The sequence below is a fragment of the Ambystoma mexicanum genome, chromosome 5q (genome assembly GCF_040938575.1).
Source record: "Ambystoma mexicanum isolate Mex_15411 chromosome 5q, UKY_AmexF1_1, whole genome shotgun sequence".
Taxonomy (NCBI): domain Eukaryota; kingdom Metazoa; phylum Chordata; class Amphibia; order Caudata; family Ambystomatidae; genus Ambystoma; species Ambystoma mexicanum.
Window position 1 is genome coordinate 95657742 of NC_090933.1, and position 569180 is coordinate 96226921.

The following is a 569180-nucleotide window of genomic DNA, read 5'->3' on the forward strand; positions in this document are numbered from 1 at the left end:
ACATTACATAAACACTGCACTGTGTGGCCACAGTACACAACTTCGCACTGCACCATCTCCTACCGTACATACACCCAATAGTCCAATCCTTCAACACGCCCAGTGCAAAGATAGCTACACACAGCACAGTAACCCAGCACATGTAAGCAGCACTTCAACCATACCCACATTACATACTCACATTACATAAACACTGCACCCTGTGGCGACACTACACAACTTCTCACTGCACCATCTCCTGCCGTACACCAAATACTGTACCATGTTGCTACTACCTTTGTCCATGCACACAACAGTGCAGCCCTTTCCACACCCACGACAACACTATGGATCCATACATACCGCCATTTCGCCACCTAACATAATGCACAAACTGAACATACGTAGCGCCACTTCTACCCAACTCCCCCACACCGAATAACACCCATTCACGGAAAAAGTATCCCAATTAGCATAATCCACAAACGTACCACAGCCCGCATCACCCCTACCCACTGCCATTCACAAAGTATTGTGTCACTGGCAACCTATTCACAACAGCTGCACAACACTGGGCCTACTTAATTAAATGTGCACACATCACAGTAACCAAGCACATGTAAGCTGCACTTCAACCATACACTCTTCTCAACTTACATTACATAAACACTGCACCCTGTGGCCACAGTACACAACTTCGCACTGCACCATCTCCTACCGTACATGCACCCAATAGTCCAATCCTTCAACACACCCACTGCAAAGAAATATACACACACCACAGTAACCAAGCACGTGTAAGCGGCACTTCAACCATACTCTCTTCCATACTCACTTTACATAAACACTGCACCCTGTGGCCACACTACACAACTTCTCACTGCACCATCTCCTGCCGTACACCAAATACTGTACAATGTTGCACCTTCCACCACAACCATGAAACGCACAATACACCCTTTGGAACTCAGTTGTGCTGATTTAGCACGTGTATAATGTGCTCCACACCCATTCTCCAAATATCACCACCCTGTGCCTAATGCACTGTGAAACCTGCAAGGCTGCAGTGGCTGTGCTCCTTGCACACATTCCCCACACCGTAACCACTATGCACATACGCGCCACTAGCACCAGCACTCCTACCCAACCTCCACACCGCAATGCATATGCACAGCGTTAAATGCAATAGTCACCATAATGTACTCACATTACACTGTCTCCGGCACCCCTACGCCCATTCATTCACATACTATTGTCTTACCCACTTCCACTCAAAGTATTGTGTCACTGCCAACCTAACCACAAACTACTCACAACAGTGCCCATGCTACAAGCAATCTGCACATAGCACACTAACCAACCACATATAAGCTGCCCTTCAACCATACCCTGTACCATACTGACAGGATGCAGAGTCAACAATACATTAGTACCATCGTTCTGCTCAAAGCCCAGGCTCTTAGGTGAAAGGCCTCCGGCCTTCGGCCATGCACCCAATAGTCTAGGCCTTGCACACACACACACCCCAACGTAATGCCACCATATATGTGACCATGTCACCGACTAACACAATCCACACACACAACACTCCCACCAGCACTCCTACCCAACCTCTCCAACGCCATTCAGTTATCTCGCTATACATTACAAACTTGCAACATTTACCATATTGTAAAAATATAACAATATCTCCTGCACCCCTGTGCACTGTCATTCACATACTACGGACGTACCGACTTCCATTCACTAAGTATTTTGTCACTTCCAACCTACCCACGTATTGTTCGCAACAGTAACCCTACTCCAAACAATCTGCACACACCACTCTATGCACACACACCCCCTCTACCGGATACAGAGTCTGATAAGCATTGCTATGGTAGGTGCACTCAAGCCCTTCGGGCCATGCACCCAATAGTCTAATCCTTCAACAGACCCACCAATAATCCAATAGTCCAATCCTTCAACACAACTACTGCAAAGAAATCTACACACAGCACAGTAACCATGCACATGTAAGTGGCACTTCAACCATACCCTCTTCCATACTCACATTACATATACACTGCACCCTGTGGCAACAATACACAACTTCTCACTGCACCATCTCCTGCCGTACATCAAATACTGTACCATGTTGCAACTATCACCACAGCCATGGAATGCACAGTACACCCTTTGGAACTCACTTGTGTTGCTGTAGCACGTGTACACTGTGCTCCACACCCATTCTCCAAACATCACCACTCTGCCTAATGCACTGTCAAACCTGCAAGGCTGCAGTGCAAGCAGTTTGCACATAGCACACTATCCAAGCACATATAAGCTTCCCTTCAACCATACTGACAGGATGCAGAGGCAACAATACATCAGTGCTGTCGTTCTGCTCAACGCATAGGCTTTTGAGTGCATGGCCTCCGGCCTACGGCCATGCACCGAATAGTCTAGGCCTTGCACACACCCACCCCAACGTAATGGCACCATACATGTCACCATCTCACCAACTGACACAATCCACATACACAACACTCCCACCAGCACTCCTACCCAAACGTTGCACCGCCATTGAGCTATCCAGTACTAAACTGCCACATTTACCATATTGTAAAAATAAAACGCTGTCTCCTGCACCCCTGCGCACTGTCATTCACACACTACGGACATACCGACTTCCATTCACTAAGTATTGTGTCACTGACAACCTACATACAGTTCGCAACAGTAAATCTACTCCAAACAATCTGCACACACCACACTGTGCTCGCACCCTCCTCTACTGGATAGAGTCGGACATGCATTGCTACGGTGGTGAGCACAAGCCCTAGGCTCTTCAGTGCATGGCCGCCAGCCTACGGCCTTCGGCCATTCACCCAATAGTCTAATCCTTAAACAGACCCACTGATACATCATGCACCCACGCTTGCCACCATGTGGCCAACTACCGCTCTCCATCCACATAGCACAGGCATCTGCGCTCCCACTAGCCTATGCCATGTGCAATTCACTCCCCTTCTAAAATTCACCTGCCACCCCTCACCACGGAAAGTGGTCGCCACAAACAGGTTGCGGCACAGTGAAATGGGTCCGCGGAGCGGACCCAGATATCACACATTTTTGGGGACATACATTTCAGTAATTTGCAACTAAAGTACTGTTCGGATTTCCACCAAACTATTTGGTGAAAATCCGTCCTGCCGTTCGGGCTGTAGCTGTGCACAAAGTTTTTCCACATTCAGTCTACTGGAAAGAAAAATGTTTGGGACCCCCCCTATAACTTTGCCCTCCCCACCCCCAACCTGTAAGAAACCTCACCCAACTTGGCAAAGAAATTATGATCCGGCCATATACATTTTTTGCAAAGTTTGGTCAGGATTTCTCCAAGGGGAGCGAAGTATAAGCTGCCGAAAAAGTGTTCTTCCTACGAGTTTAGCAACTTAACCATAACTACACGGCCGCTAACGCAGCCTTTGTAAAATATATATATGCATATATATATAAATATTACACGGCCTGCAGTAGCAGCCGTGTAGTGATGGTTAAGTAGCTCAACTCGTAAGAAGAGAATTTTTTGGGCGGCTTATAACTTCGCTCCCAGCGGACGAATCCTCACCAAACTTTGTTGAGGTTTCGTCAAGGGGGGGGGGGGTGGAGAGTTGTAGGGGGGTCCCAAAAGTGAGTTTTTTTCCATAGATATAATGGGAAAAAACTTTGCTCACGTCTGCAGCCCAAACCGCTGGACGGATTTTCACCAAATTTGAAGCAGGAGAGGCGGCTTGGTCCCGAAAGTGTGCTTTTGTTAATTTGGTGTAAATCCGTCCAGTGTTTTTTTTTTTAAAACGACCAAGACTTAAGGCAAAAAAATGTGTGATATCTGTGTCCGGTCCGCAGACCCATTTTCCTGTTCGGTCCGCGGACTGGCCTCTGATTGGGCCAGAAAAATTTGCAGACTTTTGCCTGGTCCGTGGACATTAGGACTCGGCCGCTGATTGGGTGGTGAGAAAACGTGAAATGCGTCGGTCTCTGCGAAACGCCCGCCATGTTGAATCCGCAGACTGTTTTGGGGTCCGCGGACAGTGCAGTGAAAAAAGAAAAAAAAAAGCAACATTGCACTTGTCACATTCAACAAACAATCTCTGGGGAGGTGGGGGGGTGAAGATGGGATGGGGATATGGCCATAAGAAGCCAACAAAAAAGGGTTGTTTCACCCCCGACAGCCCACAAACAATCCAAATGTCCTGGGGCAGTCCTGTGGCGCTTCAGATGTCCTAGGACATCTAACTATTTCTACATTACAGGGTTGGGGAAAAGTAGTTTTTGGATGGCTTATAACTTTAGCGCCACTCAATGAAACTACATGTAATTTTGCAATTTTATTCTACACCTAATCCTGAATGGTTTTGCAAAGTTTTGTGGGATTCTGTCAGGGGGCAAAATTAGGGGGGGTTCCAACATATTGTAAAGGCATATAAATGTGGTGTCATTTGACGAATCGGAACAACATTTGGCAAAACGATTTTGGATCTAGATATAAATGGTTTTCTAAAGTTTGGTAGGATTTTCTCAAGAGGGGGCGAAATTAGAGGGGGGGTCCAAACATTTTTAGATGGCTTATAACTTTGTTGCCATTTGACGAATGTGGACAAAAGTTTTGAGAAATATTATAGACCCAACCTTCAATGTTTCTGTAAAGACTGAATGGATTTTGTCAAGTGAGGGCTAAGTTATATGACTATTGTATGTACGTACATTTTGACACTTTTGAAAAAATCAAACATGGGCGGATTTCAAGCAAACTCGTGCAAGGAGCATTGGCAAGGACATTAAAGCATGGTTTTGCAAATGTGGCCGTGTTTTATTTTTTGACAAGTGTCATAATGTAGGTACAAAAAATAGTCATATTCCTTTGATGACTGAGGTATAGCCTGTGGCCGTGGGCAGCAGCCAGAATGTCTGGGTCATGGCATAAGGGCATGACGTGGACAATCTGGCTACTGGCCATGACCGCGAGGGATGAAAAATTGTGTTAAAGTGGCCATGTCCACTTGGGACCGGCTGTGTGGTAAAGTTATTTGAAAGTAGGATAGGTTTGAAATGGAAAAAAAATGTGCTTGTGGTTATACGGTCATAGGGTTCTGCAGGGTGCCATAGAAAGGGAAGAGGGGCTCTGTACGGAGCACTGCCTTCTCTTTCTATGGTGGCCATCTTGGAAAAGGATTGTCCTTCCTACAGCGGGACGCCTGCGTAGGAAAACTTTTTTTAGCACCCCGGGTTCCCGCTTTGTGCATTTCACTTTGGTATCTTAAGCCTTTGGTACACCCCCAACAATGGTAAAGAACTGCCACACCCATGATTCTCTATGGGTGATAGAGGTAGGCACGTCCTCTATCTCATCTTCTTGGTCCTCTTCATTGTCTTTGGAAGTACTGCACTTTTTCTGTTGTGTAGGTCCTCCAGCTGGTGGTGGTGGTTGTGGCTCTTGGGGAGGAAGGAGGGCAATAGCTGATGCCATTTTTAAGAGAAATAGCAGTTTTGCTAATATTCTTTCAAGTATGTGCTTTGCACTAGATTGTTAATGGATAATGAGTAAGTATAGGTGTAGGAGCTTTACAAGGGTACATTTTGAGCTTGAAAGTTTCTAGCTCAGTCGAAAAAAATACAGTTCCAAACAGTCTTCGACGAATGGACCCGATCGCGAAGTGCAGACGCCTTTGCAGACACGTCATCATGCTGCGTGCGAGCGGATGGTCACGTGGCACTGTCCAGAAGGTCTGTGATATCATCAGACGTTTGCGGACGTCGACAGATGCAAAAACAGTGGAGAAAGTTGCAAAAAGGGTATAGAAGAGTTCAAAGTTATGCTAGAAGGTGGGAAATGGCAGAGTTTTAAGGTGAAACATTGTAAATTGGACAGAAGTGTTGCTATATTGGAGTAAGTATGATATTAGTAAGTTGTAGGAAAATAGCATGCACTGGTAAAAACCCATAAAATTCAGTGAAAAAACTTTGTTAAAGGGACATCATGGTTACAAGTAAAACCGAAAACCTCAGAAATTCGCAAGCTATGGTTAGCTAAGCAACCATAACTCGCACCACCACCGTGCACTGCTAAGACTAACACTCAGGACATCAAAGATGACATCACAAATGTCATTGATGACCTCACTGATGACATCACATGTGAAATACATTTTTATGAAAAGTCCCTACAAGGGGTTGTGTTTATAATGTTGGTAGCAAGGGTTTATAGTGATATTTTCGAAACCCATATTTTGGAATGTCATTTTCTCGATACCAAATTTGCCGAAATATTTTTTTTTTAATGTTCTTTTTTTAATTTTATTTTTAAAATGGGCGAGTTCCGCCCCAAACCCCGTTTTTTTTTAATTTACACTTTGTTTTTACTAACGAAACCCAAAAAAAATGAAATTAAAAAAAAACATTAAAAAAAATGTTTGCCGGCAAAATGTTTTCGACATAATGGTCATTCGAAAATATTTTTCGAAAATATGACCGGATACCGGTATCAAGATGTCAGGGGTGATCGGGAGACCTATCGTGAACTACTTAATGTATTAAAGAATGTACTCATCTAAACAACATTGTATTTGAGTGTTTGTTAATACAGGAGCCTAATAATATATTAACATAGTCAATGGCTGCAGCATGCATCATAGAAGTACAATATTTATAATCTTGTAATTTTGGAACGTACAATAATGAATGCTACCTAATGCGAGTTTTGAGTAATGTTAAACATGTAATAACTAGCTAACAATTCAAGACTTAATACACTTTTGCTAGTACAAATAGTACATATAAAGAACCACAATGCATACCAATCAGAGGCACATACAGGGAAACTAAAGTAAGGAAGAAAGAAACAGCATCATCAGAAAATGTTAATAACATTAAAGTTGATCTTCATGTATACAAATGAAATGTGTGTTTGAGGCCTGCTTATTTCCCCATGTATGTGCACCATCAGCTGAAACTAAACCATATGGACCATACTTTAAGAACATATGACGAGATTAACGTCTAGATACAAAACCACCTGGCCTAGATATGTCAGTGAACAAAACAAGTGGCCCAGATATGTGATGTAATATTTGATGTCCTGGGTGTTGGGCTTAGCAGTGCATGGTGGCGGCGCGAGTTATGGTTGCTTAGCTTACCGTAACTCGTGAATTTCTGAGGTTTTTTTGGTTTTACTTGTAACCATAACGTCCCTTTAACAACGTTTTTTCATTGAATTTCATAGGTTTTTATTATTGCAACTTAACCATAACGTCCCTTTAACAATGTTTTTTATATATATATTTCTGAGGCTTGTGGAATCTGCTTAGATCACATGCTGTGCATAGGCTGACATCTAGTGGAAGCTGCGGAGTATTACAGTTTGTTTTTCGAAACTCGAAAAGGGACGTTGAACTAGGGCGTGCCAGTAATACTATCCCTAGTGTGACGTCCACTGTACCCATGATCCCTCACGCGTGTAGGACCCTCAGATTGTTTTTTTCCGCCATACTTGTCGGAAGCATAATCGCAGAGTTCCCTGGCTTTTAGCCATTTATCTTATAATTATCAAAAAATACCCGTTCTCCAACCCTAGAAGATCAACGTCGGTACTTGAGACCGAGGAAGAACAGCCGTCTGGACTACACGACAGACTTTGGGCCTTGGAAAGCCTCTGGCCTCGGCCCTGTGCAAGTAGGGAGAGTGGGGGGTGAACATACACACACACTCGTTTCCTACATATACCCCGTCCGCTGCCAGATATTGACATATGGAGAGTACTCCATTTAAATTCTGCCTGAAGTGCAACTGTAAGTTCCCCTGGGTAGACAAACAAAATACCCGTAACCTGTGTCTTCCAAGGGACCACCCCGAGGCAAATTGGAGAGCTTGTAAGCTCTTCAAAGCCAAGACACTTAAGGACCGCTCAACCAAGCGTTGGGCCCACTAAGCCAGACAACTCGAGGCCATGGACACAGTGGTTTCCTTCAGCGATGGCAGCAACGCCGCCGTATCGGACGGCGAGGGCACAGGGATGTTGTTAGGCGCGCAAGCCCCCGACCTTGGAGGACTGACCGGCGGGTCAGTTATGGGGACAACACCCGCCGGCAAGAGCGCCACCCACACCTATTCCACCAAACACACTAAGTCCACCCGAGATTCGACACGTGTGTCGAGTGATCGGCATAAGAAGGCACAGAGAGAGCGGTCCGCCGAGTGTCCTCTAGGCGTTCCAGGTCACGGTCGCCCCATGACACACAGCAACAGTCAACGATTGCTAAGAGTGCCACATTACCTAAAGTCACGGAGGTATGGTCGTCAGAAGACGAATCCGACCTCTACTCCCAGGCAGCACTTTCGACGGCTACTCCGGTAGTTCGTTCGACGTCTGCTCTGAGATTCAACGCCCCTCTTCCAAGACTCCCGAATCTCATGATCCTCCTCCAATTCTCGACGCCAAGAATCGAAAGATTCAGGAAAGTCCAAGGGGTCAGTAAAACATTCTTCTACACATGGGAAAGGGGAAAAACAACATAAGAAAGCCTCTGAACACCAGGTTCAGAAGGAGAAACAGAAATAGCCCAAATCTTTAGAAAAGTCCAAGGCCCCTGACCCTGTCACTAGGCCAAAAATTGTCTCTCCCACTCCTCAGGATATGGGCATGGATGAGGAACCACAGCAGGAAAGGGTTATTCCCAGTTCCAAGTACTCCTGCTATCTCTGCCCCTTCGGGATCTAAAGACCCTCAACCTCCTACTACGAGACTCCGTACTGAGACTCCAGTTCAGGGGCTGATTTCAGACCCTTTCAGTGTTGAACCTTACCAGCAGTATGGTGAGGATTCGGAAGTACAAATGCTAGACGACCAGACCAGGGTCGATTACTATGGAGATGATGAGGACCAGGAAGACGAAGCGGAGGCCTATAGTCTCGACTCCCCTATTCCCAAGTACCCCCCTGTGAATGACTCACCTGTTGACAGTCAGCCTTTGCTTAATGAAGTTTTAGCCAAGGTGGCAGCCCATTTCCAAATTGACACTCAGGGTGCCCAAGAAGAGAGATTTTGCAGAGCAAATTTTAGGGGATAAAAGATCCATTGCCCAGGCTATCCCCATTCTAAAATCTATTCAACGCAGAATCGATCCTTCTCTGGTGACCCCTAATCTTACTTGGGCAGTTAACACACGAATAGAAAAATTATTCAGGGCCGCTCCCTCCGACCCACTGTACATAAGGGGTCAGCTAAAAAACAGCTCTTCATCTTGTTTTCCTTTTACGCCCACTTAGGAATCAGCCTTAGACCTCCTATTCAGCCTTCCGTTCCTTCAAGTTCAAGCCCCTTATTCTGCTCGTTATTATTCCTCCCTGGGGCTAACTCCGTTGGGTAAGATCCCAATTCTTACAGCATTCTATTCACATTTGTGTCTTGAACTTTGGACATATTGTAATCTGTTATAATTTGCATTAGGCACCTTGTCTGCATTTCCCATCAGATTGAAGTACAGAAGCCTAGAAGAGAATAGGCCTGTCAGGGTAAGCTTCTTTTCTAATCCTCTACCATCCAACTGATTTGGGATTCCGTATCCTTACTTACCTGAACCTCTACTCTGTTTCACTCAGAATCCTTCCTGACAAGATTCCAGACCACATTCAAAATAGCGTGCTCCTCCACCAGCCGCCGCAGGAATCCACGCTCCCCAGTAGCACATCACAGGGTTTTTTCCCCTTCGGGGTTTCCCCTGGAGACTCCACTCCAACCTAGCCTTTTGGCTGGGGTTGAGAGGGGTTTTCAGGTAATTCCCTCCTGCTTCTATCCCGAGAGGGCTGACCATCACGAAGGTAGGTGTCATTTACAATAGCTGAGAGATAATTTGCTTTCAAGTGCTTATTATTATAAGGTTATTACGCAGACAGCATGACTGCAATGTTTTACATAAACAAACAGGGAGGACTCGTTCTCCAAATCTGTCCAGGCGTGCCCAGAAAATTTGGAAATGGGCACTCAGACGGAACATGTACCTGTCGTCTCAACATGTTCCAGGTGATCTCAATTCACTAGCGGACGCTTTGAGCACAGATCCCCTCCCAGAAGAACACGAATGGCGTCTACACGTAGAAGTCGTAGAAGAGCTCTTCTCTCAGTGGGGTTTCTCCACTGTAGACCTATTCGCCACAAGCGAAAACAGACAATGCCCAGAATTCACATCCAGGTTCCCCCAGCCAGGCACCAAGGGGAACGCTCTATGGATGAATTGGTCAGAGATGTTTGCCTATGCTTTTCCACCAACCCCTCTGATGAGGAAGGTGGTCAACAAGATACACAGGGAATCGATGACGCTGATCCTAGTTGCTCCTATGTGGGCGAGACAACCATGGTTCCCACACCTACGCAGACTGGCGGTGTGCGACCCCATCAGACTCCGGTGCTGGTACAACCTACTCTCCCAGCACGAAGAACAAACAGTGCATCCTCAACCGAATTCGTTGAACTTGGCAGCATGGCTCCTGAAGTCATAGAGTTCGGCCATCTCAATTTACCCCAGAGATTTATGGATATCTTAAAAGAATCAAGAAAACCTAACACAAGGCACTTTTATTTTGATAAATTGAGAAGATTCGTTATTTGGTGCCAGAATAAACAAATCAGCCCAATTGATTGCACTCCTTCCAATATTATCACCTACATGCTCCACCTTCTGTACGCAGGGTTGGTATTTAATTAACTCAAGGTACACCTGGCGGCGCTGTCAGCCTACACCACCTCCCATAACAAGGTGTCATTATTATTGTTATTCTGCATTTATATAGCGCCTTATATATCATTGGTATGGTCTGAAGGCGCTGGTAGGTTGAACGCCCTTGGGAACCGTAGTTCAGGTCAGTAGAGAGAGTAGAGAGATTCAAGGTGCGTGTGAGCACCGGGTATGTGTGCAGCTGGTGCGGTATTCGTGTAATAGCTGCTTCTTAGCGGTAGGTGTAGTGGTTGAGAGATCAGGAGTGTGTGTTCGGCCTGGCAGGATTTATCCAGACCGAGTTGTGGCTACGTTAGGCCTCAGGAGAACGCCTGGCTGGGGGTGTGTGTAACCAGCAGTGTTTTACTTGGAGTGATGTGTAGTATGCGGCAGATGTTGGTATGAGAACAGTTATACCGAATGGTGTCATAGTATCTCTGTGTTCTAGTTGAGTGGTGGTGTAGAGGGGAGAGTAAGCATGGTGGTGTGATATGATGGGTTGTATGCTCTTTGAAGGGGTTCTCTGCATTCTAAACCATACTATTTACTATATACGTCACGCAATTCAATATGCTCCAGTCCGTTCCATGCACTCCTGTCCACTCCATGCATCACAATCTGCTCCACACACTCCGGTTCACTCGACGCACTCAAGCGCTCCAGTCCGCCCCGCGCGCTCCAGTCTGCCCCATGCATGCATTATGCATTCATCTGTTTTGCGCACTCGCCCCCCCTTTACGCACTCACCCCCTTTAGGCACTCGCCCCCTTTACGCACTCAGCCCCTCTACGCACTCAGCTCCTTCTACGCACTCAGCCCCTTCTACGAACTCATCCCCTTCTACGCACTCATCCCCTTCTACGCACTCATCCCCTTCTACGCACTCATCCCTTTCTACGCACTCATCCCCTTCTATGCGTTCATCCCCTTCTACGCGTTCATCCCCTTTTAGGCGTTCATCCCCTTTTAGGCGTTCATCCCCTTTTAGGCGTTCATCCCCTTGTACGCGTTCATCCCCTTGTACGCGTTCATCCCCTTGTACGCGTTCATCCCCTTGTACGCGTTCATCCCCTTGTACGCGTTCATCCCCTTCTACGTGCTCATCCCCTACTACGCATCTCTTTTTTTTTTCATAAGCGCTCTTTCGCTCATATGTACTCGTCTGCTCTATGTACTTGTCAGCCCTACACACTAGTCTGTTCTATGCAGCCCTCCATTCTATGTGTTCTTCTGGTCAGCTCATCCATCCTGTTTCGTTCATCAATCAGTTCCCCGCACTCACCCGTTCTACGCACTCATAAGCTCTGCATGCATTCCGCACTCATCCGTTCTACATGATTATCCCTTCTGCGCACTCATCCGGTCTATGTAATTCCTCCACTCTAGGCATTTGTCCGCTTTATCCCCACGTATGCACCATACCTTCAACTGCTCTACGCATTCATCCACCCTACGCAGTCATATGCTCCCCGCATTCACCCGCTCCCCAAACTCACCAGCTCTCCATGCGCATCCGCCCTCCGCACTCATCCGCCCCCCGCACTCATCCGCTCCCTGCGCTCCTCTGCTCCCCACGCTCATCAGCTCCCCGCACACATCCGGTCCCCACGCATTCAACAGCAATATGCACCCATCGGCCTTATAAAGTCATTCGCTAATGCGCAGTAATCGTGTTCTACCTATTCGTCTGCTCTCTACACTCTTCAGCTCTGTACACCCATCCGCTCTGTGCACCCATCCGCTCTCTACACTCCTCCGCTCTCTACACTCCTCCGCTCTCTACACTCCTCCGCTCTCTACACTCCTCCGCTCTCTACACTCCTCCGCTCTCTACACTCCTCCGCTCTCTACACTCCTCCGCTCTCTACACTCCTCTGCTCCGTACACACCTCTGCTCCGTACACACCTCTGCTCCGTACACTCCTCCGCTCTGTACACTCCTCCGCTCTGTACACTCCTCCGCTCTGTACACTCCTCCGCTCTGTACACTCCTCCGCTCTGTACACTCCTCCGCTCTGTACACTCCTCCGCTCTTTACACTCCTCTGCTCTGTGCACTCGTCCGCTCTGTGCACTCGTCCGCTCTGTGCACTCGTCCGCTCTGTGCACTCGTCCGCTCTGTGCACTCGTCCGCTCTGTGCACTCGTCCGCTCTGTGCACTCGTCCGCTCTGTGCACTCGTCCGCTCTTTGCACTTGTCCGCTCTGTGCACTTGTCCGCTCTGTGCACTCGTCCGCTCTGTGCACTCGTCCGCTCTGTGCACTCGTCCGCTCTGTGCACTCAGGCGCTCCGTGCACTCAGGCGCTCTATGCACTCAGGCACTCTATGTACTCAGCCGCTCTATGCACTCATCTGCTCTACGCACCCAACCGCTCAACATAATCATCCATTCTATACACTCATCCAATTTTGATATTCATTCGATTTGTACACTCATTTAAATTATATAGTCTGGGTTTTGAAACTGTACATTTATAGTAAGCAAGTGCCCTTTATGATGACATGTGTTTCAACGGACTCAGCCGTCTTTTTCAAATCAGGGCTAATAGTGTTACTTTATAATTCGGAACGTAGCTTTTCAGCACGCGGACAGATCTGCACGGAGGTCAAGACTGAACGAAAGAGGCTGGGATTGAGCCCATGACTGTTTTTGACTTGCTGAAAAGCTACGTTCGAATTATAAAGTAACACTATTAGCCCTGATTTGAAAAAGACGGCTGAGTCCGTTGAAACACGTGTCATCATAAAGGGCACTTGCTTACTATAAATTTACAGTTTCAAAAACCAGACCTTGACTAAGTGTAGTCTTTATATTTCTTAACTGGCGCATGAGTGATATAAAGTAACCACCTTCTTACTAGCAGTTTACAAAACGGAGTGGAGGAACCACATTTCTCCGTTGTTACACAACTCATGCGACTAATATTGGGATTTCTCCAAAGGAAACGAAAGGGCGCTGAGGTCTATCCTAATAGGTGTCCTTTGTGAAAAGGTTCCTCAATTGAATTTGCTTTAAATTATATAGTCATCTGTTCTTCCACTCGTGCATTCTTTCACTCAGTGCATTCATCTGGTCCACATGCCTCATCTATTCAAACTATTTCACCCACGCCATTCATTTCGTTCACTCCTCATGCATTATGTCTATTTCAGGAGTGATAAGTCTCTTTACTGTTTCCGTACGATTTATTCTTTTAACCACTTCATTGTTTTGATCTATTTTATTCGGATACTTCTGATTGTCCTTTTAGTTTATGTTAGGGGTTTACTAGCTGTCAGTTTCTCGCATCAGGTAGTTTGTTGGGTTTGTGTCATTGAGATGCTGTTAGTCTGTTTGTTTGGGTTAGTCTGGTATGGGTTGGTTTTAGGGGAAGAGCCAGGTTTTCAGCAGTTTGCGGAAAGACATTAAATCCTCAGTTAGACGGTGTGGGGTGGGAGTGAGTTCCATAGGGTGGGGGCCAAGGCTGAGAATGATGATCCGCCTAATCTGACTGCGTTTGTCTTAGGTATGACTAGGAGGCCGGCTGAGCTTGATCTTAGGGTGCGTGGGGGGTGATAGGATTTTAGCTTGTCTTGAAGATATTGAGGTCTGGTTTTATGCAGTACTCGATGGGAGATGCATAAGGTTTTGAAAGTCACCCTTCGTGCTACAGGAAGCCAGTGCAGCGTCTTAAGGGCTGGGGAGCTGCGGTCTCTTGGGCCGAGCGCAAGTAGCATTTTGGCTGTCGCATTTTCTGCCCTTTGGAGTTTATTCAGTTGGTAGGCGTGGATTCCGAGGTATAGGGGGTTTGCGTAGTCCAGTCTTGATATAACGATTGCTTGGACCGCGGAGAGTCTGTTGGGAAAGGAGAGATATGGAAAGATGCGCCTAAGGGTTTTAAGGTGGTAGTGGCAGGACTTTGAAACGTTGTTGACTTGGCGCAAGAGAGTTAGGTCAGAGTCGAGGGTGCATCCAAGATTTTTCACTGAGTTGGAGGGGGTCGGTGAGTTGCCCATGGCGGGTGGCCAGGGTAGTGGGTGCGGAAGAAGATCAGAGTTGCCACAAACCATGATTTCCGTTTTGGAGGGGTTTAACAAGAGGTGGCTTTGGGTCATCCAGAGATCTATGTGAAGGAGGCAGGAGGCCAGGTCAGGTCGGGAGTTGGGTTTGGAGTTCAGGAGTTTTAGAATTAGAGTGTTGTCGGCGTAGTTGTAACACAGGATGTTGTGGGAACAGATTATTGGTGGGAGGGTGATCAAGTAGAGATTGAACAGGAGGGCGGATAGGCATGCTCCTTGTGGGACTCCCGTGTCGACCGGTCGGGCTTGGGAGGTATATGTGGAGAGTATCGTTATTTGGTACCGGTCTTTGAGGAATTAAGCTATCCATTTAAGAGCGGTTCGACAAATTCCTAGGGAGTGGAGGCGGTCTAGGAGGATTGAGTGATTGATTGTGTCAAAGGCGGCGGATAGGTCAAGAAGGATTAGTGCGGCGCATCGCGCAGAGTCTGCTGTCATTTTAAGGTCATCCCAGATAGAGGTTAGGGTGGTTTCAGTTCCGTGACGGGCTCTGAAACCGGATTGTGCGGGGTCTAGGAGATTGTTGGCTTCGACAAAGGCATTTAGTTGGGAGTAGGCGGTTCGGTCAATGAGTTTGGCAAGGAACCTGGTGTTTGATATGGGGCGGTAGTTTTTGGGCTCAAGAGGGTCGAGGGACGGTTTTTTAATCAGAGGTTTGACATGGACTGTTTTGAATGCGTCAGGCAAGATACCAGAGGAAAGGGAGGCATTTATGATGAATCTTGCGTGTTCTCCTGCGCAGGTGGAGGCGAACATTTCTTTGAGGGTTGTTGCTGGACAAGGGACTAGCGGAGAGCCAGATGGTTTGCGGGCAGAGAGAAATTGCTCTGGTGATATTGGACCAAAGGATTGGAGCGTTGGTTGCGTATTGGTTTGCTGCTGGTGGGCAGGTCAGGATGGGGGGAGTATTGCCTGGTGGATGTAAGAGCGCCAGTTTGGTGGTTCGAGTATTTGTTCTTTCGAGAGCTGTGGTGGGAGAGTGAGTCGCATAGTGATTGCAACGGGGTTGGGATGGTTGTGGTGCAAGCGGTTTGATGAATTCGGAGATGATTTTGTGGAGTTCTTTGCTCTGGTTTTTGCAGTTTAGGATTCGGGAGTTGTAGTGGGCTTTTTTTGCTTTCTGGATTTCGGCCTTGTACTGATAGAGGTGTCGGGCCAAGGTGGCCCTGCTCTCCTGGGTTTTGTCTTTCTGCCATTTGCGTTGTAGGTATTTATATAGTTGTTTAGTGGTCTTCAACTCTGGGGTGAACCATTTGGGGAAGAGGCCACGGCGGGTTGATGGTTTGCAGGGGGGTGTGAGCCGGGTGTGAGCCGCATCAGAGATGCGTTGAGCCATGAGTCAAAGGCATCAGGGGTTAGTTATTTATTGAGTTGGCAAGTAGGCGGTGGAGACTTGATGAGCGCGTCGGCTAGGTCAGGGACGATAATTAGTTTTTTCCAGCATTTGCGTAGACTAGAAAGTTCAGATTCGAGTACGGGGAGGGGGTCGGGTGAGCCAATGGTGAACGAGAGAATGAAGTGATCGGACCAGATGGTGGAAAGTGCCAGTTGTGAAAGCCTTTATTGAAGGGGTGAAGAGACTCCACCCTCCAATTTCTAACCCACCACCAGAGTGGGACCTTAATGTGGTGCTTGCTAAACTCATGGGCCCCCCCTTTGAACCCATGCATAAAGCTAGTCTCAAACACCTGACCTATAGTCTTAGTAGCCATTCCATTAATAAGAAGGGTCAGTGAAATTCAGGCTCCGTCAGTGCAGGATCCTTTCTTTACTGTTCATAAGGATAGACTGGTTCTACGAACACACCCTAGGTTCTCACCTAAGTTCATTTCAAAATTCCACGTTAACCAGTCCATTGATCTTCCGGCCTTCTTCCAAGAACCCAAAAGCTCTGCTGAGGTGAAACTACACACTCTAGATGTGCGAAGAGCGGTCCTCTACTATGTAGACAAGACCAGACCGCTAAGGAAAACAGACCAACTGTTTGTCTCTGTAGCTACAGGCAGAGAGGGAGATTGCGTCTCTAAAGTTGGCCATCTCTCAGCTTAACCTTCATTCCAGTTGTGTTGGCTGTCTCCATGACCACCAGTCTGGCTTCAGAGCTGCCAGAAGCACTTAAACTGCTCTCCTAAACATCCGTGAAGATCTGCTCACCAACCTTGACTCTAACATTCCCTCTGTCCTCATCCTCCTCGATCTCTCTTCTGCCTTCGACACGGTCAACCATACCATCCTGCTCAACCGTCTCTGTGAAAACCTGGGTATCACTGATCAGGCTCTGGCCTGGCTGACCTCTTTCCTTTCAGATCGACCCTCCCAGGTCCAACTTGGGTCCTTCCTTTCATCTATCTTCCTCTCTACCTGTGGTGTTCCCCAGGGGTCTAACCTCGCCCTGGCTTTTCAACCAATACCTGGCATCTCTCGCCCACTGCATTGCCATTTTCTGCTCAAAAGCTTTCAGGCTGCCCTCTGCCACCTCCTCTCCCTCTCTCATCTCTGATTGCCTAACTGCCATTCAAGATTGGTGTGCCGCCAATGATCTTTGTCTGAATGCCAGCAAGTCGGAGATCCTCCTCATCATCGGCACACCTTCACCATCCTTTCCCTTCACTCTCTGGCCGGCCTCCCTTGGCCCTCCTCCTACCCCCACCTGCGAGGCTAAGAACCTCGGGGTCATCTTTGACTCCACCTTTCCTTCTCCGCCCACATCTCTGAGGTCTCTAAAAAGTCAAATTTCCGACTGCACCTCCGCCTTTCCTCTCCTTCCCCCAGAAGCTCATGGTATCTCGAGCTCTGGTTCTCTCTAGCTTGGACTATTGTAACAGCTTCTTTCTAAATCTACCTGCCTCTACTCTCCGCCCTCTGCAACTAATCCAGAACAGGACTGCGAGACTTGTCCTTGGCCTCAAGCCCTGGGATCGTATCTCTCAAGCTCTGAAATCTCTCCACTGGCTCCCAGTGGATGCAAGGATTAAATTCAAAACCCTCTGCATTGTCCACAAGGCTTTCTGGGGCCTGGGTCCAAAATACCTTCAGCTATCCCTCTGCAAATACATCCCCTCTTGAGCTCTTCGCTCCTCTACCTCCAACTCACTCAGGGTCAGTCGTTTTTCTAAGAAACGAGCTGGGGGTAGATCTCTGTCTTCGGCTGGGGCCTCCCTCTGGAAGAGCCTCCCTGCCACTCTAAAACTTGAGGAGAACCATCTCCCGTTTCGGAAGCACCTCAAGACCTTACTCTTTTCTTCTGCCTTCGCTCCCCCTCTCCCCTGCTGATCTGTTCTCTCTTGGCACCGTGCACCTGGCCACCCTCTGTCTTTTGGGCCCAGGTACCTGCTCATCCTGCCACCCTCCCGCACTGCCTTCGGGCCACCCCTTGCACTCGGGTCTGTATCTGTACCCATACAGCCCCCCCTTTTTTCTTCCTGCACTTATCGGACCTACCCTGTCTGCTGCCTTAAACCTAGCACTTGCAAATTGCTGGCTGTATTACCATTGTTGGTTGCCTTTATTATTTATTTATTGTTATTTATCTGTTTCTCCTCTGCTTCGCACTTTCCACCTCTTTCCTCCTTCCATGCACTTTTCCCCTCCCCCTCTCCCATGCACTTGCGCGTTCTCAATGTCACTGTGCCTAGTAAGATTGCTGTTTTGTTCTCCCCTGTTCACCTCCCTTGCCTTGTCGCGCTCTGAAACACTTGTGTAGGAGCGCGATAGAAATAAATATCAATCAATAAAGGTGCCATCTCGAAGTGGATAGTCAATTGTATCCAGCTCACTTTCTGATAGAACTCTGCCTTTTACGCCAAGAGCCCACTCTACAAGAGGCACGGGGGCCACTCTGGATTTCATTGCAAATGTACCCCTTGACACCATTTGCAAAGCAGCTACTTGGAGCTCTGTTCACACTTTTACTCAGCACTACTGCATTGACACTCATACCAAGACAGATACTCAAGTGGGACAAGTTCTAAGACACCTGTTTGCTCATGACCCTTCTCACATCCCACCTCCTTCTTCTAACACTGTTCGCTAATCTATGCACAACATGTGATCTAAGCAGATTCCACAAACCTCAGTAGGGATACATTACTCACCGTAATCATATTTCTGATGCTTGTATGTGCTTAGATTCACATGCGCCCGCCCTTCCTCGCCTCTGAGAGAAGGCGCATGGATGCTTGTAGTCTTATCTATCTATCTATCTGCTTGGATAATCTGTACTCGCGCTACTCCTCATGCTACCTCATTCAGAAAAAATACAATCTGAGGGTCCTACACGCGTGAGGGATCATGGGTACAGTGGACGTCACACTAGGGATAGTATTACTGGCACACCCTGTGTTGACGCCCATTTTCGAGTTTTGAAAAACACCTAATACTCTGCAGCTTCCGCTAGATGTCGGCCTATGCACAGCATGTGAATCTAAGCAGATACAAGCATCAGAAATACGATTACGGTGAGTAATGTATTATATATATATACATTTATTTATTTTACTGGGCCAGCGGTAGCGGCCCAGTATTTATGGTTAAGTTGCTAAACCCATAGGAAGAGCCCTTTTTGGGCGGCTTATAACTTTGCTCCCCCTGGACGAATCCTCACCAAACTTTGCAAGGTTTGGTGAAGTTTCGTCAAGGGGGGGGGCAAGTTATAGGGGGGTCCCAAAATTTCTTTTTTTTTTCCATAGACTGAATGGAGAAAAACTTTGCTCACGCCTACAGCCCAAACCACTGGACAGACTTTCACCATATTTGCGGCAGGAGCGTCGGCTTGGTCCCGAAAGTGTGCTTTTGTTAATTTGGTGTAAATCCGTCCAGTAGTTTTTTTTTTAAACGATCACAATGTAAGTCAAAATAATTAGTGATATCTGTGTCCTGTCTGCGGACTCACTTCCCTGTTTGGTCCGCGGACAGGACTCTGTGCAGTAGGGACCCCAGCCGGCCCATAGTACTGGGGGTTTCCCAAACAGCACTTTAAGATGAGTAGCAGCACCCTCGAGATGGATGGGGATGCAGATCAATACTCTCGCATCAAATCAATCATGACAACTCGATAGTTTGGTAAAGGGATGACATTTAATGACAAGTACAAAAATCGGGGAGTTTATGAATATCAGCAATCGCTCGATCTTCCTTCTCGCTTCAACTCCAAATCATTTCAGAAAAAACACATAATTTATACCAAAAACATCACTGACGTGTAATATCTCAAAACTTAGCATGCAACTTGATTGGTTCTAGGAAGGTAACTTTAATATAAGTACTACATCTTTATATGATAACGAAGTGAGGGGATTGGATAAACAATGTCAGGTGGGGCATCTAAGCCCTTCCTTCAAAATGCCTACTGTAGACGGCACTAAAAGTACAACGTCCCATTGGTTCTACTAACTATAGGACCCTAGATTACACTGTCCACTATGATTGGGTTGGCATCAACCCTACTCATACTTTTCCACTTGCTTAGCAGCGTGCAGAATAGCCGGCCAGGTGCATGGAGTTCTTCTGCACCCCCAGCCTCCCTTCAATTATTGCAACAATCAATCATCACTTCAGTGGTCATGTGTCAATTATTTCTTTGTATTTTGGGCTCGAGTCTGCTTCTTGGTCTGGGAAAGTTAAGGCGCCTGGGCATGGCAAGAGTCCATGTGTAGGTGTGAAAGTTTCATCCCTTCTGCTTGCTCGGTCACGTGATTTCGACACCGTGAAATCGTCTTATTCTCCATACAATTTCATGTATTTGATTTAGTTCTGTCAGCCGTCTGTGGCTTATCTTGACCTTTCTGAACAGGATACTCTGTTCTTCTTTCTCTTAATTGTATTCACTGTGGGTCTGTTTCAGCTGATATGACCTTGGCTTCTTGGCATGGTTGTCTTCGTCTGGGTTTCTCTGTCTTTAATTCTCGATTTGCTTACTGCGAAGCTCTCCTTTTGAGACATTTAGTAACCTTTGGTCGATTCTGCTCTTGTGCATAGTGGAAGTATACTTGTATAAAGTGCTCCTTTGAGGTAGATATGTATAGGTGGTGCTTTCCACAATCTATCTTGCTAGTAAGCATAAGCAAGCTACACGTTTAAACCAACTGAATGTCTTCATCGCGCATGTGGCATACTTCCTGCCATCTTGACATTAATTATTTCACTTTAGGCTCAGGATGTCACTTATCCATGGTGTTTCGTCTCTTTTCATCATTCACAGGTCGTCATATCTTCTATATGTGAGTCAGTCCGGCTTCTTGTGATGTCACCATTCGTCTTCTTTTAGTATCCTCTTGGCTTCAAGTATTGCATTTTGACAATCGTTATTCTGTCTCATTTGTCGGTATGGTTTTCTCAATGGGTACCTTACTGTCCAGGTTTTCTTAGGTGTCGGTACTTCAATAGGTGCTGTCAATCTGATAGGTACTGGACAAAGCCCCACTGCGGCTCTCTGCTGGTTTATTTGCTCATCATATGTCACATATTTCAGCGTGAACGTTCCTGGTACTTCAAAATGGGCGGTTGGAGTGCTAATTGTGCTTGGTACCTACTCTACAACTCTGATTAACTTAGAGGGCAATGTGGTGTCCGCAGACATCAGACACGCCCACTGATTGGATGGTGAAAAGCGTGAAGTGCGTCAGATTTTTGGAAACGCCCGCCATCTTGGATTCGCGGCCGGTGTCCGCAGATATCGTGGTAAAAACATATTAAAAACACAACATTGCTCTTGTCAAACTTATCAAATAATCGCTGGGGAGCTGAGGGGTGATGCGGATGGGATATGACTGCAAGAAGCAAATAAATTGGTGTTTTTTTCCGCGAAAGTCCGTGAACAGTCTGGAATGTTCACGGACATCGCTACTGTAAAAATGTTAATCCCAACATTACTATTTTGCACAATAACTGCTACCAGGTACGCTGACCCTAGAAGTCAAGTATACGCTGCTCAGCTCCCGCTTGCACTGACCTTAGACCCTAGCATACCCACCTCAACCAACAAACTATTGAACACAGGCACCATGAGCCAACTTCCACATAACAGGGCCCCTGTGACAGCCACTTACGCTTCCCTACCCTGTGCCACGTCCAATAGAAATGCCAGACTTTGCGCAAGATTATCTGAACTACATGAACCTCTGAGAATAGCCCTCCTGGCTACTAACCCTAAAACTAACACTAAGGCTAATCTGACACCTTGTCTCTTAAATCTGTCTCCGCCACTGTCCACATCGAAGGCAAATGTCCTCCAGACTAATAATCACAAGCATAAATCATGTGATAAGAACTCTGACAAATCTACCCTAGTCATTATAGCAACTGTGCCCCCCCCTCCTCAAAGGAGCGCTTCTCAATGCAAGCTCGCTTGTCACCCACGCCACTGACATTGCCGACCTAATTACAGAAGGTAATTTAGATTTCCTTGCAATTACGGAAACTTGGCTCCATAATGCAGCAGGGCCTTCACTCATGCTAGCTATCCCTGACGGCTACACTATAGTGAGACAAGACCGTGACAGCGCCCGAGGAGGCGGTATTGCCATTGTCTCTAGAACATGTCTTTGCCTAGAACTAGCCCCTATCCATCTGTCACAATCATGTGAAGTTCTCTCGGACAAATTCCAGATAAACAACTCACAAACACTCACCATTCACCTAATATATAGACCGCCTGGTCCTATTGGCACCTTTGAGGAGAATTTGCATAATATTCTTACTAGTAACTTCAAACCCTCTTCGCAAATACTCTTATTAGGGGACTTCAACCTAGGCTTTAATGACCAAACTGACAAAAACACTACAGATATAGTCAATATATTAAACGCACTAGGTCTCTCCCAAAAAGTCAACAGACCTACCCACCAAAAAGGGAGAATACTGGATTGGATAGCGGATTACAACTGCACAGTTACCATCTATTCTATCCTGCCGCTCCCTTGGACAGACCACTCACTGGTGTCCTTCCACCTATCCACCACAAGACCCACACCATTGGCTCCTGCATCAGCGCCTCCATGCTTAACTAGAAATAAAAAAGTATTACAGTAGAGAAAATTATCCCTGCTATCCTTCCCACCCTTAATGCACTATCAGATAATCTTGATCCCAGCAGACTAGTTCACGAATTCAACAATATCCTGCTCACCACCCTGGACAGAATTGTCCCTCTCAAACTCAGACCTAGTAAACCTATCTCCCACTTAAACAAATGGTTTACACCACAACTTAAAGACCTGCGCATCCTAAAAAGAAAAAGTGAAACTAATTGGAGACTCTGCCCTTCCAGCGAGAACAAAGCCACAGTAACCTCACTCTCTTCACACTACAAGAAGGAAATATGCCGGGCAAAACGTAATTCCTATGATGAGCACATTGCCAAATACAATTCTTGTATCAAAGAACTCTTCCCTATTCTTAAAGAATTAGAGTCCCCAATAGCTACTCCCGACTTCTGTACCAAAGATAAATCTTGGTGTACAGACATCCAACATGCTCTAGCTAATAAAATTGACACGCTCCAAAATAAAATTCAGCAAAAAAAAAAACACTGAACCTTCAGCACTCAACTTATATCCCCATGCCTAGTGTCTCACTACCGGCACACAATAATACTTTCAATTTCTCCAATTTGTCTACCCTGGAGGTAGAAAAAATCATCCTGTCACTGAAGCCCTCCAACTGCAAAGGTGATATCTGCCCAGCACAACTAATAAAAGATGCTGCCAGAGATTTATCCCCATTCATCACCAAATTGATTAATGCTTCCTTTGCCACAGGCACTATCCCTGCCAACCTTAAACAGTCCTGCGTGCTCCCCCTCCTCAAGAAACAGACCTTAGACCCTCTCATCCCTACCAATTACCGGCCTATTACTACGGTCCCATTCTTATTCAAAATACTGGATAAAGCCGCTTACAACCAAATTCAAAAACACCTTGAACTGCTTAAACTCCTAGGTAACAGACAATCTGGTTTCCGCCCTTTACATGGTACGGAAACAGCCTTAATCGAATTAAAGTCCCAAATAGATGAGCTGAGAGACAAAGGGAAGTCAGTACTTCTGCTCCTACTAGATCTCTCAGCTGCATTTGATCTGGTCAATCACATGGTCCTCTGCCGACACCTCGACTCTGCTGCCCACTTTCCCCACAAGCCATAAAATGGATTGAATCCTTCCTGAGCGAGAGAACTATGAGAGTCTTCTCCCCCTCGGCAGCTGCAGACCCAACACCTATCTTGTGCAGTGTTCCTCAAGGCTCCTGTGTTTCACCAACTCTATACAATTTCTTCACCAAACCCTTGTTCGACGATCTTGACCATCTGAGTATTACCTACACTAATTACGCATATGATACCCAGATTCTCTTCCCGCTTTCTGGGGATCATAGCAAGGACTCGGGGTTGGTGAACAAAGTCTATCTTATCATCCAAGCATGGATGGCCACTCATGGTCTGTGTTTGAATGATGATAAGACCGAGTTGATAATTCTGGGCTCTCAGGCCAACATCAAAAAATTAGGCCTCATTCAATATTGACGGAAATTCCAACAAAGTCTCCAAGGAGGTAAAAACCCTTGGCTTCCATTTGGACTCTACACTGTCTTTTGATAAACAGATCAAATCTCTGACTTCCTCCGCAGCCTACACATGTAAGCTAATCAGAGCCGGCAAGCCATTCCTTTCCGTCAACAGTTGCCTGATCTTGGCTACAGCCTTAATACGCTCTAGAATTGATTATTGCAACGCCTTATACAGTGGTGCTAATAAATCGACTATCCTAAAGCTCCAAACATTACAAAATAATGCTTTAAGAGCAGCCTTAGGTATAAACATAAGAACACACATCTCCCCCCTCAGACGCCAACATAAATGGTTATCCACGGCCAATAAAATACAGCTAAAGACATTATCATTGACCCATAAAGCTCTTAATAACGCCGCTCCTAGCTACCTTACAGACAAACTTCCGAGAAGAATCTCTCATAGACCTACTAGAGCTGGTAATACCAACTGCCTGATCATACCCAAATACAAGCTTACTACTCTCGGTGGTAATAGTTTCCCTGTAAAGGCTGCTAAATGTTGGAACTCTCTGCCACAAGATCTGAGAGTTATAAAACACATCATCACTACAGACCCCTAGCCTCCTACCCGCTAGGATATGCCTACTATCTATAACACTTGTGAGCCCTAGTGATATATGTAGAGTACTACTCTGTAATTTGTATTTCTGCACACTTTTCATGGCCTATTATTGATCCTATATAGGCCACCGTATTTCTGTATATATTTTCACATTCTGTATATTCTTTATTTTTGTAAGTTCTGTACTTGTTGTATATTCTGTATATTTGTTGTAACTATGTAAGCTTTGCATCTTCATATTGCTGTGCCCTCTTACCTAGGGGTCTGGTGCGCATAATAAATAAACAAACAAACGGACAGTCCTGTGAAGTTTGCGGACACCTCTGCATTGCAGGGTTGGTGAAAAGAAGTTCTTAGATGGCTTATAACTTTGGCACCACTTAATTTAACTGCATGAAATTTTATACTTATATTCTTGACCTGATTCCGAATGAGTTTGCAAAGTTTGGTGGGATTCTGTCAAGAAGGGGGTCCCAAAATAAAATAAAGGCTTATAAATGCAGTGGCATTTGACAAATCTACTCTTAAGTTGGGGAACTGATAATGGATCTAGGTATAAATGTTTTTGCGAAGTTTGGTGGGATTCTGTCAAGATGGGGCAAAATTAGAGGGGGGGGTACCAAATTATTTTAAAGGCTTATAAATGTGGTGCCATTTGACAAATCTACACAAAGGTGTGCAAAAACATTATAGATCTAGATATACATGTTTTTGCAATGTTTGGTGGGATTTTGTCAAGAGGGGGCAAAATTAGAGGGGGGTCCCACATTATTTTAAAGGATTCTAAATGGAGTGCCATTTGACGAATCTACACAAAGGTGTGCAAAAACATTATAGACCTAGATATACATGTTTTTGCAATGTTTGGTGGGATTTTGTCAAGAGGGGGCGAAATTAGAGCGGGGTCCCAAAAAATTGTAAAGCTTATAAATGTGGTGCAATTTGACGAATCTACACAAAAGTTTGCAAAAAGATTTTAGATCTAGATATAAATGTTTTGATAAAGTCTGAATGGATTTTGTCAAGTGGGGGCTAGGTTATATGACTATTGTATGTGTATACATTTGACATTTTTGAAAAAATAAAACATTGGTGGATTTCCAGCAAACTTGTGCAAGGAGCATTGGCAAGGATCTGAAAGCATGTTTTTGCAAATGTGCCAGTGTTTTATTTTTGAACAAGTGTCATAATGTAGGTACAAAAAGTAGTGATATACCTTTTTGGTGACTTAGGTATAGCCGGTAGCCATGGGCAGTAGCCAGATTGTCTGGGTTATGGAATAAGGTCATGATCCGGACAATCTGGCCATGACCACGAGGGGCAACACATGGGGTTAAAGTGGCCATGTCCACCTGGGACCGGCTTTGTGGTGAAGTTGTTCGAAATTGGGATAGGTTTGAAAGGGAAGAAAAATGTGCTCGTAGTAATATGGTCATAGGGTTCTCTGCGCTTTCTGCAGGCTGCCATGGAAAGCGAAGAGGGGCCCTGTATGGAACCCCACCTTCCCTTTCCATGGTGGCCATCTTGGAAAAGGATTTTCCTGTACGAAGAAAATTCCTTTTTTTAGCACCCCAGGTACCCGCTTTGAGAACCTAGGGTTCTAATGGCCTCCATCCCTCGTTACAGGGGCTAGAATGGGGGAATGATGGTCCGGAGACCTCGTTATCCACCATCGCTTCGCTTGGGCTGATAACTTAGGCTGCTGGGCCGGTATCCACTGTTCCAGTCCCTGAAACGGGAGATGAATGCCACAATATTCCTATTAGTATAACACAAAATGCCAATGGAAATGTTTGAAAATCTTATTGAGTCTATGTACTTTACTGATAAATGTAAAGTAGATAGAGTCTACGTTTTTTTTAGTTCTATTTTTTAACTGTAAATGGTGGTTCCTAAAGGAACATTTATTTTGTTGTTTTCGGATGTATTTTTTTTTTTGGCAGGAGAGCTTAGAATGAAAGGTGGGGAGGGAAATGAGGGAAGAGGCACCAAACACTAATATGGGTGGACAGGTGGACAGAGGAAAATGTTACGCGTGTGTTATTTCTAAGGTAGGGGGCAGTGTTTCTCATGCTCCTTGATTACAGCTTTAAAAGCACTTCGCAAGTGCTTCCCTCTGCCGAATGTTTTGTTGTAGTATGTACAGAGGAATGGTGTCTTCGAAAAAATGGATTAAGAGCCTCTTTTGTTGCTTGCAAGGTAGCTGGTGGGATTTTGTGTCCCACAGAAGCAGGCTGTGTGGTTACAGTATTGGTTGAGGAAGATGAGGTGGAGGAAGACAGCCTCCTACTTGCTAAGAAAGGAACAACCTGTCTGAGAGCATTGCAGTCATTGGATTTGGTGTGGCAGCACATGGGGGTGGTCTGTGACTGAATACAAAGTTGCACTCAGTGCATTTTACTTTGGTAGCTTTAGCCTTTGGTACATTCCCAACAGTGGTAAAGAACTGCTACAACCATGATTCTCTCTGGGTGCTAGAGGTAGGCACTTCCTCTACCGCATCTTCTTGGTCCTCTTCGTTGTCTAGGAAGTACTGTGATTTTTTTGTTTTGAAGGTCCTCCATCTGGTGGTGGTGGCGGCGGCTGCTCTTGGGGAGGAGGAATGGCATCAGCTGATGCCATTTTTAAGATAAATAGCAGTTTTGCAAAATAAATTCAAAGTATGTACTGTGTACTAGATTGTTAATGGATAATGAGTAGGAATAGGTGTAGAAGCTATGCAAGGGAAATTTTGAAGTTCAATGTTCCTAGAACAGTAGAAAATGCAGTTCCGAACTGTCCGTGAAGCTCAGATCTTATCGCAAAGTGCAGGCGGGTTCTTGGACATGTCATCATGCTGCGCTCCAGCGTATGGTCATGTGGCACTGTCCGGAAGGTCCGCAATGAAGTCAGATATTCGTAGACGTGTACGGATGCAAAATCAGTTGAAATAGTTGCAAAAAGTGTATAGAAGAGTTAAAAATGATGCTAGAAGGTGCAAAATGGCTGAGTTTTAAGGTGACACTTACGTTATGGTTAAGTTGCACTAATAAAAACCTATGAAATTCAATGAAAAAACTTTGTTAAAGGAACATTATGGTTAAGTTGCACTAATAAAAACCTATGAAATTCAATGAAAAAACTTTGTTAAAGGGACGTTATGGTTACAAGTAAAACCGAAAAACCCCCCTTAAAAATGAAGCAACCATAACTCGCGACACCACCGTGCACTGCTAAGACTAACACCCAGGACATCAAAGATGACATCACAAATGTCATTGATGACATCACTGATAGTAGCAAAGTAGCAGCTGAAGGCAAAGCTACTTCCAGCTGCATTCTCAAGAAGAATCTCGACGCTTCAGATAATGCAGGCTGAATAATCGCTGAAGGAACCAAAATCAAGCGCCATGCGACAGTCCGGCTTTAAGCTTGAGACCCAGGCGACGTTGCTTAACATGCCAGTGGAACCAACAGTCTTATTCGGCAAAGCGGTAGAAGAAGCCCTTAAGTCTGTCAAGGAGGAATACGACACTCTCAAATCCCTCAGCCAAATAACTAATAAACCATCTGGCCAAAGAGGTGGGAACAATTTTTGCCACTTTTGTGGCCAAAATCCCTAAAGAGGCTCCAGTTACGGACAAGGTAATGTGCCATCACGAGACACTGCTCCAGGCACCGGCAGCTCACAACAGGTTTGCAGAGCGTCTCTCCACTCCGGTTCCTTTTTGAACCCGATGCCAACTACTGTCCCCTTCAACAGGCCGGACATTATACCGTAGCCACACTGTCCTGCGGATAACCCTGAGTTTTTCCATTTTCTCCCGAAAACCAGGTTTTTGATGTATCACTCTTGACCATCAAACGCTTGCCATAACGGCCCTCGCCCGCAGCCTGACAGCGCCTAAAATACTAATCGGCGATGATGTTCTGAACAGCACTTCACTGATCATTATTACTTATCTTCGTGTCTCCAAGAACACGACCAGTCCTGATGATAGTTCGGATTTTTCATGAATCATGTTATTGAACAACTGTCTTAGAGCACCATAAACTGTTCCGAACTTGAAACACCTAATACAGTGTTGACAAGTCTAGCTACGAGTCATGCATTTAGTCTTGACCCATGTAATATCCTAAATTCATTCTGCACTGTGAAACATCCTGAAATTGGTCTTCATGTTCACATAAAAATGTCATTTATTTTTTTCATGTCATGCCTCCATGTACAACCCTTTGTACACCAGACTGTGTCGTTTTTCATGTGTCTGTTCTGTTTTTAAGTCAGTATTTCTTTATCACAATACATTTGTTATGTTTTTTAACCCAATGTGTCTTCCTAGTGTGATCTAATGTTCTCGCACTAGACTCTAGATAGATGCTAACCTCTGCTTACCGCTCGAAAGGAGAGGTAGCTCTGGCCTATTTCTTCTTTTCTATTGTTACACCATCAAGAGTCAGGCCCCCCCCGTTATCAAAAAAGAGGGCACTATAGCCTTATTCTTTTTGACAAGGTAAAAATTCTTCCTGGAATAACAACCAAGGTCAGGCATCACAGAGAGGCCAGCGCAGATCCTGAGGCCGGGGAAGGTCCTCCACTTCTGAAGTTGGAGGAACACCTCCCAAGCAATGACAGCCTGCTACAGGTCCCCTCCCATGCTTCCTCAGTAGGGGGACAGATTTCACACTTCACCCACGCCTGGGAGGGAATAACCACAGACAAGTGGAAGCTATCGACAGTCGCGGGAGGTTATTGTGTGGAGCTCCTCCAAAAACCATCGAACCACCCCCCGCGCCAAAGGAAGACAACAAAGGAAGAACAGCTCATCCTTCTCGAAGAAGTCAACGCGTTGCTTCTCAAGGACGCCATAGAGATTGTGCCGTCCACCGAGGTAAACAAGGGTATTTATTCAACCTACTTCCTTGTGCCAAAAAAGATCTAACTATGCGCCCAGTGTTAGACTTACGCTCTGCAAACACTTATGTAAAGCCACAAAAATTCTGCATGACAACGCTACAAGAGGTAATCCCCCTGCTAAAACGGGGAGTTTACATGGCAACACTGGATATGAAAGATGCCTATTTTCATATTGTAATGTTCCCAGCGCACAGAAAACTCTTGTGTTTCAAAATAGCAAACCAACACTACCAATTGAAGGTGCTACCCTTCGGTATAGCTTCGGCTCCAAGGGTATTCACCAAGGTACTGGAGGTCGTAGAAGCGCACCTGCACAGGGAGGCAATCCCAGTGAACCCCTACCTGGACGACTGGCTGATCACAGGGGAATCACCCCATCTTTGCAAACTAAACACGCAAAGAACCATAGACCTTCTCTTCCAATTGGGTTTCTCAATAAACAAGAAGATTTCAAGTCTTGTACCAAATACAACAAAACAGTCCCTGGGAGCGGTCTTAGACACAAAAACAGGCTTGGCCTTAAAGTCCATGCAAAGAGTGCAAAACATGCTTCGGCAAATACCTCAGTATCAAGCCGGTCTCCAGATCAGCGTACGCAAAGTAATGCGTTTACTTGGCATGATGGTATTGTGCATATACCTGGTCCCACAAGTACGTCTGCGCATGCACCCAATGCAGGAGTGGTTGGCGAACAGTGGTCTCAGGCAAGTGGTCAGTGGGACAATCTAGTGGTCGTTTCGCCAACACTAGTTCAAAACCTATGCTGGTGGACAAAGGAAAATCTGTTAAAGGGAAAACCCTTCCACGATCCGGAGGTGCAAGCGATCGTTAAAACAGATGCATCACTCTCCGGGTGCGGGGCTCATTACCTTCACCACACAGCACATGGTCTGTGGCCTCACATCACAGCACAGAACCACATCAACCTGTTGGAACTACTAGCAGTATTCAAAGCTCTTCAAGCATTTGAAGTGCAGCTGACGAACCAGAATGTTCAGATCTTAACAGACCGCAAATGGGGGATGTTCCTATCATCCCAACACATTGCAGGGGTACTCAACACCCTAGCAGACTCTCTGTGCAGAGATCCCCTACCAGAGGAACACGAGTGGCAACTAGACCCATGTGTAGTAGACCACATCTTCTCCCAGTGGGGTTACGCCCATGCTGGACTTGTTCGCTACAGGAGAAAAGAAGCAATGCCCAGACTTCGCATCCAAGTTCCCCCAACCAGTCTCCAAGGGGAATGCCCTATGGATGAACTGGTCAGGGAAATTTGCTTGTGTTTTCCCCCCTTAATGAGCAAGGTAATGAACAAAATTCACAGGGAACAAATGACGCTCATCCTAGTTGCTCCCATGTGGGCAAAACAGCCATGGTATCCACATCTGCGCAAACTGGCGATGTGCGATCCCATCAAACTCCCGTGTCAGACGAGCCTATTGACCTAACACGGGGGAATGACCGTACACCGCAACCACACTCAATGAACCTGGTAGCTTGGCGCCTGAGGTCATAGAGTTCGGAAACCCTTAATCTGCCACAACGGTGTATGGATGTCCTCAAGGAGGCTCGTAAATCAAACACTAGGCACTGTTATTTCGACAAGTGGAAAAGATTTGTAATCTGGTGCCAGTCTAAACAAATAAACCCTGTAGAATGTACTCCATCGCACATTCTAACTATATGTCCACTTTTTAGACTCAAGATTAGTATTCAACTCTATAAAGGTCCAGCTGGTGGCTTTATCAGCATACATCACCTCTCATAGTAAGGTATCATGGTGTAAAATTCCAGTCATTAAGGCTTTCATGGAAGGGGTAAAAAGACTCCACCCTCCAATTTCTAACCCACCGCCAGGCTGGGATCTCAATTTTGTACTCGATAAGCTCATGGGGCCCCAATTCGAGCCTATGCACAAGTCAAGTCTTAAACACCTGACTTACAAGACTGCCTTCTTAGTGGATATTACTTCCATTAGAAGAGTTAGTGAATTGCAAGCATTGTCCGTGCAGGATCCGTTCTTTATCATTCATAAGGACAAATTGGTTTTACGTACTCATTGGAGGTTCTCTCCTAAATTAATTTGCAAATTCCACGTAAACCAATCCATTGAGCTACCAGCCTCCTTTCAGAATCCAACTAGCTCAGCTGAGGTAAAACTGCACACACTAGATGTAAGGAGGGCAGTCCTGTACTACGTAAACAAGACCAGACCGCTAAAGAAAACAGACCAGCTGTTTGTCTCCATAGCAGCAGGCAGAGAAGGAGATCGCATTTTCAAGAATGCCATCTCCAGATGGTTAGTCAGATGTATACAACTGTGCTATTCATTATCAAACAAAACACTGCCTTTCACACCAAGAGCTCACGCCACTAGAAGCACCGGAGCTACCTTGGCATTAATCGCAAATGTCCCCTTAGACAGCATTTGCAAAGCAGCTACATGGAGCTCAGTACATACCTTCACTCAGCACTACTGCATTGACACCAATTCCAAAGCAGATACACAGGTGGGACAAGCGGTTCTAAAACATCTGTTTGCTCCCGCTCCTTCTCACAACCCACCACCCTCTCCTAACACTGCTCTCTAATCTATGCATAACATGTGATCTAAGCAGATTCCACAAGCCTCAGAAGGGATACATTACTCACCGTAATTGTATTTCTGATGCTTGTATCTGCTTAGATTCACTTGTGCCCGCCCTTCCTCCCCTGAGAGAAGGTGCATAGATGTTTTATGAGCTTTTCTGATATTTATCTCCTTTGATAAACCTGTACTTGCGATACACTTCATGCTACCTCATGTCAAAAACAAAACAATCTGAGGGATCTCAACGCGTGAAGGACAATGTGTACAGTGGACGTCACAGTAGGGATAGTATTACTGGCACGCCCTGTCGACGTCTCTTTTTGAGTTTCGAAAACAACTGCAATACTCTGCAGCTTCCACTAGTTGTCGGCCTATGCATAGCATGTGAATCTAAGCAGATACAAGCATCAGAATTACGATTACTGTAAGTAATGTATCTCATATATAATATGCCTCCAAACAAAAAAAAAGACCCACCAACAGGCAGGCGAACCGCACTCCGGGTCGGGGAATGCCACAAATATCAAAAAAATGACCAAGAAAAAATTACTTGGAACATATTTATTTGCACAACACAGCATGAAGTGGGCACACAGGACAAAGTTATGCGATTCGCGCTCGCAGAGTGCTTGATCACACAAAGGCAGCAGCAGTACAATCACAGTTAAAAAGCAAGCTCAGTTCCTCTACCATTTTGACGTTGCCGTGTAATGGTCAGTTCAGTCAATGCATCAACACAGCAGACATGTTGTAGTACACACAACCCAAACGTGGGGAAAGTCAGTAATCAAATGTTACCTCAACAGTACACTCTGGTTAGACATAGACTACGGTGTAAAATCACAATTGAAGCACATAGTGAGGACACATCAATTAATAACAGAGCATATTAATAAAAGACACAAACAAATGGTAAATGCAATATAAAAGTATTCCTGTCAACATGGGAATGAATCAATAGATATAAACATGAGAAAGCTGATAAAGTGCAAGTGCATATACATTCAATATTTCGGAACAAAATTACAATGCGACGCGCATGCGTGCAGCCAATTGTGCCCTGAAATACATTGAGCAGGATATCGAATTGGCACCAACTTATTGAAGTGCTACATACCTGGTGGTGCAAAATATGCTAAATAGAAAGCCATCCTTTAAAGTGTTGGTGCAAAATATAAACTGCATATAAAGCACAGAATGCAATGGCAAACCAACCAATTCTTAGCAATGGTGCACGTAAGGCTGATACAAAAAAGTGCACTTCAAAAAATGTTCTTATTCACATCCAAAGAAGCAGATGATATGGAATGCTAATAAGCCCAGCAACGACCGCTTCCAACGGATAAAGCTAATAAAGTGCAAGTGCATGAGTATACAACTAGCCAGGCCAACATAAGCCTGTGTGGTGCGTACATACACATTTAACCCTGAGGAGATCCCACAGGACACCAAGTTAGCACCAACTAATTAGCCTACCCAGTAATGACTAAAGTGCTACGTGACTGCAAAAGTGCAAATTATTCTGATGGAAAAACATCCATTGGAATGCTGGAGCATGATGTGGGCTGCATTGCAAGCAAAAGGGGCAATGAAAAACCAACCAAATCCGGCCAATTGTGCAAATTATATTTCTGAGGATTTGGGATCTGCTTAGAATCACATGCTTTACATAGGCTGGAATCTACGGGTTGGTGCAGAGTATTGAATGACTTGTTCTCAAATGGGGAAAGAAGCACATTTGTGATTGGAGGTTGAAAGTTGTGTTGGTGTGTCCAGTCATTCATTCTTTCAGTGACCCTCTTGCTTACAGTAGTCTCAGGCTATGGGGCTCACAAAACCTGTTACCTGGAAGCTCAAAACTGCTCAAATCCTGCCTCCCTGCTGAATACATCCTCCTCTCCTGGGACATTTGCCCTTAGAAGTTCTCAGCTGCAAGGCCATAAGCCTGTCCTGGCATTTTCTTTCTTTTGTGCTTAGCCCATGAAGTTGTATCCCATTGCCATAACTAATTCTGACAAGTGCTTTGTCTGCAACTCAACGCACATCATTTTCAGCTGATTTTGCAATTTTGGTGATAGTCACTGAACAAAAGTGTTGACCATGGCTTCTTTTGCAGGATCTGTGGTTAAATGGATTTCATTCTCCCACAGATTCCTCATCTTGAAATATAGCTATCCAGCATCAGCTGCTCAGTAACCTTTTCAACAGGGGGCATAGTGCCACTCGATTTCGACAACTACTTCTATATAGCTGGGCCCTTCCTCGTTCGGATGCACTAGGCCGACATAGCTCAGTTCCTTTTTTGGCATGCTCAGCATGCTATTCGGAGCACGCTAGTTTTTGATTCTTTTACCCTTCTGGGTTTTAACGCTGTTAGGACTGCATCTCCAAAATGTCCCTCACTGACCCACACACTATCCGAGTATGGTATCTTGGTGCAGGTCATGCCCCAGAGTAATGTAGTTCTTTTCTGGCGAACCTGAAGGTAGGGAAGGAAAGCTGCAAAACTGGCACTCGGCAGACTCCCGGCAAAATCATTTCCAAGGTCATCGGAGCACGATACTGAGGGTCCGACTCCCAAGAAACATCGAGAGAGACGTTGCTATAAGAAATAAAAAAAAACTTTGCACACCCGTAGCGAATTGCACCACTCACCGTCATAGCACAAGAAAAAACGCAGACGCGATTCCGATGCATCGGACGAAAAGGGTAAGTCATTTGCTGTGAAAATTGCATCTTGGGAGGAGTGACAGGATTTTAAGACTCGGATGCTCAAGGTTTTTGAGAAGACCTCAGCTGGTATAGCTTCTGCCTTGATGCCGCTGGTTGATACGGCTCCGACCGCGCCCAGTCTGTCCAGCACAAAGGAAGTCAAGGTGGGTCGAATGCCCTCGAGCAAGGCCCCTAAGGAGAAACCTCCTCCTGCTCTGAGACGGTCGGCTTCCCCCTTGGGACAAGAAGCCCCATGATCGGTCACGCAAGATCAAAGTTTTGTATTGAACACTCGATCCATGTTCTTCGGCTCAATGCGGTCGATTTTTGATAAGGAGAGTGACCCGATTCAGTTTGGGGTCCAGCTGATGGCTGTTACGGCCTTGGATCCATTGTCTGATTTTATGGCAGACTAGGCTGGGTTGCTTCAAATTGCGGAGGGCCTCCACGATACCAGTGGTCTGGTCACATCCATAAATGTGGAATTCCAGCAGGTCAACCCATACGCACCTGAACACTCAATAACGCATGGCCTTGGGGCTGGGCGGTCTGTTGAAGCGGGTGTCACAGTATGTTATTACCGACATCCTCAACCGTGGCCCGCAAACAGAAACGTGCATTACTGTTCAACGCAGCTATAGCAGACCCAGTCAACACCATGTGGCAGCGTCTGTGCTCGACACCAGCAGTTGACACAGAGCTTGTAAGCAGAGCAGAAATGTAAGCCAGCAAGAGGCGATCTTCTGTTTTTAACGTCTCACCCGAACGCAGAGAAGTTAGTGGTTCAGGCCGCGATGGTTATGTCCAGACCCTCGTTGTCGAACCTTCCCATTAACAGAGTTGAAAAAGTTTTGATGCTTTAGCAAGAAAGGTCTTTGCCTCGGTGGGATGCCCCTTAAGGCTGCAAATGCCTCTTGGGCTTTCTCCAAATGTTCCAATATACTTTGGAGTACAAATTCAGAGGCAGCTAATCCCTCCCAGAGGGGGAAGTTAAAGCTGGCTTCCTGGACATAGTGGCTAATGTTAACAAAATGGCCTGAGCAAAAAGCGCTGTAGGCAGGGTTGAACGCGACTGACTGCATGGGTCATGCTACTGGCACCCCCCACAGCCGGTAAGGGAGCAACATGAAGAGGCAATTACAGCCGAGGAAGTAGGCTTGGGTTGGTATTTCAATACTTTCTTGTTCCCAAGAAAGCGGGAGGCCGGTGTCCCATCCTGGACCTCAGGGATTTGAACAAATTCCTGAGGAAGGACAAATTCTGCAGTTCCGAGACTGGCTGTTGTCACTAGACATTCAGGATGCCTGGTGTCACTGACATTCAGGGTGTCTATTTTCACGTGCCCGTCCACAGGAAGCACAGGCGTTTCCTAAGGTTTGTCATCAGGGACTAGCATTACCAATTCAAAGTGCTCCCCTTTGGCTTGACCCCTGCCCCAAGGGTCTTTACCAAGCTGTTGGCAGTAGTGGCGGTTCACTTCAGGAGAGCCGGCATGTTTGTGTTTCCATACTTGGGCGACTGGCTCATCCAGGTATGGTCGCCGGAGCAGGTTTTCAAGTCCTCTCAACGACACCTGTTCACTACTGCATGACTTGGGTTTCCCGAACGTAAAGAAATCCCAGACCTCACCTGCACAAAAGCGCCTGTTCATCTTGGCAATCTTGAACACCTGCTAAGGGAAGGCTTTTCCTCCCGGGGCGAGAGTCAGCAATATGGCACACATGATCAGCCTTTTCCAGAGCTCCACCAGTCTCCTGGCATTGGCTTTCCTGCGCTTGCTGGGTCTCATAGCATCCTGTATTTTCCTGGTGCCGCAGGCGAGACTCTGAATGAGGTCCTTCCAGTGGCTTCTTAGGAGCCAGTGGTCACAGTAGTTTGGTGAGATGTCGGATGTGCTCCAGGTGTCAAGGTCTGTGGCAAGCAACCAGAACTGGTGGAGCGACAGCAGGAGGAACAGGTAGTCACAGACTCCTCGCTGAAGGGATGTGGAGCTTATTACGGCTCTCTCCAGATCAGCGGTCATTGGTCTCAGAAGGACAAAAGTTACCAGCTCAACCTGCTAGAGATGCGAGCAGTCAGATTGATGCTGACTGCCTTTGCACCCACCATGCAGGGGGAAACATGCCCTGTTAATGGATAACACAGTGACCATGCACTACCTCAACAAGCAGGGAGGTGTGAGATCACTGCCCCGTGCAGGGAGGCCATGCAGCTATGGTTCTGGATGCTAGAGAACAGCATCTGAGCCTCTGCAGTTCATCTGGAAGGGGTGGATAATGGGTTGGCAGATGCTTTGAGCAGGCAGTGCTTGGTCTCCCATGAGTGGGAGCTATTCTCAGAGGTCACTTCCATGATCTTTGCCTGGTGGGGCACACCCACGGTGGATCTGTTTGCGACGGTGGACAACACAAAATGCAAGCAGTTCTGTCGAGGGAATTTTCCCCTAGGAGGGGGAGGAATCAGAGGGACGAATCTTTAGTGGAGTAGGTCTTCGGCCTCCATTATGTGTTCGCACTGATAACAGTCATTCCTTGGGTTCTCAGGAGGTTGCAGAGATTCAGGGCCCACACTATCTTCAATGCTCTCTTCCCACTTACTCTCCTTCTAGTGACCTTTGATTGGCCTCTTCCAACTTTCTGCGGGTGAGCTGTTTTTCCAAACAGAGATTTGGGGGAAGATCCCTATCCTCTGCAGTTGCCTCCCTCTGGAACAGCCTCCCTGCCTCTCTGTCTTGAACCGGACCTCCTTAAGTTCTGGAAACTCCTCAAGACCTTCTTTTTCTCTTCTTCGTTCTCTCTCCCCTGCTAACCTCATCTCTCCTTCCTTCTTCTCTCATTCTTTCTCTTCCCCACCCTACTCAGCTCGCTGACTGGTCCCCTGGTGCACCTCCAGAGCCATACAGGTCCCAAGCACCCCTGCCAGGCCTGCACTTGCCTCCGGGCCTCTGCACTTTTGCTGGCATTACTGCATTTGCTCCATGAGAGGGGCGACCACTTCTGCAATTAACCCTGGCCCCTGCGGGACTGGGTGCACTTTTCCCCTCCCTTGCACTTCCTGTCCCTGCGCACTTCACGACCCTGAATGTACTACACCTAGCAAATCTGTTGGTCCGCTCTTCCCTCTGTGTCTCCTCCCTAGCCAGGCCTAGTACTGTAGCTTATTGTACTGTACGTTCATGTCCATCTCCCCCCCCCCATTCTCCCCTTCGCTCCTCACTCTTTGTCCCGCACTTACACTAGTAGATATGCCTCTGGCCTAGTATGCTAGTTATTGTTGTTTGATCAAATCGGAATCTTTAAGGTCTGAATGACGACTGTAATCCCTTGTTTCCTTTCCTGCCTTGAAGCGCTTTGAAGCACTTCACCTGTGTATAAACGCTTTACAAATTAACAATTACAATTACAGACCCTGATTACCGCAGACTGGGCGAGGAGAGCGCAGAGCTGGCCATATGCCCACCTCTCTGGCTTTCTCTTGTCACAGTCTGGAGGCAAGGTGCTACACCCAAACCAAGACCCTCTCAATCTGCATGCTTGGCTCTTGAGAGGTTGAGGTATGGGGACTAGGTCTTCGCTAAAGAGGTGCTAGAGGTGCTGTTGGCTGCACTTAGACCGTCCACTAGGTCTCTTTATGTTTGCAGATGGAGAATGTTTGTGTTCTGGTGCATGGTGCAAGGGGTAGACCCTATCATCTCCCACCTCCTCGGTGAAGGAATTTTTTGTTGGGCTTGGTGAATGGGTATCTGGCGGCTCTTTCTTTGTTTAAATGGATGCCAGAGCAGGGTTCCTTCTTTACCATTCCAGTGGTGGCACAGTTTTTGAAGGGTCTAGTTAATTCTTTCCCTCTTTGTCCTTCTTGGTTCCTGATTGGCATCTGGACCTAGTTCTCACCTTCCCTTGGGCTGCTCCATTTGAACCTTTGCATTCAGCTCCCATCAGACTTCTCACTTTGAAGACTGCTTTTATTTTTGGTGGCAATCACATCCACTAGAAGGAGCAGCGTATTACAAGTACTCTAGTAAAACCCCTTTCCTAAAGATTTTTAAAGTAAAGGCTTTTCTGAGAGTGTGTCCAAACTTTTTTTTCCATAAGCAGTGTCAAAATTTCATCTGGACCACAGCATCGACCTTCCAGCGGTTTATCCTCCTCCCCATGCTTCCGAAGTTGAGGAGAGGGTCCACAGATTGGACCCCAAGAGCGTGCTGAGTTTTTACCTAGCCAGAACAGGCCCTATGACAAGTTGTCTGTTGCTCCTTTGCAATCTAGGTTGGGGCGAGCAGTTACCAAACAAACTATCTCGAGATGGATAGTACTATGCTTCTCTGAGTGCTACCAAATTGTGAGTAAGGAGGTATCAACAGGGCTTTGGGCTCATTCTACCAGAGGGGTTGCGGCCTCCTCTGCTCTCCAGAAGGGAGTGCCGTTAGAGACATTTGTCGTGCAGCAACATGGTCTTCTCTACACACGTTTGCCAAGCATTACAGATTGGACTTGCCTTGTGGGCTAAGTCCTTTTCTCCCTCTCAACCTACCCCAGGGTTGAGATATTGAAGAATAAGTTAAGCAAACAATTATGGTTTGCTATTGTTGTTTGTTTCAATGCCTTTTACTCTTACTGGATGTTTCCTCTCGCAGGCTGAACCTGGGTGGGAGGGAGTGAGGAACGGATGTATGGGGGCACCAAAGATCACGTTTGATCGAGGAATGGCGCGGCCGTATACGAGGGGAGAGTCGACTCTTAATAAGCAGCATTACGCACCCCTGTCGAAAACATGTTAGAGCAGCTGACGCTGGATAGCTATCAGATAAGGAATCTGTGGCAGAGGAGAAGAATCCATAGAAAGAACATTACTGGTAAGCAATGTCTCTGTTTCAATGTCTGAATGTTATCTTAAAACTACTTTAAGCCAATCCAGATAGACTGCGGACGCCACCCCTTTGTTCTGTTTACAATTTTTAATTATTCCGCAGTTTTTCTTTTTAGGGCAAACATCAGGGTTTGCTTTAGTAAACCTTGGGCTCCTACCAATTTTTCCTCCTATCCGGGCTCAGCCACTGGCTGTCCGCCTTGTAAAGCAAGTCATTGTCTCTGGCACACATGGCAAGGATAGGTTTGTTCATAACAGCCCATGAGGGGTCGTAACACTGGAACACCATTTAAAGTTCTTTGGCAAATCTTTGTTGTTCTTCCCTAATATTTGTAGTCTTTCACTATGTTTCTAAGGTTTCTCGGTGACCATGAGGCATGTACAGTAACTAGACTACCTCCTTCATCTTTGGTCCCCAGTAACTGACTCGAAGGAGCTCGAATTATAGGTCCCTCCTTCTTGTAGTTGGGTCCCCCTTGGTTGACAGACAATTGAAAGGTAGATTAGCAGGGGTCTGGGTGAAACTGGGGATGGCCAACTCCTCAAGTATCTCATTTGGTGGATAGGCTTTAGGCACTGTCATATGTAGTGAGTGGGCAACAGTCTGATGGGTTATGGCTACTGCTGAGCCGTCTGGGCTGGGGTCTGGACAGTTTGGACCACTTGCTGGGACGCAGTGGGCTATGGTGTAGATTAGGTGCTACACAGAGGAGTTTGTTGCAGATTAGATAAAACATTACTAAATAAATTATGCTTATGCGCTGATGTCACATCCTGCATCTCATTTTCCAATTGAGGATAAAGCAGAATTAGTGCAGACCCAGAGTATATTTCTTCAAATTATTTATCCTCAACTTCTGAATTTGTCTTTTCAGTTTTTGTTTGTGTCATGTAATCTCCTTAATTTGGAGACAGTATGTGGACTTGATGCTTCATTAAACCAATGAGAATATATACCCCATTGTTTCAGACAAATGTTACCCTTATTTGATTTGAGTGCTCTCTTCGAATCTAATATTTTATCGATGTTGAATTTACCCTATAATGGGAGGTGCTAGTGTGCTACCTCTGATTAAGGCCCCCTCCTTGGACTGAAATAATATCCTTAAACTCCATCCTAAACCCAGTAAAACGTTACATCTTCGCTCTGGTACAGATGACTGATCACAGTGAGGTGCCTGGATCGTCTTGCGGAATCCATCAACTTGCCAGACGGGCAAAGAGAGGTGCATGGGGGGGGGGCGGCTGCAGCGACGAGACAATGTTGACTGACAGCGGCCCCCTCTGCCCTCTGAAGGACTGTGAGGAGCTACAGGAGTTCCAGTGATCTGACGTTGGAGAAACCATTGCAGCACCTGATAAATTATGCAAGGATATCGTGAAGTAAGTCCACCAACCCTCCCGGGAAACTGTCTGGGGCTATGAAATGGAACCAGAGCAGACACAGAACTAGAACAGACTCAGTGACAGCAGTACCCAGCGTCAGTGGAGTGCAGCAGTCACACAGTGGAGATCCCTAAAGGCAGCATCTCCCGGTAAAACATCAATTAAACAATACCGCTGCTAACCTAGATGCTGCAAGGCCTGGAGAATGGGTTCATCCAGCGTGGCTTTAGATTGAATGCCCTGTGGGGAGCCAGGGGGGCTTGACAAACTGTGGGTCTGGTGCCAATGCACCTCCCCCCACAACGCTGCCTTCTTTGAACTCCCCCCTTCCTCACTGAGGCCCGGGGGCACAATAGTTAACAGGCAGTGTGATACAAACATGAGGATGCATCAACAGCAAGATCACCCACCTCATGGCCGTGATCTCGGTGAGAATCTTGAGTATCAAGTTGCCAGTGAAAGAAGAGGGCTGTAAAGCAGAAGAGGGATTGACTCCCACCAGAGAGAAAACAGGCATGATCATAGAGAACCAATGAGATCTCCAGCTTTGGGATAAAACAAGCACCACCCTGATATAGGGTGCTGAAGTGTGAAAGACGTACAAACCTTCCAGGATAAATCGCCAATGAAAACATGACAGAAGTGGTAAATTCTAATCCAAACTAGAAGGTTTCACAAAAAAGGACACCAATATGGTGTCTGCCCCACCAAGCATCCAGCTGATGCATCGGAACCAGCAGGGGATCCTGCCACGTCCGCTACAGCTGATACACAAATTACGGTGATCTTCCAATATGGGCAGGCCTCATAAATCACAATGGATCAGAAATTAGATCTGTTGAATACCAAGGTCGAAGCCTCCCATCATAAATTACACCAATTATGTGGCCGCATGGAAGAGGCAGAGTAACGCCTTAAGCACTGTGAAAGATGACATACACTCAATAAAACAGACCATCCCTTCACTACAACATGAACTTAAGCATATTAAATTAAAGCTGGAAGATCTTGACAGCCGATCATGTTGCAATAATATAAAGACCATATGGATTCTGGAATTTACCCAGAATGGTCAAAAGGAGACCTTTCTAAAATACTGCCAGATCTTGTGGGTGGTCTGGACCTATCGCAACACTTCTGTCATACAGCCTGCCAATATCATGAGTCCCAGCACCCCTGCCCCCTTAAATGCTCGTCCCTCCAATCCCCCTGCTGCTCACTCACCATCACACACTGAGACAGGGCGGCAGCAGCAATATGGCAGTCATGGGTATCGCAGGCGGAGGAAAACGGGCACGAATGGTCACCCGCGGTCTTTGTGATAGCTGTTTCATTGGCAACTACCATGGCGCCTTGCGACGGTTCGCCGTGGCCCCTGGTACAAGGTTGTTCCGCTTCATGTGACTAGAAACTGCCCATCTACTATTAACAAAACGGAACATGTGACACGGAAGCACTCGGAGGGACGCCCCGTCCTGTGACACCGTGGCATGTATCACCTGACGGCCTGGCGCTGTTATAAACAGCGAGTACACGTTTACACAGTGCTTCACAGCTGTTTTCATCAAGCACTGTTTGGCGTTTTCTGGTTGTCTCGATTCTTGGTAACAAACTACGGACTGATTAACGGATTCCTTCACCTTGCCCTTGGATTACGTTCGCTTTTGGTACCTTGGTCCTTTGACTCTTGGCTTTGTGCATCGGTTCTTCTCTGGATTTTCCCTTGGACTGTGTTGATGCTTTTTGACTACTGACCCCGGAACGTTCTTGGATTCCTTACGGATTTTCCTCTCCAGTTTTTGAACTTAGCATCACTACACGCACAGGTGTTTATCGTGAACCTCCATCCAACGTGCCGTCCTTGTACTCCATCACTTGCTGCTGCCTGTCACTCACCGCAAGTGTATGAACCCTTCCTACCTTGAACACAGGGTATGGTTTGACACCCCACCCCTCAACCTCTTAGGTAAGCCTTGCAGTGATTCTCTCTACACATATATTCTACCTATCTTAAACCTGTTGTGCTTAACCCTTGCTTGCTTTACAGCGGTCGGGGGGTTTCCGGCGCTCCTGGTTCCTGCACCTTCGGCACTCAACACCTGTGGCTTCAAGGGTCGCATAGGGAGTCATTTCCTGTCCTTTCTGTGCGTCACTTGGGGACGGAGGTTCCATAATCTACACGACCATCAAGATATAACAACTTCCAAATAGGGCAAACACACAGGTATCTAGCCCTAGACTTGCGCCGGGCCTGCAGCTGCGACTGATCATCACCAGAATGTACAACTTTTGTGACAGTGACCACATCATGAAGGTGGCACAGGAAAAGGGAGATCTTCAATACCAATCATCCAAGGTTATGATTTTTCCCACCTACAGCTCACAAGTGCAAGCCACCAGACGAACATTTGATCAAATACGCTGAGGGCTCAGAGATTGTGGGATACAATACTCCATGTTGTTTCTAGCTAAATCAAAAATCATCTACAGCACAAAGTCACATTTCCTCCCCGACTGAGGCTAAAAGCTTCATACAAACAACTATCCCAACGTGATCCCACAGTAAACCTGCGGGTTTGGGGGTAACATGATCCACATAAGGACTTTCTTCAGCATTGGATCTTTCATGGATTTACGTGCTCTTGAATATTCCCCGTCGTCTGGCTGTGAATCCTCTGTAACATTAAAAAAACATTTACCTTTAAACTTTTTAAACTGCTTGTCACTTTGGTGCTCTATTAGTCATTTTGGGTCATACTGCCCACCGCCAATTAGACTGGTCTCATTAGCTTCTCCCCTGGCGGGTAGCTTCAGATTTTTTTTACTGCACGTTAAGTGTTGGGAGTCCTTCAGTTTACTCTGCTAGAAATACGTGTTTTGTCGTTTTTTGCAATTTTTTTCCATCTATCTTAAGGTTTGGTTACGCTTCAATCCTCGTCTACGACAGTGAGTTTTCGGGCCATCCCATTGCGTCCAGAGTTCCAATCTTAAATCTAAGGCCTTCAGGAGTCCATAGACCTAAGACACGAGGAGGAAAAGCCTTACTAAGGCCTGCTCCATATGTAACCTGAAGAACGTTTACATTGAGGATCTTCATGAAATGTGTCTTCTTTACTGTCTGTATCTGGACCAAGACTTGACCAGCTGTACCATCTGCCAGTCGTTCTCATCTAAGAGACACAAGGACCGCCACCACAGCTTAGTCATCTGGATGAGGGTACTGGGGCCTCTGACTCAGCCTCTGTCTGTAGTACTGTGCCTCTCCAGGCACAGCAGAGCCCTAGAGCGCAAACACACTCTTCATGAAGTCGAAGTTGCACAGGAATCTTCCCAGGGGAAGAAGGCTAAAAAGGGACATGGATCCCACGCTTGGGCTCCTCCCTCATCGATGTCTCTGTCTACGCCTATGGTCACCTTGTTGACCACTTCAGTGCAGAGAACACCTTCATCCACAGCTCAGTCGTCCAAGTACTCTTCGGAAAAGCGACACTCATCCACGACTACAGCTCATTTGTCTACACCATCATCGTCGACGAACCACAGTCAGTCTAAATCCTCCTCAACGGCAAAGTCCCCTTCAGCGATGAACAACATCCCGTCAACGACCAAATCTTCGACAGTGATGACTTCATTACCACCTAGACCTACGCCGTTGCCAAGCATTTCTGCTTTGTCGATGATGCCTGATCAAAGGCCATTGGTCTCCATGTTCCCAAAGGGAGTTGCTGTGAACAGGAATGTTCCATCTGCATTGACCTACCTTCCCAGGCCGACTAGGGCTCAGCCACTATTTTCACTGGCCCCTTATGCACCACCTGCAGTCTCCTGTCAGTCCATGACCCCTCCAGAGCAACTACTACAGTCCCAGGATGCTGATTTGGACATGGGCATTGCATTTGTCCTCCAAAGGTCAGGAAGAGAAAGCTACGCCTCCTGTGGCAGACATGCCCCCTCCAGCCCCACCAAAGCTTCCAGTACATCAAGGCCCCATTCAGCCTCCTCCAGTGCCACCTCAAGCTCCAGTGGCGCCGGCCCCGATGGACATACCATCCTAGATCAAAGGATGTGTCAATGGATATACTATCCACACTCCACACACTGGTTTTGGAGCTCCAGCTATGGCTTCTTCATAGTTGCCTTCTCCAGTGCAACCCCGTGGCTTCCCTGCAAGGGAAGGCCTAGCTCCTCTGCCACCCTCCGGAACTCCTCCAAGGGCTCCTCTCCTGCCACCAGTCACTCTAACAGATACAGACGCTGATTATCCAATGAATGGTTCCCAGGCACGCACTCTACAGACAAGTTTGAAGAGTTGGTGCCAGGTAATGGTCAGCCAGCAGAACTACCACCAAGAGATTCGCCCCTAGATGAGATTGTCTCCTTTCATGCCCTCATGGCACGAGCTGCAAAGCTTTTTGATCTTCTATTGAAGAGCAGAAGAAGGAGGGTTTTGTTTACCAATGGCAGGAATCTTCCAGGAAATCAATGGCAGCCATTCCAATACTGGAGTATATTTGGGAAGACGGCCTCTTAGTGATGCAAAACCCATTCTTGGCACCCACCAAGAAGGATCGCTTTGAGAAAAAAGATGGTATCAGGTAATAATATCCCTATATGGTATCCAGTTAATATGTCGAAAAAATAATTTCGAATGACAAAAATGTCGAAAACATTTTACCTAAAAAAAAAATTCGAATGTATTTTTTAATTTACATGTTTTTTGTTTGTTTTGCGAGTAGAAAAAAAGGGGGAACCCCCCCATTTCAAACAAAAAAAAGACATTACAATTTTTTTTTTTTAGGTAAAATGTTTTCTACATTTTGGCGTTCAAAATTATGTAATTCGAAATAGTCACTATAAACCTCCCTATATATATGGTTGTTGTATGAAATGTCATCAGGAAAAGGTTGTGGTGACATTATATAGGTGACCATTTATGTAGGGACAGGGGGAGCCGGGGTTGCAGGGGTGTCCCCTGCATGTTCCATGTAATAACGTTCCCTCCAAAAACAGCTATTTTTCTGCGATTCTTTTGCATGGGGATACTTTTGAGGGGACATTATTACATGGAACCAAAAAGATAAGGTCCCGGATTCCATGCCCAAATGCTTGCGCACACAACCATGTCCAGACTCAGTTGTCTCTGCAGCAGCCTTCAAGCATTCTGCCAATCCTTCCTCTCTCTGTATGGTGCCTCCAGCCAAAGAGGGCTACCATCTGGATGCTTTTGGCACCGAGGTCATCTCGACAGCCGCAATTACAATCAAGGTGGCTATTTCCCTTGCAATTCTCTCCCACTACGACCGTGAACTATGGTTCAAACTGGGACCAATACTTGATTTTCTCCCGGAAGACAAGCGGGACGAGGCACTGGCGCTGCAATATGAAGGGGAAGTGGCATTGGATCATGCCATCTCCATCGCCGGTGGCATAGCAGATACGGGATTCCGCCAGATGGGTATTGGGGCAGTCTTATGCCGCCAAGGCTGGTTGAAGTCCACAAACATCCGGCCGGAGGTCCAGTCAAAAGTAGTTCATATGCCTTTTGACTACATTGACCACCTTGGAAAGAAGGTAGATGAAACCCTGCAGGCCATCAAGGCTGACACAGAAATGCCTGTTCACTAGGCACGCTACAACAACGCTGTCAGTCCTTTCTCTCCGGTAAAGGGAGGTTTTCAAAGACTTTGAGAGATTACAAGTCCTCATACTGTCCACAAAATTTCCACACAGGCACTGCCCAAGAAGGTTATAAAGGAAGGTCCCAATCATATAGAGGAAACCAACGACAACGCAGAGATTTCTCCAGAAGTCAATCCCGAAACAGAGCTGACCATGCCCCGGAGCAGACCCCCTCAGCCCCACTTCAACACCCCAGCAGGAGGGCCGCTGACCAACTTTGTTGCACGGTGGAAAAACATCACCACCGACCAATGGGTGTTATCCATCATTCAGCAGGGCCATACCATAGAGTTCATGGGAAAATGTCCACCCATTCCTCCCATCCTCTTTACCAATAGCGACGCAAAACACACCAAGAATAGTATCCAGTATCTAATATCTCTGGGGTTCTCTATGAACTTTGCAACGTCATGCTTGTATCCTGCTCAAAACCCGCTATTCTTGGGCTCACATCTCAACACTCCCACATGTGTCGCCATGCCTTCAGAGGAGAGGGTCAAGACAATAATGCACAAGGTCCAGCAGCTGTCTGGTTTACCAATCACACCAGTTCACTCCCTTAAATCCCTCCTGGGGACAATGTCCTCATGCACCCCATTGATCCCTCACTGCAGGCTCCAGATCAGATCACTTCAATAGTGCCTGGACGCCTGTTGGCAGCAAGTATCAAGGTCATGGGAGGACAAGCTCTGCCTCGCAATATCCTTCCTCCAAGCTCTGCAAGGAGTTGTCGTTTCAACCTCACTTGGCGAGCCCCGTTTAGTCTTCTGTTGCATCGTCACTGACCACGGATGCCTCCCTGAATGGGTGGGGAGCCCACACAGAACAATTCCATGCCAGAGGTCTGTGGTTACCTGAGGATAAAAGGCCTTCACATCAGTGTTCTGTGGTTGAGGGCTATGTTCTGGGCCCTAAAGTCTTTCAAACTGCAGCTGCAGAACAAGGTGGTTCGCATCTTCACAGACAACACCACTACTGTGTTCTATAACCTCAAGCAGGGTGGGACCCGCTCTCTGGTTGCAACGGCAATGGAGGTGCAGACACAGTGGAAATGGGCACAGGCGCAAGACATGTTTCTGATTCCCTGCTAGCTGCCAGGGATCCACAATACAATAGCGGATTCTCTCAGCATGGAGCTCAGATCTTGCCACGATGGGGAACTTCAACAAAGCCATGTTCTCTGCCTCTTCTCCATGTGGGTTCATCCAGAGAGCGATCTGTTCACTATGACTTCCAACAGGAAATGCACCAAGTTTGCGAGCCAGTTTCACCAAGAGGGGAGCCTAGGGGGCATGTTCTCATTCCAATGGGAAGGACTGTTTCTGTCCACCTCTCCCACAATCCCTCTGCTACCTCCAATTGTCAGTACACTCACCTACTCAGACCTGCTTCACCTGTCAGTGCCCTGCTCTTGAGAAATGGCAGGTTAGTGTTTAAGTTTCAGCTTTATTTCGACAAGTCAAGTCCTAAAATGCGCACATTCCACATGAAACATCTTACAATACGCTTGTATAGCCTCGCATAACATTAAAATTACAAGTTAATATATCAAAAATAGTTATTAAGCATTCCCAGTCTGTTTCTTCGATCAAACTCTCCATGCCTACTTGAGTTATCTACTGGTGGAGTACATTATAGGCATGTCGGCGGTATTTAAGCAAACAGCCATAGCCTCCCTGGTCATCCTGCAGCCACGAACCAAGAACAGTGGCTTTAAAAAATGCCTTCTCAATGGCAATGTAGCAGGACACAGCATAAGACAATGATTCAAGTCCTCATCCACGTTGTTACACAATAGGCCTGCTAGTGAAACCTCATGGTGCCATTTATGTTTCAAGGGTGCTTTGGGCAGAATCCCAAAGTGGAACTTTATATAGTGTGAATTGGGACTAATATAATCAAGGTTATCCTCATACCCTTCCTGCACTTTAATAGTAGGCTAGAGTTCTAGTGGCAGAGAACCAGCAATTCTTAAAGAGATTTCACGCTGTGCCTTAGCAAGAGCTGCAGTCTTAATTACAGCTTTAAAATGAGTTAAGATTATACACTGATTACACCAATAATCACCAAGATCCATATCCCCTAAACATCTCTTGATGTGGGCAACCCACTTCAAAGAGATGCCCCCTGACTGTTATAACACATCCATCAGTGCTTCTCTATATTTGGCAAGGTTCTCGTTAGCCCACAGCCAAACCCAGAAAAACACTGCTCAGAGCTGGCAGATGGAATCAATCCCTTGCATACCTGTTTCTAATAGTACTGACAGGTTTGGCGTGCAGGAAGGTAGGCCCAGTCTTTTCTTTAATTACTTATTTTCAACCATCGCCAATGGAGAAACATTCATCTGCCCCCACAGCTCCGCCCCATAAATAGCAGCCTTTCTATCCTGGGTCTTGTATGCTTTGAATGAGAAATGCAGTGCCCCATTGCCATGCTCTGCAGTGTACCGAGCGAGGGCACCACCGCACCTGGCCAAAGTGGTCCTCGCTTTCTCCAACTGCATGGACCAGCCACAAGATGCCAAGACTCTAACCCCCAAATAATTGTAAACAGTTACTTGTTCGATTGCCCCTTGTTCCAGGGCCAACTTAAAGCCTTTGCATTTCTTCCTAGCATTAGTATATAAAAGTCATAGACTGTCTTGCTTATATGGAGTGCCAGGCCATTTTGCTTGCAAAAGTTAACAAATATGTCCAACTGCTTGTGTGCGCCAGTAGTTGTTAATGATGGTAAGACTCCCTCATCCACAAACAGTAGGACCGGTATCCTATCACCAGCTAACATTGGTGCGTCAGTCTAGGAGGCCAACAGCTCCTCGATAACACCATTAATGAAAATGCAGAATTACCTGGGGCACAGCACACACCCCTGGCTAACGCCCTTATCAATTTTAATACGACTGGAAGTCCTGCCATCAATTACCCACTGACCCACTAGCAGTCAAGAGGGCAGCCAGAATATCATGCCCCCTGAGGACCTCCCAAAGGCGGTGTGTAGGTACAGTGTTGAATGCAGTACGCAGATCTACATAGGGTTACTACTACATCACAACTCAGCATCTCAACTTGACATCCTGGCTCCTGAAGCCCTATAGTTCAGAAACATTGCGTTGTCTACAGAATGCAAAAGGATTCTAGCTGAGGCGAGAGCATCATCTACACTATCCTGCTACAGAAGCAAGTGGAAACTCTTTACCGTTTGATGGGCAAATCAGCACCTAGATCCGTTGCACGTTCAAGCTGCGCAGGTCTTGCCGTACCTTCTGTCTTTGGCAGATTCCGGTCTCTCGCCGTCTTCCATCAAACTGCATTTAGCAGCCATTTTCCATTACACGTTTACCTGAAGCCAGCCTTCCCTATGGTCTCAGAGATTAGTGAAGGAGTTCCTTGAAGTACTGTTCAATGGATTGCCTTTCTCCCAGAGATTCCTCATCAGATAGATATCCATTCCAGCATCAGCTGCTCGCAAAACATTTTGACGGTGGGCGGTAGTGCAGCTCATCTTTGCCGTTGATCCGTCTTGTGTCAGTCATCGGCTTCGGACGTGACGTCCGTCATCGTACATATACTGTGTCACTACACCCCTGTACCTCAGTTCCTGCTCGAGGAACACTGCTAATCCATAGCATTTACATTCAACAAATTGGTCACTTTTTTCTGACAGGTTCGATCCATGTCCTCTCCCAAGGCATCCGGGTTCAAATGCTGCAGGGACTGCAGCTCCAAAATGTCCATTACGGGCTTGCACGGCATCTGCGTGTGGTGCCTTGGTGCTGGTCACGACACCAAGGGCTGTGGTTTGTGCTGAAAAATGAACTACAAGTCCCTCAGGGAACAGGCATCGGTGGGCCGACCTTCAAATTTTCCGGTGCGGTCAGCCGATCGTCAGAAGCCGAGGCGCAGGGGCCGACTCCAGGGAAGGAAGAGAAAAAAGACCAAGAAGAGGTCACATTCCTGCAGTCACTTCCCTTCCTTCCACAAGAAAAAATGACAACATAGGCACCGGCATGGGCCCGATACTTCAGACGACCCTGCTAAGTCGTCGACAGGGCCGACATCCAGGGCCAAGTGGGAGGCTTTCAAGAAACAGATGTTCAATGTGTTCCGTAAGGTCAAAACAGAAGGGGTTTGGTTGCCCTAGTGGACAGGCAGCTGGGTAGGGCAATTGCAAATACTCAAACAAATGCTACTGCCTGGGGTTGATGCCAAAACGGTTAACTTATTCAGAACCTTATTGGATCAACCTATAATTTAAGGTTCCGTGACTCGGATTCAAACCTTGGTTGCTGCGGATGTGTTCCGTAAGGCAGCTACGGGCACGGGTGAGCCCTCGGTGCAGCAGGCCCCAGTGGCTCCAGGGATGCCCGGTAACCGTGGCCCAAAAGGTACCACCATATCGACGCCATTGTCATCTGCTGAGCCGTCAGGTTCGGCGCCGATCAATATCAGGCCGCCTTCGGAACCGACACTTTCCAATGCACCACCTGTGCCGATATCTTCCATTGCGCCCTGTAAGGGGTCAGTAATGCGAGGCGGACAACTGTTTGTATGATCAAAGTTAAACATTTTATAAACAGAAAATAATGTAAATCCTTGCTTAACCTACTATATAAGGGAGTTCCCTACCTAGTCTAAGAACTAAGGGAATCACTCCTAATAGAAACAAACTGGCCCTCACACTAAACAATACAACATATAAAGCAAATGACCAACAACATAAATGAGCAAATAATTGTCAACCAGTAATTTGGATGACCTTCACCTGTCCTGGAGTGTTCAAAGTCAATTTCCCCAAATGTTCAAACTATAGAATAAAGTCATGAACCAGTTCTTGTAAGTTCCAAACAAAATAAGTTCTCCAAACCAAATAAATCCACTGGTACAGTTCTTCAACTTCCAGTTGAAAAGATCCCTTTCCACTTGTAGCCAAGAAAATAGCACCAATGGTAATCCTAGATATGTTCCTTCCAGGATTGCTTGCCACAGTTCAGAAAACAGATTAGTCAATTCTCCTTCTACAAGTGTTTGTAACCTCTGTAGTATCTCTGGTATAGTTTTCAGGATGCTTCTTATTGAGTTGTTGTTTAGCACTCCACAACCACCCTTCTACCACTGTCACTGTAGAAACCGACTCCTTGGTTCCACATTGTGCTACTACTCTAAGCCCTTTTAATGTGTCATTGACTGGCCGTCTTATACAAAACCACAGTTCTGGTTATTTCTACTTCAACTTCAAATGTGAGAAACGTTAGGCAAGAGACAAGACACTTCGACCTCTACAGATAGTCAAGGCACTCTTCTTTTCCCTGCTTCAAGAAAAGGGCAGCCTCTTTGCTTCTACAGTCTGCCTTTCTGCTGCAAGGATAACCTGCCTCTGCTTCCAGGCTGAATTCCTCCCCTATTCAACTGTCTGGCATTACAGGGTACTGGTTTTAGTCTTCTTACAAGCACCCAGCTCCCTTCCCCAGCTTTGTACACACCTTCTTGCTTCCAGTAGTTACCTTGAAACTGAATGGTGGCCACACTTACAACTCTAGATACTAATGTCTCACTTGTCTCAGAGGCCATTGGACCTTTAACAACTTCGCCCGTTAGATGGTTTGCTTTAAAAACGCTTTTCTGTACCATGGAACGGGTTCACCTATTATTTGTATTTGTATTTATTGTGTTTATATAGCACTTTACTCAAAAACGCTTTACATTTTAACAACTGGATACATATAACCTATTACAGTAGAAGCAATTTACAATTGCGAATCAAACCAACAAATCAGTAAGTAGAGCAATTAAACTGTGAGGGAAGGGTGAGGAGGGGACGGAGGAGGGAAACAGAAGGGGTATAAGGGCGAGATTGGGGGAGGGTGGAGGGAAGGGGTGGTACAGGATCATAGGGAAGAGACCGGTGAAGGAGAGGGAGCGAGAGGCGGGGAGGGTTTCATGGCAGGGGATGGAGAAGGAGAGATTTTAGGGAAGTGCGGAAGGAGGAGAAGGTAGGTATAGAGCGGATTGAGAGAGGTAAGGAGTTCCAGTGCAGGGGGGCTAGGAGCTGGAAGGAGCGGAAACGGGAGGAGGCACACAGGGAAGTAGGAACAGTGAGAAGGAAGTGGTCAGCTGAACAAAGGGAGCGGGATGGAGTGTAGAAAGAGAGGAGAGAGAAGAGATAAGGGGGAGCAAGGTCATATAGAGATTTAAAGACTAAACAGAGGAAATTAAATTTAAGTTGGGAGGGAAAGGGAATCCACCCAAGGGAAGAAAGGGAAGTAGAAATGGAGTCTCGGGAGGTAAGGAGACAGAGGGTACGGACGGCAGAATGGTAGTTAGATTTGAGGGGGGCGAGGTGAGAAGTAGGTAGTCCAAAGAGTAAGGAGGAGCAGTAGAAGAGGCGAGAGAAGATAAGGGAGGAGATTAAAAGTTTAGTAGGATGGAAAGTGAGAGAGGAGCAGACTTTGCAAATATTAAAGAGGTGGTAGCGACAGGTGCAAGATGTAAGAGAAATATGATGGGCGAAGGAGAGGGAGGAGTCAAAGTGAATGCCTAGGTTGCGAGCGTGGACAGAGATATGAAGATTAGAGGGAGGAAAGTGAATGAAAGGTGGAGGAGAGGGAGGGGGAAGAGAATTGGAAGGGAAGAATAAGACTTCAGTCTTATCAGTATTGAGGGAAAGAAAGCGGGATGACATCCAGTTTTTAATGGCAGTAAGGCAGGAAGAGAGTTTAAGGTGGAGATCGGTAGAGAAGGAAGAGAAGGAAAGGAAGAGCTGGGTGTCAGCATAGAAATGGTGAGAAATACTGAATGAAGAGAGAATAGGGGCAAGGAGAGAGGTGTAGAGTGAGAATAGGAAAGGACCAAGAACCGAACCTTGGGGTACGCCGTATTCCAAAGGCAGGTTTGGCGAGGAACGGCCGCCCCAGGAGACAGTGAATGAGCGGGAAGAGAGGTAAGAGGAGAGCCAGATAAGAACAGAGCCTTTGAAACCAAAGGAAGAAAGAGTGTTGAGAAGAAGGGGGTGATCCACAGTGTCGAAAGCAGCAGAGAGGTCAAGAAGAATAAGGACAGAGGATTTCTCAGAGTGTCGAGTGGAGAGGAGGGAGTTAAGGATGTAGGTGAGGGCCGTTTCAGGAGAGTGTTTAGGTTGGAAGCCAGATTGAGAGGGGGGTAGGAGAGAAAGATTGGTGACAAAGGTTGAGAGCTGGGAATAGGCAAGGCGTTCAAGTAATTTAGAGAGGAATGGGAGAAGAGAGATTGGACGGAAGTTAGAGGTAAGAAGGGGATCTTGCAGAAGGTTTCTTCAGAATCGGTATGAATGTGGCATGCTTGAATGTGGAGGGGAAGGTAGCTGAGGAAAGGCAGGTGTTGAAGAAGGAAGTTAAGTAGGGAATGAGAAGAGGGTAGATCTTAGGGATAAGAAGGGAGGGGAGAGGGTCAGTTGGAGCAGACGTGGGGTGGGCTTTGGACAGGAGGATGGACACGTCAGAAGGGGAGACAGGCAAGAAGTCAGACATGCAGGTTGAGGGAATAGGGAGAGAGGGAAGGGGGGAGTAAGAAGAGCAATTGATTTTTTGACGAAGAGCAAGATTCTTGGAGGAGAAGAATTTTGCAAAGTCAGAGGGAGAAAGGGTGGAAGAGGCTGAAGGGTCGGGGGTAGGTGGGGAGAGAAGACGAGAGAGAGTTTGGAAGATACGGCGAGGGTGAGAGGCTTGGGAGTGGAGAAGGTTAGAGTAGTAGGAACGTTTAGCCGAGGTGAGGCATGAGTCATAAAGAGAATGGTAAGAGAAATATGAGGTTTGGTTGGATAGCGAAGGAGATTTGAACCAGAGTCTCTCGAGACATCGGAGGAGACGACGCATGGAGAGAAGTTGAGGAGAGAGCCATGATTGAGAGGGTTTACGAGTGGGACGGAAGAAGGAGAGGGGGTAAAGTAGATCAAGAGTGGAGGAGATAGAAGAAGAAAGAGTGGATAGTGCTTCACTGGGCGAAAGGGAAGAGAAATCATGGAGAGAGGGTAGAGAAGAAGAGCAAGTGTCGAGAAAGAGGGACGGATCGAAGTTGCAAAGGTCACGTTGAGAAAAGATGATAGGGGAGGGTATAGGAGAAGAAGGATGGAGAAGGGGAGTAAGGGAGAAGGAGAGTAAAGCATGGTCGGAGAGATAGATAGGTAGTGTAGAGACAGTAGAAGAGGGGTAGGTTGAGTTGAAGATAAGGTCAAGAGTGGAGCCAGAAGAGTGAGTAGGAGAGGATGGAAGAGGGGAAAGGAGGTAGGAGTCAAGGATGGAGAAAAGGGGGGACGGTTGAGGGAGTAGGGAGGTAAAGATTAAAGTCACTGAGTACAGTTAGAGGACAGGGGGAGGGAGAGATAGGTGAAAGGAGGTGATCAAGGTCATCGTAGAAAGAGGAAAGGGGGCCGGGAGGCCGATAGATGATTAGAAAGGAGATTGGGAGAGGAGAGGAAAATGATTTGTAAAGATATATTCGAAGGAAGTGAAAGAAGGGAGAGATGGTGAGGAAGTAGAGGAAAGGTATTTAGGATGGAAGAGGAGGCCAATACCACCACCACGATCAGTAGAGCGAGAGATATGAAAGAAGGATGAAGAGGAGGTGGTGAGGGAAGCAGGGACAGTGGAGTTGTGTAGGGGGATCCAGGTTTCGGTTAGACATAGGAAATGAAGGTTGAGACGAAAGAACATGTCCAAAATAGCAGCGGTCTTATTGCAGAGGGATCTGGCGTTCCAGAGAGCAATGTTCATGAGGCTGGAGGGATGAGCAGTGGGGGGGTAAATAAGATTAGGACGGCGAGGGAGGGTAGATGTGGAATTGGAAGAGTGCTGAAGGGGATTGAAGAGGGGAATGGACATGAGGAGGAGGGAGAAGGAGAGTAGGAGAGAAAGGGAATAGGGGAGAGGGGGATTGAAGAGGGGAAGAGTGATGAGGACGGGGAGAAAGAGTTTTGGCAGTACGCATAACAGAGGGGAGGAGAGTGGTATGATGAAGGAATAAACGGGAAAAGAAGAGGAAGTGCGTATAGAGGAAGAAGGAGGGAGGAGAGAGGGAAGGTGTAATGGGGAGATAAGTCAATCAGGACCAGGGCGAATGAAACTAGGAACAGCGCAGCAGGACGTAGCTGAGCAGGAGGAGACGTTAGAGGTAGTTGATCCTTTAGGATGGTAAGATCGAGGATCAAAGTAGGCAGCAGGAGGCCACAGAGCGGAATGGGTGAGTGACCACAGCAGGCAGGTCAGGGACTGATACTGGGAGAGGAGGGCCTAGGGGAGGGGGCAGGCGGCCAGGGTCCGGGTGGGCTCAGCTGGTCCGTGGAACTGAGATGGTGGGTGGTTCACCATCGGAGTGGAGCGGGCGACGCCGCAGTTGATCCTTTAGGATGGTGAGTATAAGGACCAAAGTAGGCAGCAAAGGCTAGGAGATGGTAGGCGGTATGTGGGCTGGATTAGCTTGGGTAATGCTTGTTCCTATTCTTCTTAATATTAGCTTGGGTAATGCTTGTTCTTCTTAATATAACAGCTTCTCCTTTTAAAGAATGTTCATTCTTATAGTTACAAGGTTCAGGCTTCAAAGGAAAACCACTTTTAGGAATACATGACCACTCTTTACAGTATATTTTTTACTTGAAGTGTCTTGTGAGAAACCAGAGGGTATCCTCACTCCTACTCCCCCTGGACCCTCTTCTCAGGTGGCCATGGAAAGGCCATCACTTTTGGATCCTGATCCTGTGGGTGGAGAATTGAGAGAGGATCACCTGGGTGGAGTGTCCTTGGGGATTGGGAGTGGGGTACCCACAGGTGAGAAATGGTATCCCCTTTTCCCTATTGAAAACCAACCTAACCGTTCCCTGGCCTTTATGGGCTATTGTCAAACATCTACCCTCATTTTCCCACATATTTCTTATGACAGTACTAGGACGAGGAAGGGGCGACTAGGAGTAGTGAACACCTGTAACTCCTTTCATCACTCTAGTACTGGAATGAGGAAGATACCTGCAGAGTACTGTGAAGGTCAGGCATGCCCCTCTAACTATAGACAGGCAAGTCCAATTAAGATCTCGTACCTGAAACCTGTCAAGGGGTTGCAGGTGTATAAGAGGAGACCAAGAGAGCAGCAAGAAGATCAACAGGGAGACCTGTGTGGGAGAGACCAGCAGGGGTATCTGCTTGTGAGCAGGCAGCCATGGTGGGTCCTGAAGAGATGCCAGGACACTGACCGATGCACCTGTCCAACCTAGGAGAAGTTGGACCGTTGGAATTCCTCAGATGTGGGAGCCTCCGTGCAAGGAAGAAGAAAGCAAACTGCTGACAGCATCTTGGAAACAGAGCAGTTCTGCTGGCAATGCCAGAGAGGCATCAAAGTTGTGAGCAGGGCTCACAATCAAAGGCAATCCAGCAGGCGGAACAGAAGGAGTCCAGCACAGCTACCCAACAGGACCGCCGCAGACCGGTGAGTGAAAGGGAGTATCACTCGAGACGGGGGCGCTCAGAGGGGTCTGTATGTAAGCAAAATCACGCAGAATGAGGCAAAAAGCATGCACAGAGTGGGAAAGAAACCAAAGTCAAGGGTGGCATGGAAATTAAGCAGCAAAGTTAATAATGATGGAAAAAGCATGAATATTAAATACCGAACTGAATGAAAACTTTGAGAGCAAAGCTACGAGCTAATGAAAGTTAAATGGGAAAGCGCCCATTTGAAAGCAACATATGAAATAAGAACACAAGTGTGAAAGAGCATGACAGACAGGTGGGGAATAAAAAAGGCCACCGCAAAATGAACTTTGTGAACAAATACAGTGCGACAAGACCCAAGTTTATCTGCACATAAGACAAGAGGCTGATAAGTAGCTAAGTGAATGTGAATCTGTATACAGGGCAGATACCAAAGAATCTGTATGAGCTGAAGAACCTAAGGTTCCTGGTTGTGCGATCTGTGATGGGTGGACCATGTGGTCTGACAACTGCGCCTAGATCAGGGAACCCTCCATTGCGAGAGCCAAAGACATTATAAAACAAACCAAGAAGGACCACTGTGAATGAACTGTTAATGCAATCCAGAAGGAGTGTCAAGTTGACCTTGAGTTGTGTTGAACATTGAAAGAGTGAGACAAGTATAAGTTGCCATGTTGAAATCTTGGGGAAGGGAACCCTGAGACTTAATGAATTGCAGTGCTGTCTTGAGGACAAAAATTCAAGACCCTTTTATTTTGAACTTTGTGGCCTTAAACCTGGGGAAGGGAACTTCAAGGATTTGTGGAATTTTCTTGAATTTGGGGAAGGGGAGCTGAAGAGGAAGCTAGGAAGGAACTGGAAAAAAGCTCAGAACGTTGTGTTGATCACCATTTCTTTTATTATTGACAACCCTACACATTGTTCAGCTGGTTCTACGTTATTTCGCCGACCTATTTTTCAATGTGGGACTTTTCATCATCAGAATTTTCATCGCCAAAAACCATGTTTTTGTTTTTTTTTTATTCTGGGGGGTTCACCCCCTCAGAACACCCCCTTACTATTATAATCATACCCCTACAAAACACCCCCCAAAATAAAAAATTGAAAAAAATGGGTTTTTGGCGATGAAAGTTCTGACGATGAAAAGTCCCACGTTGAAAATAGGTCGGCGAAATGCGTGTATACAGTTCAGCTTTAGTTGTGAGACCAAGGATAGGTTTTGGACACAGAGTTTTAAGTTGAACTTTATGACTCAGACTTTCCTTAGTTTCATTCAGGTAGGGAAACCCCACCTGAGCATAGGGCAAGTTAGGCCTTCAACCATCCTGACATTTGATTTAATAAACCATCTTATTTTGAACTTGTCTGTTGTCTGTGTCTTGCTTCATGATGCCTTCACAGTCTGTAAAAGTCTGTATTACAACGTCTTAACATGGAGACAGTTCCTTCTCCGGTTGGGAATCTAAATTGGTCACATGCGACCTTCCTTTGATGTTATACGCACTTGCAAAAATTCTCTTTCTGAAATGTTCCCCTTCTTAATTCGAGATCTGTCCACTCTGGTATTAGATAATCATGTACCAATGGGAAATTAAAGGCTTTTTCCATACGCAAGCACTGTAGCTTTTATCACAAGTGTGCTAGATATATTTCCTTTGTCAAACATCAGCTTCCACAACACTGAACAAGTTTGGTTTGCTTCTTCTCTTACGTAGGCCACTTTAGAGCTGGTTACAGTTACTGGCAATAGTTTAAAAGTGAACCTGAACGCCAAGCCTCACTCACCGGCTCCAGGAACACTGCGGCTATGGGCTGCTTCCACTTCCTGACTTCCATTTCTTCTTCTATGGCTCTGGGCACACTTGGGAACCACTCCCCTTCACAGCACAGGTGTCTCCTGTCCGGCCATGCCAACTGGGAGTCTCCTGCACTCCTCTGTCCCTCGGCTTGCTTTGTGCTACGAGCCTCAGGCTTCCTCACAGCTCTGCAGTTACAGCCACTAGGCGCACCGGGAATACTCTCACTTTCAGCTCATCTGCAGCCACAGCAAGGCAGGGTTTGTGAACACAGGACCCTCTCAGAACTTTCAGGTGAAATCTGCTCTCACCATGTCCCGGTGTCCTTCCAGTGAACACACTTCCTCAATAACTGCCAGCCTTGTGCTCTTCTCCTCTTACTACTACTGCCACCCTTCCAGCTCCTGCTCCTTCTGTCTGCTCCTTCTTGCTGCAGCCTTTTATGCCTCTTACTTGGGGCAATTGATCTCAGGTGCAGGATGTTCTTGTTAATTGCCTGAACCTGGCAAAGGCTGTTAGGCCTGGTTGCCTTGCCTCTACTTCTACATGCCTCTTCAGTCCTCTTCTTCATCTCAGTCCATATGGGACCCTGGGACAGGTAGCTCACTTTATCAAAGTTAGATTCTTTTACTTCTAGTAACTTCTTATGGGTAGATTTAATTTCCTTATTATTTTTGTAGATGTTTCAAACATTATTGTCTGAAAGAATGAATTGTGAACATGTTGTTGCTTTTTAAGCAAATGTACCGTATTTTTAAATGTCTTTTATAAATATTAAAATATGTATATTTTCTGAGAACCCATGGTGCTCTGCCTAAAGTTATGTTAAAGTGGTACAGATAAGTATGTCAGGGGGTACTCCAGTACTAACAAAGGATGGAAAGGAAGGAAGCTGTTTTGTGGGAATATGCACACATCGCCAAAGCTATCCACATGTGGTCCGAAGGGGGCTTGAAGCGACTATGCCCCCCCCGTCCTCCGACCCCCTGTGTTTTCACACATTTATTCCTCCTTCTGGTTTTTCTTCCTAAGCGTCTAGGGTTTTCTCATCCTGTTTACTTTGGTGCTTGCTCAACCATTACACAATTGATCTAGCTGGTGGGATTATTTTCTTGTGTAACCAACGTGGCAGTTCTGTGTTTGTTGCATACATGGGGATAATAGTTCATAAGGGGGAACACTTACTGGTAGTTGGGAATGAACCACTCTGAGAGGTAGATATGGGATGTTTACACTGCCAATGCCATGTAAAATCAGGCATGATTCCCCGGATCTTACTTTTTGCATAGCATGTCAAAAGGACGAATTGAAGAACGTTAATGATCCCTTGCTAAATTCATAGATGACTTACATAGATCATTCTCCATCCCCTGTACTATGTATCATTGGTAGCTTAAGATAAGTTGAAAATAGTTACCTGGCATCAAAGCCAGGAAAGTCGTGGCGTACCTTCAACGACACCAAATTAAGATTGTGCTGCTGCAGGAAACCCACATGTCAGATATGGGCAATGTGAAAATGCCAAATGGCACTCTAGTTTTATATCTCGTTCTAGAAGTGTTATGACAATGATACACGGGGACATAGAATTTCATCACCATAGTGCAATATCAGACTTTTAGGGTTGGTGGGTAATTGTAAACAGGGTTCTGATGGCACAGTTTACCACAATTGTCAATATATATGCCCCGGATTATGACAAGCCTGATTTAATTCCATCAGGTGTTCTCCAGGTGTCTAGAATTTGTGGGCCCAGAGTTTTTCATTGGGGGAGATAATTCCTTAGACCAATCATCCACAGCCGCGGCTACACAATCATGGTTAACTAAGGCACTGATTGAGGCCCTTGTCTCTGACTGACGTCTGGCACACTTTACATCCACAGGGAATGCAGTGGACATTTTACTCGTCCGTCCGTAACTCGTATGCCTGTACCGACATATTCTACACACAGGACGCATTATGAGGGCAGCCAAGGGGTGTGGGATTTTATAACAGTTGCAATCTGTCCACTCCCCAATTCAACTAACCCTATTGCAAGTCTTAGACACACAACCATAGGAATTGAAATCTGATGCATTGACAGACTCTGCGTTTAGGGGCCTACTGGGCGATGAGGGACAATTCTTCTTCGCCATCAACATAGGGTCAGTAGAGCATTTCCTAGTGGTGTGGGAAGACTTCAAGGTCTATATATCCAGAGTATGTATAGCTAAGAAGGTGGGGTGCTGTGTTACATCTGCACCACCTTAGAGTGCCTAAAAAAAGAACTCTGTGATCGTAAACATATGAATGATTTTGATACCCTATCGTTGATGAATCAAACAGAGGTAATTTCATGAAGAAGCTGAGCATGAGGTAAAACATTTATTGTGCCAGGCGATGGCTAGGTGATAAGAAGAGCGCCACAGACCCGGTGGAATGCTTTCTTGGGCACTGCACCCAGAATCAGACAGCCAAACTATCTGGGAGGTTGAAAATGACACGGGTTTGATGGCCGTGAGGTAAATATGATGATAGTGAGGTAAACTAAGCATTTCTACAGTACTATTCAGTCCTTCATAGTTTGCAATGCACTGCCACTGTCAAAGATATATCCAGATACCTAGACCGACTGAGTTGATCTGGCTAGACACAGCACACCATGAAGCACTGTGCTCCCCCCCTGGAGCTTCCAGTGATCAAACTGGTGATTAAAGAATTTCCCTCTAGCAAGGCCCATGGCTCTGATGGGCTCAAAATGTAATTGTATAAGGAATTCATGAACCACTTTGCCCCAACCTACACAGTCTATTCCACGCCTCCATCCAACAAAGGATGGTGCTGCAATCAACCAGGGAAGCACACAGTAATTGCCAATTCTATCATCTCATTAGTTAACCTAGATAACAAAATCTTCGCCATAGTTTTGCCCATTCGCCCTCTTCCACTAATACCACTGATAGTGCCACCCAATCAATCTGGAATAATCCTGGGCTGATCAACACAATTAAACATACGTCGTCTTTTTGGCGTAATAGTACATTTTGACTCTTCTGGTCTTGCTCTGGTGACTCAATCGGATGCAGAAAAAGCATCCGATTCAATCGAATGGCCCTATCTGCATTACATCTTTAACCTCATGGTAGCAAGGACTTGTACATCTTGTGGGTATTGTTATTATACCAAACACCTATGGTGAGGGTCCTTACAAATGGCATATTGTCCTCCCAGTTTTTTTCTCTTCCAGGGCATGAGACATGTCCATTATTGCCCCTCATGTTTGCATTGCTGATAGAACCCATGGCTTTTGCCCTCCGCCAAAACCACTTGGACATGGGGTTAACTTTATATTCTCAGAAAGTCTGAACCTTGTTATACATGGACAATCTCCTACTGTATGTGCGAGATCCCAAAGCTAGTCTGTGCCCCATCATTGAGGAGATAAATAACTTTGGTAGAATATCAGGATTAAAGATCAATTGTTCCAAATCGGTGATATTTCCCATAGCAGAATCTCTGTGGGAAGTGGGTCAAATCTGGGAATCCGATGGTACAGTGTCCGTAAGATCACTAGGTATAAGCACAGCATGCATCCCCAATTTTCTACCGTAATTATGCCCCTCTTTTGCAGTCGACCCACAAGAGTGTTGACTGATGGATCCATTTCCCAATCTCGCTTATGGGAAGGATTGGATTTATTAAAATGGTCCAGCTGCCTTCATTTCTATGCCTCTTCAACAATATCCCCATGTGCCTTCGCATGGCCTTTTTCAATAAGATTCGATCATTGATGCACAACCTAATTTGGGCTGGGAAGGAGTGCAACTACACCAAGTATCTGCGTTGATTTAGCTGGTCGTCCCGGCGTCCCAGGCAATAGCATTCACCAATTCCAACCCACAATAGCATTATCTTCTGCGAAGACCTGCTTGCTGAATTTGATGTCCCCAGGCACAAATATCAGGAATTGGGGTAGGGATTAAAAAATGCATGTAGCCGTGTATTACAAACACATGAACTCGGAGAAAGTAACAAATGAGGGTTCGACATTAGAAGGCCATGAAGTGAAGGGTAGAATAAGAGGGGAAGTAGGTGAGCCTAACACATCAGTTGAGTGTGATCTGCCCACAAGCAATAGATTTGCCACTTTGGGGCAAATATATACCTCAGAGCCTTGAAGTTGAAACTCTAGCAATTATCCCTGCCTGCCAAAGTTTGCCTCACCCAAGACTGAACTGAGAAATGATGCAGTGACTACTAATTAACCTGGACAAAAAGCCAGAAGCACTACCTCAAATAACACGGTATGCAGGGAAATGCTCAATCCTCTGTGTAAGAGAAATGATGATGAATGTAAATGTGTAGAGCTAAATCACCAGATAGATGCATTAAAAGAACAGGTGGATTTATAGTCAATGAGCTAAGTAATCTAAAAACAACTAGGACAAGCATATTATCCTGCAAATCAAACCTGTCTGCTCCAGTTAATGAACCTTCTACCTAGCCCAGTACTGTATAGCCCGTTTGCACCATTTATTGCAAACCATGGCATCTAACTGGGATGCTATACCTGACCAAGCTAACTCGCATCTCCAGGAAAACCAATGCAATAAGAAAACATTAAAACAGCTAGAACATCAAAATCTCCCAAGATAAATGTCACTAAATTTGCCAAACATGCCCAATCCTCCTAATGATCAACCAATGGCCAGAAATGTGCTCCACCCCATTGCCCTATATCTAAGGTCAGGGAATGAACTAGTTTGGAATCATCTGCAGCTTGATTTTCGCCCACAAGTAGTAAGACCCAGGACTCCAAACAGAATTCCCCATTGCAACGAAACAGGCTGGGGCAGTATACATGCACATGGTACCTGAATCACAGACTGGGCAATTTCAAACCCCTGGGACGCTTATTAATACATGTATCCACTGTATACGTCATGAGATGGAATGTGTCTCTGTGATCAGGGATGATTTATTACTATGTGCTAGAATCCCAGATAATGCGCCTTGCCACAGATTGTATTTTGATTGAATTGACAGATCCTCAACTAGCCCAAGGATTATTGTTCTCGGAGTTTAGAACTCTTCCCACATACAATTGTAACATTGAGCTCAGAGCGCAACCTCCCAGGAATCGTACTCTAATTAGCAAACTCTTTGGTATTGAGCATGATATACAGGTGAGGTTAACCCGCATTTCCCAACAGGATGGAGAGCAACTGGTTGAACAGGGTGTTAGAAAACTGGCACACATCCCCCTCACAAATCCACATCGATCCTTATACCAGCTTCCGTTCCTGATCCTAGCCTTGATGCAAACGATTGACTTGAAATAGATGCCCCAAATTTCTCCTGTAATAAGGAACACACATGGACCCTCAATCTAGTCTCCTGGAACATCATGGGAATCAAGAAAAATCGGATAAATGCGGATTGGAGCGACTATATCAGATACCATTAGACCATATGTCTTCAAGAAACTTGGGCTTGCACCGATAGGCACCTGCAAGGGTACACTACATATAACAAGCAGGCACAAAAGGGCCCCAAGGGACGACCATCAGTAGCCTGGTGACTTGGGTCGATTCATGGCTCAATAGTCAGGTGAGACCATCCTTTGTGAAAACCAACGATTTCCAAGAAATACATATTGGGAAAGGGACAATCTACCGTATCATACTATTCTACATCTACAATAGACCTAATATCACTAGAGAGGACAATGTATTAAGACTAGTTCAAGATAGAATGAAGTCGCTCCCAGAGAAAATGGGCCTCATTACGAGGTTGAGGAAGCCATGGAGCTATTAGCTCCATGGCTGCCTCCAAAACCCTACCGACTCCGCCCTGGTGAATGGAGCAATTACCGGTCCATTCCAAGGTTGGCTGGACCGGTAATTCCCCATTCACCAGGGCCATTCCTCATTCCCATTTGAGCCCCCATAGGGCTCAATGGGAATGGGGAAGGCGCTAATAACGGTACCGCAAATTGCGGTACCGTTATTAGCTCTAGAGCCCCTTTGCGGGTCCCATCCTTAACGCCTGAAAAAACCAGGCGTTAAGGAAGGACCCGCAAAGGGAACTCGTAGTAGGGCGGTAAGGGATTACCGGCACCGGTGCCCTTACCGGTGCCGGTAATCCCTTACTGCCCACCTCGTAATGAGGCCCAATGCGTTGGAAATTGGTTATTATGTTGGTTGGTGATGTCAATGCACAGTTTGAGTCACAGAAAGACCTAAATGGTGTTTTTGAGGTGGAGGACCTAGCCCGGGACGGATCAGATTTAAAAGCAAAATATCCAGCAAATGCCCATAAATTGGCTTTGGAGATAACACCTATTCTAGCTAATCTTGAGCATGTAACAGCAGGTTTACTGGAGACCAACCATCTAGACCGACATACACATATGGTGAGAAAAACTCCTTTATTGATTATATCCTCAGTGCAAAAGGCTGACCTTTTAGTAAAGGAGATGCATATGGAGGAACGAGAAGATAGTGATCATCGGCCACTGTGCGCAAAAATAGGAGTAGGTGTAACGAATTCCTACACGGTACTAAGTGTTAACATTGCAATACAAGTTAATGCAACTATAAGAATAAAATGGGACGATATTTTAGCCAGCAACATCGAACCTCTGATCCATCACTTTATATTACCATTGCTTGAATTACTACTGTCAAACAGCTTCGGCAACAGTGAGATCGTCAAGACATATGACACTGTGATTTCCTATATAGCGCCTTTTGTCACAAAACTGAAAAAAGTCTCTGGGCTTCATTCCGAGGTCGGCAGTAACCCGCCAGTGGCACCGTTGGGTTGCCGTTGACCCGGAAGTACTGAATCTGCCTTCTGACTTCCCGGTGCCGCCGGGACATTACAAGTCCTGGCAGCACAGGAAGTCAGATGGTCGGTTTGGTAACTCCCCATTCCCGTGGAGTCCCATATGACTCCATGGGATTGAGGAGACGAAGCACCAGCTCTGTTGCTTACGTTGCTGGTGCTTCCGTGATGACTCTGCCTACCGTGCCGAAGCGCCAGGCAGGGTCAGACCTGCCGGGCGATTTGACCCCAGCAAACAGACTCGTAGAATGGCGGTCCGGAAACCAGGGTGCTGGTAAAACTACCAGCACCCTTGTTTCCGGACCACCACACTTGGAATGAGGCCCTATATATACTAAAGCCATACAGCACAATAAGAGTTTCGATAAAGAACCGTGACAGGCCAAAACTGCAATTATCATGGTGACAAAGAATCTATGGGCTCTGACAATTTGAATCTGAGCATTCTGAGAGCATCCTAAAAAACGCAGTTAAAACCAAAAGAAATGCTTTTGTGTAAAAGGAATGGCAGGAACTCTTAATATCAATTGGTAACAAAGATAGTTCTGCTTTCAGGAGCATCTGCCAGGGAGAGGAACACAATTCACTGGAACATCCCAGAGAAGGCCTGGAGGCTGAGGTATTCTGAACTCTTTGCCTCCACTGGGTATGAATCTTCATTAGATGTAACTGCGCCTGCAGGGGACCACATAGTGAGGGAGAGTCAAGAGATAAAATTCAACCTGAAGAAGGTCAAGGATGCTAAAGAGCTCCCTTTTGGGACTCTATGGGAATGGGGACTTATATTTTACCAGCGCCTGACTTTCCGGGCCGCCAGGGTTGTAATCTCCTGGTGGAACCGGGAAGTCAGGCGCTGGTAAATATTTACGGGTCCGGCGGCAACACACCAATAGCACCGGCAGCGTTACTGCAGGACCCCTAATGAGGCCCATTGTCCCTCTTTATAAGAAAGGGGGAAGAGATAACCCGGCCAATTATATACCCCCATATCCTTGCTGGACAGGGTTGGAAAAACATCTGCGTGCGTCTTCCTGTCACATCTTGCAGGCTGGGCTAAGGAGATGGCAGTGGTGAGCCACTTGCAGGCCGGCTTTAAGACCGGTCTAACAACAATAGGCCAGTCTTTTAGGCCGTTTTTGTTACAACAAAAATATGTTGCTTTAAGAAAGATGAATGGTTACACTGCCTTCATTGACCTCAAGGCAGCGTTTGATGAGGTCCAAAGAAACAAACTATGGAATGGACATTTTGCGTAGAGTTAACTATTCCTAATTGGTTATTGCGAGCTATCATTAGTCTGTAGTCGAGCAATACAGGTAGAGTTTGTTGGAACTTTGCTGGTGATACTACCGCACCAATCAGCATCAATCTTGGTGTAAGACCAGGTTGTGTACTGGCCCCTGCTTTGTTCTCGATTTATATTAACAAGCTAATAACTAGACTTGAGCAATTGGAGACAGATGCCCCTAGAATGGGACTTTTTCATCCCTAAAACACCTGTGGGTTTAATTAAACGTGTAACTGCATTTCATGAGCAGGGTAAAAAAAGTGGTCTCATGATTAATATTAATAAAACCAAAGGGATGGTATTACATCCGATTCACAAGAAACATCCGAAATTACACCTCCCAATCGAAGCCCAATTAATTGAGCAAGTTTATAGGTTCGATTACCTAGGAACGGAATTTTCAAGTAATGGTACCTGGAGTGCTCAAGTAGAAAAAGAAATACTGAGCCTAGCTAGAACAAGTAAGGTCACACTAAAACTGGCCCATATGCATGGAAATGGTGCTTTATCCCCATTACTCCAGACCTATGATAGGCAGGCAAGGGCTACATCAGTCTACAGGGCTGAAATCTGGGGATACACCAAACCTGCCAGACGTCAGTTAGTGGAGAAACAATTCTTTAAAAAGGTTACGCCTTTACCTAGTAGTATCTTCAATATGGCCTTACATATAGAGTTGGCTCAATCGAATATTGTGGATGTGATAGCTAGCCGGCCAACCACATCTATGGGAAAAAAAACCTCCTACGACACTATTTGGCCCCTACTCTCACTTGTTGAGGATTGTTTTATGAGATCATGGTATTTATCATTATTTTTGTATCTTCTCTCTTTTCCCTCATTATTTTATAACAAATGCCATCAAACCAACCCCTGAATCATGGTATGGCATTTATTTTATTTCTTTTGTTATTTTATCTCTAATCTTGTTTTGTACTACCTTCATGTTATGACTCATCTCTTAATGTTTCTTGCAAATATTCTCTACCAATTTTTTGCTGATATTTCGTGATCGATGTTGTTGCAATGGATATGTATAATTTGTTTATATGGTTTTGATTATTGTACAGTCTTGATAACAACCCGGAGGGTCGAAACACGTGTCGGCTGTTCCTGTTCCATTACACTTTGGACTGATAGAATTAAAAGATTATACTTGTTATACTTTATCACTTGATGTGGGATTCTTCCAACGCAATACTGACCGACTACAACAATAATTCTCAGGATCTGTGCGTTGGACTTACCTCCCATTTTCACTATTTAGTTCAACCACATCTATGGGCCTCGATATATAGAGAAGCTCTAACAGATCTTTTATCTCAGAATGGAGGAATGGATGCTCCTTGGTGTAGGCACCTCAAGGCAGAATTAATCTCCATGGAATTAAGAATTCCATGGAACAACACTGCATTGATTAATGACCGCCCTAAGAAACTAGTTCAGGATACGATTGCAATAAAGATGAAAACCAAACTAGAACGCTACTTTAGTTGTTGAGCCCAAGCACGGGAATGCACATGTTGCAAAATGGCTCTTGGGCCAAAAAGATCTTTGGATATCAATAATCTATTATTTGCAGGCTCTCTTTATACAAGACACAGACTCGGCGCGTTACCTTTGAATACACAATTATACAACTGGCGCGTGTCAGAATCTGAGCATTTCTGTGCCCAGCCTGTTCTGCAGAGAAAGAAATGTTCAACACTTTCTCTTCCTGCGGCCTTCTATGATTACTATAGGAGATGGTATTTAAACCCCATCTTGTTAAAACATAATATTAGACATCTATATGATGCATTAATTTTGTCTGAATCAACCTCAGATGAATTGATTGTGTTTGCTTTCTCTAAATATGCCTGGCTCCATAGAAGGAGCCAATTGCCAATCTGCACATCATAACATATGAAGAATATGAAGTCTGCACATTCCTGTGATTGACTATGCAATGGAAATAAAGTTTTATGAAGATGGGTCTAATTTAAATGATATGCACATGTGTACTTTATATCAGAATTATGCATTGTATTGTATGATTTGTATGTAATGAAAATAATGAATCGTGAACAGTGGACTGGCTCCTCTCCTGGGCTGGTCCTCAAGGCAACAGGCTGCATGAATGTAGGGAAGGGCTTCTCATTGATTGGCTGCAGCAGTTTACTTCCTGTAAGTCCCCTGCGGGTGGGTTCAATGAGAAGGAGGCTATAAGAGGTGAGGTGGTCATCTTGTGTTTCATTAGACTGCTCTGCCTCTTCCGTTCTGGCTGCAGCTCTCACCCACTGTCTGCTTCTGAAAGGTTCTCTCCCCTGGATCTGCTTTTTGCCGCCTTCTGTTTTCCTCTGGTTAGTTTGTATATAATTTATTTCGGAGAGTGAGGCAAGCTGTTATTTTGTTTTCCACTTTTCTAATAATAAGGGTATGTATACCCCTCTCCAAATCTGTCAAATCCCTAGATTTCACCATTGACCTCACCCCCCCACCTTTCCTTCACATATCGCATAGCTGCAGTCACCAAAACATGCAACCTACAACTCCTTCGCCAGATAAGACACACCGCTCCCCCTAACGACTTCCGCGCTACAGTCCAAGCACTGGGTCTGTCCAAGCTGGACTATGCTAATGCTCTCCTCGCTGGTCTTCCCATCAGCACCTTTGCCTCCATGCAAGCCTTTCAAAACGCAGCAGCGAGACTCACCTTCCACCTACCCAAACTCTCACACATCACCCCAGCTCTTGCCTAGCTCCACTGGCTCCCTGTATCCCAGACAATTGTCTTCAAAGGACTCTGCACCCCCTTTTACCTTCACAACAAGCTAAAACCCATGACCCACACAAACATCAGGCTAGCTTCCCAGTATCTTCTTCACATTCCACTCTGCAAGCTAACATGCACGCAAAAATAAGCATCTACTCAGTCGGCACTCAGACCATGGCGCGCCCCTGCCTCTTCACATCCACACGGCACCCTCCATCACCACTTTACGAAAAAGCATCAAAACATAGCTGTTTCCCCACACTTAATCCAGCCTGTCCACCTCCAGTACTATCTCATGTCTATCTTAATTTTAATAGAAACATTTAGCAACTTAATTTTTGCCTCCTACCTTTTGCACTTTTGATCCAAATCTAAGTTTCCAGACTTTACTCTTGAAGGTTCAGTCTGCCCTCACAGAGCTCCTGCATTCCTCCATATGATTCAGCTGAGAGAACCACGTGGTTTGTGCTAATAACAAGACCCAGGGGCAGATCCTTAGTTCAAGCCCAGTCCCCACTGTAGAGGAAAGACTCTATATAAACAGTTTATAGAGAGGAAAAACTGGACTTGCTAGAGAGGTTGGAGTTGTGCAGGATGTGGAAAGAGCAGGAGATGCTAAAGATACAGGAGCAGATGGTGAAGCAGAGGGTTGGATTTGGTGGAGCAGGAGAGACGGAAGACACAGAAGAGCCAGGGTAAGTTTTGGGAGATTCTGAAGGAGGAGGTTGGAGGGAGAAACAAATCACACGTCAGAAAGGACATGACACAACTTACACTCACAAGTTGTGTAGGGCAGGTGGGAGGAGGCATAAGTGCGAGTGTCTTGGAGGCATTTTGCAGGTGGAGTCAGAGAGGGGAGGGGAAATAAGGCGCTTCCTCCTCCTTCCCACTCCGTCTGCAAAACCACCTAGCTTTATGCCTGCATGAGATTTTTATTCAGGTGTAGAACGAAAGTGATTCCTGGAACTCGACCTGCATTTAGCACCTACTAACAGCAAGATTCCATAGGAATCCATTGTAAATACCATCTTCAAAGCTTAACTTGCAGGGGGCGTTTGCACTTTTCACAAAACCGAGAGTCAGTGGAAAGAGTGAAGGTGATTCCGTCTGTATTGTTGTTTTCTTTAAGAACTACATTTTGTAAAAATAATCCCCAATGTGTTACTGTCGTCAGTGCTTAAGATACACGCAGGATCAGAAGACAAAGGCCCATGTGTGTTTTTGGCTTGGAGTTTATGAAAGAGTTATTTGATTATCAAATCGCCCTTTCTGAGAATTACTTACCTGCATCATTTTATTAATTAATTTGTTTTGAAACCTGGGGTCACATCGATCACTGTGCCCGCTTCCCTCGGCCTGCATTATCCCTCCCAACCTCCCCACCCCACTTACAGGTGATCCTTGCGGCATCAGCCCCTCCCACTGGTGTGGGATGGAAATGATGCCGCCGCCTCCGCCGCCACCGCCACAGGGTGCTTCTCTTTTTTTTTCTTTTAATTTTTTTACGTGACCCCCGCTTTCAGAAATGGTGAGCGGGGGACACACCCGCAACCCCTGCTCTGCTAGGGGACAGTAAATGTCGCCCTCATTTTGTGCGCCTCCAAAGTCGCAGTGACTGCGGGGCCACCAAATGAGGGTGACATTTTGGTACAATACCGGGGTAAGCTGCCTCACTGACTGTGTTTCCCTACTCTTTGCTTCTCTCCTCTTTCACCTTCTTCACTCTTTCGGTATCCTCTTGCGCGTCACCTTCCTGCACTTGAAGAGGTTTTGCTCTCACTCTACCCTCCTTTAGTTTTCATGGTTTTTCTCTTTTATTTCACAATCCTCCACTTTCTGAGTTTTCACTTTTGTTCCTTACTTCGTCCACTTGATTTACTTTTTTCTTGGCCCCATAATGCCTGTGCTGCTCTTTCAGGCTTCTTCATTTGCCCCTCTTCCCGCACATTCTTTTCTCCCGACCTTTACTCTCACTTTTCCTTACCTTCTCCACCAGCCCACCTTTTTCTGGCAGTGTCTCACCTTTCTCATTTCTTATTTTCCCCGCTTGTTTCATCCCTTTATTCCTTTCATGGTTTGTGTCTTTTTGTAATCATTCTTGCAGTCTCACTGCCACCTTTTGCGGCAGCACCTGTCCATCATAAATCCTGTATCCTTTTTGCTGGGAATGTCTCCTTGGATATTTTGTCACCCACCTTCTCTTTCCTTTCTGGCCCTATCTAGATACTCCTTTTGGATTCCAGTCGGGTTTCCTGCTCTTTCTCTCCCTTTACTCCTTTCTCAGCCCAGGTTCATGTTCTTGCTGGGGCACCCACTTCCTTCAGCTGCTCACGCTCCTCTAATTTTTTCTCCTGCTGCAAGGTGGCTTTGGAAGACCTACAACTCTTTTCTTCCTCCTTGTTCCCTCCTGGGACCTTCCACACACTCAATCTCTTCTGGTCGCTCCAAGAGCTAGGACACTATGTTCCTCTGCCCTGTTGGTTTTGAGGCCCGGCTTCCTCCCTGAGTTCCTGAGTTGCGACATTGTTACAGGCTGATAGATTCCTGAAAACAGCACAGAAGCTAAGAAAAATCTTAAGATAGGGATTCATGCCTCTATAGTCCTATTGATTCACTTGTTACTATATATGATTGGTGGGATCCACCCGTGTGTCCTGCAAGGAACAACATGGAGAAATGTACAAATTACTATTTGCTAGTACCAAAAAGATCAGCATTATCTGTTCCAAAACTCGACTCCACAGTCTTCCTATTAAATACATAGCCTTACACCAGGATTTCATTCCTCAATGGATTGTTTCTGATTTTATGGCTTTCGCAAGTATGTTCTTGTTTTTTTGATTTTCGGTAATATTAAATGTTATCCTAGCACGAAGGTCCTGGGTGGGCGAAAGTGTTTGACAATAAACCTAACAAAAGTCTGTCAGTCGTCGTTTATATGCATCCAACTTTACGTCAGTCTGTCTCTGTGTCTGCCTGTCCCTTTCTCTGCCTGCTACTGCATATCTATGTCTTGGAACGTCTGTTTTTGTCTGTCTCTATCTTTTCATTCCTGCTCCTTTGCATGTCTGATTCTCTGATAGACTATTTCTGGTTGTCCCTGCCTGTTTGTGTTCGGTTTTCTCATCCATTCTCTTTCACTGATTCCCTCTATCTGATTTTTTCTGTCTTTTGCTGTTTGCCTTTCTGTTTTACTTTGATGGCTACTTCTGTGGGTTTCTCTTTTGACAGTGCCAAGCAGAGAGGATACTTTTTCTCTTGAAGTTGTGTGCACTCTCATATGAATGACCAAGCACTACAAGTCAGCTGCCAATTAAATCAAATCAACAATATTTGCTATTAGCGATCACGGAAAAGGTAGCCACGCCCACCAGTAACCAACTCCGTTCCAATCCTGTCCTCAGGAGCTGCTCCCATAGGTTCGCTATTTTGATTACACAGCCAGTGCCAGAGCCCTGTATTTCCCCCTTTCCCTAGCACTGATGCTGAAGGACACCTGCAACACCACAGCCGGGCCCATAATAGCCCCCGCACTCCGCGTACCTATCTGATATCGTTCTCTGGTCCCTTCCTCGTGCCCACTCTCAGCACATCCAATGGAAATATTAAAGTTACTCACTCCAGTTACTATATCCTGAGCCATTGCTCTTATTTATTTATTTTTGGGGAGGGTAAGGAGGGAGAATCTTCACCAAAACCAATTTCCCATTTAAGAAGTATTACCACCCCAGACAAATGCTTGAGGTGCTAACAGCATTAAGCCCAGCTTTTGGGGCATTAATTGCTTGTAACAACCCCGAGCCCTTGCAAAGCCCTCACTTTGCTCGGTTTCTGCCCTAGGCAGGATATCAAATCTGGTTTGGAAAAGTAGGAGCTGGTAAAAACTGAAGATGAGCCGATGGTGGAGGTAAACTCAGGAGTGGATTGGAAGGAAGGGGAAGTGAAAGGAAGGATGATGTAATATCTGGAAAGGAGTGGAGGAGGTGGTAACAGAAGAGGAAAGGTAGAAGGAGGCAAAACCTGGAGTGGACGTGAAGGTGTTAGTATTCTGCCAAAAACACAAGGCACACTGGCAGCAAGTCCATATCTGTGGGCGTTACGGACGCCCTGGAAAGTAGGAGCTTCCAGGATGCATCGCATAGTGGCGCATTGGTGCAGCTGTTGCATGGTGCATGACCACGCGGTTAGGTGCTTTCCTCTAACTGTGTGGTTGCATCCTGCATTGCCAGTAATGTTCTTACAAAGATCTTGGTTGCTGACAGTCTGGACTTCAGGTTAGTGCTAGTTTCAGGTAATTAGATATTAGAGTCAGGTTTTTTAAAAAGCCTACAGGCAATGTATCCAGTTCTTGTTTAGGTTCTTCAGGTTCAACAGTGGCAGTGACTAGCTCACAGGTATTACTTCCTTTTACCTTCTTATGACTCTATCCCTCTACCTTATATTTTGTGTTGTCCCTTCTTCAGTTCCTGTCCAACTAGTTCAAGCTACCAGGGTGTGTGTCCTGTAGCACTTCCACCTTAGGGGAACTTCCCTGCAGTATTGTTCCTATCAGTCTGTGGGTTGTTCATTTGCAGTAGGAGGGTATTGTCTTCTTGATTTCCAAGGGGTCCAACCGTCGCTCTGCAGTCCAGGTGCTGACAGATTGCAAGAACCCTGTGTCGCTCCCGGGTCATGGAGGCACTACCAATTGCAGGTACAGGTAGCTATGTCACACCAGGAAAATGTAGTACTGTTTCAGTCAAAGTCTGCCGTACAAGGAACCATAGAACAGATACCCAAAAATCCTTTCCCGCTAGTAAGCCCCAGGGAACTGCGCAGGGTCATACATCCTCCTCTGGTATTGTTGGCACTTTTTTCATGTGATTTGGCACTAGAAGTGCTCTAAGATTTTGACAACTTGATGCCAATAAAGTAACACTTCATTCAAACTAAAGTAGCAAGACTCATCATTTATTCGTGCCTGACGTACTACCTTAACTTGTGACAATAATCAAGTTCGGAGCCACAAAAAACAAGATTCTTCCTATCCTCTTTTACTTCACAATACGGGACACCCTGAGCATTGTCCCACAGGAACACAGTTAAAGGCAGCAGCACAAAAACAGCTCCTATGAGCAAGATCAGAGCAGGGATAAATGTTTCCTTAATGCTCTCACCGTTACCTCCATTACATATTCTTACTCCAGCTACGCTACCCAGTCCAGGGAGTTCTTCCAGTATCCCGACCCCACCCATGCCCAAGTATGGTGGAATCCCTAAAGACTTAAAATCTTTTAAAACACAATTTAAATAAACTTAAATAAACCTCAACAATATGCTTCCAAAAAGGCCAAGGTATCTTTTATCCTATTTGATTTAGAAAAAACTGCCCTCGTTTGAGCCACCCTTTACATTACAGCAATGGTCCACTACTGACCGATTATGACGGATTCCTGGAATCTCTTCAGGCCATGTTTCACAGACAATATGCTGCTCAATCAATAATGAATGAATTGTTGCAAATTCGACAAGTGAATCGGGATCTCCTTACTTATATCACCCATTTCTGTGGATTGCATTCCCAAACTGATTGTCCTGAAGATGCTCAACTCACTATCTTCCATAAAGGGCTAAAAGAAGACAGCAAGGAAGCCTCATGCCAAGTCATAGCACCACCAGATACTCTTACAGAGTATATCCTCCTTGTAATAAGGCATGATTAATGGTCTAATGATAGGAAGGGAGAAATAAAAAGATTGGATTTTTGTAGATCTTCTATGGAATGGGAAAAGGAACCCCTACTTACCAACGATTCAGAACCCATGAAGTTTGGAAGTACCTGAGGTCCGGTATCTCTATAAACTGAATGTCAATTTCTATTATGGTGAAACTGGAAATTTTGACCGTACTTGCCAAAGAAGACCGTCCCTGAATATGGGAAACAAGGTGACTCGTCCTCAATAGGCAACCTCAGGATGGGTGTGAATACAGGGTATTCCCAAAACAGAGTAAGTCAGATTATACCCAGTTCTTTGTCTCATTTATTCATCTCTGTTGATTTGCACTGGGGACATCAGAAATAGAATGGAGATATCGCTCTGATAGACGGTAGAGCCACTGAACATTTTATAGACATATGTTTTTCACATCAACAAGTACCTCTCAAGCCTAAGGGTAAACCGAGAGTGAACCTATCATGTCAGTAGATTGGTCCCCACTTAGCTCTGGTCCACTCTCGTTACATATCTTGATTTATTAATGATATGTGCTACATACCATCAGAAAGACTTGACTTTTGACACCACTGCAGCACCCCGTTTTCAGGTAATACTAGGTATCCCTTGGTTGAAATACCATAACCCTTTCATAGACTGGATGAATAAAAAACGTACCTTCCAAGGGGTTGAAGGCCCTTCTCCAGGTTCCCAGGTTTTGAGCCCTTTCAGACTGCAGTTTCGGAGTCTGCTAGACATCAAAGACCAGGAAAGACCACCTCAACAAGCTTTACTCACCTAAGGACAACTCCCTCAAGAATATCAAGAACATGACCACCTCGCAGAGATTACGACTGCTGTATTGAACTGTATCCTGACTCAAAGACACTCTACGGTAGGACTTATGCTCTTTCTGAAAAAGAGAATGTAATACTAAAACAGCATCTGGATGATAACATCGACAAGGTTTTTATAAGACATTCAATTTAGCCTGCTAGAGCTGCAATATTTGTATACACAAGAAGGATGAAACAGAACTCAGGCCTTGTGTGGATATACAAAAGGGTCTGAGAGTCCCTCTACCAAAAAAAACAAACACGGCCAAATAGCCTGTTCTATGGGAAGGTGTCCACTCGGGAGGGTCTACAACCACGTTTTAGCTCACTGTACCTTATCCATTTGCATTTGAAATTAATACTAAAATAGCAATAGCCATATCACAAGTTCGCATTCTAAATGCCAAATATGGCAAGTTCTCGACCACACCAGTTCTCACATTTTATAGACAAAAAGTTGTTCCTATAATATTATACAGAGCAGAGACAAAACTTTGAACATCAGAGGCCTTTTGGCTCAAGATAGAGGGTCAATTTTAGAAGCGTTCCTATCTTTACCAGCTGGTCGACCTATGTGGCCATTATTAGGCATTAACTAGGGTTAGTATCACTCTATGGAGCCTATGTCTGGAAGCTTTAATCCTTATGCAGGGAATGTCTTTTGCCTAATCAAAAAGGTTCGGTGCTATACATCCTATCCCAGTACGTGCAGTCAGCAAGTCACAAATTCCTTATTACCTGGAAAACTGAAATCACAAATAGGCTAGAGACTGCAGGTATCTCTATAAAGCTTTTATTGACCAACCCTGTGCGAGCCAAACAAAAGATCTGGCAGCAGGACTAGATTAATACCCGGCTGGTTTGCCTTAAATACATAGATTTCAAAAATAATCTGTTTCTGCACAAAAGAATTCAGACCTCAGAGTCTTATCTTATTAAATATCCAGCTCCTTTTTACAGACATACCTTTCTGCTGTTCAGACTAAATCTATGGCTGATCAATGAGGTGTTAGCCAGACGAAACATAATTGATGAAGCGGCCAATATATGTCGTTTTTGTCATGAGAATGGCCAATCTGAAACTCCAAGGCATTTGCTAGTCGATTATCCCAGTCTAGTTATCGCACGTAATATGTATTTGAAAAATTGTTTAAAACATTTTGGAGTTACTGATCTAGATGCATTATGGCAGCGCAGGTTCTGTGCAACAAAAACCTCAACTTGAATTGCAATTGTTCAATTTTTATTTTCATTGAATATCAATCAGCATGTTTGAATTGACTTTTTAAATTGTTTCCTTTTCTATTTCCCATTTATTAAATGAGCTGTTTCAATTGCTTTGTGAGATAGAATGATTTTATGTGCTCTGCTTTTTTGCTCTTTTTCTATTTGGAAATGTTTGTATTTGGAAATGTTCTTATTATGTATGTTTTCTTAATATAATTAATTGGCTTATTTCATGTTACTGTATAAATAATAAAACAAAAATAAAAGTTGATATTTAACTCAACTTTATCAATACATTTAAAAAAAAAATCCATATGCATATTGGTCTTTGTCTCACCTACAAGGGCAGTCCAGCACCGAAATGCTAGGCAATTCTTCTCTGAGCAAGAGTACCAACAGCAACTCTAGACACGTGTTTTGGCTTAGTCGGGCCTCATCACTGAGGTGAAGCTGTGCCTCTCTAAGTACAGTGAGCAAGGAGTCCACGTCTGGATTACCCTAGGTAACTTAGGGTGAAACCCAAAGTTCCTAAACATGCACAAAAAGGTCTGGGAGCCCCTCTACCGAGAGAAAACACGGACAAATAACCTGTTCTGTGGGAAGGTATCCACTCGGGAGGGTCTACAACCGCGTTTTAGCTCATGGTACCTTTCACAAAGGAGGAATGTCCATTTATATATCAGTCATTCTCGCACCCATAAGGGCAGTCCAGCACCAAATTCACCTCTGAACAAGAGTACCAACAGCATCCCCACGTATTTCGGCCTAGTCAAGCCTCATCAGTGAGGTGTAGCTGTGCCTCTCTAAGCACAGTGAGCAAGGGGTCCATGTCTGTATTACCTGGTTAATTTAGGATGAAACCCAAAGTTCCTAAAAATGCATAAAAAGGTCTGGGAGCCCCTCAAACAAGAACAAACATGGCCAGATAACCTGTTCTTTGGGAAGGTACCCACTCGGGAGGGGTATGGATATAGACCACTGAACACTGTTACCATCAAGAACTTTTACCCTTTGCCGATGATTCAAGTTTGACTGGATGAAGCTATCGGAAGCAAAATCTGTACCAAGCTTGATTTAAAAGGTGCTTACAACCTTGTCAGAATGACAGAAGGCGGAGAATGGAAGACAGCATTCCGAACTCATTTTGAATATTTCGTATTTCTGTTTGGACAGTGTAATGCCCCTGCAGTCTTCTAACATTTATTTAATGTCATATTCCATGATCTACTGGATATCTCTGTAGTTATATATTTGGAGGGAATACTGATTTTCTTATCCTGTTATGAAATTCATGTTCAAGAGTTCCTTAATAGACTTTGTACCCATCAACTCCATGCCAAATGATCTGTATACAAGAAAGGGATTACTTATCGAGGATGCATAGAGGTGGGCCCCAGGAGCATCTCTGTGATATTGGAGTGACCTTTCCCTTCATTCATCAAGGATCCACAAAGATTCTTGGGTTTCTCCAACTTCTATCACAGGTTTATCTCAGAATACTATGAAATCCTGGTTCCCTTGACAAAGATGTTGAAGAAAGGGATACCTTTTGTATGGAACTCAGTCACTGATAAAGCATTTAAGTCCTTGTTCCCTTTGGTGCCTGTCTTACGCTTGTCTGATTCAGAATTGCCATATCTAGCGCAAACGGATGCTTCCAACCATCTCTCGGGGCTCTTCTGCTGCAGAAAAACAACAAAACCAAATGCTCTCATCCCATTGCGTATTATTTCACACATTGATGCCTGCGAAGAAAAACTACTTCATTTTTTAGAAGGAATTGCTTTCCATAAACAAAGTCTTTTTAAACTGGCGACATCTGATGGAAGGAGCCAGACAAACCATAGCGCTCTATACAGATCATCGTAATCTCGGCTTCCTGAAGACAGCACAAGTGATTAATCCGCGCCAGAACAGGTGGATTCTCTTTTTTCCTTGCTTCAATTTTATCATCACCCCTTTAAACATGGTAATCAAAACACCAAGGCAGATGCTCTATCTTGTGTGTACAAAGGGCCAAAGGACGAAATACAAGGATTTCTATTCATCATTCTGGAAACGATTATCTCCGCAGTAGTTCCTTCCCTGTTGTCCTAAGAAGAGGTCTTGATGAAAACCACAGATGAAGTAGACATTTCTCCAAGATGTTCCCATCCATACACATAACCAGAAGATCTTGCTACCCTCCAGAGAAAGCCAACATACCAAGTTGCATTGGTGTCATGACATTTGAGGCACAGGTCATTTCGGACCTAGAAAAACCCTAGAGAAAATACAAAGATATGTATGGTGGAAATCCATGAAAAGACACCGCAGATTACATACAGGGATGCAGAGTCTGCTCACAAGCCAAAACTCCTGTGCATGGGAATGGAGCTACCTGACCAACCCTGGCAAATACATTCCATAGACTTTATTACAGATCTACCCAATGAAGGAGGATACGCGATTATCTTGACGACAAATGACTCCTACACCAAAATGGCTAATTCTATTCCATTAAAGAAGATTATGTCAGTCTCCAAGTTGGCTCAATGCTTCCTTCAACATATAGTATTTATCCATGGTGTTCCTAAAACCATCATCACAGGTAGAGGGATACCATTTGTTTATGGGGAGAAGTCAGCAAAGAAGTGGGAGTGAAATAAAATTTCTCTTCGGCATACCAGATGCAAAGTGATGGCCATAGCAAAAGAGTGAATCTAACAATTGGACAGTACCTTAGAGGTGTTATCTCAGCGAATATGAAAAAGGTTTGACGCAATTTCTACCGCTAGCGGAGTTCGCATATACTGATTCATATTCATCCTTCAAAGACACACTGTTTAATCTCTCCAGTGGGGTACATCCATGCTCTATTCCTTTTACTAAACCCACGCAACCAATGGTCCCAGTGCAAATAAATTCATGTCCACTCTCAAGGAAGGACACTTGATGGCAAAAAGCATCTCCAAAAGGACCAAGATCAAGCCTGCCATTTTGCAAACAGGAAAAGAAAACCACCACCACCCAACAAGGTCACTGACTCGGAATTGTATCAACTCAATGCATCAAGCTTCCACCATTTAGGAAAAAATGTAAACCATGATTCATAGGTTCATTTCAAGTAACCCGAGTCATCAATCGAGTGGCAGTGGAAGAGTAGCTCCCAAACCAATACTGGATTCACCCTGTGTTCCATGTTTCTCTTTTGAAGCCAGTACAGGAATTCTTGCTATAACCACACCCTGTAGTACTGAAACTTTCGGATGTAGGGCCCCAAGAGAAATATGAGGTTCCATATATTTTTGATTACTGATATCACAGATGCAGGTTGCAAACACATTGGAAATGGCATGGGGTAGATGAGAGATCATGGATACCTGTCTATGATGTCCTAGCATCTAGGCTCATAAATAAATACCATGCATTGCATCCAGCAAAATCTGGTCCCTGAACTCCGGGCATCTCTTCCCCTGAGGTGAGTGGTACTGGAGGGGGGCTTGCTGTTAGGATTCAGGTGCGTGCACACAAGGCAGCGCGTCTATATCTATGGGAGTATGTTGGTCACTATGAGCTTGTCACCAGCCAGTAAGGTTCTTTCCTCTAACATCATGGTATCATCCTGCGTTGCTGGCAAGGCCAGGGAATAATATTTATAAGGAAGCCATGAACAGAGGAGCAACTTTCTTGCAAAGGTCTTGGTTGCTGACAGCCTTGACTTTAGGTTAGTGCGAGTTTCAGGTAATTAGGTATTAGAGTTAGGTTTCTAAGAAAGCCTGCAGCCAATGTATCCAGTTCTGGTTTAGGATTTTCCACTTCAAGTAGGCAGCTGCTAGCTCACAGGCATTACTTCCTTAAAATGTGCCTTTAAGTTCTTATGACTCTGTCCTGCTACTTAATATTATTTAATGTTGTCATTCTACAGATCCTGTCCATACAGTTCAAGTTGACAGGTGGTGTGTCCAGTAGCACTCCCACCTTAGGGGAACTCCAATGCAGCATTATTCCTATCAGCCTGTGGGTTATTTCCTCTGGGGTAAGAGAAGTATTGTCTTCTTGACTTCCGAGAGGTCCAACCTTTGCTCTGAAGTCCAGGGGCTGACAGAAGGCAGTAATAATGACAGAAGAGAAAAGGAGGCAAAAGGTACAATCTTGAGAGGATTAGAAGGAGGTAATAACAGAAGCATACAGAAGCATCAGAGGAAAGGGAGCATAAGGGAGTTGTGGTAGTTTAGGAGGTAGTAGGGCCAGTCTTGGAAAGGAGAGGGGCAAGTGTGGGTGGTAGGATTGCCAATTAATAGAATAAGGGAAAACACCTGAGCCCAGGAGTGAGACAGAACCAGTAGTAACATTAGGGGAGAATGGTTCAGAGAAGGTGTGGGGAGGTGAAGGAACTGAGAGCAAGAAAGCCCAGGATGAATAGCAAGGCTGAGCCAGCTAGAATAGGTAGGTTCGGGTGGGCCAGGTCGCCTTAAGGCAGGCCCAGATGGTGGAAAGGGGAACACGACAGGTTCAAGGACAGTAATGTCATGACAAAAAGGGGAACTGCAAGGTCTCTGAGGTATGGCCACCCTACGCAAGTAACCCCTCTCTACCAGCTGCAACCAAAAACCAGTCTGCGTCAGAACTTTCAGAACTGTAGTTGGCTAGGGACACAGACCTCTGAAAAGTCTGCTCTTGGAGACAAACAAAGAAGAACATTCTGGAACTCTGTGAGCATGCAATGCCTGGGAAGGAGGAGGTGGTGCAATCTCTTTGCATAGGAAGGTTCCAGTTACCTTCTAGTTAGCCCAATGTACATAACACCTAATAAACCATTGAACGACCTTCAAGGTCTTGGCGGCCTAACAAACTACATGGTTTTAGCATTCTTCTTGGCCCCCACTGTGCCCTATGTGACATTGCTTATTCTTGACCTGTGTTTCTATCCTTCTAAACCAAAAGAGTAAAAGTGATTTCTAGTGAAAACATTTGTATTCCAACCACATTCTGAAATATTTAAAAAAAGACATCAGATTACTTTATTAGCATTGTTGCACTCAATGAACCTAGTGCGGGAGTACCTAAAGTTATGGTAATTCTAATATCTCTGGAATTAATATACCCCTGAAACAGAACCAAAGGTTAGTGACTCCCTCACAATAATGTGAAAACAGCATCTGGAAAGTGGTAACAACCAGTCAGGTGAAGTGCCCTGAATGCCCTATGTTGGTTTATACCACGCAGCGCTATCACCCAGGCACAGTCTCCAGGCGCTCACCTAGCACTGCAAGAAAAGAGTGTGGAGTGTGTTAGTGAGGATAGGATGAATGATAGGATAGGTTCAGAACCAGGAGAAACTGGTGTCTGTGTGTGTTGTCTTGTGTGCGTTGTCTTGTGTGTGGGTTAGTTGTGCGGCCCGGATTGTTGTAACTGTAAGGTTAAGACTCAGTGCTTTGAATGTGTACTAGTGTTTATGTTGGGTGTGTGAGTCGCATGCTGTTAGGGTGGAAGTACAATCGTACGCACTGGTTTGTTGTAACCGCAAGAGGGGGTTCCGGTGTATGTGTTTACTCCTTATCATCCTTGAAGTTATGAGCATCATTAGGAACAACATATGAGCCCATCTCGGCTTTCTGAATTGTAGGATAATGGCACCTCTAAATGTGAAATAAATGTATTGAGCATGAAGCCTAGTAGCCTAACCAAACATGGTTTGTGTGCTACCTCCATTTGGATTTCTTCTGCAGGTATGCTTGCAATATTGATACCTTCTGTGTGGGGTATATTTGTTTAGAATGACGTCACATGATCTATGACCAGTCTCTACTTGAGGCATCAATGCTTAAATTATGTTCCTTAATGATAAAGTGTACTTAAGGTAAGTTGAATAATTCCTTATCCAACATTTGTTAGATATTGTGTATAAGACAGCTATTATAACATACTTCTCAACCCACATGCTTTAGGTGGTTGTTGCATGTCACCCCTCATGGGAGCATGGTATCTCCCAGGACTTGTGCCTTGGTCACATGGTGGTAACTATGTGACCCACCTAATCAAAGGGACGCAGCATGCTGAGGGCCTACCCACGTGGCCCAGCATATGGACGGTGCCCCTGCTGGGCAACACCATCCCACAGGAATTGTCTTGCCATGTGGCCACTGCCTCAGCCTCGGCGTGGGTGCCCCCATAGTTGAGGCTGCTGTTCGCTGGGTGCCCCCAGCCAAGGTGTAAGTCTCTGGTCATCCGGAGTTCGCAGAGTGCCCCCTGCGGTCCACCATCTACGTGTCTGCAGATTCATTGTTTGCCGGGTGATCCCCGCCCTCGGTGCAGCCTGCCCAGAAGACAAGGCGCAGGCCGCCACATTGGCAATGACATAGCTCTCAACCAGTTGAGTCGCAAAAGCGGGTGAAAACACCCGATTTTGTTTTTGGCGGGTGAGAGGCCCATTGAAATGAATGGGCCTGCAGGAGGCTTGGCGGGTGAGTCCACTCTTTACAAGGCGGGTGACACCCGCCAAAAGCGTGTGAGTTGAGAGCTATGGGCAATGAAGGTGGTATGGTGGTCCGGGCCTTGCACAGTAACGGTGCAGGCTGCGGGAAGCCAGTGATTTTTTTCATCAGCCGCATGGAGGCGAGAAGCGAGGAGAAAGGGGTGTTGGCTGCATGCACCCGTGCTGGGGGCGGTTAATTAAAAAAAAATAAAAAGGAAAAAAATAAATGGCGTTTCGGGGCCTGCGCTGCCCTGGAAGGTGGGGGCGTGGCCTGACAATACCTAGGCCGGCCGCGGTGAAGGTAACAAAGGGCATTGAAGCCGGCGGCAGCCTCGAAAAGAAGGGGTGTGGCCCATTAAGACCTTCACCTGCCGCGGTGAAAGCAACATAGGGATATTAAGGCCCGCGGTGGCCTCATTAAGCAGGGGCGTGGCCCATCATGACCCGGGCCTGCCGGTGAAAAGAACAAAGGGACTTTGAGGCCTGTGGCAGCCTCGAGGAGAGGGAGCAGGGCCTATTATCACTCGGGCCTGCGGCAGTGAAAGAAAGGAGCACTGTTGAGAGCGACTCCAGGGGTTGAGGAAAAGAAAAATGCAATGCAAGTCGCTCTCCTAACATCCCGGGCCGCTGGTGGTGAAATAGGCATGCTCTCGGTCCGAGGCTTGCAAAGTAGGGGCCCTGGTGTGATCCCGGGCCCAGTAGCGGTGATGTCCAGCTTGAAAATAAAAGATGTTGGAGAAGGAAAAGGACATGGCTGTGTCTGCAGTGCCGGCACAATGGAAGGGTGTGTTGGTTGCAGGCTCAAGGTAGGAGCAACATCATTCACATGCACAGTGAAGAAAGTGCGGCGCTGCCCATGCTCACTATACAGGGGCAGGCCCATGCCAGCGTGCCAAACGTGCAGTCGCCACCCCAGAGCCAGGTGGCAGTGACTCCCAAGAGGAAAGAGGAAGGAGTGGAGGAAGGTTGCAACTCTCGCGAGTGCGTGTGCGCCTGATGTCATTAGCGGTGACCTGCATCAGCCCCTGTGTGGGGGGGGAAGTGACGTGTGTCGGGATGATAGCCCGGGGGTCGGCAGGGCTGTCCGCGGACCTCCGGGGGTTGGGAGACCCCAACTCCTCCCGCAGTCCTCAATGAGTATGAGACACACACAAGAGCAAGGCGTCACTGCTATTTATTAGGTAAAACAGCAGGGATAGGTTCTGGGATCACAGGTCATCCAGGAACACTTCTCAGCAAGAGTGGGCTCGCAGGCCCTTTTTCTGCATGCGTGACGCCTCATCGTGCGACACCCGAGAAAACTTCCCCCAAAAACCTAACGCCACCTCGGGTTGGCTCCACGAGTAATAGGGTTAGTACAGACACATATAGATGAGTTAGTGGTTGGTAGAGAAGAGGTCACATGGTACGCTTGGGTCGTCCCTAGAAATTGTTACACTAAAACGGCTACATGGAGAAGGTTGGTGATTGGTTAGGTTGTGGTGCCGTCAGTGGTTAGCCCTCCGTGCCCTGATTGGTTCATCTGCAAGCCCCCAAGCCTGGTACCATCGTCGTTCCGAGCTCGCAGTGTACCTGATGTTAGAAACAATGTGTGACTAAGTGTCAGCGGTGGACAATGGACAGGTCTGCCATTTGCTGCAGGAGCGCTTCTTTCTCACCGCCGTCAGTTTCCAATTTGTCACTTCATTGTTGCAGTTTGTGTCCCAAACGTGAGACCCCAGAGTTTCCCTGGTCCTTGGTACTTGGCACTGCATCAGGTCGGCCTGGTCAGGTGTGGTGAGACCGTAGCTGGAGCAGAATTATGAGCCTTTGATTTGTATTTCAGCTCTGAGGGGCAGTTAGCTGCGGCAGTTGTAACCTTGGCTCGGGGTGCGCGGCGTGTAAATTGCAACTTTGTGGCCTTGGCTGTGAGGCCCTCGTCGGGGTTTGTCTGCATGATCAGCACCTTGCAGCTCCGTCCGAGCTGCTCTGGGCTTTTGGCTTCTGAGTTTGCGGCCTACTCTGATGCTAAGGCCTACTCTGGACTGGTCCATTAGTGGCGGCATATGGTTCACAACACAGGGGTCCTTATACATAAGTGCCTCATGTTGCCGTGTTTTAGTAGCGATAAAGCATTTTCAAGCATGTACACAAGCTCTTCTTGCGTCTTGCGTTTCTGTGGTGCTGTAGCTTAGCCTATGTGAAAAATAACAACGATGCATCAGTGTGTGTAAACCATCCGTTACGTCATGGTATTGAGTCTGTTCTTCGTGTGAAATGGGTGTGGGTATGACCAATGTGCATGTTGGCACATGTGTTACCATCTGTTGGCTATGTCGTCATGGCATCTCTAAGGATGGTGGCATTCATTGTTGTTGTGTCAGTCAAGTTGATCTATATGGTCTATGTCAGCTTCGCCAGAGGTTCCAGCATGTGGCTTGATTGACGGGCAGTTTCCCTGTCCGTGTGGGGCGTGGCCATGGTAGATGTTGACGTCTGGGACATCTGTGAGTGGGTCGAATTCCTCTTGTGGTGGGTGCTGAGGCCGTGACGATCTAGGCCATGGTCTGGCTGAGAACCGGGGGAAGGGAACGTCCCATTTTCCCTCTTCAGTCCCCCCTCTGGTCGACTTGTCGACCACAAAATTATCCACTCTCTTGTCTCCTCTTACTCGCCATACCTTCGTTATTCCTGCCAAGTGTTCGTATCTGTCCACATGATCTTCAAACGACCAATACATATAAACGCGCCCACCTCTGGGTTTGCAATAAACCCAATTCCCAACGTAGCTCTTCGAGTTTCTTGGATTTTCAACTTTAATTGATGTGGGGTACAAGTCTGCTTTCACTATTTGTTGGTGCAGTCATTCTCGTTCCTTGATGATAATGTCTGCGTTCTTGTCGTCTTCAGCTGGCATTTCTTCAGCAGTGCGCTTAGATCTTGTCTTCCATACCTTCATCCCCATCATAGGAGCCATTCCTAAGATCACACAACCTTCTATTACTTTGAAGCCGTCTGATAGGCAGGATGGCATCCAAGACCAGATGTAGGAGAACCAGCTGCCGTCCTTCGTCACTCCCTTTGCTTCATCTTCCATCTTGGCATGCATCTGGGCAAGCTGCGATACTGCTTCCGATAGTGTACCATTATCTTCATCGTTGGCAGGGCTAAATGTACAACACGAACTTCCAATTTTTGCGCAAACACCTCCTCCCGTTGCTGTTAGTAGGTCCAGTACATTCCTATTTTGTAGTGCTACCATCCTGATTGCTCTTAATTTTTCTTTTATTGCATTAAATCCATTCACAGTGGAGTTGATAGTCAGCATGAGCTCCCACCTGGTGATCTGCAACCATTTTGCATTTGCGTAAGTTTGCACTCCTGGATGTATGATGGAGGAGAAGAACATTGCTGGTCTGCTGAATAATCTGTGCGCTGGTGGGATGTCACTCAGGATTGTCTCTGATTTCCCCCACAGGTTTCCCTGTGATTTCCCTGTCAATGGTTCTCCTTGTCTCTTCATTCTTGACAGATGTACTGTGTTGTTCCCTTGTTTCCTTTCTACCATCCTCAGTGATCTTTTCCTTCGTCCATTTTCAGGAAATTTTCCAAGTTAACATGCTTCTGTGGTACCACTTGTGATGGTACATTGATGTGTACCAGAGTACATACTCCATCCCACATTGGTGGCAGGCTGTTATATGCCCTTGCTCCACAGGCCCAGTAGCGGTCCATTAGTACAGCTGTTCCTGCACCCCCCTCAGGAAGCTTCACTAGTTCCAACGTCTATTTCTCTGTCATGCTGGTAACACAGTGTTGGTGCTGTCAGTGGGAGTATTGTTATTGGTTCCTCTTCTGCCCTATCTCCTCCTCTCCCATTAATGGTGGCACTCGCTGGGAAGTTCTCATGGCTTCCTTCGACTCCTCTAAAGTCATCATTAATGTCTACCTAAATGGCACTGTCATGGTCCAAGGCCCTCAGGCCAATCTCCTCCTCTTTGATAGGCGCTTCCCTCGCCTCATCAATTTCCTCTCATCTCCTGCTGTCCCCTCCTCTCCCCCCTTGGCTACCTTGCCCTCTCTCTCCTCCTCCTCCTCCTCCTCTGCCCCTCCTAGGGCTCTTTCTCCTCTGCAGGGCGTACCTCTGATCTGTACCCCTCCCCGGAAGGTCTTTAAGGCTGGCAGCCTTCTTCATATTGCCATTCTCAACTCTCGCTCTGTCGTCAAACACTCCTCTGACATCTGCCACCTCCTTGAAGAACTAGACCTTGATGTCCTTGGTCTTACTGAGACATGATTCACGGCCAGCTCTGTCACAAGCTTTGACACTCTCCTCCCTGATGGCTACAAGATCCTCTCAGCACCCAGATCCTCCCTGCCCTGATCTTTCCTGAGTGGATTCCTGCCTCTATCATTCCCACTCAGACCTACTCCTCTTTTAAATGCCTTGTCTGTAGGCTTTCTCTCTCGCCTACCCATTCTCTTACTGTGGTTACCATCTACCGGCCTCCTGGTTAAATCACCTCATTTCTCGCTGAGTGGGTAGACCTCTCCTCCTCCCTCCTGGCCTCTACCACTCAACTTCTCCTCCTCGATAACCTAAATATACATTTAGACTCTCCTTGCTCCTCCTTTGTACTCTTCCGTGACCTCTGTGACTTCCTCTCCTTGTCCATCCTCCCCTCTGGCCCGACTCACTCTGCAGGGTACACACTGGATGTCTTGATCACCTCTGACCTCCCCCTCTCCATCCCTCTGACCTCTCCTCTCTCCTGGAGCGATCACTCCCTCCTCTCATCTCATCTCTCCCTCTCTTCCCCCCAAGCCAAGCCTACCCCAACACTGCGACCTACCTTCTCGGACATCCGGCCCATGAAGCGTGTGTCAGTTGAGGCTTTTGCTGCCACTTTCTCTCCTCCCTCCACCTTTGGCTGTCTCACATCCTGACACAGCCCTTTCTCTGCTCTACTGTTCAATTTCTGATACGCTTGATGCTCTTGCCCCTGTCATGAGGATCCGTTTGAAGTCCAAAGCCAAGTGCAATTCCTGGTATGACTCTGACCTAGCTACACTTAAACGTAAGTGTAGGGCAGCTGAGAGGAAATGGAGGACTTCTTGTTCATCCTCTGACAAACTGGCCTGTCGCCTGCTACAAAGGCAATAACGACTCTCTGTCCTCACCAAGAAGAGAGTCCACATTCAAGCTCGTGTCTCTGCGGCATCTAACAACTCGGCTGTACCCTTTAAAATCTGCAAGGAGCTGGCCAGCCCTGCTGCAGTCTCTACCCCTCCTGTTGCCTCTCAGGCTCTTTGCAATGCCTTTGCCTCCCACTTCATTTAAAAAACCCAGGACATCCTGTCCGCCCTCTCCACCCACACCCCTCCTCATCCCTCTCCATCTGTGCTTGCTGACCCTCCTTTAGCCACCCTCCCACCATCCTTCTCGTCCTTTCCTCTTTTCACCCCTGACGAGGTTGCTAGACAAGTCCGATCTATGAAAGCCTCTTCAAAACAGGTTCATCCCTGTTCCTCTAAAACCATCAAGGACCACATTGACACCCTCGCTCCGGCCCTTACTGATTTTTGCAACCACTCATTTGCCTCTGGATCCTTCCCCTCTGAAGCACTCTTTTGTGCATCCTCTTCTCAAGAAACCCACAGCTGATCCTTCTTGTCCAGCTCTCACCCAATTTCCATTACTTCCTTTCTTGGCCAACTCCTGGAAAAGTTGGCCATCTCTCAGTTTAACCTTCATTCCAATTCTGTTGGCTGTCTCCATGACCACCAGTCTGGCTTCAGAGCTGCCAGAAGCACGGAAACTGCTCTCCTGAACATCCGTGAAGATCTGCTCTCCAACCTTGACTCTAACATTCCCTCTGTCCTCATCCTCCTCGATCTCTCTTCTGCCTTCGACACGGTCAACCATACCATCCTGCTCAACCGTCTCCGTGAAAACCTGGGTATCACTGATCAGGCTCTGGCCTGGCTGACCTCTTTCCTCTCATATCGACCCTCCCAGGTCCAACTTGGGTCCTTCCTTTCATCTATCTTCCTCTGTACCTGTGGTGTTCCCCAGGGGTCTAACCTCTCGCCCTGGCTTTTCAACCAATACCTGGCAACTCTCGCCCACTGCATTGCCATTTTCTGCTCAAATTTCCAGTGCTACGCTGACGACACTCAACTCATTTTCAGGCTCCCCTCTGCCACCTCCTCTCCCTCTCTCATCTCTGATTGCCTAACTGCCATTCAAGATTGGTGTGCCGCTAATGATCTTTGTCTGAATACCAGCAAGACGGAGATCCTCCTCATCGGCACACCTTCACTATCCTTTCCCCCCACTCTCTGGCCGGCCTCCCTTGGCCCTCCTCCTATCCCCACCTGTGAGGCTAAGAACCTCATGGTCATCTTTGACTCCTCCCTTTCCTTCTCCGCCCACATCTCTGAGGTCTCTAAAAAGTCAAATTTCTGACTGCACCTCTTCAGAGGTACTCTGCCTTTCCTCTCCTTCCCCCAGAAGCTCATGGTATCCCAAGCTCTGGTTCTCTCTAGCTTGGACTATTGTAACAGCCTCTTTCTAAATCTACCTGCCTCTACTCTCCGCCCTCTGCAACTAATCCAGAACAGGACTGCGAGACTTGTTCTTGGCCTCAAGCCCTGGGATTGTATCTCTCCAGCTCTGAAATCTCTCCACTGGCTCCCAGTGGATGCAAGGATTACATTCAAAACCCTCTGCATTGTCCACAAGGCTTTCTGGGGCCTGTGTCCAAAATACCTTCAGCTATCCCTCCGCAAATACCTCCCCTCTCGAGCTCTTCGCTCCCTCAGGGTCAGTAGTTGTTCTAAGAAATGAGCTGGGGGTAGATCTCTGTCTTCGGCTGGGGCCTCCCTCTGGAACAGCCTCCCTGCCACTCTAAAACTTGAGAACCATCTCCGGTTCCGGAAGCACCTCAAGACCTTCCTCTTTTCTTCTGCCGTTCGCTCCCCCTCCCCTGCTGATCTGTTCTCTCTTGGCACCATGCACCTGGCCACCCTCTGTCCTTTGGGCCCAGGTACCTGCTCATCCTGCCACCCTCCCGCACTGCCTCCAGGCTACCTCTTGCACTGGGGTCTGTATCTGTACCCATACAGCCCCCCCTTTTTCTTCCTGCACTTATCAGACCCACCCTGTCTGCTGCCTTAAACCTAGCACTTGCAAATTGCTGGCTACATTACCACTGTTTGTTGCCTTTATTATTTATTTATTGTTATTTATCTGTTTCTCCTCTGCTTCACACTTTCCACCTCTCCCCCTTCCATGCACTTTTCCCCTCCCCATGAACGTGCGCGTTCTCAATGTCACTGGGCCTAGTAAGATCGCTGTTCCCCTCCCTTGCCTTGTCGCGCTCTGAAACACTTGTGTACGATCGCGATATAAATAAAATATCAATCAATCAATCTAACCACGTCACCAGTGCGGCACTCTTCGTCCATTCTTGATAGCACTTGACATTTTCTTCTTGCACTCTCATCACAGGTGACTTTGCCAATGTCTGCATCGTGCGTCCCACAACTCTGTCCACCCATCCATCCTTTGTGAACACCTTTCCATATATCAGTATCAGTGGTCTTTCCCAGCATCCTGGTTCACCGGCAACCTCTTTCACATACCACTCTCATGGTAGATAATCCAGTGTGACCTCTTGTGTTTCTCCTTTTTCTGGTCCTTCTACTATGTACTTAAGTCCTTTCATCTGCTGCCATGAATCATCATACATGGGGAGTGTTTTGATGAAGTTATTCTCATATGGGTACATCGATCTTGATTTCCACCAGAGTGTCGCCCTTTTTCCTTGGAATCTTCCTCTCGTTTGGAATAATGCTAGGTATAACAAGCATTCAGCAGTTGTTGCAGGCACCTCTGTGGCAACAAAAGTTCTGGAAGCGCTCATGGTATAGGGAATCAGTGAGCACACATAGCAGTTGTCCTTTGTCATATCCTTACCAATTTTCGACATGTGTTTATACCACATGTTGTTAGAGACGTGTGCAGATTCTGTGAGATATGTGTCCACCCCATTTACATCACTAGACATGCTACGCTTGTTCCTCTTAATGTTTTGCCCCGTACTAGTACCACCTGACACAGTGCTCTTTGCGGGCATTTGGGGTGAAAAATTAATAGTGGGAACTGCAGCCACATAGAAACCGTAATATGCCTGCCAGACAGCGGCAGTAATCAGGGCAGTGGTGAAAAATATAGTGAGCATTTTAATTACAGTTGCTAGTACCATTGGCATTCCCACTCTTACCTTTGCTGCTGTCCTGCAGCTGCGTTACTTTAGATGATATAGGTGCCCGGCTGAAAATTTCTGAAAATATGCGTTATTATTGTTAGTATTTTTAGTTAAGCCCTGCGTATTAGGTAGTCGTTCAATGCCCAGGCAAAAAGCTCTTCCCATGCTTTCTTTACCGCCCTATCTCATAGGGCTGGTACTGCTTTGTGGAGGTGTGGAAATAATTGAGTAATTATCATAAGAAATGTATTATAATATACACTAACCCTTCTTCGTTTTAAATGTTTTGGCCTTTTTATAACATATACAAACTGGTGTGACAGTGCTTCTGGGGTGTTATCGTCTACGGGCAGCATTTACCCCTGGGCAGTGACTCTGTTTCTCTTTTATATGTACTTTCGCTTTTTTTTCTTTATATTGCAATCACAATAACAATACACAATTCCTGCATGTGCGAGACAAAAAAGAAGAGAGCATGCACGTGTGTACACAGTGTGGTGTATATTACATACACTCTTGTCAATGTCCTTTAATGGCTGGTGGCTGGGGAGTGTTTATTTAATGCTAAGCCGATTTGCTTTGTTGGGACCTTGTAATCATGGGGTGGCCTATGGGGCGCTGGTTGTTTGTGTCTTTTGGGGCATTTTTGTCATGCCGCCAAGTTCCTGGCGTCTATGGAGCCGCTGGCGACGTGGAACTTAGTCCCGTCCGCCAGCAGCTTTCTGTCATGCCCCCTATTTCCTGGTTTCACTTTCCTTCTGTTCTCATTGGTTGAGCGCTCCGTGGCCCGGTGTTTTAACCAGCCACTTCCGGGAAACGGATGCGTCACAACGCTTCCAGTTTCGTCCCGTTAGCTCTGAGTTGCTTGCTCTCTGTTGCTCTCTTCTGGGTTACTCATTTTTTCTGCCGGTTGGGTCCTCGCACCCAGTCCGGCTCCCTCTTTGTTCATCTTTCGTGCCTCTGCTGTTTCTGCCTGCCCTTCTCTCTCTCCCTTGGCTTTGCTTCACTCGCCCGCCTCCTCTGCCCTCCTTCCAACTTGCTTACCCTCCCTCCTAATCCTGGGTATCTGTTGGCTATGCAGACACAACCCCAGTATTGACTGGTCTAGAAACTTACTTAGTTTTCAGTCCTCGCTATGCAAATCGGAATGCTTGCCAGAACCAAGATTCGAGACCGTCAAGACCACAAATAACTGTGAGGTCAGAACAGTACACTGTCTCCCACACTACCTGAAGGAGTTCAACGAGGTAGCAACTGAAAAGATACCCGTCGAGCTCCCTCCGCACCGGCCTGAAGACTGTTGCATAGATCTTACCCCAGGAGCACTGGTACCCTTCGGTAGGATGTTTTCACTGTCTTTGGAAGAGAAACAATACCTCCGAAAGTATTTGGACAGCAACATGGAAAATGGGCTCATAAGGCCTTCAAAGTCTCCCGCCGGGGCATCCTTTTCTTCATCTCTAAAAAAGATTCAAAGGAGTTGAGGCCGTGTATAGATTATCGCGGTCTAAACAAGGTCCCCATAAAAGACCGGTATCCTATACCATTGATCACCGATATCCTACAAGCTGTACAGGGTGCCACAATCTTCACCAAACTCGACCTGAGGAATGCTTATCACCTACTCCGGGTGCTGAAAGGAGATGAATAGAAGACAGCATTCTGGGCTCCTTTAGGACTTTTCGAGTACCAGGTAATGCCGTTCAGGTTGGTAAACGCCCCGTCGGTATTCCAACGGTTTATGGACAGACTATTGTCCGATTTCCTGTGCCAAACCACATTGGTATACTTAGATGACATTCTGATCTACTCCTGCACTCCTGAAGACCACGTGGAACACGTCAGGGAAATATTCCGAAGGCTCCAGAGAAATCATTTGTCTGTTAAACTCGCCAAATGTGTATTTTCAGCCTCCTCCATTCCTTATCTAGGATACATACTGTCCGACCACGGTATCTCCATGGATCCACACAAAGTGTCTTCCATCATTGAATAGCCTTCACTTACCTCAGTCAAAGAGATACAGAAATTCCTGGGGCAAACTTCTACCAGAGATTTATCCCTATTTCCTCTCAAAAGATACTACCCATCACCTCTCTTTTAAAGAAGTCTGCAACTCCATTCAAATGGTCAGCAGAGGCGGAAGACAGTTTTGGGAATCTTCAGGAAGCCTTCTGTTCTGCACCCATCCTACAACAACCAAACCAACATATACCCTTCATTCTAGAGACGGACGCTTCATCAGCCGCAATAGGGGCTGTGCTTCTTCAAGAAATCCAGGGTACAGAACATCCGGTGGCTTATTTCTCAAAGACCCTAAACACCAGTCAAAGGAACTACTCGGTCATAGAGCGAGAGCTGTTAGCCATGAAGGCGGCCTGTGTAGAATGGCGCCATTTGCTTCAAGGAGGAAGGTTCCCATTCACCATTCGGACCGATCACAAGAACTTGCAGGTTCTCAAACAGTTTGAGTGCTACAACACTCGACAGGCCCGATGGGCTCACTTCTTCGCTCAATTCGAATTCCACATAACCTACATCCCCGGCAAGATGAATGTTGTAGCCGATTTTCTCTCCCGCCGGTGTGATTACATGCCAGACACAGATACGCCTCTTGAACTGATGTTTCCTCAGTCCAGGACTATCGGAGTTGTTTCTAAGTTCTTTAAGCAGGTACAGGAGGACTCTGGAGGTCGCTTTGAAGTGGAAAGACAGTCTAAGGATCTGGCCTATAAAATCAGGAACGGCCTTTACCTTGTCAGAGGAAAACTCTATCTACCCACACGGGCTTTCCGCAAAACGGCACTTACCTGGTGTCATGACTCCAAACTTGCAGGACACAGGGGTGTGGCTGGCACTCTCGAATACCTTCAAAGACATTTCTACTGGCCTACGATGAGAAGGGATGTAGATCAGTATGTTCAGTCATGTATCACCAGTCTGCGGAGTAAGTCATCCCGTCAATGACCAATCGGTCTACTGGAACCAAGTGCTGTACCAAAGGGTCCTTGGAGCACGATTTCTACCGATTCTATAGTGGATTTGCCCCCGTCTCAAGGATGCACCTGTGTCATGGTGGTAGTGGATTTATTTACCAAATTGGCTCACTTCTCCCCATTGCCTGGTGTTCCCACTGCAGCCAAGACGGCGGAAGTGTTTCTCCAAGACATATTCCGGTTACACGGTATGCCTAACAAAATAATTTCAGACAGGGGTAGTAAGTACACCTCCCGGTTCTGGAAGGCACTGTGTGTCAGACTAGGTATCGAAAGAGCTCTCACCTCTGGATTCCATCCGCAATCCAATGGGCAAACCGAACGCCTGAACGGAACCCTGGAACAGTACTTAAGGTGCTTTGTCAACTCCCAACAGGACAACTGGTGCACGCTACTCCCTCTAGCAGAATTCTCCTACAATAACTCCACACATACCGCTCTGGGGTTTAGTCCTTTTTTCGGTACTTATGGTTTTCACCCTCGCTCCATTCTTCCTGTCTCGGGCCTCCCTACTAGCTTACCATCGGTAGATTCTTCCCTCTCCCTCCTTAGAGAGACACACAAGAAGGTAGAGGAAGGCCTTAAGTCATCCCAAGCTCAGAATTGCATTCAAGCCAACAAACACCGAAGACCTGTTCCAGGATGGGATGTGGGTACCAGGGTCATGCTCTCCATTAGGTATTTACCTCGTTGGGTCCATCCCTTCAAGCTATCTCCCAAGTACCTAGGGCCATACGAGATCATACAGAAGATCAACCCTGTGGCTTTTCGCTTGAAATTACCCAACAACCTCAAAAGGGTCCACCCTGTTTTCCATGCCTCTCAACTCCAGTCCTTTCATGCTGACACTTGGGCGCGTCAGGTTAGACAGGCCCTGATTCCTCAGGGTTCTAATCGGGCCGAATATGAGGTCGCCCAACTCTGTGACTTCAGGTATCATAGAGGCAGGCTGGAATATTTGGTTAAATGGAAGGGCTACCCTTCATCGGAAAACTCTTGGGAACCCATCACACACATAAATGCTCCTGTCTTACTTCGCAAGTACCACTTCTTTCATCCAGGGAAACCAGGGGGGGGATCTTATAGGAGGGGGCATACTGTCATGCCGCCGAGTTCCTGGCGTCTATGGAGCGGCTGGCGACGCGGAACTTATTCCCGTCCGCGAGCAGCTTCCTGTCACGCCCCCTATTTCCTGGTTTCACTTTCCTTCTGTTCTCATTGGTTGAGCGCTCCGCGGCCCGGTGTTTTAACCAGCCACTTCCGGGTCACGGACGCGTCGCAACGCTTCCGGTTTCGTCCCGTTAACTCTGAGTTAGCTCTGAGTTGCTTGCTCTCTGTTGCTCTCTTCTGGGTTACTTCCGCCGGTTGGGTCCTCGAGCCCAGTCTGGTTCCCTCTCCGTTCATCTTTCGTGCCTCTGCTGTTTCTGCCTGCCCTTCTCTCGCTCCCTTGGCTTTGCTTCACTCGCTCGCCTCCTCTGCCCTCCTTCCAACTTGCTTACCCTCCCTCCTTCCCATCTTCACTTACCGCCTTTCTTCCTCTTGACTGTTCCGCTTGCTCCGTCCTCCTGTATCCTTCTTCCTCTCGCTCTGCTCCGTCCCTTCCGTGTACCAGTTCCCTGCTTTGTCCATTGGATTTGCTCTTGCCTACCTCTCGGATAAGTTTGCTGTGACCTTCCGTGTACCAGTCACCTGCCTGTTCCCCTGAACTGCCTTTGCTTACCGTTTTGTTACTTCCACTTCTAGCCTCACGTGTACCAGTTCCTCGGACCGCTTACTGGACTGCCTGTGTCCCTGGGGGGTTCACTCCCTCTTGTTGCCTCCAGACACTTTCCACCAGCTCTCACCCTACAAGGATTCCGGGTTCCACTCCTCCAAAGCACCCGGCGATAGCACAGGGGTTTTTTGTGCCCAAGGGCTTTTTCCCCTCCTGGTCATTCCCGGGGGAGGGGCCCCTTGGTCTCCCTTTTTGGGGGGCACGGTGGCTTCCTCCTGGGGTCGTCCCTATCTACATAAAAAAGGTGTGATCACGAAGAAAGGAAAAGAAGGGTTCTTGGAAGGAAGAAGAAGGTGAGGAGTCGGGGGAGGGGGAGATCTCAGAATCTACACTGTCGGACGAAGATATCACCGACCCCGGTGACAATTTTGCTCTTGAGCTGCGGCTATTTCCGGTGTTGTTGCTGAAGCGTTGGCCCTTTCGCTGAGAAGAGGGGGGGTCAGTGCTTTGCAGGGCTTGATGTCATGCAAGTGTGTCCAAACGTCTTTGCCCCTGAGCTTCACCACCCTGGCGGGCTACCTTCTCAACCAGGTAGGGGCCGATAAAACCTGACCTGGGCTGCTCCACGTTCGCTGAAAGTTCCTTAACAACACTTCATCTCCTTCTTTCACTGTCCACTGTGTTGTCTGTTCTTGTTCCTCGTTGGTGTCTTCTCCTTGTTGATCGTTCTTCAACCCGCCCTGTTTCCGTTTAATCTGTTGAGAGATAAAAGCAGCACTAGTAACCAATGAAGAGACGTATTTGTACATTTCATTACCAAAAACAGTACTAGTTGATTGGCAATCAGTTGTGGCCCTTGATGGTGGTGTGAGTGGGAGGTGCATTTTACATCCAGTCACCACCTTGTGGGGTGTGAGGTGGTGGTCTGACCCTGGTCTGTTCTTCAATTCAAACAAAGCCAAAGGAAGGCAGTACAGCCAACTCATCTTGGTTGTTTGTTTAATTTTTGCCATTTCTTCTTTTAGGAGGCCGTTAAGACATTCACAGACGCTGTTTGCTTGAGGGTGGTACGCACCTGCAAACTTATGCTTGATCCCTAAGAGAGTGGTTACATGTTGGAACAGTTTGTTAGCGAAGTGGGGGCCATTGTCTGACCTTAATACTTCACATACCCCCCACCTCAGGAAGACCGCCCTCATCAGAAATTTTGCTGCTCTGAATGCATCAGCGTGAGAGCATGGACCAGCCTCGATCCATCGTGAAAATGGGCACACCACTACAATCATGTATCTGTAGCCTTGACATACATTGATCATATCAACGTAGTCAATGTGGAGGTGCAGGAAGGGTCCTTCAGGCTGGGGTATGGTACCTTTGATCACTTGCAGCGTGTGACCGGCCGTAAATTGCTGGCATGTAAGGCAGTTACTGATGAAATTGGTGACATGTGAGTTTAACTCATGGCAGAACCAGTTTTCTTTTATTCGTGCTGCAATTACCTCTTTCCCTGTATGTGTGGGATGGTGGAATTGGGTCAGGGCTATTTTTAGCAGTGCTAGTCCATCACTACTTTTCCTGTATTGTTCTGGCGCCATAGTGCATCTGTGGGAGACATGGTATACCCTCTTTCTACCCACAGCTCCTTTTCATCCATTGGTGCTGCTGCCTGCAGTTCCGTGACTTGTGTCTCCGGGATGTGTGTATACCCATCCTTCATCAGCATTTGTCTTACCCCCCACCCCCTTTTCTTTTTCTTTTTCTGGGAGGGTCCATATTTCACCAAAATATGCAGCATACTTAGCATGTGCATCAGCTGTTTTGTTACCTCTTGATATTGGGTTGCCACCATTGGAGTGTGCCTGACACTTCACAAGTGCTACCTCTTCTGGGTAATTAATTACTTCAATTAATCTGGCCAATAGGAGAGCATGCTGTACTGGAGTACCAGCAGCTCTCCGAAATCCTCTCCTTTCCCATTTTATTAATCCGGAGTGTGCTGTTGATGTTACATATGCACTATCTGAGTAGATTGTTATTCTTTTGTCATTTCCTTCTTCTAGGGCCAAGATCAGTGCTACCAGCTCTGCTACCTGTGCTGAGTAGTGTCGGGGTAGTTTTACACCTCTTACTGGAACGAAGGTCCAGTCTTCACTGAGCCGCACTACAGCTGTTCCTGTTCGTCTTATTCCATCACTTTGGACAATAGTTGATGACCGATCTATGTACATAACCTCACCCCCCTCTAGTACATTTTCCTCTACTTTCCTTGCTGCTGCGTAATTTTCAATGGCTTCCGGGCAGTCATGTGAGTATTCTCCGTTTACTGCTTCCTCTGCTATAAATTGTGCTGGGTTTACATTAGTGCATCTCACTACTGTCAATTCTGGCCTTGATAAAGTATCTTATACCCTGATGCTCTTTGTGTTGTTAGTGTTGATTTTGGTTTTGTCAATATTGCAAAGAGGGCATGTTCTACATACAAAATAGTTTGGCATCCCATGGTGATGGAAGATGATTTTTCCACTGCAAATGCTGCGGCTGCTAGGCTTTGTTCGCACGGGAAATGTCCCATCATCACAGGGTCTAAATGGCCACTGTAAAAGGCCACTGGCTTGTGTCCCATGCTAGTCTTTTGAGTAAGTACTGCTTTCATTACTGCCGAGTCACAATGTGAAAAGATGTAGAATTCCTTTTGATAATTGGTACTAGTGCAGTTGGAATAGCATTCTTCAATTCATTGAACGCATCTGCCATTTCTCGTGTCCATTCCAATTTCCTCTGCCTCCTCTGTGCCTCTCTGAGTGCTTCGAGCAGTGGTCCTATGTATGAGCTGTAATCAAAGACCCATACCCTGCAGTAGTTGCATAAGCCAAGGAACTGTTGCAGTTCCCTCACTGTTTGCGGCTGTGGTGTGTTTTGTATTGCTAGTGCTGTTTGTGGTGCAATGTTCCTTCCTTTTTGTGAAATGATCTGTCCTATGTAAAGTACTTGCTCTTGGCAGTACTGCAGTTTCTCCTTGTCCACCTTATATCCTTTCTCAGCTAGTACTGTGAGCATTTTAACTGAGTCTCTCCTACACTTTTCCTCAGTGGTGCTGCATATTATTATATCATCAACGTATTGCAGCACCGTGCTTTCCATCTCTATATTGCCCAAATCCATTTGTATTACTCTGTTAAAGATTGATGGTGACTCACAGAACCCCTGAGGTATCCTAGTGTGTTTCCACTTTGTGTTGCGGTATGTGAAACTTGTGAAGTCTTGTGAATCAGGGTGCAATGGGATGGGGAAGAAGGCGTTTTTGAGGTTTTCTCCAATCATTCTGTCTTTTCTTTTGCCTCTCTCACCCTGTCTGTTTCTATATCATTGCTGTTTTCGCACTTCCTCTCTTTAATTCTATCCGATTGGCTCATCTTTTCACCCTCTGTTTGTGTATCTCTGTGTGTCTATCAATCTCTCACAGTTTGGACCTGATGGTTATGCCCACAGTGTATGTCTCGGATCGACAATTTAGCTGCACAGTAGCCAGCTGTAGCCCTGGCAGGGCGTCTGGAGTGTCCTGGAGATGTCGGTAACGGCTTGCCACGCAGCTCTTGATAACGTGGCCCGGCGGGCCTGAAGCCAACATGGCCCTTGCGCCTCTGGTGGCTGCATAGTGGGGGTTGCAGCAGCAGCTGAGGTCCTGGTGTCGGACTTGGGGGGGAAGGGGAGGCCACCAAGAGCTGCACTGGGCTGCCGCTCCCTCGCCTGGATTCTCGCAACTGCAAAGCCTGCTGTGTCCTCGCTGGTGCAGTGGCGGAGAGACTCTGGGTTCAGCGAGCAGGCTGGCGTGCTAGCCGTGAATGAAGGAAGCTGACAGAATGTGCCTGGGGGGGGTGGATTCTGCAAGGCAGGCCCCCACCGGCCCCCAACTGTAGCAGGACCCGGTAAGAATGCCAGAACGAGGAGGGCGCCCCCACTGACTCATGAGGAGTGAATGAAGCGGAGCAGCCAGTTCATGGACTGATTCCCCAGCTCTCTACAGCAGCAGCCCTCTGGGCTGCACATGCCGGTTGAGTGCACATTGAGAACGGGGACTGGGAATCATGCCGGAATGTGAGTACAGCGGATTCATTATCTTCCTGCACCATCGGAACAGGGACCTATGCACACTGAGCTGAGCATAGTGCCTGGTAGCATTCTGAGGAGGCGGCACGACTGAAAGCATCTAATTGAGAGCGGAAGAGCTCATCAGCAGTGTGTAGGGGGTTCCCTGGAAGGTACTGGCCGGCAGGTAGTGCTTAGTGGTGTTTGACAATACCCAACGGCTGCTTGATCTCAGTACCTGGGATGCCTAGTCCCCGCCACCCCCCCACTCCTGCTCCCTTCACAGTGGGGTCCTGAGCAGGACTTCCATCTGTTGGCTCAGGGGGGAGGACCCTGGGGGAGGCTATATTGATGGGAGTAGGTGCTGAGGCCAGACAGCCCCCACACATATTGTGTTCAGCACACCCAAGGTACTAGGCAAGAGCGAGCGACCGCTGGTGGCAGGGAGAGAGAGCAGGGACGGCAGCTTGGACAAAAGAAGTCCCTGACCCTTGATAGGCGTGCGCAGTACTCAGGCAGAGAACTATGGCGAAACCCCCCAAGGCGAAAAAGCAACCGGACATTGCATCCATGCTATCAAGTGCGACAGAGAAGCCTAAGAAAGGTCACAGGATTGAAGCCATGATACACGCGGAGGATAGTGTGCCAGGGCATCTACCTTCATCCCAAGCAGCGGAAATACTAAAGGGAATACCATAAAGTCTCTGAGGAGCTCCTGAAAAAGATCACCACCTTGGATAAGCGCGTTGAGGAGGTGGAAAGCAGAATGGCTGAAGTGGAAGCCACTCTATGTGAGCAGAACTATGAGATAGGCGAAGGAGCCGATAGGATTACCGCGCTGAAGGCCAGGTGTGAGGCCCTTGAAGCCAAGCAGGAGGATGCAGAGAATCGCTCCCGCCACAATAATATTTGCCTGCAAGGCATCCCACTCACGGTTCACGATGCTGACCTAGAGGACTTTGTACGGGACCTCTTCTGCTTCGTCCTGGCCCTCCCTGATAGTGCTTCTCTGGAAATGGATCGAGTGCACCGTACCCAGCAGGGGCAGACGCAGTTCTTACCCCCGGATGTCCTATCAAGAGTCAATTTTTATAAGGTCAAGCAGGACCTTATTAGAGCGGCGAGGGAATCCCCTCTCCCCCCCCCCCCGAGTCCAGTTCAGGGATGCCTAGGGTGCACTGTTCCAAGACCTAATGGCCTCCACATTGGCGAAGGGGAAGGGCTTAAGGCCGCTCACAGAATGGCTATGAGAACGGAAAATCACCTATCACTGGGGGTTCCCCACCACAGCATTGCTTTTCTCCGCTGGGGGCAAACCATGGAAGGTATGCACAATGAAGGAGGCAGAAGGCCTGCTCAACCCGGATGCCCTGAGAGAAGAGGGGGATAACATTTTAGAGCCATGTGGAACCCCCCCCACGCGGGGTCCACTGAGTCTTGAGTGAGCAGACAAAGGCGACCCAGTGGCTCTGCCCGTAAAAGTAAGAAAAGTAAGAAGGGATCTGTGGGGTGAGGCTAGGAGGATTGTTGGTGAGACCTGAGGAAGGTGCCTGCTGAGGGTGCATGGGAGGCAGGAGTGCCGCGGCTCGACATCCGAGGGGCAGAAAGAGGACACTTGCTTGGATCTTGGTGAGCTCTTTGATAGTACCCGAGGGAAGCTGGGAGTGTGCTGGGGCGGGGGAACGCCGGCTATTGCAAGGTCAGCCCGGTACTGAGCTCCTCCATAAAACGCCGAGCGGCCTGTGAGTTGCTTGTGAAAGATGGGGCCTGGGAATGGCAATTGTGGGTTAATGTTATAGTTGTCTTGAAATGCTGTTTGGGGCTGTTTGTTTTGTTTAGGCTGGTTGCCCCAGGAAATGTGGGCGTTGCTCTTTGTTTTTCCCGAAATGGGAGGAGGTGGTATGGGATGGAAGTTTGGGGGGAAGGCAGTTAGGGTGGGCAGGGGGGAATGTTTGGGGGAATTCACTAACAGCACATTAACGCACCACTTTATCAGGGTGCAGGTCAGGGCATGCACAGGTGCGCTCTGATGCAGCATGGAGCATACATTAAGTACCAAATACAATTCAATTCCCAGAAGAATTCTTCAACAGGATGTGGCCTTTGTCAGCTTGGCTTCTGATCTCATAATTCCAGTGACTTTGACAGATGTGCAGGCTTCTGTTTCTGGTTTGCCACAGATCAGCAGGCCTTTCAAAGGACGATTACAAAGGCTGCTGAATGCCTTGGGATCACTGCACCCTGGTTCCCAAGGTGCAGCATGACTTGACAGTCATACAGGAGCAGGGCCCTGCCAGGGAGACCCACCTCCAATTTAACCTGGCTCTTTCAGATCCCACCCTATTGCTTTGGTTGAAGCCTGGCTCAGCTTCGGCTGTAGACAAATATGCGGCTTAAAACATCTTCCACAGACCTGGTATTTCTAACCTGTCATCCGACTCAAGGGAGCCTAGTGGTTCAGGCATCAACTGCTGGTACTAAGGATGAAACCTTTCCCTCCTGGCTACTGGACGGGGACATTAAGACGGTGGGCAACTGTGGGAAAAAGGTTTTTGTCTCAGACAGTGTAGTAGTGTGGACTGTTAGTGCCTCTTGAACACTGGCTAGATATTCCCACACTTTGTGGAATGTTGTGAAGGAGTCTGCTGATAACTTGTGCAGTCTGCAATGTGGGTGGGATTAACGGTTCCATGTCCCTTTGCCAACACCCTACGAACAAATTACTTAGAAAAAACTCTTTATAAAAAAATTATAATTGGGGGGTCTCTCCCAAGCTCCCCTTTCCCTATACTATTTCCCCTATCCCAAGCCCCCTTTTAACCCCTAATCCCCTATATATTTCAATGGGTTTTTCAAAGTAATATTTTTGTTGAAAATGACTTTGAAAAAACTGGCGTCGGTAAAACAGCGTGATACCGGGATTAACAGCACTGGATAATGATAACAAGAAGGCCACCAAGTACATTTTGCAGGTGTGACTGGATATGGCAGACTTTGTGGCTTCCTTGATGTTTACCTAGAGGTGTGTGTCTGGTGTTCGGCCAAAAGTCCAGAGATGACCTTCAATGAGGCCAAGCTTAGTAGCGCCATTGTTGATTAAACCCTTGACAAATGTAATGCATATGCAGGTACTATCAAATCCCTTTGTTTTTGGCAGTGAAACGGCTATCCACTCGATTTGCTAGGAGATGTTCTTTTTTGTATTTTTATCTCTTCTGTTCTCAAGGGCATGGGTCGGATGCACCAAGGCAAGCAGCAGTAGGGGGGTTTTATCCACCTCGGTAGAGAAATCGATGTGCTTAGTGGCAATGTTTCTACTTCCGCTGTCCCTTCCTCCAACCCTGTTCAAAATCCCTTTACTGTATATTTTACACACTATTCTGTGGTGGCGGGAGGGTTTCCTTGTTCATCACAGAGTGGATGAAAATCACATGCAAAGCCTCGCACAAGCCCCTCTCGCTATCATACCCTCCCATGTATTCCCTTTTGCTGAAAATGTACCCGCTCCTAATGAAGGCTGCTATACAACCTTTGCCCATTTAAGAGAGGGGGAAAGGATGGTCTACTTTTATTTTTAGGACGATGAAGAAGAATTGGGATGTTGAACTTGTACCTGCGCAAGGAGGAGTTTAAGAAGGCTACCATGGCCAGATCCTTCCCTAGACCTGCAGGACTGGATGGTGTCCTTAAACTTTTAGGATGCCCACTTCCATGTGCTGATCCATATACAGCACAGGAAGTACATAAGGTTTGTAGTTAGCAATACCAGCTACCTGCTTGTGGTCCTGCTCTTTGGCCTAACATCATCCCTTAAGGTTTTCACCAAGCTGTCGGCTATGGTGGCTGTTTGCCTCTCGGAGGAACAGATTCAAGTATCTTCCTACCTGGATGACTGCCTTATTCAAGCATGCTCTGCTGTGTTTGTCTCGGCTGTGAAAAGGTCTTCTGCCTGAATCTGGGCACTGTGAGAAATCTAACCTGGTCTCCCCAGCTAGTCCCCGGGGATTTGTCTTCCAGGTAGCCAGGACACGGCCATTGCTATTGGATCCAGTTCCTGGGGGTTCTTTCAACACCTTTTCCCCATTCTACAACGCAGGATATTCCAAAACACTGCCCCCCCTTTTTCCACAAGAACACTTGCGCACAACACGAAAGACAACGGACTAACACCAGAGCCGTTTACCTGACGTGTTCCAATACCAGGGCGAGGCAAAGTCATGCAATTGACCAGAATCACACACACCTGACGGCCCTTTCCCTTCCCTACTTCGATAAAAGGTGGAGCACAAGAGCATAGACAAGCAAGGCAGACCACACGACGTAAGAGCTAACTCAACACAGAAGTTCAAGAGGAGGAGAAAGACGGCGCAGACCGAGAGGGAGATAATGAGAGAGTCGACCTTGCCCTTTGATGATTCGAGGGGAGTGTCGATAAGAAACCGAACTGTGTTGAATGAAAAGTAGCTGATGGATACATTGAACTTTGAAAAGCAAAAGGATACTATTGCGAAAGAGGAGGAAAACCAGATACAGAGGAGTCCGGCACCAGGTGGCTGTTAACGCAGGAAACTCTGGGCGATTACTGAGCAGTAAAATGACTACCGTAACCAGAATCCCTTGGGAGGAGACGAAGAACAATCAAAGTTGTCATACAGGGGTCTCGTAAAATCCTCTGTACCTTCGAAAGTCTTTGACAGAGCTGTGAAAGTTAAGGGAAGTGAATCCTGCATGTTGAAAATGATTACATGAACAGTGTGTTACAAAAATCGACGAGAGCAAACCCGGCAAAAGGAAGCCGACAGCCAAAAGTTGGCGAGAGTGAACCCGGCAGAGGGAAGCCGACGATAACCAGGGGCAAAGGCCAAATACCTGTTTAAAAAGACATTGAGATTTGCGAAAGTGAGAAACATTGTAAAACAATGGCAAGGGAAGTGTCTCTCTTGTTTTCTTAGGTCCGAGCCTGGCCGAGGGAGATCCAGGGGTGGAAAGTTACCACCCAATGTTTGCTGAAAAAGGAACTGTCTTGTTAATTTGTTGAATACGTCTTCTGAGGGGTCAGCACCCAGAAGGGGGGGACCCAGGGGTGAAACCATTACCCATAGTGTTTGTAGAACAGAACTTTGTGTTTGTTTGTTGAGAGTAACAGGCCTCAAAGGCAAGAGACTTTTCATTTTAAAGAGACTTAGCCATCAAAGAACCTGATAGCTGATACAGAACTGTTAGCTTGTGCCGGGAAAGCTCGAGCGTGTGCTGTACTCCAAAGTCCCACCTTGTCCTGTGTTATAAACGTGGGGAAGGGAGACTTCGAGGCAATCACATCCTGACTTATTATTTGTGAACAGCTTCTTCTTTATTTTGATACCCTATCCCATACCCTTTATGTAATTAGTTGTAAGGAATTGGCAATAGATTTTTCTTAGTATAGGCCCTTTTAATTTGACGCAACATGACTAGGATTGCCTAATTTTTAATTTGATGTTCGATGCTTGTTCCTATCTTAGATTTAGGTTTAGTTTAGGCGTTTTTCCACCCTGCATTTATAGTTCAATAAACACCCTTGAACTGTGATCACTTGTGTCTGTCTTTATTGTTGTCACCATGAGTTCCTTACAGCACGGCTAGCAAGGGGACTCAGGAGGCCAGACACCACCTTGAGCCAGTGAATGTTGGGCCTTGGGGAGGACCCTCGGATCACTTTGCTTGGTTCCCCAGCACCTGAGAGAGGACAGCCATGTTGCCGCATCACAGGCCAGAGCCAGGGCCCCATCCTCTTCCCCACCCACTAGGCCAACAGGGCAGACCAACCCTAAGGTGTTAATTTATACCTAGAACTCACATGCACACCCTTTTAAAGCCAAGACTTCCTGTACATTGAAAGACTAACCAAAGAATACACTTATGTAGGCCGTATTCCCTGACAAGTAAGTTGCTCACCGGGGAAACACTGTCTGCTCTTAACGACTCCCTCAGTATTACAAAAGTGTCTGGGGAGTTGGCAAATTTACTTGGGGTGCTTCACAACTTGAGTGCCCAAACTGGAAACACCAATGCCCCATACTCAGTGGAGACACACTCTGGGAGGGCTAGAGAAGCGGTGTAAAATCCAAAATGGCTACCCCGTCAGAAATAGATTTGGGCCCCCACCCTGAGCCGGGATCAGCCACAGGTGTACCTAAAGAACCCAGCATATCTCAGCCTTCACTCAATTTCCCTCACATGTGCAGGCCCTCAGTGAACAGTCTAACAGGAGGGAATGGAGGGCATAGTATAAATACAGCCAACCCCACATGCTAAAGGTGGGTTACTGAAGCAGGAGGCTCACGCTTGGGGAAGGTTGGAAATTGGCGAAAGGCTTGGAGGTGACAGATGTAGAGGAGATCCAAGATGAGGCAGCAGAGGTTAGCAGAGAAGGTGATAACAGATGAAGACGAACAGGAAGATGTAACTTCAGGAGTGAAGAAGGAGGTGGTGACAACAGGTATGAAGAAGATGGTGCTGTCATCCGGAGTGTAGAGGAAGTAGGAGTTGACATCAGGAGTGACAAAGAAGGTTGTGGTAAATGCCTCAGAATAGAAGGAGGTTGGGGAATCTGGAGTGGCAAGGAAGAGCGTGATAACATCAGGAATAGGAAGTAGGTGGAACTGAATCAGATAACAAGATACAGGAAGAGCGAATGGAAGTATGCAGTGGCAGTAAAGGTGGTAATAGTACTGGGAGGTAAATGTTGGCATTAGGAAGGTCAGGAAGAGGAAACAGGACTCCCAAGGACATCTGTATACAGGAGTGAGACAAATGTTATGCTAACAGCTGAGAACAGTGATACAGAAAGTGGGTTTAGTAAACAAAGGAGATCTAAGAGTAGGGAGACCCATAAGAAAGTCCAGGACCCAGACCCCATAATAGGCAGGTTCCAGCGGGCTAGGTTGGCCCTAGGCAAGTCCAGGCAATGGGAAGAGGCACAAGGCAGGGATAATTCCATCAGGACAGAGTGGGATAGGGGCTGAAATCTAGGTAGAGAGCACCTTTCCTGAAATTCCCCTCTCTATCTATCTCTTCTTACTGCAACCAACTAAGCATTCACTCCCAAAACCTGATGACTCCTTTAGATCAGGGGAACAGCACCAGGAAAGCCCTTGCACATATTTGCATAATGAAGAGGGCTCAGGTCTTAGGGAGGTGGCCAGACCTCTCTGGTACTTGGAAGACTTGAAAAAGAAGAGGGTTCAAGAAGCCAATGAGCCTGCAACACCAGCAAAGAGGGATGTTCTACAACCTCCGAGCACTTTGAGGTCTGGGTCTTTGACACCCGAGTCAAAGGAGAGAGCCTGGTCCCCACATCCAATTGGAAGGACATATACCAGCAAAAGATCATCCTGAGTGTTTTGTTGTTCTTGTTACTTTCATATTCGTAGTGGAAGGCTCCCTTTATCTTTTAGTTTCACTTGTTGTATATATTCATGAAATAAACATAGTGAACAAAACCACCTGATCTTGGCATTCTTCTTGGTACACTATTGTTGCAACGTTTTACAGTCCATCTGTGCCACACATGCCATCTAGTGCACAGTTTGGGCTTTCCCATCAACTTCCAAGATGTCCGAGGTCTGCGGTGTGTCACAGCCACAGATTCAGTATTTAAGGTTCTTTTATTTTAAAACAGGAAACAAAGGGATTTCGGTTAACAGATATCATAAGAAGGGAGTTCCACACAACAGTACAAACCAGGTTCTCTAAAGGACTGTGGTTCTAAGTCCTCCCTTCTCTCTCATAGATCCTGGTGTGAAAACAATGAGTCATCCACACTCTTAGGAGTTTTAAGTTCCCACACTTCATTCCTGGCAGAAGCTGTAGAGGTCCTGGCTTTTTTAGATCTTAGCATATTGCATGTTGTCTTTGGAATAAACCAAAATCACCACTCATGGTGTCGTGCGTCATCTATATAGGAGCTAGGTGAAAGACTCTGTCAGATTCTTTGCAAGGTTGTGGTGAACCTGCAATTATTAGGCTTAACCCCAAGGCCCACAGGTGGCCAGAGACCACTTTAGGTCTCACTCCCTCACCAGGCCAGGTTTCCCTAGCTGTTTAGGTCCAAGTCGTTCTTCTTTAATATTATATTTCTCATTGGTCACCTACCCTTCTGGGATTCTGGCTTTCTGCTACTTGACAACCTGCACCCCCCATCCTCCTCTTTCATTTTCTTTCCTCCTTCCAATCTCAATGTTTTGCAGTGCTCCAATCTTTCCCTCTTGCCCTCCTCTCACATTTAATCTTGCCTTTTCCACTTCCCCTTTCTGCTTTGTTTCTCCTCTTTATAGTAGTGACTTTCTCCACCTCTTCGAACGGCTCCCATCTTCCTGTATCCTCCTTGCTTTGCCTCTCTTGTGTGCCATCATTTCTGAGCTCCCTAGGGTTGTCCAGCCAGGAGCGCCCCTAGGGGCGGAACAGTGAAGGGCAAAGACCATCAGTTGACAAGCCTCTTTGCCTCTTAGCCTATGAGCCTTTGCTTTGCAGTGTCCTGCTACTTGTCTCTAAGTACCCTTAATTGGTTCTTCTAAGCTGCACCCTAGCCATCCACCTCTCATGCTAGCTCTTCCTTTCCCTTCTACTTCTTTCTTCACTCTCCTCCGCAGATAACGATCGCACCGTGAAGTACTGCAAAGTACTGTTGACTGTGGTATAGCGCTTCGCGTGTGCTGTCTCTCCGGATTTTGTGCATTTGTTTTTTTTAACACTGGACATTGCTGAAACTGCGTCGAGCAGCGTTATCGGCTGCTTCTGTGGAGGAGTGTTTTCATTGCGACACCAACGTGTTCATATCCCTTTAAACAACAAAGGTTTACAACTGACTGGTGGTCCCGCCATCTGGATACTGCTCTCCCATTCACCTCCTACCAGGTCTACTAATACCCACAAGGCAGCGCACTCGCGCTCGCACGGTGAAGTACTGCAAAGTACTGTTGACTGTGGTGTAGCGCTTCGCGTGTGCTGTCTCTCCGGACTTAGTGCATATGTTTTTTTAACGCTGGACATTGCTGAAACTGCGTTGAGCAGCGTTATCGGCTGCATCTGACACCAAAGTGTTCATATCCCTTTAAACAACAAAGGTGAACTTTTCTCTTTGAACTGAACAGGACTTAATGTTTGAGACTCTCTCATTGTATCCGAAATTGAGTTCCTAAGCCCTTTCTTTATATTTATGTTTCCTAAGGTTTCCATCTGACTGGTGGTCCCGCCCTCTGGATACTGCCCTCCCATTCACCTCCCACCAGCTCTAATAATACCCACAAGGCAGCGCACTCACACGCGCACCGTGAAGTACTGCAAAGTACTGTTGACTGTGGTGTAGCGATTCGCGTGTGCTGTCTCTCCGGACTTTGTGCATTTGTTTTTTTTTAACATTTGACATTGCTGGAACTGCGTCGAGCAACGTTATCGGCTGCATCTGTGATGGAGTGTTTTCATATCAACACCAAAGTGTCTGTAGCCCTTTAAACAACAAAGGTGAACTTTTCTCTTTGAACTGAACAGAACTTAATGTTTGAGACTCTCTCATTGTATCCGAAATTGAGTTCCTAAGTCCTTTCTTTATATTTATGTTTCCTAAGGTTTCCATCTGACTGGTGGTCCCGCCCTGTGGATACTGCCCTCCCATTCACCTCCCACCAGCTCTACTAATACCCACAAGGCAGTGCAGTCACGCACAAACCGTGAAGTACTGCAAAGTACTGTTGACTGTTCACGGTGCACGGCGCGTGGCGCTCTGTGGCTTCTTGCTAGGTTTTTAATTTTATTTTTGCATGAGTGTGATTTCGATCATTTGGGTGTGGTAATAAGAGAGGGCTTAAGACCCTTGAAGTGATTTTATTTTTGGCATTTTGCTGGTAAGGGTTCACGTTTATTGTTAATCAGACAGTAGCTCCTTAAAAATGGTGCCCCTTACACTTAAGACTGGCATGCCTCCAAAACCTGCTCTGCTTTCATCAAGTTTGAGTCCTGCTCGATGCTCTCGGTCTTCAAATCATGAATATTCCACTCCTGTTGGGGGGAAAAATAATGGTCCTGGTCTTGTTAATGCTGACATTCGCCTATTTTGTAAAGGATCATTGTCAGCTCATAGAGCGAGGAACACCCTGGGTGTGAATACTGCACCTAGTGCTTCATTGAGTGGGAGCTGCAAACAAATGATCCCTTTTCCCGCTCTTGATCCTAGTAAATGTCTGTTGCTGGTGTCATCTAAGGCGGATTGTGTGGATCTGGTGCGGTCTAAACAATCACATTCAAATGATATGTCCCTAACAAAAACGGCCATTTTAGACTCCTTGGAATTGGCTACCAAAGCGTCAGTTATTGCTCCTAGGGTTGTTCATTCCGTCAGCGATCTTGCTGGTTTAGAAATAACACCTAAAGCTTTGGCCTCCATGTCTGGCGCTGCTCAACCTTCTGATGATGTTGCCATCATTGATCTTGACCCTGATGATTCTGTATTTTCTGACAAGTGTTTGTCAGACAATCTTTCACGTTCCCCGATGATGTTCTCTGAGGTCTCACGCATCTCTGTCAAGTCTGTTAGTATGTCACTGCATTCCCAGCCTAATATTGCTTGCACTCATTCACATAGCACTAATACATCTTTGCATTTACGTAATACTGATTCTCCGGCTGATGTTACATTATCGGCGATGAACTCTGCTCTTCATGAAATTCCGTCCTTTCAAATGGAAGGGGTTAATAGAAACAAGTCATCACCCCATACCATGTGTGCACCCGATCCCCCCCAAAATCTTTGTTTCCTCTATTGCTTGACAAACAATCGAGAAATGCACCACTGAGTTGCCCTCATGTTCCTCTCACGCAGGTTCTATCATCGCACCGGTGGGTGCCCTTCCTTGTTTCAAAGCGATCATTTATGAGAACTCGATTGATAATCCTCATTTGTGTGCACCTCTGCACCCTGCTCCCTCCTCCTAGGAGCACTTGTTGGACTTGTTGCCCAATTATTCCAAAGAGCCTTATCCAATATTTATCCAGTAAAAAGTTGCACCCAGGGATTTTGATAGATCACTGTCCTCTGGAAATCCTTGTGGCAGCTCGACTGATGGCTCTAATAATGCATATAAACTTCCTAAAAATCAATCTGCACCCAAGAGTGTAGGAAAGGCAGTGGCAAAGCAATTTTTTAATGCGATCTCCATGCCTGGTAAAAACAAAATCGCAGTTTCCAAAACCATTAAGAGGAAATATAGGTGATTTCAATCCAGCGCAAGCTTCATCATATCAACCTCTTGATGATCTAGTGAGAGATATCTCACTCGTGTCGTCTGCGGAACCCACTTCACTAATTGGTGTGCAGTCTAGTGATAAAAAGGAAAAAAAAGGATCTGGCATTTATAAGGACCCGAAAGGGATTTTGATGAGTGAAGTGCAGAGACACAGAGCGGAAATACGGAGGGCTGTTGATGTATATATGACTGGTCATATTCCGCCTCATTTAGACATTCTTACAAAACCTTCCCCTCTAATGTTGGATCTAATCCCAGCCAACAAGTATGTGAGTGGAAGTTTACCTGAACACAAGGGATCTGTTGTCTGCCCGATTTCTTCCTCTGGTTCTCTCTCGAATCCTTTGCTTTTTGCAGAGCCTCAATAAAGTTCGAGTGGTATTCCCGAGCCCCCCAATCCCCCATTGATTCCTACTCAGCTTTCTGATGCTAATCTAACTCTCATTGAAAATGCTTTGCCCAATTTAAAATCTGTGGAATCTTGTAAAGAAATGGTCTCTAAGGTGGGCAATTTAAAAATAAAAAACAATGAAGCAAAAGGGGAGAGCTCGTATGCAAGGAAGAGGCCTGCTCTATGCTCTTTAATTTTAAAGTGTAGACCCAGTCTGAGCACCCAATTTGATCTAAATCGCCGAGCTGTAATGGCAATCTTTTCTGACATCCAATCGTTAGAGGACATAGGGCCTCATTACGACCCTGGCCGTACGGAGTGAACGGCGCTGTAAAAGGTGCCTGCGTCGTTCACTCCGTACCGCCGCATTACGAGTTCCCCTCGCGGGACACGGTAAACACGCGTGGGAAAACCAGGCGTGCTTACCGGGCCCCGCGAGGGGAAGAGGGAGCAAACAACGGGCTATCTCGCAATGGCCCGTTGTTTACTCCCTCTCCCATTCCCATTTCAGCCCTATGGGGGCTGAAATGGGAATGGGCAAGGACCGTGTTCGGGTCCTTGGAGGGAGGAATTACAGGGCCTTCCGAACTCGGAATGGCCCGGTAAGTCCTCATTCCGAGGACCCGGACCCCGACGCGATTTCAGCGGCAGCCATGCCGCCAATAGCGGCATGGTTACCGCCGAACTCGTAATGAGGGCCATAGTGTCTTCTTACCTAACGTTAGTTGAGTTTATTGATAAAAGAAATCTCAATGCTGTAAGATTGTGGATGCAATCGAGGGTGATTCAAAATGTGATATGGCAATCAAAGGGATCTTTATACGATCTAGGCTTTATGCTATGTACTGAAGATAATGGAACTGGTAAACCATCTGGTGCGAAGGCTCAAGCTGACATCCCAAAAAATGGATCTCAGGAGTTCAGTGGTTCACAGGGGTCACGATCATCAGTCAAAACTTGTGTCTGTGAGTGCAGTACAAAGTCGAGTTAACTAGTCTCCTCTGCCTCGCAGTATACAATAGCCCTCTTGAGTTGGAACACAAGATGCTTTAAACATCTTTTGAATAATGACCAATACAACCTGAACCAATATGACATTGTCCTTTTACAGGAAACTTGGTTGACCCTCCCCCCTTTTTGGGATGGCCATGAGGTTCACTTAAATCCTGCATCAAAAGCCATCTTGGGAAGACCAACTTCTGGCATTTTGACAGCCGTTAAGATCAAGACTGGGTTGTCCTCTAGTTTTTGGGCAGCACCTAACACATTCATGTTGTTAATCAAAGGGATACATCTCAGGGCCATTTATGCAATCCTCAATGTGTATTGGAACAAGGTTGGTATCACTGATGAGTGTTTTTTTAGAGATTTGAACTGTTTATTAGACATGATATCACAAGATCAGAGCATCACACATGTAATCCTGGGTGGTGATTTGAATTTAAACTGCTTTATGAAAAAAGGGAAGTGCCACAGCGAGAGATTTATGCGCTGGAATTGTCTGATGATATATAGAAATCTCTTTATGTTGAATGGTGCCTTTTCATCTGACATTCCACCAGCTCCAACTTGGCACAAAGGCAAGGCCTCTTCGACAATTGATTATATTTATGTAAATGCGGCATTATGGGCAATAATGCAAACATTTCACGTTCATACTAATGAAGTGAGCGATCACAACATACTTTGTGCCGAATGGCTTGTCAATGGTGAGAATCAACCTGTCAAGCACTTGCACGTGCTGGGCTGTTTGGTAGTAAATTCGTGCGGAAATCGGTTCTGATGGACAGAGGATGCCTTGATTCATTTCAACCAGTTAATATCACAATCAAACACAAAAGATGGCAACAAAGATTTTGAAATGGGGCTGATTTACAGCGATACAATTCAATGCTTTAGCCGTCGGAATATGGCGGCGGGTAATCATGTGAATCATCTTCACACTTTTGACAAATCAGTTCATCTAAGAAAGAAGTAGTATCATGCTGAGTTAAGAAAACTCGCAAGGCTTCTTCCTCCACTCAGAGCGATTCTTTCTCAAAAGATTCGAACAGTACATTAGAATTGGATGCAGGCGTATAGGGCGATGCTTTATCAGCGTGATGGTGTCAACATGTTGCAGACTTTAGCTAGAAAAAATTTCACTAAAATGTGGAACGCATTAAACCAAGCTCTTTGTGCCCATCAATTAGATTCACAAATCACCCTAGTTGAAACCCATCAGTGGGTCTCTCATTTTGAATGTTTGTACTCTCTACCGTCTGTTCTAAGGTCTATGAACCATTAACATCTATAATCAAGTTTCATCTTGAGTTTCATCAAAGTGCAATTTTGGGATTAATTAAATCAGCGAGTAATTTGCGGGCTGTAGGCCCGGATGGCATTTCAAATCATGTCATGAAGTCTCATCTAGAGATTTGGGCGTCCATACTTGTCAACATATTCTCGGCGGTCAATCAGCAACAGACATTGCCGAAAACATGGACACAATCAATTACGGTCCTAATTTATAAAAAAGGTGACCGCAAGCTGCCTGGATGGCCCTGGAACATTTTTTGCAAGGTTAATTTTGAGAGAACTTAATATATGGGCGGATGCTAAACATCTGAAAGACCCCTTCCAAGCAGGCTTTGTAAAAGGATTGGGTACGATTCCAAAGATTCTTGCCCTTAATATGATGCAAGTGCATCAAGCAGGATCTGGACAATCGCTATACTTGGCCTTCATTGATTTCAAAGCCACTTTTAATTCGGTCAACAGGATGTTATTGTTTGCAAAATTGCACAAACATCACTGCCCTAATTCCTTACTAGCTTTAATAATATTGCTTCACTCTGACAAAACTATGCGGGTAAGAACGGATTTCAATGGAAAACTGTCCCCAACAATAGCAACCCAAAGAGGACTGAAGCAAGGCTGTGCCCTAGCCTCATTCTTGTTTAACTTCTTCATCGTAGATATTGGGAAGTCGATCAAGAACTGTGTGGGTGATCCCCCGCTATTGGGGGGGGCTAAGAATACCGTACTTACTCTATGTGGATGATTTAATTTTGTTGTCTAAAACTCCCAAGGGTCTTCAAAACATGCTGTCATATCCCACAGAAGGAGATGGTCATTGTAGCGCCGTTGGTCCCAATCACGGCTGGCGACCATTGTTTCTCCCAAGATGGCGGCGTCATCCGATTGCAGTGTTCCAGCCTTGCAAGGGATGCTTGCAACTATGGCTCCACCCCCTCAGCAAGGATCCGGTTATCTTGCGGCAGGCACAACGCTCGAGTGCGTTGCTACTCTCCCCAGTCAGCGCTTCGTAAGTTCGCCCCTAGGCTTATACTCTTACTAAATTTCTCATTGTACCTTGCTAATACCTTCCACTGTTTCTGTCTTCTAGAAGCTTTCTTGTCGTACTACAAGGGCAGAGATTCCGCCTCCTAACCTCTGTTTTCGAGTGCCAGACCGGCTCGAAACGGATCCTTTTCATTTCACCTGTAACCGCTTCCAATCGCACCGGTCTGAACACTTCGTATACATTGACTCGATTCAGCCTCTTCACTCATTTCCCGACAGTGTAATTCAGAAGGCTTTTTCTTTGCATCACAATCCGAATCTGCTGTCAGGTACCCTTCTCTCCTTCTCATTTGTTCCTATGGCATTTCAGAAAGGTCAGCCTGTTCTAAATTCAGGTCTTTCATGTTTCCCTTACATATCATATTAGATTCCCGAAGTTAAATCACGATATCCACGAGTTCTCACTCTATGTGTCTCACAGAAGGAATTCGTACACATGCAATCCTGAGACATTATAGGGCACAATCTCCTTTATAAAGGGTAACTATTTGGCAACTGATATTCTGCTTCCACTCTGTCCTTCAGTGCAAACTTACCATTCTCTAATCTTTACTTTCGTTATTTTCTTTGTGGTATTTGCATTCAGTCACCTGGAACTGAGACTCGACCCAACCTGCTTAACAGAGAAGACGTCCAACAGCTGAGGCGGTCAGGGTTTTCTTCCCCAGAGGGTTTCCCTGGGGAGTTCCTTCCTTCCTGGTGCAATTTATCACGGGATAGGAAGAGATTCCCCCGGGGTGGCTTCTCATATTCAACACATTCGAGCTACTGGATCAGGTCAGTGGGTGCATGTTTACAGGGAACCATTATTATTCCTGGAGATTTTAAATGCAAGAACAATAGATTACACATGCTCATACAGATAGGCTCCTATGCATTAGATAACAATTTAGTCATCAACACACGAAAGACGCAAATCATGGTTTGTAACAGTAATTGTATGAGGAAAAGCAGACACAAATGGCAATTACAGCAATGTGAACTCTTAAGTGTGGACCAATATAAGTACCTTGGTGTAACCATTCAGTGTAAGAAAACAGACACACAATTTACCAGTGAAATTAAAAATAAATTGCGATCTTTAATTTCATAATCCAAAATAATACAAGCATAGTTTGGAAAGTTTACACTAAGGCACACCTTAAGTTTTTACAAAATGAAAGTTACACCAATCATTTTGTATGGAGCAGAAGCCTCACTCCCGCAAAGTTGTTTGTTTTGGGATTGTATTGAGTCCAAATATTGGAAATCACTTTTACATCTGCCTTGTAGTACCTCAACAGCGATATTACGATATGAGTTGGGTGCATTATCGCTCTACTCACAGGTGACTTGGAAGCAATGTGCTCACCTTCGCAAAATGTTGGAGGGTCTAAGAAAAACAACTATTCTGGCAGCACTAGCTCAGGACGTAATGGGCCTCATTATAACCCAGGCGGGACGAGGTTAACAGCGCCGGTAAAGGTGCCGGCGCCGTCAACTCCGCCCCGCCTGATTACGAGGTCCCCTCGCGAGACCCGGTCTGCACATCTGGTTTCACCAGACGTGCAGAGTGGGTCTCGTGAGGGGAGGAGGGAGCAAACAATGGGCCGCTCGTAATCGGCCCGTTGTTTGCTCCCTTGCCCATTCCCATTCAGCCCTATGTGGGCTGAAATGGGAATGGGGAAGGTCCGGGTTCCTAGAAGGAGGAATTACCGGGCCCTCCGAACATGGAATGACCCAGTAATTCCTCATTCTGGGAACCCGGACGTGATTTCGGCAGCAGCCAGGCCGCCAATAGCAGCATGGCTACCGCCGAGGTCGTAATGAGGCCCAATGACTTCCCAGAAAACCTTTGCAATGAGGTGGCGGACTCATGTTCTGAATGCAGCAGCTGATGCTGCGCTATCAATAGACCTCCTAATTAATAATCCTGATAGGGCGAAGGTTAAAATCGTTCAGCATGATTGGTCTGAGACTCTAGTGAAATGTTCTAATCATAAAGACTTTAACATTCACTTATTTGGCATTAAAAAATATGGCACTTTGGCGACTTATCTTGCAAAATGCCCCTTTCAGCATTTTCAGAGTAAATTCTTAAGGTTTAGATTGAACCAGTGGAACACCAGGGATATACTATGCAGAAGGAAGCTAATTGCCCCTAACTTAAACTTTTGTCGTTACTGTTTAAACATCAATCAGAGGGAAACCTTGCTACACCTTATAATTGATTGTACTGCTTTGAATGATGCAAGAAATAGATGCTTTGAAAAAAAATTGATTGTACAACGGTATGTGGATAGAGAACAATTATGGCACCTTTTATTTTCAAATCCGCGAGTCACAATACAAATAGCAATAATTCAGTTCCTTGACATTGTGCTACAAGCAAATGCACTCCGGAATAATTAAGAAATGGCCATCTCATTCTGGGAATGCCTGATATTTTATCACTTTTATGCAAGGAGTATATTGTGTTGCATTGCTATCCTTAAGCTGGGCGTAATGAACTCATACTTTTAAGCCCTTTTATATATTTATTTTGTTGTATTTTGATGTTAATGTGTGGTTTCTGGTTTCTCTTCTTCTTTTTGATGTTGGTTTTTTTTTATGTTTTCCTTCTGTATTATGTATCTTATTATCTTTTTCCTTCTTTTTTGTATACAGAAAAAATAATTTGAAAAGTTGTATATTCAACTAAACAAATTGATTTAAAAAAAATAACAATCTCAACTCTCTCCGCATCCCTATCATCTCTTCTCCTCGAGGTCACCTCTTTCTCGCTACACCACTCTTTCTGTTCACAAAACCTACACCTACCCTAATTCTCTTCTAGCATCTATCCATAGCGCCTCTCTATTTCTCAGACTCGACTTCGCTATGCTTCTACATCTCACTCTTTCTATTGCTCTTTGAAATGCACTGTCTGCAATAAAACCTCCCTTACCTCTGACTTCTTCCTTTCTCATTCTCTTTCCCTCCTTACCCTTACTGAAACCTGGATCTCTCCCTCTGACTCTGCAACCCTTGCTGCCATTCATGACCCTGCCTACACCTTCACTCACTGTCCCCAACCCACTTGCAGGGGTGGTGGTGTAGGACTGTTTTCCTCAAAATGTCCTATCTCTCCTACTTCCCTATTTCTTGCTAATTCTCCCTCATTGGAATAAATCTCCACAACCACTGCCCCTATGGCATACATATTACCTCTCTCTACCGGTCGCCTGGTCCGATAGGTCAATTCTTTGACCACATCTCTCAACTAATTGTCTCACTCGCTCCGGATCACCACCTAATTGCCATTGGTTTCTTCAACCTCCCATCCCTCTCCGCTGCTCTATACACTAACTTTGACTCTCTTCTACTTAGCCACTCACTCTCTTCTGGCCACCAATTCAAATGGAAACACCCTTGACCTTATTATCATCTCCTGTCAACTCTCAGCCTCCATTATCTCCACTGTGCCTTCTCTCCGATCACTATATCGTCTTTGCTTCAATCGCCACTCATGCTTTTTCCTCCCTCTCTCCATCTACTATAACTATTACTAAGTTCAAATTTCTTTCCACCAAACTTCCTAACTACCTCTTTGACCTACTGCAGTCTCTCTCCTCCTATGCTGAACTCACCTTTACATCCACCGAAAAAGAATTGACTAACTTTAACACTGTTCTTTATGCTCCCTTTTCCTCTCACTACCCTGTTACTACACTCACTCCTAAACGCTCCCCCTCCACATCCCTGAATTACATCTCTCATCCACATCCTGTAAAAAACAATGTGGAAAAAACGCCACACTTGGCAAAGGTCAAGACTTTCTTCTCATTTCACTCCTCTGATTTCCAACTCTATCTCACTGCTGTTCAAAACTATTCCTCTACTCTTGACTCTGCCAAACGTCACTTCTATCTCTTTCTCATTGTGTCTGAATCATCCCAACCTAGGCACCTCCAAACATCTCGCACCTCCTAAACCCACCTACTTCTCCTCTACTCTTTCTGCAAATGATCTTGCTCTCTACTTTGCATCTAAAATGTGTACTATACCCTTGCTAATTACCTTCTATCTCCTCCTCCTGCTCACATTTCTCCACCACTCCTACCCTCCTCTCCCGCCCTACTCTTCAAGGCTAACCCTTCCTGTGCCCTCCAACTGACCCACTCTCCCTGCACATTGTGAAGCACATATATCCCAGTGTTGCTCCTACTTCCCTCTTCAGCTCCTCTCTTGACAATGCCACCTTTCCCTCATCCTGTAAAACAGCTAGTGTAATACATCTCCTCAAGAAACCTGCTCTAGATCCTAACTGTCCTGCCAACTTTTGCCCTGTCTCTCTTCTATCACACTATTCCAAAATCCTAGAGCGAGTCATATTCAATTGACTCACTAAGATCCTTGATACTCAAAACCTGCGGCACCCTCTTCAATCTGACTTCAATCTGGCTTCCGACCTCTGCATTCTACCGAGACAGCACTCCTCAATGTCAGCAACTCCATCTCTTCCTCTCTCCATGCACACCTTTGATCTATTCTTATTCTTCTTGATCTCTCTGCTGCCTTCGATACTGTCAACCATTCTGGCCTTCTCTCTACATTATCTTTCCTTGGCATCAGATACAAGGCCCTCGATTGGTTTGCTTCATACCTTCCCCCCAGGCACATTCAGGTGTCTGGAACAGCCTTACCTCCCCACTCACCCCTCCTTACTGTTGGAGCTCCCCAAGTGTCTGTCCTTGATCCACTTGTCTTCACTCTCTATACTTCAGCTCTTGGTGTCCTGATCTCCTCTTATGGCCTCTCTTATCAACTCTTTGCTGATGACACTCAGAGCTTCTCCTTTCACTCCTTATCCAAAGAGCTGGTGTCAAACATTTCAAACTGTCTCTATTCCATCAAATATTGGATGGCGTCCCACTCGCTCATGCTGAACTCCACGAAGACTCCAGTTCTCTACTTCCCAGTCAAACAGGCTATCTCTTCCTCTCCTTCTCTTGTTCTCTACTCTACTGACTACTTTCCTTACTTGGCTTCCGCTAGTAACCTTGGTGTCATCTTCGACCCATCACACAACTTCTTGCTCTTCATCTCGAAATCTGCCACTGCTACCGAGCTAAACTTCCTCAATAGCAGAAAAAATGATCTTCTTCCTTTCAATATTTCTAAACATCTAATCTCCTCCTTTAGTCCTTTCTAGATCTGACTTCTCTGTCGATCTCCTCAATTGCCTTCCCAACTATGCATTTCCCCTCTAGGCAAAGTCCTCAACTTCGCGATCCGCACCCTTTTTAACCTTTCTTGCTTTATATCTCTATCTCCTCTACCCATCTATGAAACACAGGACTAATAAACTTCTTCTCATCATCTTCAAAACTATCCATGGACTCGCCCAACCTACCTATCTGTTTATCTCACTCCCTACTCTCCTCTTCGCTTGCTAAGATCATGCTCAGCTCACCTCTTTACCACCACTCAAGCCCCATGTGCTCCATCTCGTTTCCGCTGTCTCTCCACGCTCCGCTACTCTGGAATGCTCTTCCTCTCCCTCTCTGTACCAACTCTACCACTATTTGAATCCAACCTCAAAGCTCTCCTTCCTGCTGAAGAACCTGTTTCCTAGCACTCTACGCTACCTCATCACCTTGTTTTCCTCTCGCCCTACCCTTCCTAGACAACCTTACAGCACTTTTCTGTCACCCTCCATCCTTAATTCAGCACTTTCTCCACCATGCCGTTCCTATGTCGTTCTGTCCTGTCCTCGTCCCTGGTTTATAGTTCCACCTTCCCCTGCAACAGCTGGTCTTCAAGTCACATTCTCTCACCCCATTGTAAAGGACGCATGCACTCCGCTCTAATATCAATAGTAAATTCTGTACATGTTTGTGTACCCAAAATGCATTGCTTTCCCTGTGATTTCTATTAATAAATAGGTAAATAAATAAATCTTTTACCGGCCTCCTTCTTCCCTTCATACTTTCCTCTATTCATCATATAGTGCCTTCTCTCAACCCTTCTCTCTCGATGGCCTGCTCCATTCGATTCCTTCTGCAGAGGTTTTGCAGGTTTGGGTCTGAAAGGACAAGGTTGCGTCTCTCCTTGTCAGCCTCTCGATATTTGCCGCCTTTCTCCTCCTCTTGAACTGCCATGACTGCATAGCTATCTCATTGTGCGGTCTGCTTTGCTCATAGTGTGCTCTCATGCTCCACATTTTATTCCTGTGGGGAAGAGAAAAGGGGCCTTCAGGTATGTGTGATTCTGGTCAGTTGCCTGACTATGCCTGACTCTTGTATTGGGACATGTTAGATAAACGGCTCAGGTGTTAGTCCATTGTCTGTGGTGTGTGAAAGTGTTTGTGTCGGAAAAGGGGGGGAGGGCAGTGTTTCTGAATATCTTACGTGGTAGATGGGGAAAAGGTGTTGAAAGAAGAGAGATACTGTGTCTCACCCGTCGGTGTCCCACCTCCACTCTCCGAGGACCCCACATCCAGGTGATCCTCCCTCACTGGTCCACCCCCCCAAACTGAATCCAATAGCGATGGACGTGTCCTGGCCACCTGGATGACAGATCCCCCGGGGACTAGCTAGGGAGAAACCTTGAGGTTTCTCACATACCCTCCTCCATGCGATGTAGCCACATTTGTTTCACAGGGGAACCGGGAAACAAAATCCATATTTCCCTGGTCTTTTCCTTTTCGGTGTTCCACCGTGAAACAATAGGGTTCTAGAAACAATCGCATGACCCGAGGGTTGGAGGCTTTACGTTGGCTAATCCAAACTAGGGGTGAGTGGCCGGTAACAAGTGTGAACTTTCATCCTAATAGGTAATACCTGAGATAGATAATGGCCTATTTGATAGATAGGGGCTCTAGTTCTACCACAGAGTCGTTTTTTTCATGTAGTAACAACTTGTGATTGGTGTATAGTATGGGAGTTTCTAGCCCGTCACAAATATGGCACAGGACGGCTCCAAACCCTGCAAGGGAGGTATCCATCTGTAACACAAACTCCTTTGAATCGACTACCTTCAGGATTGGGTTCTGGCACAGAGTCTGTTTCAGGATGTTATAGCACATCTCGTTTTCATCATTCCAATGAAGTTTCTGGGATTCAGCATTCTTAAGTTTATCTGTTAGCCGAGCTGTTTTGTTCGAAAAGTTGGGGATAAACCTATGGTAATATTCCATTAACCCAAGAAAAGCTCTAAGGTCTCTTTTGGTATTAGGGGTTGATTTATCTAAGCCGGCTTTTACCTTCTCGTGTTGGGGCTGTACATTCTCATTCCTTACGAAGAAGCCAAGATATTTTACGGCTTATTGGGCCAATCTGCACTTAGCTGGATTAGCAGTAAGGCCAACGTTTCTGAGGAATTTCATGAAAGTATAAAGATGGAAGAGATGGTCCTCCCAAGTTTTACCATAAATGACGATATCGTTAATATAAGCTTCACAGAAATCGGAATAGGGGTGTAGGATCCTATCCATGAGGTGTTGGACAGTGGCCGAAAGGGAGGACTTTAAACTGGAATTGGCCCAATTCCAGTTTAAAATGGCCCAATCAGCCATAAAGCACACAGGTTTCCAAAGCTCTTTCAACTCTCCAATGCAAAATACCACGTTTTACCCTAAAAATACGTCATGATTGACGTCACATCACAATTTTGGTTACAAAAACGTTAAGGGATTTGGGATTGGTTAGGGGTAGTGTCTACATATGGGATATATAGGTGTTAGTTTTTTTCATTGGTCATGATTATCTGATGGCCCCACCTCGGACCACCCCTAAAACAATAAAGATGGCCAACCGTTAGAGACATGGCTTTTATCTTAATGAGCAGTGCACAAACTTGCTCTCGACAAGCACTTTTAAACTAGTGCTGACTCTGCTGTGGTTTGAAACAAACGTGAACATAGAAGTACGACGTGAGCAAGATAGCGTTTGGAAACAGGTCGTAATACGTGTGCGGACACAAGTGGTACATTGAGTCAAGAGTACCAACAAATAGGGGATCCGTCAATAAACAGACCCATGCTGAATGAGAGTGAACTATATAGTAATCTTGATGGCTCACAGAACTGTACGAGAAAAAAGTATTTTGGCCTGCCCCTTGGCGTCAACTAATGGTGGTAGAAGCTATGAATCTTGAAATGAGTCAGGGAATAAGAGCAAAAAATGTCACAACAAAGAATGACAAAATAATATAAGGAAATATACAAGCAATGTTAAAAAGGAATAACACACGCCTACTTGAGGGTTTCCTTGTGTATCAAACTCTAGAAAACAGTCGAAAGATTCAAGCGCATTGAAACAACCAGCTAGATGAAATGGCCCGGATCAAAGAGTAGTGTTCTCTACTTTTAGGAAGGTTAGTAACACCTGGGGAAGAATTAGGTTTTGTAATTAATTGCAATTGCAGTAAATGAAATGTCATGAAAATGAAGTGGTGAATATTCTAGCAGAACGGGCCTCTTAACAAGGGGCTGTTGTTATTTGCAGTTAATCGGCACAAAGTCTGTAAATAGGATCTGAACAGATGATATTGATCCGAAGATTCGCCCAGTATCACAAACATAAAAAACAAGGTTTGTAGCGGTTACTATATGCAGAAAATTGAGTAAATGTTTGTCGAACAAGAAGAGTTGAGGAGTCATAAATGGTCTCTTTTGTTTTTGCCTTTTAAAGCGTCTATATTGCATAAGTGGGGGTACACTTGATTAATTTCATACACAAAATGAGAATTTCGTCCTGAAGAATGCCCGTCAAACCACTGACCAAGAATGTTCAGGAAAAACGTATCTTGGCATAGAGGCTGAAACACGTCTAGACAGCGACACGGCTGGAATTTCCAACTGTGCTTCCTCTTGATTTCCGCCGGTCTGTTATGAAAGCTATATGAACATCACTTGCTATTGTGACCATGATGAAATATGTCAAAACATTTTAGGTGGAATGAAGTGTTGGAAGTACTCAAGTCACATGTTACTAACCCCCAGGCACAATGCATATTTTTGAGATTATTGATGTCTGTTTAAACATAGTTGTAATACATGTTTTTGTTTTGTGGAGTGGTTATGAACCACACATGTTATTCAAAATAACATTTTTTTAAAAATATTAATAATGTTTAAATACATTTTTTGATATAAGAGAATCTCCTGTTTGATTAGATGATGGATAGGGAGGGGTAACCAGTTTCCATTTCTTAAAAAAAAAATCCCTTTATTATTTTTATGCAAAGAACCAACAACAATAACAAACAAACAAAACATAAAGTAACTGGCATTTTGGCACTTTTGCGTGGATTCTGCTGTGCATTTCCCGTCTTAGTCTGCTGTCGTCCATATGGGCAGTCCCAGAGTCTTACACTTATACACACGCCCATTTGGGGGCTCAGCGTACATCTGTCCATCCTCTATTTATTGTTCCTCTGCTCCCCACGGGATCATTGTTGTCACTCTCTGCTCTTTGTCCAAACAAGTCTTGCATCAGGGAGTTCCATGCCAGTATTTTTTTCTCGTTTTCCCCTTCCCCCCTCTGTGCCGCTCTTGCCCACACCATAGTTTCACCCAGTGCCCACTTCTATAGAACAGACCACCATGAGTCTATTTTTGGGCCGTCCCTGGAGTTCCACGCCATTGCTATCCGATGTTTGGCCAATATACATACTAAGTCCTTCATTTTGGCTAGGTGCGTCTTTTGTCTTCCTCCTCTTGGTAAGATGCCCAGTAAGTACAACTCAGGATCCCATGCCTGCATTTGGATTCCACCCCGCCACTTTTTCCTTAATTCCCTCCCAGAAGATCTGTATCACCAGAGAAGTCCAAAACATATGTAACATGTCTGCTTCATCATCGGAGCAGCGGGGACATTTACGAGGGTCTCCCAGTTTCATCATTTATTTTTAAATGTTTTTATTGGCATTTACGTTTAAACATAGAATCATTACAATCATGATGTGGGTCGAGACTTGTGTTGCAAGTCTGTTATGCCATAAAGGGCATGGATAACTTTAAACAGTAAACAGGTAAACAAATAACAATGGTAACTTTGACTGTCCTTCTATCCTCTGAGTTACTGTGCTCCTTGCTTCATTGTCGAACCCCAGCCTCTGGTCTATTTGGCTCTGTTCGCTCTTCGTGGAACGTGGTGGGGGAGTGCGTGTGGAGTTAATTCTACAGTTCATGGATTAGGCTGTCATGCAAAGTGCGAGGGGTAGGATTCGGGGGGTTTGTAGCTTGTTGAAAAAATCATGTCTCTCAGAAGGGTCTTCCAGGCCTCTAGGGTAGTGCTCGAGTCGTCCCCACCCCGGTTGTTCCACTCCTCCCAGGCTCTAGTTTCTGCCGCCGTCCATCTTTCCATCTCCTTGATCCAGGGTTCATACCTGGGGCCCCGTGGCGATTTCCAGGCCATGGCGATCGTTCTTTTTGTGAGGACACATGCTATGTCCATGAGCTTCACCAGGTGTTTGATTTTACTCAGTCTCGGGTGGGTGCCTAAGAGGCATTCTTTAGGTGTCCAATCATATGCCTCCAGGCCCGCTTTCCTACAGGTCTGTTCAACGGCAAACCAAAGTTTCTGCGACTTAGGGCAGGTCCACAACATGTGCATCATGTCGGCCTGGTCGGAGGGGTACCATGGGCTCCCAGTTTCATCATAGTCATCTTTTTGAGCGTGAAGTATGCCCTATGTGTGAGGTATAGCTGCGCTTGTCTAAACCTTGCGTTTCTGGATACTTTTTTGGGATATCTCTGCACTCTAGTCCATTCCTGGTCGCTAAATGGCCTCTGGAGCTCCCTTTCCCAACATTCTCTTATGCGTAGTACTTGCACATTGCTGGGTTCCAATAACTGTTCATACAGCCTGGTGGTCGTGTGTCCCCCTTCAGAAATATCGTACCATACGTCCAGCCCTCCTCTCATCTCCTCTTGCTCTGGCCATTCTGTTCATCTCCTCTTGATTGTCATGCTGGTATATAGAATGAATTGGCCTTTATGTATATCTTGATCCTCCACGATGTTCTGGAAATCTGCCCATTGTCCCTCCTTTCTCAGATCTCCTATCTGATCTACCCCTTATGGCTTCCCACCGGGAACATATGTTGCAAGAGTCCCTGTGTCTATGCCTGCGAATCCTGCTAAAGGGATCTGTGCTGAGCAAGGATTTTTCGTCTCCTGGATTTTCCACGCCCTGATCCACAAATTTATTGCAAGTTTGACCATGTTTGGTAAGTATTTATTGATCCATGGCAGTTCGCTCAAGTAGTATAGTTTCAGCGCTGGCTGGAAAAGAATTGTATCTATTGTTGTGTCTTCCCCGAGCCATTTGAACGCAAATTGCAATTTCCCCGCCAGATAATATTTTTCAAAGTCCGGCAATCGAACACCTCCCGCTTTGTCAACTCTTTGCAAAGTCGTCATAACAATTCTGCACCTCCCCCGTACCCATAGGAACTTACGTGCGATAGTGTTCAGTCTCGTGAAGAAGGCCCTGGGTATGGCATGCAGGATGTTCGTGAAATAGTACAGTATACGTGGCAGTACCACCATCTTCAAGAGGGCCACCCTCCCCATCATTCCCAATGGAAGCGTCTCCCAGAAGTCCGTAGCCTTCCGTGTTCTATCAAGGGCTGCCTGTGTGTTGGATTTGTGTGTACGGTGTCGTGGTGTATTTCTATCCCCAAATATCGGAAGGAGCATGGTGCCCATGTAAGGCCCAGATCAGGAAGTTGGGTCAAGGAGACCCGTTTTAGGTCTGCCAAGGGGAATAATAAGAATTTCTCCTTATTGATGGCTATCCCAGAGAGTCTAGTGTACGCATCAATTGCTTCTAGCAGGCTGGGTAGGTTAACTTGCGGGTTCTCCACAAAAAGGAGCATGTCGTCCGCGTTCAGCGAAATTTGATGCACCACTCCGTCTACACCTATCCCAGTGTCCCCATATTCCGCTCTAAGGAAAACCACCGGAGGCTCCAGAGCTGATATGTACAACATTGGTGACAGTGGGCAGCCCTGCTTGGTTCCTCTGTGTATCCTTCAGACCTCCGAGATATATCGTCCCATTTTAACTCTGGCTCTAGGGTCTTTATACAGCAACCTAATCCACCGGAGGACGCCTTCTTCTATTCCAAAGTGGGCGAGGACACTTAACAGCCACACCCAGTTCACGGAATCAAAGGCTTTAAAAGCATCTCGCAACGCTATTGCTTATTCGCCCTGTCTGAGATTTGTGTGGTCTACCACGTGGTGCAGCCTGCGGAGGTTCCACGACGTGCTTCGCCCCGGGACATAACCCGTCTGATCTGGGTGGATCGGCGTGGGTATAACCCGTTGTAGGCGGTTAGCAAGCACTACAATGAGTATTTTAGCATCTTGATTAATGAGGGAAATCGGCCTATAGGAGGCACACTCCCGTGGTGATTTCCCAAATTCAAGGATCAATATAATCACTGATTCTGACATGCTCCCTGACAATTGTTTTTTCTTATATATATATATCTTCTTGATACGTTTAGAGTAATTATGGGGCAATAGTGCCCTTACACGTCTTGTAGAACTCCCCCGGAAGCCCATCCGGTCCTGGGGGTTTGCCTGATGGAAGTTCAGTGATTACTGTCTCTATTTCTTCCACTGTGAGGGGAGCATCTAATAGTTGGGCCTGTTCTGCTGCCAGTGTCGGTAGTCTAATCTCTTCCAGGGCTTCCGTTATATCATCCGGGTCCACCTCTGGGTTAGGAGTGTACAAACACTCATAAAAGCGGGAAAATAGTGTATTTATACCTTCCTTACTTCGCTTCATCATTTAGTACATTAATGGGGTCTCTTTTACATTCCTGCTTGGGGAGCCAGGCCAGGAGCCTACCAAGTTTGTCCCCCTCCACATGCATCTGATGTATATATTTCCCATAATCCAGCCTTCCTAGTTTCTCCAGAGTTCTACGAATATCATTCTCAGCACCATCAATTCTCTGGGTTCCTTGCCCGCTGTCCCTGTCCGGCGTTCCCCCAGTTCTGTCTCCCTCTTGAGTTTGCCAAGCTCTGCGAGGGTTGCTCCTCTTAGTCCCCCAGTTTTCCTGATTGCTGCCCCCCTTATCACCACTTTGAACGCATCCTAGAGCGTACCAGTACTGTCCACGCTTCCTACGTTGTGCTCAAAATAATCTTCTATCACATCATGCAAGTATTCCTCAAACTCGCCCTCTTTCACTGCCTCCGCCAGCAGCCGCCATGTTTGTATCAGAGCCCTTCTATGTGTGTGTGTGCCCATGTTGCTAGTATTGGGGCGTGGTCGGAAAGTGTGCGTTCATTAATCTTAATCCCCATGAAATCTTTCAAGGATTCAATGCCCGTGAATAGATGATCTATTTGTGTGAATATTCCATGGGGTGCACTGTAGTGTGTGTATCCTCTCTGGTCTCCGTGTACCTGTCTCCAGATGTCCACCAACTGCAGTCGTGTGAGGGTCTTCTGTAATTCCTTAGCTAGGGGTGCTAGCTTCCTGTGTTTGTCATCCGATCTATCGAGCAGCGGGTCCAGGGTGCAATTAAAGGCTGCCCAGATGAACGTTGCTTCTCTGTACTGGGCCAGTTTGGCCACAAGTTTCTTAAAAAAGTCTGTTGCATCATGATTCGGAGCGTATGTATTTATCAAGCATATCTCCCTATTTTCCAACAATCCGTGCACCAGCACCAGTCTTCTCTCTGAGTCTCTTTCTTGTTTTATTAGCTGAAACGGTACCCCTGGAGCAATCCATATCAGTACTCCCCTCGCATAGTTCGAGTATGTGGCACTGTACACCTGCCCTCCCCATTTCTTGCTATCTCACTCTCCCTTCCTTCCCACTCTTTCTCCCACCCTTCCCCTCTTCCCCCCTTGAGCCTCTCCCTTCTTTTCCCCCACCCCATCCTCGCCCTCACCCCCTTCCTGCCTCCTCCCCCCCTCCCTCCTAGCTCTGCTCCACTTCTCTCCCCCTTCGCTCTGTCATATTGCTCTACTTGCTGTTTTGTTGACTGAATCAAAATGTAATGTGCTTCTTGTTACCGTTATTGTTATATTAATGTATCCAGTTGTTGTTAATGTGCAGTGCTTTGGTATAAAGCGCTATATAAGCCAAATAAATACAAATAAAAACAAATACAAATAACTTGACCTTCATCCTGTTCAGCCAGGCGTAAACTCTAAGCCTTTTAACATAGGTATTAAGTCCTCTAACATTCCAGGTTGCTATAATGAACTCATCTGGACTCATATTCGAAGTGTCTTTTCCGGCTCTGCTGTCCCACAGCCTTCTTTATGCTTACTGCCCCATATCCCCCTCTTTCGGCCCCTGCTTGAAAATAGACTTCTTCTGGGCTGACACTTACCTTTCTGTCTCCAGCGTGCCTGGGGTCGTTTCTCATAGTTCGGCTCCCCTGCTCTTCATCAATTCTGTCGCTTTTTGCTCTGCTTCTTCTGTTGCCGCTTATGTTGTTTCCTCCGCTATTAGTGCCATCTGCCAACCAGTCAAACGATTTACTAATTAAAACTACCAAACCAACGCCCAGCCACCTTCCCCCTGCTTGGGCTTCGCCACTTCTCTTGCCCGGCCCACCATAGTGGGACAGGCCCGCCGCAGCATGATGTCTTCAAACTGACATCTAAACTTGTAGTGCACTCTGGGGTTGTGTGACTTGTCGATCCCTGTGGCAGATCCGAGCCCGTCGCTCCGGCATAAATTCCTTCTGGCTTGCTTTATTACTTCCTGCTAAGTGTATCAAGTGAAGTTTGATCCTTGCTCCTTGTCACTGGTGTAGATTCTCCTCCTCAAAAGCATTTCTAGGTAATTTCTGGGGGATACCCTGTTGGTCTATCCATGTGTGGGCCTCCTCTGTAGTCTCGAAGAAGCTCGATTTGCCCTGATGTATCACCTTGAGTTTAGCTGATATAGTAGCATGTAGCGTACTCCTGCCGCCCTAAGGCGTTCTTTAGTCGGGCCAGAAACATGCTCTTTGCTTCTGGACCATGACAGTGTAGCCCGGGTAGATACTGATTCTGGAAGAGTTCCTGGTGATGACTCCCCCCTCCCTTGAAAATGTCAATATCTTTTTTCTATCGTTAAAGTTCATGATCTTAGGAATGATTGATCTCGGAGAGATACCTGGTTGGGGCCTCCTGGTCAGTGCTCTGTGTGCCCTCTCTACCATGAACCCCTGGGACAGTACCACCACCCCGATCTCCTGGAGCAGCAGGTTTTCAACATACCTCATGGGATCTCTGCCTTCTTCACCTTCCGGCAATCCAACTATGCAGATATTGTTTCTTCGTGCCCTTCCTATTGCTTCCTCCGCTTTGCGTTCCAGGATCTTTACTCGCTGTATCACTTCCGACATTTGCATCTGTGTGTTTGCGACACCATTGGTGTTTTGATGCACCTGTTGTTCTGCTGTCGTGACTCGGTCCGTCAGCTTTCATGCATCCTGTCGGAGGAGGCCCACATCGACCATGACTGTGTCCAGCTTGTTTTCTAAGGACACCTTCGGGGCTGCTATGGCTGTATCCATTTTATTCTCCATGGACGCCTTCAAGGTGGCAATTGCTTCCATTATAGGTCCTTTATTTTCAGTTTCTACTTGTTGCGCTGCACTTGTTGTGGCCATCATTTCATCTAACTGGGCGAGCTGTTTCTTTTCAGATTTGCTGGTGAAAGAGTCTATGCTGGCTTGTTTACCTTTTCCTCCCTTTGTCCTATTTGACATTATCCCCTTGCAGCGTCCCTTACCTACTTTGCATATGGAGGTGGGTGTGACTCTCTGTGGTAAGCACTTTCTTCTCGACTTCCACTTGTCTTTCGTGTGTCCACACCGGTGGGTATAGATCTATCTTGACAGCAGATGTTCTCTGATTGCTGTCTAATGAGCTGTGGTCTCCCACGTTTAGTTCAGTTTACATATTGTGAGCTGATTGCCCATGCCTATTTGCCAGTCCAGGATTATCATGCTGCATATTCCTTATTTCCCCTCCCCAGTTGTACTCTTGGTATGGTATTGTTTCTGTAATCCCTTAGAGAGGCATTCATCTCATCACCTGCACCTGCTCGCTAACGCCACACTCGAGTTTGCTTCAGCGTGGAATTCGCTATGCGACTTGTCGGACTGGCCTTATTACGCCCTTGGCGCTGCTCCTCACTCTTTCGGTCTTCCAGTGGGTTGTAGTCTCCCACGTTATGCCCTTGATGTTCCAGTCTAAAATCTCGTGTCCTTTAACAATCTTCTCCCATATATTTCATTGTACTCCGCATGGGGCTTTGTCCACAAACATTCTGGGCCTTTCCCTCTTCAGCGTCCCCTCCTTCAGGCCCACTGACCCATCCGGTGGGTCCCCTTTATTGGGGTGAGTTATTCTTACTGTTCTACTGGGCCAGCCCCTGCTCGCACGATGGGCCGTGAGAACCGTGGCTCTTTCAGTCGGGCGCCTGCAGGGGGTGGGGTGATCACAGGATTACGCCTCCTCCCTCCATATGAGGCTACAGCTCACTGTCCTTACCGTCACCTCCCGTGTTGGTCTTCCACCTTCCAGGGTTCGCCGGTGCACTGGTGTGAGTGGCCCTCTCCCGCAACTGCTGTGTCTTCGATTCCCTACAGCCTCCAATGCTTTTTGGCGCTCCAGGGGGGGGTCTCCACGTTGCTAGTAGGCCGCTCAGAGTCTTATGTTCCCTTGATTGATCCCCAAAGGGTCCGGCTGCTTCCCGCCAGTCCTGCTGCATGGACACAGGACCTGCCGTAGCCACCCCGCTAAGGATAGAATCTTCCTGTGGGCGGGCTGAGGGTTCTGTCCACCTCCCTGGTGTTTCGGTGGTGCGAGTCCAAGAGGCCGCCAACGCGCCCTCCGTACTCAGGTGCGAGGGCTCCCCAAGTTCCTTGCTGCACCACCGGCCTTCTTCTTCTTTTGTCCGGATTCAGTCAGCGCCAGACCATCAACCGGCATGCGACTATACTCTCTGCTGGTCTCCTGCAGTACCCACCGCGTTCTCGGGTGCCCTCGTGGATCCAGTGCTTCTCGGTGAACCTGAGTCCCGATATGCACACTGGTTTCTTTGCTCTGGACGAGGTCTGCTGTCAGGGTCCGCACTCGCAATCTCCTGTTCTCTTGTTGTGCAGGCACCAGCTCTTCACTTCCGTCAGGCTATGCCATCTTGTGCCATGGTGTGGGTCCGTGCTGCCTCCTTTCACTCTTGAGTATCTTCGCACTCCTGCTCTGGTTTTGAGTCAGAGTCTCCCCCGACGTGCTTGGGACCTTTACGCAGCTTTGTGTGCTCTTTCATGCGCGGGTCAAACGTGTTTCAGATTATTTGGTTTCAGGATCTCACAGAGCTCTCTGAGCTTGCAGCCTTTCACATGGCCGCCAAGCCATGCCCCCACCCGTTTCCATTTATATTTGAGTTCTGATTAAATAAGACACCATCTCTGATGTCCTAGGCCACAAGCCTGGGCCTTTAGCTTTGAACATGGCCTTGTTTGGCATCTCTGTTCCGAGAACATGAGGGGTGTAAAGGCATCGGCCACGGATGTCATTTCACGAAAATGCCAGGGTTAGCAGAGTTGACATCACATGGCCCTTGACATCACAGGAAGTGTTGTCATTTGACCCCCACCGCGACGTGACATCACAGGAAATTATGGCACACGACCTACAGATGTTTCAGATGCGTCTAGCAAATGTGTTTCTAGGCACTCTCATTTCAGCCAGATATAAGAACCGAGGCACAAACGGAAGCCTGATTTGTCCACGATCACACATTTGGGCAATGTCATTTTCCAGATTCGACGTGGGACCTATATACATAATGCAGTACTGGTCTACAAATATACCAGCCACCATTGGCAGTTGTGTTTTTTGGAGGGTGCAAATATTTGGCACAAGTATGCAATTGCAACTCAGCGTAGCGAAGTAGCCCGAACTAACGAAAACTGATTTAGGCGGATCAGGGGGATTATTTCCCCTGCTCTGAGAAAATATTTTGAAAAATGCGTTAAAATGGTGCATTACACAGCACACTTTTTGTGAAAATGTGGGTAAAAGGCCAGACAGTTTGCAATTGGTTTTGTAGGGTGTCGGGTAAATCATGAAAAAAAGTACAATAGATGCAAGTCACCAAAAGTGCATGGGCGCATTTGCCAATGCATTGCCATGTTGGTCCCCGCAATATATGCCAGTATAAAAAACATTTCCATGCTGGCTCCACCAACATATGCTAGTATTCCCACATAGGAACATATTGATGTTCGCTTAGAGATTATTTTATGGTATCATTACTAGCACTTGGCATAAAGCTGACTCTGCTAATATATGCAAGTACTCCTATACAAGAACATACGCCTGTTGGTTCGGATAAAAGAAGCATGAAGAACGCGTTGTTAAAGGACAGCCGGAAAGTTCAAAGTGATGAGAGAGCCCGGTTTGTAACAACGCAAATGATTACCAAGTTGCAAGCAAGGTTACGCCTAAGAAGCGCGAAGCGATGAAAGAAAGCTTTGATTGTTATGAACTGTGATGAAACAATATAATAGAGTGGTTCTGTGGAATACTGCATTTTCGAAAGGCTCTGTGAAATGTGAAAGTTAAACAAAGTACTTCTGAGATGAAAAGCGAGTTGAATAAAGGTAATGAAAGTGAAAGCTGACGGGAAAGGATACGGAAGAGAATATTGAGTGAAGCAAGATACCGATGGGGATCAGAAGAAACAGAACTGAGTGATTAAATGAATTGACAAGAAAGTGGAACTTGTTGGGGTGCTAAAGAGCACGTTTGGGATGGAGACAGGGAAGTAGAACTTGTCGTGGTGCTAGAAGGCACGTTTGAGGAAAGACTACCAGAGTATAAGAAATACAATAACCAGATTGCAACAGTGTTGGAGGGGTCAGGCATAAGAACAAGTAAAGCAGTGCCGTTTTGAAAGTCTTCGACATAAACCGCATGAGGAAAGCAGGAAGATTGGGGAAGGGAACCCTGTGTATCAAGATGATGAAATATTGTAATTTAAAATATTAAAGAGTTGAAAGTAACAAGTAAAGAGTGTCTAAGCTCTGGTGAGGAGAGCCGGAAAGATCCACCCAGGAACATTGTTAAAGTAGAACTGTTATGCTAGAGGGCATTGAATCAGGCAATGCATGCCTGCGAAAGAGCACATTGTTTAAACAGAACTGTGTTTTATCATTGAATCAGGTGAGGGAAGCCTGAGAGAAGTACACAAATTGTGCCGAATAAGAACACTGTTGAACTACCGTTTTGTGAATTGTTTGGAATGAACTGAACTTTTGGAGATCCTGAGTGACCTAAGCTTGGCGAAAGGAGTTTAGAAGAAACTTCATGGCCATCCTGATATTATTTTGAGACATATATCTTTTATCCAATATCCTACACATTATCATTATTAAATTAGAATGTGAGGGCAAGCATAGTTTTGACACAGACAGATTCTTTACTTTTGACAGACTGTTCTGACTTGATGGTCGTGTAGATAAATAATACCTCCGTCCCCAAGTACCGCACGAGTAAGAGCAAAAACACTACTCGAGCAATCTTTGAGGCCACAGGTGTAGAGTGTCATCAGCCTGGAACCGGGAACGCCGGAAGAACCCCCTGACCAATGTCAGACAATGAAGGGTTATGTTTAAGCAGTGATAATTGACAACAATGGTAAGGACAGTAGTGACAATGTAACAGCAGCTTACCTATAGTAGGCAGGTGGGAAGTTGTAGGCGTAGGCAGGTAGTATGCTGACAGCAGCGGCAGGCTGAGGTGTTCTGATGGCACTCTGGGAGACACCTGAGTTAGGTATGGAACAAGAAAGTAATCTGTGATCAATCCAAAACACAATCCGAGGTCAGGAGCCAAAAGACAGAACTGGAGACAGGGAAATCCAAGTACCAAGTCCAGTATCCAAGCCAGTGGTCAAAAGTCCAGGTGATCAGAGAGCATGCCAAAATCCAGGTAGGGGAAATCCAAAAGACAGTCCAAGCAAACGTTCCGTGATCAAGGTAGTATGTGAATAACAAGAGTAATCCAGACGCCAAGCAGTTCTCCGTGAAGAAGCTGTGAAACAATGATTCCGCGTTTGCTCACCCTTTTTCAGTACGAGCATGGTCATGTGATGCGGTCATGTGACCGCAGCTGCGTGTCACGTGGAACGCAACGCAGACAGGGATTGGTGTTGCGGGCGTCTTCCGGGTATGTGACGCGTGGGTTTCCCTACGCCCTTGATTCGCCGCGGAGCGTGAAGGAGTCGCCATGGCAACCGCCAGTGTGGAAAGGGGCGTATAGACACTGGTCCACCAGCCGGGAAACCTCTGCGGCTGTGAGGCTGCTGCTGTCGCTGCCGTTGGGAGTGCATGTGGGAACTGGGAACAGTAGCAGGTGAGCGATTGAACATAACAGAGGACATGACACAGACAGACTTTTGGACTATTCTTTCTTCTTTATTTTAATGGTTGAAACTACACCCATTTAGAAATAGGGCATTCTTCAAACCCCAATTTTTATAAATAAAGGTTTTCGAAACATGTTTCCATGTGTCTGTATCTACCTCTGAGCACCATGCCTTTTTCACAATATGCACACACCGACCCACCCATAACATTCAAAAACACACATCACATTTCTTCTCATTCACTCACCACTCACTGACCCATAGCACATACATACATCTGACACGTACTTCACACATGCAAAAGACACATCACGTTTTTTTAAAAAAAACCTTCTTACCTGTTTTCCAACTTTGGTCTTTCACTCCAGGCCACCCTTGGCTCCTGCGTGCTGCTCACAAACAGGAACCAGGAAGCTGTGAGAGCTTCTTGGTTCCTGTATATGAGCTGTAAAGGATGCAGTAGGTGACGGGGTTGGAGCTGAACGTGGCATGTGACACATGTCTTGGTCAGCTCCAAACCCTACTGCACGCCTCCTTCTCGCGCTGCAAGCCCTGGCCCAATCTTTACCCTCATGGTTGAGGGCTTCGCTGGGAGCACCCCCAGACCTAGTGTGGCAGGGAAACTCGCATTGCAGGGGCTGCGGGGGCCCCCAGTTACGTCGTTGTCCACAGCCCAGCAGCTTCCATTTTTTCTAATTTAAACAAATGATGATTATTTTTTTTATATTGGTGTCATAACGGACTGCAGGACTCACAGCTGCAACCCCTAGCAGCCCTCAAATGACGACCCTGCCATTGGCCTATCTGTATCTGCGGTTGGTGAATAGACACTGTTCTCCCACTATACGTGTGAGCAGACCACATTTTGAATTATTCTACTCAGATTTTATTAGGATTTTAGCCCATATTAATGCAGGTGTCTGTACCCTCTCTGGCCACTGGAGACTTGTTTGAGCTATTCTTCTCCATTGGTAAGCTCTAATTAATGGGCACCTGGCTTTCAAAGCCTGTTTGTTCCTTTACTTAAGATAAGAGAAATATGTCTAACGCTTGGGAATTATTATCTTCTGTTTTCCTCAGCTATCCAAGCCTCCCTTTTCCACTGTACCCTTGGCGGGGGTTGTGCAGCTACAGTCTTGCCTGCACGGATCGTATTTCAAGCTAATTCAGCAAGTCGAATCTCTATGCAGCTTCGAGGTTTCTTCGATGCTTCCCTCCACTCTAAGCTGGCTTTGCTGTCCATTTTATTCAAAATGGCTACTCATTACAGTTACATTTCTACTTTTAGCAAGCTTTATGTGTATATCGTTCATCTTGTGTTTCTGCAGATGCATTGATTTTGATATGTGTTTTATGGTGCAGGTAATATTCTTCATGTCTAAATACACTTTTAACCTAATGTTCGTGTACCTTCATGGTGAGTGCATATCTACTTCATGTCTAGTGCATCTATGTGTGTCGGTTTGGCAGTGATATCACTTGCTCCCGTCATTTTCGGTTACAGCATGTTCATTTCGTCTTGAGCTTGTAGATTCATCTATTTTTCGATTCCAGGATAAGGTTGGTAGGGTTGTCTTAGTGAGTAGTATCTCTCATACTCGGTATAGGGGTGAGGAAGGGGGAGATGCCATAAATGACGCACTCCTCTCGTTCTTACGATATAGAGGCAGGGAGGGGCCTATGCTATGAATGACGCATTCATCTGCCTCTTGACATTCCCCCTCTGGTCGAGCCCTCAACCACATCTCTTAGAGGGCCCTCTCCCCCTTGGAAGTCCATTTCTTAGTCATCTCCCTCAGTTCACCTGAATTCTTTATATGCTCATCCACACTCCAGGTCATATCGCAGCACTCCCCATCTGGTTTGCAGAGTACCCAACGTCCCACGTAATTATGAGTGTCTCTGGTATAACAAAACTTTGAGCCTGGAGGGACGAAAGGACTTTGTCTTATGTCCATATGAGGTAGATCATTGGCTTGTGTGCACTCATGCATCTTAGTGTCCAAGTTTTTCACTATTTACATCCCCATCGCCTTTTTAACTGTGTTCTTGCATTGGCTTATGGCTATTCTCAGGATGCAGAATCCTAACAGCATTAACACTAGTATGGCTATTAGTATTTAGAATGTGTTAGCCAGCCAGGAGGGGATCCAGGAGAATAGAAAAGAGAGCCAGTCATCATGCGCAACGTATTCCTCCTCCTCTACCATTTTAGTGTGAGGATCTGTTAGCAGTGATATGGCCTCTGAGTGTTCCATTTTCCTCATCATGGGGGTGTATGTTTGTGCAGCAAGAGGAGGCAATTTTTGCTTGTATGCCACCCTCTATGGCTGTTATTAGATTGATGACATACCTATTCTGAAGAGTCATGAGCCTTATTGCTCTCAGCCTTCTTTTATGGCATTAAAGACTTTCACTGTTGAGTTAGTTGTTTGGAACAGCTCCCAGCGGGTTCTTTGTAGCCTCTTAGCATTTACATTGGCTTGCAAACTGCCAGTAAGGAGAGAGGCAAAGAACATTTCTGTCCTATTGAACAATTTATGCTCATCTGGTATGTCCGCATAGGCCGTTTTCATTTTGTCTGAGCTAAAGTTACTACTCCTTTTGGTTCGTTCGACAGTGCAGGACCTTTTCTTTCTTATATGTGTATCCATTTTAAGAAACTCTGTGATGTGTACATTGCTTTAAAGTGGGTATGCTTATCAGCACGACTGAACATAGCCCTCACCAATTTGGCGGCACCTTCCTATATGCTCTGGATCCACAAGCCCAATAGTGGTCCATTAACAATGTGGTGCCTATTTTCATTCCAGGCACATAAATGTGTTTGCTCTCTTTGTTTTCCCCTACTTTCACTGAGCCAATATTCTTGAAGCATAATGTGGCATTTCTCATGGGCATTATGGTTAGGGGGCCTACTTCATCCTCTACCCATGTGAGCAGTTTGGAATATTTAGTCCATTCCTTGAGACATCTATCATTTGCATTTGTAGTCTGTGCTAATTCTACTGGTACTGACAGGAGTGCTTGTGCTTTACACCCCATCATTCCTTCGACCCACCATGCTGAGGTAAATACCTGTCAACTGGGGTCTCTCCCAGCACCCTGGCAACTCAGGTGTCTCCTTGCCTGCAACATTTGGGCATTGTAACAATTTGTGATCAATTGTTGTAGCATCTCCTTTATTTGGACTGTCTAATACATATTGGATCATCTTATTCCTCATGTTTGGGCCATCCATCGTAGTCGTCGTTTTTTATAGTTATCCTCATAGGGGAATGTGCTTTTTGAAATCCATCGTAAGGTGGACCATCTTCCTTCAAATTACCCCCTAGTGTTGCAGAGTGCTAAGTGGGTTAGGCAATGAGCATCATGTGTAGGTACTTCTGTAGCCACACATGTCCTGGAAGCGCTCATTGCACAGGGAATGAGAGAGCACACATAGCAACTCTCATCAGATGCCTCTCTTCCCACCTGGCTCATGTGCTGATACCAAATGTTATTAGTCACCTGGGCAGAATCAGCAATATATGCGTTTATGTGGTGGAAATCCTTTCTAACACTTCTTTTCAATCTTTTAATCTGCTTAGTGGCAGCAGAGAAGGGTTGGGTTATTGCTTCATCCAACATGGGAATGGGGGTCACATTGTTATATATTGGCTTGGTTACTTTATAGAGGACTAATTGTCGCAATGCCAAAAGGGTAAAGGAGAGACAAGAGAATGTGAAAAATGTAGCTACAAGCATTACATCTAATTTGTCCATGTGTTGCAAGGGGCCACATGCGTTGGGTGATACTCATGCCAAGAGCTTATATCTAACAACATTTAAAAGACATCTTTTTCTTTTCAATTTGTCTTTCACGTTGTTTGCAAAATGCAAGTACCTACAAGAAAAACTGCACACTTATAGCTTGAAGAACTTTTTCAAAGATACACCTTGTCTTAGGGTCTACCAAAAGGGTGGTAAGTGTTGCTTTGCTCATTCTCAGGGCATGATTGCTGCCCGCTTCATAAGAGAACATTCCAAATAGTATCGCTATTAATTATAATTAATAGTATGTCTACGTTTTACTTTTCTCGTGAAAAGGTCTATCTTTTCATCCATGGAGGTAAAATCCTTTGGGAAAAGGTTCACTCAAATCTGTTTATTCAGTGGGTTGGGACAGGACAGTTTACTGTCTGGTTTAGTCTGCTAATTGCTGTCTGCTCCTTGTGACCGATCGTGTATGCATTCGCGTCACCTCTTCTTCACCTTTGTAGGGGTTGATGTCACCAAAGTGGAGCCAGGCCCTCCTGCCCTGGACTCTTATAGCAGTGGGTGAGACCTCATCAACAAGAGTTGGTCCCTCAAAGCGAGGCTTGTGCCAGCGCCTGACATTCATTAATAAGGACTTTATCACCAGGGTATAGGGCGGGGGGCTTGCAGAGTTATGTGATTTTCTTCTTCGCTGTCTTCTTCATTCTTTTTTTACCCCATTGCCGATCTCAAAGCTGTTGAGACATAAAAGTGACACTCGCCATCATAGAAGTCAGTTATTCATGCATTTCAGAACCTAGCACATCAGCAGCATTGTGGGCATCAGTTCGCGTTCAAGTGGCAGGAGCAAAAGGTACATGCATACGGCATCCCATCACCAGCTCATGAAGAGTGTGCTGATGGTCTGACCCGGGCTGATTGTGTAATGCAAATAGGGCTAAGTGTGGGCAATTGAGTCATCCTTTTTTCAGGGTCATTTTTAGCTTAGCAATTCATTCTTTGAGAGGGCCATTGAGACATTCACAAATTCTGTTTGCCTGCGGGTGATAAGTGGAAGAAAATGTATGCTTAATACCCAGTAGGACTGTGATGTTCTAAAAAAACTTTGTTTACAAATTGTAGTCAATTGTCAGACCGAAGGACTTCGCACACTCCCAACCTTGGGAAGACCTCACATACAAGGAACTTTGCAACACATGTGGCATCAGGAAATGTGCATGGGCTGACTTCGATCTGGTGGGAAAAAGGACACACGACTACTAGCATACATCTGTAGCCGTTACAACTTTGGAGCATATCTACATAATCAATATGCAAATGTTGGAAGGTTCCACTAGGACGGGGTATTTCTCCTCTCACTGTTCGCAGCATGTGCCCTGCTATGAATTTTTGGCAAACTATACAATTTATAATAAAAGCAGCAACGTGTTCAGTGAGGTTGGGCCCAAACGATTCTTCCGATATCAGGGCTTTAAAACTCTTGTGTTGTGTGTGCTGGGTGCTGGGTAGTGAAGGTGTTGTAATGCTACTTAAAGTAATCCAAGGGGCATATCTAGTTTGCCTTTGCTGTCTTTCTGCCACATTGCATCTGTGGGGGACAATGAGCACCCCTTACTCTTCCTCAACTCTTGCTCTTCTGGTGGAGCACGACCCTGCAATTCAGTGATCTGTTCTATTAGCAAGGTAACGTTGCTGGGTTCACTACTCTGCATCTGCATCTGCCAATTTTGATTGCTAGGTTTGAGATGATCACCTGATGGCCAGATGCTCTCTGTGTGGTTAATGTGCTTTTGGGCTTCTCAAGAATTGCGAATAGGGCATGCTCCACATACAATCTTACTACACAACCCTTTGTGATACTGGCAGATTTCTCAACTTCAAAAGCAGCTGCGGCCAATGATTGTTCACAGGGGTAATGGCCTCTCATCACTAGATCTAGAATCCCACTGTAGTATGCTAATGGTTTCTGTCCTACGGTAGTCTCTGTGCGAGCACTGCTGTCATTACTACTCCATTTGAATGAAAGAATAGGAACAATTCTGCACTATAATCAGGAATCCCTAGACCAGGTGCTATGCATATTGCCTCTTTTAATTCATTGAATACTTCTGTCATTTCACCTATCCAGGCCTTGTCACTGTCATCTTTCTAAGCTTCTTTGAGTCCTTTTAAGAGGGGTCTGATGTATGGACTGTAATCAAAAACCCATGCTCTGCAATAATTGCATAGGCCCAGAAATTGTTGCATCTCCCTCACTCTCTTTGGTTGAGGTGTTTTCATAATTGTTTCTGCTCTTTTGTGGGTCTCTTTTCTGCCTTCTTGGGATATTAACTGCCCAATGTACAGGACTTCTTCCTGGCAATATTCTAATTTTTCCTTGTCTACCCTGTACTCCTTTTCTGCCAAGACTGTCTTCTTCTGTATTGATTCTTTTCTGCACTGCTCTTCTGTTTTGCTGAATATTAGAATGTCATCTGAATACTGGATCACTACACTGTCATGGTGTATATTCCTTAGGCCCACCTGGAGGACTTGATTGAATATCGATGGAGACTCACAGTACCCTTGGGGCAAACAGGTGTGTTTCCACTTTTGATTTCTATATAAGAACGAAGTGCGGTTTTGTGACTCCTGATGCAGGGGGGTTGAAAAGAAAGCATTCTTTAAATAGATCACTGTAAAGTATTTGGCTGTGGATGGAATATTACACAATATTGTGTCTGTGTTCAGGACCACTGGAAATTTAGTATCAACAATATTGTTTAGGGGTTGTAAATCCTGAATAAATCTCCAAAACCACCCTTTGATTTTTTCACTGCAGTACACCACTGTATTACATGGGGATTCTGATGGCACTAATATTCCCTGTTGCACTAAAGCAGAAATTGTCTCATAAATGCCCTCATCTGCTTCCTTCGACATGGAATTTTGTTTTACTTGTGACAACATTGCTCCTGTCTTCAGTTTGATTCTAACTGCCCCTACTCCCTTTAGTAGGCCAGTGTCATATGGACTGCTGGTCCACAGTATGTTTGGGACCGGTGCCAAATCTTCGCGAAAAAACGATGATGTCTTTTTTATCAATGCCATCTTCTGTGGCACTTCCCTGCTCTCAATGTTCACCCAATAGGTGAGGCTTATGAAGAACACTACCTTATCATCTGAGTCATCGTCTCTAAACAGTTCCTCATCTGTCAAATCAGTCAGTCTGTCCTTCGTTAAGAGCTATCACTGCTCGCCATGCTTTTCCCTCATCAGTCCTGTGAATAATCACTCTTTCTCCTCTTCCTATGACCGTTTCTAGTTCTAGTGGAAATGTGTGACCTTCCGCCTCATCCATAGGTACTTCTGGTCTGAATAAAACTTCTGCAGATAGTTGCAGTATTTTACCCCTTATCCCAGGAAGCCATGCTAGCAAAAGGTGTACCCTGTAATGAAATACTTTGGGGTCCATTGGCACACTCATTGTGCTTTCTGGCCAACGAATACTGATATTAATTATTTTGCATTTATATAGTAAATCCCTGGAGTGGAGCACAATATCCTCTGGTCAGTGAAGGATTTGGTCATGTTAAGCTTGCTCATCATATCCTTTCCCATTATATTAACTGGTGTCTTGTGGTAGTCTAATAGAGGCATGGAAAGGTCATGATCTCCTACAGTGATAGGTAAGTCATCAGTAAAAGATACCAAACCTTTGGCCACAGAAAAACCCTGTGCATTCATGACAATGCCTGACATTGGGTATTTCCTCTCCCTAACACAGGACCTGGTTGCACCCGTATCTACAAGGAAGGAAAATGTCTTGTCACCTATAGTCACGCCAACCCGTGGTTTCTCTTGTGGGTCTGGTGTAATGGATAGGATTTAACACATCAAGTTAGTCTATGGGCTGTCCAATTGTGAGGATAGGCTCATCCTGTACCAGTGAAAGGGTTCCCTCCCACTACTGCCATACTCCCTATTCTGGGTGTAGGCGTCTGCGCTCCTACAATTGCGTTCGATGTTGCCATGGTATTCTGTTGTATCAGTGTTTGTGGTGGCATCTGCACTTGCTGTGTCTGCATGGGGGCTTGCTTGTAATGGTGTCGGTTGTGCTTGCATGCTGTCTCTTGTGCTTGAATTGGTGCGTGTTGTGGAGGTTGTATTTGTGGCGCATATGCCTGATACTATGTGTGATTTTGGCCATAATATTCAGGTGGCTCTACACTGTATGGTGGGGGAAATGCCATCCCCCCTCTTGGATCCTGACAGTTCTGTTGCATCCCTCCCGTGCTTCTACATGCTCGAGAGATATGCCCCATGTTTCCACATGTCCAACACTGTTGAGACGGTCTTCCAAATCTAGGCTGTCCCCCAATACATCCTCCTTCTTGTGGAGCGTAAAATCATCCCTCCCCTCTTCCTCTGGGCGCACTGCCTATTTCTCGTGGTCCATAATTGTACGTTCCCCTTCCTGCTAAATTCCTTCCAGCCATAGGCTGTCCCTGCTGTATGACTGAAAACTTCAACAGTTTTTTCTGAACTAACTTCACTTCCTCCAACTTTCTTTTCCTCAAGTTTCTTTCTGGCTTTCTCCTGCAATAATCGACAACGGTGAACTATAGTCAGTTGTAACGCTCACCTGGTATCCACGGGGATGTCACCCAATCTGGCTGGACTGCTTCCGACCTAGACCCACTCCCTTGGACTCTTGTTCGGCTGAGGACCAGGTCTGAAAACACAGTAGTTTTGGGTTTAGCTTTATTGTCTCTTCTAGCCCGGAGCACACCTCCCTTATGGACCCAACGGCCCCTTGGTGTTCTCCTCACCTTGTTGTTTGGTATGATGCGCTCTCCATCCTGCATTTCTGTGCAGGGGTGCGTGTGGACGGGCGCGGCGCCACCGAGTTGCTTCACTGGTGCAAGCCCCCCAGAGTCCAGACCTGCTGCGACTCCTTTCGTCAGGTAAGGCTGCTGTTTTGGCAGTTTGTGCTTTAATTTTGCAATTGCCCCTATTAATGTCTTTCCTTCTTTCTTAGGTGCGGAAGGAGTATTGGTGATGCTGTGCTACTGGGGCTATGCACGAGATGGTAAGTGGAAGCGCGAAGCACGGCGCTATGTGCCTTTCTTATGCTAACCTGCTTTTTGTCCCTTTTCTTGCAGGCTGCCGTGATGTTCCGAGCTGTATGGTGCAGAGAAGATGGAGAACGGTAAGTAAGTGTTGCACAAACTCCCTTTCTAGCTCTCCTGAGTGTTAATCGGTCTGTTCTTTGTTCTTGCAGGTCGTAGAATGGGCGGGATGGACGTGGACCCAAAGCAAGTTAAATTCTGGTAAGCGTGCAGCTTTTTTTTTTTTTCAATATTGAAGAAGAAACGCTTACTAATGCTGCTTCTCTATTCTTCCAGGTTGCGGCTTCTGAGAGGGAGCGAGCGTTCGCCGAGATGCTGGATGTTCGGGATTCTGAGCGGAGGACAGAAGCAGGTAAGTGAATTCTAACGGTGTTCTTGTTCTTGCAGGTGTCGGGCCCGGAATGCCGAGGAAGATTCCAACAGACCATGGTGAGCGTCACGCTGCGACCAGCAGAGTAACGCAAAGCATGTTCTCTAGCTTGGGTGTGGCTTATATAGCCTGCAGCTATCCCAGGTTCCCCCGGGGCCGACCACACCCTAAATGCTAGACCGCATGGCTCAGTTCTGGAAATGAGCCCTGCGGGTGCATCCATGTTGTATAAATGCTATTGTGAGTTCCAGTTCCCTGCCTTTCCATATGAGCCTGGCACCAAAGGCACCAGGACTGACTCCAAGAGAGTCTTGTGGAACGTGGTGGGGCCCATGAGGCCATGATGGAGGACCGTGGTGCAGCCCTGATGGCCTGATTGCCAAGGCCAGGGGCAGGGGACATGACAGCACTCCCCCCCAGGGCCCCTCTCAGGGTGGTTCTCCTGTCTGGTCCTGGCTTGGTGGGATAATCACGATGGAAACGCTGTATCAAACGTGGTGCATGGATGTAGTTACAGGGTTCCCATGTTCTGTCCTGCGGGCCATACCCTTTCCAGTCCACTACATGGTATAATTCCGCTCTGACGTACTTCGAGTCCAGGATGTTCTTGACCTCAAACTCTGGTGTTCCATTGACCATTACTGGTTCGGGTGGTATGGTTACCCGTGTTCCAGGTTGAACTGGTTTTAAGAGAGACACATGGAACACAGGGTGAATATGCATGTTGGCTGGCAAGGCCAGTTTAACTGCAGCTGGGTTTATAATAGATTTGACGGTGAAAGGCCCTAAATATCGTTGGCGAAATGTCCGGGTTTCTTTTGTAGGCACATGTTTTGATGCTAGCCAAACTTTGAGCCCTTTCACAACGTTGGTCTGCGTATTCCTTTTGGTGGTCTTTGGCTTGACGTAAATGTTCGACGGCTCTTGTGAAGGCCTGAGAAACGATGGTGTGTAAGGTTTTAAGAGCTGGCATTTCTAGAGTCGTGGGGACGTCCAGTTCGGAGGTGCGTGGGTGTCTGGCGTATATTGTGTAAAATGGGGTCTATCCCATACTGCTGTGCAGGGAACTATTATAAGCATACTCGGCTATCCACAGCAAGTCTTTCCAATTCCCTTCCACTTGATGTAACATACAGTGCAGGTACTGTTCGAGTGTTTGGTTCTTTCTCTCTGTTTGGCCATCCGTTTGTGGGTGGTGGCTAGTGGATAGCCTGATGTCGATTTGAGCCACTGAACAGCATTTTCTCCAGAGGTTGGACACAAATTGGGTACCTCAATCAGAGATCAGCACTGTCGGGAACCCATGAAGCAGTACGATATGTTCAAGAAATACCTTCGCCAGGCTAGATGCATTAGGGAGTCCTTTGAACGGCAAGAAGTGGGCCATTTTAGAAAATAAGTCTACAACCACTAGAATGGAATTGTATCCTTGACTGGACGGTTCCGGTGAGAAAGTCAAGAGATAATGTATGCCAGGGTGCTGGCGGAATTTCCAGTGGTCTGAGGAGTCCGTCTGGTTTCTGCTTAGACGACTTATTTTGTGCACATACCCCACAAGAGATGATGAATTGAATGACGTCCTTACGCCACGTGGGCCACCAGTAACTTTGCTTTACCTTGGCTAGAGTCTTAGCGATTCTGGGGTGTCCCTCAATTAGGGAGTCATGATACCCTGAGATGACCTGTTCCTGAAGCTCCTTCTTGGGCAAGAATAGACGGTTCCTGAAATATGGCAGTTTGTCCTTGACTGCATAGTGTTCTCCCCACGAATCCCATTCTTGTAACAACTCAGGAGTCATCACTTGACGGATCCTTTGAAATAGTTTTTCCTGAGCCATCGTGGTTGTAATGCCCAGGAGCTTGTCCCTCGGGATGATGGCCACTGGATCAGGGTTTTTGTATACCTGTTCATCAGTACCCATCCGGGAAAGGGCATCGGATTTTCAATTTTTGACCCTGGCTCGAAACTTGATCACATAGTCATACTCTGCAAAGAAAAGAGCCTAGCGTAGCTGTCGTGAGGAATGAGCCTTTGCAGTTTTTAGATATTGTAGATTTTCGGTGGTCTGTGATCACGGTGATAGTGTGCCTGGCACCTAGAAGATAGTGTCGCCAGGCCTTGAAAGCTGAGTTGATGGCTAGGAGCTCCTTGTCCGTGATAGCGTAGTTGAGTTCAGGTGGTGAGAACTTACGCAACCAGAAGGCTACAGGGTGTAGTTGGCCGTTTTGTGGGTCCCTTTGCGAGAGAACAGCGCCCATTGCCATGCTGGAGGCATCTGTTTCCACCACATACGGAAGATCTGGGCGAGGGTGTCGTAAGATCGGGGCGGAAGTGAATCTCACCTTGAGTTCTTGGAAGGCTTTTTCTGCCTCTTCCGTCCACTGGAACTTCTTGTTGCACTTCCTCAATAAAGATGTGATTGGATGCACTATTTGAGAAAATCAACAGTAAAAGTTTGCAAAGCCCAACATGCTCTGGATCCCTTTGAATGAACTTGGGGCTGGCCAGTTTAAAATGGCATCAACCTTGTGCACATCCATTTGAATTCCCTTTGGAGTGAGGATGAAGCCGAGGAACTCTACCTCAGTAACGTGAAATGAACATTTTTCGCGTTTGGCATAGAAGTGATGTTGGCGGAGCTTTGTAAGGACGGAACGAACATGCTTGACGTGGTCCTGTTTTGAGGCCGAATATACTAGGATATACGCTATATAGACCAGGGCACAGATATCAATCAGCTCTCTCAAGACATCATTCATGATATACTGAAATGCGGCGGGGGTGTTGCAAAGGCCAAATGGCATTACCTGGTATTCATATAGACCATATTTGGTATGAAACGCGGTCTTCCATTCATCCCCTTTTTTTATTTGGACAAGATGGTATGCTCCTCTAAGGTCTAATTTCGTGTAGATTTAGGCATCCTTGACTTGGTCTAACAATCCCGGAATAAGCAGCAGGGGGTAACGATTTTTGACAGTGATTTGGTTCAATACGTGATAGTCAATGCAAGTCCTCAAATCTCCTTCCTTCTTCGGCACGAAGAATAGGGGAGATGCTGCTGGTGACTTCGAGGGGCGGATAAAACCATTAGCCAGGTATTGATCTAAGTAGGACTTCAAGGGCCTCATTACGACCCAGGCGGTAAGTTACCACCTGGGTCGTACCCTTACCACCATGGTGTAAACTACGTTTACCACCATGGTGGATGGCGGATTTACCGCCCCATTCCAAGGTGAGTGGGGCGGTAAATCCCCATTTCCCATTTTACCCTTCCCCATTCCCATTTTTGCCCCATAGGGCATAATGAGAGTGGGGAAGGCGCTAATTACGCCACCGTAAATTACGGTGGCGTAATTAGCACCATGGTCCCTTAGCGCCATGGATTTTAACGCCTGCAAAAAGCAGGCGTTAATATCACCATGGCACTAAGGGACCTTGTAATCAGGCGTTAAGGGTTGGCGCCGTTTACGGCGCCGTTAACCCCTTAACGCCTGATTCGTAATGAGGCCCCAAATGTTGATTCTCGGGCTCTGTAAGCGCATAGATTCGACCACAAGGGATTTGTGCACCAGGTACCAGATCGATCTGGCAATCACATTGTCTGTGTGGTGGCAAAGTGTTAACTTGTTCCTTTTGAAACACATCTTAAAAGTCCTGGTATTCACTTGGTAGGGTTCTGATCACACCCAGGGCTATGGCCACTGTTCCATGGACAGATGGACTTGTATTTGTTGTCTTTCTTCCTTTGTAGTAGCAAGTGCGACTACAGCCTTCGGAAAAGACCAATTCCCTAGCACGCCAATCGATATGCGGATTGTGTGCGACCAACCACGGCATCCCTAGAATCAGCCGGAACTGAGGCGCCTTGATGAGATCGAAAGCAATAGATTCCCGCTGGACATCCTGACACAGAAGGGTTAGAACTGTTGTGCATTTGGATACTGGACCGGAAATGATTTCTGTACCATCAAAGGTGGTCATATTCTCAGTGGTTGACTTAGGGCACAGGGAGAGCCCCAACTTTGCTGCAAGATCCTGGTCCATATAATTCCCAACTTCTCCGCTGTCAATGTATGCTTCCACAGTATGCATCCTAGATGGCTGGTGGTGGTTGATTAGGATCACAGGCAACGCAAAATGGAAGGTCTGTAGTTGACTTTCTTTGCTCGACAAATGGACCCCTACCTTTGCCGGGCTTGGTAGTTTTCTGACTCTTCATTTGTGTTTTTCTTATCCGTGGCTCCTACGGTTCTCCTTGGTGGCTTTACTGGACACTCCTTGAGGAAATGACCTGCTTTTCCGCAATATAGACATAGCTTCTGCTCTCTTCTCTTGTCTCTTTGAGCTTTGGTTAAAGGAGGTCTTACTCCTCCCAGTTGCATTGGTTCCACCGAATTGTCTGCCCCTCATGGAACGTGGTCTTTAGACCGCACAAACATAGGGCGAGTGTCTGGTCTGCTCCGATCTGCCCTTCGGTCTTGCAACCTGTGATCAAGTTGAACCACAAGGTTGATAAACTCTGCACAGTCTTTTGGTGGATCCACCACTTGGGCAAGAACATCTTTTAGCTCCCCCCATAGGTCCCGGTGGAATAGCGTGGTTCTCTTCTCCTCTGGCCCCCCTGCTTCGACCACGAGCCTATTGAAGGTCGCTAAATATGTTAATAAGTCTTCGTTCCCTTGACGGAGGAACAAGAGTTCGTTGTATAGTGCCTGTCCATGAGTACGACGGGTGAAGAGCTTTTCCATCTGGAAGCTCCGAAGCCATGTAGCAGTGGGTCATCCTGACTAACGAAAGGTACAGACCAGTCTGCGGCACTGCCACTCAAATAAGACAACACGAAGGCTACCCGCGACTGATCGTTAGGAAAGGCCCCAGGTCTGCAAAGAAAATGGAGGCAACACTGCTTCATGAAGGTTGCATATTTCCTAGGGTCCCCCGTGAAACGCTCCGGTGGGGCTAAAGGAACTGCTCCTGGGAGAGTGATCTGTACTGGATTGATCAGCGGTGTTGGCATCGCTGAAACGTTCCCAGGCAATGGGGCTTGTCCAGTCTGTGATTGGAGGAGTTGTCTACTTAAATCGTCAGTGCGTTGCTTAGCCACAATCAATTCCCTCCGCAAGGTGTTGGTCTCCTGCCTGGCTGAATGCACCTCAGTACGTAACTGTCCCAGCATCTGAGCTAACTGGTTGGTTTCCGAGGTTTCCATGACGCCCAGGTGGATTGTAGTTTGTGAGGCTTCGCGTTCTGTAACGCTCACCTGGTATCCATGGGGACGTCACCCAATCTGGCTGGACTGCTTCCGACCTTAGACCCACTCCCTTGGACTCTTGTTCGGCTGAGTACCAGGTCTGAAAACACAGTAGTTTTGGGTTTAGATTTATTGTCTCTTCTAGACCGGAGCCCACCTCCCTTGTAGACGCAACAACCCCTTGGTGTTTTCCTCACCTTGTTGTTTGGTATGATGCGCTCTCCGTCCTGCAGTTCTGTGCAGAGGTGCGTGTGGATGGGCGCGGCGCCACCGAGTTGCTTCACTGGTGCGGGCCCCTCAGAGTCCAGATCTGCTGCGACTCCTTTCGTTAGGTAAGTCTGCTGTTTTGGCAGTTTGTCCTTTAATTTTGCAATTGCCCCTATTAATGTCTTTCCTTCTTTCTTAGGTGCGGAAGGAGTATTGGGGATGCCGTGCTACTGGGGCTGTGCACGAGATGGTAAGTGGAAGCGCGGAGCGCGGCGATATGTGCCTTTCTTGTGCTAACCTGCTGGTTGTTCCCTTTCTTGCAGGCCGCCGTGATGTTCCGAGCTGTATGTTGCTGAGAAGATGGAGAACGGTAAGTAAGTGTTGCACAAACTCCCTTCTGTAGCTCTCCTGAGTGTTAATCAGTCTTTTCTTTGTTCTTGCAGGTCCTAGAATGGGCCGGGATGGACCTGGACCCAAAGCAAGTTAAATTCGGGAAAGCGTGCGGCTTTTGGTTGTTTTTTCAATATTGAAGAAGAAACGCTTACTAATGCTGCTTCTCTATTCTTCCAGGTTGCGGCTTCTGAGAGTGAGCGAGCGTTCGCCGAGATGCTGGATGTTCGGGATTCTGAGTGGAGGACAGAAGCAGGTAAGTGAATTCTAACAGTGTTCTTGTTCTTGCAGGTGTCGGGCCTGGAATGCAGAGGAAGATTCCAACAGACCGTGGTGAGCGTCACGCTGCGACCAGCAGAGTAACGCGAAGCATGTTCTCTAGCTTGGGCGTGGCTTATATAGCCTGCAGCTATCCCAGGTTCCCCCAGGGCCGACCACACCCTAAATGCTAGACCGCATGGCTCAGTTCTGGAAATGAGCCCTGCGGGGGCATCCATGTTGTATAAATGCTATTGTGAGTTCCAGTTCTCTGCCTTTCCATATGAGCCTGGCACCAAAGGCACCAGGACTGACTCCAAGAGAGTCTTGGGGGATGTGGTGGGGCCCCTGAGGCCATGATGGAGGACCGTGGTGCAGCCCAGATGGTCTGATTGCCAAGGCCAGGGGCAGGGGTTATTGCATCAGTTTGATCTCTGGCCATGGCTTTGCTTCCATTCCCACACATTTCTTACATTTTCTTTGCACAGGCTCAGTAATCCCTGACACAATATGTGGTAAAACATCACTATATATATTTTGTCCCACAGTTCCCTCGTCTCAAGATGCCATCTCTCTTGAATCTCTTGAATGTAAGTAACTGGGTCTTCGTTATCACGCATTTTGCACATCATGATCGCACTTATGTCTGAAGAATCAGGATATTGCACTCTAAGTTCTCTCCACACATTTCCCCTACTATTATGAAACGGTGCTCCGTCATGAGTCATGTTGTGAGCTGTCACCCCAGGATATTCTGCTCATTTTCAAATGTCGTAATCTCTCTCCCCATTAGTGGCAGCAAGCAAGCTTTTTATGTCACCCACTGCTAATGTCATCCCTGCCTTCATCCACTCTAACTCATAGATCCATTTGTCCGCTCCCAATGCCACCGTTGGTAACTTACACTCAAATTATCCTTATCCATTTGTGGCCATGGCATATATCGCGGCTGCCCTCCCCCTTTTTCTAACAATAGGAACTGTATGCACCCCATAGCTTGTTAAATCACAGTCGGTCCCTGTTGCTTAGGTAAGGCGCCTGTGGCGTCTGCTTTCTTCTGTCACTGTAATGTCCTCAACCTGCTTACAAATGGGGTTGTCTCTTCCAATCTACGTGATCGCCACTTTGAACTTTTGGGATACGGTACAGGTTCTGGCTTCCTCCCTTCTGGTTCTTCCAGGTCAGATCATGCTATCTCTTTCTCTGGACTTAAGCTCGCAGAAAGACTTTGTATGGTCTCTTCCCCTCCCTCATTTTCACTTTCCCATTTTCCCTCGTTTGAAAATCTTGTGTCCTTACTTCCATCACTTTCTTCGTCTTCTCTGTTTTCAAAATCTAGTTTCCCCAAGGGGAGCATCCTATCCAGTCCGCTCATTCCTTCCTCCTTTTGTGGAGACCCTGCCACACTCTTCTTCTCACCGCAAGTCCCCTTATCTCTCATGCTCTGGTACAAATTACCAACCCTCCTTCGCATAGCCTCTCCCTCCTCTTCATCTGGAAGGGTATAATTTTAATGATGTCCTCCATTTCCTTAGTTAAGTCTCTCTAAGCACCTCTCTCTCTTTTCCTTTGCTCTTGCCCGAGATCTCTCTTTTTCTCTTGGAGCATGCCCCCTTGAAGGATCTCATCAGTTCCTTTTTGCTGCTTTTCCCTGCACAATCTCAACTCTATTTCCTTTTCTCTTGCTTTCTCAATTTTCCTTTGTCTCTCTCTTCCTTCTCTTCATGCCTTCATTCTTTCAATTTCTTCCTTTTGCCTCTTCACTTTTTCCCTTTCTTCTCTCTCTCTTTTTCTCTTTCCTGCAGCTCCCTTTTCTTATCTTCCCTTCGCTTCCTTTCTTTCTCTCTATTGACTATACATTTCTTTTCCTGTTCTTCCTCAACTAATCAACATTATCTTTCTTTCTCCTCCTGCTTCCTTTTCTGTCGTGCCTTTTCTTCCTGTTTTATTTCCTCTGCCTCTTCTTTTTCCTGCCTTTCTCTAACTTTCCTTTCTCTGTCTTTAGCATCGTCCATATTTCTTCCATCCAATTTAAGCAATATTTGTCCTCTGACCCACTCGTTCAGGGTGATGGCTGTCTCTTCCTTATTGCTCTGCCTGCCTTTCTGTCTTTGGATCTCTTTCTCTGCCTCTGTAAGCTTCACCTGCAGCTCGCAGCACTCATTATACTCATTGCGCATGGACACTGACTTTTGGTTATTTACCTTGGGTCCATTTATTGCATCTTTGCTGCAGTAAACGGGCAACATATACAGGGTTAGTGTACCCTTCTGCTGCTTTTAATTCTTTCAATGGGTAGAATCCCTGCCCTTCATATGGCAGATCGATGCTGTGGGGATGAGGAGGAGCAGCCGAGGGCGCTGAGCCCTCCCCTTCATGCCGATTAAGCATCCACTCCCCTAGTTTTATCCTCTACCTCGTCCCCAAACATTTTCCATAATTCTGGAATGGCTAGTCTTTTCTGCCATTATTTCCATTTGTAAGCAGCATGTAAATATGTTGTCATGTGTTGCAGCACTGATTTTGAAAGGGTCCCCTTTTAGGGACAGGCCATAAACATGTTGCCTGTTGTGTCTCAAGCCCACTCAGAATTATATTTGCATATTTTAGTTGTGTACCTTGACAGCGACTTACATAAATGTATAAGGGGAGTGTCTCCCACGTTGGCACGTCACACCCTTGACTGCCAATACTTACCAGACCTTAATACACTGTGAGGAGTCAGTAATGCGAGGCAGACAACTACTTGAGTTTTTCTCAGAATAAAACTTTTTATTAAAGATAAAAAGTTCATATACATCGTTGCTAAACCTACTCTATCGCGGAACTCCCTACCTAGTCTAAGGGAATAACTCCTAACATAAACAAACTGTCCCTCAAACTAAACAACTAAACATTCAAAGTGAATTATAAATAACATATAAGAATAAATAATAAAAAACCAGTAATTTGGATGACCTTCACCTGTCCTTGGCAAATCCCTTCTCAAGGATTATTCAAAGTTAGTTTCCCCAAGTGTTCAAAAAGGCAAATTAAAGTCTTGAACCCGTTCTTGTAGCTTCCAAATTAAACCAAAAGTTCAAACAAATATCCACTGGTAACAGGTATTCAGCTTTCTGTTGAAAAGATCCCCTTGCAATTCCTGCCAAAAATATAGTACCCGTGGTAATCCTGCACGTCTTCCTTCCAAGATTGCTTTGCCACAGTTCAAAGAATAGATTAGCAACTTCTCCTTCTACAGCTCTACAAGTGTTTGTAACCTCTGCAGTACATTTGGTATAATTGTCAGGATGCTTCTTCTTGGGTTGTTGCTTTCCTCTTGACAACCACCCTTCTACTACTGTTACTGTGGAAACAGACTTCTTATGCCGCTACTTCAACCAACTTCAACGTGACATCTGCTGACTGTATTATATACACATCCACATTTCTGATATTTCTACTTCAACTTTATACTTCCGGATGGTTAGGCATTTTAAAGACAAGACACTTGGACCTCTACAGATAGGCAACACACACTTCTTTCCTGAGCTCCAAGAAAAGGGCAGCCTCTTTGCCTTTTCTGTCTGCCTTACTTCCACAAGGTTAATCTACCTCCGCTTCCAGACTGACTTTCTCTCCACTTCAACAGTCATTACAGATTGTTTGTTCAATCTTTTTACAAGCACCCAGCTCTCTTCCCCAGCTTTGTTCACACCTTCTTGGTTCCAGTAGCTACCTTGAAGCTAAATAGCCACACTTTCAACTTCATATAGCAATGTCAGACTTGTATCAGAGGACACTGGACCTTTAACAACTTCATCTGTTTTATTTTTTTAATTTATTGGATATTTGTAAGGCGCCTATACCACAACTGGTGTTTCAAGGTGAGGTGGATATGTTTAAACAGTGTTTTCTTCACTATAGAATGTGTTTGCCTCTTTGCTTGGGTAATGCGTATTCTTCGTGTTAATACAACAACTTCTACTTTCAAAGAATACTTGTTCTTAATATTCCAAATTTCAATCTTCAAAGTAGAAACAGATTTAGGCACACGCGACCACTGTTTAAGGTAGTTCTTTAACCTTAAGTATCTGTCAGTATTTATATTCCCACATATTAAAATGGAGACACTTTCACACTCAGATCAGGAATCACAATTGGTCACACGCGAACTTCCTTTGATGCCATAAGATCGTGTAACAATTGTGAAAGTCTGCGTCAGGGTTTTCGGAGTAATTTAGAAAGCGGTGTCCCTTTTATTAGAGACACACAACCACTCCGGCAACATTAAGACTTCAACAATGGAAATGAAATACTTTCCATTGTACGCAAGCACTATACCTTTAACTAGAAGTGCGCGTGATACATTTCCATCGAAAAAAATGGCTTCCAAAGCACAAACAGTCTATACTCGCGTCTATTCTTACGCAAGCCTCTTTAGAGCTGATAGAAGTTACCGGCAAGGGTTTTCAAGTGGACCAGAATGCCAAGCCTCACTTACCGGCTTCTGGAACACTGCGGTTGCGGGCTGCTTCCACTTCCTGCCTTCTGCTTCTTCTACTACAACTTTAGTCACACTTGGGACCCACAACCCTCTGCAGCATGGGTGTCTCCAGTCCAGCCTTATCAACTGAGAGTCTCCTTCAATCCTTATTCCCTCGGCTTGCTTCTTTACACGGGTGTCGGGTTTCAGCATGATCACTGCTCTGCAATTACAGCTACTAGGCGCACCCAGAAAGACCTTTACTCTCAGCACGTCTATCTCAGTGCAGCCACGGCAAGGCAGGGTTTGTGAACACATGACTCTCTCAGAACTTGCAGGTGAAATCTGCTTCCTTTGTGTTCTGGCGACCTTGAAGTGATCACAGCAGGTGTTCCTGCTTCTGGTATATTTTTAAGGATAGATTTAATTCCCTTAGTCATTTTAACAGAGGGGCTGTAGGTTTTAACTCTATTAGAGGAAGAAGGTGGAGAGAAGGCAACATTTCCGCCATTCCTTGTAGTGCACCTTTGGTATTGAAGAAGGCGTTTATTCTTTTGGTATAATATGTTGTGGGATTACAACTTTAGGATTTTCCATCTTAGTTTTACCAGGAGGTTGAGAGATATCAAAATGACAATAAGCCACAACCTCTTCTGGCACGTTGGTATGAGTATCCCTTTCAGTGGAAAAATACTGTGTCTCAACCCATGGAATCTCCTCACTACCCACGGCCTTGTCTCCATCCAGGGGATCCTCCTGTAGTACACCACCCCCAGGGTTGGGATCAGGAAATGTCTGCCCCCCCCCCCGAACCCCTGGGAGGAGACTTTAGGCAGGGTTATAGTGAGGGATCTGAAGGATTCTTCACAAAACCTTCAAATCTACTGTCTCTTCGCTCCTCCTTCACAATCTCCTGTCAACAATACTTTCCTCTATTTCCAACATTTCTGCACCTCTTCCCAAGCCTCTCGGCTACAACAATTCTTTGGGAAAGCACCAAAAAAGCTGCCTACACTCAGGACCATGCCCTTTGGGTCCATACCACAATTCCATGTGCTCTACGATTTTAACCAGTAACCATAAGCCTTGCTTTCCACAACTTAAACAATTTCTCACCCTTCCGCTGGCAAAACCCCAAACCTATGGCCGTCTTCCTGCCCTTACTGATAATATATCCTTTATCTCTTACTGTTTTACTCCCAGTAGGGGGCGTGACACACTCTTCCTTGACCTACTTGCAGAAAATATCTGTTTAACTTCAATATCATAATACCTCGCAATGAGGCTTAGTGCGCTGCCTTTCATTATCGTGTTACAAGTATCCTCTCATAAATAAATCCTTTATCACGTCACACTTTCCCGTGTATATACAGACAAATCCCTCCCTCTTTTGTTTGCCACTTCGATGTGCTATACATCCATCCGTGGATCAGCCGGGGCCTTCGGTATTGGTCCTCCCTCAATCGCCCACTCGCCCTTTCCCTGTGTAGCACCCTGCGGGGATCAGGGAAGGAATTTCCTCAGAGGATGTAAGGAAGGCATGGCATCGAAGTAAGACAGACACAAGTGACCATAGTTCAAGGATGTTTATTGAACTTTCACAAGGGGGTAAAAAAAAACACCTATCTAAACCTAAATCTACAGATGGAAGTAAGCTATGACCGTCAAATAATAATAATGTGGTCCTAGTGGAGTCTTGTCAAAATAAAATGGCCTATACTAAAAAACCTATTGCCAAACCTTACTGCTAATTTACAAATAGTGTGGGGGAATGGTCATGCAAAAGTAAGAAGTGTTCACAAAATGATAAATCAGGATGTTCGGACCGTTGGCCTCCCTTCCCCATGTTTTCAACATGGGGCAAGGCGGTTCACTCGAGCCAAGCACACACTCTGGCTTTCTCGACATATGGACACAGTTCCAATTCTACCATAAGGGCCTTCTGTGCCCAAGTCTCTTTCCTCATCAAAGTCTCTGGATTCAGAGGGCCTGATGTACAAAACAAAAACAGAAAGTTCTTTTCTTATAATTATGTGATTCAGGTGTCTCTCCCTGGATCCCCCTCAGCTGGGCTCAGATCCCTTTTCTATTACGGTGCATCCCACTCTTCTGGGCTCAGATCCCTTTATTACAAGGTTCCAAAAATATTCCTTCTCATATGACTCATGGTTCACTGCGGATCCCCCTCAGCCGGGCTCTGATCCCTTTTCCACTTTCAATTAGTCTCCCTCAGGCGGGCTCGGACCTATTGAAGTGAAGTTTATACTTATAGAAGACTTTCGAATGTGCACAGGATTTAGCTTGACTCGTCGCAGGACAACTTTGATACAAAGATCCTTTTTTACAATGCAGTCGCTATTCAGTTGGATGCCTAACAGAGACCTTCGAATGAGCAACCACGTGGAGCCGGACCACTCTATACACGGTATCTTATTTTGCTTTTTATAAGTACATTCACTCCTTTAGTTGCCACTTGTTTGCGCCTCTCATTACATGCGCTTCAAACACTGTCGTTTGTGGATTTCTTCATACAATGTTGCCGGTTGCAACCTTGGTTCAAACACAAGCTGATTTTGTATCAGTGTCTCCGACTCACGGGCTGTGCTTTTACTGGCGCTGCTTTCTTGCAGGAGCTAAGGAAAGTACCACAGCGGCAATCGCTACTCCCGGCCTGGGTTATCAACACAGGAGTGCCCTGGATACCTTTGATGCACAGTATAGGATTTGGGCGTCAAGAAACTTAAAAAGTAAAATCACAAGTTTGAAAATAGCAAAAACCACAAGAAGCAACCACAACGCTTTATTGCTGACTTGGCACGAGAGAGTGAAGCCGAGCCCCGATGTCAAATATACGGGAGCTATAACGACCAACTACTCTGGAACGAGGCTGAGAATTAATGCCAAGCAACTGAGTCACCTCACAGAAAAACACATGTCATCCTCTGCCTTAGAAGGAAACATAAATTATAACTCGTTGATGTTACAATTTAGGACAGGGAACACCAGCTATAAGAACCAACAAACATCTAACAGACATTCTTTCAGTGCAATCTAATGCCAAGAAAAGAAATTATTGCGTATGAATCTGACGAAATTAAAAAGATCCAAAAAGAAGAGCTGCACAACGCAAATGAAAAAACGGCGCCAACAATACCGAAACTGGCTTAAAGCCTTCAACATCATGCGAGACCAGGAACAAGCAGAAAGGATACTTCAGTTGATCATACGCAAAGACACCAGAGCGATATGGGAAATTATCAACACAGGCACAATAAAAGCTGCCTACGACATGGCAAATGGTGTCAATGATGCGACATTGGTCTCCTACTACACAGCTGTATTTGATATTCAGACTGACACATGTCCGACACCTGAATTCAAAGGGCCCAGTGAATGGCAGGTTATCGAAACCCATGAGGACATAGAAAGGGGGATTCAAAAATTAAACAACTCCAGAGCAGCTGGCCCAGATGGCATCTCCAACGCAATGCTAAAAACGAACAGCGCCCTATGGGCAAAGTTCATCACAACACTGTTTGAGAGGATCGCAGCGTCCAAGACCCTACCTGAGTCTTGGAGAATGGCAATAGTCGTCTCTATATTTAAGAGAGGTGACCGTAATAACCCGCTGAACTACCGCCCAAGAACGCTCCTCGACACCATAGGGAAAGTGTTTGCGCATTCCTCCAAAAGAAATTGGCGGAATGGGCCGAGCATGCAAAGGTGCTTGATAAGCGTCAAACTGGCTTCACTAAAGGAGTCGGCGTAGAGCTCAACTTGTTAATCCTAAACATCATCAAACTGGAATTAATGAAGAATAAGACAAATGTGTTCCTTGTCTTCATAGACCTGAAACAGGCTTTTGATAGCATCAATCGGCAGAAACTCTGGGGAAAACTACTCTCATGGGCGTGCCCTTTCGAATTAAAGCATCCCATAATGGCATTACATTCTAACACGTCCTTCCGGGTTAGATTGAACTCTAAAGGTGACCTTTCTGATATAATTCACACAAAGAAGGGCGTGAAACAAGGCTGCCCACTAGCTGCGATGCTATTCAAACTTTTTATATCAGATCTCCCGATTGCCCTGTCTCAACCGAGGACTTTTCCACCGAAGATAAACAACAACCATGTCTATAGGGTCACATATGCTGATGACATTGTCTTGTTAGACACAACACAAATTGGGCTGCAACGATCCTTGGACGCATTACAAAGGTATTGTGACAAAAATGACTTAATAATTAACATAAAGAAATCAAAGATCATGTCAATCGATAGTGGAGGAAAGCCACAGAAAAAAATCTTCAACTGGTATCTAAAGCAGGAAAAAAATTGTATTCGCTATCTAGGTATACAATTCAACGTCTCTATACGTGAATGGAATTGGACTCAAGACCTACATACCACAATGACTATGTTCGCCTTACAAGGACTGAAACTCCACGCGGCTTATGAGAAATTTACACTGAAACCACTACTTGTCTTCTACTTGCAAAAAGTAGTACCGGCCATAACTTTTGGCAGCGAAGCAGGATGGAACATATCAGCTGACATCTGGTGCAAACTGGAGGGAAGGTTCTGGCGTAAAGTCCTGCACCTGCCTCAAAATCTCTCCATATCAGTGATTCGGTATGAATTGGGTATAGATTCACTATATGGCACTGTCTTGTGGAAGTCAATTGCAGTTTGGGGTAAAATGAGAATGGCTCAACCAGCAAGACCATATGAAATTCTACAAAAAAGTACTAACGCTCACAGGTCTGACTGTATAAGTCAAAAATACAGACCTGACGGATGAGCTCGTATTATAAAATGCCACAAAGGGCCAAAATCAAACTGAGACGCTGGAATTGGATTCAGAACAACGAAAAACGAAGGAAGCTAAAATCTACACAGGACCTCGGAACCTTGGTGCATGGGCTCGACGAGACTCCCAAATACCTGTGTAAATTTCCATCACAATACCATTGAAACCAATTCATGAGACTGCGCTTCAATCTCTATAAGACCAAAGCGATATTGATGTTAAGGCATGACCCGGAAACATCTACCAATCGATGCAGATACTGGAAAAGCACGGTCGAATCAGTCAAACATCTGATAACCTCATCCAGGTGATCCTCCCACACGAGTGTACAGCTATTAGCACTCAAAGATCGCTGCACCTTGAGATTTTTGCGCCAAAAAATAACAACTTGGAAGACTGGTGGAGTTAACAGGAATAAACACGAGACTGATTTGTGCAGTAATCAATTTCATGGATTCGGTTCCACCAGAAAAGTGATAAAACGGACAGTGAAAACAGTAAAATTGACCAAAAAACAAAACTGTAACGTTTCTGGATACATGTAATGAAAAGTTTGTTCTTCTCTTTAAACTAAAAATTACAAAAAAAAAAAAAAAGTATAGGATTGTTCAGCTTCATTCCCCGATCTCAAGCATCTCACTTTCCAAGGTTCGTGAAAATAGCGGTTTCTAGAGGTCAAAGGTACTTCCCTCCTTGCAACCCTCTCTTGTCTCGCTGCCTTTCTTCTTGTGTTAAACTGCCATCTTGGAACTGCTGCTTCTTTGTGTGCTTTTCTTGCTCAGAGTGTGCTTTCGTGCTCTGCCTTTTATCCGTGTGGGGAAGTGGGATGGGAATCAGGTGTGTGTAATGATCAGTAATTGCCTGAACTGGGTGTTGGGACATGTCAGGTATACGGCTCTGGTGTTAGGCCGTTGTCGCTCACAATGAACTGTCATGAGAAAGTGTTTGTGTCGGGAAAGGGATGGAGTTTCTAGGTATCCTACCTGGTAGGATTGGGAAAAGGTGTTACAGGGAAGGTGATACCGCATTTCACCCTTCAGTGTCCTACTTCCACTCCCCGAAGATCCCTCATCCAGGTGATCCTCCCACACTGGTCCACCCCAGGAACTAATTCCGATAGCGATGGCTGTGTCTTAGCCACCTGAATGACAGATCCCAAGGACTTGCGGGTGAGACACCTTCAGGTTTCCCACTGGGGGCTCCTGTTGACCGTCTCAGTTCACGTGTAATTCTCTGGTCTCCACGGGTCACTCCACAGTCGTCAGGATAGCAGCTGGGGACATCGACAATCCGAGGGTTACCATATGTAACGGGTGACTGGAAAACCCCAGTGCTAGCGGAACAGCTGGGCCAGGAAATCCTGCACCCAATGACGTAAATAGTCAAGGTAAATGGCAAGCACAAGGGTCTCCAAAGCTCTTCCAACTCGCCAATGGAAAACACCAGGTTTTACCCTAAAAATGCATTGCGATTGATGTCACATAACAATCTTGGTTACAAAAACATATAGGGATTTGGGATTGATTTGGGGAAGTGTCTAAATATGGGATACATAGGTGTTAGTCTTTTTTATTGGTCATGAAAAGCATTCCTAGGGGCCTAGTTGATGCTCAGTGAGTAGTTTTACATTGATTTCAATCTGTTTCTGGTCTGTTTCAGGTGCTTTTGTGGAGGGATTTGTGTGCTTTTTGCAATTGTTTTCTGCCTAATTTGTGGTTTCCTGTGGGGTTTATCTTGTGTTTTCTGTTGACTCCCACTCCATTTTCTGAGCTGGTCTGCATCTAGGGTGTGCAGTCTCTGTGGTGTAGTGCAGTCTCTGTGGTGTAGTCCTTTGTTTCTTGCTTTCTTACTGTCCCCACCCTCCCCCTTACAATTGGCTGAAACTGTCAGAGGTCTCTCCGCCCGTTTGAATCTCATTGGTCTGTGCCACACCTGTGACTGGTAAAGCTGTATTTCAAAGGCCCTCCAGGGCAGCCTTTCCCAGGCAGCCCTTGGCGAAGGACCCCAAGTCAAAGGGCAGCTCCTACAGAAGCAGCTCCAGATTGTGTCAGCTGGTATCAGCAGGGGAAGCAGGAAGCCTGCAGCCGTCAACCTGCTTCAACTGACAAAGTAAGTGTGTTGTGGACAGGGGAGCAGCAATCACTGCATCCCACCAAACTGACCCACCTCTCTTAGTACTCTTACCTCACCACCCATAAGCCTACAATTGAATGCATGCACCCACAATCATATGACAGCCACACCTCTCATACAGACCATATGTGTTGGCTTCCCACACCTAGGAGATTTGTACTGTTTATTAATAATCTCTCACACTGTAGTTAAGTCTGTTGCTTAGTCCACTCTCGCATCTAGGCAGATCGTATTGCTTAGCCATTTCTCACATCTAGGTACTCTGTGCTGCTTCAACAGCCCCCACATCTAGGCAAATTGTATTGCTTAGCCTTCTATCACATCTAGGTGAATTGTATTGGTTAGCCATTTCTCACATCTAGGTGATCTGTATTGCTTAGCCCTTTCTCACATGTAGGTGAACAGTGTTGCTAAGTCCGCTCTCACATCTAGGCAAATTGTATTGGTTAGCCATTTCTCACATCTAGGTGATCTATGTCGCTCAGTTTATTCTTACATCTAGCTGAATTGTACTGCTTAGCCTTTTCTCACATCTAGGTGAATCGTATTGCTTAGCCATTTCTCAAATCTAGGTGAACTGTGGTGCTTAGCCTTTTCTCACATCTAGGCAAATTGTATTGGTTAGCTTTTTCTCACATCTAGGCAAATCGAATTGCTTAGCCATTTCTCAAATCTATGTGAACTGTGTTGCTTAGCCATTTCTCAAATTGAGGTGAACTGTGTTGCTTAGTCTGCTCTCACATCTAGGCGAAGCATATTGCTCAGCCATTTCTCAAATCTAGGTAAACTGTGTTGCTTAGCCATTTCTCACATCTAGGTGAACTGTGTTGCCCAGACTGCTCTTACATCCAGTGAACGTTGCTGCTTAGTCTACCCTCACATCTAGGTGAACTGTGTTGCTTAGACCACTCTCACATCTAGGTGCATTGCATTACTTATCCACTTCTGACATCTAGGTGCACTACCTTGCTTTGACTATTCTCACATCTAGGTAAACTGTGTTGCTTAGACTACCCTCACATCTAGGTGAACTGCCTTTCTTACACTATTCTCACATATAGGTGAACCATGTTGCTTGGACTGCTCTCACATCTAGTCAAATTGTTTGGTTAGCCATTTCTTAAATTATGGTGAACTGTGTTGCTTAAACCACTTTCACATCTGGGTGAACTGTGGTGCTTAGCCACTCCCCACACCTAGGCGCACTGTTCCGCTCAACCTACGCTCGCAGCTAGGCGTACTGTTTGCTCAGCCGTTTTTCACACCCCCTCTAAGCGCATTCCCGGGACTAGGTATCGAACCTGCGCTGCTCAGTGTAGTCTTATTTACACGTCAAGAGCATTTCCCCAGAGCTATCTATTCCACTACATCTTGAATCAAAACATGATCAATGTAATCAAGTTCATTGACATGTCATCCGATCAGGTCCTTGCATTGTTCATTCTGAAATGGGGGCGTAGCCATTTCTTCCTCGGGTTTAAATATTTCTTGCAAATCAATAAAACATGCTCTATGTCTTCATCATAGCCAGCCCCACGTGAACATTTTTTGGTGATGTCCAGCCAAGCCATGAGAACCTTCAGAGGCACCACATTTAACGTGGCCATCAGCATTATCCACCTTTGCTCATGGTTTTCAGAAATGCCCAATTGGAGGCTGCCTTGTGATATACCTTAAGCAGTTGTGTGGCTTCAACCTCTTTAAGGGCTTTATTGAACTCTTGCAAGAACATCAGTTCCTGGCATTTAACCCCCTCTTCTAACCTATACTGGCCACTGGAATCAAGAAATCGCTACATTTCTGTTTTATTTACATTGATGGTGGAAGTGTACAGTTTAGAATAGAATTCAACAAATAATTTAATAATATCCCTATTTGTATTGCAGATTATGCTGTTATCAATTTTACAATACAGGCACATTGCTTGTCCTGTCGGGTTAATCTTGCAAGGAATCTCCCAGGTTTATCGCCTTCGCATCCCGCCCGATGCTGCCCCAGGAATCTTACCTCTAGCTGCGGTCCCACAGAACTGCCGATTAACCAGTTGAATCTGAGCTAGGATAGCACAGCCTTCTTTTTCAGAATATTTAATTTCAAGCTCTCGAAGTTACCCTTAAGGCGATGCAAGCCTTTCCTAGAAACACAAAGTATTACTGATATCTTAGAAATACATACTCCTTGATACATATTCCCCGATTAAAACATTTAAATGTTTCACAGACTATTAATTGAGAAGTAACCGAATTTTCATCCAATTAAAAAAGAATGTACCTTTTTGTCATAAAGTTCTGTTTTAAGGACTGCAAAGCGCCAGGATACCTTTTGGTCGTAGTGCGCTCTAAACATTTCCTAACATAACTATCTGTCAGGGACTTAGTTTTGATTCGCCATTGTTTGCCTGGTGAACAATCAGTGGATAATATGATTTCAATCGTGACAGGAGTGTGGTTGGACAGGCTGCATGGAAGAATATTGCAGCTCTCAATCCGCCCCATTCTGTCTATTCGAGGGGAGGAGTTGTGCACGGGGGAGTAGAATGAAAAATCTTTATCTCGTGACTGTATAGTTCTCCACACATCTGATAATGTATTTATAGCTCACATGTTTGCAGTGCTACACTAGCTGACATAGAAAGATTATGAGGCACAGCTGATAGCTGTTCAAGTGTGGTGTCCAGCACTGTAATGAAATCAACCACCCCCCGCCACCCATGGAAAAAGTGTCAGCGAATTTGATGAGCCTGCTAGCAATCCATTCGTAAGCGAGTTTCAGTGTTAGGTGCATACATGTTTGCAAACCTAACATTGTGACCCTCAATACTCCCGGCCACTATGCGGGAACGATCTTTGAGCCTGCGCAGGTTTGCTGCTGGTTAAAATTGAGGGAGGAGTGTATTACGATAGCAACCCCTCTTGCATGGGTCGTGAAAAGGGAGTAATACCGGTGGTACCCCCATTGCTTAGCAAAACCAGAGTAGTTTGTGAGGCTTATGTGAGTTTCTTTTAAAAAGGATAACTTTATTGCATGGCTGATTAAGTAAAGAACAACCTTCTCAACTTGAAGCTAAAACCAATGTTCTGTCTGTTATGCACGGTTTATTCAATCTATGCACTGGTGTGGAGGTCCAGGGTGCAAAATAGTTGTTTCCAAACTAAGGTCTAGATTGACCAGGGTCATAATAACCAATTTCTTCAAAAAATTATTTTATATTTATATCAATGCTATATTTATATCATGCATGCATTCCTTAAAACAAACAAAAATGGTAACAACGCAAACAGAAACAGTTCCCCGTTTACCACTCTCACCCACACTGTGAATGGGTGACTTAAAACAGTCAATATAATACCCACCCACCATGTAAACTAATCCTTAAGAATGTGGCGTACACCCAAGAGGCACCTCACACCCAACCAAGACAGTAATAGACGGTAATATTGTCCTGACAGATAAGCTGTGAGAGTTTCCATTCCCTCCAACATAAGAATTGTTTAGGTGTTCGGTTCAGACCACACACAGGCCAGCCACAAGAGAGAAAAAACATTCATGGTGCCATTCTCAGTTGTGGCTTATATAAGTTGCGATTAGATCATTTTAAGTATTCCATTTGGGAGATGTACACAAAGTTGTGAGCACGTTCTAAAATGTATGTACTTTAGTGTGTAATAAACAATTCTTAATTTTGCAGGGAACAGCTTTGGGTATTTAATGTTATTGACTCTGAGAGCTTTCTTTACATTTGTGGAAGATTTCCTTGACACAGGCGTGCCGGCCGAAACTTCAGGGAATATATATATAGTGTCCCATTTGTATAGTAGATTGCCTTTCTCACTAGCCAAATGCAGAATTGTATCGCGGTCACAGAAGTTCAGGACCTTGGTAATGATAGGACTTGGTGGCTCTCCAATGATGGATTTAGTTGTATTAATTCTGAAAATAAACATACGTGAGAATGCGTCAGTCTCGAATATTTCTTCAGTATGGACTCAACAGACAGCTCCATAGGAGTTGCGCTAATTAATGTGCTCACCCGCAGAATGCAGATGTTGTTCCTTTGATTCCTACTTTCGAGGTCCTCATTCATGGCTGCTACAGCCTTCAGGAGAGCCTGTGCATTCGATAATTTGTAGGCCATTGCAGAAAGGTTGTCTTCTACTGCTGAGATCCTTTCCTCAGCTGTGTGCAGCCTGTTTGTTGAGTCAGGCCTTCAGGTGGTCTTCTTAGCATTTCACTGTGTCAATTTTTGCATCCAATGCGCCTAAGCCAGCTTTCAGTTGAAGGAACATGTCTTTCATTTCCAGGTTACTGTCAATGGTGTCTTCTTGTTCAAAGTGTACATGGGTGGACTACACACAGCATTCAACTCCGTTGGGTCTCTCTTTGGAGGGGTTCTTATCAATGGAGAGCTTGCCTTGTTGCTTCTTGGGTTTACCCATAGTGCTGTAGTTATGTCATGTGGCCGATGCGCGGTTGGCTCGTTTAGCCTGAGGTATCTAATATCGATCGGTCACAAGCGGGCCTATCGAGTGCAGTGGGTGGATCACCGGATGGCTGACCCCACAGTGTCCACCTTTATGCCTAGGATTTGAAAGTTTTTTTTCTCAGGTGTTGGCATAAAAGGCAGGCACGTGACAAAGCTCCTTAATTCAGGATCTAATAGAACCCCAGCCCGTTCAGCCCAATCTGCAGAGGTTGCGGCTACATCAGGCACAGTTAAATCAGGATATGTCTCTCGCCTCAATAAGACCTCAGTGTTAGATATGGGGGTACCTTGTTCACACGGGCACACCCAGTACACAAAAGATACTGACACAGTGGACTGCTTCTACTGGCATCCGCCGTTGCTCTGTTGCCACGTTCTGGTGTGGACCCCCTTTAATTCTGACCTCGTCATGATGCTTCCATGACGAGTGTTCTTAAAGTCACACTACCACACTCCTCCTTTTTCATAACAAAGACAGAAACAAGTCAAAACAGACAACAAACAGGTTGTAAGGACACTAGCGGTGGCATTCCAGTCCGTGACGACTTAACTAATTGTTCAGAACATAGTCTTGCTGGTACGCTACGCACCCTCGAGACTCGCAGAGAGGGTATATACGTGGGCTCTCTGCATTCCTCCCATCCTACTCTCCAGGATCGGGGAGCAATTCTTCCACCACCCCTGGGCCAGGGTCATTACCCAAATCTTCCTGTGTCTCCTCTCTCCATTTTCCAACAGGGAGACCCTCCAACGGTTCATCCATCTCACTTTCTTTAGATGTGGTGCATTTCTTAAAGAAACATGAATTTCTTGTCACAGCGTTTAGCTTGTCCGATGCCTTCACCATTGACCCTTTTATGTCCACCACCTGTAGCGGTTGAGGGTCATATGTCAGGGCTAGCTTGCTTACCAGGCTCTTGATTCTTACCAGCACTTCATCTCCAACCTCCAGTTGGTAATCTCTGAGCCTTCTCCTGGTATTCTCATACTCATTGATCCTTTTCCTCTCATGGCTTACTTGATCATGATCAATTACACCCGGATTACGATCACGCCCCTCAGGGATCAGTCCTCGGTGGCATCTCTGGAATAGCTCCTCACCTGCGGGCACTCCTATAGAGCGATGGGGTGTGGCCCGGTATACCATGAGGAACTGATACAGTGCCCTCCTAAGGCATGTGCCTTGGCCGTGTGCGATTCAGAAAACCTTATTTAATGTTTGTATGAGTTTTTCAGCATCACCGTTAGCCCTTGGTCACACGGGCATGATCTTTCTGTGCTGAATACCATACTCTTCCATGAGCTCTGCAAAGTTCTCGCTTTGAAAATGTGTTCCATTGTCAGAACAGATTACCTCAGGGATTCCATGGATTGCAAATATCTTCTCAACAGCCAGGACAATGTCTGAAAATTCAGTGGAGGGTACAAATCTCACCTCGGGGTATTGAGACCATTGGTCGACAATGACCAAGAAATGTTAATCTCGGAACATGGAGCCAGAGTCGATGTGCACAACTTGCCCCGGCCCAGTCCCTCAGCATGGATTTAATGCCTGGTTCCCTCTGTGCAGGGCTCGCTGTTTGGCACTACTTACATACCTTGTTTACCTTTTCTTCCAATCCCAGGAACAAACTTTCAACAGGAGCCGAGCCTTTATTTTCGCAGTACCTGCATGACTCTCGGGACCAGTTCTGAGCCAGTTGACTGTTCGGGACATTCTCAGTAGCAGCCCATCTTCAGTGAACGACAACTCGCTCCTCACCCGCCACAGCCGTTCTAGTGACTTCTTTGCAGAGTCGGTGCATCTGACCAGCTTTGTTAGCAACCCTTTCCATTAACCTTAGGTGATAGACTCTTGCATGATGCAGAAGTATTGGTCATCTGTTGAGGCTGTGGCGAACTTTTCTATGGACATTGAGTTGGGCACCTTCCATTCTAGAATTGTCCTGACATAGTCTTCTGTTAGAAGGTCTTCTGACGTACCCTGTTCCGTCCGCATGGCGGGATGTCGAGAGAGATAGTCTGCGGCATTGTCGCTGCCTGTCCTGTAAGTTAGTGTGACGTTGTATCCCTGTAATGCCAACATCCACCATTCGACGCGGGCTGGGGATTTGCATAAGATCCTGCTAGGATCAGGATTAATGGCTTGTAGTCAGTTACCAACATCACCTCCTTTCTGTAGATGTGTAAGTGTAAATGGCAGCCGTTCCACAACACGGCTAGCGCCTCACTTTCGATCTGTGAATATCTTTTTTCTGTGGCAGAAAGCGCCCGGCTAGCATAAGTAATAGGCCGAATTTCCCTTTGGTATTTGTCTACGCATTTTGGCCGAGCTACATACTTGGATAATTTGCTGCCGGACTTCCTCATCTTCATCTCTTAGTGCTCACAACATCACTAAGTGCATCAGCCTCCCATGGAACAGGTCCAGCGTTTAACCTTCTTTTTGTTTCACTGACCGCATGATGAATCTTATCTAAATTCACCATCAGTACTGCTGTGGCAGCAGAATATGAATTGTCTATAGGGCGAAGAGTTTTGAAGGGTTTGTGCACAGCTGGGCCTGCAGAATATAGTAGCGCAGGCTTTTTTACATAGTCATTAGTTTTACCCACAGCGTTAAAGTTCATTTCAAGCCGTTCTATCAAGCAGCTCCAATGTGGGCCCAGGCTTGCGACTGACACAGAGATGTGAAATTCGACTAGCGGGGCTAACAAACCCTGCTGGTGAGGCATCCCCCCACCCACTGGTACTTGTAGAATTTAATCAGCTATTAGGATTGAGGTGTGGGCGAGGTGTATCTGTAGCAGGGCTCCACCGTGGTTTGCACAAAGAGTGCTCTCCTTTGAAGGGATTTAAGGGTTTCCACAGAGAGTGCAAACCTTTGGAGTGATTTAAGCTATACACACACACACACACGTACACAAACACACGTATGCTGCTGCTTGTTTCCCAGCGTTCTGGCTTGGCACTGAACCTCCACCCCCGTGTGCACTATGACAGGGTCTGCCCGTGGGCTATGGCTCATGGGCTTTACTCTGCTGTACCTCCTTCTGATGTTATCCCAGGCGTTCAAGCATTCCCTTATGGAGCCGGAACCTTTGAGGCAGAGTGTGCATACATGGTAGCGGGATGGTGTTCAGTTTGATGGCCGGGAAGAAGTTCCTGACACACTGCACGTGTGCAGGAACAGCGGCAAGATCCTTGCAGCACAGCAGAAATCACACGCTGTGGACACGGCCATGATGGGCTGTGCGCTCCAACATCTTTGTGTGGTGTGTGTGTGTCAGGGATGGAGCGAGGCAGTGCAGCTGGTACCTGCTCGGGCGATGCTGTTCCTCGTTTCCCGATTGCTGGGAACAATGGATAATTGTCATGCACCAACCCTGGAAGTTCGTGCATCATTGGAAGTACTACTAACATGGTTCAGGCTGTTCCATGTTGACAGTCTAGTCCATTTCCAATATGGCCGCCGGAACCTATAAACAACAAACCAACCTGGCGCTCTGCGCGTTGTATCATCGTTTGTTACGTGCGCTGCCAGTCTCTTTCACTAAAGTGACTCGCCCTACGGAGCCTTGCTCTGTGTCTCATTACTTCCTTCCTACCTAAGTTCTATCTTACTATATTCTGTCACTTTCTGTGTTTCAGGTTCAGGTAAAGTAACGGTTTTTTCTTTCTGCTATTCTTTCACGCACGTCGTGTTAACCATCTTAGTGGTTAACGCTACTTCCATGTTTGTGGTTGCTTCGACTATTCTCAGTTAGTCTTTCTCGCTCTGTTTCTTTACCGTCTTCCTCGGTATCGTGAGTCTTTTTACCCTGTTTGTTTCCTTCTTCGCTCGCTTATTCTATATATATTCATTCTATCGTGTAATTCATCTTCTATATTCCAATCTCCTTTCCTGGTACTGGCATCGGAATGCCTCATCTACATTCCGTACATATTCTTACCTCCTTTTCTCCTTACCGGGAATCCGCTACTTGCTGCATTAGGAGACCGCCTGGAATCCATTGGTCTTTGAGGATCGGGAACTCCGGTCACTTACCACGGGGTTACGATGGACACTTACTTGTAACCCTGTCTATAGGATTCTTTGGGTTGCTGCCTGCAGAGGGAATCTTCAGCCATCTATTCTTAAAGAGGAAGTGCATCTTTTGGAAATCCAACCATAGTACTCACCATATTTGAAGAAGGACCATACCACCAATCTGGGTTTTTTCTGCCTTTGGGCTTTTTCCCCGCACTAAGGGCGTGCTCCTCGGGTATCCCCAAGATCTGTTTCAATCCAGATCAAGGTGGCCACCGGGGGAGCACGTCCCTATTTACGTCAGAAACAAGAAAAAAAGCCAATAGAAACCACTAGAACTAAGAAGAAAAAGGAAGCAGCTAAGATGGAGGAGACATTAGAAGAAAGAGGTGAGGAGGAGTTTGGGGAAGGGGAGCCAAGTTGTGACAATAATCTTCAACGGAAGCCGATGGTGTAGCATGTGGGATCGGGCGGCAGTGGCCTCTACACCCACCTCGTTGCCATTGTTAGATATGGGTGTACCTTGTTCACATGGGCACACCCAGTACACAAAAGACACAAACACAGTGTACTGCTTCTACTGGCATCCAACGTCGCTCTGTTTCCACGTGCCGTTGTGGCGCCCCTTTGATTAAGACCTCATCATGACGCTCAAATGACAAGGAATACAAAAGGCACACCACCACACTCAGCACTCTTAAGGAGCAGAGGAGCACTCCTTTTTTCTCCACACAGGTCAGTACGTAAAAACTAGAGTATGTACTGGCATATTGTGGAGTTTTGTAAATGTATATATTTTAGGGGGTACAGATAATCATGACCTGGAGACCGCAGCACCCACCTACATATCAGTGCCGTGGTACACCACTTCTTGCGGGTGTTCCAGGCCTGCATCTCTGTCTTTGTCTCAGCCGCACACTCAGTGCCCCAGGATCTGCAAGGGACAGCTGCAGAGCAGTCACGTTAGGAGTGTGCAACCGACCAGGGACCCAGCACCCAGAGCGCTACCGCACACTCCTTCCCTCTTTCCATGGCGACACCTGCATTGACGCTGATAAGCTCTAGCTAACACCTGAGCTTGGGTAGTTTGTGGTCGCTTTGCGAGGGTTTCTCCTGAACGCTCTCCGTGCAGATTAATTAATTTGGGGTTCTGAGCAGTGTGATCACGCTGCGACACATAATTCCTGAGGTTTTGTGCATGTTATTAAGCTAGTTTTGTGGCCTTTTTTTGCAGCTCAGTGAATAGCCGCTATCTTGATCGGGCACTCCAATGCCCCCCATTCAAGTGCTTTTAGTTAACTTTGCTCACCATACTTTAACACTCCTGTGGAGCGTAGGGACACTCTGTATGGAGTGTGCAGGCAGGGGCAACACTGTGGATGACCTGGGGATACAGGTGGTTCCCCACAGTTGATGTGAGAAAAAATCAAAAATGGCGGATCTGCCTTTTAAAGGTTTGTCCTAAATCCCCATATAAAATACATCTGAATCAATTAAAAGTATCCAATTTCGGCCTACGGCGAGTTCAAATCCACAGTTTGAGGTGGAGGCCCTCACAGAAACACTAACCTCCGGGGAGGAGTATAGAGCTATACACTCTTAAGAGTCCCAGGCAGGCAGGCAGGAAGTGAGTTTGGAGAAAGAGGTGGTAGCAGGAGTGTTGAGCACGTTTTGGGGTTCTGAATGCTGTTGTGGAACAAGTTGAAGAGTCAAGGGAGAGAGAAGAGGAGGTATGAGATGAGTGGGGGAGATGGGACAGCAGGAGGAGTGTGCAGCAGAATACCAGGGGCTGAACATCAGATGTCGATGAGGAACTGGACCAAAGCAGGAGTAGAAAGGTTGTGGAGAGGGAAGGAATCAGGACTGCTTGTGGAAACTTTCGAAGGCAAACTTATTTGGCTCTGTCTAAAAGTTGAAGTAAAATTTCACTGGCCTCTACAGCTCATGGTGGAGACACATGAACCTTTAAAGACGCTACAAGGAAGATTGGAGGTGGTGGTATCCCACAGTCAAACAGAGACCAGCAAGAAAACATTCAAACAGAGACCAGCAGGAAAACATCAAGAGAACCTTTGAGAACCTTTGTCCACTGCATATGACAAAAACCGTTGGAACTGTTGAGAAAGACTGTCCTGACACTGTATGTTTTGAGTGTGTGTGTGTTAAATTAAATTTGTTTCAAACCAAGATTGTGTTCAGCCTCTTTGTGGACCCCACTTGGCTATATGAAAGTACATTTATCAGTTAGTACTCAATTACTAAATTCCTTACCAACATATTGTGACTTTGTGATGAGTGGACTTAACTACTCCTATCGCTAACTGCTGGAGGATGGCTGTCTCCAGACACACCCCAAGGTTTAGGCTGGCAAAGGTTAAGCGATATCACACGGCAATGGCTCAGGCACAATACGTTACAGTGTCTTCTGATTGACTATCTGAAGAAGAAAGTACATTATGTATCCCCTGAATGCCCTGTTTATGTCACTATACGCATTAATGTATATGGGGGCTTTGCTTGTGAATATAATTTTGATGGTTTGGGTAATGTGGTCCCAGCTAATGGAGGGTCAAACTAATCATCAATGTTATGTTTTTAAAACAACACTGAAACATAGCCTTTAAACTGTTTTCTAATTAGTAGGGCTACAGTTCAGTAACTGAAATGATGGATTATTTCCTATCTAACCCTTCCTGGTTTTTGAAAATTTACGTTTTTAAAGAATGTTTTCTGTCACGCAAAAAAAATAAAAACACAACTCATTGTTGGTATGTTTATGCAGTTCTTTATCTGCCTGTCTTTGTATGTGTCAGTTTCTCTCCATCCCTCTATTCTCTCTGTCTGTGTTTCACTCTCTATGTCCATCATCGTCTGTTTCTCTCTTTCTGCCTCAGTGCACCTCTACGTCTGTTTGGTTGTTTCTGCATATTATAACTGGTTCTGTTTCATTCGATCTGTCTTGGTGTCTATATCTGTCACTATTTAGTCTGTCTAGTTGTTTCTGTCTATCACCTGTTCTAGAGTCTTGCTACCGCAGTCTATTTCCATCTGTGTTTAGTTGCCAATGTACGTTAGTTTCTCTCTGTCTCTCTCTCTTTTTGCATATCTCTATCTGTGTATCTATGTCTCTGTGTGTCCGATTTTGTGTTTGTCTTTCGTTGTCTACCCCCTTCTCTCTGTATAGCTCTGCTTCTCCCTTTCTACTCATGCCTTGCTCTCTGTCTATTTTGGACTGTCTCTGCTTTTGTGTCTGTTTCTGCATGTTTCAATTTAGCTGTCTTAGTGTGTGCCTTTATGTATCTACTCATTTCATTGTCTCTATGACCTGATCTGTTTGTTCTAGCCACCTCTGCATTTCTCTATTTTCCTGACACGCTGTGTGTATCTGTTTCTGTCTCATTCTCTTTCTTTATTTGACTAACTCTAGGTTTATCAGCTTTGTTCCTTGTTATATCTGCCTGTCCCTGCCTCTGCTGACCTTCCACTTTCTCCTTGTAGGCCTAACTCTCTATGGCTACCTGTCTCTGTTTATGTCTACATGTCTCTGGGCCTCATTACAAATGTGCCGGTCCGGTAACAATGGTGCCGGTCCGGTAACAATGGTGCCGGTCCGGTAACAATGGTGCCGGTAAGCTTACCGGCACCATTGTTACCAGATCACCACACTATGGGTCTGCTTGCCGTAGTTGGTGTGCCCGGCAGGTCGGACCCTGCCGGCACAGTGGCCACGGTAAGCAGACCTACACGGAAGAGCTGGCACCGTTAACGGTGCCTGCGCTTCCGTGTTCCCCATTCCCATAGAGTCATATCAGACTCTATGGGAATGGGGAATACAATTTTTCTGGCGCCTGACTTTCTGGACCGGCGGGGTTAGAGTCCCCCGCTGTTACTGGCAAGACAGGCGCACAAAAATTTGCCAGTCTAGCGGCCTCCTGCCGGTTTTACCGGCATGGCTACCACTGGACTTGTAATGAGGCCCCCTGTCTTTCTCTGTCTCTCTTTCATTCTCTCTATCTGTCTCCCTATGTTTGTCTGTATCTGACTCTTTGCACCTTTTTCTCTTTGTATATTATGTTTTCACAATTTCTGCCTGCATCTGTTTCCATATGTCTGCCTATCCCCGTCCATCTGTGTATGTCTCTGTCTGTGGACTGCCTCTGCCTCTTGTGGTCAGAGTGGCTCTGCCCAGCTCTGCCTCTCTTTGTCTCAGTCTGGTAGTATCTGCCTGTCTGTCTCAGCCTTCTACTCGCCTTGTTTTTTCTGTTTGTCTGTCTTCAACCTCTGTCTCTTTCTCAGTTTTTCATCCTTCAGAGAAATCATCACTGACATCCTTTTCTCTGTCCCATCTCCAGATCTATGGACTGCTCATCTCATCTCTACTCTCTCCCTTTACTCTTCCTCTCCTATTAATGATGGCACCAAGTGGGAAGTTCTCTTGGCGGGCTTCTTCTCATCTCGCTGCTGCATTAATGTCTACCTCGTAGGCACCATCCTAGTTCAATGCCCTCAGGCCAACCTACTTCTCTTTGACCGGATCCTGCCGTCTCTCATCAAAGTCCTTCCTTCTCCTGCCTCTTCCCCTATACCCTGCCGCTCCACCCCCTCTGACAAAAGTACCTCGCCCTTGTACTCCACCTCAAAAAACTTTCAAAGGAAGTAATTGTCTCCACATGGTGACCCTCAACGCACGTTCAGCCAACAAACACTCTCCTGACATCTGCCTTCTCCTTGAGGACACTGGCCTTGACATACTTTCACGCACTGAGAACTGGTTCAATGCCAGCTCAGTCACTTCCTTTGACTCTTTCTTACCCGACGACTTTAAGATCACCTCCAAGCCTCAACCTCACTGGGCTGGCGGTGGGGTTGCCTGATCTTCCCTGAGAGGATTCCTTCTTCCATCCTACACACTCAGCTCTATTAGTCCTTTGAGAGCCTAATATGCAAATTGGTCATCTCTGCCTCCTCCACTCTGACCATTGCTACCATTTACCGACCTCCAGGCACTGCTTCTCTATTTCTCTCTGAGTGAGCTGATTTCTTTTTTTCTCCTTACTCTCAATCAACTTCAACCTGCTACTCCTGGGAGACTTTAACATCATGTTAGGCTCTCTGTGCGAAGCATCCACCCCCTTGTCCAACCCACTCTGCTGGACGCCATCATCCATTCTGCCCACCTCTCTCATCTCTGGTCACCCCCTCTCTTGGTCCGACCACTCTCTTCTCTCCTCCCGCATAGGCCCCTATGGCCTTATGACAACTCCTCCAAAAACCTGCCAACCTCGTTCACCAACATCCGCCCAATGAAACGAGTGTCAGCTACTGCCTTCACTTCCACCTTCTTTCCCCCTTGCCCACCCAACTCATACTCTACCTCTGACTCTGTTCTCAGCAACCTCTTATCTCTCCATTTCCAGCACCCTTGACATGCTTGCCCCAGTCATGAGGATCCACCTGAAACCTGCTTCCAAGCGTAACACCTGGTTTGACTCTGAACTTGCAGACCTGAAACGTCTCTGTCTCTGCCGAAGAAATTGTCAACTCCATGAAAGTCTCTTCCAAACAGGTTGCCCCTTGCTCATCCAGAACCATCAAGGCAAACATCTCCTCTCTCTCCTCTGCTCTAGCTGATCGTTGTAACCACTCCTTTGCTACTGTTTTTTTCCATCCTGCTTCAAGCACTCCCTTGTGTGCCCCCTCCTTAAAAAAACATCAACAGACGCTTCCTGCCCAGCCAACTATCGCCCTATCTCTATCGCTATGGGGAAACTGCCTGTGAAGCTGGCCCTGCCCCAACTTAACTCCCACACTGAACTTGTTGGCGGTCTCCACGACCATCAATCTGGATTCCGAGCATCCAGAGGCACGGAAACTGCTCTTCTGAAGAATTGCTTGCATCCCTTGATTGCAACTCCCCTGCTGTCCGCATCCTCCTTGATCTCTCTTCTTCATTTGACACAGTGAACCACTTCATCCTCATAAAAAGGCTCCATGACACCATTGGTATCTCAGAGCGGGCACTGGACTGGCTTACCTCCTTCCTAACTGACCACTCTTCCAACTGGGCACCTTCTCTCCCTTAACTCCTTCTCCACCCGTGGCGTGCCCCAGGGCTCCATTCTTTCGCCTTGGCTCTTTAACATCTACCTTACTTTGCTGGCACGCCTCATTTCCTCCTTCTCCCCCCATTTCCAGTGCTATGCTAATGACACACAACTATTCTTCAAACTTCCTTCAGACGCCTTTGCACCCTCCATCATCCCTGACTGCCTCTCAGCCATCCAGGCCTGGTGTACTTCTAATTATCTCTGCCTCAATGCCAGCAAAAAGAGAGATCCACCCTATTGGGACCCCGGCATCCGACTTCTTCCCTTCACTCTGGCCTTCTTCCATGGGCTCTCTCACTGCTCCCTCTACGGAAGCCAGAAACCTTGGAGTCATCTTCGACTCCTCTCTCTCCTTCCTCCCTCATACTCAGGACATTGCCAAGAAGTTCAATTTTCAGCTTTTCCTTCTGAAAATAATTCTACCTTCCCTCACCTTCCCCCAGAGACTCAATGTTACCCGGGCTCTGGTTCTCTCTAGGCTTGACTATTGCAATAGCCTCCTCCTTAATCTACCTTTTTCCACTCTGTGATCCTACCAGCTAATCCAGAGTAGTGCAGCAAGATTTATCCTTGGCCTCAAGCCCAGACACCGCATCTCTCCTGCCCTACAAAGTCTTCACTGGCTCCCGATTGCAGCACAGATTAAATTAAAATACCACTGCATCATCCACAAAGATGTCTGTTGCCAAGGACCACTCTATCTGCAGCTCCTTCTGACAAAATATTCCTAGACACCTACGTTCCTCTGGCACCAACCCCTTGTGTGTAAAGCGGTTTGCTAAACAGAGAGCGGGTGGCTGATCGCTTTCTTCAGCGGGCTCTCTTCTTTGGAACAGCCTCCCCCTCCCTCTTTGTCAGCAGGACCTCCTTAAGTTCTGGAAAAGCCTCAAGACCTTCCTCTTTACCTCTTCCTTCCCTCTCTTCCTCCCCTGCTAATTGCACAGTAGCTTGATTGGTGTGCAGGGTCCTTATGCATCCTCGGGGCCCTGACCTCCCACATCTTATCATCCCTGCTGCTGTCTATCCTCTGCACTTGCCTCGGCTCACTCTTCACCACAGGAGGTTGCACTTACCTTTCTTCATAGCACTTCACCTGCTCGTCTCCTTGAGCACCACAGCACCTGTCCCATACTCCTCTCCCCTCTGCACTTGCACACTCTGAATAACTCACAAGACATAGTAGGTTTGTCTTCCCCTCTCTATTGTCTCTTCTTATATTGTTGTATTTAATTATTTAACATTGTTGTCATTTCATTGTCCATCATCCTCTGTCCCCTCCCTTTTGCTCTGTGGGCGCTTTGAAAGAGTATTTGCTTCCTGTATAAACGCCTAACAAGTGAACAATAAATAAATAAATACATTTTGGTTTATCCCATCACTTTTATGCAGAAGACACTCAACCTTTCTTGTCTTTCTCCTCTTTTACATCTGATGTTCATGATAAACCCTCGGCGCGTCTCTTAGCTATTAACTCTTGGATGTCTGATCATTATCTTGTTCTAAATGCTGCTTAAGCTGAGGTTCTTTTCTTTCCTGCAAAAACGATTCAGTTTCCCTTTCTTCCTTCCTTCATTTTGTTTCCTCCCTCCAAGCGTTCTATTTCCCGTTTGGCACGTAAATTGGGGTTGTCTCTTGACTCTGACCTATCTTTCACTCATCATATTTCTGTTTCTTCACATGCCTGTCATTACAATCTGTACAATATTTGAAAAGCTCTCCCTTTCTTAACTTTTGACGCTACAAAACCTTTGATTTCTATGCTTATTTTTTCACTATGTTTTTATTGTTCCACTCCTCTTTTTGTTCTCGTTTCTCGTCTTGCTCCTCTTAAGTCTGTTTTTAATGCTTCTATTCGACATCTGTATCTCCTTGCTCCTCACAATTCTATCACTTCCCCTCTTTCTGCTCTGGATTGGCTTTCATTTCACTCTCGACTTAAATTCAATTTTCTTTGTCTAGTCTTTAAATCTCTTTATGGCCTTGCGCCTGTCTTCTCTCTTCTGTTTCATTTTACTGTCCTGCTTGTTCACTCCATTCTCTCAATTTCTACTCCTAGTTCCTCATCGGCCGCGTGCTCAGTCACGTTTCCGCCTTTTTTCTTTTTTTCCATTTCATTGGAATGCTCTTCCATTTTATCTCTGCTCTGTCACTTCATATTCCCAATTCTGTGCTTCTTTGAAGATTTACCTTCTACAATCTGATGTATGACTTTGATTTTTTGTTGTTGTAACTTGCATTTTCATTTTTTTGCATTGATTACTGTTCTATATACAGGGCTTTGGTTTAACGTGCTTTATACATTACAAATAAAATACAAAATACAAATATAATGCAACAAGCTTTTTGTGGCTCTGTTGGTATTTATCTGTCTATGTATATATATATTCAGTAAAAAGAACTTTGTTAAAGGGACGTTATGGTTAAGTTGCGCTACTAAAAACCTATGAAATTCACACAAAAAAACGTTGTTAACGGTCGAAGTAAAACCGAAAAACCCTTGAAATTCGCCAGTTATGGTACGCTAAGCAACCGTAACTCGCGCCACCACTGTGCACTGCTAACACTAACACCCAGGACATCAAAGATGACATCAGAATTGTCATCTTTTTAAAAAAAATTGCTTACACTCCATCTACTTTATATATCTCAGTAAAGGACATAGACGCAATAACATTTGCCATTAACAATCTACATTTGCAAAGTAACGTGTACTACTGAAAAAGAGGATTTGTCATTCTAACACGAGACGCCTGTGGCGCCCCGGATTAGAAAACAAAATCCTTTTTCAAGATGGCCACCATAGAAAGGGAAGGCGGTTGTTCCATACATGGCCCCTCTTCGCTTTCCATGGCAGCCTGCAAAAAAGGAAACGCTGTTAACATATTACCACCAGCACTTTTTTCCTCCCTTTCAAATGTATCGTAATGTCGAACAACTTTATCACAAAGCCAGTCCCAGGTGGACATGGCCACTATAATCTTATCTTTTCTCCCTTCTGGTCATGGCCAGTAGCCACATTGTGCGGATCATGACCTTATACCATGACCCCAACATTCTGCCCTCTCCCCAAGGCTGCAGCCTAGCCCTCAGTCAATAAACGTATACCGCTACATTTTTTAACTACATTACGACACTTGTGTAATACGAAAACACTCCCACATCTCGTCAAATAACCAACCCTAATGATATTGTACACTTTTTTGGACGACGTTCCTCTCCAGCGTAGCCAAATGCGGCCATAAGCACCTACTTTCCGTGTGACGCAGAACCTGGAAATGAACACACAGCGACGTACAACGTAGCACGTTACATTTTGAAATAATAATGTGTTTTTTAAAGGAAAACTATAACAATTTTAGAATTTGTAATGTACTTTAATTTCACAATAAACTGTCAGAGACTATTCCCATTTTCAATCAAATAGTAACTTTGTTTGTTCAGTCGTCATCGAAAAAATGTTAATCGTGAGGCACACATTGATCTTTTCGCATACACAAAGTATTTGCTTTCGATAAAGCAACCGCTTTGGGCGCACAGTGATTTCCAAGACGTCGTCCCACAATACAGTGACGGTTAGGCAGCCGGTCACAAGTATGTGCATCTGGCGTCCAAAGAATCCATCACTTGGCATCTGGAATCCATGGCAATCACAGTACGGCAGAATGTAGCTGTTCGGAAAACGTAACAGAATATATGTATCAATACCCAACCTTTACCAAACAATTTAAAAAAAGACAAAAAGAACGTGTAAACTGATACACAAATCGATGTGGTCATACATGACATTTTAAAGAAATACTAGCGTTGAACATGGGTGGACCTGATGATAGCCTACAAACGGCGAGAATCTGCCCTCTGCATAAGTTTTAAAAAAAATGACAACTACACAGAAAGTACCTCAATTACAAGGCCAAAATTATTGTTCTGGTAATAAAAAATTAAAACTTGTTCTGGTGTAGAGTCGTCACAAGTAAACTTACACGATATTTACCGTCTCCATTGTGTTTGTTAAACCCAGACACAGATGTACTTGCAGCAAAGAATCTTCTTCAACTGATATTACATGTGTCTTACAAACGTTTTTAATACATAACCTTATCAAATGGTATTTTTTCCAAACTTGCACTCCCTGCATTCTTACTGAATTTTTCCTTTCGCTCAAGGTCAAAAAAACAATTGATCCTTATGGTTTCAGTCGGATGCGTGGGCCTACTGAGCTTGCAACCAAAAAAGCAAACCAAGTGACCTTCACTCAGAATGAAAATACATTCTGACTTTGCAACAACATATCTGAATGCATGCATGAGAACTGCTACTCCCATACACTTACAGAACCGCTGTTTCCATCAAACAGTGCAGGTGCCTGCCTCGGTTAACAAGTGCAATGGTGTGTTGTTTTATATATGTTAGCGGTGATGTCCGCGTACACCAAAACACGAATGAAAGATGGTGGGCGCAGTGAAAGAGTGTGACGCACTTCACGCCGTTCAACATCCAATCAGTGAACGCACCACATGTCTGCGAACATGACGCTACGGATTAGCCAATCAGTTTCTTGTCCGCGGAGGGAACAGGGAAGTGTGTTCACGGAGCGGACATAGATATCACACATTTTTTCAGCTGTACTTTTTGGTCGTTTTTAAAGAAAACTACTGGACGGATTGGCACCAAATTTACAAAAGCACGCTTTCGGGACCAAGCTCCTGCCGCAAATTTGGTGAAAATCCGTCCAGCCGTTTGGGCTGTAGACGTGCGCAAAGTTTTTCCCCCATTCAATCTATGGGAAAAAAAGACATTTTGGGACTCCGCCTATAACTTTTCCCCCCCTGGACCAAACATCACCAAAATTTGCAAAATTCACGGTTGCCCATACACTATTTCTGCAAAGTTTGGTGTGGATTCATCCAGGGGGAGCGGAGTTATAAGCTGCCCAAAAAGTGCTCTTCCTATGGAAACAGCAACTTAACCATAACTACACGGCCACTCTCTCTATCTGCCTGTGTCCTTGTCTTTTTAATTACTGTAATGCTGCCCATCCCTTTGTGCCTGATCTCATTCTCTCTGTCTGTGGTTGTTGGGCTTCCTGTTTGTCTCTGTATACGAAAGGAAAGTGTCTGTTTGTCTTTGTCTGTTTTTGTGTCTATCTCTGGAATCACAATCCAACACTGCAAAGATTCTAAAGTGACCTAGCGTTAAGCACAAGAGTCAAGGTAGAAAATCGTGATACCTTTCTCCAAGCTCTGTTATGTCAGTGTTAAGTAAGTTGTTTTAAATACTATTTGTAAAATTCTATCACTGTTCCGGGACGGCTCTCAATCCGTATAGGAAATAGTCAAAATGTGGTTTCTGTTTCCATTGTGGGAGTGGCTAGAACACGTTGCATTTCCTGACAGGCATCTGGGGCTTGGTTTGTGGCCCTGCTGGGAATGGCAGACTGCCTTCATCCACAAGACTCACATGTTCTCATCATATCACTGTAAACATTTTGTGAATCAGCAAACTGCAAATTACTTTAAAAGTAATTCATAGTTTGTATGTATAAGTTCAGCTAAGACACATTTCTTCAACAAGCTTTCAGTCAAATATGCAAAAGGTTGCTCTGCATCCCTATGTACAAGATGTATTAGGTCAATACATGTTTTGATTATTTTGACTGTTTCTTTGCTAATATTTTTCATGTTGGCTTCTATGCCATACCAAGCTTTTACACAAGTTTCTCAGCAATACTATGGCATTAACATAACACTCTTAAGATGGTTCTGTTATTTTACAGACGGTCGTTTTTTCCATGGATTTTTTGCAGACAGAAATCCATCTTAAAAACTCATCGAAATGCCTATATTGTTAACCGAAACCCCTCCAGACCCCTTTTTTTTAGCCTTACCCAACATCCCACCCCATATACATTTTGAATCGTTTTTTCGATGGATTTCTGTTGGCCAAAGATCCATCGAAAAAATGACTGTCGGAAAAAGGACGACATACGCTTAAGGTACAGTGAAGTAGCATGTCATCTGCAAATGATGAAAAAAAGAAAACAAGAAAGCAAGGCAGGTCATAGAGCTTCCACTAGTATCAAAATAACACACCATCAGATATCTTGCCAGACGCCTTAACATCTTTTCTTTAATTTTTGCCAATTTACATATGGAATAGGAATGTAATGAAGTGTTGATGTTGCTGCTTCTGCTTTTCTTATATCTTGACGTTGTTGAGGTTGTGTAGTCCCAGTTCTTCTCGTTGGCAGTCTTAGCATCCACGACAGTTGAAATACATTTGAGGTAAACCTACATCAGCCTGACTGGTGGTAATTCAATCTGCCTCCCACCCATCCCATCATCATCGTTCTACTTGAATGAGGTATGCAATTTCTGATCATATGTGCCAGCATGCTTATATCCAGGTACGTATCCAGTTTGGTCCACAAGGTCTTCTCGTCCGGCTTTGCCAAGTCCTCTTCCTGAATGGTCAAACCTTTCCTTATGGGAACCAGTAAATTTTGAGACATCCGTAAGCCGTGTCACAGTCGGAGATGAAACTGTTTTCTGTGGGGTAGAAAAGATAGAACAGAATTTTATAATCTGAAATGCATACAAATGTCTTTAAAACTATTCAGGAAGAATCATTATGAAACCTTCAAATATTAAACACATGGTAATGACTAACAAGACAAGACTACTGATGTGTAAACAGTCACAGGTGCATTTATTGCTGAGTGAAGATCTGCATTGAGAATTTGGAGCTAAATTATTGAACTAAATTTCCGTTCTTGTGAAACTCAGGCAAGCTCTACAAAATGTCCAAAACCAACCAAAGTCACACAACTAAAGTCATGTGTGTGTGTAGGATTTTGTACTAAGAAAACAGCTTCAAACTGAATGTTAAAGGCATTTGACGGAGGTGAAGGAAAATAATAGAAAGTGGATGCTGGAAAGAGTCTCTCTGAAGACTGTGCTCAGTGGCCAGAGGGGTACCTTAACAGTCTTAGCAGGTTTTGGTGCCTCTTAAGTGTCTTCAGCCTCACCCAAGGTGGCTTTCGTCGAACAACCAAGGCACAACTATTGGAAGGGTATGTGGGTCATCAGAAACAGTATAAAACATTATTACTTTGAATAAACAGAATGTCAAGATTTAGTTGCCAAAATAGAACACTTTATCTGTGAAGAAGGTGAGTATGTATAATAATGTACAAGCGTACAGAAGTCATTCATGTTAGAACTTAAAAGATGTGCATGATCAGTTCTTAATTCAATGTGTGTTAGCAAAGGCTAACCATAAATACAGGTAAAAGATGGCCACAATTCTCCCATACAGGGTTTACTTCAAAGCTGCAGAACACTCAGATCAAAGCTCACCTCGAGTTAGCTTTGTGGTTTCTAAAGATTGTATTCTTTCAATGTTCCCATGTAGAGGTTTGGCTGCTACAAAACTCCATAATTCTTGTTAGGGAGAATTCTCTATAAGGCTAAGTTCCCAAACCTAGTGAGTCCCCCAGCAGCTTTGCTGGATTTTTGGGGTTTATTTTTTTCTCTCCTGCTAAGAGTGAGATTCTTTTGCTCCCACTCTTAGACATGATTTGAGATGTTCCTTTAACTTACATGTGTTTTACTCCATAGGGTCTCATGTGTTTTTTGATGTGGGTTACACAGCACCCTCCGTGCCGTAACCCAGGGGTGTCGTAGCGACCCCCCAACATAGACTCCATACCCTGGGACTGACTACTGTCTCCCAGGGCATGTAAAGTCACCATTGGCCTTGCTAGTCCCAAATTATGAACAGAAACCAGTACAAACCATAATTTTGTGGACGTACTGGTCGGGGCAATTCGATTGCCCCGGGGTCTGTTGTTCGAGGGGGCACGTCTCCGTTCCCCCTGTTCGGGTTTTGGCTGGTGGCAGTGGATACTACTTTTTATATTCGACCGCGAATATATCTCTATGGGATTTTCCCATTGTTCGAGGCTACCAACTTTAATTATTTAATTCTTATATCCTCGAACATACCGCCGGTTTATTTATTCAATATTAATTCACCGGTTGGTATTTTTTGCCAGAACTCGATTCTAAAATGGCGTTTGTGTTCTCTTCTGTGACTCCAATCCAAGTCGAGCCCTTTGTTCCACTTTTTGGCGGGCTTCTCCACAGGAGCCTCCAAAAGTGGTGCGACTCTGTCTGGGTACAACAGGGGGTGTGGGAAGGGGTTTAGGCACCCTGGACTGAGTTACCTTGGTAACTCAAGTCGCACTCTTGTGTGATTGGCCCAAGTGGTGAGCCGGCCGGCTCACCACTTAGCATGTTTGATTGACAGCTAGGCTGAGTGAATGGGGGTGTGCTGCATAAAAGCAGGGCTTTGGGGACTGGAACTTCAGAAGTCTCCACAGGACCTAAGAATCCGAGGAGGGAGAAGCTGAGCCGACCTGCAACGACGACACCCCCGGTGGAGCCCTGCTGAACCGTCTCACCACTTTTCCCGACGACAGAGGAGATCTCCAGTCCGGAGATTCTTCTTCCTTTGACTGGTGGGGATAACCAGTTTTGCCTTCTTTTCACCTTCTTGGAGCATCACCTGGCCGCCTTGCCTGTGCCCAGGACCCCGTCAACCGGAATACCACGGTTTACCACTACCGCGAAGAGAAGGGTAGTGCCTTTTTAACCGGAGGACTCCGCAGCTGGTTTCTTCCCTGGCAGTACAATGACCTTCATCTTTCCTCCACGGCGAGACCTCTTCTTCCTCTGGACGAAACACCAACTTGCACCTGCTGCCAGGAACAACTGCCCCCGCCGGAGCTTCCTTCACACTTAAGGTACTGTGTCCCGCCTGGCTTCCCTTGCGACGGATCGTTCGGGGTGACAGTAAAGCCTTGACTTTCTAACCTGGGCTGGCCGGGGACAACCTAGCTAACTTTTCCTGACTTTACTTTCATCCTTTTTGTACGAACTATCTACAAGTCTCTTTGGGCATAACCCCACTGTGTGAACCTGGACCCCTTCTGCTTGCTCTCTCCAAAAGTGGGCCTTGCAATTGACTTCCTTGCTCTCCAGTAGAACTCTGCCTATCCTGCCTTACTGTGGTTCTTTGAAAAGTATTGGAACTTGTGTGCTCCCTTAACTCTGCCTTTTTCCTCCCTTTCGTTACAACTTATTAGAGTGTCATCTTTTGTTAAGCGCTCACCTCTGTCTGAAAATAAGTGGTGTTTCTCACTAAGACTTGTCTAATGAGTGAATACGGTTGTATATATATGATAGTGACTGTGTGCCGAATTTACTCACCTCGTTTTTGCTAGTGTAAATTACAAGTGTGTTTTTAAATAAATAATTATATACTTTTACACCAATGCTCTGGTCAGTGTTTGTTTGTACTACTCTGTCTCTGTACCTATTGTGTATACTCTGCATACTGCCTAACTCTTCTTGAGGGAAGTCTGACTGCTCAGCCACAGCTACCAATTGAATCTGTGTGGTACAGACTGCTACCAAGTGGGTTTACTGCCAAACACCTGTAGTTTTAAATCTTTTGCAGTGGTCCCTGAGGGAACTGCACAGGTTTCTGCCTAACAATTCTTCAAATATAGGAGCATTCCATTGTCGACGATGTTCTCAGTGCTATAATTCGACATGTTGACCTGTTAATTGACTATGCCACTATGACTCATGGTGAACTTACAGTCACAGTTTCTCAGTGGGTTCAGACTGTGCCATTTATGCAAGTCCAAATCTAGCAATGTCGTGTTCTGTTGAATGCTGCTGCTACCATTCAGCAGTTGGGGTGCTTCTCTTGAAATTGCCAACGTTGCAATTGAGCAGGTGGGTGGATTCTCCTCCCTGAAGTGGTCCAATACTAGACTAAGGAAACTTGCATCAAGCTGTCTCCAGATTTTCCGACTATGTTGAGGCATTCAAACTATTCTGGCCACAGTGCTGGAGAAGAGTTACCTTTCAAGCTGATGCAGTGGGTCTTGGACTACTGATGGCTATGACAGCAGTCTATGTAGTCTTCTATTGCAGTACAAGAACAAAGCAGGCCGAAGAGATGCAGCAAAGGCAGAATGATGCATCCTCCAACTTTGGCAGTTCATTAAATGTTCTTTGCATATCTGCCAGTGGAAGATGCTGATGACTGATGTTTTTCTCTGTCTTCCGAGGTCCTCATCTTGTCTGGACAATATCCATACAAGGATCACAGCCAGACATCTCTGAGCAAGGCATCCAGAAGGCTTGCAACTTGACTGGTTTTGCTGGTTAAAGTGAAAAAGGCACCAGCCTGGTCCTCCACTTGTTCACGGTAGAAGGTTTGTGCGTGCACACATGAACAGAACTTGGCCTCAGAAAGGAGCCTTGGAAGATTTGCAGATCCGGGCAGAGTTACCCCACAAATATTCTTGATTGACTTTCATTTCACTCTTTGGGGCTTGTCCCAAGGTTCAACAAGGCATGGGCGGGGAGCCATTGCATTAATATCTACAGGTTGACTACTGGCAAACAAGATGGTTGAAGTCTCTAATGTCAAGAGGTTAGGTGTAAATGCAGCCCTCAAAATGGAACTGCAGCCTTTCCGAACCGTCTGTGGTTAAGCATGGTTTCTTAAGTGAAGTTTTGATGTAAGAGTTTTGGATGAGAAGGGGCCTTATGCCCAATTAGAGTGAACTGTTAAAAATATGTGAAGAATATAGATGCAGGGAACAAAGTACAAAATTAATGTAACTGTGTCTCAAGATAGACATCTCCTGGAGAGAATGATTCCTCAAGGTAGCAACAAGTTCTTGGAATTCAATGGGGGATATTGAAGAAACATTAATAGTGATATAATAAGTTTGATATATTATTATGATGGTTGGGCCATGTTTAGTTTGTAAGGAGTTCGGAATAAACATGCAGAATTTTCAATCTTGAAACAACTGCAGGAATGCCACCTATTTTTAAACGTTCGCCCAAAGTATTGTTTAGTCATTCCAGTGGCAAGCTTGTTGGAGGAGTCTGAGGTGCCTGGACATATACATTTCTTAGCGATACTGTCATGGTCTAGGCAGTATCAGAATACCCACAGCGACTGTCCCCAGAACCCTTAGCCTTTAGTTCCTTTCAGATAGTGAGCCTAGAGGCAAAAAGAGGATCAGAGGTCATGAGGAAGACCAGATAGCTGGATACTGCCCTTGTTCGTTGATGCTGCAAAGCAAGGGGAACAGATTCCTATATGTACCGCCTCACAGTTCTTGAGATAATCTACTTTCTTTAAGCAAATGGGAACCTGTAAGATGAAGGATTTGAGGGCTTTTCCCTGGAAGCTGCGAGACAAATAAGTGGGGTACCATTTATTGTAGAATTCCAATTATGGAATGGGTAGACATTTAAGGGAAGATATTCCTGTGTGTTTGTGAAAGTATAGCGATATTCTTTACAGTCTTTCAGAGATTAAGTTCTGAGGTTGTTCTCTCTAGGAGTTCCAAGCGTACCTGATGGCACGAAGACGCACAAATCCCAGCCTAGATTGAAACGTCCTACTTGTGAGAAGTGAGTGCATGAATCCAATAATGGAATGGGGGAACAAGGACCTTTCAGTAATCACCAAAACAAGCTAAGGTCCAGGGGAAACCAGTAGGCAGGCCAGAGTCAAAACAGGAAGAAGAAGAAACACAAAACCAGAAGGGAATATTCAAACGCAAAGTCTTTAAGAAAAAGCCAGGATCTGGAACTTGGAAAACAATCCATAACATAATGTACACCACAGTAGAAAGCTCACTGCAGAGCATGGAGGCTTTGCTAAGGCCTGCTTATATAGTAAGCTGGCCACTGTGCACGTCAGGCCCCAGTCATGGCAGTTGTATCAACATGGTGTCTGTAGTTTGAAGTTTTGCAATGTGGAATCTTGGTAATTTTAGTTGTATCAGTTACTGCTACTGTACTATTGGAAAGCAGCAATTTAAGAATACTTTGGAAGCCAGGCGTCAACAAGCTGATCACAGGTGACTATTCTGTAGTTTAACTGTGAATTTACAATGCATCTAAGAATGTCACACCCCACGGCGAGGAAGGTCTATACCCCACCGACCGAGATAGACCTCCTTATGGCAATCAGGAAAGCAGGCCTGGAACATGCTATTAATCAAGGGGCATCGTGGCATAAGGGGGAACAACAGAACACTCATGAACAAGTGAAACAGTTCAACATCCTGGCGGGCTGGATGATTGTACACCTGGGGACTTATATCAGTCATAATGATTTATTTCAGTTCAAACCATAAAATCAACAATAGACGTAATGCGTGCAATATATATCTACAATAACATTACAGTCTTCTTTTCTACTTGTCCTAAAAAATAATTTCCGAATGTTCTTAAAAACACCACTTCACCAACAAAATATCACATTATAAACGTGGTCAAGTAAATTCTCAAAAAACATCCATTTAGTCTATCATAACAGAAGTGGGATACTTCATAAAGGTATGTTGCTTGCTCCATTAAAGAACGACTCCTATTTCTTAATTACTAAAGGGAAAAGGGAGCTTTCTGTTTTTATGTTCTGATAGGCCTATCTTTCCCTAAATATTTCCATCTGACCCACCAATCTCTTTTTGTGTACTGGGACACTGCCCAAGTACTAAGTCATCTTTATCTCACAAGCCAAGAGTTATGGCCTGCCATACAGTGTTTATACCTGAATATCTGAAACTTGTAAGTAACCATTTGTTTCTCAACTTTCAGTGCAATTTACAGAACTTTGGAAATGATCATATCTTTTGTTGAGTTCATGCATTTTTTTTTCTTCAGAATTTGCTATTTGGCACTTAACTGTGAATGCTGCTATGGGTCGAGTGCCTACTCTGACTTTCAAATACATGATTTTTGCTATGTTATACTCTATCTTGTCCAAATATCTCATGAGGTCTATATGTGTTTTTGTCTCTCAGTCAGAACAGACGTCATAACTTCTATCACTCTGGATGCGTAAAACTACTCTTCATATCTCAGAGAAATGTGGACTTTTCTTTTAAGAATTCTCCCTGGGGTAGTCGGGTCACTTACACGTAATCAAATTATATTCAGGGTTAACTTAACACACAGTTCTCTGACATACCGTACCCACAGAAGACATTTTGCAATATTTCGTGCCAACACATCACCTAATGCTCTGTTAGGGAACTTAATGCTTTGATGTCCAAAACCTGTGGCAGTAGAATAGAGGTTTTATTGTGGCTTTGAACATCACTCCAATTACCTCCAATTCTAGGTGTAATGATGGAGATGGAGTGCTCTACGCTAGTGAGAACATCTTTTTTAAAAATAGCCATCTCCTTATTCTCTAGAGATTTTGTGTTGGAGTAGCCCCGGATCTCTGCCCCGTAGAGGGCTGATGAATTTGCACATGCCCTGAAGACCTCTAGAGATTGGGTGGTTGCTCTTCCTCCATATTGTCTAGCGAAATTTAATTCAGCCCCCCCACTCTCACATAGGTGAACGTAGACTTGTTTACCTGTTTCTCCCAGAGGCCTCTTTCATCCAACCTAATGCCCAGATAATCATAATATTCAACTGTTTCGATGTTGTGGATGCCTACAAAAAAGTGCACAAACAGTTATTTCTATGTTGGGCCATACAAAGTATTTTGTTTTGAGGAAATGTATTTTTAATCCCATATTGTTGGACTTACTTTCGAAGACTGACAGTGACTTTTGTATGACTGTCTACGTTTTGCTAATCAAGACTGCATCATCTGCAAATAGCAGAAGGCCTTTCTTCAATCCCCCTAGATTGGGCCTGTCCATCTGCAACTGTTCAATAATGTATTCCAACTTATTTATTTAAAGACAGAACAGCTCAGATGCAAGGACAAAGCCAGGTCTGACTCCTCTGTTTGACTGAAAGGGTTCTGTCATGTCCCCTCCTAGGCCAAATCGCACGTGGGCATAATTCTCTGAGTAGAAATTTGAAATAGCTGCCAATATATTGGTCGGGACTTATAGCATAACAGCAGGGCCATCTCGGATGTTCTATGAAACGCCCAGGCTCAACCGGCCCAGGGGTGGAGTGGCCCTCATCTTCCCTGAGTGGTCCCTGCTACTACTCAGACCTATCCCTCTTTCGAATGCCTTGCCTGCAGGCTTGGTGTCTCCCATGGCCTCCCTCTGACTCTGGCCACCATCTACAGGCCCCCTGGCTAGGTCTCCCATTTTCTTTGGGAATGGGCTGACCTCTCCTCTTCTCTCCTGACCTCCTCCAAGCTTCTCTTTCTCGGAAACTTCAATTTTCACTTCAACTCCCTTGATGCGAACTCTGGGTCTTTCCGCAACCTCTGTGACTCTTATTCCCTCTCTATTCTTCCCTCTGGTCTGACACACTCTGACGGACATACCTTGGATGCTCTCATCTCCTCTGACCTCCCCATTTCCAACCCTCTTGTTACTCCTCTCTCCTAATCTGATCATGCTCTCCTATCCTCTCACCTGGACCTCCCTGGTTCCCCGGCCAAGCCTCCCCTCGCACTGCCAGTTGCCTTCTCCTTCATTCGACCGATCAAACGAAGTGTCTGCAGCCGCTTTTGCCACTACCTTCATCCCCCCACCCACCCATTACTCCACCTCTCACTCTGACATAGCTCTCTCAAACCTTAAACATTCGATTTCCAACACCCTGGACAGCCTTGAGGATCCGCATGAAGCCAGTCTCCAAGTGCAACTCTTGGTATGATTCCAATCTGGCTGCTGTGAAACGCAAGTGCAGAGTGGCTGAGCGGAAGTGGCAGGCTTCGAGCACATCCTCTGACAAACTGGCCTGCCGCCTCCTTCAGAGGCAATACAGACTCGCCATCTGCTCTAAGAAGAACGCCTACATCCAAGCCTGCATCTCTGTGGCCTCTAACAACACAGCTGAGCTTTTCAAAATCTTCTCTTGTTCCTCACTTCATTTCCAAAACCCAGGACATCCTCTCCTCACTCACCTCCACTCCTTATCCTTCTCCCTCCCCTTCTTTCAGGTGTCCCTCGGCCCCCCTCGCCAATCCCATTGTAACTCCCCTATTTTTCTCCCATTACACCGGATGAGGTTTCTAGACAAGTCCTCTCTATATGGAAATCTCATCCAAACAGTTGCTTCCCTGCTCCTCCAGAACTATGAAGGACTATATTGTCAACCTTGTCCAGCCTTGGCCGACTTCTGCAATCATTCCTTTGCCACTGGATGCCACTGGATCCTTCCCCTAACTCCTCAAGCATCTCCCAGCCTGTCCACCACACTGAATCTGTTGGTTGTCTCCATGACCACCAGTCTGGTTTTAGAGCTGCCAGAGGCATGAAAACTGCTCTCCTGAACACCCATGAAGACTTGTTCACTAACCTCGATTCCAGCTCTCCTTCTGTTCTCATCCTTCTTGGCCTTTCCTGTGCCTTTGACACGGTCAATCATGCTACCCTGATAAAACGGCTCAGTGATACACTTGGCATCACAGACCTGGCTCTCGACTGGTTGACCTCCTTCCACTCTGACCGACCCTCCCAAGTTCAATTGGGCCCTTTTCTCTCCACCATCTCACATTCCACATGTGGTGTCCCTCCGGGCTCTATCCTTTCGCCCTGGCTCTTAAATATCTACCTGCCCTCCCTCGCCCACCTGTTCTCCACCTTCTTTCCTAATTATCAGTGCTATGCTGATGATACACAGCTCTCTTTCAAGCTTTCCTCCCCTAACCCCCCTACTGCCTCTCTCATTCCTGATTGCCTGTCTGCTATTCAGGCATGGTGCACCACTAATGATCTCTGCTTTAATGCCAGTAGGATAGAGTTCCTTCTCATTGGGACCCCTGTTCCCTCCTTACCTCCCCCATCTAGGGCCCCTTCCCCTCCTGTGAAGTTAAAAACCTTGGCGTCATCTTCAACTCCTTGCTCTCCTTTTCTCCTTCCACGACTGTCCTTGCCAAGAAAGCCCACTTTCAGCTGCACCTCCTCAAAGCCATTCTCCCCTTTCTCACCTTCCCCCAGAAACTCAATGTCTCCAGAGCTCCGGGTATCTCCACGCTGGACTACTCCAACAGCCTCCTCCTCAATCTATCTAATTCCTCTCTTCGCCCCTTCAACTAATCCAGAATAGGACTGCAAGATTTATCCTTGGCCTCAATCCCAGGGACTGCATCTCTCCAGCACTTACATTTTTCGACTGGCTCCTGGTTGCTGCAAAAATCAAGTTGAAGACACTCTGCCTCATCCACAACGTTTTCTGGGGCCTGGGACCCTGCTACATCCAACTCTCTCTCCTTAAATATCTCCCTACTAGAACCCTTTGCTCGGATAGCTCTAACTTTCTGCAAATCAGACGCTTTTCCAAGTAGAAAGTGGGGGGTAGATCTCTCTCTTCTGCAGGTGTCTCCCACTGGAATGGCCTCCCTGCCCCTCTCAGACTTGAGCCGGATCTCTTAAAGGTCGGGAAGCTCCTCAATGCCCTCCTTCTCTATTCTTCCTCACCCTCCCCATTCCATGCCAAAGTCCCTCTGCCTGTGACTGGCGGCCTGCTTCCCTCAGAGTTATATAGGGCACCAGGTCCCCCCGTGCCCAGTCTACCTCTGCACTTGTCCTCCCCTGGTCCCTCCTCACCTAACCTGCACTTGCCCTCATGGGCTCCCCCTCTTTCACTTGACAGGCTGGCCTGCACCCTTGTATCCATTCCAGCCTTAAAACTTGCTTTGCTGCACCTCGAAACACTTGTGTATAGGCGCATTGCAAATGACCAATAAATGAAATAAATGAGCAAGGTTTAGGAAGAGAAAACAAAATGCAAGCAAGCAGTGAACACTTGAAAGTCTCTGGAACCTGGTTATCCCTGTCCAGGAGGCAAATTCTTATCATGTGGGTTTATGGGGGTGGATGAACTCCTACAGTGACTTTAGAATTGACATTAGAACATAAAATTGACACTTTAATAGTATCAGGAATGAATATGTAAATAAACAAGTGCAAGCGTCAAAAATAACAAGACCTACTCTCCTACTCCAAATACAATTCCCTATTATCAAAACATTGTTACAGGAATATAGCATGTGGAAGATAGCCTGCGCCAAAGGGTAACAATATCGATCTATGTAAAACATGATGGCTATGCCATTTTTATGGAATATCTATTCTGGTATGTGTGATGAACCTAGTGATGTCATCACTGCCTGTTCGGGGGAAACTCTCTTCCCATATGGCCAGGTAAAGGCAGCCGCTACCTGATCCTGACCCTGGGGGTGGCAATCGGAGGGAGGACCATATGGGGAGACAGCCCTCATGGGAGGAAGGTGGACTCACTAGTTGGAACATGGTATCCCCCTTTCCACTCGGGGCAGGACACCAATCCCTTGAATTCCCAATTCCCTATGGCCTATTGTAATATAGTATTAGAACCTACAATCTGCATTGACAATAAGGTTCTGTCATACCCTTGTAGTAAAAGGACTGAGACGAGGAAGAGCACTAGAGCAATGCAGAGCACTGAAGTCATGAAACTAGAGACGCGCTCTAGTTGTTGGATTGATCCGATGGGTGACGGAACATCTAAAAATATCAAGCAGCAAGAAATGTGGAGAACGACTACTCCCGACCCATCGGTCGGGAAACCGAGAGGAAGCAAGTTGCATCGGGGAGTAAGAGAGCTCCTGCAGGCGCTGTCATGGAAGGCTCGGAAGTCGGAGGTTCCCCGCTATGAGGCAGAGACCAGAGAAAGCTATGGAACGAAGGCAGAGGCATTGCAGGTACCAGAGAGCCGACAAGACGCCAGCAAAAGGAGGAAGAAACCCGTTGGAGGAATTACAGCGTTGGCTGTCAAAGCAGCCTGGAGAGACATGTGAGCCCAGAGAGTCGAGTTGGCACACTGGGGCACTTCGTGGCGTATAATGCACATCATCAAAAGACACATAAATGAACGGTTGAACCTGAGTAGGAGAGCTAGGACCCCAAGTCAAATATTCATTGAAGCAAGTGAAAGAAGGTCAAGTACCCAATGGTTGAATGAAGAAAATATGAAAAATGTGGAACTGTTACAAATTGAGAAAGTCCTAGCAGGAGAGTACCCCAGGCAATCTGATTGTGAGTCTGGGACCAAGTGAACATTGATAAAGTCCTGGCAGGAGAGTACACCAGGTGAACTGATTGCGAGGCTGGGACCTGCACCCAATTGAATGAACAGAAGTGTTTGGAAGTAAAGGAGGATAGTGTGCCAGACCGGCAGAGGAGGGGCTGGGATTTACTGTCATGCTTGTCAAGAATTTACGTGTAAACCAGTGGTATTCAAACCTTTTTATGCAGAGCCCCCATTTGATTAAAATGATTGCTGCCAAGCCCCCCTTGGGTAAAAATATTGTTGCTGGAGCCCCCTCAGAAGCCATTTCCGTTTATATTTTCTATTAAAAGCAGTCACTGTACTCCCTTGTTGAAGAGCCTTCTACCCTCCTGGATATCCTTTGGGCCCCCTTAGTGGGGCCAGCCCCACAGTTTGAAGACCACTGGTGTAAACTGAGGAAATTAAGAGGAGGGAGTCAACCTCTTGAGTGTGTGAAATCCAGGGGAAGGGAGCAATTCCCTCCTGAATATGAAACAAGCATATTGTAACCAAGGGAAGGTGGAGCAATGGCCTAATGATTGGAAACTTGTGAACTGTGCCTAGGAGCCAAGAAAATAGGACCAATTTATTGGCATTGTGAATTGTGAATGTGAGAAGGAGATCAGGGAAAACTGTGAATTTGAATGAGCCTGAGAAACTCAGGGGAAGGGAAACATTTCCTGGGGATTGTGGAACTTTGATTGTTTGTTTCTTTTTGCACCTTTTCGAAATGTATGTTAGAATTCAGGAAAAGAGCTGCAGCAGACCAGTTGAAAGACTATAGGGCCTCATCACGAGTTGGGCGGAGTGGTAAAATGCAGCTGCAATGCTATCACCGCCGCATTTACTGCTCCGCCCAATCCTGTATTCTGGGGCATTCACCTCCAGCTCTAAGCTGGAGGTGAATGTGCTGGTTTCAAGGCCATTTTCGGTGCTATTACCGCCCCCTAACCCCAACCACCCCCCACAACTCAGGATCTGGCGCAAATTGCACTGAACCGAGTTGCAGTAACGCTAATTGCATTGGGCGGTATCCCGACACAATTACCACCGGGATACCGTCCAACTCATGATGAGGCCTCATATCCCTTTTCACTTTATCTTGAGTTTAGCGTGTAAGGGTCAGGTCAGGATTTGGACACAGGACAGACAACTTTACTTTGGACATTCTGACACAGACATCCTTTAGTTTTGTGGAGGCAGTGAAGCCCCTCTTAGAGATAGGCCAAAACCATCACAATGCCCTTGTGTCCGAGTATTACTCCTGGTTCCTTACATATGTCAGAAGGAGACAGACCAGTTTTTGGCATTCTTGAAATTCTTTTATTAAAATAATAGGTGACCAAGCCTTAACTATCCCTAATCTATGGATTTCCCTGCATATCCAAACTAACTAAGGTGCTTGTCGTCTTTTGTGAAGTCTAATGTAAAGTCTGTCCTCCGTCCAATTCTAAACTGCCCTGTCCATACCACTTACACTGAAATAACAGAAGACCAGGAGAATGACTCCCTTTCCTGGGTACACTTCCTCATCCTTAATAAACAATTTTTAGTTTCTTTTTGACTATCTGTTGGATTCACTTATTAAATTCCTCTATGGGACCTTTCCATGTCTTTGGTTCCCTATTCGTGTTCTTTGTAGACTTCTGCGCGTTATGGGTTTTGGATACTCCTGTACAATGTCTCTGAAAGTCTCTCCTTCTCTGAGATTACTAGGGCTATTGAATCCTCTTTATGTGGTTCTTGTTCTCTGCGCTTCTGTAGTTCTTCTGCTCGTTATGCATAAGTCACTGGATATCATAATACACCTCCTCTGATTCACTCTCTTTCTCCTTGAGATAATTATAACAGACATTCTTATTCTCTTGTCCAGTTCTTAGATTACTGAAAAAATAAGTTTTGTATTGATTCTCATTCTTCTTCACTTCTGACCATTCACTGGGACGAGTATGTTGAATCCCTGAATGTTTCTTACTACTCTTCCTAATCTCCGGCCCCTCACTAGGACGAGTAAGTTGCGTTCTTGAGTGTCTTTCACTCTTCTTATTTTTTGGCCTTTCACTGGGACAAGTATTTCTCTCCCTTAGTTACGGTCCACTCACTGGGACGAACAGACTGAGCCCCAGAGTGTTTCTTACTCTTCTTATTTTCCGGCCTCTCACTGGGATGAGTAGGCTGAGTTCCAGATTGTTTCTCGCACTTCTTCTTTTTAGGTCACTCACTGGGACAAGTAGGTTGACTACCAGAGTGTTTCTCACTCTTTTTAGTTTGGTATTAGCTTATTTGTCCTAAAACAATTGGCCTAATTACCAATTTGGATGAATTTTGCATGGGTAATTTGGCCTTTGGTGCAATTTGGTTGCATGTATTGCAAAATACCAACCGTGGAGAGCAAAATTAGGAACCAAGCACATTAATTTTCGGTCAGTTTGCCGCGATTAAAATACATTTGGTAAAACATACCTAAACCGTTAGTTCTGGGCCACTCACTAGAACAAGTGGACTCAGTCCAAGAGTGTTCCTCACACTTCTTTGTTTCAGACCACACACTGTGACGAGTAGGCAGAGTCCCAGAGTGTTTTTCACTTTTCTTAGTTTCGGACCACTCACTGGGATAAGTAGACTGCTGGTGCTCTTTATCACCGGGCCTCTGCCGCTGCTGTTACATTGTTTCCCACGGGTTGGCGTCACCGGGCCTGCTCGCTGGGTAGTGATTTTCCTTGCTGTCAGTACAGCTTTGGTTCTTGCTCGGACTCCTGTTTCTTCTCCACGGCATGAGTGCTCCAGCGGTCTCTGCGTTCTTGCCAGACTGAACAGTCCACCTCTCCTGGGTTATGGCATTGCTCTTGACGGGTTCTTTCTCCTGGGGTTTTCTTCCCCCTCTCTCTCCTCTTTTTGACTTCCTCTGTGCTTCTGGCCCACAGCAATTTGTGGTTTACTCCCGACAGAGGATCTCCCAGTCGTTCACAGCACTTCCAACTCGGGTGATTTGAAACTCCCGGGTTTCACTTCTCACGGCCGGTACTCCATATTCCATTTTCGGGTGGGTGGTCCTCCCACAGTGGAGGAATACAGTCCGTTTTCTCCTTTAGTTGCTCACTCTTCATATTTTGTTCATTCATCTTCTTCTAGGTAGTTTTGGTTCCCAACCACTGATTAATCGATATTACTATCAGCATTCTTTTTCTTCACAGTAATTTTACTATATTTTTCCTCAGTTTGGATCTTGAGACTTATGTCACAATAACAAACAGTGGTTTGGTGTGACGGATGTCTGAAGTTCTTTTGTTACTGCTGTTCTAGAAGAGAGGGCTCTAGGAAGTTCCTCCACAGGACGGGAGTCCTTGTCCCCCAGAGGGGAGTCTCTCCCTGTGATGTCCAGCATACTGCCACCTCTAGATGGATTAATGCGTAGCAGGCTCACCTCCCCAGCCCACAAGGAAAGGCTCCCCTCTGGGGAGAAGTGACTGAATCCCACGATTCGTCACACTATGTGATAGGTGTGATGAAGTCACTGTGACCACACCAAAATAGGAAGTCTGAGGGTCAGCGGTGATCAAAGCCAGGAAGTGATAAATAGAGGATGCCCAGAGCTACCCCAGTTCTCCCACTGGAGGCCAGAGAGACCTAGAGCTCAAGTGTCACCTGCGGATAGCTGGCAGAGGATCCATAGTCAAGGTAGAAGCTTGCACGCACAAACCCAGGCAGCTAAGGAGAGACAATTACATCAGTTGCTTGAAGTCCTTTGCTGAATAGGAGGCCCAGAGCAGCGTGTACCAGAGGGACAACACCCAATATGGATCAACAAACCAAATGATACAGAAGAAGCAGAATTCAGTTTAATAAACTTAATCAGAGATGAGAGTGCCAGTTCACTGTGAATTTCCCAGGCATATCATTAGGTCAAGCAGCAACCATCACACTTCTAAGTCACTATATAGTGTCATTGAGGAAACCGTGTCCGAAGGCTGCATAAGCCCCAAGAAAGCAGAGGTCCTTACACCCAAATTCCCAAGATTTCTGGCATTCTATGCGCTACCTAAAATACATAAAGGCCTAACACCACCACCAGGACGTACGATAGTATCAGGTATTGTTACGCTCACCTGGTATCCATGGGGGCGCCACACGATACTGGATGGAGGTCTAAGCGCTATCCCGGACCCCTCTCTGCTTGGTTATGTGCCAGACATTGGGTAGCGCCTATAACAGGAGAATGGAGGGTTAAGATACTGGTTCTGTGATGGGTGGACTCCCACCTCCCTCTTGTCCAAATCCCCTCCATTGGGGTTATTGCTCACCTTAGGTTTTTGTGCGTTGAACTCTCCGTCCTGCGTCTCTGTGCAGGGGCGCGTGGTTGGTGCGGGTGTTCCGTGGACCTAGTTGCTGCACTGGCCCGTGTGCCCTTATGTCGGGTCCAGACCGGCTGTGACTCCAACTCTGCTTGCTGTCTTCCAGGTGAGTTATAATGTCTTTTCGGTCTTTATTCTGTCTCTTTCTTTCCCTCTGTTTTCTCTGTCTTCTCTCCATCTTGCTCAACTATGCTGTTCCCTAACAATGACTCTTTTGTTTTCACAGGGATAGTTGCGATCTTGGAGTTGCCGTGCCGATGGCGAAGACCACGGTGAGTTATTGATGTGCAGAGCGCTGCGCTGTTTATTGGTGTTAATTGCTAACCTGTGTTCTCTTCTCTTTTTTGTACAGGTTGCAGTGATGTTCCGGAGTGATGAGCGATCGAAGCGCTGCTTGCCTAGGTAAGTGCTTTGTTATTGCTGACCTTGTTCCCTCTCCCTTGTACGTTGCGGTGAAACACGGAGATGGGCGAGGTAAGAGAAGTGCAGGGTGCTGCCAGGACTCGCTGCTTGCCCAGGTAAGAATTGTTATTAATGCTGTCCTTGTTTCTTTACCTTTGCAGGTTGCGGCGAACTATGGAGATGGGCGAGGTAAGCGAAGTGCAGGATAGATTCAAGGCCGGTTACTTCACAGGTAAGTGTTCTTTCTCGCTAATGTTGTTCTTGTTCTTCCGGGTTATTAATGGAATCCGGATATAGGGCTTCAGGATCGGGCCGCCGGAGAAGCAGATGAGCAGGAGCTTGACACGGTGAGCGTTACGCTGCAGGAGTGCAGAATAACGCAAAGCGTGTTCTGCTGTTTGGGTGTGGTTTAAATAGCCCAGGTAAAGTAGTTCCAGGCCAAGTAGTTCCAGGCCCAGCCACACCCAAAACACTAGACCGCATGGCTTGATTCTAAAGAAATGAGCTGTGTAATAGGCCTCCATGTTGGATTAAGGTCCAAAACTGGTATTACTTTATTCCAGATAATGAGCCTGCCAGGGCTGACTCCATGTATGTTTGTGATGGAGTTTTAAGGCCCTTGGGGCCAGTGTGAAGGGCTTTAGCCCCACTGCTGCCAGGGGGCTTTTATACCTGAGGGTGTCAGGGGCATGGCTCGTGACAGGTATTGGTTCAGTGTTAGAACATCTATCCCAATGCGTAGACTTTTTCTTTCGGGACAAAATTCCGAAAATGAAATCGTACATAAAAGACTGCAGACATGTTCAATTTACTCAAGACACTATTTCTTAATAAAGGAACACAATTTGGAGTGACCTTACACATAGAAGCCGTTTACACCCGTTTACACCCGAATCCACATTTATTCTTCAGCTGGGAGAAATTGCACTGACCAAGAACTTTTTCATCTACTTGGATGATTTCTTTGAACAGATCTTTGCGAACCGTCATGGGGGCTACTTTTTCACCTAGTTTGGCAAATATTTGTGTTGCCGAATTTGAAGAGACATACATCTATGCAAAGAATAAACCCTTTAAACAGCAGATTAAAATTTGGAGGAGAGACATTGACGATATTTTCATAATCTTCAATGGCGATGCAAGAGAATGTTTGTCCTTTTGTACCTGGATCAAATAAAGAAATCTGTTTCTGAAATTCACTTATGCATTTAGTGGCCAAGAAATCCACTTTGCAGACCTGAAAATAAGAGTATGATATAACCACGGTGTATACAAAATGTACTGACCGCAATGCCCTCATGCTATAAAGCAGTTACCATCAGAAGACCTTGAGGAAAACTTACCTTTTGGACAATTTCTGCGCTAGAGGAGAACGTGTTTTGATTTACAAGAATACAAGCAACAAGCTAAGTCTCATAAAGGACAGCTGTTACGCAGAAGATATCCTCTGAAGGCTCTCAGACAGGCTTCTAAAAGAGCCGAAAACATTCCTAGAGAGACAAGACTATTGACACCAGTTACTTTGCCTACAACCTTGTTGATGACCCTGTCGATGGTCCATCAATGAAAATCTACCACCTCATTGACGACTGATTTGTCCATGATCGCTTAGTCAACGACTTTGATGACTACTACGACAGTACCCAGCATTGCTCTGCCTCCAAGGCCACATTGCTCACTCCATTTCCTGGAAACACGAGTGTGCACAAGGAGATAACCTCACCACTCTCTTCCCTACCGCAGCCAACTAAGACCAAATCAAAACCTCCTGCCCAGTTGATGCAAGAGAGTGTGTTTTCAGGAGATGAAGAGGCTTAATTCTCTGAGCATGAAGAAATGGAGGAAGAACCGGACCCAATTCTGCCGGCACCCTGGCCACCAGTGGCTCGGCGGTTACATCACCAGTACATGTTCCACCAGTGGCTGCACCTACAGTTCATGCGGGGATGCCAGCAGCACCCAGAGACCTATCTGTAGACATTTTGTCTACTCTACAATGTTTGGTCACTGAATTGCAGCAGCGCCTGCCTCCTACAGTCCCTCAAGGTGCACAAGGTGGCCCAAGTAGGCCAGGTAGAAGTCTTCCTACCGGGCCTTCAAGTGAAGCAGTGGTTCCACCACAACCTCCAAGACCAACTCCTCAGTTGTTGGCTGCCCCCCGCAGCTACGCTCACAGACACAGATACTGGCTTGGTTACGGACGCCTCCCTGGACACGCATACTTCTACTGATGCAAATGACAGCCTGGTAGCGGCTGATAGGAAGTCGCCATACATGCCAGACATGCCTTCCAGAGATTCACCTCCGGATGAAATTGGTTCTTTCCATGCCCTTCTTGCGTGAGCTGTGAAGCTTTTTGACCTTGTTCCAGTGGAACAACGAATGGAGGGGTTCCTTTTTCAGAGGCAGGATGCCTGTAGGAAATCTGTAGTTGTCGTCGCAATACTTGATGACATCTGGGAGGATGGGCTGCTGATTGTAAAGAACTCTTCCTCAGCACCCCCAAAAAAAGATAGACTGGGGAAGAAATACAAAGTTACAGATTCTGCTTCAAAATATGTTCACACTCAACTAGGCCCCAGACTTCATGGTATTCGCTGCTGCAAGAAAACGGTCGGCCACCCCGTCCTCCCCTTGCATGGCGCCCCCATACAAGGAAGGCAAGCAGCTAGACGCTTTTGGAAAGCGCGTAATTAACATGGCTGCGACCACAGTTAAAGCAGCCAATCCCTGACCATTCTCTCAAGTTACGGCAGGGAGTTATGGTACAAGATGGGCCCCATCTTGGACTTCCTGCCTGATAACCAACTGGATGAGGCTCTTGCTTTGCTGTACGAGGGGGAAACGGTCTCAGATCATGCCATCATGTGGCCCTGGACATTGCTGACACAGGCTTATGCCAGATGGGCAACGGAGCAGTCCTAAAATGCCAGGGTTGGTTAAAAGCCACAAACCTCCGTCTTAAGGTACAGGTGAAGGTTATGGACATGCCTTTTGATGGGGTTGACCTCTTTGGGGAAAAAGGTTGACGAGACACTGCTAGCCATCAAGACGGACACAGATAATGCTCAGTCCATCGGTACCCTGCAGCAGAGAATGCAGTCTTTTTGGTCCGTGAAAGGCAGATTCTCTGGAACCTCTAGAGATGTATCAGACTACCTATCGCCAACCATCCTGCACCAGTTTGCAGAAGATGTACAGAGGAGGATTGCAGGCATATAGGGGTATGCAGAGGTGATGTGGTTCTTCTACCTGTGCGCAAACCCTGAAACAAGCCTGACCAGCATCAGGTCCTGAGTCCCCACTTTACCACCCTAGTGGGAGGTCAGCTATTGCAGTTTGTCAAGAAATAGTGGAACATCACCACTGACAAATGGGTGCTCAACATCCCCCAGCATGGTCAAATGCTGGAATTTGTGGACAAATGCCCCTCCATTCTTCCTCTACGACGGCAAGAACAACATCTGCCACTCCCCCTAAGTTCCTCCGAAGTTCCAGTTCCTGCTGCAAAAGGGGCCATAGAAGCCTTTCCATTGCACCAGCAGGGCTCTGGTGTGTACGCCATATATTATCTGGTGAGAAACAAGTCCGGTGGGTAGAGACCCATCCTGGACCTCAGGAACCTTAACTAAGTTTCTAAAATCGCAAAGGTTCTGCATGGTGACCCTTCGTCACGTGTTGGAACAACTGGAACAGGGGTATTTTCTCTGGTCCCTGGACTTGGAGGATGCATACTTCCACATACCCATGCATCGGAAGCACATGTGTTTCCTTTGCTTCGTGGTGCAGGTGAAGCACTGAAGCACTACAAACTCAATGCCCTGCCATTCAGACTAAAGTCGGCTCTGTTAGGAAAGATTTCTCTTCAGTGTACATTTCCTTCTGTCTTTATGGAACCCCCAAATTTGTTTCTTTTATTTTTTAATCTGACCTGTACTTTTCACAGTGCAGTGAAGCCTTAAGCTTCACTACACTGGCCTTTGCTCAAATGTTATGGGGAAACATATATGTCCAAACTGATATGTCATTTAGGCTGCCAGTACTGGGAAACCTTGTTTACCTTAGTTGTGTTACTATGTTACTACTTTTGGTTACTTTTGTTTCCCTTGTGGTAACCTTTTATCATTGTACAATGCAGCTTATACTGCAGTACAGTGGGGTGAATTTTTGTTTTTCCCTAGGCTAACACTCTGAGGATTTTTGGTTACTCTATGTGTGCTAAAAGGATAGGCTGATTGCAGCAGTGACATTTCCCCACTTTTTGGGGATTTCGTTTTAGCTTTACCGCGTTTACCGTGTTTACCGCATTTGACTACTAACTGTGGCTACTGGTGAAACGTGGCGGTGCCATGAGAATCCTTATAAGGACTTCCAGTGCCCGGGAAAGTAGCAGCTTTTGGCGGGCTACTGGAGGGCTGTGTGTGTTTGCTGGCAGGATGTGGGCTTGGTCTATCTGGCCCCAATCCACAAACTGGTTTCATTATGTCTGAGTGGTATGCATGAATGTGTGTGTGTGAGCTAGTCCTGCTTTTGGCTAGTAAGGGCAGCAACTCTTACCTGGCTTTTAGGATAAGAAGAGAACCCCTGCACCCATTCCTCAGAGATCCTGGAGAAAGCTGAAGAAGCCAGGTATCCTATCCAGCTGTGAGAACCGTGAAGAAACCTGAGGCCTGACTGGAGGAGACCTGGCAACCAACTTCTGTTGCTGTCCTGCAGGAGCCCTGTCTTGCTCATGATCTTTAGTAGTCCTGTGAAGGAACTGCCTTGGAGTAGAGGGACCATCCATTCCCGATGTCTACTCATGCCCTGCCAAAGTAAGCCTTCAGAAGGGCCCTGGAACGGGCCTGTATCTCACCAGCTTCGTTTTGGGCTACCATGCCGCAGGCGTCACCGTACCGAGTTTCGGCCTGAAACTTGGGGGATCCTCAGCTAGCCATATGAGACTACCTCCTGCAAAATATTGGCGTCCTAGCATGGAGGGGACCCGGGATAGGAGGGAAAGTCTGACTGTGGCTGCTGAGTCCTTTTGCATCGGCCTGCTGCAATGACCACTATCCGAAATAGCTTACCTGACCCGAGTCCAGTCAAGAGAGGGGTGCTGCATCGGGTTTTGCTGCATTCTTCAATCGAGAGTCCTTGCAACAGTGAAAGACACCAACCGGAGATCAGCTGGAACCTGCAACCCCTGTGAATCGAGGACTGCAATTTTCGGTGGAAAAGCAGTGTTGAACCCTCTTCCTTTTTCTGCCAAGTCTGGGGAAGACTCAGAGTACAGGGGGTAAGTTACAGAGTTTCTAACCTACCCCTATACTTCCATTATAAGTCAATGAGCATATAATAAACCTTAATTATAACACTTTTGGCTTTGCATTGCTTGCTTACGCAAGACATCTGACTGTTGGCGTTACTTTTGGGCATTATTCTAACTTGAACACTAACCCTAAGAACCCTTCACTGGACCCCAGAGACCCTACCTGCATTTTTTCCTGCCTCCTAACTTCTGTGGAACTTTAAACTGAACTACTGGGCAAAAGGCCCCAGGCAATTTAGGGCTGGATAATTCTAGTTAGGGATCATCTCTGTGGACCATAAGTGCATAATACTTATCTAACCTTTCCTTTCCTTTGCAGGAGTTGCTGATGTGTATCATGCCCTATAACAAAGTGAATGTATACATGTATTTAGTTTGTTAGTGTTGTGCGATAAGGCTTCCTGATAGTAGTCGTTTTTCTATAGTGTGTTTAGGCCATAAATGAATAACTGTATTTTTATACATCCTGTCTAAGCGTAATCTGTGACTCCCATTGTGTGACCTCATTATGGACCCCTTACACACTCACCCCCTCTGAAGAACTTAGCCTAGACCGCCTGTCACTGCTACCTAAACTGGTTTGGCTACTGCTTCCCAGAATTGTTCCAGCCAAAATATAGGATGGCCTTCTATACACCTGTCCCTCAGGCCAGAGTATAGAAAATCAGTCCTAGCAGGCTCCAAGGGGTTTCACGAAGGGCCTGGCACCAGTGGATGCCCATCTGCGCTGCACAGGCATCTACTTTTACCTTTACCTGAACGACTGGCTAATCCACGCTCAGTCTCTTCCACTGGCCCTCCATCACACTGGTTAAACCATACAATGCCTGACTTTGCTGGGATTCGCCATAAACTTTACGAAGTCATGCGTGTCGCCATCTCGGAACGCACTGTTTTTGGCTCACAATTCAACACGCTGCAGTGCATGGTTACCCCCTCGGAGGAGAGGACCAAGGCCGTGCTTCACAAGATTCAGCAGCTGTCCCCCCTCCAACTGACAACAGTTCGCTCATTCAAGTCTTTACTCGGGATAATGTCCTCATGCATCCCTCTAGTGCCTCACTGCAGACTGCATATGAGCCCTCTACAGGAGTTCCTAGATGCCAGTTGGAACATGTATCGGGCTCTTGGAATGACAAAATCTCACTCAACCCTGTGTTTTGCAAAACTCTGCATTGGTGGTCCTCATAGAAAGCACCTCATGCAGGGCTCCCCCTTTCGGCCACCGGCACATCAGGCCAGGGTGATAACGGAAGCCTCTATTGAGGGTAGGAGGGCGCACACCAGAAGGTTCCACACCAGAGGACTCTGGCAGCCGGAGGAGAACCTACTACATATCAATGTGTTGGTGCTCCGAGCTGTGTTCTAGGCTCTCAGGTCCTTCCAACCCTAGCTCCAAGGCAAGGTGATTCACATTTTCACGGACAACACCACCATAATGTTCTACAATAGGAAGCAGGAAGGGACCTGCTCTCCCCTTCCGTCCAATGAAGCATATACACTGTGGCACTGAGTGCTATTCCAAGGCATGTTCCGCATTTCCCTTTCACCTAGCAGGGATCCACAACACAGTCGCAGATTCCCTCAGCAGGGAACTGCGATCCTGCCATGAATGGGAACTCTATCAAGATCAAGTGCGTCATCTTTTCTCAAGGTGGAGCCGCATACAGATGAACTTGTTCGCTACAGCGGCCAACTTCAAGTGTGGCCAGTTTGCCAGCAGGTATCTGCAAGGGAGGAGTCTGGGGGATGCGTTCTTCATACCCTAGGAAGGCCGGTTCCTATACATATTCCTTCCAATTCCTCTTCTTCTACAAGTAATCAATGCACTCAAACAGAGCAGATGCAAGATGATGCTCATTGCTCCAGCGTGGCTGTGGCAGATTTGGTATTCCGACGTACTACATCTGTCGGTAGCACCGTGCATCAAACTGCCTCCTGGTCCGAACCTGCTCTACATAGAAAGAAGGTCTGTTCTACACCACGACCCAGAGTACCTGAAGTTGATGGCTTGGCTCCTGCAGCCCTAGAATTTGGACACATCACATTACCTTTAGACAGCAGAACAATTCTGGCAAAGGCTAGAGCTCTGTCCACTCGCTCTCACTACAAACACAAGTGGGAACGTTTCACTATATGGTGTAATTCGTAAGGGTTAGACCCTCTTCGAATCAAAGCTAATCAAATATTACCATATCTTCTAACATTGGCAAAGGCAGAGTTGGTGCAACGTATCCATAAAAGTCCATCTTGCGGCTATCTCTCGCTGCACTCGCACAGCAGACAAGCCTTCCCTATGGTCGCATAGGCTGGTTAAAGAGTTCCTCAAGGGTCTATTCCAGACTTTCCGTCCAGTAAAAGCACCAGCTCCAGCTGGTTAAAGAGCCCACTAAAGTTTCTCTCATGTTTTTTTCTGGTGGCAATTACATCAGCGAGTCGTGTTGGGGAGTTGCAAGTTATCTCCTACAAGCCACCAAATGTGACTTTTCATCAGTCCAGGGTGGTGCTGCGCACTCATCTCTCATTTATGCCAAAGTTTCCATTGACTTTACACCTGAACGAACCGCTGGTCCTACCTGTGTTCTTTGGCTCCACCACCTCTCCGGCAGAGAGGGCATTGCATTCACTGGACGTTGCCTGTGCATTAAAGTTTTATATTGCACCCGCAAAAGACTTTTGCAAAACCTCACAACTTTTTGTGACATTTGGCACAAGTGAACAAGGGAAGGAAGGTCCATTCGTATCACGTAAATCTCTTGAAAGAATGGAAAGAGAACCCGTCAGCCACCCATGCCAAAGTACTAGATTGTCTGGTTCCCGAAGAGATAGATAACTTTGACTTAATTCCTCCCGACTTAGCTATCCAACAACAAGAAGATCTAAAAGATGTCTCATTTCCCGATGTATTCTCAGAAACGCCAGGAAGAGTAAAAGGCACATACCACTGTATTAGAACACCTAAAGGTAAAGTGGTTAATTTAAAACTGTATAGACTCCCAGAAGCCCGTAAACAGATAGTGATTGAAGAAGTCAACAAAATGCTCAAAGCCAATATTATCGAGCGTTCTTCAAGTCCATGGTCCCCTCCTATCATGTTGGTTACTAAACCTGAGAGTTCCTGGAGATTCTGCATAGATTTCCGTCAAATGTATGGCATTTCGGACTTCGATGCCTATCCCATGCCATGCATCGATGACCTAATTGATAAACTCGGAGCAGCCACCTTTCTATCTATCCTAGATTTAACCGAAGGGTACTGGCAAGTTCCTGTGTATGGCAAGATAAGGTAAAGACCGCATTTTCAACGCCTCAAGGACTGTTCCAATTCAAAGTCCTTCCTTTGGGCATAAATAGCGCGCCAGCCACTTTCCAACGTCTCATGGATCAAATCCTACAACCCTATTCTGATTTCTGTGGAGCTTATATTGACGATATCTTCATTTATAGTAAGACTTGGGAGGACCATCTCTTCCATCTTTATACCATCATGGAAGTCCTCAGAAGCGCTGGCCTGACTGCTAATCCAGCTAAGTGCAGATTGGCCCAGTCAGCCGTGAAGTACTTTGGCTTCTTCATAGGGAATGGGAAATGTACAGCCCCAACATGAGAAGGTAAAAGCCGTCTTAGATACACCAACCCCTAAGAGATCTTAGAGCTTTTCTCGGGTTAATAGGATATTACCGTAGGTTTATCCCCAACTTTTCGGACACAACAGCCCGGCTGACAGATAAACTTAAGAATGCCGAACCACAGAAACTTAATTTGAATGACAAGGATGATATATGTTATAATACCTTGAAACAGACTTTGTGCCAGAACCCAATTCTGAAGGTAGTGACTTCTCTAAAGAGTTTGTGTTACAGATGGATGCCTTCCTTACAGGGTTAGGAGCAGTCCTGTTCCAGGTTTGCAACGAACTGGAACACTCCATATTATTTACTAGCCGCAAGCTGTTCCCACTTGAAAAAAAGTATTACTCTGTGTTGGAACTAGAGGCCCTGGCCATTAAGTGGGCCATTATCCATCTTACATACTACCTATTAGGACGAAAGGTCACACTCATTACAAATCACTCACCCCTAGTTTGGATTAGCCAACGCAAAGACTCCAACCCTTGTTTCATGCGATTGTTTCTAGACCTACAGCCCTATTGTTTGACTGTGGAACACCAAGAAGGAAAAGACCATGGAAATGTAGATTTTCTTTCCCGGTTCCCCTGTGAAACAAATGTCTAACAGATGTGGTTACATCGCATGGATGAAGGGTATGTGAGAAACCCAAAGGTGTCTCCCTGACTAGTCCCCGGGGATCTGTCATTCAGGTGGCCAGGACACGGCAATCACTATTGGATCCTGTTCCTGGGGCTGGACCAGTGCGGGAGGATTGCCTGGATGGGGGGTCCTTTGGGAGTGGAAGTGGGACACCAATGGATGAGACGTGGTATTCCCTTTCTTATAACACCTTTTCCCCATCCTACCACATAAGATACCCAGCAACTCTACCCTCCCACCCGCTTTTCCAACACAAACACTTTCTTACAACACGAAAGACAACAGACTAACACCAGAGCCGTTTACCTGAAATGTCCCAACACAAGGGTCATGCAGAAATAGACAATTAGTAATAACCACACACACCTGACTGCCCTTTCCCTTCCCCACAGGGATAAAAGGTGGAGCACGAGAGCACACTACAAGCAAGGCAGACAGCACAACGAGATAGCTATTCCAGGGTGGCAGTTCAAGAGGAGGAAAAAGGTGGAGGGAACCGAAGGGACGACAAGGAGAGAAGTGGCCTTCCCTTTTCAACCCAGACCTGCAAAGCCTCAGTAAAAGGAATCATAAGGCTGCGAACAATAGCCAGCGTGTGCTGTGGCGAATACAAACGGTACACAGAGCCCTCCTACACTGATAACCAGGACGGGGAGAGACGATTTTCGCTATAGGGGCAGAGGTTCCCACACAGAGTGAAGCACGAGAGCCATGCTAAACCCCAGTCAAATCAAACACATTTTACAGCACATGTTGCAATCCATATAATGTACAGGAAGATATAAACATATAACATCTCAGCAACAATCACCTAACCTGCTGAGTTGCCTTGCAACATTTGGCTATAGGATTCCCTGATATTCCCACACCCGGCAAACAGATTTGGCCTGCTCACCCTCTCCAATCTCATGATTTAGCACTTGGTAAACATAGTTATTATCTGCATCAAGTTTATTTATTTTGACAGTCAAAAGAATCTTTATCTCCACCGAACTGAGTGCACCCAGGGATATCCTTTTATCACACCATGCATTAACTGCTAAAATTAGAAATCTATGCAATGTGGAAAGGTTGTTTTCACAAATCAAAGTCTTCATGGGAAGAAAAGAAAGGGCAAGGATGGGCAAAGAGTCCCTGAAATAGTATTGCGTGATTTACTACAACAATTTTGACTTGTAGAAATGTTAGCTATTACTGGATTAACACATTCATCTTTATTCTCCGGAAAGTGTTCATAAGATCTTACCCTATTTATGCACGCAATGAAACAATAAATATTTGCTTGTTTACACTGGAAAAAACAGTTATCTGTGATTTTTTTGAAGGGGCAAATGGGAAAACACTGATAAACACAAATTCTGAAATTATTTGAAAACACTGGAAAAACACGACTGGAAGTAAACAAAAATAAACACCCAAAACAGGAAATCCTATAAATAATCGTATTCATGAGCATGTGAATCCATGAAAGATCCAATGCTGGAGAAGGAGCAAGTTACTTACCTCTAACTCCTGTTCTCCAGCATTGGTATCTTTCATGGATTCACATGTGACCCTCCCGCCTACCCCTCTATGGCTCCTCATTGGTTCCGACTGCCACATTACGTGCACTTTTAAATCTGAAGATGGCCACCAGGAGTGGAGCTAAGGAGAACCACTGTCATTGGCTGGGGCAATAGGCTATACAAGTACCAAGCAGATGTTTAAGCTTAAAGCAAAACTGCTTTATTATTACTATAGGATTCACAGCCTAATGACTGGGAATATTCATGAGCATGTGAATCCATGAAAGATACCAATGCTGACGAACAGGAGTTACAGGTAAGTAACTTGTTCCATATTGGCTATGGCCAAAGCTTGTCCATTGGTCAGCATGGGCGCAGCTAGCTGTTGCTTATCTCACCATGGAAACACAGTAGCAGCCTGGGAGTTACTGCCTCTGCCAAATGCATTATGGGAAATGTAGTCCTAAATAAATCACATATCAGAAATGTAAACTATAATGCACAGGCATGATAGAAATTTAAAGATTTAAATGTTTAACTGGAAGAAGATGGATGGAAGTAACGTTTGCTCACCCCTAGAATTGCTCTAAAACAGTAGTGAACATTTCAATCAAGCAGTAGGTTTTAATTGTACTAATTGTGTGGTGGAAAAGATGTCCTCTTGGGAATGGCATTGGATGGATAATGCGACATGTTGGGTATGATCAAAACCTTGTGCCTGGGCAGTGTGGTTTTCGCCTAGTGTCACGATGCATTGAGAGTGGAGAGGTGGAATTGGGTTGTCTTTAGGCCCATCAGCGATGGGAAGACTAGAAATAAATGTGTCGAGGGATGCTCATTGAGAAAAGGACCTTGTGGTATGTGCATTGCGTGCTGGCTGATATTACAAATGTCGATTACTAGTACTGTTGGTTTTGATTCTTCTTGCTCGTATCTCGTCTGCATTTAGTAGCTCATATAAAGTGGCTTGCTACTGTGTGTTCATTTAGTAACTGGTCATTTACTGTTACCCTTATTGCTAAACTTAAAAACTGCATATAGCTCAATGCAATGTATCTGCAGCATGTTGTGGAGTTTCCTAGTCCTCCCCAGAAAAAGTTAGGAAGAGGCACATTCTGCCACTGCATTCGTCCCTAAGAGTTCAGGTGGTTTAGCCCTTGTGGCAGACTTCTCCCCTACCATGATTGGGTAAGCACCATACATGACACCCCTTCTTAAGACCATCCCACGATTAAGGAAAGAGGGGTGAATGCGCAATGATATGTGGATGAGGAATGACAGTTCTAGGAAACCATTTTTTTGGTGTCCACAGGTATTAACACAGATATGAAGTAGCCTTTAACTCCTCCTTTGACAGGGCACAGGTGAAATGAGATCGTTTGGTATGTAATGGAGGACTACCCCACAGGTAGAGGTCATACGGTCTAATGGACGGCCATGCTTTCAATCAAAGAAATCAATTGGAAAGTTGTAACTTGCCATAAAAAATGGCCTGGGGACATTTTATGCCATTTAAGAATTGAGTGGTCACTGATGACACAGCTCACCCAGGAATAAAGCACTATTGTACGAGGTCCAAAAACGGGTTACCCTAAGCTAAGGAGGACTTAAGGTAGGATTGTGTCTAAAAACAATGGCCACATTGTGAGTGAAGAGTCTGAAAAAAGTGTGACAAACAATGTGTAAAGGAAAGTTGCCTAACATGCAGCTACTAAATAATGAAGTGTGTATTGCCGTTTTACCTCTCCCAGCAGTAAACAGGTACGATTACATTTTGCTGTATGAAAGGGTTAGGGCATTTAGAAAGAGCTGGAGAAAATGGTGCATGTAATGAAAGAAATTAGTGGGCAAAGTATGCCCAGCAGGAAACAGCTAAGTGTGTTGTTAGCTGGAACCCTTCAGGTAAGGGACATTAAAGGCCTGGTTTATATGGAAAACTGAAACCAATGGCCTGATAATAATTCAATAGTATTTAAAATGGTGGCTAGCAATGCAAAACAAGCATTTGCCTAATATGCATGTAGGAAAAAGGAGCGGGAATTGGCAACCAACGCTACTGAGCACAGGGAGAAATGGGTACAGGTGTTATGAGCAGATAGAAAAGTGAGGGAAACGCAAAGGAATGTTCTAGCAATCTGTGCTGTGTAAGGGAGTTTTGAGTCTGGCATTAGGACCAATGGATAAGTGTAAATGTAGGGATAGGGTAGTCGAATCACTCAGTTTCATGACAGGCAGTTCTCCGGTGTGCCTACGATCAATATGGCCCACAGCACATATTAAAGCAAGTCATGCAGTTGAAATGTTGAGAAGTACTATATAATACACAACAGTGAAATGCTCTCCGATGTTTTATTTTTTTTTATGTATGTGGCTATTGAACAAGCCTTAAGCAATAAACAATAATAGACAATGAAAAACGTTTCATATTATAAAACCACATTGCACCAATAAAATTCAACAATACATTTGTTTCAGTTCATAGATATCAAAGCATCCTTATTCATCTTAAAAGATTAATGTTGTAAGTCCACATGTAAGCATATCAATCAAACAGCTCACTATTTCAACCCCAATCCGGGCAGATACAACAGCCTCAGTAAGAAAGCCTGCAACCCCAGTCAGGTTCATTTAAACTTGGTTGTATTCTAAATGGAATAGGCTGCCGAAGCCTTGACCACTGATTCTGCCGTGAATAGTGTATCGTAAAATTGATCTAAAGATATGTGGTCAATGCAGCAAACCATTGCGCTATAGCCCTTAACATAATATGCCAAGAGGGATGGGCAGGCCGTTAGAAGGTGGCGACTTGTTTCGACCACCTCCTCACAAAAACAGCATACCCTCTTCTCAGTCTGTATCCCACTAATTGCTCCCCTATATTCTTCAGTGTGGAGGATATTCACTCTTAGATATAGTACAAATCGTTTGAGACCTGAGAAACAGTTTTTATTCAAATAAGTTTGAAGGATACTCAGCGTGAAACCTTGTGAGGCGTAGACTCTGTACCTTTTCTTTTCGGCCAGCTTTTCAATGTTCTTTACTATGTCCAATTCTCTTGACTTCCTTTTTATCAGCAGCTCAGTGCTGGGAGAATAGTAGAGGGCCTCATTAGTAAGGTCAAGGGCTGCAAGATAGTTCATGGCAGTTGCATGTAGTTCTATGAGAAATTCGTTGTTTGTACCCTTCTCGTATCCTTTTCTCACCATTAATTCATTTTTATACGTCGGGTCGAATCTTAATTTCAAGTACAACAGCGTTCTCTGGACTAGCTGTTGTGATTCCAAGGAGGCCAATCTGTATTCCATTTGCAGTGCTTCCACTGGGACGGATTGCAGCAAATTAATAAATGAACACAGAATTCGTCCATCAGCAGTCCTAAGCCATTGCACATGCTTGTGCATTAAGACCGGCAGGCTGTACAGCAATCCCGGGGCAGTGCTTACTTTATAAATCTCCAGCATTGCCCTAATGTAGTGCCCCCCCCTTTCTTTGCTATATAATGTTTCATGGCTGCCCATTTTTTCCAAACCTTTGGTAATATAAACTCCCCAAAATAAGTGTTCAAAGGTTCGGCGCAGATAGAAAAACCCAAGTTGGTATAGTCCTTAGTTGTTTGGACTACCACCTCCTGGGCCTTCTAAGTAAATCGCTGTTTCCCTTTGTTTTGGAGATGTTTATCATGAAATTGTTTTTTGCGTAGGCGAGAAGGGCAATGATAAATCGTTGGAGGCCTATTGGAGTTTTAGCCAAAAGTAAGGTGTCATCCGCATAGGCCAACCAAGAGACCAGCCTTCCATTAATTTTAGGGGGGACATTTCTGACCGCCTTGAGATGTCCCTCCAGATCCGCCACATATAGATTGTACAACATAGGGGCCAATGCCCTTGATACTAGATCGAAGGCTTTGCTATAGTCAATGAAACAGCAGCATAACTTCTATATATGTTGTACTTCAGCCATTAGGTACTGCAGAGCGCATAGGTTGTTAAGTGTGGAGTGGTTTTTCCTAAAACCCTGTCTGAAAGGGGTGCAATAATCTATTTTCCTGGGCCCAGGAAGTTAATTTCTTAATGAGCACTGCAGCAAAGATCTGTTGTGATGTATCCATCAGCGCCAGTAAGCTATAATTGTTGGGGTCCAACCTGTCGCCCCTTTTGAAAACTGGGGCCAGAATAGATTTTAGCCAACTCTCTGGTATCTTAGCCATTTTTCCACCACTGCGAAGACAGTATATAGCACTTTTGCCCACCCCTGGGGATTTCATTTAAAGAGCGTGTTGGGAACACCATCACGGCCAGGGGCCTGAGATGGTTTTATCCCTTTAATGATGCTAACCAGTTCTTCTTCATCCAGGCCCAAAGTTGTTACCTTATGTCTCACATATTCTCTACTTGCTGCCGAGGCGGGTAAAGGATCATAATAAAGTTCATTGATAAAGTCACACCAAACCTTCTCAGTAATGGGGTTCAATTCCTTTGCTGTATTAGGGGATTCATTATAGCGGGTCCCAGAATTTTTGGTTATTGTTTGATCTAAGTAGGCCTGCTAAATATAACCAATTAGCATTATTAACTGAGACCCTGTGTTAGCAAAGCCAGTTCCTATACCCAGTCTTCAAGTTCTGGAGTTGGACTCTTTTCCCACTCTCCGATATGCATTGGTTATTTGTAATTTCAACCCTCTGGGACGTGGTTCGCTGCATCAAATAGTGGGCTATGTTTTTTTAATCCCTTGACCCAACTAAAGATTTAGCTTTTCATGATATACCAGAGGTACACTTTTTGCAAATAGTTCCTCCAGGGACCACCCCTCATGAGTGATCTCTGTTTCAACCTGTGTCAGATTTAAGGGAAGAAAGTTATTCACTGCATCAATCATTGAGCGTGAACATGCCGTGTTGATTAACCGTTATCCCCAGATTACGCCGGCACACTGCTCTCTATGCATTATTTTGGTTAACCCAACTCAACAATGTGTGGTCACTTAATTCTATCCGAATAATAGTGACCTTGCTGCTCTCTCCCGGTAGTGCCTCATCCACACAGACTTTATCTATATGTGATTTAAGGGAGCCATTTGACCATGTGTGCATTACATTATTGTGTTCAACATTTGAAACCTGGAAGGACAGGAACTTTAACTCATTATTGTTGGCTAACAGCCTCCAGGAACACTACCTGCACCCCTCCTCATTGTTCTTCAAGTGTAAGTTCTTTACATTGAGGTCACCAGCCAACAGTATATGGCCATCTGGATGTACTTGTACCATGCTAAAATAGTTTCCCCCACCAACATTTGTATTGGCTTTCTATGATCACCTGACAGGGGATGGGGGGGTCGTACACGTTGATTATTAGTATTCTGGTATTGGGGCTGTATGAGATGGAAAATACTGCTGCCTATACATATGGCTAAGAGTGGGGCCCTAGGAAGGGTTTCAGACAATATCTCGTTCTCGCTGCTATTGCTAAGCCTCCACTAGGGCGCCCCTGCTTAGAAGGAGTTGCCAGCGAGGTTGTGATTTGATACCCGTCAATTCTGAATGTGTTGCAAAACCAGGTCTCTTGCAGTATAAAGATATCAGAGGTCATCACTGCAGCTACACCCTTGGGATGGTGGAGGAAAGACCTGTACCCCCAAGTGTTCCAGGAGATCCATCTGATGGAATCTTTCGGGACACTCAGTCAGTTAGGTCTTGCCCAAACGCTCTTCGCAGACCAAAAATACTCAAAGGCCATCTGGGTATCCGTGGATTTAGTACCCGTCTGTGAACCCCTTGGTGTCCCCTGTTCCGAAGACACATACAACGTCCCCCATACTCCCACATAACAGGAGGATGCAGCAGCAATGCCACAGGGCACGTTTTTAACTTTGCGGTATGTCGTAAGGTTGTACGCCATCTTTTTAAGTGAAGTTAGGTTCATTTTCAACAGCCTCACTATCACAGTGTAGCTGAATTCCACAAGGGCCCAGTTCCTGGGGCTCTCTAGTTTTCAGTATATCAGCAGAGGCAATAATACTCAAGGGGCCTACTCTACCAAACAAGTCCAAAAGTGTGACCGATTCAGGAAAGGGCTGAGCTCCATGGGGCTTATTTCCTCAATAATCACCCACCTGCCCAACTCAGCAAAGTTTATGTAAAAGCAGTTGTTCACAGGTGGCATTGGAATTAACGTCAGTCCTAGATTTTGGGGCCTTGTCCTTGGGTGACTTGTCATAATGCCCTCACGAGCAGCATTAATCATTTGCTCGGGGGAGCTGACCTTCCTCTCGGTGAACTGGTCCACGTCAAAGGCCACATGGGGTTGCTGTTCAAGGAAGCTCATCTCCCTTTTGTCCTCTGCATACTCTTGATCGTGGCTGGTCACCTCACCGAATGTTGATGGTTGAATCCAGCGATCAATGGGTCCTTGTAGGTGGACCTGTCGCATGGAACTATCTGGTAATGTATTGTTTTGGTAACCTTAGTTTTTATCTTGCCTGTAGGGGCCTTGGGGGTGACCAGGTTAAGGCTTAGTCCAGATGTTTTTCCCACTTTACCCTTTCCATCTTTGCTCTGGGCTTTTTATTTGCATGTGCATCCTTCTATGTTCTGATTGGCACCTTTCCTTGAACTATCCGTTGTGGTAGTTGTACCTGAAATTTGGGGAGGGGGTGGTATATGAATTTCCTCAAAGTCCCACTCAGGGTCCTCTTCCTCAGAGGTAACTCTGGTGGCTCTAGTAACAGTGCTGTTCTCGGGCAATGATCTTTTTAGGAGCTTGATTACCAACTTCTTCCCTGATCATCACAGTTTTATTGGGCAGTCTGCTCATAGTCTCCTCCACAATCTTGTCGAGAAGGGATTTGAGTACTGCTTGACCGGACGCCATTTCAGTTATAGTTGCAAAAATGGCATCGATTTTAGAAAAAATGAGTACTGTATTAATGCGCATATCATTCTGTGTGGGGCCTCTCTGATAGTTCAGAGTGGCCTGGTATTCTCATTCAGAGTCCGAGGACCCAGAGGAGACAGTTGACAATACATATTATTCAATGTCCAGTGTTGTAGACAAAGGCGACCCAATGATGTTTTCGTATGGCCTACTCAACAAGAGTGATTTCCCCCCTCCCAGGGGATTCCATAAGGCTGATTTACATAGTCAGAATTAGTAGTTATTGTCCAATGAGAAGGATGCTGATTGTGCCATGAAGCCCTCGTTAGGGGAAAGGCTCGGTTGCGTGACAGTTTGCTCTGTGTTGGGCTATGTAGTGCTCCCCAATCTTTTTTTGGTCAAAAAAGGAAGTAGAGCTACTCCGGTCATGTACTGGGCTCCTTGACCTTTTAGCAGCCCCTTTTTTGGCACTGCGCAGTCCTTATTTCCTTGTCGCAGGCCACTTAATTATCTGTAATCGCTGTGGACTACTAGACCACTTGAGCAGTCGACACAAGTCACCCAACCCAAAAAGTTTCAGCCAGAGTCACCCGATGCCCACCAGCGCTAAACAGATCCCAAATGAGTCAAGGATCCAACAACCCACAAGGTCCCAAAACCAATGCAGGGAGCTGTCTGCACTCACCGCAGTACGTCTTGAGTCCCTGGTTTTACCTCGGGCTGGTAGGGTGTAGGTTGCAACACCACGCCACACCACACCGGATCCGTGGAGGCCCAGGAAGCTCCACTCAGAGCCTCAGCTCAACGCAGCACAGCACAGCAGCTCTGCCGCCTCGCTAGTTTCACCAGTAACTTCTGGTTGGAGGAAAGAACTCAAAACCAACGGCATCATTAACTCTCCAATTGAAAAAAATTAACTTAGCAATATGCAAGAAGACGACCGACTCAGTGCCAAGTGTGTTTATTTCCGAACATAGACTGGAGTAAGATCCTCCCACAACGTTGTATAGATCTAAAAGTGAAAGGTGTCCATGGAACAATGAATGGTATATCCCCAACAGCAAACATGGCTTATTGGTATGTTATGTTGCTTCTCTAGCTATGACATGATGACCAAAATGTGTAGAGAGAAAGAAAAATCCAAAACAAAGAAGACCACGGACAAGGAAAATGATAAAATGAATCAGACAGCTGATCACAATGATAGTCCAGCAATAAAGTGATCATGTAGGACTATAATTGGCCACCACACTAATAGACTTAAGTGGCAACTGGGGTGAGAGGGCGCGCTTACAAATGTACAAAAAAACACATTTTCTTTAAAAGGAGATACTGGAACACCAAGATGATGCAGAAAATATTGCAGGCATTGATGGACAGGCCACAGGAGCCAACTTCCTCCAAAATAATCACTATAGATATATGTTTATGAAACTCTGAAAAGAATGCTAGGACATTAAATTAAGAGATTCATTTAGTTAATTAAACTGTCATGGTTCCATTAAAAAAATGAAATGCAGTTTTTAAAAGGAACTAACAGAATGAGTGGAGAACTACACAGGGGTATGTTCCTTCCTGACGTGGGTAATGGAGGCTTTTCCGTATTTGATAGAGTGCAGTAGCAACAGGCTGCATAGTTTTGAATCATCTTGGACTTGGCCACACACATCGCCTGAGTCGAAAATGTGTGGCGAGTGGTACAAATATCGTACACTGTGGTGTGCTCAGGCTCAGCTGGTGGTCTTAAAGTTACTCCCAGGGTCTGCCTGTGTGCTCATAACATGCTGATAGCAATAAGGTGTGTGCCCATTGACAGGACACCCAGTGAGTATATGGCCATCTGGGAGTGAAAAGAGTGAAGGAATACACACAGTTACGCTTCAGCTCATGGGAGTCCTGTGGTGAAAACAACGCAATATGACTCTGGTGATGAGGTGATGGTTTCATTAGTCAAACAGCAAATATGGCAGAGAAGTCACCCAATAAGCGAAAAGGCTGTATCAAGACCCACACCCTTCAGAAAGGAGACCATATTTATGGTTCTATAGGTCACGACTGGAGGCTCGGACTCTGCCCTCTCGTTTTACTTTTCTCAAACATCAATCAACATAAAACATGAGAAAGAAAAAGCTACATTTCCCAATATAATAGCAGAACATTGTAGTCCTACTAAATGTCCCGTCGTGTCATTAACACATGATACCAACCATCAATCTTTGCCCAAGAATGCCGCTTATTTGGATCTCCCCCCAAACTCCCCTAGTACTTTCTGTGCTGCTCAGGTAGCAGTTAAGTACAATTCTATTATTTACTTCTCATTGCTGAGACGTAGCTTAGGCATACGTATAGTGTGTTATTACAATTAGGGACTGCATTGTTTACTTGTATACTTGTGGTGAGGACTCTCTCCCATGAGATCCCGGGGGCCCTGAGATCTCTTGAGATTACATGTGCGATACGCACAACGGAACAGAAAAAGCGAGGACGCAGAGCTGAGAGTGAGAGCAACGGTCGTGTCCCAGCGCTGCTCCTAAAGTGATGCCGGAAGCCTCCACCGAACAGCCAGGCAGCCTGGTGCTGCTCCCTCAATCTCAGAGCGAAATTCCAATGCTGCCACATGGAGCCTCCTGGCAGCTCTTGTAAATAGGTTAAGACTTATGGCTGAGACTGTTACATCAGCTCAGTGAAGCCAACTGTGCCGATTCATCAAGGACCTTAATTGTGAGTACAGACATTCTTTTGCATTGTTGCAAGGTGCCAATAAAACACCTTATCATCCTGGTGTCGGGCCACCACTCTTGTGCAAGTGCTTTTTTTTTTGTGGGCGTCTTTCAAGCCTTCTTTGCTATTAACCAGCAGCAGTGCTGCAGCATCCGGCCAGCGGTTGGCGGATAGCACTGCGATGCTGCTTCACACACAGCAGTCCGCTTTGTAGCAGTGCGCTCTGCCATGGTAGAACCTGGGTCATATAGAGCATGCTTAGTCTCACTTGCGGTCGCGCAAAGTGTGCTGTCCCTTTCCAGGCACACTTAGCACCGGCTTGAGAATTCCATGTTCTCACGTGTGCACTTCAAGCCTTCAAGATCACAAAGACAAGCCAGGGCCCACTCTTCGGAGGCGAGCGAAGGGAGGTCGTGTGGGGGAGAGAACTACAGATAATTGGTAAATATCCAAAGTGAATTGAGGTTACTGTGCGCTGTTGTACGAATGACCTTCTAAAAATATCAGGCAGGCAGAGTAGCAAAAGGGAATCCCCTGTGTTTAATTGCCATGTTGTAATGTTGCAATGTGAATGTTTTTCTGTCGCTGTATTTTTTTTCTCTTCTTTTTGTTACAGCCAATGCGGTAAGACAAATGTACAAATGGTAAAATGTTTTCTCTGAAAGGTAACTTTTTAAATACAAATGATATATACGCAGATCGTGTAGAGTGTTTTTGTTTTGGTAATTTCTTGGTGCATTTAAAATAACACCTTATGAAATGGGGAAGATGTTTTTTAGGTAATACATGTGTCATGTTTCCCATGCGGATGGAATAGATAGGCTTAGCAGTGATAAATAGTTGTATGCATGTGTTCCCCAGTGCATGGTGTTTGGGTGGAATCTAATACAAAATATAGATTACTGGGGGTCCATGAACCAGTCATGAGGCCTATGGAAGCATAGTTCACTGATGTAGATAAATCAGTGATGACAGCACAGGTTATTCATAATACTCTATGTGTGAAATTGTGGTGTCTCTGTATATAGGTCCAAGGCTCTCTATAGATCACAAGGACATTATATAAATAAGGAATTTTTTGTGTATGTTGGGGCCATGAATAAAACAGAAAAATCATGCTCACCACTAAATTACCAACAATAGTGTATACTACTAAATTATCCCATATAATGTAATAAGGTATGGTCACTGAAAGGAAATAAGGTCAAACCCAATCTAAATGCAAGGAGTAGTCACCACCAAATTACCATTTTTTTTGGCGGTAAGAAAATGCCACCAGACCCCAAATCTACACAAAATATCCAACATATTTATGGTGCGTTGCAGGCCGGGAAAGTGATCATAGAGCACCTATTGGGCGTGGCAAGTGTGTCTCACACTACCATCTGAACATTAGAGGGAACCCATTTCATAATAGCAGTGTGTCACTAAAAAAACGAATTTCAGAATGTCTCAAATAGAAGCCACATTCTCAGAACTAGTGCAATATCTGGAGGCAAAGTTATATGCACATGGGACATGATCATCAAATAATGCCACAGAATGGCATGATCGCATTTATGGTGAAGTGCAGAAAGAACCTCTAGACAGCATTTTTGCAGAAGGCAGCATAATTCAGGCCTGCCTTCTGAGATTATTAAATGCAGCTGATACAAATGCAGAGAAAGATTGTCTGATACGGCTATGCGCCAAGACATGGTTTATTTTGAATAGGTCCCTGCGAATGCAAGAAAATGATACTAAGCTGATTAACAGGTTAAAAGCCGACCTAGATGGGGCAAGTACAAAGGAGGAAATGTTAAGAGCAGAATTAGAAGGATATCAAAAAGACATGCAGTTAAAATGTAGAGATCTTGATATTCAATTATCCAAAAGCAAGAAACAGTTTGAGGACAGTGAACAAGAATTGGTACATTTAAAAGCGTTGGTAGGCCATATTAGACAAGACAAAGATGAGATTGTTTCGTAAATGCAGATTTTACAAAAGAACATTATGAAAAAGAAAGTGATCTCCAAAATGCGGAACAGGAAATGGTTAAAATGTTTCAAGAAAGAGACAAGAGAAACAAATAATTCAATGAATGCCAAATGCAAATGTGCGATATGCAGGAGGTAATTAATAAACTGAGTGATGAAAACAGCTATTTGCAAAAGGAGGCAGACAGGCTCCTTAAGAAGCGTAAGGATTTGGAACAGCAAATATGCATTCCCAGGTCCCAGGATAGACAACAGGGCACCACATTCAATGGAGTTGAGGTGAATCCTATTTCTACCCAAAGAGCTAGTGCCCCAGTGACTGGGCCGGTGACTGAACTTGGTTGCAGTGCCGTTCGGTGATTTGATACACCCATTGGGGGCCGCTACCAATCCCATACACCTGGAACCAAGGTTGAATCACCAAGTAGTGCAATTCCATGCATAGCAACAAGTAGCCCCATAAAGATAATGAAATCCATCAAAGCTCTGATCAAACCATTTAAAAAAGGAGGGGAGTGCTGCATAGAGGATCACTTAGAAGCGGTGCATGACATCTTTAAAGCCCTCCAGATACCTAACGAACAATACAGGCAGTATTTTCATTTAACTTTAGATGCTCCCATGGCCAGTATCATAAGGGGATTAAATGAACAGCAGAATATGACATGGGCAGAGTTTGAAAAAGATATTGGCGTCATTTTTCTCCTTTCCAGTCATTGCAGGAGGCGAAGAAAGTTGCTTACACAATCACTGCTGGGCCTAATACATCCCCTTGCCAGTGTTTACAAGACTTAAAAAGAGCGTTTTCTCGCTTTGATGTATCTTTTGACCCCAATTCTAATGAATTTAAAACTGTCTACTTCTACGGGCTACAGAAAGACATCATATCACAGTTGGTCCTTGAATTTGACCGTGACAAGTCCCTTGAATGGATTGTACACCAAAGCACAAAAATATACGAGGTACTCTATTGTCAGGGTAGAGAAAGTGATAAAATGAAAGACACTAGACCAAAATCTAAAGAACCCTCAGCAACAGTGATGGAAATCAGGTCAGCCAAAATGTCCCTTGAGTCTGCTCAAAGTCCAGGTAAAAATTATTTGATACCTGAACAAAGGGGTAATCAACAAAGGTCATCACTTCCTGCACCAATGTTTCAATCACATGATCCTAGTAATAGGGAGAGCTACATCAACCCTAGGTACTTAGGAGATAGGCCCCGGGCAGGCTATCGGCCTGATGTGTCAGGTATGAACAATAACCAGAGACAAAATCAGGATCAAAGAAATAATGGTCCCTACCAGACATTGGGGACACAGAGCAGATTTGATCCCAACACCATGATATATGGTAATCAGGATAGACCCTGATATGTGGATCGATTTACTGATAATGGGAATCAACATAGGGGTCAGTACCCACAACATGAGAGACAGGACATGAGGCAGAATATGAATTACGCTCCACGTCAGTACAATGATTCCCTGCCAGGGGACTACAACCAAAGGATGGGTGCACCCCGCTCCCCTCCACATACGGATCAAGAGTTCAGGAACAATCCCAATAGAAATCATTCCCCTGAGAGGTATCAGAATAGATCCAATCAGGGGGAAAACAAACAATATCGATCTATGCCACAGAGAGAGGATTCTAGAGAGATGGAAAGATTCCAGTGTTTCGAGGCCCAAGTGAAAATATTAGCTGAGCAAATAGGAAAGCTCTGTACAGCACAAAAACAGTCATCAAAGGAGGGGGCAGAAGGCCATAGCAAACCGGGAGGTTTCTGATAAGTGACTAAGTACTTATGATACCTGCAGTGCCAAGAAAACAGATTGCTCTGATGTGACTTTCCATAATGACTCTGAGATTCCTAATGATTTAAAAATGAAAGTACCAGCAAATGAGCATGTGACAGAAAGTGCAAATACCTTTATGAAAAAAGTTCGGTTAAACCTAGAGCTAAATCAAACGTTGGAGATTTGTACAAATGAAACAGGAAACCCAAACCTGAAATTCCAAAAGAACAAAGAGACAGATTTAAGAAAAATGACTCATGTATGGGGAATACCAGTGAACAGGGAGTAAGTGGGGATGATATAACTCCTTCCCTGGGCAATCAAAACAATAACCAAACACAGGCAGAAAAAAGAAATACTCAAAAGGAGGGTACAGGTCAATCACCTGAAGAATTCTTTGAGACACATATTTTTGAAGAAGTTAAAAGGACTGGTACCATACTAAATGATCACAAATGCACAGGGTTAGACAATGACAAATTGCAAAGTGATGCTATTACGCATGTTCAGTTGGAGGATTGTAATGTGACCTCTGATGATACCTGGATGGATGGGCGAACAGTGGCCACACTCCAAAAAACCTCTGAACATGGAGAAATGAATAAAGTCTCTCACACAGAAATGGACAACAAGGAGGGAAAAATATCTTTCCATTTACCAATGTGCTTAGCCAAAAGTGAAAAAGGCCTGAGAAAGGTGAGTCCTGAAATCAGTAAGAATTTGCACTTCTTATGTGTGTTAGAGGAAGTTGAAGACAGGTATTATGCTCCCATCACTGTAGAAGAGAAATGCAATACATTTGCAATGATTGACACTGGCGCACAGGCCACAATTATGTCCAAAGAATTGGTAAAGAGTATCAATGAGGGGAGATCTCCACAGAATTAGATCACAGTGAAGCAAAATGAAGGTCCCGTGTATAATTTTAACGGGGAGGAGGTGCCTATTATAAGTGTTATCGAGGTTGACATAAAGATAGGAAAACACAGAATGAAACAGGAGGTATTGATCACATCTATTTGTGAAATTTCATTTCTGATGGGAACAGATTGCCTGAAAAGATTGTCTCCTCTCATAGATGGGGTAAATGGAGTACTATGGTCCTTGACAAAAAACCATTGAGACCTAAGAAACTAAAATCACAAAACAGCAATATAAATGAATCTCACACCGTTGCTGAAACAAATAATGCAGTAGAGGTATATCTCCTGAATAGCTCATTGTTATCTTGATGTGTCAAGATAAAATGCAGAGTGAAAATGAGAAGCAATCTGTACAAATATATTTAGACCCTACGAAAAAATGGCAAACTGCAATAGATGAGCACACATTACGTTTTTATTTAAAAGAGCAAACATCCAAACAGAATACTGCTCTTAAAACAGATACAGAAAAACACATCACCACTCTTGCTGAAATACACATGGAAGATGAGCAACCATGGGTTCACATGAGGATAAATGACTATTCTAAAATATTAAAAGCCACTTTAGCGCTTGAACAGGAAAGAAGCTTTATTAATGAGAAATTGCTGCAAAAAATAATGGAGAGGGAGGAGATCCCGAAATTTAGAATTAAGAACCAATATGTTTCTGGTTTAGACAGTCCAGACTTTGAAAATCGAATTGCAAGCAGATGCTTGCTGAAGATTAGTATTGGACAAAAAACAATTCACCATAATGTTTGGATAGTGAGTGGGACACAAAATGACTTTTACATGGGCAATGATATCCTGCACAGTGTCATGATCTCTGCTTCCAAAAGGTCAGGACTTACCCAACTCCCTTGGAAGCAGACCCATAACCCAGGTTCCGAGTGCCAATCAGTCCCAATTGGGACCTTTTGGACCCTGCCCTGGCGCCAGTGGCACCAGGCTCATAAATATGCCCAGGCCCAGCGCTGGAAGCGCCGGGCTCATAATGCTTGGGTGGACTTACCTGCAGCAGACCATGCTGCTTACTTACCTGCCAGTTGAGCCTCTGATCCTCTTCTGTTTGGGACTACTTTTCCTGTTGGGTGGGGCAGGAGCCACTCCCTAGGTTCAGAACACTGGAACTCTTCTGGAAAGCAGGAACTCTTTTTCTTCTAGGCGAGGCTGTGGAAGGAGACACCTAAGCACTACAGGAGGCTATTTAAACCACACCCGATGGATGAATCTTGCTTTGCGTTATTCTGCATCCTCTGCAGCAGAACGCTCATCGTGTCTTCTGCATCTGATCCTGGGCCTAAGGGAAAAAGGCTTACCATCCTGAATCCAGTCTTCAGCAACACCTATAAAGACAAGAAAGAACAGGTTAGCACTACGGTCTTCAGTGACAGCGCATCTCTTACCTGGTCCATTGGCTGTCACCAATGCCTCGCGCTGCATTCCGGCATCTGAAAGACAAAGGCTTACCTACTCTTCGCGTGCTCCGGAGGTCTTCGCACTGCATTCCGGCATCTGAAAGACAAAAGCTTACCAACTCTTCGCACGCTCCGGAGGCCTCCGGCGCTGCATCCCGCATCTGAAAGACAAAAGAAGGTGCGTTTAAAGACATTGGGTAACTTTAATACTCACGTGCCATTACTCCTTCCCACGCCGAACCCAGTGGGTATTCCGGCACCCTTCAGCAGCTCCGAACTTGTACCTGCAAGATAAAAGGACAGTTAGTGCGCATCGTGAAGCAGGCAACAAGCGCTTACTTACGTGCTTCCAGGCGCTTCTATTCCTCACACGGGTTCCATCCTCAACTCACTTCGGCCCGTCATCCGCCATCGCCGGAACCCTGCAAAACAAGAGACATCATTACAAAAGACTTTTAAAGACATTTGAAATGCTCGGAACTTACCGTTCGTGCAGTAAACGACAGACAGCAGTCCTCTGAAGTGAAGAGGCCTGCACCCTTATCCAGTGAAGAAACTGGTTACGGCACCCTGCCCCGAGGCAGATGGAGAGCACGCGTTCACTTACCTAAGACATCTTACTCTTCAAGTCAGACATACAGTGCACAGAGGTCCAGCCCAAAGAGCCAACCGTGTGTTACACATCACCTTTGAAGATACGGTATTCGCCCAGTCAAGACCGGTGCCTCTGCGGGAATCAGGTGAGCGTTACACACAGAATGTGTATGGTGTTAGATTTCCTTAATCAAAAAATATGGTCACGCCTAGGTGGGCAGGCACCTGAATTTGAAGACAAAAGAAGGGCTTATCATTGCACACAACTGGTTCCATATGCAATTGAATTACAGCTGAGGAAGGATACTATTATCCCTGCATTCACCAAGCAGTTTGCAATAACGCTGAAGTGCAAAAATGGACAGCAGATGAAGGATTCTGATGCATTTGTGTGCTTGAATGAATCCATAAAACAGCAAGTCCTGGATTATGAATACATTCCATTGATAGATGTTGGTGAAGGGTCTGTAAAACTTTTGGTGAATAATAAAGGATGTCAAGATATTAATTTAGAGGAAAATTCTTCATTAGGAATGGTCATACAAAAATCACATTATACTGCAGATCTAATTAACATGGTGATTGGAAATATCCCTGAAAGGTATGTGGATGCCCGGGGTGTGTTGCCAGAATACCTGGATTCTCAGTCCAAAGGAATCTTTAAAATTCATTCTGGGTACCCTTATGATTCAAATGAGACAGTGTGCTGTCATCAAAAGGATTATATAACATTTGACTTAAGTGGAAATGAAACAGAAAATCAGCCCATTGAAGTTGAAGCTGATATTCCAAAACATTTAAATGTGGCAGCTTTACAGAGAGACACAGCCACACAGTTAGAAGAAAGTACAGAGATTCCTCCACTCGAAAATTTCCCAAAATTTTCAAAGATGGTAGAGGAACAGATTTTATCAACAGATGCATGCAATAGCGATGAAGATTGAAATGAAGTGAGACATTTTTTTATGGAGTTTAAAGATGTCTTTGCTAAAGATGCTTATGATTGCGGCCTAACAAATTTACATGTGGCCACACTACCGGAGGGGTGTAGTAGAAGCCCAGTATTTATGTGCCAGTATAGATTACCACTGGCATGTTTAGAGTCATTGGCAGAGATAATGAAAAATTTGGAGTCTCTGGGAATTATCAGGCCTATTCATAGCACATCCAACACACCTATTTTAGGTGTGTTAAAGCCAAATGGTCAATGGCGGCTATGTGCAGATTCGAGGGAATTAAACAAAAGAGTGCCAGTATCCAGATGGCCACTGCCATTCATTAATCAAGGCCTGGCTCAGGTGCATGGCTCAAAAGTGTTTACTATGTTAGATCTCACCTCTGGATATTGGTGCGGGCCATTGGCAGAGGAGATTCCGAATTTATTTTCATTTTCATTTGATAAGACCCAATACGCATGGGTTAGAGTTCTATTCAGGTATGTCAAAAGTGGGAGTGAATTTGGAATATTTTTGAGAAAGGCCATGCCTGATGCAGCGTAAAGAGGAACCATAGTTTATGTGGATGATGTCCTGATAAAAAATGAAAGCTTGAAAAGCCCTTTTAATGAAATAAGACATGTTCTTAGCCAATTCCAATGGTGCAAGACAAAAGTGCATTTTTTAGGCCATGAAGTGACTGAACATGGACTAAACCCACAGAAGAAGAAAGTAGAGGCCATATAAAAACTAAAAGACCCTAAAAGTGTGAAAGTGTTAAAAAGTTTATTAGGAATGACGGGCTATAACAGGAAGTTCATTGAAAATTATGCTGAAATTACTCAACCATTGACTAAACTGCTAAAGCTGAATACACCATGGAAATTGGAAAAAGAGCAGTCTGAGGCAGTGGCTAAATTAAAGGAATGTCTTGTAAAGTCACCATGTTTAGCATACCCCATAAAGGATAGGGATTTCTTTATAGAAATAGGTTTCTCTGAACATTGTATGTCAGCAGGATTATCACAAAAACATGATTTGATTCACAAAATCATTGCTTATGCAAGTAAGGCGTTTTCATAAATTGAAATTAAATTCAGTGAATGTGAAAAGGCCCTTTTGACCACTGTGTGGGCGCTACAGCATTTCCGCCCCATTGTTCAGGGAGAAAAGGTGATTATTGAGACAAATCATTGTTAAGATGGATTTCTGACCTAGAGGGGCAGAGGTTCAGAAGGCCAGCCTAGTTTCTTGGAACAGGGTAACCTCTGGACAAGCCAGACCATCAGGGTAGCGATGGCGGCGGTCAAGACTAAGTCTCAAGAGGGGTGGGGGTGACGGAAAGCCCTCAATGAGCACACAAAGCAAGGACACTTACAAATTACTACAGACAGGTGTTATATTAAAAATATAAACGTTTGATACACACTTAGACTGCGCAACCGACATTTATTACTTGAAAAAAACAGTCACTCTTCTTTCAGTAATGTTGGAGCAAATTTAATTATTGGTAAGCTCCCATTGCCCATTTGAATGTTGTTTACATGTGTTTCAGTCTCTCAAGGGTCTTTTCCAAAACAAAACCTTTTTTGAGGGCAAATTTTAAGCGGTCCAAGGACTTTAAAATGGAATGTGAACTATTACAAGAGCGTTTCCAACAAAGGGGCTACTCAAAAGCATGTATCAAAACTGGCCGTCAAAAAGCTACGAAAATGTCTTGGGAACAAACAATAACACCGAGAACAAACCCTGTAAGATCTGACAAGAATAAAATTAACTTTATAACAACATACAGTCATGAAAATACAAAGTTGAGGAAGATTTTGAACAAAAATTGGCACTTATTGAAACTGGATCCCCACCTATCCGAGTATATTGGGGACAGGCCTGGGATGACTTTTCGAAAAGCCAAAACAATTAAAATGATGTTGAGTCCTTCACTACTACCAGAAACTAGTAAAGAAACACCAAGAACATGGCTACAGGAAAAACCTCTTGGATTTAGGAAGTGTGGAGGATGCTCAATGTGTATCTATGCCCATGAAGCAACAACATTTTTCAAGGACAAAAGAGGAACACGGATGGAGATAAAGGACAATATCAACTGTCGTTCGAAATTTTTGGTCTATGCAATAATATGTGTATGCAAACTGATATATATATTGGAAGCACAATCAGGGAAGTGAGGACACGCATTCGCGAACATTTTTCATCAGTTGGGAGCACAGGATTCAACATTGCCGCTGGCCCAGCATTGGAAAACTGAACAACAATTGGAGGACAAAAAGAATCTGAGATTTATTGGCTTACAGAAAGTGAAAATGGGCAGGAGAGGAGGAAATTGGGAGCAAAAAATCAGACAGACAGAAGCGAGAACTATATGTAAATTTAGAACGATTGACTTTGGATTAAATAAGGACAACGAGATGATGCATTTTTTGTGAAAACAATGCTCATAATATGTATGTGATTTTGTGTGATACGTAATGCGTTTGTTAACTATTGCAGTTTTTAAGGATGGTCATGCAATGTCAATATGTATGTGTACAAATGATTATAGGAATGCAATTATGATACAGGCGGAAGCCCACATTTTTGATGACTGCAGAGAATACCAATGAACCAAGAAACGTAAGTACTGACACCAATGTTAAAATACCATAAGGAATCATATCTGTTTTTTATTCTATGGTCTAAATCGTTCTTGCTGCGGTGGCTTAACACCCAGAGAGGTCCTAAAAATTAATAAGCAAGAGGTGAAACAGACGTCTCAAATCCGTATTTAAATTTCAAGTTTCATTTTTTTAATAATATGTTTATGGATTAAGGAACATCTAACTAGGAACGGAGACCCATACCAATTGCGCAACATCTGGAAACTTTAGCACCGGAATAGCAGTACCAATATTACTGGAGTTTTTTTACTTTGTCAACATTAGGTCTAAATTCTCCTTTTTTTTTAACAGTAGATAGGTCAAATAATTACTAAACCAATACAACAACATGAATAGTTTGAAATGAGCAGAAATTAAGTGCTTAAAACAGCAAACCGCATTCAGAAGCATTGCTACAAGATGTCCACCGTAAACACGGCGAAGGGACACTAACGAGGGACTAACGAGGGAGGTTGCTATGGAAACGCATAAACATGCCCGTGCGCGCAAGACACTGTTTTTGAACAGTCAGACGCCGACGCGAGGAATACTGTGAGCACGCCGAGAACAAAGGTAAGCGTTTGACTGCGGGACGATTTTACACGTCCGCACTCCGCACCTTGGCGTCGTAAGTGTCAGGGGAGACTGGATTGATTAGAAAACGTGCCGATAGAGACCAAGGAAACAGCCGTAGTTACGAGCCTAAAAGCAAACCAAGACAGGGCGGGGGGACCTGATACTACATGCCTTTCATGATATTCAGTGAAGAGCAGTTCAATACATACGTTTCTTTATTCCACAGGGATTAACCTATGACTTTTGAGAGATGGAATCCCAGTAAGCCACAAATTTCTCTTTATAAATGGGCATTTATTATTATTAAAAATAGGTAAATAATAACAAAAAGATGTTGCGCAAATAGGTTATGGAATGACAATATTTAATGTGCACAAACATGGGGATTTAAACTTTCAAGAAAGACGTTAACATCAACTGCCAATTTAGAAATTATTGTACAGAATACTGTGGGAAATGATAAATAATACGAAGGTTTATTCATTGGCATGGTGAAGATTGTTTGAACCATTGAAAGGATATACTTTGGGATAGCGACTTAGAATTACTGAACAAAGACAAACATTTTGGAAACAAGGATTAGCAAGTTTTTTGAATTTTGAGTGTAATGTAGACATGAGGTTGAATCATGTACACGTTTTTCACAAACCTATTATTTATTGTATTTTCTTTTCCCCATCTTTTTTCTCTTTCCTCTCTTTTTTCTTTCTTCTCTTGCATTGTTTCACTAATTAATATATTACTATGTACATCTGTGTGCATACATGCATGCTTAAAATGTTATTAATGTACCACATGACTGATTTGTTACCAAAATATGGTTTTGTTTTGTTTATGTTATGTGTGGTATTTTCACTGTGCTATCTGTGGAATACACAGATATAAAGTATTATTTAACAAGTAATTTGCCCAGAAAAAAGGTTTTGTTTTGAAAAAGGCCCTTGAGAGGCTGAAAGACATGTAAACAACATTCAAATGGGCAATGTGAGCTTACCAATAATTAAATTTGCTCCAACATTACTGAAAGAAGAGTGACCGTTTTTTTCAAGTAATAAACGTGGGTGGTGCAGTCTAAGTGTGTATCAAACGTTTAACTTTGTAACCAAGGGAAGGAGGGGATTGGTCCTTCCCTAAAACAACACACTAGCGCGACATCGGACTGACAAAAGTGTTATTTAGGTCACTGGGTCAAGTAGCTGCGCCCAGAACAAAACCCCACGCGTAAATAAACAATATTAAAAATATAGACACATTTATTACAAGGCCTTTGTAACATCGACCATAGCAAAGAATCACAATAATACTAAAGTAAACCAACACATCACAACCAATACAATATTTATACAAGACCGAGGGATCTAAGGAGTTAGGAGCACGTAATATGTAGACCACCTAGATGGGGAGGAAAACAGGCAGTGGAAGTAATCATTAGACCCAGTTCGACATCTGAAATACACATAACTAGGAGGAAGTCCGAGCCCTATGAAGAGAGGAGCCTTATGCTCGAAAGTACCTGCATGCGCTGGAGCCAATAGACAAAAGAGGGCCTCTTCGAGGATATCAGGCAGTTCAGGAAGGTGAATGAAGCGATGCAGAACAAGTCCCCACTACTCAAGCAAGGCCTCCACTTGTGGGCAGAGGCAGGGTGAGAGTGCGGGATAGAGTCGCTATTTCGCAACAGCGGTAGAAAAGAAACGAGCTCCTGAGCGAGGGGCCACCAGTTGGGGTATGGACTACTCACCGGTCCCCGACGCAGGCAGACCCAGACTTCTCCAGTTCAGTTCAAGTTGCTGGCAGGTTCAGCTGCGATGATCAGGACGTCTCGACACCGTGTAGACTCTGAGTAGCAGGATGCAGGGTCGAGGGTGTCCCAAATTCAGCGGATGTGCACAGGTTGTTACCACAGCAGGGCAACATGGCAACCGCGTTTACTCTGGTCTGGGTGCACTCGTCGCACTTCAGACCTGGGAATGCCAAGTGTATGAATTTGGTGTGAGTGTGCCGTGGACGCAGAGCAAGCAGTAGACCAAGTCTCGAGGGCTTCCCCGAAACGGCGGTGGTGAAAGAGCAAAGCGGCCTGCGTAAGCTGGTCAGCCCATTGGTTGGCCCAGGGACACTTCCGAAGAGGCTTACTTGCAGGGTTTGATGAAGGTGCCGGGAATAGTTGATCCCACTATTCCAATGGGTTGAAGCGCCTTTGCAGACCTTCTAGGACGATCAGATGCAGAGGGGTCTCGCAGGATGACAGCAGTTCAGGGTGCCAAACCTTCAGCGGGTAACCAGCGGTTCCTCAACTCAGCTTCTTGTTGCAGGATACTTGGCTCCTTATCCCTTGTTCGGTGTGAACTCAGGAGATCGACATGGTAGTGGTGTTTTCAGGCTCCTCTTATCCAAAGTTCCCTTCGTGCCAAAACGGAAAGGGCCCAATGGGAGATCTGCTCACAAACACTCACACCATACGTGGACCTATCACGGACCACGGTGGTCCCAGGCATCCAGGACACTCCAGACTCTCTGGCACCCAGGATGTGTATTGGGAACAGACATCCCAGCCCACATCCTGGAGGCACACACAAGGCATGCAGAAGCCCGCAAAATCGTTGTGTTTCGCGGGAAAGTGCATGACCAAATAAGGACTGCCCCGGGTCGGCTCGACCTGGGGGAAGGTGAAGGGGCAAGACGGTCAGCGGACAGGGCAAAGAACCTCGTGGCATGGCCATTTTGGAGCCAGGCCACTCATTTGTGCCAAACGCGGTGAGCGCGGATAACATGGCGGAAAAGGGTTCAAAAACACAAGAGAAACGTTAGCTGCCACCAGTCTCATCCGTGACACACTTGCACAGTTCATAATAAGTCCAGCGAGAGTTTCTAGGGCCTTTGGAATGACTAAAGACCCAAGAGAGTGGTAATGTAAGTTACGGTGCACTCTTGTTTTTCATGTTGAACAAAAGCTGCAACATGAGGAAAGGACTAAGGGAAACGAAGTCTCCCAGTACTGACTGTCTTAAGGGCATGTCAGTTCCCCCATAAGAATTGAGCGAAAGGCCAGAGGAGTGCGGCGGAAGGCTGCGCTTCTTCTGGCAAAGTCTAGATCAAACAACAGCAAAAAGTTTGGGGGTTGCGACATGGAGGGAAAATTACATACAATTATGAAATCTTTCCTAACGCTCGCCCCTCCCAGACTAAGGACAGGGGGAACTAATCCACCCCTGGATGAGTTTCTTGTTCAGGTCGGTTAAACATTCTGGACAACCCATCAGCATTGCTATGTTGGACACCTGGCCTATGCTCAATAGTGAAGTCGAAGCCTTGTAGACTTATGGACCACCTAAGCAACTTTGGATTCTCTCCCTTCATGTTCATCAGCCACTTTAAGGGCTTATGGTCAGTTTGCACAGTGAAGTGGGTCCCATAGAGGTAGGGCCTCAGCTTCCGTAGGGCCCACACAACAGAGAAACATTATTTCTCTACTGTGGACCATCTGAGCTCTCTGTCCTTAAGCTGGCGATTAATGAAACCAATAGGGTGTTCCTTACCCTTCTCATCTACTTGTGATAGCACAGCTCCTATCCCAGTGTCAGAGGTATCTGTCTGTACAATAAAAGGTCTTTGGTAATCAGGGGCCCTGAGTACAGGGGCCTGGCACAAGGAGTCTTTTAAGCCATTGAAGGCCTTCTCACACTTTTCAGTCCAAGTTACCTTGTTGGGTTTCTTTGGAGTGGTGAGAGCAGTCAGAGGGGCAGCTATGGTGCTATAGTCTGCCATGACATTTCTGTAATACCCTGTGAGTCCTAAGAAGGCTCTCACTTGGGTCTGTGTAGTGGGGGTAGGCGAGTCTTGTACTGCTTGTACTTTACTGGGTAGAGGCTGTATCCTCCCTCCACCTACTTCATGTCCAGGGTAAACCAATGAGCCTTGTCCAATCTGGCATTTACTGGCCTTTATGGTCAAGTGGACTTTCTGAAGAGCCTGTAACACAATCCCAAGGTGTTTCACATGGTCTTCCCAGGTGGCACTGAAAACTGCTATATCATCCAGATATGCAAGACAGAATTCATCCAACCCATTCAACACATGATGCACAAGCCTCTGGAAAGTGGCAGGTGCATTCTTCAACCCAAAAGGCATTACCCTGAACCGGTAAAGACCTTCTGGAGTTGAGAACGCTGTCTTCTCCTTGGCATTTTCTGCGAGGGCTATTTGCCAATAGCCTGCAGTGAGGTCAAACGTGCTGCGGTACTTGGAGGCACCCAAGGTATCCACCAGCTCATCTGTTAGAGGCAAGGGGTGGGCATCTGTCTTGGTGACAGCATTCAGAGCCCTGTAATCCACGCAGAACCTCAATTCGGAAGTACCTGCTTTTGGAACCAAAACCACAGGGCTGGACCAAGGACTACTAGAGGGTTCAATCACCCCAAGATCTAACATTTTGTTGACCTCCGTCTTAATGTAAGACCGGACTTTGTCTGACATCCTGTATCCCCTACTTTTGGTAGGTACACTGTCTCCTGTGTCAATGTTATGTTTGCACCAAGGTGTCAAACCAGGGGACTGTGAAAACAGGGGGGGGAAATTGCCTAAGCACACTTTTCACCTCAGCATGCTGATCAGAAGTCAGGTGAGGGGCCACTCGGACACCCTCAAAGGAGCTATCTGAAGGACTGCTTTGAAACAGGTCAGGGAGAGGTTCAGACTCCTCTTCCTCAACATCTGAAGCCAATAGCAGTGCTGCGATTTCAACTCTTGGGATGAAAGCCTTCAGCCTATTTACATGGAACACTTTTGGAGCCTGTCCAGGCCTTCCAAGGTCCACTAAATAGTTGACCTCACCCAGGGGCTCCACCACTGTGTAAGGGCCTGACCATTTATCCTGTAAAGCTCTAGGCCTTATGGGATTCATGATCAGGACTTGCTGACCAGGTGTGAAGTTGATGAGGGAAGCTTTCTGGTCATACCAATGTTTCACCAAGGCTTGTCCTGCCTTCAACTTGTCACTAGCCAGACCCATCAGGAGTACCATCCTTTTTCTGAGCCCTAACACATAGTCTACTACGTTGGTAGTAATAGGGGGAGTGGGCATCTCCCATACCTCCTTGACTATGGCTAAGGGTCCCCGCACAGGGTGACCAAACAGAAGTTCGAAGGGGCTGAAGCCAACACCCTCCTGTGGTACATCTCGGTAGGCAAACAGTAAGCATGGTAAAAGAAGATCCCATTTTCTTCTCTGAGGTTCTTCCAGAGCCCTAATCATACTTTTTAACGTTCTGTTAAACTGTTCCACCAGACCATTGGTCTGGGGGTGGTATGCGGAAGAGAACTTGTAGGTGACCCCACATTCTTTCCACATAGCCTGAATATACTTCAACATAAAGTTGCTGCCTCTGTCAGACACAACTTCTTTAGGGAAGCCAACCCTAGTAAAGATGCCAAGTAAAGCTTTTGCGACTAACTTGGCAGTCACAGTTTTCAATGGGATGGCTTCAGGATATCTGGTGGCATGGTTGACCAATACCAGGATAAACCTATTGCCTGAGGATGTTTGGGGGTCAAGGGGACCAACAATGTCGATCCCTACCCTTTCGAATGGTACTCCCACAACTGGGGGTGGTACCAATGGAGCTTGGATTGTTGAACCACTCTTACCAGATAATTGGCAGGAGGCACAACTCCTGCAGTGGCTTTCTACTTGCACCCCCATCTTGGGCCAGTCGAAGTGCATGGATAACCTTTGCTTGGTCCTCTTAATACCAAGGTGACCAGCAAGGGGCACTTCATGCACCAGCTGCAGGAGGAAGGGTCTTACATCAAGGGGAACCACCAACCTCCTATGGTCTCCTTCTGTAGACTCTGTGGGCTCACTATACAGGAGTCCACCTTCCCAATAAATCTGATGCTTCCCAGGAGGTTCACCCTCAAGCTGGGAGCAGGCCTGTCTCCTTAGGCCTTCCAGAGATGGGCACTCACGTTGGCCTTTACTGAATTCTTCCCTGTCAGGACCACCTTCTACTAATAAATCGTTTAGATCAAGATGGTCATTGGGGTCAAATACGTCAGGCATCACCACCTCCTCGTCAGGTCCGGGCGATTGACCAACTACCTCCAACGCAGTGGTAGGCGAGTTACGGGGAATATTTTCTTTCCCTCTTTTTGGTTTCTTGACTCCGTTAGCCTTGGGTTTCCCCTTTGGCTGGGGCAGGGCATTGGTCTTGGCCAATGCTGCCCTCGTTTGAGACCTTGTGCAGGGTCTGTCAGCAGTATCTCCCACAAGCCCTAAAGCTCTGAGATCATTGCCCAACAAGACCTTTCCTGGGACACTCCTCTGAATGCTCAATGGAATCCTGACTGCTGTACCATTGATAGTAAGATTTACAGGTATTACTGGAAACATGCGAGGTGGGCCGTCGGCCAACTTAGTGGGCATCAGAGTAGCTCTGGCAACTTTCTCTGAGTCTACCAAGGTAGAATCCACTACAGTTCGACTGCACCCACTATTCCTAAGAGCTGGAGTATCTACTCCATTGATCAGCACACTGTCTTTAAAGTAGTGCTTGGTATTATCTGGAATCCTAGCATAAGCCTCTGCGACTTTAGGCTCCCAGGAACCCAGGGAAACTAAAACTACCTCGGCTTCTATCCCACTGGGGAAGGAGTCTGAGGAGAAGGATGCTCCTGTAATCTCTTCTTCCTCGTAGGAGGAGAAGGCCAGATTAGCGGAGTGGACCCCCAAAGGTTTAACCTTACACCGGGGATCCCCCTTCACGTGGTCAGTTGCTCCACAAGCAAAACAAGATCCATTGGGTCTGTTTACATAGGGAGGCTTACTAAAACCAGAGTTCTGTTTCGGAGGCTGACCTCCACTACCCTGTGAGTTGTCTTGTGTCATACCCTTATTTTTCTTTTTGTGGCCCTTTTGAGAAGAAGCTTTATCAGATTCTCCACCCTCCTTATCTTTGGACTTTTTCCCTTCCTCCTGCTTACCAGGATGAGTTTTGTCCTTATGGGACACTAAATGTGACACCCATAAATCTGCTGCAATGTCAAGCTTCTTAGGATCTATCTCCTTTGAATATGCCAAATGCTGCTTAAGCTCAGGGGAAGAAGATGCAAAAATATGTTTCAGCATGACAAGACTTATCATACCTTCAAAGGTAGAAACCTTATAACCTTCGAGTCAGCCAGTCAAGTTTTTTAAGGATTCGGTTACATAAGATACCCAAGTACCACCTTCTTTTTTCTTATACTCTCGGAATCGTTTTAAATATTGGGCAGCAGTCTTTCCATACTTTAAAATGAGAGTTTGCTTCAACATTGCAAAATCTGCACGCTCAGCCTTCGACATTTCCATAATGGCACTGCAGCCAGAATGGGGCAGTCTGCTGAGTAACCAGGCAATTTCATCAGCATTGTCAACTTGTTGAACTTCACATGCATACTCAAATGTATTCAGCCAGTCCATAATGTCATTCTTTTCCTCATACACACTGAGCAGATCTTTTGGAAACCGTGGATGAGAGGAGGCCCCAGACCCATGTCCAGGACCCTTGGATCCATTGGCAACTTGAAGCTTGGCCAGTTCCAACTGGTGATCCCTGTCTTTCTGTTTTTCTACCTGTTCGATTTTTAGCTTGACCCTATTGAACTCAAGCTCTTCCTGGAGTTTGGCCATATTTAACTCAATCTCCTTCTGCCTAAACAGCAGCTCTTGCTTCTTGAATTCAAGCATGGCCTCCCCATCAGCACTGGTAGAGGAAACATTGGACATTTCATCCTCCCTGTCCTCATGGTCGTAGTGGACCAGTGCAGTGGCAGAACTGTCATTTCTACCAGTGAGAGCAGCCTCACCTCCTTCTGCACTGTCCTTGGAAGCTATAGCGTCAAGCTGAGCTTCTTGCCACGCCATGATTCTTTGGATCATTTCCATTTTTGTGCCTTGCGAGGAGACACCTCTTTCAGCACACAGCTTTTTCAATGTTTCGGATTTAGAAGCATTTAAAGTTTACAAGGTACCTGTTTACATACTGTTTGATAGGACTATGTCCTTTAAAGAGTTATACTACGACAATTCACTACGTATCCTGTACAGAATAACTTGAAATGCCCTCGCTCGTGCGCAACACTGGATACCTTCAGACGTATCCCACCGCTGTACACCAATTTGTTAAAATGGATTTCTGAACTCCGTCCTGGAGGGGCAGAGGTTCAGAAGGCCAGCCTAGTTTCTTGGAACAGGGTAACCTCTGGACAAGCCAGACCAATCAGGGTAGCGATGGCGGTGGTCAAGACTAGGTCTCAAGAAGGGTGAGGGTGACTGAAAGCCCGCAATGAGCACACAAAGCAAGGACGCTTGCAAATTACTCCAGACAGGTGTTATATTAAAAATATAGACATATTTATTACAAGGCCTTTGTAACATCGACCATAATAAAGAATCACGATAAAACTCAAGTAAACCAACACATCACAATCAATACAATATATATACAAGACCAAGGGGTCTAAAGAGTTAGAAGCACGAAAAATGCAGACAACCTAGATGGGGAGGAAAACAGGCAGTGCAAGTAATCGTTAGACCCAGTTCGACATCAGAGGCCACCTAACTAGGAGGAAGTCCGAGCCCTACGAAAAGTAGAGCCTTGTGCTCAAATGTACCTGCACACACGGGTGCCAACAGGCAAAGGAGAGTCTCTTCAGGGAGATCAGGCAGTTCAGAGAGGTGAACAAAACGATGATGAGCAGTTCCCCGCTACTCAAGCGCGGCCTCCACTTGTCGGCAGAAGCAGGGCGCGAGTGTGGAAAAGTGTTGCTGTTTACGACAGCGGTGGAGAGCCACAGGCTCCTGCGGGAGGGCGACCGTTTAGGGTATTGACTACTCACCGGTCCCCGATGCAGGCAGACCCAGGCTTCTCCGGTTCCGTTTTGGTACTGGCAGGTTCAGATGCGATCAGCAGGATGTCTCGACGCTGTGTAGATTCCGCGACAGCAGGAGTCAGGGTCGAGGGTGTCCCAGACGTGCACAGGTTGTTACCACAGCAGGGCAACACGGCAACCCCGTTTACTCTGGTCCGGGCGCACTCGTCTCACTTCAGACCTGGGAATGCCAAGTGTACGAATTCGGTGTGAGGGTGCCGTGGACGCAGAGAAAGCAGTAGACCAAGTGTCGAGGGCTTCCCTGAAACGGCGGCGGTGACAGAGCAAAGCGTCCTGCGTAAGCTGGTCAGCCCATTGGTTGGCCCAGGGACACTTCCGAAGAGGCTTACTTGCAGGGATGAAGGTGCCGAGAATAGTTTATCCCACTATTCCAATGGGTCGAAGCGCCTTTGCAGACCTTCTAGGACGATCAGATGCAGAGGGGTCTAGCAGGACAACAGCAGTTCAGGGTGCCAAACCTTCAGTGGGTCACCAGCGGTTCTTCAACTCAGCTTCTTGTTGCAGGATACTTGGCTCCTTATCCCTTGTTCGGTGTGAACTCAGGAGATCGACATGGTAGTGGTGTTTTCAGCCTCCTCTTATCCAAAGTTCCCTTCGCGCCAAAACAGAGAGGGCCCAATGGGAGATCTGCTCACAAACACTCACACCATACGTGGACCTATCACGGACCACGGTGGTCCCAGGCATTCAGGACACTCCAGACTCTCTGGCACCCAGGATGTGTATTGGGAACAGACATCCCAGCCCACATCCTGGAGGCACACACAAGGCATGCAGAAGCCCGCGAAAGCATTGTGTTTTGTGGGAAAGTGCATGACCAAATAAGGACTGCCCCGGGTCGGCTCGACCTGGGGGAAGGTGAAGGGGCAAGACGGTCAGCGGACAGGACAAAGAACCTCGTGGCATGGTCATTTTGGAGCCAGGCCACTCATTTGTGCCAAACGTGGTAAGCACGGATAACATGGCGGAGAAGGGTTCAAAAACACAAGAAAAACGATAGCTGCCACCAGTCCCGTCCGTGACACACTTGCACAGTTCATAATAAGTCCAGCAAGAGTTTCTAGGGCCTTTGGAATGACTAGAGACCCAAGAGAGCGGTAATGTAAGTTACAGTGCACTCTTGTTTCATGTTGCACAAAAGCTTTAACATGAGGAAAGGACTAAGGGAAACAAAGTCTCCCGGTACTGACTGTCTTAAGGGCATGTCAGTTTCCCCATAATAATGGAGCGAAAGCCCAGAGGAGTGCGGAGGAAGGCTGCGCTTCTTCTGGCAAAGTCTAGATCAGGGTGTAAAACAACAGCAAAAGGTTTGGGGATTGCCACATGGAGGGAAAATTACATACAATTATGAAATCTTTCCTAACAATCATCAACCTTTGCAGTTTTTAGAGAGTAAAAGAATTAGGTCAGGTAACCTCGCACAGTCCAGAATCACTTCATGGATGCTGGCATTGCAAGGTTTTCCTGTAGAAGTGAGATATGGCCAAAAAAAAAAAGAGCCAAGTTGCTCAAGGTTTGGTAGATCTACATGACTGTGCAGCTGAACATGTATCAAACGAAGTAGAAGTGGAATCTAGTTTACAGAAATTTGGGCAAACACCACACAAAGCTTTTGATGAAAAGACATGCAAGGATTTGCCGACTGTATATTTTGACGGTTGTGCTTTTCACATTGAAAATGACAGTAATAAACAATTGGTGTCAGGAATAGGAAATGCCTGGTTGAAATGTGAAGACATCCCCAGTATAGGGATGAGAATTGGGGCTAGGAGCAGTCAAGTAGCGGAATTGGCATCCATTTATAAAGCAATTACTACTGCAATTGATAATAAATTTAGTAAAATTGTCCTGGTGACTGATTCTGATTATGCACGAAATAGCTTTGTGGAATATTTGCTTGGCTGGAAAGCGAGAGCCATGATTACATACAATAAAAAGCCCCTTAAACATGGAAAAATGATACAAGCCATAGACAAATTGATGTCGGAGAATGATTTGACAATATACTGGAGAAAAATTTGTGAACATTTAAAAACCCCAGGAGAGGATAAGGAAGGAAATGATAAGGCAGATCATTTAGCTAAAATTGGGGCTGTGATGGGAGAGTTGCTACCTATTGAACATTTACTTGGTGAAATACAAATTGATGCAGTTACACGCTCTAAAGCTCCAAAAGAGGTGGATCAACCAGTAGTACAATGGAGTTATGATACACCAGCTCAAGATCTGATTAAGGCACAAAAGGATTATCCAATTTTGGGAATCTATTATAATCATTTGATAGACCCTGAACAAAACCCTTTAACCGAAAATGATTGTGTTGGAAAAGAAGAATTGAGGGTGTTATTAAAGAATAAGAAACAAATTAGACTACAGGATGGGCTCATGGTTAGAGAGTCCATAACAGGACAAATACAGTGGGTGGTACCCCTTTCATTAAGAGGGCTAATGCTACACCATGCACATGATGCAATAACTGCAGGCCACAGTGGTTCACAAAAAACATTGGAGATACTGAAAGATTATGCTTACTGGCCACATATGTCCCAAGATGTAGAACTATACACTAGAGGATGTCTAGTATGTGCCCAATTTAAACCTGCTTCACCGATGCATAGAGCCCCATTAATGAAAAGAGGCTTAACTCTTTCATGGTGAGATTTGCAAATAGACTATGTAGGGCCTGTAAAGAGGTCGAGCAGGGGGAACCGGTATATTCTGAGTGTGGTCTGTTTAATGTCAAAATGGATAGAGTGTATTCCTGCACCAGATTGAAGTGCGCAAACAGCAGCTACATTACTGGTAAATCATATATTTTCAAGATTTGGGTTACCACAAAGAATAGAATCAGACAGAGGAAGTCATTTCACAAGCGCTCTAATGAGTAAGGTATGGCAAATACTGGGAGTGAAAAGAAAATTACATATTGCATATAGACCTGCTTCTTCTGGTGAAGTTGAACGCTGTAATAGGTCTGTTGTGGATATATTAAAGACGTTCGTAGCAGAGGCAGGTTCCTACTGGGATTTACATTTACCTTTGGTTTTGATGGCAATCAGATCAACTCCTGCCAAAGCAACAGGTATTAGCCCTCATGAAGTATTGACAGGTAGGAAAATGGTGTTGCCGCAACACCTATTGTACAGGACACATGAGCAGACACTTGTAAGTGCATCTACAGTTCATGAATACATGGATGAGCTGAGGAAGCATTTACAACATACATTTGCTTTTGTGCAGCGGAATCTAGAAAGGCCTGCTGACAGTGCAAAGTCATATTATGATAAAAAGACATCCGTGAAAGAGTATTGTGTGGGGGATCAGGTGTATAAATTTCATTTTGGAAGAGGTAAACAGAAAAATTCTAAATTTCTGGCAGCCTGGCAGGGGCCATTTCAAATTATAGATAGGATATCTCCAGTAGTGTACAACATTTTGAAAACTGAAGGTGAAACAGTAACAGAACAATTTGTTCATGTAAATCAAATTAAACCCTGGCACCCCAAACATGAGGTAAAGAGACTTGAGCATGTAGAAACAGATAAAGTCCCTTAAATACATGAAAGAAGACCCATGAGTCTATTCATAGGGCAATAACAGAGAAATAAAAATAGAAGTGATTGTTGTAATAGAATAGATGTGAATAAAAAGAGGGTTGAAACTAGTGATATTATTTCTACAAAGTTGAAATATGTTAAATGATCAATGAAGCTTTATGTATGTTTGTTTTCTCTCTAACATGTGCTTAATTTCAGAAAGCGAAAGAAAAAGGGCGATATGTTTTGAAATATACATGGATATTTTATTTTTGGTAAAAGGGTGAAATTAGTATTGTGCTATATACTTAATTTGTTTCTTTTCTATTTGATTTAGAATACTAACAAATCTTTGATCGGAGGTCACGGGACCCAAGGACACGGGAGATGATGGAGTCCTGGAATCCACTGGATGAAGATCAAGTGATGCCTGCCTCCGGGTGGAGGTGAAGACAAAGTAACCGGGATGCCAAAAGAGATGACGCCTATGGAAAAAGCATCCAAGAGTGCCAGGAGGAAAGAGTGCCCCAAATTAACCAGATGATGTGATGTTGCTGGTTGGGACATCTCAGAGACAGACAACAGTAGAAGAACAATGAACTTGCAACGTTATTGGTGCATGAATTCCGATGTATCCTGGAGTATGGAGTTCCACATCTTTATTATTTTAATTAATTATTTTAATTTGTTATTTTAATTCTTTGTTTTGATTATTTATTTTATTTTATTGTTTTATGATTGACTTCAAGTATAAAAACAAGACACTGGACTATGAACACTTCAATTGGGAAAAAATATGTAAAATATTTTATAAGAACTGGTGGACTCAGAGATGAATTTTGATATTACGGTGGTTGAACAGTGATTTATTGTGAAATGTGTGAATATTCATTTTGTTGAATTGCTATGATGAAAAAGGAAAAAGGAGCGCAAGTTGGGTTTCTTCCAATTGTGGCTTGGACCGCTGCCAAATTGTCAGAAAAGGAGGGATAATGTAGTATAATTTATAGTGCTTTGAAGTATAGTGCTTTGAAGTATAGCGCTTTCAGTATAGCGCTTCACTGAATGTGATAGCATTCTATTGCCAGCAATAATGTGGCACACACATATTGTCATTTTATGTTGCCAACAGAACAGATGAATATATGGCTGGAGGCATGCAAGGTATGGAATTCATATTGCTGCCAAAAAGCCCATTATAGAGCGTAAATGTGCATCAATTTATTTGTCCTTTTCTCTTCCTTGAAATGCCTCATACACAAGAGACTACATTAGCTATCTAATTGACTGACTTAATTAACAAATACTAATCACTAGTGCTAACTCATTAACATTATTATGTAATCCTCATGTGAAAATGAGGTGGAAGTACATGTTTTGGAATTCGCTTATTACGTGCATTTTTCTCTCTTATTTTCTCTGGCTGTGCTGAATGCGAAAGACGGAAAGGCAGCAGGAAATCAAGAAGAAACAGTTATTATAGTATGAAGCTCCCATTGTTTGTGACACAGGGGTGTCAACCTAATACACTTCCTGCTGATATGATTGGAGGGAAGTATATCTGCAGATTTGCTGCGTAAGCAGCAGAGTTCTGCTGGGGGAAAGTCCGACAAAAAAGTTCAGATCGTTTTTGCTGGGCTGCCGAGACGTGGATCGGAGACTGGGCTGTGAGACAGGCGTGCCCAGTCTCACTTAGCATCGGCTTGAGAATTCCATGTTCTCGTTGTGCCCTTCAAGCCTTCAAGATTACAAAGACAACCCAGGGCCCATTCTTCAGAAGCGAGCGAAGGGAGGTGTCATGATTCCTGCCCCTCATGTCCCCAGCCCTCCAAGATGTCAGGCTGGAGCCAGGCCACGATCACCTACATGGCTCTCAAAGGCCTCTCCATCCCTCCAAAGACCCACTTGGAGTCAGACTTGGCGCTTGTGGCACCAGACTCACTCACTCCCATAGGATAACATTGGGGATTGGACTTGTAGTGTATTGATGGGGACAAGATGGATTCCCCCACATATTTCGGTTCCCAGAACTGCATGTGCGGTCTAGTCTTTTGGGTGTGGTTCAGCCCAGAGACACCTGGTATACCCAGAGACTATTTAAGCCACACCCAGGCTGAGAAACATGCTTTGCGTTTTCTGCACCTGCAGCGTGACACTCCCCGTGTTCGGATCGGTCTCCAGTAGGCCTGCATCTTTCTTCTGCTCTCAGCTCTTGCAAAAACAAGAACACCGTTAGGAACAGTGTTACCTTGCGTTGCTTCTGCCCATCATTCATCGCTCCTTCTGTTCTGCGGGCATCTTCGGCCGTGTCATTCCCATCCCAGCACGCCGCTTCCTAAGGAAAAGAGAAAAGAACAGAAAAAAGGCATTAGTAAGCATTCTGCAAATCTTCGCTTATTTTAAAATACTGTACGAGCTTCAAACGCTTACCTGAATCCCAGCCGCTCTGGGGGAACTCTGTCTCCGGAACTTCTCATCCGTCTGCAAGGGGGAAAAGACTCTCCAGGTTAGCGTGGAAAAATCTGGAGGTGCCGCATACCGCGCTTACCCACCGCATTTGTTCTTCATAACCGGCATCCACGCTGAAAACGTTGCGGCACCTAAAAGACACAGAAAAATAACTCATTTCAATGCAAATACGAAAGGGGTGCATCGGCCATTGCGCTCTCACTCACCTTCAGCGCTACTCATCTCAGCAGCACGCCGCCATCTCAGCAGCACGCCGCCATCCCCGGACGCCGGCCATCATCTAAGGAAGGAAAGGAACGAAGTTAGAGAACTGTTCAAAAGACTCATTATACTTACCTGTCGGACTCTTGCCAGTGAAGTAACTAGGCAGCAACGAGCACGCATCAATCAACGTGCCCCTGCGCTGAAGGCAGGACGGAGAGCACACTATCCAAGAAAACAAGGTGAGCTGTGGATCAAAGGGAAGGGTTGGACCCCGGGGAAGAAGGGGTTCAAGCACAGAGAGACAATAGGGAGTTAAACTCTACCAATCCTGTGTTTCAGGCCCAGTCTCCAGTCGAATAGCCTCCAGGGAATGGTTTGAGGTCGTAGGAGGTCAGAACAGGCTGAGTGACGTCCCCGTGGATATCAGGTGAGCGTTACAGGAGGTCATGTGGGGGAGAGAACTACAAATATTTGGTAAATATCCAAAGTGAATTGAGGTTACTGTGTGCTGTTGTACGAATGACCTTCTAAAAATATCAGCAGGCAGAGTAGCAAAAGAGAATCCCCTGTGTTTAATTGCCATGTTGTAATGTTGCAATGTGAATGTTGCTCTGTCGCTGTATTTTTTTTCTCTTCTTTTTGTTACCGACAATGCGGTAAGACAAATGTACAAATGGTAAAATGTTTTCTTTGAAATGTAACTTTTATAATACAAATGATATATACGGAGATCGTGTAGAGTGTTTTTGTTTTGGTCATTTCTTGGTGCATTTAAAATAATACCTTATGAAATGGGGAAGATTTTTTTTAGGTAATACATGTGTCATGTTTCCCATGCGGATGGAATAGATAGGCTTAGCAGTGATAAATAGTTGTAATCGTGTGTTCACCTAGTGCATGGTGTTTGGGTGGAATCTAATACAAAATATAGATTACTGGGGGTCCATGAACCAGTAATGAGGCCTATGGAAGCATAGTTCACTGATGTATATAAGTCAGTGATGACAGCACAGGTTATTGATAATACTCTATGTGTGAAATTGTGGTGTCTCTGTATATAGGTCCAAGGCTCTCTATAGATCACAAGAACATTATAAGAATAAGGACATTTTGTGTAAGGTCGGGCCATGAATAAAACAGAAAAATCATGCTCACCACTAAATTACCAACAATAATGTATACTACTAAATTATCCCATATAATGTAATAAGGTATGGTCACTGAAAAGAAATAAGGCCAAACCCAATCTAAATGCAAGGAGTAGTCATCACCAAATTACCATTTTTTTGGGGGGTACGAAAATACTGCCAGACCCCAAATCTACACAAAATATCCAACAAACGGGTAGTGGTCTCAGCTCCTTTGCCTTAATAGGAATGCGTCCCCCTCTGGGAGAAGTGAATACATCCAAGGATTTGTCCAGAAGGTAGTACCTAGTGTGAGTGGAAAAGAATCACGAGGAAAAGGTGGGGGTTATAGTACTTTCTTTTTCTCACAATCCCTCAGGCAGAAAATGGTATGATGATGCATATACGTGTCCTTGCATTTATCCCCAACAAAAGAAAAATGATCAATTAATAAGATTAAATGCAACATGACACCAACACTAGTCACGCTAGAGAAGTATGGGAGACGTCCACTTGTACTGTAATAATGTTCACCACTTTGCGAGAGACTTATGTAAAAGAAGAGCTGCTGTTTCACTAGCATGGTTGCCCAACAAAGTCCTTCAGGTAGAAGGTGTAGAACCACAGTGTCAGATACGCAATTATATATGAACTAGCGCTTCCCGGCTTGACATACGCCGTTCTAGCACATCTTCAAGGTCAATATTAGTCAGTAATTCATAGGGTCCCTTCTGTCCCCCTTCTTAAATATTAGAATTACCACTGATCGCTTCCAGGAAGGGGGCGTAGGTCCTTATGACTTATTGATGGTCATTGAAAAGGCTAAACGTATAGGTACCTGTCTTCTTTTGAATTTGAAAGGCATATTTGTATCAGATGGAATGAGAGGTATGTGCGGTTTAAAAACAGTATCTAAGTTCCATCGATTACACGGGCCTCTATGATGTGTCTTTGTAGATGCGTGTTTGGCAACCTTGTTTCATTGCAGAGTCCCTGGGATGGCATAAGATTGCGTAGTAGATAATTACAGCACCCACTTCCAGTTTTAGCTTGTGACGAGGCATTCGTCCTAAAGTGTTTAGCTGTTTAGAGACTGCAACGTTGAGCCGGTAATTAACTGTTCATTAACACTCGAACCGCCGTGCCCTGTGTGAAGAGAAGTGGGGGTGGAAAAAAGTAACTTAAAATTATTCTGAATGTTTGCAATAGTGGAAGGTGAAGCTAAGCGCGTAGAACCGTGCTCATTCTGTTTGTTAAAATGATAGCTGTTGTGGAAGTGGAAGGCCACACAGAGGTGCACTTTGTCATTTGGACAGTAGAGGGCCACCTAATACTGATGAATTGCATCAGCTGAGTGCAGAAACAAAGATAAGCGTTTTATACATATATATATATATATAGACTTCAAATGTTATATCAAATTGTGAGAGGAATTTAATATCTTTTTTTGGTTTGAAAATGTTTTAACATTTCTGAAGAAGGTTTATTAAAATGAGAATCTGGTATGCAACAAAATGTATGGACGAATGAGCACCGTAGTACAAGTGCATACTCTTGTACTTTACTTGAGGAGCATATTTGGACATATCACTCTTTTCTCATCGTAAACGGCTTTCATCAAGAGCAGCACCAGTATCTTGGCACCAAAATCTCCACAGGATGTGGCCAATACAGCCGCACAAGGCACTCTATTGTTTCTTCATTAGGTGTCTCCTTAGCATTCAACAATGGTCAGTCATCATGCCTGCACTTGCCTGCTCTGAACCCAATACACAAGGAACACACCGTTCACAGTCACATAAGGGGGGCTTACACGTTTGATGTTAGCAGCAAAATATGTGGTATTTATAAACACTGCATGTTTTACCACTTGCCAAACTATGAGTTTCTTTACCAAAACTATTCTCCTTGCTTTTATTTGGTGGTATTTACTGCCACACAAAACCATTGCTGCATGCAGTACTACTGCATCAGGTAACTGCACATTATAGACAAACCATTACAACACTTGCTTTGGGAAGCAAGCAGCCAAAGGGATTGGTGCAAATCACATCACTAATGCTCTCCTTTAAACAAAAAAAAAGGAAGTTACTTTTTTTAGTTCTGTCATTTAACAAGATACACATAATGTTAAAAGAAAGTGCTATGCATAGCATACAATAGCATAAAATTGTTATGAGTATAACTACTGACTATATAGGAGGTACGTTTTAATGCTCACCTTTTGACAAAACGTTTGTAGTGTATGGGAGCTGGATGAGGTCATAGAAAGTCATGATGGATCTAAAAGCACACCTTTACCCAGATAGACCTCTCATAGACAAGCAAAGCTCTGAACTGAACTAGATCATGCTCAATAATGCCATCATTAACCAGAATTCATAAATGTAACCATTTCAGTAGTCCCTCAATGACCAATGTTCTTTTCTTTTTTCTTTTGTACAAGTTAGACATCTGTTTGGAAAATGCAAAAGTGGCTAATAGCAAGGCCGCTTTGTAGTTATGGTTGGAATTACTGGTGTCGAAGTTAAAAACCTGCTGGTGAACCAATGTATGGGTATCCTGCAGAGTGTGTCCAGATGTTGCTTTTCTACCCATCCCCCACAGTAACATCCCAGCTCTGCTCAGCCTGACTGATTCTAGCATGGCTCATATGCGTTAAGGCATTCTGGTAGATGGGGTGTTAGTGGATAGAATAATCACCTGTGAAGAAAGCTTTCCCAGGGCCTGCCAGTTCTATTCTCCCCACCTATGATCTCCTACTACTTACAAATGTTATTGTACTACTATTAATATTTTAAGAAACATCAGTTATTTGGAAGTGTTTTGCCAATGATTTTGCAAAGTCCAGTCCCCGTTACAAACTAATATTCTTTTTTCCTTTACTTTTGTAGGCAACATGAACTTCAGTATCAGAACTGTCTTAAGTAATTTAACTAAATGATATCTGCATTTGCCCAGGATGTTACTTGCATTTCAAGTAAATGTGGGGCATAGAAGCAAACTTATCGGCATACTAATAGAGGGCTTTTTCTACTGAGAAGCCATCAGGGCTACTTTTGCATCCAAAGTTAAAAGTAGGTGGACATTTTCCTTCCTACTTGAAAAGCACTATATAGCTTTCATTGAATCCACCCAAAAAGTGCCTTGGCTGTACGTATACAAGAATTTCCCTTCTGAGAGGTGAAAGGCCACACCTTGTGGCAAACAGAACACTGCCAATGTCGTCCAACATTACTGCCATTGACCATACTCTCTATAGAATGCAATGATTTTATTATTGTATTATTTATAGGGAGAACCTGCCATGTTACTACATACTGTAAAAAACCTGTTGCAATACGTATGTTTTCTGGTTCAGGTGACGCCGTAAGGGGTCCAGTTGAACTTGGTGCTAAACTGAATATGACAGAGGCATGAAGGAAGGACATGAGGGTTCAGGTGGAAGGGTACACTCATTGAGAGGTAGGCAGTGAAGCAGGAAAAGCATAAGGCCCCAATTCACATGTTTGTCACAGCCCCATGTCACCCTAACACAATTGCAAGAACCTTTTTCACACGATCAATTGTTAAAGGACATGTGCCCAAAACATTGTCAGCAGCTCTGCATTATTCTTGTTTTTGTGGACATGTTTGAAATACCCATTGACCTGTTCCCCAACAGTCTCAATCATGTTTAATTCTGCTGCCTACGGTGGAGTCTGCACTCAATTCAGTACCTGGCTCTCTTTGAATGTGATAGCTAATACATGTTTTGGTTCATTGACCATCGTTATCCTCAGCATTTGGGTATCCAATGAATAGAATTTTGACGTGAGGCACCAGCACCCCAATGACATACCTCTTCAAAGAAGGCAGACCCATTATCTGTTCAAAGATGACGATCAGTGGTGGGCCATGTTTGGCTTTGCCTCCCAAAACATTATATTAATGGATGTTCCACATGAGGTCTTTTGGACAGGTGTACTTTTTTCTGAAATGCCATCCTGTTGAAATAGTCTAGAATGATGGATGTGTTGTGGTGCATAGCATGCCAGTGCAATACTGTCAGATCCGCCTTTGACAGGTACATAAGGATAGCCTTACCAGACATTACTTTTCCTCCTCCCGGTAGATAAGTACCTTCATGACTAAAAGATGAAGGATGGGTGGGCCATAAAAGAAATTAAAGCAGACACCAACTCTGAAATGTAATAGAAAACCGAAGAACAGGTAAGAAACGGATATGCAAAACAGAAAATAACATGAACACTCTTGAGATGGAAAGATACTTGTGTTTTGGTACCCGGAAGTAATACTCCATAGATCATGACAGAACATGGGTGCCCGAAGGAAGTCCAACTAGACCTCAATGCAGTGAGGACACACAAGGAAGTTTAACCAGACCCTTGTAGAATTATGGCACCAGAAGAAAGACCAACCAGACTGAAACAGAACAAGGTTGCCAGAAGTAAACACCACGTGATGAGAACTTGGGAAGGACAAAGGAAATCTCTGGCCCAAACAGTGCACGCAGAGTGACTCTGAGAAAATGTACCAGTAAGAACTGAAAAGAAGAGCAGGAAGGAAACGGAAGGAATACTTTAAATCAGGTACATAAAATCAGGCTACAGTCAGAGCACCAGTACAACGACTATTCATCGGTAATGCATGGGGGGTCCAAGGGCAGGCCAACATCCTATGCTATGAAGTCTGTGTAATTAGAGAAAATGAGCCACAAGGTAAATTAGAAGGGCAGTAGGTCTTGAGAACTGTTATTCTGGTGATTCAGGATTTTGTAAGGGCTGCACATTAGCTGTTGTTGGATGGAGCAGTCAAGAAATGTGAATCCAGTTTTATCAGAAGCCAGGCAAATTGTGGACTCTGCACATATACAGTGGGTACCTGATCTGCTAGGATATATGGTCTGCAGACTCCTAGAGACTGTGTATGACCCGGGCAGCCCAAGATATGCAATGACAGTGGGCCACATAGTGTTTTTGGATCTACAAATGTTGCGCACAAGTGACCCCCGAACATCCAATCCTGGGAGCTGATATTCTGCATCTGAAGGGACACCGTGGGTATGACAGTCTTCATCTGACTGGATCCATTGTGTGCATGCTCTGTGCGCTTTTCCTGACTTACATCTTGGATCATATATAATGTCCCAATACATCCAAACTGCACCCAATAACTGTACATTAACAGCAAACAAACACATTACCACTCCCTTGTCTGTCCCTCCCTAAGGTTCCTCCTGCACCACTTGTAGTTACAAACCCCTGCATCCCCCAATCTCCACCCTGGTGCCATAGAGCAAGTAGCTTGTCAGGATGTTGATGTACAAAAAAATAAACAAACAGAATATTTTACAATTACAGTTCTCTTCATCTTTTGCTAGCCAAACTGCAGAACAGTTATGACTTATTTTGTACTGTACGCTTTCCGACCAGTAATTGGCTGAGCACCGTATATGACTATTGATAACTTCAATTCTGAGAAGTGATGAAAGCAGATTTCAGCTGCAACAACATACATGTAGAAGAGAGGGAAGCATCTCCTACAGGTGTATAAAAGTAAAACAAAGTGAAAGGGAAGATTAGTCTTCAGAACCATGCCAGACATGCTTTTTTCATGCACACTTCTCCTACCCACCACTGAACAACTGAAGGACATATGTATTTATCTTGGTGCTTGATGTTCCTGTTCTTTGGGTGCTCTTTTCCCCAGGTGTTAATATAAAGCAGACCACAAGAGAGAAAGTAGTAGCATCAAGAGCCTTTGCTGGATTTCTTTGCTTGTATGGCTGGTGGCAAAAGTCTTCTTCCTCTTGGTGCTCAGCTTAGGGCAGATAATTGTATTCATTGAACATTTATCGATCGAATACAGCACTATACCACGCAGTTGTACTCACTACCTCACAAGATGCATTTGCATAAAATAATGCTAAATTGGTAGGGCTTTCCTTAAAAACACCTTGGGTGCTGAAGAGCTGGTAGGGGTGGGGCACCCATAAGTTCTGCAGTCTGGAATGGTATTGTTTCATTTAGTACTGCACTGTGTACAGCAATCAAGCATGAGTGCTGACAAAACAGTGAGTGCCACTTGACTTTTGCCTCCAGAATAAACAAGAATTATCCAACTGAAAGGTGGGAATCCACAAGAAGGCCTATTGTGAAAACCAGAACAATGTCGACAGTGCCTCACCAAAAAGATAAAGCACCATGTAGCGAAGGAGCGTTGGCCCGCTTGGCAAACGCCTATTGCATACTGTACACATAAAAAATAGAACATAAAGTGCATGAAGAACAACAGAAGAACATTTTCTATCATGCACTTTATGTTCTATTTTTTGTGTGTACAGTATGCAATAGGTGTTTTCTAGGCTAACCATCTCCCGAAAAATAATAGGTTTGTACTAAAAAACTTTGAACACAATAGAGGCTCCATTATAGGGAAAGCTGTTTTTTCATGGTATCAGCACCTCAGATAGAGTTGGCACTTATAAAATGATGCACAGATTGGGGTAGGGCTTCCCTAATCTAATAGATCCGGATATGGACTCAATTCGTACAGTACATTAACCCAGTACATAGTTCAATCCTTCCTTGGCGACCAATGCTCTTTGAGGAACTGGCACTAGAGCACTATCATTCCTTTGGACAATGGAGACAGCCTTTCACAATTCCTCACCACCCTGATGACCAGTTCTCTTCTCCTATGGATTAGTACAACTCTGCTTCTATGCTGATTAAACAGAATAATGATTATTCTTATTCTTATATTACTAATAACTCTTTGTGGTGTATAGGGCATTTTGGCATGTATTTGACAGAGTGCTTCAACCATTTTGGTTACGCAACCCTTGAACTGCCCGTATAAGCATGCCATGTAAGTATCTACTTCATAGTATGTGTTTAATGATGAAAACTACATGTGGTCTGAGCCAGAAAAATGACCAGACTGAAAAAACATTTTTCACACAGAATTCCCCAGAAAATAGTGACTTTTTGCATTTTCCCTGAGTATTAACACTGCCTTTATAGTATTACTTCCCATGCATCTCTGTCAAATATAATTGCTGAATCGTATTTCTTCTCTGCCAATGTGTCTAAGAAAACATGATTGCACACCCCAGAAAATATAAATATTAGATAGGTTATTTATAACGCGCTTAATATCCAGAGGTTTCTAAGCGCGGAGCAGGGGATCGAACCCGTGTTGCTTCGTGTCGTCTTACTTCCCAGCCGAACACCTTGCTGCTGAGCTATCCTCTAGAGAATTCAGAGGTGGCTACAGCCTGTCTAGTTGCTACTCATCTGGCCACTCCCTATCTCAGTGTCATATGCACTGCATTCCAATGTGGGGCCGGGACAAGATTAGAAAAGTAGCCTCAGTAAACGTTAACTCTTGACCACCTTTAAGCAGGTTTTTTTTATTTCAGGTGGGAATGGGAACAGCTCTAACACTGCCCAGAACTTTCAGTAATACTACAATATTTGTTGCTGGAAAACATATCCAAAATGGAACAGGGAATGTTGGATGTGTGCGGCTGTTAAATGTACAGTGATGGGTGGTCGTTTCCAATGGCCCCTGCAAAGTAATCCTGCAAATCCCTACATCGCCAATCAGGTCAGGTGGTATGGGTGGGAAGAACAGCCATTACTGTGCTTCGATAAACCCCTGCCACTTTTATTGTCCATTAATCTGGGGGCGTTCTAGATAGCCACTTTGGTAAAACCTGTCATGCTCCTTAGGTAGCCATTCTTGCACTTAGATGATCCCTTTGTATTGCATTTGTGAGCATTTTGGGAGTGGGCTGTGTGCTCTCAGATGAATTCTGGGGGTAAGCAAAGTGTTGCACTTAGGAAGATTAGCCATGTATCACATTTAGAAAGAATTGTGAAGACTTGCCATGCATTACATTTAGAAAGAATTGTGAAGATTAGCCATGCATCACATTTAGAAAGAATTGTGACGATTAGCCATTCGTCACATTTAGAAAGAATTGTGAAGATTAGCCATTGGTCACATTTAGAAGAATTGTGAAGATTAGCCATACGTCACATTTAGAAGAATTGTGAAGATTAGCCATACGTCACATCCAGAAGAATTGTGAAGATTAGCGTCACATTTAGAAAGAATTGTGAAGATAAGCTATGCGTCACATTTAGGAAGAATTGCGAAGTTTAGTGTCACATTTAGATAGAATTGTATAGATTAGCCATGTATCAAATTAAGATAGAATTGTGTAGATTAGCCTTGCGTAACATTAGCTGTTTAATCTTGCTGGACTCAAAAGAACACTTTGGGGCTGATTCATGGAATTCTTTGCACAGAAAAGCCGTTGAGGGCCTTGCGCGAGACTCCGAGCCGAGGGTGCCCGTGTCCTGCGCAGAGGGCTGGGAAGGGGGTGGAACACCAGAAATGGGGAATAACTTGCAAAGAAGTGAGTGTTCCGAGGGACGGCCACTATTGTGTGGCAAGAGACGTATTCATGGAATTAAGTCCTTCATAGATCCGCCACCCGAAGGCTGGCACAAGTGCATTTGCGTGTAGGATTTTCAGCACGTAGGTGGGATTGCGTATCAGATTTCGGGGTTCCGATGTAGCGTAGGGGTGCGCACAAGCTGTGTAGCGGGGTGCAGGAACGTTTTACGTGGGGTCGCACTCACATTTGCTAAGTTATTTCTAAGTTGCGAATTTTCATACACATGATGCCGGGGTGCAGTATTGAGTTACGGGGGACCCTGCGCAGGCAGCCTGAGTCACAGGCCTGCTTATGGGGGGCTCCATGTACTGTTTGAAGGGTGCATGTATTCAAGCCTGGGGGAGTGTGCAAAGGTAGCTGATCTGGCAGTTTCCTGCTTTGCGTGTGGGAATGTCAGGGGCGTTCCGGCCACGACTTGCGATTACGTTTACTTTGCGTGAACAATTCCATGAATATGTGGGGTGCGCATGTTTTCTTCTGCACACAGGCTCGCGCTATGTCCTTCCCGGCATGAGGCCCTTTCTGCGATTTCTGTGTGAAATTCCATGAATCAGCTCCTTTGTGTCTAGTAATCTTTTCTGCGCACAGAGGGGCTTGTTGGAGCAGCTAATGTATTTGTGAAAGTGGCTAGTGTGTTGAGCTTGGAGGGATTTTGGGGTTAGCCAATCTATTGCACTTGGAAGAATTGGAGGGTGCTTTTGGGTTGCTGTCGGATGAGCTCTGAAGACATACTTGGAAGAACTTTGAGATTAGCCAATGTACTAACCGACCTGCTCCTGCTCCCCTCCAACATACCTCCCAAGTACTATACACACCCTATGGGCTAGCCAAACTACACACAAACACACACCCAACATAGCTAACACTTGCATACACAAACAACCCAGACAGTGGACCTTCCCCTACGGATACAAGCCAGTGTGCATGAACAAAACCACCAGCAAAACTACACATAAAACACACAAAACACATACCCAACATAACAAACACTTGCATACAACAAACAGCCCAGACAACCCAGACACTGGACCTTTCTCCTATGGATATATAAAGCTAATGCGCACGATCTAACTATCAGCCAAACTACACACGAAACACACACCCACCATAACAAACATTTGCATACAACAAACAACCCAGACACTGGGCTTTACCCTTACAGATACAACACGCCAGTGACGCAGTCAACTCATCAGCAAGCCAACACACACAGATGCCAGTTTCTCCTGATGCTGGACCTATCCTGCCACTCTTCCCACACTAACACACGCCGCCCTCTTTCTTGCAGAGTCACATGAGTGCCAGGAGACCATGCCAATGGTAATGGTGCGCGGGATAAGACAAGTTATCATAACAAATGTTTTGATTTTTTCCCCCATACAGAGAAGCGCTATATAAATCCTCTTTTTACGAGTGTAAACCATGGCCATTAACAAAGAAAGATTCCACCCACAGCTCTCTGAGGTATCTTGCATAATAACTGGTCTTAAAAGTCAGCCCTTACCCATCACGCTCCCAGCTTTAATCATGGCATCAGTTGCAAAGTCAGCAATCTCCTTGAGCTCTGCTTTCTCTCTCTCTCTTACACCAGCATGGTACTTTGTGCTTGTGTTTCATCCCAAGTAGACAGGAATGGCTGTTCAGCAGGGTGTTTCAATCAAGCAAACAGTGGGCCTCATTACAAGTGTGGCGGTCTGGAAACAAAGGTGCTGGTAAGCTTACTGGCACACTTGTTTCCGGACCGACACACTACGAGTACGCCTGCTGGGGTTTCTGCGCTCGACAAATCTGACCCTGCCGGGCGCAGCGGCCCCAGCAGACAGAGTTGCCTTGGAAGCACCGGCACCAACTTCTGTTTCTCTTTCTTATTGTATAAAGGAAACACCATTTGAACACCATAACCCCCCTACACTGTTTGCCGAACGTACACACTAACTCCATTTCTTTGCTGAACGGCAGCCCCCTAACAGGTTCACGCTGCACAACACCAAACTGCGTACGGTGGGCCACCCACCCACGTATTCTGAGGCCGCGAACACACAGCCTGCCATCATCCACCATTGCCTCGTAACACACTGCACATATAACTGGTCCTTAGGAACTGTAAAAGCACATTTAATGTATGTTGCCATCTGTGCATTCACGGCACCATGTGTACGGCACCATCATCTCTACTTGTACATCGTACTACCTTCACCGTAATGACATTGCCAACATTCGTAAATGCATGCTACAATCGAAACACGTTGCGAAACCTTTCCTTGAACAGGACACACGCTCATTGTAAAACAGCCTTGAGGGGGAAGCATGTTTAGATCCAATGTCAGACATTGTATGGAAGTATAGCAAAAAAGGATACATAAATTACACTGCAGTTGCTCTGCCCGTATGCCCCAAAGGTAGTCTGCAGCCATCCCATACGCCGTACACTGCAATTTCTTGCCCACCCAATACAAGCATGAAATTTGCCAAAGATATGTAAGTACAACTTTACATCACATGTGTATTACAAATAAAAAGTATTAAGCTGCTGTTCTGTATGCATATTTATAAATTTACTCTACCGCACACTTTCTCTCTGTACATTGTACGGAGAATTGTGGCGGCAGTAAGGACGCGCTGTTACAGTGCCATGTCTCCACCATTCCCTGTAAATTGCAACCATGGTTGTACTTCCTTTTGCTGGGATTCTTCCTCACCCCCTGCAAATGCAGACATAAAGGGCAAGACGAAAAGGGACCCAAGTCATGCACTAAAACAACACACCTTCTGCTCACTCGTGCAGTGCTACATTCCCTGTTTTGCCCTTTCACACAATTACTAGGTCTATGCACCCTCAGCGTACTGAACGTTATAACGGCCACAGGTGCACGCAGCGGTCAACCGGCACACAAACATTGACAGCTCACATTTCATTGACACACTTCTTAGCAAAGCAGCTCCTCCATTCTCCAGCAATCCGAGGTGACCCCCATGAGGGTTCTTGTTTTATTACTTTCTTTGCAGACACACAGACACGTTGTGCCATGGATCGAACAACACTCCCTACCACTGTCATGTTTTGTTAAAAGGAAACACATCAAAAGAGCTTCTGGTGGCAACGTTTCCAAGACATTTTGCTTGTGTGAAGCTGTACAATCACAGTATCACCTACAAAATAGAGAGCAAGGCAGTGGGGTAACATATGACGCTACTCACTAACACACAAGTACATGGTCCATGAGGTAGCCAGCTATCATGACATCCTTCCTGCAAAGTCTTGTCCTGTACGCTGCCACTAATACCGGCTACTTACATCTACTCTTATTCCTCTTTTTCTCAAATCTCTTGCACCTTACTGCGCGTGCCACACCTTCCACATTCCAATAGACGGGTGGTGGACCAAGCATTGGAAGATTATGTTAGGCAGAATCATATGCAGTACCCTTTGGGAACACTACACACAATTAAGACTACAAATGACAGTACAATTTCACCTTTGGTACAAGCCTGTACTACACAGTTATAGTGGTAGCAGTAGCGGAGAAGCCAGACTTATCTCAAGAGTAAGTGAGCAATACAAGTGGTTACACAAAGGGCAGCAATTACTATGGTTCAGGCAAACACTGACTCAAGGTTTTCGAAGTAAAAGAATATATATTTATTTACTCAACAGTTGTATAACATTTCACTATTATAAGCAAGATAAGAAATCACAATCATAAATACACCACACCACTTCCCTTAAATTCCAGACAAGTTAAGCTCACAAAATGAAGTGCGAGCAAAATGGCACTCCAGCAAATTAAAAGGGAGGGAAAGACAAAGTTATAAGAAAATAGGCAAAACCAACAGGTAAGTACTCAGGGCAATTGAACAAGAGAGACTACAACGTTAAAATCAGATAGAAAAGGCTTAGAGCCAAAGTCCATGGTTCAAAAGTCTTTTGCTCAAGATAATAGAGTTCAATGTAGTTCGCGGTAAAGTTTGGGACACAGATTCCGGACCAGGTTGGTTGGTAGAAAAGTTAATTTAAAAAGAAGAGAAGGACAAGCCCTCGGATTGGAGAAAGATTTCAAACACTTTTACCGCGGCTGAACGAAACTGGCAACCGGATTTGCACAGTACCTTAAAACAGATAGGGAGCTGTAGCTGAGGCGGACGTTCCTGGTGGTTCCTGCAGGCTCACGGTTCCTGAAGCGACTGTTGGACTGACGCGACGTAGGAAGACTGGAGGATCCTGTGCCACCCAGGGAAGAAACCAGCAGCAGAGCAAAACAACGAATAAAAGGTGCGCTCCTTAAAACCCAAGCAGGGTCTGACTTTCCTGGCTATCCGGCCCACTGTAGCTGTGTACAGTGAATTTGACCAGAGGAGGGGTCCTGGCTTGCAGTTTGGGCGAACTGGTTGGTCTCACCAGCTCAAGGGAAGACGTTTCCTGGAGGATCTTCTCTGTCGTTGGATTTGGAGATTCGGACCTGCAGCAGGGCTTCACTGGGAGGTTCAGTCGTGGTAGGAGTCCTCTTCTTCCAGTTCCTCATTGGTTCTTTCGTTCCAGTGGCGACTCTGCCTTTCCAATCCCAGAGACCTGCTTTTTATGCAGTTTTCCACCATTCATACAGCCTGGCTGTCAATCACACAGCAGGTTGGCTGGCCTGGCAAGGCCAGTCCCCTTAGCCAATTAGACAAGAGTGCGACTTGGGTTACCAAGGCAACCCATGGCAGGGGTCCGAAGATCCCTCCATCACCTCCTGCCTTCCTAGACTATCAGGCGCCTTAAGGAGGGCTTCTGTACAGAAGCCTGCGAAAAGACAGTGAACAAAGGAATCATCCCCGGTTTGGCGCGCAGAGAAAAACACGAGAAAGACTTTAATAAAAAGAAATGGTGAATAAACCCAGCCAGAGCCAAAATAAAATGTATTTGGTCAAGCGGTTTTATGTTCGAGGCTAATATAATAGCCTAAAAGAATACCACGTTTATGTAATATAATCGCGGTAGAAATGTTAGGGTAGATACCACTGCTACCAGCCAAGTCTTAAAGTTAAGGGAGCGAAACAAGTCTCCAAGAGGCACAGACAAAAAGGGATAAGAGTTAACCCTTTCCATACTCCATGTAAGATTGGGTGTACTGGGTCTGTAGTTTAGACTATATAAAGTTAATGGCAACTTTACCTGTTTCTGGGGGACAGTAGTCAGCCCCAGAAAAATTGAGTCAGGGGGAAGTCTCAAAGACAACCCTGTGTCACTGCACTGAAAGGGCTGTGTAACACACACAAGAAAGCGGTGCTCTGGAGTAGGTGAGGCTCCAGTACCCAAGATCACAAAAAGTAAGAGTGGGAAAAAGGCTCACACACTTACCAGGTGAAAAAATAAACCCTAGAAATCCGGCAAAACTGCTGAGGGACTCATTAGGTAAGGGTAATCAGCCATTTATTGAGAATTCTCCCTAACAGATGACCATAAGCGATTTCTTTTCCGTCGTTATTATCTGGGCCGACCGGTATGGCCTGGTATGTCTATTTGCAGTTTCGGCAATATGAACCAACCTGCAAACCTTTATGCTGTAAGGCATCCCAGAGGAACCAGCTGCTACCGTGTCTACCTTTCAAAGAAAATGTGTTGTTTCACACGGCCCACCACACACCACTAAGTACTCCTTTTCCCACTTTGCTAGATGAGAACAGAAGTACAGAAGTGCACAGACGACATTGGTCACAGGATTTTGTTTGCGAAATAAAAGAGGGGTGAATGCAGCCAATTTACACGTTGTTGCTAACATTCTGTAGCAAAATAAAGCAATTCCAACAATTCACTGTGGTGTTACTAAACTATGGGAATGTTCTGGAACAGTATGCTCTGTGTGGACATGTTTGCTTCTGCTTATGTTGTTACTTTCTGGAGCTAGGTGCTCACATGACAGAGTCATGTACTTCACAACATTTTTTAAATCAATCAAAAACAAGCCTGACAAATGTGCAGAAAACAGATTTTTAACATTGCGTATTGAATAGAGCATAAAAGAAAATTCAGCTGAGGGGGTGAATACAAGATGTTCAATAATAATCATATGGTCCACAAGATGCAATATTGCATTACAACAGTGATGAATACATGTCAAAACCTATCTGCAATTAACATACATCTATCACAAATTGTGATGTGTTGGCTACTGTAATGAATACTATATAAATTATTAGCTAGAACTTCTATTTCACTTAAATTATAATTCGGGACTCTCCAACATGGCGTTCCTTCACTGTTTAACTGTTTAGTTGCAGCAGTGGGATCCTGTGATAATCACATGATCCATTTTAACAACAATAAAGAAAGGACTCATCACGGGCTGCATTACCTAGCTAGCGGTGAAGACGCAATGCGCAATCCCTAGAAGATGGCTCGATATTGATGAAAGTAAGTCTCTTTTGCTTTGCCTGCGGAGGACACACCGCATGAGATAGCACTATCTGGCAGCACATGATATGACTAAATCTGCGCACACTTAACGTCTGCCGTATGTTGATTTACATCTTCACAGACGGCGTGCCATATTGGCGCAATGTCATTGAAACAACAAAACGAGTAAAGAAAAGTTACATCGGTCCTTTGATTCGGAGTAACAACCAGACACACAGGTATAACTAACTGACTGGGATGAATGCATTGATGATGTTGAGGTTTTAGATATAATATTACCATAATATTGACTAATTTCAAATACTTTCTCCCGAGAAGAGCTTTTTCAGATATGCTTGCTAAATTCCTTCTGTTTCATCACGGTACAATTAAAACATTTTGAAAAATGTTTATAAATTGGTTAAATGAAAGTAAGCTCATTCAACTTTCACAGTAACGAAGGGAACACCCTATTCCCGACTGATGGCCACATTGAATAGAAGTGCTGTGCTGTAATATAAGACAGATAGAGATCTGTGAATTCACTCGACAGGTAACTAGAAAATGATAGTCCTGGATGTATAAATTAGAAAATGGGAGGAAAAAAAAGTAGCTAGACATGTGATAAATGTTTTTTAGAAAATGATTCCAAAGGAGTAAGATGATACTACTCGTAGCCTATTAAATATGCTAAATAAATCAAACATGGAATATATCTACCCCGCAAATAGGTCCATTGAGGAAATACTAACATTATTGTATGCTGGCCTCTTCGAGGCATTATTGCCGTGAGTTCCGTAGTGAATACTAACTAGAGGATATTCTTCCCGAAATGTGACTTCACTCATTCAACTACATATAAAAAGGCTAGTTTTTATGTGATATCCACCCACTGTCACAACGCGACCCTGGACACTGTGGAAAAGATGGAGGCTAACTTAGGCACCTTGCGGACCTTACCGTTCTAGTCTTTTTGGTCCTTTTTCCTTTAAAAGGTAGCCACGCCCACAACGCTGTGCGTTGCAACTCGCATTGTCAGCCTTTCGCTAACATCGCCTGCAGTGCCGCTCTTTGAGCTCGGTCCCTTGATACTTTATCTACCTAGTACTCAGCCCGCCTTGGCTTCCCTGTTTTCTCAGCTCTTTCCCTTTGTTCAGGCTCCGTACTGTAAAGCCATCCTTTTTGCCCCTCTGTTGCTCTCTCTCTCGCTTTCGCTAGATACCTGACTCTTGTGCATACGCTTTCGCTCCCGCTTGCTCTCTCTCTCGCTTTCGCTAGATACCTGACTCTTGTGCATACGCTTTCGCTCCCGCTTGCTCTCTCTCTCGCTTTCGCTAGATACCTGACTCTTGTGCATACGCCTTCGCTCCCGCTCACTCTCCTTACTATTTCGCTCTCTCCCCTCCTTGCTCGGTCCCGCTTCTGATCACGCTCTCCTTCTTCTCTCTCTCTCTCGCTCTCCTGTACCAGCTCTCTCTCTCTCTCTCTCTCTCTCTCTCTCTCTCTCTCTCTCTCTCTCTCTCCCTCTCTCACTCTTACCAGCATTATAGCCTTACCATTCCTCCTGACTACTCGTGTACAGCCTCCGCTTAGCCTTCCTTGGATCCCAGTGGACTCTCTTCCAATCCTTTTCGACATCAGCCCTCCACTTCCGACACACTCCCTGGCAGCAAGGACTCACCATCTAACAGGGTTTTTTCTGCCGTCACTGGCTTTTTCCCTGACGTTACGGGACTGGCTCCCCTGGGTCCACCTGACAGCTTGTTCCTACCACTGTCAGGGTGGCCTCAAGCGGAGCTCGTCCCTATCTCTACGAGCGCAAGAAGGACAAGAAGGGAAGGAAGAGCACCAAGACAGACGAAGACCCGCAGGAGATCAAGAAGGAGGAGAGAAGAAGACCAAAGACATCTACTAAGGAGGATTCCTCTAAGGAGTCAGGTGAGGAGTCTTCGGGGGTGGTAGTTTCCGATTCTGACAGTTTGCAACGCCCACAAGTCAACATGGCCTCCCTAGAGCAGTTTCAGGAGATGGTAGCTGCTATCCAAGGCCTTCAGACTGAAGTACAGAATCTCCGAACATAAAATGTCAGTCTACGACAACAGATCGCAGTACGAGATGACACTCGTGGCGACTTGCCTCCACAGTCATTCTCTTTTGGAAAGTATGACGGCAATCCAAAACATTTGAAGGAATTCCTGGATGCTTGAATGGTCTATTTCACTTTTAGACCGAAGGCCTACGAATTGGACAGGTCCAAGGTTGGTTTCCTTGTTGCTAATCTCGTCGGGAACGCCTTGGCTTGGGCCACCCCGTTGATATCCCAATCCGATCCAGCAATCAACGATTATTCCCTATTTACCCAACAGATGAGAGCCAGATTCGACAGACCTGAGGTACAGTTTTCCTCTTATGAAGCCCTCTTGGACATTCGTCAAGGGAATCAAGATGTTCAAACTTTTGCTTCTGCTTTTATCAGACTGGCAAAGGATGCAGGATGGCCTGACTCTGCTCAACAAACCCTCTTTCGCCGGGGACTCCATGACGATCTCAAAGACGAGCTAGCCAGAGTGGCTCGTCCGAACTCCTTCCGAGAACTAGTGACTTTGACTCTTCAGCTGGAATACCGACTTCAAGAGCGAAGACAAGAAAGGAGGAGGTTCCGAAACCTTCCTTCTGCCAGTACTACTCCAGTTTCTCTTCCTAATCGGAGCCAGACTGAATAACCAATGCAGATCGGAACTACTAGAGGTCCCCTGACTCCAGAGGAGAGAAAGAGACGTAGAGATCTAGGTCTCTGCATGTACTGTGGATCTTCTAAGCATTTGCTCCGGAACTGCCCCGAAGTACCTCCAAGACGTTCGGGAAACGCTTCTCCTCGGTCTTGAGCAGGGATAAGAACCGGGCAGAGATGATCAATCCCTGCAACCTTACTTGTCAGAAGGCTATAGAAGATGATAACAGATTGTTGGTGTTCACCATTCATCTCACTTTCGAGCCCAATCCCACTGTTGAGGTCTTGGCTATGTTGGACTGTGGTGCTGCGGGTAATTTCATCGATGTCCAGTGGGCTCAAGATCAGGGGGTGCCTTTTCTACAAAAGAGCTGTTCCTTACCCGTAGAAGGAGTAGATGGAACTCCACTCTCCTCCGGGCCCATTGTACAAGAAACCTTACCTGCTACTATGCTTCTTTTTCAACACCAGGAACAGATTGTTTTCGATGTGATAAGAGCCGCACACTTCCCAATAATATTGGGTATACCATGGCTACGTAGGCATAATCCTACTATTGACTGGTCAGCCAACACTATATGCTTTTCGTCTTCTTTCTGTACTTCTTCCTGCCTTCTCCAGACTAATCCGGTTCCCGGTAAGGGAATCCCTACTCCTAAGTCCGCCTCAGTGGTGCAGATGGTGCCGCTCTGCTACCAACAATACGCCGAACTTTTTCAAGATGAACTACCACGCTCTTTACCTCCTCATCGGCCTGAAGACTGCTCCATAGAATTAAAACCAGGTGCTTCAGTTCCTTTTGGCCGAATGTATCCCATGTCTCTCCCAGAAAGAAGGGCCCTTAAGGAATACCTGGAAGCAAACCTTCAGAACGGTCTCATCAGAGAGTCACGCTCCTCTGCCGGAGCTTCTATGTTCTTTGTACCCAAGAAAGGGACCTCCGAATTGAGACCGTGTATTGATTATCGAGGTTTGAACCGTATGACTATAAGAGACAGATATCCCATGCCTCTTATAAAGGAAGTACTGGAAGCAGTTGAAGGGGCTAACATTTTCACCAAACTAGACCTTCGAGGTGCCTATCATTTGTTGAGAATCAAGGAGGGAGATGAGTGGAAAACCGCCTTCAGAACTCCTCTGGGACACTTTGAATATCGAGTGATGCCCCTCGGACTGGTAAACGCCCCGGCGGTTTTCCAACGGTTTGTGGACAAGATATTCTCAGACCTGCTATACTCTTTTGTAGTAGTCTATCTTGACGACATTCTTGTCTTCTTTTCTTCTCCGGCCGAACACCACAGACACGTTGAGCAGGTGTTAAGAAGACTACAAGAGAATCATTTATTGTTAAAGCCAGAAAAGTGCATCCTCGAATCCTCGTCTGTTCCCTACCTTGGCTTTATTCTCTCCAAAGAAGGAGTTCAGATGGATCCCGAGATGGTGAAGGCGGTACTTCTATGGCCCACTCCCAGCAGCCCTAAGGATATACAAAGGTTCTTGGGTCTCTCAAACTTTTACAGACGCTTTATCCCAAATTTTTCGGAGATCGTGCTACCCATTACTAACCTACTAAAGAAAGGTCAAGAATTTTCATAGGACTCGAAGGCTGAACAAGCTTTCCAGGTACTCAAAGAAGCTTTCACCACTGCGCCCATCCTCATTCAACCCAATCAGTCCCTTCCTTTTGTGGTTGAAACGGATGCCTCTGGAGGTGCCATAGGAGCAGCCTTATTACAGTCTGGTAAGGATGGTATCGAACACCCGGTGGCGTACTACTCCCGGACACTCACCCCGAGTGAAAGAAACTACTCGGTATTGGAACGGGAATTGTTGGCCATCCGCCAGGCTTGTGTCGAGTGGAGACATCTGTTACAGGGGGCGGCCCATCCGTTTCTGGTGAGAACGGATCATAGGAACCTCAAGGTACTCCAACAAATGGAGTGTCGCAATTCCAGACATGCCCGGTGGGCATATTTCTTCTCCCAATTTGACTTTGACATCACGTATCTTCCGGGGAAGGAGAACGTGTTGGCTGATGCCTTATCCCGGAGCCTAGGAGAAGAATGTCCAGTAGAAGGACACAAACCTGAAGAGATTCTTTCGGGTAAGAGGATATTAGGGGTGGTCAATTCATTTCTACAAGAGGTTGAACGTACCACTAGTTCTACTCAGATACCCAACGACCGTCTGTCTTCTTTGGAGAAAAGAGGGACAGTGTATTTCTACAAGGACACCCTGTTCCTTCCGTCTAAAGAGCTTCAAAGTCAAGCTATGTCTTGGTGTCACGATCTACCCTCTGCTGGCCACAAGGGGCAAGGAGCCACGACCAATTTGGTATCAAGGTATTTCTGGTGGCCCACTTTAGCCAAGGATGTGAAGGCTTATGTAGCCGCATGTCCTGTTTGCGCCTCCAGTAAGCCCTCTACGCATCGCCCTTTGGGTCTTCTCCAACAAGGACCCTTACCAGCACGTCCTTGGGAACACATTTCTACTGATTTTATTGTGGATCTTCCTCTCTCTATGGGTTCTACCGCCATCATGGTTACAGTAGATTCCCTGAGTAAGATGGCACACTTTTCTCCTCTTCCTGGCCTACCATCGGCTCCAGAAGTAGCTGAGGTTTTTCTGAGAGATGTGGTTAGGCTTCACGGTCTACCCCAAACTATTGTTTCCGACAGAGGCTCTCAATTCACTTCTCGTTTCTGGTCTACACTGTGCAAGACTCTGGGAATCAGTAGAGCTCTCTCTTCTGGTTATCACCCCCAAAGCAACGGACAAACTGAGCGTCTAAACTCCACTTTAGAACAGTACCTTCGTTGTTTCTGTGGTCAAGAACAGGAGAGTTGGACATCTTTTCTCTCCACGGCGGAATTCGCCTATAATAATACAGTACACTCTTCCCTAGGAATCAGTCCATTCTTTTTCTCCTATGGCTTTCATCCCATGCATATCCCCTTGGTCGGAATACCATCGACTGCTGTCCCTGCGGTTGACCAAAGGCTTAGTGAACTAAGACGTATACAAGGGGAGGCTAAGAAGAACTTGGAGACCAGCAGGGAGCTCCACAAGAGGTACGCTGACAGGAAGAGATCTCAAAACCCCACATGGACTGTTGGCACAAAGGTTTGGTTGTCCACTAAATTCTTACCACGCTGGCTACACCCAGGGAAGTTTTCTGCCAGATTCATTGGGCCTTTCCCCATTTGCGCACAGATCAATCCGGTGGCCTTTCGCCTGAAGCTTCCTCACAATATGAAGCGCATCCATCCACTCGTCCCTTCTCAAGGACTATCTATCAGATCCGCATGGTCGGACAGTGCCACGCTCATCTATTCCCGATAATCCAGAACCTGAGGAATACGAGGTGGAGAGGCTGGTGGACTCTCGCTACAGACATGGTACAGTTCAGTACCTGGTACATTGGAAGGGGTACTCCACTGCAGAGCGTACCTGGGAACCTAGAAGCCACATCCATGCCCCTCACTTGGTACGTCTTTTTCACCGCCTTCATCCGGATAAGCCCGGGGAACCCCAGATGAGAAGGGGGCATACTGTCACAACGCGACCCTGGACACTGTGGAAAAGATGGAGGCTAACTTAGGCACCTTGCGGACCTTACCGTTCTAGTCTTTTTGGTCCTTTTTCCTTTAAAAGGTAGCCACGCCCACAACGCTGTGCGTTGCAACTCGCATTGTCAGCCTTTCGCTAACATCGCCTGCAGTGCCGCTCTTTGAGCTCTGTCCCTTGATACTTTATCTACCTAGTACTCAGCCCGCCTTGGCTTCCCTGTTTTCTCAGCTCTTTCCCTTTGTTCAGGCTCCATACTGTAAACCCATCCTTTTTGCCCCTCTGTTGCTCTCTCTCTCGCTTTCGCTAGATACCTGACTCTTGTGCATACGCTTTCGCTCCCGCTTGCTCTCTCTCTCGCTTTCGCTAGATACCTGACTCTTGTGCATACGCTTTCGCTCCCGCTTGCTCTCTCTCTCGCTTTCGCTAGATACCTGACTCTTGTGCATACGCCTTCGCTCCCGCTCACTCTCCTTACTATTTCGCTCTCTCCCCTCCTTGCTCGCTCCCGCTTCTGATCACGCTCTCCTTCTTCTCTCTCTCTCTCGCTCTCCTGTACCATCTCTCTCTCTCTCTCTCTCTCTCTCTCTCTCTCTCTCTCTCTCTCTCTCCCTCTCTCACTCTTACCAGCATTATAGCCTTACCATTCCTCCTGACTACTCGTGTACAGCCTCCGCTTAGCCTTCCTTGGATCGCAGTCGACTCTCTTCCAATCCTTTTCGACATCAGCCCTCCACTTCCGACACACTCCCTGCCAGCAAGGACTCACCATCTAACAGGGTTTTTTCTGCCGTCACTGGCTTTTTCCCTGACGTTACGGGACTGGCTCCCCTGGGTCCACCTGACAGCTTGTTCCTACCACTGTCAGGGTGGCCTCAAGCGGAGCTCGTCCCTATCTCTACGAGCGCAAGAAGGACAAGAAGGGAAGGAAGAGCACCAAGACAGACGAAGACCCGCAGGAGATCAAGAAGGAGGAGAGAAGAAGACCAAAGACATCTACTAAGGAGGATTCCTATAAGGAGTCAGGTGAGGAGTCTTCGGAGGTGGTAGTTTCCGATTCTGACACCCACGTACATACGTTGTTGTCAAAAAACTTCAATTGAATCCACCAGGTTCCTAATTGGGTGTTGTTATTTTTAAATTTAGTCTCCGTTGAACAAGGCTTGGTGCACAAAGTGAAATGTGATCTGGTCCCGACACTTAATGTTTCAAGTGTCCTGAAGACAGGTGCTGAAGACACACTGATAACTGATGAATTCTCTTTTGGTGTTTTCTTTAATACCTAGAAACACAAATATGTGTTCATGCCCCTTGGTAAACAATCTAAACATGGAGATTATTTCTAGTTATCACTCTTGTTACTAACATCACAAAAGTACTTGATTATTATTGAACATCCTATGTTCACCCCGGAGCTGAATTTTCTTTTATGCTCTCTTCAATACTCAATGTTAAAAATATGTTTTCTGCAGATTTGTCAGGCTTGTTTTTTATTGATTTTACATTTTTTGTGAAGTATATATGAATTAAAATATGTTTTTCCAATTGAACCTGGTGTACAGCTGTGCAAATAACTATTTGCACCAAGTGTGTACTTTAAGTAGTGTACATCACAAACTGCCTGGAGTTGTCAGACTTCGGCTCCACCTCCCCCTTCTCCTCACCTGAATCTTCTGATACTGAGTCCTTTACCGTAGACCGGATTCGGGGACGTTCCTTCTTCTTGGTAGAGATAAGATCCTTAGGTGTTCTAACCTTCTTATCGTGCAAGTAAGGTCTGGCCCCTCCGGAGGCCACCTTGGCAGTAGTGGAAACCTGCCGAGGGGGGCTCCCAGTGGGCCAGCCTCGGTGCCCAAGGGAAAAAGCCGGAACGGCAGAAAAAACCCTTGAATGAAGATCTGCAGGCAAGGTAAGGAGTGGTTCCTAGGACAAGGTATAAGGCAGGTACTCCCAGGCTGAAATGATGAAGATTCAGGAATGATGGATAGAAAAGCGAGGGCCTTCTCCAAAGTCAGGACACTGTAGAATGTCTGGAGTGCCAGATGCCTGAGACACAGAAACTGATTGGTGCCGCAAGCGGTATGAGGCACAGGAAGGTATCAACGAGAAGTGGAGAGCGAAAGGTTTCGCTGGCAGAGAACTGGTTAACTGGAAGGCTAAGAGAGGAGCGGAACGCAAAAGGATCGCGAGCAAAGAAAGGTTTCAGGAAGGCAGAGCGAGGACCAGAGTGCGAAGGGTTCCGCAAGCGGGGAAAAAGTAAACAGAAAGGTAAGCAAGGAGCGGAGTGCGAAAGGGATCGCGAGCGGAGAAAAAGGTATCGGGAAGGCTGAGCGAGGAGCAGAGTGCGAAGGGTTTCGCAAGCGGAGAAAAAGTAACAGAGAGGTAAGCAAGGAGCAGAGCGCGAAAGGGATCGCGAGCGGAGAAAAAGGTATCAGGAAGGCCGAGCGAGGAGCAGAGTGCGAAGGGTTTCGCAAGCGGAGAAAAAGTAACAGAGAGGTAAGCAAGGAGCGGAGCGTGAAAGGGATCGCGAGCGGAGAAAAAGGTATCAGGAAGGCAGAGCGAGGAGCAGAGTGCGAAGGGTTTCGCAAGCGGAGAAAAAGTAAACAGAGAGGTAAGCAAGGAGCGGAGTGCGAAAGGGATCGCGAGCAGAGAAAGGCAGAACTCAGATAATAGGTTACGGAAACCACATAGACAAAAACACAGAACGGACAGAAGGAGAAAACACAAGCTCACGCCGAAAACAAGAGCGGGAAGGAAACTTTGGAAAGAAAGTACAAGCAACTCTGAGTGCTGGTAGAAGTGTAGGAAATACACAGATACAACGCGCCGAGATGGAGGCGGGGCCTAGATTTATAGTGGAGGCAGCCATAATGGGTGAGGACTAGAGCGTCCATCGATCCCACAGCTTCCACCCTCGATTCCTGACAGTATACCCCCTCTTCCTTGGGGGTCCCTCCGGCTTGCATGGGTGAAAACGATGGAACCTTTTCACAAGATGAGGAGCATGTATGTGGTAGTCAGGCTCCCAGGTTTCTCTCCTCCTTAGGATAGCCCCTCCAATGTACCAGGTACTGCAACCTGCCCTTACGATACCGGGAATCGATCAAACGAGCCACCTCGTACTCGTCCGGGGGAGGATCAACCTTAGGGCGTCCCTTATGAACAGGCCTCTGAAATGGGTCTTCCTTGTACGCCTTGAGAAGAGAAGTGTGAAAGACAGGGTGAATCCTCTTGAGGGAATCCGGGAGTTTAAGTTTGAAAGCCACAGGATTGATCTGTTGAACTATGGGAAAGGGTCCTAGAAATCTAGAAGAAAGCTTCCCCTTGTGAATCCATCTCAGAAGAAATCTGGTTGACAGCCATACCAATTGTCCCACCTTCCAGTCGGGGTTTGGGCGTCTGCTCCTATCTGCCCACTTCTTCTGGGCATTCTGGCTGGCTAGATGAGCTTTCTTGGCTGTCTCCTGTACCTCGTGCAGATCTCTGAGAGCCTCATCTAAGGCCGGAACCTTGGTCGATTGTGTAGTAACCCAGGGTAGATGGTGTGGGTTGAAACCGTATGTACAAAAGAACGGACTCATCTGTATGGTGGTGTGAATTGCATTGTTATAAGCAAACTCGGCCTGGGAGAGAAATTCAAACCACCTCTCTTGCTGTGGACTACAGAAATACCTAAGGTACTGTTCCAAACTGGCATTGAGTCTTTCCGTTTGGCCGTTGCTTTGGGGGTGATAGCCCGAGGAGAGAGCCCTATGGATTCCCAGAACCCGACAGAGAGTGGCCCAGAATTTTGAGGTGAATTGGGAACCACGATCAGAGACTATAGTCCTAGGCAAACCATGCAGGCGGACTACGTCACGGAGGAAGACGGTAGCTGTCTCTGAAGCCGAAGGCAGTTGCTGAAAGGCTGAAAAGTGTGCCAACTTGCTGTAGGAGTCACACGTGACCATAATTACAGTCATACCAGAAGACACCGGAAGATCCAGAATGTAATCCATGGAAATATGTTGCCAAGGGCGATTAGCTAGAGGAGGCTGTTGCAACAAACCTATTGGCCTACCAGTCTGATACTTGTTTGCAGCACAAACCGAGCAAGTAGAGACGTATTGACTCACGTCCTTTCTTAACGTTGGCCACAAGAAACCCCTACTTAATAAGTCATATGTCTTTCTGATGCCAGGATGACCTGTCAAGGGTAAATCATGGCACCAGGAAAGAACCATTCTTTGAAGCTTCTTAGTGGGAACATAAAGCGCTTCCTCATGGTAATACAATCCATCCTTCCCCTTGGTGATAGTAGGCGCAAGCTCTGGGCAACTCTGATACAGGGGTATAAGCTCCTTGAGAAAAGTGGTCGTGGAGGCCAAAATCCTGAGCTTGGGGAGAACAAAGTCATGCCCTTGATATAATCCTGACACCTCCCCCTTACTTCGGGATAAGGCATCAGCCTTCTTGTTCTCCTTTCCAGGAATGTAAGTTATCACAAAGTCATACTGTAGAAAGAAATAGGCCCATCGGGCGTGACGGGCATTGGTGCATTCCATTTGCTGGAGTACCCTGAGATCTCTGTGATCGGTGCGAATCAAGAAGCTATGAGCAGCTCCCTGTAGGAGATGACGCCATTCCTGACAAGCTAGCTTGATGGCTAGTAGCTCTCTTTCCAATACGGAATAGTTACGTTCGCTACATGTTAAGGTCTTGGAAAAATAAGCTACAGGATGCTCAAGATCGTCCTCTGATTCTTGGAGGAGTATGGCTCCCACTGCTCCAATGGAGGCGCCAGTTTCCATGATGAACCGTCTTGTCTGGTCAGATTGGATCAGGATGGGAGCCGTGGAGAATCTTTCTTTAAGGAGTTGGAAAGCCTTCTGAGGTTCTCCTTCAAAAGAAAACCGTACTCCCTTCTTAAGTAAAGAGGTAAGGGGGAGCACAGTTTGTGAGAAGTTGGGGATGAAACGCCGATAAAAATTGGCTAAACCCAGAAAACTCTGTAGCTCCTTTATGTTTCCGGGTTCCTTCCAATCGTGAATGGCCTTAACCTTTCTTGCGTCCATTTCGATCCCTTCTTGAGAAAGGATGAACCCAAGGTAGGACACAGAAGTAGCTTCAAACGGACACTTTTCGGGTTTGACCAACAACCGATGGGTAAGGAGTCTTCTCAACACCTTCTTGACCTGTGCTCTATGTTCATCAAGGGATTTGGAGTAGACGAGGATGTCGTCTAGGTAGACCACCACGGATAGGTATAACATGTCAGCAAACACCTTGTCCATATACCTCTGGAAAACTGCCGGGGCATTGACAAAACCGAACGGCATGACTCTATACTCGTACAAGCCGAACGGAGTGCGAAAGGCGGTCTTCCATTCGTCCCCCTCCTTGATCCTAAGGAGGTGATAGGCCCCTCTTAGATCTAACTTGGTGAAATACCTAGCCCCTTGAACCGCCTCCAGGATGTCTCGTATCAGGGGCATGGGGTACCTATCCCTTATAGTGATCTTATTAAGGCCTCTGAAGTCTATGCATGGGCGCAACTCATCCGAATCCTTCTTGGGGATAAAAAACAATGATGCACCGCAGGATGACTTGGATTCCTGAATCAGCCCGTTCTTTAAATTAGCGTCCAGATATTCTCTGAGGACCTTTCGTTCCGGAATGGACAGGGGATACATCCTTCCGAAAGGCACGATAGAATCAGGCACCAGGTCGATCGAGCAGTCCGCTGCCCAGTGTGGGGGTAGCTACTTGGGGAGAGTATCCAGAAAGACTTCGGTGTATTCATGGTATTGGGGCGGAACTGTTGCTACTATTAAGGAGCCAGGAGCTTCAGGACCTTCCTCAGTCACCACCATAGCCGCAGCCGTAATCAGACAGTTTGATCTGCAGAATTGGGAGTTGAAGCACACCTTGTTGGCAGACCAATCGATAAGAGGATTATGTCTCCTCAACCAAGGTATTCCCAGAATTAAAGGAAAATGTGCTGCACTTATCTGGTCGAATACCAAGAGTTCTTGGTGATTGCCCACTCTCATCTGCAATGGAATCGACTCCCACAGGATAGGACCCGAAGAAAGAGGTACACCATCAACACCCTCAACAGGTATGGGTCTGGACTTGGGTCTGGTAGAGACTAGGTTCTCCTTAGCCCAGTTAAGGTCCATGAAGTTACCCGCGGCACCACAATCCAACATTGCCAGTACCTCTACTGATGTCGCTTCCGATAACTTCACGTGGACCTTGAAAACCAGTAAACTATTGTCTTCGCCCTCTTCTAGGGTTCTTGAGTGGTTTCAAGGGTAACTGGCAGGTCCCCCGAGACTTCCCTTGCAGCAGCCCGGGGGTGGAAGTTTTCCTTCTTCCTAGGAGGAACGTCTGGACAGTTTCTCAACAGGTGTTTAGAGGATCCACAATACATGCACAATCTCGCCTCTCGGCGCCGTCTCCTTTCTTCAGGAGTCAGAGGTCCACGAGCTGCTCCGATCTGCATAGATTCTTCGGTGGACGATATCGGTCTCTGGACTGGAGTCTGGGAGGACAGGCCTATCGTCTGTGAGGTTCCCCATGGGCGTCTCCTTTCTTGTCTGCGTTCATGCAGCCTGAACTCGATCTGGAGAGACAAGGTCATCAAGTCACGAAATGACTGTGGTCTGGCTATCCTCGCAAGCTCATCCTTGATCTCGTCCTGAAGTCCTCTTCTGAAGATCGTCTGTTGAGCCGAGTCCGGCCAGTCCGCCTCTGCAGCTAGTCTGAGGAAGCGTGAGATATATGTTTGCACGTCTGTATTTCCTTGACGGACATCAAGAATAGCTTCTAATGAAGAGTATAGAACCTCAGGTCTATCAAATCTATCCTTAAAGGCTGTCACAAACTGATCGTAGACATTCAGGGATGGATCTTCATTGGAGACCAGTGGAGTTGCCCAAGATAAGGCATTTCCAGAGAGATTGGCAATTATGAATCCGACCTTGGCACGGCTAGTCTCGTATGCATGAGGCCTGAATGTGAAGTATACTTTACAGGCGTCCAGGAAATCCTTGAGACCTCCTGGATGACTATCATACTTGCCGAATGAGAGAGGCATCATGGGTAGGTCTCCGTGGTCATCTCGACGCAATACTACTTGTTGGCGAAGGACTATGTTTTCAGCCCTTAGGGATTGTACTTCAGCTGTCAGGTTCTGTATAGCCGCTACGAGTTCCTGGTATTGTTCCAAGGATGCCATGATTGTAGTTGGGCATTGTATGCTGTCAGACTTCGGCTCCACCTCCCCCTTCTCCTCACCTGAATCTTCTGATACTGAGTCCTTTACCGTAGTCCGGATTCGGGGACGTTCCTTCTTCTTGGTAGAGATAAGATCCTTAGGTGTTCTAACCTTCTTATCATGCAAGTAAGGTCTGGCCCCTCCGGAGGCCACCTTGGCAGTAGTGGAAACCTGCCGAGGGGGGGCTCCCAGTGGGCCAGCCTTGGTGCCCAAGGGAAAAAGCCGGAACGGCAGAAAAAACCCTTGAATGAAGATCTGCAGGCAAGGTAAGGAGTGGTTCCTAGGACAAGGTATAAGGCAGGTACTCCCAGGCTGAAATGATGAAGATTCAGGAATGATGGATAGAAAAGCGAGGGCCTTCTCCAAAGTCAGGACACTGTAGAATGTCTGGAGTGCCAGATGCCTCAGACACAGAAACTGATTGGAGCCGCAAGTGGTATGAGGCACAGGAAGGTATCAACGACAAGTGGAGAGCGAAAGGTTTCGCTGGCAGAGAACTGGTTAACTGGAAGGCTAAGAGAGGAGCGGAACGCGAAAGGATCGCGAGCAAAGAAAGGTTTCAGGAAGGCAGAGCGAGGAGCAGAGTGCGAAGGGTTCCGCAAGCGGAGAAAAAGTAACAGAGAGGTAAGCAAGGAGCGGAGCGGGAAAGGGATCACGAGCGGAGAAAAAGGTATCAGGAAGGCCGAGCGAGGAGCAGAGTGCGAAGGGTTTCGCAAGCGGAGAAAAAGTAACAGAGAGGTAAGCAAGGAGCGGAGCGCGAAAGGGATCGCGAGCGGAGAAAAAGGTATCAGGAAGGCAGAGCAAGGAGCAGAGTGCAAAGGGTTTCGCAAGCGGAGAAAAAGTAAACAGAGAGGTAAGCAAGGAGCGGAGTGCGAAAGGGATCGCGAGCAGAGAAAGGCAGAACTCAGATAATAGGTTACGGAAACCACGTAGACAAAAACACAGAACGGACAGAAGGAGAAAACACAAGCTCACGCCGAAAACGAGAGCGGGAAGGAAACTTCGGAAAGAAAGTACGAGCAACTCTGAGCGCTGGTAGAAGTGTAGGAAATACACAGATACAACGCGCCGAGCTGGAGGCGGGGCCTAGATTTATAGTGGAGGCAGCCATGATGGGTGAGGACTAGAGCGTCCATCGATCCCACAGCTTCCACCCTCGATTCCTGACAGGAGTGTGGTAGTAGCAGGGTAGCTGGTTGTGGATTCCATTGTCTTCCTCACCCACAACAGCCCCCTTACAAAAAAGAGGAAAACTCCCCCTTGCTCAACTCTTTTCATCCTACAAGTCTAGAAAGGCAAACTGTGACCGGACGGTCACCATATATGAGTCAAGAAGCAATTGAAGCAAGGGCCAAATGAAACTGTAATCCTGTAAATACGTTTTGTAGATGCAAGAATTTGGACTTGGACATTGGGCCCTAACTTTGAGAATAGAGGGATTGGACTTGGGCCCTTCAGAACCTGAACGCGGTCCCTGGAACCTTTTTTAGAAGAGCCCTTTTTCACATATTACTGCCGGCCCCTTTTCAGGTTCAAGACCATAGGTCAAACAGGAGTTATCACCATAAGCTACCGTGTCCAGGACTAACAAGTGTAGAAACGGAAGGGGTAAGGAGGGGACCCAGAATTCCATCCCTTGGAAGGTCTTGGAGAAAGTAAGTCATTTTCCCCACTAGTTTTTTAATAAAAATGTATTATTGTGATATCGGTTGCTCGCACTCAGCCTTAAACAAAAATTAGAAAAGAAAACAAAAAACCCAATTACAACATAATGTTATCATAAATAATCAATACAACAAAATGTAAAGGTAAAAACTATAAAATAGAATACAATTCCAATTCAATAAGAAAATACCCTAAATTAGTTTGATTTGGCACAATTAGGCAACATAACATTATAAACAAAGAAGAACAAGAAAATCACAAACATACATCATGTCATTCACCACCTAATGCATACCAAACCTGCATGTTGAAGGATCTTTATAATGGTAATGGTCACAGCTTCACCTTGCGATATACAAATAAAAAAAGTTCCCTGAATCGAGCAGGCATGATTATGCACAAACTTTACCAACAACAGCAATCTCTGTGTTTGTGAGAAAGGGCAATCCACCATGATGTGCTCTCTGGTCTGAATCATGGCCTCATTCTTACATAGAGCACAGCCTTTTGGATATTTCTCAGATGAAGATCTAACAAGACGAATTTCCCCAGTGTGCAGCACATTTAGCATGTATCCTAAAAATTGAAGGCTCAATATCCATTAGGACATGTTTTAAGGTATCTAGGAATTACCCCTAAAGGCTTATCGTAAGCTGACAGGTTTCTGTACAGCTTGAATGATCTCATTCTTGGAATGGTTGCCATCCAGTTTAGTCTAAGTAACATTTTCTTGAGCCCCTTAGGATTACTAACTAGGTCACCAGGAGATAGCTTCAAATATCTAACACCACCTCAACACTTTTCCTAAGGCTGGTCAAAGATCGTACCGTAGATCGCTTGATAGCATCTGCAAGATCCTCATACAGGGATTCCGCAGAAGGAACCAACAACTTCCTGTACAGAGACAAGATCTGCCAATCCATCTGACAACCCGACAATGTTAATCCCAATTCAAATCTGAGTTCAGGGATAGGCAAACAATCTGGTAAGCCTAAGGCTTGTTTCCAAACCTTAGACTCCACCTTATTCCCCACTAGTATGGTCATCCATTCCTTACCATGGGTACGGTTTGCTTAAATCTAAGCATGATAAATTCCCCATGTTAACCTATTAGGGTTGCGGGCTGCTAGTGACATGGATAGTGTGGCTGCTACATGGTATGCCTCCAGATAATAGTCTAGGTGGATCCCGCAAGCCTTTTACTCCCACCAAGGCTTGGTCTATCATCCCCAATGTTGGGATTGACCCTTCCTTCAAAATGTAGAGGGAAGATGTGCTTGGGGGGTCCAAAGAGGAACTCCAGAACAGGAAACAAAGGCCTAAGGGGCTAGGAAGTGAAACCTGAGCAATGCCCAGCAACATGACACCAAAGCACAGCCAGACCAGCTCACAGTTTTCTCAGACATGCGATACCTTAGCCCTGAAGGCAGCCGCAGATAATGACAACCATGGGATTTCCAATTTCCAGAAAGAACTACAAGCAGAAGGGCCGGTCCATGCCCCGAAAAACAAACAAGGGACCGTCAAATGACGACTGTCTGCCAACCCACTGTTTTCTCCAACCTTAGAGAAATGACACTTCTTGCTTACTTGAAGGGTTTAAAGCAGGAAAGCATTCCAGAACTGCACATTCCAATGCTTACCACATGCCATGGTGCTTGCTGGAAAAGGGGTCATCACGTAATGACGCAGTGCCTCAGCTATGGTTGAAGGTAAATCCAGGATGGCGCTGCAATCACATTTGAAGCATTGCAGCCCCTCATTAATTGTAATGGAAGCTACCAGGTAAGGAACCAATACCAGACTTGGACCGATGGGAGGAGTTTAGGACTGACAAGGGAGTAACCAATCTCAGAGAAGCATTCAAGGCCACATAGGAAATAACAATGTTAGAAACAGCACTAGGCCCCATGGGTATAAAGGAGCCTTGTGAACTTCAGTCAGGGTTCTGGACCCGGAGGAGGCGGATGTATGTGCAAAGTGTCCCTTGATAAAAGTGGAAAATGCTGTGGCGCGTGTCCCAGAGGAACCTGCTGACTGGAAGAAGACTGCACCAGAGAGGAGATTCCAATAGCAAGCTTCCTGGAAGAAGGTGACCCAAAGCTGTAGGCTTTGAAAGAAGAGCATCCAGGATGAGGTAGACTTGTCTTCTCTTTCTCCCTTGATATAAGGGGAAAGCCCTGCAACCACTGTTCACGAAAGCCGCTGACTGGAGGGGGGCAGTAGAAGCCTGGAGAGGCTGGAAAGAGAGAAGGAGTGTCTAATGCCTAGAAGCCCTGGAAAAAAAGGCTGGCAAGAGGGGTACTAAAGCACCTCTCAACTCCTTTGCGTAGCTGAGGAGCCAAATCCTGAGGCTTTCCACCAGAGACCGCAGAGGAAGGTTAAGAGGACCCAGGCCATGGCAGAAAGACAAAAACTGCATTGGCTGCCTCAAAGGAACCCAGAAGTAGGGTGGCAGAAATACCCAGCCCATTGCAAGTTGCATGTGAAACCCAAGGTCAGGGAAGAGACCTTTTCTGATTCCTCAGACTGTGAGAACCTGCTACCCGAACCTCCCAAGTGGAACAATCCTGTTTTGTTGCAGTAGAATAGGGACAGACATTAAAGTGTAGTTTATGAACTATTTGGTTTGGCCCAAGCATTGGACTTTAGATTATTAGCTTAGAGAAACCAGAAGGCTACTGACTTACAAAGGTTAGGGCTGATACATTTCTGTTTTCTATTCAACCCTTTGGGGTTTTCTTTATTAGAAGTAGGGTGTCCCCGGAAGGGTGAGGACCTATTAAAATACGTTTCTACTTTAATGTTTTAACACAAGAGGACCATTGGCAGCGCTAAGAGATCACAATTTAGTATATCCCGCATAATAAAGTATTATTCCAAGTCACTCCTTAGATGTAGAGTTTCCCCTAGAACCTGTTAGGCATTCATCAAACCCTAACCAATTTGTAATTTAAATAAAGGGTATGTTATGATTTTAATGAATTAAATTACAGAGAATGCTGTAATAATGAACATGTTATAACGGAAAATATTTAATTTGTTTAAAATGTATATGGGGTGGGGTAAGGGGTTAAAACGGGTGGGAAAGGGCTTGGGGTTGGTTTTAAAAGCATAGGGAAACGAGGAGTTTGGGGGAACCCCCGCAAATTACAAATAAATCAATATTTTTCATTATAACATTTTCGTTATTGCAGCATTCTCTGTAATTTAATTTGTTGAAATCACATGTAACCAAATAAAGATACTGTTGGAAACACTTTTTGAGCGTGACGTGTATCATTGCCTTAATCTCCTCACAGGAGTCTGTATTGTCCTAGTCATACAACACCCTACCCCTGTAGTGATCAAAATAAGGATGTGCAGAGTTTGACAAGGCCAGTAGGCTGGCATTGACAAGAGGGAGGGGATGGCACCCCTCTGAGCCAGGGGGAGGGATGGAGGCTTATCAGGGAGAAAGCCAGAGCCAGTCCTACCCCTGAGGTGGATGTTGGCAGTTGATGGGGTGCCAGTTCCTATCCCAATGGAAGTGTGATGTATTGCAGTACCCAATTGTCTCAGATCATCCTCCTGCACAGAATGCTCCAGAGTTTGTTTTCTCACTTCCACAGAGACACCATGAACTCTCTATGTGAAGATGATTTCCTACTCAACATGAATCATTTACATAATGCTTGCAATAAAATCTCCCCAATAAAAAGCTAGACCAAAAAAATAAATTAATAAATGGTTCTCTAATTCCCTTTGTGTCCTTAAAACTGATTATTGGAAAAAAGAGAAAGAGTGGCAAAAAACAAAGACTAAGTTTCTTGTCTCACTGCTAAAACTACAAGAAAGCAATTTTTTATGCCAATTCTAGTTTTGTATGGGACATTATTAAGCAGGCTGTGAATAAACTCAAAGCATTGTTCGGGGTTATAAAGACATTTTGTAATCCTGAATGCTCATCCTCTAAGTTGTCACCCACACTACAACTGGCCAATGAGTTCAACAAATTCTCCCGGAATAAAGTTAGTTCAATTAGAGACAATATTGCTAACTTACCAGCAGGCCGTAAAAGTCTCCTTCCTGACCAAACCATATTGGGTACTCAGCCCAAGGAGAGCTTTGTGTTCTCGCCAGTACTTGCCGAGGTTACTCTTTCAATACTTGCCTCACTGAAACCTACCAACTTTAACTGTGACTCTCTCCCTGCCTGCCTTGCGCGTCGCCGTACTAGCACCCTCATGAAATGATTTCTTGCTTTGCTAACATGCCCATCGCTCAAGGGATTGTTCCACAGGAGCTAGAAGTTTCTATCCTAACATGTCTACTAAAAAGAAACTCTTTGAAGCACCATGTGTTGCAGAACTACCGCCCCACAACCAGCCTTTCTTGGGCTGCAAAGAAACTTTAAAAGATAGTTACCCTACAGCTGTAAAACCTTATTGAAACTAACTAACTCCTAAATTCTTTCCAGTTTAGAGACAGGCCCTGCCATGGAACAGAAACAGCCTTGTTGACAGTCTGGGATGATATCCTAAAGTCTGCTGATGAAGGTGCCTTTACTATATTGGGTGCCCTTACTATATTGGTGCTGCTTGAATAATTGGGAGCATTCGACACTGTGGACTTTGAAATATTGCTATACAGACTCTCCAGTGTCACCCAGATTTTTCATTACTCCCTAAAATGGTTCAATTCATTTTCATCCAATAGGACTCAGCAGGTTAAGATTGGACCATGCTATTCTAGTTCCATACCGGTCATGGTTCCGCAGGGCTCAGCCTTGTCCCCAACTCTGTTTAATATATTTATTCAACTGATCATGTTTTTTTTCAAAATGTAAGTTAAACTACCACTCGTATACGGAGGATGCACAGATTTACGTGTGTAACCAACTCCCCTGACTCACTCCAGTCCATTACGGACTTTGCTCTAAAAGTTCGAAACTGAATGCAGGCAAATAAGTTACAACTAAATGCCTCTAAAACTAAGGTTATCAGTTAGGGCCCTAAAACATCCTCAGTAACCAATCCAAGCTGCCTCCTTGCCCTTTGCTGTTTGATCTCCTGACATCTTTTGCCAGCCATGTAAGGAACCTGGGGTGTATCTAGCAAGCAAATCTTGTCTTCGACCATCATGTAGGGGAAACCATGAAGGCCATCTATTTTTGCTTTAGTCTACTATGACCTATTCTTCCTTTCATCCCAGAAACAGACCAACCCACAGTAGTGGGCTCTTTGATTAATTCTAAGTTGGACTATTGCACGTCCATTTTGCCCGGGATCTCGGTAAATCAACTCACACAAAGAAAAAATTGTGCTCGACCTTCGCTTTTTCTGCATAAAAGCCTCCCTGATGTCTAAATACCAAAATAGCATTTTCGCTATGTTCTGCTAGGCTGCAATAGCATCACGATCTACCGCCGTGTAATCGCCATTAACTCCCACGAGGAAATCTACACATTCTAAGATGGCCGCCCGTTATTTTGCCCTGGCTACCCATGCCTAACATAGCCTAGCATGTGTTGCTAAGCGCCGATTGGTTGCCGTCCTAATCACATCCACCTATGGTGTGCCGACAGGCGTAAACCGGCCCACTTGCATAAAGGCCCAGAGAAGCAAGGCCATCGCCTGTCCCATGCCTGTCACGGCCGTGCACGCCTTTAGCCAATCCCCTTGCTCAAACTGCCTCAATTCCAGTGGACCGATCCCTGCGGCACTGCAACTCGCAGTCAAGGTAACTCTAATCCCCTATTCTACCCCGAAAACTCTATCCCAAGTGCCTGTCTCATAATACCTCGCCTATGCATATGTTAGTGTTTGTGAACCTCTACTGCAATCACACCTAGCAATGAACATCAGCTTACATTGATTCTGCCCTGAGTTCACCTCCCCTTACTTCTCAAGCCCACAATGGTCAATGATACAACTGCTAAAACTGCATCATCCAACTGCTGCATTTTAGTCCCTCTGCAGAAATCCCACCCTACCTACTGTGTTTTTAGGCCCCTCTGTTGAAATTGGAATTAGCATACTGCTGCATTTCTACGTCCCACTGCTGAAAACCTATTCTACCTACTGTGTTTTTAGACCTCTCTGTTGAAATCTGAATTAGCCTACTGCTGCATTGCTAGGTCCCACTGCTGAACACCTATTCTACCTACTGTGTTTTTAGGCCTCTCTGTTGAAATCGAATCAGCCTACTGTTGTATTTCAGCCCACCCTGCATACTACAATGCCCATAGCCATCAGCAAACTCACTGCCCAGCCCACTACACTGCTCACCCTTCTTATTGCACTCTCTGTTCTCTCATTTTTCACCACACCCACACACCCCAAACGAATACCACACAGCTCTGCCACCAGTCCCACTCAACCTACCCCAGCGGAAATATACCTATCCCCTGCAGACATATGCTCTGCACCACCCTGCACCACAGCAATCAGAAACAATAGACTAGGGTCCCGCACCACACACAAACACACCCCTCACCAGAAACACTCAAACACCAGCATACAGCCTCCCACCAACCACAACAGGCCCCACACTGCCACTAAACACAACACACCAGACCTCGCATACCCCACCACAAAAAAAATCACACCCACCCCCTCACATCAAATGCACTCTCATTAATGTACGCTTCCTCACAGCCCATGCTACTGAGATTCACGACCTCATAACTGACAACACCATCGACCTACTAGCCATCACAAAAACTGGCTCCATGAAGCCTCTGGCCCCGCCGTCGCACTTGCACTACCACCAGGCTTCACCATCCTCAGATAGGACAGAATAGCATGAGTGGGAGGCGGAGTAGCCATCATCTACAAAGAGAGCCTCCACCTTCGACTTATCAGTCACCCCTGGACCTGTAACTCTGACATGCTATCTGCTAATCTCACACTGTCCCCCAACAGCACCATCAACATGCACGTTCTGTACCGCCCCCAGAACCCCTTGACTCTCAGAAACACCTCACCCACAGACTCAGTAATAACATAAAATGCACCACCAAGACTCTCCTATTAGGAGACCTCAATTTAGGATTTAATGATGAAAAAGACAAAAACGCTGATACCCTCACTGAAAAACTAAATGACATGGGCTTCACCCAAAAAGTATAAAGTCCCACTCACTCCAAAGGTCGCATCCTAGATTGGATTGTGGACCATAACTGCCTCTCAATCATCACCGCCAACATCACCCTGCCCTGGATCGATCACAACTGTATCGAATTCACTATACCCATCACCAAAAGCACCAAAACCCTCACCCCTGCTACCGCAGCACAAGTGAGAAGCTCTAAAAAGCTCACTGAGGACAACCTGCGCCCGTACCTAAATATCCATGAACTAGCACCCCCTTCGCCAAAGACCCCACCACCCTAGCTAACATCTACAAGGATATTATCACTAAAGCAATCAACGAAATAGCGCCCCTCGAAGCCAAAAAAAGATAAGAAATCGTTACACAAAAACTCATGGTTCACTGAAGAACTTCAGTCATTGCGCACACGCAAAAGAGTAGCACTGAAAAACTGGCAAACCAATCCTAGTGTCAACGCCAAAAACGAGTTCAACCTAATCTCCCACCAATACAAAGCAGACATCACCTCAGCCAAAGCTAACGCTTTCAACACACATCTCCAATGCTAAATCTCACTCCATAGAGATCTTCTCCATCTTCAATGAGCTTATCTCCCCTCCCAGCACACCCGACAAATTGTCAAAGATGAAGCATGGTGTACAAGCATCCAAACTATCATGTTATACAAAATAGACCTCCTTCAAAAGAAAATTGAAGACCGCTGCAAAGCCCTACCACCTCAAATAGGGACGTAATCTACCATCTCAACTCCCGACTTAACCAACTCCACCACACCTGTATTCTCATTCAGGAATATCACTGAACAAGAAGTTCTAGACCGCCTCAAAAACCTCAAACCCTCTCTGTGTAAAGGGGACATATGCCCACCTAAATTCATCAAGGACTGCGCATACCGCCTTGCCCCGCTATTCACGGCCTTCATCAATGCGTCTTTCAAAACAGGCATCATCCCAGCCAGCCTCAAAGAAGCCTGGGTCTGCCCACTCCTTAAAATAAACGACTCTCGACCCTCTACAACCTAGTAACTACAGACCAATAACCACGGTGCCATTCCTCCTGAAATTACTGGACAAAGCTGCCCACTGCCAAATATAACACTTTCTGGAAACCCACTCCATCCTAGGAACCAGACAATCGGGCTTCCGGAAAGGACATGGCACTGAAACAGCCCTGGTGGATTTAAAGAATCAGATCACCCAAATCATGGACAAAGGCAAGCCTGCCTTGCTGCTGCTCCTAGATCTCTCAGCCGCTTTCGATATGGTTGACCACAAGACTCTCACATCCCACCTCACACATTTAGCTAACTTCTCCTCGAAGGAAGATCCATGAAGGTCTTCTCGGACATAGCAAACGCTAAACCTACCACAATCCACTGGGAATCCCCCAGGGATCCTGCACAGCGCCCACATTATGTAACTTGTTCACAAAGCCCCTCTTCGACAAGCTGGACTCACTTGTTATCGCGTATACGAATTACGTTGACGATACTCAAGTACTTCTACCCCTCTCTGGATCATACTACAAAGATGCCAAGGCACTCCACATGATCTACTCCACCACCCAGGCCTGGATGGTGGTAAATGGCCTCTGCCTCAATGGGGAAAAGACAGAGATCATGATACTAGGCCAAAAGAACACCCTAACCAAGCTTGACAAACTATATGCCAACTTTACCATTGACAACTCCACGATCCCTGTATCTACAGCAGTCAAGACGCTGGGTGTATACTTAAAGTCCTCACTAACCATGACCAGACAGGTTAGCGCCATCACCTCCTCCTCTGCACACACCACCAAACTAATAAACGCCATACAACCTTACCTATCCAAAGCCAATTGCCTATCAATAGCCAGAGCAACCATTGGTGCTAAACTAGACTATTGTAATGCCCTTCTGGCAGGCACATCCGATAAAAACCTAAACAGGCTTCAAGTCATGCAAAACAATGCTCTCCGTGCTGCCCTAAGCATCCCAAGAAGGGAGCACATCTCCCAGGCGAGACAATCAGCTCACTGGCTCCCGGCCAAAAAACGTTTCACTTTCAAAATCCTCATCCTCACACACAAATGCCTCACACTATCCGCACCCTCTTACCTATCTGAGACTATCTCCAAGTGCTCTTCCCCATGCCCCACCAGGACACAATACTCCAACCAACTCCACATCCCACGTATTAACAGAGCCAAAGCCGGTGGGTTAGGCTTCCCAATATATTGCTGCCAAACTCTGGAATGCACTACCCACAGACATTAGAGCAGACAACTCACTCCTGGCATTTCGTAGGAAACTCAAGACCCAACTCCTTGAGCAGTAATCTGTAACCGTATCTGTAAATATGTAAAACATCACATGTAAATATGTAAAATAGCAGATTTACTGTAACTATATGTATCATCATGTATATGTAACTAAGCTATGTATGTAACAAGCGCCACGATGCCCAAGGTCTGATGTGCGCTTTACAAATTTGAATAAATAAATAAACACGGCTGCAAAAAACACAACATGCTGCTATGAAGCTCCCTTTTCAGGTCCCAAAGGTTTTCATGAGCTTCCCCATATCGGAGGAATTTGCACTGGTTACCAGTACAGCAAAGAATCACTTTCAAGCTTTGTATTGTTTTCAAGTGCCTTAATGGACACGTCCCTGCATAACTTATGGCTAAAACCGTTCCTCCCACTTCATAAACAGAAGAGACAGGCATTTTTCAGTTCTGGGCTCTCAGCTATGGAACTCGCCGCCCACCAAACTCAGACAAATTCTTACCTGGTATTTAGAAAAAGCATGAAACCCCACCTTTTTCAGTAACCTTTAAGAATCATTGCATCTCTGCTACTTAGATTATCTTATATACGACCTTCATCCAGAAGCACTGTAGTCTGCACGGTTCTTCTGTAAGCAAAGCTATGCACTTGACTAATAACTCAGCTCAACTCAACCGTGACAGGATGGTGCAGAACCGAGCACCCGAAGGGTGGCAGCAAGCAAGCAGAATCTCCCAAATGGAGACACTGAACAGGAGAGAGAGAGAGACGTAATGAGGTCACAGAGCTTGCAGGAATGCGAAGCGAGCATAGATCTAGCCCAGAACACCGGCAGGGGCCCAGCCTGCAAATTAATCCAAACCCATGACCACCAAAGACATGGACAGGGGGAAAATACCCTACAAAACAACATAACAACTTGGGGGAATGGCTGCTGAGGTACTCATGACATGAACTTTAACAGTATGAAACCAGAGTCGCTGTTGCTGTAGTTTGACACACCTGTGCAAAGAAAAGGAGTGGATTTGGCCTGTTATTTGAAACCTATATTCCTGTAACACCGCCCAGGAGTGGAATACAGGGCCAGATGGGTTTGGGCAAGGACCCAATTCAAGCAGGAGGAGCACCATAAGAGCAGCAGGAAGTGGGGGAATATTTAGGTGAGGTCAGAGAAGGTGGAACAAGAGACCAGCAGGAGGAAGGAGCAGCGGAGTAGGTAGGTGATTTCTGGAGTAATTAAGCCTTTTTATGCTTCCCACAGTGGTATTCGGAAGACATTCCGGTCTCTCGCACACATACTCAGGAACAAGATGCTCTCTGTTATCAAGTGCTAACTGGTTCCTGTTAATGCTGTGCGGCTGGAGCTGGAGAGCTTCCGTAAAGATGTCGGGACCAGGACAGCAGGAAAGAAAGATGTGTTTTAATGTATGTTTGTATGCATCTAAGTGAGTAAATGAGTGTTTGCTGAATGTGTGTGTGTGTGCCAGAGACTGAGACAGCCTCTGATTGTGCACGGGGAAGGAAACAGGGGTGGCCCCATGCACAATCAGCATCTGATTGAGAATGGGGAAGGGAAAGGGTCTGCCTGCCTTCCTTACACAGAATCAACCTCTGATTGTATGTGGACGTGAGTGAGGTCTAGCAAATGTGGCATTTCTGCATGCCTTATGGTGATTTACCAGTCTGAAGTCACTCCCTTCGAATCCCATACGAATAAATGGAGTTCCACCTGACTCCTCCTGAGATGTAAGCATGCATTGGTCACAAGAAGGTCATTAAAAAACGTTTCTTTTCAAAGGTACCCTGGTGAGATGACCATTTTGCCATGGTTTACCTGGCCGGGAGGGATCCTTCAAACACTAAATTTGCCTTTGCTCACGCTGAGTGTCTTTCATGGCCTAATTCTTGGAGAAATCCGAAGGACTGTCTTCAGCAGCCTTTTGCGATTCTTCAGGCTGATGGAGTTGGCAGACTTAAAGGACTGTCTGTTCTCTTACCCAGGCCTGACTTGGATGGTTTGCAAAAACATAAGCCACTGCCACCATCACTAGTTATGGGGGGGCTTAGCCAACCCTTCCCCAACAGACTTTTTTTGTAAGGTGTGTAGCTGCTTTTACACCACACACCTCTCCCTCTCTGGAGCAAACTCAAGCCAACAGACACTGCACCGCTCCTGCAAGAACCTCTCCAACGGACTCATTGGAAGAGAACATCACAACCATGATCTCCACGTCGACCCATTGGAGAATGTAAACATTCAGCTCAGTATATTCAATCACTCTACAGGGCTTCTGACAGCTTTAACACGGATGGACTTAGCTTGTTCAACTATTGTTGGAAAATAAAGTTGTCCAACAATTTTTTGTTGGATTAAAGGGTAGTATGACAATTGTTATGTTAAACATTTTGTGACCTGAATGGAGAGAATGCAGAGTACCCATTGCATTCAAATGTTTACAACATAACCGTTTTTAATCTGTTCCTCACATTTTAAAAGTAATTTAATGATTAGATAAGTCTGATTTACTGTTGTTAGCAATATTTGTTTGATAAACAAGAATTGTATATCACAAACACCTCTAGATAAATTAGCCACGCAAAGACATAATGAACTTGAAAATAATATATTTTGTTTATTTTAACAAAGAATTAGTCAGAAACATATTAGAATTTCAACAAATATAAATATTGTACTTGTTTTCTACTGGGGATTTTGAGCGCACCACAAAGTAGTGGGACCCCAGCTCCCAGTGGCACCATCTGTGTTTGTGAAAGATATAAGATTTACAAGAGTTACTTTATTTTAAACTTAGTATTGCTGTGGTGTAAAATAATGGATACAATGGGGCTCATTACGGGTCCGGCTGTAAGCGTACCAGTGATTCCGGGGGTTGCCGCTGGACCCGTAAATATTGACCAGTTCCTGACTTCCCGGTGCCATTGGGGGATTACAACCGTGGCAGCCTGGAAAGTCAGGCGCCAGTAAAGGCACCAGGACTCTACGGAGTGAGGACCACGGAAGCAACAGAACCATTGTTAACGGTGCCGTTGCTTCTGTGATGGTCTGCCTATCGTGGCTGCTGTGCCCGGCATGGTCAGACCTTTCGAGCACTGCGGCTCTGGCAGGCATACTTGTAGTATGCCGGTCCAGAAACAATGGTGCCGGTAAGCTTACCAGCACCGTTGTTTCCAGACCGGCACACTTGTAATGAGCCCCAATGTCTCCTCATACTGTATGTTCCCTCTGAAATGTTAAATTCCATCTGCCAGTCCATTAATAAAATAAGATAAAATATTACAATCATCAGAAGTGGCCACAGAAGCATTAGGACGTTGAGATGAGGTTTTTCATGGAATTAAATTACACATTTCTGATGCAATGTTCCATGAGAATTTTGGCACCCCTGGTGAAAGTGCTGATGCTGTTCTCCAAAGTAAAACAAACCTGATGACATGTCTGTACTAACAGGGTGGTGGCATGTGTTTTTAAAATACATTTTACCCAGTCTATGAAACGCCCATTAACCATCAAAATTTAAAACCAATTTACAATCAAAACAAATCGAGAGACCGCCAAACACGTCCTTACTATGCATGGTTACTATGGGACCCTTTTTCCATTACCTTAATTCAAACAAATCCTCTGAGCTCTTTTGTCTAAATACTGATTCTAGTAAGACAGAATTGGCACTTTATAGGGTTTGGAAAGAAGTACCTCCGTATCTACTTGATTGACAAAATGGGGAAAGCAGAAATATTTGAAAGGTATTTTTCTGACTGGGAATTGCCTGACATGCTGAAATTGTTTCAAGATGAAGAGGTTTTATACATTGAATTGCTACGTGAATATGTATAAGTTAAAGAATGATGAATGTGTTTTTATTGTATTAAGAGTTGTGATAGATCGTGCATGTATATTTATTTTGTAAATATGTCGATATTACTGGATTTTATGTTTGTACCTGTGTGAGAGTAGTGTTGATATTGTAAAAATTCTTGTTAGAACTATACACAATTCAATTTAAATTAAATTAAAAGCCACTTAAGTCTCTAATTTTACTACTTTTATAATGCCCCACTAGATTTTTAAGAATGTGCACTGTTGACCCTTCATCCTGGAAAATTACAAAAAGAGTCTACGCTATTTAGCAGGACTAGGGGTAGTGCTGATAATCTCTCTTCTAAGACCATCTCTGGGCTGTTTCCATGGTGTCCTGGTAAATAATATAGAATGTTCACTGCTTTCCCTTTGCCGTGTGCATTTTTGCAAAACTACATTATTTAACAGGTGAATGGGCACTGCTGACCTGACAAGCTTCCCTCTAACATGATATCTGAGCTGCTTTGATGGTGCACTGGTAAAGAGTAGAAAATGTGTATTATTTAGCCTTTATCCTGGCAAATAGTACACATGTTGCACTGTTTACCCCTGGTCCTGGCAAATCGTAGACATTTTGCATTGTGTACCCATTGTCCTGGCAAATAGAACCTCTGCACTATTTACCCTTCATCCCATCTGCTTTGCAAATAGGAGACATGCTGCACTGTTTACCCTTTTTCCTTGCAAATAGTACACATTTTGAATTATTTACCCTTCATCCTGGCTAATAGTAGAACGTCTGCACTATTTACTTTATATCCCATCATCCTCGCAAGTAGTAGAAATTCTGAACTATTTACCCTTCGACCCACCATCCTTGCAAATAGTAAAAATTCTGCACTATTTACCCTTCATCCTTGCTAATAAATGCTAGTAGAAATTCTGCTCTATTTAGTCTTCAGCCGTTCGTCCTTGCAAATAGTTTAAATTCTGCACTATTTCCACTTTGTCCTGGCAAAAAGTACACATTTTGCACTATTTACCCTTCGTCCTTGCAAATAGTAGAATTTCTGCGCTATTTACCCTTCATCCCATCGTTCTTGCAAGTAGTAGAAATTCTGCACTATTTACCCTTTACCCCATCGTCCTTGCAAATAGTAGAATTCCTGCACGTTTTACCCTTCATCTCATCGTCCTTGCAAATAGTAGAAATTCTGCACTATTTAACCTTCGTCCTTGCAAATAGTAGACGTCTGCACTATTTAACCTTTGACCTGGCAAATAGTACACATTCTTTGCCCTATTTACCCTTCGTCCTTTCGTCCTTGCGAATAGACCTTACCAATAATCAATGGCAGACTTCCTTTTTAAGTACATTAAAATTATTCTCACTGGCAGCGGACTATTGGAGCGAGAGTAAGAGGTGCAAATACTAAGGAGGGATATGGCAAGGGGTACATTACCAGGTAAGTGCAGGCACCCTACAGGATTTTATAAATTGGTGAAACCCTGTAAGTACCTATAATGACTACATCTTTTCGATAAAGCAATATTGTAGGTATAATTTAAAGCCTAATTCAACAGAGCCCTAATAACGGTCACTCTTTAACAGGGTCAAAACCCCCTTGGCTGTGCTAACTATTGGACCATATCTTAAATTAATTTTGGCACCAAAATCATCAGCAAGATCTTACCCAAAAGAATTTGGCAGAGTAATTTCTTCAAGAATCACAGGTTTGCTTCAACTCGGGAAGATTCGCATGGAATACATTTCAAACATTACTACACATTCTCTGGCAAATAAAAGTGATTATTAGTCTGCCTGAGTTGTGCGTGTGCTGTTCTTTTTGTACATTTTTTCCTTGCCATTCATCATAAATAATAACCATTAAATTATAAAGTACAATTATGCTACGATAAACTGTATATATCATGCATTTATTGTATACATATCTTGGACCAGCCAACACATGCTTCAAGCCGACTTGGCTCTTTTATAAGGTTCAAAGTATGGATAAGACTTCAATTAAAATACAGTTAAATCAACTCTACTGATTACACCGACATATTACCTTTATGGGTATGAATTAAAACCATATAGAGTATAAAACCGCAGTTTATCAGTGCATAACTTCATAGCGAATATAATCAGATGCTTATCCCTCAAGTAGAAGAAACAAATACAGCATAGAGAAACGCAAAGAATCAGACGTCTCAATACATTTTGTGTGATTCCCAAATGCATGTTTACACTTCATGACACAACTTGATCATTTCATCAATACTGTTGGAGATACTCTTTAAAAATTATGTTTTTTCTTTTTAACTTGTGTTAATATTTCAAACCCTTGCTTATATTTGTAGCTTAGTTATTCATATTTGAGGATCCTTAGACTGAAATTACCCTACACTGTTTTTGTGATTTGCTTAAATTGTCTGTAAAGGAGAGTAAAAATGATTGCCTCAAGGAGTAAACAAAAATTAGCCGTTTACATCTGATTTGAGTGAGTGTATGAAGAGATCGCTTTATGTTCTTGGTTCACCATTTTGGTAAGACGAAAAGTACTAATTGCTTTAGTAAATACTTTCCTTCACCACAGATAAAGTACTCCATTATGGTACCTTAGTGTTGACATTCTCGTTATTCAAAGTAATAATGTATGACACCATTTTTGTATGCTCTATATGCCTCCCCGAGTGGTGTGCGTGGACTGATTCACCCCAGTCACACGAGGGCAGCTTAGGGCGTAACGGGAGACAACATCCTACTTAGATTGATGAGGGACCTCCTGGACACTGAACTTCAGAGAGGTTCTTTGGTTCTTTGTGACAGTGCCCATCAGTGAAGGGGCCCATTAGAGTCAATGCATTGATCCACTGTTTTATGAATGAATTTAAGACACACTATTGAAATAAATGGAGAATAACAAAATCCCAAGTGCATCAAACCCAGTCACAAACCCAGGTTATGTGATTCAACATAATCCAATGCCAAAAAAAGTTAAGCTTATCTGAGAATTGGGAGGTAAGGAATGTGAGTGAGTCTAGCATTGGCACTCGGTATGAACGGATCAGAAGTTGAATGATCTAGATTGAGGCATGTATGCTCCAGGAGCCTTGCACAGATTTATAACTAGATATAGAAGAATGTCAGACCTTACTGCAACCCTCTGTGAGAGGCTGAAAAACAGAGGTCTGATTGCTCTAGTAAGAACTCCAGTGGCTTTGAGCCAATCTTGATGAATGTCAAGATTTAAACCCTTTTTATTGCTCTGGATGGGATCTGATTGGTAGTGATTGGTGGTGTTCAATAGTAGACATGGATTGAGATATACGTGATGTTTCTGAAAACTCCATGAGCTATATGAGGAGACTAACTGTTGCCCGCAGCTTCGCTTGCGTGGCTTTTGGGGTTTGGTACAACTGTTTTAAAAAGAAACATGAGTTTTTTGTTCAAACTGTATGAAATATAATTTAGCTGTTGATGTCTTCACGTAATAAGCAATGTTTATTGCAGATGTTAGTTGGGTTTTATTGGCTACAAAACAAAGATAGTTGTTCCATTGATGTGCGTCCAGACATGTATTTGTGTTGTAATTACAAACAGACAATGAGACAGACAAAAACATGAAAACTACTTATTTGGCATCTGCAATTTACAAAGAAACCTATTTGAGTACTTCTTTGTAAACTTCATCAGTGGTTCTGCCTTCAGGTGCTAAGATTATCAGAAAGTTAGGTGAGCTCACTCTTGAACAGGCCACATAAAACCACCCATGCGAGAAGCAGTCTTCCCTTAGGTCAATCCCTGCTACCTTTAAATTCTGCCCCTGAGATGTGTTGATGATCATGGCGAAACAAACCTTTAAGGGGAATTGAAGTCTTTTGAATTCAAACGAATATTCTGAAGGTATAAGAGGTATTTGTGGTATGAACACACACTCCCCCTGGCCAGAACCGGTTAGCACTGTAGCCTCAATCACATTTCTGTGGAGAGCTTTCACTCCCAATCTGGTATTTTGTATTTTATTTATTTGTAGAGCGCTGCCTTGCCCTGGGGCATCTCGGCGCGTACTTACAAGTTTGTGGTTACAAGAAGGTGGTTACAGGCATGTATAACATGTTACGAAAGTAACATAAACCAAGATAAAACAATAAGGCTTAGAACATAACTTGAAAAACAACACACAGTACATGAAACACATAATAATTCTAAGAGCTAATACAGGGAGTAGCAGCTGCAGTGGGGATGAAATGAGGTGGGAAGGTGAACAGTGCTAAAGTAGTTCAAGTTCGGAAGCCTATGAAGAAGGTGAGGTGGGCTCGTCAAGCTTGTGAAGCCAGAGTTTGGTGTTGGTTTTGATGGAAAGGAACGTGGGTTCTGCTCTAAGTGCGGACTGGGTGGTGTTCCAGAGTTTAGCTGCAAGAACTGGGAAACTTGAACCCCCAGCAGACTGAAGCTTATATCTAGGAATGGTGAGAGTGTTGACATAGGCTGATCTCAGCGGTCTGTTTGTGACATGCTGCGAAAAACGGCTAGTCAAATAAGCTGGAGCCAGGTTGTTCTGTGGTTTGTACGTTAAGGCTAAAGTTTTAAGCGATATTCACTGCTTGACGGGGAGCCAGTGAAGGCTGCGTCTGATGTCTGAGATGTGAGATCTTCTGGGGATGTTGAGAGACGCCCTAATGGCCTTGTTTTGTGAGACTTGTAACTTGTCAATGTTTTTTTGACTAGTCCCTAGGTAGAGGGCCTAGCAGTAGTCTATTTTTGCCATGATCAGTGTTCTTGCTAAGATGATGCAGTGTTCAGGAAGGGTCTACAGGCTGGGATGAGTTTGCAGGTGTAGGCCGATGCAGACGCTACAGCGATGGTTTGTCTAGTTACGGGTAGGGTTGCGTCGAAATAGATGCCTATAGTTTTTGCTGTGTTCGACACTTTAATGATGTTACCGTCTATGGTGAATGATTTGTATGCTCGATCAAGTTTGGCTAATTCAGAGTGCGAACCGAGGATGAGTAGCTCAGTTTAAGACAGAGCCCATGATGAGCCATCCAAGCCTGGATGATTGAGTAGACACCATTAAGCGCCTTGGAATCAAGAGCAAAGTCACCAGAGATAGGGATGAGTATCTGGGTGTCGTCAGCGTAGTTGGTGTATGAGACACCCAGATAGTCTAGTATGTCAAAGAGTGGCTTGGTAAACACATTGGGCCTCATTAGGACCCAGGCGGATTTCGCGGTGCTAAATGCACCGCGAAGCATGGCGGAAAGCCGCCGATAGCGCCATGGGGGTTGGCGGATTTACCGCCCCATTCCGACCTCGGCGGAGCGGTAAATCCCCAATCCCCATTCTGCCCTTCCCCATTCCCATTTTTGCCCCATAGGGTATAATGGGAGTGGGGAAGGAGTTAATTACGCCACCGTAAAATACGGTGGCGTAATTAACAACGAGGTCCCGTAGCGCCATGGTTTTCTCCGCCTGGTAAAACCAGGCGGAAAAGGCCGCCATGGCGCTACGGGAACTCGTAGTATGGCGGAGAGGTACGCCATGCACTACGCTGGCGTAAAACCCTCTCCGCCAGGGTCCTAATGAGGCCCATTGTATAATGTGGGAGAAACACAAGATCCTTGAGGGACTCCGCAAGAGATGGGGGCAGGATCTGCAGAGGCTAGAGGAGAGAAGACCCTCATAGTTCTGTTTGCTAGGAAGGAGCTAATCCAAGATGACGGCGAGTCCGGAAAATGCACAGCAATTTTGAGATGGTGGCAAAGGATTTTATGGTCCACCAGGTCGAAAGCCGCTGAAAGATCGAGCAGAAGGAGGAGAGCCAGCTTGCCCTTATCTTTTAGGACAACAATCTGGGTTTTTAAGTCTATCAAGGCAGTTTCGGTGCCCTGTCTGGGACGGAAACCAGAATGACGTAGACCCAGTAATTGGTTTGATTCAAGATATGCCTGAATTTGTAAGTAAGCAGTGCGGTCCAACATTTTTAGGAGGTATGGTACTGTGGTAATAGGCCTATAGTTGGCGGGGTTGCTCGGGTCAAGGGAAGGTTTTTTGATTAGTGGGATGGCCCAGGCATCCTTTAGGTTATCTGGGACAATGCCCGATCTGAAGGAGGCATTTATGAAAGTAGTGATAAAAGGCGCAAGTTCATGCGCAGCTTCCTTGATGATAGGTGCAGGGCAGGTGTCGCCTTGACAATTAGAGGGTTTAAGTTTTGCAATAATATGTTCCACTTCCTCAATGGATAGTGGGGAGAAACTGAATGGTTTTATAGGGCGAGAAGGGGCTGGAAGTTTAATCGATGTGTGCAAGTTAGAATCAGTTAAATTATTTGTTTTTAGCATTTATTTTCGCTTGCAGTAAGGCGATTTTGTCCAAAAGTGCCTTTTGAATATTCGTACATCAGGCAGCGTCTGGAGAGCAAGTCACCAGAGGGGCAATAGGGGACTCTAATTCCTTAAGGATCTTGAAGAGTTCCTTCATGTTTGATTGGGCCTATGTGATACGTTTGTTGTAGACATCTTTTTTGGCATCAAAGATAGCAGCTTTATAGGTGGAGGAGGCCAGAGTTAGGTTGTTTTTGTTGACCAAGGAGGGTTATTTTTCCACAGGGATTCAGCCTTTCTTTTTTCTTTGCGTAAGTCTCTGAGATGGGGGGGTGAACCAAGAGTTCAGATGAGAACGAGGTTTCTATTTACGCAATTTTAGAGGTGCAATGGTGTTAAGGGCCTTGAGCATAGACTGGTTGTATATGTCCACTAAGACTGTGGGGTATGAGTTGGTGGTCAGATGAGTATTAAGTAGAGGAAGGAGGATGGGAAGGAGTTTCTTGGTCGAGATGTCCTTCTTATTGCGGGTTTGAGTGGCAGGGGCTAGATTAGGTTTGCAGGTTTGTGGGCTGGAGTTAACTGCAAAGGTTATTTTGTAATGGTCTGACCAAAGGCAAGGTGTAACAGAGATCATGTTGAGCTTACAGTTTAGGTCAGCGACCCAATCAAGAGTGCAGCCTTTGATATGGGTGGGCTCTTGGATATGTTGAGAGAAGCCATAGTCAGTTAAAGTGTTTAGTAGGTCAGTGGCTTTGGGATCATTCACATCTTGGTGACCTAAATTGAAGTCACCAAGTAGAAGGATTTGCGAGTTGGGCTTCGTGCTAGAGGCAAGGATGGATGATATATCCTTGATAAATGAGGTGATGGGGCCGGGGGGCCTGTAAAGGAGATGCGCAGTGATTGTTTGGTTGGGTGAGATAGGTAATTTGAAGGATAGGAGTTCAGCAGATGGGATCAGGATGTTGGGCATCATCCTAAATTCGAGTGAGGTTTTGAAGATGACTGCTATTCCTCCACCCTTGGATTGATTGGTGTCTCTATCTTGTCTAATTATAGAATAGTTATCTGGAACTGCAAGGGAAAGTGACGGTCCAGAAGCACTATGCAACCAGGTTTCGGTGATGGCCAGGAAGTCTAGGTTGCCAGTGGTAATCATGTCTACAATATCAAGGGCATGTGCTGAGAGGGAGCGAGCATTAATCAGGGCGCCAATGAGCTTCTTATTATTCGCCTTACTATGACATGTGGTCTAAGGTGGTGGTAGGATGGGAATCATGGCCGGCCCTGTAGTTAGGATGTGTGAAGGAATGTGGTTATTGGCAGGTCGTGGGAGTTTAGGGATAGAGTAATGGCCATGGAGGCGCGTTCCAGAATGGAGTCTGGATGCCAGTCTCTGATTTCTGACATGTGGGGCGCATGGTTGACTCCGGTGAGTGCATGTGAGTGCAGTCTGGTTTGAAGGCAATTGGATGAGAGCATGCCGAGGGCATGTGATGTTGCTGGCGTGAGGTGGGGTATATGTAAGAGTCGAGCTGAGTCTCAAACCTAGTCTCAGATTGCGAGCATGGGTAGCAATGGGCTGGGTCAATGGTGTGGTTGTGCTAGGAGGCCGATTGGAAGATGCATGACATCATCGTGAGCCAAGTCTCAAATTTCTGGTATGAGTAGTGCAAGGGTGATTGGGTGTAGGTTTAGAGGCAAAGTATTGGATCCATAGGGCTGGGTCGTTCAGATAAGGGTTAGGTGCATCCATGCTGGATAAAATTAGTGGATAGTGTAGGAGAGGGGGGAATGAGACAGGAGTGGGCACGGGGTACAGCTGAGCGCTGGTGGGGCTTCGCGGCAAAATCAGGAACAGAAAGGAAAGTAGGGCGCAAGATCTGAGGTACAGTGATTGCCAAGAGGTGAACTGTATCAGGAGATACCAGTGAGATAGGCAGGATGAGTCTAGAGTTAGCATCATTTTACACACGTACTACTGTGGGCTGAATGCAGTGTCAAAACCACAAAGGCTAGATGAAAGGTCGTCAGAGGTGAAATGGCTAGAGTGCAACCTCAATGGTACAGTGACTAAATGCAAAGTCAGAAGGCACATAGGTTAAAATGCAATAACGTTAAATGTAGTAGCAAGTGGCACTAGGCAGGTAAAATACAGATCAGGCTAGGAGCACTAGGCAGGTAAAATACAGATCAGGCTGGGTGTCACTAGGCAGGTAGAATACAAATTACTGGCACTAGGCAGGTAAAATACAAATCACACTGGGAGCACTAGGCAGGTAAGATACAAATCAGGCTAGGAGCACTAGGCAGGTAAGATGCAAGTTACTGGCACTAGGCAGGTAAAATACAAATCAGTGACTAAATGCAAAGTCAGAAGGCACATAGGTTAAAATGCAATAACGTTAAATGTAGTAGCAAGTGGCACTAGGCAGGTAAAATACAAATCAGGCTAGGAGCACTAGGCAGGTAAAATACAAATCAGGCTGGGTTTCACTAGGCAGGTAAAATACAAATCAGACTAGGAGCACTAGGCAGGTAAGATACAAATCAGGTTAGGAGCACTAGGCAGGTAAGATACAAATCAGGCTGGGTGGCACTGGGCAAATGAAATGCAAAAACAAGCTTGCTATCACTAGGCAGGTAAAATACAATCAGGCTAAAAGGCTGTAAGGTACAATATCGGGCTAGTTGGCACTGGATGGGTATACTACAATTTACATGCAGGGTGGCATTAGGCGAGTGAATTACAGAATCGGAGATATAGGCAGCAGTGGTTTGAGTAGGCTGCTGCAAGCTGCATTTGTCCAGATGAGTAGGCTGACATGTTGTAACCAGTCATGGGCAGTAAAGTTAGTTGCGAGCCTCGTATGCACTTTATGGTGATATATTATAGTGAAGAAATCATTGTGAAGCAGGGGGAAGTGCACAAAGGAAAACTTTCATTGCGAGATTGGACCAAACTTAAGTCAAGTGATATTATGCACAATACGTTGGTGCTTGTAGTAGTGAGGGTGCATTGAATCTCATCTGTGGTGCCTTAGAAGGCCAGGTTATCGGTCTGTCGCAGTTGGGAGCTGGGAGAGGTAGGAGGCTGGGAGGGCAGAGCAAGAGGACCTGGAGCAGCGTGGCAGCACGGCATGCTCCGTCAGATCTGTCAGCAGCCTTTTTCCTCAGCCTTCTTCCCGAGGCCGGTGCTCGCCTGCCGGCGAGTGGCAATTGGCTAAAAAAGGGCAGCCAATCCAGTGGAGTCTAGGCCTGAAGCCACAAAGTGGGGGAGGTCACAAGAAACAGGTCGGCCATCTTGCAGGAGGGAAACCTCGTGTGCTGCAATGGCGAATAAGCTCCGGCACCTCAAAATGCACATAAGATTTCAAAAATGTGCCGAAACAGATGATCTTGATGCTTTTCAAGCGCAATGCTTTAAAATGGGGAAATAAATGGCGGGATGCCGCGCGATCATGCGGGGGCCTGGGGCAGCATGATATTATGCCCAGAGGCTTACCTTACTATCCAGCAGGGTGAAAGGATGGGCGGATGCTGCTCCTGCAGCACGTAGAGCTCCTGCTCTGTTGAGGGTGCCATTGCAGAGCTTAGGTGGGTTGAGGTTCCGCAATAATATCATAGGCGCTGCCACTTTGAAGTTTGTGTTTGAGAAGACCAGGATTTAAAGTTTTCAAGAACTCAACGGGGTAGTGGACTGCGTCATCACTTTGATCCACTGAGTTCACAGATTTGTACACCATTTGGACTACTCCGAAAGAATAAATACGTATCTTATTGATTACGGCAGCCATGCTGTTCTTTGGCATTAAAATGTCATGCTAACATAACCATTTCGTAGATTTCTCCATTCAATTTATTTATGTCAGGGTAAATCTTGGATGTGAGGTCTGCTAGGGAATTGACTTCTGTACCTAGTTCGAAAGGGATGGCAATTTTTCTCTCAAATACGGGATACTCTCGGTTACCAATTTTGAGAAGCAGTTCAGAGAACTAACCCGCAGAAACATAATTTTGCAAATGAACACTCACGCTCTTCGTCAGGGCAATTTTTGGTATATCTGGCCATAAATAGGACGATTTAATGCATGCCTTTACTTCATCAGCTCACGTTCTTCTAGGCAAAGTCTGCCGAAAGTCCTGTAGTATAATTTATAGTGCTTTGAAGTATAGCACCTTGAAGTTTATAACACCTCACTGAATGTGATAGAATTCTGTCGCCACATTTTATAATTTATAGTGCTTTGAAGTATAGCCCCTTGAAGTTTATAGCACCTCACTGAATGTGATAGCATTCTGTTGCCAGCAATAATGTGGCACACACATATAGTCATCTTTATGTTGCCAATATAACAGGTGAATATATGGCTGGGGGCATGCAAGGTATGGAATTCATAATGCAGCCAAAGCCCAATATAAAGCTACAGAGAGTAAATGTGCATAATTTGTTTTCTTTCTACAGAGAGTAAAAGTGCATCATTTTTTTTTCTTTTTCTGGATTCCCTCATGCATAAAGGACTACATTATTGAATATTATTTATATAACTGACTGATTTAATTAACAAGTACTAATCACTAATGCTAACTCATTAACATTATAATGTAGTCCCATGTACAAGTGAGGTGAAAGTACATATTTTGAAATTCGTTTTTAAACGTGTATTTTTCTCTCTTATTTTCTCTTGCTGTGCTGAATGCAGAAGGCAGGAAGGCAGCAGGAAATCGAAAAAGATAGAGTTATAATCTGAAGCTACCATTGCTTGTGACATGAGGGTGTTAACAGAATATATTTTCTGCTAATATGATTGGAAGGAAGTGCATCGACAGTTATGCCACGTAAGCAGCAGAGTTCTTCTGGGGAAAGTCTGACAGAAAAGTTCAGATCGCTTTTGCTGGGCTCCAGAGACGGATGATCTTGGTGTCTTAACATTGGCTTGAGAACCCTATGTTCTCGCCACACACACTTTAGACACCGAGATTACGAAGGCAACCCCTGCCAACCGGGCCGCTCTTCTGAGGGAAATCACCTGGGGGAGAAAACCACAAATCTTTTGGTAAGCAGCCAAGTTCAATTGAGGTTATTTTTTTTGTGATTGCTTGGCGAATGTGTTCTAAAAAATGCTAGGCAGTTAGGATAGCAAAGCAAAAGAAATCCCATTCATTTAAATTGCCATATGATAATGTTGCAAAGTGAATGTTGCTCTGTTTTTGTATTATTTCTTTTCTTGTTTTTATTACAGAGAACAACACACTGTGATTGGTAAGATGTTATTTTGAATTGCAATTGTTTCTAATACACACAATATAAAAGCAGAACGTGAATAGTGTTTTGTTTTTCTCTTTTCTTGGTGCCTTTGGAATAATATTTTATGACACGGGGAAGATTTTTTTTAGGTACTACATTTGTCATGTTTCCCATGCTGTAATGCTCACCTGGTATCCACGGGGACGTCACTCAGCCTGTTCTGACCTCTTACGACCTTGAACGCTTCCCTGGAGTCTATTCGACTGGAGACTGGGCCTGAAACACAGGATTGGTAGAGTTTAACTCCCTATTGTCTCTGTGTGCTTGAACCCCGTCTTCCCCGGGGTCCAACCCTTCCCTTTGATCCACAGCTCACCTTGTTTTCTTGGAAAGTGTGCTCTCCATCCTGCTTTCAGCACAGGGGCGTGTTGATTGATGCGGGCTCGTTGCTGCCTAGTTACTTCACTGGCAAGAGTCCGATAGGTAAGTATAATGAGTCTTTTGAACAGTTCTCTAACTTCGTTCCGTTCCTTCCTTAGATTATGGCCGGCATCAGGTGATGGCGACGTGCTGCTGAGATGAGTAGCGCTGCAGGTTAGTGAGAGCGCGATGCGAGATGCGACCCTTACGTATTTCTATTGAACTGAGTTCTTTTTCTGTGTCTTTTAGGTGCCGCGACATTTTCAGCGTCGATGCTGGTTATGAAGAAGAAATGCGGTGAGTAAGTGCGGTATGCAGCGCCTCTAGATGTTTCCACGCTAACCTGGAGTGTCTTTTCCCTCTTGTAGATGGATGAGAAGTTCCGGAGACAGAGTTCCCCAGAGCGGCTGCATTTCAGGTAAGGGTTTGAAGCTCGTACAGTCTTGAAAAAATAAGCGAAGATTGCTGAATGCTTACTAATGCCTTTTTTCTGTTCTTTTCCCTTTTCCTTAGGAAGCGGCGTGCCGGGATGGGAATGACACCACCGAAGATGCCCGCAGAACAGAAGAAGCGATGAATGATGGTCAGAAGCACCGCAAGGTAAGTCTGTTCCTAACAGTGTTCTTGTTCTTGCAGGACCTGAGCGCAGAAGAAAGATGCAGGCCTACTGGAGACCGATCCGAACACAGTGAGTGTCACGCTGCAGGTGCAGAAAGCAGGTGTTTCACTTGGTAGGGTGCCGATTGCCACAGTCGCAAGCGTGGAGGTTCTATTGATTGTTTCTCTTGGTGATAACATGTGTGGGCGCAAGTCTCAGGAAAGGCCAATTCATTTGCTCGCCAATCGATTCGAGGATTGTGAGCTACCAACCATGCATTCCCAAAATCAACCGGAACTGTGGTGCCTTAATGAGGTTGAAAACGATAGATTCTTGGTGTCCATCCTGGCACAGAAGGGTTAAAGCTGCAGTGCTTTGGGATACTGGACCAGAAGCTATTTCCGTGCCGTCGACAGTGGTAACAGTGTCGGTGGTTGGTGTTTAGGGTGTAACGGAAGCCCCATCTTTGCCGCAAGATCCTGGTCGATGTAATTCCCAACGGCTCCACTGTCAATGTACGCTCTTTCTGTGTGCATCCGAGATGGTTGTTGGTGATTGATCAAGACATAGGCCTCATTACTGATTCATTACTGGTTCATGGACCCCCAGTAATCTATATTTCAGTTGCCCTACTTCAGGAATCGTTTATTCTTACCAAACCAAGAACTACGAGAACAAGTCATGTCCGGTTATTATGATTCCTTGATCGAGGGCCACCCCGGAATCGCTAAAACCCTAGTCAAGGTAAAACGAAATTATTGGTGACCCACGTGGCGTAAAGACATTATCCAATTCATCCTATCTTGTGGAATGTGTGCTCAAAACAAGTCATCCAAGCAGAAACCGGCTGGGCTATTACAACCATTGGAATTCCCACCAGCACCCTGGCACACATTGTCTCTCGATTTTATTACTGACTTACCACCCAGTCAAGGATTTAACACTATTCTTGGGATCATGGACCTATTTTCAAAAATGGCACATTTCATTCCTCTTAAGGGGCTCCCAAATGCTTCCACTCTGGCAAAGGTATTTCTTGAAGGCATCGTACGGCTCCATGGGTTTCCTTCAGTTTTAGTCTCAGACCGAGTTACTAAATTTGTATCTAACTTCTGGAGAAAATGCTGCTCTGTGACCCAGATCGACATCCAGCTATCCACCAGTCACCATCCCCAAACGGATGGTCAAACTGAGGACAAATCAGGCGCTTGAGCAGTATCTGCGTTGCATGTTACACCAAGCTGAGGGAAGCTGGTTTGACCTATTATGGATAGCTGAATATGCTTATAATAATTCCCTACACACCAGCACTGGGCAGACACCCTTTTATACCATGTATGGTAGGCACCCACGTACTTCCGAGTTGTACGTTCCTACAACCCTGGAAATTCCAGCAGTCAAAACCTTGCACACAACCATTTCTCAAACCTTTAAAAGGGCAGCTGAACATCTACTTCAAGCTAAGAATCGCCAAAAGAAGTTTGCTGATCAACACTGAGCAAAGGTCCCCAACTACCAAGTGGGTGACAAAGTCTGGCTGGCGTCTAAACACGTGTCCAGTAAAGGAACCCGAACTTTCCATCCAAGATACCTCGGTCCATTCACCGTCACCTCCGTGATAAATCCTGTGGCGGTCAGACTAGCTTTGCCGTCAAACCTGCAGATTCATCCTGTGTTCCACGTGTCTCTCCTTAAACCTGTTCAACCTCGGACACGGGTAACAGCGCCACCGCAGCCAGTAGTAGTTGCCGGGGAGCCAGAATTCGATTTCAAGGACATCCTGGATTCAAAGTATGTCAGATCCAAATTATACTACTTAGTAGACTGGAAGGGGTATGGTCCACAAGACAGGACATGGGAGGCTTGTGAGTACATCCATGCACCTCGCTTGCTTAGATGATTTCATCAAAACCATCCAAACAAACCAGGACCAGACAGAAGAGCCACCTTGAGAGGGGCCTTGGGGGGGGGAGTGCTGTCATGATTCCTGCCCCTCATGTCCCCAGCCCTCCAAGATGTCAGGCTGGAGCCAGGCCACGATCACCTACATGGCCCTCAAGGGCCTCTCCATCCCTCCAAAGACCCACTTGGAGTCAGTCTTGGCGCTTGTGGCACCAGACTCACTCACTCCCATAGGATAACATTGGGGAATGGACTCGTAGTGCATTGATGGGGACAAGATGGATGCCCCCACATATTTCGGTTCCCAGAACTGCATGTGCAGTCTAGTCTTTTGGGTGTGGTTCAGCCCAAAGCACCTGGGATACCCAGAGACTATTTAAGCCACGCCTAGGCTGAGAAACATGCTTTGTGTTTTCTGCACCTGCAGCGTGAAACTCACTGTGTTCGGATCGGTCTCCAGTAGGCCTGCATCTTTCTTCTGCGCTCAGGTCCTGCAAGAACAAGAACACTGTTAGGAACAGCCTTACCTTGCGGCTCTTCTGCCCATCAGTCATCGCTTCTTCTGTTCTGCGGGCATCTTCTGCGGTGTCATTCCCATTCCGGCACACCGTTTCCTAAGGAAAAAGGAAAAGAACAGAAAAAAAGGCATTAGTAAGCATTCAGCAAATCTTTGCTTATTTTTAAAGACTGTACGAGCTTCAAACGCTTACCTGAATTCCAGCCGCTCTGGGGGAACTCTGTCTCCGGAACTTCTCATCCATCTGCAAGAGGGAAAAGACAATCCAGGTTAGCGTGGAAACATCTAGAGGCGCTGCATACCGCGCTTACTCACCGCATTTCTGCTTCATAACCGGCATCCACGCTGAAAACGTTGCGGCACCTAAAAGACACAGGGCCTCATTACACGGACGGCGGTAAGGGTTAACGGTCACCGTTAATGGCAACGGTGACCGTTAACCCTTACCGCCGTACTACGAGGTCCCTTTGCGGGTTGGAGGAATTAACGCCTGCTTCTTGCAGGCGTTAAAAACCAACCCGCTAAGGGACCTCGGAGCTAATTACGGCACCGCAAAATTGCGGTGCCGTAATTAGCGCCTTCCTCATTCCCATAGAGCCCTATGGGGCAGAAATGGGAATGGGGAAGGGCAATGGCGGAAAGGGGATTTACCGCCCCTCCAACCTCGGAATGGGGCGGTAAATCCCCTTTCCGCCAAGGCGGTGCCGGTAATTTACCGGCATGGTCCAGGGTGCTAATAGCACCCTGGATTACCGCCTTCCGTGTAATGAGGCCCACAGAAAAAGAACCCAGTTGAATACAAATACGAAAGGGTTGCATCACGCATCGCGTTCTCACTCACCTTCAGCGCTACTCATCTCAGCAGCATGTCGCCATACCCTGACGCAGGCCATCATTTAAGGAAGGAGAGGAACGAAGTTAGAGAACTGTTCAAAAGACTCATTATACTTACCTGTCGGACTCTTGCCAGTGAAGTAACTAGACAGCAACGAGCCCGCATCAATCAACGCGCCCCTGCGCTGAAAGCAGGACGGAGAGCGCACTTTCCAAGAAAACAAGGTGAGCTTTGGATCAAAAGGAAGGGTTGGACCCCGGGGAAGAAGGGGTTCAAGCACACAGAGACAATAGGGAGTTAAACTCTACCAATCCTGTGTTTCAGGCCCAGTCTCCAGTTGAGTAGACTCCAGGGAAGGGTTCGAGGTCGTAAGAGGTCAGAACAGGCTGAGTGACGTCCCCGTGGATATCAGGTGAGCGTTACACGTCCCAAACAATGAGTTTGCAATCTCGGAGCACTTGGGCCATGTTGCTTTGTTTTGAAATATTTCACAGAGGTGTTTCTGTGTGTATTAGGTTAAGAGGCAGCTTAAAGGCAGTGTGAGCCATCTGGCATTGGCGCAACGTTGTTGGCGGGTTGTTGACGGGTGGGAATGCCAGATGATGTGACAGCTAAGGCTATCCCACCGTTTCTCCTTACTTTCGCTAATAGCAGGTTAATAGCAGGTTAAGGAGCATCTAAGAAAAACACTTGAACAGATCCTGTGTCAATGATCTTAAGGACCTGCAGTGGGCCTCATTACGACCCTGGCGGAAGACCATGGTGCTATTAGCACCATGGTCCATGCCGGTAAGTTACCGACTCCGCCATGGAGAAAGGGGGAATTACCACCCCATTACAAGGTTGGCGGGGCGGTAATTCCCCCTTCCTCCATGGCTCTTCCCCATTCCCATTTTTGCCCCATAGGGCTCAATGGGAATGGGGAAGGCGCTAAGTACGGTGCTGCAAATTGCGGCACCGTACTTAGCACCAAGGTCCCTTTGCGGGTCCCTACTTTAACGGCTGGTAAAACCAGCCGTTAAGGTCGAGTCCCGCAAAGGAACCTCATAATTAGGCGCTAATAGGTTAACGGCGCCGCAGCCTTTTACGGCGCCGTTAACCCATTAGCGCCTGGGTCGTAATGAGGCCCAGTAAGCTGCTCATCACTCAAGGAACCTTCATTAGTCAAGACTTCCTGTGCTAAAGAGTTCATATCATAGCTGGTCTCCCTTCAATAGTCTGTGTTATACAAATCTCCTCCAGACCTTGATGGAAGTGGCAAACTACATTGTAATATTCATTGCCCTCCCAAAGCTAATACCACCTCCTTGATCATTAACAGGCACCTGTTACACAGCACGTCCATCACATGCAGCACATTTGTAACCCTCTCTCTATCTGCCGTGTGATGTCCTCAACAAGACTGTTTTTATACTTCTCCCAAAGACTCAAGGCATTAGAGAGTTGACAAAACACCAACATTACTGAAAAGAGCTCCTGCAATTTATGAAGAGAATCACATAGAGCAGCATCCTCTAAGGTAGTATTTCACTGTTTGGCATCCTCCAGCAAGCCGAGCACCTGACATGCTGACTGGTAAGTGGGATGGAGGACATAGTTGAAAGTTTTCAGATCAGAGAAGGACGTTAGACTGCACACTTCATGTAGAAGCAGGCGGAGGTTATAACATTCTGTGTTGTTAGGGTGTATAGTGTATAGGCTTCCCAACGCAAGATCCTTCTTTACACCGGGCCAACTTTTGACATCCTTTCCCTGCTTCCTTCTCTCCAACTTGTTATTCTTCCACACAAAGTAAGACTTCAGAGTACAGGGGAGTCTTTGCAAAGCCATCAGTTTTGCATAGTTTGAAGAAAGTGAGGTGTGTTGTTTTAGGTGGGTTGTTGACTCTATCAACCAAGTTATTTGAGTTAAAAAACACCCGTTGACCATTTTTCTAGGGGGACAGCGAGATGTAAAACAGCGAGATGTAAAACAGTTGGGTATCTGTCATGAAAAGAGAACCCCAGAATTCTCCACACCGCCTCGGAATCACTTTCGTAAAGCTTTACTTCATCTTTGTCATTCTCAAGGGCAAAACATACTTGGTTGCTTCCTTTGTTCACATACTTGCAAATGTATTTTATAGATTTAATGGAGTAGCAGTACTCAAGTTGAATATGTGCATTAAAAGTATGTGAAAGTACAGGATTATAAGGTACTACCCGGGAAACCGTTGATATCAATGATGAAGCCACCATCACATGGAGACCATCGTCAATACTGTGGGTATCCGTCATCTCCTGTCTGAGTGTCCTTGAGGAGAGGTCATGGGTACCTCTTGCTACAGCTGACTTATTTCATGCAGGGCGATGTATCTTGTTGGACTTTACCATATCCTAAAGGAGAGGGTCTTTATTAGGGTCAAGAATTTCAGCACAGATAACATCTAAATTTTGTTGGGGGAAATCCGTTGCTGAAGCCGTAGTAAATGTGTATGTGAGGCTGACCCCGCTTCTGCCATTCCACAGAGAACATGAACATCGAACATTGCCAAACAATTTTCTCTTATTTAAAATGGAACACCCTAGCTATAATGTGGCAATCATGGGACTTTTGGCCAGGCAGCAGTGCATCTATGCAATCTATGATTTCTTTCCACGGGGGTAAGAGGTGAATGTTACAAAAAGGTCAGGATGGCCATCGTGGCAGACATATGTTATGGCGTCCTGTTTTTTTGTGTGCATGTAACGGGGTCCCCCGGTGAACGAAGACGATAGTAACACCATCTGACCATGTTGATTAGCATCAGTGTCCTGCCTTCCCACAGCATCCCTAAAATGAATATAACTCTCTGCCCCGAGTTGTGCCTGGTTATTTTTAATCAAGTTCAACCTTTGACTCTCTATTTTGGCATAAATGTCACCCACAAACTGACTTAAGAGAGAACGGAGGTACAGCAAGTGGTTAATCACATCTTGCCTGACCATGAGGCTATAAGAATAAAAGGAAGCTGCAGAGACTGTCTTTTTGAGTGGCATTTTGGTTCTGGGGTTATGTTGAGGAATATGAATTGAGGAGCTATCTTTGCCACGACAAAACAGAAGTGGGTACTGAAGGGCGTCGTAAGAACGGTACATTTCATGGATACACCGAAGCGTGTTATTGTAGCTCTGCAAAAAAATATTTTGCCCTTCAAACTACTGCCCTACCATCACTAAAGTCACTTAATTTGCTGTCTGTACGTTAAAGACATTGGGTCTCATTACAAGTATGGTGGTAAGGCAACAACGGTGCCGGTAGCGCTACTGGCACCATTGCTACCGTACCGCCATACTGTGAGCTCTGCTCGTGGGTGCCTTTGCAGCCACGAGGTCTAACCTGGTGGCCGTACCGGCACCCACGAGCAGAACAGGACTGTAGCACCGGTAGCGTTATTACCGGTACCAGTGCTACCACCTTCCCCATTCCCATTCAGCCCTATGGGGCCGAATGGGGACGGGGAGTCCCTTATTACCGGCACCCTCGAATGGGCAATTACTGGGTCTGCCAAACTCGGCATGACCCGGTAATTGCCCATTCGCGGGTGCCAGAAAAAAATGGATACCGGTGGCAGCCGTGCCTCGTAATGAGGCCTATTGTATCACCAGACCGTGTTTGACATAAGGAGAATATCTGAACCTTAAGAGGGCCTCCCTTTCGTCCTCTCCAACTACATAAATGTGCAAGAACTGAGGTTCTTGATGTGGAACAGGTAGAAGACCTCTGACCAAGTGGCATAAACCCATTTTGTATAATCTGTTTTGCACCGAATTACGTAATTTGAAAACAACCATTATATTTCCGAATACGGTCCATAAAATGAGTATGTTCTGGGTGATTGTTCATTAGCAAACTGTAAAGAGGCTCAGGTACAGGCTGTAAAGGGGGAAGCTGCACTTTACCAGCACTACAACACATGCAAGGAGCTTCTTTCCTCCACTTGAGAGCGCTGCAGTAATTACATTTGTGGCACATAGCACCGAGAGCTACTATGTTGCCATTTTCATAACTAATTTTATGGTTATTTCATAATCCTGAGTAAGCTTTAACTTTCCACAGAACCGTCCGCCTTTCGACTTGTTTACCAGGATCGTTTTGATCATACCTTGCTACCACTGCCCTATGCACCTCTGTCTTTTCTTGGTGATATTTTTTTGCCGCCGCCCTATGCACCTGCAGCTTTTCTTGTTGATATTTCTTTGCTGCTGCCCTATGCACCTCATCCTTGTTTTTTGATATGTAGCTGACGCTGCTTTGTGGATATTGGAATTCTTTGTTCATAAACAGCCACTGCAGAATGGTGAACCTCAGGATTACGCACAGTATAGTTCTTTGCTGCGGTCCTAAATTACTTTTGCCTCGTGGCATTGGTGTATGTAGCACAACGTTTGCGAGACGTCTTAGGTGTGGAAATAGAAAGCGATGAATCCTGAGAGCAGTGTGTGATAACACTGAACTGAGTGAGAAATGTATTGCTATTAGAAACCCCATCACGTTCATATGGCACATAAGCATCAAAATGGCTGCTGGAAAGATTTTGCATAAAACACAACCATTCTACAGGGTTACCTTTGTTGCCGAATTATGCTTAAGGTTTACTGTTACGATAAACTTCGAAAACTAATTCGAATAAAGCTAGCTGTCGAGCCACTGTCAACTCGCATAGACTACCAAAAGTATGGGGTTGGGACATGTCATCAAAGTATGCATCGGTACTCGCATAGTTGTTACTATCACTGTCGTGGGACATTATAGAAAATGAATCCCAGTTTTTAACGGCATGAAACTGTGTACCTCCCTACCTAGATTTGACTGCCATACTTAATGTAATATAGGGCCCAAAATAGGCACGCTCCATCGCCTACAATTGTTACGACTGTGTATGGTGTCATCACATCAGTTACATTTCAATTTTTAATGTGCATTTAGAATTTTTTTAGGGAGAAGAAGTAAAAGAAATAAAGCAGGTCAATATATTATTTTTGGTGACTATATTATTCTACTACTTATACTTATATAAATAAACGTCTTAAAAATAGAAAGATAATTTAAACCAAAGAAACAGAAACAATAATTGAAATTAATAAATCAACTGTATCTAGGAACAGACCAACGCAGCTCCAAAATCTTAATCATGGAATTTTAAAAAATAGCAGAAAACGTGACCACTCCAACAACATGGGCCCTCCCTTGTGTGCCCGTTTGGGTTGCACACTTGCTGACATTAACTTCATGAGTTTTCGTTAATTCTCTGTGTTTCTCGTACATGGGCACCAATCAGCTAAGTTGTGGGCAGTGCGTCCGTCTGGCACATTATAAATATATTATTATTCTGTTTACAACTATTGCAATATTAAATTGTAATAGTATAATTGTAATGATATATTATGACTCAACTGAACTGTCAGATGTGAAAAAAGAGTATTCATTTATTTAGTAATATCCATATTTTTAGAACTACTGGCATTAGGAGCAAGAAATGTGGCACATAAACTTTTTATTTTATTTTAAATGTCAATGTTTACTTTTATAACATCTTTGGTTTGTGAGATATGGGTATCCTTCAAAAAAGATTTACCCCCCTTTTCCTCCTCCGTTAACTGGATTGTCGAAACATGGTAAAACACATGTTTCATTATTTTTGAAGAAGAATCTACATTATTGCTGCTAAATTCTACTCGCACAGTAAACAAGCTCCATGGACCGCATCTTTATCCAGCACTCCACCTTGACTTACCTCTAACCTGGCATGTGCTTAGCTCTGTACTACCAGCTCTGCCTGTTATGCTATGCGCAGCATGCTACTTGCATAACTACCACCTAGCCCCATTGCATGGAGCTGCCTCACCTGAATATGCTACCTTGGCCTATTCATAACTCGTTTGCACTGTATCCTAGATACTGTATCCTATGATGTGTATAGCGCTTTAAGGTCACCAACAAACTACCTATGATTAATGCTATACCCTATGATCGCTATCAGTCCACACTGATCTGTGTCTTGCCTTATGGTCACTATAGTCCATATCTGTCTTACTATAGCTGACTATACTACCATAGTACTATTGGGGCCACACCATGTTTTCCCTTCACCAAGCCAATGTCTTGGGCATCCTGCAAGTCTATTGTGTCGTGCCTTATGGTCGCTAACGGACCACTGTGACTGTGTTGTGCCTTATGGTCGCTAACGGACCACCTGATTGTGCTGTGCCTTATGGTCGCTAACGGACCACCTGATTGCTGTGCCTTATGGTTGCTAACGGACCACTGTGACTGTTGTGCCTTATGGTCGCTAACGGACCACCTGATTGTGCTGTGCCTTATGGTCGCTAACGACCACCTGATTGCTGTGCCTTATGGTCGCTAACGGACCACTGTGACTGTGTTGTGCCTTATGGTCGCTAACGGACCACTGTGACTGTGTTGTGCCTTATGGTCGCTAACGGACCACTTGATTGTGCTGTGCCTTATGGTCGCTAACGGACCACCTGATTGCTGTGCCTTATGGTCGCTAACGGACCACCTGATTGCTGTGCCTTATGGTCACTAACGGACCACTGTGACTTTGTTGTGCCTTATGGTCGCTAACGGACCACTGTGACTGTGTTGTGCCTTATGGTCGCTAACGGACCACTTGATTGTGCTGTGCCTTATGGTCGCTAACGGACCACCTGATTGCTGTGCCTTATGGTCGCTAACGGACCACCTGATTGCTGTGCCTTATGGTCACTAACGGACCACTGTGACTTTCTTGTGCCTTATGGTCGCTAACGGACCACTTGATTGCTGTGCCTTATGGTCACTAACAGGCCACTTTGATTGAGTTGCGCCGTAAGGTCACTAACAAACTACATTGATTGTGTTATGCCTCACGGTCACCAACAGTCTACCCTGGGTGTACTGTCCCTTACGGTTGTTAACAGCCCTCATGGTCACTATCAGACCACTTGCTCTTAGACTATACCAGGTCAACATGCCCTTCACCAACAGCCTAATAGCTATAGATTCAGCCATGTACTCTATCAGTATCCTGCTCACTAGATTACTGCCAACCCTTCTCCTCTTTATACTACACTAGGGTTATACCATACTCAACCACACCACCGCCCCTGTCCACCACCTGCACCACACCACAACTATGCCCTCCTATGCCCTCCACACCAACCCTTACCTCAACAACCCAGCCTTATGGATCCAACATTTTGCTTCTAGACCTTTACCAAACATACCTAGTTCCATCACCTTGAGAAATGCCAGACTTGGCTCGCGAATCACTCACGTTTCCCATCACTCGGCGCATCGTAACAAACTGCCACGGACCCCCACACCGTCCACACTTACGCCAAATCCTTCACCATCCCCTTCTAACTTCCCTAACTCGAGCAATATTAAAGGTGCGTTAATCAATGCCAGATCACTTGCGGCTCACGCCCTAGAAGTAGCTGACCTCATCCTCAACCTTGACCTCGACTTCATAGCAATTACTGAAACTTGGCTTCACGCAGCCTCAGGCCCTTTACTCTCCCTCGCCATCCCTCCAGGCTATAACATTATCAGACATGACCGTAATTCTAATCTGTCCAAAGGTGGTGGCATTTCCATTATCCATAAAAATGTTCTAAACTTCCACCTCTCTGCCACACACCACTTTTCCACTCTGGAAGCACTGACAGCTAAACTAGCTGTTACCCCTAACCATTCCATTACCTTCCATCTACTTTACCGGCCTCCTGGCCCACTATCCACCTTCGCTGAGGACCTCTCTAACATCATCACTCACAACACCAAACCCAATTCCCAAGTCACGAAATTGGGGGATTTCAACCTAAGTCTTTCTGACCCCAAGGACACTGCTGCCACGACTATTGATAATATCCTTACAAATGCAGGATTCACACAGCCCATAAACCAACCTACCCACAACAAAGGCAGAACCCTCGACTGGCTAGCCGCCCACAATTGTCCCATCAACATCACCTCCAACCAACAGTGCTCATGGACTGACCACAACTTAATTACGTTCAATATCCAGTCCAAACCCGTCAGCCCTTCTCCAAGCATTTCACCTGCTACGGCCACTCGCAATAAATGTGACATCACCTGCGACAGACTCCTCCCTCTCCTCCTCCCTGCTCTCAATGACCAGGCTCTCTCATGTTCCGACCCCACGGCCTTGGATGACGCTTTTAATCGTGCTATGCTTAAAGCCTTAGACACCATCGCACCTTCTAAACTGAGAAAATCCAAACCTCGAGCCCACCTGAACTCCTGGTTTACACCCCAGCTTAGAACCTTGCGCAAAGAAAAACGAATTGCGGAATCTGACTGGAAAAGCAACAACTCTCCAGCCAACAAATCGTGTCTACTCTTGGCTACCCTTAATTACAAGGAAGCCATACTCCAGGCAAAAAAGACACATACAATAAACGGATCGAACAAGCCAAATCCAACACCAAAGAATTGTTCAAAATCCTAAAAGAACTTGAAACTCCTGTTACTGCACCAGACACCTGCACCAAAGATAGCACCTGGTGCTCCAAAATCCAAGAGGCTCTTCTAGGCAAGATTGCCACTCTCCAAATTAAAATCAACAACAAACAAACTGCCTTCAATCCAACCTTCAACCGAACCTTATACCTACCATAAACCACTCCATCCCAGACTCTCTGACTCCTTTTAGCTTCTCTCCACTCTCCATTTCTGAAGTGGAAAAGATCATCGCTAGCCTTAAACCTTCCAACTGTCATGGTGACCTTTGTCCTGCGCCCATTATTAAGGAAGCAGCTCATGACCTAGCACCATTCATCACTACGCTCATCAAGTCCTCCTTCAGCTCTGGGATTGTACCTGACAACCTAAAGGATGCGTGGGTCATCCCTCTTCTGAAAAAACCTACCTTGGATCCCAGCATACCTACAAATTACAGGCCTATCACTACTGTCCCATTTCTACTAAAAATCCTTGACCGGGCTGCGTATCTACAAATTCAAGAATACCTTGAATCAAACAAACTTCTGGGACTTAGGCAATCAGGGTTTCGGCCACGCCATGGCACTGAAACTGCCCTTATCGATTTAAAAACGCAGATCGAAGATCTAAAAGACAAAGGCAAACTTGCGCTATTATTTCTCCTGGACCTCTCGGCGGCCTTTGATCTTGTCAATCACAAAATTCTTTGTCACCACCTCAAATCAGCTGCACACTTCTTAGACAAGGCTTCAACCTGGATCAGTTCCTTCCTAGACAATAGATCAATGCGTGTGTTCTCTCCACTAGCAGCCGCCCCACCTGCTCCTGTCTCTTGTGGCGTGCCTCAAGGGTCCTGTGTCTCACCCACGTTGTATAATGTGTTCACTAAACCCCTTTTTGATATTCTGGACCATCTGGGCATCACGTATACCAATTACGCTGATGACACCCAGGTACTAATCCCTATCACAGGTGACTACACTACTGACTCCCTCGCCATCAATGCCATCTACCAGGTCATCCAAGCATGGATGGCTCTCCACGGACTCTGTCTAAATGATGAAAAGACAGAGCTCCTCATTCTTGGTTCACCACAAAAACTTACTAAACTTGACCCTGCTTTTAAGTCCTTCACCATCGATGGGAATACTATTCCAACTGCTAAGGACACGAAAACCTTAGGGATTTACATTGACTCGACCTTATCCTTGACTAGACAAACCAACTCAGTCTCATCAGCAGCGGTTTATACTTGTAAGCTTATTACTGCCTGTCGCCCGTTCCTCTCTACAGCTAATTGTGTGACCTTGGCTAGGACCCTCATACTTTCTATGGTTGATTACTGCGATGCCCTTTACCTAGGCACTAATCGCTGTAACTTAAACAAGTTACAAATTGTCCAAAACAATGCGATCAGAGCGGCCCTCAACATTCCTAGGCGCCAACACATAGCTGATAGTAGACGTTACCTTCACTGGCTCTCTATCCCTCACCGAATTTCCTTGAAATCTCTGGCTCTTACCCATAAATGCCTTCACAACCAAGCTCCCTGTTATCTGGCAAACAGATTTGCCCTCCACAGCTCTACTAGACCTCGCAGATTGGCCCAAGCCAACTGCCTCGTCATCCCACGATTCAATCTCCAATGATCAGGTGGAACCAGCTTCCCCATCATGGCAGCTAAATTATGGCACTCACTCCCTAATGAGCTGAGAGCAGAACCCTCCTTTCTGAGATTCAAACACCTTACCAAAGTCTGGCTGTCCTCCCAAGACATCTAACACTGGTTCACTGCTTAACTTGTACTTCTGACGTACCCTTGTATATACATTCTGTTTGTCTTCTTATTGTTATTATTCTGCTTGTAAATTTTGTAACTCACCTGTAAACATTGTAATTAATGCCATGATCTGCTTTCATCATGTTGTATCTAAGTGATGCGCCCGGTTGCCCCTGGGCCTGGTGCGCTAGAGAAATAAATAAAATAAAATAAATACAATCTAAATAGCAATTTTCACATCTGTAACTCTTCGGTTTTTGAGATATAGGTATCCTCATAAAGAAATTCCAGCCCCCACCCTTCTATCCCCTTAGGAACGGAATTTCCAAATGTCCTTCCTTTGTGGGTGCCTACGTCATGAAAACAATTTCACGTTCCTAGGTTAAATGGTTTGAGCTGGACGTTGGTGAGTTAGTAGTCAGTCGGCACTTCTTTTATATATATTGATATGAATGCAAATGTTTAAACTCAATTAATTGAAAAAGTGTACATCATAAATGGATGGATTGCAAGGGCATACACCAACAGTAGTTTTACATAAGAAGGCAGATGCTATCAAATGTTCCCTGCATTGAGGGAAAGGCATGGGTTAAAACAGTTTATTGGATGACTGGATAGCAATATCCAAATGATTACATAAACATCCATCATTGATTACATATTCAACACATTATTTTTGTGTGATGTGCATTAAACAGTGACAAGGGACCTGAAACCATATGATGTCTCCTTTGACTTAACTCAGGAGGTCCTGGTAATGCAAGTGCAAGGAGAAGAAAAGCATAATTGAGTGAGGTAAGGTAGTCATTCACTGCTCAGAAGAGTTTGCAACGGGAGATTGGTTGAGGAAGGACTTGGATTTCAGTGCAATTTTTGAGGTTATTAATAATAAGCAAGTACAGCTATCTCTAATAATCTCCACTTTTGAAAACCTGACATCGGATTTGTTTTATTGGTGTTCGAAGGTACCCAGGAAAAGTCTAAAATAACTATAAAATATAGCCCATGGAGCAGACCATTCAGAGAAAGGAGAGCTGAGCCCATTAACCACAATTTGTGTGGCTCTGTAGAAGTACTTACATATTTTTTAAAACAGTTTTTTAAAGTCTTTAGAAAAATAAACAAAAGGAATTTACAAGGGAGAGATGGCTGAAGGTGCATGGCACTATAAATGAGATCAATGCGACATTGTGCAAAATGGTTTCTCAAGGTACAGCAAGCTTAAGTAAAATTCAGTTATATTGAGGTTCCCCAAGTATATGGATTGCACATTTCTAATAGATGCTAGCTAATCCAAGGCGAAAAATAGCTGGAGGTAAAACTCCCACTTACCGCCCAATTCATGCAGCAGTAATAGCGTTACTTCTGCATTTAAGGGCTATGGCCCAACTCATGATGAGGCCTGTTGTGTTTTCTGCGGGTGCAGATGGAGTGATGGGCCTGCTCAGGAATGATGAGGAAGGGTCCAACTACAGGGATGTTTTGTGTGCTGTGGCCAGGGAGGATGTACTGCTGCAGGTGTGGTGCTTGCACTGGGGTTGGTGAGAGGCTGCGGTCACAATGGTGATGTATGTGCTGAGCGTGTGGGGAAAATGTGGACTGGTTTTTGGAGCACAACTGATTCTGATGGCTTGTAGATTTGCCCGGAGGAGATGGTACAGTGTGGGATACCGTCTTCCCACAGTGCTCCCATCATAGTCTGCACAACTGGCTCTCTTAGGGTAGTAGCACAATGGTATCAGCTGAACTAGGGATTGACCAAGCAATCTCCATGCAACATTTAATATAAGCAGGCTGTTTTGAGACTATTGTATGTTTGGAATCCAGATCCCACTTCAATGTTTAACAAATCATTGTATTAAGGTAATGGCAACCATCTTAAATGGGAATGACATTTGAGACCATTGCTAAGAGTTATCTCAGAAGAGATCTCGGAAGTTCAATGTGGGATATGAGAAATGTACTGTACGCTTGCCAGCACCCACAGTCTTGGATTGTGAGTGCAATTTCTTGGAGAAAGAGCAAGGCCAGTCCCTTTTCTCTGCCATACCCAACAGCTTTGGATAAATGGAAACCATACAAATTGTATCATGTTCAATTAAAATGTTAGTGTTCACATTTAAATACATGACTGAGTCACAACGTGGCCATCTCCATTGAGCCATATATGGGTGCCCCTGAAACGGGATTGCATTTCAGATCATGCCAGGTTTCAGGATTGGTATGAGGCAGGGTTGGAGAGAGTGAACAGGTGGTGATGGGAGATGAGTTTGTGGATATAGCGGTGCTGGAGGAGTGTATGGGCATAGGGACACTGCCAGTGTTCAAATACCTGCAGCTCAAAGGGGCTTTGATGTCCAGGAGAAGGAAGGAGGCTCTATATAGGGGGTTGACAGCCAACAAGGTTGTGTTGAGCACTGAGGTATCTATGAGGGGACTGATTTCAACATTTTATCAGACTCTACTGTCTGCACTGGGAGGAGACATAGACATGCACGAGAGGAGATGGGAGAAGGATATGGGGGTAGATTTGGATGTTGAGTAGGAATGCTCACAGAACGTCAATAGCGTGCCAGTATAAGCTTTCATGGCATCACATTTTTGTATTGATGGCAATGGGACCCAGTACGGCTATCGAAGATGGTCACAGGGGTAGACACTAGATGTTGGAGAGGGTGCAGCCGCTTAGAAACCGGACTTCGGTACGGTAGTAGTCGCGTTATAAAAAAACAATTAAATAAATAAATATGCAGAGAAATGAACTGGAACTCTTGAAAAGCTCCATCTGGGAGCACAAATTGCAGGGGGAAATTAGGGAACATTGAGCACGGTAGATGTAGGTGGGACTGGCTACGTGCCTATGATAAGCAGGCACACTAAAAGGCTGGCAAAGCTTTGGCTTTATCAGCAGTATCGACTCCCACCACTAGCGTATGACCATACCTCCACCTTTGGAAATGGGAACAAGCCAGAGCAAACTGTATCTACATTTTGAATAGGTAGGTTTCTTCTCATGGCGCCTAAGCATGTGTTGGTTTACTTAGTGCAGCAGCAATTCAGGAGAAGGGTGTGTGTTGCATAATATCTCGGGAGGATAGCTCAGGGAAACGCACTTGCCTTGGAAGCAAGACCACAGGTTCAATCCCCGGGTCCGCGCTTAGAAACCTCTGGGTATTAAGCATGTTATAAATAACCAATTACAATTACAATAATGCTCCACCTAGGCCAGCAGATGGTGGTTAGTGTTATAATAATGTGAAATAGTACCGTTACTCCAGCAATGATTGGTGCTTTCCCTTCTACTAGTTGGTAGATCTCATGAACGGCGTCCTCGTTGTTCTTGTCTTTAAAACGTTTGCCAGAGAGTACCCTTAAACATTCCTTGAACTGGTCAAACGTTATAGTCCTGCAAGATTTTGATCTATAGAAAAGAAAAACAAACAGACATAATCATTACATACTATTTCTGCATTTTCCAAGTATCAGATTTTTTCCAAGTAACATGTCAATTCAAATCTAGCCGCCTCATTGCGAGTTTGACAGCAAGTCCAATAATATGTTATAGTAATTCTGTTACAGCTGCTTTTTTTTGGTGGTAGAATCCACAAAATCAACCACCGTGCCAAAAACTGATGAAATGACCACAGGCGGAATTATTACCACTGGTAATTTCACCAAATCCTCCATGCAGTCCTATATTCTCCATCACATGAATAGGGACTAACACTGCCATGCCTCAACTTGTAATGTTTAAAATGTTTTAGTTTAGTTTAGTTTATTTAATATACTTATAGCCAATAGAGTGTGTATATACAATATAAATACATAACATTCATGATATCCAAATAAATACAAATGATAAAATAATTTAAAACACAGTAAGAACACAGGCATTATCTATTTAAAAAATCACCAATAACTAAAAACAGTTTAGAATATCAACAATCCGCAAATAAATTGACACCATAAAATACATAAGATTACTATCATCACTTTTCATAAAATTGTGCTACAAATTGGAGCTATTGCAGATATCACTCGAGTTGTCATAAGATTTCAGAAACTTAATACACAGTTCAGAAAGGCAGTCAGAATATACCAACAAGTAAGGACTCTGTTACCTCACAACCACACAGACGACACATTTGCATAGTGTGACACAGACCCATCCGTGCCCCCTTTTTTTCAAGAGCTTCACAATTATTACATTTCATCATAAGATAAAATCTAAATGTCTGGGGGCTCGGATAAGCCATAATGTAGTTAGGCCTGGATTCACGTGCCATCCTGTATGGACAAAGGGGCCCACTGTGTGTTTTCGTGGCCAACTCAACAATGTGGCGTTCATAACTAATTGTTACAAACTTCTTATGGAGCCATCCCTTAAACTGACCATGAGCGCTGTATTCTGTAGAATGGACAAAGCCTACAGCCCATTTGTCATACAAAGATTAAGGGCCTCATTACACGGTAGGCGGTGAGCCATGGTGCTATTAGCGTCATGGCTCATGCCGGTAAAATACCGGCACCGCCTTGGCGGAAAGGGGATTTACCGTCCCATTCCAAGGTTGGAGGGGCGGTAAATCCCCCTTCCGCCATTGCCCTTCCCCATTCCCATTTCTGCCCCATAGGGCTATATGGGAATGGGGAAGGCGCTAATTACGGCACCGCAATTTTGCGGTGCCGTAATTAGCTCCGAGGTCCCTTAGCGGGTTGGATTTTAACGCCTGCAAAAAGCAGGCGTTAAATCCCCCAACCCGCAAAGGGACCTCGTAGTAAGGCGGTAGGGATTTACCGGTACCAGTATTTTACCGGTACCGGTAAATCCCTAACGCCATCCATGTAACGAGGCCCTAAATCATTCCAATCATACCCATCGATGAACAGCCATCTGTTATTAGAAAAGCCTGCACACGTGTTACAACAATTGGTGCATTATCTAAACTCATTAAATTATCGTAGCACATAACCGATATACTAATATGTTCTGATTCAAGATATAGGGCCTCATTACGACATTGGAGGTAACCATGTTGGAATTTGCGGCATGGCTACCCCCATTCCCGTTACCGGGTTCCCTGAATGGGGAAATATCGGGCCATTTCGACCTTGGAGGGCCCGCTATTTCCCCATTCAGGGAACCCGGACCAGGTACATCCCCATTCCCATTGAGCCCGCATAGGGCTCAATGGGAATGGGGAGGATGCAAGCAACGGGCCCGTTAATGACGGGCCAGTTGTTTGCATCCTGGTCTCCTCGCGGGACCCGCTAAGGATGCCTGGTTTTGCCAGGCATCCTTAGCGGGTCCCGCGAGGAGACCTCGTAATGAGGCGGTAGGGGGTTAACGGGACCGGCAACTCTACCGGCGCCGTTAACCCCCTACCGCCTTCGTTGTAATGAAGCCCATAGGAATTGAACTGATATGTTTTTGGGTAGCCGTATAAACTTACGAAGTAACATGGCTTCAAACTTTATTAAACACGCTAGCTATTTATGACCCCATATTTCAATCGAGTATAGAAGCAATTTTTGTAGTATACACCATAAGGACTGCATAGGCAGAATAACCCACGTTCCTACCAATGAAAACGCTGATAGCATTGGCTGACATAAGACATCTTTCTTTTATCGATGTCCATTGCCTGTCCCATCTAAATTTATCGTCCACTATGACGCTGAAGGTGGGAGGCAGGACAAAGACTGATATGCAAATGGATATTTCCCATCTGTGAAAGTGGCTGCGAGCTCTCAAGTGGTTAATAATCACTGAACAAGTTATCAAGCCTTGTTCTATCGAGAGAGGGGCGCCCGCTGCCTTTGCAGGCTGAAGGTGGGAGGCCCCCGCAGGCCTACCAGTGAACTACCACCAGAGTCAATGAAGGTACATCCCAGGAGGGAATAAGACCAAGACCAAGTGAGAGTGATGTCAAAGGCTTTACCTAAAATTAGGGCAAACAGAACCTACTCTGCTCATGCTGAGAACGCTCTGCAGAAACCCTGTCGCAAATTAATTTTATACAGAAAAATCGTCATCGAGTTGTGGGAAGGCCTAGGGGGCACATGAACAGTTGGGATTGGTCACTAAGAGGAGGCACCTATAGGTGCTATATGGTCGGCGATGGCTGATTGGTCCATGGGAGGGTGGTGAGTTGACATCATGAAGTGGTGTGCTGGGTCAGAAGTTCATCCGGGCTCATCTGTACAACCTCCGACGACTGGACACATTTCATCCTGGCCCTGTCACATTTTGCCCTTGTGGCCACACATTCCCATCCGGTCGCACATTTAATCATTTCGTTTGGCAATAAGTTGCACATAGAAAAACAAGGCATGACTCTCCAATATTGGACACCAATTCCGTGCCTCTTACCAAGGATATTGTTTTCATGTAAAAACACATTAGCATATTTGGATGCCGGGTTGGGGGCATTTCTTCATTATTGACAGGGGGAGGCAAGGGTATATGGTTACTGTGAATGGATTTCAGGAAACACATTTCATCTGTGGACATATCTTTTCTTTGAGGGCCTTTCTGATCATGTGTCTAAACAACATAACTCTGCACTTGGACAGGGTGTTCTGGAATCGGCTTAAGGCCCTCCTACTGAGGTCTTCGGTTTCGCATCACTAAGAAATGGCGGCGGTCATTTACATTTACATATAACAAGTTACTGCTTCATGTGCACTTTGCTACTTCTGTACTTGAAAGGGACACCCTATGACACTTTTCAAACTTCATATGCTTTTGGGCAATCCCATAACACAGGGACGAAGGTGTGGTAGGAAAGGGATGGCTGACGCACAATCAATACTACATGAATAACTAAGTTTGATCAACAATTCACATGACTCTGTCTAATGATATGTCTAGACGTACATTCTGCTTTATTAACAGCGAGGTAGCATTGTGTGAGTTCGCATAGGTCTCTGGCTTGTTTACTCATTACGGGACTGCATGTTAATCGTGCTGGCATTTAAATGTTATAAGTCAAAACACACTCTGATTTCAATAGAACAAGCTATCATAAAAACTTCTAATACCTACGTATATGTATTTACACTGTTATGCTCAGTGGTTCATTGAAGGTGTCAACGGGTTTACATGTATTCCAAATACGAGGAGAGGGCCTTTGTTTACGCACTTGAGTTAGAAAGGGAAGATACATTTGTCACCTTAAAAGTCTCTCGTGTTGTTGACTCTGCTCTGGGGTACACAGGGATTAGGTGTCTGCGGCCCAGGTCTAGAGGGTGTGGGGCAGGTTTTACGGAGACAGATAGCCCTGGCCTTCGCCTCTTCCCCTTGAGCTGCCTTTGAGTCAATAGAGGGAGTTTAGACGGCAAGTGATACAGTGCAGATTTTGTTGCTTTTCTGCTGCCAGCCTTCTCATGGGAACCAGGCAGTTATGCGGACGGCAAAGAGGAGGTGGCGGGGGAAGCGCTACACTGACGGTGTGCTTCCAAAGATGATTGCAGGTTGGGGTGAGAGCTGAACACCCTCGCGCCTATTTGAAAGATGGAGTCTGTGCGGTACAAAATGGAGTCTTGACTTAACATTATAATGTAATGTATAAGGATGTGGCAGTGATCATAGGTGTATTTGTACGAAAGGGGGGATGGTTCCCTGAGGTGTTCCCACATGAGTGCCTGAAGTCCGGGGCCCTGGACTTGAAGCAGGCATGACTGGGCCCACCCGTGAAGCATGGGAATAAGGGGGCGGGGGGCTTGAATGTCCCCTCCTCCCACTCAACGCCTACATATTTATAATAGTGGACCTGTTCAAGAATCTGATTATTCATTTTCCAAACCATTTTCCTTTGAGATTCTTTGACAGGAAAGACCATAACTTTACTTTTTCCAATGTTTATTGTAAGCCCATTTATATTAGAATATGCAGCCAATGCATCCAGCATCTTCTGTAGGCCTGATGGGGGATAATCCAAAAATAGCAAATCCTCAGTATAAGCATGGGAATAAGGGAGGGGCTTGAATGTCCCCTCCTCCCACTCATTTCCCCCTTTCATTACTTAAGTAATGAATACTGCAACTGTCCCAACCTCTTGCGTTCTTCCTCCTCTGCCACTGCTTCAACCCACACCGGTGTTCCTTTTATTGGCATCCATGCTCTACATACTGCATGGAGGCTATGTCCGCGTCTAGCATACTCGTCTGGGGTGCAGCTTAAATACATACACCCTCCATCCCCTTCTAAATCTACCCATACCTCCTCATACAAGCATAACTCGCGGGGTTCTTTTATGGTTGTGTGGTATAAGCTATCAACTATGTGCCCTGTGTTGTATACTGCTGTCATTCTGTATTTGGGACCCGGGGCATCCCCCTTTTGCATTTCTGCCTCGTGTTTTATTTGTGCCACACCATTTGCACGTCCCATTGTCACCATTATCAGCGCGCCGGTTGGTATTGCATTTTCACAGCATCGAAATCCTAATTGGCACATACAAAATATTAGGAGTAGAATAACGATGAAAGGCATGAATACTTTTACAGTCATTCCAAGCCATGTAGGCACCCAGGAGAATAGGTTGTCGAACCAGGCGCTGGGCTCAGTTCCTCCTTCGCTCTTCATCTGCTCACTGATGTCGTGTACTGCGGCAATTACGTGTGACAGGGAACCATTCTCCGCGTCGGCACAGGGTACAAATGTGCAACATGCACTCCCGATTTTTCGGCAAACACCTCCATCGATTGCAGTCAATAAGTCCAGCAGATATCGATTCTGCATTGTCATCAATCGCAAGGCCCGCAGTTCCACCTTGATGACATTAAATCCTTCTTCAGTGTTGTTGGCCAGCTGAATGAGCTCCCATCTTGTAATCTGCAACCACTTGGCATTTGCTCTTGCCTGGATGCTCGGAACGAGTGATGCAAAGAATGTCTCCACTGAGCTGAATAGTCTGTACTTGTCTGGGATCACGGCCAAGAGTTCGAATGACTTTGTGGAGATATAATTGTCACGTCTCCCGTTGCTCGCCCCATTAAGAACCGCACAACCACACGCCCCACACCACACCTAACAACAAGAGCAGTCCTTGCACATAGAAAGAACCAGCAGTTTGCCTGGCGTAGGAGGACACCAGCCTGTAGCCCCGGCGTCTACCGTCCTTTGTTTCGCTGGCAGTTACCATGGAGGCGCGCTCACGGCTGGTCACGCCCACGGAGACTCCCACGGCAACGAACATCCAGCATCCCGTGACCACGTGATCACGTCACGTCTCACACGTCCATGAGACACATCACGTGGTTACTTAATCAGTTTAAAAGCATCTTGGCAACGTGGGTACAGCGCTTCACAGCTGATCTCTTGAGGATTGTGTAGCGCTTTTGTTTACCTGTTTCTGATCACGGATTTTGGGACCTCGGACTGTTCTTCGGATTTGTCTTGCCTGCCCCTCGGATTTCTGTTTCTTGGATTCCGCCTTGTTTCCCCGGCTCCTTGACTTTGGAACTCTCTTGGACTGCCTTTGGATTATCCTCTCTGAACCTAGAATCTTGGAACTTGGTTTTGACCTTCTTGCCTTGCTAGTCCATCTACATCAGACCCAGGTGTGTCTCACCTTCGAGCCGTGCAGAACGCCTATTTCACCACCATCAACAATCTGTGGCTCTTACCACATTTAGGACCCTACTTGCAACACTCCTGGGTAAGCCTTGTTAATACTGATTGTTACCCGTTACCCTTATCAATTGCACTGCTCCTGTTTAACCATTAACCATTGCCTTGCAGCGGTCAGGGGTCCTTCCGGCGTTCCTGCTACCTGATTGACGGCTCAACACACCTGTGGCCTCAAAGATTGCACAGACAGTGTATCCTTTCTGTCTGTGCGGTACTTGGGGACGGAGGTTCAATAATCTGCATGACCATCAAGATCAGAACAATAATTGGATGACCTTCTCCTCCTCCTGAATGTGCCTTGCTCCTCTCCTTCATTCAGGACATCTGCAGGCCCTCTCTCGAACGGTGTTGGGGAAGGTGCTCCTACATTTATAGGCGTTTAACGTTTCCCGTTGATGTGGCTCTCTGGGATCACCATTCGTGCGGAGTACAGTGTTGCCATGGAGCACATACCTTTCCAGTACTGCGGAAGATGCAGGTTAGCCATGCTGCTTATAAGCAAATTACTGCATTTTTGTTTCTCCCCATGTCCTTTTTCCCTTCGCAATTGAAGCACAGTTCATACGAGATGTTCTTCTGTAGCTTGAAGGGCTTTTCGATGGTGCTAACCCATGTTAGTATGCTTATATGTTTAGTCCATGTGGGGGTGCATGTTCTCTGTACCCATGCGAGTTTGTCCCCTGAGAGGCCCCGGAGTGCTTCTGCTTTGCACAGGACCTCCTCCTTCTGCCACTTGTTGTCAGCATGCAACAATGCCTTTAATTACCAGGAAAGGTTCCTTTACGCAGACTACTGCTTGCGGCCGGGAGTAGCATGTTCGATCGTTTTGTAGCAGTTCAAAAGACAATGTGTGTGCTTGAAAAGTATTTTTGATTCAACACAGCGTAAGATGTACAAGACATTGGGCCTATGCAACTGGTATTTCTTGTGGCAACAACCCTTTGGGAGTACCTGAGGCTTGGGGAATAAGGGAGTAGATGTAGCAGCTCTCATTAGTGGCCTGCTGTGCCGTATGGCTCATATCGGCATACCATCTACTTGCTTGATGGTGGTGTTGGGGATAATCAACAGTATCTAAATCAAAGTTGTATTCTTCCCCCTCCCCGTCTGCCTCCGTTTCCCTTCTTTTCCTCTCCAATCTCTTCCCTTCCGCCCCCCTTTGCTTACTCTTCACAACAATGTGGAAGTTGACATTATCTCTATGCATTGTTCTCCCTTTATCATACCGCTCTTTAATAGTTGAGCCACGGTGTCCGCTTATTTCTTCTATTGCCATAGTGGTGGGATATGGATGGTTTAACACCCACGTTAGTTCTGAGTGTGTCTTGTCATTCATTGTGTATACAATGAAATGTGCATTTTTCATTGTCGGTGGTGATGTTGTATTGTGCATCTCAGTGGCATTGTTTGTAATGTTCAGGTTATTTTCTGGGGACCAATAACCCCATATTAGCCTTGCCGCATCCCAAATCAGGTGGGTTCCTCTCTCTCTTGTCTTCATGCCGGCACTTCCTTTACCAACATCAATAGAAATATACACTATGGCCCAGTACAAAAACAGGCCAAATAACACGTAAAGAACACCAAAGCACACAAAAATAACATGCACTCATACAAATAGCTGGGATATGACTCTCTCTTCCTTCTATCCCTTTCTACACTATTGCTCACTGTGTTCGGAGACTTATCCATGCCTGATGAGTTTCCTAATAAATGAAACATAAGCACTTGTTAATCATGCATGGTAGTATATACATTACATTGTTTAACCATCAATCGCTATTTTAAACTCTCATCATTATCGTTTTGTCATTTTAACTTTTCTCGTCGTTTCTGCTTATAATTTGTATTATTCATATTTCTGGCCACGTCCATCCATCACTACTCCCACATCATACGTTTGGGGAGGAGAGAGGGAAGGAGGCATGTGTCATGCTTGTATCACTTCACTGTTGGAGAGAAGAAGACGTTACTCACACATCGTTATTGTACACCATACCTTGAATCATGAAATGCAGTAATTTTCGTTAGTTTTCTCATGTTTTGTGATTACACATATTGCTGCCATATTTACACGTTTATTTACATCTCTTACCCTAACTAGCGTTTGTCAAGCATTCAATGGGATACCAACGTCTCACCCGGTCCCCTTATTGCGTTTGAGTGTCACCTTCCTCCACACCTTCTTGGGTATTTCGATCATCTACATTCCTGCAGGCCCTGCGCACATCTGTCAAGTGCACCCAGTAGCGCAACCCCTCTACCTTGACAGCTGTGGGTGTGCAGAATATTACCATATATGGGCCATTGAACCTGGGTGCGTTCCATCTCCTTACAAAACTCCTGACATAAACCATGTCACCTGTCATCAGCTGGCAATCTGCGTTTTCTGTTATAGGTGCTGCTGTGTTCGTCGGCGTGTCATGCGTGTAGGGTGGTGCTATTGGTTTTGCTATCGCATGTGCCACTTTTGTCAAGTTTCTGAGATACTCATGGAACTCCTCGCCAAGGACTGTGGCGCTTTGATGGGCGTCTGACTGCCTGCACAGGGGTGAGTGAGCTGTGTGCATTCTCCGACCTGTTACAATTTCGTGTGGTGACAGGTGGTGGTCCTTACCGGGTTGATCCTCATTTCAAACAAGCGCTAGGGGTAAACAATACACTCAGTTCTTCTTGAGAGTGTGGCACAGTTTAGACAATCTACTCTTGAGCAATCCCTTCATTTTTTCTACAACGCCATTCGATTGCGAATGATAAATCGTGCAGAGCGTGTGTGTTATGCCTAACATCGCTGTAATGTGCTTGAACATGTCATTCACAAAATGTGTTCTGTTGTCGGAACGGATGACATCACGAATACACCAGCGAAGGAATACCTCCCTCACTAGGAATCTAGCCGCACATTGTGCGTCTGGGTGGGCACATGGTCCTGCTTCCACCCACCAGGAGAATGAGCCCACAATAACGATCAAGTATCTGGCTCTATTACACTGTTCTCCCATGTCGGCGTAGTCTATGTGTAGTTCTCTAAAGGGCCCTTCTTGTTTTGGTAGTGGTCCTCTGAGTGTACGTAGTGTCATGCCATAATTATAGGTCTGACACGTGACGCATTCTACTATCAGCTTTGTGACATGTTCCTGTAATCCGGGGGCAAACCAGTTTTCCTGAATCTCTGCAATGATTTGCTGTTTGGCGTTGTGGGCTGGGAAGTGCAACTGCTTAAATGCTACCTCTAGCAATTTGGTTAGCATTACCACTTTGCCGGTGATGTTTTGTCTCCAGAGTAGGTCAGTTGGGGACTGACTACACCCTCGCTTCACCCATAATTCCTTTTCCTCACCTGGTGCATCGTGCTGGAGTTCAATGATTTGGGAAACTGGTAGTGCATTGAAGCTCTCCGGCTGTTCCGCTTCTATTGCCTTCTCTAATATGTACTCACCTGTTGGGCTCTTGGGTAGGTAGGAGGCCTCTTTGGCAGCAGCGTCCGCTGCGGCATTCCCTAATGAGATGATGTCATCACCTCGAGTGTGGGCCTGACATTTCACAACCGCAACAAGTGTGGGCTCTTTTAGGGCGTCGATCAGATCGCTTAATAATGCTGCATGTTATACTGGTGACCCATCAGCTCTCCTGAATCCCCTTCTACCCCACCGGGCCAGCCCCGTACACTGTGGTTGTCATGTATGCTGAGTCTGTGTACACAGTTACCATGTATCCCTTTGCTGCGTGTAGTGTTTCTATCAACGCTACTAATTCTGCGGCTTAAGCCGAAAAATGTGGGGGCAACCTCTTTTGCACAATCATCTCGAACTCCCCATCCTCCATCCATCCACCCGCACTACTGTTGCTCCTACATACTTTTCTCCCGTCCCATAGTCTATGGAGGCAGACCCATCAACAAAGTAAACTTCTCCTTCTGTTAATGCAGTTTTGTGTGCCTGTTGAGTGTCTTCGCCGCTCCCCTTATACATGGTGCAATCATGTTGTTGCATATCCTCTACGGTGCATGCCTCTGTGATGAACGTGGCTGGATTTACACTTTTACACTGCACTATGTGGATGTTGGGGCTGGAAATAATCAGTTCGTAGGCTGTGGCCTTTTGTATCATCAGTGTGCTTTTTGACCTTTCGAGTATGGCAAACAGGGAATGTTCTACGTACAGAGTGACGGAGCATCCCATTACGATAGTGGAACTTTTTTCTATTGCGAATGTAGTGGCTGCGAGAGCCTGTTCGCACGCAAAGTGTCCTTGCATCACTGCGTCGAGTGTTCCACTATAAAATGTCAGGGGTTTGTGGCCCAGTGACATCTTTTGTGTCAGCACGGCAGTCATGAGTGAGCCATTGCAATGTGAAAAGAGATAAAATTCCTGTTCGTAATTTGGGGTCGCAAGAACTAGTGCAGTGGATATCAGTTCTTTAAGTGTATTGAAAGCTGTGCACATTTCTTGTGTCCATTTCAGTTTAGTGTTCTCCCTTTGTGCCTCTTTAAGGGCCTGTAACAGGGGCTTTGTGTATGACACATAGTCTCATATCCATGCCCAGCAGTAATTACACATGCCAAGAAATTTCTGCATCTCCTTCAATGTGCCGGGCTCTTTAACTGTTTTTATTTCTGCTGCTCTGTCTGGTATAATTCTTTTACCATCTCTTGAGATCAATTGGCCCAAATACAATACTTTAGTTAGGCAGTACTACAACTTCTGTCTGTCTACCTTGTACCCCTTTTGGGCCAAGTGTGTCAGGAGGGTGATTGAGTCTTTTCTGTGCCCGCTCTCATTCTTTCCGCAGACCAACAAATCGTCTACGTACTGAATTATTGGGCTTGCCGTGCACATGTTCCCGAGGTCTTCGTGCAATATCCTGTTGAATATGCTGGGTTCTCACAATATCCTTGGAGCAACCGACAATGTTCATACCTTTTCCCACTAGGGTGAATGCTGTCAAATACCACAACCCCAGATCGAGTGGTATCGAAAAGAATGAATTCTTCAAATCTACCACCGTGAAGTGGGTGGCTTCTGTTGGAATGCTGCATAGTATTGAGGCAGGATTTGGAACTAGAGGAAATTCCTTCTGTACCACATCATTGAGGGGGTGTAAATCTTGGATCATCCTCCATGCTCCTCCCTTAGCTTTCTTAATCGGGTAAATACAGGTGTTACAAGGTGAGATAGAAGGTACTATTATGCCCTGCACTATTATTGCATAAATTGTATATTTTATTCCTTCCTCTGCTTCCGTGGATATAGGTTATTGTTTTATTCCGGGTAAAATGGCTCCAGGTTTGAGCTTAATCTTTACTGGTGTTACTTCGTGTAGCAGCCCTACGTCATGTGGGCCTGTTGTCCAGAGCTGTTGAGGTACTAGAGACATATCTTTCTCAAAATAAACTGGTGGAGCTCTGATCATGGCTACAAGGGGTAACTGTACTTCTCGCCTTTGGATCATTATTTCACAAGGGATTGCAATTTCCATTACTATTTCCCCTGTGTCTTCTGTGTCACTAAAAAGTTCTTCATCAGGTAAGTCTTGCAGGGCCATATTGGCGTCAATGCACAGTACTGTTCTCCACTGACACCCCTGCATGTCCATTGCAATCACTGCTATCCTGTGCGCTGATACTTGCACAGCGTGTATGTCCAGGGGCACGATGGACCCTGGCACTATTTCTGGATCTGCCACGGGGCAAAATCTGAATTCAGAGGGCACTCTCCATTTGTTGTTTTTTAGTTCTGGCACCACTCGTGTTAGTATTCTTAGCCCCTGTATAAACATGTCAGGATTCACAGATATGCCTCATGTTTGCGGGAGGCCTGCTTGAGTGTGTATTAATAGCATTGTCCATATCGTGCATATGCCAGGTGTGGAGCATACTATTCCTCTCTCTCTAAATGAGATGGACATATTGAGTTTACTAAGAAGGTCCCTTCCCAGCAAGTTAATGGGCGATTACTCGTAATAAAAGTGAGGGGCCCGTACAGTCTTCCCTCCTACTGTTATGTCTAGTTCTTCTGTGTATGGAACCTCAATCACCGCCCCAGAGAACCCCTGCGTCTCCAAGGTCCAATTTGAAAGCGGAAACCTGCCTTCCTTAAGGCATGATTTTTCCACTCCCCAATCCACCATGAAAATAAATTTCTTGTTTCCTATCGCTGCCCCTACGAGTGGTTCCTCTGCTGCATCGCGGGTTACCAATAGTACTGGACACGCAAACGCTCTCTGTGGGCTGTCCTATGCTGAGTGCCACGGGAGTTCATCTACATCAAAAACATTCCCTGTTACTACGGCGGTTCCTCTGCATGGTGCTGCTGGGGCCCCATTGGCGGTAGTGGCATAAGTTTGATTGTGCATGTGGACGGCGTGGTTGTGGCACTGGGGGTGTGTAGGCGAGTTCTGCTGAGGAATGGGGTGGTCACCAGTGTGCCTGTGGTCAGGCTGACTGTCTCTCCGCCCACTACCCATCGGCAGCCCATAAGGGCTTTCTGGGTGAGGATGTCCGCTGGCGTATGAGTTACTTGGCTTACTTCGACACTCGCATAAAATGGCCCCACCTCCCGCACTGCCAACATTGTCCTTGCATTCCCCCTTGCAGCCCTCCATACCCTGCACCGCCTCATCTGGACCCTCTAAATCCCCCTCTGTTTCCTGGCCCACCCCTCGACTGCCACTGTTGCCCCTCGTATCCATTCTCCTCCACCCATGGTTCCTGACCATTAACTGTCCAGTTGGTCACCATCGGCATTGGGACTCCTGTCTGCCCGTCTTCTTCCTCCCGCTCCCATCCTGCCGCGCTGGTGACTACTGCTGCACTGACCTTCAGTAACATATTCTGTACTAATTTAGCTTTGTCTGCTTTCTCTTTTTATTTGATCCTTTTGCAGTGGTGCACTATAATGCTTTGAATTTCAGGCCACCCCTTGGCTTCTATCCCAGCTATTTTATCAAGAGCCTTCTGCACTTCCTTTGGGAGCCCTCTTTTAATAATGAAGTAAAACAGGGACGTGGATTGATCCCAGGCCGTACCTGTTTCCGCCCTCCACATGTCCTGCACCCGAAGGATGAAGGACATCCCATCTTCCTCATCATTCATGGTACATTGCATCACTGACTGTAAATCAGGGGTGTCTGGGAATGTTTCCCTCAGCGCATCCCACATGCATGCTTGCACTGTGTTAAACGAGGCCCCATCCTGGCGGTCACAATCTAGCGTTATTCCTGGGAACCCCGCCTTCGCCCATACCCTATTAGCCTGATCTCCCACAGCAGACACAAGCAGGCTCTTAACCCCCCCCACTGCCAAGGGCACCCCTGCCGTGTGTTTTTCGAATGCGTATATCCACTTGCTGGCGCCTCCAGAGAGTGGGGGTAACTGCTTGAGCAGGTTGGCCTTGTCCATTTGGGCCCATGGTATGTAATTTGGCCTCCCCGCCCCCCGGTGTATCAGATGCAGCTGTAATTTCCCCCATACTTCATACTCACCTTCTTCCCTTTCTTTCCGACCACCGCCATACGCCCTGTCCTGTTTCTCAGCCTCCCTGTCCATTCCTCTATCAGCGACAACCCTTCTGTGACCAATGCACCCCCGGTAGCGATCCCCAACCTTCTGTCCTCTTCCTGTTCTTCTATTTAACTCCAGTCCTCCTCCTCTCTCTCTGATAGTGCCCGTCCTTCTTCTGCTTCCCGCCTGCTTTCTACAGTGTTAATCTCTATTATTCGCGTTGGGGTATCATTAATTCGGAACAAGATCTCTCCCTTTTTCCATACATCTTCCCCTGTCCCCGTACTTGGTGGGGGAGTGTCATCTTGGTTCGCCCGTGGGGTGGATGTCCCTCCCCCCCCCCCCCCCAGCGCCCTTGTACGGGACAGTTCTGTGCGGGCCATTGTGAGGCATGATTCCAGATCTTGGGCTAGTTTTCCGATATCGACCGTTGAGTTGTCCAAAGGTCGTGATATGCTTTGGCTCTCATATGGGGGTGGCGCAGTAGCGGATGGCTTATGTACAGGCGGGGCTGTGGGCTATGCTACATATACAGGATTACTGTACCCTTCAGCAAGTTCTGGTTTTGACACCAAGTGATAAACACGCGTTACCTCTATGTTCTTTTCATCTTGAGTGGGCGGCCCTGCATTGCCAGCTGTTGTCAGGGGAGATGCACTTTGCTCGCTGTCTTTACCTGGGGGCAATATCTCTCTCCTATTATGGAACTGCTTTCCCTTGTACTTAATGAACAAACAAGTGGTGACCATATCCAATACTTCCTTATCAAAAGACCCCCTTCTGGCCATACGTGGGGCAATCCCTCCCCCTTCAATTCTGAAATTCAATGCTTGTGGTACTTTCTAATCTTGTCAGCATAAACTGGTAGTGTCTTACAAATATGAGCAAGGCGCGTTTCTGCGCCCATTGTACCTCGCTCGTACGATACGATACCTTACCTGGTTGGCCTAACGTGTATTTATTTGTTGCTTGTATACTCAATTTACTCTAGGTTACAATTCTCAACTGTTCAATTACCTTTTAGTATTTTCACACTGCACTAAGAACCAAGCAATTCCCCTTTTGAATCAACACATCTGCATTGCACATTGTACACCAAAAATAATCATTTCACATACGGGATAGACATTTAACGTTTACATAGACAACGAAAAACATAGACCCAAACGTGACACTTTCCACCGTTCCCAGTGTCCTGTTCTTCTCACCTACTCCCTCGTTGCGTTACCAAGTCTTAACCCCTTCCCCTCCCTTATACCAATCCACCCACTTTGGAGGGCAAGGAAAAGAATGAGACACGAAAAAAGTCGGAAAAAAGCATTTTTACCTAATACTCTGGGTTTCCCTGCTGACCCTTTTAATCTCTTTTATTTTTCCCTTTTCACTTCAACTTCTTACACCTCTCTATCCTGTACTAGTCGAGATAGCACTATGCGGCGCCGCCTTCTACTCCCTACGGAGTTGGATCCCTGTTAACTTCTTATCCCTTTTACTTCATTTCAGTCTTAATGGCCATATGTGATAGGAAGAGAGTAGTAGGAAAGATAGAAAAAGACCCCGGACTCCAGAACCTCTTATCACTCCCCCTCTAATTCACCCTTACACTCTTGCGGTGCTACCCAAATTATTTTCTTTGCACCCTCAACCCTTCCTAATCTGACTCCCACCCGCGCCTTTAGTATCACTTGCACTTAATACTCACGTATCCGTCTTGATCCGAGACCCTCTGCACCCGATCGGCAGGTCGCTGATCCTCGCTCAAAGACCACGCCCGGCTCCGGCGAGTGGTACGTATGGGTTTTGTTAAGAGGGATCCCGTACCCGCTCGCCCCACTGCGTGCGCACGTCTAAGTGTACCGGTTGCCGTTGGCGGGTAGCTCTTGAGGGAGCGTGCTCAGGGTCAAAGCAGGGAGGCGTCTCGTGCCAGAAGGATGGGAAAGAACGCAATCGCGTCGGGGTCACCAATGAAAGTGGGAGGCCCCTGCAGGCCTGCCAGTGAACTAGCACCAGGGTCAATGAAGGTACATTCCAGGAGGGAATAAGACCAAGACCAAGTGAGAGTGATGTCAAAGGCTTTATCTAAAATTAGGGCAAACAGAATCTACTCTGCTCACGCCGAGAGCGCTCTGCAGAAACCATGTTGCAAATTACTTTTATACAGAAAAATCGTCTTCGAGTTGTGGGAAGGCCTAGCGGGCACATGAACAGTTGGGATTGGTCTCTAAGAGGAGGCACCTATAGGTGCTATATGGTCGGCGATGGCTGATTGGTCCATGGGTGGGTGGTGAGTTGACATCATGATGTGGTGTGCTGGGTGAGAAGTTAATCCGGGCTCATCTGTCCAACCTCCGACGACTGAACACATTTCATCCTGGCCCTGTCACATTTTGCCCTTGTGGCCACACATTCCCATCCGGTCGCACATTTAATCATTTCGTTTGGCAATAAGTTGCACATAGAAAAACAAGGCATGACTCTCCAATATTGGACACCAATTACGTGCCTCTTACCAAGGATATTGTTTTCATGTAAAAACACATAAGCATATTTGGATACCGGGTTGGGGGCATTTCTTCATTATTGACAGGGGGAGGCAGGTGTATATGGTTACTGCGAATGGATTTCAGGAAACACATTTCATCTGTGGACATATCTTTTCTTCTAAGGCCTTTCTGATCATGTGTCTAAACAACATAACTCTGTACTTGGACAGGGTGTTCTGGAATGGGCTTAAGGCCCTCCTACTGAGATCTTCGGTTTTCCATCACTAAGAAATGGCGGGGGTCATTTACATTTACATAAAACAAGTTACTGCTTCATGTGCACTTAGCTACTTCTGTACTTGAAAGGGACACCCTATGACATTGTTCAAACTTCATATGCTTTTGGGCGATCCCATAACAGAGGGATGAGGGGGTGGTAGGAAAGGGATGGCTGACGCACAATCAATACAACATGAATAACTAAGTTCGTTCAAAAATTCACATGACTCTGTCTAATTATATGTCTAGACGTACATTCTGCTTTATTAACAGTGAGGTAGCATTGTGTGAGTTCGCATAGGTCTCTGGCTTGTTTACTCATTACGGGACTGCACGCTAATCATGCTGGCATTTAAATGTTATAAGTCAAAACACACTCTGATTTCAATAAAACAAGCTATCATAAAAACTTCTAATACCTACGTATATGTATTTACACTGTTATGCTCCGTGGCTCATTGAATGTGTCAACGGGTTTACATGTATTCCAAATACGAGGAGAGGGCCTTTGTTTACGCACTTGAGTTAGAAAGGGAAGATACATTTGTCACCTTAAAAGTCTCTTGTGTTGTTGACTCTGCTCTGGGGTACACAGGGATTAGGTGTCTGCGGCCCAGGTCTAGAGGGTGTGGGGCAGGTTTTACGGAGACAGATAGCCCTGGCCTTCGCCTCTTCCCCTTGAGCTGCCTTTGAGTCAATAGAGGGAGTTTAGACGCCAAGTGATACAGTGCAGATTTTGTTGCTTTTCTGCTGCCTGCCTTCTCATGGGAACCAGGCAGTTATGCGGACGGCAAGGAGGAGGTGGCGGGGGAAGCGCTACACTGACTGTGTGCTTCCAAAGATGGTTGCAGGTTGGGGTGAGATCTGAACACCCTCTCGCCTATTTGCAAGATGGAGTCTGTGCGGTACAAAATGGAGTCTTGACTTAACCTTATAATGTAATGTATCAGGATATGGCAGTGATCATAGGTGTATTTGTACGAAAGGGGCGATGGTTCCCTAAGGTGCTCCCACATGAGTGCCTCAAGTCCGGGGCCCTGGACTTGAAGCAGGCATGACTGGGCCCACCCGGGAAGCATGGGAATAAGGGGGTGGGGGGCTTGAATGTCCCCTCTTCCCACTCAACGCTTACATATTTATAATAGTGGACCTGCTCAAGAATCTCATTATTCATTTTCCAAACCATTTTCCTTTGAGATTCTTTGACAGGAAAGACCATAACTTTACTTTTTCGAATGTTTATTGTAAGCCCATTTATATTAGAATATGCAGCCAATGCATCCAGCATCTTCTGTAGGCCTGATGGGGTATAATCCAACAATAGCAAATCTTCAGCATAGGCTAGCCACCCCACAGAAGAGGTGCCTACCTTGACAGGGAAGGCTGCCGGAATTATAAAGACATGTTGCATATCTGCCAGGTATAAGTTGAACAGGGTTGCTGCCACAATGCAACCCTGCTTAACTCTGCAACTTGTTGGTATCACAGCAGACAATTTACCTTTAGCACCCAAACAAATGCATACCGAAGTATCAGTATATAAGAGCATGAGCATTTTTCGAAGGCCCAAGGGGATATTCCATGTACTTAAAGTCTGCCACAGACGATTCCTAAAGACAGAGTCGAAAGTAGCTGAAAAATCTATAAATGCGCAATACACATTCGACTCTGTCCTTTTCCAAGCATAGTCTATGGCAGAGGTCAATACATTAAGATTATGAGTAGTACTGAATAATTGCCTAAACCCGATCTGATTAGATGGTTAAATTCCATTGACGGATATCCACTCATTCAGTTCTATAAGCAGAATCTGTGTAAAAATCTTTGAGGGAATATCAAGCATAGCTAACATTCTAAAATTCCAGGGATCATCCCATGCTCCCTTTTTATAAACTGTAAGAATGTGACTCATCCTCCATGTTTTAGGGATTTTATCAATCACACCAATTTCAGTAAAGAGCATATGGAGAGTGGTTGACCACAATTCTGGGGCTAATTTTAACAGATTATTGCATATGCCATCTGGCCCTGCAGCGCGGGCGTTGTTAAGATGTTCTATGATGACAATGATATCCAAAACGTATGCTTTACAGATCCAACTATCTGTTGTTAATGGAAATACCTCTGTGTTACATTCTTTACGGCCCAGAGTAGGTAGATGTAATATGGGCACTCCATGCTTCTTCCGAAATACAGTTTATGGACAGATCTCTTTTCTTTGTGCTACGAATAAGATCCCATATTCTAGTTGTGTTCCTTAATTAACTGATGCTCTATTAGCCAGCGTCTATAGCTATTCTTAATGGCTTTCACATTGCCAGAGACAAGCTCAGGAGCAAGCCCTACGTGGGTGTAAGAGACAGCCACAGCAATCTCACTGCGCATGGTCTTTTTTGCATTAGTGATAGACCTATCTTTATATTGTCCACTGTACATGGCCTTATTTGATCTTTCGAGTGTGGATTTATAAAACCCGACTCCTTTGTACGTCGTTAATGATGGCGACCATCATCTCGGTGAACTGTGGAATTAACCGATTACTGGTATTAATATCAGCAGACATCCCTTCTGATATAAACTTGAGTACTGTTTTTCTTACCACCATATTCGCTAATTCAAGATTTTCCATATGCCACTGAATACGATTGTGTCCCTCATTAACATATAGTTGGGCATTCTGGTCATAGTTGGGGGGATTACTACTCGCTTTTGGCGAGACTATGAGAGTACAAAACAGGAGATGGTCGCTCTCATCTCTACAAACGATACTCATATCTAATATATAGCGAAGACCTTTGGCATTCACAAATACATAGTCGAAAGTGGAGGCTGATCACTCATCCACTGTCATGAATGCCATTTTAGTGTCACTCAGAGTGCTACCATTTAACTTAATAAAACTATGCAAAGTCAGTATTATGGACCACAATTTTCCTTGTTTGTTAATTTCAGAGGTATTTGCGGGCAAAGACAAATGCATAGTAGATTGCAGACCATCAGTTGATACTACGGCAATTTTAGCATTAAAATCACCAACGGTCCATACTGGATATTTTATCCCATACAGGTGAAGGATATTGACAACAACTCTTATATTTTCTTTTGTAGTGGACATATTGGGAGGATCATATATGTTTACTAATAATATCACTGTCTTTTGATATGACAGAATAGCGGCCAGGACATTTGGAGTAGACTCACTTAGCATAGTTGCAATCCAAGGGGATCTGACCGTAATCATTAAGCCCCCCTAAGGACTCCCTTTTTGTTCCTTTGATGCTACTTACTGTATGGTACTGCGTCCATCAAATAGGACAATATGAGAGAACTAAGTTTCCTGAAGCGCAACTATTAAGAGTTTATCCAAGACAGAAACGAGTCCTTCCTCATCAAACAGATGGGCATGTCTCTAGTGTTCCACGTATAAAGCAGATCAACATCATCGATGCCCAGGTATGAAATGGGGCTTAAAATCCAATGGGAGCCACTGCCAATACTATTGTACACGTCTTGAGTGACATCCCCCAGGTCCCTACTCATGTTAACTGGTGGAATCATATTCCTATTAACTGGGTTCACCTTAGCACCTCTACTCTGTTCACTAGAGGTCACATCTTCATGCGCAGGCACTACCGGTACCTCTTGTACAGCCCCTATATTAAGATTCTGTGGACATACATGACGCATCTGCTGTGGACACAATTTTGTAGTCGGTATAGACACTACGTTGCAGGTGTAGCCTAATCTTAATATATCAACTTCGTACTTCATTATATAATTCAAAGTTGTATCAGAAAAAAATTTACATTTGTGATATACTCAGCTGCCAATTCCGCCTAGTTTGACAATATTTATTGCTCTTGATGTAATGGTTCTAAGTGGAACTATTGAATGTAGGATACACAATACAGCAGCTCTGTTTAGCGGCGGCTGGTTGGCCTCCTAACAGACTTGATTCAATTGCAAGGCTTTGACCTGTTTTTCATCAACTGAAGCATTGTTATTGTTTACTGCAGCAGTGTTTGCAGTATTATATGTGTCAATATTCCATAACTCAATGTGCTTTGCGTCTTAAGGGGGGCAGCAGACACATCCAAAGGACCGGTGCCCAAACTCGGTGCATTAGACGACACAGGAGTACCTTCTGTGATAGACAAAAATACAGTGGGCTGTTGCACCACAATGTCTTCGGTATTAGAGCCAGTGAGCCTGAAGGAAGCTGACTCAGACTCCAATAAAGGCCGGGCCAGATCTAAGTGAGGGGCTTCCTCAGCAATCACCAGCATATTTACTACCTTCTTCGCATTCTTTGTATATCTACGAAGTTTAGTCCTACTACTAAACATGAACGCTTACTTGACAGATGTGGGCTTACGTTTCACTAGAGAAGAGCTCCTATTTGCCCTATTTGTGTATTTCAGATGTATTACTTTTGTAGAGTCAGTGTCTCTGGGCCTCATTCCGAGTAGGATGGTAAGGGATACCGGGCACCGTTAAGGAGACCGGTGAAAGTAATCCCTTACCGCACTACTACGAGGTCCCTTAGCGGATCCCGCTATGGGCGCCTGGTTTTACCAAGCGCCCTTAGCGGGAGCCACAAAGGGACCGGGGAGCAAAGAACGGTACTGCATATTGTGGTACCTTTATTAGCTCCCTCCCCATTCGCATTCAGCCCAATGGGGGCTCAAATGGAATGGGGATTGCCTATTTCAATGGGACTTACCAGTCCCGCAAAGGTCGGACTACACCGGTAAGTCCCCATTGAACCAGGTCAGAGTCGGTACCGGTATGGGAGGTTGTCATGGCGCAAATAGCGCCATGACTACCACCATACTCGGAATGAGGCCCTATGTCTATTATTACAGGAGCAACAGGTCTAGTAGGTGTGGTACATGTACCACAATCACAAACTGATTTACGACCCAAATTGAAATTTTTATGTAACAGCAAAGTTTGAATTTCCATCTTGTGTTCCAAACGCTCACATTTGGCTCTTACTGTAGTTAGCAAATTCTCAAAAGCATTGTGAATTGATGTCAGACTGGTGTAATTAACACTTACATTCACACTTTCACTGGGATCAAGTACTGCCGTGGTCATAACTTCATCATTATTATTATCACAATAATGAAAATGATCAGATGCGACATTTTCAGACCAGGTATCACACTGATCATAAATTTGTTTACATTTACAAGCAGGGTTAGTCAAATCATCTGAAAAGAGCCCACCTAATTATGGGGATTTTTTTCATTGTTGTTCTTGGAGTAGACACAACCTCAGTAGATGTCATCTCCATAATATTACCTAGATATTCTACATCAGGTTCTTCCAGATCATAGCTAGGAAGGTCAATATTGGTTGTTACAGACTGATTCGAACTCTCAGCGCCATTGTGTACCATAACCTGAACACTATGGGGCTAATTCATGGAATTATGTGCGCCGAAAAACGGGCTTTGTGCACCATTCTGCCCGCAAATCCCTGTTTCACAAATGGGAAATCAGCCCCTATGTATTTTTCCTTCGACTGGGGGTGGTAACATGGCGCTGTCAGCACCATTTATTATTGTGGTTGAGGACCCCTCATCCAAGGATGGATGTTTGCTCGGAATTACACGAGGGCTGCTACCGGTAACAGCACTTGTGATGTCACCAGCGGTGTCACTTGTCATTTCCTCTATGATATTATTCAGGTCACTCGGACGGTGCATTGTTACACCACATATTACATCATCTAATAATTTAGAACTTACACAACCTAATTCCTTTGTCAGGTCAACCACCAAATCCTTTGCATCAGTATTCTTTGAAGGGTCATGCGGGAGTAACCTTTTTGAAAAATAGTCTGTTTGCAAGGTATACCTGGAGACTTAGGGCCTCATTACGAGAATGGAGGTAGCCATGAAGCTATTAGCTCCATGGCTGCCTCCGTTCCGGGCTCCATAACCGGGCTCCTGCAATGGGGATTTACCGGATTACTCCGACATAGGAGGACCTGGTAAGTCCTCCTTGCAGGAACCCATCCCCATTCCCATTTGAGCCTGCATAGGGCTCAATGGGAATGGGGAGGGAGGTAATAACGTGCAGATTACGTCTGGTCCGTTATTGCCTCCCACTTTCCCTTGCGGGACCCTGAATGCACGCATGGTTTTAGCAGGTGTGCGATCCGGGTCCTGCGATGGGAAGCTCGTAATCGCCGCTCCCGTAATGAAGGGGGCGGTCCCATACCGGCCCCCTTCATTACGGGAGCGCCAGCCTTATAATGAGGCCCTTAGAGTTTGTAATAACCTTTGGAAGGCATATACTTCTACCACGTAGTACCTTATGTGGACTTAGTTCTACTTGAGAATCACCCATGCGATCTCTTGTTATGTATTTTTTTTCCACCACTCTGTATGACCAGTTCATTATTCAGTAATTCAGCAATTCAGTATAAGTGTGCATTCATTTGATTTGCCTAGCACAATCTCGTGCCGTCACCAATAACGAACAAGGCAGCGATTGAGCAACAGCTCAACACGTACGCACCACTTACGCAACAACACCAAGTTGGTAGCCCAAATGTGGCTAACAACCCATCATACTCGATACAACTTCCTGCAAGTACCCTACAACATTATAACCACGACAAAGCTAACTAGCAATGGGGGTACTGAATGCTCAGGTAACACGCACAACCAGGCACTCACCCAAAACTCAAGATTCCTTTAACCTGAATCTAGCGTGTTGGCAAAATAGAAGTAGAAGCTAACTGTTCTCGCTTCACAGACATCGGCAGTCAATTATATAAATCTACCGCTTATTACACTGTGTTACAATACCAAGTAACATACCAAGCAAGGCATCGAGTAAGTTATAAAGCAGACTCACCCAACAACCCTGCTGTCCTAGCAGCCAAATAGCCAAACAGCTACTTGCCAAAAGCGTGCACGCAAAAGCGCGTGGCTGCTCGTTAAATATGCTTTGTGGGTAATGGGGCGGGGCTTCCAATACTCATATCTAAAAGTAAGGATAACGACATTATTATACAACTACAACTAAATATAAAGCTATAAAGCTACAAGGCAAGATATATAGTCCATTATTCTGCTGATTCCATTAATTCTTGAGGTCGTACCAGGCAGATGAGGGAAAGTCCTTAAAGTCCTTGGATGAAAAGTACAACACCTTCCCAGGAATCCTCCACAGCCAAACAGCGACTTGGAAAGTGACTTTCCAAAAGTATGCGTGCAAAAGCCCACAGCTGCTCGTTAAATATGCTTTCTGGGTAATGGGGCGGGGCTTCCAGTACTCATATCTAAATGTAAGGATAACAGGATTATTATACTAAATATAAAGCTATAAAGCTACAAGGCAAGATATATTGTCCATTATTTTGCTGATTCCAATCATTATTGAGGCCGTACAAGGCAGATGAGAGAGAGTCCTTAAAGTCCTTGGATGAAAAGTTCGGCACCTTCCCAGGAATCCTCCACAGCCAAACAGCGACTTGGAAAGCGACTTGCCAAAAGCAGAACTTGTAATTTCGTGGTAAATCCTAGGGACCAAGTGGTAGTATCAGTATTGAAACTTGGCAGAAATTCTGATGGAATGAGACCCCAGGTAGCTTTAACAAACACTCATTCAAATACACACTACTAGGACCTCCTTACGAACATGGCGTTGCAGTAAACAGACGGCGGTAACAGATCTACTGCCATTATTACTGCATTTTCATGTTCCAACCAATGATGCACGTTGGGGGAAAATCGTCCAGCACTTGCCTAGAGTATTTTTTTCTCCAGAAAAATAAAGGATTTCAAGCCTACTGTAAATGTTCCAAACCCCATTGAAGTCAGGTAAGCCGGAAAGATGGCTCAGCGGGTTAAATGCTTGTTTTTGTGATTGGTGCTTCATCTGCATGTTGCAGGTTCCAATCCCAGCAAGGCCAAATTAGCCTTTCGTCTTTCGAAGGATTATAAATGAGTACCAATTTTGATTGGGTAATAATGTTAATGTATGTAAATATGCCCTATGTAAAACGCTTTAGATTAAAGTTCTATATAAAAAACAAATTAGTATAGTCCCATGGGTTTCCATAATGAGGAATAACACCAACTCGGAATCTGGAGAATTTACTGCCAGTTACGAGGTGGTAATCCCATTGCCAATGGTAGTAATGGTATTACGTTTTGAGGGATTTACCCATGTAAATTCAACAAACTCATAGTGAGGCCCTTAGTCCAAACTTCTCAGGCATTCAAGCCAGGCAATGCATTACCAACCACGGATGCTGGTGCTAAATTTGACAAGCCTGACAAAATGTACAACTCCTATTTCTTTCTTAACCTCCATTTGCTATCGAATAGCGACAGGTATGTTCATTAGAGTCGTGAACAGAGTACTTGCACACTTCACAAAAGCCAAGTTGGATGGCTGGGCGCATGCTTGGATCACCCAGAGGAGGCCTTCTGGTAACGGAGGATAGCGCAGGGGCAACGCGCTGGTCTTGGAAGCAAGACCATCCAGGGCAACAGAGGTTCAAATCCCAGATATGCGCTTATAAACCAAACTCTGGTATGGTATTAGGCGCACTATAAAAAGACAACTGAATGCGAGTCAGCGTACTATAGTCGCAGCTCATTCCCATCGGCTGTATTTGTGTAGCCGTCTGGTCAATGCGCTTTTAGAACAGGAGTTGCGTTTTACCCTCCATGAATTGTTAGTAATATTCTCTTCTGAGACCAGGCTCCCCGCCCTCTGCCCCCCGCTTTGCCTTACATATTCTTTCCCTCAGTGACTGTCTTGCCTCACCCTCCCTCTTTCATCTTGAGTGCTTTGAGGCAGCCTCATATTACACCAGGCATCTTATAAATCACCAAAAAATACAAATGAACAATGCAAATTCCTCTGTAATAATTGATATATTTTGACAAAAAGGTCACTTTTTTGCATTATGACATATGTATTGTTTGACAAGTTAGTCTGGACCTATGACTTCATTTTTAGCTGATTTTCAAATGATTTCAGATGGATTTGTTTTGTGTCAACTTTTGGATATGTAATGTTGTTTTATTCATATCCTTAGCTTGTTTGGGTCTTAACGGTTTTTCTGTCTTGACTTTGTGCATTTTGTGTTTTTATGGTTTTGTGTGGAAATAAATTTGGGTGATGATGATTCTCTCTCCCCATTCCACAGTAAGAGACATACAGATGGAGAACAGGGTGATGGTTTGATTCTCTTGAGGAAGGAAGGATTTCAGAATAACTGTGGTGGCAACTTGTAAATACTCTGATGTACTCTGAGGTCTTGCAGGTGATATGCTGTGGTGCATAGGATGGGGGGATGTTTTGCCTTGGAACAGTCTAGGATTTGTTAGTGAAGTACTGTGTTGGTTGGATATTTATTTCCTTGACTGAAAGATGCGCGAGTTTCAGGTAGTACCAATCCAAGATAGCGGGAAAAGTCTGGAATCATCTGCATTCAGAATTCTCAGTCAGTAGAACTGGGTTCTATAACTGCCTTTCATTTGATGTTTTGGACAAGCAGGACATGTTTTGGTGGTACTCATGCCTGGACTCCAAGCAAGAGATCGCTCAGTATTTGTTGGATGAAGGATTTACTTCAAAACGGTACAGTGGGAGTGCAGCCATTTGTGTGAGAATGTGAAAGAAAACAATGTCTTACTTAAAGCATAGAAAAGGTATCTTGAGAGGTTGTGTGACAAGGATCCGAGCAGCGAAAATCTGAATGTGCGAGGAGGTTACTTCAATTTTACCTGTTTAGAGTAATCTTGGGGGAAAACAAACAGAGCACTAATTCATTGTGTGATGAGCTGGTGCAAGGGAAATCAGCACAGCATGGAGTTCATCTGTGGCGCATCCTCATTGGAAAGCTTCTACTCTTGTGTGTGTGGGCAGAGCAGGACATGAGATTACTCTGTCAGCAAAACAGAGGTCGTAGGAACAGGTGAGTGCTTATACAGGCATTGAGTTGCAGCAAGAGTTTGTTTCCCCTTGCACAAGGGGCCCGTCGCTTGTGTCAAGGCCATGTCACCCGGAGTGCAGTGCCTGGCTGCTTTGTGATAAGCATGTAGTTGTTCACGCAAACATGGTATGCGAGCAGAAGCAGATTTACCCCAGCACGAGATATCAACCGAATTAGTAAAATGGAATGAAAACCAAGAGTCAACAGGAATAACTTTCTCCAAGTAAGGAGCTAGAGATTTGGAAGTTTATTCAGCAAGCAGTTTAATGTGAAATGTAAATAGTTAATTTTGGGACATTCCAGGCTCCTGGAAGGGAAAAGACAATTTTAAAGAAAAGCAGTAGAAAATTACTGGAGAATAGTACAGTAGAAGACCCCAGGGTTTCAAAGCAATTCAGCTGCTTCATTTATGGCAGAAGAGAATCCCCTAGGCAGCAACAAAGTTGTAACAGGTAAAGTCAGGAACTGGGTGGGTAAGGAGGCGAGGAAGGGGTTAGAAAACAGATAATTAATGAGATTTGTTCAACCGTTCTCTCCTCATCTGTAGGTCCCAGGGCCAGCAAAAAGAAGACAAGCCTGTGTCCTTTGTTACTTTGTCCACTTTCCCTTTCCTTTCAGGGTGCCCCTCATCTAGAGTGTAACTAAGTGCCTGGCGGCGGAATGCCCTGGGGGGGATCAATGGGGTTCAGCAGCTCCTAAGCATTTGAAACCTTGATCCTTGACAATTACCAACCCCCTTTTCTCAGGACTAATAGAAATGTTTCAGAAACCCATCTGGGGGATACAGTGGATGTATGTCTTTGCTTCTTCTGCAGTCACTTCGCCATACATTCACTTAGTCACATTTGCCTATTTCATACCTTTACTTCTTCTGTCTTTCACTTTTTCTAACATTCACTTCAGAGACCCTCCTGTAACCCAACTTCTTTTCTCGCTCATATTATTTCTCCTTCCCCTGACCCCAACCCTAACCTTACAGTTAGCCTTACCAGATCCATTGCCACATTGACAATGTGAAGATGAAAACAAAGTAAAGGTAAGAAGAAGTAAATGCATGAAGAAGTAAATATCTAACAAAGAGAATGTAGAAAAAGTGCACAAGAAGTTTTTTAGGTGAAGTAAATGGCGATACTAATACAGCTAACAGTATTAGCACAAATCTTATTGTCCAGGTAAAATAAGTTCATAGGATATATTTTAGTTCTGGAAAAAGTGTTTTAGTTAGTCAGAATTGTTGGGTCATCTGATGACTTCTTCAAGAGTGAGTTAATTGAGTTTTCTTTAAGGCCTGTAGGACGCTACCTGTGTTGAGAGAACTAATGTTTAAGGCAGTCAAACCTGGAGCAAGATACCGAATATTCTCTTTGATAGTGGACACCGGGCAAGGGTGAAACTGTTTTGACGAGGTTTTGACGAGGCTCTCATGTTTGAGGATCCCTTCTTGAGTCACATGGTGGAAGGAAGCAAAGGTTGTGACAGAGCCAGAAATAGGCAGCTGAGGGAGAGTGGAAGGTAGGTAGGTAAGATTGTATAGACTGAGCTTGAAAAAGCCTGATAGATGGTCAAGGCAATGGATAAAATTCTTCCTCGCTGGTACAATATCCCATGGTAACAGCTTCTGCTTGTGGTGCTCCCTGCTCACTGATCATCTCCCTTCTCTTGGGTATTAGTCCCTAGGATACCTTCTTTCTGATCCTTCCTGTCATATGCTCCCTGACCCTCTGTGAGTTTGCACCATCACATACCTCCTCCCACCTTTCTGCCCTCAACTGAACAGAACATCAGAACCTCTCTGGTCTCTCTCTCCATTAGGCCTGGGGCACCTATTCTCCTCACACCTCCTCTGGTATAGTAGATTTATCTCCCCCTCCAACCTTTCTACTTTTCCACAGATGGTAATGTCTTTACTCTCCTTCCCCCTTCCTGTGTCCCTTCCTCCTGATAAATCCTTTCCTCCAATCTGTGCACTCTCTTTCTCTACAGATGGTACCAAATCCTTTTTTCTCTCCCCTCAACCATCTGCCTTCAACCGTTGGTAATTTCACCAAATTTCTCTCTTCCAGATGGTACCCATATCACCTACAACCTCCTCGTCTCTTCCAGATGGTGCCCATATTACCCACAGCCTCCTAACAACTCTAGCCCTTTCTCTAATGGACAACCTCCTCTGCTTCCCAGCAACTCTTCTCCCCTCGGTGGCATCTCCCATCTCCTCCAAGCAGGATTATCCTTCTAGCTGCCTTGATTCACTTCCTCCAATCTCCAGTGCCCTTTTCTAGATGACACTTCTAACTGCCAACCTTCTCTCTGAAATGACACTATCTCTTCCGTCAACCTCCTTCAGACTGTCACCCCAAACCCCAAAGCTCTCCTACTGCTCTCCTATTTCTTGCCACTCTACAAAACACATATTCCCATAACTCCTATTCAGGGTCTGATTCTCAAGTGAGTGGTAATTGCCGAAAATGTCGTAAAAAGGGCTAGCACCCTATTCTGAAGGTGGCACAATATTCTTAAGTCGGAATGATTCCGCCACTTTAGGAATATGGGTGCTGGTTGCTAGGAAGGGCTGGAAACCGACCTAGCAACCGGCACTCTCGTTAACTATGCCTTTGCATGGTTATTCTTGTGGCACTCCTCCAATTTCGCAAGCGCTTGAAATTGGCGCTGAACTACGGTACACAATTGGTGCCGTTCGGAGGGGTGCCACAAGAAGCAGTAGTTTTTGTGTGTCAGGTGGGTGAGATATTATTTGTGTATGCTACCATACTTGCCAACATGTGTGATCAAAAAGATGTATAGTTTCAAAAGTAATACTTTGCATGACTATTACATCAGGTAAATGCAAAAAATACATTTGTTGGCACCACTGGAGCAATCTTGCACAATAAAACAGCAAGATGTTGAAATGTTTAAAATGTATAATTCTGACAGAGCTTATTTACCTAACTTCAGGAAATTGCACAGAGCTGGTAGGCAACGTTTGCCACTGCTCTGTAGCAGCAGCATGGGCATTACATATGTATTCCTGCAGTGCAAGATGAATAACTGAACGGCATGGAGACTGATACCCTCACCAGTCTGAAATGCAGATGATGTGTGATGGTGGTACGCTCTGCCACTTGCCTTCACTGGTGCTTCACCTAAGGCCTGTCCAGGCCAGAGTGCAGGGCAGAGTCATGTAGCTGTCAGGTGGCTGAATTGGTCTGAGCCCAAAAGAATCACTTACCCGCCCACCGCACAGACACACTAATGTGTCGCATGCTTTGTCCTGGGGTCTCAAGTGGAGTCACATGAATTTGCTGCCCCTGTAAAAATCAGTACCCTACTGCCTAAATCAGTAGGGGTGCAAGTATGTGCTACATTTGTTTTTTTATTAATAGATTGTGATATGTAGGTGTTTAACAGCAATTATGACATGAGCACTGCTGTACAATGTAAGGCGAAGCCCTGGAAGTGATTTGTGCAGCCTGTGGCTGGTACCCTGTACAGGACCCCTCCATAATTGCCCCCTGCAGACACAGGAGGTGGGAGTTGATGGTAAGGTCATGCCCTGATATAAGTCGCAGGTGCACCAAAGGCCACGTAGTTAGTAGGTCTCATGTGATAGTTTTTTAAAGTTTTATAAAGTGCACACACAAGAGAATTCATGAGTACTGTATGTATGTATGGGACAAATAATATACAATGATGCAAGGCTACTGGTATGGTGTGAGTGTAGTGGAAATATCAACTTTTTTGTGGTGATGGATGTATGTTCTCTCTGAAGCGCTTAGACGTAAGCAGTACATAAATAATACTTCATTGTCACATAAATAACACATCATTATCAAGGAGGTTAAACGGTTCCAAGATGCCGGTAAGGGGATTGATTCACTTGTCACAAATATTTCTATGGAACTGGTTTGGCATTCAGCTCGTAAACAGTTTTTGCTGTCTGGATTCTTGTTCTGTTGTGGTTCTAAAAACCTCAGCACAACTGCATGTTCACCTATGCTTCTGTGTTATGTGTAGGGACAAAAAGAAGATCGGCTGGAAGTGTGAAGATAGTACGCAGAGGGCAGCATTGCAGTGATTGCGGTGCAGTTGGTGGTGTGGAACGATGGCCGGTGTAGTGGCAGTGTATTTTTCAATTCGTCATCAGAATGCCAACAACGAAGGCCACCAAGCAGTTGGTCCAGTGGTCCAGTTGTACCCATCATTCCACCAGAGGTGCAGCGGGCCAGGCAAGGAATGAGACGGCGAATTAAGGAACGCATATTTCAAACACGAGTGAATTTGTTTCACATGTCACCCAAACAAATTATCAGCATGTACAGGCTGGACACTGAAGCAATTTTATATTTGGTTGACCTGATAAAGGGTAATGTGGAAGGTACCTCCAAAAAGACTACTGCCATTACAGCTCTAGTGAAAGTGCTTGCGGTTCTACATTTTTGCGCAACTGGTTCGTATCAGGGTACTGTAGCCATGTCAGCAGGGCTGTCGCAACCAGCTTTTTGCAAAATTTTTAATGTGGTGCTACAAGCCCTTCTGCAGCACATGTCGAAATTCATTCACTTTCCACAAACAGCAGCAGAATTGGCCTCAGTTAAATGTGGATTCTTCGCAATTGCTGGCTTTCCTAACGTTGTTGGAGCAATTGATGGCACACATGTCCGCATAGTACCGCCACGTGCAAGGGAGCAAATGTTCAGAAACAGGAAAATACACTACTCTCTGAACATTCAGATAACCTGCAGTGCTGACTTGCTATGCCAATTTCACTGGATCTGCACATGATGCATACATTTTACACAGCAGCAACCTCCCTATGGTGATGTCTAGTATGTCTCCAGACAACAGCTGGCTCCTGGGGGATGGAGCTTACCCTCTTAAGCCATGACTCATGACCCCAATTTTGAATCCACGCAGTGCAGCAGAACAGAAATACAATGCCGCACATATCAAAACAAGGAACACACTAGAACATACTTTTAGACTTTTGGAAAGTAGTTTTAGGTGTTTACATGTGTTTGGAGGGGACCTTATGTACGCACCTGAGAAAGTTTGTAAAATTATTGTGTTGTGCTGCATGCTACACAATTTAGCAATTCGCCGCAGACTACCAGAAAAACCAGATGGGATATTGGAGTAGGAGGTGGAGGACCCCATACTCAATTTGGATTGTGCGATGGAAGGTGGAGATGTGCGTCGTAATGTTATTGAAACTTTTTTCTCGTAAAAGCAATATCTGAAAGCATGTAAATGTACAAATCATTCCACATTGACTTTTGCAATAAAATGACATATGTAACTTTCCATTTGCATTGATAAATAACTTTTATTGACCCACATGCGGAAAGGAGAAAATTTTGAAAACACAACTTTATATGCAAAGGCATAACCACAACTATTTAACAACGTACATTATGTGCAAATTTGTGCAAAAAGAATGAGTGCAACTACAATAAACATGTGCATGTGACATACATTCACAACATGTGTGTGTGTGTGTGAAGCACACCACTTCACCATATTTAAAAAACAGATAACCATTAACCCATGAACTGCCATGGACAACCAGTGTTTCTGAACATCGACAACTTCCCACAATCTAGCAACAACCAAATGGGATGCATCAGATTTCACACAATGTATGTCTTTTTCTGTCATTTTTTATTTTGTTTCCTCTTACTCTGTTGCAGAGGTCTGCTAGGCATCACAACTTCCTCCTTGGCAACATTCGAGGTAGTGGGTGCATCGCATGATTCCCCTATAGCCGTCTCCTCTTGAGATACAGGGACAGCCATGCTTGCTGTTAGTAGAGTGTACTCCTTTTCCTGCACCTCCAGTAAGTTAGTGGTTTCTGAAGAAGGCACAACACTTTCACCTTTGCAGCAGTTGACCACATGTGTACCGCCTCCTTCAATGCATTCATAATTTGAGCATTTTCCTTCATTAATTCACTCTGCATTTCTGCACTCCTGCTCACTGTGCTGGCCACACGATCAACCGATGTCCACACTTTTCCCATATCACCCTTCATGTCCATCAAGGCCCCCGCCACACCCATCATGTCGGCATGAGCTACCGGATTGGCTTTCCTAAATGCAATCAGTTCACTCTTCAAGTGGGCACGAATTTGATCCAAAGCTAAGGCCTGCTTTTCTGAGAAGTGAAGCAAACAATCGTCATTCTGTATACCTTCACCACGTGTTGTTTCAGTGGACTCTTCTGCTTGTGTTTGGGTGGGCAGGATGTCAACAGGGATTGATTGCGGAATGGTTGCTTCCTCTACACAATGGACCTCATTGTTGTCATCTCCATAGTACTCATAGAGCATTATCTCTATATCCTCTTCTACATCTTCTGACTCCGCAACATCTGTATTTTCAGGAGGTATTGCAGTCACTGCCTCTGCAATGGACTGCATTGTCACATCACCTCCTAAAGAGGAACCTACACAAAGCAAGACAAGAATGTAGACTTTAGACTGCTGATGCATCAACCACATTCTGAAAATGGTCATTGATAATGAATGATAACTGGGACCAATCCTTCATGTGCGGTAGTGCTTGCAAGAACAGAAAGTCCTTTACCAACACATATGTATATTAACACCATGGCATACCCAAAGCACTGAAACAGACTCTCTTTACTAGGGTTTGAATGCACAAAAGTGAAGCTATTGCCCTCACACAAAATGCTGTGTCTACAAACGAATTGCATTGCCAGGTTTAGGCCTTCCCCCCACTATACAAGACTCTCATATCTTCCTTGAACCACCAACATCACCCACCCATGTGACTGACCTGGGCTGCTAGAGCCTTGTCAGCCACCCACGCACACTCACATTCAATAAACTGCCCCCTTACAATTTTTCAACCACATTGACTATGGTCGCCAAGGGCATTCAACCAGGGAAAAAGTGCACTGAAGCCACAGAAATGGGGAAAGAGCGCTATATAAATGACCAAAAACGATACAATACAATACAATAAAGCTCATGTTCTTCCACTTACCACTGCAAAGCGTATCCATGCCTCCAACACCCTCCAGGCTACCGGGGTCCATTGCTGCAAGCACCTTCAGTTCTGCAGATGTGTAATTTGGCTCATATGGAGAACCACCGCCAGTGCCCTTACAGTGCTCTTTGCTTTCAAGAAATTTTTCACGAACCCTGCGGCGAACATCATACCAGAGCTTTTTCATTTCGTCTACTGTGCGTAAGGTGTTTGATACTGCGTTACCTTTCAGAGTAATGCTATCCCACAGGCGGTTTTTCTCTGACAAAGGGGTTCTGTGGGACATTGCACCAAATAACAGCACTTCGTGCCTTAGTACTTCGTCCACGAGGATGCCCAGTGCCACTTCACTGAACTTTGCCTTTATTTTGCACCCTCCACTTTGATCATAAGCATTTTTCCCATCAGCCATGGTAGCCTGCTGTCTGTAATCTTTGGCCAAATCACAAAAAGCTTACAAAATTCCACAAAAATTATCCAAAACTGCACACACACCAACACACACCAACACCTTACTGTTGGACTCCTGTGCAATGTCCATTGTCCAATTGCAGCCCAAATGCCCCAATGATTTACACAAAGGCCATCAAATTGCACAGAAAGATTTTTTGTTTTGCCAAAAACACCACAGTTTGCACTCCAGTGCACTGATGTTGGTGTTCAAATTGCCAAAGCTGCACCTTATGAACATGGGCTAAAACTTTCTTTCACAAACAACTTTCCCATAAGGCCCACACCTTCTCACTTTGCACTCCTGTGCACTGCTGTCCATGTAATATGCCCCAAAGATGCACAAAAATGCATTAAATGAAGTAAAAACGGCAGGCTGCCACAACAGTCACTCGACTTGCAGGGCTCCAGGCAGCACATGCTTTTGTTTTGATCTCGGCAGCAGTTTCGTTAAACAACAATTTCCTCGTTATTTAACGAAAGTGCTGCCGGGAATCTTCATCCGCCTGTTTCCATTGGAAAAAGGCGGATATCAACGAAAGCACTGTTTTGCTTTGCGATGACGCCCAGGCCCACTTCAGAATAGCAGTGGTGCCTGGGCGTCAACAAATGGCGCAGTGAATCGTGCTATTTAGCATGTTCACTGTGACCATGATGATAATCGGGCCCTCAGACTTCCCACCCTGCCAGGCTGAAGGAGCAGCTTTTCAATATACAGTCCCCTTGGGAGATGCATATCGGGGACACCTCTGCACCGAGGGCTGGGCTGCTCAGTGATTGAGCCATGTCTTGGTGATCCTATGGTTTGGAAGGGGGTTAGGCTAAGTTTACAGGTAGGCGTACCACTAGATTGGGTTATGGAAAGGCCATTGATATATGGGTCCCTCTGTTCCCTCGCCTTGTGACTGTGGCATCAGTAAATCCTCCTATAAGCATTAGATGCTGTTAGTTACATTGACAATACCGCTGTCACAGGGGATTTACAACTTAAATAAAAAGATTGTGATGCTAGTGAGCCTTGGAGAATAGATAATCTTAAAGTTCTCTTGGATCTGGCAGAAAGTTATGATTGGATCAATGAGAAAACAAAGTCATTTTTGTTACAATGTCATCCCACAGCACCTCATTTTTACTTGTTACCAAAATCCATAAATCTCTAGAGAAACCACCTGGTCGACCAATTGTGTCAGCAATGAACGGTGTCCTACAATCCTTGGGTTAGAAAAAAACGATAATGCAACTGATTACTCAAAAGTATCCCACTTTCATTAAAGAAACCAAATGAACTCCATACATATTGGTGAGAATGACATATTAACAACCATAGATGTCTGCAGTTTATATAGCTCTATTCGTCATGATTTGGGACAGCAGGCAGTAGAATCGCTACTTCTAAAAGAGAATTTAAGTGGGAGTTTCTAAAGAGTGGATTATGATTTTGTTACATTTCATAGCACAGAATTCCTATTTCGAATACAAGACTGTCTTTTATTTGCAAACAAGTGGCACTCCTGTGGGGGCCACCATGGCTCCAGCTAATGCAAATGCATTTCTGCTAAAGTTTGAACACAAACACCTCATCCAACACCCAGTATAGCATAAGTGATTGCAATACTGGAGTCGTTATACTGACAACATCTTCCTGATATGGAACGACACTCGAGAAACATTACTATCTTATTTAGAATATCTCAACATCATTGACAACAAAATACAATTCACACACGAGATAGGTGATGCTGGAATGCATTACCTGGATGTACAAAATACACCAGCTGTACCTGTCACGACCCTCGCCCAAAAACCCCTCTGGCAAACCCATTGACCCGGTGGAGTCAGGACTCGGGCCTCTAGAGCCTGGCATCCTCTTCAAAAGCCGTCATGGGGCGAGTCCTGGCGCCTATGGTGCCAGGCTCATACACCATGAAAAAACAATGTGCTTGGGAACTACTTTATTGATTGTCAGCCAACATGGAGGCATCCACATAGCTTGGTTCCTGAGAACCAAGCTATGCGGTCTAGTGTTTTGGGTGTGGTAGCCTAGGGACTACTTTACCTGGACTATTTTGTTGGGGCTATTTAAACCACAGCCGAGCAAGACAACACGCTTCGCGTTACTTTGCAGCTTGCAACGTGACGCTCACCGTGTCCAGCTATTCCCTCGAACCTCGGAGAAGCAGAACCTGCAAGGAGACAAAAGGAACAACATTAGCAGCAGCATCTTACCTGCAGTCTTCATCTTTAAACACTCATAGCTACTGAGAACAGCTTCCTCGAATCTGCACGCCTCCCGGACAGAACGACCTGGAGGAGGAAGATAGAGGCAACATTAAAGAAAGCAGTAGAGACATTTGCAAGTTACAAACTGCTCAAAAGGCTTACCTGGCTGGCCACCTCTCAGCTGGCACCACTCTGGACATTCCACTCGCGCTGAAGAACACCGCGACCTACAAGGAAGGAAAACACAGGTTAGCCAAGGCAAGACTTTGCAGCGCTGCGCAAAGCGCTTACTTACCGCATCATAGCGCTCTTAATGCGCCATCATTTACCAGCAGGGCTCAACCAAGCCAGTTCGCCGCACTGAAGCTCTGCATACCTAAGGGAGAAAAAAGAGACATTTTAAACAAAGAAAGGCATGCAGGATAGCAACAAAACTAAAGAACAGCAATAAGACCTACCTGAACAATATCAAATGGGCCGGCATCAGTGGAGTAACTGGACCGCACTCGCCCATGAAAGACAACGCGCCCCTGCAAAGAAGGCAGGACGGAGAGCACTCCTAATTCTACCACAAGGTGAGTAGAGGGCGCCAGAGGGACTGAAATCATACGGGGGTGGAGGGAGGATACTTACCCCAGTTGGTCAGTCTTCAACACAGTCCTCCTGTATTTTCAGGCAGAAACTTCCCCGCAGACCACATCAGGGCAAAGCTGAGAAGCATACCAGCGAGTAACCCGGCTGGGTGGCGTCCCTGTGGATACCAGGTGAGCATAACATCACCTGGCTTTAATACCACTGTGTATCACAAGCCTACTGACAGAAACAATCTGTTGCACAGAATGAGCTTCCACCCTTGGTCAACCATTAAAAGCTTGCCATTGTCAGGGCTGGCTAGAGTAGTAATCAGGAAGAGTTTGGCTGGAGTAGTAATCAGGAAGAGTTTGTACATAGAATTAACATTGTGGTTGCCCAAGTCAAGATGGAGAGAAAGAAACTTAATCTGATTGGTTTAAAGAACAATAGTATGTTTGGTTTGTCTGATTGGTGGATAGGATAATGGTTTGGATTCTTGGGAGGTGAGCAAGATTCTAAACTGCCTTTCATCCATAGTAATTCAGTGGCTGGTTGTGTATTAGTTCAGCTCCTTAAGTAAGGCCTTTCAGAGTTCAGAAGATTTACCAAAGAAGTAAGAAAATCGTTTGCTGAGCCGGAGTGAACTAGAAGACATCAGGTGGGATCGTTCTTTTCAAAAGCTAAAAGATTTTCACAGTGAACTTTCATCTTTCATAAGAAAACTTAAAGAGTTAACAAGTTTTAAAGTTTACTGAGTGAAAAGACGTTTTACAGTTCTATTACAATAAGGAAACACGTGTGAAGACTGTGCGCTCAAGTTTTAAAGTTGTTTACTGCATGAAAAGTGTTTCAAGACTGTCGTGCGCGAGTTCGCGTGACGTCAGTAACGTTATTGTGGGAGCGTGCGGGTATTCTGAGCGATAGAGCGCGTGTCCAAATGAATAGCGCGAGTGGTTTTTGAGCACATGCACATTTTTAACGTGAGAGACGTTGCGTAAGAAAGCACGTGTTGGGTTGCGATAGACCGCAAGTCAATTTTTTTAACTAAGCGCGAGTTGTTTTGAACGTGTGTACAATTTTCACATGAGTGACGTTGCGTATAACCGCGTGTGTTCGGTAGCGATAGAGCGCAAGTCCATTTTACTTAGCGCAAGTTGTTTTTTAGCGCGCATACTCTTGTTTTCACGCGTGCGTGTATTAGTTAATATGCGCGTGTGAATTTTATACGCGAGGACAATTTTTCACGTCTTGTGATTTCGCGTGTTTATCGCAAACGCGTGTCAAGAAGGAAACTATGCGTTCGTATGTGTAAAAAGAAAAGATTCACACGCAGGAGAGCAGCATTGAGTTTCTATTTAATGGAATTTTTATGCAAAAGGAATTCAATTCTTCAAAGAAAGACTGCATTTCACAAAAGCATTTAAAACTCAAACTTCATAGAGTTAAAAGAACTTAAAAAGCAAAGAAGAATATCTAAATCTTTAAGGTGCTTGCAAGGGTCATTACTTTAGGATTCTAAAGAGACTTGAATGGCTTGAGACTATATGCACTAAGCATGATAATTGTTTACAAGATATTCCATACAGATAATTAACCTCTAAGTCTTATACAGAGGTTTAAGAGGTAATGAAGTTAGAGTTTATTTTAAAATAATTTTAGAAAGGAAGTTTATATGAATATATAAGTAATGGAGTGTATTTGTTTACTACAGATACCAGAGCCTACCAGACGGTTGGAGGGCTGCGGTGTCTCAGTTGTTATTTTCTCCAAATTCCCCTTTCCCTTTCTTGGGGTTCTCAGCTCAGCTTATACTTAAGGGTTGAGAGGTGAACTCCTGGTGAGGGTCTGTGGGGCCAGCATCTGCTCCTGTAGAATTCTGTCAAGCCGGACCCTGGCAGGATGAAAGGCCCACGATAACTTTTACACCTGAGCTGATATGGATCTCACAGAAGCATTAGCAAGTTCCATTAGGGACATGTTTTCAGAGTTAAAGGAGGAGATGAGGGCTGTGCGAAAAGAGAACCAAGAATTACAAGTTAAGTTTGAAGAATTAAACTCTACCCGGTGGGGAGAGGACATTTCTTTGGAGTCAAGAGTTTCAGAGAATCCTAGTAGAGAATTACCAGTGTTAATTAGAGGATTTGGATGAAGGAACGAGTTCTCAGGGGATAAGTAGGGGAAGTTTGAATATACCTTTAGGTCCAGTCCCTTTAGCACCTCCGGAACGTTTTGGGGGAGATGCCAAGAAATGCCAAATTTTCCTTACACAGTGTGAACTTCATTTCCTTTGTAGACCTGAAGCTTTTAATACAGATGCTACTAAAATAGCTTTTATGCTGTCTTACTTTACTGGTGAGGCACCAGCTTGGGCCGTGTTATTAGTTGGTCAAAAGAATCCTATACTAAAGAACTTGTTAGCCTTCAAGTTAGAATTTAAAAAAATGTTTGACAGACGACAATTATCTCAAGGAGTTGATGGAGAATTATTAGAGTTAAAACAGGGAACTAAAGATTTAGTGTCTTACATCACACAGTTTAGATCTTTAGTATTAGAGAGCAATTGTCCAGAAGAGAAGCAATCATCTTTGTTTTATAGAGGCTTGAGAGAGGAGTTGAAAGATGCTTTATCTACAATTGTTAATAGACCCACTTCATGTGAAGATTTAATTAATCTAGTCATACAAATTGATTATAGATTAGGGGAGCGCAAGGCTGAGCGTAGAAGAGGAGGAGTTGAGCAACCCAGAGTTTTCCCTAGAGTTGATAAGGGAAGATTAGAATTTGTAAATAAAGAATTGAGAACTGGGAATGCAGAGAGAGTAAATAAAGTGAGAGGTCCATTAACTAAGGATGAGAAGGATAGGCGAAGGCAGAATAATTTATGTTTATATTGTGGTAGATCAGGACATTTTGTTGGAAATTGCCCTTGGTGTCCAAAAAACCTCTTCGTCTACAAACAGTTCCAGAAATCAACAAGTGGCAAATACAATCCAAGCTGCGGTACCACATATTACATTGAATGTATCCTTGTATATAAAAGAGGAATTAAAGGGAAGTGGTCCAGTAGTAATTGATTCTGGAGCCACTGGAAATTTCATGGATTGGAATGTGGTTAAAGATATGAATGTGCCTCACATTGTAAAAATATACCAGAGAATGTGAGAGCGGTGGATGGGTCTCAACTGACTTCAGGTTTAATTACACATGAAACAATTCCATTGGGAATGGCAATTGGAGGACACTGGGAGGAAATTGTGTTTGAGTTAATGGATACTCCACAGTTGAAAATAATTTTGCGAATGCCCTGGTTGACGTATCATAACCCTCAGATTGATTGGGGAAGAAGAGTGGTGAAATTGGATTCTTCGTTTTTGTGTTACAAATTGCTGAAAGGAAAAAGTTCAGGAGGATGTTACCGGTAGTTGTTCAGAAGTAGTAGAAAGTTTGGTGGAATTGGGAACCATAGTACATTCTATTGGGGCAGTAATTGGAGAATTACCAAAGTGTTATCAAGATTTTAATGATGTGTTTAGTGAAAAGGAAGCTAACGAATTACCTCCTCATCGAGAATACGATTGTAAAATTGATTTAGAACTAGGAGCCCACATTCCTTGCAGTCACATCTATGCCCTGACTGAGAAAGAGAATCAACATTTAAAAGATTACATTTAAGAAAATCTGGCTAAGGGGTTCATCAGGCTCTCTCAGTTGCCAGCAGCTTCTCCACTATTTTTTGTTCCAAAAAGGAAGGTAATTTACGGACATGTATCGATTATAGGGCATTGAAAAAAATTACAGTTAAAAATTGATATCCTCTGCCCTTAATCTCTGTGATGTTGGACCAGATTCAAGGAGCTTCAGTGTTTACCAAATTAGATCTTCTTGGTGCATACAGTTCTATTACAATAAGGAAACACGTGTGAAGACTGTGCGCTCAAGTTTTAAAGTTGTTTACTGCATGAAAAGTGTTTCAAGACTGTTTAAACGCATGCGCGAGTTCGCGTGACGTCAGTAACGTTGTTGTGGGAGCGCGCGGGTATTCTGAGCGATAGAGCGCGTGTCCAAATGAATAGCGCAAGTTGTTTTTGAGCGCGTGCACATTTTTAACGTGAGAGACGTTGCGTAAGAAAGCGCGTGTTGGGTTGCGATAGAGCATGAGTCCATTTTTTTAACTAAGCGCGAGTTGTTTTGAACGTGTGTACAATTTTCACGTGAGTGACGTTGCGTATAACCGCGTGTGTTCGGTAGCGATAGAGCGCGAGTCCATTTTACTTAGCACAAGTTGTTTTTTAGCGCGCGTACTCTTGTTTTCACGCGTGCATGTATTAGTTAACATGCGCGTGTGAATTTTATACGCGAGGACAATTTTTCACGTCTTGTGATTTCGCGTGTTTATCGCAAACGCGTGTCAAGAAGGAAACTATGCGTTCGTATGTGTAAAAAGAAAAGATTCACACGCAGAAGGAGAGCAGCATTGAGTTTCTATTTAATGTAATTTTTATGCAAAAGGAATTCAATTCTTCAAAGAAAGACTGCATTTCACAAAAGCATTTAAAACTCAAACTTCATAGAGTTAAAAGAACTTAAAAAGCAAAGAAGAATATCTAAATCTGTAAGGTGCTTTCAAGGGTCATTACTTTAGGATTCTAAAGAGAGTTGAATGGCTTGAGACTATATGCACTAAGCAGGATAATTGTTTACAAAATATTCCATACTGATAATTAACCTCTAAGTCTTATACAGAGGTTTAAGAGGTAATGAAGTTAGAGTTTATTTTAAAATAATTTTAGAAAGGAAGTTTATATGAATATATAAGTAATCAAGTGTATTTGTTTACTACAGATACCAGAGCCTACCAGACGGTTGCAGGGCTGCAGTGTCTCAGTTGTTATTTTCTCCAAATTCCCCTTTCCCTTTCTTGGGGTTCTCAGCTTAGCTTATACTTAAGGGTTGAGAGGTGAACTCCTGGTGAGGGTCTGTGGGGCCAGCATCAGCTCCTGTGGAATTCAGTCAAGCCGGACCCTGACAGCCATACAGTCAACTGTTGCGAGTTAAATGGATCGTGAAACCTGAAAATGAGTGCAAGGATGTTCTAGACAAAATTATTGCTTACTTCAAAGGAAGAGGATACCCAGAGGAAGAACTGGAAGAAGCAAGGAGCAAAGTAGAATATAAGGAAAGGTCTTCCTTACTGACCACTTAAAGAACACCTTCTGATTCGGAAAAAACACCTCTGGTATTTGTAAGCAAATACAGCATTCAATCCACCAAAATCAAAAAGACCATATTGAAGCATTTGCCGCTACTCACTTGTGACAGTAACCTGCTAAATCTATTTGTAGAGAAACCTATTTTTGCTTTTCGGAGGAGCAGTCATTTACAAGATCTGTTGGTTAAAACTAAATCTAAGGACAATAAGACACAGAGATCCAAGAAAAAATTTACATTTCCATGTATATAATATAACAGCTGTAATGATATCATTAAGGGAGATTCTGTCACAAAAACTAGAACAGGAGAAAAAAATTCAACTACAGCACTTTGCTATATGCAATTTGCAAAACGTGGTATATTCCATCAAGCATCCATGTGGCATTCTGTATGTGGACCAGACTAGCCAGAAAGCTTGCATAATATGAAACGAGCACAAATCTAACATAAGGGCACACAATCAAAACTCATCTGTGTCTAGACATTTTGAACAGAGGCATCAACTATCCCAAATCAGATTCCAGATCCTAGAAGTTGTAAATATCACAGACTTACAATTGAGTATCAATAAGAAATAAGAACATAGAGAATCCTACTGGGTAGGTCGACTAGACACCGTTTTTCCTAACAGGATGAACGAAGAATTGAATCTACATTGTTTTTTGTAAAACTGGGCTGAGAAGATAATTGTCTTTCCATCAGTACTTATAGATTTCCTAGCATTCACACAATGAGAATATTGATATAGACTAACTAGCAATATATTTGAGCTTCTAGCTGTTCATTAATTCCAATATGTGTAACATATTAATCATTATAGCAAATTTAGAGACTCGTTATCATCTAAGGTCATTTTTGTAACTGATTCTGTATCCCATATGAATCCACCAATTACTCCTGAACATTTAGAGTCTATGACCTATGACACTTTTGAATGGGACGATCAACACTTTGTCATGGAATATGCCCTTGATGCTAAAGGATGCATATAAGTAACCTACTTTTTAAGCAAATGTGTAGCTATGTATGTTCTTGCTCTTGTGATACCTTGTCACTTCAATAGAACACCTACGGTGAAAGAGGTGGCAGAGTTATGGGACTATGGAAGGTTCTGTGGGGATTGGTTATATTTTCCCTTTGTGGCCATACCAATATAGAAAGTATATGCGTATCTACCTGTATAAGCATGTATAATAATGTTAAGATGAGTAGCTCTGACATTTATTACTAGTGAAGATGTTTGGGATAAAGTAAATAAGAATATATGAGAATTGACATGCTTCCATTGCCACCTTGTCACCATGCACACTTCACTGAATGTAATCCTTCAAGTGGCAGAACAAGTCAATTTTATTTCTGTGTTTACGAAATCTAATATGTATAGGTACATCTTCTAACGATATGGTGCATCTTTCAACTCTTACTCCGACGCCCATTAGTATCCTGAACAGGTAAAACGTTGTAATTAACCTCACATACTAATTGGTACCATCAGCTAAATGTATAGGTATGATAAAATGCTAATATGTACACAACATGGCACATCTGCGATGGATAATTAGGATGACCTCTTGTCCGAATGGCGATTGGCCTGAGAACATGTAAACAGCAGCTTCTATGTATACAGAATGGTATAGTGATCTGAGAATGTATGTATGATAAGTTGGTAACATTTTACAATATGGCATACAATCTTAAAGACAAATATGTTGGTCAGTACTTGAGTACCTTACATGTCCTCAAAAGTGATAGGATTACTGATGTTGAGGAAGCAGTCTTGTGATAGTATAAGGCCCATTTTACTGGTCAGAGAACTTGCTTCTTACCGTGATGTATACTCAGCGAGAATCTTGCAAGGACACATTTACCTTGTATTCAGTGTTAGACCTAATGACCCGCAACGTGGTGACGTCACGCGGTATTGTGGCCATGATTTCAAACACGCTGCTCTTCATTCCTGTGTGACCAGAAGCCGGGTTGCAGCAGCTCGGCATAGTGGACCCTGACAAGAGGTTCTGCTGTAGCATTTGGTAAGCATTTTTATAGAATTATCCCCAACTCCCTCCTTGTGAACCCCCCCTTGAGAACCAGCATTCGATATTAGTAATACCTGAGAAGATGCTGTGACAGATTTACTTTTCTCTTTCTTTTTGATGCACCCACCCTGCTCTCTCTCAGAGAGTTGTAGTCTGTAGAGTTGAGGTAAGATTCCATAACTGTTTAACTTGAATAGGTTGAACATGAGCCAGCGTTAGGTGTCATGTAAAACGAAATTGTTTTTTTTTAGGGAAATTAAAGCATTTTCTCATGTTTTAGCTTTATTTTCGGTCAGTTAAATTGGGTGCTGCAATTTAAAAAATAACTCTTCCCAGAGCAGAAGTTTCTGGTGAAAGAAATCATGCCGGGAAATTGCATTGTTGTTTCCCTGTCTGTTTTTGAAGTCAGAATGCTCTGAATGCAGTCAATGCCTGTAGTTATTGACTACATTCTAAACGTTATGATTGGCTCAGAGCAAGTCCATAATCATCTCCATGTGCTAATAAGGCTTATCCACACTGCTTGCCCTTCTCTCATCCTCTGTCTGTTTTTGAAGTCAGAATGCTCTGAATGCAGTCAATGCCTGTAGTTATTGACTACATTCTAAACATTATGATTGGCTCAGAGCAAGTCCATAATCATCTCCATGTGCTAATAAGGCTTATCCACACTGCTTGCCCTTCTCTCATCCTCTGTCTGTTTTTGAAGTCAGAATGCTCTGAATGCAATCAATGCCTGTAGTTATTGTCTACATTCTAAACATTATGATTGGCTCAGAGCAAGTCCATAATCATCTCCATGTGCTAATAAGGCTTATCCACACTGCTTGTCCTTCTCTCATTCTCTTCTCTATCCTTCCTTCAACCCTTACAAAAATCCTAAAATGATATCATTCTCCCTGCACCGTACTGAAAATATTTGAAATGCCAATAGTAAAATATTGCCTGTACTGTCCCGTCAAATATTGTCTGGGTGAAATACTCACAGCACCTTACCTTCCTTTTGTAATCCGGTCTTAACCCGACCGCACATACCATACTGAACTATGCACGTTCAAGCAGCTCCTACTACAATGTAATGTCATTTACCGTGAACATGGTGTGTCTATTACTGTCAAAATAAAGCCAAGATAAACACATATACACTGCAATGTAAAGCACAATTATTTTTCTGACAGAAAACCTATTCGAGGAAGTAGAAATGCAAGCTTACTTGACTTTACTGAAGATGATGTCAACATCTGTGATAGTTATGTTTTTTCCATCGATGACGTTGCAGTCTTTACATAACTTTGACCAGTTCTTCCCATGCATTTCCTTTCCCGTGGCCCTGGTATCACCATGAATGGCAAATTTTCTGAAGGTCTCTTCTAAGTTGTCCACATCTGCTGCTTCTGCTTTTGCTCCTTCATGGTGACTGTTTACCTGCAAAGGTGTTCTTTTCGTTCCTCTTACTTTTATGTGGTCACCAGACGATTTTGGGGGGTTCTTGCTTGTAGGTTTGAGAAAGTTTGTTTTGGTGTCAGCCATTTCTTCTAGGGAAGACAAAATGTAATAGTTGTTCATGACAAATAAAGCAGAACTCTTTGCGAGTAAGAGTTTCTTTCACTGTTGAACACTTTAATTTGGTCACATTTCTAGGTACCAACATTAGACATTCATGCATTATATCCAACTGCAACCGTTTATAATTATTGTCACAACCCGGGTGTTAGGATTTTAGTTTCAGGCATTAAGACTGCCTTCATAAAATGTGCTTTGTTTCTCCCCATTTTCTTTAAAGACGATTTTGTGGTTCTCTTTAAGACAATTATAGTGTACTGTTGAACTCAGAATGTCTGGTGGCAGCCCATTAGCCCAAGCGTGGTATGGTGGAGCGCACCAAGGGCCTGTCGAGGGCTCAGGGCTGTAACCAGCTCTCCCTTCCTCCATAGTGGTAGTTTGCGGTATGTTCCGAGCCGTTCACTCCGCTCCTCAGATAAGCTTCTGCTGGTGATTCCTCCCTCCAGATGTGTTTTCAGGGGGGACAGACGTTTCTGGTTCTACAGTTCTAGATTGTGGAACTCCCTTCCGTGAGAGAGCCTTGTATGTTTGCTACAATTTCGGAAAACTTTGAAAACATACTTGTTTAAATAATTGGTTCAAATACAGAGGCTTCCTAGAGTGCAGTTAGGTTGCTTTGGTTACACACGCATATCCCTGTAACTTCTGCGCCCAGATACAGTTTATTCTGTCAGGACCTTGTGCATTATAAATAATTCAAAATTGAAAATTATCGCTATTAGCACCCTGTGGCCTCCTCTGGAGTGCTAATAGTTTGAAAGAGGTTTTTTTGCATGGGAGAGGGGCTCATTATGAATGGCACATTCCCAGTCAACCTTGGGGATAAAAAGTCAAAGGCAGACCTCATCATGATAAATAGAAAACAGTGTAATCCCTTTTCTATTTTCATGATGGGAGGCGGAGACAACGTGGGACCAGAACCAGAGGAGCAGGTAACTGGGGTTGGGTCAGGAGGGGAGGTGGTTGCAGGAAGAAAAGTGGAGGCTTCAGGGTGGAGGAGTGAAGGGAAAGAATTGGTGGGGCCGGGGATACAAAAAATGCAGACATGCAGAGAATGGTGCTTGGGTGGCTGAGAGAATGCAAGTTGTTACTGTGGGATTCTGCTGTGTTTTCGACCACCTGATTGGTCGGTGCATCTCCCCTGGATGCTTATACTTAGATAAGTCCTCCTGGCTAGGCCAGAGACTACACAGCTGGACACAGACTATGTAAAGGGGACCATCCATTACTGTACACACGTATCAATCTTATTTGATAATTCTCAACATTTCTTCATGATTTTTCTAGCTGGCCTGGCCTGTCATCCTAAACAGTTTCAATAATATATGAGACCCCAATTATGCAATTTTATTGAGCACATTAGAGAGGGCAGTGGGATAACTAGCTTAAGTACAGCATTGGTTTATTTTTATTTTGTATTTGCATGATATTTGTTTTTTACCAAACCTTTTTCATAGAGAGTCAAGCCTTTCCCTGTTTCAAATGGGTTCAGTATATCGCATCATGTTCATCAAACCCAGGATATCCATTAAATACATTTTACATTCATTTCAAAGACATCTTTAAGAAACTTCACCAGAGCAAATGCTGTTGAGAAATACTCCTCTAGTTGGAGAGAAGACCAAAATTGGTCCGCATTCGTACATTGTCTTTCAGAAACTGCCCGGCCCAAAAACTTGTGACATGCTTAAGTAACAAAATCTACAGTCTGCAGAGATGACTTGTTTATAGATTTTCAGAATTAGTTTAATGGGCGGAAAATTCACCCTGAAGCGCATAAACTGGTTCCTATACCATCTGTTTGGAAACTTAGTTAACTACTTCGGGAGGGTGCTCTATGACTTATGGGTATCTCGCGGTAGCAAGTTTATAAGAGGCAGGATTGTTGATTAATTCTTCCAAGTCCATCTGGAGGTGTTGTAGATATCTCTTGAAGCTGTTGCTCCAATCACTTAGTAAGATATTTCTATCATTCTTCAGTTCTCGTCGCAAAATTTGGTAGGGCCTGGGCGGGACGGGCAAAGGCATTTGCGATACAAGGCGAACGTTTTCCATGTCGATCTTGCTTGTAGTGACATCAAGCCCAACTCAATCTTGATAAGTATGTTAGTTATCAGGTTGGGAGCTTCAACATTTTCCTCCAAAAACGTCCTTCTAAAGAGGGCCATTATTCCCAAGACGTTAACAGAACAGCATCGTCTTAGCTTGGAAAAACTGGCAGAATTGAAAAGTTACCATATTTATTCTGTATCAGCCTGCCCTGGGATATCAAGGTTTTCAGTTTGATCTTCAATGCTTGTTGGTGAGGGAAATCCGTCTTGCTGTTGTTAATCAGACCCCCCCAGATAAGTTACCTGTCGTGTTCATGGTGGATGTCTTCGCAATATTCACCCCCAGTCCATTTATGCCCATATATTTGTTAAGGGCATCAAACTCTGCTGGAGGATGATAGATTTCATTTCGACCAAAACTAAATCAAAACTAAATCGTTGGCAAAAAGAAGTCTTGACACACCTTGGCTACCTATATCTGGTGGAATATTTGATCTTGTCCAAAAACTCTCCAATGTCAGAAAGAAATAGGCTAAATAAGGTGGGGGCCAGGGACATCCCTGCTTTAGCACGCCATAGGTGTCAATGGGTTTTGTCAGGAGACCCTGTGAATTAGGCATCACCCAAATTGATCGTTTACAAACGATTGTATGGTAAATCTGTCTGAATTCGGCCAGTACCATTTGATCATTTGTAAACAATCAGTTTGGGTAATCCCCTCCTCCCCATGTTTGGTAGTGATGGCTTCATGTGGTAGCGGTGGTGTCCCCCTCTTATGCAGGCTTGCAGGCAGGGGACGAGAAAAAAATAAAAAGCGGACCCTGCAGCGTCTGATCTGACCTGCGTAGGAGGGGTGGATCTGATCCACGTAGGAGGGATGAATCCGACGCTGAAGGGTTCGTAGATGAGCGGACAGCAAAATGCTAAATAGGGGGTTGGTGGGGGAGTGTATGGGAGTGGATGGGGTTTTAGTTTGGGCAGATTTGGCCACAGCAAAATTGGCTTAGTGGTCGAATTGACCACGGTCAATTTGGCTGTAAACAATTGTGCCACGGCCAAAAATTATACATCACTGAATTAAGATGGATTTGTACACTAGTAGAGTCGTAAAGCATCTTGATTGCCTGCAGCAAATCTGGAGTACCTTTCCACTTCACCATTTTGGCCCATAGCAGTTGAGGATCCAGGCTATCAAAGGCCTTTGTTAGGTCCACGAATGCTACAAATACCCTGGTCTTCTTGTTAATGGCTTTTCCTTTCAAAATATTTGTTAACAAAAGGTTCAAATCTGTGTTGATCCACTTCTGTAGTAGTTTTGACAGGAACGCTGAAAAAGATTTATCCAACAAGCCCAGGAGCGAGATCAGGTGATAATTGGCAGGATCCGTCCTGTCATCTCGCTTATAAATAGGGACAACTATCGCCGATCCCCACAAATCTAGATTCTCGCTGGCTCTCATAATCTGCTTGAATAGCTCAGAAACAAAAGGATTCCAGAGTTTAGAAGATTACTTGATCATTGTGTTCGTAATATCATCTGGACCCGAGGTCCAGAGGAAATTACCACCGAGAGGTTCCTTTAATAGGCGAAAGCTGGTTAGCGCAACCTCTTTGTTTAAAAGTTGTTGATAGACATTTTTCCATGCTTCCTCTCTGACCACATTTGTCAGTGAGATTAGACTGGATGCCCCGGCTTCATTGAGCATTTGCCATGTGGATCTTGCATCTTTTTGGAAAGGGCAGCAAGCATACGTTCTGCTTCCTTGTGAAAAAGCTCAGCTTTGTGTGTTGCCAGCCAGTTCTTGTACTACTGTTTTCTTTTTTTCATCAATATTAGGCGGAGGACGTCTCGGCAGCGAATTAGATGTTTTAGGTCTTTCCTCAAAAGTTTTTCTTCCAGTTTGTTTCATTTGTCAAACAAGTATTTGTGGCCACAGGCCAATGGCATAGATTTTTTAGGATGGTTCATAAACTCCAAAAGTAGCTGAACATAGTTCAAATTGAACCCCTTCACCGTCAGGTTGGTATAGTTTTTAGATAGTCTTGTGACATCATTACGCTTCATTCTAAGGTTTGCCCCTTGGGTTAGTTCGATAGCCATTGTTTGCGCAAGTTGCTTTGGCCCATGGAGGCCATTCCAGGTAAATCTTATCAGTGAATGGGCGCTAGTGGTCTTCGGATTGATTTCAAAGGAAGTAATGAACTTGAAACAAAAACATAATCCAAAATACTAGTTGCATTTCCATTAGACCTAGTTGCTCTTGGAGGGTGATCTCCCAACATTTGACCGTTGAGGATATGTAGGTCTCTAGAGTTCATCATATCTAACCACTCAGTGGCTCTAACTTCTCTTGAGGTGTTTAGCCCTTTTATTGAGTTAGAGTAACCTTTTGCCTTGCAAATGCAAGGGCAATTGAGATCACCACTTATGATTAAATAGTGTGGATTAAGATGCCCAACCCATTTGTCCAGGGCGGACATCACTATATTGATGAACATCGTAGTGGAGGATATTGCTGGGATCCTGTAGATGTTAAGCAACAGACCTCGTTGAGATTCGTGGACCAAGATTATTCTTTTTTAAATAGTATTTTATTGATTTTGTTACCAACATTAGTCAAACGAATAACAAGTACAGCCAGGTCAGATGTCACATACACCGCAGAACTTTACAAAGTAAACATTATATTTCTTGAAATGAAACTGATCAGGAGACTTTGCATTTGAAGGACTTGACCCCAATGGCTTTTAACTTTTGGTAGCCAAGAAGAAGAAGATTCCCCCCTACTCCCATCGCCCCAACAACCCACCCTTCACATCTGGGAAAAACAAAATCTTTAATTCAAGTATTGTTCATTTCACAACACGACGTTCCCTTCAAATCAAGCTGTGTACATTTCAAGGAAAAGAATCGCTATTACATCTTGGTATTTGACCAAGGGCAATGTCTAAATGGATAATGTGATCTTCCACAAATTGTTGGGTAACCTTCCACATGTTACAACGCTGCCTGCATGTGTGTCCCCAAGTGCAATGCGATATTCCAAGAGGGGGAGCCTTGTCATGTCCATATGGGAGTGTGTTTCCAGAAATGCATCTGTGATACTCTTCATCTGGTTTATCTCCTAAGCTTTGCTCAGCCATTTCTTCATTGCAGGTAGTGTGTTGCATTTCCATCGAATTGTAAGGCAGACATTCCAGGTTAGTGAGCGATCATCGGTGGGACTTACCCCAAAGCGGGTCCAGTAATAATGATAATGATGTGGTATTTATATAGCGCCTTAATCCAAAGCGCTTTACAGAACACATATTTACATACAATATCACCCAACCGAAATTGGTACTCATTTATCGACCTCGGAAGGATGAAAGGCTGAGTTGGCCTTGCCGGGATTCGAACCTGCGACCTGCAGGTCACGCTCAGATCACAGCAGCGAGCTCTCAACCCGCTGAGCTATCTTACCGGCTTACTCCTCAGTTGTAGGTATTGCAATGGTGGAATACTGATGCCCTGCTGAGCTAACTCCAATTCAACATTTGTCACAAAGGCGCCATTCTTCCACATCTGCCCTGCCCTTACCAGACCACCCTCATATTGAGCCTGAAAGCGGATTGGATCGGCCAACAGGTCCCAGATCCCATATGGGGCGGGGGGTGGGAGGAAGGTACAGCTGAGCAGAGATGGCCATGTTGTCACTCCCTGCATGTTCTGTGATAAAGAGACCACAAAACTGCAAGTACTGGGTGTTCACAAATTCTACGAGGCATGGATCCATGAGGGACCCATAGCCATTTGCCCAGGGTTACTGCGAAGAATGGCCCATTTTCAAGACCCACCCACTGCTTTTCCATATTTTCCCACAGGTGATCTGAAAGTATGTGTAATTGTGATGCTCTATAATAGTCAAAGAAGTCTGGGTAGCCCATACCTTCCTTATCTTTAGGTGTTATCAATGTTTTGTGTGATATCCGAGGCTTCTGGTCTGCCCGCAAGAACTTTAGTAACGATCGCTTTACCTCTACATGAAAAGATTCTGAGATTACCAACAGGAGCGACTGGAAGAGAAATATTAATCTTGGTAGTGTAGTATATTCATCTTGATAGATATGAATCTAGCCGTCCAGGAAAGCGCTATTTTAGACCACATCTGCAAGTCCGTTTTAATGGTTTCCCACAAGGGGAGGAAGTTAGCTCTTTTGTGATCACCACTCCCAGATACTTAATTTCTTTGGTTTGTAGTTGGAATCCTCAATCCACCACCAAAAGACCTGGAAGGGCAGAGGTTTGCTTCAAAGTGAGCGCTACTGTTTTTATTTTTAAATTAGCTCGAAACCCTGATAGTGTACCATACTCTGCCAGAGTTGTGAAGAGGGCTGCAATACAGACTGTTGGTTGAGTTACATATGGCATAATGTCATCAGCAAATAATGCAAGTTTACATTCACGGCCATACCTAACTAACCCTCTTATCTGGATATTTGCACGATTAGCTTGCACAAGAAGTTCTAAAACTAGGGCAAACTAAAGGGGTGACAGGGGGCAAACTTAGTGTGTGCCTCGAGTCAAAACAAAGGTCCCTGATGCGATACCATTAACCACTACTTTGGCTTTGGCATCTCGATATAACGTCTGAGCACCAGTTACCCATTTTTGGCCCAAGCCATTGCATAACTACACGCAGAAAGGCCATTCCACACTATCAAATGCCTTCTCTGCGTCAAACGACAGCAGAGTAGGACAATCATTATGGTCATTAGTGGATACTCTCAGATCCAGAGTCTTGCAAACATTATCAGCACCCTGCCTGTCCTTAACATATCCAACCTGGACTGTGTGTACTAATTGAGGAAGGACTTGGGAGAGCGGTCCGCCAAAACACTTTGCATATATGTTTATTAGAGATATGAGACGATATGAGACAAATTCTGCGCGGTCCTTAACCTCCTTTGGTATAAACTATAAATCGAGACTATGTAAATGATGCTAGGGCTTGGCTGGTTTCTAAAATTCTATTAAAGAATTTCACTGAGAAAGGAGCTAAAGAGTTACTGTTGGCTTTTATAAAAGGCTGGAGTGAACCCATCCTGCCCTGGTGCCGAGCCTGCTTTAAGCTTGGATAGAGCACTCTGAACTTCTTCAATCGTTATTAGGGCATTTAATCATAATAAATTTGTCACTAACTAGTGGAGCGCAAGGAAATTTCAATAGGTATCGCACCGCATCTTCTGCTGTGCCGCCCCCTCAGTAGTGTATAGGGGAGCATAAAATTGGGCGAAGCGTTTAGTGATCTCAACCGGGTTAATCAGTTCTCTCCCATTCTCATCTTTGACCTTATGTACAGCTCTTTCTGCTCTCTGGTTTCGTCGGCGTGCAGCTAGCGTGTTGTGGGCTTTGTCGCCCTTCTCATAAAATGGTTGCTTCAGAAACTGGAGCTGGATTAACACTTTGTTGTGCCATTGTCACTCAGTTCTTTCCAGCGCGTTCTGATATTTGTCAGAATTTCCTCATTCAGGGTGGTTTGAGTTTGAAGGAGCAGTTCCTTCTGGTTAATTTCTTTTTTTAATGCAGTTTCCTTCAACAGCCTGGTTCTGTTTCTAAACGTCCCCTCTGCTATCACGACACCCCACAATGTAGCTTTAGCCGCTTCCCATACGATATCTAGAGTGAGTTCACCCGTGTCATTGTTGATAAAAATCATTTTTCATTTCTTCAGCAACCGCATCTCTGAACATCATGTCTTTGTAAAGAGTATCATTAACAATCCATCTGTGATCTGTCTGTGGAGGCGTACCTAAATCTAGCTCCATTAGACACATTTCATGGTCAGACCATCCCACAATCTCAATAGTCGCTGTGATTATGATGTATTCATATGCAGCTTCTATTAAGATGTAATAGATTTGTGAATATGTCAAGTGTGGTGGGGAACAAAGGGTAAATGCTTTTTTTCTTTCTCCATGTGTCAGTCGGGTAGTTGGCTTTCAGGACATCAGGGAATCCATTGCTGCCCAATATTGATTGGAGGAAATGTAGCAGGGGCACATTGTGGAATAACCGTAGGACGTTAAAACGGTTCAAAATTAAGCTGTCCTTTGCAATAAGCAAACATTCCAAAGTTACCATACAGGTTCCTATCATGTTTGATTCAGGTCTAAACCAAGCAGGCTTTTTATCCTGAGGCCTTTTAAACCCCCCCCCCCTCTTTGGTGAGCTAGGCGTTTGCTCAAACTCTACCCTGGGTGCTAAACTGGGGCTTTGTTCACAGGCATCCTGGTTATGCGTAGAGCAGTTGTTCAATAAAGTCAGACCTTGGCTTTTCTCCAACGTTAAAACAGACTAGCTAGCCAATTTTAACCCTTGCTTAGAGGCAGTTGCAACCTCAGTTGTTAAAGACGAGGTTGTGACCAAGATTGTATTGGTCTTCTGTAGAACACATTGAGCTAGTTGGATACATTTTTTCGTTGATTGGATGGTTGCCTCAAGCAGGGAAGAAGGAGACAACATCCCATCTGAAACCTCTTCTTCTGTCATATCGACAGAGCAATTTAAACTGTCATCATCGATCCCCTCATGACTGGCCACCCTATATTCTCTGTTGTCAAGGGTTTTGTTAAGGGAAGGACCCAGTGGGTGGACGTGGTCCTTTACTGTAGAAGACTGCCCTTTACTCTGGCTAATAAACTGAGGGTTTATTTGCGGAGTTGCCAGATTTCTAATGAAAACACGAGCAGCGTTAGAATTCTTGCCCTTAGGCAATGGTAAGTTCTTTGATTTCTTCCTCTGAGGAGTTTTGCTAGAGGACGTTGTGTTAAGTTTCCTTTTTTTGGAAAGATATAAAAGGGTTGTTGAACAAACATCGTGCTAGGGTAAGTTTGGGTTTCCATTAGGCAGTGATCTTTATTGCGTTCTTTGTTAAATCAACAGCATTCTTAGATTCTGTCACAATGTTCCGCTCAATCGCTACTCCCACTTGGAAATCAGAGTGGCGCAGGACTAGGTTTGTCTAGTCTCAAGGTCTCTGCATCTTTACTTTGTCCATTAGATTTCAAGGCAGTTGGCAAATCACCAGGTTTGGAGCAATCATCAATAGCCACATTAGTCTAAATTGAGCGTAGTTAATAGCTCCACCTTTCTATTCTGCACCAATGATTTTAGTTGTAGCAGTGCCAGGACTGAGTTCAACAGGCATTTTTGTCAGCCCTTTCCAAGTCCAATGCGTCCTGGAGTTTTCTTTGGATCATATTTGCACATGCAGCCTCATGGTCCACTCTAGATTGCAACGTTGTTATAAAGGACTCAATATTAATAATTTTTGAATGGATCATAGTGAGGAGAGTTGCCTGGTCTTTTGCATTTTACTTCATGGACTCATAGAGCTTCAGAAAAGGGGCCAGCAAAATGGTCAAGGCAGCCATCATATTACATTGTGATAAATGCTGTTGAATTCGAACCCTGTTTTGAGTCCTCATGGGGTTTGGGCAAAAAGACTGAATGGTCCAATGAAGTCACCATTGCCAACCCCTGTGCGATCTTAGACTCCGTTTGAGCGACATCAAGGTCGATAGGTAAAGAAATTAAGCTCTGTTGGTCATTGCCTAGAAAATGTATGTCTTTTTTGGGAGAATGTCGGACAGGAAACACTGGCGATTTAGTGGCTGATCTCAACAAAGTCAAAGAAAAAGTAGATACCGTGGAGCGTATATTCATCAAAATTTCCCAGGTTTCTTCTTCATAGATCTTAGAAGGCAAACATTCAAACTCCTTCTTGGTTAAGGTTTTTTTTCGATCGAAGAACGCCCTATTTGCCGCGAACGGAGACATGTCCACATCGCATTCCATGGTTTTAGGAAAGTAGCCTGTGACCACTGTTGGTCCTGGACATCCATTAGCATTGGGGAGACCGAGCACCGATTCTCCTGTATGATTCATCTTTGCAATCCAAGAGAGAAGTGAAGCATTGTGTCGAAGTCCTCTGCCAGAATCCAAGGCTTTATCCATATCAGTCTTTCACCTCCCTATATCAAAGTTGCATCTTGGAGTAGAGAGTGTCTATACAATTTTTATTGAGCTTGATTGCAGCTGCCTCACTTTGTAGATTTTCGGCGTCTGTTAGATCAAGGAGGATATTTTTATTCGAGCAGCTTGGTCTCGTAGCATTTGAGTGCGGCAGATCGTCTGCTTGCTGTATCGCTTCCCCTGAGAGGTGGAGGGATGTTGATAGATTTGCTCTTAGAGCACTCGTTGCTGGTTTGGGGAGTTTTTTTCCTTTAAGCGCGTTAGTTAGTCCTGTGCATTCGACCCCCGCCCTCATTGAGTCCTGCAGCCAGGTTTTGGCATCTTTGATTGTGCATAGAGGTCTACGTTTTGAGGTCACCTCGGGATGCGGCAAAGCAGATATATGGTTTTTTAGTATCTTTTGTGGTTTTACTGCTGCTCCGCTCACCTAGAATTTTAGCTGCGGGCTTGTTCTGGACATCGGAAAGAAGCACAGGGACTCCATAGCAGGTTCCATATCTTTACTGTTGTCCACTCCACATTGCTTGCTTCCTCACGCTCCCCGGCCTCCAAGGCAACACAGCCAACACTCCTGCACACCCTGCATCACTCCACGACTGGAGTGAGTTTTTGAAGAAAAAAGCACCAGCACCGCCTCAGCAGTGTAAATGGAAAAAAGACTGCTAATACCTCGGCAGCAGAGTACGGCAGTAGAAACCAAAGTGGCAGGGGTCCAACACAGCCAACACTCCTGCACAAATGCATTGTTGGAAAGAATCCCTCGAGGCACTGCGTTCAGGCTTAGGCTGGTCTATCACCAAGCTAGGAAAGCTTTGGCCCAAATTGAATGACCCCCTCCCACCCAGTGTAGTTGGTTGCGTTCAAGCAGCCATGTAACCACTCTTGGGAGTTTATGTCGGGTACAAGAAACGCAATACACCATTTTATTATATGAATAAATGAATGGCTACTTTGTGGTACACAAAAATAAAATTGATTAGCTGAATGTACGGCACAATGACAAGTCTTCAAGAGCATGTAAGTATTTCATTTAGATCAATACAGGCTAATATGTGCAATAAAGACACTCAAGAAAAGAATTTAAAAAATCACAGTCCACCTTTTCGAAAAATGCCAGACAAGTGTGCTGAAAAATGTGAATCTTGGGTGAGTTCACAAGAGAATCCTGGCACTAGGGTTGCTGAATGTTCAAATCCTAGTGCAGCGATGCACTTGAGAATTCAACAACACTGGCCATTTTCAGCACACTTGCTTCTCTACACGTGTTTCAGCTCTCGCCCTGATGATGAGAATACAGTCTGATATGCATTGGCCAGGACACGAGTGACACCTGTTTATGATGAAGAGACTCTGGACCTGATTCACAAACTGTTTTTCAATGACAACGCACAATTGTAAAAGGCTTTCGTAAATCAGACTCTTTGTCACATTCGAGCAAACGACCACATGATGTTTTCATCAAGTGATTTGTGGCGTAGCTTTGAAGCTATCATTTACTAACCTATAGTGAGTGGGCGATGACCACCTGTAGGCACACAGTACCAAGGAAGTCCTCATTGCTTTTCCTCACAGTGATCTGCCTTCCTTGTGCGATGTGGGCTTACTGTGGTGCTCCTAACATTGATGTGAGTGTTATTATTGGTGGCATGAGTACTGGGGTGGTGCCCACTCCCTCACTTGCATTCTGTTTCTCTTTGGAGGCATGGGCAGGTGAGCTATCATTCATATCCAGGGCCATCATCTGTTTTAACGCAGAGGTTTATACAATGTTTGTTACACTTTCTGGGCGGTTACAAACGGGCCTTTACCGGTTTATGTTATCACTTGCTGTTTACACCGCCCTTATTAAAGGCGATTTAGCCTGTGGAAGATCACAGACCCCTGATTCAGAAGAAACATAAATAAATAAAAGTGGTATGCTGATCATGGGGATGGAGGGAACCATAACATGTGGGGCTTCGCCTAGGAGGCCTAGGAGTAATTTCTTTGGCAAAAGAAAAAAGGGAAAGTTAAAATAAAATTAAATTGCCGGCCATCATGACTTCACATCTGTGCTCCTAGTGTTTATTATTTTTCCTTAAATCTTATAATACTTTGGGTAGGGTGGCCCTGTCCCTATTGGCACCAGGTTTTGCCGGTTGTACCATCTGCACTACTCATGTGTGCTCATTTTCCTGAATCTGAACATATTTCCTGTCTCGGGTGACTACGATAAGGCCACCAACTTTGTGCAAATGTTTCCCGCTGCTCCAGCTTGGACAATCTACTGTTGATCTGCGGTAGAAGGTGCCATGGGGTGGAAGCCCTATGCTCCTCCCCTAAGGAGGATGTGACCAATAATACACATGCACCGCCATGTTCCACCCAGACATTATATGCCACGTGACATTTTATGGACATGAAGGCAGGACTAATCCCTTGCGACAACGTTCCTATGTTCTAGAGAACGCTGGAATAGTAAGTGCCTTTCGACATCGTGTAGTTGGGCGTCTGGAGCGCATTTAAGGAGCAAGCCTGGATATGATATGATATGGCATTTACAACGTGCATATACACAAGGGTTTCAAGGCGCGACAAGGCAAGGGCGGGCGGAGGGAGGACAAAATCAACGATCTTACTAGGCCTAGTGACATTGAAATCACGCAAGTACAGGGGTGCGGGGAGGGGAGACAAGTGTAGGACAAGGAATCAGAACACAACAAGTAGTGCAGCCAACAGGTGGCAAGTGCGAGAGTTAGAAGTGCAGACAATAGGTGTCTAATAAGTGCAGGAAAGGGGACTGTAGGGTAACAGATACAGACAAGTGCATGGGTGCCAGGAGGCAGCGCGGGTATATGCAGCTGGACTGGCAGGGACCTGGACCTGAATTCAGAGGGTTGCCAGGTGCCCAGTGCATGTTTCAAACAGGAGATGAGCAGGGGAGAGGAAGAGAGAAGGCAGAAGCAAAGAGGAAGGTCATGAGGTGCTTCCGGAACCAGAGATGGTTCTGCTCAAGTTTCAGATAGGCAAGGAGGCTGGCTGTTCCAGAGGGAGGCACCAGCCGAAGAAAGAGATCTGCTCCCAACTCGTTGCTTGGAGAAGCGACTGACCCTCAAAGAGTTGGAGGAGCGAAGAGCTCGAGTAGGAAGATATTTCCATAAATAGAGTTGGAGGTATTGCGGCCCCAGGACTGAGAAAGCCTTGTGGACAGTGCAGAGGGTCTTGAACTTGATCCTTGCTGCCACTGGGAGCCAATGGAGAGACTTCAGATCTGGAGAGATACGATCCCTGGGCTTGAGTCCAATGACAAGTCTTGCAGTCCTGTTCTGGATGAGTTGTAGAGGATGGAGCGCAGAGGCAGGTAGATTTAGAAAGAGGCTGTTGCAGTAGTCCAGCCTTGAGAGAACCAGAGCTCTGTAGACAGTGAGTTTCTGGAGGAAAGTGAGGAAAGGAAGAATACCTCTGAGGAGGTGCAGCTGGTAGTTTGACTTCTTAAGGACGTCAGAGATGTAAGGAGAGAAGGAGAGTGTGGAGTTGAAGAAGACCCTGAGGTTCTTAGTCTCACTGGTGGGAGCAGGAAGAGGGCCCAGAGTAGGTGGCTAGAGAGTGACAGGAAAGGAAGGTGCAGGTGAGCCGATGAGGAGGATCTCTGTCTTACTGGCATCAAGGCACAGATCATTGGCGGCACACCACTCCTGGATTGCAGACAGACAATTCGGGATGAGAGAAGGAAAAGAGGTGACTGAGGGGAGCCTAAAAGTGAGCTGAGTATCATCCGCATAACACTGAAAGTTGATGCAGAGAGCAGCTATGCAGTGGGTGAGAAGTGCCAGGTATTGAACAGCCAGGGAGAAAGATTAGACCCCTGGGGAACACCACAGGTAGAGATAGAGGGGAGGAAGGACACAAGTTGGACCTGGGAGGGTCAGTCAGAGAGAAAGGAGGTCAGCCAGGCCAGGGCCTGATTCGTGATACCCAGGTTATCACGGAGCCGGTTGAGCAGGATGGGTTGGTTGACAGTATCAAAAGCAGAAGAGAGATTGAGTAGGATGAGGACGGAAGGATGGTTAGTATGAAGGTTGGAGAGCAGATCTTCACGGAGGTTCAGGAGAGCAGTTTCCATGCTTCTGCCACTCTGAAGCCAGACTGATGGTCATGGAGACAACTAACAGATTTGGTGTGAAGGTTTAGCTGGGAAATGGCCAGTCTTTTCCAAGCGTTTCCCCAGAAAAGAGTAATGGAGATTAGGCGACAGTTAGCCGGACAGGAGGGCTCGGCTGAGGGTTTCTTAAGAAGAGGGTGCACAAGAGAGTGCTTCAGGGGGGAAGGGAAGGTTCCATTGGTGAAAGAGTGGTTGCAGAAGTCGGCTAAGGCTGGAGCGAGGGTGTCAATGTGGTCCTTGATGGTTTTGGATGAAAGGGAAGAACCTGTTTTGATGAGACTTTCATAGATCGGACTTGTCTAGAAACCTCGTCAGGGGTGAACAAAGAAAAGGAAGAGAAGGGAGGAGGAGAGGCGGCCACAGAAAGGCCAGAGGTAGAGGGACAAGTAGAGGAAGAGGGAGGAGAGGAAGCGAGGGTGGACAGGATGTCCTGGGGTTTTTAGATAAAATGTGAAGCCAAGGCCATGCAGATGGCCTGGGAGGGCACAGGAGAGGTAGAGACTGCAGCAGGATTGGCCAGCTCCTTGCAGATTTTAAAGAGTTCGGCCGAGTTATTAGATGCTGCAGAAATGCACGCTTGGATGTGAGCTCTCTTCTTAGTGTGGACAGCGAGTGGGTACTGCCTTTGGAGCAGGTGGCAGGCCAGTTTGTCAGAGGGCGCACAGGATTCCTGCCATTTCTTCTTAGCGACCCTACGCTTGCGTTTAAGGGTGACGAGAGGGCGGGTTAGTGGGTTGGGAATGGGCTAATGCTGTCTGTTTGTCTTTGTAATAAACCTTTTTGCTCATCTCATTGCCTGAAATTGAGACAATTCTTTTTTGACATTCACAAGCATGTGCCTTGTGTTCAGGGAGTGTTTTTAAAGTGTGTAGCAGATATAATGCTCCCTGCTCACTCCAGGCAAGTTTGAAGGCGTGACTGCTGTCATGTAAATGCAGAGAAGGTGGTATACTGCTTATTGGCTGTACTGGGCGTGTTGAATGATGGACTGGTTAAAACGACACATTAAGAACATCCATACCTGTTGCTGAATGGAATTGTGAGTCTTGCCTGTCCTCTTGTCTATAGTTGAAGGAATTCCTCTTCGGAGTTCAGAAAAAACGGAATCATGTTCCTATGCTACATACATGCATTGTCATTGGCACTCATGACTTTTGAGCTCCTTTAGGACCCAACCTGGATAGTGACAGTGTTACCATGGAGCATTGAGACTCAAGAGGTAAACTCAGGGCGAGAAGACCAGGAGTGAGCATGACGCTGGCACAATACATGGCCAACTAATGGGTTTAGTTTGTGACTAAACGGAGCTCGGGCTGGACTTAGTAGAGTCTTGTTTGGGGTTTGATGTCAACTAAAACACACATGCTGCTAGGTGCTCTTAATTAGCGGACCAGACACAGGGAGGTAGTTGTGGTCTTAGAGGGTCCATGTTTTGTTCATTTGGGCTCAGGAACTAGGCAAGGGTCTGAGCACTGAACACCAACTGTAGCCCAGAATATCTTGCTAGGAGAGGAAGTAAAATGCTGCTTTAGCCAAGTGCATACAATGTACCCTCATTACGAGGTCAGCGGTGTGGGAAATTTTGGCAGCAATGAAGCGGTAATTCCCGAACTACAAAATTGGTAGTAGGTAGAAGAAATTACCTCCAGCTACGTGCTTGAGGTAAATCCTCCACCCCAATGCATATTTTTGGTGGAATTAACACAGCGGAACTACCGCTAGCAGAGGTTTTGCCAAAAAACCCATGGAGTGGGGATTTACACTGCCATGCTGCCACTTGTAATCCCGTGGTAAACCACTGAGACCAAGAGGAAGTAATGGTAATCGATTTTGCCAGTAGTTTGGCGGAAATATAACCAAAATACAGCCAAACTCGTGATGAGGTGTATGCTAGGATTAAATATGGCAATACAGCCAAGAGACTAGAGGACAAGAACTACCTAAACAGTAACTGAGATTTGATAAAAGATGTAAATAGAAATGTCACTGATGGGCCTCATTACAAGTTTGTTGATGAGATAAAAAAGTGGTAGTAATTCAGTTGGCGCCACTTTTTTGTCAATTACAGAATTACCACCACTTTAACCACCCTGCCGAAATCCGAGTTTTGACCATGCTTTTGGTGGTAATTTCCATAAAGTTCTACGAAATTATCACCAAACTTGTAATGAGGCTCATTCTTTTCTCGTGCAAGAAAAGAGTTATCGAAAGTGCATTCAGACCATGTCACAACCAAAGCCAGAGTGGAGAGCTATAACGTCGTGTTGGTATTATGAGCAGCATAGGAAGGGGCATTTAACTCTGTGGGCCCCAGGTACACCCCGGCTAACAGCGTGGATGTGGGTGGAGGCAAAGATCTAATGCTGTAGGAGGACAGCCTATTGGTGTGTTCACACCTCACAACTCACACGCTTTTGACAGCCGTCGCCTGCCAAGGAATCCGTTCACTCACCCACCAAACAGCAAACTGGCTCAAAACATTCAGGTTGCTCTCACGCGCCAAAAAGGAAATCTTCTCTTTTCACCCACCCTGGGGACAGAAAAGGTTGAGAGATATGCCACGTTCCCCTGTGCTTGCAATGCAGGTGCCTAGGTTAAAAACACAGCAAACTATTGGTGAACGTTAACCTAGGCCCAGTTCTGTTGCTGGAGCACTAGTCTGTGAGGGCAGTCAGCGAGGGCGGTGACCACCTCCGTGTCCTCGGAAGGTATAATACTAGATAAGGCCTCAGCACGAGACCAGGCCTGAGGTAAAATCCAGATTTCTAACTTAGTGAAAGTATACTGTATAGGTCGTTATAGGGTCATCATAGATGGAATGCCAGCCAGCTCCACGTTCCAGATAGAACCTTACACGGAAGATTCCATTGGAGGCAGATGTAGTTAGGCTGCTTTGATACTATGTCCTTTTTGGCTGGGGTCCTCCAACTCCCTTTACCCCCATGAGGAAACTCCCATGAGGAAATAAAGAAAGGACTTTACAGGACTCTATGCACAGCGAGCTCCAATGTTACTAAAAGGCCATCTGCATACAGGAAATGATGCCAGTGACTTCAGATGCCTTATGGAGTTTCTTGGAAAATATAAAAACAAATGATGATTTAAATGTAATAATGTCAGGGCTAAAGTCGAGGGTACACAGAGTCCACCCACTTTCTGCAGAGGGTGGACTCAGTCCCTTCAGCTAAAATGAGAAACATTATTTATTTATTTACATTTATAAAGCACACAAAGAGCCCTTAGGCATCGTGGCGCTGTTACAGTAGGCTTACTTAGTTGCGAGAGGAGTACAGAATGAGGAAAGTAATGACCAAACAAAAAACAAGGTTAAAAACTAAAAACTACAGTGCAAGTTACAATTCCCAGGTAGGGTTCGACATCTGTCCCTTGGTTAAAATGGGACCTTTTAGGGCTGACTTATGCACTGGTGACCGTAGTGGGGAGTTTGACATAACTGTTCCGTGGTTATAGGGGAACCCAGTCAGTCGCACTGGCCATTCAAAGATATGTGCTAAACTGCAGTAAAGGTGGCGAACCGGCGGGTCTGGCGAAGAGGGACTAGCTCTAATGTATTAGTTGAAGAGTTTGGTCTTAAGTGCTTTGCGGAAGACGGTGTACGAAGCTTCATTTCTGAGTGAAGTGGGTAATGCATTCCAATTTTTTGGTGCTAGATATTGAAGCTCGAACCTCCAGATATGGTTATTTTAAAAGATGGGGACGTGGATCTGGTTGGAGTGGTGGGATCGAATGGGTCTGGTGGAGGTGACTTCTAATTTTTTCAGCTAAGTTGGGGGGCCGTGCAGGAGAGGCATTTGTGTATGATGGCATAGTTTTAAATAAAAGCGCTCTTTAACTGGCAGCCAGTGCGCATCTCTTCTAGCCTATGATAGATGTTCCCTTTTTGGGATGCGCAGCGCTGCTCTGAGGGCATTGTTTTGAGTGACTCGTAAACTGTTGAGTTTTTTGGAGGAAGTGCCCATGAAAAGGTTATTACAGTAGTCCAGTTTGGCCCCAATGGTAGCCCTGGCTTTTGAGAGGAAGTTTTTGGTTGACAAGCAGGGTTTGACCGCATTGATGATTTAGGTGGTGAGTACTGCATAGGACGCAATAGCGCTAACTTGGCACATCGAAAGTCTTCCTTGAATTTATGCTGACCTCAGGGATTGAACCTGCAGTCACTAGGTTTGCAGGCTTAACACTTCACCGCTGCACTATGTATCCTGATGAAAAAATACAAAGGTAGACGGGCATATGATGGATTTCCATTTGATAGGAGAAACTTCCTGAATTTTTATTTTTAACATTTCCAGAGCTCAATAGAATGGATTCTCCATCAAAGTCAGGTCTGCTAATCCGTCCCACTTTAAGAAAGCACAATTTTCCCTAAAAAGTGGTGTTATTATTTTCTATGCAGGTGGGTCTGCCGACCATTATGGTGTATAAATGAACGGAGCCGGTGTTTCCATTTCCGCCTCTTGGCGGGTGGCGTTACTACCGCTAGATCAGACCTGGCAGGAGTGACACTGCTCACCTGCAGAAATCGGAATCAGCCAGTCTGGAAACAACGGTGGCGGCGGATTTACCGCCTCCATTGTTTCCGGACCGACAGGGTCATAATGAGGCCCAATGCCTCATAACCAGTTTGCCGGTCCGGATACAACGGTACTGGTAAGCTTGCCGGTACCGTTGTATCCGGACCGGCAAACTCTGAGTTGTGCTTGCGGGTGCCTTTCATTCCACCAGGTCTGACCTGGCGGAATGAAAGGCACCTGCGAGCACAGCATGCCTGTAGTACAAGCACCGTTGTGGACAGTGCGAGTGCTACAGGCATCCCCATTCCCATTGAGCTTTATGGCAATTACCGGGTCCGGCGTGGCCGGAATACCCCGGTAATTTTCCATTCGCAGGTGCCGGACTTTGCAAGGCTACCTCCCACCTTGTAATGAGGCCCAATGACACGTTTTCTTTGTCAGACTGTTTACCCGACCTAAAATTGGCCGCTAGACACATAGCAATTTAAAGCAGCTTGTCTCCAAATAATGTGCCTTGATTATATACAGGACAACACATTTTTGTTAATGTGATATTTCCCTTTTTAATGTACACATGAACTAACTTTACAGCAGTTTAAAAAAATATATTTTTACTGATTTTATAACAAACTATACTTTACCCTTCCAACTCCCCCCCAGCCACTGTCTCCATTTCCCCCTCTCCATCCCTCCTTTTACCTCCCCCTTCGGTTCCTTGGTGCATTGTGAACCTTGTGAGGTCATACCATGTTGTTACATTCAGCTTAAGTCCAAAAGTCTCAGGCGCTGGAGGCACCACTCGGTTCTATGTTCGTCTCTTAAGGATGTGGGAACTCCCCCCCCCCCAGTCCCTGGCAAATCTGGAGAGGTTATTGTTCATCACGTAGATAGACCATTCTAATGCCACCAGCTCCCACACTTTACAGAGCCAGTCCTGTGTGGTAGGAACCACTGCTCCTTTCCATCTTTGGGCTACTAGTGTCATTGCTGCCAAAGTTAGCACTATCCGTGCCTTGATCCGCTCCCTTTACAGCAGCTTGTTTTTTGTGTGAACTCCCTTTAAGAGCCAATAGGCCATATGGATGGAACTAATAAATGACATATGCCTACTGACACCGACGCTACTATCCGTTTTAATGTATATACTTGCGCAAAGTACCGCATTAATGAATAAAACCTCACTTTTCAAAAACTTAACTGGTACCCAGGGGGTTTAATTTTGAATTTCCAAAGCCCCATCTTAAGATCTACGGGCATTTCCAATGCTTTCACACTTATTGGCTGACCAGATGAAAGGGACCGCTACCAGCAAGCATTCCTTTTATCCAAGCCGATGAGCAAAATGCTCATTCGAACCAAGGAAACCCCTTTGCTAGCCTCAAGTGAGAATATATCACTTCACCCGCATCAAGAGAGGATGGATTCTAAAAGCAGGGATGAACCATAAAGATCGCAATAGGAGACTGCTAGCAGGGAGCAGGCTGGCAATACAAACGGAACTACTGAGACCGACCCTTTGTTCTCCTGGAGGCAGGATGCGAGGAGAGCTATGCAGTCTGGGACCTGTACCTAAGGAAATATCGCTTCCACCCTGTAAGACGGTCTATGCCCCAAAAGCGAATTCCTGGGACTGAGGGCTCTGGGAACTGCGGTAAAGGATGGTGGACACTGTTTTGGGAACTTCTCCCCATTGGATCCTAGCAGAGGATTTGGCAAAGTGCTAATTCCCTCCATGGATTCGGCTCTAAGTGAAGTGGTCACCCATCAGTCTGTTGTTTCGTCTTGGAGTTTTGGGCAGCTCAAAGTCCTCTTCCAAGGGGATGAAGACATTGAGAGAGAGAGCAGGGCATTCCCTCCACCACTCCCATGGTTCATAGGGGACACCAGCTGGAAGAACATTGATGCTTGCCTGCATTAAGGATGTTTTGACCAGGGCACCAAAATACGCAGAGTAGAGACAGGGCACCCGTTGGTGACTTCTTTTCACGCTTCCCTTCTGGGTGGGAAGTGCAGCTCCTTAAGGGTTTTGTACAAGAACGCGAGAACTCTTTGAAGGCCAGACCCATTACCTGCGGCACGCCTGCTGCTTAGCATTTTTATCAAGAAGCATTCAAAGCGGTTTTGAGAAAATGAGCTGAATACTGACTGAAGCACCCAACGTGTCATGCACCAGACTGTCTTCTGCACATCGAGCCTTGCTACATCTTGAGAGCCAGTAGACACGGATTCAAAGGCGCTCCTGCTAACTAAAGGATTTCCGAGCCAATCGCCAACATCAAGCCGCCTGGACTGCATTTTCTACTTCTACTACATTGAGAAGCATCAGAAAGACCCTTTGATAGTTACAATCTGAATACTAACCGAAGCACGGAACGCGTCATGCACCGGACAGCCTTTTGCACATCGTGCCGTGCTACATCTTGGGAGCCAGTAGACATGGATTCAAAGGTGCCCCCGCTGGCTAAAGGATTTCCGAGCCAATCGCTGGCTCAACATCAAGACGCCTGGACTGAATTTTCCACTTCTGCGACATTGAGGAGCATCCGAAAGACCTGTTTGACAGTTGCAATCTGAATACTAACCGAAGCACGGAACGCGGCATGCACCGGACAGCCTTTTGCACATCGTGCCGTGCTACATCTTGGGAGCCAGTAGACATGGATTCAAAGGTGCCCCCGCTGGCTAAAGGATTTCCGAGCCAATCGCTGGCTCAACATCAAGACGCCTGGACTGAATTTTCCACTTCTGCGACATTGAGGAGCATCCGAAAGACCTGTTTGACAGTTGCAATCTGAATACTAACCGAAGCACGGAACGCGGCATGCACCGGACAGCCTTTTGCACATCGTGCCGTGCTACATCTTGGGAGCCAGTAGACATGGATTCAAAGGTGCCCCCGCTGGCTAAAGGATTTCCGAGCCAATCGCTGGCTCAACATCAAGACGCCTGGACTGAATTTTCCACTTCTGCGACATTGAGGAGCATCCGAAAGACCTGTTTGACAGTTGCAATCTGAATACTAACCGAAGCACGGAACGCGGCATGCACCGGACAGCCTTTTGCACATCGTGCCGTGCTACATCTTGGGAGCCAGTAGACATGGATTCAAAGGTGCCCCCGCTGGCTAAAGGATTTCCGAGCCAATCGCTGGCTCAACATCAAGACGCCTGGACTGAATTTTCCACTTCTGCGACATTGAGGAGCATCCGAAAGACCTGTGTGATAGAGGCACGCGTTCTAGTGAGACTGAGGTGTTGAGTAGTTGAACTCTGCTCTTTCCTCAGCATGTCACTACTTCTGATCCCATGACCTTTATCTTGGGGCTTAGAGACAGGTTAGGATCCCTTTCCCCAGCTTGCCAAAGACACTTAGAAGAAACCATTTGTGCTTCTTCTTTATCATGACTGTTTGCTGAGGTCTGAAAAACAGGAGTTCTTCAATGCTAATTTAAACTGTGCCCTTCTAAGTGCTACGTGGGAGTCTTTTAAAGTGTTCATTAGGAGCTTCAGGAAGTCCACGTCACGGGGGGGATAGTGCTATTTTAGACAAAGACATACACTGTTTGGAAGAAAGAATCATTGGAGAACAACACATCAATTGCTGGCAAAATAGTCCTACCTCCATGACTCTTTGAGAAACTACTCACAACACCTCCTTATCTCTTTAGGGTACAGGCACTTTTCGAAAGTTGGGGTTGGCCATCTCCGTTGATGCTTGACTTAACCCCCAAAGAATCAAAAAGTTCACCTGCTTCAAAAACATCACTTTAATACCATTCATCTTTAGCTTTCCACATGGTGAGCAAGCCATACATTTAATGTTTCCAATGTTTATTTGCAATCCCCTGTCCATTCACATTGTTTAAAAGAAATCTACTTGTTTTTAAGACTGCTTGTTGCTTTTGCTTTCAAGGCAGAGTTGTATAATGTGTGCAGAATTTCCTGCAATTCATTGCCCAGACTTGGGGCATCTTCTTGCAACATCATACAAGTTATGGTCATGGGGTTTATGTAAAGGGTGATTAGCAGGGGGGCCCCACACACAACACTGCCAAAACTCCCTACCGATAGAAAATATCTCTGGCTGTTCTCCCCCAACTCCAGATCTCACTGGGGCATTTATATGGCTCTACCAATTCCATAATCTTTGACATTAGCCTCCAAGGTACGTTCATGTCTCTGATCCACAATTTATTCTGAGGGATAGTATCAAAATCTATTTTGATGGAGACCACTAGGGGCGAGCAGTGAAAATGGCTGTCTGCTAGACGAGTTCCATCTGATCCCCTGGATTAAGCATTCACCCCCTGGAATATTGGTAAGAATAGAGGAATAACCCTGATAATCAGTACCTGAAATCACCAAGACTATTTTGGGAGAAGTGTTATAGCGGGCGAAGCGTCCCCGGGGAGGGTAGCAAGGACGATGTTTTGGAAGCAGTACGGGATGAACTCCATGCAGTCTGAGTGAGCGGCAGCAATAACGGTGTTGCATGGGGCTGGCCCATAACAGCCTATGGAGAAGGGATGTGACAGCCTAGCAATCAGCTCCTGGTGGTGATAGTTATTGGCGGCAGTGTTGTAAGAGGCTCGCTGCTGGTGGCCTGACAGAAAAGGAAGAACCAGCCTTGGGATCCACTCATTATGAAGATGGGAGCAGTAGTTGCAACAGTGTTGCAAGAGGGTGCTAACTGGAGAGTGGCTTGGTCCTTTCCCTTCAGGTATGCATCCTTGCGGACTGATCTGCACTGAAAGTGAGGCGTAAGGCGAGGACGGATGTGTTGGTGAGCCGAGCAGAGTCCACAAAGTGGTAGGCAGCTCTAAAGTAGGTACGGAGATGGTCAGCTGCAGGGTCCTTGGAGAGTGTGGACCTGCACCCACCCATGTGAAAGCAGCAGGCATCATGGGATGCAAAAGGCCCTATGCAGCATTGTCTTGTTTGGGCTAAAAGGGCAGTGCATTATTAAGGAGAGCTATAAGAATGGTTGACATGATTTGTAATCATGTGCACCTAGCAGGATATCTGTTAATTACCTCTTGTGGTAACAGTAAAAGGTTACGGGGTCCAATAACTACAAACTCATGATGAAGCCGTATGTGTTCATTGGAGGGACACAGGTAAGCTTGCATAAGTGATTTGATATAATCCCATTGGCCTGGTCAGATAATGATATGGTGATTGGACATCTGGGTTTCCCTGTGTTGGCACGTAGGGCTAGTAGATGGCAATGTAATTATGTTCTGCTGAAAGACTATCCTTAGAGGTTCTCTGGTGAAACTTTTGGATTTCCACTTTGGTAAGAATACAGGAAAAGAAGTAACCCAAGGGTAGCATTGGGATGCGGCAAAACAAACCATCAGAGGGCTCATTATTAAAGGGAGCAAAGGAAAATAAAGCCAGCACAGTCCATTGAAGGCCAAATCTTTGGTAAAGTAGGAATGCTGAACTAGGTAGCAAGGGAGCTGCCAATCCTGTTTTAACTGAGCAGATGGAAACTTTGAGGGACGAACTTCACGCCCTCCAATTGACTGAGATATTTAAGTTTAAGAAGGTGTGGTTGGTGAAGCAATTGTTCTATGAGAAGGGGGACAAAGCACAGACCATCCTTGCAAAGAAGTTGCAAAACCAGGCAAGGAAAGGATGGGTTGATGTGGCTATAGAGAGGGAAGGCGAAGAACCCAGAGAGAATTGCAGAAGAGCTTGCATGGACCTATATAACTCAGAGGACTAGTATTCAGTGCCTCAAGTGTACCAATATTTAAGTACGTTTTAGCTGCCTAAACTCTCTGAGGAGAAATGATGAATACTGGCGAAACCTGTTTCTGAGATAGTGATGAACCTCGCATTAGCTAAAATGAAACGTGGAAAGGCGCCGGGCAGAGATGGGTTTACACACAAGGATTACAGGACATGTAAATAGATGGGATGTATTATGGGGCACGGTACCATGGACCTTCCTACAGGGCACAATTTGGTTGTCTCTAAGAAGGGCAAGGACTCCTCAAAATGCTTGACAGACAGACAAACCTTTATCACCATTGAATGTGAACATGAAGATCCCGACAAGGATACTTGCCGCTCAAATAGATAACAATCTCCCTACTATTGTACACAGTAATCAGGTTAGATTTGTAAGGGGGAGGCAGTGGACTGATAACGTCAGGAAGGCCAGAAGTATTATCCATGTGGCATGGTGGCAGACAGTCGATGCAGCCTTTCTTTGAATGGAGGCGGAGAAGGCGTTTCAATGGGAGGTTTCTATTGAGTGTTTTGGAAACATTTCGGTCTGGTTCGTATGGGATGCACTGAATGAGGAGTCTTTATTCTTCACCCTCTGCAGATGTAAGAGTGTGTGGGATTATCTCCCACCAAATATAGCTTCATGGAGTCACTAGGTAGGGATGCTACCTGTCTCCCCTGCTTCTTGCCCTGTTATTGATCCCATTGCAGAAATAATCATGCACAGCCATAAAACTAAGGGTAATAAGATTCGGGGGAAAGTAGTTTAAGCTAGGCCTTTTTACAGATGATGCTCTTCTCTGTGCCTTAACCCGGGAAATCCATTAGAGATTTGCTACGGGAACTTGAAAGAAACTGTTCCTACTCGGGGTATACAATTAATGTTGAGAAGTCATTCTCCCATTTGCCCATAAATGGGGGAAATGGTGACAGAACTCCATTAGAGATTCAGTAGGGGAAGTTGAAGTACTTAGACTTCTGGCTAAGGAATGATCTAGATAAATTCTGTGATAACAATGTCCCCATTATTCTGAGAGATTCGTCGGGATTTAGAGGGGTAGCAACAGCTGCGGTCATCCTGGATGGGATGAATGGCTACGCTAAAAATGATTGTATTACCTAGACCTCTCTTCATATTTACAATGCTGCTGATAATAGTGCCCAGCAATTTATGGTGAAAATAAAAATGGCTCTTCTGCGATTCTTTTGGGATGGCAAAAAAAAAGAGAATTCCATGAAAAGACCTGATAATGTCCAAGGTTTTGGAGGAGGAGGCCTTTCTAGATATTTACGGTTATTACTTGGAAGCACAACTGTGGTACTGTGCGACCGCCTCAGCCCTCAGGAAGGGAAGCAATGGAAAGATCTGGAGAATTAAACTTTGTACCCAGTTACAGTTGCAGAATGGCTTCGGATTCCAAGGTCAGCAATACCGGCACCAGCTCATAGACTTCCTGCATTGAAGTCCCTCTGGGAAATATCAAGGAATGGGGTTGTGGTGAGTGGCCTATCTTCATGGCCATCACCCCTAAGTTGTTTATGGGCCCTTCCTTTTCGCAGTGATTTTCAGAAGACTGCATGTTTCTAGCAGTGGTTTGAGGTAAGGTAGTAAAAGACAGAAAAAATTGAAAAATACAATTGCTAGATCCCCAACGTCACTCTAAAAATATGTGATCTACACTAGAAGAATAGACCACTAACCTCTGTTATTTACAGAGGAGTGATGTTAGACATGAGGTAGGGGGGAGAGCATTAGTAGTCACTTTCGAAGTTAGAGATTTCAGACTTTTGTGGTTGTGAATAAGTGCGACACATATAACATCAGTGTCTGGCCGACTTAAGCTACATGGAATTAAACTTCTCCACCAGTGGCAAATACCTTCTGCAAGACATACAAGAATGTACCCTGGAATCAGTGACGATTGTCGGATGTGATGCAGGGACAGGGACACATCCGTTCATGCATGCTGGAGATGCAGAGTTATTCACAAGTGTTGGGTGGAGGCTCTTGTTTGCATTCAAGATTAGGGAGGGAGGCAGAGGGAGTACTACCCACTTTTAGTTCAATTTAGTATTGCTTCTGAGGGGGGTGGGATTCAGGAACTAGAGCTTTGGGAGGGTTCAATTACCCTGCTAGTGCAACATAGTGTAATCATGGGCCTTATCTGATATCATGTAACTCTTAAAGTTATTGTATGATGCTTGAATCATGGTGTTTCACTCAGGGCGATGAAAGGCAATAAACTGGGAACAAAGCCAGACAGTCATCTTGCTGCCTGGATTTCAGTTGTGGAGGAAGTTTCACTGATTCCTCTGAGCCATGTATGGATCTCCCTTGCAGGAGGGCAAGTAGAGGTCAGTTTTCTCCCTCCTAATTCCATCTCTGACAGCACCCGCAGAGCAGCGATATCCTTAACCTAAGGTATAGCCATCAACACGTTAGCATGGAGCAATCCATGGGGATCTTGAGGGGTTCCAGGATTAATGAAGTAGATGAATTCCTCTCCCTTTATAAGGATAGTGCAGGAAACAGTCCACTTGTCTTTCAAAGCCTTGGGCTTTAAACTTCCATCACAAAGACCTTCTGGCAGTCCTGTCATCCACCCTGTGCTGCCTTCTGGTCATACCATTGCAAGTACTGCAACCCTTCTTTGCTGTGTACCTGTCTTTTGACGAGTTGCATCGAGGATGTTGGTCCTTCACTGGTGACAGCCAACAGCCAGGACCCAGTGGAGGTACGTGAATGCGGAAAGACATCTCCAACACGCTCTCTGCAATGAATCGAGAGAAAGCGCTTGGAGACCACCTCTCTGCAACACGGACAGACTTCCCTGATTAACGTGGGGTGGAGATTGTGTGGATACTGAGATGGAAGCTGAGGTGAGGATTGCTCCAAGGCAGATGCCAGGAAGACAAGAGCAGGATGGTGAGCTTAGGCCAGCAGCAGGATGGTGAGTTTAGGCCAGCAGCAGGATGGTGAGCTTAGGCCAGCAGCTGTATGTTAAGTACAGGCCAGAAGAAAGATGGTGAGCTTAGGCCAGGAGCACAGAACAAGCAGGGAAACCAGACAGGTGAGAGCCCAAGGAAAGGAAAAGGAAGGGGAAAGCCAGGCTAGAAGGGCCAGCCGGGGAAGGAAAAGGAGAGTCAAGGACAATAGAGCAGGGAGCCTGAATGGTACGGGCAACATGGCACAGGGAGTATTAAGATGCACATAACAGCAGGGAATTAGGGCTTGGTGAACCTAGACACATCTCACTGGCCACAGGAGACATGCGCCATACTGCGCATGTGCAAAACCCAGCTGATGGTTTTCTGCGCATGCGCGATGGTGACACTATGGTGACACACATGGGCGTGGTGATCGACACACACTTCACCCTGAGCGGTGTTCCCTGCCAGTCTCCTGTCCCTCCTCCGTACTCAGCCATCAGGTGCCAACACGGATACAACCGCCAACAAGGTAAGTGAAGGGCACGCAGGGCATGCAGTATGCATGACAATCATGTGTTGACCAAGGCCTGGCTTTCTTTCAATGTGTATTTCACCTTTGCCGTGGTTTGGTCCTTCTTTTTGCAGCGGCCTAGCACATAGGTTACCACATCAAGAATTGTTTTTGAGAATTTCCTTCCCATTCCTTATTCAATAAGATGCAAGAGTCCTAGGATTACTAGATAGCTGAATATGAGTTTAAAAGGACTAAAGCTCACCCCCGTTGGTGCTACTTCCCTCTAGGCAAAGAAGGAACATGGTATAGGAATTGCCACTTTCTCATCAGTGGGTTTTCCAAAGCACCCATTCTGATCTTCAGTGTCTTATTGAAGCTCTCCACAAGCCTGCTGTTCTTGGAGTGGTGGGGTAAAGAATGTAGACATTACTCCCCAATCTGTGCACATTGTCTTCATGTAAAATGACATGAAGTTGGAACCAAGGTTTGTAACAACCTCCTTACAAAAACCCAACTCTTGTGATAATCCCTATGAGGCCCTTTGCTATTGTAATGGCAATAATGGTCATCCAAGACAGGGCTACAGGGTCCTTGTTTGCATGATCCATGACCATCAAGATGAACCGCTTGCAAGAGATAGCAGGCTGATCAAGCAGACTAACAATGTTAAACCCTACCTTTTAAATTCTCTGCCATACCATGGGTAGTTGGGCTAAGGTCTCATCTGCAAGAGATAGCAGGCTGATCAAGCAGACTAACAATGTTAAACCCTACCTTTTAAATTCTCTGCCATACCATGGGTAGTTGGGCTAAGGTCTCATCTGACACCTGAAAAGTGAAAGAGGTCTTGCCCTGACTGAGCTAAATGCAACAGGAAGTACAAACACATCTCTGGTTGTGGCTCAGAGTCCACGAGCTCACTGTACTGCAGTCCAAGGCAGATGTCAGATAGATCTTGATCATCCTCCAATAATAGGTATGATCTCCAGATGCTTCCCCTTTAGACTGGGAAAGGGCTTATCTCTGAAGACCCCCCCAGAATCAGACAGTATTTCTGCCCACAATAGAATTCTGCCCACTACTCCCTCTTTCCTCAGCAGTTCTTGCATCGCTGGAAGGTCAGAAACGTCACCACTCTCAAGAGCCTCAGGCACTTCTCACTCAAGAATAGGTTTGCCTAGGGTTTCTGGATTACGCTGCAGCGTGGCAGGCGCAGGCTGCAATTTGTTTCTTCTTCTGGGTGTTATCTCAGATGCAAAAGAAAACTCCCCAGCAAGCTTCCTCTTTTAGCTTGTGATTCTGGATTGCCGCCAAATACATATATGGTGGTGTGGCAAAAGTGGTGGCAATTCGATTACAACCATTTTTTTACAACACTGTCATATTCGGAATGAGCTTACTTGCCCTTTGCCCTCATGGGGAGTTGGCTATTTTGTCTCCTATCTGGAGGGTTACTCTGACTATAATAAAATAAACCTCTAGATCTACTAGTTGGCTTAATTGGCACTTAAGGGGCCCTGTAAATCACCCATTTAGAGCAGCTTTATGCATACCACAGTGATGCTGGCCTATATGCCCCTCCTGGATTATTTGTGCTCTGGCTGTTAAAGATACTTCATAGGTGTTAGGCGATCCTCTGCACACCAGGCCACGACACGTCAGAACACTGCCCACATTCCCCCAACACCTCCTCCCAAGCTTCGAGGCTCAAGTGATTCGGTGAACCCACAGAACCGAAAACTCCGTACCAGTGTACGGGCTCGATTGCAACCTTTTCTGCATTGGCAACTGCCTTGGAGAACGTATAGCAGAAAGGGCGGCCTCACGTCCTCACGCCAGTCACGTGATACACTACGGCGTTCCTCATGTGATCTTGGTGGACGTCACATGATCCAGAGAAGTCACGTGACCCAGGGGCGATCAGTATAAAGTACTGAGAGACAGAACGCTCATTGCTTCTCAGCTGGCTTCGGACACTGTTTGGCATTACAACTTGCTCCTTGTTTACCTTGACCACGGAAATCTATCACGGACTCCCTCGGACACCCCTTGGTACTTTTGCTTGGAACTCTTTACCTGTTGCCGGATATTTGGACTGCACCTCGACTTGTCTTTGGATCATCCCTTGGTACCTTGCTGATCTTCTACGCCTTTTCCCTACTGGGGATTCAAGTCCAGCCCCGACTCCCACAGGTGGCTACTCTTCATCCACGCTGAACCTGCGGTTCTACCATTCCAGGGACCGCCGCATCTAATGAGCCTCGAACCTCCCTACTAGGTCACCTGGGTCTCCATTACACCAGATAGGTAAGACACTTTAGTTACTTGTTTTCCTTATTGTATTGTGCTTGCCTGGTGCTTAACCTCATTCCCTCTTGACAGCAGCATCGGTGTTCCTAGAGGCTCCGTGGATCCGAGAAGACATCTCTCACCTGTGGCCTCAAAGGTCGTACAGCGGGTTTCTATTTAGTTCCCCTGTGCGTCACTTGGGGACGGAGGTCTCATCGGTCTACACGACACTCAAGTCAGAACAGACTGAGAAGCCGTATAGTCGTGTCAGACGATGCAGGGATCCACGGATGAACCCATAGCTGCTTTGGTTCAGGCAATTACAATATTAAGGGCAGATATGGCCGCCGCAAACGCTGTGATCCATCAAAGGTTAGATTCCATACAAAGTGTTCAACATTCCCTTCCTGCAGACCCTGAGTTTGGCGATGCCAGCTCCTCCACTACGCCCTCTCCCGTTATTGCTCCTGTAGTCCCAACTCCGATGATACTTCCAACCCCTTCCCCCCTAGCTGCTCCTGAACGCTATCAAGGGGATCCCAAGAAGTTCAGAACCTTTATTAATCAGTGCAAGTTACATTTCCTATGCAGACCTTTGGCTTTTTCCACCACCACTGCTAAAGCTGCCTTCGCCCTTTCCCATTTGGCCGGAACAGCAGCCGCTTGGGCTAATCCCCTGTTAGAGAACAACAGCCCAGTTCTCTACGACTTTGATTTGCTGGTCCTAGAAATGGCCCGAGTATTCGATACCCGACACAAAGTACAGTCTAGGGATTTGGAGTTGTTGGAATTGACTCAGGGTAAAAGGTCTCTGATAGATTACATCACCCGATTCAATCAGCTAGTTGCGGAAACATCATGGCCAGAAAACAAGAGGGCGGTGGTTTTCTATAGGGGGTTGAGTAACACCATGAAAGATGCACTAGCAGTGATCCCTTCTATGCCTACTCAGTACCAGGAATTGGTTGATCTGGTCTTGCAGGTAGATGCACGACGATCGGAGCGTAGAGCTGAATTGGGGGCCACTTCCTCTCCCACTCTTGTTGGCACTCCTGCTTCCAGTACCGAAGAACCTATGCAAGTGGGAGGGTTACGTAGTCCTATTACAACATCTGAGAGAGAACGTAGAAGGGTGGATAATGCATGCTTTTATTGTGGTACCACTGGACATTTCGTGAAAGAGTGTCCTCGACGGCCCAGGAAGAGTCAGGTTTTTCGGACGGCTCGACCTTAGAACCGGAGAACAGGTCGAGTGTTCCGTCATCTTCTCCGGGTACCTCCCTTGCCTTTACTCGTGTTCAACCCATTTCTGTAAAGGCTACCCTATGTCCCTCTACAGGCCTTCTTCATGCAGTCAATATCATTATTGATTCAGGTGCCACTGGTAATTACATAGATATTGATTTGGCCCATTCCCTCAACCTACCATTAGTGGTGAAAACACGACCAGAACATGTCCAAGCCGTGGACGGCTCTGCACTGGTTTCTGGTCCTGTCAAACAGCAAACCGCACCCCTCTTGTTAACCATACAAGAAGTACACACCGAAACCCTGAGTTTTGATTTGATCACCACACCCCAATTTGGCATCATCCTAGGGATTCCATGGTTACATGAACATAATCCGTTGATCAATTGGCAGTCAGGTACTGTAGTCTTTGAGTCTGATATCTGTCAGAATTATTGTCTTCCGGTCCATCAAGCCCCTGACACACCTTCCCGGGCTTTGGGGGCCTTAGCCCAACTCGCACTGACTGTCGACGATCCGGAGCTTGTGCATACACATACTGTTGGGGGGTTGGTATCTGGGATTCCGCCAGAATACAGAGAATTCGAGTCAGTGTTCGACCGGGGCTCGTCTGAAGTACTCCCTCCACACAGACCATATGACTGCCCAATCGAACTGCTTCCCGATTCCAATATTCCTTCGGGCAGGATCTATTCTTTGTCCCCTTCGGAGGAACTGGCATTGAAAGACTATGTACAGAACGCCCTGCGACTAGGACACATCCGCCCCTCCACTTCACCCGCGGCAAGTCCTATCTTCTTTGTACCTAAGAAGGAGGGGGATTTACGCCCTTGTGTAGATTATCGGCGTCTTAACGCTATCACTAAAAAGGATAGGTATCCCATCCCGTTAATCACTCCACTTCTAGACCATTTAACACACGCTTCCGTTTTCACTAAGCTCGACCTACGCGGCGCATACAACTTAGTACGCGTCCGCGAGGGAGACGAGTGGAAGACCGCTTTCTGCACTCGGTATGGCTTGTACGAATATCTGGTCATGCCCTTTGGCCTATGTAACGCCCCGGCCACTTTCCAACGATTCATGAACGACATATTCAGGGATATATTGGATGTATATATGGTTGTGTACTTGGACGATATCCTAATCTTTTCTCGTGACCTTGATGAACACGTGATTCATGTCCGAGAAATATTGACCCGTTTAAGAGAACATTCCTTGTTTGCCAAACCTGAGAAATGTCAGTTCCATAAGACAACTGTCGAGTTTTTGGGTTTTCACATCACCCCTGGGGCGTTATCCATGAATGAATCTAAGGTCAAAGCAGTATTAGATTGGCCAGTACCTCGTACACTCAAATCCTTGCAGGCTTTTTTAGGGTTCGCCAACTTTTACAGACGTTTCATTTCTTCCTTTTCCACAATTGTAGCCCCGCTTACAGCCCTGACTAGTCCTCAGGTATCTTATCAATGGCAGAGAGAACAGCAGGAGGCTTTTGAGGCTTTGAAAACCGCCTTTACTACCGCACCGGTACTCCAACATCCTAATCCTGATCTTCCGTTCATAGTTGAGGCGGATGCCTCTTCCTTTGCCCTCGGTGCGGTATTATCACAAACATGTCCAAATACAGGCAAATTACATCCAGTTGCATATCATTCCCGTAAGTTTTCCAGTACTGAGTCTCATTATACCGTCACGGAGAAAGAACTCTTGGCTGTCATGGATGCTTTCCGTGTCTGGCGTCATCATCTTCTGGGGGCTAGACATCCCGTCACGGTATACTCCGATCATCGGAACCTACAGGATCTGGCTTCTTTGAAATGCATCAATAGCAGACAGGTCCGATGGCATCTTTTCTTTTCCGCCTTTGATTTCCATATCATGCACCGTCCTGGCACTTCACATGGGAAGGCGGATGCCTTGTCACGTTCTCCGGGTGGGGTCCAGTTGCCTACATTCCCCGACACTGTTCTCGGTAAAAGCCATGTGATTTGTCTCTGTACACCCTCATTGTCACTATTAGATTCGGTCCGGTCCTGGACTAGCAATCATTCTGACCAGTTGCGAGAATGGGATCCTGTATATTCTGATGGTCTACCTTTCGTACATGAACGCCTGTTTCTTCCTACACCTGATACACGTAACCTAGCCCTTGAGTGGTCTCATGACGCTCCCTTTAATGCCCATCCCGGACAAGAGCGCACTTTAGATCTTCTCAAGCGTTGGTGTTGGTGGCCTTCTATGAAGCGCGATGTAGAGTGTTATGTCAGATCTTGTGCGGTATGTGCTCAGGCTAAACATCAAAGGGGTCGACCGGTTGGATTGTTGCTTCCACTCCCGGTACCTCCCAGGCCCTGGCATACGTTAACAATGGATTTCGTTACCGATCTCCCCAAGTCCAAAGGCTTTGACACCGTCTGGGTAGTGGTGGACACGTTCACTAAAATGGCCCGTTTTGTTCCTTGTAGGGGTATCCCTTCGGCCCCTGTCTTGGCGGACTTGTTTTTTGAACATGTGTTTATGTTATTCGGCCTCCCTTCGGTCATTGTTTCCGATCGAGGTTCACAGTTCACCTCTCGGTTTTGGAGGTCCTTGACGAAACTGTTGGGCATCGATACGAGGTATTCTTCGGCCTATCATCCGGAGACCGATGGCCAGACCGAAAGGACGAATCAATCGATGGAACAATACCTTCGTTGCCTCATATTGCAACATCAGTCCTCTTGGTTGGCCGTTTTGCGGCTTGCGGAGTTCGCGTATAACAACGCGGCTCATTCAGCTACTGGTTATTCTCCTTTTTACGCCCTCTATGGTCAACATCCCAAGGTTTTGCCGGTCCCTGATGCCTCTGGTTCTTTGAATCCTGCGGCCACGACATGTCTTAGGGATCTTTCGGCTATTCATGCAAGTACAGTGGTTCATCTCACTGAAGCAAAGGCCTCCATGAAGGCCCGTGCGGATGGCAAGCGTCGTGCTGCTCCCCCTCTGGTGGTGGGTTCTAGGGTCTGGTTATCTTCCCGGCATCTTCGACTGGTGGGTTGCCGGAAGTTGCTGCCTCGCTTTGTCGGTCCGTATGTGATCTCACAGGTTGTTAATCCGGTGGCTTTCCGTTTAGTACTCCCCAGCTCTTGGCGTATCCATCCTGTGTTTCATGTCTCCCTCCTCAAACCCTGTCCCGACTCAGTCCGTCTTCGTACCCCTGTTGCGCCGGTGTCCTTGACCTCTCCTGATGTTTTTGAGGTGTCGGCCATTTTGGGTTCTAGGTGGTTTAGGGGTAGACTCCAGTATCTGGTGGATTGGATGGGTTACGGCCCGGAGGAGCGTTCGTGGGTTTCCGCGTCTGATTTGAACGCCCCGCGGTTGGTTGCCCGCTTCCATAGGGATCATCCGTCCTGCCCACGGGGTCGTGGGCCGTTGGGGGGGGGCTATGTTAGGCGATCCTCTGCACACCAGGCCACGACACGTCAGAACACTGCCCACATTCCCCCAACACCTCCTCCCAAGCTTCGAGGCTCAAGTGATTCGGTGAACCCACAGAACCGAAAACTCCGTACCAGTGTACGGGCTCGATTGCAACCTTTTCTGCATTGGCAACTGCCTTGGAGAACGTATAGCAGAAAGGGCGGCCTCACGTCCTCACGCCAGTCACGTGATACACTACGGCGTTCCTCATGTGATCTTGGTGGACGTCACATGATCCAGAGAAGTCACGTGACCCAGGGGCGATCAGTATAAAGTACTGAGAGACAGAACGCTCATTGCTTCTCAGCTGGCTTCGGACACTGTTTGGCATTACAACTTGCTCCTTGTTTACCTTGACCACGGAAATCTATCACGGACTCCCTCGGACACCCCTTGGTACTTTTGCTTGGAACTCTTTACCTGTTGCCGGATATTTGGACTGCACCTCGACTTGTCTTTGGATCATCCCTTGGTACCTTGCTGATCTTCTACGCCTTTTCCCTACTGGGGATTCAAGTCCAGCCCCGACTCCCACAGGTGGCTACTCTTCATCCACGCTGAACCTGCGGTTCTACCATTCCAGGGACCGCCGCATCTAATGAGCCTCGAACCTCCCTACTAGGTCACCTGGGTCTCCATTACACCAGATAGGTAAGACACTTTAGTTACTTGTTTTCCTTATTGTATTGTGCTTGCCTGGTGCTTAACCTCATTCCCTCTTGACAGCAGCATCGGTGTTCCTAGAGGCTCCGTGGATCCGAGAAGACATCTCTCACCTGTGGCCTCAAAGGTCGTACAGCGGGTTTCTATTTAGTTCCCCTGTGCGTCACTTGGGGACGGAGGTCTCATCGGTCTACACGACACTCAAGTCAGAACAATAGGTACCTATGGGGATTCAGAACCTCTTGGTGATGCCCGTAGTTTTCCCATGGAAGCTAACACTGTATGGGTGAGAACACATTTTGGGATCCTCCTTTGCTTAGAAGTCTAGGCCAGTTACCTTTAAACATAGGTTCTTCTTCAATGAGTAAACTTGCAAGAGTCTTAAGACAGTACAGAAACATAGTGCCACTGATCTTAGCAAGACCCACCACTTGGGGTTTGCTAATATGTTGGGACCCAACAGCACTTACCCACCGTTATTTTGGGGGACATCTGGGGAACTTTTAGCGTTAAACTGTTTGGGTTTGATCTCATGGATTTCAGGAGGCCCTTCACATTTTTTAGATCAGTCATGGTCAATCCGCTCATCTGTAGACATTGCCAGCAAATGTAGGTTGATCAATGTGGAGTCAACAAGGTGCGGACACAGATTTATGAGGCAAATGTCCGAAATGCGCTTCAACCTATTGAGATTGTACAACCAATCATTCAATTGTAAAGGTCACCAAGGTTTCCCAAATCAAATGCTCCTTCTCATGTGAACTTCTGAAAATTCGCAGATTTAATGAGGCAAAGTTTTTTCACACTTTTGCACAAATGCCTCGACTATGCTGCTATATTTTCGTTATTCACTGTCATTCAACTCAACAACTGCTCCAGTTCCACTCAGAGGTAAGCATTGAGTAAGCAGTCATCTTTATCCTCCTCATTCACCTAGTGCTTAGTGTACAGCAATTCGGACAAGGCCAACCAGGAATACATATCAGAACCATTCTCATACTTTCACTCTTTTAGGAGATGGTTATCACATGTAGGGTCTGCTCAGTTATATGTCCTTGGAGTGCTATACGGCTTGCTCACCTTTGTTGCTCAGAGCTCAAGCTTTTTTTATCTTCAATTGGTGAAGCCACTTGTAGGGACGAAGCCTTGCAAGATCACGGTGGCCTCTGTGACCTCGCGAGACTGCAATGCAACAGAATGAGAGCGGAGCAACAGAGCTATGAAGTGGATGCTCCAGGGCGCTCCACCTGAGTCCAGGATTTACTGGCCCTGCAGCCATACATGTAAAGGGACCACTGACTCTGAGGCCTAATAAGAGACTGCCACAGCAGTGAAGTAACTGCTATGAGTGTGTGTGTGTGTCCCAAGAGACTGATGTAAGCCACACATAATTGGTGACGAGGACCACAGAAGAAACCCACCAGTGTTGAACTGCATGATGTGACGCCTCTGCTAGCATTTCTACAATCTCCAGATAGGCCTGAAATACCATGGCCGCAATGGGAACCGCTATTTGATACGTATATGGAAGCCGTGAGTGGCATGGATTATACAGCAGGAAGGAAGAAGGCCATGTTGCTCAATGCCATGGGAGTCGAGGGACAGAGAATATCTGCTGGCTTGAAGCCTGAATCGGTGGGGGTGATGACAAAGATGTGTTCAAAGAAGCTGCGTGCAGAATCGTTAAACGGTTCTCAAATAAAGAGAACACCGTCCTACACCGATTGAAGTTCTACATCAGGAAAAAAGGGTGCGGAGCCTTCGAAGACTACGTCACCAGAACGAGAGTGTTGGGTGTGCTGTGCAGGTTTGGCAGCAGTGCTTAAAACATGATCTGCAACATGTTAATTGTACATAAAAACTGAAGAAAAGTGCAGGACCAATTCATCCTTGAAAAGGAGCTCAACTTGGACAAGGCCATTCTGATCGCCAGAGTGAAGGAAGAGATTTTGTGCAGGTGCATGCCGTACTATGGAAGGGGCAGCGTGGCAAACCCACAAGGGAGTTCCATGATGATAAGAGAGGTAAGGGAGAACCTCTGAAGTGCCACATATGTGCCAGCATGCAACACCTGGCGAATGACAAGGACTGTACCGCCAGGAGCAAACAGTGCTCGAACTGCAGAAGATATGGCCACGTCGCGATAGCCTGCAAATGGAGGGGAAATAAAGTTAGCTACATAGACAGTGAGGTGGACGCGAGTGGTGACGATGAGGGCGAAGAGGATAGACCCACAGTCATCATGGTCAACAGTTTTAGGGTGAGGAAAGAGAAACCGCACTGAATGATAAAAGTGGAGGCAATGATCTGCGAGTGATGGCCTATTTGCGTTCTGATTTAACCATTCCGCCTATCCGAACATACAAGGACATAGTGGGGCAGCTGCAAGTAGAGGTGAGAAAGACCAAACACAGACCCACAGTGTTTGGGGGAGCTTTGGTGAGGCGGGCTATATCAATGCGGCCATCGAGTTCAAAGGCAGACAAGAATGATCCAAGTCTACTTTTTAGAGGAAGGCCCTGCAGTACTAGGGTGGGATGACCAGCATAAACTGAACATTAGGCTGGATCCTAGCACCAGTGACCAAGTACTCTCAATCAAAACAGGTGGAGCGATGGTTCCATGTGCTAATATCCCCACAAAAATATCGCCATGGAGCCATATTTTTGCAGCAATATTAACCCATTAAACCTCCGGAGGACACCCCCGCAACCCACTCATTATTTTAAAGGGAGTGTGGGACACCCCTCTAACCCCTGCTCCAATTTACCCCAAAAATTATCCAAACTTATAATATCACCTAGGGGCGTTGTTCCTAGGGCCGTTCCCAACAACCATATATATGGCGATATTATTGGTGGGGATAATATTACCTGATACCGCAGCGTCAGTGTCAAGAGACAAATTTCCCACCCTGTTATCTGTCGCTCCAGGCAAAATAAGAAATTATGTGCACAAAATACGTTTGAAGCCAAACACAGTCCTGATCAAACACAAAGTGAGGCCCGTACCCGCAACTGCCAGAAGCTCACTACAAGCCCAGCTTGAAAAGATGGTCAAATATGGCACCATTGAGACAGTTGAGTCCTCTGAATGGTTGAGCCCAGTGGTACAAGAAACAGCAATCGAACGACATCCGAGTATCTATCGACCTACGCAATCTAAACACAGCGGTAAAAACAGACAGCCAACCGTTACCCAGCATCAACAAACTAATTCTCATGATGAAAGAAGCTAAATTTTTTTGAAAACTAGACATGAGAGATACTTATCACCACATACACTTACATAAAGAATTCAGACCACTCACAGCATTCATCACCCTATTTGGTACCTATGAATACACACACATGCCCTTTGCGTTGTCATAAGCGCGTCAGCTTTTCAGGGGAGGATGATGGATTCCATGCTGCACATGTGTGGATCATGTGTCATACTACCAGGACAACATTCTCATATTACGCAGAAGATGCCAAGACTCACGGTGCTGTCCTGTGGAAAAAAAATTTCAAGACGCAGGGGTTTGCCCGAGATACTAAAAGTGCATAATCAAAGCAAGTGAAGTAGAATATCTGGGGTACGAATCTCTGCAAGCCATAGTTAAAGCCCTGGCACCAAATAGGAAGGACGAGCTACGTTCCTTCCTTCGATTAGCGGAAATACTAAGCTAAATATGTACCGCAGTTTTCGGAGACCACATCCCCACTTGGAGAACACCTAAAGAAAGGGGGAAACTACAAATGGCGGCAAGAGCAACAAACAGCATTTGACGAATTCTTGGAGATGAGCAAAAACCATTGGTTGGAAGAGTCAGCCAGAGATTCGACCCTGAAAAGAGTTGCAGAATGGGCTTGCAATGGGTAGCCCAGTGAAAGGACCGTTTTAGAAGGATTGAGACCCTATTGGAAAGTAAGTGAAGACATCTATGATGTGGATGGAGTGGTGAGAGGGGATCAGGGGATACCTCCTCTAGGGATGAGGAAAGTGATCCTGTGCAGGGCGCACTTTGGCATTTAGGTAGCACCATGACTAGGCGGAGAGCGCTAGAAGCATACTGGTGGCTGTGCATGGACCAAGACATCAGGGGAAAGATAGAAAGATGCCATGAATGCATAAACAGTGACAACAGACTCAAAGTGCGGCAAACACCTTTGTTCCCCACAGAGATCCCTGCAGAGTATGGCACAAATTAGGCCTTGACTTCATTGGACCCTTAGACACGATGTTGCTGGACCACAGATATGGAGTGGTACTCGTAGACTACCTGTTTAAATGGTTAGAGGCTGAATTCGTACCACATCCTACCACAGCCACTGTTATCGAAATTTTGAATGCAATATTCCAGAGAGAAGGCTTACCTGAAGAAATAGCAACCGACAATGGTGATCAGCGGATATTGAAGGAAATGGAATGGTTTCTACAAAACCATAACATCAGGCAAATCAAAGCCAGTCTTCATCACCCCCAGGCTAATGGATTAGTCAAAAGGACAAACAGGTTTATAAAGGGGGCCCTACAGTTAGTGTCAGCCTCAGGTCTGTATCCTCACAAAACAGTTAAGGAGGCAATAGCTGCCCACCGTTTCACCCCCAATGCTGTCACAAAGATGTCACACATTCAACTGATGAGGGGGAGGAGAGCTGCTTACACATTGGTACCCCCATGGTTAAATGTTAATGTTAAATGTTAAAGGTATTTGTACTGTGCACCGTCACCAACGGAGTTGGTCCCCAGGCGCTCCGGCGGATCTGCAAGCGAGAAAGTGGGGTGGGTTAGTAGGGTGAAGAGGGAGTAAGATAGTGAGAGGAGTGGTGTTCTGTTGGCAGCTTCATCTCGGTATACACCATGCACTGAGATTTTTGGTGCAAGTATTGGATCGATGTCAGTCCTCGTGTTCTGTTGGTGAGGCTTATGTGTTGTTGCGGTGTGGTTAAGTGCATGCGACTTGTGGTGTGAGAGGTGGTTGTGTGAGTTTTTTGAGTGAGTTAAGTATGCAGAAAATGTGTGCTTATTGGTTAGTGGGTTATATGTTTTGCAGCTAATCTTCACAGTATGGCTGAATGCCTAGATTTCGGGAATCCTGCATGGCTGACATTAACAATTCTGTCTAAGTGTGGGCCATGCCAGTATTCACAAATCTTGCTGCTCAGCCATGGTTATCAAATGTGAGATAAGACGACACAGTCAGTATGGAAGATGTGGTTTGGCGGATTCGAAAAAGCAAAGACCAGATGGAAACACTAAGTGACACTTGTAGGGCAGCTCTGAGAACAGAGGTAAATGAAGGAGACATGGTAAAGATAAGATTGCCGCACAAGAATCAAAAAACATTATCCAGATACAGTAAACCAGTAGAAGTAGTGAAAAAAGGCACCCATCATGTTTGCTCCCATGATGGGAAAAGGTGGAATCTTGACAGAGTCGCCATATTCTGGCAACGACCCCCTGAGTCTAGAGAATCATCCACAACAGAACTAGCAGAACCAGGACCCGGAACCATACCGAGAACATGAGACCAGTTCAGAGGTATTCTGGGAGGAGAGTGGTGCGGGAGACATGTCACAAGGGGAGATGGAGGTGCAAAGCAAAGGTGACATTTTGCCACATGCCAGAGGAAAAGTTGCAGCAGAGACTGCATCACCGAGACCGCTGCTTGGTGAAAGTCATCCCCAACGTGAGAGACGGAGACCAATGAAGTAGAATGACTTAATAATGGAGTAGTACCAAGTTGCTCGACAAAAGGAAGTATGTGGGGATGAAACCTTGCAAGATCATGGCGGTCGCTGTGACCTTTGCGAGATTGCAATGCTCATGCGCACGTCCAGGTGCGTGCAACTGAATGGGAGCAGAGTGACGGAGCTGCAATGCGGAAAGTTCCATGGCGCTCCTCCTGATTTGAGGACTTACTGGCCCTGCATCCATACATGTAAAGGGACCATTGAGTCTGAGACCTAATAAGAGACTGCCACAACAGTGAAGCAACTGCTTTGAGTGTGTGTGCCGAGAGACTTTCATAGCAGTGAAGTAATTGCTGCCATGTATGTCAAATAGCTATGCAGTGATTAAATCCACTAAATCCATCACTGTGTCGAGTGTTATGTAAGCCACCACACTACTCTTTACCTTTCTCAGCAAGCTCTACAGTCAGCCTGTGCTTGTGTTGCCAGCTCAGTATCCAGTTGTGCTCTTTCAACACGAATTTGTCTCTCTGAAGGCCATGAAGAGGTTGCTGCTCAGCCAGTTCTGAACATTGAATTTCTGCCCCCAATCCATTGAGACAATGGGCCTCCATTTTAGGCGATGCTGTCAATCCACTGTTCAACAATGCTGTAACAAATGGAATTCTAGAATTGTTGCCGGATGAGGCGTCCACTGTTGCTTAAATCCCTCTCACCCTCTTTCTCCAGGAGCCCCCTGTCTCTCCTCTTAAAGTGCTGATTGGCAGCCAGCAATTCTCTCTTGTTCAGACCCTCAAATTTGTTAATCACCCCCTGAATTCTCTGAGCTTCTCCTTCTTTAGGATAACCAGGAAGCTGTCTGTGCTGTCAAGAACCCGCTGCAACTGTTTTGTTTCAGTATAACCTTTGATAAACAGCAATAGGTTTAGCAGGGGTCCTGACACTGATCCCTCCAATATGATCTTGGATGTGATATTTCACTTATTGATCTCCGTTCAACAACAGTAGTAGCGGTGGTCGAGCAGCCAAGACACAACATTTAGGTCTGTGGATGTGCTGAGACATTTTACCATTCTGTTTATTATTTTACCATAAAACAAAACAACCACAAGCACAGGTACAACTTGAGCATAATACAGCTGGCTCCGTAGAGCAGCATACATATGGCAACACAACAAAGCAGAGGGTACGAGCAGGTTACCTTGCTTCAACTGAAATGTCTAGGACTAAAACAAAGCATACTGTCATTTTACCTCAGCCCTCTCCCACCCACCTACCCCATATCTTCAAAACATTTTGAGGGCAGCTCCTTGCCCTTTACACTCTCCTTTCCAAGGATCAGAAACAGTCCACTTTTGCAGCCCACTGGCTTAATCTCGAACGCTCTGCAAAGCCCCAGGATGCTGAAATCAGGGTCTTGGCAAGCCCCAGTGTTACCACCAGGAATGATTTCTCATGTATTGTAAAACCCAGTGTCTTCCCATATCCCCAGCAATACCAGTTTCGTTTCTAGAGGTACCTGAGCACCCACCACAATGGACAGTTTGTGAATGCTTTGCCCTCAAAAGATGTGAATCTGTGCACAATCCCACAGTATGTGATAGAAGGTGCTGCCTTTTCTTCCACATCTGAGACATGCAACACTTCCTACCATGCCCCACCTGGCCTCCACAGTACGGGAGTAGTATATCCTATGGAGAATCTTGAATTGTATTAGCTATAATTTAGATGCGATTCCCACTTCCCTTGTGAACATTAGAGCTTACAACCATTCTTCCAGTTCTAGTCACCCTGTATACCGCTCCCGCATCTCCCTTATGTGGGTCAGATCTGTGGCTCCAAATGCTGTGAGCACCTGGTACAATGTGGACGTAACCTTGGAAGGTATACCTGTCGAGAACAGATTAGCCTCCAGAGGGTAACTCCTCGGGACCTCTCTGCCAGGGAGGGAAATTGTGCACTCATTGTTTGCACTATTTGCATATAACAAAATCTTTCCCTAGCTGGCAAGCCATATTTCCCTTGCAAATCCTCAAATAAGCAGAGATGTCCCATATGCACCACATCTGCTAGGGTGTCTATTATTTTTGCTGCCCAACTCCCAAGATACCTGATCTTTAGCAGCTCTGTCAGGTGCGTGTAATGCCAAATGGGCTGATCTAGGGTCTGTTTGCCACCCCATTCGATGTCCTGGGGCGCCTCCACCAAATACCTGCCACGTGCGCCGTGTTAATCTGGGGAGAGCCCTTCTGTGCCTTGACCCCCATACAGTACCTGCCTAGGTGTCCGGCCCATCATTCATTTGCATTCAGTCTCAATGTGAGGGAGTGTGAGGTCCCCATGCAGCCAGTCACTCACAGCACCCAGCTGTACGGCCCAGTAATACCTACACAGGTTGGGCAAACCTATGCCACCCTCCCGCACTGACCACTGCAATGTCCTCAATGCTACCAGTGGTTGCTTCCCTGCCCATAAGAGCCCACATAGGGATCCCTCAATTTCTGCAAAGATCTTTCTTGGAACCGGGAGCGAGGCGTTCTGCAGAACATAAAGATATTTGGGTAGTGTTAGCATTTTGAAGAGGGCCTCTTTGACCAATAAGGTCAGCGGGAGAGTTTGCCAGTGTATTATATCCTGCGCAAACTTGTTCACCACTGGGAGGAGATTAAGCTGAATGAAGTCAGACATGCACAGACTAAGGTGAAAACCTAAGTATTTGAAGCCTGAGGTCACTAGCGTGTATGGGCATTCCTGCAGGATCATGTTACACCCTCCTGCACCGGGAAGAGAACTGACTTTTGCAAATTCATTTTGAGCCTGCTAAAGCTTTGATATGCTGGCAATATACAGGTCACCTCTGGGCACGATACCCCTGGGTTACTCATGTATATTAGGTGGTCATCTGCATAGAGGGAGACACTGTCCTTTCCCCCCAGGGCCATTTGAATCCCACCCATTCAGGGCTTTCCCTAAACTGCATCGCCAGTGGCTTTACTGCTAGTGTGAACAACAGTGGTGAAAAGGGGCATCCCTGTCGCGTACCCCGCCCTAGGGCAGAGGCCAGAGAAGAGACTCTTTTTACCCTTATTGTCACCTCTGAAGAGGTGTATAGCAGGCAGACCCAGGACAGGATGTTTCCTCCAAACCCCATGCAATCCATAATCTCCCAAAACAAGCCCCACCTCACAAAATCAAACACCTTCTCAAAGTCTATTGCGAGAAGAGCCAGCGAGTCCAGCATTTCGACAGCCAAGATGATGACGTGTTGCACCCTGCTCTGGTTCATTCGTGTGGATCTGGAAGGCATGAACCCGCACTGATCCGATTACCCACAACAAGCGATTAGCCAGCACCCGGGCGAGGATCTTGGCCGCTCCATTTATTAGAGATATTGACCTGTATGAGGGGGTTTACCAGGCATCTGGAGAACCACTATGCTGGCCAGTCTGAGATCTGGTGGCAGACACCCATCTTGCCTACATTGTAAAAAGAGACGATGCAGAGAACCGACTATTCGCTCCCTCAGCCGCTTCCACGTCTCAACAGGAAACCATTAGGTCCTGGCGCTTAACCCGTCTATAGCTGTGCAAGTGCAGCTGAAATTTCTTCCTCAGATAGGTCTGCCTCCATACCCAGAGCCTGTTGAGCGGTGAGCCTCGGGAGAGGCACCTGATCCAGTGCGTCCGGCCCTTCCACGACGAGGTCATTTTGCCCGGGACTATAAAGCGCCTCATAATATTGTGCAAAGGCCTCATTAATGTCTGAATCGCTGGTCGATTCCCTCCCTTGGGTGTCCTGTAAGGCCCACTCTTTGTCCCACCTTTTCCCAGCTTTGTGTTTTTGACTTTGCCTTGCCCAGTGCGCCTCCCTGGCGTTGTCTAGTGCCATGTTGCGCAGTGATTCTTGTGATGTAACCAATGTCAGCTTGGGCTCCTGTGACCCGGAGGAGAAGAATTCCTCCTCTGCTTGTCATGCAACCCAAACCATATATGCCCCAATCGCAGGAGAGGGAATTGATGAAGCGATCAAAAGACTTCCAGCGGGGAAAGCCCCCGGAATGACAGCTGTACAGCAGGATTCTATAAGACTTTTAAAGACGCCCTCCTCCCATTCATGGTTGAGCTCTTCAATAACATTATCCAATCAGGCGTCGCACCTGAATCCTTCTCATAAGCACTAATAACTGTCATACCCAAGGAGGGCAAGGACCCCAAACAGTGCGCTTCTTACCGCCCAATTTCCCTCCTAAATATCGACGCCAAGATTTATACAAGAGTCCTTGCCGAGCGGCAAGAGTCACACATGCCAGCGATAATCGACAATGACCAAGTGGGTTTCATCCTTGGTAGACAAGGCTCCATCTCATACATGAGGCCCAAAAGATGCCGGATACACCTGCATTATTTCCGATCGATGCCGAGAAGGCGTTTGACAGAGTTGAATGGCACTTCCTAGAGGCCACACTAAAGAAAATAGGCCTGGGCCCCACTCTCCGACGAGGGATCAAAACCGTCTACACGACCCCATGCGCATCTGTAGTAGTGAACTCACAATACTACCGCTGGTTCCCCCTCAGCAGAGGGACAAGACAAGGTTGTCCCCTCTCGGCAATACTTTTCGCACTATCGTTGGAACCACTTGCCCAAACGCTTCGAGCAGACGCCGGTGTGGAGGGGATGCAAGTAAATGGCAGGGAGTATAAGCTGGCCCTCTATGCAGATGACATCCTGCTTCATGCAATAAACCCAATGTCATCAATCCCCCGAGCGATCCACCTGATAGAAGAATATGGCACACTCTCTGGCTTCAAAATGAACAAAACCAAATCTATCCTTTTCCCGCTCCACGAACCCTCTCCAGAACAGCAAATAGAACACGAACGCCAAGGGCTAATCATCGGAGGCCCAACACTGAAAAACTTGGGGATCAACCTAATAAGGGATCTCGAACTCCTGTACCAAGCAAACTTTCCCCAGCTCCTCGACGCCCTTAAAACAGATCTTACAAAGTGGAAATCCCTTACAATCTCGTGGATGGGACGTCTAAATGCTATCAAGATGGTTAGCCTCCCACGCTTCCTATACCCCTTCCAGGTTCTGCCCATCACAATCCCGGACTAATTTTTCAAACAAGTCAAGAAGGCCATATCAGAATTCCTGTGGAATGGCAAGAAACCCAGGATACCCTATGAGACCCTGATTCTACCGAACGAACAGGGAGGAGTGTGCCTCCCCAATATAGAGCGATATTATCAGGCACACAACTCAGGATCCTGATCCCACACCTGCGTGACAGAAAGGACCTGCAGTGGGTTCAGTTGGACAATGATAATCTGGCGGAATGGCTATGACCGAAGAAGATTTCGTGACCACCCAATTCTAGGAACACTGTGGAACATTTGGAAGGAAGGGAAAGGAATGTCTGGAGTTACCACGTGGCTTTCCCCCCTGAGCCATCTCTGGTCCCCTGGAATCATAGAGGAAATCCCTGAACACACCAGATACCAAGCCTGGTTTGATGCTGGGCTTGGGAGAGTCGGCCAACTGTGGAGAAACGGAAAATTCATACCTGTGACAGAACTCGAAGAAGCTGTCCAACTACACCCAATTCCGATTTTCCTGTATCTCTGATTGAAAGGTGTATTATCCAGGAGAGAGTGGAAGGCCAAAACGCAGAGGGGGCTCACACCTTTTGAGACCATTTTGGATACGACCACCACAAATAAAGGCCTAATAGCATGCTTGTACAGCGCTTTGATTTGCAGGGAACAAATCACAAGTCCCCGCCTTAAAGAGCGATGGGAAAAAGATTTCGGCAGAGAATTTGATCAGCAGGCTTGGGACAGAATCTGTGCAACACCATCCAGAATATCAATTGCAGCCCAGTACAAGCTCCATGCAATAAAGCTGCTCCACAGATGGCAGCATGACCCACGCAGACTTTCCAAAATGTTTCAGACTTGTAGCCCAGGGTGCTGGCGACAATGTGGCATGGAAGCTGATTACTGGCACATGTGGTGGGCCTGCCCCAAGGTTCGCATTTACTGGCAAGAAGTCCTCGGATGGATCAAGCAGATAGATGGCATAGAAAGGGACGCATCCCCCTTCTAATTCTCTTTGGCCTTGAAGAAGAGGACGATGAACTGCTTAGAGTTAAAGGGCTGATATCCCCCCTGTTATTAGCAGCGAGAGCGGGCCTGGTCATCAAATGGAAATCTCCACACCTTCCAGTTAAAAAAGACTGGATACAGATCGCAACAAACATCTACACAATGGAATAAATTACGGCAGCCCTCCACGACAAAGCCGCACGACACAAAGAGGCCTGGAGCGACTTTGCCAGTCACTACATTGCAGGCTCAGTAGCAAGCAACTCGACGCACCAAGGGAGTTAGAATATACGTTATCTTGTTACGAGCTGTGCAGCACAGGATACGCCGTCAGTCTAACATGCCTGTCACAAACATAAACTTGAAACTCCGCAACCCAAACGAAGATCAATGACAATCATCACATCGCCCACTACAAACCGCCACAACAACGCCAAGGACCTGGAAGACTTATGAGCACTATCAAGGGAGTGGGGGGGGGGGGGCGGCTAAAGGTTTATAACATTCCGCCACGAGGGTGAGACAAGTATTTGATGTTAAAAAGTTGTTCAGGTGGAGCAAATCTGTTTCTTATCGTAACCATGTGAATATAACATGTACCCACCTGTATGTTTAGCCTTGATGTCTAAATACCAATAAAAATGTAAATAAAAAAAAAGAGAGATAGGGAGGGAGACAAATAGAGAGATCCGGCAATGAGGTGAGAGACACAGAAAGATGGAGCTGAAGAGAGACACACAGAACAAGACAGAAACAAAGAGAGAAAAAGTGCAGAAAGAGAGAGATGGAGAGAGAGAGGCAAAGAGAGAGAGTGAGAGATTCAGATTGAGTGTCCAGGGGAGCCAACCACAGTGACAAAGACAGTGTGAGACAGAGAAAATCACACGCAAGATTAAAAGAGCTTTGTGGAGGGATACAAATATGGAAATGGAGCGAGAGACACAGAAAGCGAATCCGAGGGAGAGCGAGAAAGAGGTGTAGAGAAGTAGAAACACAGAGAGAAATATACATTGATAGTTAAATGGTAGCTAGATGCGAGAGAGAGAGACAGCAACAGAGGGCACTGAGAGAGATAAAGAGTGTGCTTTTTTGGAATTCTGCTGATCTGATGGCAGCCTAATGAACCTGCTCTCCACAGTCCGAATGCCCTTTTAGTTTTGGCAATGCCACCTATAAGCTGAAAAGAATGCATTAGAGTACAGCTAGGGAGAGAAGTGACATGAAAAGGGACACAAAGCTTCTAGGTGTACCCATTGACTGCCCCATTGTCATGTTGATCCATGTGGCCATTGCCACCCCCTTCTTGCATTCCTCCACCCAAAACACATCCTTCTGGGATCTCTTTGAGCTACCCTTATCAAGCTTTACCATCAAACTTGGCACTCAAAGTGCCAGGTTTTTTTTCAAAGCAGTCTTCCCAAAGCCATTGGTTTAATTATTGCTGTAAACATGCCACTGGTCTAATAAAAATGTCTTAACCGGGTCTGCCTTCAGTCACTTGATTTATAAGCAATATGGTTGTCCAATGAGGTCCTGTTAAAAGCAAGTGTTGGCAAAGCCAACAGTTTTGGCGGCATGTGCACCATTTTCCAGCTGCTACCATTAATGGCCAGTTAGTACCATTACGGCAATGGCTGGCAAATACCTTTTCCATTTCTACACAAAAGAGCCAACTGTTAACATTGCCAATGCTTCTTTAAATTCCTGAGCAGAATTGTGGCATCTGAATAGAACAAACGGTAGGTATATTATGTGGAAGTATTCCAGAGTTACCAAACTGAGCTCCAACGACAGGTTTTGAAGGTGAATTTGAGGCCTACTTGACCAGTCACCCCGGCCCCCAACAGTCTGCTGCTGCTGACATCTGCAGATTCACTGGACAAGGCTCTGAGCCACCCAGTCACTTGGATGTCTGACAGAAAGAGGTAGCGTAGCTTGATTTTGTGTGGAGGAAAGAGTCACTGCACACTGGGACAAAGCTTGGAGGAACAGGAATCAGGGCACATATGGAGGGAGCACTGTGAAGTGCCATACTTGACAAGGACAGTTACCGGTGGCTCAAAAGAGGGCACGTGCTCAGATTCAGCAGACCCACTGCCAGCAGAGAGCAACATGTAAATACATACATGGAAAACAAAATATCAGGTAGCTCATCATCACATTAGTAACTGCTGAGAAAGAGCCCCACCCCAGAAGAAGACGGATACCCTAAGCAAATCAGGGGTGAGGGGAAAACAAGACAAAACCATCGCATCAGAACTCCAGTACTTTTCCTAAAACTTGTCCCACAAACTGAAATTAAAACAATACCCAAGAAATGATGACTGACATTCATTAAGAAACTTTTGGAGAGTCACAAATGTGCCAGGTTGACTCTACATATATACACCATGTATGTAGTTGTCCTAACAGCATGGCAAAATGTCTGTCTTTGGTTCATTAAGCCATGTATAAAGTAGCACTGCCCTCTAAGACAAAGACAATTTCCTGCAGAAAAAGGTTTGCAGATGGGCTAATTTGAATACCCACAATGCCTTGCTGATGTGGCTCAGAAGTGGAGGTGAACTTCCAGGGATGGCTACCAGGTATAAACCATTCAATGAAGCCTCCCTGCTGCTGAAACTGTTGTAACTTGAGAAACCCACTGTACACACATAAGCAGCCTAGCACTGATAAGAGAAAGATAGGTCAAAATACAATATCAATGGAGCAAGTAAAAATGTTTAACAATACGCGATTCCTGATACAAAAATAACTCCTCTCTCCCGCGAAGCAAACAAAAGCATGGAATTCCACTACAGCAATGGAGATAAAAATGCAAAGGAAAGGGACACTTAACAGATAAAAGACGGCTAAAAATAACCAGCAAACACTTTTTGTTGTGGCGTAGCCGCGGGGTCTGCTGTTGATACAATCCTTTGATTCCATTCAGAGGACATAGAAGCATGGCCCAAAGACATCCATTCATTGTTCCTACATGCAAGAGAGGGAGGGGCCCAAACTGGGTGACAGACAAGGATCTACGAGGAAGAGCACGAGAAATAGTGCCACCAGTGAGCAGGTGCCAAGCGGAGACCGTACCAATTCAAGGAACCGAAGGAGGCGTAGGGGGGGGGTCAATACGAGATTGCAAAATATTGCCAGAATGATCATCTGCCGGATTCAGGGTTGGATGCAGTACCCCTTGCAGTACACAAATTCAGCAATACCAAAGGTAACGTGCCACGCGCTTCCCTTTAGTACAGTAAAAACATGTTTTCAGAATGGACCATGGTAAGGGGGGGTGAAAAGGTTGGAAACTCTGATGCCCTCCTCACCACCTTACCCATGTAAATGCATGAAAAGGCCAGTGTTGACCTTTTATGCATTCACATTTTTTTCAGTAGAGGCAAGAACCAATACTGTACACTATCCATTCGACATCGACATTAAAGGCGGAAATAGGCATATAAAAAAGTGTTTTAAAAAATCACTTCAGAGTTTACCACTACAGGGGGTGGCATTTCTGGAATACCACTAATGCCATTCCAGATATGCCACCTCCACCAGTGGTAAACCCTGAATAGGGCAAAGTTACAGAAATACCACCGGCATAGGCGGTATTTATCGCTGGTGGTATTTCTGCAAAAAAGTCTGCCAACTCGTAATGACCCTCTCTTATATAAGGAGTTTTTCTAAACTCAAGCAGAAAACACAGTAACACAGTATCACAAGGAACGTGGAAGCCCACAGCGAAACAAAAACCGTGTGGAACCTGGCATGGTGGGCACAGTGCAACGGAGCTGCCATATACTAAAGAATACAACAGGGTCCCCGAAAAATACATAGGACAGGGAAACATTCTACAGTAAACACACAACGAACTTGGCATAATGATCCAATGTAAACCAGGTTAATACATCAGTTCATGTATGATTTTACAATTGATGGCAAAGTAGAGCCTACACTGTTGATTAAGGAATTTCCTAGAGACTGGTGTCCAAAATACCTCATTTATTAACATGAAACATTAAAAACCACTTGGCTACACACACAACCAAGGTACTTACGCAATAAATAACACAATGTGAACACACATCCGTACAATGCTGCACAGCTTAATGACTACTCAGTTATGCCACCCCCGTGATTGCATGCGGTCAGTAGCCATCCATGTTTGTGCTTAGCTTTATACTGATTATTTTTCAATAAACATTTGCAATTCACTCTTGCATTGTACAGATGTGTGTTCACCTTGGTTTTGTGCAGCCTTGGTTGCAAGGATCACATTCAAGACCTGTGCATCATCCACACAGCTGTCTGGGGCCTGGGACCACGCTATCTGCAGCTTTCTCTCGCTAAATACTCTCCTTCCAGATCCCTTCGATCTTCTAGCTTCTCTGCTGATCAAACGTTTCACCAAGCTGGGGGCAGATCTCTCTCCTCGGCTGCCTCCCTCCTCTGGAACAGCCTCCCTCCCTCTCTCCGCCTTGAACCGGACCACCTCAAGTTCCGCAAACAACTCAAAACCGTTCTTTTCTTCACCTCCTTGCCCCTCTCCCTCCCTTATTTCTCCACCACACTGCCGCTGAGACTGGTGGCCTGGTCCCTCCTGTGTCCAACAGGGACCAGGCTACCTGCCGAGTTGCCCTCAGCGCCACCCCTGCACTGCTCACTGGGCCCACACCTGGCTGCTGGGCGGCAGACAACGGCCACCTTGGATCATCCTTCCGCCCTTGCACCTCCACTGCACTTGCACATGCCATATGTCACAAGGCCTAGTAGGACCGCTGCTAGCTTATTATGTATCCATTGTCATTGCTATTGTTTTATGTTCTACTTGTTCCCTACCTTTTTGCCTTGTGGTGCCTTGAAACACTGTTCAGTTGTATAGGCACCTTATAAATATTCAAATAAATAAATATGTTAAACTAGGTGGATAAATAAAACCAGTCACGGACTATGTAAAAAAATCTCATTTTTTACTGCGATGTCCATTTTTTTTTCTTTGAACCCATTTCACTATATGTAGGGGGAGACCCCCGCAGCCACACCCATACCCTCCCATGTGTTATCACCTTAACCCATCCCCCTATATATATGCAGTGAAATGCGCTTTAAAATATTCAATATTTTGGGTTTCGCAGTGATGGTCTGCGCAGTAAATGGGTGATACCACGTGTCACACGTGGATTAAGATTTCTGGAGCACTGATCCGACAGCAAACAGATATTCACCTATGGGCTCTATAGATGCAACCTGATGAGTCCCCTTCAACGTCCAAGAAACTTTCCACAGCATCAAAGGTGGCTCATCCATTATGGGCACCAGGGCACCGACGTATTGATGAACCAAAGCCGGCCAAGTAACGACATGAGTACTCCCTCAGCTTCAGTGTGCAGCTGAGGATGCGCACCAATATAGGCTATGTTGTTGGGATGCAGGTTTATCCTATGGGTGGTGTAGCACATTAGCGCATACCCAATGAGCCCTACAAGGCCAGGGTAATTTTGGTCCCCAGTCTCACATGGGCCCCCACAACTTCTTTCTTGTTCCATTACCCAATAATAATCCAACCTTTACCCCCACATCACTCTTCCTCATCACTGTCCCCAAGTACCCCACCTCACTCTTCCTTGTCACAGTCCTCTACTAAACCCATCTCACTGTCCCTTGTCACAGTCCCCCAATATCCCCTTCCTTGTCATAGTCCTGCACTATCCCCATCTCACTCTTGCTCATCACAGTCCACCACTATCCCCACCTCACTCTTCCTCATCACAGTCCCTGAGCTCACCGTTCCTTGTCACAGTCCCCCACTACCCTCACTTCACTCTTCCTCATCACAGTCCCTCGCTAGCCCCACCTGACTCTCCCTCGCCACAGTCCCCAACTACCCCACGTCACTCTTCCTTGTCATAGTCCCCCACTATCCCTTTCTCACTCTTCCTCGTCACAGTCCCCACTATCCCCACCTCATCGTTCCTCAGTGCAGTCCCCACCTCACTCTTCCTTGTCACAGTCCCATGCTACCCCCGTTCATCTTTCTCATCACAGTCCCTACTACTCCCACCTCACTCTTCTTCATCTCAGTCCCCCAGTACCGTCACCTCCCAGTACCGTGACCTCACTCTTCCTCGTCACAGTCCCTCGCTACCCAACCTCACTCTTCCTCACCAAAGACCTCACTAACCTCATCTCACTCTTCCTCATCACAGACCTCCGCAACCCCACCTCACTCTTCCTTTTCACAGTCCCCACCACCCAACCACCTCACTCTTCCTTGTCCCAGTCCCCCACTACCCTATCTTACTGTTCCTCATCGCCGTCCCTCACTACCCCACCTCACTCTTCCTCATCACAGGTTCCCACTACACACACCTCACTCTTCCTCGTCACAGTGCCGCAATACTAATCAGGAGCATTACCTACACATCCCTCTTCCTTGACCCAGTACACCACTAGTAATCCCTTCTTATCTCTTGGACAAAAAATATGACATACTTGATAAAGCTGATGTTGCAGAGCTGAAGAATAGATATAGATAACAAATGATATGACATCAGTTATGTTATCAGAAAGGTGGTAGAAGCCCAGGTGATGGGAGGTATGGCAAAATAAAACCCATCACTTTGAGCATGTCAGATGCTATCGGTGTTCTTAGAAAAAACTAACCGGTAACCATGTCACTGAGTAACATGCTACAGATATTGCAGAGCTGATGCCAGTGCCAAAATGAGAGATTACTCACAAGATAGGACACTGACAGTCCCCTATTAGCCCCACCTCACTCTTCCTCATCACAGTCCCCACTACCCTCACCACACTTTTCCTTGCCACAGTCCCCCACTAACCCCACCTTACTCTTCTGCGTCACAGTCCCCCACTATTTCCACCTTTTTCTTCCTTGTCATAGTCCCCCACTATACCCATCTTACTCATCTTCGTCAAAGTCCCCACTATCCTCCCCTCACCCTTCCTCAGCGCAGTACCCACCTCACTCTTCCTTGTCAGAGTCACCTGCTAGTCCCACCTCTCTCTTCCTCACTGCATTCCCCTATTAACCCCACCTCACTCTTCCTTGTCACAGTCCACTACTACCGCCACATTCTTCTTTCTCATCACAGTCCCCACTACTCCCACCTCACTCCCCCTCATCAGAGTCCCCCACTACCCCCACCTCACCCTTCCTCACCACAGTCCTCCACTAACCCCACCTCACTCTTCCTTGCCACAGTACCCCACTACTCTATCTCACTGTTGCTTGTCGCAATTCCTCACTACTCCCACCTCAATCTTCCTTGTCACAGTCTGCCACTACACTCACCTCTCTCTTTCTCGTCACAGTACCCCAATGGAAATCACTAGCATTACCCCCACACCCTTCTTCTTCATCCCAGTACCTAATAATTAATCCTACCTTTACTGCCACCTCCTTCTTCCTCATCCCGGTACTCAACAGTAATCTTACCTTTACCCCACATCTCTCTTCCCCGTCCCAGTACCCGGCAGTAGTCTTACCTTTACCCCTACATCCCTCTTGCTCATTACAGTCCCCCGCTACCCCCATATCACCCTTCCTCATCACAGTCCCCAACTACCCCACTTCACACAGTGCCTCAGTACCCCACTTCACTCTTCCTTATCACAGTACCCCAATACTAATCAGTAGCATTACCCACACATCCCTCTTCCTTGACCTAGTACACCATTATTAATCCCTTCTTATCTCGTGGACGGTATCCAGTTTGGTGTCGAAAAAATGGCATTTCGAAAATGTGGCGTTCGAAAATGTCACTATGAACCCCCGTGGACACAAAAAAGAGGAAATACTTGATAAAGCTTATGTTGCATAGCCGAAGAATAGATATAGATTTTATTTTATTCATGTATTGAACATTTGTATGGCGCCTATACACACGTGTTTCCAGGGGCCACAAGACAAAAAAATGGGAGGGGGTACAGAGGGAAACAAAACAACAGTAAGGTCATACTAGGCCTTGTAGTATTATGACCATGCAAAAGCAAATAACAATAGTGCAGGGGGATGGTGCAGGACAGGGAGGGAGGGCTAGGAGGAGCGAAAAAGGGGGGGAGTGCAGGAGGTGGGGATTCGGGGGCAGAGCATGTGCTAAAGGGAGCCACGGAGGGCAAGTGCAAGGGGAAACAAAGGGAAGGGAAAATAGTCCAATGGATGGGGTGGACCAGGTTCGGGCTAGTCCGGAACGGGTGTCCAAGGGCAAGTGCGGGCAAGTGCTGGCAAGGGGTGCTGAGGAGGACTGGTCGAGGAGGCCTGGCCACTGTAAGAACTCATAAGTGGTCAGGCACCAGTCTCAGCGACAGGGGGACATTAGCATAGGAGGGGGAGAGGGAAGGAGGAGGAGAAAAGGAAAGTCTTTAGATGTTTCCGGAACTTAAGGAGATTAGACTCAAATCTGAGGGGGGCAGGTAGGCCATTCCAGAAGGAGGCTCCTACCAAAGAAAGAGATCTGCCTCCCACTCGCTGTTTGGAGAAATGTCTGATCTGTAAAGAGTTGAGCTAGAGGACCGAAGAACTCTAGCAGGGTGGTATTTTGGGAGAGAAAGCTGCATGTAGCCGAGAGCCTTGTGGATGATGCAATGGGTCTAAAATGTGATCCTTGCGGTCACCAGGAGCCTTTGAAGAGATTTTAGATTTAGATAACAAATGATATGACATCAGTTATGTTATCAGAAAAATGGCCAAAACACAGGTGGTGGGAGGTATGGCATAATAAACCCCATCACTTTGAGCATGTCAGATGCTATCAATGTTGACATCATATCAGATGTGCTTAGAGGCTGCGCAATTCAGTCTTAACTTAAGTATGTACTAAAACAAATGCGGCGTAAGAACAAACAAAATGGGGACAGACCCCCTTCAAAAAAGAGCAGGGAGTGAGACATTGATGCTGCCTTTCTGTTCAACTTCTATGCAAATGCCACAAAGATCAGTTAACTGCATGCTGAAGGATTGTTTTGTCACGGACAGAACAATGTTATTTATTTATTTATTTATTTATATTTATAAAGCGCATGTCACAGGCCCGGCACAAATGGCACAGGAGAACAGCTAATGCTAAACTGGGGTTCAGCCATAGAGCCTAGTTTTCAAGTCCTTTTTAAACCTGGAAAAGGACTGACATAACCTCAGATCGAAAGGCAGCGCATTCCAACTCTTAGGGGCCGCATAGGCAAATGACCCCTGGCTAACCCCCTCAAGTTTGGACCAAGGTGTACTTTGTAGCCCCCTGCATTATTTGATCTTGATGTCCTTATAGCCGGCAGCCAAGCAAGGCGGTTTGAAAGGTACGCTGGGCTTAGTCCATATAGGCATTTGTGTGTGATACACAGAAGGCACAATGCCACTCTACTGGCTATAGGCAGCCAGTGTAGTTCTCTCCTAACATCTGTGACATGTTCACACTTCCTTAGACCCTTAACCGTTCTGACTGCGTTGTTCTGAATCACCTGGAGGCACAATGTTTACAACAAAGATAGGTTATATTCTCTAATGACTTCAAATTAGGATGCCTGAAGATAAACAAAGCCAAGAACAATGTGATGGCCTTTCAGGAGAAAACCGCAAACAAGAACCAGCCCATCCTAGTTTGAGTAAGAACACACGTCCAAATGCGCCTGCCTAGAAATCATATTCAAAGTCCTTGGACATTTCACTGATGCCATGGAATATCGGCAGAAATGACAATGCCATAGCTGCCAAACTCCATGGCACGAATCCCATGGTGAAAGTGTGTATGAAGTTATTTTACTGTACAATCCAGCCTATACTCCTACTGTTATGGCAGTGAGGCCTGCAACCTGGAATGAACAAAAGACTGAATGGGGGAGAATGTAGCCCATGTGGATCGGAGGGCCATTTACGCGGAGAAGCTGCTGTCAATAGAAAGTATTGACGAATGATCACTGGATCATAGCCTGACTTGGATGTAACTTCTTCCGGTGACACAAAGGACCAATCGGGGAGCATATCACCCAGAGTAAGCATAGCTTATGCTCCCATCTGGTATGGACATTCCTGACCAAGGAAGGCAAATTATAAGGAAAATCCCAAAGTAGCATATCTATTAAGTAGGACTTTCAATACACAATAGCAAAAGATCCTCGTCCAAGCATTAAAGGTGGCTTGAACTGGATCGAAGGTGCGGGTAACGTCATGCTTTTCATTGAATATAATGGAGCGATGGTTGTACAGAATGGACCCCACATTGTTCAGTCGTCACATTTGGTGAAGGAGACTCAGCGACATACCACCTGGATGTGAAATGGGACTGGACCACTAGATACTATAAATCAAAGTCAGGCTGTAAGCACCTCTGCCCTCCCAAGGAAAATTACTATGCCGACTGAGACCAGGACAATCTAGTGTGACCAGAGCACCAGATAAATCCTCATGCCATGCTATGTAAAGAGTTGAAAAAAGGCCCAGCAGGCCAAATGGGGATTTTTGGAAATGTATATAATATCATAATCATCTTTAATAAGGGCAAACGGAAATAGATTGAGAGAGGAAGCGTAGCCCAGATTTTCGAATTAGTGAGAGGTGCGCTAGTCTGCCCACGACCAGCGCTTTCTTATTCCTTGGTTCTGCTTGGTTCCTGTCCTTCTCATTTTGGAACCTCTGCTTTCAGACAGCTTTTCTTCCAATGTCCTGGACATTCTTTTCCCCTCCTCAGTCTTTGATTCCTCACCTCTAGCTCTGATTCCTTTTCCCTTATTCTTAACTTTGTTGCCCTAGGGGCGGCGCCCTTTTGGCACTCATTTGCTGTTGTAACATCCACTTCCAGGCTTAGTGGTTTCCACTGCCTTACACCACGTAAATGTGAGCCCGTGGTGTGGGTGAACTGGTCCCCGACCTTGCCCAAGTTTACAATCTGCTTGGGACAGGAGGGGGGCTGGGTTCTCTGCCTGCACTGGCCCTAAAGCATCCTGAATGTACAGCGAGCCAGAGCCTCCGAGAACAGTGGAAGAGAACCACGCCCTCGCAGTCAACCAATCAGTAAGCAACGACCCAGGGATGCGGTACTTCACAGATAGTTCACAATCTTTATCCCTCTCTACGAGCCTGGATAGCCATCCCACACTCCTATCTTTGAACACTCGTGGGAACTTACACCTGTTTAATAATGAAGCCGTTGGTCAACAGCTTACGAGTCATGTAATTATCTTCTTCCAATAGACTTGGCTGAGGAGCATCCCCTCCATTGTTGGTTTTGTGACTTGCTTCCAGGCCGCCGGGTGAGGAGAGTTGGGACGTCCTTATGGTGGTCTGTTAACTCTCATAAAATCATGCAAGGAAGTAGAAGTGGTGGGGAGTAAGGATTTCTTTTTGGCATGATGGCAACCCATGTGAAAATGTGAAAACTACTGACAAACACTGTCTGAATCTGGCACTTTGGTATTTGTAGTCTCGAGGAAGCCCTAGACAACATTATGTTGTGTGTCAACGAATGGAGTAAAGTGTTTCCGGGTGGACACATTATGATAACAGGTGATCTTAACTCAGATTGTATTAACTCGGACTGGCTGGCCAGCAGTAGTGTGATGGGGAATCGATTTAAGATGAAACAACATAATGGGGGAACTTGGATTAATGGACTGTGCAGTCTGGGGTTGTCCCCATTGAACGGGACTATCCCTGATGATATCCCTTGCCATTATACCTGGTCGAATGGAGTTGTACGATCAATGCTAGACTATATATTCACAGGGAAATGGTTATTTGAGAAATGCGTTTAATTGAAAATTCTCCCTACTATCTACAGTGACCATTCCATGCTTGAGGTGCAATTTGATGTGTGTTTGCTTAACATTGACAAGGTAGAGTGTGGTACTACAGATATTTTGCAAACATAGCGGGCAACAGGATATCATGGAATCCGTGCTCTGTTCTTTGGGTAAATGATGCCTTGGCTGATTACCTAGCTTCTACTACCCTGGACTGGAAGTATAATACCTTTAAGGGTGACAATTTTAAGGGTTTTCTGAGTGACATGATAAGATCCAGCCTGAATACAGGGAAATCTGGTGGGAGATAAGATCAAAGAAACATCTCCACGCCTACAATGGGGAGGTAATGGCAAGAAAAAAAGCACATGAGAGCGGTCATAAGATCAATAAAGAACAGGGCAGATTTAGATCTGTTTTCGAAAAAGTGGCGGATCTGATGGGCTCGGGAGTCTTATCGGAATTGGTTCCGTAGCAGTTGAATTTAAAGAACCCAAGAGACAGTTGAGGCTATGCTGTTGACTTAGCGAAAACAAAAATGCACATCTTTTTTTAAAATGAATTAATGAACTTAATATCATTCAGCCATCTCAACAGATAAACTCAATGGCCCTCATCAGGAGGTTGGAGGAAACCATGCCGCTAAGCCTCCTTACCGCAATCCGGGCCCGGGTCCCTCAAATGAGGATTTACCGGGCCATCGCAACCTTGGCGGACCCGGTAATTCCCGTCCGAGGAACCCGGACCCGGTCCATCCCCATTCGAGCCCCCATAGGGTTCAATGGGGATGGAGCTAACAACGGGCCCGCTAATGACGGGCCCGTTGTTAGCTCCCTGGTGTCCTCGCGGGACCCGGTATGGACGCCTGGTTTTTCCAGGCGCCCATTGCGGGTCCCACGAGGAGACCTCGTGGTAGGCCAGAATGGGTTTACCGGCACCTTTACCGGTGCCGGTAAACCCATTCTGCCAACCTTATGATGAGGGCCATTGTCTGAGAAGGATTGGGTGCTCCACTTTGAGACCTTGTATTCCCTGCGCGTAGGAAGGACCATTAACCATATATTAGAACTTTCCACAGAAGTCAAGTGTGGTGACTTAAACATCAATCACAAGGGTGTATTTGAAGTGATAAATAAGAAGAATTCATCTCATGCTCCTGGCCCAAACAAGCTTTCTAACTTTCTGTTCAACGGTGACCCCAGTGCATAGGCCTCCACACTGACTCTCCTATTTGAAAATGTGGTTAACACTGTATCCTTCCCGGATTCTTGGTCATCGGCTCATATTGTTCCCATATATAAAAAGGGATCAAAATCATACCCTACTATCGACCAATTGCTATTTTGGATGTCGATAGCAAGGTGTTTGCAACCATCTTACCCCAGCACCTTGAGATATGGGCAGGCAAGATAGAAAGAATCGATAAATGGCAGACTGGTTTTTGGAGACACATGGGCACACATTGAACGGGTCTCATGTTAAAATGCATACAAGATCTAGCGTGAGTGAGAAATCACGATTCCATCTACATGGCATCCATAGACCTTTTGGGCGCATTCGATGCTGTAGGCCGCTGTATGGTGTGGTCTAAGCTTAACAACTGGGGAATTCTGAATGGTCTTTTACGGTTGATATCGGACTAAATGAGAATTCCAACATTTATGTCTGTTTAAATCAAACTGAGTCACCGTCAAGCCAAATCTCTACCTTCAGTGGGGTTAGGCAGGGCTGCCTATTAGCACTCTGCCTGTTTTAGCTTTACATGGCAGACATATGTGATTATTTGGTGCCGGTAGCTTTGGTTTCCCCAAAATTGCATACTATGAGGCTGCTCTGCATGGCTTACGCTGATGATATTTTAATCTTTGACCGCACCCCTATTGGACGCCTCACTGATGGCTTCTCTAACTTTGTGGATACACATTGCGTAAAGATTAACCCATCTAAAACCAAATTCACGCAGTGCTCTGTTAGGATATGTATAAGATATGTTAAATGAAAAGTAATTTGTAATGTTTTATGATATTGAGACATGTTGTCCACGTTCACTGTATAATCAGACTGTTCCCATGTCATCGTTTGCCTGTGTGTCTGGAACGTGGATCCTCAACTTCCAGAGGTTCCAGGTTCCAAGGGAGCGAAAGCAGAGAAGACAGGCTGCTGTGGACGGTTGTCGAGTCCCTCCCGGGGGTCGTGCTGTAATACTTAAATAAACGACTTCTTTGCGGCACACTACAAGGTTTCTGGTGGTTTCCCTAATCATAACAGCTGGCGACGAGGATAATGGATTTTTCAGACGACCCCCGGCACGATCCTAGCGAGCAAGGCTACGGATCATAAATTAACTGTGAGCGGCCACGCATTGACATTTTCTCGAGAGCCACATGAGGAGAACTGTTTTGAATACAGGTACCGGCAATGTTTACATTCATTTAACATTTTCTGCGGAGCGGTGGAAAAGTGGCCAGCGCACGCAGTGTTTATGTTTGAAGCTGGAACACCTGCACGTGTATCCCAACGCGGCGCTGTTGCTCGATTCTACGCGCACTGCTGACGTTCCGAGGCAGGACCCAGTGACGCGACTTCAGCAGAATTACTTCTACCAGCCCTAAGCCAGCAATTGAAAAGCGGACCTTACGGCGTGACGAGCGCCGTGTTTGACACGTCAACACGCAGCAATAGGAGAGTGCACACACGGCGTGTTGGCCATATTTGATGTATGCAAATCAAGATTACTTTCGGCACAGCGGAATGTTCAACGCCGCATTGTGAGCCGGCTAGCAGTGGTTGGTAACCAGCCGGACGTCGGGCGATCTTGCACGCTCTAACGGACTTTGCGAGCCTCGCAAAACGGCCAAACGGCAGACGATTTCACATACTCTAACATCTCTGGTGAGTTTGCAAATGATATGCATTTAATATACAGGTGTGTTTGAGGGATGTATGTCGATTAAATCAATCGTACCACAACTTAGTGACTGCAGCCACTGACATCACGCAGGGTCATGGAAAATGTACCGGCTCCAGTGTTTTTCCTACCACTACCTGGGGAACCCAGAGTACGATGGGTAGACTGGAAAGAAGGCTTCCACAAGTATGCGTTAGCAGTTTTTGGTCCCAACTATTCTAATGAGCGTAAAGAAGCTTTGTTGTTTCATTGTCTTGGGACAGCAGGTCAGGAAGTTCTGAGAAAATTACCAGAACCCATAGATATGCCAGATGCAGGCCCATATGAGAAGGCATTAGCCAAATTGGACAAACATTATAAAGTAGAGGAAAACATTATTCTCGAGAGGTACAAATTTGCCACCAGGGGCCAGAAGAATGGAGAGAGTATAGAAGATTTTATTACGGCTCTGAGGGGATTGGCGGTGAAATGTAGATTCAATCACTGTCAGGAAGAACATATACGTGATCAATTAATGATCAAATGCAACAATGATAACATTAGAAAAGAGCTATGGAAGGAGAAAGACCCCACTTTGGATAGAGCTATAGAGATTGCAAAGATGGTGGAACACACCGATAAATGTATAAAGTTACTCCAAGCAGACAATCATTCAAACAATGAGAAACCCAAGTTGGAGGAAAGTGAGGGTGCAGTTCAGAAAGTATCAAAGGTTGCTCAGAGGATGAGTTCAGGACTCCCAAAGCGACAGATGCAGATTGGGAAAAGAGGCGAGGATCGACAAGAGAGTAAACCACCAGTTGGGAAAGGTTGGAATCGTCAATGGTCAGCTAAAGACAACAGAAATTTTACCAGAGAGTCTAATTCCTCCAGAGGCTTTAGAGAAGCTATGACAAACAGAGACTCCACGACAAGGAGATGCTTCCGGTGTGGGAGTTTCTCACATGTGGCATCTGACAAGGATTGTTTCGCAGTGCACATTATATGCAATAATTGTGGCATGAGGGGCCACATTGCCAAATGTTGTAAAAACTTTAATTCCAATTCAGGTCAAGTTTTTGACGTTAGTGTGAATAATGAGGATGATGATTGTATCGAAAGTGGTAGAGAAGTGGTGTTTATGGTGAATGCCATTGATGGGAAAGTGAAGAAGAAAAAGCCTTACGCCATAGTATTGGTTAATGGGATACAAATATCGATGCTTATGGATAGTGGGGCGGATTATACATTAATAGGGGTGCAGGTGTGGAAAGAGAGATTCAATTGCTGTACCTTATGGGAAAATAAAATCAAGGCGAATGCATATGGTGATATGCCCATAGAAATTATAGGATGTTTTGACGCTGATCTGCAGTTTAAGGATAGGAAAGCCACTACCACTATTTATGTTGCCAGCAAAGGGGGAGAGTTACTGTCGTGGAGTGATCAAGCTGAGCTAAAAATTAGACTTGAAGCAAGTCATCCTGAACAGGTTTTAACAGTAAGTGGTGAGAAATTGAATGAAGAGGAACATAAGCTTGGATGTTTGAAAGGGTTTGTTCATAAAATACGATTAAAAAAAGGGGCAGTTCCTAAGATCGCGAAGTTGCGCACTATTCCTCTGGCACTCAAGGAGGGTGTAGAAAATGAATTAAAGAGAATGGAGAATGAGGGAGTTATTGAGAGAATTGATTCCTCGGAATGGGTGAGTCCCATCGTGGTAGTCAGGAAACCCTCTGGATCTTTGAGGATATGCATTGACTTAAGACATCTCAATAGTATGGTGGTGGCAGATAGATTTCCATTACCCAGAATAGATGACTTGCTTATAGGTGTCTCTGGATCCAAAATATTTTCAATTTTAGATCTCAAATCTGCTTATCACCAGATTGAGTTGCATCCTGATTCTAGAGATCTTACAGCATTTATCACTCCCAGCGGTCTATTTAGATGTGTACGCATGCCGTTTGGCTTAGTGTCTGCTGCGAGTGTATTTCAGAGCATCATGTACAGGTTACTTGGTGGAGAAAAAGGGGTGATGTACTACCAAGACGATGTTCTTGTGTGTGGCAGTGATGAGGTGGAGCATGATAGACGATTAAAAAGGGTGTTAGATATATTAGGAGAAGCTAGTCTCACGATAGCATCAGAAAAGTGTACATTTAGAGCAAGTAAAGTTGTTTATTTAGGTCATGAGATCACTGCTGAGGGAGTCAAACCCAAAGAGGAGGCTATTGAAGCCATAAGGAAGATGGAAGATCCCAAATCAAAAGCAGATGTGTTGTCGTTTTTTGGGGCTAGTTGAATTCTATGGCAAATTCATTAAGGGTTTGTCAGACATGTCAAGACATATGAGAAGGCTCACTCGCAAAGGTGTGATGTTTAAGTGGAGTGACGACTGTAAGAAGGAGTTTGAAATGATAAAAAAGTCCATAATCAATGCTCCTATTCTAAAGACATTTGAAGAAGGGAAACGCACATTACTTTTTGTAGATGCTAGTGATTATGGCATAGGTGCGGTTCTTATGCAAGAAGATTCAGAGGGTCTGCACACTGTAGCATTTGCCTCAAGGTCACTTAAAGATCCTGAAAGTAGATACTCTGTGGTTAAGAAAGAAGCTCTTGCTTGCATCTGGGGAGTTGAAAAGTTCAAAAGGTTCCTGTGGGGGAGGGAATTTGCGATCTGTACTGATCATAAACCATTGGTTGGTATTTTTACCAAAGGTGGGCTGGAAGGAGTATCGAGACGTATTATGAAGTGGGTCACAGCTCTTCAAGGTCTGCAATTTACCATGATTCACATTAGTGGTGAAGTCAATGTAGTGGCGGATGCCTTATCAAGGTCCGTTCATAGAGAAGGTCATATCAGTATGGACCAATCAGACCAGGAAGAAACCATTGAGATTTTCCAGGTACATGATTCCTTGAAGAAGGATGATTGGGACAGAGCTAGTAGTGAAGATTTAATTTATCAGAAAACACTAACATTGGTTAAAGAGAACAAAATAATGGACTACAAAGGTGACATGGGTGGATTTGCCAGAGTGAAAGGGGATTTATGGATCCATGACAAATATCTACATAGAGGGCATCAAATGATTGTTCCTCAGGGTATGAGGAAACAGGTAATTGAATTGGCCCATGATGGGCATTTAGGTCTAGCCAGAACTAAAGGTTTAATAAGATCCGAATTCTGGTGGCCTGGTATTGATAAAGATATTGAAGAGCAAGTTAAGGAATGTCCAGAGTGTGTTGAGGGAAACAAGGGTTTGTGTGTACAAAAAGTACCCATGGTTATTAGGGAAAGTCCACGTGTACCATGGGATGAGATTGCATTGGATCTTTTGGGGCCATTCAACATTGGAGGGACCAGAGATAGCTATTTGCTGGTGGTCATAGATTTATTATCCAAATGGCCTGAGATATGTCTACTTAGAGATATTTCCAGCAGTAGTGTTATGAAATTTTTAGAGCAACTATTTTGGAGAGAGGGTTTTCCCAGGAAATGCTTGTCTGATAACGGCTCTCAACTAGTGTCTAAGGAATTTAGAGAATTTTTGGAGAGGAATGGGATTGAACAGGTAAATACTTCTCTCTATCACCCCCAAAGTAATGGTTGCGTAGAACGCTTCAATAGGACTTTGATGGAAGCCATTAGAATTGCTGTAGCAACTGGTGGAGATTGGTTTAGGACAGCGATGGAAAGGACATTCCAGTATAGAATAACGCCTCATAGTGTAACGGGATTAACCCCCTTTGAGATTTTGAGAGGTAGGAAACCGAATTCACATTTATGCCCAGGGTGGATGGGAAAATCCAAGATGGTTGGTGTGGATTTGGAAACAGTGAGAAGTAGAATGTTTGAATCGGGAGTTAAATCTAAAGAACTATATGATCAGAGAAATTGCTGTAGGGAATTTAAGATTAATGAGGGTGATTGGATCAAGATCAAATTGCCTACTAAGGTTCGCAAAGGAACATCTTTGTATTCTGAACCTAAACAAGTGGTGAAAGATTTTGGCTCCTCAGTATTGGTCAGAGGAGGAGGTATCTGGAACAAGGAGAGAGTAGCAATAGTTAAGTTTGTCAATGGAAGGGAGTGATGATCTGCGGAAGAGGGTTATGTATACTGCTATTAGTATACTGTTTCTCTATAGGTATCATCTAGAGAAAACAGTCATGACAAGTTACTTTTCAAAATTCTACTTTAGTTCACGTCATGTCCTGTGTATGTATTTCAGGCCAACTTCAGGCATCGTTTTAAATTGTTAGTTCAAGGAAAGGAAGGAGGTGTTAGGATATGTATAAGATATGTTAAATGAAAAGTAATTTGTAATGTTTTATGATATTGAGACATGTTGTCCACGTTCACTGTATAATCAGAATGTTCCCATGTCATCGTTTGCCTGTGTGTCTGGAACGTGGATCCTCAACTTCCAGAGGTTCCAGGTTCCAAGGGAGCGAAAGCAGAGAAGACAGGCTGCTGTGGACGGTTGTCGAGTCCCACCCGGGGGTCGTGCTGTAATACATAAATAAACGACGTCTTTGCGGCACACTACAAGGTTTCTGGTGGTTTCCCTAATCATAACATGCTCCCAACGAAAAAAGGGTCCCAACTTTCCTTCGGCGGATCGGGACAGAGCCGGTAGACAGGGTAGATACTCTTTGGTACCTGGGCTTTTTGATTACATCTAGACCATGTAAACTACAGCTAAAGAAGTGGGAGAAATCTCGTGCCATCGCCCTTGCTAATCAACTAAGCAGAGTTGATGCAAAATTTTCAATCTTACCTTGTATTTGGTTCTATGAGGGGAAAATCATACCCAAGATTCTATACGGGATGGAAGTATACCCCCTTTCGATCTTAGAATATATGTTTACTCTTGAGTTGGTGATCTGGAAAAGAGCTCTGCAGATCCCCATGTCCATCACATTACCCACCATAAGATTTGAGCTGGTTTTGGTGTACATGAAAGCCATAGCTTATTGGAAATGTCTATCACTATTCAGGAAGATCATGTGCGCCGCAGTAGGCTCCTTGTTTGTAGACCTTAAAATAATATTGCCAGAGAAAGAAAGTGGGCTAGTACAGAATTCAAAGTGTTTTGTTGTGACCTTTTTTACTAGAATTGATTGCTATCTCAGCGATTTGATTGAGAACCCAGTCAGGGTTAAGCATTCTTTATACAACCTTGACTGGATTCTCACAATAGAAAGTATGCACAAGTATATTTCTTTGGATCACCTGTTTGATGTTCTTAAAAAGTTGGGCATACTAGCACCCTGCCTGTCAATTTACCCAGATAAGAGCCCCCAAAGGCTTTTTCTTCGGTTCCGCTGGAACCTTGTACTGACCAAGGGGATCTTGGTTAGATATGGTCCATTACAACTTGAACAAGCCATGTGCAGATTTTGTCAGGACAAAGATCAAAACGAAACCTTAGAACATCTGTTGGTATTTTGCCCGGCTATACAAGGTCAAAGGTGGAATTCTTTAAAAAAATGTTTTCAGGTTTGTTTAAATTGCGTGACGAAAAAGGAGTCTGGAAAGGTTGCCTGGTGGCAAGAACTACGTTGTGTGCATACCTTGCCTTGTTGGGCCTCCTCAGTGAGGTGCAGCTTGGTTCCCTATGGCGCAGCAAGCAAGAGACCCACGCCTGGGCATACTACAGTAGTGGCAGTAACTGCCTCTTTGAAATCCTTGAAGCTTTTTTTTTAAATCTTTTATTTAAATTGCACAGAATACAACATACATTCGTATTTCAGATTAATGTTTCAACAGGCATTACATCAGTTTTTGGTTTTCAGGTAACAGGTCAACAGAACATTTACAATGCTTCACTCTGAATATTTTCTGCGCTTGCTCTATTGCTCAGGTATTGACTAAATCCTCCCCATATATCTCTCGGATGACTAGTTTGGGGTAGTAAGCTGGAATACACCTCCTCCTGATCGTTTGCCCATATCATGTCCTTCATCCATTCCTCAGCCATGGGGGGGAGCTGAACTCTTCCAACGCATCAGCATGGCACGCTTAGCCAATAACAGACTTATATTTATAAGTTTACGTTTTTCCGCGTTCATCCAAGTACATACCCTAATATTCATATTGAATGATCCCACTCAACTGGTTGTTCTACCATTGCTCCTAGTGCATCGCATAACTTACTCCAGTATTCAGGAAGTGCCCCACAGGACCACAGTATATGCATCAGTTCTGCATCTTCATTACAACATCTTGGGCATCTCCCCTCGGCTGTTGCATACCTTAATTTAAGCAAGCTGGGGTAAGATGAACTCTATTTAATATTTTAAAATGAATCAGCCGGTACCTGAAGTTAAGCGATACCTGTTTCGTGAGTCTGTACAGTTGTGACCAATGCGACTCTGTGAACACGACACCCAGGTCCTTCTCTCATTCTCCTTTGACATCAGGTGTTTGTTTCTCCCTCTATGCCAGCACCAATTTGTGTAGTGCAGAGGAGGCTTTTTTGGTTGTGCCAGTGGAAATTATATAATTCAGACACAGGTGTGATGGTGGTTCCTGCGGGAATACGTCCCACACTGGTGATATTGCTGACCTGAGTCTGAAGTATTGCAGTTTCTTCAACACAGTGTCACCTACTTGAAGTTTAACATCCTCCCAGGGTCTAAATAAGCCTCCGGTGTAAAGTTCCCCAAACTGTGTTATGCTTGCTCTCTGCAGTGTGTGGCCAACGCTATGTCATTCGACGGGTCTAGGAAGGGTGCGCCCCAGATAGGCATTTTGATGCTGTACATTATGGTGTTTCCAGGTTGTTGAACCAGTCTCGACCATGCCTTTTGTGTGGCCATTACTGGGTTCAGATGGCTACAATTTCCCTTTCTCCCAGTGGCCACCTGTAGAATGATACATGACATTACAAAACTCCTATGTGGAGTAGTACATGACATTACATTACTTTCAATGGAGGCAGTGAAATGAGGCAGTGAAATGAATGCAAAGACAGCTAATGGCAATGTGCTGAGCATGTGTAAAATGTTCTATATTATAGTCAATCTGTCATCTGTATAGTTTGCACTGAATAAGCTAACCCAGATTAATCAACAAACTATACCCTATTAGATACCATTTCCCCAGTAATTAATTAATGTACCCTTTAACATTGCAGTGCAAATATCTCATATGGCAGATTCTGTTTGTTTTTCAGTGGAAATTTAAACGTGCGTGAAAAATGAATCGGCTGTCTTTTCCATTCAGAAGGGCATTGTGTGCTGCAGGAAGCACAATTAATGCATGTAGGCCCTCGCTGGGTGTTTGGAGAGAGAAATGCCAGAATTCTAGAAGGGAGATAGGGCGACAGGAGACGTCCGAAAAAAGGCAGGATAAGTAGAGATTGACAGGCTTATGCTATACATCTAGCTAGAAGATGGGGTGGAGTTCATTCGTCATTTTGCAGAGAGAAGAGATCACTCTGCAGCTGGGCTGTGCATGTGAGCATAGCCAGGCTGTGCACGACAGAGCAAGATACCAGGCAACAGTGCGAAAGAGGTCGGGGTGAGGGCGCCAACTTCTAACTGGGCTGCCAAAAGCTGCAGCATTTGCAACATTCTGCTCGCATATAAGATGATCGAGAGAGGGGCTCTTTCAACACAGAAATTCTACACATTAGATGTGAGTTTAGTGGAATTTCGAGGAGCGCGCATATGAGAGTTTGCATTTTCCGTCAGTTAGGCAGTCAGGATTAAATCTTTATTTCTAACAAAGTTGTTGTCTTTCTTTCGCATGTCTAATGGGGAATCTCTGAAATGTGATTAAGGGAAAGTGTACATGTCGGTGCTCTGTGCATTATATCTTTTCTAGACAAGTACACTCTGTACCGCATCGATTTCCAAGGTTTGGTAAGATAAAAGAATGTTTTTCACTATGAAGAAAGATGACATGTATCTATTGTAACTGGTTTTACCATGTGCATTACAAAAACATATTTTGACATTACAACACATACATAAAAATTGCAAAAACTCAATTAGTGGGATTGTTTTATTGTGGCTATGTGAATCGTTTTAAAAGTGGAAATAATAAGAAAGGGTCATAGTGCACCCCAAAAGTGGTAAAATATTTACCTCATGTGGTAAAGTGGGAGGAAAAGGTTGGAGACCCAGCTAGCAAGCTAGAAAACCTGTAATACATGGGTGTGTGTGAGTGTGTCTCAGCTGCGCATGCTGGTAGCTGAGTAGACCCGTCAAAGACGGTAGGCTGGTTTCGTAAATAAGTTACCAGCAAAACAGCTGATGCTGCTCTGTTCATATAAGTGTGAAGTGAATTAGTCTACACTTACAGTCAACCCTAAAAAGAACATAAATAAAAGGGACAGGGAGGTTTGTTTCAGTGTATAGGGCATTACCATAAATAAGCTCACCACTATTTTTACCACAATCCTAAAATACCACTATTATACTACAGCACTAAAATACCACCATTTTACAGAAAATCTAAATACCACCCTGATTATGTAATTGCCCTCAGACAAAATCCCTAACATACCCCATGCAATAATACTACCCTTGCTTTCCCTTGTGCTTCCAGGCCAATATATGATATTCGTGTTCACCCTCCATCCAGTTTGCTGTGTAGTATGCCTGGGCTGCTAAGTAATACAGTTCGTAATCTGGGGCTGCAAGTCCTCCCTGCCCATACGGCTGAGTGAGACGCCTCCAGCTGGCTCTCGCATGTCCCTTCCATACGAACACAGTGCAAACACTAGTTATCCTTGCAAAAAAGGACCTACTTGGCCACAGTGGTAACGTGCTAAAGAGGTAGAACAGTATGGGTAGTACAATCATTTTCACTAGAGCCACTCATTCAATCAGCGAGATAGGAAGCTGGTTCCAGCGCTCTAGTTTGGCACACATTGCAGTGATCAGTGTATCATAATTAAGGGAGCGAACAAGGTTAGCCAATCGAGCCATCTCTACTTCTAAGTATTTAACCTTTCGGGGGGCCGATCGTAGCCCGAATAAGTTGCTGGGTGGTCTAGTGCTATCCATCAGCGGGAATATCTCGGACTTGTTGGTGTTCAATCGGAGTACGGAGAATCTCTGGAATTCCTGAACCGTGGCTAGTATCCTCTGAAGATATTTCTCGGGATTCCTTACATACATCATTATGTCATCTGCATATAATGTTATCAACTCCACCCGCCCAACTACAGGGATGCCAGCTCTTGCATATCGTGCCCTCATAAGGTCAGCAAGGGGTTCAATCGCGAGCGCAAACAGCAGGGGGGAAGTGGACACCCCTGTCTGGTGCCTCCCACCAGCTGCAGTATCGTCGACAACACTCCATTCACAGCCACCCTAGTATAGGGTTGCGTGTAAAGGATCTGAACCCACTTAATGAAGTTAGGACCAAATCCGTAATTGTGTAGTACCCTGAACAGGAACGACCAATACACAGTGTCAAAATCCTTTTGCATATCTAGAGATATGGCGACCCCCTCGGTGTCCTGGTGTATCTTGGCGAGAATATTATAAAATCTGCGGATATTCAATGCCGTCGACCTCCCCAGTACAAATTCCGCCTGATCCTCGTGCACCATGTAGGGCATTACCGGGTTAAGTCGGGAGGCTGCGATCTTAGCGAATATTTTCACATCTGTGTTAATAAGGGACAGCGGGCGGTACGATACGCAGTCTTCAGGCGGCTTCCCAGGATTTAATAGCAGGGTTATGACCGGTTCGCGTATCGATTCCGGCAGTATGCCAGTATCCAAGGCCTCGGCCCATATCGCTAGGAGGCGTGGTGCAAGCGCTTCCGTGAATTCCTTATAGAATTCGGCTCCTAGTCCATCCGAACCTGGGGCCTTGCCACAGAGAAGGTCCTTTATCGCCTTTATCTCGTTGAGTGTTATTGGGGTTTCGAGAGCATTGCGTGTGTCTACCGATAATAGTGTCGTGGATATTGCAGCAAGGTATTCATCTATCGCCCCATCAGTGCCATACTTTGGGGTGAGTATAAGTCGCTGTAGAAGTCGTAAAAACCCCACTGACCTCATCCGCCTTCGTGACCACCACTCCACCTCACCTGGTGATACACAGAATAGTCGTGCTGCCTCTCTCCATGCGCACCGTTCGTGCTAGAAGTTTGCCCGGTCTCCCCTGTTCCCCGTACCTGCGAGCAGCCATTGGCCTATCAAAATAGCGTAGTTCCCTGTCTGCTGCTTCACAGTATTTATCTAATTGTGTTTTGATTTCTACATTAACATGCAGAGACGGGCTGTTGGAGTATTCTATCTGCAGCTGGGCTATGGACTCTTCTCGCCTTTTAAGCTCTGCCTAACATCGCAGAAAACCGCAAATTTGGTGGACATTGCCTCTCCACGCATATATACCTTGAATGCTTGCCACAAAGCAGCATGCTTGCTCACTGATCCTTCGTTGGTTTCAAAGAAGTCTGAAATGTGTTGTGCTAGGCTATTTTTGAAGACTGGATCCAGCAGTGGAGCGGGTTTGAATTGCCAATGCGTCCTCTGGGAGGCGCCATCCGGGACATCAATAACGAGTGATATAATGGAATGATCCGACAGTGTCCTGGGAAGCATCTGGGCCTCTGTGACCCAGCTGAGGATTATTTGTGATGTTAGCCATAGATCTATGCAGGAGTGCATCTCATGCATGGATGAATAAAAGGTGAACAACCTCTGCATTCCATGTAGCGATCACCAAGCGTCTCTCAGGCCAAGGTCTGTCATGTGCGTATGTATTGTACATGCCGCATTCATCAAGGACATGGGTGTATTTGACGTGTGGTCTAAGTCTGTGTTGAGTATAGTGTTGGAGTCCCCTCCACAGATCAGTTGCGCAGTTGAGTACTTAGCACATCTTTTAAACACTTCCTCATAATATTCAGAGTCATCTATGTTGGGACCATAGATGTTCATCAGCAATACTTCGGTCCTCCCAGTTTCTCGTGCACTAAAACGCATCTGCCACAGACATCGCTCTCTGTCGCATAATGCGTGAAAGGGAGAGATCTGTGAACTAGGATCATAACCCTTCAGGCCTTAGTTGAGTAGGAGGTGTAGTAGAGGTGCTTGCGTGCCTGGTGATCTAGGAGATGAGTCTCTTGTAAGAACAGTATTTGGGCCCCTTGTCTATTCACATATGCTATCACTTTGCGTGCTTTCATAGGGATGCCTAGGCCTCACACATTCCAACTCAGCAATTTGACCCCATTGGGTACGCTATCAGCCATCATCTCCCAGACATTGGTGAGTACGCTCCACAGACCTGTATCTATTCGCGCTGTTACTGCTACCTGCTGTTTTCTGACTGTGCATTTTTTTAACAGTTACACCCCAACCACTCCCGAACTCCCCCCCCTCTCTCAAACTTCCCCGAACTTCGACTATGTGACTCCCTCCCCACCCATACTCCCCCGTTCGGGTCTCCCGCACCCTCATAGTACTCCAAACTTTGACTATGTGAACCCCCCAGTCCCAACCCGACCCCACCCTCCTTGTCATGTTGAGCCCACATATGTACTGGCAATGGGGGCGACTGCTTCCGTGGCGCCCAGCTTACTCTGTTTTGGACTAGAGCAGACTGAACCGTTGCACGTATTTAAAACCACGTTGCCAGAACACATTGTGAATGTATAATTACTGAAAGGGACCAGCATAGAACACTGTTCAATTTGGTACATCAATTACCGTTCAAATAGCCATTACTAAGGCTAGCGTGTAGAATTTACGTTCACCTACATAACATCACATTATCAACCTCAGGAATATCCTCATATATGATATGATATGTTATTTATAACGTGCTTAATACCCAAAGGTTTCTAAGCACGGACCCGGGGATCGAACCTGTGTTGCTCTGTGTCATCTTGCTTCCAAGGCGAGCACCTTGCCTGCCTCTGAGCTATCCTCCCGAGACATAACGTATCATTGTCCCTGTTCTCCTTCCGTCAGCTGCTTTCCTGGTAGGGTAATATTGGCCTCAACAAACAAAGCCGCCTCTTCTGGGAACGTGAAGAAGTAGGTTTTATTTTTGAATTGCATTTGTAGCCTTGCTGGGTATAACATAGGGTATGGTATCTGACGTTCTCTCACCAATTTCCTGACTCCATCAGTCAAGTAAATACAGCTATTGGGAGTTAGCATATGAGGAGGGACACAATGCTTGTAGGTGTTGTAGGTGTTGCTTGGCTAATTACCCACCCATTGCCTGCCCACATGGCCATGCTAGTCCCTATGGCCATTCCCACCAACTCCCTGCAAATCTCTGCCCAAAGCACACCCTCTTTGGACAACTTTCAGTGAGATTTTTCACGCCCTAACATCAAAGTTTGCACACGAAGTGTCTTTCGCTTGTTTTTTCAAAGTAGTCTTCTGAGAGTTTATGGTTTAATTGGAGCTTTAAGTGACCTACTGGTGTGATAAAAATGCCTTAACCAGATCTGCCTTCAGCCACTTCATTTATAAACTTTATGCCTGTCCTTCACTGAAGTCCTCTTAAAAACAAGCATTGAAAAAGCCAACAGTTTCGAGCTGTGCAAAGGTATAAGAGCCAGTTAGTACCATTATGGCAGTGCCTGGCAAATGCCTTTACCATGCTTACAGAAAGGCAAAACGGTTGGCATTGTCAGTGCTTTTTTTATTTGCTTCTGAAATTACTTTCAATTAAAATAAAGGAATGGCCCTCCTGCAGCCTACAAACTCACATACTATGAACTATGAGATGTTTTGCCCCTTTTCTGAAAGGGGTCGTTTAGTTTTCAGTTCAAATACGTCATGATATCTATCCAGATGTAAGTTCAGTCTGGGGATTGCTGAAAACTGGTTCCAACAAATGTATATCCACTTATGGTAGTAGGTTGGTAATCGGATAAGCAGGTTTAATTGAATTCAGTCTTGCAGGAACTTCAAGTCAAGCAATGGAAAATATTTGGAACAAATGTCATTTTGCATCGCTGTGTACATTACAGGACTACAAGTACCCAAAGCCAATGCGAGGTGACCTTTACAGCCAGGAAAGGTTCATTATATCACACATGACATTGGGCATCTTGAGATCTCTGGAAACTGTCCTATGGATTGTGCTGCAAGCTACCCCTCAACTCCACTGCTTGAGCTTAAATTATTAACCCTGTAGAGTCTGAGAGCTTTCGATTCCCATCGTTTCCGCCACCTTGGCCTAAAGCTGAGAAACATGTGTTCCAAATGGTCGACAAGTGAGTAACGTGGAATAACGGTCAGTACTCACTGAAATGTCATGCATAAACACTTCTCAGAAAATATTTTTGAAGCAACATGGCAACAGCACTCAACATAAAAATTCTACAACATTTGGAGTGCGTGTCAGTAGAAATATGGCATTCCAAAACATGAACGCCTTCCTGTTACTAGGGGCCCTCCAATGTGATGCAGGCGTTGGTTGAACATCCTTTAGTAATAGCCATCCAGACCTCAGATAATCTTAATGTATGCCTCTAAAATTGGAACTCTCCCAGCCAATGAAAATATTCCGTTGCTGCAAAAATTAGCATATTTAGATTGACACAATGAATCCTGCGACACAACCGAAAACAAATGCCGCAGACATAATGATTTCTACCACCCCAAAATACGATTTTGGACATGTTCATATGTTCACCAGAGAATGTAAATGCAGTGCCAGGTTCACATACCTCTCGCTTTTGTTCTTCAATTCTTACTTTATAGTTGCATAGGATTTCAACCCTGAAATGCTGATGACGGGGGAGTGAATTCCTTCAAGCCAGTTTGACCCAAATTCTTTTCAATTGCAGGGGTTTTATGTATCAAGCGTGGAGATGTCTAACTGTGTAGGCTTAATGTTTCCAACCGGGCTGGTGTGTTGCCATGCTGACAGGACAGCACTGCAGGGATGTGACATCACTTCCTGTGGATTATGACATTCCTCGTGAATCACTTCAGCCTGCAGGGATGCCCTCCTCGCAGGCCTTCTCTGCTTTCTTTCTCATCTGTTCAAAGAGCCGTTTAGCTGGGAAAGAGCTGCTTCAGCCTTTTCTCGGCAGACATTTTAGCAGCAGCCCGGTATCGAGAGCAAAAGCTTCCGGTGTAATCCAGGCGACGTGCAAAGCTTCAGAACTGAAAAAAAGACAAGAACGAGGGCGCAGCTGTTCATCATACACGTGCCCTGGTTGTGCCATTTCACATTGTAACCAATTTCAAATTTCAGAAATGTAAAGCCCATCTCGGCTTGAAATCGTTTGTCATCATGGCTACGCTCAATATGTAATTGTCTAATTGTGAGGGCCGGGATTACCTCAGATCAGTAACCTCCCCGAAAATCGTCTGTGTTATGAGCTCTTGCCAAACTGTTGAGAAGGAAGTCTGCGATTTAGGGAGTCCTAGTTGAGGAGGGTGAGGCAAGGTGGTGGCGGGGGGAGGGGTAGTTGGGTAGGAACAACGCAATATGTGGTGGGGGCCGGCCATTGGCATCAAGCCGGCCCCCTATGGGTGCTATAGGACACCAGCACCACAGAGGCCCAGTGCCTCTGGGGGTTGCCCGGGAACACCCGGTCTTAGATGGGGGAAGGGTGGACCATGCCCAGCACATACGACCCTGGGCCTCCTTGCTGGCAAGACAGCCCTATGGCAACATGGCCTGAAGGCACGTACTCACACAGTGTGGGCCTGCATGCCTAAATGACAGACTCAGGCATTCTTCATTGGGAGTCTGCAGCCGTTCTGTTGCACGTGCCTGCAGGGGCTCCTTTTATTACCTTGGGTCATGACCCATCAAGGGCAATACACATGGGAGGGACACATCAGATTAAAAGAGCAACACACGTGGGAGGGTCACAACACAACACTTCTCCTTTTTCACAACAAACAAATGTTGCTGAACTATAACTGATCCCCCACCCCACCTTACAGAAAGACAATACGTATACCAACTTGGGAATTGAAGGGTAGGCAACTAGTAGGATATGCCACTGCTACACACATAGGGACTCGCATAGTTGCAGACACAAAACACATATCAACCCACTCTAAATATAATCAGCACGTTACAGTCGTGGTTGGCCAACCGCCTGTGGAAATGTGGGACTTCCACCACGGAAAGACGCCATCGCTAGCTGCTGGCACCATTTAGAGCATGCCTACAAACTACGGGAGCACAGCTTCACATCCATTTAACTGGGACCACTTTAAGCACATCATTTCCATGCAGGCTCACAGCATCTACACATATGTTTACTGTGTCTTTTCCGAACCCTTGCAGGGATGCAGGAGACCAGTTCACTGGGTGTCAGTATCCGTTCCAGATTGTCCTTACCACCGGTCTCGGTCCGTTGATGGTACAGTTCACAAACCGGCAATGTCACCCAATGCCCTGTTGACAGGGCATGGGGTGACGGCATGTTACTCACCCTCTGTTTCCTTGGTCATGCTTCCGCATGCAGGAGTGCCAGACACACTGGAAAGTACCCGAATGAAGAGCACAGTACGGGGTTGAGGCACAGACATGTGGTCTCACCTAATTGTCCCCGGAGCTCACATTACATAAGCACCCACAGTTCACTGCACAGCATCCCTGGATCTTTAATCTGCACTCGGCCTGTCTTCGCATCTTGTCCTGCTTAGACGTGGCCCACCTTACTTTCCACTCACGAACCATCGCCGCTCCTTCACTGCAGTGCCACAGATCTGTGCAATGGCATGGCATGTTGTGCAGTTATGAAACACTGAGCAGTGTTGGGATATTGGCATGGAACCCGCTCAACTCAGCCACTTTCCAATGCAGACGTTCCCTTCTGCTTGATTCTCCTAACACTCTGGTGCCCGGAGTATACAAAAAGCACATTTCACTCTGCTGTCATTAATGAAGAGCTCCAATCTCGGGAGCATACATACCCACACAGTAGTTGCCTTCTTATTGTGTTTCTTTCACCACCGATGGACCTGGGCTCTGAGAGAACCATTTTCATGCTTGTACATGCTCTGACATGGAGCACTTTTCTGTTCACCGCCTCCTGGCCCAAGATCTTGCTGGGACTTTGGTGTTCACAGCTCTGACATCGGAGCACTGATCTTCTGACCTAGCTCACCGCCCACCAGCCAGGGGTCTGCAATGGCCATATCCCATATCATTGGTGTGCCACCCTGAAGCGCTTTCTTATTGCGCCGCCAGCAGCCTGGAGATGACTTCCAGGGCTGCCGACAATGGAGCGCTGCACACTGCGCCTCTCTCCTCCAGGTGGCAATGCCTATTCTTCCTCTGTGGCTGCTCCACACATTCTCCTTAATGCAGCAGATGCCGCAGGGGTATGTAGGAAGGCCTCTGGGGCTGTGCGGCACACCCTCTTCCTTCACTCACAGCGGCCCGGGACTGCCTTTAGGGGTGGAGGGCAGCCACTTCAACGAACCGAGGCCGGGATGGCTCCGGGACTCGGCTGCCACATGCCAGTGTCAAGAGAAAGTGCGGGTCACCGTCAAAGGCCCAGGATCTCTGCAGGAAGGGCTGCCAGCGTGTTGGCGCGCACTGCCCGGCGTTACCAGTGAGCGGGGGCAGCCCCACTATTTTTTTCCTTTTCTTCCTTTGAGCAGTGGACATGCAGCTTCATTTTAACAAAAATTCTGATGGTGGGAGCTCACTATTGCACCCCGTCGAGTGATCCAGGTTTGCTTCCTTCTCACCACCACATGCCCGGAATCTCACAGTTCACCACAGCGGCCTGGGCTCTGCACGGGGCCCATTCATTACAGGTATCTCCGATATGCATACATGCCAACCCTCCCGATTTAGGCAGGAGACTACCGATTTTTCGGTGAACAATTTAGCTATTTTTCACATTCTCCCGCTTAATATTACTGTAGCCCCAATGCATTCCTATGGGGAAATGTACGTCTCCGCGATTTCCCTGTGGAAATCTCCCTCCCAAGTGGCTCTGAATGTTGGCATGTATGGATATGGAGCGTTTCAATTTACGTCACCCATGTGGCCCGGGATCAATATTTCAGCCGCATAGCTTTTCCTTCCTTTTCGGTCCGACGTGGAGCGCTTCCTTTATTTTCTTTTTCTGCCAGGCGGCCCGGGATTTTCTGTTGTGGCGCGCACTCCAGCTCCGACACCGGAGCAAATCATTGTTCACCGCTGGTGACCCGTAGGTGCTGCTAGGGGTGGCGGAGTGCTGCCGTCCAAGGGCCCAGGAGTGCAGCAATGTGCATGCTCACACTACTGCATTGGTTGCGGCCAACGGGCCTCGCTGCAGGACCCGCTCCTCCCCGCCAAGCAGGACAGGAGAGTTTAGAACCCCACATGTTTCTTTGTTTGAATTCGGAGCTCTGATCGCACTTCCTCCCTCTGGCGGGGCAGTGCGGCGGATGCAGCAGGGGCTGCAGGCATACCTTCACCTCAGCCGCAAGAGCACCCTCAACCCTGAGGGCCACAGCTGGGTTGGATTTGCCGGCAGGTTGTTGGGCGTCCCCTCTCCTCTTTTGCACCAATGGATACAGCTTCATCTCTTATCTCTAGGGGGCGGGACGCATTGCCTGGAGTTCAGGGCTGATTACACTTCAGTGTGATGGTGACGGCCACACCACCACTGCTCTCTGTTCCCTTCAGAAAGCATGGCACAGCAGATAGCCAGGCGACCACACCACATTACGGGGATCTTTCCCCTTGTCGTCATTGTTGTGGGTGCCGGCCATTGGCATCACGCCGGCCCCACTTGCGGGTGCTATAGGACACCAGCACCACGGAGGCCCAGTGCCTCAGGGGGTTGCCGGGGAACACCCTGTCTTAGATGGGGGCAGGGCGGACCATGCCCAGCACATGCAGACCCTGGCCTCCTTTCTGGCAAGAGGGCACTATGGCAACATGGCCTGCAGGCCCGTGCTCACACGGTATGGGCCTGCAGGCCTAAATGCCCGTGCTCACACGGTGTGGGCCTGCAGGCCTAAATGAGAGACAGACTAAGGCATTCCTCCTTAGGAGTCTGCAGCCGTTTTGTTGCACGCGCCTGCATGGGGGCAATACACATGGGATGGACACATCACATTAAAAGGGCAACAAACGTGGGACGGTCACAACCCAACACAATATGGCTGCCTTTTTTCTTGAGAAAATGCTCAGGCGGAGTAACCCCTGCATTTGTCCATTTTTACCCATAGCCAATAAGCCATATTTTGCTCATTCTTCCGTTTCCTTTTATTTTCCCCTTGTAAGAAAAATTAGCTGGAATGAGACAGTTGTTCTTCAAATTAGCAAACTTGGCCGCAGATTTATTTTCACAACAAAAGAATCACTGCACACATTTAGTGAAAATCACTCTGTAAGTGTGGCGCATGCTCCGTGTCCATTTCACCTGCTTCCCCCTATTTCTTTGCACCAAGTCCATAGTAGGCCCAACTCTCCCAACCCTTTGTGCCTGAGCCCCCCTGCCCTTGCAGGTATCCGTGGGCGGGGAGAGCGCTGTTTCTTTTGGGGGAAGCTGAACCCTTGTTGTTACCACCAGTTGCCTCTGCCGTTAGGCTCCCAAGAGGCGCTGGTCTGAGACGAGCGAAGACCCTTCCGGCTTCCTCCTGGCTTATGCGGAGTCTGTCTCTTGTGCTTGGTCGCCCAAACACCGCCACCCACTGGTGGGTTACCGTCCACCGTGTCTCTCCCTTCCTTCTGCTTCTTTTTATAACTCCAAGAGCTTTGTACCTATATTCCAGTAGAAGAGCTCCATCCCCATTGCTGACAAATGAACTCCATCTTTTAGAAAGTATTCGGGGGATTTCAAGTTAATCAGGCCATGTCTGATATGTTGGAAGCCTCTGCCCCTGCAAAATTTAGACATGCGCAATTCAACTTCTTCCTCGATCTCTCAACTGCCGTGTGGTTCTCTACTCCCCTCCATTCTGGCCTGGGAATTATCTCCGACCACACAATCTCCGTCTCTCCCAGCTGCGCTGATATCTCCTGTAACAAGAGCATCATGTCCCTCAACAAGACTCCCCTCCCCAAGTTAGTCAAGTCGTTCTCACCCAAGTGGATGACTAGCACCGCGGGCTTTTGTGTAACGCTCACCTGATTCCCGCAGAGGCGCCGGTCTTGACTGGGTGAATGCCGTATCTTCAAAGGTGATGTGTAACACACGGTTGGCTCTTTGGGCTGGACCTCTGTGCACTGTATGTCTGACTCGAAGAGTAAGATGTCTGCAGATAGAAAATATGGGATTAATGAACTGGGGTTATTGGGTGCCTCTCTCCTCTTCCCTTTCTCTTCTCCTGTAGGACCCCAAAGGTTAACACCCTCACCTTAGGTAAGTGAACGCCGAGCTCTCCATCTGCCTCGGGGCAGGGTGCCGTAACCAGTTTCTTCACTGGATAAGGGTGCAGGCCTCTTGACCTCAGAGGACTGCTGTCCGTCGTTAACTGCACGAACGGTAAGTTCTGGGCACTTCAAATGTCTTAAAAGTCTTTTGTAATGATATCTCTTGTTTTGCAGGGTTCCGGCGATGGCGGATGGCGGGCTGATGAGAGTTGAGGATCGAACCCGCGTGAGGAATAGAAGCGCCTGGAAGCACGTAAGTAAGCGCTTGTAGCCTGCTTCACGATGCGCACTAACTGTCCCTTTTATCTTGCAGGTACAAGTTCGGAGCTTTAGAGAAGCTGAAGGGTGCTGGAATACCGACTGGATTCGGCGTGGGAAGGAGTAATGGCACGTGTGAGTAATAAAGTTGCCCAATGTCTTTAAACGCACCTTCTTTTGTCTTTCAGATGCGGGATGCAGCGCCGAAGGCCTCCGGAGCGTGCGAAGAGCTGGTAAGCTTTTGTCTTTCAGATGCCGGAATGCAGTGCGAAGACCTCCGGAGCATGCGAAGAGTAGGTAAGCCTTTGTCTTTCAGATGCCGGAATGCAGCGCGAGGCATTGGTGACAGCCGATGGACCAGGTAAGAGATGCGCTGCCACTGAAGACCGTAGTGCTAACCTGTTCTTTCTTTGTCTTTACAGGTGCTGCTGAAGACTGGATTCCAGGATGGTAAGCCTTTGTTCCCTTAGGCCCAGGATCAGAAGCAGAAGACACGATGAGCGTTCTGCTGCAGAGAATGCAGAATAACGCAAAGCAAGATTCATCCATCGGGTGTGGTTTAAATAGCCTCCTGTAGTGCTTAGGTGTCTCCTTCCACAGCCACGCCTAAGAAAAGAGTTCCTGCTTTCCAGAAGAGTTCCAGTGTTCTGAACCTAGGGAGTGGCTCCTGCCCCACCCAACAGGAAAAGTAGTCCCAAACAGAAGAGGATCAGGGGTTCAACTGGCAGGTAAGTAAGCAGCATGGTCTGCTGCAGGTAAGTCCACCCAAGCATTATGAGCCCGGCGCTTCCAGCGCTGGGACTGGGCATCTTTATGAGCCTGGTGCCACTGGCGCCAGGACAGGGTCCAAAAGGTCCCAATTGGGACTGGCTGGCACTCGGAACCGGGGTTATGGGTCTGCTTCCAAGGGAGTCGGGCAAGTCCTGATCTTTTGGAAGCAGAGATCATGACAGCACCCCCCCTCAAGGCCCCTCCCAAACCGGGCTTCTCCGGGGGTTTGAGCTTGTTAGGAAATGTTCGATGAAATCTTTTGATTAGACGAGGCGCGTGGACATATTCTGCAGGTTCCAAGGACCTTTCTTGGGGACCGTAGCCTTTCCAGTCAATCAGGTAAAATAGTTTAGATTTGGAGATCTTGGAATCCAGGATGCTTTTGACTTCAAACTCGAGTTCTCCATCAACTAGAATAGGTTTTGGAGATGTAGTTAGTCGGGTTTGAGGTTGCACAGGTTTTAATAGAGAGACGTGGAAGACCGGATGTATCTTCATGTGAAGGGGCAAGTCCAACTTGACCACTACTGGATTTACTATGGTAGTGATGGAATAGGGACCAAGGTATCTTGGGTTGAATGTGCGTGGTCCTTTTAGAGGTAGATATTTGGTGGATAACCAGACTTGATCTCCTACTTGATATTGGGGGGCTTCCTTCCGATGTTGGTCTGCTCCTTTCTTGTATTGTTCTTTAGCCCTTTGAAGGTGAGAAACGGCTTCCTTAAAGGCTTGGGTGATTGTAGAATGCAGGTGGTCTACTGCTGGTGTTCCAAGATCTTGGAGTGGATCCAACTCCGAGGTTCGAGGGTGACTACCGTATAAAAGAAAAAACGGGGTCTTCCCAGTTCCCGAGTGGACAGAGTTATTGTAGGCATATTCGGCTATCCAAAGGATATCTTTCCAAGTTTTTTCAGTTTGTTGTAGCATGCAGCGCAAATACTGTTCCAGAGTTTGATTGGTCCTCTCGGTTTGTCCGTTGGTTTGAGGGTGGTGGCTGGTCGAAAGTCTCACATCAATTTGAGCTGACCGACAGCAACTTCGCCAAAAATGAGAAATAAATTGACTACCTCGATCCGAAATTAGAACTGAAGGAAAACCGTGCAGTCGGACGATGTTTTCGAGAAATTCTCGGGCCAGAGTTGCTGCTGTTGGTAAGCCTTTGAGTAGAATGAAATGCGCCATCTTGGAGAATAGGTCCACGATTACTAGGATCGTATTGTATCCGGAGCATGGAGGTAGATCGGTGATGAAGTCCATAGAAAGCGTATGCCAAGGGCGAGGCGGGATGTCAATAGGGCGTAAGAGGCCGGCTGGTTTTTCCTTTTGACTCTTGTTTTGGGCGCATACTCCACAGGACATTATAAAGTCTCTGATATCTTTTTTCCAAGACGGCCACCAGAAGTAGCGCTTGATCTTTTCCGAGGTCTTGGTCATACCGGGATGTCCTTCCATTAAAGAATCGTGATAACAAGAGATTACCTTTTTCTGTAAATCTGTGCTGGGCAGGTATAACCGTTCTTGGAAATATAATAGGTTGTCCTTCACCCTAAAGTCCTTTCCCTGCAGATGCCAATTCTGTATGTCTGCTGGAGTTACCAGTAGCCTGGCTTTATCCTTAACTTCCTCTATGGATTGTGTGGCGATTACACCTAGAATTCTTTGTTCGGGAATGATAGGTACAGGTTTAGGATTGATCAAATGTTCTTCCACTCCCATCCGAGAAAGGGCATCAGCTTTACCGTTTTTTGTACTAGGTCGATAGGTAATTATGAAGTCAAACTCGGCAAATAATAGTGCCCAACGGAGTTGCCTAGAGGATTGAGCTTTTGCGGTTTTCAAATATTGCAGGTTTCGGTGATCTGTAATCACAGTAACGGTGTGTCGGGCCCCCAGAAGATAATGCCGCCAAGCCTTAAAGGCGGACTTGATAGCTAGAAGTTCCTTATCAGTAATAGTGTAATTGATTTCAGGAGGCGAGAATTTGCGGGACCAAAATGCCACGGGATGCAACTGATTGGTTACTGGGTCCTTTTGTGATAGAACTGCCCCCATGGCAAGGCTCGAAGCATAAGTTTCAACGATGTAGGGGAGTTCTGGGCGAAGATGTTTTAAGATCGGTGCAGAGATAAATCTAGTCTTCAAATTCTGGAAAGCTTGTTCCGCCTCGGTAGACCATTCAAAACGTTTGTTTTTCTTTAACAAGGCGGTGATGGGCTGGACTATTCGAGAGAATTCGGGGAAAAACCTGCGGTAAAGGTTAGCGAAGCCTAACATGCTTTGAACACCTTTTACGGAGGATGGCGATGGTCATTTGAGAATTGCATCGACCTTCTTTGAATCCATACGCACTCCGCTAGGTGATAATATGAATCCAAAGAATTCAACTTCAGTCACGTTGAAAACACATTTTTCCAACTTAGCGAAAAGTTTGTGTTGACGCAATCTCTCGAGGACCATTTTCATGTGTTTCCGATGTTCAGTTTCCGATGAAGAATAAACAAGGATGTCGTCAATGTAAACAACAACACACACATCTATGAGCTCTCTGAGGACATCGTTCATAAAATATTGAAAGGCGGCCGGGGCATTGCAAAGTCCGAAGGGCATGACCTGATATTCAAATAGCCCATACTTGGTGCGGAAGGCCGTCTTCCATTCATCGCCCTCTTTTACTCGTACCAAGTGGTAGGCTCCTCTAAGATCCAGCTTTGTATATATGCATGCTTTTCTGACTTGGTCCAGGAGTTCAGGGATCAAAGGTAACGGATATCTATTCTTAACGGTGATCTGGTTCAGGGCGCGATAATCTATACAAGTTCTAAGGTCCCCTTCTTTTTTTGGAACGAAGAACAAAGCTGAGGAAGCAGGGGACTTGGAAGGACGAATAAACCCATTCGCTAGGTATTGATCCAGGTATTGTCGGAGGTGAAGATTCTCAGGCTCGGTGAGGGCATAAATTCTACTACAAGGAGGAGTAGATCCAGGTATCAGGTCTATCTGGCAGTCATAAGACCTATGAGGAGGTAGAGAGTTAGCCTGATCCTTCCGGAAAACATCTTGGAATTCTAGGTATTCAGGAGGTAACTGAGGAGCCTCCGAGGAAATTGCTGCCAGTGCAACACCAGGTCGAGGGTGACAAGTGGAGACACATTCTGGAAACTGAACCGTTCTTGCTCGCCAATCGATCTGAGGATTGTGCTTCTCTAACCAAGGAATTCCTAGAATAATCTGAAACTGGGGGGCCTTGATCACATCGAATATGATCTTCTCATGGTGTCCATCTTGACTTACTAGCGTCACTTCTTGGGTGGTATGCGTTACTGGTCCGGAGGCTATCTCCGTACCATCCACCGTAGTTATGACGTCCTTTACAGCCTTTGGACAAAGAGTCAGATTCATCCTCAAAACCATTTCATGATCCACATAATTGCCGATGGCACCGCTGTCGACGTAAGCGTCAATCGCATGTAATCGATCCGGATGTTCAGGGCTAATGAGGACCATAGGTATCACGAAATGCGAGGTCACGGAACTGGTTTTAACGCTCGGCAAGAGGACCTCTATTCTTGTCGGGCAAGGTCGTTTCCCTGCTCAGAGTTTGTGACCCTGGTAACTGCAGCTCCTACTGCCTTCTTGGCTGGTTTCACCGGACAGTCTCGAAGAAAGTGCCCCGAGTTTCCGCAATAGAGGCATAATTGCAGCTGTTTTCTCCTTTCCCGCTCCTTTTGTGTTAGTGGTCCTTTCAGGCCCCCTATTTGCATGGGTTACCCGGAGTCTACTCCTTTGGTAGGAGTTGGTGGTTTGGAAAATACTCGAGCATCAAACTTGGAACGATCGGCCTTCCTGTTCGGCAGTCTGTGGTCAATTTGAACGACTAAGTCAATATAGTCCGAACAGTCTTGCGGGGGATTCACTACTTGGGCTAACACATCTTTGAGCTCTCCACGTAGACCTCTATAAAACAGCGTAATCCTTTTGTCCTCAGGCCATCGAGTTTCCACTATCAGTCTGTTGAAAGACGCAATATAAGCCAAAAGGTCTTGATTACCCTGTCGCAATGAAAGGAGCTCATTGTCCAAGGCCTGCCCCTGTGAATGTCTTGCAAACAGTTTTTCTATACTGAGCTGAAAAGCTCGAAAATCATGGAGAACCGGATCATCTTGATTAACTAGAGGGATCGACCAGTCTGCCGCATTGCCACTAAGGTACGAAAGCACGAAAGCTACCTTAGCTTGATCAGTTGGAAAGGCTGCTGGCCGGCATAAGAAGTGCAACCGGCACTGATTAATAAATACTGCAAACCTCTTTGGGTCACCAGAAAATCATTCGGGCGGAGCCAGAGGTACATTCCCAGGTAGGTTGATCTGCACTGGGTTCGTAGAGGATGTTGAAGGAAGATTTGCCCCTGATGCGGGTAACGGAGTTTGTCCGGCTTGTGACTGTAGCAATTGTCTGGCGAGATCGTCTGTTCGCTCCTTGGAAATAATCAGTTCCCTTCTTAGAGCATTCGTTTCCTGACGGGCTGCATGCACTTCTGCTCTTAGTTCCCCAAGTAACTGGGCTAGCTGGTCAGTATCCGAGGTTTCCATAGCGCCTGGGTGGGAGTTTTGCGATAGGCTTTGCGTTCTGTAACGCTCACCTGATTCCCGCAGAGGCGCCGGTCTTGACTGGGTGAATGCCGTATCTTCAAAGGTGATGTGTAACACACGGTCGGCTCTTTGGGCTGGACCTCTGTGCACTGTATGTCTGACTCGAAGAGTAAGATGTCTGCAGATAGAAAATATGGGATTAATGAACTGGGGTTATTGGGTGCCTCTCTCCTCTTCCCTTTCTCTTCTCCTGTAGGACCCCAAAGGTTAACACCCTCACCTTAGGTAAGTGAACGCCGAGCTCTCCATCTGCCTCGGGGCAGGGTGCCGTAACCAGTTTCTTCACTGGATAGGGGTGCAGGCCTCTTGACCTCAGAGGACTGCTGTCCGTCGTTAACTGCACGAACGGTAAGTTCTGGGCACTTCAAATGTCTTAAAAGTCTTTTGTAATGATATCTCTTGTTTTGCAGGGTTCCGGCGATGGCGGATGGCGGGCTGATGAGAGTTGAGGATCGAACCCGCGTGAGGAATAGAAGCGCCTGGAAGCACGTAAGTAAGCGCTTGTAGCCTGCTTCCCGATGCGCACTAACTGTCCCTTTTATCTTGCAGGTACAAGTTCGGAGCTTTAGAGAAGCTGAAGGGTGCTGGAATACCCACTGGATTCGGCGTGGGAAGGAGTAATGGCACGTGAGTAATAAAGTTGCCCAATGTCTTTAAACGCACCTTCTTTTGTCTTTCAGATGCGGGATGCAGCGCCGAAGGCCTCCGGAGCGTGCGAAGTGCTGGTAAGCTTTTGTCTTTCAGATGCCGGAATGCAGTGCGAAGACCTCCGGAGCATGCGAAGAGTAGGTAAGCCTTTGTCTTTCAGATGCCGGAATGCAGCGCGAGGCGTTGGTGACAGCCGATGGACCAGGTAAGAGATGCGCTGCCACTGAAGACCGTAGTGCTAACCTGTTCTTTCTTTGTCTTTACAGGTGCTGCTGAAGACTGGATTCCAGGATGGTAAGCCTTTGTTCACTTAGGCCCAGGATCAGAAGCAGAAGACACCATGAGCGTTCTGCTGCAGAGAATGCAGAATAACGCAAAGCAAGATTCATCCATCGGGTGTGGTTTAAATAGCCTCCTGTAGTGCTTAGGTGTCTCCTTCCACAGCCACGCCTAAGAAAAGAGTTCCTGCTTTCCAGAAGAGTTCCAGTGTTCTGAACCTAGGGAGTGGCTCATGCCCCACCCAACAGGAAAAGTAGTCCCAAACAGAAGAGGATCAGGGGTTCAACTGGCAGGTAAGTAAGCAGCATGGTCTGCTGCAGGTAAGTCCACCCAAGCATTATGAGCCCGGCGCTTCCAGCGCTGGGACTGGGCATCTTTATGAACCTGGTGCCACTGGCGCCAGGACAGGGTCCAAAAGGTCCCAATTGGGACTGGCTGGCACTCGGAACCGGGTTTATGGGTCTGCTTCCAAGGGAGTCGGGCAAGTCCTGATCTTTTGGAAGCAGAGATCATGACATTTTGCTGCTTAGCCAGCAATTTTCGTATAAGCCCCTGCAGCTGCGCCCATTTCATTCCTGGCACACCGTGCCACCATATCCGGTACTCGCTGGCTGTCAGCTACTACTGCTGCAGTGTTCAGCTTGCCCTGGCCCTTGAAATAAATGAGTGCCCCACCACCCAAACGGAGCACCTCTTCCTCCTCTGCGAAGCTGGTAATGAGAAGGAGATGAAAGGTGCCATGTTACTTTACATTTTTTACGGCCTGATGTATCTTTTAAAACACCCCGAAGACCACCTTCCTATTTGCTTGATCTCCTCGGCCCCTAATGCCCCAGCCGCTGAGGACGTGGCCACCCCGATCCTGAAAGAGTGAGTCCCGAACCACCCCTCCGTCAATCCCATCTTTTCTAGTGCCATATCCATCACCTTTCTGAACTGGAAGCGGCTCAAGGCTGACCCGTCCCTATGCAATAGTAGTGGAGCCCCCGAGTCTGACGGCAGCCTTTGCTGAAGGAAGCTGGCCAAGGCTGCCACCAGGCCGACTAAACTCGCCTGGATGGCCTGCAGTGCCACCGTAACCCCTTTCCCCTTCTGGTCGATCTTTGACCTAAGCACGTAAATGATCACCTGGGTGCTAGTTGCCTGAGCATACCTTAATCGCAAGAATCCAGACCCCTTGCCCCCTTTGTTCTTGGGCACTAGCTCGCTCACCCTGAGGGCCCCAAAGAATGCTACTGTGAATGCTGCTGTGAATAACACTCTCTCTGTATCATTACTGCATACTATATTCAGACATTTAATTAAACCATGTAGTTTCACCACGTCGATGGGCCGCCTATCATCAGGCTTCAGTACAGTTTGTTTAGCCCAGCCTCTCATGGCTAATGCGATGTAATGTTCTTTGATGGGGTCCCTTTCACCCCAAAGTTTGGCATAATGGGCTATAGCTGCCAAGTGATATGTCATCCAAGCTCTGGTTTTTCTCATCCGCCAGCACCAGCCCACAAAGGCCTGAACCGGTAACTCTCTCTGCCCTTCTGACAGAACATCCCTTTGAAACACTGTGAATCGTTCCCAGCAAGCCCTGTACCGTTTTGCTGTGCCTGGCGCCAGAGCTGTGTCTATCAGAGAATTCAGATCACCCCAATCATCCCCCACCAGTGTTCCTTGAATGGGGACATCTTCCTTGCTTCTGGACAGTTGCCTCAGAACCTCTCCCACTGTAACCGAGACAGAGAACCAGCAGTTGTGTTTTTTATGCCGGGGATATGCCCTGCCCTGACCTCGATGTTTAATGCCAGTAGGATCTTAGTGAGTTTCCTGAGCAATTTCAACACCCTTAGATTGTTGGATGACCCCGGATTGATAATCTGAACAACCGCCAAATTGTCTGACCATAAAGACACCTTTTTGTTCTCCAGTTGGACCCCCCATAGTTTAAATGCTACCACAATGGGAAACAGCTCCAGCAGCATGATGTCATTTGTGATTCCCTTCAGGTGCCACTCTGTCGGCCATGCCTTACCACACCACCTGTCCCCCAAGATCACCCCAAAACCGTGCAACCCTGAAGAATCAGTAAATAGTTTGAGCCTTTTGCTGCTGGCCCATTCCTCCCTCCAAAGTCGCACCCCATTTGTATCATCCAAAAATTTCTCCCATATCCGGAGGTCCTCCTTTACTTCGGATCCCAACCGGACATGCTGGGAAGCATGCTGCAGTCCCACAATTTTACCTCTATACCTCTGGCAAACACTCTTCCTGTGGGTATTACTCTCGCAACGAAATTGAGGTTACCTGCCAGCGACTGCAGCTCCCTCAAGGTTGCTTTGTTCGTACCCTTCAACCCCCTGATGATCTCCTTCAATCTCTGCACCTTGTCTTGCGGAAGCCTGCATTCGACTTTGACTGAGTCGATCTCAATCCCCCAGAAATGTCAATGTTGTGGCTGGACTTACCGTCTTTCCTTCCGCTAATGGTACCCCATGCTCCCCATCAAGCCCTGAAATGCAGCCATGAGTGCCCTGCACTCCTCGGTCCCTTCTTTACCAATGAATAACAAATCATCAAGATAGTGCAAGACCCCACCCTTCCTCACATTTTCCTTCAAAGTGAACTCAAGAAAGGTGCTGGATGCTTCAAAGTACGAACATGAAATGGCACAGCCCATCGGCAGACATTTGTCATAAAAATACTTGTTATCCACCTTGAACTCCAGTAAGTGATGGCTTTCTTTGTGAATCGGCAACAGCCTGAAGGCTGATTCAATGTCTGACTTTCCCATTAGAGCCCCCGTCTCTGCAGCCTTTACCATCTGTATTGTGTCATCCAAGGAGGAATACTGGACCCTACACAAATCCTCTGGTATGCCATCATTCACAGATTGCCCTTCTGGAAAGGAAAGGTGATGAATCAAGCGATACTGACCCTTCTCCTTTTTGGGCACTAGCCCTAATGGTGACACCACAAAATTGTCCATAGGGGGGGGGGAGAAAAAGGGCCAGCCACTCTACCTAGCTTGATTTCTTTCTCCACTTTTTGTGCCACAACCTCCGGCCTTTCAAGCGCTGACCGTAGGTTGGTTGCTTCCTTGATAACCCTGTTTCCTGTACCAGGGATCTTGAAACCCCACCTGAACCCTTGCCACAACCCTGTTGTGATATTATTAAGAAAAGGAGTCATGGCAAGAAGGTTAACCGGCATGGCTAAACTTGTTTTAATCGCATTCTTGTCTCTCACTGATTTGTCAAACTCAATCACGTCTGGCAATTCCTCACTCTCGCTTTGACCTCTCTTTAGGTTTGCTGCTGTTTTTATGTTTTGCTTCGCCTGAGGTGGAGTTGCGAGCCCCTGAGCTTCCACCTTTTGGGTGCCTGAATCGACATGTTTTACCAAAGGGGCAGTCCCTTCTGCAAACCTCCAGTAATCTGCTCGCTCCCCCTGGTAGCTGGCTGCCCGATTGACCCAGGAGGAGGGCCCGCGAAAGGGCCCCCTACCTCGCTGTGAATAACCCCCTCTACCTCTCCGAACCTGAGACTTCTCCCCTTGTTGCTTGTCCCCGGACTCTCTGGTGCGCACCATTTTATCGATGTTACCCCCGACATCCACATCATCCCAAGACATAGCGGGCCATACTTGCATTTTTAACCTGAAACCCTGGTCATAATCCAGCCATCCTTCACCCCCATACTTCAGGTATAGGTCATGGATATATTGTTCATAAGCCACCATTGTTAATGCATCATGCAGATATTTTTCTAGCATCACAGACATGTACATTCTAAATGCTTTGAGCCAATTGTGAATAGTGGGTTCAATCTTAGCCCTCTCCCTTTCCCTTTTCTCTTTCTCCTTCTCCGACAGGTCTTTCAAACCCTCACCCAAAGGTACAATCCCCAACAGGTCAAAAAATGTCAACAAACTCCTTTCTCCACAGTTTCTCCTTAGTGACCCAGGGTATGTGCCACACCAGCCAGTTCACTGCTGCAAACCCTGGCATTGGTCTTCCATACTGGGTTACCTGTCCCCAACCTCCTCCCGCCCCTGGGTTGGGTGGGGCCATTGAAATAGGCTGTGTCTGGTTTTCCCCGCTGAAATTGTGGACCCCGGGCCCTTGCCCCCACCATGCCTACCCTTGTTATGTTCCAGCTGGAGAGGTCATTTGAGACAACTGGCTAACCCCCCCAACGGGCCAGTGCTAGGCAAACCAACTGACTGAAAACCACCAGGCAGAATTACCCCTACGTGGGATACCTGCCCCGTCACCCCTATGGGAGAAAAAGCATGATACATTCCCCTCCCAAGCTCCCCTGAGCCTTGGTCCCTGGCCTGTTGATTTGAAATTCCACTAACATTTACCACATTTCTATTCAAATTATCATTAACATCCAATGCCTGACCGTGCCCACTTTTTCCCCATGCCTGCATACACTACATCAACATACCTTTGACCATCTCTAGGGATGTGGGTCCCTCCGCAGCTACTTCCACTGGTCTGGTTACAGGAGTGCTAGGTGTGCCACCACGGTTCCCTGGAGCCTCAGCAGATGTAGGTGACGGTAAGGCTGAATGGAATCCTCCTGCGCCCTCTCTTTTCCTCTCTGTTTCTTGTTGGCTTTAGCTTGTTCCTTGCTTGCCCTGGCTTTCGCCGTCATGGTCCTTTTTCTCTTTGCCGTCTGCACCTCTTCTTCCTCCTGGTCCTCTTCTGCTTCCTCTTCTCCTTCCCCTCGTAGTTCCACCTCTGCCAGAGCCACATCGCTGGCACTGTCCTGAAACATTAGCGGGGACCCCCTTCCTTGACTAGGACCCAGTGTTTCCTGTCCTGGTTGTCGCACCATTGCGTTCATCCACTCGGGCCCATGCGTTGCAGCAGCCAGTTTTGTCATTGCCATGAATGCTTCCAGCTCCATCCCTCTGCTGTGCCGTGCAACCCCTTCAGAATAATTTCTTATTCAACAATGTCAGCTCTATGAATTTGGCGTAATTCCAAGTGTTCAAAATATTTCACCCGGGCAGCCCGGGAGCAGAACGTATGCACCGGACTGTGGGGTGGGTCTGTGCGGTGGGGGAGGTGGGCATCCTGCCACCGCTCGTTCTGTGTTGGTACTGTGCTCAGCTGATGGCAATCACGTTCTTGTTTTAATGTGTGGAGTTTCCCCAGGCGAGCTCACTTGTGGCGAATGCTGTATCCCTCTGACTTTCACCCGGGCAGCCCGGTTACTGTGACCAAGTTCTGCTGCCTTTTTTCACCCTTTGCTGGCCCAGGTGTTCTGTCTGGTAAGAGCCGTGGCCTACTTTGACCCCTGCAGCTCCTTATTTTCTTCCTCTTGCTCCGTCCTACTGCTTGTTCTCCGGCGCTGCTCCGCTCCTTCCGGATCCGCTTTTGAATGACGGGTCCTCTTCTCTCCTCCTCTGCGCTGCTTCACTCCTTCCGGGTCGGCTCCTTGTCGCGACGACACCTCCTCTTGCCAACGCATCCCGCCGCACTGCTGGGCTGCTTCCTGGTCCGACGGCTGTCCTTGAGCACAGTCTCTAGTCCCTGACGCCGACGCCTGCACCGTAGAGATCCTGGGCTCTAGCCCTTCATCGACTGCTCCGACACTGCTGCACTACTCAAGTAAGCCACCCAAAGTCATCAGCAGGCTCTTCCTCTTCTCCGGGCAACACAAAACGAAAATCTTCTCCTCTCAGGGGCGGGCGTCCTAGTGCAGGGGCTGGATGCTACATGTCGTAGGACGCCCGCTCATAATAAAGAGGTTACCATGCCCCTTTCCATTGTTCGCCCTTCGCGGGCTTTGGTGATTTTTGGTGCTGTTTTTTGCCTGTGCCCTCCCCCTTAGCCAGGGGGGAGGGGCGGCAGAAGAGGACCCTGCACGGGTTACCGGGCCGCCTCCTCCATTTTGTTTTACTTTCCGTCGTCAGCTTCATAACCCCTGCATTTGTCCATTTGTACCCATAGCCAATAAGCCATATATTGCTCATTCTTCTGTTTCCTTTTATTTTCCCCTTTTAAGAAACATTAGCTGGAATGAGACAGTTGTTCTTCAAAATGGCAAACTTCGCCGCAGATTTATTTTCACAACACAAGAATCACTGCACACATTTAGTGCAAATCAGTCTGCAAGTGTGGCGCCTGCTCCGTGTCCATTACACCTTGCAGTTGTCCATGGGCGGGGAGAGCGCCGTTTCTTTTGGGGGAAGCTGAGCCCTTGTTGTTTTTGTTACCACCAGACGCCCCTGCCGTTAGGCTCCCAAGAGGCGCTGGTCTGAGAAGAGCGAAGACCCTTCCGGCTTCCTCCTGGCTCATTCAGAGTCTGTCTCTTGTGCTTGGTCGCCAAACACTGCCACACCACTGGTGGGTTACCGTCCACCGTGTCTCCCCCTTCCTTCTGCTTCTTTTTATAACTCCAAGAGCTTTGTACATATATTCCAATAGAAGAGCTCCGTCCCCATTGCTGACAAATGAACTCCATCTTTTAGAAAGTATTCGGGGGATTTCAAGTTGATCAGGCCATGTCTGATATGTTGGAAGCCTCTGCCCCGGCAGAATTTAGACATGGTGCAATTCAACTTCTTCCTCGATCTCTCAACTGCCGTGTGATTCTCTGCTCCCCTCCATTTTGTTTTACTTTCCGTCGTCAGCTTCAGGTTGTGTGGAAGAGGAAGAAAAAGGAGGGTAAAGGTGACTATGCGTTTGATGACCAACTCCAACCTAAACACATAGGGGGGCATTTTGAATAGAGGGCATTATCCGGATGTAAGAGTATGTTGCTACTGTCTATGGTCACTTGGATATAAATGACTGTGTCAAAAGGACGCAGGCCTCATTTCAAATGGGGAGATCTGCTAAATGAAGGGGTAAATGCAACGCGTAATGCTTTTACAGTACCGGCCCAACTCTCTGCATCTGTTGCCCACATTCTTTTCACAGCCGTTTTACTGCATTTTTCTGCCGCATTTATGTTTGTAGGAATCTTTTAAAAAATATATATTTAAGGTTAAGGGGTGGGTACAGGGAGACATACATGGGAGGCATGGACGGCTTGCCCGTCCATACAAATGTGGGGAAATGGCTGCAGTGAGCTGGCCCGACTAAGAGCTTTTACCGATTCACTTTTGCACCTCCATTTAACACTCTGCCCCATTTTGAACCAGTGTCAAGATGGAGTAGGAACACGGAGTGGAGATACGATCTCCGCCGTGCATTCCTCCTCCATCTTGCCAGTGCATTTCAATTTACACCTGCATAATATTTTCATGCTGGCATAAAATTAATGTATTCCTGCGGAATCCCCCTCAGTTTAGCACCTCCTGAAGATCAGGAGGATTCCATAGGAATCCATTAGTACACACTGCCTGAAAAGTGTCATTTGCAGGCAGCATTTACTTTTTTACAAGACAGAGAGCAAAATGAGTTAGTGATAGTTTGCCACACTTTACTATTTCCTTCACCCCTCTGCCTTGTAAAGATTTAGAATTGCATGCAGGGGATCCCACAGCATGTAAGTGCTAGCATTTTTGGTGCCCTGCACACAATTTACATTCCTATTAAAATCAGGCTGTGTGTGAAAACACAGAGCCTGTGGGACCTGCCACACACTCTTTACATGCACATTTAATTTATGGTGCACATGCTGCATGAGGTTCAACTACCAGTACATTTTACATTTATAAGGGAAGTGACACAGCAGTTCTGGCTGGATTGCCACTTTTGGGGTTGGACCAGGACTGATTTGCATATGGTCTTTCTCCTTCCTCTGATGGCTTAACAGCTGAAGAACAATGATATGCACGGTTGCCCAGAGTAATGCCAGAGCTTCAGATTGATTCAAAGGCAATTCTCTTCCTGACAAGAGTACCATCAGCAACCCCGGACATGAGTTTCAGCCTTGTTGAGCCTCCTCAGTGAGGTGAAGCTGAGCCTCTCTAAGGTTTGTGCCTTGAAACAATTGTGTATAGGCGCATTATAAATACCCAATAAATAAATAAAAATATTGGCGGAATGCTATGCTGAGTGTTCTGTCCTACTACTTTGGAGGCAGTCTGTTTGCAGTTCCTATTGTTATCGAAGGCAGACTTGGAGGAGGAACCTAACACTCAAAAGCACCCTTCCATAGCGGAGCGGTGCAGAGTGTTGCGCTGAGTGTTCTGTCCTCCTACATTGGAGGCAGTCTGCAGTTCCTATTCTTATCGAAGGCAGACTTGGAGGCAGACCCTAACGTTCAAAAGCACGGTTCCATAGCAGGACGTTGCAGAGTGTTGGGCTGAGTGTTCTGTCCTACTACGTTGAAGGCAGTCTGTTTGCAGTTCCTATTGTTATCGAAGGCGGACATGGAGGCAGACCCTAACACTTAAAAGCACTGTTCCATAGCGGGGGCAGTGCCGAGTGTTGTGCTGAGTGCTCTGTGGCTCAGCGGCTAGGTGGTGGACATGAAGTTAGCTCTGCCTGTGGAGCTTGGACCAATCGCTATCGTCACTTCTGCTGCTTTTCTATTCACACTCCAACTCCCACCCAACTCCACTTGGACACTTATTTCACTAGTGCCCAGCGATGTCGACTGGTGCCTGCACACGCCGCCAAGGGAAATTGAGAGATGGCACGTCAGAATCTACCCCGAAATCCGAGACTAGGACTTCTGAGGTAAGCACTCCAACTTTAGCATACAATGGAATTGACTTGTCTTTAAGTACCCACTCAGCGTGCGGGTCGGTGTTCGAACCGCTTCGACCCCGCTTCAATGACATGGCCATACTTCACAATACGCAAGACCAGGCCTTGCTTTCTCGCAAGCGAATAATGCAGATTTCTAAAAAGTCTGCGGAAGGAGGTTTGTCGCAGGCCCCCAGACTGCTATGCACCCCCTGACTCTAATTTCTGAGTGGGACTTTCATCCCCCTCTAAATCCTCTTCTGCCACACAGCTTGAGTTTGTGAATCTGAAATGTCTTCTTCTAGAATCTGATCCCAACTCTGAAACTGACTCTAACAAACTTGGAAATGCTTGTTTGGCGACTTTTGATAATGGAATCAGAAATACCAAACCAAGTCCCCTTTCAACTATGGCTGTCTCCAAGCAATCACCAATCACATTGGAGCCGCTATGTTCACCATTGCATGACCTGGCACCTAACGAACCGCAGATTACATCCTCAGCGATTTTACAAACCATGTTATTTTCCCGAGGTGAGGATTCTGCATTTTTAGAGGAGGGATTCCCGTGTCCGGAATCTCATTGTACCAACTTATAGCCATCTGCAATGAGCATGCTAATTTTGCGAGCACCCTGTTGGTGACAAGTTGAATACGTCAAATTTATCAATGCAACACTCCATTTTAGGTGCAAGGTTATCACGTGACATAGCTGAGATTAAGACAACCATTACTCACCAAAAAAGGTTAAGTGAATCAGGAATTGGCGCTTGTATTTTATTGCCGCAGAAAACCGAAGAAGCAATGATTTCCAAACTAGAGCTCCACCACAAATGCCAGACAGAATACAGATGCAAATCCACTCACTGTTGTCTCATGAAAAATCTGTGGAGCCCTCAGTGATCTTAAATGAGCACCTGAAATCTGCCTCATTTGCTTATACCAAGACTCTTCCGTATCAATCAACCTTAAGTTCTGCTGAATCAACAACGTCGAGTTCTTTGTGAAACAAGCCTGGTAGCCAGTGCTCACACCAGGAGGATCGTGAGCCGCAGATCTCAACAATGACATTGGATCAAATACAAGTGATTATAATGTCAGTTTTAGCAATAACATTAAATCCTTTCACCAAGGAAGGGATGAACGATACTGTCAAAGACTGGGCCACTCTTTTGGCCCTAATTCATACTAAACTTATATTCTTGAATCCTTCACAGCTGAGCTGCAAAGGCACATAGATAAGGAAGCTGAATTGTCTGCCCAGTGGCAAGAAAGACTATTGGATTTTGCAAGAGGAGAGACGGGCGAGACAAGTGTCATTATTGGTGCTATCTTGTAGTCAGTTAAGTGGCTTAGAAATTCACGGGATAGAGAATTACCTCAGAACTTTACTACTATCCAGACCCAGACAGTGTTCAGGTGTAATCATGAGCCTTCACAAGCTAAAACTATTTTGAATCGAAAGAAAGAGCCAAGCTCTTGTTCAGTTCAGTCTCTTATGTTGACATGCCGACCTGTTAAAGTATCAGAAACGTTCAAACATTAGCCTCTGACACTAGAGCCACTCTTTACCATTGAGGGAGCTCTTGAGTGTGTAATAAGTCCCAGACCCACTTACATCTGATTCTTCATCTGAATTATCAAATCAGCCTCTCGCACATTTGTCATGCACCCATACCCTCTCTGAGGATCTTGGCAATCATGCATCCACAACCAAATCATGAAGGAGTCTTCAACATCTAAACTTAAAACCAAAACGTTTGATAGTAGTTTATTTATTTATTTGCATTTACAAAGCGCGCAAGGCAGCCCAGGAGCATTGTGGCGCTATTACAGCAAGCGTACTTGGTTACATGAGAGCAGTAGTATCACCTGTCTGTGGATCTGGTTACAGTGACCCAGATATGCAACAGTTGATGGTTACATTGACATTGACATAGAGATAAGAGACAGATCATGGTTACATTGACATTGCAGTAGTGGGCATAGTTCAAAAGGCAAAAGAAAACACAGAGGTTGCCACGGTTCTGTGGTTACAGAGGAGTATCGCGTTACCTCCAGATTCCTGAAACAGCTGTTTGCGTAGGCCTTGTGAGGCGGGTTGCACTAAATGAATAGCTTTGGTTTGAGTGCTTTGTGGAAGCAAAAGTGAGGGGTCTCATTCCTTATGGAGGTCGGGAGGGCATTCCAATGTTTGGGGTCTAGGATTAGGAAGGTGGAACCTCCGGCTTTGGTCCTTTTGAAGGTAGGGACATTAAGCTGATTGGAGTGGTGCGAACGTTTGGGTCTGGAAGAGGTGACTCGGACCTTTTTCTGAGAGATAGGAGGGGGCTGTGAGTGAGAGGCATTTATGAGTTATGGCTAAGGTCTTCAACAAAATATGTTGGTTGCCCGGGAGCCAGTGGGCATTGCGCCTTGCGTGTGAGATGTGCTCCTTTTTAGGACTACTGAGCGCTGCCCTGAGAGCATTTTGAATGATCTGTTGTCTGTTGAGATTTTTAGCCGAGATGCCAGCAAAGGGAACGTTACAGTAGTCCAATTTTGCCCCAAATGTGGATCTGGCTATGGAGAGGCAGTTTTGTGAGGATAGGTAGGGTTTGACTGCACTGATCAATTTGGTTGCGAATGCCGCTCAGGATGCAATAGGGCTAACTTGGTGTGTCATCGAGAGTGTAGAGTCGATGTATACCCCTGGGTTTTGACTGTTGATGAGACAATGGGCCTCATTATAAGTCAGGCGGTAAGGGGTTAACGGCGCTGGTAAATGTGTCGGCGTCGTCAACCCCGTACCGCCTGATTACGAGGTCCCCTCGCTCTGCACGTCTGGTTTTACCAGACGTACAGAGCGGGTCCCGCAAGGGGAAGAGGAAGCAAACAACGGGCCGCTCATAATCGGCCCGATATTTGCCCCCTCTCCCATTCCCATTCATCCCTATGTGGGCTGAATGGGAATGGGGAAGGTCCAGGCCCGGGTTCCTGAACGGAGGAATTACCGGGCCCTCCGAACTCGGAATGGGCCAGGAATTCCCCATTCTGGGAACCCGGACCCGATTTTGGTGGTAGCCATGCTGCCAATAGCGGCATGGCTACCGCCAAAGTCGTAATGACGGCTAATGATTTGGGTGTTGTCTATGTCAAAGGTGCTGTAATGTTTGTCAAGCTTGTTGAGCATTTCCTTGGGGCTAACAGTGATTTCGGTCTTGTCCCCATTGAGGCACAGTCCATTTGCTGCCATCCATGCTTGGATGTTGGCATAGCTTTTGCACAGTGTTTCTTTGTCTTTTTCGTAGGAGCCCGAGAGAAGCAGGAGGACCTAGGTATCATCAGCATAGTTTGTGTATGCTATGCCGAGATTGTCAAGTTTGTTGAAAAGGGGTAAGGTGAAAAGGTTGTACAAGGTGGGTGAGGTGCAGGAGCCCTGTGGGACTCCGCAGTGGATGGTGATGGGTGCCGCACATGCCTGATCTGAGAACACCTTCATGGCTCTCGCTTTGAGGAGTGAATTTGGCTGAGTTCATGAGTTGTCTGCAGAGTGTCTTGTGGTCCACAAGATCAAAAGCTTCACATAGGTTGAGGAGGAGTAGCAAAGCTGGTTTTGCCTTGGTCCATTATTTACTCATGTTGGTTTTTTAAATCTAGTAGGGCAGATTCCGTCCCGTGACCTGGGCGGAAGCCTGATTGCCCCTTATCGAGGACGCTGTTATCTTCCAGGAATTGTTGGATTTGTGTGTATGCTGCTTTACCTTGTGCACCCTAGAATTAAGTTTACCATTGAAATTGGTAACCCTTACCTACACTTTCTGGACGTAAATTTGAACATCATTAACAATAAAATTGCTACATCTATTTACCATAAGCCAACTGATGCCAATAATTTGTTGCACTATTCAAGCTTCCATCCAAGAGCTATGCTTCAAAGCCTACAATATAGTCAAATCTTGAGACTTAAAAGAATTATCTCGGATCCAGAAGACCTGGACAAAGAGTGTACAAACCTTGTCAGCAAATTTCAAAATAGAGGATATCCCCCAGAGATCCTAGAAGAAGCCAAAAACAGAGCCGCAGAAATTACACGTACTGACTTACTAAGAACTAAATGAAATGTGAAAGACACTCCACTGTTGTCTATATCCAAATTCTCCAGACAAAGCTTTCAGATCTCAAGATGCATAAAAAAACATTGGAACATATTACACAACGATCACACTTTGCAAAAATTATTACCTACTCCACCGATGATGTGTTTTAAAAGATGAAAGAACATCAGAGATAAGCTTGTGAAAGCAGAAAAAATCCCCAAGGACAATCAACAATTCTTAACTACTAAAAAGTTGGGAACCTTCCCCTGCTTGGGATGCACACACTGCAACAACGTGATTAAAGGTGATGTAGTGACTCATCCGAGAAATGGACAAAAGATTAAGCTTAGACATTTCTCCGCCTGCCTTTCATCTGGAGTGATCTACCTATTAAAATGCCCTTGTGGAAAAGTCTATGTAGGCCAGACTACACGACCGATCAAACTGAGATTGACAGAACACGAGTCGAATATCAGATGCAATAACCAGTACTCACCAGTGGCTTGCCACTTCAATTCATAAAAGCACTCTATTGTACAATTAAAATTTCAGGTACTTGAAGTCGTCAAACGACCCACAAGAGGAGGTGATTACCAGTCCCTCCTATTACAAAGAGAGGCATACTGGATCGATAAAATTGGCTCTTTGCAGCCCTGGGGTTTGAAAGAGGACTTCACCTTAAATTGCTTCCTGTGATCTAGAAGCAATACAACACTAGTGACAGACCTGTAATATTGGGAATTATAACCAAATGTGTTTATTCATGTCTAGAAGTTACTATGTAATTGGATCATATAGTATTTTTTACTGCTTCACAAATTGTATGTCTGAATTTATGTAGATACTTAACTGAGTACTGCTGGACTATGTCCAACAAAGGTTACATATGTTGCGGAAATTAGGTACATAGTATGATGAATTGTGCTCTAACTTATCTAAATTGAACTTTGAATCAGCCACAATTTTGATTCATGATTGGCTTGACTACTCACCGTTCTGACGGCTTGACAACACTATTAGATCTACATTTTCCTATTTCCCCCCACCGCCTCTACTTACGGGAGGGGACATATTTTCATCATTTTTTACTTTTTTTTTTAACATTTTGGATGACCATTTCTTCTTTCATTTTTTTCCTTCCTTTTATGGTCTTATTTGGTCTATACAGTAATTATTCTTTGCCACTCTTCAGTGAGTATAGCTCCATTCTTCTTTGACCACTTTAAAATGGCCGTACTTTTATCTAGTAATTTTAGTCCTTTCTCTTCTGACTTTACAGTTATCCCAGTCTTCTCTTTTATGACACTACCCATGATCCTCCATGGCGCATGGCGTTTCCATGGCTGCTATGGAAGGACGCGGAACCGTGAATCCGATTCAGCTCCGAAAATAGATACCGTAGATCGTTCTTTCCTGCACTCTAGGTAAGTGTCTCCACATTTTCACTTATGTTAGACACGTAGCCGTCTCTAGGATATTTCACTTCCTAAACCACACTCCCTTACTCTGCAGGCGCCCTTGCACGCTTGTTGCAGCGCTCTCTGTGACCTGGACTTGCTGTCTCTACAGCAATACTGCTGAATTGAAATTCCTCCACCTGTCTACCGAGCTAGACGCACCATTGAGGTACTTGTTATAGCAACTACTTATTTATTTACCAGAACTGTCTGTGCCAGTTTCTTTCACTGACCTCTTGATCCATTTCCTAAACCCATATACATAGGTTGGACTTCTGAATGCTACCACCATCGGCTGGCATCATATTGAGTTATACCGTGACCCTTTCACCGCTCATCTTTATTTCATCACGTTACATTTTTTGGTACGTCTATTCGTTTAGTTTCAGGTTAATATATTTGCTTATTAGTTTTTCATTTTCAGACATAGCGCTTTCTGAATATAGACAATAGTCATCCCCTCTTAACTCTTTGTTTGCTTGAGATTGGAACCAGTAATATACACAGTTAATTATATATTTCCTCTTTATTTTTCTTTTTTACCATTCCTTACTCTATTCAATATTCATGCTTCTATCACAACCCACGGTTACTTAAAACCGGTGACTCTGAAAACAGCAATTTAATGACTCTGTTGCCAGTCCCACAGAATGATGAGTACCGAGCCAATGTTCATGTTTTCATGAACAACATTATACTAACCTAATCACTATATAAGAATAAGTTATGTAATTTTGAATTCCGGTTAACGAGGAGATTCAGTATTATCAAAAGTCATGGAATATTACATATGTACACTAGGTAACTGTATAATTCACTGAAATTGAATAATAGTTTTAGTTTTTTACAAGCAACTGAATGAATGTTTTCTCTTTGTGTTAAGAATCCAATTTGGGCCATATGAAGAAGAGGAAAGTATCCTCGAAACGCGTCGCCAAGTGAATTGGACTCCATATGTATACATCTTTTTCTTCAGAAAAAATCCTTTTTCGCTTCATAAAAAAAAAAAATGTTTTCTCTCCAAACTTGATGTGATCTTTTGATACCATTTGTGCTTCTTTATGTTGTAAATTTCATGTCGAAAGAATTGAACCACATTATTTGTGATACATAAAAAATGTTTTTGTATAATTTTGTCTATTGACATTTCTTTTTATGAAGTATTACTCCTTAAACATTCTGTTGATGTATAAAAATAACAGTATTGGACTTGATCCAAACACCCAAAAGTGTGCAGGGGACGGGAAGATTCCTAAATTGAATCCTTTTCTTTTTTCTTTGTTCGTTTTATGTGTCGGGGTTTTGTGCCATGACTCCAGTTCCTCCCCAGCACCTAAAATTATCTGAATACAACTTCAAACTACCTACCAATCTTTATTGAACCAGAAGTGTGCACCTATACTCAACCTTTCTCTATGCTGCTTTATGTAGAATTGTTTGCAGGAATGGTACGGTGCTGATAGGCCTGTAGTTGTTAGGTGAGGCCAGATCTAAGGATGTTTTTTTTAAGAGTGGCCGAACCCAAGCCTCTTCAAGGCACGGTGGGACAAGGCCAGCTGAGAAAGAAGCATTGATGAATGCTATCAGGAATAGTGCTGGGGCATCTGCACAGTCCTGGATGAGGTTGGCCAGGCAGATATCATCCTTGCAATTGGAGGGTTTTATGTGTTTCAGGAGGTCTAGTACTTCAGTTTCTGAAACATCTCTGAAGGAGAAGAGCGTCTTTTCCTTGATGTGGTAATTTTTAGTTGCCGAGGTGGGCAGGTCGGATTTTGACAGAGCATTATAGCGAGCCTTACTTTTACACTGCAGCAGGTCTATTTTGTTGAGCATGGCTGCTTGGATGCTCTTGCAACACGATTTGTCTTTCATGAGGTCTTTGGTGCTAGGGGCTGGGGTGGCCAATTCCTTGAATATGGCGAACATTTCTTTAGACTCTGATTTAGCATTCGTAATTCTTGTGTTATAAGATGTAGGTTTAGCTAGAGTGATGGCTTTTTTATATTGGGTGGCAAGTTTTTTGTAGGCCTCTAAGGTGGGGTTCTGTGGATCTGATTGCCACTTGGTAAGCACGATGTGCTTGAGAGTGCGTAGTTCTTGGAGTTCTGCTGTATACCAAGCCAAGAATTGGCGTGTTTCTTTCCTTTGGCTTTCTTTCTCTCTAGCGGGGCGATAGAATCTATTGCATTTTTGAGCGTTAGATTATATAGTTCTACTAGAGCTAGAGGGTCATTGGAGAATGGCGGCTTGAGGGCAGGAGTCTTTAGAAATGGTAGGAGCTTGTCCTTCGTTAGGTTACGTGCGCTCGTGGCTAGTGCTGGTGGTGAAGGACTGTTAATTTTGACATTTTTCGTGGCTTTGGGACTGGAGAAATGTATGAGGTGGTGGTCCGTCCATGGGCAATACGTGTTGGAGCTGATGTCGGCTGCACAGTTGTGGTCAGCTACCCAGTCTAGGATCTGTCCTTTAGAGTGAGTGAGGTTAGTGACTCGTTGCAAGAATCCCAAGTCCTGAAGTGTTTTGGCAAGAGATTTGGCTAGTTTGTCTTTAGGATCATTGAGGCCCAAGTTTAGGTCTCCCAATAGGATGGATTTGGTAGTGGTTTTTAGGTTCTCATCTATAAGAGGGAGTAGGTTTTCCTGGATGTCAAGTAATGGGCCTGGTGGCCGGTAGATGATATGGATGGCGATCGTGCAGTTATGCAAGATGGACAGTTTGACAGTCAGAGAGTCTGCATCGCCCCCTAGTGGAGAATTCATTTGTCTGAGAGACAGAGCTTCTTTTAATATAAGTGTTCCCTCCCCCCCTTTGAGAGCTCGCTGTCCTGCCAGAGTAGGGTGTAGACTGGTGGGAGGGCTATGGAGATAGCTAGACCAGCTGTTTTGTGCAGCTAGGATTCTGTAATGGCAATAATGTCAAGATCAAGGTTGGTTAGTATGTCTCAGATCTCCGTAGCGTGGGCTGGGAGAGGGCGTGCGTTTATGAGGGCACATTGGAGTGATGTAGGGGGAGTGCTAAGGCTGGTAATGGGTATCTTAGGCGGTAAGCTTGGTGGAGGGCTATTGGTAACGTGTTGAGTGGGGAGTATGTGGTTGGTATGGTGTAGGGGGTTATGTGTAGCTTTTGTTTTGAGGTGGCTGTGAGATGCGATGATCGCAGACCGAGCATATGGTTCCTCAGAATGGTTGGCCTGGGACAGGTTTGGCGGTGGTAAGGCTCAGTGCGACACTTAACATGGATAGCCTATGCGTTATGAGGTTGATGGCATGATCAGTGGTGTAGGGTTTCTGGCCGTGTAGTTTGGTGTGGTGGCAGAAAAATGAGGGTAGGAAGGGAGAGGAGAGAATGTAATTCGAATTGGGCAGTCTATGGGCCATGCCTGAGGCACACGGGTTACTAGGCCTGGGTTGCATGACGCTGAGGAGCTGGAGGGGCATATAAGCTAGGGTGCGGAATATCGTACTTGTGTGAGTATCAGGTACCTGAGCGGTAGGTGGGACTAAGGCGCTTTGCAGTAATTCTAGCGCAAATCAATCTGCTAGGCTAAACAAAATGATAATTCACAATACAGTTTGGTTGGCTAAACAGTGTGAACATTCGTAATACAGTCTACTGTGCTAAACCATGTGATCATTTAAATTAGACAGTGTTCCTTTGAACGGTTAGGTTATGCACAGCTGCATAGAATTAGTGATGAGCAGAACATTTAAGCAGAAACAAAGCAGCGTGTTTCAGCTACATATCGTTACAGAAAATCTAATTGGGCAGGAACATTTCAATGGCAAGATAGCATATGAGCAGTTACATACATCGCGCAGAGGTACAGCAAATAGTGCTAACATTGATTATGGTTTAGGAACACAGTTAACAGGGGTAAGCGATTGGAGAGAGATCGCCTGCCGAGGCACGGAAATACAGAACTAGTTTGGTTGCTATGCGCAGATCGTGCGTGGCAAGCATTCATTCAGTGAATCTATTTCAAGGGGGACACATAGTTCAATAATGGCACACAGAATAGGGAGCACAAGTCAATATTGGCTCACAGTTCACATGTGGCACAAGATTTAGTATTGGCACACAGTAAACTGGGAGACACAATTTAGTGTTGTCGCACAGTTAAGGTGAGGGACACAAGTCAATTAGTGTAGCACTAGGGGATACAATTCAATGTTGGTGCACAGTAAACTGGGGGACACAATTCAGTGTTGGCGCACAGTAAACTGGTGGACACAATTCAGTATTGGCGCACAGTAAACTGATGGACACAATTCAGTATTGGCGCACAGTAAACTGGGGGACACCATTCAGTGTTGGCGCACCGTAAACTGGTGGACACAATTCAGTATTGGCGCACAGAAAACTGATGGACACAATTCAGTATTGGCGCACAGTAAACTGGTGGACACAATTCAGTACTGGCGCACAGAAAACTGATGGACACAATTCAGTATTGGCGCACAGTTCAGAAGTGAGCAGAATTCGATATTTGCACACTGCTAATCTAGGAGACGTAAGTCAATATCGGCGCACAGTTCAAATGGGCGCATATAGTATGGCACTGGCATGCAGAGCAGATTAAATTGAAATACATAGGTTGAATGGGGTATACCAACATGTGGTTGGGGTAATGTTACGACGGAACTTACTGAACCGTTCAGATGGTTGTCCAATGTCTGGTCCAGGACTTGGGAGCTCGAGCTTGCGCCGATGAGTTCATGCAGCCAAAAAATGCAGATAATGTGCCTTTATTTATAAAGGCTCGGGTGTGGGGGTTAAGGGCGCTTGGTTGCCTTAGGGTCAGTGGATCAATCGGTGGTAAAGGTGGATACGCGTATTACTGAGGTGGTTTGGATTTGGGATACGCATGTGGAGGCAGCCGCTTTGCAAACAGCCAGTTAGTGATCTTATGAAACAGGGATGGCAGGTGGGGAGACAGATAACATAAGGAGGGTCACTAAATGACAGATAAGACCCTTGTGGTCCAGTGAGGTGTTGGGGGGTAAGGTCTCACTGTGGGGATGGAGTGTGCTCATGCAGCTCTGCAGTCCCAAACAGGCTCAGACAGGAGCCTTTGTTGTCCAGCCTTCGTGGGCAAGCCGGCTGACGCCTGCCGCGAAGCAGATTGGATAATGTAGTGAAGCTCTCCAATCAGCTCACAGCAGCTGCATTGGTATGTTTGCTTGATGCACCTATATGGCGGAGGCCATCTTAAGAGGGAAGTCAGACCTTGTTGAAGAAATGTAGATATTTCTGGCAATGCAGAACAGGGGCAAAACTAGCAGAATTCGTGCCTTGTTTCAAATAAAGCTGCTATAAAATGAACATGGAAGCATTGTAGCACATTTGGATTGCGCTATTTCTGAATTCTGCCAATGGAAATAAATGGCAGCATAGGTTGAGCTGAGAGTCTCAAGGCTTGCCTTGGACCAACAGTGCGTACACGCTGTTCCTGCAGCGCGTGGGGGAGCAGGAGGGACCTGCTGCTCTGGCTTCTTCTGCAGCATCGAGAGACTGTTAACCTCTGAAGATGGATTAATTTTAAACAGAGCAAATGTCATGAAACTCTTGCATTATAGTCCTAAACTCCAGGACATTGTCTCAGATGACATCAGAATCATTCAATTTGTAAACGAGACCCATTTTGATTGAGTCATCCTCCATGTCACTTCAAAGTTGGTACAATCCACATTGTTGAGTGCAATACAAGATTTGTTGCACTGTGGCTTCGAATTAAGTGATGAATCCAATCGTCATCAAAAACCGCTACTTAACACAACACATATAAACACAGTGCGACTTGAAGGAAACAAATCCCAAAAATTGGATCAAGAGTCAAATACTCAAGTGATCTTGAGAAGAGAAAATCAGCATAGAGACAAATCCTCAGCCCAAACAACAAGACTAAGAGTGACTTTTGATGCTAACAATGACACTATTAGAGAAGAAAGGGAGATATTCCGGCCAAACCAACCTGGTCCCGTAATGACCAAAAAGCCCAACTTGGTTGTTACTTTGTTTCCTAGAACATGCAGGACCTGATTGACTCCTTAGTAATCAATTGAACTGGAGTTAGTGATCATCATTTATTGACAGTAGTATGGGAATATTCTCAAACTTGCACTAAACCCAAGCCCCTACTACGCAAGCCCCTACTACTCATGCAAGTCTCCTAAAGTGGTAATAGAGTGAGACTAAATTCCTCCAATATCTATACTATCACCAAGAAGTACCACTTCAAATCATTTGCAGAGGAGGCAAAGATGGAGCACACTGGCATTTTATTGGCGTTCAAAGAAAATCGGGTGAAAAACTGTAAAACCACTTTCACAAGAGAACATGCTTGTAACAAAGAACAAATCTGTATCTCTTCTTCAAACTTCCTACAGATGCCCTTGCACGCTCCTTCATCCCCAACTGCCTCTCAGACATCCAGGCCTGGTGCAATTCTAATGATTTTAGCCTGAATGCCAGCAAAACTGAGATCCTCCCTATTGGGACGCCAGCACCCTACTTCTTCCCTTCTCCCTGGCCTTCCTACATGGGTCCTCACCCTGCTCCCTCCTCGGAAGCCAGGAATCTTTGATTCCTCACTCTCCTTCCTCCCTCATACCCAGAACATTGTCAAGAAGTCCTATTTTCAGCTCTTCCTTCTGAAAGGAATTCTACCTTTCCTCACCTTTCCCCAGAGACTCAATGTTACATCTCTCCTGCCCTACAAAATCTCAACTGGCTCCCGATCGCAGCTCGGATTAAATTCAAATCCCTCTGCATCATACTCAAGGCTGTCTGGGGCAAGGCACCACTCTATCTGCAACTCTTTCTGACCAAATACTCCCCCTCTAGACACCTGCGTTCCTCTGGCACCAACTCCTTGCGGGTGAAGCAGTTTGCTTAACAGAGAGCAGGTGGTCGATTGCTTTCCTCAGTGGGCTCCCTTCTTTGGAATAGCCTCCCCTCCCACTACGTCTTGAGCAGGACCGCCTTAAGTTTCAGAAAAGCCTCAAGACCTTCCTCTTCACCTCTTCCTTCACTCACTCTCTCCCCTGTTAATCGCACAGTAGCTTGACTGAAGTGCTTGGCCTTTATGCATCCTCGGGGCCCTGACATCCCACTTCCCATCATCTTCTCAGCTGCTGTACATCCTCTGCACTTGCTTCAGCTCGCCCTGCCCTTGGAGGTTGCACTTACCTTTTCCTCATAGCACTTCACCCACTGCACACCATGAACACCACAGCACCTATCCTATACCCCTCTCCCCTCTGCACTTGCATGATTTGAACACTCACAAGGCATAGTAGGTTTGTATTCCCCTCCCCATGTATCTTCGTTTGGTTTATTTAATTAACTTAATTATTTATTATTCTTGTAATTACATTTCCTATCATCCCCTGTCCCCTCCCTGTTGCCCTGTGGGCTCTTTGAAACAGTATTTGCTTCCTGTATAAGCGCTTAACAAGTGAACAATAAAATAAAATAAACAAATAAAAGATACAGCGAGCTGACATCAGGTAAATTAACAAAATGCACGGCAAAGCCAAAATAGAAGCCAGGCAAGCCAGAAAACAGCACTACAGAAACTGGCTGATATCTTCCATGACCTTAAGCTCTCAACAGGATGCCGACCAAATGCTGACAACTGTCTGCCTAAAGAATTCACGTGAACTGTGGGCAATGTTAAATAATAATTCAACTGTCCAATTAGCGTCTCTTCCTAATGCTGTCCGAGAAGAGCTATGGCGATTTCATTTAATAACATTTGTTGCGCAATCCGCAAAACTGGGTGAATCCGTGGAAAATCCCCTTACAATGGATCCTTGGCTGATTGAGTTAAAAAGGGATGATGTCATAACCCTGATAAAAGGATTGAGCTCTTCCTGTGCCCCAGAACCTGATGGTCTTACGAATGCCATCCTAAATCCCGAAGCCTGCGCAGACTTTTGCATGCTGGTATTTACAGATATCCTGTCCTCTAGAAGAGTACCAGCCTCATGGAAAACTGCCCTGATCATCCCCATATTTAACCAAGGAGACAGAGAACAGCCATGCAACTATCGGCCAATAGCTTTATTAGACACCTTGGGGAAAATGTTTGGTACCCTTCTCTTACGCCATTTGCCGGCATGGGCGAAGAGGTTGGGCCGATTAGACCCCAGACAGTCCGGTTTAGTTAAACCTCTTCCTGCTAAATCTGGTTACGTTCAAAGCTATTAGTGCAAGATTGAAGATATACACTGCTTTTGTAGATCTCAGGCTATCCTTTGACAGTTTTAGTCAAGAGAGGCTGTGGAACAAGCTCTACCATTGGGGATGTCCGAAAGATATGATTGAAGCAATAAAAGCCCAATATTTGTCAACTTCAATTCAGTGACATTCTCAAAGGATGGCACACTTTCCGAGCAAATCTACACCATTAAGGGGATTAAACAAGGCTGCCCCTTGGCTTCCATGTTATTCAACATTTACTTATCAGATATGGGCACGAGCCAAGAGGCAGCAAAAGCATTTCCGCCTAAAATAAATGACATGGCATTGCCATGGATACTCTATGCTGATGACCTCGCCATCATGGATTTGACAGTAATTGGCCTACAGAGGCGAATCAACATTCTCGAAGCCTATATGAAAGAAAATGGGCTTTGAGTTAATGTTAAGAAAACCAAAATCATGGTCCTGAAGAGTATGCAGCGTAAATCCAAATCTAAGGAAAGATGGTACTTGGGAAATTAAGAACATGGGAAATCAAGAACATGGGAAAGTCCAGTCGATTACTTATTTGGGAGTTCATATTAGCTGTGGCGTTAGTGAGAGTGGATGGATAGCTGTGCTCAGATCAAAATGCACAACCCTAGCATATCAGGCACTATTGCTAAAAAATAAATATTGCAAATTCACCATGTGTCCTCTCACAACTTTCTATAAGCAGAAAGTCATGCCCATTCTCACCTATGGCGCAGAGACAGCTTTAACCTTATCATGTTTTTTTTGGGACCTTATAGAAGGAGCCTTTTGGAAGAAAGTAGTGCGGCTTCCATTGAGTATCCCCATTTCATCTGTGAGATTCCAATTTGGCCTACAGCCTTCACATTCAATTGTTCTATGGAAATAAATGGCCTTATACCATAAATGTTCCATGTCTGATGTCCTTCCACCATTTCAAATTCTACATACCACTACTTATGAGGGATCTGACTGGCTATTCACCAGGTGGAAACGATCCTGTAGTATTCCTTGGTTGTTTTCCTTGGATGTGTGAGAAGATCTGCTAATAACAAACCCAGAAAAAGTTCAACATATCATTCACAGACATGATGTGGTCAATAGTCAAGACTCGAGACGCTCCTATAAACTATCACTACCATTAACTCATATAAGGAGGCTCATTGGCCAACTTCCATCATATTTGTCCAAATGTCTGTATCCGAAATTGAGAGACTTGTTTATGAGATTATGCCTGAATGTACTCCCGACCCGAGTGGTGTTGGGTGCTATAGGCCAAATTGCAAAGCCCGAGACACACTGCAGATACCGCCAAAAACAGGATCAGGTAGTATCTGTGAAACATCTGCTTTTAGAATGCCCAATTTTAATCTCATGTAGAACCAATTTCCTGGCATAGAACTGTAAAAATCTAAGACCCCTGTTTTTGGATGAGTGGTGGGTATTATTCTTAACTGGAGAGAATCCTTCAATGATAATGGCAGGATGCAAGTTTATGCAAGAGGCTCTTAATCTGGCTGATGGCGCGAGTGCGGGAACATTTTAAATATGAAGATCTTAGGAATTGTATATCATTTATTTTTCTTCATGTTGGTCGTAGGTTAGAGAGAATTAAGAAATGTTACATTGGGAACATGCTCTGTGAAGGAGATTGAAATCAAATTCAATGAAAAGTTTGCGATACACTGAATCATAATAATAACAAAATAAAAATAAATACAAATAAACACAGTGATCAAGGGGTCCACGTCTAGATTATCCTTGGTCACTTAGGTGAAACCTCAAGTTTTACAAATAAAACAAGAGCGTGGGAGTCCTTCTACTGAGGACGAACATGGTTCTAATAACCTGCTCTATGGAATTTCTTCCACTCAGTTTTGGCTCACTGCATCCTTCATAGAGGAGAAAAAACATTTGCATATCAGTCTGGTCCCACCCGCAAGGGCAGTCCAGCACCAAAATGCAAGGCAATTCTCCTCTGAACAAGAGAACTGTGCACAATTATCCAAACCAGGTGGTTGGATGGAGTGGTGCATCTCGATTCACAACTAGGATGATATGATATGATCTTTTATTTGTATCGCGCTCTTACATAAGTGTTTCAGATCGCGACGAGGCAAGGGAGGGGAACAAGGGAGGACAAAACAGCGATCTTACTAGGCACAGTGACATTGAGAACGCGCAAGGGAGAGGGAAGAGGGAAAGTGGAAGGAAGAGGGGAGAAATGGAAAGTGCTGAGCAAGGGATAACAAGAACAACAAAAGGTAGTGCAGCGAACAAGGTGGCAAGTGTAGGTTTAGAGCGCAGACAAGTGTCTGATACAGATAAAGACCCAAGTGCAAGAGTTGCCAAGAGGCAGTGCAGGTGTGAGCCTGGGTGGGCAAGGACATGGGCCCGAAACCAGAGGGTAACCAGGTGCACTGTGCCAAAGCAGACATATCAGTAGGGGAGAGGAAGAGCGAAGGCAGAAGCAAAGAGGAAGGCCTTGAGGTGCTTTGGGAACCGGAGATGGTTGTCCTCAAGTTTCAGAGTGGCAGGGAGACTGTTTCAGTTGGAGGCCCCAGCCAAGGAAAGAGATCTACCACCAACTTGTTGCTTGGAGAAGCGACTAACGAAGGTTGGAGGTGGAGGAGTGAAGATCTTGAGTGGGAAGGTATTTAAGGAGGGGGAGTAGAAGGTATTTTGGACCCAGTCCCCAGAAGACCTTGTGTATGATGCAAAGTATCTTGAATGTAATCCTTGCAGCCACTGGGAGCCAATGAAGAGAGTTCAGGGCTGGAGAGATAAGATCCCAGGGCTTGAGGCCAAGGACAAGTCTTGCAGTCCTGTTCTGGATTAGTTGCAGAGGGCGGAGAGTAGAAGCAGGCAGATTTAAAAAGAGGCTGTTGCAGTAGCCCAGACTGGAGAGAACCAGAGCTCTAGAGACAGTGAGCTTCTGGGGAAGAAGAGGAAAGGAAGAATACCTCTGTGATGCGATTTGAAATGTGAAGAAAAGCATAACATCCTCCTACGTCTGCTTGGTACATATGTGAGGTGATGCACAATGCATGGAAGGATTATTTATGACCCTTCTGTGCATTTATTTAAAAACTATTTGAGAACTACTATAAACAGATGCTGCTCTATTTGCAGTTATGTCCCTCAAACAGGGATACAAATGTTTATTTTTCATTGTTAAACATTTTACAAATACAGTCCTCTGGGATGCCAACATGCCATTATATTGAAGTGGGTTCCCAGCAATCATGCGGCTATTGGGGTCCTGGGATACAGTAGCATTGGGTGAGCAGCCAAAAGTATTACGTTAAAGAAATCTGGTCAACGCATCATTTGGGCTGGAGCATGGCTCCTGTGAAATGCAGCTTTGCGACTATGACATCCTCTGTGCTTTTTTGGAATGTGTGATGCTTTGTGAAATAGGCATTCAGTGTCTGAAACAGAACGCTCTACCATATACACCCTGCACCATACCTTTCCACCACACTTTAGGAAGTGTGAGCTTGGCTTGACATCGATCGCATTAAACACTCTGCAAACTATTCCTTCCCCTGGAGAAGCCTCAAAACCAACTCCTGACCCATCCTTTCAAACTTAACATATATTTTGGGGGAGCAGTGTGGAGCTGACCTACAGTAGCAGACTCGTTGATGCATAGCAGGAGAGGTGGGTGCCTGGTGGGTAAATTCCTGTTGGGTAAGGGCCCCCATGTAGGGCTTGGTGAGGGATCAAGGGCCTCCATTAGGGAACGAGGGACAGTGTCTGGGTAAATAAAACCTACTCCACGTTGTTTCTCGGTATGAGCTTCAAGAGCTGGGGAACTCAGTTAGTCAACATTTGGGTAAATAACATAAATTCTGCAACGTGATGAAAACGTCCAGGTAAATAGCTGCTACTCTCCTGAATACCCTGAATTCCTGTGCCGGATGGTGTCACCTGTCTTTAACACACAAAACACAGTCACAGTGCCACCTATACATTGGCTTTCCAACTTCCAGTCGGCTATCCTGTAATCAAACATATTATTTGTGTGCCTTGATTTCTGCATGCATTTCCATTATTCAGTGAATTGCATATTTTTACACAAACTATTTCCATGCCATGTGCTTGACTTCATTTTGTTCGCAGCTTCAGTACACACTTTGTATTACCTTACATGCCACATATGTACATAAGGGTTCTCCTTGTTAAATATTAACCTGCCGCCACCACCACCTCACCACCCTAGTGCCTTGGGGTTAAATCCTGTGTGTTATAAGTGAACTCTAGGGTGTGGGACCTTTTCCTACCTCACAGACCTGCTTGTACTAACCAAATTAGGACCTCCAGACACTTACTGCCTAGTACATACAATAGCAATAACACTGAAGCCGGAGCACCAGATTGGGTGGCAAGAGCCCGGGGCCCAAGTTAACAATAGGCCCTGAATCCATTACAGCCCATGCGGCCCGCCAGCTCTGCATTATTGCTATTTATGCCCCAGGTTTTTAATTTGGGGTGCTTATACAAATCAATGTGCTTGAATGAACTGGATACACGCTCACAGCATCCCATTCATTCACACAAACACTTACCTAACATGGCCGCCATGGAAATGGAAGGTGGTCCTCCATACAGAGTTTGTCTTCCATTTCCATTGCGTCTGGGAAGCAGGTGTAGCAGTGGTAGTGCTGCCACAAGAGGAAACAGGTAAGTGGGGTGGGGTTGGGAGTGGAGACTGGAGGTGGGGGTAAGAAGTCAGGGCAGGCATAGGATACAGCATGTGATCCTAGCAAGCTGATTAGCTGTGCCGCCCACCCCATTTGCTAATAACATGTCAGGCTTGCTGAGGTGGCCAGGCTCCTCAGTGCAACAGACTTCAAAGCACTTCTTTGGAGTTTGTCATTTAGATGCCCGTGCTAGGGTGGCCTGTTGCTCGGATGCTCGTTCCTCTCCTTTTGCCTTCTCATGTTTTAGGTGTTCTGTCTCATCTACTCCTTTCCTTGTACTCCTCTATTTGCCTAGGGGTATTTATCTTCTGTCATCTGTTCTCAGACTCTTTCCTTCTCCATGGTATTGGGCTTCCTCTTTCTTGGTTTTCACAACCTTCTCTTTTCTTGTGCATCTTTCTTTGACTTCTTCTGTTCCCATGGTGTCTCTTTTCCATTAGGCCTCTTGATCTTACTCGACCGCTCTGTCCTTCACTGTCCTTTCACTGCCTCCTCCTTCACTTGTATCCCTCTTCTTTTCTCTCAGTCTTCTTCCCTGTCTGTTCTGCTATATCCGTTCCTATTACCAGATGGTATATTGCGCCTCCTCCCCCCTTACTCCTTGCTCCTTGTATTCCTTCCTGCCCACTCTCTCTTTTTCTCCTTCTCACCTCTGTCCTTCCTTTCTCACTTTCTCTATATTTATTATTTCTGCTGCCAGAGGATGTGCTTTACATTGCACCAGTTTTGATCTTCCCAACCTGCCCATCTCTATCTACTACCATTCGTTTTTGTGCCTCCTCATCACTCCACCCCTCATCTTTCCTCCTCTTTACCTTATCTTCCACTTTCTCTGACCCGCCTTTTTAATTTCCCCCTGGCCACTTCTAAATGAAACTGCAGTAGGCAACACCAGCGTGAGCTACAGGACTGCCCACCTACCCCTATAGAGACTAGCGGCCTTCCTTCAGACCATGCCCACCGCTTTCCCCGGGTGGTCTAAGGAAATACATCTAAGCCACTTTCAACATGCTCTGCATATACCAAATGGTTGTACAAGAGATTATATCCTGCCAAGAGAAATGAAAGTAGATGGATGAAAACAATTGTGTGAAGTGAATCGAAGTGGTCCTGCGACGGTTTAAGAAAAAACCCATTGCACATTCGAAAGTCTTCGATTTTGATACTAAGAGGATCAAAGCCTGAAATTAGGGAGATCCATATCAAGTGGATATGAGCCCGAATGAAGGAGATCCATGGTCTGAGCCCGAACGAGAGAATCCACGTGTGAACATTATGATAAAAGGGGGTCTAGTCTGAAGAAGGGAGACCTATGATGAACACTGAAAGCAAGAACTTGTGCATGTGAAAATACTGATAGGAATGGAACTTTGAGATGTGTTTGGTATGACAGACTCTCTGAACTAAGAGACTTTTACCACAAAAGAGTCTTTGGCAGAATGCCCTGATGTCTTTGCTTTGAACTGTATCCTCTTGGCCGAGAAGCGAGAGTGTGTGCGAAGCTCGAACGTCCCGCCTTGCCCGTGATGTAAAGGCAGGGAAGGGAAGCCAACTGCTCAACCGTCCTGACATATTACTCTTGAACACTTTTCTTTGTTGCATAAAATATTGCCCCACACCCCTTTGTATGATTGGCAATAGGATTATTAGTATAGGCCCTTTTAACTAGGACTGTGTTATTATTATCTCAGAATCTGAGGATATTTCCTCTTCAATTTCCTCATCTGGATCTTCTGATGTTTCTTTGGGAGAGTCACCTTTCTTCTTATGCCGCATTGGATCGCATTTCTTCTCTTTCTTTTTGAAGAGATGAGGGTGAGCTCCTCCTGGAGGCCACATTGCCTGAATTGGCAACACGCCAGGCAGTGGGGACTCCGAGGAGCCAACCCCTAACCAGAGAAAATAGACTTACGGCAGAAAAAACCCTGCAGTATTCGTGTCGCCTCAAAGCGGAATGTCCTTAGGTGAAATCCGGATGGGAACAGCTGTAAGGAGTCACAGCAAACGAGCACTCACCAGTCCACTCCTAATAGAACCAACCTGGAATGGAAGGAGGATACAGTATGAAACAAAGAAAGCACAGGAGGCAGGGTCGTACTAGACTGCAGCAGAGGTGATGAGAAGTACAGATGCAGTAGGAAGGCGTAAGTAAGGAGAAGGCAGCAGCAGGTGGGAATGAAGGATGCCAAAGCACAGCTGAAAAACTGTAAGCTACCACCGGGGGTAGTCGAGAGAGAAAACAAGTAAGAACAGGCAAAGAAGGCGGGAATGAAATGCAGTGCACAGTGCAAGAGCCAGCGAAAACAACAGGAGGGCTGAATCGGCTTCGAGAGCAAGCAAAGGCAGAAAAGGAGAGCAAACTCCAGAGCATCTTACTCAAAAGCAGGAAGAGGGTTGCAATGCTCCGACTGGTGGGATGGACACCAATATATGCGTGCGGCAGCTATCTTAGCAGAAGTCTAGACCGCTACACTTACTTTCAGTATGAAACGTAATGGAACCTAGCAGAGCTGCCAAAGTTTCCACAAACTCCAGTGCCGATTCATGACATATTATTTGATAGTCGTAGCTTGCTCCCATCCTTAGATTTAGGTTATATAGGCGTTTAACCAACCAATTGAAGCTCGATAAACACCATTGAACTGAGATAACTTGTGTCTGTCTTCACTGTTTGATACCATTCCTTACAATACCTAGGACTAATGTTAGTGTCCCGTTGGTTGGGACCTGTAGATTGAAACACAGCAGTTTGGGATAGTGCTGTTTTCCTTGCCTATCCACACCATGCTGGTTATTTGGTGTGTCATTCTTTACTTGAGCAGTCTCCAATGGCATGTTCTTCCCAGATTTGATTTCTAACACTGTATGGGCAGATTCTTTAACCTCTCGCTGCATTGACGCTTTATTTTTCCCTCATGTGAGATTACCTCATAGATTTTGGTCACCTGCACAAGAATCTATAGCAAACTCCGGTCTCTAGTGAATTCACAAGATAACTGGGAGACCACTTCTCATTGCAAGCCACAGAAAATAAGTGCTCTTGAATTCTACTGAGTCAGTGTCACAGCTAGTATCAAAATGTGAACAAGCTTTTTCCAGGTTTTGCAAGAAGTGTCGTGGTGATTCATCTTATTGTGCTGTCATGCTATACACTGCTTTTATGGCGTCTTGAATGGAGCGATATGGAGAAACTTGTTTTCTCACCTCTCTCTCAAATTCACCCCAAGATAAATTCTCTCGTTCATTCAAACTGTGTATGAAGCTAGCAGAACTCGGTTTCATTCTGAGATGAAAATATCTGCCATAATGGGCCTTAGGGATGTCCAGAGTCCAGAATCAATCCACAAAAGATTTCAAACGTTCCTCAATAGAAATATCTGAATCTTTCTTAAAAGGCTTAATTTAATCAGACTGTTAATATTCTTCAAAAATTTTAATTTGCTACAATGTGCTTCATGTTGACCCCCCCTCCCTGCTCTGAGCAAGTGGGCCCGGTCTCGGGCACCAGAGTGTAGCCAGCTCTTGCCTGGTGAATATCAGCTGGCAAATCTCCCAGGCTATGACTGAATCCAGCCTCAGTGAGAGTAATGCCTGCCTGACCTCTGAGTTTTGAGAACAGTTCTGGGTTTCTAAAATCGGAATTTTTTCTCCTCATTTCTCTACAATGTGCATGTAGCTCTTGTGTTTCCTTATAGAACACAGAGTTTTCTTTTCTCAATTTGACTATTAACTCATTCATTTCAGTAATTATCGATCACTTCCATCTTTGTATCATTCTCAGACATTAGTCAGACACCTTATCCTTCAATGCTTGTAATTCCCTAGAAGACTTACTGCCACATATAGGTAGTGCCTGCAATTCCGATAAAGCAAGGTCTCTGTCCTTCCGTACATCTTCTAAAACCATTTTCAAATAGGTCACTTCCCCTTCAATCATCTGCGCCCCTTTGTGTTCAATCTGCATGTTTAAATCATCACACCTGGCCTGTAATTGTACACTACGTTTACCCTGTTTTGAATTCCCTTCTAGTTGTAACATTTTCTTGCACATAGTTGCCAAGTCACATCACAAACCTGCAATGATCTCACAATTCTTCATTCTCAGTTCAATTAGCCTAGTAAAGCAACCCATGCTTTTGCACCAAGACAAATTAAACAATCAGTTTCTGTCTTCCGGTCTTCGTAATTAAAAAGTCTCAATAAACGTGTCTCCAAAACAGTCCCTTCTGCAAACAATTGCTCGGGACATTCTGCACTTATCTCTGACACAATTCGCTCTCACCAACTTGAAATAGTTTCAGATGTCAGGTCGCTAAAGCATAGAACTTGGTGTCTCCACATGTGCAGAGATCAGCTATTTCCATTTCTGTCATGGCTGCAACATATCACTGTTACTTTCACACAATGCCACTAAAGCAAATTCAAAAAGAAGAAAAGAAATTCAAAGTGCACCCAGCACAACATAGTATGACCATGCTACAAAGGGGCCACACCTAGCAACTGCACCTTGCCAAACAGTGCCCACATTGTCCACCAAATATGTATGGAAATATATCTAGGTCACTTTCACCATGTGCAAGAATATATGCTTCTTTGTAAACACGTGTATAAACCTGTTACTAAGAAGTAGGGAACTAGTTCATTGGCTACCGACTTGCTGCTATGCTTTTATTCCAGGATCCCTGGCTAGGGCCTCGCAAGGCTTAGTGCTGATCTAAGCCAATTGGATTTTTCCACTGACAGCACCAGATGCAACAGACTTTCGAAAGGTGCATATGAAAGATTTACTAGACCATAGGCCATGCTAAAAACACACTATCACAGAAGCTTTCATAATGCTACACCTTTCTAAGGTCATTGGAAAATTCCAGCAACACATTGAGACATTTACATGCACAGGGTATGAAAAAAAACATTAGCAAAGTATCAAGCTGGATGTGCCTCATGTAATAGGAAGAAAAAAAAACTAACAAACAAGCTCACATTTTACCATCCATTTTGCATTGGGAAAGAAAACAGCTTTACACCTTGGATATCAGCGCAACCTCATTTGCTATTTACCATCCCACCCTCGTGTTTAGTGGACTGATGGTGAAGTTGGAATAAGCCTTCATATTCAGCTCAGTGAGGCAACTACACTTTAGAAAAAGCCCCACTTATTATCAGCCCCTTTTGCCCTCAGTAAAGCTTACAATAAATAAACAGATCCAATCATGCATGTTACCAACAGGAGCGCGTCAGACTATGCAACTTGCAAACACAGATTGTATAATTCATCAGAACATTTATTTTTGTGCTTGTATTAGCACACGTTTAAACTCCCTCGATAATTCCCCACCCATGACAGAAATCACTCTTTTCTTCAAGCAAAACTATTTACCCCTTTAGCAAACTTGGCAGTAGAGGTACAATTTTCATCTGTAACCTTTGGAGTAAAACCGATAAGCTTTAAGCACTCCCACAGACCATCCCTTTTCAACAAATTATTAATTGCGGACAGGAAAACACATTTGTCCTCCGGTGCATAGTGGACAAGTGGGTTTCCCCCGTTCACACCTAATTTGACATTTCACTAATTAGAATTTGATTTATCTCTAATTAAATATTAATCTTTTATTTTTGTCACCATTACTCACCAGTGGTGCAATGCCGATTTTGGATACCCTTCGTCTCACAAGACAGGGACTCACTTCTTCTCTCTCCCACACTTTGCTGCCTGAAGGAGTACAGTGAGGACTACGGGCACCCATCTCCCTCCTCTATCTGCAGCCCGGCTCAGTTTCCAGCTCACTCCCAGCAACCGAGCCCCACTCCTTGATTTTCTTTTCTCTCCTCTGCCTCTTCCTCTACTCAATAATTTCTGGCCAACCTCCTTCTCACCTCTTCCTCTACCTTTTAAGCTCTCTTTGCTTCCCCCCTTCTAATTATATTTTCATAAAGATACATATTGTTTCACCACCCCATTTTCATGCATTCTGTCGTGATTCCATCAGTCAATCTGTGCTATTGTGTTGTGCCTTATGGTCGCTTAGAGACCACTGTGATATTGTGTTGTGCCTGCGTGTTGTGTTGTGCCTTATGGTCGCTTAGAGACACCCTCGTACTGAGACTACCTGACTTCTAGGTAGCCCTCCTACATTACCTAGCTCGTAACAGATTTCTCTGTGAGCTGCACCGTCAGGCACCTGCCTCACCTAACCCATTAGCATCCCAGCTCTCGCTGTCCTATCTCAATATGTACACCGCCCACACACTGTACATCTTCATAGGTTTAGTTTACATCTTACTTACTAGTAGTAGTGCCTACCTCGTGCCCAAAGGGCAACCCAACAGCCATATCATGGTACTAAGGCACACCACCACACACGCTACTCCCCCCAAAATGCCTGAGATCATACTCAGGCAGCACAGACTCAGAACACGCACACTCCCCTTGGCATTCATCTCCACACCCATGCAGGTAACACTTAGGAACTCACGCCTAGGTTCACACACTCACACTAAGACCTGCCGCCCGCCATACACTATTACCCACAAGCGCCAAAAAAGGGCTCTGACGCTCGTTCCTCCCAGACATCACATGACCAATAAGCCTACTCACAATACCAAAAAGCTCATTCCAATTACCAACCTCAAACCACCTCAATCAAAAAAGCTCCAACACCTCAAATGTGCTCTATTAAATGTTCGCTCACTCAACGCCCATGCTTTAGAAGTCAATGATATTATTACAAGCCAAGACTTAGATATGTTAGCCATAACAGAAACATGGTTGCATTCTGCCTCTGGCCCTACTATCAGACTAGCTGTACCACCAGGTTACTCGGTCTTAAGACAGGACAGATTAGCTAAAACGGGAGGTGGGGTTGCACTCATTTTTAAAGACACCCTAGCCTTAAGACAGACTCCCACCACTGGGGAAGACACCACTGACATCCTCTCTGCCAAACTTACCCTCTGCCCTAAAGACACAGTAAACATTCATGTCATATATAGACTCCCATGCCCTGTCAATAACTTCACAGGCATAGTCAACCATCTTCTTGGAAAAAACATCAAACAAATTTCCAAAACACTGCTTCTAGGAGACCTAAACCTTCGATACAATGTCAAACTTGACAAAGCAGCTACCACTCTCGCCAGAAACCTCACAGATCTAGGATTCACACAGATAGTTTCTGCCCCGACCCATAATAAAGGCTGTATCTTAGATTGGGGGGCAGATCACAATTGTGGCTCCACCCTCAACTCTAACACAGCCCTTCCATGGTCTGATCACAACTGCCTTCAATTCTGCATTCCCATGTCCTTATACTCCAAACCACTTATACCCACACCGGCCAAGCTAGCCAGAAATGCCAAAAAACTTACATCAGACAATATTCGTCCCTTTCTCAACAACCCCTACCTAACACCTCCTTTCTCCTCTGACCCCAACATTCTAGCAGAGATCTTCAAAGACACCCTCACCCATGCCATCAACGCCGCAGCTCCTCTTGAAAACAAAAAAGAAAAAAAATCGTTTCACTCCAACTCATGGTTCACGGAGGACTTATTAAATCTACGCCAATGCAAGCGGCAAGCCTTCAAAACATGGCAGGCCAATCCCTGTGATGCCACCAAAGTAGACTATCTTTGTATTTCAAAAAATACAAAAGTGCCATATTTAAGGCGAAGTCAGAAACCTACAATAAACGCATCATGGAAGCCAACTCCCACTCAAAAGACCTTTTCACCATCTTTAAAGAGCTCACCGTCCCCCCAATCTGTACAGATGAGATTCTTAAGGATGAAGCCTGGTGCAATAGCATCCAAACAGCGATGTTAAATAAAATAGACCTTCTTCAAAACAAAATAGCAGAACACTTCAAGGCTCTGCACCCCCAACAGACCCTCTCCGTCAATACCTCTAAAGATAAGCACACCTCCAAATTTAATTTCTCTCCAATCACCAAATCAGATGCTCTCCACATCCTCAAACAGCTCAAACCATCTCAATGCAAAGGCGATATATGCCCCCCCAACATCATTAAAGAGTGTGAGGCAAGACGGGCAAAGTCCCTGACAGCCTTAAAGAGGCGTGGGTACATCCGCTCTTAAAGAAACCAACCCTGGACCCTGCCCAACCTAACAACTACCGGCCCATTACAACGGTTCCTTTTCTTCTAAAAATCTTAGATAAAACTGCACACATGCAGATCCAGTCCTACCTGGAAAACAACTCTGTCTTAGGTAAAAGGCAGTTCAGATTCCGCAAAGGTCATGGCACTGAAACCGCTTTACTAGATCTGAAGAACCTAATTACCCTAATTCTAGATAAAGGCAAGCCGGCCCTTCTGCTCCTCCTAGACCTCTCGGCGCCATTTGATTTAGTCGATCATGCCATCCTCATGAACCATCTCACTCAGGCCGCACATTTTTCCGAACAAGCCACAAACTGGATCACCTCCTTCCTCGAAGGAAGAGTAATGAAAGTGTTTTCCAATATATCTAATGCAGAGCCTACCACCATCAGGTATGGAGTCCCTCCGGGCTCATGTACGGCTCCTACCCTCTATAATCTTTTTACCAAACCTCTCTTTGATAAATTGGACGCACTTGGGATCACATACACCAACTACGCTGACGATACCCAAGTGCTCCTCCCGCTCACAGGACTCTACCATCAAGACGCAGCCACCCTCCAGAATATATACGCCACCATCTAAGCATGGATGGCCACGAACGGCCTATGTCTTAATGGAGATAAGACCGAAATTCTCATCCTTGGTCAAAAATCCCCTCTCACGAACCTCGACCCACTCTACACCAACTTCTGCATAGAGAATTGTGTCATCCCAGTTCTACCATCTGTTAAAACACTAGGGCCCTCATTACGACCCTTGCGGAAATCGGAAAACGATGGCGGAAATGCAATACCGCCATCGAATAGCGCTCGGTGCGACTATGACCCGTCACCGCAAAGTACGAAGCCATTAGCGACACCGTAGTGAACGCCAACGCTAACTGCACCAAGCACGCGCGCGCGCGCCATGCCAAACCGCAAACACCACCATGGCGCAACGGTACGCCAATTCCGACCCTAGCGGACATGTACCTAACGCCATCAGGCATGGCGTAATGTACCATTCCGCCATGGTGAGAAGTACGGCATCGCGAATCAACCGTAAACGGCCCCACTGAGTGCCTGTACACCGCTCCCTGCCCACAAAGTACAACTCCCCGTAGGTGCAATGAAGCCACAATGCAACCATTGAAATGTACAAGTCACCCATGCATGGCAACGAACAAAAGAAACACAAGAGGGGCCAATGGGAGCTGCAGGGCACAGATGGCACGAATACAGAAGCCATCCCAATGGACATGACCACAGTCCCCCACCAAGAAACGCACGCAAACACAGGCACCTGTGACCAGCCATATTCCGAGAATCACATCATTCCACCAGTCCACCTGGCTGACCGGCATCTGTTACACAAAACCCAATCCCCCGCCCCTGAGCATGACAACATTCAAACTGTCATATTGGCAGCCCCCATCCCTGACCTCACGGGCTTAGTAGGCAAACGCGCCCAGTACAGTACCACGCAACTAAACTCCGAAGCTGGAACCCAATGCAGATCTCCTCACAATACATCGCCCCCCAAATAGGCATATGCCACATCACTTGCAAAGAAAAACGCTACACGGGCCAAATCAGAATAGAAATTTAATGCACATCAAAGTCACCAAGCCCATACAGCCATCAGGCCATGAACTCCTAAACACCAATCACCATTGTGGGCTGCATCCGCAAGAAATGACCAGCCACTACTTGTGTGTCGTCCTGTTCCCTCATGGTACACAGAGCCACATTCACGTACGAAAAGGCAACATGGAAGCGCACAGAACCGCAGGGCCGTCCCAATGGGGAGGCACTAGTCCAGCTGAAAGGCCGAAATGTTGCTCCGAGCCACCAGTACTGCGTAAGGGCATGTGGGCCATTGGCGATCGTCCCATAAGATCGTAATGCTGCTCCACTGATTAACACGAAGCAGCAGGTGTCGGGAGTAAAACCCATCTGCAGGAGTGGCATACAGATGGCAGTGGCAAAAGGGGAGGAGATACCTGTCAACCAAAAGAAAAGAAAAAGAACAGAATGGCCATCAGAACTACATTCCAACAACTCACTTCAATGATCACACGAAATCCACAGCCATATGCATGCTAGCCCACTCCAAAGGATCATCACCACCCCAAAACCACTTGCGACTCCTAACCATCTATATCGAGGTGCAAACACCATCACAAACGAGTGTACCTGTGCATGCGTCTGTCAAAACAGAATCCATCAGATGGGAATGTTAATGTGCATGGACACAAGTGTCTGAGGGCGTGTCGAGACAGGGAGGGCTCAACAAGGCCAGATAGACGATGGTCCCACCATGGCAGCCCTGCATCACATAGCGTAGGGGAGGCGGATAGATCCCAAGAAGCCCTGTACATGGCAAACTCTGTATCAAATCACCTGCCCATGCATCCATTCATCATTCCCTCATCCCGGAATCAAAACGCCTGAATAATTACTCACATAACATTAGAAACATCCATTGAGTCTGTGCGTTATGCAGCCTGCAAAATCCACAGTGCCCCAGCCCGTAATTCCAGTGTTGTGAAGTAACATGTATGTGGGAACGGCCGGCCTCATCGCCCACGTAGCAATTCCGCATCCCAAACTATTCATATCAATCATTGCTTCCTCGCCATGGGCCCTGTCTCAAGGACATTGAACAACAGAACGTTATATTTGCAGTCAGACCTGTGGGCATCTCCTCGCCGCTAGCTGGAAACCGAAAGCGCCGCCCTTGGAATTCCACATTTGCAACATCACGCCGAAAAGGCATCTGTGGCCGTTTGAAATCACTAATTATTCCATCGAGTGCGGCTGTGTGTGAAAATGGCAACTGCCTTCACCCACAAATGGGACGCCCCGCCCGTCGTTGCAACTCGGTACAGTGATGCATGAGGGCCCACCGTTACTCGAGTACTACGTTCCACTGACCCTTCACAAGTCTGTTCGCGACTGCACAGATAGTATGTGCAACAATGGGACCACAGCAGAATGAACATGTCAACCAATGTTACACGGCCATCGGGTACAAATACATGATTGCAATAACAAGATGCGATTCCCAGATTTGCAGCGTTGTGCGCGGGACGTGCTCGGCCAAAGGGGAGAGCAGCTTGCACAGGTGGAATTAATCACCACAGGTGGAGGCCATACAGCCTGAAAACACATAAATTGCACAGCCAGTCTCCTCCCACAACCACACCGAAATGCTACCGGCAGGACTCGCGATGTTGGCCCTGGGGGACCTGATAGCACTGCAACTACTCCAACTCCAAGAAGAAGACGAACACCAACTGCTACCGGCCGCACGAAGGAGACGCAGGAGGAGGAGGAGGCCAAGGCAGGGCCAGCAAGGGCCGCCAGCACAGCCACTACCACCACGCAGGCAGCCCGCAATCCCACGCCTCCGAGCACATCCGTTCAACCTCACTGATGAGCAGATCCACACCCTCTACCGTCTGGACCGGGACACCATAGCCGCCATTGTGGACATGACACAGGCTGACCTTGTCAGCATGATAGATAGCCCAACCGCCATCCCACCCCTACTGAAGGTGGTGTCTGTACTCCACTTCCTGGCCACAGGCACCTACCAGCACACAGTCGGACAGTTGCATGGCATTTCTCAGCCACTGTTCTCACGGACACTATTGCAAGTGCTCGATGCCCTCCTGCAGCACGCAGACGACTACATCTCTCTACCACGCTCCGAGCAGGAAATTACCAACACAAAAGTGGGATTCCATGCACTTGCCGGCATACCGGGTTGCATTGGTGCCATCGACTGCACCCATGTGGAATTGGTCGTCCCACATGCCATGGAGGCCCAGTACCGCAACAGAAAACAATTTCATTCCCTGAATGTACAAATGGTGTGTGACTCCAACAGGATCATTACACATTGTTGTGCCCGATTCCCTGGATCAACCCATGATTCTATGGTCTTGAGGAACTCTACAATACCACGCTACATGGAGCGACACGCAGGGAACAGATCCTGGCTACTCGGTGAGTCTCATTACATGCATGATTATGTGGGGAATGTGATTTGGCAATGACCTGGCAGGAAGGGGGGGGGTGTGCGTACGTAGCAATGGCATTCCACATCATACGTTTCTCGTCCACATACAGGTGATGCTGGATATCCACTGAAGAGATGGCTCCTCACACCAGTCCGGAACCCACGGGACCAGCATGAGGAGGACTACAACCATGCCCACTCACGTACCCGTGTAGTCATTGAACAGGCATTCGGCCTACTGAAGACTCGTTTCCGCTGCCTCAGCAGGTCTGGCGGGGCACTCCTGTACCGCCATGAGAAGGTTGCAAAGATGGTCATGGCATGTATCATGCTCCACAACATGTGCGTACGTAGAAATGTGCCCATGCCCCCTGACGCAGAACTGCAAGCACATGATGATGGTCATGATGAGGGTGGGGATGTGGCAGCACCTCATGGAGTCTGCGAGGCACCGGAGGCCCGTGACATTCGTCAGCATCTCATTGATGTATGCTTCTAGCACTCACGCCTGGTGGCTGATACATGGACACGGGACTCGTGGCACTGTGCGTGTCTGGGACATGCACAATATGGACTGTACGCCTATGATGGCCTAGTACACAGAAATCAATGTCCACACATCTCATTGGTTGATCGTGCACTTTTTATGGCATATGTGATGTCATGTTGAACACCCTATCGACCCGCCACCCAAGTGAGCCCAACACACCCCCTCCACCCTCCTACCTCCCCCACGAACCCCAGTGTCCAAAGATGCTCATTGTCAGTGGGCTGTCGCTATTGCAAGCCCCCTCTGCGGGTATCAGGGGCACCCCTGCCTGTGGAGCGCAGGTTCCTTCCAGATCTACGTTGGGGGCTGCCCTGGACGGAACTTGCAACGGATGATGTGTCTGCCTGCTCACGTCCATGCATGTCCCTAAGGGTTTGCGAGAGCTCAGTGAGCACACGGCGCACTGCGGCAAGTTCGGCACATACGTCTTTGGACGTCGCATGCAGTTCCCCCCTCAGGCTCTCGGTGCTTCTCTCCATTTGGACTCTCAGGCTCTCGGTGCTACTCTCCATTTGTGCCCTCAGCGTCTCTGTGCCTCTCTCCATTTCTGCCCTAAGTGTCTCAGTTGATGTTTCTATGTCTGCCTTAGTGCCCCCACATTCATCGGCATGGTCCTTGAGGAGCGTGGCCATTTGCTGCTGTTGCACGATTAACTGGTCGAGGGACTGTTGCCTCTGCTGGGCCATGCCCATTTGCGGGGGTGTCACAGAGGGGCTGTTGTCCTCATGTTGCCTTGCCACAGGGCTTGGGGGGGATGGCCAGTCGTTGTCTTGTGGGTGCCCCTGCGTGGTATTCTCATGTTGTACGGGATGGGACAGACAGGGGGATTGGGACAGGTCATGGATGGATCTGACTTCGACATCCCCGTTTTCTGTGTCGGAGCATGCTGCCATCAATGGGGTGTCACCTATGGTGCTGCTGCCACCAGAGGCAGTGCCTTCTGTGGCATCCATTGGGGGGACCTGTGGTGGTGGTGTTGTGGGCATGCTGGCTGCTGGGGTGCCTGTTGATGTTCCCTCCTCTGTGCTGCCACCTGATTTGTGCTGCTGCCGTGTCTTGATGCGTGCAGCTGAGGTGGAGGGTCTCTGGCCGTTGGTCTTGGCCCTCTTTGCAGGTGTGCTGGTAGGGGTGTCCTGTAGCTCGTCGTTTGGATCGGACCCTGTGGTGGAGTAAAGGAGGGCGAGGGTTAATGATGGGTCTGTGGGAATTGGAATGGCATTGTATCACATGCTCTGGGGTGGTACCTGAGGGTGATTTGGGTCGGGTCCTTGGAGGTGCTTTGATTTGTGTGTGGAGTGAGGGTGCAGTTGTTTGGCAGCCTGCAGTTAGGGTGTGCCTGCTGCACGTGTAGTGCGTGTATTAGGGGTTTTTAATTATTTATGTATTTATTGTGGGTTTTAACGTGCGCTATCAGGCCGATGTGTGTGGCCGTTCTCCTGGACATGTGTTTCTTTTGCACTATGTGGACGCATGGTACTTCACATGGATGGACTGTGTGGATTTGGCATTGTTTTATCTGGTACACCTACCTGAATCTTCGGATGTCTGCACTCCTTTCTCCATCCCTCCGACTCCCTCTATGCTCTCCATTCCGATGGTGGAGGCACAGATTTCTTCCCAGGGGGTCAACTTGATGGGTGATTCAGGACCTCCCCCGGTGGCTGTGGCAATGTTGCGGTTGGCAGAGAGTATGCTGCGGACGCGTATCCGCAGGTCGTCCCATCGCTTGCGGCATTGCTGTGGGGTGCGGGGTGCGGTCCCCACCGCACTTACCCGCTGTGCCACCAGAGCCCATATGGTCTTCTTGTTTGCAAGTGCCGTTCTGGTCATTTGCGTGGAGAAGACGACGGCAGCATTCTCCTGGAGGGTCTCTGTTAGCACGGTGAGTTCCTCGCGGGAGAAGTGGACCTGCCGCTTGCGGTCGCACGCTTTCTTCGCTACTTTTCCCATTTGTCTTGGTTTCGCTAGGGTGGGTGACGGGTTGGGGTGTGTTTCAGGGTAGTGATTTTAGTGGTTGTGTGGTTTTAGTGGTTTTATAGGTGTACGCCGGGATGTTTCCCGTTCCGGGCCCATGTTTTTACTTCCGTTTCCGTATAGTTCCGGTCACCGTACTTTCCGGTAGGCGCACACTGCGGTGACCGCTAAGAGGGGTGGCGGTATTGCACCTAGGGCGCCGTACGGCGGCGGTGTGGGCCGTTTTGGGGTCATTTCCGCCATCGCGGACTTTGCACTTCCGCCGTGGCGTGGTGCTCGTGCCCGATGGGTCGGAATGGGCCGCACTTTGCTCCTTCGTGCAATGGCGGAAACGCTATTTACGCTGTGGCGCTCCGGTCAGTCGCTTTCCGCAAGGGTCGTAATGAGGGCCTAGGAGTCCACATTGACGCCTCACTCTCCATGGACAAGCAAGTCAACTCCATTGTTTCTGCCTCCGCCCTGAGCACTAAGCTCATTAATGCCATCAAACCTTTCCTAACCAAAGATAACTGCCTTTCTATTGCCAGAGCCACCATTGGAGCCAAACTAGATTATTGTAATGCGCTATTGGCTGGCACCTCCAACTCCAATCTCAATAAACTCCAAACAACACAGAATATTGCACTAAGAGCAGCTCTCAATATACCAAAAAGGGACCACATCGCGCAAGCCAGAAAGGCAGCACACTGGCTACCTGTCAAAGAGCGCATTACATTCAAAATACTTACCACCGCACACAAATGTATCAACCTGTCTGCATCCTCATACCTATCTGATACGCTAGCCAGATCTCACTCCACCAGACCAACTAGGCAATGCCACACCAACCAACTTAGGATTCCACGCATCAAACGAGCTAGAGCAGGTGGAATAAGTTTCCCCTACATTGCCCCTAAGCTATGGAACGCACTACCTAGCACGCTCAGAGCAGAAACCTCTCTCACTGCCTTCCGAAAAAAATTGAAAACCACCTTGTTTAACTAATTCCTCTCCTTTTGTGTCGTTTACTCTTTTCTCCTCCTCTCCTGTAGCTACTACTCTTCTCTTGCAACTAAGAAATGACTTCACTGTATGTACAACAAGTCATTTTCATATCTGTAACAAGCGCCACGATGCCCTGTGGGCTGCCTGTGCGCTCAACAAATGCGAATAAATAAATAAATACATAAATCACCACCTCCCCTTTTAGCCAACACCCCAGTAACTTCTTTCCATACCCTTTCTGTTTCTCCACAGTAACCTTTGTGCAGCACACTTCTCAAGCCAAGATGAAATGTGCAACATGGCATCCTGACATCCTTTCTGGCTTTCCTGTTTTTCTTTTTTTTGCAAGACACATTTTGCTGCTTCATTGTGTTCTGAATCTAACATCCACAAAGCACACTGCAATGCAGCTTTCAATTTTCATTTTTGCTTTCCTTGGCCCATACTGCAGCACCCAGTCCAAATACTAATGTCAGTAGGTTTATGATAAGTTATTATTAGTGGTGTTGGTATTTAGTAATATTAAGATCATCAGGACCCTACTCTACACTGTGCTACACTACTATGCTATACTCCAGATCAACCCCCTCTTTAGTTTGCCCTCACGGCCACACATTCAGCACTAAGCCACACCCAACACATGCTGCAACATTAGCAAAATGTCTTTAAATGGTGCATACTACCTCTACTGAAGTCAGTGGTGCTGCTGAAATTAGTGCACAGCTGAAATTCATGCACTAATTACAACAACAGTGGTCTTCAGCTCCATGGATTAACTACCCTGTAACCTAACTGGCCATCTTGAATCAGGCAGACTGACTACCACGGCTGCCTGATTCTATCACAGCACAATGCCACCAAGTGAAACCTGTGGCCTTGCGATGCTTGCCACACTTCTCCTTCTTGGCTCTCTCTGCCAGAGCACTGAATACACCTGGCAGTCGGGCCTATACCTTGACCTGCCAGTGCTGAACCAGCCTGAAAAACTCAAAACATGAAACTTCACCAGACTGTTTTCAGTCTCCATCTTTTCTTTACTCCCCCAAACACTGTTCATCTCTGTTGCCTCTGCCACTATTGATTCCAGGATACCGCTGGCATTTCGTCCTCTACAGCTTACTTTCTGCTAACGGGAATACGTCTGCATGCCAGTCTGCTGGCATATTCCTGCTAGCATATTCCTGCCAGCAGAAATACCTACTATGGAAGTGCTGCAGATGCTAAATCAAGACTCATGGCAGAGTTAGCCACACATTTCTAGAATTATTGCCTGTCCATGAGGATCTCGGTCATGACAGAGTACGTATGGGATCGATTCAATCTAGCGGACGATTGGAACTGCAGATACGTTAGGGATATCTGCGATTGGAGACTACATCCCTGAGTCGTTGGAGCCCATGACAAGTGTACCTACTCATGTTAATGCTGAACACTCAGCTGTCACGCTTTTACATTTGATGCCAGATCTATGAGCAACAGCAATGTATACTTTTTAAATTTAACTAATGTGATCAATGTGCATTAGTTCAAGCAAGTGAACTTTTTACACAACAAAATATAAACCCATCAGCATTGCAGAAAATGCATACTTCCTAGACATAAAATCACTTCCATAAAACCAATAGAACATTTTTTAAAGCACCATGTAGATAAGAGAGCAGATGCAGTAAAACAGATCCAGTACCACCATAATAAAAAAACGTAGCAAATTAATTACTAAGATTCGGCAAGAAAAAGATAAGATAGCCTCTAAAAATGTTGAAACAAATACAGCAACACAACTTGAGTAGCACCGCAATCAATAACCTAACGAATACATTACTAAGATTCCATAGGGAAGGGTAAGATAAAATTTAAAAGACGAAGAGCAGCAAGGCTCCATTATTGTGGCTGAGTTCTGATAATACTGTTTCAGGCCACCTCAATGGAGAGATCTCTAAAGTCCTTCAGCACTAGGCCGAAAGCTGCGAATAGAGAGCCCTTAGAGGCATACATTCTAAAATCAGGTGTGGTAAAGTCTCTAGTTTAGTCAAAGCTTCACAAAGCCACACAATCACAGTTAATGTGAAATGCTATTCCTGGACCCTATTACCTCATTATTAGGAAAAAGGTTCAGGTGCAATCTCAGAAACTTAGAACGCCATCCAGCATTGGGGAATTTCTTTACACATTCTGGAATAGCATTTAAATGCTTCTCTTGAGTTAGCATCTGCGCTAATGATTTATACTGTTTAACCGCATCCACGGTTCGAATCCAGTCAAATCTATGTCATTTCCTTTTATTCTCTAAGGAATTACACATTAGCAGCTCTTCATTTGCATCAGTTTCCTTATGGGCTAGAGTACATTCCTGAATCCAGCCATTAAAACCTTGATTTCTTTTTGATTCCCTTAGACCGCTAAGCAACATACAAGGCGAATTACCAGAGGAGCTCAGAATTGTTGATAGCAGACTTAGATTTTTCCAGCATGCCATGGCCTCTAAACCCACAATACCAAATTCAAATATGAGGGCGCAATTGGGGACTCCTTGGGGCAAATGAAGAACTTGTTTCCAAAAAAAAGCTCAACACGGCCCCATCTAGCTTGTGCAAAGCTCAATTGTGTTTCTGCTCCATAGGTTAAAATTGAGGTCACCTTTGCGTTATAGAACTCAAGAACAGGAAGTAAGGAGAATTGGCCGTATTTGCGATTGATTGTACCTGCTTGCATGGACAGACACAAAGCCTTGTCTTTTAAACTCGCGAAGGCACCATTGTCCTTCCCAGACAAAGTTAAATGAAATCATAAATACACAAATTAAGGCACTCTATCAAGAGGTTTGTTCTTTTAATACCAAGTAAAATTTTGATGTTGTTTTTTCTAGAGGCATTCCCAGTATTTTGACTACTTGTGAGGACTCTCGCTTAATCTTGGAGAGAAGTGTATCAGTGGTTCTGGTGATGCTCTTGTGGAAGTCACAAACATGGTTTTCAGTTCTTCTGGAACTTTCTACAGATTTCCTGAGAGGACTTCTCAGATTCAGACAATGTTGACTAAACCTTTGGGAAAACAAATCCATTAATGTCAAACTGATCGCTAAAAATGATGCCTCAGACGCTTTCAACAAAGCAACATGGCCGTTTGTGGCAGCACTGGTGTCTGTAATGTAGTTTCAATCCCATATGTAAACCTGCAATGAACGCGCTACATACGCATAGCCATGTTTTGGCTTCTTTATCTGAAGACAAAAAGGAATGCAGTCCGGCTAGGGTTGTTACATATGTATGCGGGCCATGGTTAGTCAGAAATTCCCCTGTCAGGGAGCATCAATTGATATGTTGTTTCATGAAAGGTGTACATTCGTGACCTATTTTTCAATTTGTGATGTAAACAGTATTTGACAAGATCATTTTGCTCTCAGCCTTAAAGCACTTTCAATGAAGCTCGCTATGCCATTGTTACTTATCTTGTGCAATGGAGCATCTGTTGTCAGGGCATTTGGCATTTTTCATCAGATGTTTTTTTTTTTTACTGTCAGACGGTGTTAAGATTAGCTGCTTGTGTTGCTTTTCTGGATAAACCGTGCTTGTGCATGGTGCGTTTTTGGAGGAGCTTGAGTTGGCCACAACTAATTCTAGACTTCATTGCGAGAAGCAGTTAATGATTGCTTTACAGCATCCCTTCAAGACAGTTTCCTCATGACAATGAGACCGATGGAGATAGATATGTATTTGTTTGGTGATCATTTAGCCAGGGATGCTATGGCATAAATACGTTTACGGTGGGGGCTATGTTAGGGGATATAATGAGACTGAAAACTGGTCTAGTGACTCCAGGTTTGAAAGATTTTATTTTAAGCCTGTAGAAGAGGTGACTCTGTAAGTGGTTAGTGAGCATGAACAAGCATAATACTCACCACCAGTCTTCCTGCAGAATGCAGATTCCACATACTATTTAGTAAGTGAGGGATTAGTGATTCTATTAAAGACATGGAGGTGAGTATTATCCCTCCCTTTTTTCTGTAAATCTTTTGGGGATGACTAGTTCCATGCTTATGTAGCTTTACGCTTGCAGTAATTTATATTATGTTATTCGTATTTGCATCTTGCACAGTTGGTGATAAATATGCTTTGACTTTTAGTTTTGTAGTCCAAGACATCCAGACATTCTAAAGCTGGAGAGTTATTCAAAGTTATGTAAACATGTGGAGTGCTTCCACAACTTGGTGATGGGTTTTAAAGTTGAACAGTTTGTTTAAAGGTTTGCAAAGGAGGCGGTGAGTTATTTTGTTTGCCTCAAAGAATAAGGTTTGGCAAAGGAACAGAGATGATGCCATGGATTGGATGCTAGAGGCATCACACTACTTGTATTGCTTGTTGCTCAGATGTCTGAATCTACAAGTGTGCTTTATTTGTAGGCATTTATAATTTTTTTGCTGCTGAAAGTATAAAGAAAGCGAAGGTTAATATACACCTTTGTGTCGTGTAGTCTGCAAAATTCTTTCCGTGTACATCTGAGGTCGTGAATTATTTATGGGCAATTTCAGCAAAGAGCTGAAGATTTTGTATCATATCGTTCTTCAATCTTATGTGACATGTATATATATACTCAGGCGCTGCATTTTATTGTTCTATTTCAATACATATCTACCAGGATTACCTAGGTGTGATCTGAAGTCCCTCACACACCCAACACTACTCAATCTCTATCTTATAATACTCCAAAACTGCCTTGGAATCCTTGTGCGTATATATTAGCTCAACACATGCTATCTGTGTGCCTCTCTCTAGAAGATAGCCCATATATAATGGATGAACACACATCCACACTAATGCAAGCAACTAGCCCTGACTAACTCCCTCCCACTGTCTGCAAACTACTTTCCTTGCCCCTTGCATCACAATTGCTCATGCCGTTCTTTCCAGCAGGCTATGGACAGGTGTCCCTGGGTCGGGGCACAATATACTTGTTGGACAAGGATCCGGACACTACTTTGGTGGTGATTCGGCTCAATACAAAAGTATAATAACATAACATAACACAACATAACACACCTGTAATTTTTCATCAGCGCATAGTTTTAAAAAAAAATCTTTTAATTATTTTCAAATGAGTACAGTACAAGAACAATGCACTTTTGCAACAAGCATTACTTCACATGTTTCTAACGTTGAGTTCATCATCGCCGTATCCCTTACGTCCTTCCCATTGCCATGTTATCCGCACATGTATTCATATCGCACAACTGTCCAGTGCTACTCATCGGCGCATAGTTACATTTGAAATCATTTAAAATACGTTCAAGGTTCAATGATGATATTTGCAATGGTGGTGCTTAAAGAAATTGGTGGTTAACGCCTATACTGTACCTGGAGGTATGTTCACAAAGAGCAGGAAAACACTGTTTTCCATTTATTTAGACTCTGGACCTCATTTTCAAAAAAGTGTTAATGACAATGATTGAGACTGTCAACATTTGCTCTTATGTGCAATTTAGTCCCCTACATGAAATTGTCCTCAATTCCAGAAATAAGTGTGAAAATGGAGGATATTGCCTTTGCACTTTTTTCTGCTAAGTTTTTGAAAAAGTGTAATTGGCTTCCACAACTAACGATTGCTGGAGGACTCAACACTAGATTTCTAAGGAATCCACCTGCTTTCATCAGGTGCTAAGAACAAGCTGATTACATTTTAGGCCAAAATGAACATGTAATGCTGGGAGTAAGCCAAGCGTTTGTGAACGGGGAGCTTGAATGCAAGGTGAAAAGGGCAAGCCCCTCACTCCAACTGTAAAGACAATTAACATTTTATTTTTAGTTGATATATCACCTTACGCCAAAGCTCTAAACAAAACACACTGACAGTACAATTGAATATGAAATCAAAGGCTATACAAAATGTACGTAGTTTCCATTAAGATTGAAGAAAATAATTGCTAAGAGAACAACGAAAAAGAGAGTAAGAAGTAATAGAGCAAAGAGACAGAGGGAGGGAATTCCAGTGAAGTGGAGCAAGCAAAGAGAAAATGTAATGTAATTGTAATTGGTTATTTATAATGTGCTTAATACCCAAAGGGTTCTAAGCACGGACCCTGAGATCGAATCTGTGTTGCTCCATGTCATCTTGCTTCCAAGGCGAGCGTGTTGCCCCTGAGCTATCCTCCCGGCCCAAGAGAACGAAAGCGTGATTGAGGGCAAGGGGGTAAGGAACTGATAATAGAAATTGACTCTGAGAATGTAAACCACAAGAAGGAACGTAGAAAGAAATGAGAGAAGAAATATAAACAGGTGCAAGACAATAAAGACATTTAAAAACAAGACAGAGAAAGTTTAATTTGAAGACGGGAATAGAAAGGCAACCATCCTAGAGAGGATAGTGACATAGAGATAGATTTGTGAGGAGATAATACATACAAGCATTAAAAACTGACTTTAAAGAAGCCAAAGGAGAAACAGGAAGAGCAAAGAGCAGCGTAGGGCAATAGAACCAACGTGAACAAATTAGTCAAGAGATCAAAGGTTATGTAGCCTTAAACGTAAGAAAAGTACAAGGTTTACAAATATTAAAGAGATGAAAACGGCAAGAGTGTGATGTGATCAAAATATGATAAGAAAGAGACGAATCAGAATTAAGATACAAACCCAGATTATGAACAGAAGTATAGACATGAAGAAGAGAAGGAGGAAACAAAACAGAAGGAGAAGGCTAAAGAGGAGGAATAGTAGTAGCTGGGAAAAAAATAACTTCAGTTTTTGACGCATTCAAAACAAGAAAGCAACCAGACATCCATATTTTAATAGCATTAAGACAAGAAGCCAGATTATTGTGAATAGAAGATGTGAAAGAAGAAAAGGACAGAAGGAGTTGGGTATCATCTGCATAGAAATGATTGGCGATCCCAAACGATGAGATAATAGCCGCTAGAGGAGAAGCGTAAAGAGAACAAGGAAACCTTGATGAACACCATGAAGAAGAGGTAAAGTGTTAGAAGAAGACCCAGCCCAGGAGACTGAGTCTGTGCAATAAGATAGATAAGAACAAAACCAGGATAACACATAACCAGAAAATCACAAGAAAGAGAAGTTAGGAGTAAAGTATGATCCACAGTGTCGAAAGCAGCTGACAGATCCGATAAAATAATCAAAAAAACAATGTTTACAATAGTGAGCAGAAAGGGGAGAAGCAGAAAGGAGAAAATCACAAACAGAAAGAAGAGCAGTTTCCATTGAATGAAGAGGGCAAACCCCTGTTTGGAAGTGAAGAAGAATGGCATTTTCAGTGACAAAAGTAGAGACCTGATAATAGACAAGACGTTCAAGCAATTTAGAAAGAAAAGGGAGAAGAAAAATTGGATGGAAATTCGCAGGGAACAGAGGATCTAAACATGGTTTCTTCAAGATGGGAAGAATTGAGGCATTCTTAAAAAGAAGCATGAAAAGTAGAGGAAGAAAATAAATATTAAAAAGAGAAATAAGATAAGAAACCAATGAAGGATAGACATTTGGTATAAGAGATGAAGAAATAGGATCAGATGCACAAGCAGTATGATGGCCACGACCTAAAACAGAAGAGGTAACAGAATTAGAGATTTGTGAAAACAAAGAAATGGTTGAAACAGAAGAAGATCTAGAACTGGGTGAACATGAAGAAGATGCTGACAGAACAATAGCAGATAGAAGCGCAGTCACGTTTGAAGAAAATTAAGAAGCAAAGCCTGAAGTAGTTATAGTAGAATTAACAGGATAATCAAGCAAAGGAGGAGACAGAAGACGAGAAAGTGATTGAAACAAACGGCGAGGGTGAGCAGTTTGAGCATGCAGAAGATCCAAACAATGCAAACGGTTAGCTGACAAAGAACCTCATCATATAGTGTATGATAAGAAGAAAAAGAGAGAAGATCTGTGACGTTGACAAAGTTTTATGCCAGCGTCTCTCCAGGTGACAAAGAACACGCCACATAGAGCAGAAGATGGGAAGTAAGCCGAGGCTGAGGTGGCTTCCGAGAGGGAGAGAAGGAAGAAACCGGGTATAAAGGATCAAAGGAGAAGAAAGCATGGACGAGAAAATAGAAGCTGCGTCATCCACGGGTTGAGCAGCAATCATAGAATGAGTGTCAAGGAGTTCCCCCCTTCTCACCTGAGTCCGATCTTTGCTGGATTTCTTGGTCGATGCCTTCTTGCAGACGGATCGGGTCTTGAATGAGGCTGCATGAGTCTCTTCCGACTCCAGCGTGCGTTCAAAGTTCTGGGATGCAACGATCCAGGAATCCGGGAAATTAAGAAGGTGCACTACTCAGCACACGAGTCCAGGAAGTAAGAATGAAAGGAGAGGGACTAGGAATGGAGTTAGTAGGGACAGAATCAGGGAAGCAATACCGCAAGCTACGGAGCACACGTCTGGTCGCTACTTCGCAATAGCATTGAGACGCACAGAGCCGCGGGTGGCGTGGTCTATTCATAGAACACGCTACGTCCAACGTGTAGAACGAGGATGGTGTTTCACGCTGGACGGCCATGTAGGGAGTACCAGGGAGTGCAAGTCCCGTTGAGACAAGGACCAGGAAGTCGAAAAGGGGCGCGTTCTGTAGGTCATGACAATGAGAAGGAAGACCAGAACTACAAAACAAAATGAACAATGGAGTATTAAAGGCACAAAAAGCCCAACAAAATAAATAGGGGCTGTAGGGCATGGAGACCCAGCAGAGGGGAGAGAAGGAAGAATAGAAAAGAATAGAAGATGATGATCAGAAGAATAAATGGGAGGGGCAGAAAAAGAAGAGGTAGATAGAGATGATGTAAAAATAAGATCCAAACAAGAACCAGAAACATGAGAAGAAGGAAAAGAAAGAGCAGAACGATAAGAGCCAAGAATAGAAAGGAATGGTAGAGATGAGTGAGTCAAAGAAAGATGTAAGTTACATTACAATGTTGAAAAATGTAAGACAGAGGTGTTAATACAGGTGTTTACACCTGTCTTTAGAACCTTTTTTAATGCTCTGGGGATGGGGGATTTGACAATAAGGCCATTTGTGAATGGTTTCCTTGCTAGAACTGAAAACAGAAGAACACTGACACATCCCGCTGATATAGCGCAGACCCCCAGGTTTTGCTTCAGAGTTCTGCAGCTACCACCCTGGAAATTATTTTGAGTAGGCACTCAGAGGCGGCCCCTAAGCTTGCTTGTTTCCTGCTGGGGAGCGGCTCGATTGTTCAGTGCTGAGGCCTCACATCACTGTAGTCTCTGCAGTGCAGTCGAACAGTGTCAGCTGAAAGTGGACTGCTGAACACCATCCTACAAGCACCGAACACAGCAGGGGGCAAACTTCTGCTATGTTTCAGCCCAGAGCCCAGACCTGCGTGACACTGGTAGGACGGCTTCAGGCGCAAGGGCATTACCGGGGGCTGCGGCTCCTGGGCCGGGCACAATTTGTTCAAACCCTGCTGTAACCCCCGTACAGTGACTGAGCTATCTAACCATCTGACAGCACAGGTGGTCACCTTGGTCTGTTCCTGACCTTCAACAGGTCACTGGCAGGCCTTAGGTGATACAGTGCCTGTTTGTTCCTTGGTGCTATTGCCTGTCTACAAGCAAACACAACAAAACATAATACTTTCATAATAGTTAAGCACCCATAGCCCAGGAAGTGCACCGGAAGCCAAGACCTGCTCGCCCGCAAGGGCAATGCCAGATGTGTTGCTCCACATTATGATTAGCTCTAACAATAGCAGATTACATTGAGGTTGTATTTCTGAAGGACAGACGGGCCAAGAGCGAGGTGGCATTGCCTAGCCGCATTAGTTATAAAACGGCATAATTCGGCATTCACGATAGCACACAGATCCACAGGGGTATATATGCCCATAACGCCCTTAAAGCCCGTAGCATCCATATGCTTTTGTCCATCTACTGTGAAAGGATGGGGCAAAGAGATAAGGTGTTGCCTAAAGTCCATCGAAAAGAAAAACCAAGGCCCAAAACAAGACTTAAGGCCCCTGGAGGGTGGAAGAGATAATCAGAGAGATTGATCAAGGACCCTAGACACCCAACAATGATGAAGGTATGCTACAGCATGCAATGCCGGTGACATGAGGGTCACAGGCGATGACAGCCAATCAGGGTCCACCAGTGAAAGGGTAGGGGACACTCTACCAAGTACGTCCGGATTACCATCTAACTTCCAGTTACTGGCACTAATTCATGAAGAGCATGACAAGTAGGCCTCGATTAAACTCATAGTAGGGGAAAAACAGACACAGATCTAGATTAAGCATTCTGGGTTGACACTGACCTATTCCCCCGGTGGCAGCATGTATGAAAGGCTGGAATTTTGATCGACCTGTTGTACGATGAAAATGGCCTCAATGCACACAAGTACGATTCCCTGGCCTCCAATGAAAGGAGGGTTAGTCAAACCCAGTTGTCCCGCTCAGGTAGGAAGAAGATCTCCCCGATTCCATCCGTTGAAGATAATATTGTGGATCCTCTAGCTAATGTGGATACGGTAGGTGATGTGACAACAAGCCCAGCCGAGTGTGACGGCATTATCAGCAACTGAGCAAAGGAAAAGGATAAACTGTGATGGGTAAGCCCCAGAGGACTTCCATCTAACCTGTGTTGGTGATCTGGATAACACTGCTGGTGAAGCCACCTCCTCATCGCTGTTCCACAAGTTGGAAGGGCAGGCCCACACTCACTAGTGCTAAGAGAGGAGTCTAGGCTGGACAGACAATGCTGTCTCAAATTGCTGCAGACTTTGGACTGTCTCTTACCTGTGGCATGTTGTGCACCTGGCCTGACTTTCGACACCAACAACTTTCCCAGAACATAATTACGGGCAGCGGAGCCATGGAGAGGGGCAGCCTACTACAGCATTCAGAGAGGTCAGCTGGGCACAGCGACCGATTAACTGCTGGTGGAACACGTCCCGGCAATCAAGTCCAAAGGATGCCCGAAGGGCGCTAAACAGGGTGCCCAAATGGTGACATGGTAGTCACGCAGAATGCAAGCCATGCACATCCATCTTGCGTCAAGCAAGTTAGCGAGGGGGAGAATCGCTCACTATGCACACACGCTGCCTGAGAGTAGACTGGCTGATCAACAGGCTACCACATTGATAAAAGTAAGAAGCATAGTGCACAACTGCAGTTTAATTGGTGTTACTGGCGATTCGTGCTATGCCTATATTAGTTGTACTGCACAGTGCTACTTCTCTTGCTGTTATATAATATATTGATCTTCACAGTCATCACATTATATTGTATTAGATTTATTAACTTGCCACAGTCAACACGTGTTTCGACACTTGGTCGTTTTCAAGGCAGTTGTTTCGTACAGTGTTATATAAAAACAATACACATTGTTTGATTATTAACAACATAAATATACATACCAAATCCATCATTTGGTCGTGGGATGGTAGGTCAAATTAGGAGAGAAGAACCCATAAGAACACAAGACCATCCAATATTAATTTAATGCATATTGGCAAAGTTTAACATAAACTCAAACATGGGTAGGGGTGAGAGGTGTGTTAAGTACTCCAAAGACCTGAGCCAGGTTGGTCTATACCTGTTGTGCTTGTGCTAGTGTTTGGGTGCAACTAGCATCTTTATATTGCATAAAGCAAACAGTCTAGTACTTGGATTCTTGGGTTTGTGAGTCGGGTTGACACCCCTTGTGGCATATCCTTGCGATGCCTCTAATAGAGGCCCCAAAATCCATGGAAAGGACGTGATAATTGTATGGTTTGTTGGTACTCACCAATATACATCTTGTGGTGCTCCCTGCAAAACTGTGGTGGCCAGATAAGTGAACTCGGTTTAATCTTAATTTAAGGATGGCTTACTTAACATGCAACTTTTCTCAGGTATTCTCACCCTTGTTGTAATTTGTATCAAGTCCTTGTGGTCAGATTTCCGTGTCACAACGTGGTCACTCAACCTGATTGTATCCTACAAGAAACATGAGGTCATAAGCATCCTCCCACTAATCGATGTCACACATTATCGTCTGTTTCATCAATGTATATGCAAGCAGTTATGTATAGAGAGATTGGTTATAGCGCGGCACAAATGGTTTGTGCATGTTATACATTTCTTCAACCAGATATTGGTTATATTATTAGAAGCGCCGTTAGGTTGCTAGGATTCCCTTAGCATGGGTCTATAAATGGTATGTGGCCCCGAGTCAAATTGCTTCGTATAAGTACATCCTTAATCTCCGGAAAACGAGATGCTAAGCATCATCCTTATGTTATGGAGCGATTGTCTTTCAAAATCGGGATCTATCGCCAGGCTCTTGTGCGTGCAAATTCCAGTAGAGCCATTTTGTTTGTTATTCTGCGTATCCCGAGCGTGTGACATCACGTGCGTCATGCCCGTTCCACGTGTTCACAAGAAAACGTTAATCTCGTATTCAGTGTTAAGACTGTTTTTAACACATCAGAAGTAGCAGATGCTTCTGGACTCCATCTACCTTAATTTGAGTTCCAAGTCCCCTCCTCCCATGTCAGATTTGGCCTTCATCAGTTCAATAAACCCGAGATCATTTTGATTATCCATCTGATGACACTCTTGCCAGTTTACTGAGAGGGGTAGTCTGATGTCCTGACTCTTAAGACTTGCGAGGTGTTCCCTAATCCTCACCCATAATTGTCTGATTGTGCTTCCAACATACAGTGTCTTACAAACACAGATTAGGGCGTAGACTACATAGGTAGTTCTACAGTTCATGTGGTCTTTAATCTTGATTTTGATGTCCCGGCTGTCCGTGAATTCCTCACAGTCAGCATGAGCGTATTTGCACATGCTACAGGTGCCGCATTTATAGAAGCCTGTCAATCTTTTTTGCCAGTTACCCCTAGTACTTTCTTTGATGCGGCTAGATTCTAGATAGGAAGGGCATAATATATTCCTAATCAGAGTTTTAGTAAAGACAAATCTGGGTTGTTTGTCTAAATTTTGGCAAAGGTCGGGGTTCATAAGCAATAAATGCCAGTGTTTCTGTATTATTTTGTACAGAATGTGTGTGTTCCGTGAGTATTTGGTAATGTTGTAGATGTTTTTACATTCTCTATTGAACGTAAAATCTTTAATCCTATGTTGGAGCACAGTCGTTCTCTCCAGTCGTTTGCATTTGTCTTGTGATTTCCGAACAATACTGGGTGGGTTCCCTCTCTCCTGAAATCTTCTGCTTAGAAGTTGACATTCCTTCTCAAATTGTAAATCATCGCTGCAATTTGGCGAGCTCTGTAGAACTCCCCAGATGGTATGTTGTTGATTGTGGATTTCTGATGACAGCTCCCTGCATGCAGTGCAGAGTTGACCTCAGTGTTCTTGTGATTTGTCAGTGTTTCTATGTTACCAGCTGTGATGTAGATATGTAGGTCTAGAAAATCAATACTATTGCGATAACAGTGTCCTTTCATTTTGATACCATACATGTTGTTATTAACATATTGCATGTATTTTTCAAAGTGGTCAGAGGAACCTTGCCAAATTACAAGGATAGCATCTCCATATTATGATGTTATCTGTGAATATCTGTGAATCCGCTATTCCTTAAAGCACGGGTCTGTTCGAATTGTCCCATGAAAAGGTTTGCTAACGATGGGGCATATTTTGCCCCCATGGCAACCCCCTTCCTTCGCACATAATGAGTCCAGAAAGAGGAAGACATTGTTGTTGAGAGTGAACTTGAGAATGTGTACATGTGACCTCTAAGATGCTGAAAAGTCCCGATAGGTGTTGTCAATTGCCTTGATATTCAATTCATGATCTATAGCTGTATATAGCACAGCCACACCCATTGTTGCTAGGAGAAAATCATCTTTCCATTATGGCCTCATTACGAGTTTGAGGTAGCCATGGTGCTATTAGCCCCATGGCTGCCTCCAAAATCGTGTCCTGGTTCCTTTAATGAGGAATTACTGGGTCATTCCAACCTTGGAGGACCCGGTAATTCCTCATTCAAAAAACCCATCCCCATTCCCATTCGAGCCCCCATAGGGCTCAATGGGAATGGGGATGGAGCTAATAACGGGCCCGTTATTAGCTCCCTGGTCCCCTTGCAGGACCCGCAAAGGACGTCTGGTCTGACCAGATGTTCTGAGTGGGTCAAGCAAGGGAACCTCGTAATAGGGCGGAATGTGTTTAACGGCACTGGCACCATTACCGGTGCCGTTAAACCCATACCGCCCACCTCGTAATGAGGCCCTATGTCTGTCAGGAACTTTAAGATCTGTGTGCTGTCTCTAATGTAGGATGGAAGTGCCAGAAAAGGCTCCTTAATTGCATTGTCAATATAATGTGACAGACCTTCTGTGGTCCACCCTATCCCACTCATGATTGGCCGTATTTGTGGTAATGTATCATACTTTTTTTTTTGGGTAGGAAGTAGATCATTGACATGGTGGGTTCAGTAGTGCTCAGAAACCGTTTCTCTTTGTCTGTGATCAGACCTTGCCCATATCCGTCTTGGATCACAGCATGTAACTCTTTGACTATTTCCTGGGTTGGATTGGCACTCAATTTCTCATAGCATTCCGGTGTAGCCAGATGCGCTAGACCCATATTGATGTAATCCTTGGTTTTCATGATTAGCACATTACCCCCTTTATCCGCCTCTTTAATCACTATATCTTTGTCCCTGACATAACAAGAGGTTCAGGGTTATACCTCTAAGTACTGGTGATGCAGTTTTACCTAAAACTGAAGCTGACGGCCAAGCGCACTCACACATGGTTTATTACCCCTAGCACCTACATCATGGACAACTGTCTGCCTTTTGCAGACCAGATACACTGGGGACATCAAAAAGACTCAAGTTGGTGAGCATTAAGGAATATAACCCATGCGTGACTGGAGGGAACTGAATCTCATTGCTACCTTTAATGGCAGCACATGCGGGAACAAGAACTCATATAAATGTGCTTTGATAGAGGCTATCCAGGAGACAATGTGTTTCACTGATGTTTCTTTTAAAAACTTCACTTAGGTGTGAATCCTGTCAGACTGCATGTTTTGTGGGGACTGCAACATTCGTTTTTGTTTTAGTAACCCATACTTTTGTGCATGCTTGATACAATGCAGAGATGCCCTGGCAAGGAAAGGGATTGAGTTTTCTTGACGTGAAAGCCAGGCCACAACGGATGGTTCGATCATATCATCCGAGCACTGGCCCCAGCTCACAAAGCACCTCAGAAAAACAAGACCTTAAGGGACAGAAGTGGACAGATCCCTGGCCTTCTCTAGGCTCTGTATTATTGGACTCACCCAGGTAAAACGGGATAACACCTGGAGGTACCTGCTGATCATTAAACCTGTTTTATCGTAGCATGCAACTGATAGTGTGTTCGATTGCATCAAGCCACAAAAGCCAATTTACCTTTAATTAGCCACAGAGCCAGTATGTCTTGAGGGCTTAGCAACGCTGGCATGGGAGGGGGGCATCTCATGCAATGTGGCAGGGGTCGTAAATAAACTACCGAGGCTGATAACAAATATTCTGTCTCCATGAAACCTGGCTGATGCATGACTTCTGTATCCCAGGATAGCGAGCATATTCAGTCAAGGTGGAAAATTAGGGAAGTTTGATCACCATAATCTGAGTAGGATTTGGGATGCCGGCGATCATGCTTTATTCTGAACATAGCTCATGGTGTATGCTGTGTCTTACCTGGCCCGATATAATCATATAGATAGTTGTCTTAACACAGAAGAAGTTAAAGATCAGCGCTGTCTATTCCTTCAAAACCAGCAGCCACCAGCAGAACTAGCTGCAACATTGAAATCTCTTGTGACTATGATTCGATTCTAAATATGCAAAGGCAAGAAATCCCATACCAGGAACATCCCCTAGAAACATACCCATGCCCCCTGGTGTGATGTCCAGTGCAGGGAATGGAAGACAATCTTAAATGAGGCAATCACTGTCAGAGCCCTATCAGCTGGTCAAAGATTTCACTTGAAAAAGGAATATAAACGTTTCCTGAAAAGGAAGAAACAGGGACAAATAGAGAAACAATGGAACCTTTAGCTCTAGCAAGACTCACTAATGACCACAAGTTATTTTGCAGAGTGGCAGCTAAGGGTTGAGAAAACAGTGGGGAGCCCCAATGAGATATTGTATGACACGCACAGGGAGGAGCATCCCCCAGGCCTCACCAGCTTCAACAAGAACATGATGTTCTCCGAGCTAGATTTCTACGGCCATTGTCCAGTTGAAGAATAGGAAAGCCACAGGCACGCACAGGCTGACGTCCGATTTTTATTTGTCGGGTTCTCCAGCTGGTGGTCACCAATTTTGGGCAAATTATTTAAGGTAATCAATGATGCCGGCAGAGCCCTGGTACTCTAGACACGTGGCATAATCATGCCGATATTTTAGAAGGGTGACCCGGATTACATCCATTGCTACAGGCCAATCTCCTGGTTGGACATTACATCGAAAATGTATTCCAAGGGCCTGTTAGTTATACTTGAAGAGTGGGTTGCCAGGAACAACATCTTCTAGCCAACCCAGGCTGGTTTCAGGCATGGCTTCTTGACTGTAGATCATTGTTTTACCTTCAGCATAATCATTGACAGGTTTTGAAGGTTGAGGGGGGGCACTGTCTATGCTGCAATTGACAATGCTGATAGTTTTTTTTTTAAATGGTCTACATTTCCTATGTGGATACCTTGACTGCTGTCAGGTATGCTGGGCTAGGAGTTAATACTCTTTATTTTGCTACTAACAAGGGGGTTAAGCGGGGATCCCACCTCACCCCTGCGCTGTTTATCCTATTCATGTCAGACTTTGATCGGTGCAACTCTGACATATATGCTTTCCCTGCCATGCTGAGTAACAAAGAGCTTAGTGCTCTTCTCCATGTTATGTTATGCTGATTTATGCCATGCACTGCCACCACCCAGGGGCAGTCTCCAGGCACTCAAATGCCAGTAACATTGTTATTTTGTTGTGTGCCCTACTTTATTCAACTTATATATTCAGCCACTTCTTGGCATTATCCACACATACATCCTTTCTGTGCTACTCCTATGCCGACGACACGCAAATTATTGTGCAACTTGATTTAACTCAGGCTGAGACAGGTGGTCGTCTTAGGAGTTGCTTAGCGGCAGTTGGCGATTGGATGGCTACGAATTGGCTTAAGTTGAACGGAGAGAAAACCGAGGTGCTGGTGGTTGGTACGGCGACCCCCTCCTTGTTCTGGACCCCCGAGTTTTGGCCCGAGATTCTTCGTCCTTTTCCTCCTCCCGTTTCTTTGGTGAAGGATTTAGGTGTCAAAATTATGGCATCTTTATCTATGGCCGAGCAGGTTTCTTCGTCCTGTCAGAAGGCGCATTTCAAATTGCACAACCCACGGAAAGTGCTTCTGTGTATTCTGTCCAAATTTCATGCCCCAGTGATTTTGTCTTGGGTTATTACTAATAATGATTACTGTAACTCGCTTTATCTGGCCTTTCCAGACCATTTGCTCCATCGCCTGCAGTTATTGCAGAATATGGCAGCAAGAGCAGTTCTCCACCCCCCCCCCCCCGTTCGGTGCCCATATGTTCGGTGCCCATATGACTCTGCTTCTTCATCAGCCCCAGTTGAACAGCGTGTTAAGTTCAAATCCCTGTCTGGTTCATAGAGCCTTTTACAAACCTGGGGTAGAATATCTTCAAATAAAGATCTCCCCCTACATATCCCTCAGGTCCCTACGCTCTCAATCTCTGAAAATTATCCAGCTTCCTAGGATTAGACACTCTCGAATCGGGGCTTATGCCTTTTCAGTGGTGGCAGCAAATGCATGGAATTCGTTCCCCTCTGGCTGTGTGCCATTGAGGTTCATCTTCCTTTCCGGCGGGTGCTAAAAACCTTTCTCTTCTAGTACTTCTTGATTCTTTGATCTGGGTGTTGCCTGCGGTTGTAGCGCCAGGATACCTTTGGGCAAACAATGTGCTTTACAAGTATTTATAACATAACGTAACCCCAGGTGGCCTTACTCAAGGGCTCTGTTATCACAATGACTATTTAGAAAACCACAAACTAAAACTAAATAAAAGTAAAACCAAAATTATGATCTTTGGCAAACAGGGGAGACCTTACAAGGGTAAAATAAAAGGGGGAAACTATTGAAGTAGTGGACACCCAAATCTACCTAAGCTTGATGTTTACAAGGAATGGTCTATGGATCACCCATATTAAATATCAGGCAGACAGAGCAGCCAATCCTATTTAAAGGCATTCCTAGGTTTTTTTGTTGACATGGAGTACTTGGTTTTGATAAATGCAAGGACATTTTTAAATTGAAAGTGTTGCCACTGATGTTGTGAAGTGAAATCTGGGCCCCCGGTAACTGTAAGCCCTTGGAGACAGGACAGAACAAATTTCTGCGGAAACTATTTGGTCTCCTTTCTGGCAGACAAATTAGCGCTCTTCGGATCAGGCTATAGTGCTCCAGAATATTGAATCATTAGCACAGACTAGATATCTGAACCTCCTTCACTAAGCTAGAAGTAGGTTACTCTGATAACCTCAATGCAGTTGCTGGGTTCTCGGAGATGGAGGCAGGAAGTAGTCTTTTGGGCATGACAATATAGCAGAAAGCAGGGATCACATAACTAAGGGCACCCTTGTCCAAGCGAAATTAATCACCAAAGCTGGGTCTAGGAGGAGGGCATTAGCTTTGGATGCCGACAACATTTACATTCCTGCCTTTTTTGGCCATGTATGTAGACTTAAAAGAGATCTTGATGAGAACTCTGCCTATTAGCTAAATTAATTCTCCATTTGGTAGGAGGTTGCCATGTATGGTCTGACTGAATATTTACTTATTCCAAAACAATGAGTTTGCTGAGGGTTTTTCGAAAATGCCCGTGCAGAATGAGAGTTGATGATTGGCCCCATCTTATCTTGATTTTCCCGTTTTACCGAACCAAGAGGAAGAAATGGTTAAAGCCAAATGGTATTTATTTTTTTTATTTTTTTTTATTGCGCCTAATACCATGCCTGACCTGAGTTTGGTTTCTGAGTGCAAATCCAGGATTCAAATCTCTGTTGCTCTGCATGGTCTTGCTTCCAAGACCAGTGCGTTGCCCCTGTGCCATCCTCCGTTCACAAGAATTAGTCGGTCACAAACCCAGGCCTGCAGGACTGAGAGACAGGAATGTCAACCACAAGGCCACAGGGATCTTATCTTATCTTATTTTCTTGGTCATCACTTCAGATCATGTAAGGGAGCCATGTCCTTTGTAATTAATTGTGATGATCCCTAGGTTGTATTCAATTTGGTCCAGTTTATAAGGATAGCTTTTAAATCTAAAGTCACAAAATATGACATGAGTCATCACGAGCGGCCTCTGACCAGTGGACTAATTAACTAACACTATAAACATAATTTTAACTATGGCTACCTATAGCGGGTTGTTGAGAACCCTTGATTTTAAAACATTTAACCTTAGTTGTCGCTGACTGCTACTGTTTATGTTATTTCTTAGGTGATTGTTATTGTATATGTATTTACTGTTAATGGAGAAATCCAAAATAAAAATGTGGAGAAGACAACAGAAGACGCATCATCTCATTAACAGACCTTTACGAATTTGTGGAACCTTCTCGAATTTGCTCAATTCCTTTGGCTTCCTCCATATGAAGGAAGAGAAGTTTGAATCACTCAGAAGAGATCTTGAACCAATATCGACAACTCACCAGTGAAGAGTTTCAACTCTCGAGGAATGTTTCTGCAGTACAGAAAACCCTGGAGCAATTTGTCTTTTATCAGTTTGGAACCTAATTTGCCTGATAAGTCTATTTGGATTAAAGCCTCACATCGAGCAATACATTGCAGTTTCTCTTCACAAACGGGTGGTCAAAAATCCAAAGGCCTCTGTGAAACTTTACCATCAGGGCTGCAGTTAACCCTTCCACTTCTAAGTGGCAATTCCATTTTTCGGGCTAGCTTATCAATGATGTTAGGGGCAGAAGCACCAAGCTTATTCTGTAGTCTTCGTGGGAGTCCTTGCCTTGGCATCAGCGATCTTGTGATTAATAAAGAGGCCATGCTCTGCAGAAACATCTTATAACCCTGGTCTATATACATGGACCTTTACATTTTTGTGACCAGAAAGTGACTCCTATTCCTGCTGCTAGCATTTGGTCCATAAAGAGACATTTGGAGAATTAATATTGACTACTCTTCAAGGCGGCAGCACTCAAATAGGATAAGGATAGAGAATTGGACACTCATGCTCTTTCTAATGCATTGCCTTTTGCTAGGATCGGCTCAATGCCTCTGGGTTGTATGTGCGCTTTACAAATGAAATAAATAAATAAATAGTGTCGACCATCCAAGTAACAGGATCTGAGACCTCCAAGAGTCAGAGATGTACCTATTCGCAATGCCTTTGTGGGTCCTGATTAAGGTTTAGGCTTAAAAAAGTTACATTTTATGCATAGACCAATAGTTTACAAAATCAGAATTTCCATCTCGGAAGCATAAAGTAATTGCGCATAATGCGTGGATGTTTACGTATTTTGTGCACAAATATGACTTGCTAATCTGCATCGATGAGCGTCCTCGGGAGAGTGACTGGGAAGGGGAAGCAAAGGGCATTTGAAATGATGGTCAACAGCTACTTGTTTGTACTTTGGTCAACAAAAATGTGCACTTATCTAATACTTAAATGACGTACGTGTTAGTTGGGTGGCAAGTGTCTGAAACTGGTGTGATTTTTCCGCATGTGTGGAAGAAGGGGCATAACGCGTCAGAAAAATACTGTTAGGAGTTGAATAAAAAGGCGAACTCATTCCAGTGCAACATTCCACACCCACAGGCATACTGTCATTTGTCACAGTGCAATCCTGACTCTTTAAAGCCCATGACTGCCTGAAAGTCCAAGCATGGCGTTCATGCGGCCTTTTGGGTACCTGCCGGGACCAGACCTGCGGTCTAATACTGGCAAAAAATAAGTAGGCTCTGTACTTGTTTTCCTTTTTCAGTAGATACATTAATAGGTCTGGAGCTTTGAAATGAGTAAGCATTGAATTGGCGTCCATTTTGTTTTAATCAACATGTGATACACTGAACACCACTCAGTTCCTTTCGGCGTTGGTTTACATAAATGGGTGGATTCTTATATATTACTGCACGCTCAGTACAAGGTTTATGTTCTTGCAGTGTGTGTGTTAAGAAAAAAGAATACAAACACTCTTTTAAAAGGCGTGCGTTCTTATCATGACGTTATTGATCAAAGTTATTTTACTACTCGTAATATATTATTTATGTGACAGTAGCACCTGTGAATGATTCTCCAAAAATTAAAGGCTGAGAAAAGATATGCTATCTTGATGCTTTCAAATTGTAATTAAACAAAAATGTGTCCCCGAGTGGCGCATTTTAACTTTGAGCTCAATTGATTTTAAAAGGCTAACAGCACTGACGCAGCAATTCGCCTTTCTATTTGTTGACGCACTTGATGAAAGGCATGTCAAAATATAAGGCCCTGGCTTGGCGATGTTTGAACCTGGACCTTGCCAGGCGTTTGGTAAGATATCCAAACCTAAACGTGCACTTCCATTAAGGAAAAATCATTCACAATTGTCAAATGATAATGTCATGTAACGAATAAATAAAGAACCTTTTCTGTGGAAACGGCTACTCTGCGCCGTCATTCGGGGCAGGCGAGCTGCGAAATGCAGTACCTGTGGGAGAAACAAGTTAACGCCATTACAGAGCAATATGTTGGAGTATTTCGACGGCTCCAGATAAGCAGTATTTCTGAAATCAAGGCGACAATCCCAAACAGCCCTACATGGTGTGTCAGCCACTTTTACTGCTTAAAAATAGGCAAAACGATGCACACGAAAAAAATAGGGGGTAAAAATACTCCCAACAAAAAATATAAAAATAGGCACATAAGAAGAGCCTGTCCCCCTCACAGCTCAGGGGATACGTGTGATCCAGTACTACCTGTCGTGTCACAGGAAGACATTGTTATTACGGCCTGATCTCAAGAGGTCAACATGTACTTTAATGTACCTCTAGGTGCAAAGAAACACTTATTACAAAACATTTTTGTTTTACACTTAAATCCCTTTTTCTCTCATAAAATACTCCCATTGGGAAAAGGAAATACTTTTGTACTCCCTAAAAAAGCATTTTTATAGCAACTTTAAAAAATAGTGAGTAAAATACACTTAAAAATCTTCTCTGCTCCCAAGTGAGAACAAATGTGGAGTAAAGGGCGCGCAGGCACCTGACCCTTCACGCTACCTGCACTGCTCAGGTGATGTATTCAGATCAGAGGCACGCGCAGCACCTTCGCCTATATCGAACCTCTGCTATAGCGCTGCCTTATGCGGAGGCAGCCTAGATCAATAACATGTTTCTTTTCATTCAATGGAATTTCAAACTGAGCATTGTTGGATTATAAAAAACACGTTTTTTTTTAGTTCCCTAAAAAAAAATCCAGGGGGAAGGAAGTAAAACGATGTTTTTGCTCCCTTAAAAAGATCCTTTTCCTCCCAACTCCCTAAAATGCTCCAAACTCAAATTCGGATCCATGTCCCTGCCAACTTCCATTTTTATAATTTGGGGGGCTGCTTTATATGTTATATTGAGGGCCGGGAGGATAGCTCAGGGGCAATGCATTTGTCTTGGAAGCAAAACAATGAATTAATTCATTATATTGGCAGCACTTACAGAGCACTGCCCACTTGAGAACATGGACAAGAAACCTGTGTGCTAAAGCAGAGCCCAAACTGGGCACTTTCAAGGTGGTCGAGGTATTTCCCCATATGGAGCCGGAGTTATTTAAAAATCGCAATGCACCATTTTTTTTACAGATACTTGTTTTTAGCTAAAGTTTTAATTGACAGCTTGTATTGTGTTGCTGCTTCCTGCCTTTATCCCAGCAGTGTCCTGTTTGTATTGCATTGTATTGTTCCTCCCAAACCAATGGAGAATTGGCTACAGCACTACGGCCTTGCGGGTATCACAGTGCGCAGGATGTGCCATAAAGCTAAGATCAAGGATGAGAAAAAAAGAGGAGTGGACTGTCCAATAGGGAACCTGCAGATTTCCCGGTAGGCCTATGCACCCTGAGCCTCTTGTGTCCACAGAGAGGTGATGGGGTGTGAACATTTAATTGATTCTTGGTATGTTTATGTGTAGTGTGGTTAGCCCAAGGTCAAGTGTAGTGCCGTTGGTTATGTTGGAGGAGCAGGAGGGGGAAGTGGGTTAGTAGGTTGGTCGGTTTGGTGGAGCCTCTGGTGTAACTCTTTGGTTGCCACTTGATGGTGTCAGCCCACGTTCTTGGTTGCGGTTCATCAGCCCATCTCACCTCCTATCCAGGCCATGGCTGACTTCCCTTGTGGTTATGGCTGCAGGTTGGTGGTTGAAACTAGTGTGTTCCTTGTTGTTCATCCAGGTTAGTTGTGGTCATAGTCTGCAGAACTGGTGTCTGGTCGGTTCTTAGGGGGTGGCAGCGGGAGTTCTAAGTATAGTGGGGAGGGTGCTCTGTCGGGCGGCCCATGTTTATGGGTTACGGTTGCCCTGGTTGTGAGCGGGCCAGTTGAGGATGTACTAAGATTTTGTGGTTTACCCATCTGAATTTCCTAGGTGTATAATTAGGCTTGGTGCCATCCCTAAAATCTGTTATTTGGTTTGTCTGCAGTCTTTCTTTACTCTGTGTAGTTGTAGGGGTATGGAGGGGGTGAGGGGCAGGAGGTGGGGTCATGCCGTGTTGTAGTCCTCTACACTATTGGCGCTGTTATCTGTGAAACCATGTCCCTTAGTGTATTTCTTTTGACCTGTGATGTTATTGCACCCGGTGTCCCTTTGCGGTTGTCATTATCTATTAAATAGCAAGGTTTTGAGTCATTTCCTGAAGGGGATGCGGTCTTCTGTGGTTCTAATATCTTTGGGCATGGTGTTCCAGAGGTTTGCAATTAGACGTAAGAACGCTGTTCTGCTGAATTTCCTTTTTTCACAATATTTGATCTCTTTTTGTAGGTCGTTGGGCCCTACTTGGGCGGTAATGGCTGATCTTGTCTTGGAGGAATTCAGCTGTGTGTCTGTGCAAGGCTTTGTGGGCGATGCAGAGTGCTTTTTAATGCATCTTTTTTTACTGATAACGAGTGTAGGATTTTCATTGCTGGAGTGATGTGGTCTCTTCTGTTTAGTCTTAATAGAATCCTGGCTGCTGTATTTTGCACCCGTTGGAGTTTCTTGACACGTTTTTTTCTGGCATTCCTAGGTAGAAGCTGTTTGCATAGTCAGTTCTTGAGAGTATCAGGGATACGATTGTGAGGGTTCTGTGAGAAAAGGAGAGGTATGGGAGTAATCATCTGAGTAGTCTTAGGAAGTAGAAGCATTTTTTAGTGATTACGTTGACTTGCGGTTCCAGGAATAGTCTGTTGTCCATGAGTATTCTGAGGTTATTTACTACATTGGAAGTCTCTGGTTGTGTTCCCACGTCGGCTGGCCAGTCCAATTGCCGGGTTCAGTTTAAGGTTGTTCATTGTCATCCAACTATAGATGTCTGTGAGGCAATTGTTGAGGCAGTTGTTTGGTTTCTGAGTCGTGGTTGTCTTCACAGTCAGTTCTGTATCATCTGCGCAGTTGTAGGCGGTTAGTCCGTGGGTTCGCATGATTTAATCAGAGGTCACATGTAGATGTTCAAAGGCAGAGGAGAGAAGCTGGATCCCTGTGGGACTCTGCAGGATATATTGTTGGTGTTTGAGGTGAAAGGTGGTAGATAGGTAGGTTCTTTCGGTTCAGTTTGTGAGGATTAAGGTAAGTCCTTTTATTGTGGATTCCTGTATGCCACATTCCAATAGGTCATTTTATTAGTACATTACATTACTATGTGTGAAGGCGCATGCAAGATTAACAGTACCTATCTCAGCAGATCCGATGTATCCCTCTCACCAGCCAAATCATGGGACTTTCTCTTGTTGAATAGGTTTATTTCTAGCATCTACACCTGTGCAAGTACCTAATTGCACTATGCTTGCTAACACTCTTAGTGGATGCCCCAAAAAGGATGTCACACACAACAGCTCTGAGAAAGCAGCTGCCACTTCTTTGGTGTAAAGAATGCTCTATTTAAGGCTTATCTATGACTGTTGAAATAACCAGTGATAACAATGCATTGTTCTCTCAGCTGATCCAACATGTGCACAGTAGGATTCCAGCGGGTTGCAATTGCGGTCTTCAAGTGGTACTGAAGCAACATGCAGTACACCTGGTATTGGGGCAGTACATTTCTTTTGCTGCAGTCCCAGCGGAAGTGTGAGCAGATCATCTGGCCATGGCAATGAAGTCCTTCATGAGCTTGGCTTTGCAGCTGAACCCATTGTCCGCAGAATCAATGCCCAGCTGTAGGTATTATGGCCACTGTGCCATCACCTCCTCTACCCTTTCTCAGATGTGTCTCCTGCCTGAAAATCCTTCCCTACACAGGTATCCTGGTGCCAGACTGCATGCCCTGCTACCCTCTAGGATCTCCCAGGGAGCCATACTCCTCCTGGCTGGTAGGGAAAGGGAAAGCATCCCTGTCCGGTAATGAATTCAGTGATCTTTTCACCAGCCCTCATGTCAGCCTTGCATGAAAAGAAGCATCAAGAGGGAGCTTCCCAGCAGTGATTGACATTTCTCATGAACTGTGGGAAACAAGGGTTTTGATAGAAAACTACAGTACACAGTAAAAGCCAACATTACCCATAGGTTAGCAGTAAGCAAGCACCCTCTGTCATGCATACTGTGATATTTGTGTCCACGCTCAAACACGTACGACACACTGACATGGTGCTTAGGCTTAGTATCTCACTGGGCACCATCTCGAACAATGTTGGCACATCAGCAATAGTTTCTGGTGTGGCAATATGGGTAAGGGGTGGTATGGTAATTGGCTGCTGTGGGAGGACGTGAGCGCGTACAGGGTTTAATAAGAGATCAAATACGAGGATCAAATAAGGATCCAGGATTCATGAGAGGATTGTGTATTCAATAAGAAGAGAAACTAAAAGGATCAAATAAGGATTGAGGATTTATGAGAGGATGACCCATTATGAATTGAGGATTAACTAAAGGACTTGATACAAGTACAGAGGAAAAATAAGAGTTTATAATCGAATTGAAAAAATCAAACTGAGAAGTATCGAAAGGCAAATGGTCGAGATATTTTTTCAAAGATCATCTAATGACAAACTTTCCAGATATGTAACCAAGAAATTTCATCATAGGAGAAAGTTAAGAATAAAACCACAACAAGACTATTATATCATATTATTAACAATTATGTATTTTTAAGAAAATAAAATAGCTGGTTTTACTTGCTACAAGTCTCCCGAATACTTCTTTCTTTGGTGTGCAGAAATATGTTTGCCATGGAAAGCCTGCAACCAATTTAGGTACCACTTCTTTATGGTGCCACATGATGCGGTACAATGCACACAAGTGCATTGTACTCCACTTGAGGCAATCTACTGTTATTAGCATCTCAACGCACCCATCACAAAGACTCTTGCTGACATCATAAGATGTCTTTGACCAGAACTTCTAATTCCCAATGAGACTCACTATTCTCTTAAGGGATTCAAATCAGTCTTTAATTGTACCTACACTCCAGAGTTTCAAGATCATCAGTCTTAAATGCAATGCGTGTGTTTTGTTTCACAATTGCCTTCAGCCTTCCTCCTGTGACAATACATGTTAATGTCATCAGTGCCGTGTTGTCCAGACTCTATGGTCAAAACCTATTTTACCAGAGTGGCAGTTAAGGATGTTGGGTCTGCAGCTGTTTCAGTGATTTATGCCCTCACAATGTTCAATTCATGCAGTATTCTGTTTACTTTCCAATTTGTGTAATGAGGTCATTAGTCTTCAAATCCTTGGATGTCTTTCTATGCCAGATCATCTGTGGGCTACCATCAGACTTTCTGCTTGGCTGTCAGATTTAGTTGGCGGATCTGGAATGCTGGTCGGGGCGTTCGGACGGTTTTAGTGACTTCAGCTTCACAACAGTCAGTCTTAAAGCCGGTCGCGGTTTGAGGGCTCGACTGTCATTTAAAGACACCCGCTGGTTGATGCTTGTTGTGGCACTCCGCCTAGCTTCTTCGCAGGGCTCGTGTCGTCCTTTAAGGCGGACGCGCCAAAGCTGAGGAGAGTGTTTGCAGGCAATGACTGTGTCCTTTGTTCAGAGACTCTGTAGCACTTCCCACCTAGGAAGCTAGCTGGCAGAACCTAGCAGGGGGCGCTGTTTGATGGTTGGGTACATGTTCTGGAGCTACTGGATGGGTCCTCTGAAATGGGTATCTCCCTCTGTTCCCTGGGAGATGTTTAGGGGAGGGATCTTGCTTCCCTGTAGGAAATCGTGGCCTTCCTTCACTGGCGGAAGATGTAAGGCAGATTGTACCTTCCGCCAACCAGCACAGAGACAATGATTCTTGACCCTGAGCCACAGTGTAGATCCCTTTCCTCGGCTGGGGCCACCCTCTGGAACAGCCTCCCTGCCTCTCTGAAACTTGAGGAGAACATCTTCGGGTCCGGAAGCACCTCAAAATCTTTCACTTTACTTTTCCCTTCGCTATTCCTCTCCCCTGCTAACCTGTCTGCTTTGGCACCGGGCATCTGGCTACCCTCTGATTTCGGGCCCAGATCCCTGCCCTCCCAGCCACACACCCGCACTGTGCAATGGCAACCCCTGCACTTGGGTCTGTATCTGCAACCCTGCAGTCCCCTTTCAGCACTTATCAGACACCCGTTCTCTATACCTTATTACCATACTTACCACCTGCTGGCCGCACTACCCGTTGTTCTATCACGTGTTCAACACTTTCCACTTTGCCCCTCCCCCTCGCACTTTCCCCCTTCCCTCTCCCCTGCCCTTGCACGTTCTCAATGTCACTGGGCCTAGTAACATCGCTGTTTTGCCCTCCCTTGTTTCCCCTCCCTTGCGCTCTGAAAAACTTGTGTATGGGTATGATACAAATAAAATACCATATCATATCATATCATAACACTGCCAAGGTTTGGCCTAATTACCCTAGGTTCACTGGGATCTTGGTTAAGATCAAAAGCTGTCTCCCGCATGCCCCAGGCCTAGACAGTTCAGGGCATGAGAGGTGGAGGTACAAGTTTTCACATCCAGAGAGGAACTTATAACTGCATTTCGGCACTTGAACCCCAAAAGATTGTTAGTTATTTTTTGATTGCAAGTTGACAGAAACTGAGGGAGAGATGAGAGGAGTGATGGAATACATTTCCCCAGGAAGTCTGATTTGCTTATGTTACTTTGAGTTTCCCACAACATTGATTCAATTCTGTCTAATCCCTCAGTAATATTGTGTTTACTAAAGATCCTTTAACCTTGGTACCTTGGCTTTGTGTTGTTTATTAATCCCTCATCCATGATAGTACTTAGCTTTAAAATTGAAGTTTGTTTGCCCCTATCCAGGCTGTCATAGTCATGGATAAACAGAGATCTTGTGTACCAAGCTCACTTTGCAGCAGATGGCATCTTGGCAGTAGTTTTCAGCAGAGAAGGCTCATCGCTCTGCGTATTTGGGCTCCTTGGTTGGCCTGTTTAGTGTGCCGACAGTCTGTTGCGCCTAATCACATAGATCCTTCATCAGGGTATGAAACGTGGCTAAAGTACATTCAAAGCTGGTGCCCACACAATGGGGAATTTGCAATCTTCCAATGCTACCAGGAAAATATTGCATTCCTCTTCTGTCTAACTTTGGTGAGTGCCTTCTGTCTTTCTGTTTAGGGGCCTAACACAACACTGAGAGTTGCAATATAGATTGGCACAGTGTAGCAGTTTCATACTCGCTAATTTTGTCTTCTGAGTCATGGTTCTTGCAACTGTTTACTCCATGCCAGTCTGTTCTCCATTCATCGCTTCGGCTACCTTTCTTACAGTGTTCCGTGCTGTCTCGATCAGACTGTAGCTTGAGTTCTTGCTTTTCCTTCTGCTCCTGCCTTCTGGTCCTGCCATCCTTTAATATTCATAGGCTCTCATAACAGTTTTACCGGTCCTGTAAAATTGCTGATAATTCTGGCACCTGCAATTTCACCAGACCGGAAACACACAAGCCAAGAGCTGGAGGTAAATCAGGCCCCTACCAGTAAATACATGCCAGAATTACCGGCATCTGTAATACCGTGCCGGTAATTTCAGCAATCCCATCCATGGAGTACTATGGGACTCCATTGAATGGGGATTTACTACCTTTTCCGCAACCTGTAATATCCCGGTGGTTTTGGGATATAAGGCGGCGGAAATGGTATGGGCAGTTTGACAGTATCCCTCTGGAATTACTGCTGGGATACCGGCAAACTTGTAATATGGTCCATAATTTTCACTTCTCTTAAGCATCAGACTTCATCAGTCAAAATGTTAAATCATGAATCCATCTGCATACCAAAGAAATAGGGTGTTATTTTCCCGAAGGGTGGTTTTCCTTTTAGGAAATTCAGAAACCTATTCCTGAGCACTTATTTTCCTGTTCAGCATTCAGTGGACAAAGTGGCCTCAGGTAAGGGAAGGCGGTTTCTACTGCCAAGTAAACCCAAGGCGACCATCCAAGTCAGACCTGCTCTTCACAATCTTTCATTGAAGATTAAAGAGTCAAAAATGATCAAGCCTATAATGTATATTCTAGTCACTGCTCACCTCTGCTAGCCACAATGTAGAGTACACAGATAGCACCTTAGGCACAGATGGAGTCAGTGTGAGTACCTCCACCATAGTTCCTGGCCGCAAACAAGAAGTCATCTGAGTAGTGTAACCCTTCCCCAATTGTGCGTTGCTCATTACTTCTTGCTTCGCTGGGGTCTCTGTTTTTTTTTCCTTTTGGCATTGCAGCTCTTCTATCAACTCCTTTCTTTTTATTATTTTATTATTTTTACGATGGTATTTATTGAGCGCGGACTTGGCTTTGAGATGCAACAGAGCACTTTACAGAGGTAACAATAAGGACACATAACGGAGCGCTTTACAGAGATATTTAACTGTACAGATAGACAGCGGGGGGTCAGATACAGAGGGGCATAGAGGAGGGGTACAGTTGTACCGAGTGGGGTGGATTAGAGGGGTGGGCGGCGTCTAGTGAGTCACTTGGCACGAGGGGAGATGTGATGGCCTAGGTGTTGAAGCAGAGAGATTCCTTGAAGAGGTGGGTCTTGAGTTATTTTCTGAATTGTAGGAGCTTGGGGTCGAATCTGATGCTGATGGGGAGGAGGTTCCATAGTGTGGGGGTGTAGGCAGAGAAGGCTTGTTTTCTTGTCCTTTTCTTTTTGCAGCGGCGGATTTCAAGTCTGCACGTCTCCTGGCTTCTGGTGGTGCGCTGTATGCTGGAGATGCTGAGTTTCTCTGCAAGCTAGCTGTGTGACTTGAGGGCGACTGCTTTATAGATTATGACTTTAAGGGGATTTGTGCATGCAGTGGGAGCCAGTGAAGGTCAATGAGGGCCGGGGTGTTGTGGTCATATCTGCGTAGAACCTTGATGTGGCATGCAGCCGCATGTAGGACACTTGTCAGGGGTACATAGGAGGACGACGGGAGGCCTTTGAGGAGTGCATTGTCCCCATCCAGGTGGGATAGAACCAGTGCTTGAACAGTGGATCTAAAGCTGCCCGGAGGGAAGAAGTGCTTGAACTTTCGCAGGACGGAGAGCTGATACCAAGCTGTCTGAGTTGTCATTCCTTACCTTATGAAAGAGTGGATCTTGCTAAAGCCCCTCTTACTATAGGATGTGCCAAATGTCCTGAATGCTTGGCACTCACATATTCTCTGTTAACTCTGTTCCACCTCTACGGTTATGTGTTCAGTTGCTGCTGGTGGAGTCACTGAAACTCTACTCACCTTATCAAAGTAGTTGACCTCGCACCTTAGTCCACATATGCCTGCTTGGTTGCAGGAACAATTTTGGAACAAAGCCCCTGTTTCCGGGTCAGACTAAAATGACACTCCCTGCAGCCCTCTTGATTACAGAGACCACCAACCAAAGGCAACATCTACTAACACCTTCTTCTTTCTGCAGAAATTCATTGAAATGGATGCTGGGTAAATCCTGGTATTTGTTATAGATGCCATGTCCTACACTCCCTATCCCTCAATTTGGAGAGGTCTCAGCTCCTGGTAATACAGGTGAAGGAGCCCTCCATACCACCTCAGGGAATACAAACGGCATTTCTCACTGAGGAGTGAGGTATGGAAAGAATAATAGCCGCCATTAACCCTTGAGGATAGACTTGACCATGCTTGATCAGGCAGTAAGAGGTTAAATTAAACACTTCCATCATGTAGAAATTAGGCAAGAGGAAGTCCTCTGTTCAAACCTTCTTGTGACTGAGGTGAAATATCCACTCTCTGTTAAATGCAGAGCAAATGTATGTTTAGAAACTCTTCATCTTTTGCTATTTGTTGCATGAAAGGGGCATATTCCCTGTGGCCACATGAATAAGACATCAGAGGCACAGACGGAATAAAGCTCAATGAATGAGGCATCAGAGGCACCAACTAGACAAGAGCTCAGTCATGGTGGGCACCTCTTATCTCAAACTTTGATAGTCCCAACATTCTCTTTTTTCCCAATACGTTTTATAAAAGGGAGAAGCACGGTATACAATGCCACTCTGCCAGTAGCTCAAGCAGACTCTAATGCCAGTCCCATGATTATGAAAAGAATGCAGTTTGAAATAAAAGAACTAGTCCTACCACACCTAGAAGACACCTCCGGTAGTAATAACAATTAGTAATATTCATCCTGAAACTGGGTGAAGGGGCTGTCAGCAAACTCCTTGGTGAAAAGAAAAGCAAAGGAAACCCACTCAAGAACTGCCAAAGCTACAGCTAGATCTTGGGGTTAAAGTGAAATTGTTATCAACCTCCACAGTAAAACAAGATGAAGCAACATCAAAATGCTAGTTGGGGAAGCACTATAGACAGGAGAACAAACTAGTATACGCTCAATCCACACAGTCATGCGTTTGCTGCTGCCCAAGTGAAATCATACCCACTCACTTGAGGACCTGCAAATCTACCTCTCTGCCCTGAACTCTCTCAAGTCCACTCTTGATAGAGCGAAAAGGAAATTCTACTTAAGCCTCATTGGCTCTCCAACCATACTTGCTGGCTACAAGGCACCCTAAACTGATTCCTCACTCCTTCTAAGTCTATAACTATCAACTTCACTCTCACAGCTAATGATTTAGCTGAATACTTTGCTGTAAACATTTTCACACTTTCAGGCTCTCCTGAGCTTCCTCACACTCCCCCCTCCTATGTTTTACTCTCTACCTACTCACACATCATCCACTGCCTCCATCTTTCACTTTTAGTCACACTAATACTGACAAAGTCCTATCACTACTGATGAAGGCTAACCCCTCTATTATGCCCCATCAGACCCTCTTGCTCCTCAGCTAGTCAAGTGTATTGCCCCTTTCGTGGCCTCTGACCTCACTGAACTCATCAACCTGTCCTTCGACTCCACTTACTTTCCCTCTGTTTTCAAAACAGGCATGGCCATCCCTCTCCTACAAAAGCAAGGGGCTGACCTGAATCTACCGGCTAACTTTCACCCTGTGCCTCTCCTTCCGCACTACTCTAAGTTCTCAAAAGGGCTGTGTTCAACGGTCTTGCCAATTTCTTAGACATCCACAATGTTTGAGACCCCCAACAAGCAGGTTTCCGCCCTTGTCACTCCACGGAAACTGCTCTTATGAATTTCTCCAACTTCGTTGTCTCAGCTAAGCACTCAAACCCATCCTCTATCCTAATTCTCCTTGACCTGTCTGCTGCCTTTGACACTGTTGATCACTCTTATTACCTTGATACTCTCTTTCTTCTTGGGATTTGCGATCAAGCCCTTTCCTGGATTAAATCTTACCTTGCACCTCGCCAATTCTCTTTCTCCTGGACCAACAACACCTCTCAACTCACTCCTCTAACTGTTGGTGCAAGGCTCTGTCTTGGATCCTCTCCTCTTTACCCTTTACACCTTTGCTCTTGGGGCACTAATCTCCTCTTTTGGGTTCTCGTACCAATTGTTTGCAGATGACCCCCAAATCATCTTCTCTTTTCCTGAACTCTCCTCTGATCTCTCTATCAAAATTTAAAACTGTCTTTCTGCCATTAAATATTGCATGGCTTTGGAGTATCTGATGTTAAACTCTACCTAACTAGGGGTGCACTTCTTCCCTGCCAACAGCTCTCTTTCATCTCTTGCTCTGCCTACCTAGTTCCCACCTGACACTCTCCCCTATACTTCTTCAGCTAGAATCCTCAAGGTCATCTATGACCCTTCTCACACCGTCTCTACTTTCATCTCCAAAACTGGAACAGCAGCTCAACTCAACCTCCTAAATATTCGGAAAATCAGCCACCTCCTTTCTTTCAACACTGCCAAGCATCTCTTAGCCACTCTTGCCTTCTCTAAACTGGACTACTGTGCCAGCATCACTTTTGGTCTCACCAACTAGGCTTTCTGTTTTCTCGATAAGATAATTAACTATTCTACCAGGACTCTCTTTGAACTCCCTCGCTTCACACCTTCTTCCTAGTACTGTCCCTAGGCTGGACCAGATTTAAATGTCTTCTCCTGGTTCACAAGTCTATCCACGGTAAGGCACCACCGTATCTAACCTCCTCTATCCAACTCTACAAGCCTTGTAATCTCTGCTCTGCCTCCTCGACTGCTTTTGTGGCTCCTTGTCCTCCCTGTGCTTCTTCTCGCTTATTCTATTTCTCTCTTCTTGCTCCACTTGCATGTATTTTGCTTCCCTGTTACATCTGAGAAAAAGTCCACACAGATTTATTCAAAACCAGACTAAAAGTCTACCTCCTCCCCTCTAAATTACCCTCTTAATCTACCTCTCATCTGCCTGCTAGCTAACATTTACCTTCTCACCTCTAACCTGCCTCTGTTCCTCACTTCCTCTGCCTCCAATGTAGCACTTCACCCATTGCGTCACTTCCTGAACACAGCTGGCCGTACCACCTCCCTGCACTAAAAAATGTCAAATGTTGGTTGTTCCTAATCTATGTATGTCCACTTATTAATTTTCCCCGGTGACTGCTCCATTTACTCTCCTCCACAGCCTGGTCAGAATGTCCCTCAATCTCACCCAATTGTGAGAAGCTCTCTGCTTCCTGTCATATATGATCTCTTAACTATTGTAGGTGATTTTGTGATCAAAAGAGCCTTTTGACCCCTGTATACAAATATAAATAATATAAATAAGAATAAGATATTAAAACAAAAACATGTGTTGAGAAAATGTAGAGGGTGCAGGAGGTCCACAACGAGAGCAACCTCCCGGCTGACCCATCTCATAATGCAACAATACCAATGCGCTCCTGCCAGTCTTTACATCCACAATGTGAGAACTTTTTCCCCTGTAAGACACTACCAGTCTTGCTGGTTGCCAGACCATATCAGAGATCCCAGTTTACAAAGGGACTTTTCAAGGGTTGCAATTCCCTCTGTTCATTCATCATACTGTGTCCCCTGAATTCAATACTCTTCTTGATCCCTACCATCCCCAATTCCCTTCAATTAGTTTGCAACCAAAATGGTTCCCTCCCACTGTGATTCCAGGAACAGAACTCTCATTTGCGGCCTAAATCCTTTACATAGGATATTGAGAGAACCTACCTCATCTGCATTAACCATCTCTGTTAAAAAGACTGATATAACCAAATGGTCTTCAGAGCCCTCCATTCCTGGCAGACCCAGCAGCCGAATCGTTGCAGCTCTACTAAGATTTTCACGCTTCTCTATTTTATTTTCCATGTGTGCAGTTGAAGAAGAAACACAAGGTGTTGAAACGCTGTGTGTTGGGAATAAACAACTTGCAAGGTTCCCAAATCAATCTTGATCTAAACTCTCTTGCCTCAGGACCAAACTCTCAGTTTGGACTCCACTGTGGTCACCTTTCTGATGACTTTTTCTGTCTTTTTATGAAAACCCTTCATAGAAGCTATCAGCCTGGCATGCTGCTACTAAAGTCACCTACTTCATGCACTATGTACTCACATGGGGTCCCTGAGTCACTATCCCTATCTTCAACAGGGCCCAAGTGAGGCTTAGAGAAAGCTACATCAACCGATGCATCTCTGTCCTTTCTTTTTCCCATCATAGCGTTTACATTTCTTGTCTCTCCAAACACTGTGGCATGCTGGTGATATCGCTATGGTCAAAGAGACTTGTAAGGCGTCACAGCCCGCTTCTGCATTGTCTGTCATAGAGGATACTTACCATATCATGGCGCACATGACCAGCCCCTCTCTCCCATTGCATGCTCTGCCATCCAACTGAACCATAAGTCCACCCTCACACATCTCTCATTGAACAGACTCTGTCAGTAGTCGAGCAGATCGTAGTGCCATCATCTTGAATTGCAATTGTAAGGAACTCATGGTGGTAGCAGTAAAGAGTGACACAAATGATCACAGTTCAAGGGTGTTTATTAAACTGTATATGTAGGTTGGAAAAACGCCTAATTTAAACCTAATTCTAAGATGGGAGAAGCTTCAACCATCAAACAATAATGAGGCAGTCCTGGTTGTGTCGTTGTCAAATAAAAAGGGTTTATACTAAGAATAACCTATTGCCAATCCTTACGCTAAATACAAAAGAAGTGTCGGATAATGTTCCTAAGAAAGAAGGAAGTGTTCACAAATAATAAGTCAGGATGAGGTAGTCGGGGTCTCCCTTTCCCACGTTTTGAGCACGGGACAAGGTGGGATTTCAGAGAACAGCACACGCTCGAGCTTTTCCAGCACTAGCCAGCAGTTCTGCTCTCAGCAATCAGGGCCTTCGGTGGTTAAGTCTCTTTTTCTATAAAAAAAGTCTCTGGCCTCCGAAGACCTAATAGGTTTCAAAATAATAAACAAAAGTTCCTTTCTGTATACACATTGGGTGATATCTTTTCACCCCTGGATACCCTCTTCTAGGCACAGAAGGCATGGTAGCTTCCCTTTGTCTGGTTCACTATGGATTTCAATGAAATTTTGTCTGTGACATTCATGAATCTTAATGTCTTTTTAGACAGTTCACTGTGGACATCCCTCTGCCGGGTTCACTCTTGTCAACACACTGTATATTGGGACTTTAGACGTTGCCCCCTGTTTATCGACATCCCTCCTTCGGGTTCACTCTTGCCAACTTTGTCATCAGTTTTTACGAGGCGGTATTCACTTCCCTTAGATTCACAATCATCTGTCGGTCAAAGGCTTTCGACTGCAGAGAGGATTTTACTGGACCCCTGTGTGACTGCTTTGACCCCCTTTCTCACCTTTCCCAAAGGTCTTCTGGTAATGGTAGTTTCAACAATCAGGTAATCGCCCAGAGTTTCCTGAGTGCACACCCATGTGATGCCAGGCTCCTCTGCTGCTGGTTTCCCCCTTTTTGTATCAATGATTCTTTGTACTTTCACAGTTCAATTAGCCGTTTGCTACATTTCGTTCAACATAATTCGGTTTCTTATAGCCTCTCCACTCGACTCACCGGCTGTGATAAACCGCTTGGCCTTTCTTCTCTCTGGAGTCAAGGTTGGTACCACGGAGACAAGCATCTCTCCCCGGATTGGTTATCTGCGGAGGAGGGTACTGTGTACCGTTGACATCTGCTACAACACATGCTGGCTATTGTTTGTGGTCTTACGATTCCTTTTGCGGAGGTTTCATGGGCCTTGATCGGAAAGGGCAAGGTCACTTCTTTCCTTGTCACCCTCTTAGTTGGCGCCGCCTTTCTCCTCCTCTTGAACTGCCATGCTGAATTATCTCTCTCGACGTGCAGTCTGCCTTGCTCGTATTGTGCTCTCGTGCTCCACCTTTTATCCCTGTGGGGAAGGGAAAGGGCTGTCAGGTGAGTGTGATTCTGGTCAATTGCCTGACCCTTGTGTTGGAACATGTCAGGAAAATGGCACGGGTGTTAGTCAGTCATCCTTTGTGATATGCGAAAGTGTTCGCGTTCAAAAAGGGGGGATTGAGTGTTTGTGTATCCTACGTGGTAGATTGGAGAAAAGGTGTCATAAGAAGGGGGAAACCGCATCCCACCCATCGGTGTCCCACTTCCACTCCCCGAGCACACCCCATCCAGGTGATCCTCCCTCACTGGACTACCCCCAGGAACTGGATCCAATAGCGATAGCTGTGTCCTCGCCACCTTGATGACAGATCCCTGGGGATAGGTGAGGGAGACACCTTCAAGTTTCTCACACAATGCCAGTTCAGGCCAGGAGGGTAACTCATCAGATCCGCTCAGTTAGTAACTCTTTGATGCACCATCCACTCCCGCTGTGCTATCCCATCATCATTGCCTTCCAGGGCCACCCAGACCGAAGTGGAGAATTCCTTGCAGCGTTCAGAAGAACGCATTCATGATCAAGCCCGTATGGATCCTCCCTTCAGTGCTTTTTAAAAAAAATGAGGCACAGGATTACATTTTATTTTGATCCACAAGATTGTGAAAATCACTTATCACATTTTGCTACATTAAACTTTGGATTTCTGGCAGTCCATCATATTGGTAACTACTAGATTCCAGTACAGAATGAGCATTGGTGGCCCATTTGTTCTGTCTGAAAGTATTCACCACCTCATCACAATGTGGAAATGGTCTTTGTTTCAATGAGAAGGTACTTCAAGCAAATAATCCATTAGCACCGTGTATCTGTGCTTTTGGGGAGATTGGAAGAAACATTTTTACAAAATGAAAATTACAAATTATTTTAGGAGTTCACATTAAACCACATTTAGGGAAAAGGCTGTTCTGAGGTCCTCTGTTATTTCCCTCGGGCTCTTAGTGGGGTGATTAAGGGGCCAGGTACCTCTTCAGGAGAGAGAATGGTGGGGTTGGAACCGGGAGGATTCCCTGGCCACCCACAATGGGGATCCATCTCACTGTAGGGGTCAGACACAAGTGGCTTAATAGATCCTTCCCCTCTGTAGGGTGGTTACCTCAGAGGGGAATTTGAAGGGATACAAGCTGAGAGGAGTTCCCCCAGCTACCAAATTACATGTGGTTCTCACACGTAGGACCGTGGAGGCATACAGAAAATATTTGCACTACTCGACGTGACACATATTTTCTGTGATGTTGTTTTAAGAAGCTCAAGTGGATTGCAGGGCAACACAAAAACCTTTTGCGCTTCTCAGCCAGAGACCGACCACAACTGAGTCGCGGATGTGTTCCTACTTTTCTGTCAGTTCAGCCTGAAGACTTGAGTGAGCCTTGGAAGTAGGCATACGATTTCTTTGTAACTCACCCGGAGTCCTCAGGCAAGCTCAGCAGAAGGAATTTCTGAGACAGGTTCACCAGGCAGGACTATGGAGCTTGCAAACAATAAGGTTTCCGAACCACACACGTAATAAAGAAAGACACATAAAAATAGCAGCTTTGCCTCCCGCACAGCCTAGGACATATGCAAAAACATCCTAGATGGAAGACCAGGACTTGAATTACTTTGTCCAACACCCAAGGGCCATCAACCATGCAGTTAATGCCAGTTCCCTGAGCCAATCACAGACCCTCCTCAATTTTATCACACAGGTGCAAACCTTTATAGGAAGTTCCGCCCCGGAGGAGGGGTCTGGGGAGTATGTAAACACAAGGGCTCGATTTGTCGAGGCAGGTGTTTGGAGCAGGAGCTGGAGACTGGAGAGTAGAGACAGGAGTTTATTTGGAGATGGTTGGAGGGGAGAGTTGGAGTGTAATCAAGACCCAAAGGACTAGAGGAGAGTTTCAGAAGACTGGACATTAATGGACCATGGGAGATGGACGAGAGCTGCAGGATAACAGGCCAAGGAGTCCAGAGTGAAGGAGCAAGAGGCAAGCAGCTTTAGATGGTTGGTCAGAGAAGGCAGCACTAGTAATAAGGAGAGTGATAAGACAAGTAAAGCAGTGGCTAGGATGGTGTTCCTAAGAAGAGTGAAGTAGTGGCTCAGATGAGGTGTCCCGAGTGGTAAAGATCTTGAGGGTGAAATTAGTAGAAGGTAGGGTGGTACCAACAGGACTAAAGAAGGTGTGCAGAGAGAGGAATGAATAATGAGGCTGGCAGTATCGAAAAGGTGGCGCTCAGAGGGTGAAGAAGTTGATGGCAGTAACCACAGTACCCAAAGGGTTCCAGAAGGTGAGGATAGTGACTGTACTGTCATAGATACTGTAGAAGGTGAAGGCAGCGACAGTAGTGTCCAAAGTGGTGAAGAAGGGAGAAAAGAGAAGCAAGACAAGGAGTACACAAAGACCCCTTCAAAGGAGATACTGGACATTTGTAGAAATGTTCATAGAAGATCCTAGGATTGAAGAGTGGAAACATAAGTGTGAGAGGGAAGGGGCAAGAGAGAGAGTAGGGTGGTGGAGGAATAATGCCCCAAGAGGGAAGAACCAACAGAAGGCAGCAAAAGAGGAAGCTTTTTTTTTTTTACTTTTATTGAATATAGCTGAAAAATTCAACTTTTTCAATATTTATACAAAATTCATTTACACTTTAAATACATCAAAATACATCAGTAAAATCGAATAAAAATGACATAAAAAGAGATAATGTATGTATAAAAGAAAATATCATAAGGTAAGGGAGGACATAGGCTACCCCACCTGTCTAACACTTGCCCGGTGTGGATCCAGCATACGTTTTAACAAATCACAACATGTGGTCTGTACATAAGAGATCACCCAATTTGCAGTTAGCACATTTAGCAAATATTTATTTTCATATGGTTTAAAAATAGCATCACACGGCTAACATCATAACCTTTTTTTATGTCCTCCCTTACCTTATAGTGTTACCCCTCATGACATAGGCCCCCCTCATCAAAAAGAGGGCAAAACATCCCCAATATATCACAAACATAAAAGAAAACATCAGACATAAACAACAGACATAAACTAACACATAACTTTACATAGTTTGAAATTAAGAGAAATAATTGCACCACATAATAAAATCCCAATCATAGTTATGAATCATTTCCACTGATTGAATAAAATGGTATAGGTCTCTCAATTTACAAACCGAAATCACTATATCTGGCATTATCTCTACACACCCTATACATATTTGAAACATGAATCATCCAGATGAATACATTTCTTTTACAGACAGACAAACCTCCCAGACGCTTAGAACCCCTTACATTTTTAACAAGCCAGTTGAAGACGATGGACTCGTTTCTATTTTTAAGGCCGATAATAGGTTATAAGTAGCAACACGAATACTTATAGAGTTAGTGAATAATATTACCGACCATCGGGAGTCAGGTTGTATGGCACTGAAGTAGGGCATATGCTTCTCAAAATATCTACTTCTTATATTAATTAAGGCCGGACATTCAGTAATGATATGTTTAAAGGTTTCTTTAACTGCAACATCCTAGCAGAAGCTACAGTAATTCTCCTTTGGAGTCAACAACCTTCTTCTAGACAGAACATCACGGGTGGGAAATAGGTTAAACCGCAAGCGTAAGATGGTGGTTCTCAATTGCGGGGAGGGAGATTTATTTAAGTATGGAGCCAGCTCTTTGAGTCTTTTATGCTCAAAGGCTAGTACTTGAAAATCTTTATACGAGAGACATTGGGTTCTCGTATCAATCCAGTCTGATCTGAAAATTGTTACCTTTGCTTTCGTTGGATTTACAATAAGGGTTTCCAAGCTGATGTCTGCTTTGGCCAAGATTCTGTAAATATATGAAACCCACTTTTGAACAAATGCATGCTCTGAGGACAGTATGTAAGCAGATAGTGCTGCTAGTATGTTGTCAGTTTTGCTAAAGGTTAGGCATTTGCGAAACAAAGCACAGAGCCTCCAATAATATTCCGCATTCAAGGACGTTAGACCCAGTTCAAGTCGTAGCCAAGGACCCGGTACACATTGCGGGAGGTGTAACACACCTCTCCAGGAATTTTGACTCTAATTTATGTAGAATTGTAGGGTGGACGATATTTTGGTCTCAAGGCCATATAATACAGTGGGTAATACTTTTTGTCGCCAATAAGTAATGGTGGGCCTGATGGTAAATTTGCCAAATCTATGCAGTATTATCCTTGTTTGGGAAATGGCAGTCATGATCCTATGTTCTAAAGTCCTGGAGTGTGAATTGATTTAAGGTAAGCCATCAAATAGAATTCCTAAATAGAGGTACGTACATAGAGGGACCACATCCACTGTCCTATCATTAATTCTCCAATCAAACCATGTTCTTCTAGTAGGCCTCGGTGCATAGATGACAACTTGAGTCTTATTTAAGTTGATTATTAGCTAATTTCTATCTAAATAGGCATTTAAGGCAGACAATAATTTCTGCAATCCTATTGGGGTTTTAGAGACGAACACCAAGTCATCCGTGTACCATAAAGCTTTAATGCTTATACCATTCATTTTTGGAGAATCAGAGATAATCTGGTGAAAGGTCTGTCTTACATCATAGATGAAAAAATTTAAGATGGCTGATGCCAGGATACAACCCTGTTTCCGCCCCCTAAAAGTGGATATTGTTGAGGATAAAAGACCAAGAATGGACAATCGCACCATTATGGTGGTTGACGAATGTAAACCGTAGATTATGTCACATAGGGTTGCTTGTCAGTTTGCCGATTGTAACTTTTCCATCAGTTTGATTCGGGAAACCGAATCAAACGCTGAATGAAGATCAACGAAAGCAAAGTACAGCGGTTGAGCAAAGTACAGCGGTTGTTTTGTCGATTGGGCCTGTGCTTTTAAGGCATTAAGAGTCAGTAGATTAACTGTGGTTCCTAGGCCTGCCACAAACCCAGTTTGACAGGGATCTCGCTGATTGCAATTCTCAGTCCAGCAGGTAAAGTGTCTTAGGACCAGTCGTGCAAAGATCTTCCCCGGAGCATCAAGCAATGCAATGGGGCGATAGCTGGCCGGAGAGCCCCTATCCCCTTTCTTGAAGATTGGTACAAGTAAGGAGGACCGCCAAGACGGTGGTATGCTTTTTGAGAGGATAATTTGTTGGAATACATTATTCAATATGGAGGCCCACCTAGATGGATTCTGTTTAAACATATAATTGTTTAAGCCATCAGGCCTCGCAGCACGCGAGGACGATGATTTCTTTATAAAGTCCTCAATGATTTCTGGCGAGCATTCTAGGCTCCAGTGATCTAGAGTCGATTTAGAGTAGGTGAACTCAGCGTATTTAGTGTCTGCATATAATTGCGAAAAATGTTCAAGCCATTGAGTTTCAGACACACCGCACAATTGGAGGCAGGCTTGCGGTTGATTGGACATGCTGTTGAGCAAAGTCCACAGTTGGGCCGAATTTTTGTTGTACGCCGAGAGCAAGAAGGCTTCGCTGTTGTGTTGATAGAGTGTGGCTCTTCTTGCCCGGCACCAATTTCGGTATTGGCACTTGATCTTTCGGCGACTACACTCTTGTTCACTCGTTGGCAGTTTACGTATATCTCTTAATTCTTTCCTATAGATGCGTTTCACCTGATGGAGGATCTGATCATTTTGATGCTTATGATTTAACACATAGGAAGGTGTTCCTATGTGTGAGCAACTAAAAGAGAGAAGAATGTCTGCATAGAAATCACGCTTTGAAAGATCTAAACCTTGAGTGGCAAAGTTAAGAGCATTTAAAGATGTATTAGACCATTTAAAGTGCGTTTTTGCAGAGTTCACATTTAACACCTGCTTTGTCCAACACTGTTTTGATAAGGAGTGATCAAAGGCTCCCTGCCACACAAAGGTCAGCATATGGTGGTCACTGGCCGATTGTGTCAGGATTTCGAATTTGATGGCACTGTGGAATAAACTATCAGACATAAATACGTAGTCAATGATGGAGTGGGAGATATCTCTCTCCCATGTCGATTTAGGAGGAATATCACCCAGAATAGAGCCATTGGCCATATGTAAATTATGCTCTTTAACAAAATTAAGCCACCTCATACATGCAAGCCTTTGGCAAGTTTTCTTAGCTCCAATGCAATCAAGATTTAAGTCTCCCCCCAGCATGGTGGCATTTATAGATTGGTCACAGGATACCTGTTTCAACATCATAGACAAATCTTTATAAAGAATGTCATCAGCCAAACCCACTGGATTCCGATATAGATTGATTACGACTAATGTTTGAGAAGCACAGGCCATTTTCACTAGTTAAATAAAGTTGTTTGGAGACGCCCACTTATTAATTTTTAGTCCTTTACTGGTTTTAATCGCCACCAACAGGCCAGACGTTGGTCTCCCTCTGGCAGCCGTTAGTGCTGGTAACAAAATAATATCATGGTCGTCCCATAAAGGGGGCATCACAAGCCATGTCTCTTGTAAAGCCACTATATCAAAATTATTAATATCAAGTGGCGAGGACCATTGCAGGTGAGAGTGGCCTCTGGTATTCCAGGAGACTAAAGAGTAATTAACTAGAGGACACTCTTTTAATGGTTATGCCTGAGAAGAGATAGTTCTGGTCTGGGGCGGAATCACAATCGGGCCACAATAGGCACATGTACACACAGCAGGACATTTTGGGGGTGACCTAGGAGTTTGGGACTGTTCGCAATCTTTAGCCTCAGCTACAAGGCATTCTGGATCCTGAGCAATCAAGAACCCCATTTTAAACAATTCCATTTTTTCCTTCCATATTGAGTTCAAGACTAGTCCAGGATTGATCCACAAACGCACAATTGCTAGGTTTTGATCACATACAAACTCAACTTGGTCGATATCACTCGAAGCAATATCTTGCAAATTACTCACATCTCCAAAAATGTTTAAAATGTTGGTTCTGCACAAGTCATATTTTTCAAATGGGGCATCTCTGTATTTGAGGATAAGAGAGTGGCAATTGGAGAAGGTGTTTCTGGGCATATGAGGGCCTGTCCGAGTAGACACCTTCTTGTCTGTAGGTTTTGCTGGTTGATTAGCATTCTTCAATACAGGCCCCGAACATATTTTCTGCCATTTACTGTGAAGCTCAGTAGAGAGATTAGAATTAACCCCCATGGTGTTACTGTTAGGGTTGGCTGGGATCTTGTTAGTTGGATAGTCAGAATTCAACACAGTCAATGGGTTAGAGGAAGAGATTGAGGCTGCTCGCTCAATTAAATAGGCATCTACTGCAGCCTTTATTGACATCATACGATCTTGTACACCAACTTCATTAGGTGGAAAACCGACTTTGTTACCAGTCAGAGCAGTTTGGAGATTTTTAACACCTCTCACACTAGACACTAGAGCCTGAGCCGCGGGCATGGCAGATGGAGCCGCGGAGACAGGAGTTTCAATCAAATCAATGATCTCCGTAAGTGGTGCATACTCAACTGGACCGCAAGTGTGGGAGGCACACAGGGTTACCACCTGCCTGCCAGTGGACACAGGAGACATACTCTGCGGATCTCCAGAGGTCAAGGTTAGGGCCGTTTTTACAGGAAACAAAGAAGCTGGGAGCGGGGTTGTGCGTTGTTGGGTCACCTGGGGTTGAGGCACCACACACGTTTGCTTCCTGGACGCAGGTTTCACTTTGGGCACATTTAGTCTTAAACCAAGAGCCTTCAACACATTTTGTGAGTCGATGATTGTACTTCTTGCATTCCCCGTTGGTCGGGTTTTTTTGGGACTTCTATCTAGGCTAATCCAGGAGTCATTAACATTTGTAGCTTTTGCTACCGGGGAAGTGACAGGACAGGTGATATTGGCAAACAAAGGTAATGCTGGTTTAAAGCTGTACACCCCCCCCCCCCGAACCATTTTCTCTGTCTAAGGAGTGGCTAGTGCCAACTGCTACATCTACCATATGCGTAGATTTGGATTTATTGGTATCAGCAGTTGATAATTTGGCTATCCCATCCGCAATTTGTTGAATCTGACAGGCTTGGGTTGAAATTTTTAACTCAAGAGATTTAAACAATTTGTATAGGCTGGCTATGGTGGTATTTACCGCCGTAAATGTAATTTCAATCAATGCAAGATTTTCCAAGGGGTTACAAGAGGTATTAATATGCAAACAATGCCAAGGAGTGGGCACAAGAAAGGAGTCAGGGAATAGTAGAGCCCATCAAACTTTGTATGGCAACTTCACATGGGTGGTCTTCATGGGACCTACTCAGGTTCCCTTCACTGGCATGAATGGAAATGTTAGATATATCAGCCATGTTAGAACTGTGAAAGAATATCTCATTTACAGTCGCTAAAGTATTGATGGCGGGTAGATGGATTCTCACATCGGGACACACAGAGTCTGACTGAACATTGGCCAGTATAGTAGCCTCAGACACCATAGGCAGGCGACTGGAATCATTCGTATTTAAAGGTACAGACAAAGCCGTAGCAATCTGATGGGGCACAGAAGAGGATTCATCCGTCATACACTCCTTGCGTTTTGCACAAAAGGTGCAAATATCTTTATTAGCCAAAGGAGTTCTCAAAATTGGAGTCAAGGTGATGGATCTCTTTGAAATGCGCGAAAGTTTCTTTTGTTTTGGTGTTACTAAAGAAGTAGTAAGCGAGGCACTCAAAGAATCAGGCATGTTTGTTTTCAATGTGTAGGGACAATAACGCTTGTGAAGCACTTTCTACGTAAATGTGGCCAAACACAAATAGTTAGCTTTAAATAAACAAGCGAAGTACACGCCCGTTATCCACGCTTCCACTAAGGGCACACAAGACGTTTTCTAGTATTAAAGTATAAACCCACCGCCGTGCACTAGAAGCTTTCAACTCCGCCTCCGCCGACAGCGCCACGGCCCAATTATATAGGAACGCCCACAAGTAGGCTATGCACAGCCTTCTGGGAAACAGAGTCCAAGATCCAAAACAGCCGCTTTCAACGTAGCAAATTCCTCAGTCCACAAGCAGGGGAACAGCGTTCAGCGGCAAAGTGGGACTTTACTGGGGCTTTCTCTCCGGTGCGGAAGGAAGCTTGGAAAACAGAGTGGATAAATGGGGTATAAGGAGAATATAAGGAGGCCGGGAAACTGGGGAAAACATTTGGAGTTATGGCCACAAAGAAAACCATATAGTAGTTGGCCACCCTCTTAGCCTGACCAGTTCCCATGGTTATACCCAGGACTTTTGAAGTTGCCGCGACCTTCACCAAGGTATCTCCATTTCTACTGTGGTCGGCTATCTGGGCATCATGGTGGTAACAGACCACAGACCAACAATAAGAACAACGCGCAGAGGAGAAGGAAGAGGAAAGGGAGCCATTCCTGTGACGTCAATGCCAGCAGTGGATTTGGCAAGAGCCCTGGTATTAACGCAAGTGCCGGCAATGGGCAAACCAGAGTTTGCATTGAAGGCTTTATTTTACTGCCAAAACTAGAGACTTTATTTTGCGTTGCCAACATCTCCCGGTAAGGGAATCGCTGAACAGAGACCTTTGCTCAGGCTTTTGTTTTTGGAGCACAGTTTATCTCTGAAAAGGGAACCTCACGAGGCTGAAGCAAAGCCACATTTCACTTTTTTACTTATCTTGGACTTTTTCCCGTTTGCCCCTGCCACTGGGCTAATCCAGACCTTTCCGTTCTACTTCACCCATACCCTGATGGTATTTTTCGCACTCAACGTGGCATGTTCCCCAATAAATTGGTCTACGCTTACGTTTGTTGGGTTTGACTGGCTCTTTGAGCACCATCACAAAAGTGGCAAGGTACACAATCAGCAGGTTGTTCGATCTCAGAGCAGTTTATATATTAATATTGTGGGGGTATTGCTACTGCTTTGTGGTGCAGTGCATGTCTGACTCCAAGAAGCTAGACTCCATCCAACCATTCCAAATGACCCTAAAACATTCCCTTCTCTCCACAGAAGGGTCGCCTGACACCGCCCCCAACCCCCACAACATCTCCCTACCACTCCAATCCTCGCCCCTCCCCTCCCTACTCATTACCCTAAATGCCATCCTGTAATATTGTTGCTACTATCGCTGTACATACACTACACACTCCCCATGTCATGTTCCATTGCTTACACCATCACACGCCAGACTCCTGCCCCCAAAGCACTGCATGACGTACAACACGCTCTTCTGGGATTGCTCATAACTCTGTGTGACTGGAAGCTCCAACCACTCCTCCAAATAAATACTGACGTATACAAGTTGCACCTTGAATACATATTTGACCTGATTACCTCCTGGCCTTTTACGACATCAAAGAATGCCTCTTTAAGCAATGAATTATTACACTGTGAACATTCTGGAAGTTTACGAGGTTCCAAAGTGCAGTGCTCATTAGCCGAGTAATAATAACCTTGTCCCTGTGCAATAACAGACGCATTTCACTGTCATGGAAGCCCTTTGTTAGAAGCTGATGATAAAAGATCCCTTTTTCAAAAATGGTACCCGCTATCACTTAGTACTAAGCATGACAATGCATGACATGGCATTACTCATCATTTATTGATTAAAAATGAATCGGGTGGATAGCTCACGGGCAATGTGCTCGCTTTCTAAGTGGAGTGACATATGTTCGATCCCGACTGATGCGCGTTAAATATCATATCAATCCCTTTTTTAAATAGCGCCTCAAAGTAAGCATTCATATGCCCGGGGGCAGGGCAGATTTATTTGCAGTTCATGGGCTGCTTTGAATAAACTGCACTGAGGTGTGGAACCCGGAGTGGCCGTTTTTCAAACGTTGTGTTCGTATGGAACCATGGGGCAATTTCCAAGTCCCTGGAGTGGTCCCTGGAGTGGTGAGGGAGGCTTCAACCCGCGGTTTAGCACCTTTCATCAGTGCAGCGAGTGTTCGGGTGTTTGGCAGAGGCGCAGGATCGTGGAGCCATGCGTGTGTTGCCGCCGCCCCATCCGCCCCGCTTGACTAACGCGGAACATCTCTGCTCGCATCTGATTTTCTTGCTGGTGGAGATGCTCTGGTTTAGTCATTATTTATTTATTTATCTGTTTTTTATAACGCGCCTGATCCCATACCCGAGTGAGGTTCCTGAGCGTAGATCCGGCCTATGGAACCTGTTAGCTTTTGCTCATGCACGAATTTGGTGGCAGGTATTTACGCTTATTTACACTACGAAGTGCAAACACTAAGTCCATCTGGATTCGGTGCCTTGTTTGCTCTTTCTAGTGCAAAAAGAAAAAGTTCAACAGAAAGGTCTGAGTGCACGCATGTGCACACTGTTGCTGCCATTCCCCCCCTAATGTGATTTGCCTACACTTATAAAACGAGACATGGGGCGTTTCAAATGATTTTTTTTAATGAGTTTTGGAGGTAACCCTAGAAGCAGGTAAGCCACATGCATCGTAGTTTAGGTTAAAGTTAAAGACGTTTCAAGGTCCCGCAGGTGAGGTCAATATTTACAGGCAAAATGTAATGGTAGCTTCTGCCGAGTTATAGACAACAAGCAGCCATACTGGACCAGCATTTACTTTCTCTTAGATATCCTAAATATCTTGTTAAAGGGTATAAACAAGCGAGCAAAAACCAATCTTAGGAAGGACTATAAATTAGCAGAAAACAGAGGAGCTCATTTTCTACAAATGAGTAATTTGGTGGCAGGGACCTGTTACTTGTTGACAAACACGAGGGAAACTTCCCACCGCAACATTTTGCTAATTTCAAGGTGTAGTGCAAAACTATAGTGCAAAAAGTGGCATACACATCTGTACACCGCCTTTTTCCCTGCACTTTTGGGATCTGGGTGGTCTGCCCACAAACGTTTTGTTTGCGGGCGGATTCCCCGTAGTGAAACTGCTCGAGCCCCCGTTTTGATCGTTCATTGAAAATGGGGGCCGAGTAATTTTTGTCCCTGGCGCCAAACTTAAGGATGCTGGGGACACCCATGCAACCCCCAAAGCCAAAGATACCTATCATGGGGAGCGGGGGATACCCCTGCAAGCTCTGCTCTTCATGTTCAGTATTTTTGGCTTCAAATTGATCGAAAAAATTTTAACTAATGCAAGTGACCGAATTGGGTCAAATCTACCATTTGATAAAATTCTTCTGATCAATTTGGGTAATACTTACTTTTCCACTGCGCCATGCAAAATGAGTAAAAGCTGTCTGGCGTGCTTGCATTCCAGGCAGCATTTCCTTTTATTCGTGAGCTCTGATTGCCATTCTCTCAGCAGTGCTTACAGTTACAATTAAACATTGCCCGACATGCTTGCATGTCGAGCAGCATTTAATTTTCATTGTGAACACTGCTTACCCACGCATGTTAAGCAGTGTTCACAATTACAAATAAATGCAATTACAAAAAACACAGATAGTTGCAATTGTAATGGTGCATAAAGCTAGCGGACCCCATAGTGATCATCAGCCTTTGCACCAGCATGAAAATCCATGCTGGCACAAATGCTGGAGCATTTGTGTGGGGGATAGAAAGGAAGGCGGTGAAAAAGTTGGTTGCTGCCATACAAATGATTGAAAATGTGGCGTCAATGAAAGGCATACAAAAGCCTTATTTAAGGAATTTTTTCCTTTCCTTTATGTTACGCCACATATGAACATAAACTCTGATTGCTTTGTATGTCTACATATAATCAGTACAACAAAGTCTCAAGCATGGACGATAACACTGTTTGCTCTAAGGAGGGACAACAACTTGAAAGATCATTTGGTCCACAATGGGCATTTACTTTCTACACAAAATAAACCATCATTGAATTTAGACTCTGAAGTTTCAAGTTTCAAATGCGCTGAACCCAAATATATCTGACGTGGTGTGGTTCAATACACAATGAACATGAATCCTGATGTCAGAACTTGCGAGTACTGTTTATTGCTAATTAGTACATGCTAAGAAAATATTTCCAACAATTGAACATTGACCCAACATAATTTCTGAATTTCTGACAATTAACGATGAGCTGATACAGGTTTCGAGAAATACATCTCTTCTTCAGAGCTCCACGAAATTTGAAAATGGTCAACAAATAAAACCTTCACTTACAAGTCTTTCATTTTTGTTAGTAGTACGTGTGATCAATGTACAATTCGTGAAAAACAATATCCTGACAGTTATGTCACCTCAGATTGGGTTTAGTTCATTAAATGCTGTTACAAATGTTTTACTTTTCTCCAAATGAGAAATGGTCTCAATTTGTGCAATAGTTCTTCTTGGATCAAATAACTTGCATTCTGTACAGGTTCACTTGTTGTATACCAGGTGGTAAATCCTTGGCCCACCTTTCCCTAGCCGCTGGGCCCTGGAGTGGCTTCGCTCTCAACAGTACCTTATATAGACTCGCTATGCGACCCTTTGTGTCCCTGTTCTGTATAAGTACTGATTCAAAGGTCGTGAGATCTCTTCGCAGATTGTTCCCCCATCGTGAGTCATTGAGAGCACCCTTCAACTGCAAATAGCGAAATGGAGAGAGTCGACACATGTGCAGATACTCTTCCAATACTTCCATAGATAGGAATTCTCCCTTGTCCCACATCTGGCCATCTCTATTAAGGCCCGCTCCATACCATTTCTGAAACTGCTGGGGTTCCGCAATCAAGTTCCTTAATGGATGGGCCAGATACAACTCTTGGAGAGGGCCATCTCATACTACTCCCTTCTTTCCAAATTGCCCACAACACTTGTAGCAGGGGGGCTGCAGGACTCTGCACAGAATCTCCTTCTGGGGTACCCATAGCCATTCACCTAAGGAGACCGGGCTAAGGATCGAGTTATCCATGGCCACCCATTGTTTCTCTGAATGCGGTTTTAGATGGTCTGTGAGTATGCGTAACTGGGCTGCTTTGTAGTAGGCCTCTAAGTCCCTCCTCCTTCAAGAGTGTGAGTGTTATGTGCACTATTCTGGGTCTTTTCCCTGCTCACAGGAACTTCAGGAGCCTACGTTTGACCATCTCTAGGAAGGACTCAAGGACTATTACCGGGAGCATCTGAAACAAAAATAAGAATTTGGGGAGGACCGTCATCTTTACACAGTTAAGTCTGGCCATACAGGACAGGTTAAGCCTGGACCAGCGGTCCAGGTCTGCTTTGACTTTTTAACATAGTGGGGGAAATGTTTACTGAACAGGTTACTTTGGTCTCTTGGAATCTCCACCCCTAGGTAGCGAAACTGGTCTTCCCTGACACTAAATCCCAGGTCCCTTGTGTAGTCTGCCACCGATTTACTGAGATTCACCTTAAACCTAGATAGTTGGCCATACACCTCCAGCTTGTCTAGCAATTTTGGAAGGGATATCCGGGGTTGGGTGATATATTAGAGAGGGCATGTTGTTCCCCTTCCTAACCCGAAAGCCTGTGACTCCTCACCGTTTACCATCACTTTAGCCCTGGGCCTCGAGTATTGGGCCGATACCTAGCTCGCCCACCTCTCCCCATCTCCACCGCTGCTAGGACCCCCCTGCAGGAACGACCAGTTCACCCGGTCAAATGCCTTTTCGGCATTGAGCGATAATATCAGCGCTCCCTGTTCTTTGACCTCGGGTGCATGTAGCACATGGAGAGCTTTACGGAGGTTGTCTGCCCCCTGCCTATTCCTAATTAAACAAGTCTGATCAGGGTGGATCCACCTCGGGAGGTACCTCTCCAACCTTGTTGCCAACACCCGCGTGAAGAGCTTGCCGTCAATATTGAGGAGCGAATTGGGCCTATATGCCTGGCAGTAGGTAGGGTATTTTCCTGGTTTTGGTATTACCACTGTCTTTGCTTCTAGGAAGGTGGGGGGAACCTCACCAATGTCACAGATGGCATTAAAGACCCCCGGACAGTTGTCTAGCAAGCACTTCCTGAAACTGTCTGTAAAAGTCGACAGTGTATCCATCCTCCCCCTGGGCTTTGCTCACCTTCAGTTTACCTATGGCTGTCACTACTTCCTCTGCCATGATTTTGGCTTCCAACACTGCTAATGCCTCTCTGTTGAACTTCGGGATAGATTTCCAGATATGTTGTAACCGTGTCATCCCCGGGTTCTCGAGCCTTTCTGTACAATGTTTCATAGTAACCCCAAAAGCATCCCGGGATCCCGTCCTGGTGACCCACCAGCTCCCTGTCTTTGTCCCTAATCTTCACAACCCACCTGTCGCCTATATCACCCCGGACTATATTTGCCAACTGCAACCCCACCCTGTCTCCTTTCTCATAATATTGTTGCTTAATATACCTAATTGTCTTGACGACCTCCCCTATCAGTGTAGTGTGCAAGGATTGTCTCTTGTCCCTGATATCCTGCAGCAGGGCTGACTTGTCCCTGTTACTCGCATTCAGCCTTGCTCTGAGCCCTCATATTTCTTTTCATAGTCTACGCTTGATGAGCCCTTTTTCCCGCTTTTTCAGTGCCCCCTTTGCTATCAGCAGACCCCTTATTGTGGCTTTGGCGGCTTCGCACACCAGGTTGGGGTGTACTTCCCCTGTATCATAAATGAGAAGATCTCCTTCCCCATGGACTCTCTGAAGACGGGATCCCTAAACAGGGTTTTGTTGCAGCATCACCCTGGAGTGATCCTTCTTTTGACGTCGAACTGCCAAGAAGACAGGATCAACTCATGGTCTGACCACGTGACAGTCTCCACCCTGGGGGAGGCTATGCCATTCATCTGTTCCTTCGGGATTAGTAAACGGTTAATCCTAGTATAGGTAGAGTTGGGGGGTGAGAAGAATGTGTAGCCCCGGCATGAGGGTAAATGGCCCTCCAAACGTCCACCCAGAAGTTATCCTCCAGGAGGTTAGCAAAGTCCCTGTTCTCTTTCCCCATTTGTTTACTCACTCCTCCTCTCGCTCACCACCAGGCCAACCTTGGGTCGGCCACCAGGTTGAAATCTCCTCCCACTACGATGTGCCTTTGCCCCCATTCTTCTAAAGTTGCAAAGATTTTTCTCAAAAAGCGGAGTTGGCCAACGTAGGTTCGTACACCGTTGCCAAGGTAAACATAATTCAGGCAACCTGCTCCTTGAGAGCAAGGAATCTCCCCCCAAATCCCCTTTTCACCTGGAATTCTTTCATCTGGAAGGATCTTGCCAGCACAATACCACGTCTTCCTTTTTATGGTCTTTATTCGAGGCCCAGAACATCTGCCCCACCACTCCCTTCTGCAAACCCGTTCCAACCCCTCCTTAAAATGTGTTTTCCTTTTCTGTGGAATTTTCCTATACCAGGGACCTCTGCCCTTTCCTGGGGCCCTTCTTCCCCCCTCCCTTGTGCGAGCCAGATCCTTCCCTTCCCTCCTTAACTGTTCCCCCCTCCCCCTCCCTGTTTGCCCTACCCATCCCCTAACAAGAACCCCAAAAGAAAATAATGAACACTCAGGCCATATAGCCCAACTAAGTAGAGATACCGGGATATCTCCAGGTCACCAGGGTAGGTGGAGGCTAGCGGTAGGACTCGCCATCTCTGCCCTGACGAGCTTACGAGCGAGAGGAGACAAAAATATTAGTCAAGTCCCCCCTCCACCAAAATGATGTTGTCATCTTCTCTATTCATTTTGGACGTGATGACTGCCGCACCCTTGACTTTCTGGCCCGTCTTGAGCTTCCCTTTCTCCTGCGGCCCTTGGGATAGGCGAATGCGCTCTTAAAGCGCTCCCTTAACTGGCGTTGGCTGTACCTTTCTGGTTGTATTTCCTCACTCTGCAGTTCCTTAAGGAGGCTGTCGGCTTCCTCCCTCTCCTTGGTGTATAACATAGTTCTATCCCTTAAGCTTAAACGCCAAGGCAAAGGGAAAGTGGCAATGATATCTCACCCCCTTTTCCTGGAGCCATCTCATCAAGGATCTACATTTACAGCATTGGTCCAAAGTGTACACCAACAGATCCTGGTCAATTTTACCTGAGCTCCTTCTCATTCTACCGTGCCCAGCTCCCTCGCCTTTTGAAGGATTTCTTCTTTGTCACTGTAGTAGTGGCATTTTGTCATGACTGAGTGCAGTCCTACCCCTGACCCGGCGCCTCTATGGACCCTGTCAAAATTGATTTCCCTTTCCCCCGGGGCCCCCAACAGTTGCATAGCAATCGTAGCAGGGACTTCTCCAGGTCTTGTGGCGTTTCAGTGTCTCTACCTGGGAATGCCCAAATGTGCAAGTTGTTCCTTCTTTCCCTGTTTTCCATGTCATCGACCTTGCACCGGACCTCTTTGTCCCTGCGCCCGAGTTCCTTGAACCTCATCCCAAGTTCCACATCCACTATGTCTGTTGCCCGCTCTGTATGCTCGAGTGCTTCCACCCGATCTTCCACCTTTGTAACTCTTTCTGTGAGGGCCCCCAGTGAGCCTTGGACCTCGGCTCGAAATGCTCACAGTTCTGTGAGGGCAGTGTGGATGTCCGGGTGAATGTCCCCCAGACCCCCTAGCTCCTGTCCAGCCCCAGCTGCCCCGCCATGTTGCCTTCTGCCGTGGGACACCTTCTCGCTGCTCTGCTTCCTTCCAGCCCTGGCCTGTGTGGTGCTTGGGGCCCCCTCACTCCACTGGGTTGTGGAGCCACCCCCACAAACTTCTTCCTGCCCCTCCCCCCCTTTCAACAGGTAGTCTCTCACCTCTCACGGACATCCTGCTGGGTCTGTGTGTTTGTCTGGGTCTTTTTGGGTTCAGCCCGTCTCTGCTGCCGAGCTTCCAAACGTTTTTTGCCCAGGACACCTCCTCCTGCGATTCTGGGCTGCTCTTTGAAGTTCCCCCACCGAGGACCGATCTGGGGCGGAAGTCACCGCCGAGTGTTGAGGGCACCTTCCCCTCCAAGCTGCCTTACTGCCTCACTTTCGGTTGTGATTCCACAGTGCTGGTACTCCTCCTTCGACCTTTGTATGTGGGGGGTAGGCAGGAGGGCTGCACCGCTCTCCAGGTGCGGGTCGTCCCTGCTGTGCACCAACCGGACTCTCTGCGTGTCAGGGGTGGGCCTGCGGGACCCTCTGAGTAGTTTGTCTGTTTACCTGAGGCAGCTCCACCGCCGCGGCTAGGGATGCAACCTGTCCCTCACCGATGTTCCTCTGTTCAGTGTCCTGGAGCCGGGGACATGATTCCCCAACATTCCTGATGCCTTCCAGGCATCTCCCTTCTGCTCATCGGGCTCTGATTATACTGCTTTACGAGGCCACGCACAGAGCTCTCCTCCCACATGGCCATCTTCTTCCGCGCCCTTGGTGGTCTCCGGAAGTGAACCTTCGAACATCACCCTGAAGAAAGAAGCCTTTTCTCCTTACTCAAGAAGACTGCCCTTTGTCTTTAGTTGAATATAGTGATAGGGTTGGAAATAGGGCAGGACGATGAACTCTTTGCTTTAGACTGACATCCTGATGCAGTCCTTATTATTATTTGAGGCAGGGAAATCCCTCTTAGAACTAGGGTCAGATAGGGCTTTCTCTTTTGCTTTAACATCAATAAAGGTCTATATCCTGAAGCATGTCTCCTATGTATCAGTCTCCTCCTTCTACACCCTTACATGACATTACATTACATGGTTTTCATATTGGCTGGCAGTACATATTTGCAATGATCAACTACTTTCCATTAGAGTGTGTTTTTTCATGAAAGGGTAGTGTGCCTTCTGATCCATATAAAGAGATTTAATTCAACCTGAACATGTGTTTGCAGTCAGTCTTCATTTTCTGATACTTATGCACCCGATTACATATAGTGGAAGGATTTTCTATTCAGACAGCATTGCTTTTACCTCTTTGAGTAGCTCAAGATAGTTGCTGTCTACAATTATTTTCAGATGTTCTGTTTTCCGATGAACAAACAAATTTTACCTTAGATCCTGTGGAAATATGGCATTTGGTGTTTGAATTATAAATCTCTTTGGGGTTATTAGACTGTCTTTAGTGCTTGAGTGCCCCAGGACTAAACCTTAAACAAGTGGCATATATCAAAAATACTTAGCATTTCACAATATGTTGCTGATGTCAGGGCATACTGTGTAGTGAAACCTTGCTTGATCAATGCAAGTCAGACATTGTTTGATTGCCTTTGTTGTTTTCTGTTATTGTTATTGTTATTGTTATTTTGCACTTATATAGCGCCTTATATACCATTGGTATGGTCTGAAGGCGCTGGTAGGTTGAACGCCCTTGGGAACCGAAGTTCATATCAGTAGAGAGAGAAGAGATAGTCAAAAGGTGCGCGTGAGCACTGGGTATGTGTACAGCTCGTGCGGCATCGGTGTGATAGCTGCTTTCTAGCGGTGGGTGTGGTGGTTGAGAGGTCAGGAGTATGTGTTCGTTCTGGCCGGATTTATCCAGATCGGATGTGGCTGCGTTAGGCCTGAAGAGAACGCCTCGCTGGGGGGTGTGTAACCAGCAGTGATTACTTAGAGTGATGTGGAGTAAGCGGCGAATGTTGATATGAGAACAGATATACCGAATGGTGTCATAGTATCTCTGTGTTCTAGTTGAATGGTGATGTAAGGACAGAGTAAGCGTGTTTGTGACATATGATGGGTTACATGCCCTTTCGGAGACTTCTAATTCATAGAGAGGCTGTTGGGCATGCTTCCAAAATTCACAGAGGGTACATTTCTGAATTCAACTTTCACAGAGAGGCCAATGGGGACATTTTTGAGTTCAGCTTTCCACAGAGAGGTTATAGGGCACACTTCTAATCTCGGCTTTCATAGAGAGGCTTTTCGGGCGCACATCTAAGTGCAACTTTCCACAGAGAGGCTATTGGGCACACTTCTAAATGCAGCTTTCTAATTGTACTTCTGAATTCAACTTTCACAGGGAGGCTATTGGGCACATTTCTGAGTGCAACTTCTAAGTGTACCTCTAAATTCAACTTTCATACTCTTCAAAAATTCATCATCTAACTGCACTTCTGAATTCAACTTTCCACGGAGAGGCTATTGGGCATACATTTAGATTCAACTTTCACAAAGAAGCTATTGGGTGTACTTCTAAATGCGACTTTCTATTTGTACTTCTGAATTCAACTTTCACAGGGAGGTTTATTGGGCATACATTTAGTTCAGTTTCACAAGGGTAATGGGTATACTTCTAAAATGCATCTTCTAAATGTATTTCTCAGTTCAACTCTCACAGAGAGGCTATTGGGCGTCCTTCTAAAATCGGCATTCGCAGGGAGGCTATTGGGAGCGCTTCTACGTGCAACTTCTAAATGTACTTCTAAATTCTACTTTCACACTCTTCTGAATTCAACTTCTAACTGCACTTCTGAATCCAACTTTCCACAGGGAGGCAATTGGGCATATATTAAGATTTAGCTTTCACAGAGAATCTATTGGGTGTACTTCTAAATGCCAATTTCTAGTTGTACTTCTGAATTCAACTTTCACAGGGTGGCTATTGGGCACATTTCTAAAATCAACTTCCCACAGAGAGGCTATTGGGTACACTTCTGAATTCACTTCTAAGTGTACTCCAAATCAACTTTCACAGAGAGGTGCACTTCAAATGCAGCTTTTCCCAGAGAGGCTGTTAACAGTCAACTTTCTGTCTAGATGCGGCGCGAGCTAGGGTTCAGAGTCCTGAGTGAGGTGCATGCTAACAGTCACAGTTCCATTTCGATGCGACGCGGGCTACAGTTCAGATTTAAGTGCTAGTGTGGCACAAGCTAACAGTCACACTTCTATCTAGTTGCAACACAGGCTAGGTTCGGAATTCTATGTGCGGTGTATGCTATGAATCATATATGCTAACAATCACATTTCTGGCTAGATTTGGCGCATACTCAACTTGAGAAATTCCGTCTAAGTGTGGCATAAGTTAACAATCACATTTCTGGCTAGATTTGGCGCAGACTAAACTCAAGAAGTTCCATCTAAGTGTGGCATATGCTAACAATCACATTTCTGGTTAGATTTGGCGCAAACTAAACTCAATTCCATCTAAGTGTGGCATCTGCTAACAATCACATTTCTGGCTAGATTTGGCGCAGACTAAACTCAAGAAATTCCATCTAAGTGTGGCATAAGCTAACAATCACATTTCTGGCTAGATTTGGCGCAGACTAAACTCAAGAAGTTCCATCTACGTGTGGCATATGCTAACAATCACATTTCTGGCTAGATTTGGCGCAAACTAAACTCAATTCCATCTAAGTGTGGCATCTGCTAACAATCACATTTCTGGCTAGATTTGGCGCAGACTAAACTCAGGAAATTCCATCTAAGTGTGGCATAAGCTAACAATCACATTTCTGGCTATATTTGGCGCAAACTAAACTCAATTCCATCTAAGTGTGGCATATGCTAACAATCACATTTCTGGCTAGATTTGGCGCAAACTAAACTCAATTCCATCTAAGTGTGGCATCTGCTAACAATCACATTTCTGGCTAGATTTGGCGCAGACTAAACTCAGGAAATTCCATCTAAGTGTGGCATAAGCTAACAATCACATTTCCGGCTATATTTGGCGCAAACTAAACTCAATTCCATCTAAGTGTGGCATATGCTAACAATCACATTTCTGGCTAGATTTGGCGCAAACTAAACTCAATTCCATCTAAGTGTGGCATCTGCTAACAATCACATTTCTGGCTAGATTTGGCGCAGACTAAACTCAGGAAATTCCATCTAAGTGTGGCATAAGCTAACAATCACATTTCTGGCTATATTTGGCGCAAACTAAACTCAATTCCATCTAAGTGTGGCATATGCTAACAATCACATTTCTGGCTAGATTTGGCGCAGACTAAACTCAATTCCATCTAAGTGTGGCATCTGCTAACAATCACATTTCTGGCTAGATTTGGCGCAGACTAAACTCAAGAAGTTCCATCTAAGTGTGGCATATGCTAACAATCACATTTCTGGCTAGATTTGGCGCAAACTAAACTCAATTCCATCTAAGTGTGGCATCTGCTAACAATCACATTTCTGGCTAGATTTGGCGCAGACTAAACTCAGGAAATTCCATCTAAGTGTGGCATAAGCTAACAATCACATTTCTGGCTAGATTTGGCGCAAACTAAACTCAATTCCATCTAAGTGTGGCATCTGCTAACAATCACATTTCTGGCTAGATTTGGCGCAGACTAAACTCAATTCCATCTAAGTGTGGCATAAGCTAACAATCACATTTCTGGCTAGATTTGGCGCACACTTTGTGGTTCTCTCGGGGTATGGTACTGGTTAGCATTATACTGAAGGCCATTGAAGGGTAAGTTAGAGTGGCAGGAGCTTTTTGGAGTAGAGTAATTGCTCTACTCCCCACCTATGCCAGTACTTACAGTTTTGTTGGAGTCTGGTGGCTTCATTGGCTTCCCCTGCTGACACCTGCAGACACTCTCTGGAGCCGCCATCGTGGGAGCCGCCCTTGGCCTTGGGGCCCTTCACCACAGGGGCTGCCGGGCAGAGGGCTGCCCTGGGAGGGTTCAGGATATAGGCCCTTTGACCAATCAGGGGGCGATGGGAGGGTTGGGAGCGTAGGATTCCGGCACACCAGGCACCAGGAAGAGGGGGCAGCCAATCAGGGAGGGTGTGGGCGTCAAGACAACGAGGGGAGGCGGGCGGGAGAAAACAAAAGGGAAAAGTTACCGGCGAGCAGCGAGCCGGGCCCAGGGGGCCACCGGAGGCACGCTGCGGGTCAGGATGGGGACCCAGGAGGGTCTCAGCCGTGTTGGAGACGCTGCAGCACCCGCTCACTCCAGGATGGAAATGGAGAGCGCGGTGCGCAGGATTCCGGCACACCAGGCACCAGGAAGAGGGGGCAGCCAATCAGGGAGGGTGTGGGCGTCAAGACAACGAGGGGAGGCGGGCGGGAGAAAACAAAAGGGAAAAGTTACCGGCGAGCAGCGAGCCGGGCCCGGGGGGCCACCGGAGGCACGCTGCGGGTCAGGATGGGGACCCAGGAGGGTCTCAGCCGTGTTGGAGACGCTGCAGCACCCGCTCACTCCAGGATGGGCGGGAGAAAACAAAAGGGAAAAGTTACCGGCGAGCAGCGAGCCGGGCCCAGGGGGCCACCGGAGGCACGCTGCGGGTCAGGATGGGGACCCAGGAGGGTCTCAGCCGTGTTGGAGACGCTGCAGCACCCGCTCACTCCAGGATGAAAATGTACTGAATTGTGTATTGTTAGCTGTCATGATTCCTGCCCCTCATGTCCCCAGCCCTCCAAGATGTCAGGCTGGAGCCAGGCCATGATCACCTACATGGCCCTCAAGGGTCTCTCCATCCCTCCAAAGACCCACTTGTAGTCAGACTTGGCGCTTGTGGCACCAGACGCACTCACTCCCATAGGATAACATTGGGGATTGGACTTGTAGTGCATTGATGGGGACAGGATGGATGCCCCTACATATTTCGGTTCCCAGAACTGCATGTGCAGTCTAGTCTTTTGGGTGTGGTTCAGCTCAGAGACACCTGGGATAACCAGAGACTATTTAAGCCACGCCCAGGCTGAGAAACATGCTTTGTGTTTTCTGCACCTGCAGCGTGACACTCACTGTATTCGGATCGGTCTCCAGTAGGCCTGCATCTTTCTTCTGCGCCCAGCTCCTGCAAGAACAAGAACACCATTAGGAACAGCCTTACCTTGCGGCGCTCCTGCCCATCATTCATCGCTCCTTCTGTTCTGCGGGCATCTTCGGCAGTGTCATTCCCATCCCGGCACGCCGCTTCCTAAGGTAAAGGGAAAAGAACAGAAAAAAGGCATTAGTAAGCATTCAGCAAATCTTCGCTTATTTTTAAAGACTGTACGAGCTTCAAACGCTTAACTGAATCCCACCTGCTCTGGGGGAACTCTGTCTCCGGAACTTCTCATCCATCTGCAAGAGGGAAAAGACACTCCAGGTTAGCGTGGAAACATCTAGAGGCGACACATACCGCGCTTACTCACCGCATTTCTTCTTCATAACCGGCATCCACGCTGAAAACGTCGCGGAACCTAAAAGACACAGAACAAGAACTCAGTTCAATACAAATACGAGAGGGTTGCATCGCGCATCGCGCTCTCTCTCACCTTCAGCGCTACTCATCTCAGTAGCACGTCGCCATCCCCAGACGCCGGCCATCATCTAAGGAAGGAAAGGAACGAAGTTAGAGAACTATTGAAAAGACTCATTATACTTACCTGTCGGACTCTTGCCAGTGAAGTAACTAGGCAGCAACGAGCCCGCATCAATCAACGCGCCCCTGCTCTGAAAGCAGGACGGAGAGCACACTTTCCAAGAAAACAAGGTGAGATGTTGATCAAAGGAAAGGGTTGGACCCCGGGGAAGAAGGGGTTCAAGCACACAGAGACAATAGGGAGTTAAACTCTACCAATCCTGTGTTTCAGGCCCAGTCTCCAGTCGAGTAAACTCCAGGGAAGGGTTCAAGGTCGTAAGAGGTCAGTACAGGCTGAGTGACGTCCCTGTGGATACCAGGTGAGCGTTACATTAGCTTTTTCATAGTGCTGGGCTGCCCTGGCCACAAACTCTAAACATCTCACAGTTAGATTGTAGGAGGAAATGTATGCCTGAAACAAATTAGACATGTCTGCAATTTTGCCCTGTCCCTTTCTTGTGAAGCATATCCATGGCCATCCATTCCCGATCTCTCAGCAATATTCGACACAGTAGACCACCAGGCACTCTACATCGGTGCATGGGGATCAGAGAAATGGTCCTCTGATGGTTCAAATCTTACCTTGCTGACCGTCACCAATTCATACAGATGGATTTCTCCAGATCACCAATTCTAATATCAATCCAAAATACAAATATGATTTTGCAGTTTATTTATCTTTCAGGAGGTAAACAAACTACAAGATCACATTTATATTTTAAAAAATGAATAAAAAATAGTGCTAATGAAAGGTAATAAACTACAAAATAATGTTTAGATTTTGATTCATTTTTAGAATCCTATTTCAACCAGCAATCCCTTACATCATTATCATTACACCTAGGAAGTGTACCATGAAATAGAACTACCAAAGTGGTAACTTTTCTGTGAAATTACTCCAGTTAAGGGATGATTAGTAACAAGACTGTATAGAATTACAAGGTACTTGTACATATGTGCAAACAGATATTTAATTTAAGAACGTATTAAAATGATATATATATTAGGAAATGCATTACATTAGAATGTATTAACTTGTGCGTCTTTTTGTTTTTCTCTTTATTATTTTCCATTTTGTTATTTCTTTTTTTTCTATATTTCTTCCTTAAACGTTAGAACATGTCATTGACAATAGCCCTGAAGAATATCACAACTTTTCAATACGTTTGGAAATAGGAGATGCGAAGACACCTGCAGGCTTGGCTTTTTTCCTCATAATTAGAATGGTTTGTTACACAGCCAGACATAAATTGAATGTGACTTTTTCCCTTTTGATTACAAAAATGTGTATCTAATAGAATACTCACATATTGTGTGTATTGTATTAAATCTTTGAATTCTTAAAGATGTGTAACTTGAGGAATTATGTTTCCTCAGGAGGTGGAAAATACACATATGTTGTTGCCAACGTAAATTAACTCTGCAGTGGAAGAGCCAGGCTGCCTACCCCTCTGGCTCCACCATGGTGCCCAGTGCACTCCCCGGCTCCTTCTGGTGCTCTATTATCTGACCCTCCCCCACACCAAAAGCTGCCTCTGCTACTGAAACTCTGCTTCTCCTTATTCAATAGAGTTTAATTATCTTAAAAACACAGAGCAAACTTTGTTTTAGGATAGGTGTGTGTTAGACTTGGAAGTATTTTCTACTGTTACAAGTTGGTTATTTTCCTTAAGCACTCCTGAATCATACATGTTCATGGAACTGCAAAGTACTGTCAAAACACACTGGACCTCCCTTTATGTTCACCTGTTTTATTCTTCTATCAGTGAAACTTAAATATGCCAGGGTGATCAGTGAATGAAGTAGGATGACATATGAATGATATTCATACTCACTCAATTTATGTCCGGCAGCCTAAAACCGTAAAATAGAGTTCAGTGGAATGTTAGTAGAAAAGGGACTACTGCTTAATGTGTGCGTGTGCAGTGTTTTCATTTTTGAATGTACTTTCCATTACTAATATGTTGCCGTTTCAGCAAATATGGGTGGAACGGTTATGCACCTATTTCGTTGGATATTGGGTCATAGCCATCCTTTTCAGTGAAATGTAATCACAACCAGGAAGACTGGTTGCCTAATTCATTGACATTGAAGGACACCTGATGTCACATGACGTACCAGAACTCAACAACAGAATTGGGATTGCCCCCTGTCTTTCATCTACTTCTCATACCCACCTCCTCAACTTCTACCTCTATCCTCTCTTCTCCCTATCTTTAAGTGTCCTTCCCCACTTTAACTAAGAAAATGGTTGTAGGTCCGAAGACCCATATATACGATTGACGTTGCTGAAGGCAGTCTGTAAAGGCTGCCCGCCGGAAAGCTGATCTTATTCCTTCTCCTTCTCCTTGTTATTTGCTACAGCACATGCTACCTCCTCTGTTGTTCTCCAGGCTGCTTTCTCTGAAACCCAATGCATTGGGCATCACACAACGCTACGCAGTCTTTAGTGCGACAGGCTTCTGGGGAAGTGGCCTAGAGACAGCACTGTAGGTAAACAGAACATTGTTTAAGTATTAATTCAGGGGTTCTATTCAGTTAGATACGCCTACACATATACCAGCTGTTGTTGTACACAAAATACAGTAGGCCGCAGGTGGGAAATGTATAAACCTAATACCTGTACCACCACAGGATGCCTTGCATCATTCGTCCTTTCATTCAGCAACGCGCCCTGCCTCAGCCACTCACTCTACAATGTTCTTTTCATTGCATGATATCTCACATCCATGTACATGCTACAATTATATTAAGGATATGGAGACTCATATCTCCATCTGTCTCTGCTGCATCCACTGCTTCCAATCCTTTCCCGGTGGCTGCTGGGATTCATGCTGCAAAAGCCTCTTCCACTGCTTTTATTGTGAATGCTTCATTTGAACCTCCTCCAGTTCTTCTTGTTTGTCAACTTGCCTTGTATATTTTGTCTTTGGTGCAGCGTTTGATGTCAGCCCACCTTTTGTTGATGCTGCCAGTTGTATGGTTGGAGACACCCATGGGATTGATGATTTCTGTTGCATCATTTTTTGGGACATTCCTTTACCCAATGGCTGTTCACATCCCCCTGCATTTTAGAACATCCTCATGGTTTTCAATGAAGGCAATTAAGAACTTCCTCTCTTCCTCAGTAAAGTTGTTTTTCTTTTCTTCTTTTGGTCCTTCTTGCCTTCTTCTACTCTGACTGCTTCAGCTGTGATGGTCAGCAGACATTTCCAAGGGCACTTCCTGTTTCTGTGCAGGTTTTCCTCATATGAGCTCTCTTTACATGTGTATCATTTGTGCATGCACACTGTTTTTGGGCATCTTCTTAGAAATATGTGCCATAGTGATGCATACCAAAGAGATGTGCAATTATTTTGTGCATCTGTGGTTGATGCGTTACAAATGTATTCACACCCTCCGTACATGCGCATGTCTCTAATGCAATGATAACCGATGCATGGGAATCTAGTGGCTGTGGTGATGATGCACATGTTATTCAAACCTACTACACATCCAATACCCCTGAGTAAGGTGAAATATGTCGTGTCACAAGCACTATAGCATTCCAAGAATACACAAATATACAAGTGACAATGTTAATACATTCTACAACAGTGCATTTATTTACTATACCACATAGTTATTAAAATATCTTAACAACATTCATATAAACATCAAATTATCACAACAAATGCATGTCTTTAAAACTCTTTCTTTCGACAGGTTAATCACTTTACAAATGTCTTCTCCCTATAGCCATTCTACAAATCCCCTACCAGTAGTAAATACTACAGCAAGATGTTAATTTATAAGGGGCAAGTGCTCAGCCTATAGTTTCCCCCGTGTCTAAACAGAGTATGTACTATCTGGTCCTCCCTTTTCTTATAAGGCTTGTACTTTCTGAAAATAATTCTTCTAGTCTCACATGTTTCAGTCCTCACAGGCATTAAAGGAACTTCTCCAAGATTCCCAAAGCAGCAGAAAGGGCACATCATTCAATAACCACAAACAGACAAAGGACAAAACATTACAGCACATCAAACTTTACTATTGAGACTTCACAAACATACTTCTCAGATAGGGAGAAATATGTGCCCTGCCTGAGCCAGAAGAGTCTTGGCTCCCTCTATGTATCACAACACTACTTTATGTATGCCATCCTGCTATTTGGACAGTGATCCAAGTGTAGGGTGGGGTCTACAGTACCGCTGATGTCCACTGTGAGGAAATTAATGTGCAAAAGACCAATCGGAAATCCCATGTATGTGAATAGATGTAGAAAAGGGAGAGGATAAAGCAATGACCTATTTAGCACCAAATCATAAAAGCTCAGACCGGAGGATTTCATTACATTAGGTCCAAAGGGAGGGTCATTATTATGAGCATAGTCGTTTATCCAACAGATGGAGATCAAATTAAATCTTAAGCAAATTTGCAACCACTGTGCAGTTTCTGTAAAAACATTATAATGTACATTGCTTTAGGAATTACCAACTTTGCGCCACACCCTACACTTGTAAGCAAACATGGTGTCTTACACGCTGAAGAACTCACCCTTAATGCCAGAAGAATCTCCTTGCACTAAAGACTGCATTGATCTGAAAATAACAGTCCTCAGTAATTATGGTTGCATCACCGTTACAAGCCTCTCGGTTAACCCACGTTTTTTGGTGGCAGCCTTAACCCATATTGCAGACGCATGGTAACGAGCACATACGTTTCCAAAAATATTATGTCGGAGATTGTTTTGAAGGAATTATTTAAACAGTTACAACCAATAGTTCTGTCAGGGGCTACCTAACTAGTCACATCATCATGTACCATTGTGTGATGTCACTTAGCCCTACGCGTTTAATCCTTTTTTTTTTAAATCTGACAACTTTTATGTATCCATCATATACTCAGAGAAACCCCACAAATGCATCTTTACAAAGGGGAAAAAACTGATGCTAAAAGGCTATTATGCACGCCCTCTTTAGGATGAAAGTTTAAATCTTTTAAAAAGGATGATTTTGATTTTGAGGTATTTTTATCGCTTGCTTAACGAAATTAAACGTATCTAGGCGCAGGTTAAACTGAACATCAAAGCCAACAGTCAATAAGACAGCTTGCCAAAAGTCAAACCAAACTGACTAACTTGATCCATTTTAGTCTTGCCTATCCCGGTTACTTGAATAGGGGGGTTTTCCGAGCCCTCCGGAACTGATATAGCTATTTGACAGCCCTGACCTCCAAAGGATGCCTATTCCATATTTGTGGGCCATACGCTCTGAATCTGCGATCAACTCTAAATAAATGATTTAACAAATGGATTTCCAGTAGCAAGTTGACACTAGATCGCAGCCGCCGAGTTGGGTGGTGCCACCTAATTTTCTTGGATAGGTATAATGGAGCAAAGTTGTTTATGCACTGAAAAACTAGGCATAGAATTTTTAAATCAATTCGATCCTTAACGGTAAGCCAGTGGAAAGACTGACAAATACTTAAGATTAGGGAGGACTTCTTTACTCTAAAAATCAGCTTCATTGCAGCATTTGACTGGTTTTGCAGGCACTGCATTTGAGTGAATGGGATACCTCCCAGCTGTCTGTTACAATCATCTACCAGTAATTCACCATTTCGCATGAAGTTGTCCTCAATATAGGAGAGTAAACAGTTGATAGACGATGGCTACCCAATGAAGGCACCTTGTAATTCTTTTTTTATATATGACTCAATCAACATGGGATTTTTCACAATACATAGAAAATGTAATACAATTCTTGAAAGGTTCGCTATACATATTCATACAAGTTCACAATTCATATAAAAAACATACAGCGCACATAATAAATTAATCAGCACAATTCTTATAAAATTCACCATACATGTACTAAGGTACCCTAAACTAATTAAGAGTCCGAAAACAAAAGTAAGGCAAAAAAACAGAAAAGGAAAGAAGAATGAAAGAGCGAGAAGACAGAATTAAAGGCACTTAATTTAATGGAGAAAAAGTAAGTGGAAGGGTTGCAATGATTAGATTTTACTAAACGTCCTTTAAAATAGAACAACAAAGGAGTTGAAAAGGAATAAAGACATGATGTGTCATTTGTACCCCTTTTCCTAGGTAATGATATGTGTAGGAATCTGAAGGAGAATCTTACAATATCAACAGAATATTTTCAGAGCAAATTGTGTAACAAGCTCATATTGAAGACATAGTGAATAAACATATTTGGGCAAACAGCAGAGGTAATTGAGTAATGTCTCTGCACTATAAATGTTAGTTTGGTATTCCGACTGTTTAGTAGTATTTTAGAATAAAATATCAATTTTTTTAGTACATCAGGAGATAAAATGTCTGGTGGTTTAAGGTACTGTAATCAAGCAACTATGAATTTAGAACATGTGTACTAATAGGTCCAGTTTGTCAACCATAAGAGTAAGTAATGACCAACTTGTTTTTATTAAGAAATAAACACCAATATGAATGGGAATTAATGGGTCAGGTTATGACTTGTGCCTGAATAACAAGACCAAATGGCCACCTTGGATGTAGGAAGGAGGGAACTAAATGTAGTCCCTTCTCCCCTTCCAAGGTGGCCACTGCTGAGAAGGGGAAAGGCCGGAACAGCGAGGACTATGGATGGGGTGGGGAGGAAAGTATTTGGTGGAGGTGGAAATGTTGAGGGTGGGTGGGGCAGGGGGTGCTTATCTGCCCAGTAGGAAAGATGACAGCCTTCCGCTTCTGAGGAGGCTCAGAATGTGGGCAAGATTATGAGGTATAGCCCGCCTACTGAGCTTCCTGATTAGCTGGGAGGCCCCACGAGACCCCTTTGCTGGTGTTAATGATATAAAGTACTTAGAAAATGTATTAACAAAGGGTGCAATGAATTAGCAGTCAATATCTCTACACTTTTGCAGTGTAATGCTGACTCCAACTATTCTATACAAACCAACACATAGCCATAAATTAGGATTTCAAAAACATATTTAGTCATCCATAGAATGATTTATATGTTACTTTTGGCACATCAAAATCTTATTTGTATGCTTTCATAACTTTTCCCTAATTCCAAGAAATGGACATTGGGTTGATATTTAAATATCACTAGAATGGTTACAGAAAAATATAGTTAATGTTCATGTTGTCATGTTTTTGTAGATTAATAAAATATGAATTTTTAATATGCCCAGTTTAATTTATCAAGAGATCCTGAAGAAGGCTGAATGTACTGAATATGTTGATGAAATAATGTTATATGCATAACTGCACAATGCAACTATATATGACGTCTATTTGTGGTTTACGTATGAATTGGTTTTGCATTTACTGGTGAATTTTCTTCTTTATTTTGTTTCTTTATTTAGCGGATATTATCTTGCGTCTTTATAAATAATTTGTTATTTTGATTGATTATATATTTGATTATATTCTATAACTAAACATTTTGGGGCTGATTCATGGAATTTGTGCGCCGAAAAACAGGGATTTGTGTGCCATTCTGCCCGCAAATCCCCATTTGTTAAACAGGGATTTGCGGGCAGAATGGCACACAAATCCCCATTTTCGGCGCACAAATTCCATGAATCAGCCCCTTTGTATCTAAAATATTCTAGTTTCTTTATGATGTGTTTACCAACTACATTTTGGGATGCTTTAACAATTAGTTATGTACATTCATTTTGAAACAAGTGGAATAATGGTTCAAAATGTTGTGTCTAAAATTGTTTACCTCTTGTTGTGACTTGTTTGATGGTTTAAACTTTATGTATTGTACAGATCCACCAGTTTCCAAGCGGAAAACGTCAATCAAAGAAGCTTTTAATTCCATTAAAAAGTTTTCACCCTTAAGGAACACTATCAGGAGTGAACAAAACACAAGATGACTGTGGCTGTTTCGTTAGAGATACACATCTTACATACATAACCCTAAGATGGTGCTTTTGTTGTTCATCCAACTAGTAGCACATGGTTCTACATAGCAAAAGCATTTATCAGTGATAATTTGTTCTATGCCTCCAGACAAACTCTCTGCATCAGTCCACAAACTAGACAGATTATCATCTTGAAACTTCCTAGAACAAAGTTGCATGCTTGATACAAAAGAGTACAGTGTGACAACATCACTTTCCCCAAAACGTCCGCTCTATACCTTTGCTAAGAACCCTTCCACAACTATTTGCCCAAAGATTCAAACATTGTCCTTCAGGTATTAAAAATGAATTTGCATTGCCGAGATCTGGATGCAGAATTTTCTTAACCAAGGCCTAGTAGATTGATTTTCTGTATTAATTTTATCCCTGAAGTGCTGACCCAACAGTGCAGTAACTATAGCATTCCGTATATAATATGGGTCTTTACTTTTCATTTGGTCTTATCAATATCGATAAATGTTTTCGTGGACACCAAAGAGCATAAATTACTAAGGTGGTGTTACAATTAGTACATTGAGGTTTTGTACATGGTTGTGTAAGGCCTAATTCCAACTTTTTTATTTTCTTTCTAAATTTGCACACACTACACCTTCCACACAGAGAATGACCCATTAGTGGTGGTGTGCCCCAGGCTCAACGGATGTAGTGTTCTTGTGTTGTATAGATCCTTTCCTCAATTGTCATGATTGTGTCTCTGATAGAGGTACTTTGCATGTATGCAAAGAGGGATGGTTGTATCATACTCCCCTCCCCACAATTTTTCTTACTTATAGATTTAGTATGCAAAGGCCTATTACTATATCTGCTCACAAACACAATTTTCATTTTGATTTCATTCTTGCACTGGTCCTTCCTTACATCTATCTTTCATCATTATTATTATTAGAATCACTATGGTGTGTCCTACCAACCAAATTCTCAAAATAGATGTGATGTCTGAACTTCTCTGAACGATATTCAGACTCTTTGTTGAAATCTGGTTTCCTTGAGCTATTTCTACATAGCGAAAGAAATTGGCCTTATGGTTGGCGATGTTTTAAGTACTGAGGATGGAAGAATTCATAATTCAATAAAGTAATGTTGGTTTGTGTTATGCTTTTTCTCCCAGACCCTGTTCTGCTTTAACAACAGTTTGATCCAAAAAAAAGCCCTTCTTCACTGTTGAATTAAAATCGAGATGAGGATCAACTAACCCACTGAACAAATCCTTGGATGATGACTTTGCAAGCCCTTCCACAAAACAAATACGTGGTCTATGTACTATTTCCACAGAAAACTATATTGGCTAATTGTTTTTGTGTCTGAATAAATGTACTTGATCTCAAACTCTTCAATTAATAAATAGGCACTTTTGGGAGTGAACATTGCTCCCATCACTGTACCTGATCTGATTCTAAAAAATAACACATTGAAAAAAAGTGTCAGTATGTTATAAAATTAATTATTTTGATGCTTCAACGGTGGGAGGGGGGAAAGCTGTTGTGAGAGATTAGCCATCATATTGATTGGCTATTTTGGGGGAATTCTTGCATCTGGTGACTAAATATCAATAGTGATAAGTATAGTATCAGCCATACACAACTCTATATTACCCACTGTTATCGTTTCAGTGGTATTCGTTACATAGGACTGCATATCTGGAATGTATTTCTTCCAAAAGAAGTAAGCATATATTGACAACGGTGCTAGAGTAGAACCAATTTTAGACACAATATGACTCTGGAGGTCACACCCTTGATGCAATCTTCAGCTCCTGTGGCCTTGTCTCTGTATCCAGTCCCAAACCGCTCATCTGTACAGACCACTCTGCCATCCCTTTCTCTGTCCACACTCCACCCCTCCACCTGAGGCTCACCCTGCCCGCACACATGATCACAAATGCTGGAACAAAGTCAAGGTACTCCCTGACCTAGCTGAAGCCCTGCTACACAGTCTCCCAGCACAGCCGACCTCAGATGGACCATTAACCATCGAATCCTTTGACTCCTGGCTTAAAGAATCACTACTTCCTCTCACCCCCTCACACCTTCAGCCTTTCGCAAAGGACCGTCCTCCAAATGGATCACGCCCCACCTGAAGATCTTCAAAAGCCAAAATAACTCTCTTGAGTGCAAATGGCAAACATCTAAAACCCCTCTCAACAGATCTATGTTCACCCGCCAGCGTCATAATTACAAAAGATCCTAAAGGACAAAAACACCTACTACAATAAACGAATCCTGAACTGTCGCAACAGCAGCAAAGAGCTCCACAGGATCATCTCAGAATTTGGGAAACCCTCCTATACCTATGCCCTGACCATGCCCACGCAAACGCTTTGCGACTCCCTCTGCCTACATTTCTACAACACGTTGCTGCGAGATATATCCTGACCTATAACCAGTATCCTGCCAAGACCTTCTCTGTAACCCATCCTTAAACCACAACCAGGGACCCGGAAAATGGGCTCCCTGACACATAGTGCTGAGCCTAAGAATAATGACCCTCTGACCATGCAAATCATAACTTACTCCGGTCTAACCTGTGAATCTACCTCCGAGTACTGCTACCGCAATTCATAAGGACGATCACTGCCAGCTCATTCAGACCCTGAAAGTAACCAGGAACAGTGGGCTCCTAAGAGTAAATCATCCACTCCA

General features: G+C 45.4%; 1 protein-coding gene across 2 annotated transcripts; it reads right to left on the reverse strand.

Moving 5' to 3' along the window:
* Window positions 1-184285: 184285 nt before the first annotated feature.
* TPPP (tubulin polymerization promoting protein) lies at window positions 184286-443354 on the reverse strand. 2 transcript variants are annotated; one of them, XM_069622326.1, is made up of 4 exons: window positions 442811-443354; window positions 366781-367102; window positions 321472-321625; window positions 184286-184734 (listed from the first exon to the last, which is right to left on the reverse strand). In XM_069622326.1, the coding sequence occupies exons 2-4, from the start codon at window positions 367095-367097 to the stop codon at window positions 184537-184539; spliced, it is 669 nt and encodes a 222-aa protein (XP_069478427.1). In that variant the 5' UTR covers window positions 367098-367102; window positions 442811-443354; the 3' UTR covers window positions 184286-184536. The 2 variants fall into 2 exon arrangements, with proteins under 2 accessions (XP_069478427.1, XP_069478428.1); XM_069622327.1 differs by having other exon boundaries at window positions 366781-367099; window positions 442811-443191.
* Between the last annotated feature and the right edge of the window lie 125826 nt (window positions 443355-569180).

Bases quoted from the DNA above. Each gene is read 5' to 3' on its own strand.
- TPPP (XM_069622326.1), bottom strand. From the start codon at position 367,097: ATGGCTGACACCAAAACAAACTTTCTCAAACCTACAAGCAAGAACCCC. The intron at 321,626-366,780 runs GTAAGCTTGCAT...TCTTTTCTATAG, and splicing joins ATCATCTTCAGTAAAGTCAA to ATCAAAATCTTGCAGGACTA. The intron at 184,735-321,471 runs GTACTATTTCAC...TCTACCCCACAG, and splicing joins CAATCATTGCTGGAGTAACG to AAAACAGTTTCATCTCCGAC.